This window comes from Castor canadensis, chromosome 16 (genome assembly GCF_047511655.1).
Source record: "Castor canadensis chromosome 16, mCasCan1.hap1v2, whole genome shotgun sequence".
Classification (NCBI taxonomy): Eukaryota; Metazoa; Chordata; class Mammalia; order Rodentia; family Castoridae; genus Castor; species Castor canadensis.
In genome coordinates this window covers 77,274,439-77,796,627 of record NC_133401.1, presented here as the reverse complement: position 1 = coordinate 77,796,627, position 522,189 = coordinate 77,274,439, and the positions used below count along the sequence as shown (strand labels likewise).

The 522,189-nt window shown below is 35.8% G+C and overlaps 2 protein-coding genes and 1 pseudogene across 5 annotated transcripts; 2 read left to right on the top strand and 1 right to left on the bottom strand.

Annotated features, from left to right (window-relative positions):
• Window positions 1–109,152: 109,152 nt before the first annotated feature.
• Window positions 109,153–259,544, bottom strand: Gabra6 (gamma-aminobutyric acid type A receptor subunit alpha6). Of its 4 annotated transcripts, none has more exons than XM_074057708.1 (11): window positions 259,390–259,544; window positions 228,871–228,975; window positions 213,698–213,783; window positions 127,169–127,287; window positions 126,521–126,588; window positions 124,265–124,485; window positions 124,099–124,181; window positions 123,452–123,595; window positions 122,906–123,058; window positions 121,443–121,702; window positions 109,153–111,039 (listed from the first exon to the last, which is right to left on the bottom strand). In XM_074057708.1, the coding sequence occupies exons 2-11, from the start codon at window positions 228,901–228,903 to the stop codon at window positions 110,764–110,766; spliced, it is 1,443 nt and encodes a 480-aa protein (XP_073913809.1). In that variant the 5' UTR covers window positions 228,904–228,975; window positions 259,390–259,544; the 3' UTR covers window positions 109,153–110,763. The 4 variants fall into 4 exon arrangements, with proteins under 4 accessions (XP_073913809.1, XP_073913808.1, XP_073913811.1 ...); XM_074057707.1 differs by lacking the exon at window positions 259,390–259,544 and adding an exon at window positions 251,884–251,973; XM_074057710.1 differs by lacking the exons at window positions 213,698–213,783; window positions 259,390–259,544.
• LOC141418250 (U2 spliceosomal RNA) lies at window positions 195,759–195,918 on the top strand (annotated as a pseudogene).
• A 92-nt stretch (window positions 259,545–259,636) lies between the features above and the next one.
• On the top strand, window positions 259,637–477,757 carry Gabrb2 (gamma-aminobutyric acid type A receptor subunit beta2). The gene is made up of 9 exons (XM_074057711.1): window positions 259,637–259,772; window positions 259,895–259,986; window positions 261,005–261,072; window positions 331,318–331,538; window positions 370,338–370,420; window positions 433,533–433,670; window positions 435,529–435,681; window positions 438,899–439,143; window positions 471,874–477,757. The coding sequence occupies exons 1-9, from the start codon at window positions 259,696–259,698 to the stop codon at window positions 472,219–472,221; spliced, it is 1,425 nt and encodes a 474-aa protein (XP_073913812.1). The 5' UTR covers window positions 259,637–259,695; the 3' UTR covers window positions 472,222–477,757.
• Window positions 477,758–522,189: the final 44,432 nt, after the last annotated feature.

Below are 522,189 nucleotides of genomic sequence, written 5' to 3'. Positions count from 1 at the left end.
TCCAAATCCCTGCGTGTTGCACAGTCACGGAGGGAAGGCGAGAGATGCTAGGGAACAGTTCGGCCCGCAGGAATTGGCCCCTTGGTTTTAAAAGTCCTTTGCACTTTTTTCAAATTGGGAAGCGCTTCCCACCCCTCCTTCCTGGGTAGCTTAGAGGACAGTCAGATACTCTTCGGAAGCGGGTTTTTAATCTTGGGAGGTAACTGTTTGTCCGTGTGCATTACCATGAAGGAAACACAGGCTCCTTTAACTCTGAATTGTGCTGGATTCCCCGGTGAGAAATATTTAAACTTTAAATAAATCATTTCTAGGTTTGAGAGTCATGTCTCCATTTCTGGAATCATTCCTTTGCCTTGAACTCTACCATTCTCATCATTCTCGGATTAGGAAAATGAGAGAGGGAAAAGGAGGGATTTTTAGAAGTCAGAACAAACCTGCTACTTTCTCTCTCTCTCTCTCTCTCTCTCTCTCTCTCTCTCTCTCTCTCTTCCTCTTTCTCTCCTCTCTTCTCTCTCTTCCCTTTTTCTTTCCCTGTCCCCCCTCCTCCTCCACCTTCTGTTACCCTCCCTAGTAGATCTCCACCCACGAATAATTATGCACTCAGGGAAGGGGTGTGTATTTCTACATCAGTCTAACTGAAATTTCAAGGAATCAGACATGACTGCGGTTCCCTCCTTGGATTTTGTGAATGGCTGTTTGTAGCACAGTGCGTTGGTGCAGTCTGCTCTCTGAAGAGACCCGAATTATGGGAGCTGTTCTTTCAGCACTTTGACCCCGGCTCAGTAGGAGGTGCTGAAAAGATGTGGATTTCCAATGGAATACCGCTGGTGGATAAGGCTGGAGCTTTGGGAAACTCATTGGCCGTTTTCCCCAGGTAGACCTCTAGCAGAGGAGACATTTGGGATAGGGGATGAGCTTGGCTAAGAGAAGAAAAAGCCTAAATATCCGATCCATAGCACCTCTGGGGTTTTGATCTGCAAGTATTTGATTCTACAAGTATTCCTTGTTCTTGTACACAATACCATGAGCTAATGTGATTAAAACTTAAGTGATTGAAAGGATAAGGAATACGTAATTGATGAACACATGTAAGGTGAACTTGGTTACATTCTGAGTTTTTAGGTGGAGTGTTACTAGTAAACACTTTTTGAAATAAACTTTTGGAAGGAAGATTTGAAGATCATCTTAGGAAGTCCCTGTTTCTAGTCTGTAAGAAGTTGCCAATGAATGACACAACAAATGTCCATGTATTCTTACAGGTATACATGCCCTGTGTGCAGTGACCCAGCTTTTGCTTACCTATACATAATTTGTTTACTGATTTATTGAGCAGTTTTGAGAACAAAACTGATTTTAATAAGGCTCAGAAACCATGAGTTAAAAATTAGAAAACATCTTACTTCTCCCTATACAATTCCACAGCTTTTTTGTGTTGAAAAAAAATCAATAGTCATAAAGTTGTGATCTTTTATTCTTTTTCTTTCTTGGCTAAATTGTTGAAGCTCCTTTTACCTTTCTCTACAAAATGAGACAAAGTGTATATCCTGTATCTAATGTCACACAACGAAATCACCTGGCTGATTATGATTTTGCAAACACAGACCCAGAAACTTTACCATTTGCACAATAGTGTCTGAGAACAATGCCAATCACATCCTGCTTCAGACTAAAAATGTTATGTGACTATGCTCCAGGATGCAATCGCAGAACATTGTCATGCACTTAAAAACAAATATACTTGAACAATTTGGATGCTATCATGTTTATATGGAAATGAAATGCCCTTTAAAATTCAATACTCACAAGGTAGATCATTCCCCATGGATATTTTTTTGCTTTGGGAATCCATTTTTAGTGAATATGATGCAGGTATTTGAGATATTGATAATCATACTACCTCTGAAATAACAAGCAATATTTTAATATTTTAATGTCTTTATTGTTTCCCATTGGAGATGTCATTAACATATGTACATATGACCAGAGAATAAAGTACAGAAAGTGAACGATAAGAAATTAATGCAGTTTGAATTGTTTTGTTATATGGAATCTTTTGGATAATTGTTGACATTGTTCTTTCTTCCTTATATCCTAGAATAAATCTCTTTCATATGTGTGGGCATTGGTGAAGTTATTGAAGTGATGCCAAGAACGACCTTTAACATTCTCAAAGTGCCTACTCTGTGCATAAAGTCATTGAATTTCATTCTCAAAATAAGTCTATGCAAGAAACAGTCTGAATATATGCCATTTTATAAATAATTTAGTAAGTTATGGATTAGAGAGATCAAAAGACTTGCTTAAGGTGACACAGCTAGGGAGTGTGTGTGCTAGGATGCACATCCAGCTCTTATTTCAAAGTTTATCCTCTTCTCCACATTTCTACATAGTGTTTCTTTACAATGAGTTTGGATGTCCATATTAAAATGTTCTTTTCATTTGTTATATAGTTTAGCAATGTTTGACTATTTCTGTATTAGTCACATAAAACATGCCTCTGGATATTTTTTATTATTTATTCATGGCAAGAGTCTTTCTTTTGACCTAGTGTGTCCAACTGCAGCAGAATCAGACTTACTCAAGTATTGCTTAGGTTTCTGCTTTCCTTCGATGTCATGAAACCAGGGGCCAAGACCTCCTAAAAATTACTAGTTCTTGGCAGAAGGGATTTGAGGTCAATCCTAACACCAGAGAACTGGGGAGGCCTAATAGCTCTACCCACAGTGTTGCAGTTTGGTACATTTTGCATTTCCTGTCAATTTTAAATGGCAGGAAGCCCTGACCTAATTGAAGAAGTGGTGCTAATTCTATTCAATAGAAAAATGTTTCTACTTTCTCTGACTGTGTACCTATTGAAAAAAAAATAGCCAGAGTGTTCACATTTATTCAGCACAACTTTTATCATTCACAAAATAAATTGGTTTGAGGATAAGAAATAAATAAAAAATAACATCATAGCAAATAAGATTCTGCTGAAACCTAAAATAAAGTTATCTTTGAAAACACATTGGAATGGTTCAGCTATATATATATATATATATATGTATATATATATACATATGCCTTAATGTTAGCATATTGTGAGACAGAAAATTGTATCATACATGTAAATTCACTATCACACCTATATTTATGTATATAAGTTAACATTTACATGAATATTTCACTATATTCATTAAGATACTTTCTGTTGTCTAATTCCACTGATATATAATACAGAGTATCTTATTTCATGAGCTATTACTACTATAATCCAGAAAGATATCCCTTCCTTTATATTCGATCACATAATTTTAGCTCAGTTTGAAAATAATAAAAGCAATGCAATTTAAGAAAAAGAATATTTCTATTTCTTATTTTTTACCAGTGTATAAGATAAGATTTATTAGAGAGAAAGGAAATGCTACAGCTAGAGAAGAGTAGCGGAGCCCAGAAGCCGGTAGCTCTGAATATTTCTATTTCTATAGTAAAGGTAGTCATCTTTGCCATCAGGGTTACTCATACAAAATACTGTTTGTGATTAGGAAGCTAGTTTGGCATTTCTGCATACTGAGAGGCATGGTAAATATAAAAAAACAAAATAAAAACAAAATATCTTCATATGTGAGTCATAAATATTGGCACTTTAATGGGAATTAAAGTTTGTTTTTCCCCAACCATTATGGCAGATCATAAAGATTTTATAACCTGTCCCTTGATCTTTGTGGAAGCAAAACACAGATTAGCATGGCACAGGAAGTGATTGTGCATGAGTAACCTGAAGTCACCAGCACTTGACAGCTGTGTAGGCAAAGGTCCTTTCCTGAACTTGGCTGAACATCATATTTTGAAATTTTCAAATGAAACAACGTCACCTCATATTCTACTTATGGCATTCTCTGGGAAAATAAGTGCTGATTTTTAACCCTGTTGTATGATACCTAAAAGGTATCTAATGAATACAAATCACTTTTCTCTCTCTCTTTTTTTTTTACTATAGACATTCTTTTATCAGCATTTAGTGCATTATTTACAGAATTTTCATATAACCCAAAATTCTGATGGTATTACTCTAATTTTACCTAAGATATAACTGAAACAGAAAATTATCAATTATCAGATGAAGTACTGAAACAGGTTAGCTCTTGTACCACCTTAATCCTAGGATTATGTTCTCACTTATAAGATATTCTGAGAAAAAGAATGATTCTTACTACATTTTACTTAGTCACAGAGTGTTTTACATATGACTCAATCCAACAAGGTTTGAAGAGAGTATATGTGAAGAATCTATGTGACCAGATAGAGTCCACCACGCCAAATGCTCCATCCACACAGTCACTGCAGTCAGCCATAGACTCCTTCAAATGGACATTTCCACTGTTTTCTCCATAATGTTTAAGAAAATCCACCAAACCTATATTTATATATATATACATGGGTATATATACATGGGTATATAAATACCTGGTATGTATGTATATATAGATAGATAGATAGATAGATAGATAGATAGACCAGAGTTTATTTAATAGTTGTGCAAGTAGGACACTATCCAATTTTCCTCTGTTGGCAGTTTTCAGTTTATCAGCAACTCACAGATAACCCAGATTCACACATTTCCTTTTAAACAGTTTTCTTTTCACAGAAGTCAAATTCAAGTCAAGCAGGTAAGTACAGATTTATTCAGAATTAGGGGAATGATTATGCACTGATGGCTAGAAATAGTTACATGTTTTTAAAAATAAATAAAATATCAACAATTTTCCAAACTTTGAAAAATGTTTTTTTTTTTCTTTTTTGCTTGGTAGATTCAATTGGTAATTGAAGACTAAGTCATGAGGAAGGTAAGAAAAACAGAAATGTGTTAAAATGCTGTCAATAGTCCAGATATTTTAAATTGCATATCTTATATGACTTGATAAATAAAACATGAATTCTTTATTTTCAGAGCAAAATTAAGGCACTAAGATGTGTATGGAATCCTCTGATAAACTTAAAATGTGTCTGTGCATATATACCTAGTCTGTGTAAACTCATTTTGAAGGTATAAGAATGGATAATTACTTCTGTTTTTCTTTTTCAAGGTAAGTAGAATTCGTGTCCAGCATGCAGCAAAAACATTTTCTGAGTTAGGGAATCAATTTAAAAAGATTACTTGTCAGAAATAAAAAAAGTAATGGTTATGTTGGTTCCAAGAAACTGCACATAGTTTATTCAGGATCTCCTAGCGTGAATAGAATGTCCTAGCTTAAAATAAATGAAACTGAATATGGTTTTGTTAGACATTTGCATTTACATATTTGTTTGAAACCATAAAACACCAAAAATGACAGCCTTAAATCAGCATTTAAAAAATCATTCATCATGACCTGAATGGACACAGGATTTATGGAAAGGATATGAAACGGAAGGATTTACTAGAACAAAGATCAAGAATTAAGACACTAATTCTCCATCTGTTCACTAGCTACCAGGTCTTAACATTTACAATAATTGTGCTTTGTGGAATGGAATGAAAATGTGTTTGTGGATATGAACGTATTTATTTATTATGATTGTGTATAAATACATCCAAATGTAACAAATGCTCTGTGTTAAATATAGAAGATGGTCTTTATTAAACTTTGTTTACTATAATTTGTAACTATATAAAGGTAGCTATGCCAGCATAAATTAAGATTTCTCTCTCTCTCTCTCTCTCTCTCTCTCTCTATATATATATATATATATATATATATATATATATAATATATGGCATATATGCTTATGTATACACTGTGGAGAAAAAAGGAGGAACTGAAAGGAGCAACTGAAGAGTTTCAAAGTTGAGTAGAAATCACTATTTTTTGTAATTACTCATGAAACAATGACAGGCTTATAAAAATCTCATGAAAGTAGACTTCACTATATGAACATTGAATTTGATCCGGAAAACATTGTTCTGGGCAAGTGAAAAAACAATACAACATGAGAACCACATAGTCCAAGGTCAACTTAACAGAAAAGAATTCAAGATGTCAAATGAAGATATTTTTTCATGTCCTGTACCACAGCTCCTTATGAAGATGAGCACATAATTACCTTTGAAAGATGAAAAGTGAGATTTTAAAAGCAATTGAGTGGACTTCCTGCCTGTCACTACTCACATTCAACATTAGACTTCACTATAAAGTACGGGATTCTTAAACTCCTCTTTAAGCGGATGACACAGTGAATTTCAAAATGACATTCCTTTCCCTCATAGATGAGATTAGTACTTATTCAGTAGAGTGATATACCTGACACTGTAATATTTTTCTACATAACATTTAATTCCATTTTTGCAATATTGCTTTTTACAGATAGAGAAATTAAGTTCAGAAAGAATAAGCAACTTTCCCAGAGACATATGCCCTATAAGTCCAAGCCTGGCTCTGAATCCAGGCATAAATTTTGTTGCTTAAATATTCATATTTTTAAAGAAATGAAGGTAAAATCCTTTCATATAGACTGGGAGCAGAGCTGTCATGACAAACTGCTGAAACAATTTTTGATCACAAATATTCGAATACTTACAACAATAAAATAGAGTTATTATGAATCTTAAATAAAATATTTAATTTAAGAAAGTAGTCTTGCATAGTATTTAAGATATGAATTTAGAAGTTGATCTTTGTTCTCTGCAAATTATTTATGATTTGACTACTTCTCTGAACTTCAGTTTATTTGAAATAAAGGATTAATATTTTCATCTCACATGGAATTTTTATGACATAATACTTGTCAAGTAGTTATTTACATTAAAAATTTTCAACAATTGGAAGTTATAGTTGTTGCTACCACAATCTTTGCAGAGATAGACCTATAACTTTTTCTGGGGCAACACATAACTTCCTGGAGAATTTCTTAGCTTTCCAGTATTGAAATTAAGATCTTTGACATGGCAATCGATTAAAGAGGCTTTTCAGTTGAACCAGCACACCCAGCCAGAATCTATCAAATACCAGATTGACCATTTGGATTTTCACCCTATAGTTGTAGCCTGAAGCAAGGAAGCATTGGCCTTTGCAAGGAAAATGAATTTGTTATTTCAAAGAACCTTGCTTCAGCAAGTGGTAGGACACAAGACATAAAACACTTAAGGCTGAAACTACTGTAAAACTCAACCATCACCACACAACAGGAGGTGAAATTTTCTCCTCTCATCCAACTTCTGCTCAACTATTTTACAAATAAGACTATATTGATTTAGTGAAAAATAAGATACTTTATATCAAAATCAATAAAACAGAATGAAAATAAAAGGGATAAAATAATGAATCAATCAGAAGCTAAAGGAAAAAGCATATTCCTGCGATGTCTTATTCTTTTAACTGACATTAAAAGAGATATTGCTGAGGCAGGGAGCAATTCACAAGACCTCAGAACACAGCATCAAAAGACAAGTCATTCAGTTTGAATTTAGCAAATTCTGAAACTGAAAAGCCGCTTTTAGGATGGTATAGTATGGAGATCTATTTTTAAAGCATGTTTTTTGTCTATCTGTTTTTGTATTTGTGTGGAAATATTTTAGGAAGTGAGTTCACTCCATAAGGAACCAAATGAATCATATAGAAATGTTCTGAAATTCAAATTAAATACAAATGTCAAGTGCTATTGCACTGAAAATCAAACAACGCATTTTATTTTGTTTTACATTTGTTTCTATAGATCAATTTGAATTAAAAATGTGCTTATATTTCTTCTAAACTATCACAGTGGAATAAAGCCAGAATATGGAAAGTGTCTAAAAAGCAGTTTAACTAGCTGGATGTTCTGGTCTTTATCCTTCATCATTACCTCTGTGAACCATATTCAAGTACTGTAGTCACTCTTCTGGTGACCTTGAGAGACTATGTACCTCTAGGAAACTAGCTATTTTATAGATTGAACTGTCCTAAGTTAGTCTGACAGCCATATGTCTAAATCATGATTTCAGCGCCTGGAGAAACTTTTGTCAGGCTCCCAAACAAGTCATTGAATTCAGTAGAATTGCCCTGTGGCTTGGAGGAACATGGTTGGGGAAGGTCAGTCAAGGTTCAGGAAGCCTTTGTCAAAAGCTTAAGGAAGGCTCAAACACAAGCCGTGCTTCAGACAGAGTGGATTCTGCTTCCCATACACATGTTCAAGGAAGTCCACAGAAATTACAACAGAGAAATAACAATCCATTAGAAAAATAAGATTTTCTAAAATCAATGTGTAATTTGGCTCAGAGCAGTTGTAAGAACAAAGGAAAAAAAAAAACCAAAACAGAACATAGAGTCATATATTCTTTGCAAGAGGTTGTGAAGCCCCGGAATAATGCACAGGGGCAAAAAAGAATATTTATGAATAGATTTTGCTTTAAAACCTTATAGTAACTCCTCCACAACAGTGTATGAAAGCAGCTGGAGAGTGTGTGTATAAAATTTGCAATTGTGTTCCCAAATTTTTTTGATTTTCTTTCCCTTTGAAATGTTGCTGTAACTAAAGTTTCTCTCCTTCTGAAACATCAAACGCTGTAAAGAGAACTGCAGTTTTCAGAGTGAATTGTGAAAACTCATAGGGAAAAATAAAATTTTACATAAAATGTAAAAAAATGATACCTTGACAATATATGTAGTTATGTTTTCACACCATTTTTGCTTAAGTAACCTCATTGTTTTTATCTAGTTTACAAATCTAAATCCACAGTTGAGAATTCCTCACTTAGTACTACACTGTACACAAAGTCATGCCTGTTCAGGTATGTAGGAACACTTTTTTATGCCCTTTGCAGAATTGATATTTGTGTATGCATTTACTGACTGGGAGTTTTCAGAAATGATTTCATGGAAAGTCTTTAACAACATTCCGAATAATTTACTCCAATTTTTTAGAACTATTTAGGTTGAATCAACCTTATCTATAGGAGTTAATGTGACAAAAGTAGTAATTTTTTTAGGGGAGGAAATGAGGCATATAATTTTTTTTCTACCAGATATATAAATGTCTGTGAAGCCATAGTAAACAGAACTCAGCAGTTATGGTACAGAAAGAAGTGCACAGCTATAAACAATTAAGGAATCCAGAATAGATGTGCTTCTATGAGAGAATTTATATGAACAGATGGTTTTAGGAAGCAGTGTTATTTATTAATCAGTACATGAAATGGATTATAGAACGTGTGTCAAAGTAAACCAAACCAAAACAACAATAATAAAAACCCTTTTATTTAGATTCCTGGTGGAAGAAATTTACAAATATTCTATATATTAATTAATAATAAAAATTCAGAGTCTTAATGATAAATCAGTAAGAAGTTTCTGATTATGGCCAATAAACATGGCAAGGCAATAGACATTCTACTATGTTTCTGATCAGGACAATGCAAAATACAGAAATATGAAGCCATGGTTGCCTAATTAATAAAAACTTTTAAAGAATTGATAGTTTTCATCTGATTTGTTGGTAATAAAATTGGCAGCTAATCAGACAGTGTACATCACGTGACAAATATGTACAAGATTGATATCCATGTTCAACTTCTAGGAATTTATTCTCTAGATACTTAATACAAGTGTGGAAGGGTGAGACCATCTTTAAATGCTCCTAAAATTAAGAGCATCTTAAATGTCTAAAAAAAGAATGGTTCAATAAATTTTAGTAAATTCACATTCTAAAATTATATGAAGTCTTTAAAATGAAACAATTTATTCCCCATTAATGTAAAAATGTGTACATAGTGAATAGCTAATTCAAAAAAGCAAAGATCTGAATAGTATGATTTCTGTTTTACAAAATATATATAAGATACACTATGCATGTATGGAATTATCACAATGAAATCCTTTCATTTTACTAATGCATGATTATTAAATATATATATATATATATATAATGTACACGATAAATTGAGTGTGATAACACAGGCTTATAAACCCAGCACTTGGAGGCAGGAGAATTATAGCTATAGGGCAGCCTGGATTACATACAGAGTTCAAGTGCAACGTGGGCTACATATGAGACACTCTCTCAAAAAAAGCAAACACATTATATATATATACACATATGTATACCCACACATGGAAGATAAACCACATCCCTGAAGTGTTACACACTTCAGATACATAAAACTATCCTCATTTGATCCTTACCATATGGTATGAATTCTTTAAATGAGTGCATATATTTTAGTAATAGTTTTTGTAAAATAATAACAAAATTAAAAAATAAGAGAAGGTATAGATTCCTGGGTACAATAGGAATCATTCAATGGTGCCCAGAGTTCACTTGAAATCCCCAATGTCTGAACTTTTTGTAGATAGGTTTGTTATAATTATCACCCAGGAAGAGTTAATTTCTCAAAATTGCTGACATTTCAGGCACTTCTAGAAGTCTAAGAGGAAGTGGCAGCAGAGTGTTAGAAGCTCATATCATTTTCTTTGTCTTCCTAATTATATAGTCACCCAGGAGTAACACATCCCTTCAGAATCTTAGACACTCCTCCAAATACCATGCTTACAGGCTCACTGTGAATTCAACAAGTGACAAAAACAAAGAAACTGCCAATCAGTGGAAAGGATGTCGTTGAGACAGAAATGTTCCCTATGCATGCTATATAAATACCAAATCATCTTTTTACAGTGTCACCAGTAGAGTGACATATAGCCACTTTTTTTTGTTTGTTTGTTTCAGGAAGAAATCATTTTGTGCCTTTAAATACCCTAAGGAGCATATGTTTAAATATGTTAGCATCATAGTGATGGAAACTAGAATAATACACAAACTTTCCTGTCTGTATACTTGGGGACTCTTTATTCATTACATAAGCTCCAAGTCTAATTGTTAAATGAATTACCTCTTATCATCTATATGGAAGAGTTTATAAGTTTGGTTTTTGTGGTGTTGCACAACAATTAAGCAAGTAAACAATGCCAAAATCCCATCAAGGATGCTATTCTGTCTCATTTGAAAGTATTTTTCCCCACACAGCCACAGTAAGCAGAGTAGGTTTTAAAATAGAGAAGAAATTCAAACAACTTAAGTTCTTTTCTCTTCATTCCTACACAATGTTCTGCATCAGTTCAGTGTTTATGGAGACATAAATGGTAAACTTCATTGTCAAGGAAAAGTTATAATTCTTCTCCCATCATTGTTCAAAGGAAGGCAACAATATACGAATTATATTCATTTATGAATATTCATTTTAAACATCTACTTTCTATGTATTGCAAACATAGCTTTCTGTCTAAAAGGTGGATAGATTGGGTATATCCCAACCTATTTGGGTACAACAAATATTGATCAATTTTTTTTCACAATTTTGTTGCAATACATCTAAGTTTAAAACTTCGATCATTTCGTTTTACTATTGAATGGTAGAAAAACTTAACATTTCTTATTTGTCACTGACCTTAAAAAGATGTGCATTTCACAAGAGTAGATAAGTGGAGATTGGCTTCACAGTTTTGTAGTAGTGTGGTCCAGCAAAGTATAGCAAACCTCAAGGTACAAACTGGTTTTATGAAGATGTACATTATAGACAGGGACTGAATGCTCAGAGTTGAGGTGGCATAAAGATGGCAGAAAAGTTTTGCTCAAGACAAACTCAATACAGTAAATATCCAACTAGAAGTTTACCATAGAAATTTCAAGACCTTATGGACTCATGTTCTAGCTGAGCTGAGACAAACTTCTTAACCTTCCTATATACCTATTTTTTCAGTTAAAATTAGGAATAATCACCACTTCTAATTTTTTCCTATAAATGTAAATAAATTACCTTAAAGTGCTTAGCATAATGTCTACCACATGACAAATATTAAATAAAAAGTCCCAAAATATTACTGAGAGTTATATTTATTCTTATGATTATCACTATTGTCAGAAATCCTCTTTGCAACTCAGTTTCTAAATCTATAGTCTGAGTTAATTAGCTCTTCTTCACAGTGTGGTTAGAAATCAATAATCTAAGGCAAACTTCACTTGAATTACCATTACTGGAGTTGTTTGATATCAAAATATTTTTCTTCAGGGAGTATGAAATATCTGTGTAAATATTGCACTCCAAGGGATACATGTCTCTCTGAATACATTGTAATTCTATTTGGGATTTCAATAACTTCAATAATTAATTATAATTCAATTTAAGATTAAATGGATGAATTCAAGATGATCTAGTAGAAATGATGATAATCTGTATTAGCATGAGCAGTCATTACAAACTATCTTAAAGACCACACTCTAAAGTCATAAAGGCTCAGAAGACCCAAATAATAGAACACCAACGTTAGATCAGTCAGAAGGCATAATTACTTTTGCTCTTGAGCTCCTTGAGTTTCTGTGTAGTTGAAAGTATGCTAAAGTTGCAATTTGAGTATTGTGTTTGACTTTCTTTTCATCTTTATTGAATAATAACTGCTATGTTTATTACACAGAAATTAGCAAAAATTATTTTACTTTACATCAGGTCCATACTGACTATAGATAGTGCAAAAGACCTTGCTATACAGTTTGAAAAATTGCCTAAATTTCTACTGGACTAAAAACTTTCCTCCTCTAGTCCTGGCCAGATAGACAGATGACTGATAGGTAGATAGATCGATATATAGACAGAGGTAGATAGAGATACAGACACATAAACTGTGAGTGCATTCTCAGTTGTAAAAGTCACATTTCCAACTTCAAGACCCATACTCATTAGGGACATTCTCATTTTTGTAAATGCCAACAACAGTTATTCATATATGGAAAATATTTTTAGCATAACCATGCTTTAACGTCTTCTGCTGGACTTAATGTTTCTAAGTCTTACAGAGGATAGCTAGTCCTCCATTCTCATAGGAAAGGACTGCTTGCCTACCGCCCTTCTGCTATACTTAGGGAGATAGCCCTGAGAAACAGTGGCAGTCACTTAAACTGCTTAAAAGGCTGTGTTCATGGGGCTAGGAACAGATAGGGAATACTTGATTTGGAGCTGAAGAATCTGTGTTTCCTTATTCCTTACTACCAGACTGTAAGTTTCATGAAGACCAAGAGCAATCAAATGGATTGAACGGGTCTTATATAAGGTGGAATCCAGAAGAGAAACATAGACATTGGACAAAAGTTTAGGACTTAAAGGTACCAGTTGGAGAAAATTCTCCTCTCTGTGTACATCTGACAATTTTTGGACATCTTATGAGCAAAAACATTAACTGCTTTTATTCCAGATTATCTTGCTATTGGTATTTTTGTAGTAAAAAGCCTTGGAAGATGGAGTTAGTTTCTCCAGGGCAAATGGCCTTGGGGGGAAGGGATAGAGGAAAGACAGGAAGCTTACTTCACCTGGTAAAAATGGAGTTTTCCTCTCCTGTGGTACACCTTTCTCCAGGTGTATATATAATCTAGCCCTCTCCATGTGTCTGTGTGGGACATGGAGTTAGATAAACAGGTGAAAAAAAGAAGGTGTTCACACAATTTACATAATAAAATCCTTGTCTTTGGCCCAGGAGTTTTATGCCTTCTGGTCCATCTGTGAAACTGTAGCAGGGTAAAGTGTTAGCTTTTAAGTAAGTAGGAGATACTTCATAGCTCTCGATGGAACATAGACCATTTAAGTAACACAGAAGACCAAAGAGCTGTAGAACAGAAACAGTCTCAGAGTCCTTCCTTGCTGTTTCATGAATGCTTGCTTAGCATAAATTCATTTATTTATATACTAAGCACCTTCCATATCGCAGGCATTATTCTAATTATCAGGCATACAGTCCTGACGACAGCTGACAATGTCCTTCGTCTTTTGCTACATGCCTACTACTGAATGGAGACACATTCAAGGATGTTAAAGCATTTTAATTCCAGATGGTGATAAATGCTATGGAGCTACAAAGAAAAAGATAGTGGAAGAAGGGAAAGACTCTTTAATTAGTGTGGTCAGGAAAGCCTTCAGAAGTGGTAACATATGGTCTAATTAGGACCTTACCTGAATTAGGGCCTTACATGTAGAATTTGGGGGTGTGATCATTCCAAATGATGACAGAGAGAGAGAGAGAGAGAGAGAGAGAGAGAGAGAGAGAGAGAGAGAGAGAGAAATATTAGAAACCTCGAGGAATGACATGTTTCATTCTTGTCCATAAGGAGAATGAAAACTAGAAAGACTGAACACAGTGAATGTAAGGAAAAGAGACACCCAGGAAGAATTCAACTATTTCTTCAGGAATCAGATTTTACTGAAAATTAAATGGTTGGATAGGAAAAAATACTGTCTCTTTTCCTTCATGGAGTTAAATTGGCTCACTTTCCTTATTATTTTTTTAAAGACACAAAGCTTATTGATGTTGTGAACATTTTGAAAGTAAGGAATACATTTGCAGAATGCAGGTGTGTGGATTTTTAGAACAAAATAAGTAAAAAATATTCCTTTGCTTATAAACACCTGGAGAACAGAAATACATATAATTGCAACTACTGTTACTATATGAAATAATAATTCCAATACTACTAAAGACAACAATATAAAAAAGCAAAGGAGGAGGAGGCAAGGGAGGAAGATTTCAAGATGGAAAACACAGACACAAGTTATAGAGACACACTTACATGGCAAGAAGTATGATCAAAGCTTTATATTCTTCCCCAAACTTCAGAATTACTTTGTAAAACACTCTGATGTTTCTTTCAGAGACAGAAATTCAAGATCTCAAAGATGGTCTTTTGCTTGACATTTCCCAAGCAGATCATGCCTATGCCAGGACTTGAACCTTGAAAGTATCTGGTTCCACAGCCAGCGTATTTGCACACCAAGCAGTCCATAAGAAGTTCCTTCCCAATGTGGCAGGTAGCTTCGTCATCAGTTGACAGAGAATTGTAGTATTCCAAAGATTATTAGGTTCAGTCACAAGACAATGTGATTGGTAGTTTTTATCTACATTGTTTAAAAAGCCTGGCTCTATACAGTGGTTCCAAATATAGCCCATAATATTTTCTCCAGTGGATGTCATGGCAGACAACAGATGTATGATGTCTACATAATAAGACAGGCAGAAGTGCCTAAATTGATCATCAATCTTGAGGATCTAGCTTTTAATATTTTGATGAGCTTCTGTGAAAATCTCTTTAAAGACAAAGAGTTTTATGATTCTAAAAAAAATTGTTTTCCAAATGCAAAAAAGTCAAAAGCAACCAATAAAAAGACAAGTTTTAATTTAATGTAATAGCAAATGTGTGAGCATCTGAAATTCACTTTCACAATTGGTAAACCAATCACATGTTAAACAGGGAAACTTTATCTGGAAGAGATTTTCTAGACATTTGTCTGCAAAAATGTTTCAAAGAACACATGTATATCAAGATGCATTTTGGAAGCAAGATTTCATAGTTTGAAAAATCTCTCTCAGAATTAATTTCTCAAATCTTGTTTTTTACTTAGTAACAGAACCCTAGTTAGCTTTCTTTGGAGAAGTATAAACTAGTCTATAGTGTCCATATAGTTGTATTTCTCAGCTTATATTTCATTGGATAAACCAATGAAAATATAGGTGCATTGAAAAGCATTGTGAGAGAAGTTCTCCAAACAGCTGTGAATGAGCTTGGTGAATGCTCATCTTACTAGTAGTGTTTTGTTTTTCTGAGTGAAAGTTTGTGTGATGGTGGAGCTCCAATAGCCAGCAGTCTTGTGGCATTGTTTCTAGAATAAAATCTAACATGCTAATATAATAAAACTTATGGATGAAAATTCAATTGATATTTTTGGCATTACCATGCAGCCCTGCTGTACCTATATCCAAATATAGTTGTGATAAGTATATAGAGCCTTCTGTGTTTAGGAAATTGTAGCCAACTTTCTGCTACTTACCAGGAATTGTACACAATTCCTGTTACATTTTTATATTCCATTCTCTTTAAAGTTTGTAGGCATATCGGATGATCAAAAATCCTGAAAAAATATTGAAATCGTAGCTACATAAATAAATAATTAAAATAACCATTAAAACGTTACCATGTGATTGCATTTTGCTAGGATATAAGGATATGGGAAGACACTTGACTCTGAATATGTCATGGAAGGGAAGTTTCCAGAAGCAGCTCTGTTAAGCTTTGAGGGATGCATAGGAGTTTTCTAACTAGAGAAAAATGGAAATATAACATAGATTGAAAAGGTAATAAATGAAAAGAGGTAAATATGTGATGTTTCCTATGAATTTCCATCATTTTTCATATAGCTGAAGAATAGTACTGAATTGGCCTCCTGGGAGAATTTGTGATCGTCAGGCAGAGTTACTTATTTGGAGAGGCAGACAACAGCCAAACTTTGCAAAAGTTCTTATTCCAGTCTAAGGAATGCAGGCATTGTGCTGTAGGTAACATGGTACCATTAACTGGTTTTGGGCAAGGAGAAACACAATTAAATTTGCTTTTCTGAAGGACTTCTTTGCAACCAATATGGAGGATGGATGAAGGCGGCTGTCAGTGAGAAGTGGGCAATGTCGTCATAGAAGTTACACAGGAGTCTCATGACAGTGTTCCGAGAAGATAGCAAGAGTGCTCACATCACTGCCCCAGACCATGACAGTGTTCCGAGAAGATAGCAAGAGTGCTCACATCACTGCCCCAGACTGCCTTGACCGACTGACGAGGGGCCATTAGAGTTGATGCACAGGAGCTTAACCAATAGTCATAGGAAAAAAAAGGAACATGGATTTAACACCAAAAGAAAGCCTGTGTTTGAGAATATTGATTCCATGAATTAATTTTTAAAAATTTCCTCATTCTCCAATTCTGTTAAGAATCACATTTTTTTATGGTGCACAAAAATGCAGACACGGTTTTGCTCTAATCTTTTTTCACACTTACTTTCAGCAGCTTTCATACTGAATGCAGTTGTGGTTTCTCTGCCACTTTACAGATCTCTCATTATCCCAGAGTAAGAGCACAATCTCCTTATCTCTTCATACTTTTCCTCAAAAAATCTCCCCGTTTCCCAGGGCCCACCATTTCTGGCATTCAGATGCTAGTGAAAGGAAGTCAATGGTGAAATTTATCACTGTGCCTGCTTGGACCTTGTTACACTAAATGAACAAATATTGAGATTCGATGAAAACCTTCACAATCCTTCTTTCAAAAGAAGTCATTTCTGTTAGTATCTCTAAAAAATTCTTTTTAAAGTTCTTATCTGGCTTCATAGCAATTTTGCACTGCCCTACCTTATCAAATTCTGAGTAGTCTGAGCTTTTGAACAATCTCAACTCTGAACATGGAATATTTACTCCACAATCTAGTAATGACTGCAAAAAATTCCTGAATAAGGTTTCCAGCTGAGTTACATTGTATTAGGGTCTTCCTGTAAGGCTGATTGGAGATGACACTCTTCTTTATTTTGATGGTGGATTTGGCTATCATTTCTCTCCCATCCACAAGTCTTACCATTTCCACTCTGCCAAATGGATTTCTGGGAGAAATCAGTCCTTGCGGGAAGACATGATTCTCAAGTGTACCCATGCTGCTTTGGTCTATCATCTATATTCATTCATAAAGACACTTGTCTTTGACTTTCTTCACTTAGGAACATGTTTCTTCTCAAGTTTATGACATCCATCACTTCAGGATCAAGAATAATCCAAGAACTGCTTCTCAATGATGGCTTTTGGCAGAAATATCACCACCTCCACTGGATTATGGCAAATTGTGGGGGGGAGGACCGTGACATGGTTTTACGTAACTTATGAGCCTAATAAATAAATATTTTAATTAGGATCAATGATTTGGTAATTTACACATTATTCTAAAAGAGCCTGTTTATAAAAAAAGAATAGCTGCACTTATTTTTACTTGGATTCCATCTTGTTTTGAAGATGAATTCATAGTGGCTAGTGTTATGCTCTCTTCCTCTGCTTTAGTATCATTATCCTATTAAAGGTTCTGTACCAGTCTCCTGCAGTAAAAATTCAATAGAAAAGCACACTGCTGAACATGCCACAGCTCTCTTCTCTTTTATTCCTATGCAATTCACCTTACTATTTCCACAAAAGCAATGGATTCAGTGACCAAATGACAGAAATAGATAGTCTGTTTGTTAGATAGGAAAAGGACCATGAAGGTCAAACTTTGTATATCACACATAGACAAGCAAATGCTGGAATAAACCTTATGAAACTGAGACATTAATACATTTATAAAAGAAAGTTTTTCAAAAAATATTGGAATTTTCTTACATCTGGAAAACATCCCAACTATAGCCTTATAAAATTAATAAAACTCATAGTCTCACAACTCTTGAAATTAATTGGTTTTTAGAATGATGGTTCTTAGAGAACATTTAATTTAATGCCTGTAGTTCACAGATAAGGATAAAAATCCCAGAGCAGTTAAATAATTCTTCCAATCACTAGTAGCAGAGGTTAACTGGGGCTCTCTGAGTCCAACTTCAAAATTATTAGTAAATAATATATTCTCAGGCAACTTATTCTAGGGAAAAGCACTGTGCTAGGATTCCAATTTTGTCTCTTTTACAAAGTAGATGTATGACTACATGAACTAGGACACACTTTTTTCTGATTTTTTTTAGTAGAAGTTTCAATTCTGATAAAAATTCTAACAATAACTAGCTAAAGCAACAACATTTGAACCACCATCCAATATCAAAGACTGAAAGGTCATCTGTTTAGAAACTAAATGTAACATAATTCAAATCAGATTTTGAAAACTAGGTAAGGCACTTCATGCAGTTACTTCACTTAAGAAAGAGAGACACGAGAACACATTATTTCAAATAGTAAAAAAAAAAAAGAAAGGTAGGGGGTCTTTATCATCTTCAGTTGAGGCTCCACTGGTTAAAAGATGAAAGCAACTTCCTTCGGTTTCTAGAAATACTTAGTAACCCAGTTTCATAAGATTCCATTATATCACAGCAGGGTATGTGTTTGAGAGCTCTTAGATATAAAAGTTTAGCCTCAGGAAAAAGAAAAGCCAATCTACTGGAGGAAATACTCACATTTTTTTTCAAGTTTCACCTTTAGTAATTAAATTAATCAAATAGATATTTTTCACTTTTCTTCCATAAAACCCAATTTTAGGGACCATTCAAATACAAACTGCTCTCAGAATCATGCTAATTGGCTCTCTGATAATTCAAGAGATAATGTTTTGATGAAGGAGATAATGACAAGCTCATAAGGGAATAGAAGGAAGAGGAGTATTTTTAAGATATAAATAGGAAGCATCACTTTAGAATGGAAGCATGAGAAGGGCTTCTTAAAGGGATAGTAATGCTGCTCTTCCCTTTGAAATCTTCAGTGTAAAAGAGGAGAAAATTGAAGAACAAGAGGAAAATATAAGTGATGTAATAATATAAACTAAGCATGAGTTTAAAGCCTCAGATCCTAGATCTAAACTTTTTCCCACCTTGCTCCATCTTTATGGCTTTCTCAAAGTGCAAAACTTTTGCAACTGTTTATCTTCCATTAGTCTATTTAGAAGTAAATGGTGATTTTTTTAATTGCCATGCTACAAAAGAAATGTTTAAAATTTATAGAGCAGACAGGGATGTTTTTGGTTTCCTTGAGCCTGACATTCTCAGTAGAAGCTTCACCTGCTTACTTCTTTGCTGCACAGCCTCAATTGTTTAGTGATTCACCGCCCCCCCCACCATAGATCAGGAAAGAAAAGAAGGGTGGGGAATTATGATCGGCCCATAATCTTTGGCAGCCAGTGATTAAGCATGAAGAGTGTGACCCAATCTCAGTTAAAGGGACAAGCAAGAGGATCTACCAATGAAACTTCACTAAGAAAACATATGCAAGGGTAGAAACATCCATTTTCAGTAGCTGTTAAGGTTTGGGTGTGGTCTGAGTGTCCTCCACAAGTCCATTGTGGCACTGTTGGGAGGTTTTAGAACCTTTGGGAAATGGGACTTATTGAGAGGTCCTTAAGTCTTTGGAAGCTTTCTATTAGAAGGATTATGGGATGCTAGTCTCTCTCTGACATCAAGTTTGGCAATATAAATTTTCACAAACACATATTCATGCCATGATTGCTTCCATTCACTGCCCTCAATGGACTATGATCTTTTTGGTTTTTTTCTAAGCACCATCCTTGCTAAGAGGAACTAAGGCGCCTTAGAAAAACAACTGTTTATCAGGCAAGAAAGAGAAAATGCACTATAAGCCTCATATAACATGTTATACTTGACATTAAGGTAAGGTTCAGTGATTGTGGGGATTTGTCAAATGTACACAGTTTGAATGGGATGATTTTGGTATCAAAATGAATGATAATAACAATGATTACACCCTTATTTGAACAAAATAGGACCTTATGATTTTGTGTTGCTATAATAAATGAATGAATTCATAAATGAATAGAATCATGACTTCCATTATAGACAGATTATGTTTATTCCATTAAAAATAGATACACAAATAAATATAGAGATAAATCTTTTTCTTACAATACAATGCTAAGGAATTCTGAAAGAATTATGGACATAAGAGAACTGGAATTTGACAACCATCAGAGAAAAGGGTTAACTAAGGCTGGTACTGACAATGGATACTACAGCCACTTGTTGGTTAGTTGATAAGTGGTACTGGTTTATGGCATAATTATTAAATAACTCCCTCCAAAATACTAATCTATTTCAATAAGAAACTAGTGATAATACGGTGGAAGACCTTGGCAGATCATAGTATCACTAGGTGATTAAGGTTGAAGTCAGCAGGACAGATGCACGTCCTGTGTATCCTAAGGGTGACACAGCAAGAAGGATGCATATCATTTCTATGAAACTCCACCTGAAATGCCTAATCTGAGTCAGGAGATTTACTCAGGATGAATTTCATCTTCCAGAAGGTGAGACCTCTTTCATTTGACTTTGCAAAGAGCATGAAAGGTAGGGAAACTGAGGAACTGACTCAGCATGAGGGAATCTGAAAAGGCCAGACAATTAATACAACAGGGTTTCCTATATGGAACCAAAACAAGCAAGGGAAAAAATGCCATTGTTGGAGAAGTTAACAAAATTTGAATGGAAACACTAGTTCAAGTGCAGTACTGTTCCAATTTGGATTTCATGATTTGGAGAGTTACAGTATACTCTGTTTGAGGAACATAAATACTGTTTGAGGCTAGGGGATTTCTTGTCTACATCTCATTCTTGGAAAGGTCAGAGAAAGATGAAAAATAATGGCTATATATTTGCAGAGAGAGCAACAGATTAGCAAATAGAACAAATCTGACAAAATTTCACAATTGAGGGATTTGGGTAGAATGAATATAAATGACTGACTACAATATTTTAAAATTTACATATATATATATATATCTGTGCCTTCATCAGTGTTGAAGATAGCATGTTCACTTAAAAGAATAAATTTAAATTGTACAGTCATTACATCATTTGGTACTGTAGCAAATACTGAAATTTCACTAGATTTTGTCCATTGTTCAAAAGGAGAGACCAAATCAAATAATGACCCTGCCTAGAAGTATCTCGTCTCTAGTGGAACATAACCATGTTGAACTCTTTCATTCCTTTTCTAAAGTAATTAATTCATTAAAACACTATATTCACATTATATTTAGGCTCTCTAGTGGCCTCACGAAGAGGTGCAGAAACCTTAAGGGAATAATAACCTTCAACAGAAGAACAAATACATTCACCGAAGACTTTTTATGGCAAACACTTCCTAATTCCTGGATCTTGAGCCTAAGAGGTATTTCATGTTGCCAGGATTATGAACAGAGATTTAAAAAATATTTTCCAAGTACCCTGCAAGCATGATCTTCTTTGTCAGAACTAAAATAATTCTGACAATGTGCTGTTTTTTCAAATTACAAATGCTCTATTCTCTTCTTTCAGCTCACAGGTCCTTGAATTTCAAAAGTCAACAGCATTCTAAATAAAAGAATAAGGACCAAAAGCCACTTTAAATCATGATGGATGCCCTCCCTTTAAAAGTAGAAACACTTTTAAAGTGCTTAAATCCAAACAATAAAGAAGGTGATGTCCACATTGCATCCAATACATTCCTTCTCAGTTAAAAATAAAAAACAATTTTGGTGACTTTAATTTATCCTTTATGTTTTATATGCCAGAAATATATACTTCCAAAGCTACAAAATATTAAAACCCCTAATAATATATGCAATTCAACTGAAGATTTATGTTTTGTTTTCTTTTGCTGTGTGAAGCTTCAATTACTTTTTGTAACTGGAATTTGTCAAAGGACTAAAAATAGTTATTTTGCTTTCACTCTTTATGCATAATTTGAATTTGTTTTATTTCCAGGAGTATATTAGTTATTTGAAATACCCAGATATACGAAAGGCAGAATTTAGCCAAAAATACATTGGTTACCTGGCTAAACTATCTTGAGCACAAGGCAACTACACACAAGCAACATGAAACAAGTGAAATGTGGTCTTTCCAGGGGAACTCACCTGGTACTACATACATATAATTCAATAAACAGGTGTATTAACAATATATCCCTGAATACAGACTAGAGAAAAAGATGAAGCTGATCAAAGTTTTAAGATCACAAAGAAGTTTGTACAGCTTAATTTTTAAAATGTCTCAAAAGGTCAAAAATCATAGGAATAATCATAGAATATGATGAATATTCATTACTGCTTTAGTAGTTTATGTGAATGTGTGTGGAGAAAGAGAGAGAGGGAGAGAGAGAGGAAGAGGAAGAAAGGGAGAGAAAGGGGATTGCTGATAAAGTTTCTTAAGTGTTTGAATTCTATAAAAGGAGAGAAAACAGAACTGATTAAGAATGTTAGATGAAACACTCAGAGTCACAGAAAAAAACATTAAGGAAAACCATAGTAACTAGAAAGTGTACAAGATAAACTACATCTTACAATAGGAAATATAAGTTGCATTGCACACTGACTATTTTGCATATGAAATCATGTCTAGTTTAGAGTTCCACTGATATTATTGTTATTTGTAGGGTGGACCCCTTTTGTGTGAGGTCATTCATGCTACTTCAGAGGGCAGGGAGCCAGACAGTAATGAAAGGACACATGATATATCAGATGGTAATCTGATATCCAGAGATTTGAGATGCACTCATTTGGCTCCAAACTTCACCATCACCGTGTGCTTAGGCATGAGCACAATTCTCTTTCCTAGTCTACATATCCCTTCAGTCATTGTGTGGGGTGTGCAGTCTTGTTTTTACTCACTCCTAGTTCATTCTCCTCACAATTGCCAGAGTGACCATTCAAAAATTCAAACTCAGATCTTGTTCTTTTAGTTAAAATCCCCAGTGTCTTCCCACTGCACTTGGAACAAGACTTCCCTCACATGACCTGACTTGACTACTTCTCTGATTTCATTTCAAACCCTTTCTTTATCACTCACTAATTTCTGACCATGTCAACCTTTTGTCAGTTTCTAAAATAACCAGTGTTTTTCTCTGATACATGGGCCTTTGAACTTACTGATTCTGCCACAGAAAATATCCTTCTATTATCAAGGTGGCTGTTTTATATTCTTCATATTATAGATTAAATGCCATTCAACTTAGAAAACCATTCATATGGTTCAACCTAATACTACATGATGCTGCTCTCCATGGCCACAGTGACATTAACTGTTGGAAACAAGGTGGAAACAGTTGGCACAATGGGATACCCACAGTGCTTGGACGCAGCTCGGTAGTGCAAACTTTAGTGGTACAACATAGAAGCTGTGAGTGCTTGGATGCATTCCTTAAAATTCCCTTAGCTTCATTCATTCATTATTGCATTTACAAATTAATTCATGCATTCTGGCACCATTATTGATACTGTGGACCAAGAAGTGAGCAAGACAAACAATATCCTTGCATTTATGATGCTGTGGGATACAGGTTATAGATATGTATTACAATTTCAGGGAGGGGTAAGTAATAAGATGTGTATTTACCACATTTGATGAAGAAAGTTCTTTCTTAGGAAAGAATAACTAGAATAACTACAGAGAGAATATTAGCAATAACCAGTCCAGGAAGAGTGCTGGCATTCTCAAGGAATAAAATGGATGTGTATTGAGACCTGTTTTACAGAGTTGCTGTTCTGGTGAATAAGTGGTGTAGGATTTGTAGCACAGTGCTTAAAATTTAGCACTTGACAAATGTTATTTTCTTCCTCACTGTCCTATAGCTTATCCTACTCCCCAAGATTGGGGAGACATAAAATCACATTGATGTTGACTAGCCCTACTACTTACAGTCTCCCATTCTGTCACACCGTGTCTCTGTGCAGATAAATGTGCATGTAGTTATGGCTTTCTGAAAATACAGCAAATGAGGAAAAGTTATTTCTTTCCAAATTCTTTCTATTTCAATTACTGATGTAATTAGCATACATCACTAGCACAAGTGGGTTTCATTGTAATAATTCCATAGATACATACGGTGTGCTTTGGACAAGTTCACCCCCATCATTATATTCCCCTAGCCCTTTACCTTCCTCCCCTTTTATTAAACAGTGTTGCGTGGGTTTCATTATGCTATGTTCATATATACATCACGCACATGTATATTAAAAACATACTTTGCTCATCTTCACCCCACCATACTCTTTCTTTTCACCCTCCTCCTCCCACTGACCCCCAGACAGTCCCCTCTCAGTAATGATGAGAATATATACACATATGCATATACCATACTTTCATTATTCATCCATTCATTGGTTGTTTGGTACTTGGACCATTTCCACAGCTTGACTATAGTGAATAAGACTGCAGTAACCATGGGTATGCATGTATCTCTCTTGTATGCTCATTTAAATTCCTTTGGATCACTTTTTTCAAAAGCAGTATGAAAGGTGTTGCCAAAAATTACAATTTCCCAGTATTTTTAGGTTTACATAAAACAAAGTAAAAGCTAATTGAATTCCAACTAATCTTACTATCAGTCTGTGCTCATCATTCCTTAGCTGTGTGATCTTGGTTTAAAATACTTCAACTTTTTGAGACTTAGTTACCTCCACTGTAACATTAGAATAGAATTTTAATAATAAATTTAGCATTTATAATTTTCTTACAGCATCTAATTACCACATTAAGATGCTGTATGTGCCAGGTAACACATCTATTCTTCACAGTCACACTTTGATACACTAGAACTATTATTATTCCCATTGATTAAATGGAGACTGTGCTATACAAGATTTCTTTTTTATTTGCAGTAATGAGAATTGAACTCAGGACCTCACACATGCTACACAAGAAACACTGTACCTCTTGAACCATGTTGCCTGGTCTTTTTGTTTGCATTTTGTTTCTGAGACAGAGTCTTGCTAATTTCTTTACACAGGTTTGCCTTGAACTAGTGAACTTCCTTTCTCCACCTCCTGAGTAGCTAGGATTATAGGTATATGCCACCATGCTTTGACCTGGAGATTGAAATCACTTGTCCAAGTACTGTTGTTAAGTGTCAAAAATATTTCAAACCAGTCTACATGTAATATAAGTGGAAAATAAGAGCTATTTTGGAGTGTTTATTATCTTAACACAGTTGATATGTTGTTGGAACTTTTAATATATATAACCATGTATTGGGACAGTGAATCATTGCTATAGTGTATTTTATTTAAAACATTTAATGTAACAATTGCTACATGTAGGCAATGTTTTAAGAACCTTACAAATATTAACCTGCTTAGTTCTCATGTCAACTCTATGCAAGAAGTACTGTTAATATTACAACTAAAGAGCTGAGAAAATTGAAGCACAGAGATGATGAACAACTTGCCCCAGGTCACATAGCTATATGCAGCAGATCTAGACTGCTAAACTAGGGCACTTGAGTTTGTGCTCCTGTCTACTGTGTAACGATGGCTTCCACTTACTTAATAACCTCTTCTGTAAATCAGTCAGTTACTGAGTGTTGGAGACATTCTTTAGGAGAAAAGGATGTCAAAGTTACAGTCTCTGCAGGACCATCATGAGCTATGGAGATTCAAAACTCTTGGATCTCTGTAAGTTAATTCTTTCTTTGAGAAAGGGAGTTATAGTATTTCTCTTCTTAAAGAAGAATCTTGAATATGTGTTCTATCACTTTTTTAATTTGTTTATTTTTGAATCTTGGGTATATGCCCTACTTTTTTGTTCAATTTATTGGGTCTTGTGTAGTCAAATCCATTCCATGACTAAAGTTGTGAATGTGGTACTTGGTACTGCTATGTTTTCAGGATATGAATACAGCTCTCAACTCCTGAAATGATTGCATTAACATTTAATAAATTTGAGTGGCATTAAAATGCAGAAGCAAATGTGCTTTTCAAAAACTGTCTTACTTTGAAAGTTCAGAGTTGTTGAAGTGTTTTTAGAATGCAATTTCTTGGCATATTGTATGCATTAGCAGTTTAACTCTGGCACAATATGAATGGGAAAGTTTTAAATTTTATTCTGACCAAACAATGTAAAACCCATCACAATTTCCAAAACCAAAGCAAAGGGTTACGTATTACTGTGCTTTAGCAAAATGAAACACTTAGTTTAGAAATAATCTAAATTCTGATTTTTCTCCCTCGGGGTATTCCTATAGCTTTCTCTACTTAACAAAATTGAGGTAGTGTCACAGTGGATTACCAATGGTGGATTAAGAAGCAGAGCTCTTAGTATTCTATCCCATATATCACTCTCTATACCAAAATGAGAAGGCAAAAAGAGGGACTTGCTTTTCCCCCATGTTTTGCCATCATTTAAAAATAGGTCCTTGTAGAATATCTCAGAAAGAAGACTAAGTATAAATCTGAAAGTGCCAACATCTTGAAAAGAGTTTTGAACCACAGGAAACTATGGCTCCTCCAACGGTAATAATTGCTCATTTTGCAGATACATCAGTGAGGAGTTGTTTCTTATAGTTATAGGCAACATTCATAGATTCAGGATCATTTATAGTTTGAACCATATCATTTCTTTATTGAAGAAGGTCATGGGAGCTTATTTGTCCCATTTCATTACTTCACCTTCAAACACTTGATGGCCATACTGGTACAAGGATAATTAGTTGTTGTAAGAAACTGAGTGCTAATTCTAAATGTAGCTGTGAAACCAAATCCTTTAGAATAGCTTTGAGATAGATCTAAGGACATGAGTACCATCTGTTTTGCTACAACTAATGCTTCCTTTCTTGCTGAGGTTAAAGTGTGGACACTATGCTTTCAACCCAGGAGTAATATCTTGGGCTATTCCAGAACCTCATAAAACTCAAAGACACAATGGGTCATAGCATTCTTTCAGTGTACAATTAAAATACCAAATAATTCATCTCTACCTAAGTAATCACTTAAGTTTTTGGTTTTGCCTGTTTTTAAGTCATGGTTGTTTTGACAAATGATAAATACAACACCTCTTCAACATAAAATTGTGAATATTTTTGTAACATAAAACATGGATAAAAGGTAAGATAATCTCACTGTTGAAGTAAGTATGCCATTTTGCTGTCAATAATAAAATAAAAATGGGAAGAAATAATCTCTTTTCATAAATACCTTATAATTAATGGAAACATTTGGAAATTTCGAATTGGATTAGTAAACAATATGTAAATTCAGCCTAAGGTTAATCCAATATTCCATAAAGTGAATAGATATATATTTGGGATGTGCAGCAATTTGATGAAAGGTTTTATTTAAATAACATTTTCATAATGTTTTTGGATTTGAAGCACACCATGTCAGAACTGCAATCTTTCAAAATTATAGTTACCATTACTCATAACTTTTCTTCAAATATAAATTGATTCAATTAGAAAATTCTACTTAATTTTTACTTCAAATGACATTTTCAATTTTGTTTAATAGATAAATTCTAATTGCTTCCCCCAGAGACACAAATTATAAAATATAAAATATGATCTTTTCTTCTTTCTAAGTCTGTAAGTGGGCAAAGGAAGATGTGTGTGAATGCAGAAGAGAAATAATATGATATGGCTTAAATTAGATGAGAAAACATGTCCCTAAGACACAAACCTGGTCACTCGCTACAGTTCATAATGTGTGTTGCTGAAAACTAATGTGAATTTTCTTGCCTGGAGTTGGTGACATTCCCCAAAAAGGAGCCATTACTCACATGGCTGTAAAGTCCGTGGCTTAGAACTCCACATTGCATTTCTAAGTGGAAAAATGAGAAACAGCACATATAATTTTGCAAATAGGAGATTGATCAGTATTATGGAGCAAGCTGAAGCTGGATTTAGAGACGGGGCGGGGGGTGGGGGTGGGGGGGTGAATAGCAGTAAAGAACCACAGGTATCTATCCTCTGATGGTCAGGTGTAAGGGTACAAACAAGTTTACTAAATGAATCAATGAGTCTGGCTTGTGATTTAGTTGAGAAATAAAAATAAAAACATGGATTACACAGTATTGGTGGATATTATTTGTATTGAGCTGATGGTATTTTACCGTAAAATACCTGTGTCTATAGAATATGAATCTCTGAACCCCTACAAGACCTAGCTAAAACTAAATTCAAGATTCAGTGACTATTTATTTGAAGGTTTCAGAGCTTGGATTTTATTTATTCTATTGTTTTTAGTTGCATGTGTTAATTATACAGATACTAGTCTTCATCATGTTATTTCATATATGTACACGATCTGCGTTGACCATGTTCATTCCTTTACCTCCCTTGTGCCCCTCCCCCTCCCACTGCCCGGCTCCTCTTCCCTTCTACTTTCACGTCTATTTTTTAAATCTAAATTCCACATGTGATAATTTGACTTTTTAAGTGTCTTATTTTTCCTGATGTGATTACTTCCATTTCTATCCATTTTCCTGAAAACAACAAAATTTTGTTCTTTGTGAACCCACTCTGCATATATTTCACATTTTCTTTATCTGTTCACTCATTGACGGGCACATAGGCTGATTCCATAATTTGGCTATATTGTGAATAGTACTGCTGTAATGGGTGTCCAGGTGTCTCTCTGTACACTGATTTGCATTCCTTAGGATTTATAGTCAGGAGTAGTATAAAGGGATCATAGGATATTTCTATATTTAGTTTTTTGAGGATCTTCCATATCACTTAGAACTGGGAATTTTTAATTGAAAAGGTGACTTAAATGTTTTATAGTTGAGTATTTTTACAATTTTAAGTAAATAATATTTAAATGAAAAATTTTTCCAAGAGAGCCACCATGGCGGAAGGAAGCAGGTGGAATAAGATAATGTATTGAACCAATTTGAGGATATACACATTCTAATTTATGCTCTAAATTTTACTGAGGAAAACTTTTCCAGCTCTGATTCTTTTCATCACAGCAGACATAAAGGATCTGAAGAAATTCCAAGTTCTGTTGAAAATAATAGTTTCCACAGCCTCTAAATAACTCAAATTATTAACTTCTGTATTGTTATGACATGCTATTTTGCTGGTTATGTTCTTTTACAAACATAAGAAAAAATGAAAATATAAAACCATGACTTTAAGTTCTTTAGAAAAGGAAAACTATGTGAGGAAAACCATGTGAGGAATTGTTTTTTAAAATATTTTCTATCGCAGATCACCTTAGAATATCCTTATGTTTGATCCAAGACCACTTCAATAATTAACACATTGTACAACAAATGTATTTTCAGAAAAAATGTAAAGTCAAACTCTGAAAAGAAAAATAATACCTAATTTTTCATCGCACCTAGGAAATGAGACTAGAATTCTGGACTGCATTCATCAAACTTTATAATCTTGGATACACAACTTCCTGTCCTCCAGCAACAAAGATATTGAACTAGAAATTATCTTAAACTATTCTCTCACTTTTATGTCCAATTACTCTGTTTTCATAAGCCAAATAACCATCCTGACTTCAGAAGCAAACATACCACACATTTTCACTTCTTGCTACTCCCTTCCTGCCCTGAGCCAGGATTAATTACTCCCACAGCACATTATACCTCTTTAATAGCATCACAGTTTCTGCTCATGACCACAGACAGTGCATGCTTTTTAGCTTCAGGAATTTGCATGGGGAGAACAACACTGTGAATGATGCTGGTAGAGGGAAGGAGGAGCCGCACATAATTACAGCCTGGATTTTCAAGTTGTTCTCTACCATAGATTGTAAGTTGCTTGAGGACAAAAGTCTGATTTATTTGAGGCTAAGCAAAGCCTAGCACAATTTTTATACAGAGTAGGCTTTCACTAAATATGTGTATTTATACATAGAGAAATAATAAATGAATGATGAATGAAGTCATAATCCTTTATTTGGAAATTAATTCTTACTCCCATTTAAAGTGAAGATAAAATTAATACATCAGGTTTGATTGCCGAGGTAGGTGATATCTCTTCGAAAAAAATATTATATATCTGTGTCCTCTGCCAGTCAAGGCAGGTAATAAATACAAGTGAGTTGGAGACTGCAAAAGAAAAAAAATACTGAAAGAATGAAAGAAAAATAAAAAGCAAGGAAGAAATAGGAGAAAGCTTTGAAATCTGAGGCAATAAAAGCTATTGTTTTTCTTAGGATGTAATTCTTTTTTGTTGTTGTTATTTTCACTTCTGTTTCAGATGTTTTTAGTGAAAGACTGAAATAAGCTAAATATTCTACCATAATTTTTTGTACTCTTATAAAGCATAAGGAAAAAAATACTCTTTTGCTACTCAGAAAGTATTTTTGAAAGCAAAAACGTCCTTTAGGCTAAAATATACCTTGCAAAAATGAAATTGTATTGGGCTGGTGGTGTGGCTCAAGTGATAGAGCACCTGCCTAGCAAGTGTGTGGCCCTGAGTTCAAACCCCAGTATCACCAAATGAAGAAAAATGAAATTGTGAAAGACTTTGGGAACTGATTTCTGAGCTCATGATAAATTATTAATTTTAACATTAATGTAATCAGCTGAAATTTAAAATAATTGTATAAATCTTGGATTACAGTGTAACTATTTAGACAAATCTCTTCCTTTGTTGCTTCAATTACAGCCCTTGATCATGAGCAGTGTTTAAAATAAATCTAAGCTATATGCAGTTATAATTACCAATTGATTAAAGTGTCAGATAGTAATGGAATTCTCTCAATAAGCTTGTCCATATTCCTACCATGTGTCAGGGCATTAGATGCTCTTAATGTGAGCAAAAATCTCTCCTCTCATGGGGCATTTATGCTAATCAAAGGCGATTACATAAATGAAATAAAATGATATTTAACATTGTAAAGTGTTAGGTGCTAGAGAGAAAAATAAAGCCAGGACAGTGATAGGAAGAGTGGGTCATGAGATGGTATTTTGAATAAAGAGATTGTAGAAGGTCTCATGAGAAGATATCTGAGCAAGATCTTGGAGTGAGTGAGGGGGAAAGTCTTTGGGCAGTTTGAGAAGTTTTCAGGGAGAAAGAGACTATTCAAAGTTCTGACCACAGTACCCTGTGTTGAAGGAAGCCAGCTGGCTTGTAAGGTTATTTTCAAATAAGGAGGATTCTCACAGTATGCACAAATATAAAATATATAAATAAATAATAAGTAAAATAAATCAGGCATATTGATTCTATTATACCCTTATTGATTTTATTATGGGGATAGATACCTTTATCTTACCAAATTAATACATCAGAATTCCACAAAATCAGAGAGTATTCACTTTCTATTTATACCCATCAAATAAGAAGCAAAGCTGGGGTTAAACCCACAGAATGCAAGTTTGAGACAAATGCTTGTAAATTACTTCAAGATCCAACTATTTTTTTGTTTTGCTCAACTTTCCTGTCCTTCTATCCTACCACATAAAAATAATGTATCTCTATATTGACCTACATAGATATATTTCATCCATATCTTTTCTTGGTACTGCTCCAAAAGTAGCATCCCTGGTTGAAAAATCCAGCAGACCATTTTGATACTATCCGTATAACACAAGCAAGCAAAAAGAAAATTGAGCCTGGTCCTTGCCTTGGCAGTTTCCTCTTCTCACTAGGAAACCAAAGACAGTGAGACCTTGGATCAGTCATTTTGCTTCTTATAACTTATTAACGATGGACCATTTGTTTCTAATCAAGTCAGCAAATACAATAAATCCATAGGGCCTCCAGGTTCTCAGATCATCCTGGTCTGTTGAGACCAAAGTTGGAGCCTCCATGCAATCTCTCAGGAGAAACCTTTTCTTGGTAACTCTGAACTTCCAGTGTCTCTCAGATTTTTCTTAGTTCTTTTGGATTCTGATTTCTCAGGTAGAAAACTAAATCTATTCCCTGAGAAGTTATCTACAATGAAAGAAGGAAGTAGTACTTCAAATAGATTAATATTTTAACAGGTCAAAAGCCCAACTTAGGAAACTAAAGTTCCTTAGTTACTAAGGAACAGTTGGGAAGAAGTTTGCAGGGTAAGGACTATTTATTTTTAGCCAGCTAGGAGGTAGGCCAGCTTCTCTTCTATCTGTAATTTTCTCTTCCTACACCCCTAAGGAAAGTGGGTTCCTAGATAAAAGCAACATGATCCCGTGTTGTTTTTCATGACTTATTTCACTGACCAAGGGAACTGAGGCTGCCAGAATCTTCTAGGAAATACTTAGAGATGAATATATCTAGGTCTGTCATATACTGCAGCATCAGAAAGCATTAGAATTTATGTAAATGAGGGAAAATGACAAAGATAAAAGGAAAAATGAAGAAATCATGACATCAAGTAGAATGTACAAACACAGAGGCAAATATATGCATGTTAACGAATTATAGCAAAATTAAATCCCTTATAGTGGAATTAAGGGTAAAATTGTAATGGTTATTCTTTATATTTTCCAATATATGAAATTCACAAACTTAATTTTACAGTTAAAAAAGTTATCTCTTAAATGGCTTACCCAAATTATTATTTTTCTTTTGCTCTCCATAAAGAACAGAATGTGTGGGTTAAATAGAAGTGTCTCTTCAATGCATAAATTCCTGAAAGGGAGAAAAGCGCCCTGCAAATGGTTTCTTTCCAGCCTTTATAGCACCAGCTAGAGAGACGCACAAGGAGTTGACGGCAAGAAGCATGTGTGTGCTGCCCTGTATAAACTCGTCCCCAAGGGGTAATTCAGAGAGGACACTCAGCCTGGAGAACGTGGAGCACAGATGTCCTGTTTCCTTAGACTGTTTGCAACATTTAAATGCACTTGGCAGTCTAAGCACACAGCTTCTTTCTGAAGGAGATTTTCCGCTGAAGGTTACACTGTGCTATGCACTAAAACATAAATCGACTGGCTGTTTGTCAAGCCTCCTGCACAGTGAAATCAAAGCACTCTTCAATGGGTAAGATACCCTAGAAAATATGAACTGGCTTTCCCACCCCAAGAGAAATGGATTAAGTAATGCAAGAGGTTTTGCACACGCTCTCTACGCACAATATCTCTCTTTGGAAGGGAAATTTTGACTGCAAGTTTTCTTGTTGCATTTGGCAACGTTCCCTCTTCTCCTGAAAGCACAAATTCCCACTCCACATCGAAGAGTGAGTAGTACCTCTAAGTGCCCAGAATACGTTTATAATAAGGATATTTCGTCCTTCGCTGCCAGGGATGCACGGATGGAGTGCTTTACGTTGAAGGCTGGGGACTGTGCTTTTGTCCCTTTGGTATCTTGCCCAGACTAACCATGCTTACAGTGCGGGCCCAAGGCAACTTGAACACAGAAGAGAAGGCATTCCACCAAGCAAGAAAGCACCAGAGGCCTGCATAATGTATCTGAGATATCAAAGTTTTCTTTGGGGAGATGAAAATGTAATACAGCAAATATCTGAGAGGAAAGAAACCTTTTATTTTTTCTAAGGCAATCAGGTCTGTATTTAAAAGGAGCAGCCTGGGATACACTTTAGAATCTAGAGCTTAATGTATTTCTAATAGCTCTTTCTTTAAATTAAGTATTTATATTTAATGTCATAAAGTATTCCTTATCCAAACTAACTCCATTACTATTCTTTTGTGTGTGTGTGTGTGGTACTGGGTTTTGAACTCAGGGCCTATAAACCTTGACCACTCCACCAGCACTTTTTTTGTGATGGGTTTTTTCAAGGTAGGGTCTCTTGAAATATTTGCCAGGTCTGGCTTTGAACCACGATCCTCCTAATCTCTGCATCCTGAGTAGCTAGGATTACAGGTGTGAGCCACCTCATCACTATTCTTGGGTTTGATTATATTCTTAATGAAGTGCTTTCCATATACTTTGAAAAAATAATTATATAAATAGGCCCTCCTTAATTTGAATAATTTCATCATTATTAAGAACATCTGATGAAAGAGGATAAAGGAAAAATGCAAATGTAAAAAATGACTCCTAAATAATAGGAAAAATTGTAGAGAAAAAAACAACATTATTTAAAGGTTAACAGTTTTTATGTTGATGACACTAATTAAAGACATTGGTGTTAAATTTAAGTTTTTGGAGGGAGTGGGGACAGGGGGAGAAATGACCCAAGCCTTGTATGCACATATGAATAATAAAATAAAAAATAAATAAATAAATAAATAAATAAATTTAAGTGTTTATTTTCTTCACCAAGTGACCAAATATTTTTCAGTGCTTGCTATGTTTCATGTCTATGTCAGTCACTGGCAATATAAAAGTAAGCAAAATAGGTGAGGATTCTATTTTCAAGATCCTACCAGTCAAGTGGGAGAAACAGACATTAAACAAATAAACATAGGCAAATATGATTGAAAAGTTCACTAAGTTCTATGAACACCAATTGTTGACATTTCTTGTGGACTTTGTGTCAATCACTGGTATAAATAATGGTATTACCTCATTTAATCCTCACGACCTGTGAGAGTATCTTATTATTATGCCATTTTATAGGTAGGTAGCTGAGGTTAGAAAGATTGAATAATGTGGTCTGAGGACATTGAGAACCAAGTGACAGAATGACATTGACTATAGGAAGTTTTACTTTAGAGACAGTCTAATATTACCATTCTATAATTGCTGTCATTAAATCACACAAAAAATATACCATGACAATATAGTAGCTTTCACTAGAGTCTGGTGAAATAACAAACATACCCAATCTTTTAGTGACTTATAATTATAAAAAAATTACTAACTTATTGTTCATGTTAATATCCCATGTGGGTCCACTGCAGTTCTGCTCCATGTCTTTTTTCCTTCTCTACTGCAAGTACAAAGAGCCTCTCCTATTTTAGCTCTTACAGTCTTTGTGTGTGGAGAGTGGATTATGAGGAACCTATGAGGACATTAGCACAGCTGTGCCCTGTGTTCTGCAGGCTGAGTTCATCACTGCCCCAGCTACAGAATAAGGCAAGAATAAGATGCAGAGCAGCTGTTTTTCCTAAGAAGGCAGTTCTTCTTGTTACAATGTCACGCCCCCTCCCTGAGAACTGCTGCTCCACCTGGTTTATCACTGCGTATAAAAGACTTGCTGAAGGAGGAAGGGGGGCATATGCTTTTTGCTTTTTTATGGGGAAAGCTTTTAGCCTTTTGGCTTTTGAATGTAGGAGGCTTATGGAAGGGAAATTGCTGAAGGGAGAATTGTTGAAGGGAAAAGAATTGCTGAAGGGAAAAAGATTGCTGAAGGAAAATGAGTTGCTGAAGGAAAAATGCTGGAGGGAGATTGTTGAAGGGGAAAAATGAATGGCTGAAGGGAATTTGCTGAAGGGAGGAATGCGGAAGGGAAAAGAATTGCTGAAGGAGAATCGCTAAAGGGGAATTGCTAGCAAGTCTGTGGGCCAAGATTTTAAGAAAGCTAAAAAGAACATGAGACAGTGCAAGCCTGGGAGCAAAGACTTTAAGAGAGATTATACTAAAGAAAAGCTAAGAGAAAACATGGGACAGTGTGAGTCTAAGTAAAGAGACTTTAAAGAACAGGAAAGAAGACTTTAGATGCAAGGTTTTAAAGAATAGAAAGAAGAAAGACTTTAGAAGTAAGGTTTTAAAGAACTGTAAAGGAGTAAGGCCTTAAAGAATAAAGATAGAGAAAAGAAGCAGAGTAAGTGAAGAGTATGAGGCTGCTGTGTGTCTCCATCAGAGCACCCAGCACACGTGGGCCCAACTTTCTGTCTGCCTATCCTATGTCCTTTCTGCCTCTCCTGCCACTACCAGTTAGTCCCAGTTAGGGTCAATAGAAACAAGGGAGTGAGAAAAAGCTCACTCAATTTGTGTGGATATGATATCATGATTTCCACAAGCTTTTAATTGTAGAACATGAGGCTCAAGATCTAGTTATGCATCAGTGGGGTAGAAAACATTGTCCTTCTACAGAACAGATGTGAGAGAGTGAGACTTCCACGATGAGTCTAGAGGACAAAGTATATTTTGGACAAATAATGTAATACAACTTAGAAGAGACACTTGCAAAGGGTTCCAAATCCTGTCTAAGAGTCATGGGAAGTCTGAGGTGGCTGTGTCTCCATAATGCTGTCACAGAGGGAATTTTATGCAAACATTGTGTTCACAGAAAATACATTATGTAGTAGGAAGAACAGGTACAAACTTTCTGAGATGTGTTCAAGTGAGCAAGGTCTTTTTAAACAACTGAAAGTAATTAGATGAAATAAAGACAGAGATGGGGAGTCTGGCCTGAGATGAAGCTGAAGGAGTGAGCTCAGGAGAGATTATGTAGACTTTCGTAGGCCTTTATGGAGAACAGGGCATTTATTGTAATGGGATCTAGTAAAATATTTTAAGCAAAGGGAGTAAGATAACTCGCTAGTAATTCTGACTGCTTCACAAACGAATTACTTTAGGCAAGCTTACTAATTTATCTCCTCATCCCACAGATTCTCTTAATAGTATTGTCTGAATGTTTGAAGAATAAAAATGGAGTTATGTTTCCTATTAAGATACTCATAGCAGAGCTCACTATCAAATCTATCCAACTATAGTGAGCAGAAGCAGTAACTTCCTCCCTCTTGCTCCCAGGGAACAGCTTACATCCCTGTCATCTTTATGGCTCAGGCTTTCTCCCCTGTCCCAGGAATCCTGTGTTCCCCTCACATCTTTCTGAGGAAATGAAGAGAGCCAAGAGTGACATGCAAAGTCTGTGTTGAGGCTTTTTCCCTTTATAGTAAAGAGTAGAGCTCAGAAGGAATTGTAGCTAGAGTGGGAAAATGCAAATTGTCTCTGAATAGCTTTGAAAAGGTGCAGCATGTGCTTCAGATATTTTCAACAGAAATAAGTGCACCACACCTTTGTCATGCTAACCGTCATTACACTCTGATGTGAACTAAAGTCTGCCTTGGGTATTTCACAGAGAACTAAGCCATCCCCAAAAGGGTATGCTGTTTATCCTGGCTTCACTTCCTGCTACTGATAATTCAGATAATTTTGACTCTCAGACTATTGTCATCAACTGGCAGGTTTGGACAATTTAGAGAAAATAAACAAAAGAAATAATACCTAACAATATTTTACTAGCTCAAAATCAAGTGAAACTGTCAGGAAATACATACAACTACTAAAGAATGTCCATTGTATGTGTTAGGGCAATGCTAACTTCTCTAACTGCTAATTATCTATAATCTAAATTCCACTCCACACTAAGTGATCAGAAATATCCCAGTGGAACAGATCACCTTGCAAGTGTTAATTCAGGAAGCTTACATCCTGCTCTTCTGTGAGTGTATTATTCTATAGAGTCAGTTCACTCAACCAGGAGACAAAGACAAAGACAAGATATGGAAGAGTTGATAACTGAAGGGTTTTACTGACCAGGAGTGAAAGGGGTACATATTAGCTTCTGCTCACACTCCACAAGTCATAAGCTATAACCCAACCATATGACCACACCCAAAGTGATAGAATAACTGAGAAGTGGAACATAGATATGTGTACAGGAAACAGAACACACAGATTTGGAGAACAGCTACCCAGTCTCTACTATGGACATTATGTCTTTCATCTTAATATTGAGAGGCAAAATAGTAAGTTTTGTGGTATGCATGTTTTATCAAAATAAAAAATATGTTGGAGTATAGGTTGTTCAGAAAAAGTCAATCTTTGATTCATTAAAATTTATTAACGTATCCTTTGGATAGAAATGACATTAATTAGTTCATTTTCCTGACTTATTTAGCACAGCACAGTTTGTAATTTCTAGCATCTGGATTCAGAGCATGGAGTCTGACCAAAACTTTCAATCATCAAAGAAAGAAATTATCATTATCATTTTCAACTAGGCTTAGTAGGTTACTTCTTTAATCCCAGAACTCAGGAGATAAAGGCAGGAAGATCATGAGTTTGAGACCATTCTGGGTTACAGCATGAGCGCATGTCTCAACAAAAGGAAAAGAATCATTATCTAGTATTAAAAGTGCAAGACAATAAGAAATCTAATTCTGAGCATTTATTATAGATTTTATACTGATACAGTGATAAAACCTGCAATTGTATTACATTAGTAAATAGAAGTGCTAATACTTTGAAAGTTAAAAATGGTTTTTTAATTAACATTGAACATTAAGAGATCATTAACTTTGAAACATTGTAACACTGAGGGCTCAGTTAATTAAAATTTTATTTCCCCTTTCTACTAAAATACTGACCATCAACTTTACATTTGTGGGAGTTTGAAGACTTGGATTTCTGTCATTGTACTCTGAACTCAAATACTTTTTCTTGAAAAATCACTTCAAGTTATATTGAGTGCCAGTGAATGTTATCTTCTTCTCAACTTTCATCATTTCTTTTATTTATTCTTCTAACAAATATTGATTGAATGACTGTTATGTTCAAATGCTATATTAAGACAATGGGAGAAAACAAAAAAACAAGCATATGTCCCTGATGTTGTGATACTTAAATCCTACAGAGGCAGGAACACAAGGAAACACACACACAGAATTAATTAATAGCTATTTGATATTTGTTGTAGGGAGCACAGCTTGCAGTGAACATGTAGATGTAGAAACAGTGGTTGTGTAGTCAACACCAGATAGTTGCCAAGTCGAGGGCGAATGACACAGTTTCTATAAACTGTGGTTGATTATGAGGAGTGGAAGAAAAGAACACCATGATGAAGGAGAAAGGAAAGACCTTGACAAATAATGCAGAGTTGCTTCAATCCAGATCAAGCATGGTTTTAAAATGATTTTGTACTTACTTCTGAGATCACTATAGAGCATGATATGAGGTATAATTTGGAAAGATGACATTGAGTGTTCTTCTAATTCAATAAAAACACATCAGCAAGGAGGCTGCTTCTTTCCTTCAGATAAAAGTTGACCAAAATTAATGCTGAAAGTTCACCAGAACAGAAAGAAGAAGGAAATCTAGGGAGAGAAAAGGGGAAGGTGAGTAGGTTGAAGATCGTAGAAAATTATGTAGGAAGCAGATACAGATGCAAATGAAACAGGTATATGATCACAATATAAATACCTCCATGCTTGCTTCACCTCTTCCCTCTTTAGTACATAATGGTTGTGATTTCTCTAGTACCAATTTGCTTGTAAAAAAAAAAAACTGTGTCAGCTTGACCTTTAAATTTATTTTCCTGTACTCAGCTAAAATACATAGGTAGAGAGCAAAAATATACAGTTTTGCATTTGCTTAATCTCTCCAGTTTGGGGCTTCCCAAATTCACCTCCTAAATGCATCTGAAACTGTGCTAGGTCCTGGAGATAAAGAAATACTGTAGGCAGGCTTTCTGCATTCATTGATATTTTTTCATCTAAAGGGTCTCTAAACTGCATCTACTGCAACAATTTTGCTCAGCTGGTTTATTTATGACTTTCCACATTTTATCCCAAGCTAGCCATGACATTTGCAACCAAGGAAATGACATTAAAAATAGAAACAGACCATGTAGCCGGTGTTTTGAGTCAAAATGCATGCTCTTCTGTCATTTTAGTTTGAAACAATGGTACTCCAGGCTCTCTCATGATGATAGTTTGGACACTTTTTCATCACTAACAATCCAACTTCCCCTCTTTACCTTCAAACTCCTCATTATCAAAGATGTCCCTAATCCCAAATTTCATTTCACTATGAAATTCACCAAAACTACCTAGTACAAGTGTTCACTTCTCCATGGATTCCTGAGTATTCTGTGTTTCCTCCAATTCTCACCTGCCATTTTCTAGTTTGTCTATTACAATCTGGTTTCTAACTCCATGGAAGCCACTGTAAGAGGCCCAGGTCAGTTATGAGCCCTACCCAGAAGTCTACTGGCTAATTTCAGACTCTATTGATCTTGACATCTCTCTAGACTTGACACAGTTAGCCGCTCCCTCTTTTTGGAGCTTCTGAAACTTAGTTCTCTGTTAGTGGCCCTGATTGTTTAGAAATACTGAATGAACCTCAGACTCTTTAAACAGCTCCTTTCTACTACACAATTCTTAAAACATTTATTGTTCCTGTTTATTTTTCACCATACATTCTTCTTATCTTTATTATTTCTCAGTTGATGTTTTTAATGTGACTTATGACTCAGGTTTAGCATTTTAATGCTTAAATCTTATTATCAGTTTCAATTTTTTGAAGAGTTCCAAATTCATGCATTAAAATTCATATTAGGCATGTCTTCCAGTCCCTTAAAACTTAGTAAAGCCAGACTGATCTTAGCTGGCTCTGCATCGTATTCACAGATTCACCATCAACTACTAAACCCATTGAAAAAACTCAGCTTTCAATTCTCCTGCATTCTTTTCTAATATCTAATAGGCCAATAAGCATCCTTGATACTATCTCCCAAATATCACCAAGTGTCTTTGCTGCTTCCCTGGGCTTCAGCACTGTCAGTACCTCTTCATCTTTCTCTGAATAGTTCAACAACTTCTAATTTGCCCCAGCCTTCAGTGTTTTAGTCTTGCTTTTGGGATAAATCCTAAGCTATCTGACATAGCAGAGACCCTTCATTATCTGGCCAAATCTATCTCTTCTTTTTCTTCTTCCAGCATAAGTTTAACCAATTTATGTTTGCTTTGTACTAAGAATTGCAGCATTAATTCTTAAACTAATGTCATTTTCTCCAGCAAGTCTCTTTTGCTTGTCATTTGTGGCAGGGTTACCCTTCTCTTCTTTTTGGTACTGATAACTCTCTGTATACCTTTTCCTTTCTTCCTCTCTCTTTCTCTTCTCTCCTTCCTTTCTTTCTTCCTCTTCTCCTCCCAACCTCCCTCTCTTCTTTCCTTCCCCCTCTTACTTACTTCCTTCCCTCCTTCCCTCCCTCCTTCCTTCTTTCCCTCCCTCCTCTCTTTTTCTTTCTTTATGAGACAGCATCTCTCTATGTAGCCAATAAAAATGTATCATCTCTTTAAATGTACTTTCCAATCCTCTGCCATCAGAGTTGTAGACATAATAATTATGATAAATATCCTTCTACCTAAATATTTTTGTACTATTTTATTGCATCCTTACAGTCAATGTCTAGAAGTAACATTTCTGGATGACTTGAGGTAAACTAGTTTTTGAAACAGTTTCACTATGTATCCTGGCTAGCCTCAGACTCACAATCCTGAAACCTCAGCCTCTTAAGTGCTAGGATTATAGGCAGGCACTACCACAAATGATTTGACATGAACTCTTTTAAAAACTGTCAAAATACGGTGCAAAATTGTATAAAAATTTGTGTTTACTTTTACTCTCAAAATTGTGTAAGAGGTTGTGATTTTATCCTCAACAATTATTCTTGTCCTGGGCTAATGTTCTCACCTAACAGACTATTTCTTTAAAGCTCAAATAAAATATTTCTAAATAGTCAAAGAAGGGTTGTGAATGCTTTGAATGTTAAAATCTAGACTTAATTAAGAATATATTCCTTATTTTGGAGTGTCTTTCATATGTCTAATAATATAAGCAAACTCCAAAATTAAAATATCCCAATATTTTACCATCATAGAATAAAATCAATAAAATCCACACATTTTTAATTAATTGAATTTTTGTTTATTTATAATTTCTTCTTTATAAATACTAGGCATCTACTAAATTATGCTGTGCGGGGTTTAAAAATATGAGCAAAATATTTTCCTACAACTTCAAATCTCACAGTAGGAAACAGTTTTGGAAGCAACTCACCATAATACAGTGAGTGATATATAAGAAAAATACCAGCTGGGCATAGTGGCCATGCCTGTAAACCCAGCATGCAGAGTCTTAGGTAAGAGGAGTTCCAGGCCAGTGTGGAAATGACATCATATAGTCATTTAAATTAAAGTTTTTGGGGAATCAGAATATAAGTAAGCAACCATAAAAGTGAGATGTAAAAAAAGTAGTGTGAACTCACATCTCTTCTTAAAAGTCTATATATAGTTTTAGAAATATAGATAGATAGATTTGGAAAATGTAGTAAATAAAGGTAATGATTTAGAATTATAAAGATATCTATGAGCTAGTTTTAATCCTATGTTGAATTTGTAATCTGAAAATATAGCCAAGAGGAAATGTGTTCTTTAAACTAAATCCATTTTTCTGCCTGCTTGGTTCTCCATGATTTCCTTTTTGATCTGTTTGTTTATACCCTGCTGTGAGGTCATCATGCTCCATAACCCTGAACTACAAATTGCCCTAGAAGTAGCCTACTTAGGGTGGCTATCTCCTTACTGCCTGAAAAGAAAACAGGAACTTGACAAACAAGATAGTTCACTTGGCATTTGAAAAATCAAGTATTGATGATGTGAATCAGTTAGCATTTGGAATAAAGTCCCTGTGCTTTGTTAAAGAAAGGAACAAAGAAACTCAAGGAGGGAGAAAGAATCTACAGCCATGATTTGCTAAGATCGTGAGGGAATGGAGACCATGATTTGGCATTGAGAAAGAACACAACTGTGCAGTGGAGCTGGGCTGCATGGCCATCACCTCCTAACAGAGAGGGAGAGAGCTGGCCTGTTCCTGAAGATTTTCCTCTAAGATTCCCATTTGCATAGTGATCCCTGTGCCTCAATCTTCATGAACTGCATATCTTATTGCAATACATACCCCCCTCTTTGAGATCATTTCAGTATGTCACTCTTGCTTATGATAAGTAACCCTAAGTAAAATAAGGCTTTTCTAGTCCAAATAACTAGGATGTAGGTGTACTATCATTAAAAGAGTTACTGATCCTTCATTTCTATTGATTTCACAGTTGTTAGTTTCACTGTTCACATGGACTTTAGCCATTCCTTAGAGTTGTAGGGATATTTGAAGATGAAATACAATACTGTTTTATTCTGTCATCCCCCAATAAAGAACAAGATATATGCCATTCTTTACTGCTCTTTATATCATTCATTTATTTATTTAATCAATATTTACTCATTGAGTACGTGGGACTGGCACTGTTGTTGGTGCTGAGGATACAACAGTCAGTAAGACACTCATGGTCCACGATATATGGGACTTCAAGACTAGTGAAGGAAGTAAATTAACATTCCATGAAAAAATTGAATGTCAGTCAGTTAAATTCAGAAATTAGATTCTTTAAATGGCTCAAAGCTCATTCCATCATAGTGTACCAACAGGAAGAAGCTGTCTCAATGGATCTTTGTGCCTTTTGAGTAAGCAGTTGTGTTACTTTCATTGCCTTTTTGTAATGGTAAAGAATGTCCACTTTGCTGCTTGTGAGGATAAGAAAAATATGAAGCATATGAAGCTTCACTAAGTTCTATTGGGATGTCACATGAGAAGTTCCCAGGACAGGCACATCTTGCTGGTCCATATAGTCGCTTTGCCTGAATGCTTTGTGAAGAGCATAATCTGGATTTGTGTCACTGGCTTGTTCAGCATCAGTATTGTGATGGGTTTTCTAAAGATTTCTAACTCAGGCTTCCTCCAAATTGAGGAAGCAGTTGACATATAAAAATGTGACTCACATCACTACGTGCCTGATTAAACATTTTTGTATACTTGTGCTATGGTTTACTATGAAGCAATTTTTAAAATGTGATAGAGTTGTATATGATGGTAGAAATGATGTTCAAAATATGGTTTTGTGTTCAGAGAGGGAGAAACAGAAAGAGAGAGAGAGAGACAGAGACAGAGACAGAAAGATACAGACACAGAAAAAGAAATATTGGGGGGGCCATGTGTGTGTAGTGAGATTTGTAAATGTTCTACTTAGAACTTGTAACTTCCTTTTGTTTTAGCAGAATCCAGTTGTTTGAGCAATTCACCTCTCTTTGTGTATCACCTGTTTCCAGGAAGGTGGTCCCACCTAAGACTTCCAATACATCTTCGGCTAGTACAGATTTATGTATAAGTAGCTTCCTCAGGGCCTTCTAGGAAAGTTAATGCTTCTCTTTTGAGGACAGGATCTGGAAGCAGATTTCTGTTTTTCAGAATGTTGCTTTGTGTGGATGTAAGATGCAGAACTTCTGAAGCCATTCTGATTAAAGTCCATGTGCAAATGAGGAATAGCTCAAAAGAAAAGTCCAAGGAAACATAGCCAAAGGCACTGGATAAAATCCTCAAAGCCTACTTCTATTTCGGTTTTTAGGTAAAGTGAGCCAATATATTTTATTATCATTCAAACTAAATTTGTTTGTATCTGCATCCAAAATCATTCTGAGGTTTTGTATGCAGCAATAGAATATGAGCATAAAAATTCACTAAAATCAATTGGAAGACTACATATCCATGAGAAAATGAATGTGGGAAAAGTGGGGTTGTGAGAAAGGAAGGCAATTCTTCACTTTTTTTCTCTATGTTTTTTATGATGGGTAATGGATATGTATTGCTTTGTGTTTAAACAGAATAAAAAAGAAATATTAAAAAAAATTTTCAATGGTATAGTCTTTTGCTTTTCCCTTAGAAAAGTGTATTATCATCTCTTGGTTTCTGATAAAATTAAAGATGAATACACCAGAGAGAGAAGAGTACATTGACTATTATCTCAAGTTTCTGAAGTTCTCAGCTTGTTGTATTAGAAGACAGTCAATAGTCTATGTCAGGAGACTTTGGTTTCAATTTTGTTTTTGCCTCTTATTTAGGAATTTGGCCTCAAGTAAAGCATAGGATCATTTCTGGGCTTCATTTCTATCATGTGTAGATAGACAAGCATGAACTCAAGCATCTGTTCTGCAGAAATTCCAGCCTTCTCTGATTATCTTGGTTGTAATGTAGATCTACAAGTGAAATAGGCTAGTTTGGGTAGTAACTAAAATCAAGGAAAAGGAAAAGACAAATTGGTATGATTTCCAGTGAATGCAGGAGTAAGTATAACTTGTGGCAGCTGCAAATGATGAGAAAAAAGCACATTAAAAATTCTTTATTTAATTAACATATTCTTTCTCAGTTAATGTTTTGCAGTAGTCGTTAAAATGAAGATGGAAATGTTTTACCCATTAATTCATTTTTTGGTTGTTTTGTGGTTTTACAATTTCATCTCTGTAATGACATTTTCTCCCATTGGCTCAAAACTATCTTCACTTTATTTCTAAGAATTAGCCCATTTCATTCTATTTTTTCCTCATTTATTGCAAGTTCTTAAATAAGATCGAAACGAAGCTCTGGAATTGAGACAGTTAACCCTGTCTTAATCAATAAACTTAATCAGTTTTTTTTTCATCATGCTCCTGCTTAAGTTCAATTAAAACATCCTTATGTTGACAAAAGACATCGGCATGCTCCAATTGTGTGTCATCCTAGTCATTTTGCCATATATAAATAAAAGCACTTATATTTGGTTAATTTTCCAGGCCATTTCTGACTATTATGTAATTGACTTCTTTGTTGGCTGTTTATTCTTAAACATAAATAGTTAGTGCTAATGATTACTTATTAGATGATATCTTATAATCCTCAAATGTATGTTTCATATCATTTTTCTTAGGAACTGAGAATTCTTGAAAAATTGTCTCCAGTGCACAGGTGATGAACTGAAATCTTAAGATGCTAATTATTTTTCCTAATTAGTTTCCTAATTATATGGCCAGTCAGTCCCAGATTTTACTATAAACTGAGATTCATTCAATATCTGGCCTTCACTCCCCCCACTTTGGCCTCATATTTTCTGAAGCACTATTCAATTTATTTTCTGACAGAAACAAGGATGAGTTAAAATATGTCCAGACAATTGCAAGTGTTATTACAATGTGTTTGAAGTGAGAAAACATAACTATTTCAGTTTACAATATTCCTATATTCTTAATTAAAACTTGTCTTTCAAAGTTGTGCTGCTCACCAGGCACCATGATGATAGGATATAATATCTGAACCCCACCAAAGCTTTCAGATAATGCACAATTGTCACATGGGCAATGATGAGAATGATTGCTGGAAAGATGTTATTGACAGTGAAATGATCTGATGCCCTTCCACGAGTTTACAATACGTCTCACACAGTAGGGAAGAGCTATACCCCATCTGCAGGGCAAGGGACCCATGTTCTCAAAGTGTCAAATAATGGTGCCTGGTTGCCGGTGATATCACAAGATTAGTGCAAAAGTTCTGTCTTCTTCACAAAGCTTGGAATTGTCACAATCATCTTGACTGACACAGAGTAAATGAAAACTCCACCCTTCTGCATCTTCTTGATTCATTTTAAGACACTTACAGGAATGTTCATCGGGGCAAATAATGGGGAATCGCTGTGATTCATGAATTTCTGTGAGAATCATGAATTTTGAAAGTAGACTGAGAATATCTTCAGTAAGCTGAGACCTTCCCTGTGCAAATTAACCTGACTTATATTTCTTGGTTGTCACTAGTATTCAAAGCAGTACCTGAGACAATGCAGTTAGAATTTCCAAAGCAGTTATGAAATTTAAGGACTGTGTTATGTAGACTACTCTACTTCACTAACTCAGTGAAGCCACCTGTCTTTTTCTTAAGTCAGTAAAGATATTCACCTAACAAAAACCAAAGGAATAATTTTGCTAGTCTCTCTCACATTGAAATTTCATTTAGCCAGATACTCATCCTCAGTCTGTGCAGGCATTTGTGTCTATGACTACCAATCTATGTTCACCTCCTCAAAATACAGATTCTCAATCTCTGTTTGCTTTATTGATTTTTGATGGGTGTCAGTGGGGGTAGATTTTAAACACAATGTTCTGTGTGGAGGAAATACCTAAATAGTAATGCTGTGTGCAATGCTAATTCTTTTGAAAGGTTAAAAAAAGCCTCAATGTGCCTTATATAACATGATCTATTTATACTCTGTCACTAAGGAGAGCCAGAGAGCTGCATTTCTGTTGAGGGTGAACAGAACAATTCATTTGCACCTTCTCATCTTATAGATAATTAGCTGTTTACTCAAACTGATGGACAATGTTGACTTATGTAATGAGAAGTTTTCATGTGCAATAAAATGTTTTAAACTGACACTCAAAACTATGATCAGAAAAGGTGTAGTAGAATAATTTTGGAATCTTCCTCTGGTATCAATTAAAATATTAAATTCCATCAGAGAATATTATACATCACAACAGTTACTAAGGAACTCTTTCAGTCTCAATTTCAAATTGAATTCTTTCAAACCTCCTTTAGTATTTCCCGCACTTAGTAGTGACTAGTAACATCCATGTGAGTTTTTTAACCAATAAGATGATCTTTAATTATAAAGCACTTTTTAAATTATTATTGTTGTACTGGGAGTACATTGTAACACTTCTAAAACTTCTTACAATGTATCATAATTTAATTTACCCTCTCCATCATTCTCCTTTAGACCCTCTCCCCACATTCCTGGAATAGTTTCAACTGGTCTCATATTTCCATTTTCATACATGTGTACAGATATTTCTACCATATTTACCTCCTATACTCTTTCCTTATATCCTCCCCCCTCCCACTGGTACCATCCCCCAGTTAGGACCTGTTTTGCCTTTCTGTTTTCCATTTAAGAATGTTGATGTACTTCCTATACAAGAATGAATATAGAATTTTTAAACCTGCTGAAATCACCATAAGAAGGGGACTAAGTGAGAAAGAAGAAAAATAGAGAGGATGAACCAATTCATAATACATACATATACATGGAAATGTCAGAATGAAACACCCTGCATTGCTATCTATAAAGCACATTCTTTACTTGCAAGTATAATATAACACTAGGGTAGTAAACAGGAGAATCTGGTTTACATAGCTTCTAAAACCAAACTTACTATGATTTCAAAAGACTTAAGTATGTCATCTTCATGTATGTGTGGAGAGCAGCAAATATGTCAAATGTTTCTGCATTTGCAGTACTCTCTTCTCTTGAGCTTCTAATTCTTGAATCTGTTTTTAGCACTTATTTGGCATTGAGCAAACACTTCCTTTTGTTTTAATTTCCTCATAGTAGAAAACTTATTGTATGTTGGAGCACTGTTGGATTTCAGAAATTCTTCACAGTGACTTAACTATTATACTTGCTCACAGATGTGAAACTAAGAGCTAAGAGGCTTGCTAAGGTGGTAGAGTAAATAAGGATGGGGAGAGTACGTCACTCCTGATTGGCTCACTTTAGCTTTTGTATGCTTGTTATCCTTACTCCTTCTCCAATTTTTCTGCCCTCCTCATCCTCTACACCTGATAACAGAACCCAGGGCTTAGAATTAGAGACCAGTAGAAGGAGGAACCAGGGTCTAGATGAAGAAGGTCACTGAAATGGGTAAAAGTAAACAAGTTTAGGATTAGTATTTATTCAACACTTTCCAATTTCTCTCCCCATTATACATGTTCTTCTAAACCTAGGTCCAACACAGGTGGAATCTGGCTTGCTGAAGGGCGCTTAGAGAAGGGTAACCAACTCAGGCAAGCATTTGTTGTACAAAACAACGCTGTTTGTAGATTTGCTATTAAATTCTTTGGTTCTCTTCTTTTCTTGTTTTATTTCTCTCTAATGGGCTTCAGTTTAATTCAATTTTTTATTCTTTACTTTTTTATTACAGTAAAAATGATGCCACTTTTAACCTCACAAATTATAGCCCTTTATATTTGTGCTGTGTTTCAGTCTTTTTATTTTTCTGTAAACCTTACAAAGGAAGGTCTAATGAAAAATGGGCTGCAATTCAAGAAACTAATACAAAAAGAAAAGTGCTTTGAAGAATGGAAACATAAAGAAATGCAGAATAAATTAGCAAAATATACTTCCATAAACATATATTTTAAGATATTAAAGTAGACATAATTTTAAATGCTTTAAATTAATAATTTGCAGATGGTATATGGTTTCAAATTTACTATATTTTTAAACCTAGACTCACACTGAAGCTTGTGTTTTCTTTACTGTTTCTCTAGGTATTATTTTTTCTGTAGAAATGATAATATTGTAATTTTTTTAATAAACACTTCTTTCTCCACCAAACAAAAAAATAAATTCAAAGACATATTAAATACTGCTAAATTATTTAATTCTGATAAAACTTGAGTATAACCTAGTGATTAAATCAGAGAATGCATTTGCTAAAATAAATATGCCCACATTTAAAAAATATATCCAAGTTTGTAAAAGAGGTAAAAAGACAAACATCTAGCTCTTAACTTTCTTATCATTTCATAGCCCATGCAGGCACAAGCCTTTGGCTATAGTATAAACATTATTTCAACTGCAATGAGCCCAATAAAGAAATTATGTGGAAAGGGGTGTGAAGAGTCAGGATATAAAGTATTTGCATAAATTTGCATCACTTACACATCCAGAAAAATTTCTCTCTTGAGCCAAATTTAGTTTAACAGATGAGAACATTTGGATTCAACTTCCAATTTCTGACTGCAACACTTACTTAGGAGACCACCATATTACGCACTCTTATCAATGTTTTGGCCTCTATTTCTACACACGTTTCAGTCTAATGTCTTAATTTTATTGAAAGTATTTGTCTAATGCTATTTTCTTCTATTAAACTAGTAAGTTTCATAAGGGCAATACAAATGGTAAACTCTTCCCTTGTATCCTCCAGATGCAGAGCAACATCAGGTGTTTTTTAATATATATGTATATATACATATATATATGCATATATTACAGGTTTATTAGGGTTTAACCTCAGAACTTTGCACTTGCTAGCCAGACACTTTATCATTTAAGCTATGCCTCCATCCCATGATAAATATTTTTGACCACAGGAATAAATGAAATATCTCATCATTTCTCAGAAGAAAGTGAAGGCATATCATTCAAGTGGCCTAATTTGTCTTTTCATACTAGAGCTGAGGGTGTGCCTCAAATGGTAGAGTGCTTGTCTATCAGGTACAAGGCCCTGAGTTCAAACCCCAGTACCACCAGAAAAAAAATAAATCTTTTTATACCAACACAATGCTTGTCTTTGATGAGTCTGGTTCATGGTCATGACTGAGAATATCATGGTTCAGAGTAATGTGAACTGAGCAAGGGAAATAGAGCTAATGACTCTCTGCAGATGATTTTGTTCAGATTAAATCTTGAAACTGTTTACACCATGTTTAGGTTTTGCAAATTATGAGATAAATGTTTTAATGGGCTGATAAAAATGTTTTGGATTGTGGTGTATGCATGTGTGTATGTATCTATCTACATCTATATCTATTTATATATCTGCATGTATATCTTAGGTTTTATGAAGAATATGTGTTCAAATATGTCATGTTGTAGATTCCTATCTAACTCTTTTTGAATATGGTATTTTGTCAAACTAATGTAGAAGATAAAATTGGGAGAACTCTGTATTTGGAGTTATTTCTGCCTAATATGTTACATAAGATGATGTTTGATTCAAAGATGTAAGTTTCCTTTATACTTTAAAATTATAGGAAAAATTGTGCAATGTGAAATCGTATTTATGTAAAGTTCTTATCTACCTTAAAGGATGCCAAGTAATGGTATCTACATATTCAAGATTATAAATCCATGTCATCTTCCAGGTGGAAACAATATAGCAAAACCTAGATTCCATCTGGTTTTATTTTTCTCCAAGAAGTTTTGTTAACCAAATTAAGCCCTGATTTATAGAATCAGATAAATATCTCTATATGAATTTCTAATGTCTAATTTCATTTGGAACCCTAAGCCAAAACTTGGAGTTGCTTCACTGGACAATTTGTATTCCCCACCTCAATCTTCATCTCCATGTAAATGGAGAGCTTTTCGTCTGTCTCTTCCTTTAAAAGAGAGTAAAGATAATGGATTATGATTGAGTGATGTGTCCAATTATTCAACAAACAGATTTTGGTCTCTGGCATCATTTGTTTTCTTATTTTCCTTCAAAACTAATCTCAAGGTTTGCAGAGTGGTCAGCTTCCTAATGTATTTTTCTTTTCTTAACAGCAAATATCTTTTCTAATTCAAAAATGCAAATGTGTTGGAGTCTTTTCTTGCTTTTAAGTATTCTGCCATTTTTCAAATTGTGCCTAATCTCAGCCATAAATATATGCTTTAGCACAGAAATCTCAGAAACCCCTCCAGCACCTTAGGTTACAACTGCCCCACTGTGACCTCACTGTTTTTGGGATTCACAGCATGATTCCTCATAATTAATCATGCCCGACTGTGACATTTCTGATAATGTGTATTTAGCATTGCATAGTTACATAGTTTGTCAGTATATCCTTTCCCTACCTGCCACTAGTTCATTGAAAGTTCCTTGAGGCAGATTCTACGTCTGTCCTACAGAACGCATTGTAAAAGATGGGGATGTGTGCTGATTGATTATTTAATTGATTGACGATATCATTTAGCTAAGAAAGAAGTCAAACAGCATGAATAATGGAAAGTAAAGCATGTCTTCTATGGATCAGATTTTCTTGAGGGCATTAGTTTCTAAGAAGCAGTGTGAGAGTTCGCAGGAAAGTGTCCATAGATTTTTGTCATTGTCTATAAAATCAGGAACAGGTGTAAGGCACGAAATCAGCATGGGATGAATAAAATTCTTCATGTCTTTGACTTGCTACACTGATAATCTTATCGCAAACATGATGCTCTGATATGAGTTTACTCCAAATGATACAAACCTGAAACCATCACTGAAATATATGTGGACCTAGCATGGGAAAGACTAAAGATTGATCAAAATGTTAAAGCTTATTCAGTTGTTTACTCGAGATGAAAAAGAGTGAGCCAGGGATGGATCGAAAGAGAAAGCACAAAAGGTCTGCCAAGGCTCAGTTCTCATCCTTGTACATCTTTCATGAGGGAAAGCATGTCCTGTCTATTCTTTTTTTTTTGTACAGATTTAACAAAAATATTTATCATGTCTCTTGTTTGTACTATGACAGTATCATTTCTAAAAGGAATCTTCTGCTTCTCGCATTCAGATACTAATCAATTATATCCTTCTTTCTTTGGGTACAAATCAAATAAAAAATTCATTAACAAATTATTTTCATTACATTGGGATAAATTTTAAATAACACTTTCAGAACTGCATGTATGTTTCAGGAGAAACAGTTATAACAGTAGTACTGATCATGGAATTAATATTTATAAAAAATTACTTTTCTACTCAAGATTTTATGGGTAAGGTGTTCATTTACTGGGAAACATAGTTTTCATTTCATATTATGAATTAACTTGTTCTTAATGATGGCTGTAATCTTTTGCAAGAAATTTAGAAATACAGTGTGCCATATCACTTATGTCAAAACATTGGTTTTTACATTGTGCCAATGTTTATTGGAAGAAAATTGCCAAATAGATTGTTTCCAAAAGTGTAAGAATTTATATATACAAAAAGTGAAATAACTAAACAAAATATAGGTAGCTCTGGGTGAATTTTTAATAGCCATTTTTCTTAACAGATATTAGGTTTGTATATTAATGGGATTTACTGTGATGTCTCCATGCAGCATGCATTGACCATATCAATCTACCCTTCTTTCTCCAACACACACACACACTCCTGTACCCTTCACCATCCTTGTAAGATGATTTTTAAAAATCATCTTTGTTGTTTTAGCTTCCATATATGAGAGAGAACATGCAATACCTGTTTTTCATGTCTAGCTTATTTTACTTAACATTATATCTTACAGTTCCATCAATTTCGCTGCAAATAACATCATTTCACTCTTTATGCCTGAACAGTACTTCGTTGTGTGCATATATGTATATATACATAATGCACATGCATACATAAATATGCATAATTATACACCATATTTTCTTTATCTGTTCACCTATTTGATGGGAGCCTAGGCTAATTCCACAATTTAGCTATTGCTAAAAGTATCACAATAAACATGTGTATGCAATTATCAAAACAGTGTGCTGACTTCATTTCCTTTGGAGATACCTAAATGGATCATGTGGTAACTCTATTTTTAGTTCTTTGAGGAACCTCCTTACTGTTTTCCATATATGCTCTACTAATTTACATTCCCTCCTACAGTGTACAAGAGTTGCTATTTCTACACATCCTCACCAGCATTTGTTATTTTTATTACATTTTTGATAAGAGCTACTTGAATTGAAGTGAGATGGCAGTTTGTTATACTTTAATTTGCATTTCCCTTGTAGCTAATGATACTAATCACTTTCATGCATTTATGGGTTATTTTATTTCTTCTTTTGAGAAGTGTCTATTCAGATCATTTGCCCATTTTATTTTTATTTTATTTTATTTTATTGTTTTTACATTTACTTACATGTGTATACATTATTTGGGCCACCTCCCCGCCACCCACCATTTCCATGCACGTGTGTATTGAAACCCACATTGGTTCATCTCTACCAGACCTCTTCACTACTCCCTAGTCCCCTTCCCATAGTGACCGTTGTCAGTTTAAGATTACTTTATTTGTTCCTATACAGTGGGCACATCAACCTCATTCAAGTTTTTGGTTTCCTTCCTTTTCCTTATCCATCCCGTGCATGGTCTCCTCTTAGTGTGACCCATGTCCAATAATATTACTGCATTTGTTTTAGGTCTAAAGTTTGCATATGAGGGAGAACATGAGATTTTTGGCCTTTTGAGTCTGGCTAACTTTGCTTAAGATGATGTTCTCCAGTTCCATCCATTTACCTGTAGATAAGGACTTACTCTTGTAACCTTCTTGATTTTCTCTTGTTTTGAATAGTCTTTGGTGATTTCTTCCTGTCTCATTCATCTTTGTGGTAGTTTACTATGGCAATATTTGATTCTTTTCTATTTCTCTTTGTACCTACTCTTCTAGTGGTTTAATACTTTTCACATGCTATCATCATAGTAGTTGTCTTTCTCCCCTTAATGTATATAGGACCCCAATCCACTTACAGAATCTTTTATAAGACTGATCTAGTAGTCATGAATTTCCTAACTTTTTGTTTATCTTGAAAAATCTTTTTATTTTTTCTGTATTTCCAAAGGATAGCATTCCCAGGTCCAGTATCCATGGTTGACTTTGTCCTTCAGGACTTGAAATATGTCATTCCTTAACCTAAGAAAGTTGCTGTTAGTCAGATGGGGCTGCCCTTAAATGTAACTTGGTGTTTTTTTTTTTTGAAGATTTTTAAATGTTTTCTCTGTTTTGTATTTTAGTAATTTAACTACAATGTCATGGTGAAAATCTCTTTGGGTCACATTTGTTCAGTATTTTATAGTTGTGCTATATGTGCTTGTCCATATCTTTCCAAGGCAAGGGAAGTTTTCTGCTATTATTTTATTTAATAAGTTTTCTGCATTATTTATCATTATTTTCTCATCTTCAGATATGATAATGATGTAGCTGTTTTATTATTTAATGGTGTCACAAAAATGTAGAATGCTTTCTTCACTTTTTCTTAATTATTTTCTTTATTCTATTTCCATGTGACATTTCAAAAGACATGACTTCAAGCTCAGCTGTTCTTTCCTCCACTTGATGTGCTCTCTTCCTGAGGCTTTAAACTGAATTTTCTATTTGACTTGTTAAGCTCTTCATTTCCAAGGTTTCTGTTTAATTCTCTTTCAAAATTTCTTTATCCCTGCTCAAATTTTCATTCATATTATGCATTATCTTCATAATTTCATTTAACTACTTATCTGCAATCTATTGGCTTTCACTGACCTTTTAAAAAAGCCATTCTTTAAGAATATTTGTGGGTGTTTTTGGAATATTTTACTCAAGAGTTACATTATTAAGGAAGTGTCCTGCAACTTTTTTTATTTTAACTGAAACTTTTTTTCAATGTCTCTCTCCTGAATGAACTAATTTTAAGAGGGAGTTAATAAAAATAATCAAATTATATACTATTTTGAAGGGTTTATGTATTGTCCTACAAAATAATTTATTATTTTTAGGGATATGTGGAATATCACATTTAATTTCTTTCAATAATTTATCTTGTATACACAAAATAGCATACACAAATGAACATTAATGCCTTAATTTATTAATAGCTTTGTATTTAAAAATAACACAAGCATAAAAACTCACAGATATGCTTGCACATTAATCAGTATCTCAGCTGTATCAGTCTCTACTGCTGTGATTTCCAGTCCATTCTATGACTTAACATTGGAAGAAAAAACTTGACTTCATGACTGAACTCTCCCCAAACCAATAAACAAAAGTCAGAGCCTTATGAAATTCATAATATTAATTATAGATCTTTTAAAAATACTTCCACTTTGATAAGTTAGAACTGTTTTTAAATAAGAAAAAATTATCATTTTAAGCTCAAAGTTTAAATTAAATGTGAATCTAGTAGATAATATCATGTGTTAATCAAAAAACATTTCACAGCTTTGCAAAGTGGCACTGCCTGTCATCCCAGCTACATGGGAGACAGAGATTGGAAGGACTGTGGTTCCAGACTAGCCCCAGCAAAAAGTGAGACCCTATCTCCAAAAACAGGTGGAAGCATGGCTCAAGTGTTAAACTACATGCCTAAGAAGTACAAAACTCTGAGTTAAGAAAAACCAGCATTGTGAAAAAAAATCACTTTTTCACTTTGCTTCCTGTTCCAATAGATTGTGCATGTTGAAGAAAATACTGTCCCACAGCTGTCTACTCAGTCTCTGTCCCTGTTTTATGGGTGAATGGGGAATATTACAAGGACTTGAAAAATGGAATCACATGATAGAATGCTGACTTGTAGTGCACACCCACATTGGATGAATGCCATAAGTGAAGTATGTCCATGAAATTTTGGGATTTCAGCAGTCAATCCACTTTGACTGAATATGTGAGTAATAATTCCACTTCATACCAATTCAATTAAATAAAGATAGATATAAGGAAAAAGTATAGAATGGTGAATGTGGTGGAAATATTGTGTACATATGTATGTAAGTGGAAAAATGAGACCTTTGAAACTATTCCACTAAAAAGGAGGATAAAAGAGAATGATGGAGGTGGTGAATTCAACTGTGATATATTGTAAGAACTTTGGTAAATGTCACAATGTATCCCCAATAAACAATAATAAAAAAGAAAAGAATCCTTAAAAGTTTATGAATTAAAAAATAAGAATAATCTTTGGGAGTAATATGATCACAAGGTAAAAAGGAGACTATCAGGAAAAAAACCGTGAAAGGCTATGAAATGACCAAAAAATTTCCTAGTGTTTTCAAAGTAAAGCTGTACATTTTATATCACAAAAAAATAAGTAAAACTAGAAAACCTATTTTAATCAATACACTAAGTGTCTGTAAATTGATGATATCTCTTGTCACTCTTCTGTTCTTTCTTTGGAGACAGGGTCTCACCATGTAACCCAGGATTCCCTGAAGCTCTTTACTCTCCTGCCTCGGGTTCTGAGTGCTAGAATTATAGGTGAGCATTGCTACCCCTTGCAACTTGTTTCTGTTTTCTTACTAATCTTCCTATAAAGATTACTTTTTTTTAGTAAAGTAACCATAGGCATTTTAAGTGAATAATAATAGGCTAGGTAATTTTATAGAGCTAAGGCAAAAGTTAATTATGTATTTATTGATACATGTGCATATATAAAAATATGTTATCTCACATTTTCATACTGCTTTTGAAAGTAAATTTACTTATTTTTTAAGTTTTTTGGTAGTTCTGGGGTTTGAACTCAGGGCTTCTTGCTTGCTAGACATGTATTTTGCCATTACCATTATTAAGTAATGAAAATTTATTAAAAATAAGTGCTTTTGAGGCTAGCAACGATGGACTCATCAAAAGTGCCTTATCATTCATTGTGTGTAGTCAAAGATGTGTTCTGTCATTAGAGAATGAGCCCTGTGTGCCTTCTTAATGAGTGCCCCATGTGACCAGAACTGTCCTGTAGAAACCAAAGTTGAGAATTCCATGAGGTAGAAGAAACTGCTGAAAGAAACCATGAATCAACTCTGATGGTCTGTGAGCAGAGAGGAATAATTATTTCTTGTTATAACTCCAGAATTTCTCCTTGAGGTGTATTTTCTATTATTAGCAATTAAGTAGACTCTGGAATGGCACTTGAATTCCCCATCTTGGCACTGCACTTGCATGATTAAGCAGATACAAGAGTTAGTAATGAGGTTGCTTTTAATAACAGCTGTGTTTAAGTCAAATCAGGGTGAAGCGGATGTTTATGAAGGTGGTAGTTACCTTAACAGTCAAATAAAACAGGTTTCAAGGCATGGTCTCTTGACAAGGTGCAGGGCACCATTGCACATTGTGATAAGTTTCTTGGTTCTTTCTTAGTCCTTCCAATTCCTCTTATTCCTTTCAATGGCACATCTTGAATATACTGTAGAAACCCAGTTGTCAAAGTCAAGTGCCTAAAACAGAATAAAAATAATGCATTTATGAGCCAAATTATCAAAGCAGTTACCTGCTAGTGATGCTGCCAATCTTTGCACTTTTTATTAGTGGTTTCTGGCATATTCACTTACGGAAAAAGTTAAAACATTTTCAGAAGAGTATTTGTTGATTTCTTAGAAAACCTGCGCATGTCTGTTCTTCAAACCTTCATGACAAAATAACCATTTTTCTATTGACTAAAGAGATAATTTTCCAACATTGGTGAACTCTAGGAATTTACTAGAAAATTGGTATGCCTCTTAATAGTTACTGAAATGGCACTACATGAAGAGCCAAGCATGAATACTTCAGAATAATTGTGCCACACTTTATTTCATGGGATGCCTAGAATGTACACATGTGAATCATGATTCATTGAAGACCATTTGTGTCTTTGAGTTTATTTTGAACAATGAAATGAATATATGATATGCATTATATGGATATATTATAGTGTATACATAGCAGTGAAGGATATAGATAGGAATGTTATAATGGGTCTCATTTTAAGGGCTCAACAAAAGTGATTTGCAGTTCTCCTGAGCATCTGTCTGTCTGTCTGTCTGTCTCACTCTCTCTCATTTTCTGGAACCTCAGCAAACTGATGGCCTAATAGTTGGAAAGTCAGACTCTTCTCCATCACAGAATTATAACTCCTTTCCTTAAGTTGAGCATCCTAAGTTAAGGATCTTTCAATTTGATAAGTCTTCATTCTCTAACAAAGATTTAGCAAAATCCTACAGCATGTAGGCTCTTGTCAGTTCTGGGAAGATAATTGTAAAGAACAACAGACAGAGTGCCTGCTCTCCTGGAAGGTACATGACAACACAAGAGACAAAGTAGTTTTAAAAATTCACATGCATATATGCAACTGTATCTGTAAAAGGTGCTGTCTGGCTGTGGGTATGGCTTAGTGGCAGACTATATGCTTAGCATCCACAAAGCCTTGGCTTCCATCACCAGCATCACAAAAAAAATGAGTAGACAAATAAGTGTTGTGAAGGTTGACATGTGGACTTGTGAGAAATTGGCCAATTTTGCCTGAATAAGGAAAGTCAGGACATATTTTCCCCAGAAGTGAATGATTTATTTAAAATCTATGTAAAGTAATTAATTAGACAATGTGTAGAGGCAAGGTTTTCGAAGTACAGAGAACACAGTTGTGCTTACATTTAGTTTATTGAGTTGGAAATTGATTTTCTTCACATGTATTGAAAGCTCTCTTTACTGTGCTCAGATTTAGAGTTTTAATAGACCTAAACAAGGAAGATAAAACAAACCTAAACCTCAGTTCTGCTAAAGACTATAGTTATTTTGAAAAGCCAATGTTGTTAGTTTTTTAAAGATGAAACTAAATTTTGGGGGATAGCATTTCCTTAGGCAAGAGGGGGAGGGGTGGAGGTGACCCAAATAATATATACATGTATAAGTAACTGTAAAAATGATAGAACTGAAAAAAGAAAAAAAAGGATGTATTTCAATTTTTTATAAATTTTATTTCCATTTCTTATCTTGATGTCAAATAACAGCATAGTTCACAAAAATCACAAGCAAATAAACATTGCCCAGATTTCCTTGTTGGACCCCAATGTTCATCCATTAACAGTCAACCCCATTCTACAGGGCTCCTGAAGGACATTTGACTTCTGCATTTCATTTGCTCCCAAGGTTGGTTTCAGCAATTTTCATGTCCTTATTACTCTGAGATTAGTAAAGAAGGGAAATGTGCAAATCAACTGTAAGGTCTACGCTTGAGGTGGCTGATTGGATGATTTTGATTAATAAAATAGAATGTATTTTATCCATATAGATCAAGTTGTTTTGTAAATAATGCAAATGATTAGTAAACTCATTGTCAAACTGTTCTTCAAGTTAGATATTTTTCTTTTCTTCTTCAAAATAGCAAACCTTGAATTTCACTCAAATACCTCTAAGGCTTTGCTGTATAGCCACAAAGCTTTTATGTAGTAGAAAGATTCTTTTTGCCAAAATTTTAATTGGTGACTTTTAAGCCAGTGGGCAAGAATTTTTGAGGATTACTGGCAGGATCCTTTATGTCAGTTGTTGCCTGTGGGTTACATTGATAGAAGACTTTCTTGTCCAAGACTAGCAAACAAGAATTGTTGCCAAAATCACAGATGGTCCATACTTTTCTTACATTCAAAACTTTGCTTGACAAAGGAACTTTTCATCATTTCAAAAATCTCAATTGCCTTTGCAATTTCCAAAAAGAGTTTACAAAACCAGGGAATGTTTGATGCTGTGAGCATGCATGTAATAAAGGATAAATCAATAGTTTGTTGCACTAAGATAAACCAGTGCATTTTTTGTTGAAGGGTATAAGGAAATGGTGTCATTACAATTACCCTATGTCTGCTTCAAAGTCTTAGCATGACAGCAGACATGTGATGGATACTAAAAGTTAATGAGGTGTTGCTTCCATTCAGTTCCTCTGGTCTAGGCCACACACAATTAATTCATTCCTCTTAGTCTATGAAGGCCCCACCAGTTAGAGACACCATCATGACAAAGAAGTAAGTGATGCCATGTAATTCAAGTCAAATCTTTTCTACTAGGACAAGTGATAATGCGTGTCCACAACTCTAGACTTTCTTTATGTGTTCAAAAGATTAGCACTATCTAATGAATTTCTCAGGACAGGAAGAGTTGCAGTGTTCCAGGAAGAGTTGCAGTGTTCCTTCATGTTTTATTAGCTCAGGCTCACATTTTCAGAAACTTAATATCTTCTATCTTCCTTTATATACAGAAAACAAAATTTTAAAAAGCACACACAATTTACTGTACATTGTTTTCTCTTAGTTTCTACCTTGTAAGACCCAAAGCAAACAAAACAAGACATAATCATAATAGCAGTGTCTCTTTCTTAATTCCTATCTATGTGTCGTGGTCTGGGGTTCATGTTATATAAATATTAGACAGTGTGCTTTATGTTAGCATGTTTCTATGCTGTCCTGCAAATATTTGACAAGAAATAAGGTTATAATGAAAAAAATTTCATAATCATTATTTTCTCAAAAGAAATTTGAGTAACAAAAAGAGGAAAAAGGGAAGAAATAAATTCTTTGCATGAGTACTGCATAAAACCCATTTGTGTTGACACAGTTGAGGAGAGATCTAACATCCATTCTGTAAAATGTTTTCCAGGTTAGCTTTGCAGAGAAACAAATTTCATCAGCTTGAAATTAGAATGTGTCCCTGAAGATAAGTTAATATAATCAATGATATTTCTGAATGAGGTAGTTGCTTCCCTATGGAATTTATAACTATATCTCCTGTGGACTTTGGTAAATTTTTTTAGCCTTAATTGGCTAAACACATTTGTAGAGTAACTTATCAAATTCATTATTGCTATTGTCAGTAATATGCCAAGCATTGGGCTAATTTCTGTGTCAATCTTTATTTGTATTTGTTTCCTATGTCTAAATATGTATTTGCAGAGGTGGGGAGGAAAGAGAGAGACCAAAAATATAATCTCCAGCTAGAAATAAGAAAACTAAGGCTCCATCATGCAAAAACCATAGGGCCTTTCACACAGAAGTTGATAATCACTTTCTGGAAAAATCTATCCATATGATTTATAAATGAATTTCTATTTTCCCATTCATATAATAATTTCAGACATTATAAATCTTTGATCTTAGTTTTCTATCCTTTATGGCATCTATATTTCAAAGTCAATTTTCTTTTCACATTATACTCCTTTATGTAAATTAATAGATACTTTGTGATGAATATATTTATCAAAAGTTGCCAAATGCTATTAGCTAATAAACCATTTTCTCTGTTAAATAAATTCACCTTTTTTTTTTGGCAGTTTGAACTCAGGACCTTAAACTTGCTAGGTAAGTGCTCTACCACCTGAACCATACCTCCAGCCCTTTTTGCTTCTGTTTTTAGATAGGGTCTCATACATTTTGCCTAAGATCTTCCTTGATTGGTGATCTTCCTACCTGCACCTCTCATGTAGCTGGGATTATAGGAGTATGCCCTCATGACTGGTAAAAACCAACTTTTTATTTACCAGAGCAGGAAAAATCTTTACTATCTAAACTTTCCATCAACCTGGGTATATAATATATTAGTAAATTCAATTTTATGATCACATTAACCACAGCTACCATATATTGGTTACTATATTTTAATTTCAATCATACCATACATATTTATAAAAATATTTCTTTTTTATCTCCTCAAATATGCTGTGGGGTATATACACCAATGAATAGGGATTCGTTTATTTATTTGGGGGGGATACTTGGGTTTGACCTTAGGGTCTCATGCTTCCTAGGTAGATGCTTTACTACTTGAGCTATGCCTGCAGTCCCTTTTGCCTGTTTTTTGTTTGTTTATTATTTGTTTGTTGTTTGTTTGTTTGAGATAAGATCTTATATTTATGCTGAGGCCAGCCTGTACTGTGATCCTTCTTTTCATGCCTCCCACATAGCAGGGTGAAGAGTATGTTCCATGGGGTTTTACTGGTTGCCATATGATCTCATGAACCTTCTGCCCAGGCTAGCCTCAAACCGTGACTCTCTAAATCTCTGCCTGCTGAGTAGCTAGAATTGCAGGGTTGAGCCACTGCACCTAGCAGAGGTAGGTATCTTTATTTCCATTTCACAAATGAATAAATAGAAACTTAAAGATATTGTACAATTTGTCCAATATTACAGATGTGGATATTTCATAGAAGCAAGTGAGTAGGTATTTGTAGTCAGATATGACTGCTTCAATAAACATAATAAAGCAGTTGCTACCTTTGGTTCATGAGAAATCTGTTAATCTAAATTGTATTTCTACCATAAAAGTACAGCCAAATTATTGTGTAATGTAAACTATATCTAAAAATTGATTTGTCAGTGTCTCATTTTCAACATTCTTGATGTTAAAACTTATTGCACAGACTGTATAGGATGTCCAGATCTTTAGGTATTGCCAACATTTTATCTTTTTCCTTTACCTTTTTGATGTTTTTGTTTGCTTTAAATTGTGTCAGGACCATTCGCCCATTCACATAACATGCAATTCTTTAAGATCTACCATTTTCTTTCCTAGATCCAAATACTCAGTGTTGAACAAGGTCCCTGCCATTATGGAGTTTACTATCCTTATATGAAATTACAAATATATTTTAGTAGCATTTCTTGCATGATGTTTTAACTTCCAAAGAAAGTAACATTGATAGAAATCAGCTAGCTTAAAAGTCCTATAAATATACCGATTATCAGAAATTTGTGGACTTGATTTTTAAATTAGAGTTCACATGTTTGCTAAAAATATCCTCCAAAAGTGCATCCCAGATACCCTTTTAGTAGTATATAGTTTGCTTTAAAATCTATATATTTTGGCCTGCCTAAAAGAGGTATTTTGCAAATGAAACTCTCAAAATCAACCTTGGTCATACATTCATAATAAAAGTTCATTAGTAACTAACTTTACTTGAAAGAAATTTTGTATGGATCATGTGCTTGATATTCTATCATTTTAAAATTTAAAAACAAAACAAAGTTTGTTACAATTTTATTGTATTGTTATTACAATAGAAATTGTTAGTACAATTTCTATCCAGAGAGAAAGAAAGCAAGTATCTGCATAGTGGCCTCTAACACCTTCAACTATGTCTGCTATGATCTTTTGAATGCTGTTTGTGCTTTGTGTACCTAGATCTTAGCATGAGTCGTTTACTCAGCAAATGGATTATATTGATGCTGCCATTTAAGGTATATGATACTTGTTAAATTACTGCTTAATCTGGAAGAGTTCATGTGATTTTCAAAGGGACTCAATTTGTCACAGAGATGGCTGTTGGTTATAACATGCAAACTAACAGTTATGAGACAAATTCTGAAAAACTAATATAGAGAATTACGATTAGAATTCATGATAATATATTATACACTTGATGTTTGGCAAATGAGTTGATAGTATTTACTTTCGTCACAAAACAAAGCAACTGTGTGAGAGAATGGAAGGATTAATTAGCTTGATTGTGTCAATTTATTTCACATTTAATACATATATCAAAATGCCATAATGTTCATCTTGAATAGATATCATTTTTTATTTGTAAATTATACCTCAAAGCCAGGGTATGGGAAGTAAATTCAAAGTAATCTTTAAGGTGGCTGGGCCTTGTAGTACAGCCTATAATTCCAGCTGTTTTGGAAGAGGAAGTAGGAGGATCAGGGCCTCTATATGAAAAACAACTAAAAGCAAGAGGATTGGGGAAGTGGTTTAAGTGGGAGAGTGAGAGGCCAGAGTTTAATCCCCAGTAACACGCACACACAAACACATACAACACACGCACACATCCCCCAAAAAAACATTCTTTAAGGCTCATTTCCTATTCCTCTTAAAACAAATATAATTTAGGTGATCACTATCAATATAAAAAGAAGTTTATAGTGGTTATATCAAAATGGGTTTTAATTCAGCATCAGTTTATTGGTTTATAATCAAGCACATTCTCAGATCTCCTGACTTTTTTCATGGTTCATGTTGAATTCAAATTTAGATTTCCAAAATGGTTGACATAGTGCATTTGAATAGCTATGTGGTGTTATGAAAATATTCATGGTATTCTAAATCTGTTTTATTTTTATCATTTTTGGTTTTAGAAGACGAATGTGTTGTTTATAAAAATTGGTGGCTAAATAAGGGAAAAAAAAACCAATCAACCCTAAAGAGCCATTTCACTGTGGAGCACACATTTCTGCTTCACTCATGGTACACACTGTTAGCCTTCTTACCTATCCCAAGCCTGGCCTTAGAATCCACATCAGTGTAAGAGGCCAGTACCAATCCACCTGGGTTGGCGTGAAGGTGACTTTATGAGAAAGATAAAATTTACAGGGGCCTTGCATCAGCTAACTGTTCACCATCAAAACATAGACTCTCAAGAGTTGTGGAATTTGAGATAGTGTTAGCACTCTTCAATTCCCACCTCCAGTTCCTTCTTTGTTTTGTGTGTGGATCTCTCTATCTACAAAGATATGCTATTCTTTTCTACAAAAAAGTTTTCATATTTGTAGATAGAGGTTTTGTCCCCACTAAGCATTCACTTCTCAACTTCTAAGAGAACATTGATCCTAGCGTCCTCACCATCTCAGATGCTCTAATCTGAATATATCTGAATTTGTCCCTACCCTTTTAGCTATGGAGCCCAAAATACTTGTATATCAATTTCTCAGCAACTATTTGTGATTTCTTATATAAGAAAAAATGAAATCATTATCTGCATTATGATTTCTTTCAGAGAATGTTTGTCTCAAGTATATTTCTACATATTTTCCACTTCTCTAAGAGTAAAATCTCACTTTGTTTTTTACTATTTCTGACAAAGCTCCATCCTGTTCATGCCTAAACTCAGCTGGTCCTTGATTACACTGTAGTTTATTATTCATTTCATTCATGTGTCTTCGGCAGCAAAGCCCTCTGAAACAGGCTCTTTTCTCCTCTCGGTCTCTCTCCCCTACTCTGCCCTCTGTCTTCCCATCTCTTATTTCTTTGGTGTCACCCTTTAAACAAGCAGCCTGATCCAGTGACATTTTTTTTTTATTACCATACATGTCTTCTCTTTCCTGCAGGAAATTCCTTGACCTTCCTGACTGAGGAATACATTCAAAACTATGTTTCCTCTCTATTTCCCTAGGAAAAGTGGCACTGTTTCCACAGGTGCAGATTTTTAAATACCCTTGTTAATCACTCTTCAATCGCTCTTTCCTGCAGGATAAGCCTTCTCCTTGGGAATCTTCTTTGTGATCAAATCCAAGCTTTATCTTCAGAGAAACTATTCAAAGTAGCTGATCATTCCTCTAAGGAGCCTAGAGAGGTTTAATATGAAAGCAGTTTACATGTGCAGGAAAGTCAGAATATTTCTGAATGTGTTGCCTCTCTGCTAGCTGCCTTTGTATTTCCAACACAACCATGTTACAATCACCTGATGGTTTATATGGGGGAGATTTTGTTTAATAGTAACATTGTTTCCCAAAGAGTATATTAAGATCCATTAGTGGTTATTATAGCAACTTAGTGGATCAGAAGCAATTTTAAATGGAGTAGAATAGAATTGAAAGGACGGCAACAAACATAATAAAGGTAAGTATGCATTATAGATGTATGAATGAAATTATATATAAAATTCATTTGTCTAGGGTGACAAGGAAAAATGTTTTAAATCCTCTAGGTTAACTAATCACTTTTGGTCACCCTCACTAATTTTATATTTCTGTTTTTGCTTCTAAGATTTCAAAAGAATTTTTTTTTTAGACAAGGTCTCAATATGCAGCTTAGGTAAAGGTAGCCTGGAACTTGCTATGTAGCTCAGGCTGTCCTCAAACTCCTGATATTCTTGCCTCAGTCTCCAAGTACTGGGATTACAGAAATGCACAACTGTGCTCACCTAAAATTTTATACCTCTGCTAAGGGACCTTGAGTTTCTGTACTTTCACCAGGTGAGCAGACCAGTCGAGATCTAAAAAAGCAAGATGCTGTGATGAATGGACATGCACATATAAATGCTTTCTGTCTTGAATATTCTCAAGTGTATATAACTCAGGGAAATAACGATTTCACAATTCCCCCTTCCTGTTTTCTTTTCTGTTAGGGAAGCAGCTTCTAGATATTCATTAAAACTTGGTTTAAAACATCCTCCAAGATAAACACGAGAATCACTTTGCTCACTGCTGTGGCTGTCTGAACAAAATGCTCATCCAAGTCCCCAGCAACCTGCTCAGCCATTATCATTTCTGATCCATCAGAGAGCACACCTCTAAGAAGGAAAGTCTGGAGAACAGAGCAGTTTCTCCCTGAGTACAGGAAATAGTACATTTTGAACAAAGCCCCCTAACTATGGCAAGGGCTCTTTTTCTTTCTTTCTTTTTCTTTTTTCCTCCCTCCCTTCCTTCCTTCCTCCCTCCCTCCCTCCCCCCTCCCTCCTTTCCTTCCTTCCTTCCTCTCTCTCTCTCTCTCTCTCTCTCGCTCTTCTTTGGAATTAACATTTATATAGCATTTGTATATAGATTTATCACAAAGTTCTTTTTAGTGTAGTGCCTTGATGAGAAAAAGTCATTCACCATCTCAAGTATGGGGAGTGTTGCTGAGTGTTGCTCAGTGCCTACCCTACAGGCAAATGTCACCACATTTCAACATGTAGCTGTTTAATACAATATCCGACACTAGAAAAGAAATTCTCCAGAAAACAAGCAAAGGGAAAAGGTTTTTCTCACTAAAACCTCAATATTGGGTTTCTGAAAGAAAGTTCATAATAGAGCTTGTTCATTTGTGTTAGGGTAGGTGATTAATTTTCTTATGCAGTGGACCAGTTCACTGTCTTGTCCTTGGTACTTTGTTAGTTATTTCTCCTGTAAGAATCTGATGTCCTAAAGACAAACATTCCATTTAGAAATTTGGATTCAGCAGTTAAAATCTCTGCTCTTCAGACTATTGCACATGTTATTTTTGGTAAGGAAGACCAATCTGTGTGACTATCTCCTCTATCTTTTTCCCCCTCCTCCCCAATCCCAACCTTGGAATATCTCTCTTTCTGCCACTTAGCAGTGTGATAAGATGCCTCTCACACTTTGAGAGCTGTTAGGAGCTTTGGAAAGGAAAGAAATAGCAGGTGTAGACTAGGAGGGTGCAGTGAATATTCTGTGGAGAAGATTTTGCTCATAGGAAACTCAGAAATAATGAGACTGGTAAGCTCCAGCCCAGGTCTGGCTCTGTCTAGACAAAAGCAGTCAGTATGGGGAAAATTCTAGTGCAGAAGAGGGTGATGAAACCCACTTTCTTCATTACCCAAGTTCCTAAGGGATTAAAGGCTAAACTTAGACTCCCTCTGTGTGTATACTCACAATTTCTGAGAGGCCCAGGGCAGATGCTCACTCATGGGTGGGAGTGGGTGTTTACTATGACCTACTGGTTCTATTCCCAAGCTGTTTCCACTGCATGGTCCCAAACGAGAGCACAGATCTGTATGTAACACTTACTAACCACCCTCTATTCTCCTCAAGTTCAATAAAAGGAACCCTTCTCTCCAAGTTTCTTCCTGTGTTTCCTCACCCTAAGCCTGGGAGGGACTCTTCTTTTCAATCCACCATATTGCATAACAGCCCAGGTTCTTTCTTCTCATGGGAATTTGATGAAAGCTTGAGAAAAATGACATGCTACATTTCACCTTCTCCCCAGGATCTCTGCTTGGACAGTTTCTATATGTTGTCCCAAGCTGTCTCCATATACCCATAGGAATCGCACCCCCTACTCAGACCATGGGAAACCCACTAAGAATCTCTGTGTTGTGAGATATATTTTACTTCTTATCCAAAGAGAGGAGGGCATTTCTGTTACTCTAGTCAGAGGCTCACTTCCTGAGTTTTCATTTTTATACCACTAGACTGATATCCTAAGGTATTTGACATGAAAACTTAACTCCTTTAGGAGAAAAACAATCCTATGCATTGTCATTCACATAATTTTCTGACAGTAGTTCTTTCCACAGGAATTCTAATTTAATCTGGTTTAAAAAAGGTATATGTGGGGATGTCAAGCATGCAACTTAAGTGAACCAAAATGATTTGATGGCATTTCTTTTTCAATGTCACCTTTTCAAACTTGCAAACATTTCAGGTATGTAGACACTGTTGTTCACCCAACTAAAGTCTACCAATATGTAATTTATGGATTTTGTAGAGTATTTAGTCTGGTTTTACTCTGTGTTCAAGCCACAAAATGTATTTTTAGATTTATTCTTCAAATTTAAAATACACATAAAATTAGAATTGTATTGTAGGAGATATGTAATCTAATAAAAATATTTTCTCTGCCCTGTTCTAAGAACTCATATTCCTCTTCTATTAGAGTTTTATCTAGTAGTTTGGGAAAATTTTTATAAGACAGCCAATTGATAATTTTTTATATGAAGAATTGTTCAAGGAAGTTTACTTACAGATTATTACTGAGTAACATGGTAAGTAATCTTTATGATCACAGTGCAGGGAAAATATTTGTCAATAAGATGCTAAAGTCATAGGTTATAAAAGAAAACGTTTGTCAAAAACAAGAAATTGAAAATTCAACTCATGAACAAAGATAAGACCTTAGCAAATCATTAAAGTGAAAAGAATTAGTACCCAGAATTTAGAATAACTATAAATCAAAAAGATAACGCAATAGAAAAAATAGATGATAGGAAAAATATAAGTAACTTCAAGTGGTCAATAAATATAAAATTTTGCTCAACCACATTTGTCATCAGAAAAGTAGTAATTTAATATCGTGATTGACACATAATTATATTCTGAACACAAATCATAAATGTTTGAGGTGAAGACTATGCTAATTACCAATTTGATCATTGCACATTGTGTATGGTGTATTAAAATGTCACATTGTACACCTACAAACATATACAGTTGCTATGTGTCAGTTTGAAATACAAATGTTAATTAAAAAAAATAATGATGTGGTTAATAGAAACTTTAAAAATCATACATGCCATTCATACTTGTACTTATATCATATATTTTTATTAGCAGCACTGAGGTATCAAAGAAGGTACATGATAGATGAGTACATTTCAACAGAAGCTAACTTGTGTAGAAGAGTCAGGTTCTCACCTTCCGCCCCTTTCCTCTCAATTTGTCACCAATCCAAATGTTCATAATTTGGCTGTAAACGCATTAGGTATAGGGAAAGAATGATTTTATTGAATTTTTTTAACCTGGTAAAATGCATACTTGGAAGGGGAAACATTTTAATAGAAAAAAAAATTTCTTTCTTGCACACTTAATTTGTGGTTTAGGGTTTATTTCAATCTTTACTTTGTTGCTTTCTACTCTTAGAGGGTGTTTTGCACAGCAAAGTTTTTTTATTTTGATAAAGTCTACTTTTTAGCTTTTTCCTTTCATGGACTGAGCATTTGGGGTCAAGGTCAATAATTTTTTGCCACCCAAGGTCTTGAAGATTTTCACCTACATTTTTAGAGTTTTAAATTTCACATTTCAGTCTCTAATCTACCTTGAGCTAATTTTTGTAAGTGAGTCTTAGGTCAAATTCCAATTTTTGCCTAGCGATATCTATGTGCTCCAGTTTCATTTATTGGCAAGGCATTTTTTTCTTCATTCAACTATTTATGAACCTTTTTAAAAATCAGCTGGGCATATTTCTAGTTTATTTTTGTTTGATTTTGTTCTACTCTATTAATCTTTATGCCAATTTTATAATAACATTTTCTATGTCTATAAAAATTATTTTTATGAATTTGCCATGGTTTTTGCTAAAGCTGTGTATCAATTTGGAGACAACAGTTTCTTTGCTATGTCAAGTATTTCAATCCATAGACACCATGTGTGCCATGACTTAGAGTATTCATCAGAATAGTGTCCTTTCCAGCATATAATCTTGTGTTTTATCAGATTTAATCCAAAATGCTTACCTTTTGAGCAATTCCAAATGATACTGTATTGAAAAGTCAGTATTCATGTTAAAGGCAATTCAATTTTTATAAGAGCAATTGTTTTTATATGTACATTGAGACTTACCTATTAGTGTTTAGATTTTGGATATTCCTTGGGATTTCTATATAGGCAGTCAAGTCATGTGGAAATAGGAATGATTTTACATGTTCTTTTCTTTTCTGTATGTCTTCTGTTTCCTTTTCTTGTCTTGTTGAACTGGATGGAATTTCCAACACGATGTTAAATAACAGTGATGGATGAATATCACCATGTGTACTGAAATTTAAAGGGGGCATTTAGTCCCAATCCATTATATACATGGTAAGCTGAAAAGAGGCTATGTACTTTCTATCAGTTGAGAAATTTCCAATGTATTCCCATATCCAATGAATGAATGCATAATTTGGTCAAAAGTTCTTTTCTGCCAGTGGCTCATGCCTGTAATCCTAGCTACTCGGGAGGCAGAGATCAGTAGGATCACAGTTCAAAGCCAGCCAGGGCAATTAGTTTGCAAGACCCAACACAAAAAAGGGCTGGTGGAGTGGCTCAAGTGATAGAGCACCTGTCTAGCAAGAGTAAGGCCATGAGTTCAAACCCTGGTTACCACCAAAAGCAAAACACCAAAAAGCAAGCAAAGAATTTCTTTTTCTATGTCACTTTTGTGATTATGTGTTTTTTTTTCATTAGCCTGTTAGCATGGTAGATACATTGATTGATTTTTTTAATGCTGAAACAATTACACTTAGTCATGACAATTTTTTCATATATTGCCAATTTTTTTTTCCTATCTTTTCTTCTTTCTCTTTTCTTTTTATTGTCTTTCTCTGGCTTTGTTAACAGGTTACTACTATAAGCTTGCAAAATGAAACTTAGGTGTCTTCAATTTTAATCTATTTCTAGCAAAGACTATGTAAAAATTAATATTTATTTTTTAACTGTTTAGTAGAATTCTCCAGTGAAATTATTTGCCTTGATATTTTGAGGAATTGTTTTTTTCAGTACTGAGGCTTGAACTCAGGGTTTACAACTTGAGCCACTCCACCAACCCTATTTTTGTGAAGGGTTTTTTGAGATAGGGTCTTGTGAACTATTTGCCCAGTCTGTCTTCAAACCACAGTCTTCTGATCTCTACAGATGTAAGCAACTGGTGCCCATCTCTTGGGGAAATTATTTCATTAAAATTTTAAATTCTTTAGTAGTTCTAGGACTATTCAAATTACCTGTCTCACCTTGTATGAGTTGTAGTAGTTTATGTTTTTTGAGGAAATGGTCCATTTTACATAAGCTGTCGAATTTTTAAGGATAAAGTTGCTTACAGAATCTTCATTTTCCTTCAGATGGTTGAAAGGTCTAGAGTGATGTCCTCTAACTTAATTTCTGGCTTTGGTAATTTGAGTCTTCTTTTCTTTGTCAGTGTTGTTAGATGTTAGTCTATGCTACAGATTTTTTCACAGACACAGTTCTTTGTTTCATTGATTTTCACTGTTGTTTCTGTTTTTAATTTCATTGATCTCTGCTCTTGTTTTTGCGATTGTTTCTTCGGCTTGCTTTGGATTTATTGTTCTTCTTTTACGTTCTGGGCATAGAAGTTTAGTTTACTAATTTGAGAATTTCCTCTTTCAAGTACCTACACTTAGTGCTGGGTGTGGTAAAAGTCCAGCTCCTTACTAGGTCTCTCTGCTATCATCCTCAGTGGGGTGAGAGAAGGGACCCTGTTAGTCCTATCACAGGAAAAGGTGCTTCTTACTGACTGGTTACCCACATGATCTTCTCTGATATGTGCTAGTAGAAGACTACCTCTTTCATTATAGCTTGGTCAGGTAGAAGTCTAGACTCCATCCTGGCATGAATGGGGTGAAACACAGTTTTTCATATAGCAGTCGACTGGAATAGAGCAATAACAGTAAGCTCCCTTATGCTTTACGGGTTTAGTACACCTGGTTTTAACCAAACATGGTCAAAAATAATAAAGAAAAAGAGAAAAAATGTCCCAAACAAAAATTTTACATTAATGCATGCATTCCACAGCTCATTCGATGCTAGACGCGCTCAGTCCTCTTTCACTGCTGTCAGTTGTATGTAAATTATTATGTGACCTGCTGAGTGCTTCCCTGCTCTTTGTTTTGTGGAAATCTGTCTCCCACAAAGCAAATGGAAGCCAAAAAGCAAGATAAAACTGGAAATGCTTAATTGAAGTGAAAAAATGAAAACTTGAGATTTGTTGAAAAGTTTTGTCTTTGGGCTGTCTTTGGGTATACCTTATGGGAAAAATGGATCAAGCATCCTCAGTACAATACTGAGCTGTGCACCCTTAGCATTTGCTGTCTTTCATCATTGGCAGTCTCTTTGGAATATTTTCCCACAGATACCAAGGTCTGCAGTTTTGGCTAAAAGTAGTTTCTGTTTTGGTAGTTTCAGCTCCTTTAATTGGAGATTAAGTAGTCATAAACCTATACCCACTATTTTTACTGCCATATATTTGGAACAGAGCTCAGGTTATCTGTCTTATAGAAAATTCCAGGTCTTTATTTGCTTAGTAATGTTCTTATTTCTCCATCTCCTGCATTTCTTATAAACCAGTGATTAAATCTTATGACTCAAATATGGGTTTAATAATATTAGACAAAATATGGGTTTAATAATATTGTGTGATACTTTAAGGCTTTACATTTTATTTTATTATTTTAGGAGTGACTAGGGTTTGAACCCAGGGCTTGTTTTTGCAAAGCAAACACTTGACTGCTTGAGTCACATCTCCAGTCATATGGCTTTATTATGTCATATTAGAAGACACATAGGATCTGACTGCTTCACTTTTGTGGTGTTAAAGTTGATTGGTGAGTCTGGCTATTGTCACCTTGCATCATTTTTTATACTTTCTCATCAACTGTTGGCTTTAGTACATGGCAGAGCTTTTGAGTTGGATCTTTCTTGTTTCTGATAGCCCTGTACTGGGTCGCTGTCTGCTTCCTTGCTATTTTAGGACTAGAAAACAGCTACTCCTGGCCATCATTGTTACAATCGACACTGTACCACAAGGAGTTTTAGGAGTTTAGGAGTTCAGTTGTGGAATTGCTAGTCCATGAGCACTTTCCCTTTTTGCCTCTGCCTCTGAATCACTATAACCAAGCAAATAATCTAAAAGGAAAAAAAGCTATTGTAAGAGAGTGATGACAGTGACAAAGAGGTAGATTGCCTCCCAGAGAAGAATGGTCATATTGAGCAGGAATTGGTGAAGTCCTGACCTTGGTCCCTTGAGCTACTTATCCCATGGTAGCCACGCACTACTTCAGAATATGGCATAGACTGGCACCTAGGCTTTATTTTCCACTGCATTTTTCTAGCCATGACAGTTGATACCCATGGGGAAAAGAGATTCAGACAAAAATAGTCAGGTAGTTGAAAAGAACAAGTACAACAAAAGAGACAACAAACTAAACATCTGATACTAAGGAAAGGAAAATCAATGGTACAGTCTGATCAGTGAATTAAAATAAGCATAAAAATATTCTCAAAGAAATAAAACAATTTTGTGTACAGAAGCAGAATTTATAAAAGAGAAATGAGCAAGATATGCCCATAGAAATTTAATAATTGAGACATGAACTCAGGGAGTTTCACAGCACATTAGTGTTTCGATATAGGCCTCTTCTCTTCCCTTCCACACTTTTTGCTTCCTTTGAGCCAAAATAAGACTTCAGCCTACAGACCATTGTAAATAAAGCCTTGGGACTTGCTAGACATACAAAAATATGGGTTTCTCCTCCCTATCATGGGTAAGTAGGTACCCAACAAGACTGGGATGCCAGAGCCAGACAGAAAAGTGGATAAGCATAGCATTACTGAGCCATCCACCTCCAAGGACAGATTTCTGTCATCACAGATGAATACACTGAGCCATGCTAACTCCTCCAAAGGCCATGAGCAGCTGAAGAAATTGTCTGAGACTGAATTTGAGCCAAAGGAACAGATAAGTTTAAATTAAACACCAGAGAAATGGCTTTGTACCTTTACACCATGGCAGGCCAGTTCCGAGGATATTTTTCCGTCACAAGTCAGAAGTTCCTGTGATTAAAAACAACCCAACCTTCAAACTTGTGCTCAATGAGTCAACTTAGAAGAACGGTATCTGGAAAGGTAGTGAACAGAATGAACAAAATAAAAAAATCACAGCCAGCCATGACAGCACACACCTGTATTCCAGCACTTGGGGGCTGAGGCAAGAGGATTGTGAGTCTGAGGCCAACCTGGGCTATACGGTAAGACCCTGCCTCAGAAAATAAATCACAGTACATAACCACAAGGAAGTACATGCTGGGAGAGAGATATGAATACCAGAAGTAAGCTGATAATAATAAGAGAAACGCTTCTAAAGATTCAATGTAGAAAAATGAAAGGAGACTTACAGACTTCCTGGAATTAGTAAATATTTCCAAATTTTAATGGCCAGCAAAATTAATTAAAAAATAATGCCTTCTTTTTGGAGGCTTGGATAAGCAAATATATAAATATAAATAATTATCTAAAAGCATAGACCAAAAAATAGTCTAAAAATAAATTACAAAGTAAGATCTCCTGGAAACAACAGATATAAATTGTAAGAGAAATCCTATTTAGATTTAAATTCTCTTAAAAGATAAAAATGAATTAGAATTGGCAGAAAGTGAGAGAGAGATAAAACCAGAACGAATGTCTCATCATGGTGAGGAAAGATAATATATGGAAAGAACAGCATCTCGAGGTCTTATCATTTTAATCTTTTTGCAGAAATATTAAAACTGTACAGTGTGAGAGTTATATTTCTTCAGACTTTTCAGTGGGAAATTCTATTTACTCTATGAATAAAAAGAAAACTATACATGTCTTATTAAGAGAAAGGATATAAGAAAGGTAAATATTGAAAGTGAAAAGTAGAATACAATCTGTAAGTTAAGAAGGGAAAATAAATGACCTCTGAAAATAGCAAAACTAGGAAATTGTGCAAGTGGATAAAAAATGAGGAATAATAACCTATTGTAAGACTAAAGGGATAAGTGTACCTATTGTAGTCATTATATTAAAAGCCAGGTACCAAAATTTTCCATTAAGAGATAGGGGCTGTAAAACTAATTGCAACTATAAACCACTTATAAAGAGGATATGTATAATGTGGAGAAATATACAAAGATTCAAATGAAAGCATACAATAAAGTCACAATCAAAGGTAAATAAACAAAATAACAAAGTAGCAATATTAATATAGACAAGGTAGATTTTAAAGAGAGAAATGAAAGACATTGTATAATTAGTAAAGCCAAATTTATGAAAAGGTAGAATTTGTAGCTATGGACTACAAAAGTGGATATTATACATGTGGGAATAATTTATTATACTACACTCAGAATTTGACCCAATAGAAAACATATCTGTAGATGTTCTAAGCTAAGATAATGAGAAACATATTAAACACCAAAAGAAGAAGTACTCAGCAATAGAAAAATATGATGTATTAATGTGAGAATTGATCATCTCAAAAGATTACGTACTGTACAATTCCATTTATGTAACACTTTTGGGACAGTTGACAAATTCTAGAAATTGTTAACAGATTGTTTCCAAGGCAAGAGACAGGGAGTGGGGAGGCAAGGAGGCAGAAGTGGGCAGAAAGCGTAACACGAGCATCTTCTTGACTTTGCACCTGTTCAGTCAGTATCTTGAATTCATTGTGAAAAAATTTTGTAAAAAAAAATCATGTAGAATTTAACACAAACACACACATGCACAAATGAGAAGTAAAATTGTAGTTATCTGAGTAAGTTTAAGTGGTGCATACCCTGTCAATATGGTGCCTTAAATATCATGCTAAATATTTCAACTGGAGGAAGCTTGGCCCTCGGTATTATTTCTTAAGACTGCACCTAAATCTATAATTAGCCCAAAATAAAAGTTTTTATTAATAATAAAAGGCAATGGATTTCAGATTAGAACTCTTAACATTCCAAGAGTTTGAAAGTTGCCTCGCTCATCATTACAAGATTTAGCTGGGCAAACTGAAAATCAGGACCTAAGAAAGTCACTTAGAGCCACCTGAACACAAATGTTCAGGCCAGATCACCATTCTGAACTCTAGAGAAGCTCACTTTGGGCACACAGTCAAGGTCTGCTTACGTGGAGCAAAAGCTGCAGGGGTCATGAACAGGTAAGAATACTTAAAAACCAGTTTTGAAAAATTGACAGAGATTAAACGTGGACTTGCATGTGAGTCAGAAATTCATAGAACTGCTGTCTGAGGGAAAGTCCTCCTACTTTTGTGAACTTTACTCCAAGGCACATCACAGCACTCTCAGAGTTAAGGTTGGGGAAAGAGACATGATTCTTCCGGAGGGAGAAAGAACAATCAGAATTTTGAAGTCAAGAGACATATCTATAGGAAAGCTCTATATCTCAGACAAGCAAACTTTTAAGGACAAATCTCCCCTTCTAATCCCTTTACTTTTCCTGTCTCATGTAAGTGAGGTAAAAGAAAACAGGTGCCATGTTTTCAAAGAAATAGCTGAGCATTTCTGCAGTAGGGAAGAAAAAAGGGCCTGGAGAGAAAAAAGACTACACCACTGCAGAAATACCTGTGAATGTTCTGCTCACTTGAGCACTACACTACAACAGTGAGACTGAATCAGAATGCTACAGATCACCCCCAACACCAGTCCAATCTCACCATCACAAAAGGACTGCAGTGTGATGCCATGAATTAGAGCTGAAGGAGCTCAAATTCTCTCTGAGAAGTACATAGCAAAGCCCAAGGTCAAGAAGGGATGCAGAAAAGACAATAGAGGAATTTACAATTCCAATACCTGTGGCCCCAGCAAGCATTAAGTATAGCCTAAATATCCATTATTAACACATTGAAAGTTTTAAGGGAAAAAGTAGACAACATGTAAGAGTAGATGTGTAAGGTGAATGTTAAGATCACTTGTCACTTGTCAAACTCTAAGAACATGCAAGAGGAAATGTGACAGAAATGAAGAATGCCCTTGACAAGGTTATTAGTGGACTTGACAAAGCATAGGATACAAAAAATACATCCATGAGCTTAAAGTAGGCAATATAAATTTCCTAAACTAAATGCAAAGAGAAAGTGAATTAAAAAAAAAAAAAACAGGACATTTAAGATGTGCGAGGCAATTTCAAATTGTGTGTCACAGGTGAATTGTGTCACAGAAGGAGATGAATAAACCACCAAATAAAAACTGTAGTGACATGATAGTATCTGCAAATATCCCCAAATGAATAGCAGACCAAACCACAGATTCAACAAGTTCAGTGAATACAAAGAAGATGAAAACACACAAATAGCTATGTATGTCATATTCAAACTTTAGGAAACAAAAGACAAAGAGAAAACTTTGAAAGTAGCAAGAAAAAACAAACACCTTATATATGGAGGAACAATAAAAATTACAGGAGACTATTCTAGACAAAATGTGAGCATGAAGAGAGTTAAATCTTTAAAGTGTTAAAAGAAAAAACGATCTAAAATTCTAAATTCAGTGAAATTAGCCTTAAAGACTGGTGGAAGAATTAAAACTTTTATTAACAAAATGGAGAGACACATATTTTTAAGACATGTCCTAGGAGAACAAAAAGAATTCTTAAGGAAGAGAAAACTGATAGAAGTCAGAAACTGAAATTTTATATAAAAGGGAAATACTGTGTGTGTATGTGTTTCTGTGTATCTGTGTATGTGTGTGTTTGTATGTATGTGGCTGTGTGTGTATCTCTGTGTGTGTGTATGTGAGAGAGAGAGAGAGAGAGAGAGAGAGAGAGAGAGAGAGAGAGAAAGAACAAATAAAGGTAAAATCTATTATTTTCCTTTTTTAATTCAACTAAAAGACAACTTTTAAAAGTAATTATAGTAAAAATAACTGTATAATCGTAGTATATTGGCAAATGATATAAATGACAGCACCGAGGGGATAGGATAGATGAACTAGGATTTTGGATCATAGGGTGCTTGTACTCACTACCCATGGGAGTGGTATATTGATATTTGAAGATGAATTTAGATTAGTTGCAAATGTACAGTATAAGCCTTCCAGCAGCTACATGAATGTAAAAAAGAAACAAATTTAAGTATAAATTATATGCTAACACAGGAGACAAAATCGAATCGTATAAAATGCTTAATTAAAATTAGATAAAACAGAAAATAAAAGGGGAACAAAAAGAACATTGAGCACAAAATAGTTATAAAAATTACTTTAAATAACAAGGGTCTCATTGCATGAATTAACCTAGATGTGCAGATTAATGGAAAACTCCTCAGATCCAGCTAGATTTTACCTAGAAGAAATCTATAGAGTATGATATATTTGATGTATTATAAGCACCTTTGTAAATCCCACAGTGCACCTCTACACAGCACAAAAACAAAAAGTAAATAAAGAACCTTCATTCTGAAAAAAAAAAAAGAAATCTACTTTAGATACAAATATACAGCTGAATTAAAAGCAAAGTGATAGGGATGTTATTGCATACAAGCAATAATAAAAATGGTGTGCTAATTATTGATTTCAGATGAGGCTGACTTCAGAAAAAGGAACTGTATCAGGCATAAAAAGAGGCAGTAAGTAAACGGAAAGGGTTGGGTTTCCAAGTTGGGACAATATTCACATAACAACTAAGCATTGAACAACGTAAGACAAAACTAATAACAAAGTAAAAAAGATAAATTCATTATTACATTTACAGATTTTAATGTAATCACCTTTCATTAATTTGTAGATAAAATGGGTAGGAAATCAGTTATAAAATACTGAATTTTTTAGCATAGAGATCTCACAAAGTGTCTTCTAAGGCCATGCTGCAATTTAACTAGAAAGATAAAATGATAACTAGAAAAATCCAAAATATTAGGATATTAAACTATATACATTTAAGTATCACATGGATGAAAGAAGTCTGAAGAAAAACAACTATTTTTAACTAAAGTAAAAATGAAAATACAACTTGCCAAATTTTGTAAACTGCTACATAAAGTAGCATTGAGAGGTGAATTTATTAGAAAATACAAAAATATTTAAAATCAATGATCTATGCTTCTATTTTAGGGAATAAGAGAAAGGGGGAGATAAACACCTAGAGAAAGCAGAATAAGAGAAATAACAGCAGAAATCCATGAAACTGAAAATAAGAAAAATAGAGAAGATCAATTAAATAAACTTGGCTATTTAAAAAGATAACACAATAAATAAGCAAGTATCCATGATAACCAAGAAAAAAGATAACAAATTATGAATGCTAGCAGTAAAGAAGAAGTCATCAGGATGATCATCTGAGTATGAAATGAATAAGAAAAACATATCCTGAAAAAAATCTATGTCCACAAATTTAAAAACTGACATTAAATGGACAATTATTAAAGAGACACAAACTGCCAATATATATTTAAAGAAAATTATATAACTTGAAAAAACATGTCAACTAAAAATAGTTTCATTTATAATAACTTTCCGGATCTTAAAAGCTATACAGCCATTCCAGAAAAAATATGCGCTGGTGATTTCCAGAAAACAATAAAGGAAGAATTAATGCCAATTATCCATCATCTTTTCCAGAAAATAGCTGCAAAAAGAACCCTGCTTATCTCCTTTGATTAGGCCACAGATAAAGACATTAAAATACCTAAGGCAGAGTAAGATATTACAAGAAAGGAAAACCACAGTTCAATATCTGACACAAACATTGGTGCAAACCCCATAAATAAAATCTATGTACACTAAGGGTACCAAGCATGACCAAGAGGGGTTTATCCCAAGCATGGAAGTCAAGGTTAGCATTGAAAAATCCACCGATGTCGCCCACCACATCAGCAGGCTGAAAATGCAAAACCCTACTTTTATTATAATAAAACCAAATTCAAATGCCTCAAATAAACAAGAGAGTTAATTTTAATGCTACAAGTGTGAGTCAAAGAAAGCAAGTCCACATTAAAATAGCTCCATAGAGAACACAGGACATGATGATACTCTTATTCTGGTCTAATTGACCCTTTCAACTTCCCAGGCCCCATGAGTGAATGTTCCTTATAAACATACCTTATAGGGGAAGGAAAGAACTGCCCAGCTCCCAGGCAAGTATTTAAACCTTCCCGACTGCATATGCCACATTCATTCTTCTTGCTTGTTGTGTTCCTTTGCTCATGTAGTTTGCAATCCAGAATGGCTTGGCCTCTCACCTTTTCTATCTTCTAAGGTAGTCTAGAAGAAATCTCCTTATATTTCCCTAGTGTAGACAAATTATGCTGATCCGCTTACTCTCATAGCATCTATTGTCTTATGTTATTAAATTTTGACTTTAACTACTGTAAGAAAAATTTTTTTTATAATTTGTATCCTACACAAATTCTAGATATTTCAGTGTTGGAATTCTGCCTGCATATGTCTTTATGTTATTCCTCCTGTGCCAGACCTATAGAAGTGCTTAATCAATGTATATATAGCTAATTTATTGATAAATTTGGATGAAATGCATAAAAATACCATGTATCAAATGTGTTTAAACATTTCTGTGATGTCTTTTTGTGAGGTTTATGAAATATTTACATAAGAGTAGTTTAAATGTAACTACAGGATAGTTGTGATATATCATATCACAACCCATAAGATAAGAATGTATTAATTATTTCACTTGTCATGCAGACAGGGATACTGCAGACAAGGATTGTCCTTCTCATCTTCTCCAGGTCTTTATTCAGGTGTTTTTGGCTGGTTTGTTTGTTTGCTTTTTTTTTAATCTCTCACCAGGATTATTTTGTGATTCCAGGAATCCTTTCCTGGTTTTGCTGCTCTTAAATCAGTTCACCACATTGCTATGAGTGGAGTACTTCCAATGTAAAATCTGAGGGGTTGCTTTCCTGGATAAAAATCCTTCTGTGGATTCTCTGTCACCAAAATAAAATCCATAAGTTAGCTGTCACTCAATGTCTACTATGACCAAATTGCCTAGTTCTTTCTGCTAGTGTTTCCTTACTTTTAATTCATCCTAAATAAACCTACTCACCCAACAAGCCATAACTCAGGACATTTCCCCTGAAATCAATGGCTTAAAAGACTGTTATTTTCACTCTTTATTTGCCAGTGATCATTTTGTATTAAACCATGAATCCTTCAGAACAGGGATGGTGTCTCTTAACTCTTTTTAATCTGTCTCTGGCAGAAGGGCCTAGCATTTGGTAGATTTCAATTAGAATGTATTAAATAAATGGAGGGGAAGTAGACTAAAGAAGAGATAGAACTTAAAATGCCCAGTTTATTTACATGGTCAAAGGAGAAATTTCTTCAACTCGTGAAAAAAAGAAATAGCTTTGGGTTTGGATTGGGTTAATATTCCCAGAAGAGAGAAGGCTTAGACTACTTAAAAGCATTTTCATTAGAAACACATGAAAATATCTAAAATCAGAATTTTCTTTTTAATAAGGAAGCCTTTTGAACCTGAATGACCAGACCAGCTGTTATACATTTCATTTCCATCACTCAGAGTGGACTGCGTTTTCTAAGTTTGGTCCCTTGCTCATCTGTTCCATCTAGTAAATGGCATAACATTTTTAGCACGTTCAAATTGCAAGTAAATTAGCATTTATGCAAGTTCCTTGGTGATTTGAGTCATAATCAGACAGTAATTATGATTTGTTTGAAAATGGACCATAATGAGTGATTATTGTATCGTATACATGAAATGCATTTATTGACTTTCTAAGTTTTGAGTACAGTAATTACTCTGATATGAAGCAAAGCCAATTTTACTTGTTTTTATCAACTTCAAAATGTGCACGTTAATGAGATTGGTACACCGACAGTTTTTATTGTTTATTCTGATTGGTTTGGATTTTAGCATCTAATTTTAGCATCATATCTCTTTGATCCAATCAGAAAAATAGGCTAGGTGATGTGTCTAATTTTTTTACATAGGTGATACTTTAAATCCTGAGGACAAGTCAGGATGAAAAGAAGGAAAGAATTTATCTCTCTCAAAGTGTGTTTAATGGGTGCTCAGAAATAATCATATCTAAGCCGCATGACCAATTACTCACCAGCCCCATGTACATCGCACTGCAGACCAAGAACCAATGGTGAAATGAGCCCAGGCTATTTATATTCACTAATAAAAATATTTCTAGCAATATAATATATAAATCATTTATTTATTCACTTTGTCTTTCATTCATTTGGATTTAGTAATCACTATTTAAGAATAGACACAATTATACCACTGAAATTTTGTCAATGGAGATAAAAGATATGCAGCTTTCACAGAACTTGTAGTGTGGTAGGGAGAAAATGCAAGTAAATTGAGAAGGAAAAATGCCCAAATGTGGCATAACTCAAGAAATAAGAATACAAAGAGAGAGCATAGGAAGGACTCAAGAACCAATCTGGGAAATAAAGGAAAATCTCCTGATCAAAATGACATCCCTCTGGAAAGTCAAACACCTCATCACTTACATATAGGCAAGCAGAGTTTGGTATTTAGATTGGCTCTGGATCCTTAGAGGGAGCCATGTGGACCATTTAGACTACAAGGTATCCAGTCAGAATCATTCCTACACATCACCATTTCCCACCTTCGTTGAAATTTCCTGTGTTCATTGTTAAATGAGTCAGTAGTAGGTCCCATCTTAAAAGAAATAACCTCATACTTTTGCTCTCCTCTGAGAAAAGAGTTCTGCCAGCTTTTCTCTGTATAATCATATGCTGTGGCTTAACTCCTTTTAGGACACTGTCTCTAAATGAATCCCTTAGCAAGTCTGGATGTTAAAATCGCACATCCTCACCTGAATATACTTAAGAAGACTTGGTGCAGGGCACGAGTCCTCATTAGAACAGTGACAGAGACTTGATTCTCATTCAGTTTAGAGGAAAACGATGCCTCATGTCTGAGCATGCTGGTTTGTGTTTGTAAAAATAAATGTGAGATCTCAGAGTCAGGTGGACTTAGCAAGCTCAAACTGTGGAATTCTGAATAGGGAAAATGACTCAGGGGATAGAACAATTTGGGGGAACTATTTTTACTCATTCTTTAATTTTGCATTTTTGAGGATGCTCAGATTATTTGCAAAATTACCACAGGAAGCATTTTGTAAATGAGTGAGTCTTTTCAAGACTGAATTAGAAGTGTATATAATCGATCTGTAATTAGAACTTCGTATGGTTGGAACAAGAAATGACTTTCTTTCAGAGGGCTTTAGTTTTGCCATCTGTAAAATGAGGGAGTTGCTTTAGATAACAAATGATAAATACCTCAAAGTCGATAACCATAATTTCCACATTCTGGACTCACTGGCAGACATCACTCAACAATAACTACACCCTTTCCTACTGGAGTCAAGTGCAGTTTCAGAGTCATTCTTAGCACAGTGTGCAAGGCAACTGTGAATCAATTGGAGTTGAAACAAGAAATAAATTTTATTATTCATCAGCTAGACCTCTTAGATCTGTTACACCACTAATAATCCTCAAACAGGATAATTCCAGAATACTAAATTTGTGTTAGTTCTTAATGTTATATTAATGAAAAACAGAGATTTTCTAAAACTTCACAAAAAATTCTCATACAAGAAAAAAGGAATAAAATACAGCCAGATCCCACACCCAGACTTAGCTACTGTTGCTATTTTTTGTTTTGGGTAATACTGGGATTTGAACTCAGAGCCCTGTGCTTGCTAGGCAGGTGGTCCACTGCTTAACCCACACTCTAGCCCTTTTCTGCTTTAGTTTTTGCCTGGGGCTGGTTTTGGATGGAAATCATCCTACTTTATACCTGTGGCATAGCTGGGATTACAGGCAAGTATCACTATGCCCAGCAAATGTTTTGAGAACTATTTTTAGTTCTATTTCCAGAGCTAAACAGCTCATAAGGCATTTTTATGCCATCAAAGATGACTTTGAGTGGGTCATCTTTATTTTCAAATTTTATGCCACACAGATAAGCAAGATTTCTTTACTTTGACCTTCATCAGTTGGCATGATGCATCCTCGTGACATTTTGAGAATATTTTTTTTAAATGCAAGATTCTACTCATACTGATGAAGATACTGTTCTGAAGCTTTTTAATTTAATGCAATCTCTTTTTTTAATTCTTACTCTTACTTCCTGAGTTATTGGAGTTCATTCAGAAAGTCACTATTTATGCCTGTATATTGAAGTGTTTCCCCTTTGTGTTCACCTAGTAGTTTCAAAGGTTTGGGTCTTTAATCCATTTGTACAAGGTGAGAGAGCGGGATCTAGTTTCAGTCATTTACATGTGGTTGTCCAGTTTTCCCAGCACCACTTGTTAAGGGGCTATCTTTTCCCAAAATACATATTTGGCACTTTTGCCAAGAATCAGAGGGCTGTAGCTGTGAGAGCTTATTTCTGGATTGCCTGTTCCATTCCGCTGCTCTCCATGTCTGTTTCTGTGCCAGTACCATGCTGTTTTTGTTACTATAGCTTGATAGCAAAGTTTGAAATAAGGTATTGTCATAACTACAGCATTACTGGTTTTATTCAAGACTCCTTTGTCTATTCTGGACCTTTTATCTTCTATATGAATTTTCGTATTCTTTCTTTTACTTCTGCAAATAATATCATTGGGACTTTGAAGAGAATTGCACTGAGTACATAGATCATTTTTGGTAATTCAGTCATTTTCACCACATTAATTCTGCCATTTCATGAACATGGGAGATCTATCTTTTAATGTTGTCTACAGTTTCTTTTTTCAGTGCTTTATAGTTTTCATTACTGAGGACTTTTAACATCTTTGGTTAAGTTCTTTTGAGGCTACCATGAATGAAACTGTTTTCCTGACTTCCTTTTTCAGAGAGTTTTATCGAAAAAGAACTGATTTTTGTGTGTGATTTGTGTTTTTCTACCATGCTGAAAGCATTTATCAGATCTTAGAGTTTTTAGGTAGAGTCTTTCAGGTCTTTTAAGTATAAGATAATGTCATCTGCAAACAAGGATAATTTTGCAAACAGGGATAATTTTACTTCTTTGTTCATTTTATTTCTTTCTCTTGCCTTATTGTTCTGGCTAAAATTTCAAGTAATACACTGAGTAAGAGTGGTTAAGATTAGACATTTTTGTTTTGTTGCTGGTTTTAGAGGAAATGCTTTCAGGTTTTCCCCACCTTATTGGTTATAGTTTTGTCATATATATCCTTTGTTATGTGAGGATTGATGATTCTATTCTTACTTTCTTCAACTACCCTCCAGTACCCAATTGGTCTCTCTTCTCTTCCCAGAAGTAGTCTCCCAGTTCCCCAAATTAGTAACATTTTAAAATCTTCCTCATAGCAGCAAATGTAATCTAATACTCTTATCATGCAATAGTTCTGTGAGCTACCATCACTCTTACAATAATATTAAAATACTATGACATTGCACAAAACATGGTGATCTCACCCCTGCTCAACACTCTCTCTTCATTCCTCAAAGATCCTATTTTCAACTTGCACTGCAGGCGGAGCTGCTTGGAACTATTTTCAGTTATCACAGGAAGCACGCTCCCTAGAGCTTTTAAGTCTTCCCTACCACATGTCATCCTCTCTTCTCTCAGCAAACTCCAGCTTCCACAGATATGGCGTTGAAATATTGTACATTGACTGCCCTTTCTCTGGAAAGCTTTTATTCTCACTGATTAAATCAGATAATTCTTTCCTGTTCTCCTGGATGATTCTAATAGTAACACTAGCAGAGTGTCATAGATTTTGTGCAGGCATCATGATCACCTCGACAACACAAATCCTCTGTGTAACCATGAGTATTTTCTACCTGAGGACTTTCAGGGGACAGAGCCCAGGTATAATGACACATAATGGGGAATGTGTTTTAACTGCTTATTTTCTACTTACCTTCCTTTGGTGAAGTGTCTGCTTAAGTATTTGACACGTTTTAAATTGGGTAGATTATTTATTAAAGATTTTTAAGAGTTCATCATATTTTTAGCAGGCCTCCATCAGTTATGTTTTTTTCAAATATTATTTTCCAATCTGTAGCTTGTCCTTTCATTCTATTGACAGTATCTTTCACAGAATAAAATACTGTAATTCTAATGAAAATCAAGCTTCTCAATTCTTTCATAGATTGTGCCCTGAAAAGACACCATCAAACACAAGACCTCTTAGATTTGCTCCTACTTTAGCTCCTAGGAGTGGGCTGATAGTATTTAAGATCTTCCTTTGGGGTTGTAGATTTATGCAATAATATTGTCTACATTTGTGCCGGATTTCCCCATTACTTGATTGTGTTGACTGATGCTTCCAAGACCACATTGTGCAATAATATTAACGATGGGTCCTGTAATTTCTTCCTGCCTTCAGTAAGGATGTCCCCAGTGTGTTCGACAGGGATGCTGAGCTAGATAGAATTTTATTATTTCTTTTTATAGATTATCTGAATTTGTGTTGTAAGTCTGTTGTTTTGGCTAATGCTGGTTCAGTATAGTTTCCTGTCAGCACTGAGATAAGTTTTCTATTTTTAAGTTAATTTAAAACTCAAAATTTTTAAAAAATGCAAAGAATATCAAATTGAAAATAATTCTGACTACATTACCCATTAAGTGATGACAGACTTGTATGCAATGTTGACGTTACAGCATCAAATTAGACTTATTCTAAGACCTACCGTGAGTCCTTGAAAATAAAATGAATTTTCTATTCTCATAAGCTGTTTATGACACTCATCTTAATTGACTTATGATTTCTCTTTTCTTATTTTTTGTAAATTTGACATATCATGTATTGGAAAAAATACTACTCTTACTTTCTTGTTTCTATAAGCACCTTCTTGCCCTTTCTAATGACTTTATATTCTGAATTCTGTTTCTATGACTTTTTCTCCATAAAGTTTCATTATACAGGGCTCTTTACCCCTCCTTCCTTTTATCATGTTAAACGTCTTATGCTTTAAATTTAACCTTGTCTGACAAGATCATGACTCTTATTTTATCTTTATCTATATTTTACTGCCATGATCTTTTTGTTTTTTCATTCTTGGATATTTTTTAATAATCAATTTACAGCATTTTCATTTATCAATAGAAATATGTTATTTAAATTATGTTAAATTATTTTAAAAGTTGCCTTATTGGTGTATATAACTTCTGAAATACAAAGTACTACTTTGCCTCATGCTGACATAGTTTCAGAGCCCATTAACTTTGACATTAAGGCTTAATTACTTTATGTTTAGAAATTATATTTAAGACAATGGAAGCTTAAAATGGGATTCACGAAAATAGTTAACTCCTTGAATAGAGTCTAAAAAAATCATTTCATAACAAATTTCAGTCTTTAAGTCACACATACATATTCTTATTGCATTTCCTGAATGATGATATTTTTCTATAACTTTATATATGGGTGCATTTAAATTAATTGGAATTAACTACTGTTGTTAGTAACTTAATTTTTTATACAAAGATATTCTTTGTATAATGATATATCGCAATATTTGTCACAAAGCATGCCTTTTCATTGATTTCTATAATATTAAAAGTAATTTTATGTTGAGATCATCTCGTTCTTTCAAACAAGTTTCCCTTTATGAATATGAATTAAAAATTCTAAGATGATAGTTGTAGGTTAGAAATTTAATCTAGTCCGTGGAACAAAACGGATTAATGCAAACTTGCATTTGCATTGTTTTTATTTAAATAACTTTGCAATTAAAAATAGTTTGTGCTTTGTTCCATAAACATTTGAATTTCTCATTAATACTTTTTATAAAATATTTTAAAGAAATGGAAATCAAATTGTGATAAGCCTTACTTAACAACATTTATCCTTAACACCTTGTTTCCTATGATACTACAAAGTTCTCTCTCCTATCTTATATACTACACAAGATAATGAAAGTCAAACAAGGTCGTAATTCTCCCACTGAGATAAGCAAATAAGGTATTTTATGCACAGCAGCATTGTGAATTTTCATGAAAAGAAGTTTACAACTACACTTACAATAAAGTATGATCTCACAAACTCTAAATTATTTAAATTTATGAGTTGGACATTGCTTGCACATAATTTCCCATATGAAGAAAGATTTAGGAGAAAAATCTAGACTATTGAATGCAGCCAGTGATAGTATGTATCATAAGTTCAGTTGTAGAACTATTGTTTATCTTATTTGACAGTAAAACACATTACATTGCTAGAGTGCATCACACCTCAGGGCTGGCCCTAAGTATCCCTCACACACAGGCACTAGAATGTGAATGGATGAACACACTAAGGGAAATACTGTCCAGTGATTATGCACACTGGTGACTACAGCAACATCACAGTTTCTACATAGTATTTAACTTAAATTATCCAAGAAACTTTGCTTTTAAAACAAAGAAAATAATTTTACATAATAGAGATCCTTATCTATGTTCAAAAGCAGCTAATATTATTGATTACTGTATCAAGCATAGCACTTTGTACATAGTACATCCTTAGTTTGTACTTGTTAATTGATCAATATTGCAGGGTGCTATGTAGCCAAGTTATTAAAAAATCAAACACATACAAAATATATACAAAAAATCAAATTAAGATGAATTAAAGATTGAAAGACATGAAGTTCTAAAACTCCTGGAAGAAAATAAAGCAGAAAAACTCTATTGCATTGGTCAGGGCAGTGACATTTTCAATTTGACATCAAAAGCACAAACAACAAATTCAAAGACAGACAAATAGGAATGCACAAACTAAAAAGCCTCTGCACAGCAAAGGAAGCACATAACACAGTGAAAAGATTACATACAAGCTAGAGATAGTATTGGCAATTCATACATTGGATTGGGGTCAATATCCAAAATATTTAAGGAATTCAAGCAAGTCAAGATCAACGAGAAAGAGAGAGAGAGAGAGATTGAATCTTCCTATTGGAATAGGGTCCTAGTCTTATAACTACATTTAACCTACCTTGGGAGCTTATATGTCAACATATGAATTTCATGGCATTATATACCTTCAGGTGTGAGACCCAAAACTGTACCATTTAAAAGTATGACATCCATAAGCATAAAATGCTCTAGAAATGGGACCTAAGGATTCTGGCAACCCCAAAAGGTTAATAGCAATTTATCCCACCACCAATAATTCACTAAATATAATACCTGTATTATGTGTCTCCAATATTTCTGTGATGAATTCAGTTCATCTAGCAGTTAGAGGAAGTATAACCTCCTGATTTTTCTTCACTCAAGTCACTCTCTTCTGGTGTCCAGTCTCCAGATGTTGTCATACAATGGTAGAAACTTAACAGTGAGCTAGCTCTTACCCCAATGCACTGGTGGACGCTAAAGTCTAAGATTTAGTGCACAATCACAGTCTTCAAACTGCTTGACTATCTTATGTCCTTATTACTGTACTTTTAGGATTTATCATATTTTGCTAACACAAATTCAGACCTATGTTTTCAGCTAATAAAACAAATATTTATGAAAGAGAGCAAGACCAAGAGTGAGTGATGAATTCCACTGTCCGCTTCCCATCATAATGTGTGGGTCTGCAGTACTCTTAAAATGGCAAATGTCACTTTTCTACTTTTCTCCTTTATTCCTTTCATAAGAGTGTATCATGCAACCTGACTTTCTAGGGCTTACAAATATATGATTTTCTCCACTTATCCCTGTTTAGTATATACGCAGTATAACAAGACACAGTGTAGCATTTATAGACATTGTCATCTGTCAAACTAAAATAATGAGCAGAGAGAATTTAACATTGCAATGGGGCTATGTGTGACATCGAAACTATTTTTGATAGCAAACAGTAAATTTTACTAAGCTGATATTCTGGGATGTAAAAGGAGACAAGGGTATTTTTAAAAGTGAAATGAAGGCCAGATGTGGTGGCAATCATAAGCCTGCAATCATAGGTACTCTGGAGGCAGAGATCGAGAATCTGGAAGGTTGTGGTTCTATGCCAGCCCAGACAAACAGTTACTGAGACTCCATCTCAACAAAAAAGCCGGTGTTTTATATCTGTAATCCCAGCTATGCTGGAGGCATAGGTAGGAGTACTGTGATCTGTGATGGGCCCTGAACTAAAAATGTAAGTCCCTATCTGCAAAATAACTGCAGCAAAAACGGGTTAGGGGTGTGGCTTAAGTGGTAGAGTGCCTGCCTAGCAAGCACAAAGCCCTGAGTTCAAAAACCAGTACCACCAAAAAAAAAAAAAAAAAAAGAAAAGTGATATGAGGAGTGTTACACAAATTGTTGTAAAACAATTATCCATGGCTAACAGGATCGGTAACAGGTTGCGTCAACCTGAGGTTGTCAGGCAGTTCAAAGGCAAATGCCTTCACAGAAGTATTTTTTATATAAGGTTATGGTTACCTTTGTGGAAGGCTATCTGTCATTCTGGCAAAGTCTCTTGTGACAATTCTTGTTGTCAGATATATGTGTGTAATATGTGTAATATCTCCTCCTTCCTGACTCCGTGGCATTACTTATTTATTTACTTTTGTCAGGGTTCAGATACAGCAGTTCCATTCTGAGTATGAGGAATTTCCCATAATCATTTAAAAAATTAAATGTTTTAAGTAGCATAGAGCGTTCAGTTTATATACTGGCTTTAAAAGCAAGTCCCAGGTACGTTGTTTCTCTATTAGATGTATCCTAATTTCAGAAAAGTTAAAAGTGTAACATTTTATATTATAGTCATAGAAAATGAAAAAAGTTGAAGAAGTTGCAAAGTGACAAAGTTATTGTGTTAAAAAATTGGTACTTCTTGAGAAAGTAGTAACTATCTGAAGTCCCTTTGAGGGCAAATCACATATTTTATCTACAAAAGCAATAGTTTTCTATAACTTAGTCAGCACACATTATGCTCTCCCAAGATGTCTGTTCAAAAACATTTATCTGTCATTTGGTTGAAAAGAATATTTGGAAAGCATGTCTTATTAAAATTACAGAAAAATGGCAAACAATAGTTGCTATAGTTGCAATAGTGAGATATACAAAAGTAAAAACTTTCTATATATACTATATTATTAAGATAATGACATGAGGTGAGTTTAATATCTCTTTAGCTTCAGTCAGTTAGATAGATACTTCAGAGCAGAGAGCAAACATTTGCAAGTATTGCTGGGAAATATTTGCAGATTCCTGAAGTGTTGGTTACTCATCATCCTAGCCCCATGTTTGCTCATTTTTCTTTCCTAGGTAATTACTCTATGGTGAGAAAAATAGTTTTAATAGTTTTGTCTAGTTGTATTTGTTCAAACAATTAAACACTGTTGTAGCCACAGGAAAAGCAACTTTGTATCCTGAATTATAACTTAACTGAACCTTTAACAAAGAAAATTAAATGCTTATATTACCTCACTTATTTGGAGACATTATGAGATAGGAATGAGTGCTTTAATTTGTGACGAGAACAAATCATCCTGCATTGAGTGCACTTATCCTGAGTACAAATTTTAATAAAATTATTTCATATACTTGTATGTTTTTCTAATCTGTATTACTGTATTACTTGCATAATGAAAATTGCAATAATATCTGGATATAACTAATATGATTGGATAATTCCTGATATCTCTAAATTTACCACTGTTTACTTTGGCAATAATAATCATAATAAAATAATGACTGCTGGAGACATGATGAAGGTGAAATGACTTTGGTTAGATATGAATGAACTACAGCTATTTCCAAACTAACATCTTGGTAATTATAAAACTTTCATTTTGATTAGTTTTCTAAGCTGTCATAAAAGCATATTCATACACCTATCAAATGCCATTGCCTGGATATTAATAAATGAGCTGATACACAATGATAGTAATTCTGAATGTCTTTACGCCACCCTTTTTTTATTATTCATTTATTCACATGTGCATACATTGGTTGGGTCATTTCTCCTCCCTGCTCCTCTCCCCCCCCCCTTCTTTCCCCCCTCAGTTCCAGGCAGGTCCTGTTCTGCCCTTATCACTAATTTTGTTGAAGAAAAGACACAAGCATAATAAGGAAGGCAAAGCATTTTTGGTAGTTGAGTTTAGGATAGCTATACAGAGAGATTCCTAACATTGCCTTCGTGTACCCATGTGCTACGACCCATGTTGATTCATCTCTAACTGATCTTTACACTGGTTCCTGATCCCCTTCTCATGTTAACCTCTGTCACTTTAAGGTTTCTGTATTAGTTCCTCTGGAGTGGGGACATCAAACGCTTTCATGTTTTGTGTTTCCTACCTATTCCTATACCTCCTGTATGTGCTCTCCCCTTGTCCTGTGATCCAAGTCCAACCACATTGCTGTATTTGCCCTAGATCTAAATAAAGTCTGCTTATGTATGAGGGAGAACATACAATTTTTGGTCTTCTGAGCCTGGCTGACCTCACTCGAAGTGATGTTCTCCAGTTCCATCCATTTACCTGCAAATGATAAGATTTCATTCTTCTTCATGGCTGAGTAAAATTCCATTGTGTACAAGTACCACATTTTCTTGATCCATTCAATAGTAGGGCATCTTGGTTGTTTCCCTAACTTGGCTATTCTGAATAGTGCTGCAATAAACATGGGTGTGCAGGTGGAGTAACCTGTGTTGCCTTCCTTTGGGTATATCCCCAGGAGTGGGATTGCTGGATCATATGGCAGGTCTATGTTTAGATTTTTAAGAAGTCTCAAAATTTTTTTCCAGAGTGGTTTCACCAACTTGCATTCCCACCAGCAGTGGACTAGGGTTCCTTTTTCACTACATCCTCGCCAACACCTGGTGTTGTTGGTGTTTTTGATGATGACTATTCTAACAGGGGTAATGTGGAATCTTAGTGAGGTTTTGATTTGCATTTCCTTTATGGCTAGAGATGTTCACCACCCTTTTGCCTTTATTTTGGTTGATAGAAGAAAGTGTTAAGTTACATAGGAAATGTGAAAGAGATTTGCCCTTCAGTTCTTTTAGAATAAATTCTAGACCATTGTAAAAAATCCAATAAATTACCTTGTCTATAAGACTAAAGAGTGTGCTAATTAGTTATTATTTCCAAATAGATGGAGAAATTGTATTAGAGACATTGTCTGTTGAGAACAATTCTCTGAAGCCCTTGTAAATAAGACCCATCCAAGTAATTCAATCCCTTTACCTCCCTGAAAGAGAATAAAAATTTTGACTATGTCTGCAAAATAAATAGAAGAGGAAGATGGGAATATTATATCTCTGAATTACATAATAGATTTTTCTTAAATTTCCTTATTTTCAATTATTTGTTAAAATGTTTCACCATTTCTTTTAGCTCTTACTGCAATTTAAAAGATTATCTCTTATTTCACAGCATATAATGTCAAAATATAAATGAATTAAACAAAATATAAGCCATTTCAGAGAGCTTTTCCCTCCCTGCTATTCCATTGTAGCTCAAGAAACATCAAGAAAAGCCTTCAACAGTTTTAATTTTCCACCACAAGACTATAAATGGAGTTTAATATGAAATTATTTCTTGTCTTCAAGTTTGCCAAAGACAAAACAACTAACTACATTATTAATTTAACTTTGAAGAAATACTCCAAAATAACTTTTAAAATGTAAAGAAACTGGGAAATAATATGTTTCTTTTTTGTTCTTCATAGTGACTTTGAACATCTTGCCAATATGTGAAAGTTAAGAAAAAATACCTGGTAAAGGGAATCTCTGAACTTTCCAGCAAGTTTCATGTTGTTGTTGGTAAAACAGACAGAAGAATAAAGATTGTCTTTCTAGTCAAAACAACAAAAATGATTTTCAGACTAGATCTTCAATTTGATCTAAAAAATCATCTCTATGAAGTTAAGCTAGAATACTTTCAAATTAGTGTGTTATAACTTTAGTTTGCTAAAAGCAATCCCCATTTTACCTGGGAATAAACTAGATAGCAAATAAGTACAATGAGGATTGAAAAAGGAATTTAAATATTTCACTGTAAAAAGATTAAGCTCAAAGAAGGTAGCAACAAAGGAAATAAGGGATTAAAAAAAGCTACAAAACACATAGAAAATGAAATAGCAAGTGATAAAGTCTCTATCAGTAGATAAAGTACAAGTGAAATAAGCTTTTCAAACAAAAGATAGAGATTAGCAGAATAGATTAAAAAAGAGATATGGGATAATCATTTTTTTTATTCAAAGACATATTCAAAGTGAAAAGATAGGAAAAGATATTCTGTACACTGAGTAAAGAAAAGAGAACAAGGGTAGGTATACCAATATCAACAAAATAGACTCTAAATGAAAAATGTTTATTATGATAAGAAAAATATTTTTTAAAGTTCCACTACAGCAAGAAGATCTAACAATTATAAGCATTTACACACCTAATGACAGACTATCACAATAAAAAAACAAAAACCAGACAGATCTAGAGGGAGAAAGGAACAACTCTACATAACATTTGGAAACTCAATGGATAGGGCAACCTGACAGATAAGTAAGGAAATGCCAGACCTCAACAATAAATAAAAGCTACATAGACACAGAACACATCCAAGCATTCACAGTATTTTCAAGTGCATGTGGGACATTTTTAAATGATAAAGAAGGTAAATTTCATGTTGTCTATAGTTTGCCATGATAAAAAATTGAAAAAAATCCAAAACCAATATAAATATAAGGCTAACATTATAGTTTTTCTGAACCACACTATCATATCTTATGTTTTTGTTTTTATATGAAGCTTGTCCAGGTTTTTCAGCAATTACAATGTCATGAGTTAGAATTCAGTAATAATTAGTAAATCCTGAAAATCACAGAATTCAGTTCTAAACAAAGTATGGCAGTTGGCTTGCTATAGAAACTCCAGAAAACCATGTGACCACCTGTACCATCATTTTGTTATCCATAAAATAAGAATAATGGTAACTGTTCATATTGATTTCACTAAGATTCCAAAATAAATTCAAGTGCTTTGAAATATATACAATATGCAGGAAATAATCAAATATTATCAATAAAATGATGAGGACAGGTAAATTTTTATAGAGTAAAAAAACCCATAAATGAGATCCCATAAATGCTGTTATGCTTAAACTCAGTAAATTTATAGTTTCCTCTTACAATTAAACTTATTTGTTACATTCAGGTTATATCAAAAGGGGGCTTTTAAATTTATTTAAGTGAACACACAGAGAAAGACACAGGCAGCACACTAAAGGACACACTGGATCTCTGTACTATGACCAAATCAAGCAATAAACAATCCACTGTTACAAATTATTGATGTTATACATCAAAGCTTCTCCTAAATGGTCTGAGAACTGCACTGACTAAATAAAAAAAAGAATAAAGTAAATTAAAAAGAAATTTTTAATAAACCTCACAGGAAAAGCTGCTTTTTTTTTTTTTTTTTTTTACTCATTCCCCTTCCTATGGAGACAAATTAGTTGAATTAGGTAAACATGAGATAAAGGAAATGCTGCTTGAAATATATGTTCTGCACAGCATAATTTAGATTTGTTTCCTCATTAGTTTAAAATATTACCTTTTGAGGAAATGTTTCTAAATTATTTAAACTTTAGGGACTTAATATTCTGCACAATTTATTGAATAGATTAATACTTGATTGATTTAAAACAAAATTCGGAAGGTATATTTATGGTTTCACAAAAGTCTACAATTTATGCTAATACAAAATAAATAATTTTGACACTTAGCAGATGGAGTGGGAAGAAATGAATGTTTATGTCTCCTCAAAATTCATGCATTGTAGCCTAAATCCCCAATGTGGTGGGATTTATAGGTGGGACCTTCGAGAGGTGATTGGGTCACAAAGGTGATTCCCTAATGATGGTTTTAGCGCCCTTATAAGATAAGATATGGAAAAAGTTATCAATCTCTTGCCCTCGGACATGAGAATATAGAAAGAGAATAAGACCATCTACAAACTAGGGAAACAACCTTCACCACACACCAAGTCTACCTGAACATTGATGTTAGACATCTCAGCCTCTTTAACAGTAAGAAATGCTTTTATTGTGTAAGCCACCCTGGCTGCCATATTCTGTTATAGAGGCAACTGAGACGCAAATGACGGAATGCTTTCATCCATTAATTAAATACTTTGAAAACAGTTTCAACATTAATTTTCTAGGTGAGACACATATGATAAATATTCGAAATGAATAATTGGTTTCACTGCTTGCTTGAGTTCAAATCAGCTGGTTAGCTACATTAGTTATGTCCTAAAAACTTTTACTTTTACCAAACAAGTATATCTGTTTTCCAACCAGGGTCCAGAGTGGTTGTTCCATTTTCTTGAGAGGAGTTATGACTAATACCCTCTGGTGATTCTAATTGCAGACATTTTCTGATCTGGAGTTGAGTGGTGTTTATGCTGTTATGCACTCATCTGTGAGATGCTAGAAATATCAAATGTTGACCTAGTTAGTATTTATTTTCAGATGTCAGAAACAACATAAGTTCTAGGAGGCTAATCTCATATATATTGAAGGTGAAATAAAAATATATCCCGATGTTACTATGAGCACCTAACCCCAAACTGCCCACTGAACGAAGAGAAAAACATTGAAAGACAAAATAGCAAAATGAAAAGACTATAAGTCAGGAAAGCACCTCAAGTGAAATATTGCATGGAACATATTACTTTACCATTCTGGTTTTTTCTTTCCATAAAAGATTGGTATTGGAATAACTTATCTCTCTGATTCCCACCACAATATTATTCTAACACATGTCTAACACTTTTCCTGCATCCTTTATGGTGTACCTATCAAACCTACTTCCTTGTGAAGGTACCACTTGAAGGAAAATTACACAGTGTGAGGAATTTGTTAAAGTTGGCGTCTTTTTTTTCCTTCCCGTAACCTCCTGAAATAGTGTACTTCTAAGTATCCAGTGATTTCCTGTTGTCTTCCAAGGAACAATAAAATTGTTAAATTTAAGACGCAAAAGAGTAAAAATTGAATATCATTGTGATGAAATTGTGACAATAATTTAGGACGCTTGTGTTCTTTTTTCTTTTATAAAGTGTTCATAGCCATCTAACTAATCATTATAACATCCCCTTAGGGGAGTTAAGCTATTAGCAATACTAGAGGAATAAAGAGGCTCACTTTTAATAAAGCTGCACCTTTCCCCAGCTCTACCTTCAATACTAATGACTAGGGTACTATGAAGTATTCCAATAACACAACATAGGTTATTTCCATGTAATCAAGCATAGAGATAATCTTATAGGTTTATTTTATACATTTGATATTTGAATACATGTGATATTGTACCATAGCTTAGTGACTTACAATTCCTCTTAATTTTCCAAGAAAAAAATTAAAAATTTAATTCTATTCACCAGTCTTCATGAACTTACCAGCTCTTCCCTTAATTTACTGTGTCTTCTTGCTCTAGTTCAACTTCATTCCTTCTTCCTGATTTGCAAATGGTTGATATTTTAATTACTGTATCAGTACTTTAATTTCTTAAATGCATGATACGAGTCAAAATAACAGTGTTGCCATTATATCTGATACCAATATTTTCTCCATTAAAATGGAAAATGCCCGAGGAATTTTAGATGAATTTAGATGAATTTTAGAGAATGATTAGATGTTTCAAATCCCAATAATGTATATATACTGATCATGTGTCTCAATAGGTCTCACTTTCTGATCATTTTCTTTTCCATTGAACATGTAAACTTAGAAAATTTCTCTAGAAGTACCAGATACTTTCAGATGTGTAGAAAGTAGAATTGGGAATGACCCTCTAATGACGTTGTTCTCTCATTTTTCAATGTCTCCAACCTATGTAGGAGAAAGATTAAGAGAAAGTATTTGGAGACACATCTAAGTCTGACTACTGACTCTACCATTAAAAAGCTCCATAGGTTTCTTCCAGTTTTATAACTGAGTTATCCATTTATAAGTCATTGAACTGTTAGTGTCAAGTAAACAATGTATTCAAAGTATTTGATATATTAAGGATAAAAGAAAGAGCAGGTGAGGAAAAAAGGGATGGAGTATGTCTGTGTCCTCAGCACCAGAAAGGGGCTTATTTTCCATTGTCATCTTCTTGCTGTTCTGGAGTAGGCCATAGACAAAGAAAAAATAAGCAATGTCATACAGGTAGTTCTGTTTTCTGTCCCATATGTCTTACTTTCCATTGCAGTGTTTCCATTGTGAAACAAAATGAACAAGATTGGGAGTGAGCCAAGCTGGCAAAGAGCACTCTTCTCTCTCTTAATGGCTCTGGTAGAACATGGCACTCATATATCCAGGGTCTTCTTCATTATTGCCACATTGTGTTGTAAATATTTCTATTAGCACGTTCTTCCCTGGATTGTGATTATCTGTTCCTGTTTCTTTTTATTCATTAGACTGAGTTTCTTGAGGGCATAGGCTATGTGTGACTTTCCAATGTTAATTACAGAACGTCTGGCATATGACCAATGTGAGTACCAGTGATATTTCAGATTACTAATGAGAAGTAAGTTCATAACAACAGCAAACACAAAAAGTTACAGATACAATATACATTGAATTAGGAATCAACTTACCTGGAAGAGACAGTTTAATAGATGTAATTTATGGTCACCATACCTGGTAAGTTTGTATACATTTAGCAAATCCCTGAGTATGTGAGCTCTTTTTAAAATTTGATGACCACAATTAAAATAATATAACTATTTTCACAATAGATGAAGAATGCGCAATGCTTTAATTTATTATTCTGTAGATATTTTGGTTTAACAAAAAGTGTGTAGTGCCAATTATTATTCTCAATATGGTATAATTTATTGTCCTCCAAATATGTTTTGTGTACTGTTAAAGTAATCTCTGTATTTAAATTTCAATTCTCAGAGAAAGAGTTTTGGCATTCTTCTTTTACAAATGAGTACATTGAAGCATGGCGATGAAAAGTGATGATACTAAATTAGTAGATAATTGTACACATACATTGGTGTTTCTCTCTTCCTTCAACTGACTTTCAGATGCCCTGCTAATGAATTTCATAATGGCCTGTTCTAAATCTCTTTTTGCTAATATCAGGGAGAAAAGAGCCAGCAGTTGGACAATTACTGGAAAGATGAAAGGGTGTGAATAATGCACACTGGATAATAGGACCTATTTGGATTATCTGTGGGGCAATGGCAAGAGCACTCCACCCTCATCTATTTCCTGCGTAATGCTTCTTGATATCTCAGATATACTCCCAAGCAGGGAAAGGTGCGGATTCACTGAGAAGAATTAGTTGTTAAGAGGCTGCTGCTACAAATGCACTAACATACATTGATGCCTTCTTGGGCATCAATATCAGTATCCTAAGCCCTATTCCTCACTGAGCTTGTGGTATGTAGGCTAGCAGAGAGAAGCAGCAATATATTTTAGCACAGACCTGGATTAAACTCTAGTTCTCAGGGCTGGGGACATAGCTCAGTGGTAGAGCCTTTGCTTAGGATGTGGGAGGCCCTGGGTTCTAAGCCCAGCACAGGAAACAAACGAAGCAGCTCTAGCTCTGCTCTTTTTCTAACTGTAAACTTGTTTTATGATCAATTCTTGCCTTTAAAGTGAAGAGAAAGCATCTTAATAGTACTTTCCTTAAAATGTTTTATAAAAGCCAACTCCTTAATATATTATATGAGCTGTAAGAGCCTTTTCGGGGATGCAAAGCTGATATTTTTGACCCAATAGAGATGAGAAAAAAGCTTTGAAGAAGAAAGTGACATTTATTCAACAAAAATTTACAGAGCATCTATAATATATCAGATACTATACCAGAAGCTATGGAAAAGCAACAAACTTCAGTATGTATTATAAAGGTGTATCTAATTGTCATTGGCTAAGAACCAATAGTTCTGAGATTTTCTGAAAGAGAAAAATAAAAGGGATCTGTATATTGTCTCACTGTGATGTTTTGTGAAATTAAAGTAACTTACATGTGGTAACTGGGTAATTTATAAAGAAAAGGAAATTATTTGATTCGGCGCTGGAGGGTGTGGTCCAAGATCAGGCTGCACCAGTTTCGAATATTCTGTTAGATCCACAGCATCTCCAACAAAAGATCAATACTCATGCTAAATCATTAATGAATTATTAATTAACATTAAAATTAAGCCACATTTATTTGCCTTAATTATTTTGGGGTAGAATGTTTCTTCTGGCTATACTAGAATTTGAACTCAGCATTTGCTAGGCAGGTGCTTTATCTCTTGAGCCAAACCCCAAACCTCAGGCCCTAATCCCTTTTTGCTTTACTTGTTTTTCGAAATAGGGTCTCATGTTCTAGCTTGGACCAGGCCAACTGCATAACTGGGATGACAGGTGTGTGCCATCACACCCAGCTTATGGGTTGAGATGTGATTTCACTAACTTTTTGCCCTGGCTGTTCTCAAACAACAATCCTACTGATCTCTGCCTACCAAGTAGATAGAATTACAGCTGTGAGCTATAGCACCTGGTCTGGGGTAGAAATATTCCAAAAGATGTCACATCCTCTTTAGATGTTCGACATAGGTATCAGTGAAAATTCATTATAAAAGTGTTATAAGACTAAAGAAAAATAGAATGATAAAGGATTTTAGAAATCATCTAACCAAATTCCCCAAATAAAAATGTATAGAGATTGAACCCCAGAGAAGTAACTGCCCCTGATGTCTCCTGACCTAGATGTAATGATCGAGGTACTATAATCAATACACTGATAACAGCAGGTCATCAATCCTCTGTTTCTTTATGTCTATAACAGAAAACTATTTATCCCCCAAAGAACAATGAACCACAATTTTGAAACTGGGTTTTATAGTCACCTATGTCACTTACTGCTTTTAGTATGTTATTTGTATTTCTATTTGATTTCTCTGTATTTTATTGCTCTCATTCACTTTGGGCTAAGAAACAAATTAACTAATCTGAACTAGATTTAAAATACAAATGAGTGGTCTCTGAACGAGGCTACTGAGAGGAAAATGCTTGCCTTTCTGTTGACTTATTTATTTTGACTCTCCAGATGGTGATGAGAGTTGGAGAGATTCTGGAGCACATTACTGGTTTTCTGAAAAATTGAGATACCTAGAAAACTTAACTACAGATAATGTGAGATATTGTTGCATCAACATTTAGAAAAATGTTAAAATTAACTTAAACATTGAGAACCAATTAACAAGTAACCAACATCAACAATAAAAAAAATCCAAGAATATTAGCTAAAATATGGGATTTTCATGTGTTCAATTAAAGCAAAACATGTAGAAGTTATTCAAAGAAAGCAGCCTGTCAATTCATTTTGTAATCAAGCAAACCAATTTTAGAAATGTAGGAGTACTCTGTTTGCATGTTGTCTTTCTGACTGTGTGGGGAATGTAGTCTGGAAGAATTCCCGTTCAATCAGGCGTTATATTACCACTGTGGCACAGAGCAACTCTCCAGCTTCTTCCATGATATTTGCCCATGTGTTCCCTACTACGTGCCATCCAAAAGATGAATGTAGCTCAGATTCTAGAGGATTTAAAACAATAATTATCATAGATTTTCTGGGACCAAAAGTATTGATGTGTCACAATCATGCATTAAGGACATATTAAAAAACAACATACAATCAATAGCAAATCTTTATGGCCAGGTCTTGGAAAATGTAACCTTTTGCTAACTAGCACCATGCATTAGTCAAACATTTTAGCACTAATTTTCATTTGCATTTTGTTTGGTTTTGGGTGTGACAGAACATGTTTTGTTTTTGTTTTGACTAGTATTTGTTATAAACAACTTATTCACAATTACACATGACCTGAAATTGAATGCTTTTAACCTTAATTTTAGCACTAGTGTATCAATGTTTAATTCTGGTGTATAAGAAGCTGAGATGCAATAATTCCATGATGTTAATACACACCACTCTAAACAATCTATGTACGTAAATTCATCTGATGGAAAATATGGAAGTTAAGTTTTACGAGGAAGCATTTTGCAGCAAAAGTCTCTCTTCTGCATGGCTTTGTTAACAGATCATCAAGCCTCCTGAAATTCAACTATTAAGGAGTCATTTTAAAGGGCTTAAACTGGATACCAAAATAATTGAGTTCCCAGTGTATACACAATTGTCCCTCACTTAGAAATCCCGTATTCTATACTTTGTAATACTGGCACTGAACTGGAGTTTTCATTTTTCCTTTTAAGATGCTTCCTGTCAATTCTGAGAATAAGAGGCACTATAGGGAGATAAAAGGACATGAGGAAAGGGAGGAAGGGACTTCCTTATTCCATCCTAAGCTGTTCCTGTCCAAGGTGTGTACACATAACGGCTCTCATCCCCAGCGCTCAAAGCTGACTTGGCCTCTAAGTTCTTATTGTCTTCCCAGGAGTACCTCATCACATCACAGGCTTCCTCCTTCTTAAGGTTCTGGACCTCAGTTCTTTGGGAGCCTTTCTGCAACAAGTTAGCTGTAATTCCTTCTCTTTGTCTCCAGCCTCGAGGATGATGACTATTTATTTGTCGGACAGAACTTGCTATTAGAAGACTCTGGGATTTGTCTGGTCATGTCTATGGTCTTTAATGAAATACTGATTTCCTTGCTAATGGGAAAAGAGACACTAGTAATTCTTGACAGGAAGACATATCACAGTTAATTAAAACAATCACTTTTGGTCAACTGTAAGGAAGTCCCCTGAGAACCAGTTGACTTCTACACTAATTCTTATAGTAGTTATGAATGCAAGAACTGTGAGTTCCATGGCCTGTTTGAACTGGGAATCTATAGACAGAAAATGATGTGTTCAGGACTTTTAATTCTCAGCATAAACTACAGAGAACAAAGAGCATCTGAGGAGTCTCAAAATAATCTCTTAATTTTTGTTGCTGCAGGACTGCTTCTTTTAAAAAGCAGTCACAAATTTTATTTGTGATGATTATAGAATTACAATAAAAATTGAAATTTGACACTTGCTATGTCACTTAGGAGAGAATAGGGACATTGGGAAGGGAAGAGTGGCTAAAATTTGTATGGTGACCTCAGAGTGGACTCATAAGTCTAGGAATATTAGAACTTGAAGTAATTCTGAGACTCTTCTGAGCAGAAGCCAACTTTCTAAATGTGACTCAGGAAGACTGTCCTACTCCTAGACTAAAACCCTTTTAGTAATTCTGCTTTGTAAAGAACCCCAAATCAACCACCTATGTTGCTGCCCAAGAGTAGAGGGTACAAAAAGAAAAAAGTTAAAAATGTCAACTATAGTCACGTAACTAATAACGGAAATAGAGACTGTAATAGCTGTGCATATTTTTTATTCTTTTCTTTTTCTCCTTTTCAGAGATATATTTATATATGTGCATAAGAATCAGACTTTTTTTGGTGGGAGTAGGGTTTGAACTTAGGACCTTATGCTTACAAAGCAGGTGCTCTATTCCTAGAGCTACACCTTTAGCCCCAGACAGATATTTTTATGTATTGGTATCTATTTGTATTTAGAAAAATCTCTTTTATGACCTGTTTTATCCCCCTTATTTTCTCTAAGCATTTTTTTCACAATCAATAGCTATACAATCAAGTTTGTAGAAAATAGAGTATTGAGTTGAGACTATGATTATATTAAGAGAATAAATATCATCATTCAGAAATGGACGCTGTGATTTTTCCATTCAGATATGTATAATAACTGTTAGGATTTTGTATGTCTCCTTTTTGTTGGAAAAAATGATGAGTAGGTTTGTACAGTCATATATTTGAGTTTTGAAAATGTTAATTTTGAAATTCATGTAATTATACATTTTCTTAGCAATTTCATTGCATAATTTAAAGAGCCAATTCTTGGTAAATTGACACAAAGTTGTTTCATTTATATTTATAGAGGCTAAATATTTTAACTTTTTGTTTTTTATTGTGTATCTAGGGTCTTGAAGGAAATGCTGGTATTGCTGGAATATCAGGTCCTAAAGATCCTATTGGACAGAGAGTAAGTGTGAAGTCACCCTGAGTACATGAAAATTGTGTTTCTTTGCTTATTGCAAGACTTAGAAACCTAAATTTAGTGTGCTCCGATTTAGTAACTTAATAAAATTGCTTTTAAGATAAAAACTCATAACAGCACATGCAGGGTTCAACATTTTACAGTCCATAAATTGGCTTGAGCAAAATACCACATAGACCTCCCATACTTCCTGGGACTTGCTTTAAAACAGATCATCAGAATTAATGTGAAGGCTAAACACTGTATGAACTCACACCAGGAGCAAAAATATAAAGCAGTTTTGTGTGATAAGCATTAATACAACCAGGGACCAGAGAACACCCCCGTGTACCACCTGGAAGAGAACTGTTACCAGAACTCTTCAGACCACACTTTGAAAAATATTTCCCGATAGCTGTGTTTTCCTAGCTAAGAAGCAGGTATGCTGCCGAGGCAGTGATGAGAACTGCTTAAAGAGTTCTAAACACTGGGGTCTGAAGAACTCAAATTAGCAGGTTAGTGCCTGTAGTTGCAAAGTATATGAGAATATAAATAACCCAGCAACGATTACTGGTTATTGTTGGCTTTTAATTTGGTTTTTATTAATAACAGTCTCCTAATTGATGAGGTAGCCCATAAAACCGAAATTTAAAAAATTTTAAATTTTAAATTAAGTTTGAAAATTTCAAACAATGGCCGAAGTACAAATAATGACTCTCCTAAGGCAAGTGTGGTCAGAACAGAAGACAGGAAATATTTCCCATGCAGGAGAATGGAGTCTCGAAGAACTTTACAACTGACAATCACTGTCCTGTATAAAATATTAATAGTTCTATACCCACTCCTTCTTACAGTAAATTATTTTCAATAATATAAAGAACAGTATTGTCATGGGAACTATTTACTTAAAGACCCTTCTGAACATTCAGATATAAATTTATTGATTATTTTCATAATTTCTGAGGTACCAAGGAAAGTGGGTGTTTTTTTGTCAAGTCCAATTTTTTTGGTAGTATTGAAGTTTGAACTCAGGGCTTTCTACATGTAAAGCAGGCTCTCTACCACTTGAGCCACACCTCCAAGTCCAATTCCTGATTATCCCCAAGTCGGTTAAATATGAATAGGCTGCTCTAAAATAAATATTGCTTTTAAGTTCTTATTTATATTAAGTTCTTATATTGCTTAAATACATTCCTTCTAGTTTTATTAAAATCTCAATTAAGTCCTCTCTTGATCTTGTCAAAGAGAGGTTGGCAGCCTGCCTAGCACCTGTCCTAAGCAGGGTTTTATAAAGTATTGAGCCTCTGGGCCAGGATCTATCCGAACCTATATTGCTTTGGACGTCTGGAAATTTATCAGCTCATTAGTAGTAAAGTTCGGGTAACTAGCTCACTACTAACATTTATAAAAACAAATAATTGTTTATTAAATCATTACAGGACACCAATAAAGAGTTTTGATTTGTTAATATTTAGCAAAACACTATTATGGATCAGATACTTGTGTTCAGTTTGTGTCTATTATCTCATTGAATTCTCTCGAAAATCCTATGAGAGATGCCATTATCCCCACTTTCCACGAAGGAAACTAAGCCTCTGAAAAATAATTCGTTCAAGGCTATGTTTGGCTAGTATAATAGAGGAGACAGAATTAGAATCCCCATCTGATTGACCAAATCACGTTATAGGGTTGTTTTTTAATTGCAGAATTGGAATATACAATGTATACTTAGTGACCTAACACCTAGTTCCTGCTCAAAAATCAATAAATAGTTGATGATTAAATAAGATTAATTGAACTAAGAAATCTGGACTACTTGTACTCCACTGCAAAGATGCACTTATGTAGATAATGGGACTCACCATTAAAAACATAGTGATGTATCTTTCAAGCACATTTAGATAAATATAGACAGTTGTTTACCCATTTGGTCTACTTTTTGTGGAGTCCTGTCTATTCTTTTCTTTTTTAAATAATTTTTTGTTAGGAAATATTCATTATACATGGGGGATTCATAGTAACAATTCTGATTAGACTTATATTGTATATTACTTACATTGCCCCCATCGTCTCTCCCCCTTAGCCCCCTCCCCATCCCACATAAAGCGTTTGCAAGAGGTTATTTAGTTCTGTTTCATATAGGTATCTAAAGTCTATCAACCATATACCATCATCTTGATCTCCTTCCTTCATGCTCCCCCTTCCCACTAGTATCTCCCCACATACACTGTGCCTATTGTTCAGTCTTGATTTTCATTGTTAATATTTAGGCTGAGGTTCAAAGGGGTTTCTCAGTGTATGTCCACTGTGGGTGTGTTTTACTTTAGTCTGTTCAATCCCTTCCATTCCTCTCCCTTACCTTTTTTACCTCCCACCCCCCCCCCCCGTTTTTTCAACAGTTTTCAATACACATCCTTATATCCTCTACCTTCACATCTTGTGTTATGCAGTATTACTGATGCTCTGTCATTTTCTTTTCCTTCCCCTCTTTCCTCTAGTTCCATAGACTAAGTTTAACTGTTACAAACATGTTCTAGATCAGAGTTTCTAAATTATCATGTTTTTTGGTATATATTTTTATCTTTGGATCTATCTTCTCCATATGAGGGAAACACATGCATCTTTTGTGTTTCTGGTTCTGGCTAACTTCACTTAGCATGATGTTCTCCAATTGCATCCATTTACCTCCAAACCCCATGGCATTATAAATCCCTTGTGGCTGAGTAATACTCCATTTTGTATATATACCACAATTTTATGATCCATTCATCAGTTTTAGGATATCTGGGTTGTTTCCCAAACTTGGTTATTGTGAATGGTGCTGCGATGAACATTGGTGTACAGGTGTCTCTACTGTATCCCATGTTACATTCTTTTGGGTAGATGCCCAGGAGTGGTGTCACTGGATTGTATGTTCTATCTCTAGGTTTTTGAAAATCTCCATACTGCTTTCCATAGTGATTGTAATAATTTGCATTCCCACCAGCAGTACATAGGGTTCCTGTTTCACCACATCCTCACCAGCATTTGTTGTTGTTATTTCCCTTGATTATGGCCATTTTAAATGTCACGTCTTATTATTTTGAAGCAGTTTAAATATGTATGGAAGTAGGTTCATAGTCCTGAAAAACTAAGGAAGCAAATTATGCCAGTCAGTAAGCAATTATCTGTCCACTCTACATCCAGCCTTCTTTACTCCATTTTGTGATGTTCTCACTAAAAGTCTGTAATTTTCATTTCTTCTCTGCTATGAAATTGTCTTTTAGGTTTTGCCAGTAGAAAGCATGAGAGAGACAGGGGAAAGCAGGACAAAAGGGAAGGGATGTGAATTCCTTTCTTGGCTTGCTTTGCTTCTCAATGTTACTTTCACCACTTAGAGACAAAAGTTGGTTTTATTTTCCACTCGTTTGTTTTTTATTTTGGTAGTACTGAAATTTGATCTCTGGGCCTCATGCTTGCTAGGCAGGCACTCTAACACTTGAACCATTTCCCCAGCCCCCATTCTCCAGTCCTTTGCACTCCCAGAACCACCCTAATTTTTTCTTCACATGGTTATCAGTTTCAGCCAAAGAGCATGTCATCAGGAGTCTGATCCTAAATGTGTAAGAATTTTTCTTCAAGCTTCGGACATCCTAGCAGCTGTAGGCAAACCTCAGAGGGCTGAGACTCAGCTCTGAGGAGCCCCTGGTCTAACAATTCAAGCTACCTAGATCAGCCAGGGGCACCCTATCCTGAAGGTCTAATTCCAAGTTCTGGGGCTTCCTTCTACGGAAGGCTGAGCTATTCTCCCCACCTTGGTGGAGTCCTTTCCTCTGATGACCAAATTCTGTTCGATAATGCTTTGTGTCCAACCTTCTATGTCTTGTTTCCTTTATCCTCTCCCTTCTGGTTTCTTCTTCCTGTGGTTAATATTGATATGTGCCTCATTTAACAGTTTCTTCCATCTTAAATTCCCTCTATAGAAATACCTAGTTTTGTTTCCATTTTACAATTATAATTTGTTTCTAATAGCTGTAAGAACACAAGTAGGCCATGTCCCCATCCAGAGGCTCGGTTTTGCAACCAGTTAATTGGGGGTACAGAGGAAATACTATGAATAGTATCTAAAGTGATGTCTCCCAAATTGTTTTCTGGGGAATTTTACTGCTAGGGTTTTCTTTTCAAAATTATGCTTACGGTCATATGGATATAGAAACTGTTATTGTCCTACAGCAAACTATTAGAGACTCAGAGTGCACAAGCATGATACAGGCAAAAGTCTAGCAGAGAAGAAACCTGTTTTACTTTTAACTCACCATCTATTTCCAAATTACTTGACTAGGGAATCTATTTTCTTTTTAGTTAGCGTCTGTTACCATCTCATAGTGTACATTGTGAAATAGCCTTCTCTAGAATCCTGAGAAATTGAAGTTTTACCATCTCAGGAAGGTCTTCATCTTCAATATCTTTTTATTGGGGATGATTCTAAAGTCTGAAATTATTTTAAGAGGTTTTGTTTATCTGATTCTCAGCATTCATGTTTAAATAAGTACTGAGAGAAAGTATGCCCCTTGCTGTGAGGTGTAGGAGGAATGCTGAGAAAGTACATATAGGATGTCAGAATTCCAGGAAAATTATTGAAAGAAATAAAATGCAAGATGATAGAACACTGAGGGTCAGGGGAAATAGAGGGTCACATTGTATGAGATGAAGACAGATATGATTAAGTTTAAGAAGATGAGTTATGGGTTCACACTGCCTAGTTACTATTTTTGGTTATAGCATCTGAGTGTTATTTGAAATTAATTTTTTTTCACCTTCTCTGTGTCTTGGTTTCCTCATCCTGAAATAGAGAAAATAATAATATGGATTTTACAAGATTATAAGTAGATTAAACATGGCATATCCTGTAAGACAATGGACACCTTCCTGACATTTAGTTATTTAATATATTTCATAAAAAAGAAGCAGGCCCTGTTTAATTACACCAACTTTATTTAGATAGAAAGAATAGACAAAAAACAGCACTATTCAAAATGGAAGGGTCTTTGAAGGGATTTAATTGTGCTCCCTTGTTCTATAAATGAAAATAGAGCCGAATCTTGCAGAAACAAGATATTTCATTAAGAAGCTGAATGGCAGAGAAGTTGGATGGAGATCCCAGTCTCTCTGCCCTTAGCAGAGGGTTATATGAATTAAATTTGAGGTAGCTCATCAGTTTGCACTTTTGTGTTTTCCTGGGTAGTGACAAGAATAGTGGTACCGGGTATTTCTTTTGGAATTCTGATTTCACGGTAATCTCTACAAGGTTTAAGACCCATGGGTAGCAGGCTTTCTCCTACTCCCCATCTCTGTTTCCCTATCACAATTCTGTGGGAGAGAACCACAGTTACAGTAAGCATCAAAGACACTTGGAATAGTAGAAAGGAAAAAAAGTTGCATTCAGTGTTTTTCTGTTTTAATTTTTTATTAGCATATGTTAATTTTGCAAAGGGGTTTCATTGCAATATTTAGAGACATGCATACAATATACTTTAATCGAATTCACCCCATCTATACAGCACTTTCCTGCCTTCCCCAATTTGAACAGTTTTTAGTGGGTTTCATTATGCTTTTCTCATACATATATATAATGTACTTTGACCATATTCACCTCCATTACCCTCTCTCTTCCCTCTACCCACTTTTGTTGGTTCCCCCAACACAATCTATTTTTTAAGTCATTTCTCCTCCTCCTCTTTGTCTTCATATTTTTCCTCCTCCTCCTCCTATTATAGTTATTATTTTCTATTTTTAGTTCTAAAGTCTGCTTGTGAGGAAAAACATGTAATATTTTTCTTATTGAGTTTGGCTTATCTCACTCAGCTTGATGATCTCCAGTTCTATCCATTTTCCTGCAAATGACATGATTTCATTTTTCTTCATGGATAAATAATACTCCATAATATACATATACCACATTCTCCTTATTCATTCATCGTTTCTTGAGCACTTAGACTAATTTCATGACTTGTCTGTTGTGAATAGTGCTGCAGGGATCTTTATTGCATGTTGACTTCCAACTTTTAGTGTTATTTGGGAGAAGGAAGAGGAAGCATTGACTATTTCAATAGAACAGAAGTCTTTTTAGAGCCAAGTAACTAACTGAGCTTGGGTTTTTCATACCTTCTGCTTCTCAGACTCACCAGTGGCACTAACAATGGGGAAGAGGCAGTGAGCTCGTCTTTCAGCACCTAAGATTACTCTTCTCCCTAGCTTTGTGAAGTTTATCTAGTGTCATACTGATAGGTGAAATATATGAGAGAGAATCATAGTCACATAATATGCAAATCCTTATTAAACCCACCAAATTTTTCTAGAACTTCATAGAATCATGGCAAGCATGTCATTTTAAAGGAGAATTCAATGGGATAAAGCAATACTGTATTGCTATATAACTAAACCTATGCATCTACATACATAATTTATGATCTATATATAATCTATATGTATACAACGCCACACTTCATTGAGGTAAAAGACCACAGGAGGTTAAGAACAAATGTCTAAATTCAATATAAACTCTATAATGCCACTGAGAGCCATTTTACTAGCATAAAGGCCCCCAACATGCTGGTATTAAACTACTGATAGATATTTAGGCTGCATTTATATTTTGCTTTCCTGGAAAGTAAGCCAAAACAAACAAATTTAAGGCAACCTTAAGAAGTGTCAATATTTCTTATTTTATCTGACTCGTGTTAAATGTTATTCATAGTGACAATTAAAAATATTTAACAATAAAGAACAAAGGCTGGCAAATTGATCTTGAATCTATCTTACCCTCTTATAAGATTTTTCTCTTCTGTACAGAAAAGTCATTTTTTTTAGCAACCTTCCTCTTTCAATTTTGAGGGATAACATTATTGCTTTTTGATAAATACATGCTTACTCAAAGCTACAAGTAACAGATTTTCGATTTTGATTTCATATCTGAGAAGCATCTGCACAAGTCTCAATAATATGTTTTTAAATACAGAAGATGTAAACTTACAGAATATAGGTTGTCCTGGCTGCAAGCTATTGAACACTGCTACTCACTTCCATTGTGTCTTTGGAAAGATAAACGACCCAGTATACAAGATTGAATCCTGCAAATGCTACTGGAAAGAGAATCCGAGAGTACTGGTCTATTTTACTGGGACCTCCAAAGGCTGGTGAGAGTGGCGGGGGTGTGGTGGGTGTTGATTGTAAGATGGGTGCTCTAGTAAGGACTTTACTGGTCTCAGGGGATGGAACTATCGGCAAAGTCAGAGAGGTGATTCTTTTCTTCAGATGGTACTTGGAATCAGAATGCTATGGAAAGAAATGACATAACATTTAGCACAGGAAAAAGAATAGAGATCACTTATTTAGTCATTATTTTCATTACAGAAAATATTTTTTAAGATAGCAAATTTTATTTTATTTTTCATAGTCATTAATTTTTTGAAATTATGCTTTATTGTTTTTACATTTACTTATCTGTGTATACATTATTTGGGCCACCTCTTCCCCTCCCTCTCCCCCTCCCCTATCTCTAGGCAGAACCTGTTCCACCCTCTTGTTCTCCCGTTTTGTTGAAAAAAATATAAAAGATAATAAGAAAAACATGGTGTTTTTGCTAGTTTGAGATAAAGATAGATATACAGGGAGATTCTTTGTGTTTCCATGTGTATATATATTATAACCTAAATTGGTTCATCTCTATCAGACCTCTTCACTATTCCCTAGTCTCCTTTCCATAGTTGCCTCTGCCAGTTAAGGATTACTTTATTCACTCCTCTACAGTGTGGACATCAAACACATTCAAGTTTTTCATTTCCTTCCCTTTCTCTATCCCTCCCATGCGTGGTCTCCTCTTAGTGTGTGACCCATGCCCAATAATATCACTGCATTTGCTTTAGGTCTATAATCTGTACATGAGGGAGAACGTGCAATTTTTGGCCTTCTGAGCCTAACTTTGCTTAAGATGATGTTCTCCAGTTCCATCCATTTACTTATGAATGACAAAATTTTATTCTTTGTGGCTGAATAAAATTCCATTGTGTATAAATATCACATTTTCATAATCCATTCATTGGTAGTGGGGCATCTCAGCTGTTTACATAACTTGGCTATTGTGAATAGTGCTGCAATTAACATGGGTGTGCAGGTGCCTTTGTAGTAACCTGAGTCACATTCCTTTGGGTATATCCCTAGGAGTAGGATTGCTGGATCATATGGCAGATCTATGTTTAGTTTTTAAGAAGTCTTCATATTGACAAATACTTATTGATTAGTTATTATCTGAGATAAAACATCAACCAATTCTTAAGAGCATTTTCTGTTATTAGGTTTCTAAAAAAGAGTTAAAACACTTTAATCCAGAAATACTCTTTTTTTTTTTTGTAGTACTGGGAATTGAAGCCGGGGTCTCATGCATGATAAACATGCACTCTGCCACTGAGCTACACCCAGCCCCAAAAGAGTTCATTCAAGCCAAGTAAGAATGGCTACATTGGGAGTTTTGTTTATTTGTTTGCTTGTTTTTGTTTCTGTTTTTTTGTTTCTTTTTTGGAGGAAGGGAAGCTGGAGATGAAACTCAGGGCCTCCTATGTGCTAGGCAAGCATTCTACCACTGAGCCACACCCCAAGCCTGATGCCAAGTATTTTCCTTGTCAAAGAAGCTAAATCAAGCATTGTACAATAAGGAAAAAGTGAGCCAGGTTGCAAAGTTAAGTGTAAGGCTCTATGGCAGTGAATGTGGCAATGGTTGTGGATGGATAGTGAGATTCCAATTTAAATTATATGCACAATTACTTAATACCAGAAAAATCACAGTTTAGTTCAATGACATTATTCTTCTAGAAAAATTGCCAGCCTAATTCCTCATATTTATGCACTTGTGAATTTGAACCACTTGAAATGTAAGGGGAAAAATGGACCAATGGATATCCAAGGCCAGTGGCCAAGTCACGTCTGTATTTGAAATATATCTGACTCTTAGCTTAGAAGTTCTTTTCAATGATCCTTCCATACTTTCCATTCAGAACTTCTCCACTAGTCTCCCAACCTTTTTCATCATCCATACAGTTTATCTACTAACCTAGAATTATTGCATACTCTATTCTGTAATTAGATTTTCTTGAAATCATAAGACAATCAGCTTTCATCAATATTTCACACATTATTTGACAGGTTGTAAGGCGGAGGTTCAGAAAGAGGAAATGCCTTGCTTATGGTCACATGGCTGACAATAAAACCCTCTATTTGATTTTAATGTTTGTTTCATCCCAATATTTTCCCATCTCTACAGTAAAGTACTGAGCCTAGTTCAGAGACTCTGAGTGTATCTGATTTAGATTCCTTTCTTGCTATTGGGAGTCTAGGGGGGGCTGTCCTCTGATTCTTGCCTGCAGCCTACAACGATCATTCTTGTTGGGGTTGGGTTGTCTTGCTGAGTCTCTATCTTCAAACACTAGCTGTACATTACCCCTGATCTTGTAAAATAACCTTGTGTCCTCCCTGGCAACAAAATTACTACTTTGCTGCCTGGCAGGGCATATTCCTCACATGGACAGACTCCCATGGCTTAAGCCAGCAACCCTGCAGCAACAGGATGAGAAAGTCACCTCCCCTGTGCTGACTGAACCACAGGATCACAAGGACCTGCCGATGTGGTGACATTTGGGCTGTAGGAACAGCAACCCAATGAATCTCTTTTTCCTATTTTCCTTCCTGGATTTTACTGTCTGATTTGCCATACACATTTCTGAGTATCTAAATAATAGTGCTCATTATAAAGAATCGAAGCCCATGTGCTTTTAAATACCACAGCAAACTCTGTTTCTTCACCCAAAACAAAATGAATCTGTGTATTTAAGACTGATTGATATATCATTGTGATTTTCAAGCAAGGACAGTCTCATCTATTGGCCAGATTCTATGGCAGTCACCTCGGAAAGAATTAAATAGAGCATAGGTCTTGGAGGGAAAAAAGAGTTTAAAATAGTAGAGGGCCAAGTATGCTGATCTTGAACAGGAAAAAAGGAAAGTGAGATTATCTATTCAAAATATGAGATATCTGAGAGTGGATGATACTGAAATGAATTGCATCTGTGTAAGAAGAAGGCATAACAAAAAGAACTGAATGTAGTTTAGTAATAAAAAAGGAGGGACTAAGCGGGGGGAAGGTAAGGAAAAGTAATGGAGTTACATTAATGTTCAGTGCATTTACAGGTGAAATACCATGGCAAAACCCCTTTGAATAATGAATATACACTTAAATAATGAAGGACAGAAATGTAAAACAGGTCCTGTTGGGAGGCGGATGCTAGTGGGAAGGAGAGGATGAATGGAGAGGCTAAAAGGAGGGTAATATGGCTGATGTACTTATAGGCTTGTATAGAAATAGAACAATGAAACCTGTGGAAATCAATTTAAGTAAGGGGGGATTTGAGGGAGAATAATGATGAGGGTACATTGCAAGCATATATGGAAATGAAACCCCTGTACAACTAACATTTGCTAACAAAATCACTTTTTAGAAACATGTAAAAGAATAAGATAAAATATGAGATATCTGAGGTCACCAGACTATATCTGGTTGGGACCAGAGTAATATATGTTAGTCTTAATGCATGTTGCCTCTTCTGGAGTAAAAACTTTGTACTGGTTTCCAAACTGTTTCTGTTATGTTTCTGTGACTCTAATTACATTTTTCTTCATTTTAAAGAATATTATTAGAATATTCTCTATATGACAGAGTAAAATGTGTCACTATATCATCCTCCAAAAAAAAAGTTATCCTCCTCCCACACATATTGAACACCGAAATACTTACCCCTAGCAAAATTTCTAAAGATCATGAGGAAGTAGAAAGAGGGCAAACCTTCAGAGGAGTCTTTATTTCCAGGCTCATCTTGATCTTTTATTAAGGGGCACATTACCTATGTGGAACCCATCATTCTATTTTAAGCAGAAGGAGGGAAGACATGACAAGTTCATTGGGTAAAACCCATAAGCACATTAGGCATTATTTTTTTCTTTCCCTCTTCTGTAGCTATTCTGGAATCCCCTGGCATTGTCACATTGTCATAAAAGACTTAATGAGGATTGTCAAATAACTCTGGTCCAGAGATAAGAGGTATTCAGAACCAATCACCATGAAAAATTTAAGTAAAATGGCATTGACCCCTGCAGTAGGATTATACCTGTCCTTGTTTACTGCTATGGTGTTTTGCCTAAGAGCTGAGAGAATGAGGCAGTCAGAAGTCTCCAGATTTATGATTCCATATCTACTACTAAGTTTTGATTCAACATAAACATGCTATAGGTATCAGAGATGGTGATTCCCTTTAGTTTCAAGCTCTGATCTTTAAAGCTAGGGAAAATTACTGTTTTCCTCATTAGCATTTTCCTGTTTCTTCAAGAATTTGGGCAAATGTACTATGTATACCTGCACACATATTTGCTGAGAAAAAAAAAAACCTTAGTTGTAACTACTTTTTCAAGTATCTACTTCTGTTTCTCATTCTTATCACTCACTTTCTTACTGCTTTGCCTAGAATAACATTCCCTGCCACCCATCATTGCCTTCATAGCTATTGATGCCAAACTCATCATTGATGGTGCTAGACATTACACTTTTCTGCCTACTTAGCTAGGATGACTCCTGTAGCTAGTATATTTTCCCTTGTAAGTATAGCTATCTCCTTTCCTAGCATGAAATATCCTTAATGGTATATGAGACCCTTCTCCTGCAGCAGTATTGCACAAGGCATAGAACACAGAATATTCTCCAAAATTACAGCCTTAATCAAAACATGATTGAAAATCTAAGCATTTTTCAAGGATTTGTGGGAGAAGGCAGGAAAAGAGGGGAGAACAAAAAGATTTATGAAAATGTCGCATTTTATTTTAATAGTGCTAGATATTACATTATATGATGTGTATCATTTTTAAGTGCTTCATGTTGACAAGCACTGTGAGGCAACGTGTGTGCATAATTTTATTCTTTGTGAAAACATCTTTAATGTCATATATTCACTTTAGAAGTGAATGAATGGCAGTGGAAGCAGGAAACTCACATAAACAAAAAGTGGGAAGGAAGGACCGGATTCAAATCAGATGCCAAAGATTACACTCTTAGCAGTTCTTACGCTGTTCACTCCACAAGCTTTAGGCAAAGTTTCTCAAACTCAGAAGTACTGACATTTTAGGTTGGGTAACATTTATTTATTTTTTTTATTGTGGTAGGATTCCTGTGCATTATGGGATGTTGAGGAGCATTCCTGACCTCTTCCCACAAGATACCAGTAACTGCAGCCCAAATTATGATACCAAAAATATCTACAGACACATGTCTAGCAGAAGAAAAACACCCTCCTCTAAGAATCACAGGTTTAGGATCACAATTGTTACTCAGTTGATTGAGAATGATGTCTCCTAGGCAGCAAATGTGAAGGTAAAGGAAACCCTAAAGAGTCCTAGCTACTCCACACTCGGATAATAGGGAATTGGGAGTAGAAGGATACTCGACTCCAATTTAGAAGAAATACATTGAATTTCTAAGATGAAAAGAAAGCAATTTTGTCAACTGTACAAGCTACAGGTTTGCATCAGAACTTGCCTGCTCTATTGTAAGCACAAGTAGCTTCAGCTGATGGTAAAATAGGCTTTTGTCAGAGTCCAGATGAGGGCTCAGCTTGGGGCTGTCACTGTTTTGAGTGGAACACCTGTGGTTTTGAATTTTTCCAGGGCTTCCCTGCTGCTGAGTGCCATCCTGCTTTGGATATTTTTAGAGCACCTCTTTGTTTTAAGTAAAGTCATATTGCAAAGGTACTGTGAGTCAAAGTGGACAATATGACAATCAATTGTTTAATAAGGCACTAGAGAAATATGTAGAACAATTTTGAGTCTAATCTGTTAAAATAGTGGGGCAATATATAACCTCTTAACTGAGATATTCTAGCCAGGGCTGCCCAACTGAATGGTAAAGTAATTGTTTATGGAACCAACAATGAGGGGCATCAAAGTAAGAGAGAATAGGTTTTTGGAAACATGTAGTATTTGATCTCTCTCTCTCTTTCTCTCTCTCTCAGCAATACTGGGATTTGAACTCATGGCCTAGTTCATGCTAGGCAGGTGCTATACCACTTGATCTATGTCTCTAGCCCCCTTTGTTTCAGTTGTTTTTGATGTAGGGTCTTACACTTATGCCTAGGCTGGCCTGGAATACATTGATCATCCTATTTACACTTCCCACATACCTGGGATGGCAGGAACATGCAGCCATGACTAGCTTTTTATTGGTTGAGATGGAGTCTAGTGAACTTTTCTGTCCTGGCTAGACTCCAACTGTAATCCTCCAGATATCCACCTCTGATCTGCACCTCCTTAGTAGCTAGGATTATAGCCATGAGTCACCACACCTAGCTTTGATATATCTCAAAGCTATTACATTAATCATTATGGAGAAAACGCAATTCCAAGGGATTTTCTTCCCTTTACGTTACAGCTAACAGAGTTGGGAGCATAGATAACTCCAGAACTTCTACAGAGAAGAGGCATCAATCCAGTGTGTCAGTTGAGCGAGGGGAAAGCAGACCGGCTTTGGAAGTTATGGAATTGGGTACTGGATGGGAATTGGATAGAAAGTATGGAGAAAGAACTAACTGCCTGCACCTCTCATCTAGTTCATCCCATCCTCATTAGTCTTAGAATGGCGTAACAATGGGGAAAGGGTACCATGATCTTCCTTGTGTTTAGAATCGACTAGTCTTAATTCTAGGAAGTAATGAAACTACTCAAAGAACTATTGGCAAAATTTGGAAGAGGGAAAGTAAGCCTTTCAGCACTCCATCCCTCGCATCTCCCTACATACATGAGTATAGCATAGTAAAGGCCCAGCACACATCCCTCACCTTGAAGAGGAGAGCAGGAAGGACTGTGTCTGAGTTCCAGCTGGTTTAGTGCTTCTAACATGAGGCCAGGCTCATCTTTCTCCTCCCAGTTTAGGCTTTGATCCTCTAGAAATGGACCCCTCCTAACTTACCTGGCTCTTCTTTATCCTACCCTGCATGTCTAACCACAGCCTTTATCACATTGTATTTTAAAGATCCATTTATTTGCCTCTTTTCCTGCTAGACAAGAAGTTCCACGAGGGAAGAGGACCTATGATGTCACTCAGCATTCTACAATGGACCTGACACATAAGAGCATTTTACAAATACAGCATGACTAATTCAGTAAATATATAACCATTCCACAAATGGGTGCCAGATGAAAACAAAAAGACAATGAGTAAGCAATGCCATCCTGGATAATGATATTTCGATCAATTTTACATGTAGATGTGGTCAGTTTTTTTTTTCAGTACTGGGATTTGAACACAGGATCTTCACCTTGAGCTGCTCCACCAGTCCTAATTTTGTGATGGGTTTTTTTGAGATACAGTCTCACTAACTATTTGCCCAGGCTGGCTTCGAATTGCGATCCTCCTAATCTCTGTGTCCTGAGTAGCTAGGATTACAGACGTGAGCCACTGGCGCCCTGTGGTCAGTTTTAATGTACATAAGGCACAAAATCCCTTGTGATATGAAATGCCACATCAGGAGGAATAACAATATGTAAGGGAAGGGCTCATGGGGTCGAGTGTATTCACACTTAGGAACATGGGAATGGTGTGTCAACCTCTAAAATAATAAGGAAACTGGCAAACTACACACAGAGTCAAGTACCAAACTTGGTTTCAAGTGCAGTGTGAGTATCCTCCTGTCACATAAGAACGTCTGAAACCGTAAAGAAAGGAATGACTACAGTGCCAAGATAGTAAGCTAGATTTAAAAAAATAAGTAAGAAAATACACATTATAAGCAGAAGAGAAGCTATTGATAGTTTCTTCTCAAAACTTAAAAAGAACCTGAAGTTTCCAATTCCAAATGCCTTAAAAAAGATGATTATCCCATAGATCCCTTCAAAGAATTTACTTTTAAGGTGCCTTTTGGGGTTTGAGTCCTACCTGAATTTCCTTGCTATTGTTACATTAAATTTCAAGCTTAAAAATCAAAATGATAAAAGTGATAAAAATAAGAAAATTTTATGCATGTCTATTAGTTTCTTAAGAAAGACACTGGCATATAAAAATAAAAGACAGAATCACATGAAATAATTTATCTCAGCTTCACCACACTAGTATACTGTTTCAATACCTAACTTATGTACGTAATGTTGTTTTGATTACAACTGAATAGGCACTTTTAAATGTCACAGTATTTGCCAGAAAGAAAATGACCTTGCAATCTTAATATACCATTGTGTGATGTAAATAGGAAATTTATGTTTCCTCCTGTATATTATAAAAGGCAACTCACCAAGTTTTGACATGAAGAAATAAAATGCAAATGTCCTATATAATCACCTATATTTATTTTTATTACTTTCAGGGTTTGCATTTTTGGTTTGGTTATTTTTATTTTTATTTTTAACACTGTACCCTTTTAGAAATAAAATTATCCTATTTGTTGCTTAAAAATATTTTAATTGGAGCTATGTTCAGCAATACACTTTTTCATAGAGAAAAAAGGCAACTTGCAAGAAAAAGTACTTTGGGTGATTTAAAGGCAATTTTTTATCCTTGCTTCCCCAAAGACCTGCTCATTATGTTACTATTTTAGGATTGTAGGAAATAGTTTATATGAAGTCCTGAAATCTTAAATTCCATCTTATTAATAAATTAAACCTTTAAAGTAATAGCCTGAGGGAATGATATGTTTTCACCAAAGATTTAAAATCATACTCTTAGTACCATATATTTCAAAGAAGATGAAGTAAAGAATTTGGTTTTTTTTCTTATTTCAATATCTGACCAATGAATATATTCGAAACCATTCCACTTTTTACCTCATTTCTGATTAATTTCCCTTTTCATTTTTTCTATACTTCTCAAACTTTCAAGTTGAATTCTAATGAATAATTCATTTATAGATACACATTGTAATAATATATAATCTTTGTACAATATATAAGCTGTATACCTCATATGTATATGGATAGCTTATAACAGAATTACTTTTTTTGGTAAACATAAAATAATTTTTAAAAATTTGGAATTCATTTTGCCTGCAAACAATGGTCTTTGAATGTCTTGAACTAACTCTGCAGACTAACATGTTTTTCTTACAAAATTTATAGCTTTGTGATCTTTCCATCCTATACATATAAAGAAAGTATCACTAAGTCAAGGGGAGAGTTTGAGAAATGACCTTGCTGACATTCTCAGAATGTTTTGAACAGTGTGGTATATTTGAGTCCTTGGGGAACTTTTGGAGATGAGGAAGGCCTTGACTTCTGTAATGTAAATATCAGAAGTTGTAGAATCAGTTCCTAGTTTTCTGTCAAATAGTCACTGATATTTTCCTTCTAAGACACTGACACTGTTTTTTGCTCTTTCTTTGATTTGTAAAAGAAGGTAATTAGACTGAATCAATGGATAATAAACATTCTCCTTTCTTCCTTCCCGTCTTATTTTCTTCTTTCTTTCCTTCCTTCCTTCCTTTTCTTGTTTTCCTAATGAGAACTAATTCTAGAAAAAAAAATCTTTATATATTTAGACTTAATGTGGGAATGGTGTCCTCTTACTTCCTGGAGAAAATGTAAATTCTTAAATAGACTACTCAGTTTATCAATCAGAAAATGATCAGTAAAAAACTACCAACATTTTAGCCAATAAGTATCTTAAACTCATAGATTTAAAGCAAAATGCTTTATAGTTTTTTTTATCATAAAGTTAATCCAAGGATTACTAAACTGCATGTGCTTTTGAAAGTTGGAAGTATTTATAGGAAGTGATCAATTATAGAAAATTTCCTGTTCAAATTGTCTGCATTACTCTTTATAGGACAAAATGTCCTTCTTTCTGAGAGCTACCATTTTGGATTTATATTTAAAATAAAAAATTATACTTGTCAATCAACTTTATAATCTATTTTATAAAGTGTGTTCAACTTAATTATTGTGAGAATTTACTCATATATAAAAATGAAATTTGGTTGTAGATTTATGGCTTCTTACATATTAATGCTACAACTTGTTTCCTATTCAAAAACCTTTGGGGACTAAGGCTTGTCCACAGTAAATTTAATGTGAGGTTAAGAGCATTTCTCACTTATTAAAAACCTTTGAATACAAATTCATTAGTGTGCTTGCTTTTAATGTGTAATGTAAATATAGTGTTTTAATGGGAATCATATATTTGGATTGTGACTCAGCTTTCAGAGGATCTATTATGCACTATTTATGTCTTTCCCTCATGAACTAGAGCAGCAAGATTTCTAATAAAAATTATCCATACCAGAAGAGTCCCTGTTTCTTTCTTCCAGACTCTGAAACCTCGTTAGGACTTTCATTTTACTTTATTCTCTCTAGTTGGTATAAGTGAACCTGTTCAAAGGAAACATCTAAAAGCTAAGTTGAATTTTCTGGTTTCCTCTGAGGGCCTGTGATCCGCCAGTAAAAGTGAGGATGATGAAATACCAAAAGTTTAGAGCAAAGATAAATAAGGGATTGTTCCTTGGCATTATTCTGTGAACTTGGAAAGAGAGACTGGCCTTGCCCTTGGAACTAGTTACGTTACTTGTGTTCAACTAATATTATTTGGGACTATATACATGTTCGCAATCACTATTTGGACCAAGTTTTTCTATCTGGTGAGCACCATTAGAAAAGAAAACAATTACCACAACAATCTCAGCTTCCAAGGGTTCGGTGGCTTTTGATTTTGTCACGGGGGACAGGGCTGCTGCCTGAGCCTTCCTTTTGGCTTTCTGTGACTGAAGATTGGTGAAGTAGTTGACAGCTGCAAACTCAATGAGAGCAGAAAAGACAAAAGCAAAGCACACAGCTATGAACCAATCCATGGCTGTTGCATACGACACTTTGGGCAAGGAATGCCGGGCACTGATACTTAATGTGGTCATTGTCAAAACAGTGGTGATCCCTAAAACAAAAAAGAATGAGAAATGCAGTGTTAGCAGTCAGTCTAATAACAGAATCAAATCTGAGCATATTGATAAGAAGGATTAAACTCTTTACAACCACAAAACAATTTTTGGTTTTTTATTGTGTTATAATTGTTCATCATAATTATTATAAGTGTTACCATTTTTGAATCATTCAGAGGCAGTATGGTGACTAATACAAAACAACTGCTCAAAAATAATTAGCTATAGTGAGTGAGCTGAACTATGGTAAAATTTAAATCATGAATAATTCTTGTTGTTTACTGCTTGGGAAAATAACAAATTACTATCACTTGAGTAAAAACATCTTGAATTTCTGATTAATCTCTGATTAGTTGAAAAGTCTATCTGGAAGGAAAAGTAACATAAAATGAGTTTACTCCATTGGTTTTAAGGAAAAATATTTCCTCATGAGGAAATATTTCATCACTCATCTGCCAGCATTTTCACTGCTTGACCTGACATGGGAAATTTATACAAATAGAAGATACGAGCTACTGACAACTGCCATCATTATGAAGATATCCTTTTGTCATTTGCAAAAAGATATCTATTTTAATACAGTACATTTAAACTTCAGCATTCTTTTGAGATTTCAGTTCAACTCTGGCCTTTCCTCTTGCTCACTAAATTTATAATAATGAAAATTCATAAAACACGGATTTTTGTGTCTGATAATATTTTCATTTTCAGCTCTTTTTCATATTATTTCACTTTTGCCCCTTCAAAATGAGTAGTGTTTTATACCACATAAGTGGAACTAAATATTTCAGTTTAACTATAAGAAACTGGTGACATTTAACTAATTTTATGCATACAAAATGATAATTTTAGATGGTTCATCCTAATAAATATGAGATACAATTCATATGAGTGGGTTCAATATATTATTAGTCTTTTGTTTTTCTGGATTTATCTTTCTGCTTTGCCCTGCTAAAAAGAGCAGATGAAAGTCATAGGAAATCAGCCAGAATTCTTGCTGAGACAAAATTTTGTTGATTCACCACACACTTGCAAGATGAGGGTGGATTTACATGACATACATATCTGAATGAGATAGGAGTCTATTTCCTTTGTGGATGGGAAAGATGAGATGCACTAGTGTGAATATTCCATCCAAAATATGCAAACAATAAGACATGGAGAATGAACGAAAATGTAGTAGAAAGTGTGAGACATACCAAAGACAGTTCTTGCTGGGACTGACTCCTTATTAATCCAGAAAGACACCTGGGAAAGAATGACTGTCATAATACATGGAGTATATATCTGTATCATGAAGTAGCCCATCTTCCGTTGCAAGTGGAAATGAACGGTCATTATTACATATTCACCTGTTAGAAGAAATGTACATTAGTATTTTTGCTGTTGACAGTCTGCAAAAAGAATGCAGGTAACTATACATCTTGCAAGATTTTAGATTAGCATGGACTAGCAGAAAACAATCAAAGGCACTTTTCAATGTACCAGAAGACTCCTTGAGCAGCAGCAAAGGGGCATATTGGTTCATTGTTTTCACTGGGGTTCTTTGTGTCATAGATTTAAAAAACAACTCATTCCAAGATTACACAAACTCTCGTATGTACTTGGTTGCAAAATCAATTTTGAAGACAACTACTCATCACTTCAAAACATAAGTTTAGCTGAGAATGGTTATTGCAGAGGAAAAAGAAGTATTTTGAAAATGTTCACTGGAGTCACCTTATAGGAACTGGTCAAGGTCTTACCTGTGTTAGATTTAATTGTCTCACTAGACACTGTTTGTCCAACCAGATCATACTGGAGGAGGCTGGACGATTCTTCTGGAACTTCTACTGAGTAAAGTGGTCCTTTTTTCCATGTATATATGATTTCACTTTTGGGATAAGCATCTGAATTTTTGAAACAAATTAAACATGACAAATTAAACAAATTAAACATGACTGTTTTTCATTAAAAGCAAGTAATGTTCATAGAAAAAAATGCAAAATAAATTTTCATTTCTATTATTATTATTATGTGGGTGGTATTGGGTGAACTCAGGTCCTCACATTTAGTAGGCAAGAGCTCTACTACTGCAGCCACTCCCCAGGCTTTTATTGTTTTAGTTATCTATCAGATCAGGGTAATGTGTTTTTTGGCTGAGGTGGGCAATCCTTCTGATCTCTGCCTCTACCTGGGATTACAGGTGTGTACCACAATGCCCAGAATTGGTTATGTTTTTCTATAATCTTTAATCTTGATGACTAAAACCCTTATTTCTAAGATAAATAGTTTATTTCTGGAATCACACTGAACATGACATCATAATATTTTTCTTTTTTGGACACTGATTGCAATCAAATAATTATGTATTTTGAACATATTATTCTCACAGAAACTTCTTGTAACTTACAACTCCCAAACTTGAGTGGACAAGCATGTCCATCCATAGGAAAGTTAACCAGCCTCATGGGACAGTCAGCATTGATGGTAAGCCTAAGGATGTTGAAACACATGGTGTAGAATTAATATGGTGGAAGAACCATTTGGGCAGAGGAATAGAACTGGAAAAATCTCACCTCATGGTGTACAGAATTGTTCCATTCTGCATTATCCTGAAGAGTTTGTTAGGGGTAGTCATATTGTGAGCAATTGACTTTTTTCCATTTCTGAAAAATGTGTCAGGGGTCCAGATTTTACTGACCATCAAGTTATTTAGACTCAGAATCTCTGTTGGTCCCACAAACTTCAACCTCTCATCAGTCCAAGTCTGGCGGAAAAAAACGTCCATTGTATACTCCTGAAAGTTTAGGAAGTATTCATTCAGGGTGGAGAGATGGTTGGATAAAAATTCTTATTCACTAGCTTATGTGCCCAGTTCTAAAATTTAAACAACAATGCAACTTTTTTATGACAATAACTTGTCAGTAAAGCTAAATAATAACTTCATAGTAAGTAAATGATTATTTATAATGAATGAATACTTGGTGATTATAATAAATTAGTTATTTATATTCAATAAGTAATTCTTTTGGTAAATCAGTATATTTCTCAAACTCAGGAAGTTTGTAATATTATTGTAAAAATCAGTGCTACTTGTAGAATTCCTTCCTCCCATCCCACCTCTTCTCAATGTTCCCTTTCTATATCTATGTAGCCACCTGTCTCTCTATGAACCTTTCCCTGTCTCTTAACCACTCAAGATAAACACATGAACATTTTTTCATAGCATAGACTTTGTGCTGACCTTTCTACCATGACTTCCTCTAACCATTCTGCTTAGCACCTCATTCACCTTGAAAGCAGTCTCAGAAAATTATGGTACCATTTAGTAAAGTTCCAAGAATAGAAAAAGTGTATTGATTAGCACATTCTGGCCATATATCATAACTATTTTACATTGTTATCAGATCAGAGAATATAAAAAGTGAATGTTGACATAATTTTTATAAACAGCATTATTTAAGAATTTATAACAAAATTATGATTTCCTATTTATGTCTTTTTGAGATAACAGTAAACATTTTTAAGAATTACGGTAAAGGCTATTATAGAAGCCAATAACAAATAACTTGTAATTATATCAAAACATTGACAATAATTGTTTTGCTTACTTTACAAATTCCTTTATAATTTTTATTATTATACATAGTGATTAAATTTCAAAGTATAATTTAGCACATTACAAACTCATATAATAATGATTCAAGTTCTGTCATGGCTCTATTATATTTTTATATTTTTAAATATGCTTTAAAAAGAGACACATGTAATACTTCAGTAATACAATAGAAATGGTCATGATTATTTATATGGAATGAGTCAGTACTTGAATGAAAAATATGATACTAAAATAATCAGAGGTCTGAATTATGTTGTGTCTTTTCTCCTTAAGTCTTAAGGTATTTATCTCTGAATAGAGTCCTTCCTTACTTTTCTCCATCACCCTTGCCTTAAGTTTTAATTACTTTCTTCTCTTTCTACTGCCTCTTCCTTCCTCCTTTACACCTTCCTTTTTCCTTTGTTCACATCTTCTGTTTTTTTTCAACTTTTCTCTTTTCAACTTAATGAAGTCTCTAGTAACTGTTTACCCAAAATTACATTTCCCTAAGAAAATCTAATTAAATACTTCATTAAAGATAGTTATGTGCATTTCTACTTTAATATTTATATTTTAGTTTCAGGAGAAAATAACAACTGAAAACTATGGAAGAATGGCATGATACACTTTCTTCTAGAATACCGGTTCAGGCTTTCATTGCCACTTACTATAAATACCTTCTTACGAATTCTACAGCCATCTGTACCTGGAACAGAGTCCCCAGAACACACACTGGGCCATCCGCAATGTAACAGGTGGAAAGTAGGAGCTTTTCCAAGTGATTTCTTAGTCACTTAATAAAGCATACTGATAATAACCCAGTACAAAAGACAGGCGTTTTAAGTTTCAGATATCTTCAGTATATTCTTGTGTGTCATATGTTCAGTTCACCCTCATATGACACAGAATCTGCATTTTTTAATGAATTTTTCATAAGCCAACAAATTTACTAGGACTTCCCAAAGAAGAAGAATATTTTCTCTTTGTGAGGAAGAATCAGTGCACATGTGACTGGAAAGAAAGGATGTAATCTTTTAAAGTCCTTCTTAAAACATTCAAGCAGAGCCCACACTAAAATGAGAAGGACTTTAAGCCAGTATTCAGTTTAATGGTCATGCCCTCTCAGTAGGAACACACATATTGCATCATGAATCTAGAACCAAGCTTGTTGGTAAGGCCTATTATCATTAGTTCTCAAGTTCAAAAGTACCCAACTCACTCAGAGCTCACTCACCATCTCCACATCTGACACAGGCCCAAAGCTGGTCACATAGATGTCTGTTTTGACTTCGGTGACAGCACCTGAAATTAGCCCATAGGAATAGGGCAAATACCATCAGCAATATTGTGGGGACTAAACTTACTAACCCCACAAAAGCCTTCATATACCAGAAACTGCAAACTATCCCAGTGTACTCCAATCTTTTAACTTTGAAAAGGTACATTCGTTGCAATTATTTTAAACTTATTCTGTCAAATTAGGAGCATGTTAAGGAATGAAAGAGAACCAGTTTGGCATCCTAATAAGCACAGCAATAATAAGTAATCAATGTTGAGAGCTTCCCCAGAACAAATCTAAGGAAAGTATCTTAGATGGAGAACTTCACTCTACACCCCGAAAACCGGATCAGGAGAGCATGTTCACACACCCACACCACAGTTGAGGGTAGGGAGAGGTAGAGGATTCAAGTAACTTGCGCAAGGTCACAAAGTGACAAAGGAGAGAAACCGGACAGGAACATACACATAGTCTTTCTCTAGCACCCCTCCATCTTACCACTCAGATAAACTACCTCCTTTTTGACTCTTCTGCATTTTGGAAAGTCTTTAAAGGAGAAAGAAAACTCCGGGGGTCCGGTTTAGCACCAAAGCAGCTTCTTACCTCCAAATCCTGGCCGTAGCCGATTGTCATAGCCTTCAAGCAAGCTGTCCAGGATCCGACTGACATTTTCCGAATAGAAGTGGCCTTCATTTTCAACTTGTGCTAGGGAATTTTCTAGCCTAAAGGTAGAGAGTCAATAATCCTCACTCCTGTCTCATCCACTCTGTTCATCCATCACAGATACATGCTGTACCACCCCTGGCTTCTTCCACAATTTGATACAGAAGTCACCCAGGCAGGTGTATGTTTTCCCTTTCTTCTCAACCAAAAGAAAAAAATGACAAAAATGTCTTACTCACCATATGAAAATGGACAGCCAGGGCAGAAGCAACACCATCCTATGGTTTACCAAAATGCCCAGTTCAGCCTCCTCCCAGCTTCTTCCTACCCCCAGCCAGGTCTTCTTTGACAATCAACTGGAGAAGTCTTCTAAACCCCTCATATCCCACTTCCTTGTCTAGCAAGTAATCCAATAGATGAAGAGGTTGCCATAAAAACTTTGGGGGTCCCCTTGCTGTCTTTTTTCGTGTTTCTACCCTCTCACGTGAAACAAGGTAATTTGTGGTCTTAGACTACGTCCTGTAGACACCTAGCCTCCTCTCACTGGCTCAGTTGGGAAATGAAGAGTCTGACGGGGCAAAGCATGGTCAGAGAGCAGTGACAATAATCAAATAAGGCATTAGGGGAGATTAGAGGGAAGAAATGCACTGCTGGTTTTGGCATGGAATTAATAGGTCCTGTGAGAAAATCTGGAAAGCAGTGGCTTCTTGCTGATTGAGATTATGTTCCAATGGGCTCAGCATTTATTATTTCTATGGTTCACAGAAGGATTCCTACTAAGCTCCTATGGCTTGAAGAGTTGAACAATATTGGTACTCTCCTGGCTTCTCCTTCTGACTTTCATAAGCTTTATTAGCTGTAAACACATCCTTCCTCTGTATTTGAACATTGTCCCTCACTGTTTACTTAACAGCACTTGTAACACATCAGAAAAACTCCTGGTCATCTTGTTGTTGAGTAAGTACTTTTTAAATTCATTGTGGGTCCTTCCTGTTATAGTTATGTTTATTCAAGCTGGGACATAAATTAGTTCTTCTATTACCTTCAAAAACTTGGTCAGTTTTGAAAATGCTGCCCATAGTTGACAATATCTAAGAAATGTCTGGTGAAGGTTTCTCATTCACATATCCTACAAGAATCTATAGACACAAGGATATTGCTGGCAGTATTTTATAAGACTTAACACAGCTCAAAAGGAAAATGTCTGAAGGAATAGCATTCCATCTGAGTTCTAGTAGGAGGAAGTTACAGTCAAAAAACTGTATAGGACTTCAAATTTCAGTATCTATGTGAATATAATGAAAAACTAATAAACAAAAAGGATAAAGAAAACTAAAAGAATAAAAAACTATAATAAATAAAAGCACCATGGAAATCCAGGAACATTAAGGGTCTCAATTTGCCATCCTCTTGCCAATTACATCCATTCACCCAGTTCACAATGTATATTTTCAGAATCTGAATTCTATATAAGCCATAGTAACTGCAGATACATATTTAGTACAAACATAAGAGTCACATCTGAAAACATGACATAAATCATTTGAAAACATTTCAGTAAATTAGCTATCATCAAAGATGCACAAGGTAAACAGAGTACAAGATTTCCTAGGATTTTAAGATTATTGAAGGTCATAGTTACTGGGAATTTTCTGGCTATCCTTCAAAAATCTGAATTCTCTCCAACATCCTTGCAAGTGGCATTTTTCCCTATCACATTATTTTATCTATGTTGTGGGTAAAGCTTACTCTGATTCTAGTCTTCACCTTGAAGCCATATAAAATAATTTCTCAGGGAAAGACCACATGAACAAGAGCATCTGCCATGTTCTTTCTAATTTTTGTTGAAATTCCTAAAACCGTTTTCCTATTCATTGTAGAATCTTGTTTCCACATGTCTTCTCATTCTTTATACTCTCTTTAAACTTACCCACTAGGGACAATAATGTATTTTCCAGTCACATAGATTGTGCTTTTTACTTTAAACCCCAAAGCATCTGGTATACATTATGCTGTTAAATCTCTATTAGTTTTTGCTATAAATTATTTTTCATCAACAATACACAAATATTTTATTTAAGCATATATTGACATTTACCTTGTTAGATTTGTATCATTTCAATCAAAATTTTTACCATCCATGTCTGATTGATGTGACTGGAAAAAGGTTAGTGAGGTTTCTAGAAGTGAAACACTTTTTACATGGTAATAAAATTGATCATTGGTAATACTTCACATTTTATATATTTTCCTATAGAATAAGCAGTATTGTCTCCTTAAAGTCATTTGTTAAGCAAGGAATAAATAACAGTTATTATGTTTATCTGTAAACAAAAGATAAACATGCCTCATCCTATTTTCAATAGGTTTCAATGAGTAACCAACTAATAAAGATAAAGAAAATCCTTCTCTACTCTCAATTGGAAAAAAAATCCGAGAGTTAGAAGAGATAGTAAATTATGTGAAATGTTATTTTGCCTTCTGGCTACATGGAAGTCTGAGATTGGGAGGATCATGGTTTGAGGTCAGCTGCAGCAAATAGTTTGTGAGACCCCATTTCCAAAATAGCCAGAGTGAAATGGACTGGAGGTGTGGTTCGAGTGGCAGTGCACATGCTTTGCGAGTATGAAACTCTAACTGCAAACCCCAGTCCCGCTCCCCACCCCCCCAAAAAAAAGTTAGTCAAGTTCTGTAACTCAGGGGGTTCAAATTATTGCACGTGTTAGTGTGTTTACATCTAGTGAAGGAAGTTCCTTGCTCACATACTCCTGTCAGAATTGGAGCAGACAAGGTCTATTAGTAGCACTGCTAATTAGATTGTAATTGTGATATTTCTGTGGAATTAGCAACAAGAGTTTCTGAACATGGAAATGACTGTACATTTCAGAGGTGTATAACCATTTATGTAGCCCTTTGTCTGTGATTCATCCTACCTTCCCCATTCAGATACTTCCTTCTAGACAATGTGAGATTATTTATCTCACACCTGTCAATATCACAGCTGTTTCTCCAAAAATTTTCTCTTTTTTAAATTGGACAGCTACTTATTTGCTTTGTTCTTCATGTCCAGTAGGAAGTTTAGAACTACCACCCTACCCCAAAATACCAATATTAATATGCTGGACATTGCAGAAGGGTAATGTATAATCTCTCCATTCCCTGTCTTGTATTTTAATTCCTTCCACGACCAACACCATCTCTGCTTCATATGTATGAATTGGCTTATCAAAGATGCAATGATAACTCAAGGAATCATTGCACAAACTTGACACCAAATGCTAAATAGCATTTTCTATGATACAAAAGAACCAATACATACCTGCATGTATACGTGCACACATACAGAAACAATCAAGTAACATATTCAAAATTTGTAGAGAATTGCTTTTTGAATAACACATACTAACATTCTCACACTGCAAATATCCATTTATAGTTTCAAAGAAAGAAAGAGAGGAGAAAGGGATGGAAGGAAGTAAGGAAAGAAGGCAGGAAGGAAGGAAGGAAAGAAGAAAGAGATAAAAGGAAAGATAGAAAGAAAGAAAGCATGAAGGAAGGATAGAAAGAAAGGAGGAAGGAAGGAAGGATAGAAAGAAGGAAGGAAGGAAGTAAAGAAGGAAGGAAGAAAAGAAGAAAGAAAGAAAAAAGGAAGGAAGGAAGAAAAAAGGAAAGCAGGAAGGAAGGATAAAAAGAAAGAAAACAGGAAGGAAGGATAGAAAGAAAGAAGGAAGGAAAAAAGATAAAGAAGGAAGGAAGGAAAGAAAGAAAGAAAGAAAGGAAGAAGGAAAGAAAGAAGGAAGGAAGGAAGGAGGCAATATTGGGACTGTGTTTTCCATAGACATGTTCCTCTCACAAATTGGAAAGGGTATATAATGTCATCCAATGTGTAGAGTTCAGGAACGGTGTTAGGTATCCTAAAATGCATAGGATGGCCACCATAAAAAACAACTATATGACCCAAAAGGTCTCTAGTGCCAAGGCTGAGAAATACTGCTTGAGAACACTATTCATTCAACTTTAGCAAAATGTTCCTGCATGGGTCAGGTGAGCCTCTCAAGTCCAACTACACTGAAGTGTCTTCACCAGTTTGATGTCCTGAATGGCCTTTGTTTTCTTTCTTGTAACATGCTGAGGAGAGCTACTGACCTAAGTATAGGAACGTACCAATATTTCTGAGAAAAAAATGATATAATGAGCACACTTAAAGGTAGCTAAAGTAAGCAACGCATAGGAAAAGTGCATTTGCAAATTTATGAAATGATTACTATATTAAATATACAATAAATTAAAAGCAAGAAAATAACCTTAACTGTTCTGTGGATATACAGTATGCTTATAACTTGCAATAAAAATGGCTCAGACACATGAAACTGTAAGTGGACAGATGAAATGAACACTTTTCAAACAAACACAAATGGACAATAAATACATGAAAAATGTTCAACATCTTTAGTCACCAGGGAAATGTAAATCAAAACTACATTGAGACTCCATTCCCCCCAGTCCTAAGGACTATCATCTAGAACACAAAAAATAGCAAATGTTGGCAAGGATGCAGGAAAAAAGAACTTTTTTTACACTGTTGGTTAGGCATGTAAATTAGTGCAGTCATTGTGGAAATCAGCATGAATATTCCCCCCAATACTAAAAATAGAACTATAATATGGTACAAGTATACCACACTTGAGTATACACCAGAAGAAATCAACGTCAATATGTAATAGGGAAACCTGCACACCCATGTTCATAGCAGCACTATTCACAATAATCAAGTTATGAAATCAGCCTAGGTGCCTTTCAACGGATGAATGGATAGAGAAAATGAGGGCTGGCAAGGGGGGATAAAGGAGAATGATGAAAGGGATGAATTCAACTATGATAAATTGTAAGAACTTTGGCAAATGTCACAATGTACCCCCAGTACAACAATCATTTAAAAAGGGATTAATTTAAAATGGAATTCACAATTCCATTGTGAATACACAATGGAATCAAATGATGGGATTGTAAATCACACTTTCCTAAAAATTGAAAATGTTGAGAGGAACCACTGGGGATCTCCCTTCTTGGAAGTTCACTGAAGATCTGAAATTTACATGGAGAAGAACAAGAAGTTGGGATTTATTTCCTGAAGAAAGGGCATACAGGGAAACATAGAACCTGGGGTACTTTCCACTCCTTGGACAGGAGACTTTCCACAGTAGCAAACATCAGTCGGGCCTGAACACAGAGTGCTAAGTGACTAGATGGAGACCACCCTCTCCATTCCAGATCTAGGAAGAATTGCATGTGTGCAGAGGACTCCAGCAGTTCCCATGGTTCTATGTGTTGTCTGTAACTGTGCTGCTCTTAGAAATCAGCAGGAGGTGCAACTTGCCCAATCTCGCCAAGCTAAGATATGGCAGAGTAGGGATTCAAAAATCATAATGTCCTCTTCCAAAAGCAACTAGGTAGAAGCCAAGGCCAGTGAACAAGTAGGTGTCACTGCTATTAAAGGAATAATTTGAGTCTCATTTTCTAGCCAAAGATGGAATAAGTTTCCATGGAAGAAAATGAGGTTCCTATTAACAGCCATGGACCACCATGGATGGGGATGTATGTTTCAGGAAGAAATTAATTTGATCCTTATGAACATTCTTCAGGATGCTGAGACTAGTATGAGATATTCTAAGATAAAAGGCACAAGCAAATATCCATATTTAAAAGCTCTATTGTGGGGTTTCTATGGATTGATACGAAAAAGCAGGATTAAAGAGGCTCTTGGTGGTACAAGGGAAGAAAGAAGAGAAATCCTGCTATGCTGAAACATTTACTGAGCACCTATTATATTTCAGTCACATATATTGATATTAACTCTAATCTGTGCAACAGCCCTGCAAGGTAGCCATTTTCATTTTAATTTTGTAAGAAGGGGAAAGGAGACTCACAAACAGTATGTTGCTGCCGAAAGAAAGGAGAGCTGGTTGGTGTCTCTAACTCCAAAGTATATACTTGTATACATTGTACTTATGTATGTCAGACCTGACTCCTTTTTTCAAGCTTACGGTTCTTAAACTCTCTGGACCAACAGTAGTTTTAGATGGTTGTTAAGGGATCCCACCACCTCGGTGAACCCTGGAGAAAATCCCCACATGATCTCTATTGTGGATGCTGTGCAATAAGGATAAAATTGCTCTGGGAAGGGTAAGACAATAAAGGGACATTCCAGTGGACTGCAGCTTTAAATTGTTCTGGCTTGGTAGGAATGGATGTTGAACACATTATAGAGCTCTCTGGTGCTCCAAAAAAGAACAGGTAGGTAACAGCCATTTCAAACCTCAAAACACAAATTCTGAAGAACTAAAAACCATTTCTGAAAGAGTACAGGTATATGAACTTATGATTTATACTTGCTCAACCAGTATTAATCAATTTAACTTTTATTCATTCAGTTCATCTCATATGGTGAGAATATAGAAATTTTAAAAAGACACATGCTCACCTTTAGAAAGCTCCCATTCTAAATATTTATAACTAACCTAATAGAATTAATAAAATGTTCAGTGCTTAAAGCCACTGTGTTAATTACTTTTCTTGTCACTGACAAAATGCCTGATAAAACAACTTAGAGGAGCAAAGATTTATTTGGGTCCAAAGTGTCAGAGGTTTCAGTCCCTCGGAGCCGGGAGAATATGGTGGAACAGAAGTGGGTCACATTGTGGTGGCCAGGAGACAGAGAGAAAATACCTGCACCAGCACTGGCTGCCTTTCTCCTCTTTTTTTCCTCTATATTGGGGTTGCACTTAGGCCCTCATGCTCGATTTTTCAGGTACTCTACCACTTGATCTATTCTGCCAACACTTTTTGTGTTGGTTATGTTTAAAATACAGTCTCACTTTATGCCCAGGCTGGCCAGGGATGACAAGCACCTGCCACCATTCCCAGACATTCATTGAAATGGGGTCTTGTGAACATTTTTGCCTGGACTGGCCTTGAACCATGATCCTCCTAAGTAGCTAGGATTATAGGCTTGAATCACCATACTCATCTTCCTGTCTCTGGGCCTTCAGCATTTGGCATGGTATCCACACACACATACACTTGGGGTTTGTCTTCCCTCCTTAATCATCTCTGGAATTGCCCTCACAGACCCACTATTGATGTGCTTTACATATTTCTCAAGCATCATTCATTCCAATCAAGTTGACAATCAAGATTAACCATTATAAGTTCACCCCTTATCAACTTGGCACCCAAACACATCTCCTTAAACGTTCAAGTTCTGTTCCAGGTCCCCAAAAGGCTCATGTTCATCTCATAGTGAAAACTAAATTCAGTCTATCTCCAAGCAGCCACAGAGTCTTAATTGTTCCAACATTGTTCAAAAGTCCAAGCTCAATGTGTCATCTGAGACTCTTTAACCTATAAAATCAAAAACAAGTTATATATATCCAAATTACAATGGCACAGAATAAGCATTTCATTCCAAAGGGAAGAAGAGAAACCCAAACAAAGGTGGTTCCAAAGCAAGACCAAGTTTAGCATCTGGGGGCATGTGCTGTGAGGTCCAAGGACTTGGGCCTATGCAAGCCGTTCTCCCAGAGGTACTCTCTTTTCCAAGGAAAGTCAAACGAGTTTCCTTTTTCATACCATGATCCCTACTTTGAGTGAGGTGTGGTCAATTCCCAAGATGCCCTCAAGCCATCTTTCCTATTGTCCCAATCCAAAGAACTTGGCTTCTCTTTAATGGCCCTAATGTCTTCAACCATGCTTTCTTTGTCACCAACTTTACTGGTGCTTCTTTTTTGGGCAAACTGCAAGTTTTTCAAACTTTCACTGTGCTTTTTGCTCACTTTTCTCACTGTGAACTTTGACGAAAGCACCCAGCCTTAACCGTGCCACAGTGGTGAGATGCAAAATTTCACAATGCAAAATTTCAGTTTCCGATGATACAGTGTGACAGTTGAATGGGCTGTGTGACCCACTGGAGAGCAAACCTAGATAGAGTGGAGTGCTGGACCTGCTTCCTGGGCCTTAGGAAAGAATCAAGCTAATTGGCAGTTACTTAATGAACTTGCAGTTTAATGAATCTCATGCCTCCATGGACTAGAATAAGCACTTTTGTAAACTGCATGAGCTCTTTCAGGCCACTAGGGGACTACTGAACCTCATCTTCTGGCAGTGGTACCCATGCCCCAGAATCTGTTTGCCTATTTATCAGGTGCTTGGAGTATAGGAAAGAGAGGACAGAATTTTGGGCTCTAGCCCAGTGATGCACTCTGGGGAAATGTTTTAGCAGAGTAAGCAGAATGGAAGTCAATTAAACATGGATTCTGTTGGACTTGGATACGATGTAAATTGCAAGCCTACTGCCATGGAAAGGGACATTTTCAGTGACAGTGATAAAAATAAAAATTTGAAAGTGCCATGGAAAGGTCAGAGGCCTTCAGGGGAATAATTGTGTCCTTCACCTCGTTATTTTAAATGACTTAATGTTTCCAGTTAGAATAAAATATAAGAACATTGCCTTTTGTACACAAGTAATTTAATAATAGAGAAGAAAAAATGGTGGAAGAGGGAAGCATTCAGAGAGGAAATTGTCATGTGTTTTATGCACAATTGGGAGCTAATGATTCATCAGTGAGTGGTGATGTTGCCCAAAAAGAAAAATGTGGTGAAGTTTCTCTTCTAACAAATCCTGACCATCAAAAAAAAAAAAAAAAACATTGAGTTATTTTAAAATACATTGTAGTAGACTTTGAAGAGAGCATTCCAGGATAAGAGCAACTGATACTGTCAGAATTAAAAGAACTATGTACCAGTAGGCATGATATGAGCTTATTGTTTATTGTTACTGTGGCACTGTATCTGTAAGGAAGCTTTTAAATGGAAAAACAGAAAATCCAACTTGCAGTGGTGAAACACATTGGCTATATTTCATACTCTAAAATGTATGGAGGTAGACAGCTACTGGCTTTGGTAATTAAGAGACAGCAGCTCTGACAGCTCTGTATTTCCTGTTGTGTTTGCAATATGGCTGCCTTGGTTTCAGTCATCACATTCGCTTCCACCAGATGTAAAGAACCAAGTCACATGATCACCTGTAGCTACAGGGAGGACAGAGAAATTGAAGGATACCCCTTGCTTTCTGAAATAGGATATTAATACATACAGGTAAATGTTCAAATGAACTCTGCAAAAGTAGTTTTTTAACTATCAAAACCTAGGAAATGGAACAGATTTCACTAGCAAGGGATAGTCTTAGTACATCTCACCATTCTTTATAACATAGATAACCCAGGAGCATGACTGTTGAAAATCAATAGCAAATTGGTCAACTAACAGGTTAGGAACAGGAGGAGAACTTCCTCCATGCATATTAATTACAGGAAGATATGCCGTTCTCTGAGATGACAACTTAGAGAGTGGTAGAGAGTGCAGAGGTTGCATTTTAGGGTGGAGATACAATCTGCAAAAATAATGCACTGAAACCTGGTGAGAAGTTTATTAACTTCCACAATTGCCCTTCCTAGGTTATATTTCTAAGTTATAAGCAGAATATTTTAAAGTTTCATATAGGAAAAATCAAATTACAGTTATTCCATCAATTAATATTCATTATAAGAGAAATTTCTTGCATAATTAAGTAACAGGAAAATTTTGACCTCATGAAGAATCAAGATAGTTTCTTGATTCTTGATTTAGGTGGAAGATAGTTTCTTCCACCTAAAGCTGTATAACTGAGCAGCTTTCTCCTTTAGGCCTTGACTTTTGTTGTTATTCTTGAACTTGTAAGAAATTGTATATAAATAAATTGAACTTGTATGAAGTTGGCATATAAATAAATTGTAGAAGTAAATGAAATTATTATTGGCAATTTTCTGGTGAGTTTTGATAAATGTAAATATTCACTCCCAAAATTCACCTTAATACTTCATGCTACTCATTTATAGCCAAACCTTTCCACAACTCCTAATCCTGGGAAACCACAAATGATGTTTTTCTTCTTAGATTTTAGGGTACTTTTTGCCAGTTGTTTGTTTGTTTTTAACAAATGGGGTTTCACTGTTACAGGCTGGCTTTTTTATGTGTGGCTTCTTACTTTGTCTTTTGCAGAATGTCATATACATTGAATATATATGTACATTCATAACTTTATATTTTGATTCTTTCACTTAGCGTAATTCTGTAGCAGTGTGTACTATTGACTGCATCAATAATTTGTTTTTAAGTGATGTTTCATAGTAAGAATCTATTAAAGAATCTATTGTTACTAATTTTAAAAAAATATGTATAATGCTAGTATAAACATTCATTTAAATGACCAATGATCAAAATTCCATGTTCTTATTTGCTATGTGTAAATCTTCTTTGATGAAATATTTGTTCAAACTTTTCACACATTATTTTAAAAATTGTTTTTTTATTATTGAGCTCTGAGAGTTCTTAATACTTTCTAAATGTCTTTTTCAAATATGTAATTTGTCAATATTTTCTCTTAGTTAGTAACTTGGATTTTCATTATTTAATACTGTCATTTGCAGAGAAAGAGTATTTAATTTTAATACAGCCCAGTATGTCAATAGGGTATGATTTTGGGGTTAAATATAAGAACTACCTAACACAAGGCAATGAAGATTTTCTCATACGTTTTCTTAGGTTATTATTTTTTTTTCATTTTTCTTTTATTATTCATATGTGCATACAAGGCTTGGTTCATTTCTACCCCCTGCCCCCACCCCCTCCCTTATCACCCACTCCACCCCCTACCTCTCCCCCCCAATACCCAGCAGAAACTATTTTGCCCTTATTTCTAATTTTGTTGTAGAGAGAGTATAAGCAATAATAGGAAGGGACAAGGGTTTTTGCTGGTTGAGATAAGGATAGCTATACAGGGCATTGACTCACATTGATTTCTTGTGCGTCTGTGTTACCTTCTAGGTTAATTCTTTTTGATCTCACCTTTTCTCTAGTTCCTGGTCCCCTTTTCCTATTGGCCTCAGTTGCTTTTAAGGTATCTGCTTTAGTTTCTCTGCGTTAAGGGCAACAAATGCTAGCTAGTTTTTTAGGTGTCTTACCTATCCTCACCCCTTCCTTGTGTGCTCTCGTTTTTATCATGTATTTTTAATTTGGAGTTTGTTTTACAGAATGCTGACTATGATTCTAATAATTTGTGATGATGAAGTTGATTCTTTTTATTCTTTTATTTTGAAGAGCATTTTAAAGTAGAGAAATACACAGAGAGCGGTTATATAATTCTGGCACATAGCACTAAAATCATAGGTATAAACATGTCTTTTTCTTATTGATCATTCCATATAAAGTTCAAGTCCATTTGTTTCCTTGCAGACTGTAGTGTAATCCCTCAAAAAAGAACCAATGTCTTACTATGTTATATACCTTTATAGCACATGTTCTCATATTTCCTCTATGTGTGCATATGAATTTTATGTTATCAATTTGTAAATATAATGCTGCATCTGTCATTTGCTTTACTTCTGTAGGCTTGCTGCTTTCAAAAGTTTTATTTTTATATTCCCCTTTGGGTATTATTTTGACTGAGTTGGTTCTCATTTTTTTATATCACAAATAAGCTATAATTCATAGACTTTAATCATCTCTCATTTTATATATATATATATATATATATATATATATATATATATATATATAACAAATAGCATCATAGCGTTTTAGAAACATACATAGTGTTTTTGTGTTGTTTGACTTTAGTTTTTGTTTTTGAGGTATTAGGGTTTGAACTCATGGCGCCTTGAGCCATGTCCTCAGCCTCCTCATAAGATTTTATACTAATACATTTTCTACTTTGTTAGATATTGCAAAATTGTTTTCCAAAGTCATATTGGCAATAAATCAATCATCAGCCCAGCCTTATGTGAACATTCTAATCTCCTTTGTACCAAATCTTGATATTCCTGGACATTTTTGTTTCGGTAATCTGAGAGGTTTTATGTAATATGTCATTATTGCTTTAATGTGAAACATTTTCACCTACAGTTTATTTTATTGTTTAATGACTATTTGGATTTCTTTTTAAAAATTTTATCATTTTTGCATTTACTCACATATGTATACATTGTTTGGGCCACATCCCGTCCCCCACCCCCGCCCACTTCCAGGCAGAACCTGTTCCGCCCTCCTGTTCTCTGATTTTGTTGAAGAGAGAAATGTAAGACATAATAAGAAAGACATGGCATCATAGTGTTTTTACTAGTTTGAGATAAAGATAGCTGTCCAGAGAGATTCCTGGCTTTGCTTCCATACACTAGTGTATTGCAACCCACACTGGCTCATCTCTACCAGACCTCTTCACTCTTTCCTAGTCCCCTTCCCATAGTGGCCTCTACCACTTCTACATAGTGAGCATATTAACCACATTCAAGTTTTAAGTTTCCTTCCCTTTCCCTGTTACTCCTGTGCATGTTCTCCCCTTAGTGTGTGACCCATGTCCAATAATATTACTGCATTTGCTTCAGGTCTATAATTATGAATTATGTCTGAATTGCTTTCATTGGACTTTAGAACTTATTTTGTTGCTCAGTTGTTCCTAAGTGTGGGTATGTATGTATTTGTGTATTTGTTTAGTTATCTGGCTGGGTGTCCATGGCTTATGCCCATAATCCTAGCTACTTGGAAGGCTGAGATCAGTTGGAGCACAGTTCAAGGCCAGGCTGAGCAAATAGTTTTTTGAGACCTTATCTCCAAAATAACCAGAGTAAAATGGACAAGAGGCTCATGCCTAAGAGGGCCTGCTTTGCAAGCATGAAACCCTGAGTTCAAACCTCAGTCCCACCGAAATAAAATAAAATAAATTCTTATTTAACTAGAATATAAATATTCCATTTAAATTCTTAATTACCTGTAATATATTTTGTCAATGAGGAATAGTAAGGATCTATTTTATTTTTCCAATTATACTGCGATTGTTTGAACACCAAGTATAGAACTGTCTATTCCCTACTGGTTTATAACATGTACTCCATAATTTAGTAATTTTCCATTTTTGCTAGAGGATATATTTGGGCTACATGTCTATTCCTTTGGCATTTTTGCTTATATGCACACCATTGCGTACAAGTACTCTGTGTAGTGGAGGTTTTAGTGTGCCTCTTCTCCATAATACCCTTTGAAGAGTAAAGGACTTGTTCTCTAGTGCTAGAGGGCTGTAGCCCTCTTCTGAATTTCCTCAGTTGAAGAATCCTATTGCTAAGTGTAAATCTGTATTGAGGAAGACAGCATTTATTGACATAAACACAAACACCTAGGACTGTAGACAGATTTGTAAAATCTTCCTTTGGGTCTGGCAGAGACCATTGATGAGATGGCAACTTCTTTCCACAAGTGGTCATGTCAAAAGTATTCCCTACTGAAGCACCTGCATCTTAACCTCTGTCTCAGATTCTGCTTTTCAAGGAATGAAGCCTGTGACTTAATTCAGATTTCACTGATAACCTGCCAATTTGTGGCCTAAGAACAGAATTTTGTTTGTGTGTGACAGTATTAGATTTTGAACTCAAAGCTTTGTCCTTGTAAGCCATACCTCCAGCCCTCTTTGCTCTGGCTATTCTGGATATATGGTCTTGATTTTTGCCCATGTCAACCTGGACCAATATCATCCTATTATTCAGTTCCTGGAGTTGCTGGTGTGACAGGCACCTGCCACTATGTTTGACTCTATTCTATTGAGATGGGGTCTCACAGCTTTTGGCCTGGGCTGGCCTGAAACTATAATCATCCCAATATGAGTGTCCCAAACTCGGAAGGACAGGTATTACCATGCTCTGTTCTTTATTGGTTGAAACAGGGTCTTGTGAACTTTTGCTGGGAATGACCTCTAATTAGGACCCTATGATCTCAGCATCCCAAGCAGCTAGGATTGCAAATGTGAGTCACCCTCATGCAGCTTCTAAAGAACAGAATTTAAATTTTTTCTGTTTTCTTTAAATTTGTTACTATATTATTGCTGTATTAGTGGCATATTGTGACCAACATTTTACAAAATTGCTTACAATATGTCATAATTAAATTCACCCCTTCCATCATTCTCCTTTATCCCCCTTCCCTATTCCTGGAATAGTTTCAACAGGTCTCATTTCAATAGTCAACAGAGAAGGGTATGGGGGGGAAGGGAAGGGAGGGGAACAGGGGGGAATGGAAGGGAGGAAAGAGGGAAAGAAGGAAAGAAAGACAGAGAAAAAGAAAGAAAGAAAGAAAGAAAAAGAAAGGTTAACATTTTTTTGAGAAATATCAACAATATCTTGATCTATTATGTACTAGACCTTACATGATTGCAGAAATTCAAAGAAAGAAAGCTTGGTACTGTCATAATGAAGTTAACTGTCTACTCTTGTCTACTTTGGGCCTTTCTTTTAACCACTGTGCCAATATTTCAATTTGACATTCATATATTTGAAGTACTGTGATAAAAATACTACTTTTCTGTATTCATTGAGTTGTTTAGAAAATATTCCGGTAAGTAGTTATTATGTGCCAAAAACTGAAGTGTTTTTATTAAAAGGAAAACAACAGGAAGAGTAAGAAGCCACACCCATGTGAAGGAAGGCTATGATGTATCACAATGATACAAATGGACTGTTGTCAGGGATGTAGAGGTGCCAGATACAGTAAGAATGTAGGCTGTGAGATCTCACTTAAACACTCAATTTTACCCCAGTTATTAAGGATTATCTGTTTTCAATCCACCTTAAATTTATTCTACATCATTCTTATTCCATATTTATTTTGAAAAATATTTTGAATGTGAACATATGTTTTACTTTATTCCCCTTCATTTTACTTTTCCTTCCCCCACTCCTTTCAAAGGCACCACATATCCTATCTTTTCTTGCCTCAAGAGAATTTGCGGCAATACAAAAAGCAGAGAATATTACTCATTTCTATATGTCGTTTCCAGAAATAACTAAAGTTGGGATATAAACAAGGTGGCTTGGAAAAGTATGAAAAGAAACATTTCACTCACTGCAGAGAGATTACCCTAGATAGGGGAGCAGAGAAATGTGGAAATATATGTAAATCTGGAAAACAGAAGGGAGGTACACCATGCTTTCCAGCTGTCCCCACTGGGGTACAAGTACCCAAGTGGAATGGTGGCCTGGGAGGTCAGGCAAACAGATGTCAGTCCCCCAGGAATAGCTCCAAAGCCATGGAGAACTGTTAGATCTCACCAGGCCACACAGTCCAGGACGATGATAATTCATGCCAACTTGGTGAACTGATGCTCCAAATAGAACAGATGCCCTGTTCTCCTTCCTCGTCTTTACACTCTGCAAGAGCCTATTCCTGTAGCATCCTGAGGAAAGGAGGGTCATTCTCATCTGCCAGAATTTGTCAACTGAGATTTATTTATGTCTGCAACAAATGTTGATCTCCTGTTTATGATTTGCCTTTTATTCAAATATTGCTTCTTTCACTATTTTAAAATCCTTTTCCAGGACTCAGGGGGCCAAAATGAGGAAACAATTTATGAGTAAACAAAAGATGGAAGGAGAACTAGAAGTAATGAACTAGTATTGTTCTCAAAAAACACTTGTTTTTGTAGCTAAAGCCTTTGTCTTTAGTTACAAAACATCATGCTGCTACATATTCACAGATTTGATGCCTAAGATTTCATCCATCACACAAAGACTTTCCCACTGAGGCACATCCCTGAGAAATCTCTAAATTTATTATCTAAGGAATGGATCTTTTCTGATGGATATCACTTGTTCTTCCTCATTATCTTGCAACCCATACTCCAAATTACAGTTTAAATGTCAATTCCACAGCTAAATCTACCTATTCCCATTTTTCTTCCCAAAATAACTAGATTTGATTCTCAGTTATGCATTCTCACAGCAATAGTGTTTCTATTTGCACTAATAATCATAATTGCATCTCACTTATTTAAGGATATTCCTGCTCCCAAATAGACTATAAACTTATTAAAGAGTTGCTTTCATGGCACTTAGCACAAAGTTTCACATACAATACTTACTCAATAAATATTTCTTGAGCATGTATGTGAGCAAATTAATTTCAGTTTATGGTTTTGATTCTTCCCAACTATATATGTTTCTGTATGTGGGTATATATGTATATATAGATATATGTACAAATATATTCCTTGAAAAGATGACATGTTTAAATACTTTTCATTTTATAGTGGACATAAAAATTTTTAGTTAGTAACAGTTAATGTGATTGATACACTGCAAGTTATTGCATTCCTTTCTCCAGCCTTTGCTTTATGAAATCAAGATGGAATAATATATCTATGAAACGTACTCAGGGGGATCTGTGTGACTGAATGAAGGCCATGGTGTGGTGAGCAATTCAAGTTTGTTACTCTCTTATACTTCTCCCTGGAGTACTCTTCATGTATTTGAACATCTGAGGGAGATTTATGGGGCTCCAGATTAGCTTTTGGGGAAAAATAAGAATTCATTGAGAAGAATTTAATTATGTACCTCTTACACAGATGGTGTGATTGGTAGCAGAATTTGAATCTCAGAAACCATTGTCAAAAAGGAACATGAAAAAGGAAGGTAAAAGAAAAACTGAACTCCCAGTGTCCACCCTAACCCATTGAAAATTACTTATAATTTACCATATTACATCAGCCAGCTACAGTCGAAGGTCCTAAAAATACAAGTGTCTGAAGATTTGTGGAAGATAAAAGATGATTACACATTAGTGTATCATAATTTATTGTTCACAAGCAATGCATTCAGATCAGCTGCTGATAAAAACTAATACAAAAGTATTTACTACCAAGGTGAAATTCAGCAGTAGGCAGTTCATTTCTGTATTATAAGAGCTGGATCAGAGTGCTGTGAACACATACTAAATATGTTGTTCTAGTAAACATAAAATAAATACTGTAACTTTGGCCATTCCTGTTCTAATCCTGTTTCTGATGCTCAAGACTAGGAAGCAACTATTAAAAGAAAAGCAACTTGCCTCATACATTGTAGAGTTTCTTCAAATATCTTATTTATTACTAGATCAGTAAAATAGCATCATTTTCATGTTGATTTAATTATTTGAAATAGCATCATTTTTATGTTGATTTAATTATTTAATTCAAATATATTTAATGGGCTATAAAATGTTTACTTGGTAGAAAATAATTTTGTTCAAACATAGAAGTACAGATGTGTGAATGATTAGAATATTAGTGTACAGGGACATTATTAGAGAAGCTAGGCTTTTAACCACTGCTGTATTTTTATTTTTCTATAGTAGAGAGGATAATATAAATGTATCCCTGTTTCTAGTATTCTTCAGTCATGGTTATTTCTAAGGACATATTCTGAACAGATACTAGATTGCCAGAAATGTGTGCTTATTTCATTTAGGGTAGGTTCTTATTCTGTGGTAAACGTGTAAATGAATCATCCATACTCCAGTGTTTGCCCACTGACAGATACATCAGAAACCCATTAGAAGAAATGACGTGAATACATGAAGGTAGAGAGGCAATAAGAAGCAGTAAGTCAGAAACAGATTCTGTTACCTGTTTGTATTAGTATTTTCCAGAGAAATAGAGCTGACAAAATGGAGAGGAAGGGAGGGAGGAAGGAGGAGGGAGAGAGACAGAGACAGAGAGAGACACAGAGATTTTAATAAAAAAGAATTGATTGTGGAAACTGAGGAGTCTTACAATCTAGTGTTACAATCAGCGTAGTTGATACACTGAAGACTGAAGATCTTTGAACACTGGTGGTATTGTTCAAAGGCCTGAAAACTGGGAGAGTTGGTGGCATATTCTAATCCATATATAAGAGGAGTTGATGTTCAAGGTGAAAGTCAACCAGGCAGAAAGAGGGTGGATATGTTTTACTCCAACATTTTGTTCAATTCACGTCATGAATTGATTGAATAGTGCCAAATATAGTAGAAGATACCTGGGATCATATTTAACCAAATGTCTGGTCAGTCCATGACCCAGTCAATTTGACACATAAAGGGAATATTTCCAACCCTTTTCATTCTTAATATCATTGTCAGTATAACTGACAGTTCACTATTTTAAAACTATAAACACAGTATGTAGAAGATAAAAACAGACTCCTCTTTCCAGAGGAACTGTAAAGTTTAAATGACATAATACACATGAATTGCTTGTTACAGTGCAGACTCAACAAGAAATCACTCAATGAATGTTAGCTGCTATTATCGTTATTAAAATGAGTAGAAACTATGAAGTCTCGATTGCATGTAAAAATCAACAATCTTAGTTTTTAAGGGTGTTGAGATGTGTAATCTTATCATGATCAGAAAGTAGGAAATATGAGACAAAGATCATAAATCACTGCTATAGGAGTCTGAGGTCAGCTACTTTCATTTTGAGTCACTTGTCCTTATTCTAAAAGATGTTGCACAAATTTTGCCACCATGCATCATAATTATGAGATATTTTGCCATCTGTGCTCAGCCGGATTTATTTTGCATTGGCAAAGTTCTCTTAGATTCTACCTTCAAGAACCCATTTCCTGGTTTGCTTCCTAGACCCTCAGGACCTAGAAAAGCCCCATCTCAGAAACCATGTATAACATTATTTACTCTCTATGCATGAAGTTTACCTGTTCAAGGTTCTGTCGTTTCATTCTCCTTGCTTCTACTCTTTGTTCTCATAGAGATTTCAATCTTTTGATTCTTCTGATTCCCTCAGTATAATCACCTTCCCTACCTAGCTGCAAATACAAGCTTGATTGTCTCAACTGCTTTCTCACCCACTAACATCCCATTTCTAGCACATTTACGTCATTAATGTACTAACCAGACAAATAATTCAGCTTTTTTTATTCATCTGCATGTGACTATTCAATTGTTCAGGCACCATTTGTTGAAGAGCTTCCTTTTTCCAATGGATATTTTTGGCACCTTTGTGGAGACTTGGTTGGCTACTGATAGACAGGTTTATGGTTTCCTATTCTTTTCCTTTGGTCTATATGGATGTTTCTATGCCAAGACTGTGTTGTTTTGATTACCATTGTTGCATAGTATGTCTTGAAATAAGATAATGTGATGCCTCTAGCTTTGGCATTTTTGCTCAAGATTTCTTTGGATATTTAGTCTCTTGTGGTCCCACAAACATTTTACGATTGTTTGTTGTAGTTCTTTGGAAATTGTCATTGGTATTTTGATGGTAATTTCCTTGAATCTATAGCTCACTTTGGGTAGTATAGACATTTTAATAGTGTTATCTTTTCTAATGAACATGGAGGCTTTCTACCTTTAAGTACCTTTCTACCTTCTTCAATTTATTTCATCAGTATTTGTTTTTACTTTTCATTGTATGTGTGTTTCACTTCCTTAGTTATGTTTATTCCTAAGTAATTTGTGGCTATTGTGAATGGCATTACCTTCATGATTTCTTTCCTAGCAAATTCATCATTGGTGGACAGCAAATATATTTATGTTGGTAGAATAATTTTATGTCATTCTACTTCACTGCATTTGTTTTATCAGTTCTAATAGCCTTAGGCTTTTGTATGTGTAGAATCATATTGTGTGCAAACAAGGGTAATTTTACTTCTTTCCTAATTGCATGCCTTTAATTTCTTTCTCTTGCCTAATTTTTCTGAGTAGAATTTCAGGAATTATGTTGGATAATATATTTCTGATCTCAGAGAAAACACTTTGAATTTGTTCCTATTCAATTTGACATTTTCTGTGGGGCTGTCATATATAGCCTTAATAAGGTTGAAGTATAATTTTTGTATTTATTATTATTATTATTATTATGTTGAGTATAATTTTTTCTAAACCAAGTTTGTTTAGGGCTTTTATTGTAAAGTGATATTGAATTTCATCAACTGTTTTTCTGCATCTATTAAGGTGATCATAAGATTTTTTATTCTTAATCTTGTTGATGTGATATATTATGTTTAATAATTTTGATATGGTAAACCATCTTTGCATCTTTGGAATGAACCCAACTTAATCATGGCATATGATCTTTTTGATATGCTATTGCATTCTATTTGCTAATACCTCTTGAGGATTTTTGCATTTATGTTTACCAGAAATATTGGTCTATAGTTCTCTTTTTGCTTGCATCCTTGTCAGGTTGTAGTACTGATCTCATAAAATGGGATTGGAAGGGTTCTCCCCTTTTAAATGGTCTAAAATCATTTGAAAGCAATGCTGTTAGTTCTTTAAAGTTTGATAAAATTCAACAGGGAAGTCATTCGGTTCTGGTCTTTTTGTTCGAAGACTTTTTATTTCTGATTCAATTTTAATTACTTGTGTTTGACCTATTCAGGTTATTTAAATGTTCTTTGTTCATCATTGATATGTCATATGTGTCTAGAAATCTATCAGTTTATTTTACATTTTCCAATTTGTGATCATATAGTTTTTGGAAATAATCCTTGGTGATCCTTTGTATTTCTGTGGTATATTAGTTGTAATTTTTATTGTCATTTCTAGTTTTATTTGCATTTTCCCTTGTTCTTATCCTCCTCCTTCTCTTACTTCTCTTCCTCCTCCTCTTTCTCCTTGTCCTCCTTTCCCTTTTCTTCCTCTTCTTATTCTAACTAAATATTTGTTGTTTATCTTTTCAAAAGACCAACTCTGTTCCATTGATTCTTTTTTTTATTCTTTTATTCACATATGCATTCATTGTTTGGGTCACTTCTCCCCCTTGTCCCCCTACCCTACCCTCTTCCCCCTTCCCCCCTCAGTTCCAGGCAGGCCTGTTCTGCCTTTTTCACTAGTTTTATTGAAGAAAAGAGACAAGCCTAATGAGGAAGACAAAGTGTTTTTGCTAGTTGAGTTGAGCATAGCTATACAGAAATATTCCTAGCATTGCTTTCGTGTGCATGTGTTATGACCCATGTTGATTCATCTTTAACTAACTGATCTTTACCCTGGTTACTGATCCCCTTCTCATGATAACCTCTGTTGCTTTAAGGTTTCTGTATTAGTTCCTCTGGAGTGGGGACATCAAATGCTTTCATGTTTTGGGTTTTCTGCCTATTTCTATATCACCCAAATGTGCTCTCCCCTTATCATGTGATCCAAGTCCAACCACATTGCTGCATTTTCCCTAGATCTAAAGTCCGCATATGAGGGAGAACATACGATTTTTGGTCTTCTGAGAGTTTGGCTGACCTCACTCAGAATGATGTTCTCTAGTTCCATCCATTTACTTGCAAATGATAAGATTTCATTCTTCTTCATGGCTGAGTAAAATTCCATTGTGTATAAATACCACATTTGCTTGATCCATCATCAATAGTGGGGCATCTTGGTTGTTTCCATAACTTGGCTATTATGAATAGCACCATAATAAACATGTGTGTGCAGGTGCCTCTGGAGTAATCTGTGTTGTATTTCTTTGGGTATATCTGCAGGAGTGGGATTGCTGGATCATTTCGCAGGTCTATGTTTAGATTTTTAAGGAGTCTTCAAATTTTTTTCCAGAGTGGTTGCACTAGCTTGCATTCCCATCAGCAGTGTAAGAGGTTTCTTTTTCCCCACATCCTCGCCAACACATGTTGGTGGTGGTGTTTTTAATGATGGCTGTTCTAACAGGGGTGAGGTGGAATCTTAGTGTGGTTTTGATTTGCATTTCCTTTATGGTGAGCATCTTTTCATGTGCTTTTTGGCCATTTGAATTTCTTCTTTTGAGAAAATTCTATTAAGTTCAGTTGCCCATTTTTAAATTGGTTCATTGATTTTAGGAGAGTTTAGTTTCTTAAGTTCCCTGTATATGCTGGTTATCAGTCCCTTGTCTGATGTATAGCTGGCAAATATTTTCTCCCACTCTGTGGGTTGTCTCTTCAGTTTAGAGACCATTTCTTTTGTTGTGCAGAAACTTTTTAATTTTATGAAGTCCCATTTGTCCATCCTTTCTCTTAGTTGCTGGGCTGCTGAGGTTGTTTTGAGGAAGTCCTTGCCTATACCTATTAGTTCCAGAGTGTTTCCTACTCCTTCCTTTAATAACTTCAGAGTTTCTGGTCTGATATTTAGGTCCTTAATCCATTTTGAGTTGATACTAGTACAAGGTGATAGACATGGATCTAGTTTCACTTTCTTGCAGATAGATAACCACTTTTCCTAGCAACATTTGTTGAAGAGACTGTCTTTTCTCCATCGTATGTTTTTGGCACCTTTGTCAAAAATGAGGTGGGTATAGTTGTATGGATTCATATCTGGGTCCTCTATTCTGTTCCACTGATCTTCATGTCTGTTTCTATTCCAGTAACATGCTGTTTTTATTGCTATTGCTTTGTAATATAGTTTGAAGTTGGGTATTTTGATACCTCCAGCATTACTTTTTTTGCTGAGTATTGCCTTGGCTATTCGCAGTCTCTTGTGTTTCCAAATGAACTTTAGGGTAGATTTTTCATTCTCTGTGATGAATGTCATTGGGATTTTGATGGGAATTGCATTAAACATGTAGATTGCTTTCGGTAGCATAGCCATTTTTACTATGTTGATTCTACCAATCCATGAGCACGGGAGATCTTTCCATCTTCTGTAATCTTCCTCGATCTCTTTCTTCAGGAGTTTGTAATTCTCCTTGTAGAGTTCATTCACATCTTTTGTCAAATTTACTCCTAGGTATTTGATTTGGGGGGGGGTGCTGTTGTGAATGGAATTGTTTCCATATATTCCTTCTCAGTTTGTTCATTGTTGGTGTACAGAAATTCCATTGATTCTTTATATTGCTTTTTAGACTCCTTTTCATTTATTTCTACTTTGACCTTTATTATTTCTTTCCTTCTACTAATTTTGGGCTTGTTTTGCTCTTACTTCTCTAAGTACTTGAGATGCATTTCAGGTTAGTTGAATTCTTTCTATTTTTTCACATCAATACTCATTGCAATAAACTTTCCTCTTAGTACTTCTTATGCTGTATGCCACAAGTTTTGGTATTTTGGGTCCCCATTTTCATGTGTTTTAAGGAATTTTTTAAACTCCCTTTCTGTCTTTCCCAGTGATCCACAGATCTTTCAATGGTGTGTTGTTCAGGTCAATGCATTTTCATGTTTATAATGTTTTTCTTGTCACTGATTTCCACTTTTGTTCCATTGTGATCAGAAAAGTAAGGTACCAGATATGCTTTAATTTTTCTAAGTGTATTAAGATTTATTTTGTTGCTTATTATGTGATATATTCTAGAGGAAGCTCCATGTGCTAAAGAAAAAGAATGTATACTATGCAGCTATTCGATGGAGTATTCTGTAAACTCCTGTTAAGTCCTTTTGATCTTTAGAATAGTTTAACAACAATATTTATCCATTGATCTCTTGTTCTGAATGATCTATCCATTGCTAGGATGAGGTATTAAAATCCCCCACTATTATTGTATTAGAACCTATGTCTCTTTGAGGTCTAATGGGGTTTGTTTCAGAGAATTATAAGTTCTAACATTAGGCGCATATAGACTTACAATCCTTATATCTTCTTGATGAGTTAATCACTTGAATATTGCATAGTGAAATTTTTCTCTTACAGGTTTTGTCTTAAAGTCTATTTTTTTCATATACAAGTGTACCCACTTCTTCTCACTTTAGGATTCCATTTTATTGGAAGATAATTTTCCAGCCTTTGATGTTCATTCTGGGTGTATCTTTACTGATGAAGTGAGTGCCTTGATAGCACCATATTGTTGGCACTTGAATCCATCCAGCCCATCTTTTTAATTGGAGAATTTAGTCCACTCACATTTAGAGTTGTTATTAAAAGATATGGACTCAGATCTGTCTCTTCAGTGATTTTCTTCTAGATGTTGTGAATAATCTTTGCAGTTTTTTCATCTCTTTATCATCTTCATATTCTGATGGTTTATTGTATTGTTGATGTTTGATTATTGTCTAGTTCTCTGTGTACTTTCCTATTGTGCAATCATGTACTCCTCTAGTGTGATTTATACTTTTGCATGCTGTCATGATGGTTATTATCTTTATTTCACATCTGGGTGTAGAACTCCCTTAAGATCTTTTTCAAGGCTGGTCTGATGGTCCTGAACTTCCTTAGTTTTCATTTAACTTGAAAGGTCTATTTCTCCTTCATTTTTGAGGGAGAGCCTTGCTGCTCTGACTTATTGAGCTCTCTATTTCCCAGACTTCTGTTTGGTTCTTTCTCAGAATCCCTGTCTCTGCCAAATTTCTCATTAATAGCTTGTATTTCTTCTAATTTCATTTACCTGTCTATCTGTATTTTCTTGGATATCATTTGAATATTTTAAAAAATCATTCTTTTGAATTCTTCATCAGTCAATTTCTTCTTTCCAATATCCTTGGTATTTGCTAGATACCTTAAAGCAACTGAGGCCAATAGGAAAAGGAGACCAGGAACTAGAGAAAAGGTTAGATTAAAAAGAATTAACCTAGAAGGTAACACCCACGCACAGGAAATCAATGTGAGTCAATGCCCTGTATAGCTATCCTTATCTCAACCAGCAAAACCCCTTGTTCCTTCCTATTATTGCTTATACTCTCTCTACAACAAAATTAGAGATAAGGGCAAAATAGTTTCTGCTGGGTATTGAGGGGGGGAGCGGGAGGGGGTGGAGTGGGTGGTAAGGGAGGGGGTGGGGTCAGGGGGGAGAAATAAACCAAGCCTTGTATGCACATATGAATAATAATAAAAAAAAAAAAGAATAGCTTAAAAAAAAAAAAAGAAAGTTATGATCTTTAGGAGGTGTCATATTTACTTATTTTTTATATTTTTTGTGTTCCTTTGTTGAGATTTGCACATCTGGTGGAATGGATTGTCTACTACTTTTACGGATAGTTTCTTAGTAGACAGAAAAAATGTATTTGTTTAATAGTACATTTGATGTTGGTACAGAAAGAATATGTCATAGAGGAAATAAGTTGGTAAAAACCACACATGTATAAAGATATTTTTAAATGCATAAATGGATATGAACTAGGCATATGACTATATATCTAGGAAAGTATAATTAAAAATATGAAACACATATAGAGTCCCAGAAGGAGAAGAGAAAGAGAGTGGGATCAGAGAAATATTTGAAGAAGTAGCTGGTATAGTTTTTCCACAACACATGAAGCACATTACACAGACACATGAAAACTTATTAACCTAAAGCAGGTTAAATACAGACACCAAATACAGATTAAAAACAGTGACCGAATCTAAGATTTCTAAAATCCTCAAATAAAAACATTAATTTCTGAATTTCTTCATCAACTATGGAATTTTCTAATTCAGATATGTATTGTTTCTTCATGTCTTTCATCATTTTCCAAATATCTGTTAGCGCATTTTAAAATGTAAGTTACATCTTGATCTGGATTCTGCACATAACCTTCCATTGTGTTTTTCTTGCCTTCAGGAAGGTTATTCTGCCCCTCACTCTATTTTATTTTTTTATTGTAATGCTTTTGTGCTGTATCTTACTTGACACTTTTCTGTTGTTCTTCTTTGAAATTTGTAATACTGTATTAGAACGAATTAGAAATTAGGAGTTATGTTCATCTTCACAGGATTTCATCTTCTGTTGATTTTATGTAAAATTCAAGAACATAAATGCTTGCTTTCTGGATTTTTTTTTTTTATGTTTCCTCATGATTTTAAGTTTGTACACCCTCTTTCTTTCCTCTCCATTTTCCCCATCCTGCTCCCAACCTTAGCTCCACCTTTACCAATTTCTCCTCATGGACTCTATTCTGAAAGGGAAACCTTGCAGGACAGTTTGAGAAATCATAAGAATGAGACTGCTCCAAGGTTGCTCATTTAGTCCTTCCTGAATGCACTATGAGAGTGAATAAGACCCCTGTCCCTTTCATCTGTTGTCTTAAAACCATCCCCCATGTCTTGCAGAGAATCCACTTGGCTATTTGGCAACTATCCTCTTCCCAGGTTCTCAGATGCTTCTTCATTTGCCACTAAGGCTGATGTCAATTCCATTTAGATCTTGGAATGTTATGGGCTTATCTGTATTCACTTGTATTTTAGTGTCTATAGGACTACTTTATCATCTAGTTATGTTGTATTGGTCAAGGGTTTTTGTTTTGCCATATGGTTGCTCTTTCTGTTTTTACTCATGGATTTAGAAAGATTGAAAAACAGCTATTTTTATGAAATAATCAAGATAATTTATGAGATAAGCTTTGACATCATGACCTGAAGTCAAATATTAGAAGTTAGTAGGATGTATTAAAATATTAGGAGTTAGTAATATCACAGCACAAGATTCTCATGAATCTAATAGCAAAATTCCTAAAAAATATATTAGGAAATAAATTTCAGCAATATAAAAAGGGAATACATCATAGCTAGTTGAAATTTATTCCAGCACACAAAGCTTGTCCAACATAAGATAAACAATTAGTCAATCACCACATTAATAAATAGGAAAGTCACAATATTGTTTAACACACACACATAGGGCAATGATCACTACCAATTTATGACTTCTTAACCCTCTCAGCTACCTAAGAACAAAAGAAAATTTCCTTTAGCTTATAAATTTTTCATAAAACATTTTCTTTTATTTCATTGAGACATATTAAAATCTTTCTCCTGAGATCAAAAATAAAGCAATGGTGTGTACTGTTACAATTCCATTTCATGGTGTACTAGAAAGGTAGATAAGCCAAAAAGTTCAACAATTGGAAAATAAAAAATAAAATCATCATTCTTCAAATATGAGATGACTTTATATTGAAAACTCCAAAATTATTCACCAGTGAACACTAACAACAAATAAGTGATTTTAAGAAGGTTATTACATAAGTATTAAATATATAAAATCAGTCATATTTCAATGTTAATACAGCAGCAAAATAACTGGAAAAATTTCAAAGCAATGTATTTATAAAACTATCAAATTAAATATCTAGGTGTAAATCTAAAAATATGTGGAACGTCTCACACAAAAATTAAAACATTTATATGAGAAATGAAATTAACCTTAATCTAGTGGGGAATTATGTCAAACTTATAGATTGTTAAAATCAGTATTGCAAAGTCTAATTCTCTTCAAATTGATTTGTTGATTTATGCATTACTAATTAAAAGCTAAGCTTTTTTTCTTATGGAAGTTACCAAGCTCATTTTAAAATTTACCTGAAAAATCAAAGGAAAGAGCTGAAATAATCTAGAAGAACAAAAGTAAAGGATTTAGATTACCAGATAGCCAATTTTATTTGTCTACTGCAATGTAAAAGAGGTGGATTGGCATAATTATATCAATAACAGAGTAGAGATTCAAATTCAGCCCCACAATACTGACTTATCTATCATTTAACACACTGCAGTTCTGAACTGATGGCCTTTTTGATAAGTGCTGTTAAATCAATAGAAAATTCATAAAAAAGCAATGAACCACAAACAAAATCAATTCCAAATGAATCATGTGTATAAATGTGAAAGATAAACCAACAAAGCTTCCTAAAGATAAAATTGATTCACTGAGCCTGTTTCCTGAGGAGGGCAAGCTAGACTTCAGGCTCAACAAATAAATAGGGTCATTCCAGCCGTAATATCCTCCATCCACTACCTGTAAATAAATTTGCCACACCATGAATAATTCCTAGAAACTATTTATTTCCTTAAAATTAAAATGTATGCTCTGAGAGAAAACATATAGTAAATAGATAAAACAAAAACTAGGAAAAATATTTGCAAAACACATATTAGACAAAGGATTTGTACCCAAAACATATGAATGCCTCTTTAAACTATAAAAATCTAATATTTCAAATCAGTGAAGACTTGTACGTCAACAAATATATACAAATGGCATATAAGTGTATGTGGGAAGAGTACAGAATAATTTTTCTTACACAGCAAAACATACAATTCAATTGATCTGAAAAAGTTATTTCTACACCAAAGCCTGTAGCCAAGTGTTTATAGAAACTGCATAATGTTTTGAAATGGAAGTGACAGCTGGGCACCAGTGGCTCACAGCTGACATTCTACCTATTGAGAGTCTAATATTGAGAGGATCTTAGTTTGCAGCCAGCCTGGGCAAAAAGCTCAGGACATCCCATCTCAACCAAGTCTATTTTCCCATCAATTACAAGAAGTGTGAAATAGGATACAAGTTCAGGCTGGCTTGGATAAGAAAGTAAGACCCTATCTAAAAAATAACCAGAGCAAAAGGACTAGAGGCATGGTTCAAATGGTAGAGCATCTGCCTTGCAAGTGCAAAGTCCTGAGTTCAAACCCCAATAATACCAAAAAATAATTTTAAAAATGAGTTTTACTTGCTAAAACAAACCAATATGAAAGGCTTTATATAACATGATTCCCACTATATGATATTTGAGAAAAGGCAAAAATATGGAGCAAGTAAAAAATTTGGTGGTTGGCACGGTTGAGGCAAGGGGGGGATAGGATGTGTAGGAAGAGCAAAGAGAATTCACAGAAGTGAAAATCTCTATGTGACACTATAATAATGGACACATGACATACGTTTGTCCAAACCCAGAGAATGTACAAGACTAAGAGTTAGTCCTAATGTAAACTACAGACTCTGGATATAATGATGTATCAATGCAAGTTCACTAATTATAATAACTAACTACTTTGGTGGGGAATATTGACAATGAGGTGCATTGTGCACATATAGGGCAGGAAGTGGGTAGTAAATTGTTATGCCTTCCTCTTCATTTTCTCATGAACCTAAAACTACTCTTTTTAAAAAAATCTTTTAAAAAGGCTCTATACCAGACTATTTCATTCACATAATATTTTATAAAAACAAAATAAAGCTATGGAGATGATAAACAAATCACTGATGCTAGGATTGACATAATCTGACAAAAATTGCACTTGAACCGTGTGGTCTTCCTCCCCAAAATCCATAATCTTAGTCTAAGCAGGACAAAAACTACAGATAAATTCCAAAAAAAGGGGCATTTTACAAAAGTACCTGGGTTACTGCCCTTAAAAATTATTAAGGTCATAACAAGAAAGGAATGGCCCCTAAAAGGACACAACTTGGGGTATATGGAAACACTCTGTACTAAAACTGTTCCAACTTTAAAATGTCTCAGGGAAGGGTGTAGGAGCACATGCCTATCATCCCAGCTACTCAGGAGACAGAGATAGGAAGACCATAGCTTGAGGCTGAGACCTGAGCAAACATAAAGACCCCATTTGAAAAATAAAACAGAAAGGACTTGGGATGTGGCTCAATTGATAGAGTGCTTGCCTGACAGAGGCCAAGTTCCAACACCAGTACAGCAAAATGAAAATTCATTGACGATTAAAACTGGCCAGATTGAGTAGGTGAAGCATAGGAGGTTACTTAAGGATGCTAAAACCAGTATCTTAAAATAACAATTCCTTATGTATTCACTGGTAACATTCTAGAATCTTTCCATTGCAGTTGACAAAGCTCAACTCAAACTGAAGCACCAAAGGGAAATTTATTTGTTCAGAGAAATGAAAAGCTCAGATAAATTTTCTAACATCAGAAATGAATAGAACTGGGCATTGAAAAATGTCACGGAATATTTGTATCTATATTTTGACACTGACTTTCTGGTTGGCTTTATTCTCTACAGACTTCCACCCAATGATGTTAGATGGGTAACTCCAGGTTTTTATTCCTGCTGGCTCAGAGCACTTATGAAAAATATAGCTACCTCTAATAGCTCAAACAAACAACAACAATGCAAAGAATTCAAAAACTGGGTGCTAATGTGTCATTTAACTGGGGACATCACTTACCACATTACACTACATTTCTAGGCTCAGACATGGATGATGCAGTCATTCTTCACCTCATCATTGTAGGTAGCAGTGGGATAGCATCTCAACAGACATTAGCACTGGTTGATTGACCAAATTCCAATTGCAAAAAAAATGAGTAGGGATTTCAAGTTCCTTAGCTTGATTTCTGAGTATAAGTAATAACATAAAAGTAAGTAAATCCAAAAATACAAGAGGAGTATGTCTGAGTCAACAGTAATATAGCACGCCTGGTTTTGAACAGTTTGACTTTTTGGGATGCATTAAGACAATCAGTTGGGGTTTTATAAATCAAAAAGCAGGCAGAGATGATGGAAAAGTTTAGAAAACTAGAACTTCTTGAGGGCTGGGTGAGGTGGCTCATACCTGTAATCCCAGCTACTTGAGAGGTGGAGATAGGATGGATCATGGTTTAAGACCAGCCCCAGAAAAAAGTTAGTGAAATCCTATCTCAAAAACAAGCAGGACAGTGGTGGCACAAATCTGTAATACTAGCTATGCTGGAGGCACAAGTAGGAGAGTCATAGTCTGAGGCTAACCCTAGCTGAAAAATAAGTAAAGGGAAATCACTAAAGTGCTCAAGTGATAGACTGCCTGCCTAGCAACCACACAGCCCAGCATAAGCTTCAGTGCCAAAAAAAAAAAAAAACCAAAAAAAAGAAACTTTCATTTATACACTGTATTTTAATCATATAAATTGATTATAATTTTAAATCATTCTAATACCTTTTGAAAACCTTTTGCCAGAATCCCTGTGTAGAGTAGATCAGACACTTGGTTATGTAAGTTATTGCTTTGAATGATAAAAGTGATACAGTGTTCTGTTATTCTTTGAGCTTAAATAAGTAAATAAATAATGGTGTCCTTTACTTAATGACGATTGAAACAATGGCTAAATCATTCTTCATTGTATTAAGGACAGTATATTTTCAATAGCAAAATGAGATCTGATGTGCAAACATGTATAAAATTAATAATCTGATTTTAGGTCATTATAAACTTAATAAAATATTACTGCTATTTCTCCTCTGTTCCCTAAATGACTTTCTCTTCCTTTTGGCCAAGAAAAAGGCTCTCATCATCACCAGAAACATTTTTTAAAAGCTATGAATACAAAATTTCAAAGAAATTGTTTGGCCCTAAATAAAGGTAGCAAAAATCTCTGTGCTCAGACAAGCCTCATAAAGTTCCTTTCAGACCACTGAATAGCTATGTATTTTTATATTCTCTGTAAACAGGATATAAAATGGCATAATAGCTCAATGACTCCCAAACCTAAGTTGTAAAACTGCAGACCTTACAGGTATTTGAGTGCTTTGAGAATAAGCATCAGAGACTGACTTAAACTAAGCAAAATAAAATATGCATATCTAGGGAGGCTACAGGGTCAATCACAAAATCAAAGAAATTACTTGCTATGAACTTAATTATGTCCTCTGTTGAAGTTTTGACCACAGAATGTGACTACATTTGGAGATTGGGTATATAAAGAGGAAACTGAGGTAGAATGAACTCATATGAGTAGACTTAATCCAGTATGACTGGTGACCTTCCATATAAGAAGAGGAAATTTAGACATCTGTCAGGCACACACTGACAGATGATACAAACACATAGGGAGAATGTGGCTACCTATATGACAAAAATCAAAGTCTTAGAAGATTCCGACCATACTGACACTTTAATCTTGAACTTCTAGTCTCCAGAACTGTGAAGCAAGTACCCATTGTGTAAGACTCTCCATCTGTCAGACTTCCTTGTGGCAGCCCTTGCAAGCTAATACTGTATTACTGAATAACCAGGTCTGAGACCAATTCCACATTACTGAATAATCAGTCTCAAAGAGAATGAGGAGAAGGTGGTCTCCAGGAATTGTTGTAAAAATAATGGACAATTGTCTCAAAATTTCAGTACTTGCATTTTATTTTTATTTTTTTTTTAGTGTTCTGTAATCTTTTTTTGATTTATTTATTCATTTATTCATATGTGCATACATTGTTTGGACTATTTCTCCCCCTTGCTCCCAGCCCCTTCCCTCTCCCTCCCACTCCCCCTTGCTTCAAGGCATAACCTGTTCTGTCCTCTTCACTAATTTTGTTGAAGAGAAGACATAAGCAATAATAAGAAAGACATAGTATTTTTGCTACATTGCGATAAAGATAGCTATACAGAGAGATTCCTAGCATTGCTTCCATGCACAAATGTATTACAACCCAAATTGATTCATCTCTACCAGACCTTTTCACTATTCCCAGTCACTTTCCCATAGTGACCTCTATTGTTTTAAGGTTACTATATTAGCTCCTCTACAGTGGACACAAAAAACACTTTCAAGTTTTGGGTTTCCTACCTTTCCCTGTTCCTCCTGTGCATGTTCTCCCCTTAGTGTGTGACCCATGTCCAATAATATTACTGCAATTGTTTTTGGTCTAAAGTCCACATATGATGAAGAACATATGATTTTTGGCCTTCTGAACCTGGCTAACATCGCTTAAGATGATGTTCTCCAATTCCATCCATTTGCTTGTGAATGACAGGATTTCATTCTTCTTCATGGTTGAGTAAAATCAATGAACCAATAAAGCAATGGGCAACTGAACTAAACAGAACTTTTTCAAAAGAAGAAATCCAAATGGCCAAAAAACACATGAAAAAATGCTCACCATCTCTAGCCATAAAGGAAATGCAAATTCAAAACCACATTAAGATTCCCCCAACCCGTGTTAGAATAGCCATCATCAAGAACACCGCCAACAAAAAATGTTGATGAGGATGTGGAAAAAAGGGAACCTCCATACACTGCTGGTGGGAATGCAAGCTAGTACAACCACTCTGGAAAACAATATGCAGGCTTCTTAAAAAAATTAAACATAGATCTGCCATATGATCCAGCAATCCCACTCCTAGGGATATTCCCAAAGGAATGCAACTCAGGTTACTCCAGAGGCACCTGCACACCCATGTTTATTGCAGCAGTATTTACAATAGCCAAGTTATAGAAATAGCCAAGATGCCCCACTACTGACAAAGGGATTAAGAAAATATGGTATTAGTACTTGCATTTTAAAAAGATGAATTCAGTTCATCTTTATAAAAATTCAAGTACAAAATTCCAAAAGAAAGAAGCTTATTGGCCAAGCTTGAGTGACATGTTCACTTCTCACTGAAAAGTAAAAGATGTTATCTTGACTTACAAATACACCTATACTATGTAAAATATGAAAGGGAAAGTATTTGAATCATATCATTTATTATATGACTACATCTATTCACATCTTACAGGTGTCACTCTCAAAAGTAAAAGATCAAATATAGTGTCCTAAAGTTCACAGAACAAGGCAAAGTCCTAAATCTTTTACATCAGATAGAAACTACACGTCTGGTTAGTGATGGATGCATAACAAACAATTTCAGAGAGGAAAAGAAAATAGGTATATGTCTTAGAGATGCTCTCATAGGTGGCAGAAGGAAGTTTAGGTTTAATTCTTAAAGCCATGTGAAGTGATCACTGTTTTGTTAAGGGAATTTATATGAATTTTTTATAGTTTTAAATGATTATTCAATAGGAATGTACAAGGAAGAGTGTGTATCAATAACTGAGACAAGATGAGGCTAGGAGAATTATTATATTAAATAAAAGGGAGATGGTAAGGCCAAGATAGAAGGAGAAGCATTGATGAGATATAGTTAGGTTCAAAATATATTTTGAAGGCAAAGCTAACAGAGATTGCTAATTAATTGACTATCAAGGGGAAGAATGGAGACCCATAATTCTTACTCCTTTGACCTGGATAATTAAGTGAATTATTCATCATTAACTGAGAGGGAGAATGTAGGGAAGCACTGTTGGGAGAAGAGGGTGCATTGTAAGATATTAACAACGTTGACTATGTTAATTTGAAATCTCTATCCTCTCCTAAAGAAGATTCAACTGGATGAAATATTGAGTAAAATAAGATGTATTCAGAATCTAAATTCATTAAGATCGAGCGCCACTATTGTGCTCAGCAAAAGTAGTCTCTGAGTAGTGTTGGGGATACAAAACTGATAGGAGTGGAAGAATGAAATGTGAAGAAGTGCAAAATGAAAATGAAGAGTTTTCTCAAAAGTGGTGTGATGATATGGGAAGAGAGCTAAACTGGGATATGGCAGAAAGGTTGTGCATTTAAATTGGATGATATAATGTTAAATGCTGAAGAAATGATTCAGTAGAGAGAGCAAAACTGATAGGTAGTAGGAGAAGAGGCGATGATTATTAATTATATGAGCAATTAGATAGCTTTGGATCTCAGGGCAAGAGGCTGGAGTGCACATTAGAAATCACCAGGAGATTCCAAGATGGTGGCTAGAGGGAGGAAGCAGAAAGCGAGCCTCCTATAGTGAAATCTTGGAGAGACACCGGAGACACACTTTGCAGGCATAATCACTGAGAAGAAGCATAACTTTGACCCCTCCACACACCTCCAGCCAGCGCAGAGAATCTCCACTTCAAGTTAAACAGAGAAACCAGGAGGGCCCCCAGGCCACCAGTTGCCCGTGCCCAGACGGCTTGGGAAGATGCAGACCAGGTGAACTTTGCAGTACCGCGGTACTCCCACAGACAAGCCTGGGCCAGAGCAGCATAGCCCCCTGGACAGACTGACCTCCACCCAGGGGAAAAAGAGAAACTGAGTAAGAAGCAATAAGAACAAATAAGACACACAGGAAAGATGGTGGGGCGCACTGAGTGCAGAAGATTGGGGGAAGGTAATCCTTCCTGGGACTGTAAATAAACAAGCCGGGTGGGCCGGAGAGCTGCTGGCAGGAGCAGGGGCGTGTGCCCAGCAACCAGGAGTGGGAAAGCTTGTGAGAGTGGCGGAGGGAGGAAAACTCCACAGAAGAAGAGGGAAGGCCCACTTCCCACGTGAGCTGTAAACAAACATGGCTGCTGGCAGGAGCAGCAGCACCACCCAGTAATCAGGAGCAGGAAAGCTTGTGAAAGTGGAGGTGGGAGGAGAACTGCAGAGGAGAGGGGGGAAGACCCACCTCCCACATGAACTGTAAATAAACACATGGGCCTGAGAACATGAGTGCAGTGTCACCTTTCCCAGTGCTTGGAAAGGGGAAAGCTTGTAGCAGAGGCTCACGCACAGGAGAACTATGAAAAAACAAAGCCTGCGGATCCAGGTGAGTGCTAAGCTCACCCCTGAGATCTGCATAAACAATGCCTCCAGCAACAGCAGGCTGACAGCAGCAGGCAGGCAAGCCACAGCTGCAGATACCATTCTCAAAACTGTCTCCAGACTCTTTTTTTTTTTCTTTGTTTCCCTACCTTTGATGAGAGAACAACCGAATTACACCTGCAAGCTGAAAAACTTACTGAAACTGTATTGCATTTGAACTTGGGACACTTGGTGGGGTTTGTGTGTGTGTGTGTGTGTGTGTGTGTGTAGTTTTGTTCTACTTTATGCATCCCTTTTGATGAGACAACTACAGAACAACATCTGAGGCACCATCTCCAGGATTGGAGACTGAGACAGACACCAAAATTATTAAGACTGAAATTTCATTGCATTTGAACTTGGAGGCTTTTTAGTTTTTTGGTTTTCTGGTTTCTTTAAATTTTCTATTTTTTGATTTTATTTTAACACATTTTTATAAATAGATTTTTCTTTCATTTACTTATTTTTTATTTTTATTCTCACCTTTATTTTTTTATTTTTGAATTTCAATCCTCTCTCTGTCTCTCTAATGTCTCTTCAGCTTACTGTCAATTAGTATACTAAAGCTCCCTATTTATAACTTTGAAATCTTCTTGTCTGATACCTTGTTCTGTTTTCTACCTCTTGTCTGTATATTTGTTTTTCCCATTTCTTTAACTTCTGGCTTTCCATCTCAGCTCACCCTTCCATTCTAAATATTACCATTGTTATTATTACAAGCTAGAAAATACTTAATTACACACAGTACAGGGACAGTAACAACACCAAAGACAATGACGGGAGGACAGAAAAAACAGGGAAACCAGTTTCCCCACAGCAAAAAATTAGTACAGGAACCAGAGGAGAATGAAGAAAACAGGTACTCAGATCCAGACTCCAACAAAATGAAGATAAACTATGCCAAAGGACCCAATGAAGCCCACAAGAATAATGTAAAAGAAGACATACTACAAGTACTCAATGAGAATTTTATAGAGATGATATTGGATAGGGTCAACCAAAATGGACAGGAGACACTCAAGAAATTCCAAGACAATAAAAATAGAAAATTTGAAAAATCAAAAGAAGAAATAAAGGGAACCATAAAAGCACTGTATAAACACCAAAGTGCACAGAGAACACAATGAATAAACACATAAATGAACTCAGGACAAAAATAGACAACATTAAAGAGGAAATCACCCAGAATATGGAAAACCTCAGAAAAAAGAACAAAACAGAACTGCAAAACAAAACGGAAGGCCAATCCAGCAGAATAGAACAAACAGAAGACAGAATCTCAGAACTTGAAGATGAAATGGTAATTAAAGGAAAAACCGAAGAACTATTAATTAAACAACTCAAGACCTGTGAAAAGAAAATGCAAGAACTCACTGACTCCATCAAAAGACCGAACTTGAGAATCATGGGCATCGAAGAAGGAGAAGAGGTGCAAGCAAAGGGAATGTGTAATATATTCAACAAAATAATAACAGAAAATTTCCCACATCTAGAGAAATCAATTCCCATACAGATGCAAGAGGCCTCCAGAACACCAAACACACCAGATCAAAATAGAACTACCCCATGACATATCATCATTAAAACAACAAGTTCAGAAACTAAGGAAAGAATATTGAAGGCTGTAAGAGAGAAAAAACAAGTAACATACAAAGGTAAACCCATCAAAATCACAGCAGACTTCTCAACAGAAACATTAAAAGCAAGAAGACCGTGGGGTGAGATCTTCCGGGCACTGAATGAAAATAACTTCAACCCCAGGATACTCTACCCAGCAAAACTATCATTCAAAATAGATGGAGCAATAAAAGTCTTCCATGATAAGCAGAAACTAAAACAAAATGTGACCACAAAGCCACCACTACAAAAGATTCTTCAAGGGATTCTGCATACAGAAAGTGAAACCCAACATAACCATGAAAGGACAGGCAGCACCAAACCACAGGAAAAGAAAAAGCAAGTCAGTAGAGAGTAACCTCAACTTAGGTACACACAATCAAACCTTCAAACAACTAAGACAACTAAATGACAGGAATCACCACATACCTATCAGTACTAACGCTTAATGTTAACGGACTTAATTCACCCGTCAAAAGGCACTGTTTGACGAAATGGATTAAAAAGGAAGATCCAACAATTTGTTGTTTACAGGAGACCAATCTCACCGACAGAAATAAGCATAGGCTAAGAATGAAAGGCTGGAAGAAGATTTACCAAGCCAATGGCCCCCCAAAACAGGCAGGAGTAGCAATACTTATCTCTGACAAAGTAGATTTCAAACCTACATTGATCAAATGAGAAAAAGAAGGACATTCCATACTAATAAAAGGGGAAATAGACCTAAAGGAAAAAATAATTATCAACCCGTATGCACCCAATGTCAACGCACCCAATTTCATCAAACATACCCTGAAAGACCTAAAAGCATATATAAACACCAACACAGTGGTTGTGGGAGACTTTAACACCCCATTATCATCAATAGATAGGTCATCCAAACAAAAAAATCAAGAAAGAAATCCAAGATCTAAAATATACTATAGATCAAGTGGACCTAGTAGATGTCTACAGAACATTTCATCCAACTTCTACACAATATACATTCTTCTCAGCAGCCCATGGAACCTTCTCCAGAATTGATCATATCCTAGGGCACAAAGCAAGCCTCAGCAAATATAAGAAAATAGAAATTATACCGTGCATACTTATCTGATCACAATGCAGTAAAAGTAGAACTCAACAACAAAAGTAAAGACAAAAAATATGCAAACAGCTGGAAACTAAATAACTCATTACTTAGTGAAGAATGGATCATCGATGAAATAAAAGAGTAAATTAAAAAGTTCCTGGAAGTCAATGAAAATGAAAACACAACCTACTGGATCCTATGGGAAACAGCTAAGGCAGTCCTGAGAGGAAAGTTTATAGCCATGAGTGCATATATTAAAAAGACTGAAAGATCCCAAATCAATGACCTAATGATACATCTCAAACTCCTAGAAAAACAAGAACAAGCAAATCCCAAAACAAATAGAAGGAGAGAAATAATAAAAATAAGAGCTGAAATCAACAAAATAGAAACCAAAAAAACCATACAAAGAATTAATGAAACAAAAAGTTGGTTCTTGAAAAAATAAACAAGATTGATAGACCCCTGGCAAACCTGACTAAAATGAGGAGAGAAAAAAACCCAAATTAGTAGAATCAGGAATGCAAAAGGGGAGATAACAACAAACACCATGGAAGTCAAGGAAATCATCAGAGACTACTTTGAGAACCTATATTCAAATAAATTTGAAAATCTAAAAGAAATGGACAGATTTCTAGATACATATGATCATCCAAAACTGAACCAAGAGGAAATTAATCACCTGAATAGACCTATAACACAAAATGAAATTGAAGCAGCAATCAAGAGTCTCCCCAAAAAGAAAAGTCCAGGACCTGATGGATTCTAAGCTGAATTCTATCAGACCTTTAAAGAAGAACTGATACCAACCCTCCATAAACTGTCCCATGAAATAGAAATGGAAGAAAAACTGCCTAACACATTTTATGAAGCCAGTATTACACTTATCTCAAAACCAGGCAAAGACACCTCCAAAAAGGAGAACTATAGGCCAATCTCTTTAATGAACATTGATGCAAAAATCCTCAACAAAATAATGGCAAACCGAATTCAACAACACATCAAAAAGATTATTCACCACGACCAAGTAGGCTTCGTCCCAGGAATGCAGGGGTGGTTCAACATATGAAAATCAATAAATGTAATAAACCACATTAACAGAAGCAAAGACAAAAACCACTTGATCATCTCAATAGATGCAGAAAAAGCCTTTGATAAGATCCAACACTATTTCATAATAAAAGCTCTAAGAAAACTAGGAATAGAAGGAAAGTACCTCAACATTATAAAAGCTATATATGACAAACCTACAGCCAGCATTATACTTAACAGAGAAAAACTGAAACCATTCCCTCTAAAATCAGGAACCAGACAAGGATGCCCACTATCTCCACTCCTATTCAACATAGTACTGGAATTCCTAGCCAGAGCAATTAGGCAAGAAGAAGGAATAAAAGGAATACAAATAGGTAAAGAAACTGTCAAAATATCCCTATTTGCAGACGACATGATCCTATACCTTAAAGATCCCAAAAAACTCTACTCAGAAGCTTCTAGACATCATCAATAGCTATAGCAAGATAGCAGGATATAAAATCAACATAGAAAAATCATTAGCATTTTTATACACTAACAATGAGCAAACTGAAAAAGAATGTATGAAAACAATTCCATTTACAATAGCCTCAAAAAAAATCAAATACCTAGGTGTAAACCTAACAAAAGATGTGAAAGACCTCTACAAGGAAAACTATACACTTCTGAAGAAAGAGATTGAGGAAGACTATAGAAAGTGGAGAGATCTTCCATGCTCATGGATTGTAGAATCAACATAGTAAAAATGTCTATACTCCCAAAAGTAATCTACATGTTTAATGCAATTCCCATCAAAATTCCAATGACATTCATTAAAGAGATTGAAAAATCTACCGTGAAATTTATATGGAAACCCAAGAGGCCACGAATAGCCAAGGCAATACTCAGTCAAAAGAACAATGCTGGAGGTATCACAATACCTGACTTCAAACTACATTATAAAGCAATAATGATAAAAACAGCATGGTACTGGCACAAAAACAGACATGAAGACCAGTGGAACAGAATAGAGGACCCAGATATGAAGCCACAAAACTATAACCAACTTGTCTTTGACAAAGGAGCTAAAAATATACGATGGAGAAATAGCAGCCTCTTCAACAAAAACTGCTGGGAAAACTGGTTAGCAGTCTGCAAAAAACTGAAACTAGATCCATGTATATCACCTTATACCAATATTAACTCAAAATGGATCAAGGATCTTAATATCAGACTACAAACTCTAAAGTTGATACAGGAAAGAGTAGGAAATACTCTGGACTTAGTAGGTATAGGTAAGAACTTTCTCAACGAAAGCCCAGCAGCACAGCAACTAAGAGATGGCATAGATAAATGGGACCTCATAAAACTAAAAAGCTTCTGTTCATCAAAATAAATGGTCTCTAAACTGAAGAGAACAACCACAGACTGGGAGAAAATATTTGCCAGCTATACATCAGACAAAGGACTGATAACCAGAATATATGGGGAACTTAAAAAACTAAATTCTCCCAAAACTAATGAACCAATGAAGAAATGGCCAAGTGAACTAAACAGAACTTTCTCAAAAGAAGAAATTCAAATGGACAAAAAACACATGAAAAAATGCTCACCATCTCTAGCAGTAAAGGAAATGCAAATTAAAACCACGCTAAGATTGTACCTCACCCCTGTTAGACTAGCCATCATTAGCAATACCACCACCAACAGGTGTTGGCGAGGATGTGGGGAAAAGGGAACCTTCTCACACTGTTGGTGGGAATGTAAACTACTACAACCACTCTAGAAAAAAATTTGGAGGCTACTTAAAAAGCTAAACATTGATCTACCATTTGATCCAGCAATACCACTCTTGGGGATATACCCAGAAGACTGTGACACAGAAGACTGTGACTGTGCAGGCACCTGCACACCCATGTTTATTGCGGCACTATTCACAATAGCCAAGTTATGGAAACAGCCAAGATGCCCCAGCACTGACGAATGGATTAAGAAAATGTGGTATCTATACACAATGGAATTTTATGCAGCCATGAAGAAGAACGAAATGTTATCATTCACTGGTAAATGGATGGAATTAGAGAACATCATTCTGAGTGAGGTTAGCCTGGCCCAAAAGACCAAAAATCGTATGTTCTCCCTCATATGTGGTCATTAGATCAAGGGCAAACACAACAATGGGATTGGACTTTGAGCACATGATAAAAACCAGAGCACACAAGGGAGGGGTGAGGATAGGTAAGACACCTAAAAAATTAGCTAGCATTTGTTGCCCTTAATGCAGAGAAACTAAAGCAGATACCTTAAAAGCAACTGAGGCCAATAGGAAAAGGGGACCAGGAACTAGAGAAAAGGTTAGATCAAAAAGAATTAACCTAGAAGGTAACACACATGCACAGGAAATCAATATGAGTCAATGCCCTGTATAGCTATCCTTATCTCAACCAGCAAAAACCCTTGTTCCTTGCTATTATGGCTTATACTTTCTCTACAACAAAATTAGAGATAAGGGCAAAATAGTTTCTGCTGGGTATTGAGGGGGTGGGGGGGGAGAGAGAGGGGACCGAGTGGGTGGTAAGGAGGGGGTGGTGTCAGGGTGAAAATGACCCAAACCTTGTATGCACATATGAATAATAAAAGAAAAAAAGAAACGATTAAAAGAGAGTGAATATGGTTAATGTACTTTCTATGCATATATGAATATGGAACCTGTTATCGTTTTAAGAAGGGGGTGGGGAAAGAAAATAATGGAGGGGACGAACCAAACCAGGTTCATATATATGGAATGTAAAGCAAAACCCCCATCTAACTATCATATACTGATAGAAATGTTTAACAAAACAAGAGCCTGTCTCAAAAAAAAACAAAACAGACACAAATATTATGTGTTTTCTCTCATGTGTGGAATCTAGATCTAAAAACAAACAAAAAGACATGAATGTAAAGGAGAGACTATTACGGGGGCGGGACCAGAGGAAGGCATACAAGAGAAAGAGATGGGGATAAATACAATTAAAACACATTGTATGCATTATGAAAATGTCATAATAAATCCTGTTATCTTGTAAATAAAAATTTATCATCTTAGTAAAAAAAAAAAAAGAAATCACCAGGAATAGATTGGTATTAATCATAAGAGTGGAAGCATATTTTGTTAAAACTCCAGGTGGCTGGTATGCTGCTAGGCAGTGGGAAGGTGAAGTAGAACTTGCCTGATAGTTTCTTTTTTCTTAGGAATATGAAATGTGAGCCAAGGGGCCAGCAACCAGAAAGAAGAAAGGTGTTAATTACAGGGTAGAGATGTGAACTGGTCATTGCACACAGAGGGGAAAGAAATCAGGGAGACTTTTAGGCAGTGCTAAGCCTCCTCTTGTGATTTGTGGTTACAAATTTAAAGTGAAACATGAGCACAGTTGGTAGATTTTCTCCTGTTATGTTCGCTTCTTTAGAAACAGGAGTTCCATATATAGAAGGGTTAAACCAAGATTGAGAGTTTTCTTGGAGAGTTTAGTAGAGAGAAACGACCCATACAGTCATGAGTCAATGTAAAACAGTCCCAACATTGTCAGCAAAAGGTGGATGGGTAAACAAACAAATAAAAACAAGCTGACAAAAGGTCTAGTAGCCAAAGGACTACTGGGCCAAGAGGAATACCTCTATAAAACCCTAACGTTATGGGTTTCTTCTCTCATAAAAGGACATGTGACTCATGTGGGGGCAACAGAACCAGTAATATATTTTTTTCATAGTGACTGAAACAATGTCATGGAGACAATAATTGTCCTGCAGAAGTTACCAACTCCTATGTTCCCTTCTCCTAAGACCATCAACAACATCCCTATGGGAGTTACTCATGGTCCAAGCAAGAAAACATTTCCAACTTCCATACTCTCCTTTTCCAAAGATAAGAGAGCTTGGTTTTGTATCACTCCCTTCAATGACTGTTTTGTAGAAACAGTGCTGCATTCGTCAATGACACTTGAACTCATGGCTCAATGTCGTTAACACATCCTGCTCTGATATCTGGAAGACTGAATATGTTTTTCAGTCTTTTCTTTCTAGTTCTTCCAAATGTTTTCAAACATGGTCACCAAAATCTTAAAAATGTTTGTTTTTTTAGTAAAGGACTATATTTTTAATTTTCATGGCTTATTTCTAATGTTACTTATTTTAAGTATTCTTTTATAGTTAGGATCCATGCTCCAAGCAAAACTGTATGACTATGTAGGCCAAGAAGCTCAGAACCATGGGCTCAAAGAGCAATAAGGAAACACTTGTTTTTAGCAGTTTGATCAACAAATTAGTTATTTTTTCCTTGCCATACAATGTCACTACATCTATAAAAGTATCTTTATTATTGAAAGCACTACCCAAAATTGCTTTTGTGAATTTACTGCTTTATAATCCATAAATGCTTCCCTCCATTGAAATAATTTAACACCAAGTTGGAAAGCATTGTAATTATTCTAACACTATAATACAACAAATAGGAGTTTCATGAAATAAGTGAACAGAAATTACCAAAGCAAATAACCGATCTTTTTCCTTTTTGTATTACCTGCAGTGATTCTTGAGAGCAATCTTCTATCATTTTATTCCTTATTATGTCTTCAAAATAAGAGTTTTTAGTGCCAGCCCTAGTGGATAATATTCCAATTTTGCAACATTAAAATTGTAAAATTTTGCGAAAATTAAAAATAATGTTAATAAAATAAGAATTAGTCTTGTGTCTATAAAATTGGAACTTATTTTAGCAAAGAGAATACATCCATAATTAATTTTTTGCAAGGCAACAAAAAGATATGTGCGTTTATAGTAACAGCTGTAAAGGAGAATGAAATGCCAATAAGTAAACTTATTATAAGATTTGAAAAGAAACAAAAGTGAAAAACAAAAAGTATTGGGTAGTACTGTGGATTGAATCCTGGTCCTCCTGCATGCTGGGCAAGTGCTCCTCCATTTGAGCTATGCCCCCAGCCCTAATGGTTATATTTTTCATCTATTTCTAAATCAAGATTGCTGTTTTTAGCTTTGAGAAAAACTAAAGGTTTTTCTGTGTTGAAATAATTTTAATGGTAAATAATTGAAATAATTAGAAAAGCAAATGAAATATAAAGCTTTGCTGCATATAACATGTACCTTTCAATATAACAAAAATTACTTATAAAATCACTTACAACAGCAAAATTATTGATTGTTCAGTGATTGAGCATTGGTATTTTGGCTACAACTTTGTTTTTCTATAAATTTATAAATTTTTTCTATAAATTTACTTCTTTATTGAACAATATATAATTTTAAAATGGCAAGGAAAATTGTTAGGAAATGTTTTAAAATCTTTATTTTCAGGTTCTCTTTTAATTATCACAAAGTAGATGTGTATGCTCTGGTTTGACTTCTGTTAATCATTTTACAGACGTCGTATCTGGATAGAAGAAGAAAGTAAGCAATTTCCTCAAGCCATGGTTCCTTGGACTGTGCTAAGCCTGCTTAATGTAAGATCCAGTTCTTTCATGTAAATATTTTGCACATTGAATGTTCAAACGTTGTTGTTTATGATGTCCACATTTAGACAGTAAAGTAGGACGGAATCAAGTTATGGGTAGGAATTTGTGCTCCATTAGCAAAAAAGATCACTTAATCTAGGCCAGATGAGAATTATGAGAATTTCTGCTGTATATTTAACATGGAAACAGCTTACCCATTCTACTCATTATAGATCATTGTCCACAGCCAGCTGTACTTGAGTCTTCATCTATTGGAATGTTCAATTTTTTATATTCACTTTTTCTCTCACTGTTCTAGAAATTCCATTACTTCCTTTTTTATCAGAAAAGTCTGCTTCACTCTTCTTGGTTCGCTCCCCTCTTGCTGTCTTCTCTCTCAATTATGTCTCTAATGTTTTATTGTCTTTAATGTCAATGTGATAGTAACAGGGCCAAACATTATCCAGTCAGTAGGATGTAAGGTGTGAAAAGGGAACGTTTTCTCTACTATGTTTTACAGCCTATGGCTCAAGTCTTTGAAAGCCTAAAAAACAACTGTCTTTCTGGAAAATCATTACTTTGGACTCTTGTAGTGCCTACTGACCATGAGATTTTGCTCTATTATATCATACTCCATAATGTAAACAAGTATTAGCTGTCTGATAAAATAATGACAAATGAATCCCTGGGCCAAAAACTTACAAGAAAAATAAATTGGATTGGGTTGTTTTAACTTAGTGATTTCCAGCAATGAAAGTAAAGCTTCAAACTTTCTAGAACTTAATTCAGCCCCATCACAGATATTTGGATTGGGAAGAAAGAGGAGGAAATAGCAGCCTGTAAATAGTTTTTGTACTTGCCTCCGGCAACATGCTCTAGCTTATAGGAAACATAAAGAAAAAACTTTTCAGTACATACTAGAGATATGTACTCCCTTATAATCAGTGTTGAAGTTGGAAGAACTGAATTCCAAATCGATTCTCCCCTGCAGGTAGAATATTTTTTTCCTCTGTTTTATTTAGAAAATATATTATTACATAACATTTTTTCACAGTTTTTTGATAAGCATCACTATGGTACTTGTACATCAGTTTATCAAATGCTTCCAAAACTTCCAAAATTTCAAACTACTCAAGTCATCTTCATTGATCTTAACACCAAATACAATAACTTGTACTTAATAACAGTTTGTAACCTTAACACTGAAAATAGTTTTGAGAATTGATTATAATTATTATAATGAAATAACTCAGGTGAATCAGATTGGAGTATTTCTGGAATAATAGTTCTTCATTCTACTTGGATGGAAAACAAAATTTGAAAGAAAGAAACACAGTCTGGCAGAGAGGCGAGTGATGCTTTTGAAATATCTACAAATCGCATTTTCCTTTCAAGTTCACAGTAGTTGTGGGAGAGATTCTTGCCAATATTTCAAGAAAAGCTGCTTGCTTCAGAAGAGAGACCTATGTAAGAAAGTTGTGTGAAAGAGGGAGTGAAAAGCAGATATTTCTGCAATCATTTTGCTTTTGGATTAGCTAGAAAACGTTCTTCTTTTGACTTCAGAAAAGATGTGGATTTTTAAAATGAGATTTCATATGAGAAAAACAAGATACTTAACTATTTTCACCAACATAATTATATGAAGAGAAGTGTGTTAGTGTCTGGAATCACTCCGATATGTGCCAGTCTCACCAGGCAGTGCTGACACTTAGGATATTTCAGTGCAGTCTGTGTCCTTTGAGCATGGAGTGCAGGAAAAGAGAAAATCACATCTAAGATCCTTAATTCCCTGTTCCAGAAAATGTCATCTTAACAGATCTGTTCAGCCTGAAATGTGTCATCTGACTTCAGTTTGATCCAAAGATGTTTCAAAGACGAGTCTTTGATGCTGGACATACGTTCTAAGGATGTACTGCCAAGGTGTAAATGGAGGCTAGCACTCTTTTTATTTTTAATACCACTGAGTTAACACCTACACAAATTTTTTGGAGTTCTTTTCTTCACAGAGTAGTCCCATTTTTTTATACTCCCCTTCTGACTCAGCCTTGTCCATAACTATTGTTTAACAGCAAAATAACCAGATGTGTTTTTAAAAAAGGAATATTTCTTTTATATTAGTCCTTTGGAAAGCAAGGCAAAGGAAGAATTTATGGTTAAGCAAATTCATAAGCTGTAGCTTTCACAACTCAGTTCTGTACCTTTAGTCTTCATACTAGTAATTTCTACATAACCTCTTGTAAAACACCACATTAATTAACTGGTTTTTTAAATTGATTTTCTGGGTGCTTTTGTGCCTTTGAAGATAGGAGCTGAAATGTTCACCAATCAATGGCTGTATTTCTCTTTTGTCTCTGACGACAATGGTCACTTTTCTCTATTGGCTAATTATCATTACAATAAAAAGAAACTGAATTTCATAAGCACTGAATTTCCTATGTAAAATTGTTACTGAACTCTTAGATGTGTGAAATATTGTTCCTTGTATAGGAATAATGACAACTAAATATGGTTCTGGACATTGCTTATGACTCTTTGGTGGAGACATTAAGCTAACAGAAGCATATATGCAGCTGATGGATTTGTTTGAAACAGATAGATTTTTTTACCAAAATACTTGAGTAATGACTGGAATTTTACAGCATCCAAGATGTGTTAGTATATTTATTGATAAAGACAACAGAAAGTTTAATTAGTTCTTTTAATACACACACATAAAAACTTTAAAACCAAGATTATAAATCGACATTGTTGAATTTATCTAGATAACTAATCAAACATTGTATGAACAACTAATGAAATCAAAAATTTTTTAAAGTAAGTAGATCAACTTAAGGCAAGTATAAAATTGTTATTCAATACTTGGTTTCAGGACTGAAATTATTGTGGTATAGGACCTACAGAAATAAACTATTATGTAAAGCAAATCATAATCTTTTTATTAATCTAACCCACCCCAAAATGTTATTGTCATTTTATAACAATCTATATAACTAAAAAACAAAAATGTAGTAGAAAATGATGACATGTTAACAAAAATACAATTTATTTAGATTCTAATTAACAATTAAATATACAACTAAACTACATGAGTAGACAGTGAAATAACTTGGGGAACAAAATCTACAAATCTGTTTTGAAATATCTTCTGAGTCTTATGTGCATTAACCTATCTAAATCATATAATTTGAGAGCAAGGAAAACAAATGGAAATAAATATAAATGCATGTATATCAAGTATGACAAAAAGCAAGAAGCATCATTTTAGTCCATGTATCCTTGGGAAACACTATCTACATCACAAAACTTTAATTTTTTAACAGATGTCACTCAAGAAGTAATCAAAAATTATTTTTAGATAAGATAGATAGCATAATGAAACTTACAAAACACTGTCTGAAAAGGATGGACAGAGGGTTAACTTGTTCATATTACAATGTATACATCTATGGAATTACCACAAGGAAACTCCTCATTCTAGTAGTACATACTAATAAAGGTATTTAAAACTTTCTCAGAAAGTAATTTTTAAAAAGAAACTATTATACTTTGATTCATCTAAACAAATAAAATTGAAAGAACACAGAACAAAATTAGAATATTAAAAATGTTTCCATCTTTGGGCATTGAATTTGCCTTTGGGGGATCTTAGAGGTTGTGATGGGGTAAGGAATACTGAAGAAATAAATTTACTAAATAAACATTAGTGTGAAAGAAGTCAGCTTTCTCTTTATTGATTTCATTTTCCTCTCTAATAAGATGCTACAATACACAACAAATAACTAATGAAAATGGCCACTAGTATTTTTTCATGTTTGCATTAGATTGGTTTTATCTTTTTTGCCAAAAATCTAATAGTTATGAGTGATAATGCCCTTTGTAGTCTTTAATAGCTTCATGAATGTGAAGACTCTTAAAACAGGATTTTCAATATGAATTGAATTCATCATACTGAATATTTAAGTGTCCATGGTAGAAAAATTTTTCCTCTTACCTTTCAATTATTGACCACCTTCCTTATTAAAAATTGTGTTTAATTTTTACTTTACAAGTGCTATTTATCAATTATTATCATATTAAACTGATAACATTTCTATTGTTATCCCCTGCAGGCAGGGAAACATATTCTGAACTATAAACATATTTTCTAGGCTGAGATAATTGTGCTAGGATGAATGGACCCTGGATTCAAATCCTAGTCTTGCTAATTCCTGAGGCCCACCCACACATCCAGATTACAGGACAGGAGTGAGAAATAGAAAAGGAGGAGACAGCAACACAAACGCATTATCCAGTTGACAACCGTTGATGTGCTGTGATTCTTTATCCTGGGGATGTTCTAAAGAAACATAAAATGTGTCCTCAAAACTGTTCACTTCCAGACACAAAAGAGGGCTAATAATTCGTAACTTAAATCCCTCACTGACCAAGAGGGACACCCCCAAGGCATTTACTCAAGTGCAAGTTCAGGTTTCATATTTTAAAGAATCTAATAAAAACTCTAGAGCTGTAAGTAAGTACTAGGAGGTTCTCTTAGATGAAATAGATCAACCCCTATCTCAATTGACCACTAAGAACAGGGACAAAGAGATTTAGAAAAAGTACACAAGAAATGTTCAGCACATTCTACCTCTAAACTCTCTAGGGAAACCACTTTTGGAACAATTTCTTTCAAAGTTATCTTTATGATATTCAGAAAAGCCAAAAACTATATTAATTTTTATATTAAATATAAATTGGTACAACATCCATAGAAACTACTTACTAAAATATTGCTGGTTTATTTAACTGTGATTCACTTATGCAGTTGAATTTTTATGTTTTTTTTAATTACTTTTAACTTGCTATGATAATTGGAAATCTAATTTTTCCTGAATTGGTTTTTCCATTATCCGATAAAATATTTGAATTATCCATCTTTTCCCCTGTGAAGTTGTAAATCTTCCCTTTTTACTTAGGACTTAACATACCATATTAATTTTGACATCTCAAGCTTTACGTGAAATATGACATGATGTTGCACGATGTCTGAGACAAAGTACATGCTCAGCGAATGGATGTTGTTTTTCCTTTGCCATTCTGTCTCCCTCCATCTCTACAAGCATGTCCTGAGGATGAGTGAGGGGCTATTTAAAAAATTCTTGATTAAACTGGTATTACAACCTGTTCTTGTTTTCCATAGGCTTATAATGTAATCTCTTAATTCTCTATATTTCTTCATTCCTTAAATATAACCACCAGACACTTACCTAAAGCTTTTTGTTTTAGAATACTTGCTCATTGCTTTTCCTTTATATGATAGGAAGGTTTTTAGGAATTTCAATATTTTATTGATTATTGATTTAGAACATATAAGAATGAAGAAATCATGACACACCTAGAAAAAGCAATAGGAAAGAGGAAACAAAAAAAACCAGTTCCTCTAAGTCTCATAGAAGTACACTCAACTGAGTATTGAGGACATTGCTTACATGTGCACAAAAGAACTCCATGTCTAGGATATGAAGACTGTATTTCTAGCTGTATTTTAATATATGTGGAAGATTAAAAAAATAAGCAGCTCAGAACAATTGTGAATGTGATGGTTTGAACAAGAAACAACCAAGAATGTTAGTTACAGAATTGATTCAGTCAGTTTTGTATAAAACAATAAGCACTGTGACCCAAAAAATTAGCTCAACCAGCAGGCACACTATCTAACCAAATGTATCATGGAGCCATATTTTGTATGGTCAATTCATCGAAGGTCTTCATTTTCTCGTATTTAATGTTGTCAAGTACCCCATGTTTTAAATTTTTTCTGTACTTTAGCAATAGCTATGATGACATTTCTTAGATGCAAACAAAGCCATGCATGCATTAATAGGAGGTAGTCAGTTTAATTTCATGACAATATGCATATGTCAAATGTTCCAAAGGATTTTTAACTTATTCATTATTATTTTGCTGTTTCTGTCAGAAATGAGAGAATGCAGCATTCTGTAATGATTGTCATATTTGCATATTTAATACCTGCTTTGTTTCATTTTTTATTGTTTGTGTCATTTGTTCAGCCACCTTTTCTATTTAGGAGTTTGCAAAAGAAGAATGTTTTAAAACAAACTCGTGAGAATTAAAATTGTGGGTAATTAATTGTTGTATGATGTTTCTGTTACATACTGCCGATTGATATACATTAAATTGGAAAAAGGCCTTCTTAAACATGTTATATCTTTCAGCAAAAGCTGATTTTTTTTTCTGAAAAATCAAATTTCCCAAATAAATATTTGAATTTTCAGTTATCCAAAGTTTCTGGCTGTATACAAACTACAAAGAGACATCATTTTGGTGACAAATTACTGTTGTGCAAACTTTTGTATTGAGGTAAAATACAAAAGCACCTCTCCAAAAGAAATTGTAAGATTCTCTTCCTCTGATTATTTTTATGAGAAAATAAAATTAATACTGATATCTATGAATTAGGAATAAAAGAATATGAATGTGATTAGCAGAGAAGTGGAAAAGCAGTGACAAAATCACCATAACTGTGTGTAATATCTTGATTATTTTTTAGAATTAAAGAGATGGTTTAGAGAATAAATAGGAAATGGATAAATTGATTTTAAGGGGAATAGCATTTCAGCATTAGAGAAAGAAGGAAGAATGAAAAGTTGTCCTTGCCTACCTCAAGGCACCATGATAAAATAATTAGTAGGTGTCAACACAAAATATTTAGCCTGAATTTTCAGTGAGATTTTTTAAATCAAGAAATGAATATTTAATGAGCTAACATACATTTGATTTTACACAAAGATTCTCAGCCTATTGAACACTAGTAGTCTCTACTGTGATAGCACAGAAAATCAACTTCTATTGCTTTCATCTATTAAAAGGGATTTTTTTGGCTCATGTTACCGGGAAGTTCAATGGTAGCACTGACCTTACTGCAAGCTTTACTCATAGGATCAAAAGAAATGACTTGAGCTGAGATCTACCTTGATCTCTGGAGTGACTTCTTCTAGGAGCTTCCATCTGTAAAAGCATCCTTTTCCCTCTCTGGTTTCATAATGCCTCCATGTAATTAAACTATAAGCTCTTTTTTCCAATCCAGCAGCAAAGTAAGGTGTTTCTAATAGCTCACTTTAATGGAATGTCTTAGCTTTGTATACATTCCTGAGCTAATATTGATGCCTAGAAAAATGTCAGTTGAATTGGTTTGGAGCTTGTTCAAATGTACCACTCCTACAGATAAGGGCAAGGAGTAGGAAGTAGATGGTAATCCAGAAGAAAATCCAGAAAGAAAATGTGAGTTTTGCATTAGTATCCTAAGACTGTTGTAACAAATTACTTCAATCTTTGTAACTCAAAGCTAAAACAATTATTTTTTTCATAGTTCTTGTGACAAGAAATCCAATATTTGATAGAGGTATTGCTTCCAAAGGGTCTGGAGAAAAACCAGGTCCAGGACTGTCAGATTTTGACACCTCAAATATGTACAAAATTGATAAATGAGACACTTTGTAATAAATTCTGTAAGTAGAATAAGTTATTTTTTATTACCTTACATTAATTGTACAAGGGGTTTCATTGTCATATGTTCATAGATGTATACAATGTACTTTGAACAAGTTCACCCTCCTGTTATACTATTAATCCCATAACTCCCATCCCTCCTTCGCCTTTTTCAAACAGCATTTAAGGGATTTCATTATGCTATCTTTATTTGCATTTCCCTCATGAGGAATGTTGAACATTTCTTCATGTGTTTGTTAGGCAGTTGTACATCTTCTGAGAACTGTTTATTCAATTCATTTGCACATTTATTAATTGGCGTAGTAGTTTTCTGAGTTTAATTTTTTGATCACTGTGTTTATTCTGGACTATCTGGCGAAGATTTTCTCTTATTCTGTGGGTTGTCTCTTTGTTTTGGTATTGTTTCCTGTGCCTTGCAGAAGACTTAATTTGATGCAATCTCATTTGTGAATTCTTCCTCTTCTTTTCTTGGCAATTGGAGGCAGAAAATAACTACCTTTACTTATCTTCAAGTGTTTTTCCTGTGGCGCATTCAAAGTTTGAAGTCTTAACATTAAATCTTTGATCCATCTTGAATTGATTTTCATGTAGAATGAGAGACAGGAGACTACTTTCAGTCTTCTACCTGTGGATATCCAGTTTTCCCAGAACTCTTTGTTGAGGCTGTATGTATGTGTTGGGCTCCAAATGTATGTTTTGGGTTTCTTTGTCAAAAATTAGATGCCTACTTCGATGTGTGAGTTTGTTTCTTGGTCTTCTATGCCATTGCTCTATGTGTCTGTTTTGGTGGGAGTAACATGCTGTTTTTGTTACTGTAGCAATGTAGTATAATTTGAAGTCCAGTATTGTGAAATCTCCAGCACTGTTTTATGTTCAGGATTACTTTTGTTATTCACTGTCTTTTATGTTTTTATATGAATTTTAGGATTGATTTTTTTATGATGGGAAAATGATATTGGAAATTTGATGGGAATTTCATTGAATCTATAGATTGCTTTTGATGGTATAGCCATTTTCACAATATTAACTCTGCCAATCCATCAACATGGGAGCTCTTTCCACACTCTTGGAAATTTTTTTCCATCATTTCACCATAAGCCAATGTTTGTCTTTGTCAGTGAGATGTGTTTCTTGTATATAGCAAGTGGTTGAGTATTGTTTTTGTAATCCAACCCACCATTCTATGCCTTTTGATTAGAGAACTGAGACCATTAACATTCAGTGTTAATATTGGAAGAGATGTCACATTTCCTGTCATTTTGTTGTTGATGATGTTTGCTTCTTTCCTAATGTACTCATTGCTAATCTGCTCTGCTAATCTACTCATTTGCTGGTATTTATTCTTTCTCATACTTTCCTGGTTGTGTTTATCTTCCTCCTTTGTGTATAAGATTCCTTTAGGTATCTTCTGCAGTGCTACTTCACTTGTCATGAATTCCCTTCTTTTTGTTTATCATGGAAGGTTTTTATTTATTCTTTAATTATTGAGGATAGTTTTGCTGGATACAGGAGTCAGGTTGATTTTTTTGGGGGGGGGGGCTTAGAATATATTATTCCATGCTCTCCTTGTTTTAGATTTTCTGCTAAGAAATGTGCTGTTATTCTGATAGTTTTGCCTTTATATGTGACCTGTTGTTTCTCTTTTGCAGCTTTGAATATTCTTTATGTTTTCTGTATATTTAGTGTTTTTATGATATGTAAGGGGTGTTTGGGTGCGTGTTTTCTTATCTTGCCTTTTTTAGTGTTCTGAAAGCCTCCTTTACCAAGGTTACTCTTTCTTTCTCAAGACTAGAGAAAGTTTCTGATACTACTTTAATAAAAATGCCATCTATGCCTTTAGCTTTTACCTCTTCTCCTTCTTCTATACCCATGATTCATAGGGTTGGTCTTTTAGTGGTGTCACAGAGGTCTTGTATGTTTCATTTCTAATTTCTCTGCTTTTTTTGTCTTGTAAGATTGTTCTAATTCTTATACTTCATCTTCAATCTGTGATAATCTATTTCAACGTGTTACATTCTATTAATGAGAATTTCAACTGATTTTTTAATTTGGGTTACTGAGCTTTTCATTTCCAGGATTTAATTTGATTCCAATTCAGAATGTCTGTATCATTACTGAATTAATATCTTGCATTGTCTTCCTTATTTGATTCAGCTATTTATTTGAATCCCTTTTAGTTCATTCTGCTGTTTATTTCTATTGTCTTCAAATTTAGGCATATCCTCCTCAACTTTGTTAATCATTTTATCATTTTTTTCTTTTGAAATTTTATTATTTGTTTCACTATTATTCACGTACCCATTGTGGGACTGTTGACATTTGAAGGAGAAATGTTGTCTTGTGTTGTCATATTACTTTTGTTTCCATGTTTCTTTTATGTTTCTGTGTAGGGATTTATGCATCTGAGGCCAAGTTTTTGGCTGGAGGTTTTGTTAGGTTTTTTTGTCTTGTTTTGTTTCAGCACTGGGATTTGAACTCAGGGCTACACTTTGTTGGCTAGAGGTCTTAATCTCCTGTATTCTTTCAGTTCAAATATTCACATTGTTCAGGAAAGACTGGGTAGTGACTGAGGTGTGATGTATTTTCTTATCACTGGAGTTGTGGACGTGGGTCAAAACATAATAAAACATTGACCACAAAGCTGAAGACTCTGTGTCTGGCACCCTACTCCACTGAGGCAGAGGAATCTTGGGACAAAAGCAATCCCAGATGATAGATATCCACCAGGAAAAGACAGCAATCCCTAACAAAAAGCAGTCACTACCACTACTCAAGTATCTTTGCAGGAATAAAGATGCAAAGATAATACTCTGTGGACTAGGAAAACATTAGATAATGGAAAAAAGATAGGTGGGGTAATGCTAATAAATAGTTGGGGGTGTATGGTGTTATAAGACTGAAGGGGAGGTGGCTAAGGTTAATAAGGGTGTAATGAGAAAGAAAACTGAGATAGGTAGAAATGATGAGCTAAAGGTATATTGAGAAAGAAAGAATGAAGAGAAAAGGAAAAAAAAAACAAATGAAAGTAATGATTTGGCAATCTAACTGCCTGCTAGAAATAAAAAAGGATTGTGAACAGGGGAATAGAGAGGAAAAACAAGAGAGAGAGAGAGAGCTGTTCTAATTATAGAGAGAGAGAAGGTAGAAATGGGGGAGGGCAACAGGAGAGAGAGAGGGAAGATGTACTTAAAAATTGAGCATTGTGATTCATATATAATGACTGCAAAAAACAGAGGGGAGGAAAAGCAGAACTGAAACAAAGGTGAGAAAGAGAGAATCAAAATGCCTAAAACAAAAAAACAAATAAACCAAAAAGTCGAAAATAAAAGTAGGATCTTTTTCATTACCTTCCAGCACACAGGAGCACAGGTACTGATATCTGGTATTTTGGTATTTTGCTTTTTTTTTTTTTCAACTGGTTAGTCCAGTAAAGGCTGCTTCATTTGGAGACTTAGAGAGATTAGCTGCTCAAATCCCTGAGCTGGTTCCCCAGTACAGAAAAGTAGATTTAAAGTTCTGATTACCAGTTTATATGATGGCTTCTCAGATCTGGGCTCTTAATGAATCAGTCTTCAACACTCTCCTCAGACCCCCCCAACTCACAGTCTGTTGCCCTCTAGAACAGCACTGCTCAGTTCCCATGTCAACACCTGCTGGGCTGTACCCTGTTTTTACTGGTTTCTTTTTTTTTAAGTTTTTTAAAAATTTTATAAGCATATAAATAATTGTACAGGGAGATACATTGTGATATTTACATACTTATATTAGATGTCCCCAACTTTTTTAATCATCTGCAAGTCATCTGTAAATCTGTATACTAGCATTTTAATTTTATTTTTTTTCTTCATTTTTTATTCATATGTGCCTACATTGTTTGGGCCATCTCTCCCCCCTGTTTTCCACCCCCATCCACTCCCCCCACCCTCCTCACTTCTAGGCAGAACCTATTCTGCCTTCTTCTCCAATTTTGTTGAAGAGAAGACATAAGCAATAAGAAAGACATAATGTTTTTGCTAGTTTGAGATAAGGATAGCTATACAGAGAGATTCCTAGCACTGATTCCATGCACAAGTGTATTACAATCCAGGTTAATTCATCTCTACCTGACCTCTTCACTACTTCCTGGTCACCTTCTCATAGTGGCCTCTGTCAGTTTAAGATTACTATATTAGCTCCTCTACAGTGGGTACTTTAAACGCTTTCAAGTTTTGTTTTCCTAACTTTCCCTATTTCTACTGTATGTAGTCTCCCCTTAGTATGTAACCCATGTCAAATAATATTACTGTATTTGTTTTAGGTCTAAAGTCCACATATGAGGGAGAACATATGAAATTTGGCCTTCAGAGCCTATCTAACTTCACTTAAGATGATGTTCATTCTTTTTCATGGCTAAGTAAAATTCCATTGCATATAAATACCACATTTTCTTAATCCATTCGTCAGTGGTGGGGCATCTTGGCTGTTTCCATAACTTGGCTATTGTGAATGGCACTGCAATAAACATGGGTGTGCAGGTGCCTCTGGAGTAACCTGTGTCACAGTCTTTTGGATATATCCCCAAGAGTGGGATTGCTGGATCATATGGCAGATCTATATTTAGATTTTTAAGAAGCCTCCATATTGTTTTCCACAGTGGTTGTACTAGCTCACATTCCCACCAGCAGTATATGAGGGTTCCTTTTTCCCCACATTCTCACCAACATTTGTTGTTGTTGGTATTTTTGATGATAGCTATTCTAACAAGGGTGAGGTGGAATCTTAGTGTGATTTTGATTTGCATTTCCTTTATGGCTAGAGATGGTGAGCATTTTTTTCATATTTTTTTGTCCATTTGGATTTCTTCCTTTGAAAAAGTTCTGTTTAGTTCAGTTGTCCACTTTTTTATTGGTTCATTGATTTGGGGGGAGTTTAGTGTTTTAAGCTGCCTGAATATTCTGGCTATCAGTCCTTTGTCTGATGTATAGCTGGCAAAGATTTTCTCCCACTCTGTGGGTGGTCTCTTCAGTTTATAGACCACTTTTTTTGTTGTGCAGAAACTTTTTAAGTTCATGTAGTCCCATTTGTCCATCCTTTCTCTCAGTTGCTGAGCTGCTGGGGTTCTGTTGAGGAAGTCCTTGCCTCTACCTATTGCTTCCAGAGTATTCCCTGCTCTTTCTTGTACTAACTTCAGAGTTTTGGGTTTGATATTAAGGTCCTTGATCCATTTTGAGTTGATACTAATACAGGGTGATAAACATGTATCTAGTTTCAGTTTTCTGCAGGCAGATAACCACTTTTCCCAGCAACATTTGTTGAAGACACTATCTATTCTCCAATGAATGTTTTTGGCAACTTTGTCAAAAATAAAGAGGGCATAGCTGTGTGATTCATATCTGGGTCCTCTATTCTGTTCTGCTGGTCTTCATGTCTGTTCTTGTGCCAGTACCATGCTGTTTTTATTGCTATTGCTTTGTAATATAGTTTGAAGTCGGGTATTGTGATACCTCCAGCATTGCTCTTTTTGCTGAGTATTGCCTTGGCTATTTGTGGTCTCTTGTGTTTTCCACATCAATATCTGTGATTGATGTCATTGGGATTTTGATGGGAGTTGCATTAAACATGTAGATTGCTTTTGGGAGTACAGCCACTTTTACTATGTTGATTCTACCAATCCATGAGCATTGGAGATCTTTCCAAATTCTGTAGTCTTCCTCAGTTTCTTTCTTCAGGGGTTTGTAATTCTCCTTGTACAGATCATTCACATCCTTTGTTAAGTTTGCTCCTAGGTATTTGGTTTTTTTTTTTTAAGGCTTTTGTAAATGGAATTGTTTTCATATATTCTTTTGCAATTAGTTCATTGTTGTTGTATAGAAAAGCTAATGATTTTTGTAAGTTGATTTTGTATCCTGCCACATTGCTGTAGCTGTTTATGGCATCTAGGAGTTTTTTGGTACAGTTTTTTGGGTCTTTGAGGTATAGGATCATATTGTCTGCAAATAGGGATACTCTGACAGTTTCTTTACCTATTTGTAATCCTTTTATTTTTTCTTCTTGCCTTATTGCTAGGGATGACAGCACTATGTTGAATAGGAGGGGGAGAGTGGGCACCCTTGTCTCATTCCTGATTTTAGGGGAAATGGTTTCAGTTTATCTTCAGTAAGAATGATGCTGGCTATAGGTTTGTCACATACAGCCTCTATAATGTTGATGCACATTCCTTTTATTCCTATTTTTTTTAGAGCTTTTATCATGATGTGTTGTTGAATATTTTCAAAGGCTTTTTCTGCATCTGTTGAGATGATCAAGTGGTTTTTCTCTTTGCTTCTATTAATGTGCTGCTTTACATTTAGGAGTTGCATATGTTGAACCACCCTGCATTCTTGGGAGAAAGGTGACTTGGTCATGGTGAATGATCTTTCTGAAGTGTTGTTGGATTCAGTTTGCCATTATTTTATTGAGGATTTCTGCATCAATGTTCATTAAGGAGATTGGCCTATAGTGCTCCTTTTTGGAGGTGTCTTTGTCTGGTTTTGGATAAGTGTAATACTGGCTTCATAGAATGAGTTAGGCAGTGTTCCTTCCCCTTCTGTTTTGTGGAAAAGTTCAAGGAGAGTTGTTATAAGTTCTCTAAAGGTCTGATAGAATTCAGCAGAGAATCCATCAGGTCCTGTACTTTTCTTTTTTGGGAGACTCTTGATTGTTGCTTCAATTTCATTTCGTGTTATGGATTTGTTTAGGTGATTAATAGCCTCTTGGTTCAGTTTTGGATGGTCATAAGTATCTAGAAATTTGTCTATTTCTTTAAGATTTTTAAATTTATTGGAATATAGGTTCTCAAAGTAATCTCTGATGATTTCTTGGATTTCCTTGGTGTTTGTTGTTATCCTTTTGCGTTTTTGATTTTACTGATTTGGGTTTTTTCCCTCCTTATTTCAGTTTGATTTGCCAGGAGTCTGTCAATCTTACTTATTTTTTTAAGGAAACAGCTTTTGTTTCATTGATTCTTTGTATGGCTTTTTTGGTCTCTATTTCATTAATTTTGGCCCTTATTTTTGTCATTTCTCTCTTTCTGCTAGCTTTAGGTTTTGTTTGTTCTTGTTTTTCTAGGAGTTTGAGATGTAGTGTTAAGTTGTTTATTTGAGATCTTTCTGTCCTTTTAATATATGCACTCATGGCTATAAACTTTCCTCTTAGGACTGCCTTTGCTGTGTCCCATAGGTTCTGGTAGGTCATGATTTCATTTTCATGAACTTCCAGGAACCTTTTAATTTCCTCTTTTATTTCACAATGACCCATTGATCATTGAGCAATGTGTTATTCAGCTTCCAATTGTTTGTGTATTTTCTGCTGTTGTTTTTGTTATTGAGCTCTAGTTTTAATGCATTGTGATCAGATAGAATGCAGAGGATTATTTCTATTTTCTTATATTTGCTGAGGCTTGTTTTGTGCCCTAAGATATGACAATTTTGGAGAAAGTTCCATAGACTGCTATGAAGAATGTATATTGCTCAGATGTTGGATGAAATATTCTGTAGACATCAGCCAGGTTCATTTGATCTAGGGTGTGATTAATTTCTAGAACTTCTTTATGGTTTTTTGTTTGGATGACCTATCTATTGGTGATAGGAGGGTATTAAAGTTTCCCACTACCACTGTGTTGGAGTCTGTATGTGCTTTTAAGTCCTTTAAAGTATGTTTGATGAAATTGGGTACACTGACATTGGGTGCATATAGGTTGATAATTGTTATTTTCTTTTGGTGTATTTCTCCTTTTATTAATATGGGATGTCCTTCTTTATCTTGTTTGATCAATGTATGCTTGAAATCTACTTTGTTTGACATAAGTATTGCTAGTCCTGCCTGTTTTCAGGGGCCATTGGCTTGGTAAATCTTCTTCTAGCTTTTCACCCTAAGCCAGAGCTTGTTTCTGTCAATGAGATGGGTCTCTCATAAATAAGAAATTGTTGGATCTTCCTTTTCAATCCAATTTTCCAAATGGTGTCTTTTGATGAAGGAATTAAGTCCTTTGACATTCAGTGTTAATATTGATAGGTATGTGGTGATTCCTGCCATTTAGTTGTTTTCAATGTTTAAGGGTTTGGTTGTTTGCAGCTGAATCAATGTTAATCTCTGATTCCTTGTCTTTTCTTCTCCTGTGGTTTGGTACTGCCTGTCCTGTCATGGTTTTGTTTGCTTTCATTTTCTGCATGCAGAATTCCTTGAAGAATCTTTTGTAGTGGTGACTTGGTGATATATTGTTTTAGTTTGTGCTTATCTTGGGAGATTTTATTGCTCTATCTATTTCGAATGATAGTTTTTCTGGGTAAGGTATCTGAGGGCTGAAGTTATTGTCATTCAGTGTCCAGAATACCTCACTCCATGCCCTTCTTTCTTTTAAGGTTTCTGTTGTGAAATCTACTGTGATTTTGATGGATTTATCTTTATATGTTATTTTTCTCTCTTACAGCCTTCTATAGTCTTTCTCTATTCTCTGTGCTTGTTGTTTTAATGATAATATGTTGTGGGGAAGTTTTATTTTGGTCAAGTCTGCTTAGTGTCCTGGAGACTTCCTGTACTTGAATGGGCCTAACTTTCTTGAGATTTTGAAAATTTTCTGTTATTATTTTATTGAATATATTATGAATCCCTTTTGTTTGGACCTCTTCTACCTCTTCAATGCCAATGATTCTAGGTTTAGTCTTTTGATGGAGTCGGTGAATTCTTGCATATTTCCTTCACAGGTCTTGAGTTGTTTGACTAACAGTACCTCAGTTTTTTCTTTAATTTCTATTTTATCTTTGAGTTCTGAGATTCTGTCTTCCACTTGCTCTAGTCTGCTAGAGTGGCCTTCCACTGTGTTTTGGGTTTCTGTTTGATTCTTTTTTCTGAAGTTTTCCATTTCATGGGTCACTTCCTCTTTAATATTTTCTATTTTCATCTTTAATTCATTTATCTCTCTATTTATAGTGTTCTCTGTTTCACTTTGGTATTTATTTAGGACTTCTATGAATTCATTTATTTGTTACTGTGCCTTATATTCTTTATTTTGGGTGTCTTGAAATTTCTTTGGTGCATCTTGTACATGTTTGTTAACTGAATTGTGTCTTCTCTATGAACTTCTCAGTGATTACTTGCTGTATTTCTTCTTTGAAGGTGTTTTTTGTGGGCATTGCTGGGTTCCTTGGTGTTGGTTATCTTTGTTTTTTTGGAGTCAGGAACTGTGTATCTGTTTTCTTCATTTCCCTCTGAATCTTGTATTAAATTATTATTTTTTTTTTTGAGAAGAGTGGTTTCCATCCATTTTCTTCTTCCCATCACTCCACTTGGTATTGTGCAACTTTGTTCTTGATAGGCTAGTTGGTGGTTTTGGCCACCTGTTTTCTTCCCCTTGATTTAGTTTTCATTTTGTGGTTGTTTTGGTTCTTAGCTAGGTTGGTGTGCTATTTCTGTCCATGATCTGGGTGTAATTTAGTAATAACTAATTCTCAGATACCAGTAGGTTATGTGGTATATAGAAGACCCCTTGCTGGTAATATCTATAAGCAGTGGGAGTTGGGGACTTAACATTTGTTAGGCTAGCTATAGAAATTTGGGGAGTTGGATAGGGTGGGACTAAAAGGGGAGGTGGGAAGTGGGGTAGGTCAGTGGAGGAAGCTTTGTGGGGGCTGCTGGTTTTTGTGGTCCTTGTGTGTGTTTGGGTGTATATCTGTTGTAGTGTAGGGTGCTTGTGTCAGGGATTGAAGGGGGCTGGGGCTGTGTAAAGTTGGTATAGTAGGTTTGGTCAGTGGGTGATGAGTGTGAAGGAGGGAGGGGTAGTCTGGTGACAGGTTGGGGGAGAATGGAAGGGAAGGTGAAGGCAGGGGGAGAGAGTGGGTGAGAAGGGGCAGAATGAGTTGTTGAGAAGGACAGCAATGGATTTTAGCACAGGAGAAGGAGGGAGAGTGAAGGGGGTGAGAGTAGGGATGAGAAGATGATGATGGTAAAGTTGATGGTATGGAAAGAAGACAAAAGAAAAGATACTAGGAATAGAAACAAAAATAGAAAACCCACAATAACAAAACAAAGCAAACAGGAAAAAACAAACAACAAAAAACAAGCAAACAAACAACAATAACAAAAAACCCACCAGGTTCAGAACAATAGACTTTCAGTCTTAGTTTAAGTTCTAGAGTTACTCCTCCAGCATCCAGTCCTGGTATTCGCATATAAGCAGAAGCTCTGATGTGGTCTCACCAGGTGATTGGCTTGTGAGTAGTGTTTTGTTATTCTGACTATCAGTTAAATTGAGATTGTGAGGTGAGGTAGATTTACCAGATCCTGCAGGGTGGTCAGCGCTATTTATTTCCCACCTGATAGCTGTGTTACACTTAAGCTGCAGCTGTTTGGTCAGCTCCTCTCCCAGCAAGGTATGGCAGTTCAGTTTTGAATGTGGCATCTGTTTCAGGAGATCAGCTCTTCCATCCACCACTTGCCCTGCTTTTGAGGTGGATTTTTGCTCTGTTTGTTTCCTGGGATTTCCACACAAGGGGTTTATTTCTTTGCCCTGCCTCCTTTCTCTGGGGAAGATTCAGTGTTCCATTAGCCCCCTCCACTGTCCATGTGTTATGAAGGTTCACTGTTTGCTTTTGAGTTTTGTAGTGCAATTAAGTTTTGGGTGCTGCTCACTGGTTCAGGAGATGATTTCTGTGATCCACTATCTGCCCTGTTTTGGGGAGTGGCTTATCACCTGCCTGCTCTCTGCCTTCTTGCCTTTCCTATGTTTGTTTACTGATAGTTCAGTGCTGAGACCAGCTCCCTGCCACTCCTCCTTTGTCTGGTGCACTTTCAGCCTTCCAGCCCCCTCTGCTGTTGTGCTGGATTACAGTTCACTATTTTTCACTTTTGTTGGAGGGGTCAGGCTTCCCAGGGGCTGTGCTGGTTTATGTTCCCAGAGATGACTGGGGGAGTTCCATGTGATGCTCACCTGTTTGGTCTGTCAAATGACACACAGGCAAGTTTGGAGCTGGTGGCAGCAGCAGCAACAGTGAGAAATGGCTCCAAGTTTTCTCAGTGTAATGTGGCATGGGGAAGCTTTCCCTGGACTACTGGTTCTGGGTGCCAAAGGTTTGATTCTGTTTGGTGCTTTATTTCCACTTGATATAGGAAGGAGCAGAGAAGGAAATACAAAAGAAAAGAGGAAAGAAAAAAATTGCTATAGGGAGGAGGGTTTCTACAGGGCTGGATATGCCTTGCTGGCTGTGCAGCAGGTCACAGCTGTTAGGTACAATTAAAAGCTGATTTGAGGGTCAGTCCTTTTTTCCTGCGCCTAGTGTGATGGCAGTTATTAGTTTGTCAAGAAGCAGTCAGAGTTACCCAGGTGTGCCTCTAACTTCTCAGGGAGGTTTTGGAGTCACAGAGGTTAGACTTTCTGCTCTGTACCCTAGTCACCATCTTGGATCTTTTACTGGCTTCTTGGTAGTCTCAATTCTTAGCTATGTGTCAAGACTTCCTAGATGGAGCTATTACTGGTCAAAGGACAATGCAGGTCTTTAGGACTGACTATTTTTTCTGTCATGGGAATTTCTGTGACAAGGTTATTGTAGTCTTGATGGTTTCCACTAAAGGGCTAGATTGGCTGGATCAGACATCTCCATTACTGTGGCTTCTCTCACCAGACTTTCTCTCTACCAGCTTTGGATTCCATGCTCTGTAAACAGATCCAGGCCACTGGCATCCTTACAGGGTGCTAGTGGAATCAAATCTACAGTGACACCTGCCCTGACTTCTTTAGCAGTTCTGCAGGAAGTTTGGTGTGGGGATTGCAATTCAGTAAGGTGTATGAGTGAGGAAAGATCCATGATGATATTGTTCAACCACTTCTTCCTTGTGGCCTAGTCCATGTATCATTTCTTTTTGTTGGGAACAGTCAAAGTCCTGTCTACTAACTATTTTGAAATGTATGAGCTAGGTATGATGGTACATGCCTATAATTTCAGCATTTGGGAGGCTGAGGAGCAGGATACACATTTTCAAGGACTGCCTGGGTTACAAAGCAAGACCATATGAAGGATGAGGAGGAGGATAAAGAGAAGAGGAAGAAAGAAGAGGAGAAGGAGACTCCATTACCCTACAGCAGAATTAAGTATTCCTTAGGATAACCTGTGTAGTTCATCCTCAATGCTGACAGTACCTACTGTTTGAGAGTTTACAGAAGCAAATTTGCCAATCTCTAGTTTACAGGCTTACTTAGGACTTCCTACCTTGACTTTCTGAAATCACAGAGCCTCATTTTTCACATTCTCCAGCAGCAAGGAAACCAACAGCTAATGATACTTATTTACATAGGTTTAGCACTAAATTATAGAGCTTCATAGAATATTGATAATACATCTTCAATCAAATCATCTGGTACCTGATAATTTAATTGGAGGAGGAAGATAGGGCAAAAGGAAACATTTCTTTCTCATTAAATGACAAATGTCTTTGCAAATGAATAAATAATCAAAACAGGTCTATTTTCTGTTATTTTCTTGCCTAATTTGGATTCATTTAAGAAACAAAAGTTTTAAGATATAATTGTCATTGATTAAAAGTAGACATGTCTTTGCAATATTGTACCTTCTCTAAAGTTTTCTACTGGAACTCAGAACTCTTTTTTAAGGAATATGTAAATATGGTGATAATTCGCATATCAAATTATCAGTAGAGTAAAACTAGTCTCTATTGCTGTTAATGTAAAATTAGGATGGATTCTAGCTCTCTGTGATGGTCTTTGTGGTTTATAGAATTAGAGTGCTGTTTTCTTAAGATTTCCAATCTCAAGAAACTATAAGAGAGGAAGGACAGAAGGGAGGGAGGGAGAGAGAGGGTGAGAAAAGAATGAACATGAAGGGAAGAAAGAAGGAAGGAAGGAGAGAAGGAAGGAAGGGTGGACAGGAGGGAAGGGGAAAGAGAGAGTGAGAGAGAAAGTGGGGAGGGAAGGAGAGAGGAAAGAAGGAAGGAAGGAAAGAAGGAAGAAAGAAAAGAAGAGAGGGAAGAGGGGAGGGAGGAAAGAAAAGGAATAAAAGAGAGAAGGAATGAGAGAAAGAAGGAAAGAAGAAAAGAGGCCCTCATCATATTTATTAAATACTCAATAAATCACTGGCTTTGCCTCTGGGAAAGAATAATCTGATCTCCAGCCATTGTTTTCCGAATCTGGTTGTTGACTGGAATGCTCTTCTATTTACTCCTGTCTGCCAAAAAGTACAGTTTCATTTTTGTGCCTCACTATGATAAGGCCTGAGATATATTCTAGCATATGAATTGGGGTGGTGGTAGGGATAAAATATTGGGTTAATATATTCAATATTTGGAGAGGTGGGCCACTAGGTCATTCATCTTTTTCATAAGCTTTCTAACATTAATAAATAGACTTAATTAGCCCAATAAAGAGAATTCACAATGTTACTAGAAAGCAGAATTGAGGAATGCAGCAGAAAGAAGGATATTTGACTGGATTGTGAAACCTATTGCTGACGTTACACTATGAGTTGACTGAAGTCTCTCTGGAAAGGATGAAATCATCCAGAGCAGAGATATTAGCACTTCCATAGTTATGTTGCTAACTCCAGTATAGAGGTACTCCTCTGGGCCTCAACTGTGCCCTATATTATGTATAAATGAAATATTTTACCTTTCAAAAGCCACTGCAATGTATTGCCTCCTGAAATTCCTTCCCTTCTAAAGATCTGTGATGCTATGAAAAGCGACTAAAACTCACTTGTTGGGAGGAACATATACTTTGATCTAATTAAAAGAAATTATCTCTATTCTATGAAACTATAGAGTAGGAAATGGGATAGTATTGTATCACCATACTTATCATTTTATGAATCTTTTCTATGTAATCTTTATTACAATAATTATTTCTTATGGGAATGAAGTTGTTTAAAATTTTGTTGAGAGCAATGTTCAGGAAATCTATTGAAGAGGAAGTTTGTTAGTGGGAAGAAGGGTATCTCATGATAAAAAAGTCACCCTAGGAACCAGTTAAATAAACAAGCAATAGTCATGGGTGAAATATGACAGGATTATTTTCCTAGGCTAAATTTGCTAATAATTGTGAAAGAATGTGATAAATGCTTTATTATTAAAGGATTTACTTCAGGAAAATTATCCCAATAAAAAGTAATTCTGATTTTTATGGAACTTTATTTTAGTATGGAATAGTAAAATAGATACAGCACATAGTAAGCTCACAAATATATTTATGAACATACTCAAATTACACAATTTTCTCTAATTATTTTTCCCACATGGTATACTAATTTAAGTGAGCAAATATAGCTAAATTATGAAAAGATGTGAAAATGATTTGTGTACTGAGTGTTGAAAGTATACTTTGGACCCAGACTTACAAATGAAATTATTTGTTCCAGGATTTAATTGTAGTATAAATCAATTTCAGTATTTTTAAAATTTCTATTACTACAAATAATTGTATTTACATTATAATAGAAACTATCTTGAATTTAATGGTGCTAAAACTCGTATGTGGCAGTAGAGTACACTAAAAGCAATTTATTCAGAAATGTTCACCAAAATCATAGATGTTATCTGCATTATATGGCATTTTTATTTGAACAACACTTTTGTTTAATTGTGTCATTTACAAGTAACACAACATTCATCCTCTGATCTACCAATTTCAAGACATTTTAACAGAAGCTATTTTGTAATATACATTTTTGGCAGAAGTAAACAATAGAGTCATGCATATAATGACATAGGTTTTGACCCTTACAATGTTATGTTGAGGAACAACATATGTGTGTGCTATAAGGTGTCTAGCAGAATTAGTGGAATGGTAAGCTATTCAGACCTATGATTTTTACCATTAGTGTTATAAGCAATAGTGTGTCCAAGTTAAGGCTTCAAGGTGGAAGTGTGTGTTTGAATTCATTCTATCATGGATTTCATGAGTAAAATTTTGTTGGTCACCAACAACATGCCAGGCATTACACTGTAAAATGAAGATTCAGTGATGAAAAAGATACTGTCAGTCTGTGGTTTCGTTATGGGAAAACTAACAATCAAATAAGGAAAAGTTCTTTAGGCTTTGATACTCTGTTACTGGAAGATATATTACAAGAAAATACCTGCTGAGCAAAGAGCCAGACTATTGTATGAATCTCTTCTTGAGTAAATGGAATCCACCTAAGTTAGTACTACCATATTTCCATAATGTAAGCAATTGGGAAATCAAATAGGGATTGCAATGTGGCTATGATGTAACTCTCTGTTTTTGTAATTCAGAATAGCACGTAAAATGTCAGGGTCATACACAGGAACTATGCACAGATTTCATAAATAATTATGTTTTCCTTTCCTAACACCTGAGATATTATTCTGAAAACTAAATTTCTTAGCAGGTATATACCAGATACTCTACAGCAAAAAAAATTCGTGTTATTTTTATTAGGGATTTTTCATTTTATATTAAAATTCTCACAATCCTAAATGTTTTAGAAAATAAATAAGCCAATTGATATTCTAATTTTTGTGTTGGCATTATTAAACTTTATGACTCTGGTTTATTGTATCACTCATTTTATTTTTCATTGAAATACATTTCATCTATAGTAAAAGTAATGAATCTTAAGTGTGTAGTTCTAGAAAATTTTATATATTATATATATATATATCTCAATGCAAACATTGCAAATATGAATGTGGAATATCCCATCCAACCCAAATTTTTCTTCATGCCTTTTGGCAGTCAGTAACTTCTGAGACAATGACCAATGTGTTTTCTGTCACTACTGATTATATTTGCCTGTTTGAGCTTTATATAAATGGAATCCTATACCATAATATTTTGGGGAATGATCCTTGTTGTGTAATCAATGGTCTGTACCTTTTAATTTTGCTATATTCCATTGTGTGAATATACCAATTTTATTTATTAATTCATTGTGGATGAACATTCAAGCAGTTTCCAGTATTTCACTATTATGAATAAAGCTGCCATAAACATCATTGTACAAATGAAAACATCTTATAATTCCCTCTCTGTAAATACCTGTAGGTGGAATTTCTTGATTACAGGGCAGATATGTCTTAAAATTAATGGAAACTATTCAATACTTTTACAAAATGGTTTTGCCACTCTATTCTCTTACCATCAGTTTCTTTAAATTCTTGTCAACAGTTTGCATCATCAGATAATTTAATTTCAGCCATTCCAATAAGTATGGGATGCTTCTGTTTGCTTTTCCATGGTATCTGAAGATAATGGTATCTAACATGTATCAGTATGATCAGTGGCCATCTTTACACATTCCTACATAAATCATTACTGGAAGTCTTGAGTGTATTTTAATGCTACTTATTTTTTCATTAATGATTTATAGAAATTATAGTTTATGAATAGGATTTTTGATAAATATATGGTTCTTCTTATGTCTTGTTTCTTTAACATATTTAAGATGTCTTTTGCACCTAAAAAATTAGCTAGCATTTGTTGCCCTTAATGCAGAGAAACTAAAGCAGGTACCTTAAAAGCAACTGAGGCCAATAGGAAAAGGGGACCAGGAACTAGAGAAAAGGTTAGATCAAAAAGAATTAACCTAGAAGGTAACACACACGCACAGGAAATCAATGTGAGTCAAAGCCCTGTATAGCTATCCTTATCTCAACCAGCAAAAACCCTTGTTCCTTCCTATTATTGCTTATACTCTCTCTTCAACAAAATTAGAAATAAGGGCAAAATAGTTTCTGCTGGGTGTTGAGGGGGTTGGGGGAGAGGAAGGGGGTGGAGTGGGTGGTAAGGGAGGGGGTGGGGCAGAGGGGAGAAATGACCCAAGCCTTGTATGCACATATGAATAATAATAAAGAAAGATGTCTTTTGATTAGCTGAATATTTTTAATTTGGATAAAGTCCAATTTTCCAATTATGTGTTTAATTGTTAATGCCTTCTGTGTTCAATATGAAAAGTGATTTAATCACTTCTTGGCCTTTTGGTCTTTTAGTTTAATATCTGATCTGTCCTCTATCTGAGGACAATATATTAAATGGGTTTTGGGGGCAGGGAGATTCACTTCACATATCCACTCCACATATCCACCCGGTATTGCAGTACTTCCAGGAGTAGTGCACCCCAGTGGAGGATTTAAGAATGGGTGTAAGCTGGGCACCCATGGCTCATGCCTGTAATTCTAGCTACCCAGGAGGCAGAGATCAGAGGGATTATGGTTTAAAACCATCCAGGGCAGGGCAAATAGAAACCTATCTCAAAAAACCCATCATAAAAAAGGGCTGGTGGGGTGGCTCATGGTGAAGGCTCTGAGTTCAAATCCCAGTACCACAAAAAAGAAAAGAAAAATCATTTACTCCTAAGTATATTATCTTGTGTCTTCTTGAGGAAAATATATAAGTAAAGGATATGGATCTATAGTTTAAGGATTTAGGTAGGATTAAAATTCATGTCTTTATATAAATAATTATTGCAGCATAATTTGTTGAGAAAACAGTATATATTTTGTCAAGAAATATATTAATGTCTTTGCTGAAAATCAATTATATATGTATAGATGAATTTCTGAGTTCTTGATTTTATTCCATTGATCTAGTTATCTGTAGTTATGCAAATACTGGACTATCTTAATTATTGTATTTTCATAGCATGTATTAAAACAAGACACTTATACCATATATTAAAATAAGTATGTACAAGTCCTCCAAATGTATGCATCTGATTCAAAATTGTGTTACATTCTAAATATTTTTCATTCCTGTATAAAGTTTGCATGCAGTGAGCAAATTTCTAAAAAGCTCCTTGGGTACTAATTGGAATTTCAGAGTCTTTAGACAAATTTAGACATCTTTTAACAAAATTTACTTTCCAAAACATGAATGTTATATCATTCCATTTATGTAGCTTTTTAAAATTTATACCAGTATTATAATGCTTTCAGTGCATACTTCTTTCATATATTTTGGTTAATTTACTCTTAGAATTTGATGTTCTATCATGTTTTTAGAGTAGTTCTTTTAAAAAATTTCCCTTGCTGATTGTTTGCTGGAATATTGAAATAAAAATGGTTACTTTATATTGAATATGTATCTAGCTACCTTTAAAATATCTACTTATCCTTTCAGTCATCTGTATATTTTTTTCCATACAAGTTATTAAATGTAATATGCTAAGGTTTTCCACCAATTCCCTTCATTATCTTTGTGAAATCTGTAAGAAGTGTTGTGATGCTCCCTAATTCTCTTTGATCTTGGTAATATATGTTCCCCTCCTCCATTTTCAGTGTTACTATTGAGTATACCAATTTTACTAATTTTTCAAAAAATGCAACTTTTTTCCCTATCTTTGTTTCCTTTAAAAACTTTTCTATTCTTTTTATTTGCTTTACTGCCTTCTGTTTGCATTTAATGGTTCATTTTATTTAAATCTCCTTCAGTTAGTTATTAGCTTACTCACAAGATTTAATCTTTTTTAATATATGAACTTAAGGCTACACATTTCCCCTTCATCATGTTTTTAAATATATAAGCCATTATCATTGAGTCAAAACATTTGCTAATTTTCCTTGTGATTTCTTTTTTGGATCATGAACCATTTAGGAATGTTTTGATTAATTTCAGATATTTGAAATTTTTTCTAGCTTTCCATTGTTATTTATTTCTCATTTCATTCTATGATGATCTAAGAATGCAGGGTGTGTTTTCAATCTTGAACCAGTTTATGCTTGATTTATCAAGGGTGGTCTATTATGATAAATATTTTATATGTACCTGAAGATATATGTATTCTGAAATTTCCCTAGGTATTATTTTGTAAATGTTAACTTAATCACACTGGTTTCTAGTGGTCTCCAGTCTTTCTATATCTGTACTGATTTTTGTTTGTGTCCTATGAATTCTTGATAAGAATAATTTATCTTTACTACGTTTTTGTATTGCATAATATTCATTTTCTTGAATCCTACATTGCTATTAATATGGATTTACTTTTATCAGAATTAGCTTTATCTTTTCTTGTTCTTTCATTTTCACCTTGTCTATGTCTTCATATATAATTTTGGTGTGACTCTTCACTAAAACCACTCTGACAGTCTCTTTCTGGATTCTGCATATACTTTGACTTTGGTAATATGCTGGGTTTAAATCTATCTTTTGTCTATTTGTGTTTAATATGTCTTGTCTGGTGTTTTATTCCATGCTTCCATTTTTGTACTGATTGGCTATTTTGTATTATTTCACATTTTATCACCCTTCTAATCTATAAGCTGCACTTTTTATTTTTCAATGTGTGCTTTGAGTCATTAACATTTCACTAATGAATTAACATCACACTTTAACATGTATAATTTCATTTCCTCAATTTGCTACAATTACAACATATTTTACTTCAGTGAATGTTATTTTTTGCTTTAAACAGTCAGTAGCCATTTAAACAAATTAAGAAAAACAAGCTATTTCATGTATGCTCCTATGTATTTACCACTTTCATGTATTTTCATCTTTTCTTACATCCAAGTTTTCTTTTGGCAGCACCAGGATTTGAACTCAGGAACTCACATTTGCTAGGCAGGCTCTCTATGACTTGAGCCACACCACCAAGCAGCCATTGGTTTTCTTAATAGATTACTTTTCTTAAACAGGAAGAAATTTATTAACTTTCTGATGAAAGTTATTTTATCTTTTATTTCTTTCTCCAAAAATGTTGATTTATCTTCCTTTTGTGAAACATATCGGAAGAGGAGATATAGAATCCTAGACTCATGGTTACTCCCAGTCCCCAAAACTGAGAAGGTTTGGCATTCTCTTCTTTCTCTATTACCACCCCGTAACAAGTACGTCATCGTTTGCTGTCAAGCAGAATGCCATTCATCATCTTCCCATCTAGCGGCCTTTAAGATTTTTATCTTTTATCTTCAGCAGTCTAAATATAATGCTTCTAGGTGTCTCTTTCTTCCATACTTGAAGTTTGGTGAGATGTTTGGTTCTGCAATGTGATGTCTTCCATTAATGTCAGAAATACTTTGAGTACTATCACTTGAGTATTTGCTTCCCTATTTTATCTGTTCTTTCCTCAAGGAATCATAACTACACAACAATTTGATATAAAGTAGAGGTCTTAAATTCCATCTCCTGGATTTTGTTTTTCTATTTTTATTATGTCTTTCAATTTGAATAATTACTTATCTGACTTTGTATCTGTTGACCTTTTTCCTGTTGTGTCCAGCCCATTTACAGATCTTTAATAATCTAGTTGTGTTTTCCTCCCGCCATAATTCCATTCAGTTTTGTTTTAGATTTTCCATTTTTCTACAGTGATTCAGAGGCTTTTACCCCATTTCCCTGAATCCTTTCTTATATATATAACATCTGTTTAAATGTTTATTAAACCTTGTTCAAGGGATTTTATTCTTTAATTTCATAGTACTAGCATCTAGGTCACCTGTGTGTCTACTTCTGTATTTTGATTTTTAATTTTGAGTCCGATTTTCTCTTTCTTCTTAGATATTGTAAATATTACCTGCTGGATATTGTGGATGATATGATATAGAAAAATTTAGATCATGCTATCATTTATGAAAGAATGTTGTAGTTTGTTGCAAGAGTGAATTAGGAAACAAGCAGACTGACTTGACCTGTGCTGTGTCTTAAGTGGTCTCTTAAGAGCTTTGTTCTTGGCCTGAGAACTCGGATGTAGACTTTTTTGCTCACTCACAAGACACACAGCTTCTGGGATTTCAGTGGAAATCCCTGGTGTTTGTGGAGCCCCTCTGAGTTGCTGGTACTTGGACTCCAAATGTCTCTCCAACACCAGGCAGCTGAAATTTCTTCTGTAGTCTTTTACTCCCAGCTGCAGATTTCATCTGGATTCTTTTTGATTGCCATTAGTAGACATCAGCAAAATATTTCAGGAGAATTTACACACAATTTTGGCACTCTCTTTTTTATGAAGATAACCCCTTTAATTTCTAGATGCCCTAGCTTCAAATGCAAACTCTGTCTCTTCACCCCAGTAAAAATAATCATTTATCCATGAAGTTCTTTTCTCTGTTTCCCACTGGACACCAGGGAGTACCCTTGGAGAAAAGCTACTTGGTTTCAAAAGTCTGATAAATTGCTGTCTTTCTTTTAAGGTTTGCTTTTTTCTAGTTTCTCTCTGTTTTTGGTTGCTTTCTGCTTCTTTAATACCATTATTTCATAACAGTTGTTTTAATAATTGTCCAAACATTATAACTGTTATTAACAGGATGACTAGTATGAGTCATGCTACTCTATCTTTATTGAAACCAAAATTTTCAAGTATTAAATTTTCAAAATTGTTAATACTAGTTAAGCACTTTCTCTATTTGCCAGTTAACTACAGTTCAGGTACATTTTTAATTTAATTACCCAAAAAGTCATGTGAGACACTTAGTATTATCATTCCAGATGAGAAAAGCAAATTGTTAGCAAAGAAGTTTCCATCTACAAACACATAACCGAAAGTGCTGCCCCAGGAGGCAGACCTGGAGGCTCTTTTTTGTTATTATTCATTTTTTCACATGTGCATACATGGTTTGGGTCATTTCTCCCCCTCTGCCCCTCTTCCCCACTCTCTACCCCTTCCCTCCCTCGCTTCCAGGCAGAACCTGTTCTGCCCTTATCTCTAATTTTGTTGAAGAGAAGACATAAGCATAGTAAGAAAAATGAAGGATTTTTGCTAGTTGAGAAAATGACAGCTATGCAGAGAGATTCCTAGCATTGCTTCCATGTACAAATGTGTCACAACCGAAGTTGCTTCATCTCCAACTGATCTTTACACTGGTTCCTGATCCTCTTCTTGTGTTGACCTCGGCTGCTTTAAGATTTCTGTATTAGTTCCTCTGGAGTGGGGACATCAAATGCTTTCATGTTTTGGGTTTTCTACCTATTCCTATATCTTCTGTTCTGTGCTCTCCCCTTGTCATGTGATCCAAGTCCAACCACATTGCTGCATTTGCCCTAGATCTAAAGTCTACATATGAGGGAGAACATTCGATTTTTGGTCTTCTGAGCCTGGCTGACCTCACTCAGAATGATGTTCTCCAGTTCTGCCAGACTATCTATCTATGATTATATTTATATAATTTATATTTACCTATTATATATTTCATCTAGGGCTGGGATTGTAGCTCCATGGTAAAGCTCTTACCTAGTATGCACTAGGCCCTGGGTTCTATCCTCCACAAAATAAAAATCCCGTTATAAATTGTATCTTTATACTAGTTTACTCACCTTACTATCAGAAGATAATTAAAAATGAAGGTATATTTTTATTCCCAGAACTGAAATATGTACTTTTCTATAAGATGTTTAATAAACATTTCCTTGAGGTCAGTTGAAATATGACCACACAATTGAATTTTATACTGTTTAAACAGTGGTATCTCATTTTTTCACTTCTTCAAAATGTGAATTATCAGACTATTGTGATGTCTCAAGTATATATGTAAGCCATTTGAATTGTATGCTGAGAGAAAACATATTAATTAATCCAACATGGTGAGTAACTGGCCTTACATATAGATTAGGCTTCTCAATCTTCCACTAAAGACATATTTCCAAGTGGGCCAAGTTGAAAATATGTGTCAAATTGATTTGCCTTCATTTTGTTCATACCTTTGACAGTTCTGTGTTGTTTCACAGGGTAGAGGATTTTTATGCTTGATTGAAGGTTTCTACTGTGTGTAAACATGAGGGCCATAGAAGTAAGACAGAATCATGCAATGTCAAACAGCATTGAGTAGAAGATTTGAAACCTAAGTAAAACAATTCTTACATAAAAAGCATAGCATGCAAGTCAAACAAAGATTATTTATTCTTGATAGGGTCCCAATCATTTGCCCTTGTTTATGCAACCTCTGAAATAGTGTTGATTAACTCATTGGGCAATCACAAAATGGCTTTCTTGCATCAATTTTCCCTTGGTACTCTTGCTTCTTAAAAATCTATAACTGCCTTCCTTTATTATGAAATTTCATATTCTCTCAATGACAAAAGTCAATTACATATTCTCCTTGCTAACTGTTTCAGAGACATACATAGACAAAAACAATAATGTATAACTGAATAGTAATAGACTTCTTAGTGCTATACTGAAGAAAATGAGGGGAAAATTTCTAAAATCTCCAGACACCTCTTGGAGAAAGTCATATATTTTTCAACAAACTATGACAACTGGATATTAGGCATATTCATACATCTGTCTTTGTCTTATGTTCATAACTTAAGTGCAGTATACATTGTATTTCCTCTTGAAATAAGAATAAATCAAGTTTCAAAGTTGGCAATGATAACATTCAGCAGTCCTAAATTTTGCTTCTCACCTTTGAAATACAAACCCATTGTTAATTCACTTTTATGAAATGGAAAGAATTTGGTCAAGAAAGTGTTAGGTTCCTGGCATTCTTGGGGCAGGCGGAAGTTCCCGAGGCTAGCCCTGAAACCAGACTCCCTGATTTATGACCACTTGTTTCTCCTCTGCGTGTTTCCCTGCCTGATTGTTTCTAGGCTTGCAAAACAACTCAGGAACTTCCAGTTACTCAACTAGCCAGGCATGTCGACCTGTTCCATCTGGTGATCGCAGATAATCAGAGACCAGAGACTTTCTCGCTCCCCCATGGGCTTGGCCCCTCCTATAAAGCCCACTACCCATTTTCAGCCAAACCACTTCACTCTGAACCTAGGAGTGACAGCCCTGTGGTCTGGTTCCAATAAACCTTTCTTTTCCATACGTGGTGTGGTCTTTATTCGACAGTTCCTTACATCTGGTGCTGAAACCCGGGAGAAGTTAACAGGACAATCCTGCCCGGGGTTGCTCTCTTGGCCTTTGTGTCCTGCCCTCTCCTGAACCCAGACTGCTGAATTGACCCCATGTGCCTCTGGACTGTGGATTTCAGAACTTACTGCCTTGCTGGCTTTCTCATCCATCATTCGCCTCTCTCTTCCACTGCTCTCCACCTGACCTACTCCTCAGGCTCGGTAAGTGTCAACCTCCTGCCGGGCTACCTGCTCTGCCTGGTCATGAAGTTGTAGCTATGCCAGGTACGCCTCTCCTGCCCACATGGGCACCCACCGCTTAGCATGGGGATGCCTGGCTAACCAGTTGGGACATTTCCTGTTGGACAGCACCCAGGCCGGGGATGCCCGCCCTTGTGAACCCATTTGGGTGATACACACACTCTCTTTCCCTCTCTCTCTCGCTCTTCCTCTCTGTTTTCCTTTCTTCTGCCCAAGGTGAGAGCTTGACAGCCCCTCCAGCTTACTTTGACCAAAAGGCACTGGACAATTCTGTTCTCCTTGCCTGAGTCATGTAAGGGAGACTAGATCTTGACCTAGGTCTATATTGGCCTGAAGTGTACTCTCTCTCTCTCTCTCTCTCTCTCTCTCTCTCTCTCTCTCACTCACTCACTTTCCTTCTACATTATGGGGACCTCCCACTCTACATTAGATGCATCCACTGGGATGCCTTCTCTGCACCCTCCCCCTTGGTCACCAAGACGATATGTAACCTAAGCGACTGATCTATGACTGCAACACCATTTGGCCTCAGTACAAGCTAGACAATCATTCACAATGGCCTGAAAATGGTACTTCTGATTTTCACACACTTCTAGATCTTACAACAATTTCGGCCATTGCAACGGCAAGTGATCCGAAATTCCATTCATCCAAGCTTTCCTTTCTCTCTGCTCTTCACCCTCCCTGCTCCAATCTTGTAATATCATTCAAATCCTCCTTGCCAGCAACAAACACCCCTCAAAGTCTATGTCTCTCCTTCCCCCGATCCCTCTCCTGAAGACTCTTCTCTTGTGACCTCACGGACTCTGTCTGCCCACCTCCCAACTCCTCCCACCAGTCCTCTACTTCAATCTCTTCTCCTGCCCCATCCTCCCATGACTCAGACCCCCCCTTCTTCCACCCCTGCTGGCTCTCCCAAACATTTGTCACCCTATACCCCTTCTACAGTGGTCACAATTGACCCTGAGCCATTGGCTCCTCAGGGACCAACACTGCCAGCCTTGCCTTCAGCCCCTGCTACACCCTCACCCTTCTCCTCCCCACCTGCATCCCATACCTGCTCCCATACCTCCTCCCAAGTATGGCCAGCCCATCTATACTGGGAGGTGGCAGGAGCTGATGGCATTATCAGAGTTCATGTGCCCTTTTCCATGACTGATCTCTCTCAAATTGAAAAGAGACTTGGCTCCTTCTCTAATGACTCAGCCTCCTATATTAAAGAATTTAAATACCTAACCCAAGCATATGATATGACTTGGCATGAGACCCATCTTCCAAGGATGGAATAATTATTCTCTACTCTCATTTTATTTCCCACTCCTTCCCTGATATTAGAAGGAAACTTAAACAGACAGAGGATGGCCCTCAACCTCCCCAAGGAGATCTTGTGAAAATGGCATTTAAGGTATTTAATAACTGAGATGAGGCCCAATACCAGCGAAAGGCCCAGCTCTTGGCAGTTGCCCTGAGGCTACCTCCTCCAACTTCGAGATGGGCCAGACAACAACACATGCCTCTAGGGGGCTGCTTCAAGTGCAACCCAATGGGGACACTGGGCAAAACACTGCCCTTCACCTCGCCCACCACCAGGACCCTGTCCACAATGTGGACAGAGTGGGCACTGGAAGATCGACTCCCCTTCTTTGTCTCTGCAAGGTCGGTCAGTCTCAGTCCCACTCGCAACAGAGTGAAGGCCTCACGAACCTCTTGAGCCTGGTGGCAGAAGACTGATGTGGCCCTGGGACCTTGGTCCCCTTCAAGATCACTTCAGAAGAGCCCAGGGTAGTCATCCAAGTAGCAGGTGGGCCTCAATCACCTACTTGGTGCTACCTGACTTCTTGGTTAACCTTTATCCTTCACAGATCTCCGTGGTGGGTGTGGATGGTTTCCTCCACCAGCCAAAAAAGAAAGACAGTTTTATTTAAAATTAAAATTCTTATAAAAGTTAACTTTAAAATACAAGTTACAAAGTAAACAACTGGAAAGGATATAGATATGTATTGAATGTATTTTTGAGAAGTAGAAGAAAAAAGGAATGGTTTTTTGGATAAGAAAGAATCTTGTAAAGAAGGCTTTGTCCTAAAAATTGTTTCAAATAGGAGGGATAAGGACAAACCATTAAAGAGTTTAGTATGTTGTATGAAGGTCTGAGTAAGTTTTAAAAGTGTATAATAAAAGCTTCAGTGTGTGATAAAGTTAAAGTTGACTATAATGTAAGAGTTGCCTAAAAGATTTTTTAAGGTCATGTCAAACTAAAATCAAATTCTCTATGTCTATAAAATAACAAGGTTATCTGAATATTGTCCTGCTCTGAGTAACATCTACAAAAAAACTGTTATAGGGAAAAAAATTTTTTTTAATGTTTTTTTTTTCATTTTTCTTTTATTATTCATATGTGCATACAAGGCTTGGGTCATTTCTCCCCCCTGCCCCCACCCCCTCCCTTACCACCCACTCCTCCCCTCCCTCTCCCCCCCAATACCCAGCAGAAACTATTTTGCCCTTATTTCTAATTTTGTTGTAGAGAGAGTATAAGCAATAATAGGAAGGAACAAGGGTTTTGCTGGTTGAGATAAGGATAGCTATACAGGGCATTGACTCACATTGATTTCCTGTGCGTGGGTGTTACCTTCTAGGTTAATTCTTTTTGATCTAACCTTTTCTCTAGTACCTGTTCCCTTTTCCTATTGGCCTCAGTTGCTTTAAGGTATCTGCTTTAGTTTCTCTGCGTTAAGGGCAACAAATGCTAGCTAATTTTTTAGGTGTCTTACCTAGCCTCACAACATAGGGAAAAATTTTATCAAAGTAAGTATTTGCATTTTCTGTTGATCTTGTCAAGCTTTAAGTACTACTAAATCAGAGTTCATTTACGTATTTGCTTATGCAAAAATCTCTTAAATGACCACCTTATAACTGTGCTCTGTGTCTATATCTAAATATGATACAAACATTTATGAGTTAAAAGTGTCAGTTTATGTAAAATAATGAACTAAAGCTCTCTTTTATCCAAAAGTACTACATTTAACCTGCATTCTGACTATCAGCCTCTATTTGCCTTTAAAGCTCCCACAAACGCTTCATAACAACTAACCTGGTCAGTTTTGTCACAAGAATTTAAAGATAGCTTCATCTTTGTGGACAGACTCTAACCAGAGACTTATTAGACTGGCACCAGAGGTCACCCTTCTTCAACATGACTTACTTCAGTGCAGAGCCACAGAGCCCCTTACCTGCAGGGTGACTGAGTCCTTTAAAAAAAAAAAACAACTTTCTGGCCTCTGGGAATAAAAAGTCTCTATGGAGAAGGCTCAATTATGTCTCCCTCAGGTCACCTACCTAGGTGTGGTCTTGAAGGGACAGACTCACTCCTTGAGTCATGAATGAATCAACCCAATCCTCCGTTTCCCACTCCCCCATACCATAAGGCAGCTTAAAGCTTTAGCAGATACCTTTTTATGCTCCTCCTAATATTCCTATTTGGGTCTTAAATAATGTATGGCCACCCATTTCTCTTAGGAAACTTGCCTCCAACAGACTCTGCTCCTCTGGCTGACTACCTACCTTATTTTAACCTCTTCCAGGAACTTCTCAGACAGCAGGCAGACCAGATCCTGATTTCTGTTAAACCAGGGGATCTTGTTCTCCTAAAGGATCTTCGATCCTTTCCATGGGACCCCAGTAGGTCAGCCTCCATCTGGTCATCCTCCCAACATCCACCACTGTCAAGCTCAACAGGATTCCCGAGTGGCAGCATCTTTCAAGGATAAAATGTTGCCCACCAACTTCGGGCTCTTCCACTATAGCAAAGGATGAGTACTCTTGCATACCGCTGGGCTCCATGTGGCTATGTTTCTCCCTCTTCCACGCCTGCATAAGCTCTTAGTCCTCATCTGGCTCTCTATCTGCTTTCCCTTTGCAGCCCAGAAATCCTCCTCCTGTGACCCATGCATGTGCATTGTGTGGGCAGGGCACATTGTTACTGAGACTTTACTTTCCACACTCTCTATTCCTGTACAGGCTCTGTTATCAGGTCATGCACTCACAATCACACCATTTATTAAGTGTGATCCCATGATAATCAATTTACCTGCTTCAACCCCACTTATCACCCTGTGGAGCAGTGGTTAGAACTCAGGAGTGGCCACCTTGCTGGGAACATTTTTACTTGCATCCAGGTGCTCGATCCTGAAAAACCAGTGTCATTATTGTTTGATGCACGTGCAGCCATAGACAAGCTATGTGGGGGTACAGGCTGTGGCTGTGGGGGCCTGGGTTGGGAAAGGACCTATACATCAAATGAAAAACATATGTGCTGGGAAGATATCTCCTGGCCGTGTAATAATGAGGGTTATCATTTTTGCCCTTATTGGAGTTGTGATTCATGGGCCACATGGCACAGGGCTACACACTTAGCCCTCCTTCAAAAGGGCACTACCACCCCTAACTGCAGTCAAGGCACCTGTAACCCTGTAAATACAGTGTTGCCTAGAAACTGGTTTGGGTCTTGTGTGCTGGGCTCCATCAGACCATCCTTCTTGCTCCCCCTTGGACAAGGTGAAAAACTGGGAGTCCCTATATATGAACAAAGAAAATCTTGGATCCTAATAACTTGTTTTTAGGATGGTTTTCTGCCATAGGTGAGTTAAAACACTGGTAGAGGCAGTGGGCCTAATTCTGGGAGCATGCACAATACTTCCTTCTTCCTTCCCTTGCTTATACGATCTATTAGGTCCATTATCAGGCTACTATAGAAAGGAAAACAGCTGCACATGTAATGATACTATGGAAATACAAACTCTTAAACCAGGAAAATGCTCTTTAACCCTAGATGCCTCCAGGATTATTCAGGGAACTCAGCAGACAGACTTCCCACCAGATGCTACTACAACCTTCTCCCAACAACTGCCCTTGTCTGCAAATGAAGCCTGGGAAAAACCATCAGCCTCTGCTCACGGGGACCTCACAAATTTCCAAATTCCAACCAAATCACCTTAATGATGCCCCCACTCAGCACGAAGCAGCTAGGTTGATCAGCGCCCATAATACCAACAAAAGGCTGGAATGTTAGATCCCTGGCATTCTTGGGGCAGGCGGAAGGTCCTGAGGCTAGCACCAAAACCAGACTCCCTGATTTATGACCACTTGTTTCTCCCCTGTGTGTTTCCCTGCCTGATTGTTTCTTGGCTTGGAAAACAACTCAAGAACTTCCAGTTACTCAACTAGCCAGGCATGTCGACCTGTTCCATCTGGTGATCGCAGATAATCAGAGACCAGAGACTTTCTCGCTTCCCCATGGCTTGGCACCTCCTATAAAGCCCACTACCCATTTTCAGCCAAGCCACTTCACTCTGAATCTGAGAGTGACAGCCCTGCAGTCTGGTTCCAGTAAATCTTTCTTTTCTACATGTGGCATGCTCTTTATTCGGCAGTTCCTTACAGAAAGGTGAAGTGATATTCTCAAAGTTAATCAGGTTGAGGGAGGATGAAAATTCCAAATTTTACCTTCCAAACAGGGGACAATTCTATAAGACGTTGTTGTCTTCCTCAACATGCATAATGAGGATGTAGATAAGTTTTTAAACTAGATATACTGAGAGGATGATACATCCTACAGGTTAATTTTCTAGAGTATTTTCTATTGGTAACTGATACAACACATCAAGAGATGACATAAATTTATTTTTCCTACTCAAATAAATGTGGGATGTACTGATTACAAATCTTTCAGGTAAACATTCAGAAGTTGAATTGCTGGATTACTTGGTAATTCTATTTTTAGTTTGTTGAGAAACTTCCATTTGTTTGTCCATGCTGTATGAATAGACATTAGCAACACTGTACAGGATTCCTTTCTCTCCAAATCCTTACCAACACTTGTTATTTTTTGTCTTTTTTAAAATAGTCATTCTGACAAGTGTAAGGTGATAACTCATTTGATTTGCCTTGTATAATGATTGATGGTGTTGAATATGTGTCATATACCTGTTCCTCATTTGTATATATTCTTTTAAGAAATACCTATTCAGTTCCTTTGCCCATTTATTAACTGGATTTTTTTTCTACAGGGTTCTGAATATTGATACCTTATCACAGGCATGGCTTGCAAAGTTTGTCCCAGTTTATAAGTTGTCTCTTCACTCTGTTCCTTTTCCTTTTCATAATAGCTAAGTGATGGAATCAACTTAAGGTCTGTCAAAGAATGAATGGACAAAGAAAATGTATAGTATATACACAATGAAATATTATTCAGCCACTTTAAAGGTGAAAACTTTTCATTTGTGAAAACATGCTTGAAACTGGAAGACATTATGTTAATAAACCAAATCTAAAAGGCAAATACTGCACATTCTCATACACATTTTATCACAGAATGTAAAACTATTGAATTGATAGAAGCAGAGAGTAGAATGGTGGGCTTGGGAAGCAAGCATGATAATCACTGGGTACAAAACCTCACTTAGATTTTAAATTTTTATTTTGATTTTTTAAAATTATTGCAGAGCATAGTGAAGATAGCTAATAACTTAATACTGCACATTTCAATATGACTAAGAGACTAAATCTCAACAGTTCTCATCACAAAAATTCAGATATTTGAGGTGACAGGTAAATTTGCTTAATTTAATCATTTCACATTGTATTAAAAATCCTAACATCATTTCATACCACATAAATATACACTACTATAATTTTTCAATGTGTAATGACATTTTTTAGTATGTGAGAAGCTTTGTATGATACAAAGTCAAGCAGGTATATTTTTAGTTGGGATTATATGAGATTTTAATATGCTAATATGCATGCACAATGTTGAAAGGGAGATAGAGACATTTCCTAATGTTATATGACCAGGGATCCTCCCTCCACCCTACAGCTTCTACTACAATAGCAGAATACATTGAGAAAAACTCTTCTGTAGAGACTTAGCTTCTCACACAATCTGAGGATACTGTGATAAGTTAATATGGTTTTATAGAAAGAAGAAAAGGACATTAAAATTGTGCACATATTCATAATAATTTATATGTAAGGTCCATCCATTAGCAAATCCTGCTTCTATAGTATCACCAAGGCCCAACTTGTCAGAAGGCCAGATAGTTTATCTTCATGATGGTGATCTTAGTGGATGAGATATATTCCAAAGACTTCTAACTATCCCTTAGACTGATGAACCACCATCATTCTTAATCCCCTTTAACTGCCATGTCCTTTCAAGTGACTGCCTTTTAAAAAGATTGATAGAACCCATTATTGCATGTGAAATTTTAACTGGGCTTAAACAGTTACAAAGGCACCACTACCAGGGAACATTGCCACGTTGTTAAGTCTCTTCCAGGTAGAGAGTACCCCCCCAAAAAAAAAACCAGCCAATTTTCATTTCTCTGGAAGTACTATTTTTACTTGGCCATGGAATAAAATATTATATTAAAATATTTTAGACAGGAAAAATCAGTAACAATCATTCTTATTTAATTTGTTTATGAGGAAAATTTCATTCAGGTCAATGAATTGATGGCATGATAACTTTTAAGATAAGTTTTATTTATATATATATATATATTCAAGATAGTTTACACTTTAACTGCAATTTCAACACCTCAGAAATGAGAGTCAGACAAGCATACTTTGGATATTGATGAATATACCACAGGTAATCAAACATGAAGTCCCTGTTCTCAAGGGTTTGAAATCTAATCGTGGAGAATGGTAAGTATAAATCATCACGACAACGAAAGACAGAACGTGGTTAATCATTTTTTAAAAGAAAATACTCCCCAGTACCTCCAAAATAAAAATAAAGATCAGAAGTAAAAAAAAATACTATGAAGGGAAAGAAATCACATTCTGTCATATGAAATTCAGGGAAGATACCACTGAGATCGATTGGCTAGGGTTCTCAATTAAGTGTTTAAATTGGCATCCTGAGGGACCTGCTGAGGGTTTTATCGGGAAGGGCTCCTGATATTTACCAAATTCTACTTCTTTCATGAAGCCTTTTTGATTTTCCTTCTATGTGTTTAAGCAGAGCATTGAGTGCATTGATGGAAATAAAAGGAGTTTTATTGAGTCCAGAACATGAATACCTTTGAAAGGTGATTTTATTAAAGAGTGAATTAGTTTTGAAGATTTTCTTTCATTCAAAAATGACACAATTAGTAGCATAACCAGGTTAAATGTGGAAAATATTTGTGGAAGAAGAATGAAAGAAAGATGAACTAAGACTAAGAAAATAAATACAATTCTCGGATAAATGGCCCTCAACTTAGATAAAAGGAGTTAGAACTGAACAGAGAAGTTGTGCAACATGTATTCCAAAGCGGAAATCAGAAGATGGAGCAATTGTTGAGTTGTAGATAGAGAGGAACAAATGAAAAGCATCCTAGTTTTTGAGCATCCATGAAAAGAAATCATTCTCTCACATTCCAAAATATGTGCCAGAGATTAAGAAAGCCAATTTGTGAAGAGGAGATATGTTAAAGTTTAGTGTCTACATTTGACAGGTTGGCAAAAATTGCACCTGCAATTTTTGTTATTTGTTATTCTTTTTTTATGTTGTTGTGCTGGGTAGGAGTACATCGTGGCATTTACAAAAGTTTTACAATATATCAAATATATCATACTAAAATTCACCTCCTCCACCATTGTCCTTTATCCTGAAGATGTGGACAAGAGTCATCCCAGGCCAAGTTAATAGTAATAACTAGTTTAACATAACTAACCAGAATAAGCCATGAACATTGGCCAGTCAGAATATAGTAAGCCTACCTGGCACAGATTTTCAAGTTTTTGACCAAGTGCAGTAAAAAAATAATAAATCAAAAATCAAAAGAAATTTCTGAAGCAAAATTTGAAATTCCTGCATACATTCGACTGCTTGGTAGATGTGGGAAGTTCTCAGTCAGTCAATGACTGACTCAGTTGCGTTTAAATCATTGTGTGATCTGTTGAGTGTTTCCCCTGCTCTTCATTTCATGAAAAATCTGTAGTGTCCAAAGAGCAAAGTGAAAGTTAATGTGTTTAATTGAAGTGAAAATTAGAAAATTTGTTGAAAATTGGCATGTCTGTAGCAGAACTTTGGGTGGCATATGGGAAAAATGAATCAAGTACTGAACTTAATATGTACTGGTGGTTTTACATGCATGGTGGTCTCCTTGGAACCATATACTCATGGATACCAATGGTCTACTGTACTTGCTGGCTGTAACTGGAATATCCACCTCACATTGATGGAAAAGTAATTAAGTCCATTCAAAGAGAAGGGACACAATAAAAACAGGTTGGGAGAAACCCCTGTGGACCATTTATGTAAGTAGCTATTGAAAGTGGGGCCAAAAAAGAGCCCACAGAGAAAATGGTTGGTAGAGGAGGGAATAAAGCTCAATAGACATAATCAGTAATCTTAGGAGATGTTCATATATAGTTGAAAAGACTCTACAAGTAATTGTTTCTAATTCTTTAGTTTAATTTATGCTTTTGACTTGTACCAAAGTACCCTGAATGTAGGTGAAGAAAGATAATCTACATTAAGTCAGAGTATTCCTTGTAATGTTTTAGGTCTCGTGGATATGGAAGATTTAAACTCTGAATTCACAAATAAATTCATAAGTCGTAATATGTGACTTATAAATATATATGTTACTATAAATTGCATAATTTAAGTGTGACAATTATGTGGGGTAGGTTATACCAAAGCAATGGATTTCATTTTGTAGATGAAATATCAAAGAGATTAAATGATTTAGCCAAAGCCTCTGACATCTTGAGTATAGGATTCAAGACATCATCCCTGGTCTTCAGGTTCATTGCTCAGTGTGCTTTTCTAAATATTTTATTGGTTTACATTCTATTCCTGTTCCTTTTAGTATCTCAGTTAATCAGAATTTCCCTAATACTTACCCTGGCGATTATCTTCATAATTCTTCACCAAATATGGCAGCAACCCTTCGCCATCCATGTCAGACTTCAGACAATTTACTCCAAGGAATTAAGCTTCTGCATCCTTCTCTCCAAAATACAGTAAGCTCAAAGAGCCTTCCAGGAAAATAGATGTCTATGTGAGTTGTTCTTTTATTGGATACATTTTTTACCATAATGTTCGGTAGAGGTATTCAACTATTTTGCCACTGGTGGATAATTATAGATTACATATTGTATATAATTCTAATTATAAATATTGTATATAACATTTTATTTAAATATTATATACATATGATATAAATGCACATGTACACATATATATGACATATATACACATATATATCTCATATTACTATTAAAGCCAAATAAACACACGTGTTAGGATACCAGAGTAATTGCTTCCATTGGAGCATCTAAAAGACCATTGATGATAAAAATGGTCCTCAACCAACATTTTAACGAAAAGCTGGAAGATCTTTCTGAATTCCCAGGTCTTCACAATGTTTAATGTGCTTGCTTGGCAAGTCTTTTCAGAAGACTATCAAAAGCATTTGGATTAATTCTTTATTAGAGGAACTATATCCCTTCAGCTTAGGCAGTGTCATCCAAATCATACCTGGAAAAGGACCTCACCTTTGAATCTAGGAAGCTTGAAAGAGAAATCCTTTGATATTGACATTGACCCACTGCATCTTTGCTATAAGATCAAAAGCTTCTGCATCCTAACACCTCTCAAAGTTATTATTATGAGAAAGCATTTATCTGGAATCTTCAGCAAGCTTGAAAGTGAAATCTCTGGAATATTACACTCAAGCTTAAAAAATAAACATTTTAGCACATTTCGCTTTCTTTGTATACCCACGGGCTTATTTATAGGATTGTAAATGTCACATATACATCTTTTTACACCTACATGGGCATGCACATGCTGTACTTGATGTTTAATGCACATACCTCTGTAAAATGCATCCCCATAAAATGGAACTGTAACACATTTGCTGAATCCACATTTTCACGTTCCAATTTAATGCCCGATAATACTATAATAGAAAAAATGTTTTTGGTATAATCACAGATTGGTGAGCAAGAAGGGCTATTGCTGAGGGCTTCCTGTGTTCTCAAAATTATAAATTGTTTTTCTACTCGGAAGGCAATAGAGGTTATTAATGTCATTTTACAAATGAAGGCAGTGAAGTCTTGGAAACAAGGTTGGAGTTCCCATCCAACCTCAAGCTGTGGCAGAACTAGGATTGGGACTTCTTTGCAACTGATACAATGGCTAATGCTCTATCAATGAAAATTAGTTTTTAAATGTAGGGTTATCTAGACCTAAAATAATGATGATGATAATAATAATAATAATGATAGGACATGACTGTATATGGGACACTCTCAGAGGCAGTCAGTAGGAAGGGGGAGGGGGAAAAGAAAGGACACTGAGATGTAAAAAGGATGGAAATACATATGAAGACCAGATAATGAAACCCACCAAACACTCTTTGAAAGAGGGGGAAGAAGAAGAGGAGAAATGAGAATGTAACAGAGAGGGTTCAAGGTACACTGTACGAATGTATGGAATTATCACAGTGAAATCCCCTTGTAATATTAATGTATAATAATTCAAAATTGAATTCAAAAATGAAATTTTAAAAATTGTAAAAGTCAGGTTATGTGATCATATCATCTCTAATTCACAGACTGAAAATCATTTTTCTGGACAGTATGAGTCTATGCTAATCCTTCTCAATAGAAATCTGATTATTACAACATTATGCATCTTATTATTCTAACAGTGACATTTATTAAACATTTATTTTGTGCCAAAGATCACACTAAGAACTTCATACAGATTATCTTCATGAATCATCATAAATCCTAAGGGACTGAACTATGATGATCACTGCCATATTAAGGACAGAATTGAAGCCCAGAGAGTTTAAGTAATTTCACAGGATCACACAGCTGGTGCAGACATACATTTATCTGGTGTAAAGGCCCTACCATTAGCTATTATGTCAAACAAACATCAGTAGTAATGTGCATTGAAGTTTGCAAGACCTCAGTGAATTTGAGAATTTATCCACAAAAAACTGATATTGCCACAAAAAAGTGATATTGCCACAGAAAAGAAGAAATAATAATGGAGCTCAAAACAGCATTGATGTTTATTTAAGCATGAGACAGTTTTCTAGTCTTTATGTTGCTTTGTTTTGTTGGTAGTATGGCTTGAACTCAGGGCCTCATGCTTGCTAGGCAGGCACTCTATCCCTTGAGCCACACCTCCTTCCCCTTTTTGCTTCAGTTGTTTTTTGGAGAGGCTCTTTCACTCTTTGCCTGGAACTGGCGTCAGATGCACATCCTACAACCTATGCCTTACACATATCTGGGACTATAGATATTACAGCTTGTTGGTTGGGATGGGGTTTCACTAGCTTTTTTGTTAAGCCCTGGCTGGCCTTGAACTATGATCTTCCTGATATATGCCTCCTGAGTAGCTGGGATTATATGCATGAGGCACTGAGCACAGCCCCAGAAATTAAATAAGAGATATTAAATGAGAAAAAAATGAGATAATTCTCTGTCACTTGAATGTATTAGGCCTGTCAAACACTATTTTTGACTATTTTCCTATATCATACAATAAACTGTAAACCCTATAATTACATACAAATCCAATTATAATTTGTCACAAAAGACAAACCTGAACCACGAGCTAAGGATTAGCAAACAATTAGAAACTAGGGTGTAAAGTTTGTCACCTCAGGAGCTAAGGGGTGGCATCCTTGCCTCACGCAGGCTATCTTTGTCCAATTTATAACTGATAAAAATACTTTGCTCCCTTGCTGGAATGTTTCTCCCTCTCTCTGTCTCTCCCACTCTTATTTATCTGTCAAGGCCACCTATTCAGACCTTTCATTCTTTGGTGCCTCTGTAAACATTTCCTGCATCTATACTGAGACCTGCTGTGCCTCAGACAGAACAAAAGTAATCATTTTTACCTCCTCTCTCTTCCCAAAAGACCCCCCCCCTCCCCAAACATTGCTGCTTTGGGGAACAAACCCTCAAAACATCTTTGGCTCAGATTCAAACTAAAGCAATTGGGCAAAACGATCGAACACAATAACAATTTTACAATTCAGTATTGGATACCTCATTTAATTAATTGAATGTTGAATACTGTACTGAAAATGGAAAATGGAATGGTTACACTACTTTAAAATCCAAAACATTTAAATCAAATAATTATAAGTTGAAAATCAATTGTATTCTTGTTACAATCTTCAAATTTCTTTGGGTAAACTTCCTCCCTGACTTAATCTATGCTCCATTAGAACTTCTGAAACTTGAGGAGGACTAAGATGACTGAGATCTCCCAGTAATGTTTGCCCACAAACACCCCAACTTGAACAGCTATTTATGCAGTCAACTACTTTCACAAGAGCCCAGGAAATCAGATGAAAGGTTATAGGGTCTCCTTTGAGTATAACAAAATGAAAAGACTTATTGAAGAAGACAGGAAGGGAAGGAATTGCCTATGTCACTCCTCCACTAACTCTAGGCATTGTGACTTGGAATGAATTGCCTCCTGTACTTAGGAGAAAACAAAGCAGTAGGCATTACATTACCTGATTTCAAAATGTACCATAAAGCTATAATAATAAAAACAGAATGTTATTGTGGAAAAAGACAGATGCATAGACCCCAATGGAACAGAATGAAGAACAAAGAACATGGAATTAAATCCACGTATGTATAGTCAACTGATTTGCAACAAAGGTATTAAGAACATGCAATGGATCAATAAGTGATATGAGGAAAAATGTATAACTACATGCAGAAGAATGAATCTAGATTCCTGTTTCTCTGCAGTTACAAAAGTCAACTCAAAAATGGATTTCAGGCTGAAAAATAATACCTAAATTTATGAAAATGCTAGAAGAAAATGAAAACTTCAGGACATTGTAACAGGAAAGGATTTTTTTTAACTCTAAAAGCACAAAGAAACAAAAGCAAGACTTTGTATTATATCAAACTTCTGTACAGTAAAGGAAATAATCAATAGAATGGAGAGGCAACCTTAAAAACAAAGGAAAATATTTGAGGATTATACATATGACAAGTGGTTGATAACAGAATACATAAGGGACTCCAAAAACTCAATATCTAAAAAAGAAAATAAAAACAAAAAACAAATTACCTGATTAATAAATGGGCAGTACACTATTGATGGGAATATAAAACGTCATAGCCATCATGAAAAACAGTGTAGGGATTCCTCAAAAACATAGAACTAACTTAGGATCCAGCAATCCCCCTAATAAAATCCAAGACATGAAATCAGTTCTTCAAAAAGACCTCTGAAGTCCCACATTCATGTCGGCACAATAGTCAAGAAATGGAAATAACTTGTGTCCATCAAAGATAAGAAAATGTGGTATATGTACAAAATGGATTGCTATTGAGCCATTACAAAATGACGTCCTGTCATTTGTGGCAACATGGATGGAAGTGGAGACCATTATATTAAAACAACATTATCTCACTCTTTTAAAAATGTTGATTTCATAGAAGTTGGTCATAGAATGATGACTACCATAAGCTAGGAAGAGTAAGACGGGAGGAGAGCTGGACAAAGGTTGAAGGATGAGTGCTAAGTTACAGTTAGACAGAAGCAAGATACTGTGTTGTGCTATTGAACAGTGGGGTAAAATTTTCATCTTTTATGCATCAGTTAAAAGTAAAAAATTTTAATGTGAAACATTAAACAAAAAAAATAACAATTAAAACATGTACCTGCAACCTAGGCCAAGGCTACTATGAATATTTTGCCTAAATGGGCATTTGACTCAATTTGGTCCAATCAGAGTGAATGCCAGGACTTTCTAAGGAGCTACACAATTCATTTTGGGAAAAAAAATGCAAAAGAGAAGAAAGCTGAATTGATCCAATGACAAGACAAGGGGTTTTTCACTATGGTTCCCAATTACTTTCATACTCTCATTAAAGAGAGAAGAAAGCAGAGCTGAGAACTAGAAAGAAGCAATTCTCCACCTGTGCTGTTTGAATGCCTGGACTAAGTAATTTGTGAGTCCATTACCTTTGCTTTAAAATTTTTCAAGTAAAGCTTCACTTTACCGTAAATTTAAGTAGAAGGTTTTTTTACATCTTGTAAGAGCAAAGAGCAGAAAACAAACCTAAATTCCAAATAACACAATTACTTATTCAGAAAAGCTAGGTTCCCATAGACAAAAAGGGGGAAGAGTAAAAGACATAGAGAGACAATAGAGGCGTGGGAAGGAGGGAAAATGAGGGAAAGAGAAAGAAAGAGAGAGAGAGAGAGAGAGAGAGAGAGGGAGAGAGAGAGATAGGTTGCAGATTATAGAGAAATTTTGAGGCTATCGCTACTATTTGAATTGATTGTAGAAATAAAAACTCAAATCTAAGAAAGGGAGATAAAGAAGTAAAATAGAAGAGCTTCACCTGATTAAAATAGCTTTGAATTCCTTACTACAGGATTTAAGTTACCAACTATCCTAAGTCAGCATTTCCCAGAGTTTCCTCGCTCTCCAACACTTTCACAGTCATGGAGAATCTTTTGCAGCCACCATTTTGAATTTTGAACAAGGTTTGGTGGAGCCATGTAGATAGCACACCACCTGAGGGAGAAACCAAGAAGTCTTAAGGCAGTACCACCTACACAGATATGTCCATGTGGCATTTCCCTTTTGTGAAGTGATTGTCATCCAGACTCAGGACAGACATAGCAGGAATAACTAATTTCTGTGTCTAACTTCTCTCCCACTTCCTGTTACTTTGTAACTGACTCTTAGAATTCTTTTTATATGTACTGCCTAGGGTTGGTGCAGCAAAGTAACACACAATGGTGGCTTAAAATGACAAAAGTTTCCTCACTTTCAGCTATGTAGGTAAGAAGTCCAAAGTCAAGGAGTTTTTGGGGTTGTTTCTGCCTGGTACAGTGAGGAAAAATCTTTTCCTTGTCTCTACTTTCTGACAATCTTTGGCCTTCCTTGGCTGATATCTGCTCTCTCTCTCTCTCTCTCTCTCTCTCTCTCTCTCTCTCTCTCTCTCTCTCTCTCACACACACACACACACACACACATACACACACAGATTGCAGTTGCCTAAATTGCCCATTTTATAAAAGTATGTCATTGATATTGGAATAAGAGTTCACTTGTTTCACTATTTATACACTCTGAGTGAGGTCATGGGGTTTAGGAGTTCAGTATGTATTGATGGAAGGCATAACTCACCCTACGTCACTAATATCAGCAATAGCCTTATCAAGACTTACATTTGTTTAGCATTGTAATTAATGCAATAACACTAAAGAATAAGAGCTTTCTTTAGATTAGTCTAAGAATCTAGGTCTATCACAGTTCATTTTGGGAAAAAATGAGAAAGAAGAAAGCTGAATTGATCCAATGACAAGTGAAGCATTCTGAAGGTTACAGCTGAGTCATCCTGATGACAACAAAACACACAAACACAATTTCAGAAACCTTAAAATTAGAACTTACTGCCTCAGCTCACACTGCCTGAATTTGTTTCACCTGTGGAAATTTTCTAGACCTGATTTGATTTTAATTTCCAATTTGAAAGTGCTAAATCTGATGTATGAAGCCTTATTTCCCCATTTCTAAGTAAAAGGGAAACCAAAGTGACCTTCACTCATGATTTCTGAGACTAGGAATAGAAACAAAGTTAAATGCATAAAATGTAAGGGACTCAGAGAAGTCAGACACAAAATAGAGATTTGGACGTGGAATGCTGTCCAATATTAACAGACTTATGGATGGTAAACATGGGGACAAAATTTATCATTGCTACATTAGGTCCTACCACCCGAGTTATTTTCATTGTCAATGTAGAAACAAAAATATTTGGAGTGAAGATATAGAGCTTTTTGTTTTTTTTACTTTTTTCATTGTTTTTTGGGGAGCCTGATGAAAGCAAGGAAAATCATACCCAAACACTTTTTATTATTTATATTTTTAATTGATATAAAAATTACGCATACTTATGGGTGCAGTGTGATGGGTAGATACATGCATATGATGTACACTGCTTACCTTAGGATAAACTCTATCTTCCAAATATTAATCTTCTTTATGGTCAAAGTATTCATTTTTAATCTTTAAGTTAATTTTTTAACTGATACATAGAAGTATTAAAATTGTACATATTTATGGAGCACCATGTGATATTTTGATATATGTATACGCTGTGTAGTGCTGTAATCAGAGGAAATATATCTATTTCTTTAACATTTATCATTTTCTTATTGTAAAAATATTCAAAATACTTTCTTCTCACTTTCTTAAGTGTAAGATAAAATTATCCATAGTTAACATTACCCTAATGTGTGTAATAGAACACCCAAAGTTATTCTTCTACCTAACTATAATTTAGTATACTCCCCATTACTCTCCCTAGACTCTGGTAAACACTTCCCACTCTTAACTTTTATGAGATCAACTATCTTCGATTCCTTATCTGTGTGAGATCATGTAATGTTTGTCTTTCTGTGCCCACCTTATTTCACTCAACACAATGACTTTCAGTTCTATGTTTCACAAATGATAGGATTTCATTCCATATATAGCTCAATAATATTCCATTGTGTGTGTACACACCGCATTTTCTTTATCCATTCATCAGTAACAGACATCCATGTTTCTATTTATTGGCTATCATGAACCATGCTGCAGTAAACATGGGAGTGCAGATGTCTCTTTGACATATTGGTGGTAACTTTTTGTCACTATGACAAATATCTGATATAATCAACTTGTAAAGCAAAAAGGTTCATTGTACACCACAGTTTTAGAGTCTAGTTCATAACTGATTGCCTCCATCATTTTGGAACCTATGGAGAGAGTGCACATCAATGAGGGAACATGGGAACTAAACTCAAATGGACAGAAATTTAAACAGAGGAAGAACAAGAGACTGGGGTGCATTATCTTGTCCACAATTACCTGGACACCTCAAGTAGCCCTCACCCATTAACTGTTCCACCATCTGCCAATAGCACCAATCTGGTGACCAAGTCTTTAACACATGGGTCATTGGGGGACATTCCAGATGCAAACTATAGCATTACTGATTTGGTGGCTCTCCTGAATCATATAGTAGTTGCATTTTTAAGTTTTTAGGAGGCTCCTTAGTGTTTTCCATAGTGGCTTTATTCATTTGCAGTCCTGTTAACACTGTGTGGGGATTCCCTTCTCTCCACATTCTCACAAGTGCTTGCCAAACACCTTTCTTGATGAGCACCTAGAATGTCTTATCATTTTTCTTGGACAACTTCCCAAGGAAGACGTCATCAGTCAGGGAAATTTTAAACAAGGAGCTGATTCAGCTAATTTTTTTCTTCCTTCTGTAAGCTTCTGTTACAATGATTAGGTTCTCTGATAGATGTTCCTATCTCCAGCTCACTTACTTTTAGAAAGTTACTACAAGAAATAATAGAATCCAATTCCTTCACAAACCAATTTGGATTTATTTAGCCAATAAAAGTGTTGAATAATGGAGGACCAGCCTGAAATGGTTTGTATTAATGCAAGAAATTCTCAGACATTTCACTCAGACCACATGCTTCTTAATCTAAGAATGCAGAGAAAATAACTTACTGACTTCATCTTCCTTAAGATATGCATTTCTAACTGTGTGCCACATGACCTGTATAAACATTGTGAAAACTGAAACTAACTTGTGGTCTTACAATGATGTCAACAAATTTACTGGTAGCGCAAGTTGCAAAATGTTTAATAAAGAAAAATATCAGGAAAAGAAGATTACAGAAACATATCAAGTGAACTAACATTTGCCAAGGAATATATGTAGGACCATTCTGCCTGCAATGATAAGAAACAAAGAATGAAATCAGTCCTTGGACATTAGTTCCTAGAAAGGAAAGAACTATATTTCCTTCTTCCCTTCTGTTACAGTTGTGAAGGCATCACCCTGAAATATGCTCATCTTAAGCGTAACTTTTAATAAATTTCAGTAAATAAATATACTCATATAATCTCAATCCTAACAAAACACATGACATTTTAAACACATCAGCAAAGTTCCTCATGCTTTTTTTCTAGAAAATCCCATGTCTGGTAATTCTACTTTTGTGATTATTTTCAACCATGACTAATTTGACTGCTTTCAAGTTTCCTATAAAGTAAATTGTGTAGTATATACTTTTCTGGTAAGGTTTCTTTTACTCAGCAAATGTTGACATGTATTTGTGTATCAACAGTCCCTTTCTTATATTATACTTGTGACAAATTTCTTTTTGTGTGTGCATGTGTGTGTTTAAATCATTCCCTCTTGACCATAACTAAATTGTTTTCAGCTTTGTGCTACTGCAAATAAGCATGCTGTGACTATTCCTGTACAAGTCTTTTTGTGGAATATAATATGTCTAGAAACAGAATTGATGAATACAGTAGGTATTTATTTAGTTTTTTATGACACTGTCAGACTCTTTTTTTCAAAGTGGTGGTCACATTTTATTCTAAACCCAACATTTATGAGCAGTCTAGTTGTGCCATATTGTCATAATGATTTGGAATATCATTTTTAAAAATTTTGGCCATTTAGTGAGTGTATATCATTGTAGTCTAGTTTACCATAACTGATAACTAAAATGATCAGTAGCTAGCTTTGTGCTAATTGGGAATTCACATATACACTGACTTTACCTACTTCTAATTGAATTTCTTATCTTTTTAGGAGTTCTTATGTTCAGGGTATAGGTGTTTTGTCAGAAGTAAGTTTTTCACCATATTTTCTTCCATTCTATGACTTGCTTTTTCATTTTAATAATAGTATATGGTGTTGAATTTTCAAATATTTGAGGATTTACGAGATATCTTATTGTTTTCTAATTTAATTTCATGGTATTAAGACATTCCAGTCATTGGGATTAAAAAGAATGCATATTCTAACATTCTAGGGTGTTTATTCCTTTTCATTTGTGGACTATTGTGTTCTTCAGATCTCTCTGCCTTTACTAATTATTCCCTCACTATGTTTTTCAATTACTGAGAAGGATTGTGACATCTATATATGTATTTATTTCCCCTTTAATTTTGTCTAAGTTTGCCTTGTATTTTGAAATGCTGTTTCAAGGTGCATACACAATAGGATTTGTACATGTTGCCAATGAATTCATTGATCATTTTAATATGTCACCTTCCTCAGCAGTACTGTACTTTTTGCATAGTCTACTTTATATGACACTAGTATAACTGTAATTACTGTTTGTGTGGAACATCTTTTGCCATTCATTTACTTTCAACTGACCTGTGTCTTCATATTTAATATGTAATTTAAGTTGTAATATGTAATGCAGGAAGCATGAAAGAATGTCTTATTTTGTTATTCAGTCTGACAATTTCTGATTTCAATGACAATATTTAGTTCATTTAAATTTAATATAATTATTAGCAGGGTTGGAGTTAAATCTGCTAATTTTTTTTATTTGTTTCCGCTGGTCTCATCCTTTATTTTTACCTTCTGTTCCTCTTTTCTTGCTTTATTTTAATTTGATATTTTCTAGAATCCTATCTCACTGTCTCTCTTGTGTTTTTTAAATTTAAATTTTTTTGTCATATTATTGTACTGGGGGTACATTGTGATATTTATAAACATTCTTACAATATATCACTTGCCGTTTTAACAATTCCTCTTATCATTATCAGTTCTTAATGTTTCCTTTAGGGATTACAATATACATTATTAACATTTTGCAGTCTAATTGAACTGATTGTACTAGTTTTATACTCACTTATGTGAAACGTAAGTTCCATGCGTGCTATAGTTTTAGTTCCACCACTTTTTAATATATTGTTCTATACATTTTGTCTCCATATACTGCAAACTTCAGACTCCAAGGTCATGTTGTTAATTTAAACAGCTATCTAAATTATAAGAAATGAGGAGAAATATAAAATGTAGTTTTAGACTTATACATTTATCTTTTACAAAGACCTTTTTTTCTTTCCTAAAGATCTAAGTTTTATCTAGAATCATTTCCCTTTACCCATAACTTCCTTTGCATTTCCTCTTATGCATATCTGCAGTTAACAAGCACAGTTTTCCTTTATCTGAAGATATTTATTTCTTCTTTATTCTGGAGTGAAATTTTTCATAGCTATCAATTTCTGTGTGACAGATTTTTCCTTCTTCCAGAACTTTAAGTCTATTGTGTGTCTGTCTTGTTAACACTTCCGTTCTGATGAGACTTCAGCAGTAATTTGCATCATTGTTCTCTTCGTGTCTGCAATGAAGAATTTTTTAAAGATATGATGGTATTGAAGTGACACACGTTCAGTGAATCCATAGTTCAAATTATGAAGTATGAACTGGTCCTTGTCCAGCAACATACAATACAATATTCTCTTTCAGCTCAGGCTAACTGCAGGGAGCCACAGTTACCAGGGAGCATCACAATCACTAGGAAAAACAATACTCCTCCTCCCCTCAGTATACTGTGGACAAGTAAGGATGATGCTAGTGCGTGTACCAAATGCACTTTCAAGTTATGACATTTTCAATCTGTGATGGATTTATCAGGATGTAATCCCATCAAAAGTTAAGGAACTACTACATGGTTTTTTTTAAGCTTCATTTTCTCTATTTCTCAGTAATTTGACTGTTAATGCCAAATGTAGTTTTCTTTGTATCTTTTGAGGGCTCTTTTTTTGAAAATAAAATATTCCAACTTTGGAAAATATTTTTCCAACCCATTCTCTGACCTCTCTTCCTCCAGGGATTCAGCTGCATACAAATTAGACTTTTGAATATTTCTCCACACATCTCCGAGTCCCTTCTCAGCATTCTTCAATCTTTTCCCCCTCTGTTTGTCACTTGAATAATGTCTGTTGGTCTTTCCTCACTGTTTCTTTCTTCCATCCATTCAAATCTGCTCTTAAATACAGGTAGTTAACTTTGTACTTCAGAGATTATATTTTTTTAGTCCTTGAATTTCCAACTGACTCTTTTTAAAAGTTTCCATTTTTATACTAAGATTTTCTATGTTTTTATTCTTTGTGGTCTTATTTTTATTTATATCTATGGTAATAGCTACTATAAATTGTTTGCTAATTCCAAATTCTGGGTCAGTCTCCACTGACTGTCTTTGGTTTTGAGTATGAGGCAGGCTATCTAGTTCAGATATTGTACTTTGGGTTATACCCCAAATATTGTCAATGGTTTTTTGGAGACACTGTCAATTGTATTCATTCTTTTCTAGAGAGTTTAATTTTTAATAAGACTGCTGAACTCAAACTCCAAAATCTGTCTCTTATGTCTGAAACTTCTGTTCAATTCTTTCAGCCTTGCCTATAAGTTTGAATTCTGCTCCACATATACATGTTCATGGATAGCCAGCAAGTTGTTTGGAGTTTATCCTCAAATTTGAGGTCATCCCCTATGGGACTCTTCTTTTTCTCAAACTTCTTGCTCTAGGTTTTAGCTGCTAAAGATACCCCAATACTGATTTAATGATCCTTTATTCAATAATTGAGTTTCTGCCTCAGTTTTCACTGATTTAATGGGTAAGGTCAGATGTATCTGGTGTTGAGTTTCCAGTTGAAATGTCAATTGCATGGTTGTATCTCCTATTACTGACATGTCAGCCCACCATAGAGCCTGGTACATGGTAGAGCCTATAGTAAGGCTCAGTAGACATTGCAAAATTACTGAGTAAATGAGACTAAACCACATGTGAGCCATTGGAGTCAGGCAAGCCTTAGCTCAAACTCCTCCTCTGTATTTTAAAAATTTGATCTTTGGTACATTACCCAACCTTTCTATCATAGGCTTTTTCCTTTTCAAAATAAAGAGAACAATAGCTACTTCTCAGATTTAAGTTTGGCAGTTTGACATGTGTGGGCACTCACTGTTATCATGCCAAAGTTGACTAAGAAAAGTTCCGTGAGAATACACTGTTGATAAGTCCAAAGCAAACAGCATCAATTTTCATTAAGAGGAGAGACTTTGGGGAGGGATATTGTATTTGAGGCAGCCCTTGAGGGGTAGAAGCTATTTAATACAAAATATTTGCTTCCAGTGTTTTACATCACATATCATATTCTTAAACATGTTTTTATGTGTGTGTATGCGTCTATGTCTCTAAATCTATACCAGTAGACCTAGATCAACGTATCTTTACTTACATATGTATGTATACAACTCTGTATATGCCTATGTTTTTATGTACACACATAAATCTATATAGATCCATATACATAAATATAGATAAAGATGAAGTTATAAAGATAAATTAAACATGTCTATAGATATATTAGTACAGATACATATGATTTAAGAAAATTAATAGACTTATAATGTTATTTAAAAATAGGTCAAGAACAGGGTTAAACCTTGAATACTAAAGACTTGAAAATCTAAAGATGCCAAGGAAAATCATGTAACATATGAATTCAAAGCACTACCAGAATGATAATTCTTCCTCTGTTACAGACATGCTAAAATCAGAATTAGCAATGTGTCTGACGCTTGAAATTTGGGCACAAATTTCTTTATTTGAGAAAATTGCAAAATGTGTGCCCCAGAGCTAAGTTTTTGCCATCTCTGGAGGTGATCTCATTGCAGATCAGATGATATTTTTTACATAAAATATTCAGCCTTCTTCCTCTGGTATGTCAGACTGAGCACTGATGACTATTCCATTGGTCTAGTTAGCCACCTTCTATGAAAGTAAGAGATAGCCGACCATGAAGGCACTGACAGGGACACTCATATCTTAGAGTTCTGGCTTATTATGCTGGCTTACCTGCTAATTACCCAGTGAAACAAAATAACTTGTTCATTTCCCTCTGGTAAAAATTAGGGAGAAAAAAATTCTTAAAACAATCTCATTTTCCTTCCAGATTATCATTTACAAAAAAAAAAAAAAAATCTGTGACTATTCTCTGGAAGCCAAAGTACTATCATACTGAAAGTGACCTGTACTCATGTGACATTTAGAGAGATTTTTTATTGTATCTCTTCTGATAACTGAATTTTTTTAAAAAATTGTTCTAGCTATGTAAAATAAAAATATTATGAAGTAATGAAAAGACATTTCACCAAGCATATTCTTAAACAAATTTCCATTGAAATCAACTTTAAAATTATTTTTTTCATTCTAAAATTTTTATTATCATATAATTATTGTCCTAGGGGTACATTGTGACATTTACAAAAGTTCTTACAATATGTCATAGTTGAATTCACCCCTCTATCATTCTCCTTTATCCTCTTCTTCCCCTGCCATTCCTGGAATAGTTTCAACAGCTTTCATTTTTCCATTTTCATACATGAGGACATAATATTTCAACCATATTCACCCTCCCACACCCTTTCCTTATATCCTCCCCTGCTTCCACTGGTATAGTCCCCAGACAGGACCTGTTTTACCTTCTTGTTCTCTGTTTTTGAAAAAAAAGGCATTTTTGTTTGTTTAAAATAGTTATACAGAGAGTTTCCTTGCTACATTTCCATGTAAATATGTATTATAACCCAAATTGGCTCATCCCCTCTATTTTTCTCCTTTCCACCATAGTCCCTTTTTTATGATGATTTCAACAGGATTAAAAATTTTATATTCTTTCTTATATAGGAAGTACACAATCATGTTCATCTTCTTAACTTCCTTCTTTTAACCTCTCTCTCCCATTAGTGACATCCTCTTAGCATAATCTATTTTTCCTTAATATTCCTTGTATTTGAATTGTGTTTATCTCCCACATATGATAGAAAATATGGGGCCTTTTTGTTTCTGAACCTGATTATTTCACTTAACATGATGTCCTCCACTTGCATCCATTTACCTTCAAGCCACATTGTGTTCTTCTCCCTGTGGCTGAATATATTAATGGGGGAACAAATTGCTTTTGTGAAGTGAAAACACATCTTCATTTGTTCACATGGCAGCAATTGTACATGGCTGAATTGCAGGTCCATTTGTTGTCACACATAATTACAGCAAGTTTTTTTTTTTTTTTACAATTTTATGTTGTTCCTTTTGATAGTTCCTTTCTTTTAGAAACTTGAAAATGATACTTAAAAGACGAGTTGAATCAACATGGGTCGTAACACATGGGTACATGAAAGCAATAATAGGAATATTTCTGTATAGCTATCCTTAACTCAACTAGCAAAACCGCTTTGTCTTCCTTATTATGCTTATGTCTTTTCTTCAACAAAATTAGTGATAAGGGCAGAACAGGACCTGCCTGGAACTGAGGGGGGGAGAGGGGAAGGATGGGGGAAGGGCGCAGGGTGGAGAAATGACCCAAACAATGTATGCACACGTGAATAAATGAAAAAAAAAAGACCAAATGTAAGCTTTGTTTTAGAGTATTTTCATTCACGTTGGCATTGCCTAGCTATATAGCTTTGAGTGGAGCCATGGCAAATCGGTATTAATTTCTTTGTATCTGGATTTCCCTGACTCGTACCAAGAGGATCCTATCATGGACTTAGTGTGAAGTTACAATGAATATGGAGTCTAGGACTTTTTTAGGTTACTTTCCTAACTTCCATTATTTTGTGACCAAAGTCTGACTTGTTCTACAATTTTTATGGCAACATTAGTCTGTTCTCGTTTTAGAACTGATTGCAGTGAGGAGTGATTTGAAAATGAAATCAATGATTCTGGTTGCAAAATAAAATTGTGAATTCTTTTCAGAGCTTAGATTAACAACAGACTTCTTTCTGTTGTGCCAGAACTCACTGCTTCCACAAACCTCCTCCAAGCTGTTGTCTTTGGAGAATAATTCTTGAGACTGGGGTTCTTGTCTCAGAATTTGCCATTGCCTAGTTATTTGACCTTGAGCATGTCAACTAACAAATAGTTTTTCTGTTCTTAGATTTTTCTTAACCTTCAACAATGGGATAATACCTGCCCTTCTAAGTCACAGGCTTATTGTGAATATTTAATGAATTAATATTTATGAAAGTGCTTTGTAATGTACCATAGAAGATATTTTTATTATCTTGGTTTAACTTTGAAAGTGCATTCCAAAGAAACAGCTTCAAAACAATTATTTTCTAGAACCACTAAGTCCAAGATCACATAAAAGCAAACTTACCGTAAGCAGTAAAGTCAGTGAAATAGGTTTCATAGTGAAGAGTTGTGCTCTAAAGTTAGAAGGAAGTAGGTTCAAATCACAGTTCAGTCTTCTATTGACTCTGACCTTGAACAAATTAGAAAGTTTACTTGAGCCTTCAACTTCTCATCAGTAAAATGCAGATGATACCTACTTGACAACCTGTCAATTAGGATAACCTGGAACAGGCTACGCCAAAACTTTAGAGAAGTATACAGAAAAGTTTGGTTTGCTTGTTCCCTCTCTCCCTCATTCTGCATGTCTGTCATGCATCAATTATTGGCTCTATGACATTCTTTGGGGCTTTTCTGATACAGTAGTTGCTATGGAAATTTTTTTTAAACATCAGGATATAGGGAAGGTGAAGATAGTTAATTGTGCCCCAAATTGGCTTTAACTACTTAGTATTTCAGAGACTGAAGAAAGTTGTATGGCCTAACTCAACATCAAGAGGATAGAAAGCACAATCTTATCATATCCTTTGGAGGAGACTTGGAAATGTGAAGATCACCCTAATCAGCATCAAAAGCAGATTATAAAATTATATAAATATGAAATACTTACCACAAGTGTGTGGCACATATATTAATATTTTATTACATTATATTATTATCTCATTTAGCATGTGTTTTATGCACAGAAATAACTCTGAGGTCTTCATAATCTACCCATGCAATCCCTCAACCAGCAATGGAACAGAGGCTACACAATCTAACAGAAACTTGATGTCTACCCTCTTCTCTGAGATGAGCTAATAATTTCTCTCCTGCTGAAATACTCGCTTTTCTCCTTTAAAAATAATTTCAAACAGAAATATTGCAACTTCCTGAACACATTAGAGGATATTGCAAATCACCACGAACTTCTAAGAAGTACACATGCATTGCACAGCAAACCTACTTTATTGAAGGATTCCCTGGAGCTACCATTCCTGACGCATCAAAAAAGGACTAAAACTTGCAATTGGCCCTTGAAAGGAATTTGCAGCTCCTTCTCTGGAAGCTCTCTGTCTGTTCTTCATTGTTCAGGAAGACTGTGATTTAGGTTATGTCTCTCGGATTCCCAAAATATTTAAGTGTCTATCTAGATAACAAATACAGATAAGTAAGTCAGAAGCAGGAAAAATGGGGGCGGGGGAGGTTCTCATAGAGTGAGTAGCATACTTCCTCAAACACAATACACTTGGTGTTTCTTCTTAGATAGTTGAGTTCTACCTCTTGCTTAGTCCTGCAGTTGTCCATTTTCTAAGCAAGTTTTCCACAGGAGAGAAGTTATTATTCCATGTGATTTGTGGTGGCATTTTTTTCAGGCTTTCTTCAATCATGTAAGTATGAATATCTGAGCTCTATATTTTAAAATGCCCAATATTAAGGTATCACAACAGAGAGAAAATAAATATTATGTAAAAATAATGAACTTATGCAACCATAAGGGGCATGGAGAGTACATATGAGCCATGTGTATTGATAATGACTGTCTTCACTTTTCATTCCCTTCTCATAGCTCCAGCAGAGACTTATAAATGAATGATGATAGCCGACTGTAGTGGCACATGTCCTAGCAGGTGGATCATGAGTTTCAGGCCAGCCTGGGCTACAGAGTGAGAGCCTATCTCAAAAAATAAACAAATAAAAGAATGGTGATATTTAATGTCAATCCGAGTATCTGGCTGGCTAGACATGTGCACTGATTTTGAGACAGTAACACTTGGCTACTATTTTGGGGGTGTGAGCGTAATTAAATATTCAACTTTAGGCAGTGTTACATCTCTGACAGCCTTTTCTTTTTGTCTCTCCCCCCACCACCTCTTTCAGTAACTGTGTTTTTTTGGAATAGAATTCTAGAATTCTGGCCTCAAGAGCTGCAGCATTTGTCAGTGGGAGAAGGTGTGGGTGGGAACAAATGTAGTTTCCCCAAGTCACTGTCTCACTTAGCACTCAGAGCACGACTCTTACTGTTGGAATGGATACCTTTGAGTAACCCTTCCTCAGAGGCAAGCTGTGGTACTTAATTTATGGATGTCTCAGTCCTATTTCTAGAAAATACCTGGTGATGTATGATAAAGAATCAAGGAAAAAAGATCAAGTTCTCACAGTAGCTGCTTGCTAATTAATCCTGGTGATTAACCACCTGAGAGAATCATCCAAGAATAGCTATATTGGGCAGTATTTCTTTCTGTCTCTATTTTTTCTCTGTCTTTGGCTATTCACAAACAGGAGAAAATAGAGGATATTTGGAATTGAATATTTTGACAGTTTAAAGACAATAATAAAGGCTATAATTATGTTAGTGAATTTTGCTTTAGTGAGCTATGCATGAAAGAAAAGCAGGCAGGTCTTTCTTTTCATGTGCAACCTTGTTTTCCTTTCTAAATTATTCAGCTTGGGATATCTACAGATATATGCATAAGACCTTATCTTTTTATAAAATCCAAAACTTTGGATGCAACACTGTAAATTACAGATAATCCATCTTGTTATAAAATACCTAGCCCAACTGAAACTGAAAAATTCACAGTAAATTCTTTTATTGAATAGACTAATTTTGATCATCCCATTTTTAAGGTATCTAAAGTATGTAATAATTTATTAGGTTAATAGTCTAAAAGTTTCCAACATAGGTATGGTATATATATATATATATATATATATATATATATATATATATATATAATGCCAGGAACGATATTTATATAAAAACTCAGATGTCTGTAGGTAAAAAGTTGTATATAACAATACTTATCTTCAACCTTTTAGTGAACATGCTGTTAAAAGTGTCACGGAGTCAACTCTATTGTAATAATTCTGTGATCTGAAATTCTACTGGTCAGAGACTTCTGATAGCATTTCATTTTAGATAATTTTAGATATTTCTCTCTACATTTTCATATATAGAAAAATTTCAACAAAGGGGTCTACAAACATTTGGGAAATGTATGATTTAAAAACCACAGGAATGAGTAGTTTCCAGTTACATTGTTTTATTATTGCTGCTATGCAGACATTTACTTTTATTTGTCCAGATTCTGTCCTCTAAAGGACCAAGTCTATTTCCTTTTAAAAGGGCTACACTGAGTTTCATTTACCAACAGCCACTCCATTAACTCCTTCTGACCATACTATTGTACAGAAGGAAGTTGGGAGAAGCTTAGAAATTCTCCCAACTATACTTGTGATCCTAAGCTAACATTGTTCACTCTTGGGATCCATTCTTGATGTCATTCAGTGAGAGAATTATGATAAATGGTTCCTGACTTTAGAGAGTTCATATAATCCCTGAGTGGAAGCTCATATTCCCACTGCTCGCCTCACTCCATGGCCCACTAAAATGAGACCCTGTGGGAAAGGCATAAAACAGTCCACCTGTATTCTTTCAGTCAACAAAGTTAACTGCAGATTCTGTACTAGGCACCGAAGATGCAAACAGCAGATAAGATCTTCGTCAAAAAATTTTACAATCTGGATAGTGCAATCCAACTCTAGACTAGACTGAAGATAACTCATCCTGATTTCACCCATTCTAGAGAATCTTATGTGGTATGTCAGACTGTGAGATTCAACAGGTAGGATTAAGAGGTCAGGCCTAACTAGAAATAAAGGTAATACATTTGTCCTGCTTGTTTTCATTCTATCTCTCATTTTCTAATCCATCAAGGTGGGAGATGAGGATACCTTCTAGGACTTAACAAATCCTGAGTCTGGTTATATCTAGCATGGTTCTTTCAGGCTATAAAAGTCAGTCATATTTACCTAGTGAATTGTTAGATGTTATTATTTGTTCAAAATCTAAGTCAGCATTTCCACATGTAACACATAGTAAGTACTTAATACATGGTTGCTAAATAAATGGATTCATCAGGTTCATTTTTTTAAAGTGTGAAACCTACATCCTGGCATATAAAAGTAGGAAAGATCTACTTAGCTCTTAGCTAGTACAGAGGATGATCTCCTAGATAGGCAGACAATGGAGGCAAGTTAAAAAAAAAGAGAAATTCATCAAAAGATACTGTTCCTTTGCCTTCTAAGGTTGATACCTGCTGATCACCTACTGAGATAATCATGACTGTGCCTTTTGTTAAGGGCAGAACAGAGACATTACAGAATCAGACATTTCTGTGCTATTCCCCTATTTATACAACCAGTTTTGTTGAACACCTCCTATGTCTTTGGCATGTTCTGCAATCTGAAAGTGAAGAAGAAAAATATATACTTGTCAATATTCACCAGTCAGAGTTTTGGATGAAGATAATCTAAATACTTCCCCATCTACAATGAGGGTAGAACAAGGATATGAGTCCAAAGATCCCCTAAGAAGTTAAGCATATTCTTCAGATCACCTCACTACTTGAAACACCGACTCCTGAAAACCCATTTCAGAGGAAAAAAGTATTCATAGATTCTAAAAGGACATTTATCTGTAGGGATTATTGCTATGCTGATCCTTTTGGTCTGTTTTTCCAAAACTGGCTCTTGCTATAAAAGTGTTTGTGTGCTTATAAGTATGTATGTAAGTACATATGTATGTATTTATGCATGTAAACACACACCCATATCATCTACTTAGATCTTAGCTAATATATACTGATTACATCTTAGATACGCAGACAGTGGTCACAAACAAGAAAATAGTTGAAGAACATTGTTCTTTTGCCTTCTCAAGCTGATACATGTTACGTGAGCATGTAATTCTGTTTTGGAAAGGGAAATATCAGTAAGGTGAAATTGCTGCAGTATTTTTTTTCTGAACTGAGTGCCATCTATTTCTCTAGCTGTGTGTCAGTTGCCTAGGAAACCTTAGTAGACTCACATCTGATTGGCTGTCATCTTGGACTTATCATGAGCCTTTTGAGCATAGTGTTACAGTGGCAGAGACCTGGTAAGTTGTTCCAAAGATATTCCAGGGCTCTCTGTGCTTACTTGCAAGCAGATGCAGACTACACTGAGTTTGAGGTTTCAGTAAGATCTGTGTGTGGAATTTTGAAGACTCCTCTACTAAACACTATATGACAAATTTTTCTCAAACTGATCTCTTAGCATGCATACAAAATTTGTTTTCTGACATGTATTATCAGATTTCTAATTCAAGGTCTATATTTGAGATTCTTGATTATGATTTCCTTTGCAGAGACATAAAACTGTTTATTAATCTAGCATATTTTATCTGCTTGCAATTAATGATTAAATTACCCATGATATAATTTCCAGTACTGACACACTCCTTACATGATGTATTTGGTAATAATTTTAATATGTACAACACATTACAAGTTATTAACTACTTCCACCAAAAATACCTCATTCGATGCTTTCTGTTATCTGATAGCTAGGTGGGACAGATTTAATTAGTGACCTTGAAAGATGAAATGTTAACAATGCAGAAAGATTGAGCTATTTGTGTGTGATCGCACAATTGAAAAACAGCAAAGCAAAAACTCCTATATGAATCTGCTGATTAAGTTCACAATTTTCTCCTTAGGAATTTCTAATTTCCACATCTAATAAAGAGCATGTCCCTGTTGCCTCTGGTTCCAAAATATATCTACCAGAACATATATTTTCCCCATTACTTCTCCATTCTATCACTTATTTCAAGCATCATTATTTCTCCTTTAAACATCTATGCAGTAGCTTCCTGCATTGTCTCCTGAATGGTATGCTTGCTCTCTAAAGTTTATTCTTCCCACAACAGCAAAGTAATTTTCCAAAAAACTTTAATGTGGGAGTTTTTTGAAGTAAAATGTGTGCATACCATGAGAGTCACAGATTGTAAAAGTATAATTCAATGAGTTTTAAAATATATATACTTCATCTATTACCAAAATTGAGACATAAAACATTGCCTACACTCTAGAAATTTCTCCTGTGCTCTCTTCCAATCCCCAGCCCTCAGAGGAAACCACTATTTTGATTTCTTTCATACAAATTTGCTTTGCCTGTGCTTGAATATTATGTAAGTGAAATCATGCAGTGTGCATTCTTTGGATTCCAGCTTCTTTGCTCAGCATGGTGTTCAGAAAGGCATCCGTGTTGTTGCATACATAAGTTTATTGTTTTTACTGTGATATGGAATTTTATCATATGCACAGACCTTCATTTGCTTATTCCTTGTATGTTTTTATACTTTTAGTTATTACAGTGTTATTTTAGCAAATGTTTTATTTTAAAAGAGTTTCATGTTTACAGAAGAGTTGTGAATTTGGCAGAAAGAGTTCCCAAACGCCCCACCTCCAGTTTCACCTATTATTAAATATCTTACGTTAGTAATTATGTTAAATTACATATATGTATGTAATTATGTTAGTAATTAGTACTAGCATACTATATCTGTCATAACTAATAAACCAATGTTGACACATCATTTTTACTGGGCAGTCACACATTATTAACACTTCTTTACATTGTACCTAATGTCATTTTTCAGTACCTTATCCTGGATACCATATCACATTTCCTTAATGTGCACACCTCAAGCTCTCCTTGTTTTTCATGACACTGTTTTGAGGAGTACTGAAGAGGCATATTGTAGTATAATTCTGATATTGTGTTTTTGCATGTGTATTTTATCTTCTTGTGATAAGACTGCAGTTGTTGGCTTCCAGGAGAAAAGCTATAAGGTTCATTGCCATCATGGTATAGCAAGGATTCCTGCTGCCAGCATGGCATCAGTATAGGTGTAAGTCAGGATCACTTGGCTGATGTTGTGTTTGGCAAGTTTATCCTCTGTCAATTTCTTTCCTTCCACTTTTCCCTTCTGAACTGCATGGAAAGAAATCACCATAAACTGACAACACAGAAGGACTAAGTGTCAAACCCTGTCCTTATGCTTGGAAGATGGGAAATCTACAAACATTCTCTGGAACTCATCTACAGAGTAGATTTATCAACTTTTCCCCATTTATTTATTTATGTAATCACTTATTTATGTAAGCATAAGTTCATTGATATTTACATTTTGTGTAATAATCCAATGCTACATTATTTATTTTACCCACACCTCATTCCAATTTTGCTCCTTAGGAACTCTTTCCATTGGCTTGGTGCCCTTTCCACACTCCATAGTTTTATAAGGTGTTTTATTTCATTTTGTTTTGAACACTTCTTTAACTTCTGGCACTAACATTATACTCAGTCTCATCTTGCCCCTCCCCTAGATCAGGTTTTACTTTAAAAGTTCTGCATCTTTTTATTTGTGAACAATGCTAAAACCTGAGGGTTCTGGAAGGTCTTTCAGTGTTATATAAAATGAGAGCTTTTGATTTTAATAAAATCCAACTCATCTTTTATTTCTTCCATGGATTATGCTTTTGGAGTTGTCTTTAAAAAGTTATCTCCATACTAAAGGTCACACACATTTTTTTCTCTTGGGTTTTCTGGTAGAAGTTTTAGAGTTTAATGTTTTACATTTAAGTTTGGAGTCCATTTTAAATTAATCATGTCTAGTGTACTATCTGTGCTTAGATTAATACTTTTTACTTGAACATCCAATTATGACACCATTTGTTCAAAAGATTAACTTTTCTCCATTGAATTGCCTTTAAAAATATAACTCATTTTAAGCCTCCATTTCTAATGTATTTTGTTGTATTGAGCTATGTGTATTCTTTCACCAACTGTAAGATATTATGGTTACTGAAGCTTTATGGTAAGTCTTAAAGTTGGGTAATGTTCATCCTCTGGTTTTGTTTGCTTCTTTAGCCCTGCATTGTTCATTCCATGTCCTTTGTATTAGCATATAAATTTTAGAATCAGCTTGTCGATATCTGCACACTAGCTTGCTAGATGTTTACTTGGGATAGCATTGAATGGATACATCAAGTTGGGAAGAACTGGAGTCTCAGCAACATTGAAAGTCGTCCTATGTATGAACTGCAAATACATCTCAGTTTACTAAGATCTTTGGTTCTTTCATGCATGGTTTTTAGTTTTCTTATTGATATTTTGCATATCTTGTTAGAGTTACACATAACTACTTTTCGTGCTAACATTAGTACTATTGTGTGTTAAAATTCAAATTCCAATTTTTTATAGATGGTTCACATAGTATATTTTAAAACATATGCACTGTTTAATCCTAGCATTCAAAATGTGGACTTTACTCTAGCCAATAATACCTGTCTATCTCTCAAAATTAATCTCACATGAAGATGATGAGTGACAACAGAAGTCCAAATTCCCTTTCTTCTGTTTTTCTTGACCTATTCAAAGTCTGTTCGTGCCTCAAGGCCTTGGTTCTGGCCTGCCATTTTACCTGGGCTCTCCTTTTCCTAAAAAATTTCTTCTCTGGTATTGACTCTTTTCATTCTTCAGGTATCAATCCAAATATTGAAATTTAGAGTTGCTTTCCCTAATCACTGCATCCAAAACCACTTCTTCACGTGTCTGCTTTCATCCTTGTTTTGTAGTCTTTTTCACTATTTGGCATTATCTTGTTTACTTGTCATTCTTCCTAATTATCATTGCTCTTTAACCAAATAAAATTAAGATTAGATGACAGTAGGGACTCTGCCTTATTCATTTGTTGTTATATTCCCAATACTGATTGTGTAGAACATAGGAGACACTTAAATATCTCTAAACACATGAACATGCCTTATTTTAATAAGAAAGGTACATTAAGTAAAACACTGCAACTTTCAGGAAATCTCCTTTGGGTTCCTGAACTGCAAATGATTATTATCCTCTCTGAATCTCTCTAAAATTTTACTCTTTCTTATGTGATTATTTATAGAGTTCTTTGTTGACACGTATCTTTTGACTTCCACTATACTAGAGAATCTCTGAGCATGTGTCACCATTTATTGATCTGCTGATCAATGTATTCTCCCTACCTCCTATGAGAAAATCTTACATTTCATACATTTATTTATTGAATTAAAAATTAATAGGCAGATAAGCTGGTAACGAAAAAACCTTGAATCTCATTCAAATAAATTTTAACAATTAATTATATAAATGGTCACTCAATATTCTATTTCCCCATTCTCTAAAGTGAGGGGTCTAAAATTGATTGATTGATAATTATTAAACTTTCTAAAGGAACTGTAGCAGATTTTGTGTTTGTTCCACTCATATCCCCTGGATCCCTGCACCATTTCTGTGAGCATGAGGTTCCAGTATATATTTGTTTGTTTCCGATGGCTAGAATGTGCTTCCCTTTACTAGAGGACTTCCCTTAGGCTTTCTGAGACCTCAAGGCTGCACTACCTGCAAACTAAGAGAGAACCAAATGCTCCCCTCCTCCAGATGCTCTGCTCTTCCAGGGAAACACCAAGCTGACACCTGAGGACAAAGAGGCAGAAATGGTCTAGCTTCCCTAATCCTTGAAACCCAAGGCTCTGAGTGAGGTTCCTTCAGGCTCTAGAATTCCCCTTCAGAATATGGTCTGATATTTCACTCTGGTTTGGTCTCCTTTCCTCCCAATCTCAAATCCTAATCAACAACCTGCTTTTCCTTAGAAATACTTCTTAAATAATCACTTTTTCATGAAATCTCATCTCTGAAACATTCTGCAGAACCCAATTTGAGGGGTGAAACAATGCATCAGAGACTACTTTGAGAATCTACCCTAGTTCTCAAACCATAGTTCACTTCAGAAAAACCAAACCAAAACAAAAACTTACATGAAGATATTTACATAACCTAACCTATGGATTTCAATTTAAGAATTCCTTGACTAAAAATCTCTAAGGTGAATTCTTCTTCTTAAATTCGTTCACTCCTTCAAAAACAAGTTTAGTGAGTATCTACTGTGCACCTGGCCTCATTCTAATTCCCAATGATTTTGGAGTGACAAAAATCCACCAGACCCTCAATACTGTGAAGGAATACTTATGAAGGAAATGATATGATAATAAAATGCATAAAAGAGCAGGTAATGTTGGGTATCAGACAGATAAATGAAAAGCTAGTGAGCCATGCCTGTATATGATGATGCAGGGAGAGATCTTGAAGGATGAAGAATTTAAAGTACAATTGGAATGACAAGGAGGAGCCAGCCATCTGAGGTCCCAGGTACTTGGCAATGCAGGCAGAAGAAATAGTGCAAAGTCCCCGGTTGGGAACAGGCTTGAAAAGTTTGAAAAATCAAAGTCTGAGTGTCTAGGCATGGCATGCAACCTTAGAGAACAGTATTAGTTGATGTTGAAAACTGTTCAGGCAAAGTCAGGATACAACTTTGAGTTTATCCTAAGAGGAGATGAATGATAATCAGTATGCATTTTCTACTGTAACATTCCACTGCTAAGTGTCATGACATAGGGTTCTCCAATTCTAATTCTACTTTAATCAGTTCCGTTAACACCAACACTTCACTTTCCTCTCCTCACATACTTTTGTCAACACCTGTCTATTGGTTCATTACTTCTGGTTCATTTGCCTGAAATTTTTCCCACATATCGAAGAAAAAGGGAAATGGCATGACAAGTAATTTTATGATAAAAGAATCATCTTGAAATCATCCTAGCTCCATGATGAAATTTTCCATGAATATTTATACTCGTAAAATGAAGCATCATGACCTTTGGCTAGGTCTAGAGCTAAGTTCCTGTCCAGAGGATGTCACGTGGAGTGGTAAAGTATTAGCACATGCAGGTTATAGGTTACTGCCATCTTCAGCTTTCTTTATGTTGAGTTGGTTGAGATTTACATTGATAGTCATTGTTAGTATTGATTCCTTAAATATTTCTTTTTTTAAAAAAAGCTAGAGTCTTATTTTGCAGGCTTTTAAAAATTCAGTAAAAGATTGTCTTTTTAGACATACAGTTGATATTATCAGAATACTAAATTTAAGTAAAAAAAAAATACAACATGGCTTCTGATTTTTTTTTCAACTCTTTCACTTGTGCCATTATGGTTATTCTACTACTCGTGCCCCTCACAGGAAAGGAGTCTTTCTGACAAAGCATGCTTGATAAGACAGCTGGGGATTTTTTGGAGAATGTTGACCAGAGTAATTACTGTATTTCTGACAGCAGCTGTAAAGTTTCTGTTGCTAGGATGGAATTTAACTCCTAGCTAACTGAATTTAAGAAATTGCTTGTTTGTCATATTTTTTTAATACACATCAGGAGTATTATTTGGAATAAAATGTGAGCTATTTAGTTGGATAAAGAAAATAATGATTTCTCCCTGATAACACAAGATCAAAAGCTTGGCAGAAGTATTTACATAACAGATGAAGAAAAAGTGATTCTCTTTCATGGTCTGTGGGTCCCCACTCTGGTTTCCATAGTTGCTTGTACCTTAACATTCAGCCTACTTGGTAAGCAACAAAACATAAGCTGCTTTTTAATATGATTGAGCTTTAAGCTCACTTTCTGCAGACTGGGTATTGTAGTTCTCCAAGCAACATGGAAGTAATGAAATATTTCCTCTAATCTCAGACTGCCAAAATTATATTGGAAAATTTTCTCTCCTACTCTCCTCCTCAATTGTCAAAAGCAATACTTTTGCAACAACAGTTGCTAAAATCTACTCTTTATGAGATGTTAGGTTTGTCACTGCGTTACCTGAAGTTCAAATCATAATCTCTGCCTTTAGAGTACATGTGAGAGATACATCACTAGGACACATGAAAAAATAACTATGAATGTTAGAAAATAAATGAGCAAGCATCTTCATGATCAAGTTTATTACTTCCTACCTGGTTTCTGCACAGGACTCAGAATAATATTCAAGTTAATGATATAAGCAGCACTATTTTAGGAATTTTGAAAGTATCAAACTGAAGTTCTAAGCTTGTATTACTGCAATGAGGAGGAAGCAATTTCTTTCTTTTGGTGCCCAAGATTCTCTAGTTTATGTGTCAAGCTTGGAACACTTGCTTCTCTAGCAGGGTTGACACAGTGACCTTACTGGTGTGACCTTCTCAAACCTCCATGCCATTTCCAGGCAGAAATTCTCCTTGCTGCTGGCTGCTTCTCAAAGAACCAGATGATTTCTTCCTCCCCAGGAAATCCAGTACAACTTTTATCATTGGCTTAGGCCATAGGACAATAAAAGTTGACTAAGTTGGGTTTGCAAGGCACCTAATTGCCCAGAAGTGCAAATCTCTTCTGAGACAAAGGGGTACAAAAAAGCAATGCTATTTTTGTGGAATAGGTAGGGAAAGGAGAAATGCCATAAAGGAGAAAGAAAATAAATATCCCAGAGGATCTCTCTGTCATATAAACATTGAAATGAAGTAGTTAGCGAGAAGATTGGGGTATTCTAGCTCTCCTGAGACCTTATTAGCTCATGTATGACCTTGTCACCCAAATGGGATTCTAGCACCAAGTCCAACTGCAACACCTGGGAGTCTGTTCAAATGAAGAAACTCATTTCATTCACACTTCTAACCAGTGAGCACTATTATGTATCTTCATAAGATTCCTAGGTGACTGCCAGGCATATGAAAGTCTTGAGAACCACTAGTATAGATGACAGACAACAAAAAAATCATCCATAGTATAGTTAATAGATCACTTGTCCAAAGCACAGAGATTTTGCAAGAGAAAAATGTTGTTGTGTCTATAAGTGGTGAGCTGGTCCTGACACTGAAGAGATTTGAAATCCATTTCAAGTGATTAGAAGTTTTCCTGTCATTACAGAGAGCCATGGGAAGGTTTTGCACTGGGAATGACGTAACCAAAGGGATGGCTTAAGAAGGCTTATCTAGCAGGAGCACAAATTTTCAGTGCAAGATACTCCTTCAAATGCATCAGACATTTTTGGAAGTGCATAAACTTTTTCAGGCCAATAGGCAGCCTAATCCACTCACATTTTATGATGTGAAGATATTTCTGGTAATGACTTGAAAGACTGAATTTTAGCTCTTGATGTTACTGTGTTCTGCAAAGAGACAGTGGGAACCAGGGGTCCAGGAATTATAGGTTGAATGTCTACAGCCAGTTAGAGACTTTCAACAAACAGAAAATTTAGGGCAAATGAAGCCCTGGGAATGTATGATTATGAATCTTGCAGATTCTTTAACACCACAGTGCACACCTTCTTTTATCTACCCTTTGGCAATTTTGCCACTTACTTTAATTCTTACCTGAGATATGTCAGATGCAGAGTGGGCAGGACATGGTCACCCTTCTCAAACTGTCTCTAGGCAGTGGCTTGCATCATCATTCCATACTCTGACAATGGTAGCCAACCAAGTGATTATTTCTGGTAGTTTTCCAACTATTACACAGGCACCCAGGCATGACATAAACCAAGTAAAGACCCCCAACTGACCATTACAATAAAAAGGAAACTATTCTTCTATTTCTTCATGTGCAACAAAGTATAATGCTTACTATTTATTAAGTCTGTATCATGTGCCAAAGAGTGAGATATGTGCTTCAAGTGTACTATCAAGACCATCCAACTCCTCCCACCCCTGCAGATAAACTGTGTCAGTTAAGATTTTTGCCAATATCCCCAGATAACAAAATCAAAAAAGAAAAAAAAAATGCACTTGTTCATATAACTCTGGATAAAGTTATAAAGCATTTTAGCTAGGATTCAATCTAAGTGAGACTTAGTACCTGACCCTCCATCTAAATCATGAATACATAGAATAATTTATAGATTTATTCATCTTCCCTGCCATGACCCACTGCTCCTGAATACAAAGTACTTTCATAATATTTTGAATATAGTGGGTTCTGAGATTTGCTTTGTAAATGCTTTAATTGGTCCCCACATGATTGGTCATTTCTAAATATCATCAGCATATAGGGAGGTGGCTTACATAGAGCAGGCATTTAATGGCTGCTTTTTAAATGAAATGGGTGTTTTCATGAAGACTCTGTAAAAGAATACGGAAGTATCTGATTAAATCAAGCCTATCACTAAAACCACATATCACACTCCATTTTCAACAATTCTAAATAGCTCTGCCTTATTTGGTTTGCCTACCAAACATCACCTGGTCTCTTTAGTGAAGATGTCACGTGTTCATTTTTCTCCATTCAATTAATTCCCAGTCTTACTAAGTAATATAACTTATATATAGTTGTTGTTTTTCTTGACTTCAGTGATCTCAATGGATGCTTAAAAATAAACAGCCAACCCATCCTGTAATGTTTCTATTGTTAAGAAAGTCATTTACCTGCAGGAAGTCACTGACAATCAGTGTAAAATTCCCCTTCAACAGAAAGTAGCCTCAGAATAAGAGCTTATTTTGAGATGAGATTTTTGTAACATGACCTGTTAATCTATCGGGAAAACATTTGACTTCAAGCAACTTTCTGGAATTTCCCTGAGTAAATTCTGTACAGCTTTGTTAATTTTAGTATGTACCTGAACTCTTCTCTTTTCGTACTCCTGTCTAAGGGACAGACAGTGATGGCTCTTACTCGAAATGTATTGAAAGAGTAGACTCCATTTAATGTGGAACCAGTATGTACTCTCAAGAATATTCTAAGGGATTTTCTTTATTTGTACCATCTGCCTACCGATTTAATCAAAGCACCTCAACAAGCAACAAAAATATGTCTACACTATGTCCTGTTTTGGGAATGAAAGAAAAAAAACTAACAAAGCAGTAGAAAAACTTCTAACCACATGATGTAAGGGGTAGAAAAACAAACAAGATGACTTGATAAAGTAGGAGCTACTGAGCACAATCAAGGGCCTCAGTAATATTCAGACAGTAAGAAGTCACATGACTTAATAACAAAGTGATAAGCTTTGAGGTCACCTGACCTTTGTTTGAATTCAGGTTCTGCATTTATTAGCTTTGTCAGTTTCCATGAGTATATGAGGAGTAAGTACCTGGCTGAGTGATCGTTACGATTCAAATATATATGTAAAGTGTCTCACAAAATAACTCTCAGAAATGTGCAACTCTTACAGCTGATTAAAGAAAGAAAAAATAATATTGAGTCAATAAAAAAGAAGGATTCAAGGAGAAATTGGAAATCTGGCTGCTCACTGCATCTCAATTTTATTTTAGACTTACTATGTTTCCGATGTTTTGGATACTGAGAGTATAGATGTGATTTCTTAAAATTTACATTGTAATGGAGAAGACAGGTAGTAAATAAGTACAATAAGTTCAGATGAGCAGACATTGAAAGGCTGTAATGCAACCATGAGAAGCTTCCTATGGTTGGCCGTTCTGGGCAGGTGATATGTAAAATGAAATGTGAATTCACAGCTACATATGGGAAGAACTAGGGGAAGAGTTTCTAGACAAAAAAAAAGTTCAGAGGCATTTGATGTGTAGTATAGATGTATTTTGATGGCCAGTGTAGATGAAGTGGAATGAGGGAGAGAAAGAGCTAATCAGAGATGGTTCCAGAAGTTACTGCTGGCCATAGAGTACATGGAAGACCAGGGAGCAAAATTATGTGATTTAGATGGGCCTGTGGCACCCCCTGAAGTTGTTGAGAAACACAGCCAAGTAAAAGTACCACAGTAGAAGAAAGAAACAAGACAAGGAAAAATGACCCTGGCTCAAAACATAAAGACATCGCTTGTAGAAAGTTATCTGAATAGTGCTGTAGATTTAGGCAAAGGAAATTGGGTGCCATGGTTACTGATTTTTCTTCCAAGATGCAAAAGACTCTCAAAGGAAGTTCACAACAAATCCTAAAGATGTGTAGGGTTTGTTTCTTCATTTCAGGAATAGTTTTCTAATTGATCAAAGATCTCAAAGATCTTGGTGAGAAAATTTTCACAAATCAAGTCCTTATGTTATAAATGTATAATATTCTTTGTGAGGAACCCTTCTAAAAATAAAGTATCAGGGAGACATTATTTCTATTTTCTTTCATGTATTCACTGAAAGATATAAAAGGTTTACTCCTTCCTTGTTTTTCTTATGTTTTTCCAGTCTCAGGCACTCAATGGTTAATTTATCTAGAGTTAACAATATATGCAGCATTAAAATGTAAGTGAAGAATAATATACACTTTGTTCAATGTGAGTAATGTTATTTAAGTAATAAATGCAAGATTTTCCAAAATCATAACTGTTTCCCTGCTCCCTTTACACAAACTTTCAAATTCCTAAGTTATCAGAACTATTTTTTATAAGTTTATAGTCTCATTACCCTATACTGTACATATATTTTTTTTCACTAGTAAGCTTCCCAATGCTGCCCCTGTCCTTATTCTGCCTTGCTACCATGCATTTATAGGCAAGAAGATTGGCCTCTCTGGTCTATGTTTCTGGTGTGTTTATGCAATGTTGAATATTCAGTATGCACAAGGTTCAACAGAGTAGTTATTCAGCAAGTGCCAAAGTCCTTCCACAAATGCAGAACATTTCTACTTCAGAATCAGGTTCCCTTCCATCTACTTGTTAAGTAAAGATGCTGAAGATAAATGATCCTTCTACCCCCTGGTTTGTGTTTTGAACATCAGACATCTATTCCAAAATCCCCAATTTCTGTCAAGCTTCTGTCCAGATTAGACAATTATTTCCCTAACTTCCAGAATACCTGCCTATCAACAGTCTGTTTTTCACCATCACTGAAGTAGAATCATGACTACTGGCTGGTCTTCACTTGTCACCCAGTTATTTCTTGAGGATTTATGGTGTACCAGTGTTCAATGTCACCAACTGAAGTCCAGCCAACCTGAGCTGGAAACTTGAATGCATCATTATTATATTAATATAATAATGTAATATTATTGTTTTGTTATGTAAAGCCCTTAAGCTTTTTATAACCTCAGTTTTCTCACCTGAACATTGTAGGAGACAGTCCCAAACTCAAAGATTAATGCGAAGATTAAGTGAAATAAAGTGTATTAACTATTTAATACAGTGCACAGCACAATTAAAAACACAGGCAACCAGGCAGTAATGGCAATATAAAACAGAGGAAAAAAATGTGAAAAAGAGAGGGGGGAGAGAGAGAGAGAAAGAAAGGTGGGGGGAAAGTGAGAGAGAGATTGAAAGACAGAAATTGGTTTAATCTTATTACAGACCCAAACACTGCTAAAAATGGCAATGTTAGGAAGTCTTAACCTGAGCAAAGTAAGAAATGTATCAGCCATTTTACAAGCCTTAGGAAACATTAGGAAATGAGTTAAATTACAGCTATAATGGCCAAAACCAAGTTGCTTGAGCTGAGTTCCTATAGTGTGTGACTGCTAATATATTGCAACAAAATATTTACCCCAAAACAAAGAAAAATAAGAGAGAAAAAAGGAATTTATATTAGCTGCCTCTACTCCTCCACAATCAGAACTGTAGCTATCATTTATGGAAGATAAATTTAAAACAGACTCTCTGTCTTCTCCCTTTAGGATGTTTTCTTCTTTAACTTTTGTGAGTATATAAACTTGTTCCATGCAAGTAAGTCCTCACCTCTGTAAAAAAGGATGCGCAAATATATTTTGAAGTGATTTGTGTCAGTGGGATCTAAGAAGCAGAACAGTGTGCTGATGCACTGCAATGCTGTGGATTGTCAAAAGCAACATTCTACCTTAGCACATTGTCATTCATCACGTTGTCTAAGCAGAACTGCAATCTCAAAGGTAATGGGAGGGGGTGAGGGGGAGAAGTGACATAAAGTGATTAGTTCTGCTAAACAGAGGATGCAGGTCCTGACGACCAAGTCAAGCATCTTCACTGTGAATGTGTCTGTGATTTGCACCATCAGCAAAAATGAAAAGAACACAAAACCACCTTAGGACTGCATGTGATGGAGAAAAAAATAGGCAGGCTATATTTTTTTCTGAGTGTTATTTTCTAACTTTGTTGAACTCGCAGACTCACCCTTTCTCTCACTCATTCATCTTTCCACATCATTTCTGTTGATGCTAACTCTAATACTAAAATCAAGTGAACACAGTGTATTTACTAAGAGTCAGAAGGTTTTAACATCCACCTCCATGGTGGCCTTCCCTTATCAAGAGAGTCTAGCACTGTAGTTAAAAACACCACTCTGGAAGCAGATTGACTGAACAAGCGTCTCACCTCCACCATTACCACCCTGTAACTTGGGCAACTTATTTATCCTGCTTTGCCTCAATTTCCTCATTTGTTTTTTTTTAAAAATCTTGAGGATGATTGTCATACATATTTCATAGGGTTGCAGCGTACCATGTTATTCCATTCTGCAGTGGGAGTATGAATGCAGGCATAGATAATACCTAAACTAATGCGCAGCCACATTTCATAAAACTTTATTTGTAAAACAGGAAGTGAGGTTGGATTAGGCCAGTCTATACTTTGCCAATTCTTGGTTTCTATTATAGAAATTTTGATCTGAAAGGAACTTTAGAGATCACCTAATTTGACACACTCATTTTATATTTGAGAAAACTAAGAGTCAGGAAGAGGACATAGCTTGTCTGCCCACAGTCCCTGCTAAAACACACACACACAATTTTTATTTATGAACAATAAAAACAGCTGGATGTGGTGTTTCACACCCAGAGATCCAGAAGATCACAATTTGTGGCCAGTCCCTGCAAAACTAAAAAAAGTTAGTGAGACCACCCCCCCCCCGCCCCCTGCACCAACCGCCTCCCATCTCCACAAACATTCTGGGTGTGATCCCAGCAACATGGAAGGCAAAGGTAGGAAGATCTTAGTACTAGACCAGGCAAAAATGCAAGAACCTATCTGAAAAATAACTAAAGCAAAAAAGGGATAGAAATGTGGCTCAAGTTGAAGAGTGCCTGCCTAGCAAGCAAGAGGCCCTGAGATCAAATCCCTGTATGTTGGGGGAGGGGAATAACAAGATATGACAGTGCTCTCATCTGCAGAGTTCAGTAACAATGTCTTATTTTCCAGAAACAGACATTTCCCCTAGCTTCCATCTCAAACTTCCCATTGGTGATACATTCAATTCCCTGAAGCAGGCCATGAAAGAAAGTGGGGAAATAAGATAGAGAAAGAGTGCACACTAAGCAAGGTTGAGATTGCAAGCAAAATCCATGCAGTTGGAAGCGAGGGGTCCTATTTGTCCACACGTAATTGGTTAATGAGCATTCAGGGAGACTGTACTAACAATGTCTTATGCAGGCCCTAAATATCAGGGAAATGCAAAAACTAAGCTGTTTGCAGGTATAGACCAGAGAGACATGCGGCAAACTGGATTTCTATTTGAAGTTTCTTGTTTGAGCTATAAAAATATCTTAATTACCTTAATATATCAGTGATTGTTTAAGAATTGTTCACAATCCATGAGTTTGATTTGCTATCTTCAAAACTTGCTTGACTAGCATCTGATTTGTGAGGTTTTTATCCTTTTGTGGTACTGGGTATTGAACCTGGAGCTAGCACATGCTAGGCAAGCATTCTACCATTAAACCATGCCTCAGCACAATACCTGATTTTCAAAGCAGTTACAGTTTAGAATTTTTTGCATTATTCTTACAGCAACTAGTAGGACTTCAGTTTTGGTTGAAATAGCATCTTAATAGTTTTCTTTTCTGCTGTCCCATTTACATTCCCCTCTCCATATGGAACAACGGAAGGTGTCAGCCAACTTTTCATATACTATGTACCCTAGCTCTTTACAGAAAATAAATCAAATAATTAGAGAAGCATCTGTTTTATCATTCAGATTCCTTAAATGCTTTTCGAGTCTAATTTTATTTTATTTTTTTTTGTCAGTGCTGGGGATTGAACGCAGGGACTCACATATTCGTACCACTGAACTACATTTCCTGCTTCCCAGTCTATTTTAAAAGAACTCGTAATCTAGGTTTTCTTCCTCCAGTCAGTGAAAGCTGACATTCAGCTTGAAATGGTCTGTGACTCTGCACATGGCTTCCAACAGCTCACATACTCCTCTGCATAAGAGAGTGACAAGGAAGACCTGCCTCCTATCTCTACTCCTTTTGTATAACATAAGAAATATTTTGCTTGTTTGCTGATTATTTTTCTCCCTGGTAAAATTTTTACTGTGTTTTCATAACAGTTTTTTTTTTCTCTATTGCTTCTTAAATTGTGACTCACTTTTTTTGCTTTGGTTTGTCTGCAGTTACTTTCATGCTATTACTGCAGATTTGACTATCCTGCAAAGTCTGAAGTACTTACTATCATAAAAAGTCTACTGATTCCTGGTCAAAATGATGTAGCTACTAAAGCATGGCTGATAGATGATGGAAGGAGGACTGGGTTCCAGGCTACACCACATCTATCTATACAACTTGAAGTCCTCATTCTGATATCAGTGATCTCTACTTTTTGACTGACTTAGCAGCTGTTTATCTCTTTACTTTAGACAGACACACTACACTTGCAGAAACTTATCTCCACTTTCTCTTCACTCACAGATAACTGCAGTTAATTTACTCTTTTTCAGGGTCCATTTTGAATGGCATATTTTCAGTAAAGGTTTTCCCATATACTCCCAACCAGCTCTAATTAATTTCTTTTTCTTGCAATCTCCATGGACGATGCTCTTTGTACCGTATGCTTTTCTTATGGCTTTAACATCCCATTGCTGATAGCAATTATGTTGACTGTCTTCCTTCTCCTATAGTTATACCCCTTGAAGAGAGCAGCACTGTCTAATTCCTCTTTTTGTTTCCTACAGTACATTTTCACGTACATGGAGGCTCTGTGTATTCAGTGAATTGCTGAATTAGATTTTGACACTCCAACTCAATAAGGATGACCCTGCTGTCTGAGAATGTTCAGTGTCACCCTCCATGTCATGTCCATTGATCACCCACACTACTGACTTCTGGAAATCATGGATATTTAAGAGTAAGAAGACCTTCAGTCTAAGCTATAGGAATTTATCTTACAGAACTTGGGTAAATAATTCCTGCTTGAATCGTTTCAGTTGAAGACACCCAAAATGTGCATACCATCTACACTATTTTTGTCAAGCCCAAGTACTACCTGCTCCATTTCTTTATCTGTTTCTTTCAATTTACCTATCTTTTAACATAAGTTTATTTAAATGAAAGGTGCTATTGCTACAATTGGAAAATGCTGTTATCATTGACTGTAAGATGAATATAACCAACATGATAATAAAGAATGTTTTGTTTAAAAAGAATGTTTTACAATGGAAGACTTATAATCCTCAGTTAAGATGGACAGATGAGTTTTGGGAAAAGATCAGACATCTTATCACCAAACTGAGAACTTCCTGGTGACTTAATCAAAACTGAAAGAAGGTTGAGACAATTTTCTTAATTCGTAACACTGTGCAGTTTACATACTTCTCCATGAAACATCCAAAATCATTTTTTACACCTTCAGTGCCCCACATTCTGAATAAAGTTGTTGTTGAAACATATCAAACCCCCTAAGTACTCATTGCTTCCTGTGAATGCATCATTACCTCCAATAGCTAAATATTGAAGTCCCATTAGAGAAATTATATTTAAAGATACATATACTTGTAGACATTGGTTGTTGGACTTTCTTGGCAGTTAGTAACTTTTTTAAAAAAAAATCTTATAAAGCAATGATTTTTTCCCTATGACCACATACAGCACACTCAGTAGAACACTTCCACTCATTGCTTTCAATTATTTATTTGAACCTAAAACCAAATTTTATCTTCTCGGAAACAAGGAAAAAACATATCTTCACTCAGCTTCTATTATGAAAGAACTATGGTAAAACAAATGGAAGAAAATAGTGATTATTATCACCTACTCTTTAGGCTTCTAATTAAAGAAAATTTTCATTCTGACAGACTTTAATTATGTATTCTCCTTCAATTGCTCTTCATCTGAAGAGTTTTTCTTAATCACAAAACCTTTGGCACCTTTAGATTATTGTGAAATGGAGATAATATTAGAACTTACATCATAGTATTTTGTGAGAATTAAATGAAGCGTTGTGATTCTAGAAAATAATTTATCAGCAAAGGTCAATGGTATTAAGAGTGACTTCTGTGTTATAGGTAAATGATAAATATGAAGGAGTATTTTATTATTAAGGAAATGTCATATTTTTAATAAACTAAGAAATTATCCTGTAGGTATTAATATGATATGCATTTTATATAAACGCCTGCACAATGAAAAAGTTTTTTACCCAACTCATTCATTCAAAAGTTCATTTATTCAATAAATATCAATTGATAATGTCTTGCTATGTAATGAATGAAGTGTAGCTAAAGCAATTATTTAACATCAACATTACTATATTTTCCTCTGATAATTCTTAGTTTCTCAGATAGTCAGTTATTGTAACTTTCTATATTTAGCCATAATCACTCATATATTTTTGAGACAGTTTTTCTATGCAGCATAGGTTGGGCTCAAACTTGAAAACCTCCTGCCTCACCTTCCCAAATGCTAGAATTACAGGTGTGAACCAACATGCCTGACCTTTTAAATTCTTTTCTATCAATTCCTCATGTATTTACTGTGTAATCTATTCTGTCATGACTATTTTTAAACAGTCTTCAGGGTGATTTTTCTACCCGTGATTATGTGACTTGAGAAAATGTAGTAGGAATCATTGATAATCCTCATTAATGAGATCTCAAATGTCCTAGATTGGTATATTCTTCCATTCATCTATCCATTCACTCATCCACCTTTAGTGGCCAGTTGCAAGATCATTCCTATAGCACGGATATGGTAAGCTTGAGAGCTTCTTCTACCCATATTTAAGTCCCTATATCCCAATAGGCTTATCTAAAAGATATGGCCAATAATGATACTTATGCTGTCATATAGTAAATACCTGTGGCCTTTGCCTATCAGCATCCACTCATCTTCTTTCTGACACCAGAATGTTGATGATTTTTATTGACTCAAGCACTCATAGCCCACGTAGTTTGGATATGGTTTACCCTAAACTCAGGACCAAAGTTGAATATAAGTCCAACAATCACATCGAGTGATGGGTTGAAGATAAAACTATGCTCCAAGTCTCATGGAGTGTCTTCATTTGTAATTATGAAGGCAACAAAGTTGTTAATTCTATCAGGGTCACCAGTGTGGGGCAACTGGAGATCATCTTTGAATAAGACCTTGCCTAAGAGTGAAGCCAACTTTCATAAAAGAGAATTTAGAAATTCAATAGTTTGAGCTCCTGAATTCACCTGTACACAAAGCTGGATACTCTTAACTTTTCCACTTACCTGACCACATATTCCCTTTTTGTAGGTAGTTTGAGTTTGGTTTCTGTCACTTGCCACCCCAAGACACTGAAAACTACACTTCATTAAAGCCTAGAATTAAAAGATCAATAAATTGTTGGTGTTCATCACAGTAAAGCAAGCTAGTAAATAAATACTCAGTAAATAGTAACTGTGAATAATAATTACAATTATAATTATTACTGAAAGCCTAATACAAGTTAGGCAAATGCACCAAGCTTAGGAAGTAAAAAAAAAAAAAAAACAAGAAGAAAACACACATGCAGTGTTCCTTGTAGAATTAGCAATGGCAATGCTTCCAAAGGAGATTTTGAGTGAGGAGAGAGAAAAAATACTGCAATTTTTCTTAGATACACAGGACTAGAAAGACATTAACTCTGCCTGAGGTTGGAGACACCTAAGATTTCTTAAAGGCCATGGTATGCCCAAATCCTCTAATTTTTGGAGGCCTTTTGACATATATCTATAACATATTAAATATATCTTTCCCATATTAAATTTAATTCTGCATACATATGGACAATATCATATTTTGTTAGGTATTTAATTCCACATTAATTAATTCCAACATTGCAGTTGCATTTAAAAAATTTAGAGCCAATATGTACATTTTTCAGAATTCCAACATTTTTGGTAGATCCTCAATAGGCTTATAAATCCTAGCATTACTAGCTATCACAGCTAAGCAGATTCAATAGTCCTGGTAAAGGATGATAAGAAAGGCCACAGGAAAGTATGACCCACATTCTAGAAAAATTTGCCTTTCATGCTGTAGTACCTACCTTTGGGCATATCTCAGTGGCCATCCTAAGAAACAAACCTCAGAAAGAACTTGAAAAATTATTGCATGGGCCCTTTATGTTATGGTGCATATATCAGTTTTTCATGTTTACCTACATTGATAAGTCACCCCTCTTCTCCCACTTCAGGTTTTGAGGTGCAATAGGCAAAAAGGACAGCCTTCCTATTTCATCTTTTTCTAACACAGGGAATGTGGTGTTTTATTACTGCTGAGACTGTATGTGAATATAATTAGCATCCCTATGGTGTCAGGTGCTAGGTAATTTCCTCATAGAACAATTTTACCTCCATTTGAAGCATCAGCAATTTCATTTTGTACTCTGAGGCACACTTCTTTCTATACACTTGAAAATCGATTAATCTGAGGTGGTGCTAAAAGGTATACCCCTTCAAAAGATGTCCAGTAACTCAAGTTTCAGAATTTCCTGTTGGTCATTTGATGGTGAAAGTGCAGAGATCTATCTGGACTGAGATTTTATTTCTATTATATGAGTTCAGTAAGAAAAGTTAAGAACTATAGAATAGACAAATCTAAAGGAGTTTAATTTACAAAGTCACATAGTTGTCAGGGAAAGGATTCAGTCTTTTTAATGTTTTCATACAAACTGTGTGATCTTAGAGCTACTTAATTTCTCCTTTTTCCTCACATATAAAATGAGAATAAAATAACATTTTACAGACACATTTGGAGATTAAACAAAATTACTTTATATAAGGCATTTGGAACAGTGTTTGCCATATTGATCTATTTCTTATTTCTACTAATACTTCTAGCAGAACAATTTCAAGTGGTTTCTATCTTATAAGGCTTACTGTAGCCAAGAATTTTATAGAACTTCAGATTTAGTGTTGATATTACTTGCTGAAGGAGACATAGGAATCAGTGAGCACAGAATTCACATTTATTACTTTGCAGAGAAAAAAAAATCAGCTTAAGTCATAAGCCCATAATATGGAATTTATGATAATTTAGGAGAATTTTCATTTCCAGTGTCTTTGAAGGCCAGGTTTGCCATAAAAATAAATGCAGATTCTTTTGACTTGCATGAGGGTAAAAACATTTGATAAAGTTTAAACTACTCTAGGCATATTCTTTAGTGCATTAAAATATAAAGATGCATGCACATAGAAAAGTTATTTAAAATAGTTATTTTTATAGCATAATAGGACTAGGAAGCTAATACATCATAAGCAGCAAATTTGTGCTATTACATGACCTCAAAGTAATAAGCATATGCATGTAGTGCATTTTCTTTGTACATTTCATTTCAGATTTCCTCCTAGTCTTCAATATTGATGAAATTTATACACATTAAAAAGATCCCAATCAATAAAGTTAAGAGAGCCATTATTCATTTAAAAAATAATCATAAGTTCAAATGTTAAATGGCTCAGCAAAACAGGTAACCCATATTCCATAGAACCTCCTCCCAAATCACCATCCTGATGCTTCACTAGCAGCAAGTCAGGTGGGACTACCTAGAACCTGTGGACAAACCTCATATGGTTGAACAATAGGTGGAAGGCTGTGAGTTAGGATACCTCATTATCACCTACAAACTATAAGTTTCTAGGGAGAGAATCATGGTAGCAGAGAAACTTAGTGACTTACCTTATGAATTTAATGCATAAGTAAATAATATCTACATAAAATCTAAGGACTTTTTATAAAGGATGTAATACAGTTATCTAGTCCTTTCTTATCAGAATATTCTCTTTCTTTGGCTTTGATGACATGGTACTAGTTTTCCTCCTACCTTTGGAGTCAATCCTGATTTGACCTTTCTGATGACTGTATCACAAGTTTCTCTTTTCAATGAACCATTCTGCTCATTCTGCTCTTCCTCTGTGGATTAGTCTCTCATACTCCAATGATCCTTTAGAATCAATAAGTGTACCCTCATTCATTAAAACACATGTCTGTAGTGCCTTATAATGGATATTGGATTCTGGAATATAACACGACCATCAAAGAAAAATCACATTTAAAAAAACTTTAGTTCTATGCAGGAAATAAAATAGGTAAAATATGGCTATGATTACATTCTAAAGAGGAAACTATTAAAGAAGGAAAGGGAAATACAGTGGCAAGATGGAACATGGAAATTTTACACTGGTCTCAGCCAAGCCCTCAGTTCTGAGCATCAGATCCGTGTACCTTGGGATGCTAGCAGGTATTCAACACAAATAAACTGAATGTATCATCACCATCAACTTCCCTGTGTCATCATCACAGAGATACGCTAACCAGCAGTGTGTGTCACCCCTGAATCCTTTTCCAAACTTCATTTTCTATATCTCATCTATCACAAAGGCTAGTTTTCCCATGTGACCGTAGTCACTTCGTTTCATCTTCATTGTCATTTTCTTAATTCAGAGCAATATCATTTCTCACCTGGATTCTTGCAACTGCTTACTGACAGATCCCTTACAGCCTTTACTGTCATTGTCCAATGTGACTAAAACTTTATCAGGTCACACTTCTGCTTCAACTCATCCATGGTCCCCAATTGCCCCTACCCAGCTCCTCAGCATCATCAACCATTACTCTTACCCTCGTCCTCTAGTCTTATTATTCTTTCTTCATTCTTCATTCATGACTCCTCTCTTGGCCCAGAAAATTTGCACATACTGTTTTTTCTTCCTGAAACATTCTTCCTTCAACTCTGTATCAGAATGGCCTATCTTTCAAATGTCAACTAAAGCATCATTTCATCAGAGAAGTTTTAGCTACATCCTGTAACAGAGTTATCTGACCAACTATGTATTCCATAATCCTTTATCTTTCTGCTTATATATGTTATAGCCACAGTTTTTTCTGTGATAACTCTTTCTCACACTAAAGTGTAAACTTCAAGAAGATAAGGTTCATGTCAGCCTTTTCAACCTATCTTTCCCAGTGCTTATTAAATAGCATTTGAAGGAGGAGGTGCCTACTACATATGCAGAATAATGAATGAATATTACGCAAAAGACTAATGACAGATGATTGGTGACTGTTTTCACTTTGCATTTATACAGTATACATTGAGAAATAACTCTGAAGCTTAATCTCTTAAGATTGCTTTCCATATTGCCTACTGATCGTATGTTTTGGGTGTCGGATGATGTTTTCTGGTAACTGACACATCTCCAGATTCCACATGACATTTGCAATTTGACATCTTCAAGTTGCAGCCATATCTGCAATGTTTTCCAGAGACATTCAGAGTCAATTCTGTGATATAATAAAGACTCAATTTAGGCAGAAGTCCATCTTAGGTCTTACAACTAGAAAGAATTTTTTTTTTTCTGGTGGTAGGACCTCCTGCTTGCTAGGCAGGTCTGTAATACTTGAACCACATCCCAAGTCATTTTTGCTTTAGTTATTTTGGTGATGGGGTCTTGTTATTTTTTTCTCCAGGTCGGGTATGGACCAAGATCCTCCTGTTAATGCTTCTTTCATAGCTGTAGTAACAGGTATGCACCATCAGGCCCACTTGAACGTTCTGCCCAGGCCGTCCTCAAAATGCAATCGTCCCAATTTCTGTCTCTGAAGTAGCTAGAATTACAGGCATGGGCCACTGTCCCCAGCCCATAGGAATGTATTGTTCTAGTTACAGTTATTGGTAAGAGCTATCTCTGAGCTGTTACCACATAGATAAAAACCAAAATTCTTTCATCATTTCTCATTCAATTGCTGCTTGGGTCTTTCTTCTTTAACCTTACCTGGTTTTCTTGAAATAGTTGTTCCTTTTATCTCAGGCAAGTCTATAATAAGTGTAGCTAATTTGTATCCATTCCGTATATACAAATGAATGCAACTAATCCTTGTTTACTTTCCCATCCATCAACTTCATTCATTACAAGATTGCTAATATGTAATGGTCACATCCCAAATGCTACCTATACAATTACATCATTCAAGGATAACCCAGTGGGAAAGGTGCTATTTTTACTGCTATTATTCCAGAAAAGGAAATGAAGGCTTAGACAGGTTAATGACTGACCATGTTACAAGGCTATTAAGTGTTTGAGCTGGGCTGTCCAGGATATGTCTTCAGTAAATACTTGTTTAATACCTCGGTGGGCCTTTATTGTATTATTCTAGACGGGTGAGGATATTTGTGGCTTATTTCGTTTAGTGAACATTGTATCTCTCAAAGTAAACTGACATGGATCTACTAGACAGTATTAGATACCCTAATAGTGCTGAAATTCCAAAGAGAGTAACTAACAGAAGGAACAATCCCCTTGGAGCTAAGCATTTTTTTCTCATCATTGCAAGTTAGCTGTGTAAAAGAGTCCCACTGTACAAGAGTAAAGAGAAAAAGAAGGAAATCAGCAATTTTCTTTGGCTAAAGATTTAGGTTCTGTTGCCTGAATAAAGATAGGAGACTTACAAAAGATCCTCATCCTGCCTCCCTCCCTTTCTTGTCCCCCACCTCCGTGTGTGCGTCCCTCCATCTTTGGATGGGCTCCTATTAGCCTCCCAGCCTGGTAGAGCGCCACGCTGTATATGCACTGTGCTCATGAAGCCGCGTTTTACCTGTCTGTAACCTAGAAACTTCCTTAATCTTGAAGGCACACACAGCTCTAGCTTACTGCTAGTCCTCTGTCCCAGGGAAGCTGTCTGATTCCTCCCTGGGCCCTCCTGCCCCCACACTTCCCTGGCTGTCATCTCCCTAAGCTCCCCCAGAATGACCTTGTGACCAAGGCAGGGGACCAGGAGTTATGTGGGTCAAGAGTGTATCCCAACCAGGACCAGGACCTCGAGGCGCCCGGGGCTGCAGAGATCGCTAGCTTGCAGCGCAGAGCCCGCAGCCTTGCCGCCCGCGGTCCCGCTCTCTTCTCCCCAGGGACCCGTGGGGACCGCGAGCCAGCTAGTCTCCCCAAGAGTCCCGGCTGCCGTGAGGAGCTAGAGGCGGGCAAGGTGGAGTACTTGGGAGTCGAGGTTGTGTCCGGCAGTGGTTACTATACTGTCAAGTGCAATCCTCTCCACCTGAGTGACCTTGGGGCAAGTTCCTTAGCTTCAGCGCGCCAGTTTCTAAATTCAGAAAATGGGGACACCGGAGCGCTAACCCAAAGCGAGGACTGCTGTAAGAGTGAAAGAATACGTCCTTCCCAGCCCGTAGTGGGAGCTCTGGGCTCCCGCTAACTATGATTTGTAATAGTGGACGGAGACTAGGTAGGCGTTGAGGTCCCCAAATCAGGATCCACCCCGGTTTTCCTGATTCTTGCCCCGGAGTGGCGGGAGAGGTGAAGGAGCACCTGCCCTTCCCTTCCCGGTTCCAGGGGAAACTCGGGAGAGGCGTCCCGGCCCAGGGCTCCTCTGCTTGGCCTCCACCCCAGCCTCCTCCACGCTCCCGGTGTCCCCGGCGCAGCGCCATCCCTGAAGCGGGCAAAAGATTTCTGCTGGAAACAAGTCTTCCCTTCCCTCCCCCCACCCGGAGCTCGCTGCCTTGCCCGGGTCCGGGAGCCGCTGCAGAGAGCCGGGCCGAGCTTCGGGCGGGTGGGAAGAAGCAGCTTTGGGGTGCGCGAGTCCCGCAGGGCTAAGGAAGGGAAGGAAGGAGGAGGACGCGCGGAGACAGCGAGAGAACTCGGTCCTTTTTCATTTTGCCGGCCTTCGAGAGACCGCTCCGTGTTGGATGCGGACGCGCAGCCCCTGAATTGCGGGTGACCAGATCCCTGGCCTGGACTGAGCGGCCAGAGTGGGCGGCGGACACCGGCCACTAGGTAAGGAAGGAGAGGCAGGCGGGACGCGGAGGGCGCCTGCACGTGTGCGTGTGTGCACGGGGCGCGCGTGTGTGCATGGGGCGCGCGTGTGTGCACGGGGCGCGCGCGTCTCGAGGGGGCGTGGGGGGCCCGGGCAGGGCTCGTTCCACTCGGCCACCTGCCCTCCGGCGTGGCGTGGCCGCGAATGCCCTCTCATACCCCGCACCTGGGCTAGGGCGCAAGCCTCCCGCACGCCTCACGCCCTTACCTCTCATCCATCTCCTGCTCAAACCCCACCCTGCCTGCTAATAATTTCCCAATGCAGAATCAGACCGAAACCTAGAGACAGCTCCCCCTGTCCCCTCCCCCTCCTGCTATAAATAACCGGGACTAGCGGGTCAGGAACGTCACAGCACTAGAACCCAGGACCCCGAGGTTTTCTTCTCTGGGCATAGGGGACAAAGGGGGAGGAGGAGGAGAAAGAAATCGCTTGTGAGTAGTGGAGAAAAGCTTGCTCCTTGACTTCTAGAAAAGACTAGACATTTCCTCCCCTTTCCCTTTCTTCTTTTTTCCTTGTATCTTTCTTATTCTCCACCCCCCTTCCCACCCCTGCTCCAAATCCAACTGGCTGCTCAGCACTCCTCCCAATGGTTTCTTTCCTCCCTCCCTCTTTGATTCGGTTCCCACCATCTCCTCCCCTCCCCCCATTCCACAACCCCTACCCCGCCTCCATTCCACCCCCACTCACCTCCGTCTCGCCCCAGGCAGGGGATGCTTTATTCACCAAGGAAATAAAGTTCAAACTTCTCACCCCTTTCTGCCTGCTGAGGTCAGAAGTGGATTTTCAGACACTCATCTTTGCCCCCCACACCTGCTCTCGCTTAAATTGTCAGGCTGGTTTTGCATATTTAAGAGGGGGCCACACACACGCACACACCCCAAACCCACAACCCGCTAGATGCAAAACTGCCTCCTGCAAGTACCCAAACTTACCTGTAGTTGTTTTTGTCTTAACCAAAGGACAACAACAAAGATTTTACTCTGGATGCTCCCGTGAGGTGACTTTTTATATTACTCAAATACGTATGCATCATACATATATATACTTTTCCTTTTTCCCCTTTAATTTTTTTTTTTTTTAAACAAGGAAATCTGCTCGGTCTCCGGCAGCCGCCGCTGCCCCTTTGATGTTTTGGTACGCTGTGCGCATGCGCCTCACATTAGCATTACTGCACTGGGCAGACTAAGTTGGATCTCCTCTGTTCAGCGAAACCCTCAATCCCACCAAAAACTAAAGGGATGTGGAGAGTCCGGAAAAGGGGCTACTTTGGGATTTGGTCGTTCCCCTTAATCATCGCCGCTGTCTGTGCGCAGAGGTAAGTGTCTTTTTCCTTTCTCACTTTGAAGGGCTCTGCCTACATACCTCTGGAGTAGGGATGCTGAAGACGCCTTGCTTGCTTCCTTATTGATGCCTGTTTATTGTTATTTCTTTCCTTAGTGTCAATGACCCTAGTAATATGTCGCTGGTTAAAGAGACGGTGGATAGACTACTGAAAGGCTATGACATTCGCCTAAGACCAGATTTCGGAGGTAATGGGGTTGCCTTGCAAATAAGAAACAGCCTAGCTCCAGCGAAGCTGTCTTTTCAGCTTTTGTGCCCTCTGTTCCCTCTCTCTAGTTGTGGGTGCATGTGCTGTACTGAATGTCCCTGTTTTACCATCTTGAGAAACAGATCCAAACTTGAGCCAGTTTGTTGCTACCCAGCACTTGAGAGGTCTTTCAAAGAGACCCTTTTAGCATCTGCTTAGCTTGACTGTTTTCCCTCGGCTTCACTATCATAAGTCTCTTGCTTTAATGTCTTTGCTTCCTTGGGATACAAGCCTCTTAAGTTTAGTTAATGCTGTGCCCAGAGAACCTGTCTTGCAAAAGGCCATTCTGAATGTCTTCGAGGACAGGATGTGCAAGCAATTGGTCGAGAGGTGGCATTAACCCCCTGTACCCTCCTACTTTGGAGGAGTTCTGGCCATCGTTTAAAGTGGCTCTTGTGTGGTTACTATGCAGTTCTCTAAGTCTCACAGCATGGGGGGAGAACGGGGAAGGAATGGAGGGTGAAAAGGGGGGGAGGGTGAGAGAAAGAAGGGTAGAGGGAAAAGGAAATCTCTCTCTTCAGCTTTAGATATGCTGATAGGGCCATTTAATATTGTTTCAGAGTCTTATGGAACCCAAAGAGTTAAAATCTGCACACAGAAGGGGATGGAAAGAATGAGGAGGCGGGGGGGGGGGGGGGGGGGTTCAGCACAATATATAAAAATCCCTCTGGCTAGGACATTCTTGAGCTACTGTGAGATGTGTGTATTCACACACTGAGCTGGAATTCCTCACCCGTCAACACACACGTGTGTGTGCATATTCAATAGAGCAATTCCTAGAAGGGTGTTCACCAATTTTTTTTTTTTTTTTTTTTTTTTTGTAAAGAGGCAAGACAGTGAAGAATTTGAGGATTCACAATGGAGAAGGGTTTGGGGCAGGCTGTCCTGCCCAGGGAGACAGCTCTTTTTCAGAATGAATAACTTCTGAGAAATCACTGACTGCCCATCTTGGTTTGCAGGTCCTCCCGTGGCTGTGGGGATGAACATTGATATTGCAAGCATTGATATGGTTTCTGAAGTCAATATGGTGAGTTTTGAGGTTTATGACTGTGTCCCTAAACCTTCATTTGAGGGCAGAGAGGAGGAGGGAGCCTGCCCTTCAGGGTGGGGAATGTGTGAGTGTATGGATGAGGTGGGCAGAAGGGCAGGGAATTTTGCCTTGGAATTCACTTTGTTCCAGGGTACAGAGTCAGCTTTTCCTAGTCTTTAAAGACTTTTCCAACCTGCTTCCAATACTTGATCTTGACATAGAGTGAGTAAAATGTATCAGACATTCAGTTGTAAAACATAACCATGTGTTGGAGACCCCCTGCAGAAGCCTACTTTTTTAAGGTTCTATGACAATTCATTTCATCGAATGACATTTCTGAGTTTGTAGTTAAGTCAGTGGAAAAGAAGAGATTTTTTTTTAATTTGATAGAATATTTAACAGAGAATATAACCTACAAACTAAACTCTAACAAAGAGGCTGAATAAATGACCCTGGAATACTGATGCCCACTTGTTGCCTTTGGAAATGTCTTCTTTATAGTTACTGGCAATCCCCACACCCCATCCCTATTTCTCTCTATCTCCTTTAACCCCTTCTCTTCTCCCAAATACATAAAATAAAAACTGGCAGACTTAGTCCCATGTGTGTTATCTCTTGTCACTTCTGCAATATTGTTCACTGTGTATCCAAAGCTTGTACAATGCATTGATAGCTGCAATCACTAGTGGCTACCTCCTTGGACTTGGGGCAAGTGCTAAAAGAAAAACCCTCTGTGTTCCCCAACAGGAAAGCACTTGTGGGGGGTTTGCTTCAAGCAGGAGCGCCCCCTGCTGCCCGTGTTGGAGCACTGCAGACATGCATGACAAGGGCAAGTGTCCCAGTTTCCCCCACTTACTTGGAGGTCTTCTCCAGTGAATTTTCTTCTCTATGTTTTTATGTTTTTCCCCTTTTCAAAGTCCCTCCAGGTAGGCTGCCATTTAATGTAACGTTCCAGTTTTAATTTAAATCTCGATAGCATACAAGACATTTCAGAAGATTGTGTTAAGGCATCATTTTGCATACTAAGTGAATAATTTAAGAAGGGGATGTAGCATGCAAACTTTTATGCAAACACTTCTAAGCCAGCCATTAGGACTTGAAAGTTAGGACACATTAATTAACTCAAGAGAGCTGAATCACTAGGATTTTGACATGCTCTTAACATTACACAAGTTTCTGTGTTGACAGAATTCAAACCAAGAGGAAACTCAAATAAACAGCATAATCCTATAAATTGTCCAAAAATCAGTGATAAGCTATAGACAGCACAAGATTATGGAACATCTTATAAGGACTCAAAGAGATATCCAACTATTTCAACAATGTTTTTTAGACATGTCTGTTCTTATATTCTAATTTTAGAAAAATAATATCTTTATATAAGATAAAAACACAGACTAAAGATAATATTTGATGATTCAGAGCCACACATCGTGAGATACCCCTGTGTGGACAGAGAATGTTTCTTAAGAAACTAATTTCTCAAATATATGGATACTCTCTTTTGTGATCTTTGAGATGTCATTCACCAGTTTCTTTTTTGAATGTAACATAAAAATAGAAAATTTTCCAATGTGGGTGGCTTCCAAGTTTCAGGTTGTATTGCTAAAAATCAAAGTTACATAGAAATCAGGTGTTCTGTGTGTTCTACATTGTGGTTGAAACCAGACTCCTTTTTCTTCCATTTATTTGTGCTCTTTTCCTCCTCTCAAATTTTACCACCTTCTTCTTAGAGCAACATAAAAATGGTACATTGTAGGGAAAATAAAGAGAAATCTAGAATCCAAAAAGACAATCCTGAGATGACTAAAGGTTACTACAGTAGTTAAGAATTTAGCAGTACTATGTTGAAAATTGTTTAGAGTGGTAGATATGTATTTCTCTTCTTTCTTAATTTTTTGCTCGTTTTTCCCTTGCATGAGAGAAATCTCATTTTGGAGAGAGATCTGAGGTGGACACAATGCCAAGACCTGCTAGTCAAAATACAAATCCACTAAAATGAGGTGTCATTACTTAAAGCTCTTTAGTGTTGCTGGAAAATCATAGGGTGTTAAAAGTACAAAAATAAATGTCAAGTTGTAAATGGGACAGCATTATAGCACTAATGATTAGAACAACGTGTTAAAAATTCCAAGCCAGATTCCTTTCTGAGCCTGATGCTAACACTCAAGGATTTGTCCAGCCACATTTTGACTTGTTAAAAAATTAGCATTTATTTTAGCTAGCAACCTTAATGATCTAATATTAAGTCTCCAAAGAAAAATTTTGGAGTCTATATTGCAATTGCTTTGTTTTTACATATGGTTATTTTCTTTGAAGCAAAAGATGAATAATTTTGCTTTGTATACATTTATGGTATATTTTCCTTTGTATATATGTTTAAAAGGGTTAGGCTTTTTGTATTAGAGTCACTTGATGAGGAATAGGTGATTGATTACTTAAGGGAAATCTCAAAGTTGATGAACATACACATTTCTCCCTCAGCATACTTTGTGGACTACAATAGCTGGTAATCATAGCTTTTATTGTAGGGAATCTTTCTTTGAAGAATTGTAGGTACTAGATTATTTAAATTGTCACTGACTCACTTGTACTGAAGGAATGAATGTTCATGTCAGTGTTATGCTCCTTAAAATGACAACTTAGTGACTACCAGGATTAATAAGAAAACATATGTCAATGTATTTTTGGTGTTTTCTGAGCATAACCTAATTCTAATGAAGACTGAATACCAAGCTAGCAGTCCAGAGACCCAGGCTCTACTCTTGTGCAGCCTTAAGTATGCTTGGGTTGGTCATGTTTAAAATGAAAAGGGACATGTTAAGTTGACTTCCATCCCAAAGTCCAATGTGAATACACTTACTTTGTAAGGTTAATTCTGTTGAGCATAAAGAAATTCCAGGAACAATTAGAAACTTAGAAAAACATGAGGAAAATGCAGAATTCTAATTGGCGTATAGTTGTGAGCTCTTGGGAATGTGGTGATGGCATTAAAACCATGTGACTCAGGTAACTGTCACCCAGTGGAAGATCTACGGAGAACGTGATCTCAGTGAGAATGCTCTTGAGCAGAAAGCTTGGCTTTGGAATGAAATATTTTTAGATGTCTTGGCTAAATTGGCAGGAATCTTTTTGTTAAGATTCTTTGATGAAAAGTGCATTTCAAGATTCAAATTTGGCTCTGAGGATTATGGACTGAAATAGCTTTCTCTTCATCTAAAGCAGATTCTTCTCCATCTTGAAACAACACATTTGCCAACCCAGTGAAGCAATATTTCACTTTTGAGGAAAGAGTTCTAGTAAACACATACACAAATTACCTTTTTATGGAATGGCAAATGGAGAAAAGTACTGCTTAAAAAAAAAAACAGATGTTTCTTGCGTTACCAGCTGCACAGTTTAAAATTCCATTCAGCAAGTACTTATTTAGCAGCCACGATGAGCCAGGCACGTATAAGTCCTGATGGACAGAGCAGTGAATAACCTGCCCCCTGACCTCGTGAAAGTTCACATCTAGGTGTCCACTATTCTTAAATACTGTCTCAAATTCTTACTGTACTATTTTCTGTAGTCAAAGCTTTACCTTTTCTCTCAAACATTTTCTGAGCAGCCAAGTGAGTGCTTAGTGGTCTCTGTCTCCAGTCAGATCTTTGTCACTTATTAATTTCACCATTCATTTGGCATTTGGTACATATGTGGTATATCAAGTTGTCTTATGGGTTACGTAGCTATTCTTCCTTCCTCTATCATGTTTGTAAATTACACTCGGATAAGTCATAGTGTCTCCTCCAGTGTGTGCTACACAAATATTAAATGAAGAGTCCATTCCCATAGCATACTTTATTACTGTTCACTGCACACTGAATTATATTCGTGGGGGAATAGACTATAGAATCATAGTGCTCAACTTCAAGACAGCCACTATTTAAGAAAAGAATGTAGAAAAAGAAACCCAATGTGTTCTGAAAGAGGAAATTCCTAGGACATAGTAGGAAAATATAATATTGACAAATCACATAAAAGTTAGCTTAGCAAAAAAAGAAGGTGAGAGGTCTGTGGATAAATGTTTAAGCAGGAAGAAAAGTGACACACAGAGGTGGCATGGGAAAATTAAATTGTATTAGGAATTTGCCAGTATTTCTTGAAAGCTGGAGTGAGGGGTAGAGTGGGTATTGAAGCCACAGGCAATGATAAAATTATAAAGAACATGTTTTTGTCTTACTCAGTAGTTAAACTTTCTTCCAAAGGTAGTTGGGACTCATGAAAGGATGTCAATAAGAGAGAGAATCAATGGACAGATTCATTACCCTAGAAGATGGTTCTGATGTGTGACAGGTGAACTGCAATGGAACAAGAGCTAAGGTTTGGAGATGAGGAAAAAAAAAAAACAGAAAAAATAAAGGAAGTACTGGTGAGCTAAGACAGAGATGGAAAGGAGCAGATATAAAAGCAGGATATTTACAAAGAAATGACCAGGATTGGGTGAATCAGGTGGTGCCATTTATTAATACAGGGAAGACAAGAAAGGCAGTGGAGGCTGAGAGCATGAACCATGTGAACACACAGTGAGTTCACATGGTTAACCAAGCTGCTTTTCTGTACATATGGAGCCTCCAAATGGAAATAACCAGTAGATTAATGAAAAGTATAGGTCTGCAGCAGAGGAAGAAGTCATAACTAGACAGATGGATTTGAACATGGGCAGTATATAAGTGTTGTATATAACTATATTAAAAGGTAAAATGAGAAAACAACTAAACCTGGAGATGTGGTGAGCACTGTAATTTAAACTGAAAAGGTGCCCAGAAAAGAGATTAATAAGTAGCCAAGTAGTAGGCAGAGAATTAGTAAGACAGAGTACGTTCAAATAATAATCTTAGAAGCCGATGTACATGAGAGTTTAAAAGAGACACAAATAATCAAGAATCAATTGAAATATGTGTTGTGAGACTTGTCTCCCACTTACAGTAATAGGAACTCCTGGGAAGAAGACAGTTAATGGCTGCAGACTACACTTTGGAAAGTTTGAGTCTGAGGGAAGCAAAGAGAGGGTAATTGCTAGAAGGAGTAGCATATAGTCTGGAGAAGAAATGACATTTAGAAGAGAGTAGATTGAAAATTCAAAGGGCTGGAGTAGCAGGGCAGAAGCTAAAGCCTTTTTTGCCTGAAGACCTGCATTTCTCTATGACATCAGAGACAGGTTCTCCTGAGATGCAGGAGGTTAAATTTGGCTGTTGTGGTGACTCCCTAAGTGACATCACTTGGAAATCCTGAAGCACGTTGAAGGGTGTGTGAACACACAGTGGTCAAAGGCAAGTTTCATTCTAAACAAATTATGCTTAGAGGCTCCTCTACTCAAATTTGGCAAGATGTTTTCTACTTCTTTTTCTCCCTCCTTTTGTCTCCTCCTCCTCTTCCTTCATCCCTGCCTCCCCCTCCTCCGCCTCTTGTACAATGCTCAACAATCTCCATCATCACCATCACAGGAATATAATAAAATAATTATTACCATTGTTTATTGAGTCCGTCACTTATGCAGTCATTATGTTAATGTTCATTATCTGAATCAAACCTCATATTAAAACTGAGATTGCCTCAATTAAATTATTTATAAAAGAAGAACCTGAAGCTCTTAGAGGTTAAGTGCCTGGTTCCAGGTCATACAAATAGCAAAATCATGACATCAGGTTATGCTGCATTTTTAAGTGTAGGAAAGTCTCATTTTTTGATTATTTCTACTCCATGAGGACCGTGTTTCGTTGGAGTTGTTTGTTTCTGTTTTTGTTTTTTTCAGAAACAGTTAGTGTATCAAATAAACTGATCCTTCATGAGATGCTACTGTTTCTCCCTCTATCTCCAAAACATCTTGATTTTATTAAAATGATTCTTTGGGGCAGGTATTTTACTTAATGGGTATTAAATACAAGATATGGTCTCCATCCTTGCAAAACTTATATATTACATCTCTTGAGCACAATTTACACCAAGCAACAAAGGAAGGTGTACATACAGTCTTAAGGATATGGGAATGTTACTTGTGTCATAATTTCTTTCATTGTGAATGGTGTCATTTGTTAACCTAATTTTTCTAGTGTGCTTCAGCAAACTCTGTCAGTCGCCATCAATGTCAATATTTTATGGTAAATAATTGCCACAATTGTTGTGTAATTTATTCTCAAGAGCTTAAAACTGTTTGCCTGGTTTTAAGCTATGAGTGACCACTAGTGAAAATACCACATCCTTTTTTTTTCTTAAAATTTTCTTTTAAAGACCTCATTTTCAACTGAATTTGATTTTCCCATGGAGAATGAGTATTTGTCATTTTGGGTAAGTTGTTTCTACAACGAATTCTCCAAAAGGTGTTCATTGCCTGCTCTTCCCTGCTCCTTCCCATATCCATCCACATGCTATAAATGCCATTCCTCGTAAGGACTGAAACTTTAGACAACTTCCTCCATCTGTTTTAAACAGCTATGCCACTCGATAGGGCCACATTCTAAATCAGTTTCTCTTGGCTAGCTCTTAGAGCAAATATTTTGCTGTTGTCATTATTGGATAATGATAAAAACATTTTTGCTTGACTGGGAATGAAGGAATGATTTCATTGCAAAAGCAAAGCAGACAAGAGAAGTATATTCTTTCTGTTTTAGAAATGCATCACATATATTTTGTCTCTTCCTTCAAAATGACTAAATAATCACAAAATTCCTATAAGAATACATGTCATAGAAACTATTTTTGTGGGGAGTACAAGGCTTATTTGAAGAGGGAAGCTGGCTTATTTTGTATTTATTCTATGGCAAAGTTACTTAACCTTGGACAGTGTGTTTTGTACCAAATAATACTGTTTTGGAGAGCTGTCTTATACATTATAGGCATTTAGCAGCATCTCTGACATCTACTTTAAAAAGTCAGTGTTCCCCCAACCCGAAACTGTGAAAACCAAAAATGTCTCTGGAAGCCAGTGTGTCCTGAGGAGCAAAATTGTTCCCTTTTAGAATAAAGGATGTAAAGATAGTATTGCTTTCATCTCCAAGTAAAAGAGGTTCCTATTGAGTAATGGGTTTGCTCTGAATCCCCATTTTCATTGTTTATTGGTACATTGTGAGGAAAAAAGCAATTTAAAAACATGAATAAACATCACATCCTGTCAATTCATTTGAACTGTTAATTTGCCTTTATTACATTCTATTGCATGTGTATTTGCTTATTGACAGTCAAGGAGTTATTTTTACAATTCTACCCATAAAAATACATACCACTACCTTCCACAATGTAACTTGGTATGATATTTCTGTACTCTCCCTATGATCTTTCACACATATGCATACATATGAGCATAATGACAATTTCTTTTTATTCATTGCCTATTATTTTCAAAAAGGAATCTATTAAAGTCTTTTTATAGATTATTAACCATAATTTTGGCTATTGGTTAATCAAAAAAATAAAGGAAATCATTATTCACTTTAAGTTACGCATCATTTATAATATGCAAATGAGATAACTGAATTTAATAACATAACTAGAAATCTACTTTTAAATATTATCAGCTAACTTGACTCATATCTACACAGCTAACCTTCATACTATTTCTATCCTGACATTATTTAGCTTTTCCAAAATCACTACAGTTTTGGATGACATGAAAATACTTTGAAACAGACTATTAAAGAGAAGAAATTAGATGGTTATGTTTTAAAAGGTACAAACATAGGATTTATTTGTTGCTTCCAGTCATGTATTTTATTTGCAAAATATAAGCTTTATTAAAAAGGGTTTATATGATCCTGTCACAACTTACATTGGACAATGTGGGGCTGTGATAAGCCCATTGGCCTTTGCTGGTGTACTTTCTGCTAACATTCCATCGGCATTTCTATTGCCAGGTCTCATTTCCTTGCTCTGTAATTTGGCACACACTGCCCATTTTCCTGCCAAGAGGTCTTAACTTAGAAGTAATTCTTGGGCAATTGAAAGACGAAATAAATTCTCTCCTAACACAATAGCATCAATTAAATTAATGATGTTGTAAAGGTAAGTCCACATATATCTTAGGAAAGGGATAGATGAGTAAGCCATAGAGGAAGATTAAAGATTTTAAGTACAGTCTTTGCATGTATCCCTGCCTCTGAGGACATGCCTAACAATTAGATGTTCAGTAAATATGGACTAAATGTGTTGGAATAGTTAAAGGACTGTCATATGCCAGGCTACCAGGAAGAACTTATTGAATACTGAGTGCACTGGCACCATACCAATTAGGCTGCATTATAGACGGCTTTCAGACAGTTCTTATACAGGAATTAAGGTCTATTTCTAGAATCTTGAAGAATTAATCTTAATTGCCTAACGGGTGAATTGAGGGGAAGATGGAGACAAGAATGTTTCAGATAATGGGAGAGCAAGGCAGGATAACTTGAAATAAAATATTGAGAATTACCTTTTATAAGGATTTACAAACTTCTCTGTGCAAGAGAATAATTTGATAATTATGTTAATATTCTTATGTTAATATTCATATTTTAAAAATCATCCCCTGAACCTGGTTCAGTATGTCTGGAAGTGGCTTAACAATATGTATCTTTAAAAATCTCTCTAGGTGATTCAGACACAGATATTGTCCGAGGCAACTGTTTTTAGGAATGCTAGTTTATAGTTGAAGTTACATGAACAAAGGGATTGAGTAACAACCAATCTGCATTTGTAGTAAGGAGTTTTGCAATAACAAAGATCCAAATGTACTGAGTCAGTGGGATTTGTAGAGAAAGATTTCATGGCACGGTCAGAGCTTGAGCAGAAGAATGAACAATACAGTTTAAATAGGTGTAAAGTAAGGAGAATAGTCTTGTAGGAGAACACAAAGGGGGTGGGCAAAACAAAACCAGCCATTGCATGTTAGCAAGGGTAATGTTGTGAAGACAAAATTTGAGGCTATTTTTAATTAGTGTTCACAAAAACCTAGGTAACACCATTCCCTTTTTACAAAATCTGGAAATGAAGGGCTAGAGAGCTTACATGTCTTCTAAGATTGCATAGCTAGTAAGTGGATAGGAATCATAGGGTACAGTTTAACCACACAGCACCTTGAGCACTGGGCAGAGAAGACATTGAGTGTTCTTGGATGCATGCTGTGACATGGTGAGGACAATATAATTTGGCCATTTCTTCATGGTTGTAAAGGCTGTTCGTTTAGTAGAAGTGTACATTTTTATGTAGTAAAAGACTCACTGAAATAGCTTCCTATAAATTACTATGGCTACCTATCATAGTGCAAGAAATGTGTGCTTAAATGTAAGGCCAGACTGATTGATCATCTCCAGGTTGCTGCCTTAAAAGTCAGTAATTCAGTGTCTAGTTGGTGCAAGGTTATTAAATAAAATTTAAACCAAAAAATGTTTTACGTGACTCTTGTGTTAGAAAGCTTTGAATTATTATGACAAAATACTTGAGGTAATCAACTTAAGAGGAGGAAAGTTTTATTTTGGCTCATGATTTCGGGAGTTTCAGTCCATGGTTGCTTGGCCCTGCTGGGGAGCAGGACAGATGAGATCTATTCACAACATGGTGGCCAGGGAACAAAATGAGAGAAAGAAAAGGAAACCCTGGTTCCAGTTTCCCCTTCTGGGGCACACCCCCAGTTACCAAGCTTTCTCCTGCTAGGCTCACCTCTTAAAAGTTCCTTCACTTGCTAGTAGCCCCACCAGCTGAGACCAAACCCTTAAGACATGGGCATTTATGAGGCATTTCAAATCTAAACTATACATAAGTAGTCACTAAAAGTCAACTTTCACTCTGCTACATCTTAATTTAGATGAAGGTGATGTTATTTTAATCTAAATCCTGTTATTTTGACCTTTGTTTTGATTAAAGCACTTCAGACAGATAAAACTACTTAATAACTATCATAGTTACAAATACATATTAATACTTACATATCAATTTCATGTCTATTGTAATTTGTATGCGTTTTTATGTAATTCGGGCATGTGCTAATAGCTGTCAATATTATACAATTTTCTATGCACTACTATGGAACATTAATTTGTTAATAAATAATTATATAATTATAAATTTGTTTAATGTATTTTGTTAATTTGAATCAGTCACTTCATATAGCTAGAAAGATTTGACTACAGATAACTATTGGAGCTTTGGGTATTTTCTAATGAATTAAAAAATTTTAAAAATCCATTTCCCAATATAAGTTTCATGGACATGCACTTTCTCTAGATATTACCTCTAGAGTTTACCTTTTAGTAAAATGTAATGGTTTCATAAATAGGGCACCTTGTTTTATAAGTAACTCATTTATATGTATGTGTGTTTATGTATATGTGTGCATATATATTTATATATGTGTGTATAAACACATCTACACACAAGCATATATTCTCATACATAGGAAAGGTTATGTACATAAGGTATATGCATACACTTTTGTGATTTTTTTAACTAAAATTTTAAAAATACTTCACAAATTTGACTACACCAATACCTATCCCTGTGTATCCCTATTAACACCTACTCATTGTTGAACTTTTTCTGTGTGTTCAGTATCCTACGTCAAGATATATTTTATATTTTCGCTAAATTGAAATTCACAATAACTTCATAAGTGAAAGACTCAAATGAACAAATAAATTTTGAGTAATTGACTTGTCCCAAGTTGAATTCTGATATCAGAAGACTTGCTTGGTAAGTGTACACTTGTTCACGTATGTACTAGTTTGGTACACTTACTTGTTTATTTATGTACTAGTATGGAAAGTGTTACCAAACATATCCAAAATTAGAAATTTAAGAAAGATGTGATAAAAATAAACAAGTTATGATTTTTTATCTCATACTCACTTCAACACTGGTTTAATTTTAATTTCCTATGAAAGTAAGAATTTAGTGAAAAACAATAGAAAACTCGAGGTGGCTTTGTTCTGTATATTGTTCTGCGAATGGGAAACATTGGATGGTAGGGTTTTAATAGACATAATTCAGAAGTGATTGTTGTTTTCTATGGATATAGTCACATTTTTTCCTTCCTTGCAACCTCTAAATTATCACCTTAGAAGAGGTGATATTTTAAACGACGCCAATCTTCTTTCCTAGTAGGCAATGTTTCTCTGAAAATAAGAACCTTTCTGCCTCTTAGGACTATGTTAACTACAATGACAAAGACTAATTAATTGAAGAGCTGGTCATTAAACAAATTGCCCAAATCATCTTTAAAAATTGTCACTTTTGTAAGTGTGTGGATTTTTCATCAGTTGTAGATATATCAAGAAGTACTTTTTAACATTAATCTTGAATGAAATGAATTGGCCATTTTCAAGAGAAATCATCCTTCAAAAAATAGATGATAAAGAGTTTTAAATGCAAGTGATTAGATAGTCCAATTTTTAAATTGTTAATTCTATTCTATTTTTTGTTGAAGTTACCATGACCACCAACATGAAACTTTAGTGGCTGATTTCTTTGTTTTCCATGATATACAAACAAAGAAACTTCAAGATTTATTTTGCAATACACATTTCTGTTCCTTTGGACAAATGAATATTTGAAGATCTCTGGAAGTGTTCCCTGGCCACTTGTGTATTTCATTCCTCTTTCAAGCACCATTAAGCAGTCACACTCTGGACACTGATGGCGCTGATGTGCCGGGATGAGTACATTTGCATCTAGCTCATTTGTTGGAAGAAAGCTCCTGAATGCTTACTTGAATCCCATTTCTATGCCTGGGTGACAAATATGTGTTTAAAACACACAATCCACTGGAGAATAACACCTTGATTTTAAAAGTCATAATATTTTAAGTTCTTGCCAAATTTATAGATAAGAGATTTACAGAAGCATAGCACACACACACACATACACACACAAAAAAAAAACAGAGGAATTTTAAAATTATATCTTTCAGTTTTGTTTGAATGCATTGACTTCAGGTTTTAGAAGTCAAATTCTGTTCTACAAGAAATCTGAATAAAACCATTTTGACAATTGCTTTTGACCACTACCAAGAAATATTTTCCGGCAAATACATTGGTGTCAGCTTATTTAAAAAGATCAACTGTCATTTTAATATCTTCACTGCACATTTCTTTTTATTGAATGAGCCTCTTTTAAGAACCATGTTTTAAAATGGCTTTATCTTGTTATTTTTTGTCTGGCTCAGATCATCTTCACCAGATAGTCCAGTTAAATAGAAATTTGTGTTTAATTTAATTTTCTTCTTTTAATTAAGTTACTTTGCTCAAATTGGCAAATGTTATAAATGAATCCTGCTTTTTAAATTCCCAGATTTGGATAGAATACCTCTTAATTGTTCATACTCATTTTAAAAGGAAACTCCAATCCTCAAGTTCTGGATTTCACATTTCCTTGCTGCCATTTAGTGCGTGTCGACCCCTATGTGGCCTGTTGTATTTTAAAGAGAGATAGAAATGAGACCCAGAGACAGGCGAGGGAGGAGTGATGGGGGAACTAAGAGTATCTGTGACTCCTATTCTTGAGGGGTATCTAATGTGTCTTCAATGTTTGAGAATAGGAAGTCTTTATTTTTTGCACTGTAGCTGAATTTCTTTTAGTATGCAGAAAATGTTAGAGGGATACGAGAAGGGTTTGCCATGTAAGAATATGTACATAATGAGGGCTGTCACTTTTTTATTGACTCATTCATTCATTCGTTGTTCATTTGTTTGTTGTTCATTTGTTCATTCATTTATTTGGAATTATGGGTTGAAACCAGAGCCTTTCTCATGCTCAGGAGACATTCTGTGACTGAACTGCACTTCTGGTCCTTGTCCTTTTGAATTTAAAAGATGTGGAATCAAAAATACAAAATTACATGTGGCTTCTCTCTGCTCTTTGATGCATTGATAATGCATACACAGATATTTTAATTTGAAAGACTCAATGAAAAATAGGATTTGAAAAATTGTATAATTGTGACATATAACTGAGATGTGTTTGAATGCAACTACTACAGCTCATTTGTTGAGAAACTTCTATGAAATGAAAAGCAATTTTAAAATAATTTCTTATTTCATTCTCCAAAACTCTGTGAAATAAGCAGTATTTCACATTGTATAGAGAGGTAGACAGTGTTTAAAGAGTTCTGCTATTCTAGAATTCACCAGAACCAAGACAAGACAGAGCTCTTTATGCTACATCTAGAAAGAGCTGGAATCAGGATTGGAGCCCAGTTTTTCCCGTGTCATTTATCTTGTGTTGTTATAAAGTTAAAGGAAGGAAAATTTGAAAAAAATTGGGTTCACTTGTCATAATTACCCAGAGTGATGGGTAATAGTCCACATCCTAGTTCCCCAGATGATTTTTGGAAAATCATCACAAAAAAAAAAGAAAGAAAGAAAAAGGCTATAACATTGCAAAAGCAGACATGCTAAATCATCTAGATAGCAATTTAGTAATTATCAGAGTTTCAGCACCATTAGGATTTGTGGATGAATTGAAGATTATGATTTATATTGTTCTTGGTTGTTATAAATCATCTTTCATTCCTGGGGAGTGAATTCAGTGCTTACTCGAAACAACAGATCAGTTCTCTGCCGGAGACTTGGCTCAAGTAGTAAAGCATCTGCCTAACAAGAGGGACGCTCTGAGTTCAAACTCCAGGACCACCAAAAAAAAAAAAAATGGAAAGAAGTATATGCTAACCCTGAGAATTAAAAACAAAATTAGATTCTAATTAAAGTTTGTGAGAAAATTTTAGAGCTAACAAAACGGATCCAAAGGGTCCATAGCCACTATTCTAGTGAGATGGTTGCCTATTTCAATGCTCAGTAGTCAGCTCATAGTCACCCTTCCTGTGAAAGAACAACAGAGAGATGTTTTCAACATAAATTCAAAACTTTCAGCTTGAATACCCTTGCGTTCAAGTTTGAGAAAACAAGCCACGTGTTGTTGAATCTCCTTTCTACTTTATCAAATATTCCTGTGGGTTAGTAACACACTGAGGATGAAATTAGGCTAAATTTATCGTATATATAAAATACAGTGTGTGTATATATATATGCATAATATTTCAAATACTTATAAGGTTCTATATTTCTTTAGAAAGCAAATAGCCTTTGATTAAAATATGATATTGCATTTTTAGATTACTTCCATACTTACTATGAAAGGTCAGTATTTATATCAAGAGCAGAACGCCTTGGAAGTTCTGGCTCTGTCCTGTATAAGCTACCAGTGAAATTTAAAGCAGGGGGCAAATTTCATAAGTTCTGGACAGCAGTTTCGATATTTGGTAATTTAAGAAATGAAATCATTTGTAAAACAGGTAATTTGTGTGTATAGTGTAATTTTCTTTATAGTCCACATTTTTTCATCTGAATTGATTTATTATTTATTTCTGCCCATTTCAGAAAAATCAGTAAATATAAGCTATAGTGAAAAGCAAATGTCTCCTGAGATCAACACTCAAACATGACCGCTATGAGTAAAATGAATGTAAAATCTCCAGACTCCATAGGAATTCATATGTATTCATACTAAATAAAATATGAGTGCCATAGATTTTGAAATCTAATTATTACACTTACTATTTTAATGTTTCTAGTGGCGGCATAGAAGTCCATGGTAGGCCTGAACTGAATTTATTGAATCAGTTCTCTGTTGATGGACATTATGATTCTTTGGGGGATTTTTGCTATTATGAACAAAGCCATATCGAACACTTCTGCATGCTCATATTAGTCACACTTGTAAAATTATTTCCCCTGGTAAATTCTTAGAAGTTGGACTGATGGACTCTGAGTATGTACACTGCAGATATTGATACTTATGACAGAGCTGTGCTTCCTTTAAAATATGCTAATTAATATTCACATCACTTAGTGTAGGAGAGTTCCCCTAGTCCTGGCATCTTTCTCAGTGTGTACATTCTTTCTGCCTTTGCTAATCTGATAGGTAAAACTGGTTAATTTTTAATTTGTTAAAGCTTACTCTCAAATAAATCAAATGATTTTTCAATATTTATAGGCTATTTTTTAACCAGTTTGCCTTACTGATTTTTCTGAAGATTCATTTTATTTTAATGACTTATTAGAACATATATGAAGGCTACTGGCCCCTTTGTCATTTATCACAGACTCTATGAGTGATATATTTGATTGTCCGGAAAGTTTACACTTGTACATACTAAAATATGCTAAGCTTCTTTGTTTTGTGTTTTATCTTGGTTCTTAGACTTTGAAAAGACTTGTCTACACCAAGATTCTTTTAAAAAACAAAATATTCAAATATTCTTTTTGTATTTTATAGAATTTTTAAACAAAACTGAACTCACTTAAATGCATTTTTGGATAAGTACTGAAGCAAACACATATATGATAGGTAGGTAGGTAGTTGCCAAAATGAAATTAAAGTCAATCCTCTCACTGATGATTTCAAAAGTTGCTTGTTATATAGGAAATCCTGTATGTCCTTGGGTCTGTGTTTTAACTCTGTAATTGTTTCATTAATATTTCCCTATATTTTTGCCACTATTCTGTGGTTTTATTTTAATATTAAATGTAAGACAGACCTCCTTCATTATGTTTACACTTACTTGATGTCTATTATGAAATAGCTACACATTCATAAATCTTCCAATGTTAGTAAATTTTTTAAACCCCACCATTTTAATTTAGTAAAAATACTAAATTATTTTAAAATTTATTGAAGAATATAGAAGGAAATTTACTTCTCAACATTCTTATTGAAGAGCATATTTCTTCTCACGTATACATATTATTTTATGTTGCTCAGTAAAATTTTATTGTTTTCTTCATGTAGGTCTTGCACATTTCTTGTTAAATTTATTCCCAGAAGCCCTATGTAATTCTTGTTCATCTATTCTCTGTACTTTACAGTTTTATGATTATTGGGCATGGGATTTTTATATTCAGTGACTATTTCTGATTCTCAGGCAAATGAACAAGTGTCACACAACCATCTGAGAACATTTGCCTTTTCACCTTGCAGATGTGCCTGCATCCGAGGTGACTTTGGTGTACTAGCATATCTGAAAGACATGTGTAGAGACACTGTGCACTTCTTTAATGTTTTTTAGGTTCTTAGTTTTAAACATGTAAAAAGTGATTTTTCAAAACTTTGATTTCAGTCTTCTCCTTTATGTTATTCACTTGACCCAAACAGTCAACATGCATCATTAGCACTGGGAACACAGTCTTGTAGCTCCCTTCAATTCCTGTAACACTAAAATTTAGAATGACGTGGGGACTATCATCCCCATTGTCCCCACTTCGGTTATCCCATTTTTATCCTGTACATTGTAAACCTTATGAAAATAATAAAACCCTTTTGAACATAATAAGGAAAACACCATGTCTTACATTAAATTGTATCATCCATTACTTAAAGTGTGGACAATTTAATTACGAATAGTGAAGAGGAAATAACTCCTATTGAGAACAGTTTACAATTACAGAATAAAGTAGTGTGAGTGACACATTGTGTGTCATTATTACCCCATGTAACCATTTAGAATGACGTGACTTGGTCAGATTCAATACTACTTCAGAACATGACATACATCCAGAAATGTGATACCTCCAGAAAACTCTCTCATCGTGGTTGTATGCATTGGTAGTTGGTTTAACCATTTTCAATACGTTGACTTGACAATCTCCTTTACTGAACAGTTTTATCATCTTGTTGACCCATTCAGTTAAGAATGGTTTAGTTGTATGTGAAGTTTGAGGTTTCTAGAAAAATATCAAAATTATGTTACTGAAGTCTAGAGAACCTGTATCATAAATTTTAGCAGATTTAGATTCTCAGTTGAATTGGACTTTTGGTTAAGTAAAATGTGCCTTCATGAAACAGGCAAACGGTCAGAAATTTTAGGAGAAAAGCATAAAGGTCCCCAACTTTGTCAACAGCAGGCAGGGTTTGGTGTTCTCCCTCCCTCCCTCCTTCTCTCTCTCTCTCACACACACAATTGAATATAGAGTGGTGGTTTTCATTTTAAGAGATCTCTTCCAGGTTGAATGAACTTAAGTTAGATGCATTGGTAGGACGGGAATGATGTGACTAAGAATGCCACCTGGTCAGCATGAGAAGATTGCACTTGTTTGGACAGTGAAATGTACTTCATATAATCTAATATACACAAAATTAGAGCTGGGCTGATGCTCTAGGTCATTAGGCATGAGTTTACTGGATGTACATTTTCACTGGCAAAATGAAATCTCTGTACTAGATGGATTTTTTTTAATGAAAGTATTGGTTTGCTACATTAATAGTTTCAGACTTCTGATTTCATGTGACAAGAAAGGCTTGGTCTTTTGGCAATAATGTCTTAGTTCTGTATATTTTCATAAAAATACTCATATAGTACTATCAAAAATAGAATAATTACTAAATAAAAATTAAAGACCACTTGATTTTCATGGTCCTTACATTTATTAACCTTCCTAAAAGATAATTACATAATTTTATCTTCAAAGATATACATTAGAATATTCAATTTTTAAAGTAGATTTTAGGGGTGACCATGTCCACTCTATTTGGTGACCATTAGCTAAAATTCTACTGATATGCTAGAGCAGGAGTCAGCCAAATATGGCAGAATGTCTAGTTTGATAAAGTTTTATTGGCACACACTTGTGCCCAGTTGGTTAGTTACATATTGTCTATATCTGATTTTGTACAACCAAGACAGAGAGAAGTAGTTACAGGAGACAACAAATGACCTGGAATGACCTGGAAATCCAAAATATGTACTGGCAGGTCATTACACAAAAAAGTTTTCTAATCCTTGTTTTATAACAATTAAATGGGATGTAAAATATGAAGTATTCTATACAAAGCAGAGATGGTAGATGTAATATATTCAAGTACACATTGTTATTTTGTTTTCTTGCTTACACATCTACCAGAACTTTAATGATATGGTTCAAATGAGAGAATTGAATTAAAGTTGTGATTTCAGAGTAAAATACATTTTATTAGTGCTCACTAAAATACTAATAAATGAGTATTATAGAAAATATAAAAATTTAATTTTTAGTATTAAATTGGAAGAATTATAGAAAATTATATGAGGGTATTTGCCTCATATTAATTAGTCTGAGAATTGTAATAAAACATATTTTATTGCATTGTTATATAAATACATTTTTACCAATTAGAAGATAATTAGTATTAATAAAGATGCTTAAGGATTTCAGTTCTATTACCTGTGTTTATCTGCTAGGCTGAATTAGTTCTTTGCTAACTTCCCTGCTTTTATTACATCATAGATATTCTTTGTAGTCACTGTTAAGTCACAACAATCAAATTTCCTTTATGTATATTCTGCCTCTCCTGCATAGCTCTGTTCTTTGGTTTAGTTTGTGATCCTACCCATAATTTTAGTGCACGAATTTTGGACATAAATGCGTCAAGGTGGCAGACAAATGAAAATCATTTTCTGCACATTCTACTGTCATTTTCTCTAAGATACAACCTAGAGAGTGAATATATATGACGCTCAGATTTGCTTTGTAGTGAATTTTGAAGTTGTATGACCTAATAAAATAAAATTTCATGAATATTAATATTTTGATTGCAATAAGAAATCAGTAAAATCTTTTCTACTCTTGGTCCTTTAAGGTTTTATCCTGCTGAACAAATAATACCACTGCCCACTAGACCACGCTTCTGTAAATCAGGACTACTTCCCTTCTCTTGACTATGCCATTCACCTGCAGGTCTAGCTCAAAAAAGGATATGAGTCAATAGTTACATAAGACATGAATAAAATTAATGTTAGAATAACATATTATCCTTTTTATTAGTGTTGCTTGTTCTTAAGAATTTATGGCACAACCAAATTATTGTTTTGTTCAGATGTTATCCCCATTTGCATGCAACCAGCAAGGATGTTTCAGTTGGTTTTTGGGATTTATTTTGGAAGATTTTGCACTGTGTTATCTCAGTAGTCCTGCAGTTATGTAAGAATCTACATATTAATAGAAGTGACAGTAGTATGCCCAGAACTCTTCAAGAATGCTTCTTATTTGTTGGATAGTGAATCCAATTTGACATCTTTAGGCAGACAATATTCATTTCTGAAGTTTGTACATGGAAATCATGGCTAGATTAAAATTAAATCAAAGAATAGAGCTAGGCAGGAGTTCCAGATTGTACATAAAATGTTTAATTGTTGTGACTTAACATTGAGCAAGTATACCATAATATTTCAGATGTAAGAAAAACAGGAAAGTCAGCAATGAACTAAGTTAGCCTATCACATTAAGTCAAATTTTAACTGCAATCCTTGAAAGTCTTTTAAGGTTTACTGTCTTTGAAACTGGTTGATTTGTATTTAAAAACAAAGTGCAAACCAATCTGGTTTTCCTTGTAAGATCAGAACTAAATGCATTTGGTGGTTACTTGCCCAATTAATGGAAGTTCATTTTCCTTCTTAAAACTGATAGACAGGTTTTCTTGTGAAAATTTGTAAGGTGCATGCATTTGCCTTGGTGCTTTTATAAACAGTGGGGTACCATTTCATAGCAGTTGAAGATCTGGAGCATGGAATCATGGCTCTGCCACTTAGGAGCTAAGAAATGTGGATCAAATTAGTTGATTCATCAAGTCATCAGTTTTCTCATCAATGGTATAAGAATAAGAATGCTATAAACATTAAAAGATTATTCACTAAATGAAATGATTTAATATATGTAGGAGGCTTATCAAAGTTGATACAGAATAAATCTCTATAACTACTATCCATTAATTCTATGGCATGGATAGAATTAATCATGTTTTGCATGATTCCACAAAACATCCAGCACAAACCTAACCTCAGTTTATATAGAATGGGCACCAAAATGAAGGTAATGATATCTTGAAGAACACATGGAAATTTAATGGTCAAAGAAGTTATTTAGTAAAGAGCTACTAGAGTGAGGATTCAGAAGACTATATTCTAAATTTGCAACCTCTACTCATAGTGTGTGACCTTGAATAACTTCCCACCTTCCCTATCCCCGCCTTGGGCCCTAGATCTATGTCTCTGATTGAAAAACAAAGGATTGGGTTAATATATCCTTCTGATGATAAGTACTGAATATCTTTGAATAATAAAAAAGCATTTGATTTATTTTTTAATTTCTGAATTTGCAACAAAAGTTGAAAAAAAAAACTAGGAAGAAAACACCTTTGCTCCTTATGCTAGAGAAAAAGCCTGACAAATAATAGTTGTGCTGTTTATCAGAAAGGTGTGTCTTTCCAACTGAGCATTTTCCAATTGTTTTGCAGAATAAGTATTTTGCCAATTCAGTGAAGCTTCAGTGGAATAATCATCCCAAGGTGTTCTCCCTGTAGGAACCTGCAGTAGAGTTCTTAAATGCAAATATTTCTATATGCCAATAACAGTTCATATGTCTGAGAAGAATTTTATTGGAAAGCTAGCATGCAAAACAGAAACCAACTGCACCCTCAACTCGTTTCTATATAGTTTTGTTTCAGAATCATATGTGTCTAATTTTAAATATGTGATAACACCCAGGGGCTTATTACATATACAACAGGCTAACAAGAGCTTTATCTTCAAAGACAAAGAGCCAAGGTTCATAGACAGAAAATGACACCTTTATAATGGAAATAGCGCAGGATTTCACCTAGGGAAATGCAGATGCCCAAATAAATACTTGGCTATATAGCTTGTATCTGACTTCTATGTTAGAGGAAAATAAAAGAACTGAATGTGCAGCTTGGTGATGCTGGAAAGGCAACACACTGTTCTCTGATTCACATAGAAACAGTTTCCAAGGTCATTCTCAGAGTGTGAGAAATAGTAAAATAAAATCCGAAAGTTCATAAGACAAGTTTCCTTCTTCCCTTCAGCGTTTGATTTATCTGCTTTGCTGAGGCAGAGATTTAGGACTTTGACATACCAAGTTCCTCAGATTGCAATATCCATAGTTTTGTTTAGGTGGCGTTTTTTGGCATGAAGCTTTATTATGTTTTATCAATGTTATTTCCTGGTTATTTCCAACAATAATTTCAGCATTAACATTTTCACTGTAGTTGATGATTTCGAAAGTCCCTCAATATCTATTTGATTTGAATTTCCTACCATTTCGGGGAGGTGAACATAACAAGTGTTTGCTTCTTTCTCTGTCTCTTCATTTCTATTTTTCAAAAGTAAATTCCACAAATTTTAAGTGTCTCGTTAATACTTAAAGTTCTGTGATTACCAATTAGTCAAATTTCTCTGAGAATTTTTGTTTTACAGACTCAAATCCAGTGCTCTACTTACTAGTTCAAGAAACAGATTGTTGGGAATAGATTTAACTGAAAATTTTCCAACTATGAGGAATGATGAAAGTTTTTTGTGATCATTAATAAGATACTTGGAGCAAATACCAAATACATTCCTTGAAAGAGCTGGTGAACTCAATAGTTAATCATTGTGGGGCAGCTAGGACTTGCTAAGCCTCATTTCATTTTAATGCCTTGGATGACTTGGAGAAACCAGTAAAGCCAATGGTCCTCCAACATGGTTATCCTCAGGAGATTTGTCTAGGCTTGAAGAACTGACACATTTAATCAAGCATCATTAATCTGGAATGATCTTAATCACAGCCAACAAAGTAGACCTCCTGTAGACAAGCCTAAAAATCAGTAAACATGATTTGTTGAAACATATTGCAGTAGCTATTGATTGCTTGACAAGGTTTATTGATCATTGAGTTCTAATGTGGCACGCTGTGATGAGGAACTTAGCAGTGCTTCTTTTCCATTGATTTCATAAGGGCAGTTGGACTTTATCCATACTTCTGGACCACACACAATAAATAAACAAGAAAACAAAGCTTCTAGTCTGTGGTTAACCAGAGTACTAACTGTTGCAGCATATATGAAATCTTATAAACCAATTTTAGGTTTATGCTCTGAACCCATAGCATTCAAAATCTAAGAACTTGTAAATTTAGGCAAGTTATATAATCTCTGAACAAGTTTCCTCAGCTGTGTAAGGAGATAAATCTTGCTCTGGAATTGATTGAAGATTAGCTATGATGTTATCTTTATTTGTAGGATATTTTCTGTATACAGAAAGCATTTGCTAAAAATCAGCTTTAAAGTTGGACTCGGTAGTACATGCCTCTAACCCCTGTCTACGAGTGAGGCTCAGGCAGTAAGACCATCGTGAGTTTGAGGCCAGTCCAGGCAAAGTTAGAGAGAACCTATTTCACCAAATACAAAATAGAAGAGCTAGGGTCTTAGCTCAAGTGGAAGAGTGCTTGTCTAGCAAGCAGGAGGCACTGCATTCAATCCCCAGTACTGTGGGAAGCAATCATTTCGATGTGTATTAATGTTGATATTATACTGCATCAATGTGATATTATTCCAAAAGAAATTATGGACAAAGGAAATGAAATTGTGAGCAACCAATAAATGAATGTTAAGAATTTGAGTAGACTAAAATAAGTAATAGAATCCTTTTGTGATTACATAATTTCATGAATATTTGTTCTTTATTAAATTAAGGTATATAAATAAAAATTAGAAAAGCAAAAGCACCTTCCAGTTGACTGAGTTTACATTCCAAGTTCAAGTTTATTTTATAATGGAAAAAACTGAGTATCACTTATGTTAAATATTGAGTTTATAGGTGGCACAAAACAAGAACTTTGACATCCAGCTCTTATAAGCCACTCTCACCCTACTTCTAGAGGCAGCTGCAGACATACTTCCTAATTGTACAAGTCACACAGCCTCATGCCAGTGAGAAGATGTGGCTATTTCTTTTTTAAGGTTGTTATAAACTTTTTTTCACTTACCCTTTATATACTTGCATTTCATTTGGCATTAAATTATCCTAAAAGCTCCATTTTAATCCAAAATCTAATATCAACATTGGCTAAAGAGGGAAAGATGACACAATAGAGAGAAAACATAATCACAGTGTTAGATACCATTTAAAAATTAAACGTATTTTCTCCTCCACTTTGACCTTGCTTTGCTCTCAGGAATGATATCTTAGACTTAACTTAAATTATAAGATTTGTGGATTAAGTAGCCCACTGCAGAATGACTTGCCAAATTTTATCTTGTCTCATCTTTGCTCATTTTAAATCTTTTTTGCCTTTTTAAATAGGGATCTTAGGGGTTATTTTAGATTCCTATAAAAATATTTCTGTGATTGTTCTGCATTTCTTTTGGTAACTATGAGCTATTTGTTGATAGTATTTATTTTATTTAATGAATATCTCAATCTTTGGTGAGACTTATATGCAACAGAATTCTTTAAAAATAGAGAAATTCTGCAATTTGAAGATATTTTTCTTTTAAGAGCCTTTGTTGAATCCTAAAGGATTTGGTGTCAGGTGTAATTGGTTTCCCCTCGTCAACAGACTGTATGGTCAGCTTTAGTAGTAGGAGAACGATGCTCAGACTGGTGGGTCTTCTACATAGATGCCTTTCTGGAAAATATCAAACGAGTTTATGCTAAATATCATCACTGTTCTAAGTAAAGCAATTTGAAATTGTAAGATAATTGTAATGGACCTAACAAACAGATGCTCAGTGCCCTCTATGAGTCTCGCGCGCGTGTGTGTGTGTGTGTGTGTGTGTGTGTATCAATTTCTGTTCTCTTTCTGAAGTATGCTCAGTTCCACTGTGTCTCATGGTGTCCAGAAGTAAAACTCTGACCTAACTATCCACCTCTGTGCTAGTATGCACTCGAGGACATAGCAGTTTTCAAAGTAGTGACATCTGAGCTTAACCTCTCTCCACAACCTCCCTCTGAAATGGCCATCAGACATGTTCATTACAGCTTTGTAAACTGCCCTGAGGCTACTTACTGTTCTTTGTTAACCTTATAAAACTCAGAGGTAGTTCATTAGGTTGATGCCCAAGAAACTGCCACTTCTGCTTTCCACAGAGATATATTTAAAGTTAATAAATTCTAGTTTGAACTCAAATCATATTGGCATTGTCAATAGCTTGTGTTACAGGTGTGATATAGAGCTCCAAGATGGTTCATAAATCATAGTTTGTAATTTGTTTTTTCTACATTTGAAAATGATAAGCATGCTTTATGATGTCTTCTCAATATACCCAATGACTTTATCAGTGTATCTTTTAGAATACAGTGTTTATGAGTGTTTGTGCTCTCAACAATAAAGAATAATTGAATAGCCAAGTACCATCACCTGTATTAGACTGCTTTATGATGGGGTCAGAGCTGGTAATATGTACTCCCCATTTTCACAATCAAATTTGTTTGCTATTGTAGACCATTGCAAAGATCAAGAAAGCTTGTGGGATTTAAATTTACCATTTAAAGATTAGAACTCAACCCCAAATGCCTATTTTTTCAGCTAAATTATGGCAAGAAGCATAATAATGCACACAGATTCAGAGGTTTATAGGAGGGCTTGTGGTACAGTTTTTCAATCATTGAATTTTTTTCTAAAAAAGCAGTAATTCTAAAAAAATTACTGTATTTGCCTATCCTCTCTTTCTGTTCGTCCTTTTAATTTTGTATAACATATTAAGAGAACAATAAGCTTTTCCAGTGTAGTGGAGAAAAGTTTGGCTGAAGCTCTCTTCCTCAAATGTACCCCAGTGTTCTCAAAAGGCCAAATCAGATTGGGTTGGTGAAGTGGCTAAAGCAGTAGAGCACCTGCCCAGCAAGCATTGAGGCACCGAGTTCAAACCTCAGTGCTGATAAAAAAAAAAAAAAAAAGAAAAGAAAGGAACCAAGGCCAAATCAGAAATTTTCAGTTTTATTTTGTCATCTGTGAGTTATTGTAATCGAATTTCCTTTTCTTTTCTCATCAGAATTTAGGAAGAATATGTTGCTAGACTTGGCCCTTTAACCTGGATTTTGTCGCCTTTGGAAGCACAGTTCTGTGGATTACTATGCCCTAAGACTCTGCCTCAAAATCCAAAAACAAAACAGTTTAGTATGCTAGAAGAGTTTTTTGCATTGAAAACTCTAAAAGACAATGAACAAGTCTTTACTTTCTTTGCAAACCCTATAGCACTTTTATTTCAGAGAATGTGGCTTTCAGCGACAGAATTATTCTTGAAGCCATAAAATTCCAACTGCTCAAGTTTTCAGTTCATTATTAATTATTTATCTTTGGGGAAGTTTCATTGCCTTTCTCATGTTCACATCCTTCTATAACATAGGCATAGAAGCGATTGCATGAAGTTACTGTGAGGAAATCTTGTGTCCTTTTCAAAACGATAGTATACATAGGATTTATGGAGAGATTTGAATTCAGGTATTCAGGCACCAAGCCTAAAGAGCTAGGCTAGTTCATAAGGTTTCTCATCTGAAGAGCAGGAGGGATAATTATACCAAGTTTATGGGCTTGTTGTGAGTGTTAAAAAGAAAGAATCCATACAAAGCTATTCGTGCAGTTCCAGGTGTATATTAAGCACTCAATAAATTATTATTAGCCAAAGTATCAAAGGCCAATATATATATGATCAAAACAGCTAAAATTCATCAGCAATATAAAAATCTTTCTTTTTATCTAAGTCCTACTATATGCAAAGTTGCTAGTAGATATTATTTTGCAGTCGAAGAATATGAGACAGAGAGTAGAAGTGAAATAAATACCGGAGGCTACTGCACTAGTAAATGACCTGTCAGAGTCAAGACCCAAAGCTCACAAGCAGCACTTCAAAGTCCACCATCATTTCTATAGCAGCTGCCTTTTGACAAACCTTCAGGAAGCAGAAAACAGGAAAGCTGTGTGGAATCTGGATGACCTTAGCATACCAGGTTAATTGTGTGTCTTTCTCACACACCTTTGTTCCACTGGATGCTGCTTGTCCTTTTCCTCTACCTGTATTCTCTGTGTCTGTTTTGATATGTGCTGCTCAATCTATAGTTCAAAAACTGAACGTGTTTTCTTACCTGTCAAGTGAATATGTTACTGGGTGTCTTGTGAAGCTATTTGAGAATTGTGTTGGAAACCATCTTAAAGGGTTCCAGCCTTAGAGTAGGAATTATTTACTGTCATTTACATAAAAGGGAGAAATTCTCTTATCAGCTTTTCTACATGTGCTCCTAACCTTTAACTTTAAGAAGCTTAGTTAATATATTTGCATAGTAATTAAAAATCAGTGATGTCTAAAGAAACTTAAATCCACTGTGTAATTAATGGGATATGTGAAGCATATAAGAACTTCAACATCTTGTGTTTCTTTTCAGGTAATTAAGGTGCTTAGGAAAAATAAAAACAGAAAAATCCCTAGTAAAATTGAGTTTCTCACAGCTATCCTTGTATGCAATAATATACTCATTCATTTTCCAAATTAAAGGGATCTGTTTTGCAAATTATCCCCTGGACAGAAGAGGACATGTTTTCCAATCATAGGACTATATTGCTGAAAGCAAAACAGCTTCTTTTACTTTTGTATTTTAAAAATGAATTTTAGTTTTCTTCGTACTCTTATTTAGTCAGTGTGTTAAATATAATTTCAGAGATATCTGTTGAACATTTCAATACGGAAATGATCAGAATGAGATTTTAGTGAAAAAAAAATAGCAGTCAAAGAAAAGCTTGACTTTACCAATCAAGTTTATTTTGTATAACATGGTTCTTTTCTCCATCTAAGCCATATATCAAGGAAACTTAGTAGCTAAGGATGAGTAGAGTCATCTTTGTGCACTATATTGACAAATATCAATAAGTACTGTTACCAGTAATGAGCACTTGCTCTGATAAGGCCTTGGGTTTACATATATTTTCTAATTTAAAAGCCATTAACAATTCTGAGAGTAATGCATATTTAATATGAGGAAAGTAGAGAATTTTAAAGAGTAAGCAGTCTCCTAAGCTCACACATATCATAAATAAAGAGAACTGGGTGGAAGGCTGGTGCAATGGCTCAAATAATAGTACTCCTGCCTACCATGTGCTAGGCCCTGAGTTCCAATCCCAGTACCGCCAAAAAAAAAAAAAAGACTACGTGGTCTCAAAATTCATGCCAATGTTTGTGATGCCTAGAATTCAGAGTGCTCTGTAGACATTAGCCTTGGCTGAGAAATCTGGGAAACTTCAGAGCATTCTAGCATTGTCTAAGCATTTCATTTTATATGAATAATGAAGAACATTTTGAGGCAGTCCACCTTACAAAAATAACTTTATTTTATGTATATAAATATGGTGTATGAATATACACACACATATTCATACACCATATATATATGTGTGCGTGTGTGCATGTGTGTGTGTGTGTATTCTTTTAGGAATACAAAGAAGGCAAGTCTCATTTGTATTTTCATTTGTTCAATAGATAGTCATTAAGCATTTGTGATAGAGCGGACACTCTATCTAGGAGATAAAAAGATGAACCAGTCAGACCAGATGTTTTCTCTTATGAGTCTACTGCAGGAGATAGACAATAATCAAGTCAATATGCAAATAAGAAAATTACACAGTATTCTGTGCAGAACTAAACAGGTAGATGCATGAGAGAGTGACTTAAGGGTAAAGGGACTATTTTAATAGAAAGTGTTGGCATTTTGAAAAGATTGCATTTAAGCTGGGTTTTAAAGTGTTGGATGGGGCTACCCCTTGGGAAAGAGGTGAGAGAAGAGTGTGTGCTCTCTGGTCAGAGCACCAGCAAGCACATTTGTAACCCTTGAAGCAATATGTCAGGTGTTGAGCACATTACTGTGCTCCCTGGAGCTGTGGTCATAAAGTTCTGAAATGAAATAACACTTGGCTGATATTTTTGGCATGGGGATTGTACAACTCTACAGAAAACATCTAATTTCTTGCTTCAAATGAAATCTAGCCAAATGTGCCTGCCTTTAAAATGAATTTGTGTTTGAAAAAGCAATAAAATGATGCAGAAGTCAAATTTTGGCAATAGTATGCCTTATTCCCAACTTCATTTGTATTTAATATTTTTAATGTGTATGATTTCTGTTGTGATTTCTATCCATGCCTAAGTCTTATGGATACTTGCTTACAGGAGATCACAGAAGCAGTACTTTATTTAAACCAAACTATGTTGTCACAAAATGCTTTTCGAAATGGAATTAGCTTGTCTTGGTGTTGAAATGTGTCCCTCAAAATTCATAAATTGTAGTCCTGATTCTCCTTGCACTTCACAATGTGACCTTATTTACAAATAGGGTCTTTATAAAGATAATCAAGTTAAAATGAAATTAAGGAGGTAGGACATGATACAATGTGTTTACAGCCCTTACAAGAAGGAGAAATTCAGACACAGAGACCTTCCTTAGAGGGAAGATGATAAGAGACATACACGGCAGCCAGCCATATATGAACCAAATAGAGAAGCCCTCAGAAGGAACCAGTCTGCCAACACATTGATTTTGAATTTCTTACCCCCAGTCATATAGAAAAATAAGTCTGTTTCTTAAGTGTCTGAGTTTGTAGCACTTTGTTATAATAGTCCTAGCAAGCACATTCAAACCTCAAATTATCAAATTATCAAGATAATTGGATACATTTCTTAACCTAGAAGATTGTTTGGCATCTTTAATTTGAGTAATGCCCAGGTGTTTCTTTATCTGTCTTAATTAGTAGCTTAATAAGGACAGCTATATAGAGAGAGACAGCAGGAAGATAGGAATGCTGTTCAACTTTCTAGATGTCTCCACATTTTTTAATTTTTCAAAAAACTGTATATTTTACAGTCTGAAAATAACTATCTGAAGGCAAACATTTGAATATAAAAATAAAATAGATGTATACAAGTAGAGAGCAAGATTCATTAAGTATTTTAGTGTGTCTTCTCATCTCTATTTTAATGTGTTACAGTAGTCACCTTTGCTGTCAAAGTAAATCCATTCATGGGAAATATGACCATAATGATATACTTTGTATATCTATGATGTTGTTACTCTTTTTTTTGCTATGAAATCATAGAGTGATCAGTTGTCGATATGAGTACAAAAAGTCAAAATGGTGTCAGTGACATGATTGTTACTATAACCTACTCATTACCTCAACTATTGTGCAGAAAGAACATAGTTTTGAGTGTAAACTGTGGATGAAATGTTAATGGATGAATGGAGAGAATTAGAGGTTACACAAGCTTGAGGATATTCCAATCATTTCAGGTCTAAATGCCAGATATAATGTTAGATTATTTGAGTTGACTCATAGATATGAAAAGAAAGACTCATCCTTGTACTAAAGGATGTAGTGGAAATCCAGGCTTTGGTATTACAGTTTACAAGTTCTATGTAGTAAAATAAAAGTGTCAAAGTTTGAGAACGTTGTTCTTTAGAAGGTGAAACTTAATCCTGATCTTAGAGTGGTAGTCATAAATTAACTTTGTAGCACAAACACGGGGGTCACAATAGGAAGAGGGAATTGAAGGGAGTGACTCTAGAGTTAGAGAGGCTGTTAGGAAGTAATCAGAGAGGTAAAGTAGAGATTGGACAGTGATCTTCCCTGAGATAGTAGCAGAAGGGCATGAAGATAGGTTCATGCTCATCCAGTAAAGTTTTTTTGGTTGTAAAAGGCCAGTGTTTATTCTGATCAGTCAGTTTGTATATTATTCTGGATTTTAAATATCTTGAATATGATTCCTTGGAAGAGATGATATGAAGAGAGGTTTGAGAAATATTAAGGTGGTAGAGTCAGAAAAAATATGCAGTGTAAATAAATAAATGATGCAATACAGAGGGATGAATGCAGCAATCAAATATGCTTTTAGAGCAATATTGCTGGAAAGATAGTTGCTATTGCATGATATTGGGGAAGATGGAAATCACTGAATTTCACCCAATCATATTTATTTATTTTAAATATCTATAATTTTTATTATTATTATTATTATTATTGGTGACACAGATAGAACTTAGGACCTTTACTACAGTTGAGTTGTAGCCTCAGTGCTCATAGTTAACATATACTTTACATGTGATTTTATGTCGGTTGCTTGAATATTTTAATCAGAGAGTAAATTTTGCATGCTGTACTTTATATCTATTAGTTTGGGTCTAATTCAGAGTGAATGAAATAAAAAAGATCTATTACTCCATTTATGTAGTATTGCCTCATTTCTCTATACAGCTATTTATAATGGAATTAAGTATTGCTAGTTTAAAAAGGAGCAGCAAAGCCTTTCCAAAGAGAGAATAGCTTAGAGAAAATTAGGTTGTTCTGGAAAATTAATTCTATCCTACTCACACAATATTGGTTTACAGATTTTCATGCCTTATTTTTCTAATATTAACAGAACGCTTTGTGATTCTGAAGTCATGAACAAAGATGAGCATCTATATGACATTTAAATTTAATTAAGGAGAGAGAGAGAGAGTCATTTAGCCTATACTATTATGAATTGGTGTCAGGGCAAAGTAGAATGGACCCATCCTTTTGTCTTGAATGAGGCTAGCTGCCTCATTCAAGTCTCTGATTAATTGTCTCTTCATAGAAAAAATAGACCCAGTCTTATTTTTTCTCTTTAGGAACCTCAGAACTTCTCTTTACCTAATTACAAATTTGATTAGAAATTATGTAGTTCATCTATTTGATGAAAAAATGTTCATCTATTTGTTAAAGTGACACCTTCAGAGGAGGTGCATTGTATTGAGGGACAAGAACTGTGTCATTCTTTGGGCATGATGGCATAGTCTAGTGGTCAAGGATTCTGGGTGTTGGGTCAGATAAATTGGATTTAAAGCCCATTCTCCACCTCTCAAGCCTCATCTATAAACTGGAGACAGTGCTGTAACATCTGTTAATGTTTACTTATTACTCATTTACTTATTACCTGTCTCCCCATCTAGAATGTAAGTTTAAGACAACAGGGAATATGATCTCTACTTTCTTATGTCACTATTGACTAAAATATTGCTTGGTATACCCAAAGTTCTTAATAAATATTTCTGATATAATGAATTATACACAGCATATATAGATAATTAAGGCTTTAAAATGGGTAAATAGGTTTATATCTAGAAGACCCTTAGCTAGTGCCTGTGGCAATGTAGGTAGTTAGCGATACAAAAAAGTTCCATTTTTACATAATAACACAGTTAAAGTGGTATTTATGTTTGAGCTGGAGGTGTGATCCAAGTGATCGAGTACCTGCCTAGAAAGTGCAAAGCCTCAGTAGTGCCAAAATCAAACAAACCCACCCAAACACACAAACAAAACCAATAAAATGATATTTATTTTACAGCATTACTTGAACATTTCAAGTGTCTTTGTTTATGTTCCCATTTCTCTGTGATAAATACTTAGATGTGAGATTATTGCATCTTGGTAGAAACCTATGTTTTACTGCCCAGGTATTCTTCAAAGTGGTCATTTCATTTTACAATTCCACAAGCACATGTGGAAATTTGGATCACACTACACTTTTGCTAACAGTCCCTATTGCTCTTTATAAATTTAGCCATTCTGTGTCTGGGTGGGGGAGTGGAGTGGCATCTCATTGTGGTGTTTTAATTAGCATTTCCTCTGATGACTCATGCTGTTCAGCAAGTTTTCATGTGCTTGTTGGCCAGTTTGCATAACTTCTTTTGGGAAGTGTCTGTTACAGGGTTTTGATCATTTAAATTTTGTTATGTGTCCATTTATTATTTAATTGTAGCAGTTACACATTCTCAGTGTAGTCCCATACGATACACACACACACACACACACACACACACACACGAAAATAAATTTTCTTTTGGTCTATGACTTGCCTACTCATTTTCATAACACCCTTTTATTTCTCCCTTCAATGCTTTTATTTTAGAATAATTTTAGATTTTCAGAAGGACTGCAAAGATAGTACAGAGACTTCCCAAATACCATTAACCTAGTTTCTACTAGTAGTGCCATCTTGTGCTACTATGATACTTTTATCAAAATTAAGAAATTGACATTGATGCAATACTATTAAACAGCTTACAAAGTTTTTTCTGGTTTTCCCAATTTTTCTACTTAGGTCTTTTTTCTGTACTAGAATCCAGTTCAAGATGCCATACTGCATTTGGCTTTCCTAGTCTCCTCCTTTCTGACAGTTTCTCAGGTTTTCCTTGTCTTTCATGACCTTGACAATTTTGAAGAGTTCTGGTCTGGTACTTTATAGGATACCCATTGATTTGGGTTTAGCAGCCTTTTCATGAGCAGAAATTTTTCTTTAAAAAAAATGTTATGAGGTTCACTTTGTCATTGCTTTCTTACACATGTAATGCTTTCTGTGTCCTTTTCAAAAGAGTTTTTAGTATCCAAAACTTATCAAGATATTCTCCTGTGTTTATTTCCAGAAGTTTTATAGTTATCTTTATTTGGGGATTTATTCCCCATATGGAATCCATTGATCACTGTGGATTAAGATGAGGAATCAGGTTCATTTTTTTCTATATGGGCAACTAGTTTTCCAAGATTATTTGTTAAAATACTGACCCTTTCCTGTATTACTGCTTTGATGCCTTTGCTAAACAATTTAACCCATAAGTGTAGGTCTGCTTCTGGATTCCATTCTGTTACATTGCTCTATTTGTCTCATATGCCAGTACTGCAATCCAGGTTATGGTGCTTTCGAACAAAAGTTGGTGAACTTTTCCATAAAGGAGCAAATATTTTAAGAATTCTGGCCATAAAATCTTTCTTAAAATTGCACAGCTCTGCTGGAAGAAGCCACAGGTATGTGGGTGAAAGGCTGTAGTTAGGTTTGTTTCACTAAATTTTATTTACACAAATAAAGAACAATCTGCACATAATAATTGGCTGTTACATTCTTTAGATTGATACTTGAGGTCAGGCTATCGAAAACCTTCAGCTTGGTTCTTCTTGTTCATAATCATTTTAGTTTTTCTAGCTCTCATAAAAGTTGACATAAATTATAGAAAAAATCATTATTAGTTTCTATGAAAATCCCTACTGGGATTTTTTTTAGTTTTATTCAATATATATATCAATTTGGAGAAAATTGACATCTAAGGAATACTTTGTCTTCCAATAATTGAGCAGAACATATTCTTTAGTTGTTCAGGCCTTCTTTATCTCGTGAATACGTTGAGGTATTGCACATAATTTGCTGAGGCTTTCCTAAGTATTTTGTATTTTGATGTTTGTATAAATGGCATAACTTCATTTATTTTTAGTCATACAAATATTAATCTCACATTTTGAATGTTATTGTTAATCCTAGTACTTTTGTTTGAAGATTCTTTGGGATTTTCTACATATACTATCAGATCATCTGTAAATAAAGGCATTTCTGTGTCTTCACATTTAATACATAGGATTTAATTCTTTATTGTATTAATTTTGTTAATACAATGTTAAATAGGAGTGATAAAAGTAGCCAGTGTAGCTTAATTCCTAATCTTAGAAAGACATGTTTGTTTCTGAATATTAAATATGATAGTATCTGTAATTTTTTATATGTTCTTTGTTGGTATTAGGAAGTTCCCTACAGGTTTCTAATTGCTGTGGATTTTATTTAAATTGTGAATTAGCATGGAGTTCTGTGACATGCTCTCTCTGAAATTATTGATATGATTTTATTTTTCTTTTCTAATCTATTGATCAGTAAGGGAAGGGAATATATTAATTAACTTCAAAATGTTAAAGTCTTGACAGTCCTGGGATAAACTCTATTTGATGGTACTGTGTTACCCTTTGAATACCTATCTAAATTCTATTTGTTGATATTCTATTAAGGATTTTTATGTCTGTGTTCATGGGAAAAACTGATGTGTAAGTTATTTCTGCCAATATCCCCTTCTGGTTTTGGTGTAAGTGTTATGCTTCAAAATAAAGTCTAGGAATGTCCATTAATTTCTTGAAGACTTTTTCTAGAATTATTATTATTTTTTCTTAGCTCTGATAGCACTCAATGGTGAGGCCATCAGGAGGTGTAGAACTGTTTGCAAATTTTTATTGGGGATCATAATTATTTCAGTTATTACCTGATCCATATTATTTCCTGTTGTGAGTTATCTATCTGAATGAATCTACCTTCCCTTCATGTAATTTGTAAAATGTGTAAACACAAACTTGTTTATAAACTTTCCTTATGCTCCTTTAGTCTCTGCAGTGATAGTCTTTCCTTCTTTTCATTACAGACATGGTTAGTTTGTGTTGTGCTTGCCTGCCTGCCTCTCTTGCTCCCTCTCATCAGTGTGACAAAAAGTTTTAACAATTTTATTAATATTTTCAAGGAATCTTCTTTTGGCCTTACTTATTTTCTTAATTATTTTCCATTTTGTTGACTTTTACTTTCATCTTCACTATTTCCTTATTTCTAATTTTTGCTGAATTTGCACTTGTTTTATAAGCTCTCAATTTAGAATCTAGACCATTACCTTCAAACCTTTCTTCTTTCAAATATAGATATACATTAGCCTCTAAGCACTGTTTTGACTATTTCACAAACTTCAAATGTTGTTTTTTTATCACGTAGTTACACATTTTAACTACCCTTTTTGATTTCTTATGTAATCCATAAATTATTTAAGAATATTTGTTTAATTTCTAAACATAGTAGGGCTATCCAAGGTTTTAATTTTGTTATTGAAATTAATGTGTTTGCATAGTTATCAAAGAACAATGTATGACATCAGTCTTCATAAATTATTGAGACTCCATGAATGTCTCGGTATATGGCTTATTAATTTACCTTGTTGAATTTTCTACAGGCACTAGAAAATTATGTGTATCCTTCTGTTTCTATGTATCATGCTCTATAAATATTATCTAGGTTATTCAATTTTGAGAGTTATTCACATGTTCACTGCCCTTATTTTTTTTTTTATCTACTTTGACTGTCAATCACTGAAAGAGTTGTTACAATTTATGAGTAAAGTTGTAGATTTTGTCTGCTTTCCCCATTAGATACAAGTTTGTTTTGCTTCACGTGTTTCAAAACTCTGTGTTTAGAAATTTCATTGGTCTTTGATGTGGTGAGGCGTTTAACATTTGTGACATTGCATCTTTAAATTAGTCATTTTCCTTTTTCTTGACATCTAGTTTGTCTGTTTATAATGTGACCACTCTTATTTCTCTATGATTAGTATTATTATTTTTCTTTTAGTTAGGATATAATAGTTGCATAGGGAGATACATTGTGATATTACATATGTAGTTACAATGTATCTTAGTTAGATTCACCCCTCCATCATTCTCCCTCTTCCCTCCCTCCTCAGTATAATTTCAACAGGTTTCATTCTTCTATTTTCATATATGAATACAAAGTACATTCACCATATTCACCCTCATTTGCCCTATCTTTATGCCCACCCCTTCCCACTAGTTACCATCCCCCAAAAAAAGACCTGTTTTATCCTCCTGTCCATTTTTTAAAGTGTATATTGACAGTCCAAGGGGGTTTCACCTTGGCACTTCAGGCCTCTACATATTGTGCTTTAATCAAATTACCTCCCCCATTACTTATTCTTTCTCTGTCACAATGCTCCCCCAATATTCAATAGCTTATGGTACATTAAATTATATTATATTCATATGTAGATGGGTTGTTGAATATTATTCATTGTCTAACCTTATTTTTCCTCTCACGCCTCACGTAGTCCCCTCAGACAGACCCACTAAGACAATCACTTTCTCTATCCCTGTGTGTGTGAATGTGTGTACGCAGGCATGGGCATATGTGTGGAGAGCAGATTATGAAAAGCCTGTGAGAACTGGATGTAAGCAAGGCGAGATGCAGCTTAATTGCTTTTACCTGTAGGCCAAGATAGGCTCAGCCCTGGCTAAGATACAGAAAAAGCAGAACAGCTGCTAAGCTTGCATTGAGAGAAGCAGGAACACAGGTTTCTCCTGTTACAATGTCACGCCCTCCTGAGAGCTTCTGCTCCACCCTGTTTGCCACTGTTTATAAAAGGCCTGCTGAAGGAGGGTGGGAGGCTTTTTTGGTTTTTGTCTTTGGCTTTTACTTTGGACTTTGGCTTGGGTTTTTCACTTTGCTTTGAGCTTTTTGGTGTGGGAAGCTTTTGGAAAGGAAAAGAATTCCTGAAGGGAAAAGAATTGCTAAAGGCAAATTACTAAAGGCAAAAGAATGACTAAAGAGGATTTGATAGAAAGTCTGCACTGAGAACTTTAACATAGGTCTTAGAAAAGCTAAAAAAGAAGCCAATGAGAACATGGGACAGTGCAAGATAGAGGACTGAGACTTTGTAAGTCTAAGCACTGAGGCTTTAAGAAAGCTAAAGAGATATTATGCTTATGTCTTCTCTTCAACAAAATTATAGATAAGGGCAGAACAGGTTCTGCCTGGAAGTGAGGAGGGAAGGGGGGGAGAGAGAGTGGGGGAGGGGAGCAAGGGGGAGAAATGACCCAAACAATGTATGCACATGTGAATAAAAGAATAATAAAAAAAATATAAAAAAAAATAAGAAAGAAAGCTAAAGGAGACTGCTAAAGAAAAGCTGCAAGCCTGGGGGCAAAAGACTTTAAGTGCGATTAAGCTAAGAGAAAACATGGGACAGTGCCAGTCTAAGGAAAGAGGTTTTAAGCAAGGTTTTAAAGAAGACTTTAGAAGCGAGGTTTTAAAGAACTGCAAGGAGTTAAGGCCTTAAAGAATAAAGTTAGAGAAAAGAAGCAATGAGGGTTGGGCGTCTCCACCTGAGCGCCCAGCACACCTGACCCCACTTTCTGTCTGTCTGTCTATCCTGTGTCTTTTCTGAATCTCCAGTCACCCCCAGTTAAGCCCAGTTAGCTTTGGTAATAACCAGGGAGCGAGAGAAAAAGCTCACTCTCACAAGGGAGAGAGTGAAAAAAACAGCACCCCATCCACATAGGTGTGTGTATGATCAAACATGTGATCATATGTGCATTTAACTTATAGGTCTAGCTTCTACATATGAGGGAAAACATGCAACCTGTGACTTTTTAGGTCTTTCTTATGGTATTTTTACTTTTAATGATACCTTCCTGTATCATTAAATTCAAACGAACTCTCTTGAGGACCACATGCAATTGAGTCTTCCTTTACTCACTAGTGTGCCCATGTCTGTCTGCTACATGGAATGTCTAGTCTATTAATATTTTGCATTGAAGGTAATTATTTATATTGGGTGTTACATCACCCATATGACCACCTCTCTTTAACATATCCTGTCAGTTTTTGTTCACTTTTCGTTTTTTCCTTCCAGTTTTATTGAACATTTTTACTTTTTTTTCTTTTCTTTGTCACTTCTAGCATTTCCGTTTGATTCTTCTACAGTAGTTTACTTCTGATGAAATTGCCACCTACTTCATTTTTATACACTTCTTTTCTTTTGAATCCATGGAAATATTCATAAAAGCTGCTTTTAAATCCTTATCTAAGAATTACAAAATTTCTGGAAACAAACAAAAAATAAAAGCAAAAACTTCCCTTGGTCTCTTTTCATTGGCTATTTTCTTTCCTAGTCATCATCACATTTTCTGACTCTTTCTAGTCTCAGAGTGCTTCCAACATGTTTGTGCTATGGATTCTTGGAAGTTCATTTCTTTGGACAGAACTCCCAGGCAGAAGGCCAAGATTCTTGTGTACCTTACTTCTTTTGTTTAACTTATTTTATTTCTCTATATATTTTATTTTGTGCCATACTTAATTTTTCATATCAATGCATAGATAAAACAGATATTTTTACCACTTTGACTTGGAAATGATAGTAAAGCTCATTTTAAATACAGGACATAATCAATGCATAATCTATGAAAAGTTCATGCAATCTTTCAAAATAATAATGTCTTATAAGTTGGATTGTGTTGTATGCAGTTTTACTCTTTTTTTCCTTATTGTGTTGGGTGGGGGTATACTGTGGCATTTGCAATGGTTCTTACAAAGTATCAAACATACCATACTTGATTTCACCCCCCTACACACACACACACACACACACACTGCTGTCTTCCATCTTCCCTCCCCCAGTTCCTGGAACAGTTTCTTTTATACATTGATCACAGGTTGCTATCTGATGTCCAGTAATGGAACATAGTTTAGTATATATTTTATACAGTCTGATCAGGGCTTATCATTAGTCCTAGAAGCCATACCAGAGTAAGAGACATGTTTTCATCTCATGTTGCTTTTCTAAGATGTCTTATTTGTAGATTAATCTATCCATTCATTTCCACACACATTCATGCTCCTTACTTGTAATGATAAACTAATAACTTACTTTATAGCAACATTAGATGAGTAAAGTACTGATATTTTAAACCATTATAGATTTTTATCTACTTATTAGCATTTATATTGGAGTATATCCAAATCTATAGTTTAGTGAAGCCCATTGTACCAAAATAACTTCATATTTTCACATTGTCATGTATTCTGATTTAGATCAGGTTTTCTCCATCAATATAATTGAAATTTTTTATCAGATTTTTGTAAAACAATGAAAATAATTTTTATAAGTAATATACTATTTTATGTAAGGTAATAAATTAAATATATAAACATTTATACAAATAGATAATATAAAGTTATATAGTATAATTGTTTAGAATATATAAATAATTTTATAGTATTTATTTTATACATTGTAATATTCATCTAAAATGTATATATGAAATAATTTTAATAATTCAACATTTATTATAAAACTATTTTGTGTTTTTAGTTATTTAACATATCACTGTAGGTTTCTCTTTTTTGTACAAAGGATGAAATAGATAAATGCCTTGGTTTAAATATAGATACAGATGTAGGAACACAGGCAGAAAATCACATTCACTGTGAAATATATTTCACTAGATTAATCTTGGAAAATAGGTTAGGGAATTTTTTTAAGTTAGGAAAATTTGAGTAAGATTCCTAAAATGTAGCAGTTACTTAAGACCAGATACTTCAGCTGCTAGGTTACTAAAACTTTGCCATTAGCATTGAAAAATAGAAGCATAATTAGGCACTATCTTTTAAACTGTCAAAAGGGAAAATAGCATAGTTAACAGTTTCATTAATAAAGCACTCAAAAGGCTACTGCAATTTACAATATATAATAGAAAACCACAGCCGTCTGTTGAAAGACCTGTGATTGAAAGGTAATTTATTCCACCTTGCTAAAGGCATATAATTTTCTCATCCTTGGAATACTGCTCACAGCACCTTTTTTTCAACAAAGACATGGTACAAAATAGATTTTTTAAAACAGAAGTTCAGACTTCTTTTTGAAAGCAAATCTCATACATGGTCATTTCTCTTTGCTTATTTCTTGGCTTCAAGATAGTTTTAAAATTTGTGAAATGAATTTGTGATATATGTATTTTTTGGACCACGGTTTATTATCTTTTCAGGTATTTCACTAAGCACTGTGGTAAGAAAATTTATTATTGAAATATTGTATTAACTGGTACATGCCCATGTCACCCACATGATCCCAGCTAAGGGGGTGGCGTAAGTAGGTGGATAAGACTGCAAAGGGGGAAACAAAACAAAAACAGTAAAACAGCAAAAAACAAGCAAATAACTATTAAGTAAAACCATATTGTAAATAACCTAAATCAATAGGCACTTTATGTGCATTTTACCAATTAGCCTACATCACCATCACATGGGGCTGTGGTTTGGATCTTAAATGTCCCCAGTGGCCCATGTGCTAAAGGCTTTAATGGCAGCCTTTGGCACCACTGGAAGGTACCAGAACCTTTTCGAGGTGGGGCCTGATAAAAGGAAGTCACATTCCAGGGGCATTTCCTTGAAGGAGATAGTAAGACCCTCATCCCTACCAATCTCTTTCTTTGCTTTCTGTGCTCAATAGAATGAGCAGATTTTTCTGCTACATGCTTCCACCATGATGTACCACCTGCCAAAATCCCAAAGGCACAGGGCCCAGTGACCATGGACTGAAACCAAAATAAATCTTTCCTCCTTCAAGTTAATTTTGGCACATATTTTGTCATAGTGACAGAGAGCAGACTAATGCCCAGGATCCTCGCTTTACAAACGGACCTCCATTTGTCTGATCCTAAGGCCTGTTTTCTTTCCATGATGACTTCAAGGTCACCCACTCCAGCCCCTTTGTTTTTTATGCCCATGGAAATACAAAAATGAAAAACACAAAAAGAAAAGAAAAAAACATGTAAATGCACAAAAATTTAAACCATGTCCCAGAAAGATGGAGGTGCTCAATTTGCTTAATTAAGAATACACAGTGAGTAGGAGCCTCAATGGTAAGTCCTGAACATCCTCAATGATTTTTTTTTTTTGTTAGCAAACTCAGAGACATTGTTCTTAACATGGATGAGCAATATTAGGAGATGAACTCAGAGAGAACCCAAAGCCGCAATGTTGCATGTACAGGACCTATAGACTTTACATCCTGGGGACTTTGAATCACCTGCCTTGTTTTATTGCTTTTGAATGACTTATGTTATTTATTTTTTCATTACTCTCCTAGCCAGTGGGCTTGATTTTTGAACTATGAAATCAATTTTCCTCATCATAGAATGAGAAGGGTTACAAGATACAGTGCTTTCTCTGAAAAAAAGTATTAATAGAGACAAGCCAGGTGACTCATGGTCACCTCCCTTCCCCTGTGCCCTCTCAGAATGAAGACAAAGCAAAACACTTGGCCTTCTCATACTTCTTTTTATCTGGACTTTCCACTGGGCACAGTGATAAAGGGTTTGAAAGTGTTGTTCTGGATGGTTCTTATACTAGTATGGCTAATTTTTGTTTTATTTTAATTTTCATTTGGTTGACTTTTCAAAGTGCCACATGGTACTGGTAATGTATTAAGAGGGGATTTTGGTTCCATTACTTAGAGATAGTTACATTCTATAAATTTTACTGATCTCAGCTATTGATATCTTAGATTCTTGCATGTCTAGGAGGAAGTCTGTGAACATTCAGAGCTGATGAGGGTCTGTGGAAGATTATTTAAACGAGTTTACTCCCCTTATATTACAGAGGAAGAAATGAGCCCCAAGGACCAGAATGATTTCCAAGGTCATTGTGATTCCCAGTTGCTTGTCTCCATATTTGCAGCTGTTACTACTCATAATTTTGGCATCAGGAAATCATGCCCATGTTCTTCACAAAGAGAACTGACTCTTAATGTCAGTGGTCAATAAAATAGTATTTGAGAAAAAGTTGAATACACAGCCTTTTGATCCAGGGTGCCTGCAAGGAGAAGGTAATGGTTTATAGTGCTTGATTTGTGGACTGTAGCCTTATAGATAGTTTTAGTTTTAAACTAAAATAAGAAGTCCTCATAGCTCCAAGGTATCAGAGGTAATAGTGATACATTGATATGATATTTTGGTTCATAATTAACTTTGAAATACAGTGAGATTGATGACAATTAAGTGTTGCTAGGAAAAATAAAATAATCTGTATCTATTTTGACTCCTTCTTAAAGGGAAAACACTGTAATCCTTTAAATTATTCTGGCAGAAAACCTTTTAAAACAGCTGTACATCAATTTTTTTCTCATGTTCTTCAAAGATTTTCAGGGGAGTTAATAAATGACATTTATATACTCTTTGCTATCTGAATACTTACAAGGATTAATTATGATGTGATTTAAGGTATTGTTTCAGTTTCCTTTCTGTATCTGTATTGTTTCAGTCTGACACATAGCGAAACATGCTTAAAGACTCATTTAAAGCCTTATATATTCCGTTAGATAAAGTATTATTTTCATAACCATACACCTTTGTGGTAGCTTTTCAATGAAAATTGTAGATGAAACAATGCTTACCTTCTTTTGTTCCTCAAGTGAATTATTTTCAAACGTTTCCCTAAGAAACATCCTGATGTCTCCTAAAGCATCCCGTGAGCTCTCTGTCCATCCAAGTGTCTTGAAAGGTTATAACAAAACTCTGTGTGTGTAGGACTTTGAACTGTTAATGGATAGAAAAGTTTGTGAATAGAGAACGGTGTACTCATTGTCCTGATTATACTGTCTTATATTCCTGGTTTCACAGCATCACTGTCTCAATTCAGTTCTTCCTTCCTAGTAAATTCTAGTCATTGCTTTAAAAAAAGGTCAGTGAATTTAAGTTTGAATCCCCATAAGATCTTGATTATGCCCTGCTGCATTCAGATTAGATGCTGCCTACTGAGAAGAACACTTCAGCAATCCCAATGCCTCCAGGTGCAGTGGTACTTTCTTTCTGAGCAGTGCTAATGACCATTACCACACCTACAGCTGTGTCCTCTAGGGTACAGTCCTGTAGCAAGAACAGAGGTCAGGAGTTAGGAGAGGTTCCACAGATGTTAACGGAACTGTTTCTAAGAGATCCTGCTGTCTTGTGTATTTAAGGAAGAAATTCAATCATTTTGAAATCACATGTAAGTTAGAAGGAATGTGTATTTTTCCCTCTCTTTTTTATGAGTTTATATTAATTATACAAAGGATTTCATTGTGATATTTCCATACATGAATATCATATATTGGTTTTGCTCTAAAGCACATTGCATGGGCCCAATGAGTTGGACTCATTTTGGGAGGCTCAATAACTTTCAGTTTCTAAGCATTTCATTTGTAAGATACGACACTTGTAATACGAAGGGTGTCTCTACTTATATGTTGAGTATTTTTAGTTATGCATTTTTTAATGGAAAAAGGCCAAAAGGAAGCCAAGGATTGATGGGGAAATACAACCCTTGTTATGGTAATAATTTAATCAAATTTAGGTGAGATAGAACTATTCACTAAGAAACACTAAGCCAAGTGCATAAAGATGTAAATAGAAAGAAGAAAAAAGATACATTTTCTAATGAGAGAATTGATAGTATCTGAAATTGAGGAGAAATCCTCTAAAGATAACTGGTGATGTAGGAAATATCTAAGATTTAAGTTTAAGACAAAAAAAAGTAACAAAACAGCATGTGTAATATGGTCAAAATATTTCTGGAAAGTTCAAAGACAGCCTTTGACAGTGGCTATTTGTAGGTGGTAGGTTATGACTGGTACCCTTTATGGCTCCTGTTTTCTATAATTACTATGGACACTTTGTATAAACAAAACAATCTCTTTCAATTTTGAGAAAGATGATATTAATTGGAAACAAGATAAATTGAAAAATGAGTAAGTAATGAGCAGTTACGATGTACCTTTTTCATTTTTTGGACCGACTACATGATTTATTTGTTTGATCTTTCCAGTGGTCCTCTGAGGAAGTATTATGGTAACTGTTTCACAGATAGGACAAAAGATTCAGAGACGTGATATCACTTGTCCAAAGTCCAGTCATTTAACTAATAAACACAAAATCAGTGATCAGATCCCAAGTGATCTAGTTCCTAGATTTCATTGCTGTGGCCACATTGTCTCCCTGAAGATACATTGGTGTCTAGGCCCAATAGCCTAGCATTCTCCTCTTTCTTGTGTGGCTTAACAAAGTTCATGTTCTCCTATATCCAGTGAGAGATGGAAATGTGAAGTACTGCTTGATTATAGAAATTGTAATGTGAAGGTTGCAATGATGTATCAAAGGACACACTTTTGGCCAGCTTATCTGTTTCAATTATTCTGTTTCCTTCTAACTCATTGCACAAGACTTTCAGAAGTGGAATTGTGAAATTCCTTCCTTTCCTGTGTGCTGCTAATTCATAAGGAGGTCTCACACATCTTCTTTTAGACTAGTGTGTTTCCTTTTGGAGTAAATTCTGACTTTAGATTAGCTAATAGTATGGTTGAAACATCACAGAATATCTCAGAGAGCTCTTCCATTTATGACCATATTTTGTTTTTGGTGGTACTGGAGTTTGAACTCGGGGTGTCACACTTGAGAGACTGGTACCCTACCACTTTAGTCATGCCTCCAGCCCTTTTTGGCCCTGTTTATTTTGGAGATAAGGTCTTGCTTTTTGCCTACACCAGCCTGGACTACCATCCTCTTATTTTTAAGCTTCCTACCATTTTGGGGATGATGATAGAGCACCACCACACCCAGCATTGTTCCATGAAGAAGAGACCTCCCTCTGGCTGGCCTCGAACTGCATTCCTACCAAGTAGCTAGGATTACTTTACCCTTTACTCAACACCTGGCTTATGACCACAATTTTAATCACTGAGTTTTGAATACTGCTCAGCCTCTGGAGTGCAGAATCATTATTTTGAGATGTTGACATTTAATTTCTCAAGAGTCCCTTGCTAAAGAGGAAATTCATCATCCTACAGGGCAATCATCTTCCAATTTTTCTAAAGCAGAATGACCCATTTAAAAATCCTTTAAAGTGAATGAAACAGAAACTTGTTTCTAAATGGCATTACACCATTCACTAATTTTCAAATAATTTTATGATATCAATGTTTATCCTTTCTCCTGCAGTATTTTTGTTAGGGAATAATTGTTGATGTTTCTTTCTACATTATATTTATTTTTAAACAACTCTTAAGATTCAAAGAACTGTGACTATCACAAAAAAATAGTTCTCATAAACATAAGAAATAGGACTTATTCAAGAAAGGTTTCCCTACAATAATACTCAAGTAATCTAAAAATCGTATAGAGGTAGAGTAATACTCATGAGTTAAATTTTCAAGTATTTAAAAATAGATTAAAACTTTGGAAATAGTGCATGTTACTTTTGTTTTGGTTTTGGCGATACTGGTGTTTGAACTTAGGGCCTCTTGCTTATGAGGCAGGTGCTCTACCATTTGAGTCACAACTCCAGCCCAGTAATGCATGTTAATATGTGACTTAGTATTATCTGAATTTTGACTTTAAAGATAGTATCAACCACCACTTCAAACATGGAAAATTTTATAAAGTCAATTAAGATTTCAAATGTTAGACTGCTGGTAAAGATAAATTTGCAAAGCTAGAACCAACAAAAAGAAATTTGTATAGATTTTGCTACTCATAGGCATATAGTTTCTAAGTGATGGAATATATTCTCTTGGAGGACTCACTATAACAAATGCCAGTGACGTATTTCCTTACTAATTTGACTGATTTGCACTTTCTTTTTATATTTTTCTAATGTATCTTTTTTTTTAGGAAGCACTGGGGTTTGAACTCAGGGCCTTATACCTACTAGGAAGGTGTTTTACCACTTAAGTCACCCCAGCCCTGGTTTGTGTTAGGTATTTTCAAGATAGGGTCTCATGGACTGTTTGCCTGGGCTGGCTTTGAACCATGATCCTCCTGACCTCTGCCTCCTGAGAAGCTAGGATTACAGGTGTGAGCCACCAGAACCTGGCTGTTGAACTTACTTTAACTAGAATTTTTTTTAAGGAACTGAAGGGCTGGAGACATGGCTCAGTGGAGTATAACACCCACCTAGAACATGCAAGGTTCTGAGTTCAAACTCCAGTACAGCCAAAAATAGGGGAAAAAAGAAATGATGACACAAATTGAAATTTCAATCTGAAAATGTACCATATTTCATTATTGCTGAACATTATATGCTACCTGGAGAGAAATTAAGTAGGTTATATAGAGTAAAATTCGACTTCATTTAGCATACCATTGACATTTAAAGGTTTTCTACATAGAAAAAGTCACTCTGTACACCTCAGAAGATGATTTGGCTGGAATTCTTATTGCTTTTACAGGGAATGGATTTTTAAAGTGTTTTTTGCTGATATTCTGGAAGAGCTGTTTCCATTATCACTTTTTATTCATCAGCGGAAACTGACATACTTCCCAAAATTAACTGTCACTTTTCAGAGCGGAGTGTGATTTTGGATACTGGAAATATTTTCTTTCTTCTTATACACACACATACACATGCTCACATATGTCAGTAAATCTATTCCCATTACCTTTTTTATTTGGGTTTTTTTGTTGGTGGTGGTGTTTTTTTTTTTTTTTTTTTTTTTTTTTTTTTGCTGAGGTACTTGGGTTTGAACTCAGGGCCTCAAGAGCAAGGGCTCTACAACTAGAGCCAATGCTCTCCAGGTCTTTTTGCTTTAGTTATTTTTCACATAGTTTCTCATGCTTTTCATCCAGGACCAGTCTTGGACCACAATCCTATCTCTGCTTTCCAAATATGTGGGATTATAGGCATTTATCAGTATGAACAGCCTGTTTTTTGAGATAAGGCATCCTAAGTCTTTGCCCAGTTTGACTTGAACCATTATCCTCACACATCCACCTCCCAAGTATCTGAGATTAAATGTGTGAGGTACTGTGCCTACCCTCCCAGTGCCTTTTGATATATAAAGAAAACACTGAGGATATGAATTCCTTACTGCCACTGGGGTGGTAGAGGGGAAACGAAATCAGCTCTCATAGTCTCTCCTCATCTACAACATAACCTAGTAGCATTCCCAGTATTTATTTTTTTGTGTTATCAAATATAGTCCTAGAAGAGCATGGAACAGTCTTCATTCTTACAATGTTTTTGTTATGTTTTGTTTCTGTTATCACTAGAGTACCTGAAATTCTTAGCTCCTGTAGGCATTTGAAATCTTATTAGAGATCAATTCTTATTGGAACTATAGATGTATGATTAACAGTGTTTCTGGAAAAGGGCATGCGTATGAGTTAGGATTAATAAACCAAGAATGCTTCAACAGTAGCAAATATATTAGTTTGATTTACTATATTTATAGATTAAATATAAAAACCACATTATCATCTCTACCGATGCTAAGGCATACTGTATTAAATTGGATAGACACCATGTAAGTATACAAAGATTGGAAGGTTTCATTTGTACAAGCAGTAATCTATTCAAATGTAGTGGAAATATAACCAGATATGTGAGTAGGTATTCATGGAAGGATGAACAAATCTGAACCCAGATAATTTTATAAACACATTATTTCCTTGTTTTCCTAAAGCCAATGTCCTAAAGACCTCACTTCTTCCAAACTGATCTTGAAGTGCAATGCAGTATGCACCAAACATTTTAAAAGAACAAACTGAGAGTCTTTTTTGCTTTCAGAGTAAATTTGCAAATTGAGTATATCAGTGTAACTGAGCACACAAATAAGTGGTATTGAGATCAACCAGGAAAGGGTTAAAACCTAAGGTGATTAATGGTTGTATGCTAAAATTTGGAATTACTAAGTTCCAAGACTCCTTTCCTTTTCCAGAATTGGGGGTGGGTCACTTAGAACAAACTGTTATCACTTGTAATATGTTAGCATCTCATTTGTATCTATTTTTAAAGGAAAAATAAAAGTGAGAAGAGACATCTAATGGCAACTTAAGTTTTGCATTGAGAATATAAACTTTAAATAGGACACTAAATAGTGACAGGTCATGAGTCACTGAATCAAATCTCATAAGACAGAACTTTGGTCTTTCAATTCTTTCAGTTTTATTTTTGTTATGGATATAGCATTGATTTTTTTTTTATTCACATGTGCATACATTATTTGGGTCATTTCTCCCCCTCTCTCTCCCCTCTTCCTCCCCCCCCCCCAGTTCCAGGCAGGTCCTGTTCTGCCTTTATCACTAGTTTTGTTGAAGAAAAGAGACAAGTCTAATAAGGAAGACAAAGTGTTCTTGCTAGTTGAGTTGAGGATAGCTATACAGAAATATTCCTAGCATTGCTTTCGTGTACACGTGTTATGACCCATGTTGATTCATCTCTAATTGATCTTTACCCTGGTTCCTGATCCCCTTTTCATGATAACTTTTGTTGCTTTAAGGTTTCTGTATTAGTTCCTCTGGAGTGGGGACATCAAACACTTTCAGGTTTTGGGTTTTCTACCTATTTCTAGATCACCGAAATGTGCTCTCCCCTTATCATGTGATCCAAGTCCAACCACATTGCTGCATTTGCCCTAGATCTAAAGTCCCTATATGAAGGAGAACATAAGATTTTTGGTCTTCTGAGCTTGGCTGACCTTGCTCAGGATGATGTTCTTTATTTCCATCCATTTACCTGCAAATGGTAAGATTTCGTTGTTCTTCATGGCTGAGTAAAATTCCATTGTGTACAAGTACCACATTTTCTTCATCGAATCACCAGTAGTAGGGCATCTTGGTTGTTTCCATAACTTGGCTATTGTGAATAGTGCCACAATAAAAATGGGTGTGCAGGTGCCTCTGGAGTAACCTGTGTCACATTCCTTTGGCTGTATCCCCAGGAGTGGGACTGCTGGATCATATGGCAGGTTTATGTTTAGATTTTTAAGGAGTCTCCAAATTTTTTTCCAGAGTGGTTGCACTAGCTTGCATTCCCACCAGCAGTGGATTAGGGTTCCTTTTTCCCCACATCCTCGCCAATACATGTTGTTCGTGGTATTTTTGATGATGGCTATTCTAACAGGGGTGAGGTGGAATCTTAGTGTGGTTTTGATTTGCATTTCCTTTATGGCTAGAGATGGTGAGCATTTTTTCATGTGTTTTTTTTCCCATTTTAATTTCTTCTTTTGAGAAAGTTCTATTAAGTTCAGTTGCCCATTTTTTAATTGGTTCATTAATTTTAGGAGAGTTTAGTTTCTTGAGTTCCCTGTATAACATCAATTTTGTATGTCTAAATCATTTGCTGGAATACTCTCATCAGTAAAATGAGAGACTTGTTATCTCTTACTGCTGCAAATCTTATTATTTAAAACTCAGTTTTGCTCTTATGGGTAAATTTGGCAAGAATTATTTTCATTTTTTACTGTTGTCATTATCTAGCCCCCTAAAAAGGCATCCTTCTTTTATGGAGAAATATTTACAAATGAGGGAGAGACTGATGACTTGTGATACCTTTTAGAAGCATCTCAGAATACAATTGAGTTCTAGAATGAAGAAGAAAATTTCTAACTAGGCGGGTAAAAATCGCAGTGCCATTTGGAGAAAGTCCCAGGAAAAACAGGACTTTTTAAAGAAATAACTGAAGAAGCATGTGAGGAAGGCTATCTTGTGCTAGTGATTTGATTTGAGACAAGTTTGAGGAAAACATTCATCTGGGGCCAGATATGGGCTGTATTAACTCTTAGATTCTATTTACTCTGTATCAAAATTTATTATGAATTTGCTATACGTGCATGTACTGTATAAAGCTCAGGACCATGACCAAGTTACTCACTAATTTTTCATACATTTCCTCTTCTGTAAAATCAAGAACATGTTATCAGTACAAAGTTGAGTATTGGGCAGACAGGAATAATTGTGGGTGCTTAACACTATCATATAATCAATGAAAAGTGTTTGGGAAGCACCCAAGTGACTTACCCAAGTTCACACTGCAGATAAACTATAAGCCACTTTTGTGACCTGCCTTTGTTTGGCTCTAAACAAACATAATCAATGATGATTTGTTGGAATTTTTTTGGGGGGATTTGTGTTTATTATGTTTCCCAAAATGATGAATGTATAGTTTATATTTTTTAAAATTGCTTATTGATATGGCATATGGGATTCAAGACAGAATGAGATCAATTATGAAACTGATAAAAGACTCCTAGGCACAGACAGTATCAGTAAACTACTTAACTGGTTGTATAACTGAGCACTCTTGTAGATGAGACAGCATTTCTCCCTAAAATCCAATGAAAGCATTGATTTATGAGGCAGATTTTGTTTTCTCTGAAGCCTAGTGATCACCTTTCATGCATACATCACAAACATTGGATTTTCTGGCTTATCTCAAAAACCATTTCCTCTGTTCTCTGTCCCATGAACCATAATTTAAGAGTCATCAACATGCTTTAGGGAAATATTTGATTGAACTTTGAATTTAAGGCTATAAAAACATGCTATCTCATAAAGAGAAGGAGCTTATAATTTTTCCTTTTAAATTTTATTTTTGAATTAGCATACATTAATAACACGAGGGGATTTCATTGTGATAATTCCACACATGAATACAGTGTACCTTTAATAAGGTCACCCCTTCCATTATATTTCCATCCCCCTTTTTCAAACAGTGTTTGTTGGTTGCAATGCTATGCTCATGTGTGTATATGTAGCATACTTCAATCCTCTTCTTCATCAAGTGCTCACTAAAAGTAAAACTAAGGATATTAAGCTGGGTATAAGAAATGACTTTGAATAAGCCTAATGCTAAACATTTTGGGCTGCATTTTCTTCTAAAAGATATCTCTTTGACTATATAAAACCTTCCATGCAGCTTGGTTAATTTGATATAGGGAAATAAATACTTCCCAGGCATATGACCTGATACACTATCTCAGTGTGGTCAAGAATTTAACTAAGATGCTCTACCACTGAGCACTTCAGCTCCTTACTTATATCGGCAGGGTTTGAGTTCACATTCTCTTGTGTTCTACCTGAGCAGCCTAGAGAAACTTATTTACTCTGATCTTTGATTCTTTTGTATTAAGAAAGGAAGGTGATGGGAATATATACCTTATAGGGCTATTAATGGAAATTAAATCTACGTTAATTGTCTGGCACAGGATACATGTTTAATAAATGTTACCTAGTATTATTTACCTTGCTTATGATGTTTGACCTTTCCAAGGTTACTTTTAAAAGGGTTTTATACATAATTTTAAGTATTGTATGCTTTCTTGTACTCATATTACTACCTGATGAATAATTTAAGCCAAAACTGGGCAGATCATCTCTGCAGAGAAGAATCTGTGATTAGAAAGTCTGTTACTTATAGTTTTGTTACTCAGCAGCCATCCATCTTTCCCCTAATCATCTGTTTATTTGAAGAAAAGTGATTGTTTCATTAGAGTCCTTGGCTCCAAATATCAAATAATGATCAGCTTGAATTTCAGTGTGCCCTGTATTTATTTAGAAGGTATGTCTGGTCTCTAATAATATGTTTACCTCTCGACACAAAATCGAAGTATAGGCACTTAACATAATGAAACAAAATAATGATCTTTGTAACACAGTCATAAACAGATTTCTGATTCACGGGCTTACTAAGTACTTTTTCCTATCTTGAATGATACTTCTTGCTTCCTATATAGCCATGATATAACCTGTAGCTTTTGTAAACATTTTGTTCTGAAATGGAAAAACAAAATTATTAACAAAGAAACAAGTTTTGCTTTAGGCTGGAAAAGAGCTTTTTTGGTGCTATGAATACTGAATGAATTAGACAAGAATTTAGAAGAGAAATTAATTTTAGTACTTGGGAATAATAAAAAGATAATGGTGATGTGCAAAAATTGGCCATTTTTACAACCGAGAGATTTCCTTAAAACATTCTGTAATCAAAAGCCAATAATCATAAAATTGTAAGAGGCAGTAACTTTTCCCCTACTCTAAAAGTTTCATACATATCTTTCAGCCATAAAAGCATACTTGTACAGTCATTTCTTGACAAAACTACATGATTAAAATAAGATGACGAGCCACAGGGAAAGAAGAATAATGACCACAGGGAAAGAAAGTGAAACAAAGTTCATTGTGCCTAAAACCAACTCCTGGGTCATAACCTAAATGTCCACATCACATGTGACTGAAAGGGTTGCTTGAAGCTATTAAGAGTCTTAAAGTCTAAAGGTCCATAGAATAAAGTGAAAAAATAAAACTTAAAGAAAAATTAAAATCACTCGTGTCAAGCCAGATTTTCTGTTCCACTCTCTCTAGGGCTCCTCACTTTTCATCTAAACCACTTTGACCCTTGAAGCAGTGGTTCTATGTATAGAAAGAGCCACAGAGAAGGGATGGTGATGATTTTGTTTGTCTTATTCAATCAAAGAGCTAGTCTCATAACTGTGAGTGTGGAAAATGGTCAAATGCATTTTAACTGAGGTGGGCATGTTCTGCTTCTTTCCATTTCTTGAGAAATTTTTAGCCTGGGCCAATGGACCAGCCTGGTAGTCAGTAGTTTTGAAGTCTTTGTGATAAACTCTTCTTTCAAATATTGCATAATAAAAATGTGTGAACATAGGAATGTTGGAGGAGACCAGTGGGAGAATTCTCTTTAACCATTTATCATTTCCACAACTCTGCCCATCATTTATTCAGTGTTTGCTGTATATGAGGCCCTAAGAGAAGTGCCTTTTATGTATTGTTTTACTAAATTTCACAGCTACTCTGTGAATTCAGCATTAATGTTGCGACTTTGCAGGTGAGGAAAATGGCAGAGAGTAAATGATTACCCCAGATTCATATATAAAAAAGAACAGAACCAGGTCCGAGGTCTAAACCCAACAGCATGCTTTATCTCTTGCTACAAAGCTTCCAATATGGCTTATATTGACAGGAAGCACTTCCTCACGTTTAAGACCTTTTCCAAAACCTTACTATGTGATTCAATATGCCAAAAACATATTTGAATTTTTCCCTTTGAATCATTCAAGTTCAATAATTTCCAACCCAAATAGTAATACTTATGATTTAACATACATAGTCCTTTCCACTAGGAGCAATTAAGAATGCAGGTAATTGGAAAAACAGCAACTGTGTCCCATGTCTTTCTTAGTACCTGTATTATTTTACCACTTTGGGAAAAATATTGGAGGTCTTTGTGATATGTCTAGGAAAAAAAAGTGTGTGCATGTGTACAAGTGTGTGCACACACACACAGAATGAGTTAAAATGAGCTTGAAACACCAAATCTTGAATTCATTTTTTAAAATTAGCTTGTCACCCAATGGAATAACAAAGGACAAAGGATGAGTAGGTTTTACCAGGAAAGTTGGAGGAGTAATATTTTCAGAATCTGTGGGGTGACTAAGACCAGCAGACCTAGAAAGAATGTCAGTTTCTTGCCTTTTGGACAGCATCAAACAGGCCACAGAACAAATCACATGTAATCTACTTGAGTTTCATTTAAGGGATCCTTAGTCTTGTTGCTGAATTGAAGATGTAATTTCTGCTTTTTTCCTGAGAGATTTGGAAGAGATTCATCCTCCACCAGGATTTGGAAGCATACAGAAAAGCTAGTGGCACAAAAGCTGTGCAAGCAGTGCTCAATGATATCCAAAATTACTTATATGAGGTAATTCATCACAGTGACCTTTCTGGTATTTTGAAAGACAATTGAGTGCCAGAGTTGAGCTGATGGGTCTCTGAAATGGATGTTTATTATCTCAAGCTATGGAAGCAGAGCTTTAGAAAGACAGGACTGAACTGAAGGAAAAACATATCTGCTATGTTAATGGTTGCATGATGGAAGCCACCAAGTTGATATATGAGTTTATGCATTACACAACTGACTGAACAAGCCACAAACTGACAAACTTCCAATCAGCGTGTTATCCTTCCAGACTAACCTGCTGTGTGCTCAAGCAAAGGTACTGTGTTGCAGTTGCTTAAACACAGACAGGATCGTGTTCTTTCAGTAATGTGTGTAGGACATTAAAACATAATCCATCTTAGTTGACAAAGTGACTTCAGGTGTGCATTTTCCAGGACTTTAAATGTCAATGGGCTATATGTCTAGTTCTGGATACTGTTCAGTTGAGGTAGATAAAAGTAACAGACCAAACTCTAGGAACTCTGAAGGCAGGAAGGATCTCTTTATAATTTTATGATGCCTGTTTCCAAGTGGGGATTCTTGTTTCTTTTCCTTTCTATCTGACTCTGCAAATTCCATCTATCCTCTTCTTGGTTTTCTTTCTTTCTAGGCAGCTGCTTTCCAAATGGTTACCCTTCCCAAATAAAAATTGCCAGGGCACAAAGGAAAAGTAGGTATTTATTCCAAATACCCATATCGGAAAATGTGGGTTTGAGTATCATTGGCAGACCTTGAGGCTCATAGAGATCTTTGAAACAGGAAGATGAAATAATTAGCAAGGTCTGTCTCAGGTAAGCATTTCAGGAATTGAACTCAGGGCCATGCCTCCAGAGCTTTTTGCTTTAGTTAATTTTCTGCATAGGGACTCATACTTTTTGTCAGGAACCAGCCTCAGACCATAATCCTCCTACCTCTCTGCCTCCTCTGTAGCTGGAATAGCAGTCATGTACCAATAGAACTAGTTTGCTGAGATGTAGTCTCACTAACCATTTGTCCAAGCCAGTTTCAAACTACAACCTTCCCAATCTCTGCTTCTGGAATATTTTGGATTACAGATGTGTGCCACCATGTCTGGCTTCTTTTTCTTTTATAGCAGATCTGTCCATTTTGTTAACTATAAATTTCAGAAAATTATATCTTCTGTTCAGTTAAATATGATTCCTCAAACAACTGCCATTAGCCATCATTCTAGAACCAGATTCATGTATAAATGTTTCCTTTTGATTAGTTTGTTTCTCATGATATATGGTCAGTGACTATGCATATTTCAATTCCTTTTCCTTGAGACATTTTTGACTAATCTCCACTAACTATTCCTCATGGTTTTGATTATGTAATCCTTTATTTTTGTATTCAGAATTGCTTTGTCTATCTATCCAAATGCCCACCAATCCCTGTGTAAGTCCATCCATCCATATTTTTAAATACTAACTCTGCGCCAGTCATTGATGGTGCCAAGATATGGGATTGGCCACAATAACCAAGACATTGAAAATTTGCTTCCTATTATAGAAATGAAAGCCTAGAAGTGGAAAGATACATTAATCAGTCACATAAGCGCACACTTGGAAAGGTATTATAATGTGAATTTAGAAAGGATTATCATATTATACAACTGGAAGTCCTGTTTAATCAGTAGAGATCACAACAGATCCTTTGAAGTAATATATGAGCTTTACTCTGAAGAAGAAACCCCATGCATGCTTTAAAAATGGTGACACTCAACCAAAAAACAAAAAAGGCTAGATGGTAGCCTCTTCCTTTTACATTGAAGCATTCCCAATCGATGTTTTAACTCCTTTCTATGTGACATTGCTAGGCAATAGAAATATGGACTGACTATGACAAATATAATGCTTAATACAATTTATAGTCTATTGGAGCAAAGAACAAGTAAGAAATTCCATTGCAGTTTCATTAACACTGGTCTAGAAGAAACACACAATGTTGTAACAGCATGTTGGAAGGCATCTAAACCAGATTTGTTTGCAGGAGTAGAAATGCAGTGAAAGTTAGCAGTCCATCATCATGTAGGGCGTGCTATAATTATTAGAACCTACAAAGAGGGTAGGAGTTGCTTGAATGAGGAAGGGGAGGAGGAGTGATAGAGACAGAAGAAATAGCTTATGGAAAGCTCTAGCTGTTGAGGAGTCTTGCATATTAAGGGAATTAAGGATGTTTAGTGCTCAGAAGGTTGAGATTGGGCAGGTCCTAATAAATCTCACCAGGAACTTTGAATTTTATTCTGAAGACACTAAACCAACACTGGAAGACTTGTAAAAAGGATAATGGAATGAGCAGAACTGCATTTTGGGTGGCAGACTTTGGTAAAAGAATGGAAAATGCTTGAGTGGTAACAAGACGGGAAAGTAAGACCAGTTGTAATAATCTGGGTGAGACTTATGGTGGACTAAATACACTGAGAACTGTGGGATAGAGAAAAGTGAATTCATAAACTCTTTGCTATGATATTTGGATGGCATATAAGATATTCATTATCTTAAGATATTCAGTATATATAACCTAGTGCTTTTATAGAGGTAACTATATAAACATCAAACCTTGTTTTTAGTATCCTTTAGGAGGAAATGTTGCAGAAGGGGGAATTCATAAATCAACACTGATTTCTTTGGGATCCCTTCTCCCCAGCCAGTCTTTAGGATTTTCTGATGTTTGTTCCTTTGTTGAGCTTGAAACATGGGTCATTTCTCAGTGGAGAACTGTCCAGGTACAGTCACCTCATGACAAGGTATCAGAGAAAGGAGATTAGTAAGAAAGAGCTCCTGAAATAGGGGAAGTGAACATAAGTTGATGATGTCAATACTTGTGACTATCTCCAGAAGGAAATATATCTTTTAGGCTTGGAGGCATGGCTAAGTAATAGAGCACCTGCCCAGCCAGGCTCTGAATTCAAACCTCAGTACCACCAAAACTATATATCTTTTAAGATAATTGTGTGATGATTTTTTTTAAATCTGGGAATGGTTATAAAGTATCTGTAATAGTCACCTCTGAAAAAAATGGAGGATTGAACCAGTTAATAGGGTCATGTACATAACCAGGTAAACATAGAACATGTTCAAATGAAATATAATGTGACTTTTTTATGTGTTTCCTTCTTTCTGTGCCTTAATTTATGGTCATTCTCTCATTACATATAATTTATATTTTTTAAAAGAGGACTATTATTCAGCATACCTATGGCTGAAAATCACAGGAAGTATATTTCTTACAATTCTACAACCACCCAATGCCAGCTTTGCCAGGTAGAGATTGTGTTACTGGAAGTATCCAAGCAGAATTTGGGTTACCATCTGTCAGGGATTTGGGAGAAAGAATTCTTTCATTAACAAGTCAGGTTGGGAAATGAAAATAAATTCATAATAATTCCAGCAGTTTTAACATTTTTCTCCAGATTTTTTCTAGTCAAAACCATAAATATATGTATTTCATACTGTTTCAAATGAGCAATGCTTTTTATCTCTCTATTACAGTGTGTTTATTCATATACCAAACTAAAATTTTCCCAAACTTTCCCTGAATAGTGGGCTTTTTCCCAGCCCAAATTCTGAATTAAGTATTATAGCATGCACCTGAGAGTTATTCACGTTAAGTCTATTTTAATTTAATTCAATCCCCCTTTTTATAACACTGATTCAGTAAGGAGATAAAGCCAATAATTCTACAGGACATTTTGCCTGGTTTTTTTTACATTTGTTTCCCCTACTCAGTTGTAATTTTTAATAATTGAGTCTTTTCATTTACTCATTCAGAATTAATTACTTGAGAGACAGCCATAGATAAGATCCTCTACTCAGCCCTGGGATTATAACAATAAGAAAACTGCAGAGGAACCTTGTCGTGGTATAGTTTATAGATTAAGACAGAAATAACCGATAGGTCTGTACTACATAAAACAGAAGCCTCATATATAAATGGCAAGAAGGTATTATGAGAAGCACAGAGAGGCCAACCAAAGTCCAGGCATAGAGTGCTGTCGTATCTCAAAAATAACCAATGCAAGGGCTTTCAGAGTGACTCAAGTGCCTAGTAAGTATGGGACACTGAGTCTAACCCCCAAAGCTGCCAAAAAAGAACATTTCTTTACTATAGGACTTTGTGTAGCCATTAAACTAATGTGCACGCTGAGGCTCTAAGAAAATAAATAAAATACATGTCGGGTTTTCCTAGTTCATTGCTCATTGTACACTTTCACTGAGAAATATCTTAGTATAACTGTTATGTCCAGGCTGATATATCAAAAATCATAGAGCAGGTAAGTGAAGTTAAGTAGAACATTTGCTGCCTAGTTTTCAAAATCCTTTTTAAGCAGCAGTTATACATGAAACAAAATATTAAACTAAAAATAAAAGTATCCTGAAACTTTATTAAGTAACACAGACTTAATCAATGGCTTCTGTGTGAGAGGTGGGCATCCCTGGATATTTTTGACATAAAGATTCATAAAGTATGTTTTTAAGAAGTAATTGTATGACTAGGCCAGTGCCTCTGGAGTACTGCCTTTCTAAGGCTAGGATTTGTGAATTTAATACTTTACTGGGTAAAGTTACTCTAGGTAGATCTGATAATGGCCCAAAGATCAACTTAACTTTATAGAGAAAAGAGCTTTAGTGTTAACAGACAGACACTAGAGTTGCTTCTTCCTACCTTGAGATAGTCTTGAGAAAGATGAATTAAAGAGAGATGGAATGATGTTGGATTCTTGACAAATGTCACAGGAACCACCTTGCTACATAGTCATCTGAATTCTTTCGATCAAGAACCAGCTATACTACATGAAAACAAAAAAAGACAGGAAGGTAGCTGGATACACTTAGCAGTTTTGGCAGGCTTCCTTCTGTGAAAAGCATGTGGTTTCAAATTCTAAATTTCTGAAACCAAGGCACAAATGCACACATCGTGAGGGAAGTGTTTTTTCATCACTTTTCCACCCACATCCTTGGAAAGATTTTTAATGCTGAATGGAAAAATTTTGAAAGCAGCTAGACTTACTGTGCATGAAGAACTGAGAATGAGAAAGCTTGATCCTGTGATCTAACACACTAGGGTTTGTTTCCACCCAGCCTTTACCTGCCCAGGTTTTGGAGTTTCAGTTTCCTATTGTGTGAACTTAGAGGATTGGATTCAGGACTTTCCCACCCTAAAAACTAGAATCCCTGTGGAGATGAAGAGATTCAAGACAGTAAGATGCTTTTGGGATCAGTTATTCTGGAGCCTGGGAAAGATGAATGTTTGTTTTGGCTGAATCATTATCGTTACAGACTGTGAATTTTTGGTTCATTGTTAAGTACTGAGCACATGTTGACACTTCTGCCCTGACAGTCCATCAGATCAGGGTATGCATGAACTTTTGATAAGAGTCTTACCATATTTTTATTAATTTTTCTTGAATGAATTAAAGCTGATCATGGTTAATACCAGATTTGGAGGGAATAAACTGTACATTATTAGCATGTTTCTGCTTTTGTTGAGGCTAAATATTATTCTTTGCAGAAAAAAATGGTTCTGCAAACAGAGCTACTCTAAGAGATATTGTGTCATTAAAAATTTATTTATAAATTGGAATTTATAGTTTCACTTGAGGATGTCAGAAATTTATTTCAGAGTAAAGAACAATTCCATTTACCATAGGGTTCTGGGTGCATTGGTGGCAATTTGTTTGCAGAAGTAATAAAGTTTTTAGGAAGAGATTTATCAAAGAAAAGACACTGAGAATAAAATAGTGATCATACATTGAATTCTTATTCTATCTCAGCTTCATATTAGTTCTAGTACTGAGCTTGTACCAATAGGCTTCTTCACTAGTATGACCCCATTTGGAATGGTGTGAATTCCATTCTCCTAGCTGCCTTTAGTCTGTTCTTTTAAGGAAGAATAGATTTAGAATACAAATCATTGCACTTGAAAATGAGACCTAGGCATTGCAGTTGGCATCACAGTTAGTTAAATGCATTGTTGTGTAAGGAGATGTATATTTATGTTATTGAACATTTACATGTTTCATATTCGTTTTTGTCTGTCACATTCAGCTGTTAGGCAAGAAAGAAATATAAATTTACTGTTGATTTAAAAACCCAAACTCATGACCCTGTAGTTTAGTTGACAACTCATGGAATGTTTTCCATGATTTCCTTTTAAATATGCTAAAATGAGAAGCATTGTCACTTTCACCATGAAACCATAAACTTTACTGCACTTCATAATGCATAAATATAGAACTGTTTAAATTTTATAAAGAACACTAATGGCCCTGACTTAGCTAGGGTTAGCCACTTTGACATGGGCTCCTGGCAAACATTTTGTAAGCAACTGACCCACTGAGAAGTAGATCTGTTAGAAAACAAAAAGTAGTTAAAAATGTGTCTTTGGTTTAACACAAAAAAACAACAATTACCTCACTAAAAATGCTTGCTTATTTTATTTGCTTACTAAATAATAGCCACTGATTTGGAGCACTTCTTACTTTGAGATAAGGGTACTGGGGAGTTTTGAACTATTTGAATTTTCTTCATAATAACTGAATGTGAAGAGGCATGCCTATACTCCCAGCTAATCTGAAAGTGGAGGCTGGAAGATTGTGAGTTTGAAGCCAGAGTGGGCAATGGTAGCATTGAGACCCTGTCTCAAAAACAAAAACAAAATGGCTAGAGACATAGCTCAAGTGGTAGAGCACTTGTCCAGCAAGAGCAAGGCCCTAGGTTCAAACCCCAGTACTGCAAAAGAAAAAATTTCTTCATCACGTATTTCATAATATTCTAATTTTCTGTAATGATTTCATGATAGTAGAATCTTGAAAGGCTGCTGGCAGTCTTTTGTATAGATGACACAGGGGCTATACTAGAGAGAGGTGATTAGTGAATGCAGTGTAAAAAGGATTATGCAAATGCTGACCCAGAACTGGCAGAAAGTAAGGTATATGATGAGGTGGTCATACCCACAAAGGAACTGGATGACACTGCAGCCCTAGAAATCTGGGCCTATTAGTAACTTCAGTGGGTATGAGAATATCTGATGAAGACAGGCAGAATGCTAACATTCTGTGCCCACTGCAACTGTGGTCATGATTTTAATATAAAACTGATTTTGCCTTCAAAAGCAGTCAGATACATTTATGGTTCATCTTGCCCCATCAGGTATTCTCTTGGAAGCATTGACTGAGCATATTCTCTTTGCTCCAGCCAAGGTCTGAAAATTGGCCTTCTTCTCAGCTGCTACAAGATTGTCAAAAGAATGAAAACACTGATACGTACTTATTTTAAAGTGTCCTTTCTTTTCAGTACTGTAGATCTCTTCAGAGCTGCAGTTTCAGAGTGAATGAGATGAGCCCATGCTGAGAAGAATGAAAAGAAGCATCTGAAATATGGAAAAGGGTCAACATAGCACTTCTTTTCTCTCTGTCAATTTTCTCACTTTTTTCACTTTTCCTATAAAATCATTGCTTAGAGTTGAAGGAAAAAATAAGACAATCAATTAAGATTGAATGAGCTGTGCTCCATCACAAGACAATGTAAATAAAGTAAGACATTTATTTGAAATACAGACGCATAATACAATCAGCATCCATTGCAGTCAGCCACAACAAATGCTAGTGAAAACCTGTGTGGGTTCATTTGTCTCTGAATATATCTTGCAAAGTTATCATTTTGTAACCAGCAGATAAGTGAGCCATAAAGTGGAAAACTTTATGGAGGGTCAAAAAAAAAAAAAAAACCCACAAGAAGTATGCTTAAATAATGTTTGATATGCTAAATAATGGTAATAATAGAATGATGATAATAATAATGAGCACCTCTGGCCAGTGTACTATGGGCAAAAATAGATTCTGGAAATTCAGTGGCATAGATTTCCAAGATCACTTTTGAGACCATTTTCAGATGTATCACATCTGGTTAGTATAGAAATTTACATCACTTAGTGAATTTATTTGGTTTGAAAATAGAATGGTGGTTATGAATACAAATTTGGTTATTTGAGATGAAGTTTTAAAAATAACTTAATGGTGTAACAGAGCCAAAGATGCAATTTTCCTTGTGTTCCTTCTCCTCCTGGAGGATATATAAACTCTCAGTGAAAATTTGCCTGATCATCTTGACTGGAGGGTACACATTGTGGGAACATAGACGTTAGTGATATTATGTTTTTCTGGGGATAGGGAGTAATTGTTTTTCAGTGTATTTGTAGAAAAGAATAGCTTCAAGTTTTAAAATAGTTTTCTTATGTTTCCTGTAAAAATTTTTTAGAAGTTTACTAAATAACCACATTGAAATTTAAACTTATAAAGATTGTGAAGTTTGGTTTGCAAAGTAATTATTTGTGTGCCACACAATAACTTAAACAAGTGTACCTAATATACTTTCTTAAAAAAATGTGAGCAGTGCTGTTTTATTACATTCACATTGTGGTACCACCAGTCCACAACTCATGATCTTGAAAAAACTACAGCTCTGTGCTTATTAAATAACTCTTCATTCCTTGACTTTTTTTTGTCATTGATTTATTTCACTTAGCATCATGTAATTAAGGTTCTTCCATATTGTAACATGTATCAGGATTACCTTCCTTTTTAATGCCTGGCAACATCCCTATGTATATATATATATATGCATGTCTGTCTCTTTTAGGTCTTTCTCAAACTCAGAGAAGATGAATCTGGTGCTCCATAATGCATTAAGGTGGCCTCTTTCATAGAGCAGGTCTGTTCTCCAAGCCATTTCTGCTCTAGGGCCTTGGCACTGGCTCTTTTCCTATGTCTGGGACTATCTTCATATCTTTACATAGCTGGAATTTTTCTATATATTCAGCTCTCTGTTCAAATGTCACCTGCTGAAAGAATCCTTCCTTATCTATTCTTTCCATTGTGACTACTCTTCCTATACCTTTATCTTTTTTCTTAGTATTTTTCATATACTCACATGCCTTAGGAAATGGTATTTGTTGACTTGATTATAGTTTTTCTTTCCTACCAAACTGATGCTTAGTGAAAGCATAGACTGGTTATTTCACACCACAATCTGCTCAGCATTTGGCTGAGTTCCCAGCCTATAATGGATACACAGTAAATTTAACTTGACTCTAAGTTCTAAAATGTCAACAAATAACTGAGGTGTCACCTGGCAATTCCAACATGGTCACAGTGCCCTTTTAGGGCCTAAAAGCGGTGATGATAGTCCAATTTCATTTGTCTAAAGATGATGCAAATGTATTGACACAGTATTGAAAAGGTCACACATACTAATATTTTTTTTTCTAAACAGCCACCAGATTAAGCATCTAAATTAAATTTCATCATTAAGTGAAGTTAGACTCACTCAGATATGTTTTTTATTTTAATCAAAGTCACTGCCAACTAGCTGTCTTACACACGAAACAATGAAATCATTAGCTATTATTCCTGAGCCTCGGCAGGAAAAAAGTTTAGTTTTGTATTTATAGTCTTTAAATTTATATCCCCTTATCTGTACTTATTCTATATCTCAAATCAGGCATAGTGCTTTGAGTTCTGGCATTTTGTAGTTATGCACGTGGCTATCATTATGTTAACACATGAGTCCCTTAATGACGGGTGTACATCCTAAAGACTGTATCAGTAGGTGATGTCTTCCTTGCATGAACACCACAGATTAAGGCAGGGTGGCTGCATGTAGAATAATCTGCTCAGCTTCTTTTTAGGGTGGTTAGATTAAAAGGAACACAGTCTATACAGCTCAAAATTGTTGCTTAATCATGACCAATATTTAACACACAATTTCATACATTCCCTAAGTTTTAAGGCATAATATGAGGGGTTTTGTAAACGTGGAGTACAAAATATAAAGCCATTTTAAAAAACTAGACTAAATTATAGAATAATAAACTTTTTGGCTGGGCAGAGTGGCTCACATCTGTTATCTCAGGAGGCAGGGGTAGGAAGGATTGTGGTTCAAGGCCATCCTGGGCAAAAAGTAAGCAAGACCCTATCACAATCAATAAGCTGAGCGTGGTGACCCACACATATGGTCCCGGCTATGGGGAGACCCTAGGTAGGAATCATACTGTAAGGCTAGGCATGAGCAAAAAGCAAGCCCCTACCTGAAAGATAAGTAAAGCAAAAAGGGTGGGAGGAGTGGCTCAAGTGGTAGAGACCTGCCTAGCAAGTACAAGTGCAAATCCTAATAATATAATAAGTTATAATTTTATCCTTAAGAATTGTGATGTGATGTGTTCATTTTTAGAGCCTACAGTTATTAATTGTGGTCAAATACACTTAATAACTTTACCCCTATACTAGCTACCAAATATAGGTTGGATCCTGTGTAATTGCTAAAATTCAAATGTTTTTCATTGAAAACAATGTCAGTGTCTTATGACTTAACCCAAGAGTTAAGTAAACATTGTCATCATTCTTCTAAAACCACCTGTCCAAGTGGTATAAACCCAAGCTGAGCATTTTATTTTGTCAGAAACATTTTTAATTGAATTCCTTATGAATAATCACATTATTACAAGTAGCATCTCACTTGACTCGAGTTACTGTAGCCTTTCAATGGTGAGGTATACACTATGTACAAACTGGGGATGTTTTCATGATTCTGCAGAAAGTGAGTTGGTGCAATCTGTCTGTGTTCAGGAACGCTTGCATGTTTGTACAGCTTCAGATTTAAATTATAGAGAATGCTCAGAAAGCAACCTTCATAATAATTTATTTTATGTGTGCCCAAAGAGTTTTTCTTGCATTTTGGAGGGAGATGGAGGAGAACTAGAGCTATGTTGGAAAAGAAGTGGGTCAAAACCAAAACTGGCTGGGAGGTGGGCGCCCCAGAGGCAGCTGGCAAAGCACCAAGAACATGAGAGAAATTGCCAGTGAAGGCTATAGCCAAACCATGCCTTGGAAAAGTCACTTTTCTGTCTCAAATGTTATCACTTGAAAATGGAAATCATAAGAGTAATACTAATGATAATAATAGAAAATGTTGTAGCACAGTAAGTCTGACCCAGGTATTCCATTAATCATTTTCTTGAGTGAATGTATTTACTAACAGGAACTGCACTTTGCCTTGTTATAGAGAGCACGATGACTCAGGAAGATTGGGTATCATGCCATGCTCTCAGGTCTCTAATAAGTGGTAAATCTAGTATATCACTTCAATGTTATTATGATGATTACTAAAATATTGCATGTAAAAAGGATGAATCAAAGGACAATGTTAGATATCCAAACTGGGCACAGACTAACTACAAAACAAAACACTCCAAAGCAATTTGAGATGAATTTATAAGTTAAGCACAAATCCATAGGGAATAAATCATTTGTACAAGGTATATTTGTAGTATAGATTATCTCAAGGTGAGCCCAATCCACTGCTGGGCATATTACATATTTTAAGATAAAGGACATAGGTGCCCAATTATACTGTCTGTATTATTTTAGCCAGCCTTTGAACTAGTCCCATTATTACTGAGAAAGTAGCTCTGTAATAAAATGCAAAGTGAAAGAAGCAAGATGGTGGAAAAATTCATTGCCCAGATCATGTGCATCTTAGCTTCACAAACAAGATTGTAATTAGTCACTTCTGAACTTAGATTTCCCTTATGGGTGATCTCAGTTGCAGGTCCCATGTCCCAAATGTGTGTCTAACAATTAGTTAGGGCTGCTACTGTGCGCTTCTTCCAAAATGCTGCAATTGAACATCTGGTGTGATGGCTTCCGTTAAGGGGGAGCTGAGTTTTACTCCATTACATTCTACTTTAGGAGCATGAGGACGTGGAAATATTACCATGACCTATAATTGGATCAGCGATTTGTGGGCTCGGATGTGGAAGACAGAGTGTTTTAAGATCTAGGAATGTGGAAACATCTTTGTAAGACTACACACATGCTCTCAGTGTTCCCTTTGCTTTAAATAGGTGTTATGTCTGTCCTTCAGAAATCCTTATCCCTGCCCTAGGACTTTTGCTCTTGCAATTAGAGAAACCGAAAAATTGAGAGAACTCTACTAGCTCTTATGGTGTTTGAAAAATTGGGAGAGTGTAAAATGCCAATGAGGAGGAACAACAAATTCCCTGGGGATTTAGGAATAATGATTAATAAAGGGATTTAAGGAATCAGAACTTGAGAACTGCAGGAAACATGAGGAACGAGAATGGGCTTCCATGTGCCCTTGAACAAAAATCCACAAAGGGTCAACTGACTAAGCTAAGATGCTGGATTATTTTATAAAAAGATGATGACATTGCTTCTGACAAAAAATGCAGATCAACCAAAAATAATTGAAAATTAGTTGATGACTCTGTACACAGAAGCCACTGCTAATAGTAAGATGTTTTATCCTATAGAGTTTTTCTCCATGTAATGCACATATTTCCAAAATGAGGTCACACCGTGCATATTGTTTTTGTGCCCCTTTTTAAAAATCTTATATGAGGGCAGGACATGGTGATTCATGCATGTAATCCTAGTTACTTGGGAGATGAAGGTAGGAGGATCATGGTCCAAGGCTAGCCTGGGCAAAAATCTAAGACCCTATCTGGAAAAAAAAGAAGCAAAACAGAGCAGGCGGCATGGTTCAAGTGATAGAGTGCTTGCCTAGCAAGCATGAGGCCTTGAGTTCAAGCCCCAGTACTGCCAAAAGATACAATAATAATAATATATGATAATTTTTATTAGGCAAGATTGGATGCATTCGGGACAGTATAGCTGTATAGACAATAATTTGCATTAATCATATATTAAGAATATCTGTGTCTACAGCCATACCACCCTGAATGAGCCCTATCTCATCTGATCTCGAAGGCTAGTCAGGTTCGGGCCTGGTTAGTACTTAAATGGGAGAACATCTATTCATGTTAGTAAACACTTTTTTCAATGTTATTTTTAATCCTGCATATGTTTAATTATGTAACTTATAACACGCTTTGTTTACTCAATTTCATACTGATGAAGATTTAGGACTTTAGTAAATTTCTGTCTCACTGAGAATAAGTATTTCTATTAATATTTAATTATTAAGTATTTTCTGATAAAGATAATTGTGCATTATCTTTCATTTATCCTTTCAAATCTTTTAATAGGTAGGTTTTAAATTTTTGTATTGCCACTCACTGACTTGGGGACCGAGTAGTGAGAAAATCTGAGCAAATTCCTTATGTTCAGAGGTTACTTTCCAATTGGGGCAATGAAGAATACACAAATAAACCCATAAATGGATATGGTCAGCTGAAGAAAATGGTAGCTGTTGTGAACATAATAAAAATTAGAGATAGGAAGGGGATTCTTAGGGCTAGGAGTAAAGGATGGTTTTTGTTGGGTTGTTTGCCATTTTCGAGAATTCTTCACATATTCGATGTATTCTGGAGAGAAGTTCTTGGTAATATACATGATTTGTAAATATTTTCTCCCAGTCTATGATTTGTATTCTACTCCCTTAATAGTGATTTCCATGGAGCATATACTTACAGGTTTGGTGATATCCAATTTATCTGTTTTTTTTAATTGATTGTCCTTTTGAGTTTGTATCTAAAATATTTTAGCCTTATACAAGGTCACAGAGGATATCTTCTGCTTTCTTCTCAAGGTTTTATAACTTTACACTCTTAACTTAAGTCCATGGCCTATTTGTAGTTACTTTTTTGTTATATCTGAAGTAGGGGTTCTTTTCTTTTTTCGTTTTCTTTCTTTTTTTTTTTTTTTGGTAGTACTGGGATTTGAACTCAGGATCATGTCGTTGTTAGGCAGGTGCTCTATCACTTGGGCCATAACTCTAGTCCATTTTTACTCTAGGCTATTTTTCAGATAGAGTCTTGCTTTTTGCTCAGCTTGGCCTGGGACTGCAATCTTCCCCCCACATACGTGCAGCACTAAACCCACCATGTTTGCTGAGTCTCTTGCTAACTTTTTGCCCAGACTGGCCTTGAACCACAATTCTCCTGATCTCCACCTCCCAAATAGCTGGATTATAGGAAGTAGACATCATTCCTGGCCCGAGTCAAGTTTGTTTGTTTGTTTCTTTATCTATCTATCTATCATCTATCTGCCTATCATCTGTCTATCTATCATCTATCTGCCTATCATCCATCTATCACCCATCTATGTGCATTTGGATGTATCCGTTGACAGACCATTTGTTGAAAGCATTATGCATTTTCCAATCCCCTGCTTTTGTACTTCTGTTGGAAATCAGGTGAACACAATGTTATGGGGGGGTTATGTTTGGATTCTTCTGTTTTTTTAACCGTGTTTCCATCAACACTACCACACTGTCTTACTCAATGCTCACAGGAAATCTTGAAATCAGACTGTCTGAATGCTCAGTATTGTTCTTTCCTTTTACAGTTATTTTGACTATTCTCCTTTCTTTGTTTTCCAAATGCACTTTGGAAACACCTTGTTAATATGTACAAAAAAACTCCTAGATAGGATTTTTATTGGAATTTATTTTTATCAGTAGGCCAAATTAGGGAGAATTGACATCTTAGCAATATTTACCCTTTGAATCTAAGAATATGGAATATATCTCCATTTATTTATGTATATATTCCTTTGTGTGTGTGTGTGTGTGTGTATGTCTGTGTACATGAATTACATGACTTTAAGGAGTTAAAAAAAGGGCAAACAAATAGAAAAGAAATAAAAATCTCACCTTGTGGTCTTTCTTCATATTTTGATTCCATCTCTAATCCATCTGCTGTCTTTTACTTGGCATTGTCCTCAGGTGATTGCTTTTATGTTCTGGTTAGGATTTTCAGTTACAATTAGTGGGAGAAATAACCTATGGTGAGCTCACTCCAACTTGTTCAATATTGAAAATCAATTAGCTTTCATTTTGATTATGAAAATCCTCCTTTCATGGTGTTGACATGGATTAGGAAATATCCAGAAGTGATTTATTTGAGGGTTTGCTGCTTAAATAATCAACATGAGACACTTTCCCAGTGTTAAATTGTGAAAGATACACTTCCAATATGAAAGTTCAAAGGATTAATCTCAGGTGGCTAGAGGGATAGAGGAGAGGGTAGGAAATAAGGCCACTCTTTCTTTTTACATCTAATAACACTCAGATCCAAGAGCCTCTTCCTTTTTTGACTGTATCCTGATGTGTTATTTAAAAATAAACAAAATGGAAATTGATATGACAGTTTCCAGAAGCACCAGGGTCAATCTGGGAATATTTCTTAGCAGGCAGTGCCTTACTGACAACAGGAGTTAGCATGTAACACAGGACCTCACAGTATTACCTTTTTTAGGCCAAAAGAGAATATAATTTCATGTGTCCAAACACATCTCAGATGATTGATAAACTCCAACTGTTTCCACACAGTATTATCTATCCTAAATCTCAATTGGAGTTTATTATGAAGAAAGTGTAAATAGCTTCAACTTCTAATAGAGATGAATAATAAATTTTTTCATTTTAGCTCCAAGAAATATGAATCATTAAATTTATTACCTTAATCATATTATTAACTGCATAGCATATTTCTTATGTTATATCTTTTGGTTATTTGTAACATAAAGCAAGGCAAAAAATATGTGTCCAGTTCTTATTCTGTTTTGTAGTTATGTATTTTGTTTTTATTGTAAGTCAAAATACTCTTCTACAGACCCTCAGACTAATTCTTTACTAGAGCAGAATGTTGCAGTATAATCCAGAGCACTGTCAAAAGTAACCCATTGAAGTGGATTCCACCCAGTTATTTGATATGCCTTTAGAATATTAATTTATCTTTTATTAGACTTCAAGTGTGATTGTAAATTTTAAAGACCCTACACTAACTTCTGAATGAGGTCAATATATGTAGGTTTGCAAAATAAGGGATATATTTAAGCATTTTTATGAGTGGTTATACTTTTCTTGTAAAAACTAGTCTATGTTTATAACACATAATATCTTACAAGTCATGTTTTTAAATGACATAACTAAATTAGGATGTACAATTCTCAACCAATGTTGAGAAAACTCAGGACTTCATGGAGATTAAAATGTGTATCTTCTATACAAAGCTACCCGATTCTGAGTAGAAATCTCACAGGCACAGATTGTGGAAACTTCATTCATTCACTGTGCCATTGTCATTGTGCTAGCTTCTCATGTCACACAGAAATTAACAGAAATGAGAAATTATTCTCATTTCTTTTATTTTTTTGAGTCCTCACTTAGGGCATTATGAATTGATTATAAAATAGAATTGTAATTATCTTTTTTCAAATGAATATTTGGTCCTTCACTTAGTCACTCAAATGAAAATAGGACAGCAATTAGATTGTAGCCATAGGCTTCTAATGAATGAAGTATGTCTTGATATATATGTAAATGCTTTATTTATGAGACATAGGTTTTTGTAGTTTATAAGTTGCCCCATATTTACTTAATCAAACTGAAGCAAAAATAAGTGCCATAAATGTTCAGCCTAGAAACAGGGTTAGTAAATAATGGAGTTGAGACTGCAAGGCCAGTGAGCCTTCCCCTATAGCGACTCCCTGTTTGTAAAGAGCTAAGAGCCCAGCCTGCTGGTTCATGATCCTGGAATTAAAATTCTTACGATACATTATTGAGTTTTTTATCAGATTAATTGGGAAGTCACCTAAGTCTTGGTGGAAATGTCCCCTCTGCTGGGAAACCCACTTTGATTACACTCTTCCAATAAATTAACCACTTTTATAGCCCATTATTTTAAATTTTCATCTCTATCAAAGTGTAAATGTCACAAGGCTACTGCTCTTGACTGCTCCCTTACTACTCTCCACGCTCCCTTACTACTCTCCACGCTCCCTCGAAGAGCATGTCTTTGTTCTTTGGACATGCCAAGCCCACGGTCACCCTCCTCAGGGCATTTGTGACCATCTTGTGCTTGGGATGTTCTCTACAGAGCCACCTTTTGGGCTCCTTATCTGCTCTCAGCACATTGTTGACTCCTTAGAGAGCCATTTCCCCACCATTCCAGATAAATATTGTTTGGCCTGATTTCTTGACTTCATGGAATGTAGCATTGTTTGACATAATTCTGCTTATTTATCTGTGCATTGTTTAGAAATTCCCTGAGTGTACACATTTGATGTGTTTTGTTTATCACTTTTATCCCAGTTCCTCAACAGTGCCTGTCATATACTGAGTACAAATTAAGCATTTGTTGAATGAATGAATGTATGAGATCTTAGATTGGATGTACTGGTTCTTTTACAGAAAGAAACAAGTATGTAGCTATTTTTATTGTACCATGTTTTACCTAAATAATCCTGTGTGTTCTACATTGGGAAACAAGAATTGGTTATTAGTTGTTTATTCCTTGACATTTTTCTTCCTGGGAAATATATACTTCATGTGGACATATTCTGTTCTTATCCATGTTTGTTCTACCTACCATGGTGCATGAACTGACATGTACTCAGAAAGAATGAATGTAATAAATTAATATGCCCCTACATGGAAATAGTGTATGTTCATAGTATATGGCCTTATACATAGGTGCAAAGCTGAGGTGCCTGTCTATCCCACAAGTCCATGATGTTACAAATAACCATTTTTCTTCTCACATCTACAGGATTATACTTTGACAATGTACTTTCAGCAAGCCTGGAGAGATAAGAGGCTGTCCTATAACGTAATACCTTTAAACCTGACTTTGGACAACAGAGTGGCAGACCAGCTCTGGGTGCCAGATACCTACTTCCTGAACGATAAGAAGTCATTTGTGCATGGAGTGACTGTCAAAAACCGCATGATCCGTCTGCATCCAGATGGCACAGTCCTTTATGGCCTCAGGTCAGTAGTGTCGCTTTTAAAATTTAACTTTTCCCAAACAAAATTGCTTTTTATTAGAGGTGAATATTGTGCTGTTTTCCTTACTCCCATAATTCTAGTGAAAAAGAGTTAAACCGCCTACCCAGTAGCTATCTGAGAGCTTAGAGCAGCGGGTTTACAAAGGGACTGAGCTCCAGCTAAGACTGAGGTTTTTCTGAATTATCTTCCAATATCAGCTGGTGATCCTAAAGCTGCTTTCTTTAAGAATAGAGATAAACAATATAAAAAAAAAAACTGAGATGCAGTGTCTCTTTAAAATGGAAAGAAAGTATGAATGCCAAATGATTGTTTGAACATGGCAGATGCTCTGTTTTATAAATTGCTCCTGAGCTGCCTGAACTGGGTCATGGTTCTGTGGCAACAGGAAGGCTTATGGTGCCCTTTCACCCTCCAAGGAGCAATCTGACTTGCAAATAAATAAAGTAGTTACCTCATGTTTATTAATGGTGAATTTACACTCTTAAATTTATCTTCCTTGCAAAAAATAATTGTGATGCTGTGCTATTCGGGTGAGGATAATTTATATAAAATTTATCTTTAATTTATCTTTTTCTTTAAAGTTTAATTTATATTGAAAGCAAAGGTTTTCTGGAAGAAAAGATATATAACTTACTGTGAAAATATTACAATGTCAAGGATTTCTCTACATTATAGAGGAAGAAATTCTTAATTTGAACATTTGTACGTAAGTTACTTATGATAATAGTGATGATAACAATAGTGTTATTAGTTGATTGAACACTTGTTAGGGGTCACATTTTGAACTAAGTACTTTCCATGAATTATTATATGGTACCCCCAACTCTTTGCCATCTGCAGTTTTATTATCTTTGGTTTTAGTTACTTAGGCCAGTTATGGTCTGAAAATGCTAAATGGAATGTTTCAGAAATAAAATATAATTTTAAAATTGTGTACCATTCTGAGTAGCATGATGAAATCTTACTTGCTATCTTGCTCCGTGTCACCCGGAACATAAATCATCTCTTTGTCCAGTGTGTCCATGCTGTATATGCTATGCAACCATTACTCACTTTGTAGCCGTCTTGGTTATCAGATCAACTGTCATGATATTGCAGTGTTTATATTCCAGTAACCTTTATTCATCTTAATAATGGGCCATGAAATGCAAGAGTACTCATGCTGGGAAGTCAGGCGTGTCAGAGAGAAGCTATCAAGTTTTTACTTTAAGTGAAAAGGTAAATTTTCTTGACAACAAAGATTAAAAACAGTCACATACTGAGGTTGCTAACATCTGTTGTAAGAAAGAATCTTTTGCCCATGAAATTGTGCAAAAAAAAAAAGAAATTCTTGCTAGTTTGGCTGTCACACCTCAAACTGGAAATGTTCCAGCCACAGTATGTGATAAATACTTAGTTAAAATAGAAAAGGCACTGACATTGTGGATGGAGGACATGAGCAGAAAACGTGTTCCAACTGAGAGCAGTGTACTGTGCTATAAAGCATTGAGTCTACAAGACAACTCTGGCAAAGGATCCCCCAAAATGAGAGGCACCAAACCAAGCACTGCAAGTAAGAGATCCAGGAATTGATGTGAACTGAAAAAATATAAAAATGACAGGAGAGACCATGTCTGCTGGTGAAGAAGTTACTGTCCTATTTCTGGCAAAGTTGAAGTTGACTAAGGAGAAATGATACCTTCTAAAGCAAGTCCTCAATTGCAGTGAAGTCAATCTCTTCTGGAAGAAGATGCCCAGATGAACCTTCATTCAATACAAAGGAGACACCAGAATGTAAAATATGGAAGGACAGAATAAATATGGTACCACTGGCAACATTTCAGGGCATTTGATAAAGTCAGGTATAGTATACAGAGTGAATAATCCACATGTTCTCAAATATCTGCCATGTTCTAGCTACAAAATCAGAAAGATTTGGTGGCAGACATCTTGGTTATGGAATGGTTTTACTAATGCTTCATCTCAGAATTGAAAAAATACTAAAAAGAGGAAGGATTGGAATTTAAAGTCCTGTTAATAATGTATAATGCACCTGGATATCATGAATACATTTGCTATATAAGTGAAAATGTCCAGGTTGTATTTTTGCTTCCAAATACAACCTTGTTGCCTCGACTTCTTGGCCAGAGAATTAGCAATGTCACATATAATTGTCTGGTATTTTACTGCACTTAATCAACAGTAGATGCAAACCTTAATTTGGACATAATCCAGTAATGGAAACAACTTATGGCTGAGAAATAACTTTTATGAAAGCTACCACTGATGAATTAAAACCAGAAACTGTAAATGCTTTCTGGAATAACTTATGGAATAAAGCCATAAATTGTTACAATGTCTTCCCTGGGACTGATGATGGAGAAGTTAGGAAAATCATTTACAGGGTAAGGAAAGTGCATGTACCAAAATAAGGATATATTCAACATATTGAAGGCCACCATCAATAAATGTTAACAAATGAGAAGTTAGATGAGTATGTTGGTAAACTGCAGAGGTAGAGGGAGATGAAGAAGAAAAAAAAAAAACTGAAGCAAAACCAGCAGTGTAGACATTACCAAAAATTTCCTTCAGGGTTTCTGATTACACACATATTAAAGGCCACAATTATGGAACATGACCACCAGGCAGAATATAGCATTAAACTTACCTGATGACCATTGAAAAATTACAACTTCTGCAACAGCATTTTGATGAGTTGCAAAGAAAAAGACAATGACTTCTCATTACAATGTTCTTCTAAAAATTTTCAGCAAAAAGTGTCTATTATCAAGGACCACCAACCACTGCTATTGCTCCCTCCTGATATACAGCCATCCACCTTGCCATGGCTCAGTGATTCAGGATAATCTGCGGCAGATCGTTCTCTTTCTGCTGTGTCATCAGAAGACCAGTAGTACCCTAACCCTATGTCACAATGCCTATGTCATGATATCATGGCATGTCATCATGTAGGCTTTGTACCATCTTATAGCATCATCATCAAAAGAAAGATGATTATTGTGTAATAAGATATTTTGAGGAGAGAGACCATGTTCACATGACCTTAATTACAGTACATTTTTAATAATTGTTCTATTTTTAGTTATTGCTGTTAATCTCTTACTGTACCTTAGTTATAATTAAAACTTAATCATAGGTATGTATAGGAAAAACTGTGTGTGTGTATGTGTGTGTGTGTGTGTGTGTGTGTGTGTGTGTGCATGCACGCATACATATTATCTATGCTTTCCAGCATCTACCAGAGATCTTGGAACATATCCCTCAGTGGGTAATAGGGAATTCTATTATAGTTAATTCTTACCACAGCCTTCTACATTAGGAGTTCTTTTTATCTTTATTTTCAAATGAATAAAGAGAGATTGGTACAAATCACCACTGAAAACAAAGAAAGCAATCTTTGGAGATGGGATTTAAAACCTGTTCTGTTTCAGCGCCTGAGCCCCAGGCTGCTGCACAGAGATGATTCTATTCCCCAATTTTTCATATGTTTTATCTCATTTTCATTGTCTGCTATATTCAGTACTTTTGACTGGTACATTATCTTAGACTTTTAGATACATCTTTCTCTCTTTACTATCGCTATAGAGAAATAGGCATTTGGCTTTCAAGATAGGGAAGGAAAAGAGAGGATTCTGTTTGTATATAGGTCTTTGAGACAAGGTTAAGCATCATTACTGCTCACATGTAGGAATCAGAGTAAAGAGAGAGTAAGCTGAACAATGACTGAAAAGATTCCACTCAAGTGATTGACTTTGCACATGCTAATGGAAAGACCCAATCATAGTATTAATAAATGCTTTGTGCTACATTCATTACTTGGAACCAGCTATAAAACATGTAGAATCACAAGTATCTTGATAAGAGAGTGACCATGAGAGAGTGGGCAGTGGAGAAAAGGTGGGGTGAATAAAGAAGGAATATGGAGAGAGAAATAATATTCAGCAGTGAATGGCAAGGGAGCAGACCGGCAAATGATAAGCACTAGTTAAACAGTGTACCCAGTGCCGAGTGCACTTTGCATAGCAAATCATTACATCCACAGAGTAATCATGCAGAAATCACCCTGAGCCATTCCTGCCTCCCTAGAATGATACTCACCTTTAAGGCAGAAGACATGTCATATTCTTTTCATGTATCCAGCACTGACAAAAACTCATCAGAGACAGCAACTCCATAAAGGCTGAGAATGAACTCATGAATACATATACACAAGTTTAGTGGACAGGAAAATCAACAATTAGAATGTCTTTAGGAGTAAGAGAGGAAGGGAAGAACTAATATTGGTGGTATTACATTATTGTTGTTAATCATACAAAGAAAAATGACCACTCATTTTTATCATTTAATAATACAAATGATACTCATTTGTATCATTAAGGCTAATAGAACACCATTTCTGTGCCTTGAACGCTTGATGGTAGAAAATCTCCATTTGCTCATCCCTACTTCCAACAAAGGCTGCTGAGAAAATAATCAAGTTCGTTTCTTTTTGACATTTCTTTAATTTTTTTTACATTTTTATTATATTATTGTTATACTGGGGGTACACTGGGACATTTACAAAAGTTCTTACAATATTTCATAGTTGACTTCACTCCCTCCATCATTCTCCTTTACCCCCCTCCCTCTTTCCTGGAATAGTTTCAGCAGGTCTCATTTTTCTATTTTTATACATAAACCCATAATATTTCCACTATATTCACCCTCCTACACCCTTTCCTTATGTCCTCCCCCACTCCTAACCTCTAGATAGGACCTGATTTACCTCTTCCTACTCTCCATTTTTGAAAAGGAGACATTTGTGTTTGTTTAAGATAGCTATACAGCAAGTTTCATTATGACAATTCCATGTATCTATGTATTATAACTTGAATTGTTTCATCCCCTCTATTTTTCTCCTTTCTACCTTAGTCCCCTTCTTATGATGATTTTAACAGGTTTAAACATTCTATGTTCATTCCTTCTTACAAAGCACATCAACCATATTCACCTTCTTACCTTTCTTTTACCCTCCCTCTCCTGATAAACAGGTTCTTGAACATAACTGACATGTATAAAATTAACCCTTTTACTCAGAGCAGGCTCAAAGTTGCAATTGTTCTCTCACTTGTATTGTTACTTGAGTTGGTGAAATTGACAGGAAGGTTTAAGTATCTCATGACAATTTTTATAGATAAGTAGTAGAACAATTTGTTTCTTAGCTAGAAATTCAATGCAGACTTTCTCAACTCTAGGACACTTATTTGTGATAAATAAGTAAAGGAGTGAAATTGATATAACCCTTGACAGAATTGATTCTGAAATTCTTGTCTCCTCCTACTATTTATACACTCCCAGTCCTGGTATTTCCTATTGTTGACAAAGTAGTAGGAAATTTACCTTGTGTTAATACCCAGTAGTGGCTGTATTGAAGCATCACTTAAAATAGTAATAATATTAGTTAATATCAATAGCTAGTATCCATTGAAAGATTTTTCTTTAGATACACAGATACACACTTTATTCTTTTTTTTTTTCCTTTTTTTGTTGTGCTGGTTGAGGGTACACTGTGGCATTTACAAAGGTTCTTACAATGTATCAAATACATCATACTTGAATTCACCCCTTCCACCATTCTCCTTTATCCCTCCTGGCCCAATTCCTGGAACAGTTTCATTTTTGCATTAACATGCATGTGTACACAGTAATTGCACTGTATTCACCCTCCTACCCCCTTTCCCCAATACCTCCACCTGCCAGAGGTGCCAGCCCCCTCCTTCCCCTGCTTGGGCAGGACCTGTTTCGCCTTCCTGTTCTCCAATTTTGTAGAAGAAAGAATATAAAAACTAAAAGGAAAAACATGACATTTTTGCTTATTTGAGATAAAGATAGCTACACAGGGATATTCCTTGTGATATTTCCATTCATATATGTATTACAACACCAATTGGTTTATCTCCTCTAATCCTCTTCACTCCATCCTAGTCCCATTCCAATGATGGACCCAGTCAATTTAAGATTTCTGTATTCATTTCTATACAGACACATAGACCACATTCAAGTTCTTAGTTTCCTTCCCTTGCCTCATCCCTCCCATGCATGGCCTCCCCTAATATTGCTGCATTTGTTTTAGGTCTGTATTCCACCTATGAGAGAGAACATGCAGCTTTTGAGTTTCTGAGCCTGGCTAGCATAACTTAAGATGATGTTCCCCAGTTCCATCCACTTACCTGTGAATGACAAAATTTCATTCTTCTTTGTGGCTGAATAAAATTCCATTGTGTATATATACACCACATTGGCTGTTTCCATAGCTTAGCTATTGTGAGTAGCGCTGTAGTAAACATGGGTGTGCTGGTGCCTTTCTTGTAAATTGACTCTCATTCCTTCAGGTATATCCCTAAGAGTGGTATTGTTGGATCTTGTGGCAGGTCAGACTTTATTCTTGAGAGCTTGTTTGGAGATCCTAGCAGAGAAGTGCAGCTACTCATATACCCTTGACCTAATAATGGTCTTCCTCTATCAGGGATGATCATCTTCATGGACTGAGCATGCAGCTTCGGGAGGGACACACATGGAACAGTGAGGGAAAAAGGAGACACCTGCCTAGCCAGACAGCCAGATCAGCCAGATCAACCCTGGCGATTGACAGATGTCACAGCCAGATCACCCTCATATACCAGACTTTATTCTTGATTTATAAAAAAAAAAAAAAAAACCCTAAAGAACAACAGGTGAGAGTCTTCTGTGGAAGGTGCCTCTTCAGGTCCTGGGGTTCACAACACTTCTGGTTTACTACAGATAACTTTTACTGTGCAGATTCCTAGGGCATGGGCAACACCACTGTAAAGAATGTGGGAGGGGCAAAGTTTATCAGTCTGAATGAGGCACATTGAAAGATCTGGATGTAGGAACCTGAGAGGGAAATTTTAAGTATCAAGATAATAATCAAGTAATTGGGTAGAAGGTGGCCTTTGAGCTGAGTGTCATGCAAGTTCAAGGCAAAATCTAAGGGCATATAATCCTCTCCCTTTGAGACCTGTGAAAGCTGGCAGGGAAGGAGGAGAGAAACAGTCATTCACAAGATTTGAGTCAGTTTTTCCGTACCTATGAAAATCTTCAATGAAATGTTCAGGCATTCAAATATAATAAAGATAGAGAAAGAAGAATGGCAAAATATTAATGCTTATTGAATTTAATGGTGGATATATAGGTATTCACTGTGTCATTATTTAAATTTATCTATATTTGAAAATGTTTATCATAAAATTTAGAAAGAAAAACGGTGCTATTATCTAGCAAATGTGAATCAAGACTTAAGAAGTTTGTAGCCATGGAATATTTCTGATCTCTCAGAGGCAGAGAATCATCTTTATATACATCTTCTTTGAGTAGTTGTACCTGAAGATGGGATCCTCTCATCTCAAAGATGTATGACTCAGTGGGTAGCATCACTTATCACCAGAAAGCTAGACTAAGCCATGATCCAGAGAGGTGTGGTCAAAGCTCTTCAGGAAATACCTTGATAACTTCCTTGTGAAATTTTCCATGTTCAAGAGCCTGGGGCTCATACCTGTAATGCTAGCTACTCAGGAGGCAGAGATTGGGAGAATTGAGGTTTGAAGCCTGCCCCAGGCAAATAATTCTCAAGATTCTATCTCACAAATACCCAACACAAAGGTGGGCTGGCACTCAAGTGGTAGAATGCCTGCATAGCAAGTGTGAGGCCCTGAGCTCAAACCCCAATACCACCACCAAAAAAGAAAAGAGGAAACCCATTGTTTCCAATTGTACACTGCCACAACTCCGAGTCTATCCATGGTGATAGATTGGTTGGCAAGAGTGTTGAGCGTAGCATATGAGATGCTTAGCAGCAAGCTTGTATTAAGTTTCCATGTCCTTGGGGAGTTTAGAAGATGGAGACCAAGATTTAGAAATATTAAAAATATTTTAGATCCTACTGTTATAGCTTTCAGCTAACAGTTGCATCTGGATTGGACCTGTTTCTCCATTTCCAAAAACACGGGGCTACATGTACGTAGTTCATTGTTCTTCAGTTTGGTAATCATTTCAGAACCTCAAGGAACAGAGTTCCAGTGCCATGCAGACCTAACTAGGGAATGCAACCAATTTCTCTAGAAAGGTTAATGACAGTGAAACAGGTTTTAATTTGAAATTTTGTCAGTTCTTGTTGAAACCTCATCATACTCTCGAGGAGCAAATTAAGTTGCATAAATTTTGTTGTAATTCAATCATCTCTGAAAGAATGATTGATAATGTTTAAAAAAATGTATAATAGGGGGCTGGAGGTGTGGCTCAAGTGGTAGAACTCCTGCCTAGCAAGCACAAGGCCCTGAGTTCAAACCCCAGTACACAAACACACACACGCACACACAAATGTATAATCAAAAATTAGACTACAAAATGAAATTGTATATTTGGAATAGCATAGCAAGAAGTAGGTAGTAAGTGTCCAATAACAATAATGTTGATATTAATAAATAAGTGGATACATAGCTAGTTAGGATATTATAGAATTTTACCTATTATGCTTCCATTGTTCTGTGAAGTAAGACATTAAGTCAGAGTGGGAGTGAGCAAGTGGATTGAAGAGAATGGGAAAAATTTAGGCCATGCATGTCTAGAATGAGGACAGAAATCACTAAAGAAAACTCAAAGGGCCAGCACATAGTGCTGGGGACACAGACATAGGCAGGGTGAAGCCAGTTATCCCCAGCCATGGGCGTTGGTAGCTTAAGATCAGCAGTAAAGAATAATGTTTAGCCTGAGTCCCAGGTGGCCATGGCAGTCTCTAAAAGCTGCCTCATAGCCCCAAGTTCAGTGCTGTATTTATAGCAGTCAGTCAGTAATTTTCATTTAAGAATGCAAGTGTTGCCTGCTTCCTCTTACAAAGCCATTCCTTTGCTTTTCATCATGTCTTATCACTCCTTTCCTTTCAACTTTGCTTAAAAAGCTACAGAATAAGTTATGAATAATGCTTTTTACTGTCTTAAAATTGCAGCAAGTGGCTGAAAAATAATGAAATCCTCAAATCACTTTCTGTCTCCATTCTGGTCGCTATAACAAAAATACTACCATCTAGGTGGATTATAAACTATGGAAATTCATTTCTCATAGTTCTGGAGACTGGAATATCCATGATGAGGCCACCAGTAAACTCTGCGTCTGTTTAGGACCTGTTCCTAGTTCATAGAACACTTGTGTTCTTGCCTGGTGAAAGTAGAAAGCAGCTCTCTAGAGACTCTTTGTAAAGGGCATTAATACCATTTATTGGGACTCTGACCTCATGAGCCAATCACCCCCTAAAAGGTCTCACCCTCTCACATTATCACATTGGTGTAGTCATGAATTTGAAGGAAACAAACACTGAGACATACCACTCACCTTCACTTTTGGCTATCGTTGTTACTTTAATTATTCCATCTTGATAATAAGTTCAAATCCTGTTGGTATTTCACTATGCCATTTAGAGATTTCTATCAAGAGATGTGGCCAGATGTGAGGGAAGAATATTTTTTTGGGAAGAAACCTAGCTGTACATGTGGCAGTAAAAGGTTTTACATTGGACTGAGCAAAAGAATTTCTCACAATTTATAAAGCAAATGTTTCAAACAGGTAGAACAGTATTCTATTGTCAAATAACATTGACTCAATCGGATCATTTCAGAACAAGGAAAATGACATGGAAAATGTAGAATTTCTATCCACGAACCCAGCAGAACCATGAGAAGATAGAAATCAAACTTAATCTGGTATTGACAAGCCCAGCATAAAGAATCTTACATAGATGTAATTCAAATGATTATTTACTTTAAATATCGAACATATTAGATTTCAAAAACTAACACATCTAGTTTGAAAATTAGTGATTCTTCTAATATTCATTTAAATGTTTTCTATGTGTTTATTCTTGCTCCCCAAAGTCCATAAACATGAGGTTTTGCTAATGTGTGGCATGTATCCTGTTAGAATTTCTGTGTCATTATGCATGCAGTATTATTTACCAGTGCTCTAGCATCAAATCGATTTCCTCAAAAAAATCCTCTGATTCATTAAGAAAATAGGAATAATGGCTTTATGTTTTGTTATACCAAAGAGCAATCAACCTGAATTATTAATTGATAATATCTTTTTGTGAAGTAACAGTGGAAATTTTTGGAACTTAGAATCTAAATCAAAATTAGGCAGGCTATTGTTTGTGTCAATTCAATAACATTACATTATAAGCACATTAAAAACTGTTCAACAAACAGCTGAATGTGTCAAACTGTGAAATGCTATAGGTTCTTAGTGAAGATTTAGGAAACATAGCTAAGAAAATTATATTATCCCTAATCCTGCCACCTGTAGATAACCATTACCTGTGCCTTGCTCTATACTCATACACTTATTTTTCTTTTAAAAATGTATATATGTATTTTAAAAAGATTAACATTATACTACTTTGTGATCTGATTTTTTAACAAAGAATGTGTGATAACCATAGTTGCTATGTCAGTAAAATCTTTCTCACATTCATTTTCTAACCTTTCTAAGACTTGTTTAGGAGGTACTTCTAATCCAACATAGGATATGTTTTACTATTTTTGATGAAAGGTGAAAATGGGATTGTTGCTATAAAATGAAGGAGTATTACTTAAAATTAACTTAAATTTTTATGAGAGACAGGCAGATTATTTGTAGCATAATTTATAATTTTATGGTTGTGGTATTGTAATTTGTAGTCTCCTTGGTTAAAGAAATGGATCAGGAGATGTACTGCTGCTGATTTCATTAGGACAGTTTCTTACTTTCAATAGCAGCTGACCCATCTAAATATAGCTGTTTGTCTTTGTGTATGTTGTGTGGGGGGGTCCTTGACTTTACATGTCTATACACTTCCCATAAGATCAGAAACTTGTTACTTCTAATTAAAGGTTCACATTCTTAAAGAAAAATTCAGCAGGAAGCAGAAGGCAATTCAGCCACCTCCTGCTATGTATGTTCTGTCATTGGGAAAATGGCAAAGGATAATGTTAGCCTGTGATGAATCTAGATAGGCAGTGTTTTATTAATTCTGTCCTCTTTCTCTTCTCAGCAAGTTTCACTGCAGGACAACCGAGTAGCCATCTCACACAGAAATGTAGTCTATTAAACATGGATTTCCTAATTGGTTTAATTCATTTCCATACAGATATCAACTGCATGTATTTTGTCAGGCAGAACAAAAGAGATTTTATTAACAGTATCAGTCCTGGTCAATGTTTGAATCTATTCTCTAGACTTTCCCAGTATTCAAATCAGAAAAGAAAAATTACTTTTCCCCTCTCCTGCCTATGTGTGAAAAGTGCATACAATGAAATTTTTTGCAATGGATCCTTTTCAGAGCTGCAATTAATTTTTGAAATAAATTTCTTTCCCATTATTTTTTCTTTAAGATAAAATTATTTAGATAAAAATTAAGTATGCTTAGAAGTAATTTCTGACATCTTCAAATTCACCTCCTTTTTAAAGAAGGAATTAAAAGAAATTTTTGTGCATAACCAACCTAGAAATGATTAGTGACACAGCACATCATAGAATCTCAAACTCCTACATTCCAGTCCAGGACTGTTCTTTATTCTGTTATTGCTGCTGCATATGGTGCTATTTTGTCTTGTAGAGTCATCACTGTTTGACTCCATAAGCAAATAATTCAAATCCCAAATCACAGTATTAGGATCAGAATCACACCATCCCTCAGACCTTAGAAATGGAGATGGTATATATTTAGTGACTCTAGGAAATCACCAGATTTCTTTGTGTTGCAGGCTTTTGCTGAATCTTTAAAATAAAAACATTTAAACAGGACAAATAAGTCAACCTTCTTATTCCAAAATATTCTTGACTCATCATATTACAGTTGCCAATGGATCTCCTTAACTGTCACCAAGATGAGCTTCCAGTTGCCCACATGTTCACTAATCTCAGCGTAAAGAAAGTTGACCATGGCTGTGTTCTCAGTGTCAAAGACTGGCACTGAAACCAAAGGTATGAAAGGGACTGCAGGAAAACAGGAATGACCAGAGAAGGGAAAATTTCAGGCAGAAAAGAAGTCAGCTGTGCTCCCCCAAAAAAGGGATCTGGGACTGTAGACCTGAAGAGTGAGATGGTTGCATCCTGGACGTGGCAAAGAGGAGAAGCATTGGAATCCATTGAGCCTATGCTATTCAGAAAGTTGTGAAAATATCTACACACAGCATGTTCAGTGGTAGAGCTTGTTTGGATATTCCTGATTTCCTAGATGTGAACCCTCTGGGTCACCAGAACATGCAGATGCATCTGTGTAACTCTCCAATTGTAGGTACTTGTGTATCTTTGTAAATGTATGCATGCACATATATGTATGTATATATGTACATATATAGTCATGCCTACAAAGATACATATGTATGTGCATCTGTACCTTTAATTGGAGAGCTACATATATATGTATGCTTATATTTATATGCATATATGATTACATATAATTCATAATCGATACTGTTTATTCTGTCTTGCATCAAAAGTGAAGAACCACATAGGGACTTCCACAAATCAAACCTTCACACAGTGCAGCCAACTCTCAGCCTTAGTTTATAGATTACATTGTTTCTAATCACATTTGGAAAAACTCTTGCATATCTCTGATTTCACAAAAGTAGTACATTTTATTGGCAGCTTTTGGTAGCAACTTGCTAGCAAAATAGGCAAAATTCAGAGTTAGATTTAATAGTGTTTGTAACGAGTTCACTTATAAGAGTTTTAATTAAAGACATTCAAGTACAAATGGACACTTGTTTAAGTGAGACAGTAGTTGTACTTGTACTACTAACATTAAAGACTTTCTATATGGCAAATTCTGTATTATCTCACTATATTAAGCAATCCTGTAAATCAAGGTAACATTATCTCTAGTTTATAGTTGAGGAAATTGATAGTTTTTTGGAGTAAGTAACTTCTTAATAAGTTTTGGGGCTCAGAATTTAACTTCAAGTGCAGGATCTTAGTCACCTCCCCAAAGATTAAAATAATGCATCTTTGTCCAGGTAGATGAATGGAAAATGTTCTTGTGAAAAAAAAAAAAAAACAGGTACTGAAACTGTTGATGGGAGGAAAAGAAAAGAGAGCCTAAACTTCCAAGGCTCCATTAAGAAACTGAATATTCACTCGCCTTCTGTTTAGAGAGAAGCACAGTCATTCAGAAATGGATGAGTACAGCTCTCTCAGTTTTAAACAAGTCTCCATCATAGGGACCTAAAAACTGTTTTTTGATAATCTGTAGCATAGCTACTCCAATAAATAAGCATATGCAGTACATTTAACAGGTGTAACTTAATATGATCATTTCCTTAATCTGTTTTTCTTGAAGGAATTTCTGTTAAGCTACTACTTAAACATAAAAGATCATTTTTGCTTCACTTTTGTTTGTAATTTCAAGTATAGGAAATATTGGAATTCCATTCCATTTCAGAATTATACAGCCATACTGTAGTGTTTCATAAGAGCAACAGAGTCAGGAAAAGTAACCACAATAAGATTAGATTAAATCTCAATTGAATTAGACATGGGTTCAAACTTTACTTGAAAGTGAGGAGGCCACCTGGAGTGGGCTAAGTGTAAATTTCAGAATGTCTTCTAAGGTTCCCAGAAACCTTAAGGCCACAACAGATTCACTGTACCCACAAAATTTTCTGCTGGGTTGAGGGATTTCAATTCTTACTGTGTAAACCAGCAAGAATTTACTTAAATAACTGTAAACTTAGTTCAAGGATTCCCTATCCTAACTCTAGCATCAATAAAGATTCTGGAGGGGAATGCAGGAAATGCCAAGCCTCTAACATTCAGACAACCAGAAAGGTATCTTTGATACCAGACTGTTGGGCGAAATCTCAAAGCACACTGAAAAATATCTGTATTTATTTTATGAAACAAGTAATGGCATTTGTTTCAACTTTATTCTTCATGGGGAGAGGAAAATAAATTAAAAATTACTCAGCCTATGCAAATTACCTTCAAAAATTTTGTAAAAAGACTTTTGGTGAAAGTTTTAGTTATTTGCTTTGCTGAACTGATGGTAAGGGAAGAGTTCTAGACTGTCCCTACCTCTATATTTTAGAGTACACAAACAAAGCAAGCCTTCTCTTTGGAAACCAAACCAGTGTAGTAGGTTAATGACTCAAATTGTATCTACCATATTACGAAATGTTCAAACTATTTTACTTCTCAGAAGTAGCTCCTTATCTGTACTCTTATGGATGGAATAAAAGACAACAAAATGCTAAATGGCTGTAAACCCTTGGAGGAAAATATTAATTCCATGTTGGCTTGTTCCCACTAGCCATTATGGAGAAAATAATTAGGACTTTATACTTGAGCAGCTACAATAAGCTGAGAACTAAGGTAAACGATTGAAAATACCAGGATAAAGTATAAAAATTCTTCTGGCATCAGAATACCAGGAGGCTTCTGCACATTGTACATCATTGCATAATGAGGCCAAAAAACAAAACGCACCAGAGTAACATTGTTGCAGAGTGTTAGGTGTATGGGTTTATGAACCCACTGCCTTGTTTCAAGGACTTTCTCTCTCACAAACTGTGTTCCATCTTGTGAACTTCAGCTGCTTATCAGTAAAACATGGCTTAATAGTTCTTACATTGAAGGATTATTGGGGGGAATTAAGTGAACAAATGAGTAGGACAGTCCCTGGCACATTTTAATTTGGTTGTGAAGATTAGTTGCTAATATTAGTACTGTATGTGCCTAACCTTGACCCGTTGTGTTTTTTCCCATTCTGATAAGTGGGGGTGATTTTTGGCAAGAAAAAATGGTATCAGTAAATCCTTGTTATGGACCCATACCATCTCAGCATTGGGGATATACAAAGACAAGTGAGATGTCTTGTTCTAGTAACTAAAATTTTGGAAGTTAATAGGGGAAGAAGATATATAACAGAGAGATGAATTGAACTAGGGTAGGATAAGTAAGAGCCAAACTCAAGAGTAAAAAGCACAGTGTTGATTTATATTGCCTTTACACCTTTTTGAAAAAAAGATTTTCATTAAAAATAAAAAATACCTATTAAAGTAATATGCACAATAAATCAGAAGTAAATAATAAATCATTTCATTTTTGAAGAAAAAGATACTGAGGTTCTGACCTCAGTACCTTGTTCAAAGTAGCACAAATGTATACATCAAAGCTAGGTGAGTATTGGAAGTCTGTTTGACTCAAAGCCTAATTTCCACATGTTTTGATGGTTTGAATGCAGTTCCCAAATCAGAGTAAAGAAGTCAGAGCCAGACATAGTACCTACTTCCAGAAGCTTATACTCATTGAGGGATATGTATCAACAACCAGCAGAAAGGATCATGAATGATAAACGTAAGATTTACCCGTGAACTCAACAAAAAAAAATCGAACATAATGATCTGATGAAGAGTGACTGGACAAGAGACATGGAATCCGACCTTAGGAAGTGACATTTCATTGGAGATGTTATTGCTAGAACTAGACAGAAGAGATCTGAGAATGAGTGCTCCAGTTACCAAAAATGGATACACAGTGGTTCTAAGTATAGAATAGAACAAACTGATGTACTCATAGGAAAAAATGTAATGCTACTTTACCCGGAACTTTCTAACCTCTCTCTTCCACAGCACTACAGATTATGTTCTTCATAACTAAATGCATTTTTTTACTGTTGTTATTGGACTCTCCCTACTAAAATATAAGCTCTGTGAGAGAAGGGACCTCTGTTTTGTTCCCCACTATTTGTATCCCTACATCTTGAAAAGTGCCTGTTCCACAAGAACCAATTTAAAAAAATAGTTGTTGCACTTCTACACTATTTGTGGGAATGTAAATTAGAGCAACCACTATGGAAAGCAATATGGAGATTGTTCAAAAAAACAAAAGTAGAACCATCATGTGATCCACAGTACCACTCCTGGGCATCTACCTGAGGAATGTGCTCCAGGGTACAATGGAGCCACCTGCACACCAATTTTTTTTATTATTCATTTATTCACATGTGCATACATTGTTTGGGTCATTTCTCCCCTCTGCCCCCTGCCCCTTCCCTCTCCCCCTACCCCTGCCTTGCTTCCAGGCAGAACCTTTTCTGTCCTTATCTCTAATTTTGTTGAAGAGAAGACATAAGCATAATAAGAAAGACAAAGTGTTTTTGCTAGTTGAATTAAGGATAGCTATACAGAGAGATTCCTAGCTTTGCTTCCATGTACAAATGTGTTACATCCCAAGTTGATTCATCTCTAACTGATCTTTACACTGGTTCCTGATCCCCTTCTCGTGTTGACCTCTGTCGCTTTAAGGTTTCTGTATTAGTTCCTCTGCAGTGGGGACATCAAAGGCTTTCATGTTTTGGGTTTTCTACCTATTCCTATATCTCCCGTATGTGCTCTCCCCTTGTCATGTGACCCAAGTCCAACAAGATTACTGCATTTGCCCTAGATCTCAAGTCTGCATATGAGGGAGAACATATGATTTTTGGTCTTCTGAGCCTGGCTAACCTCACTCAGAATGAAACACACCCATGTTTATTGCAACACTATTCACGATTGCCAAGCTTTGGAAGCAGCCTAGATGCCCTACAACTGATGAGTGGATTAAGGAAAATGTGGCATATATATAAAGAAGAATGAAATTATGGTGTTTGCAGGTAAATGGATGGAACTGGAGAACATCATGTTAAGTGAAGTAAGCCAGTCTCAAAAAAGTCAAAGTTCACATGTTTTCCCTCATATGTAAAAGCTAGACCTATAAGTTAAATGTACACATAAATACATAGATGATTATATATATTTATATACATACACACACATGTGTATATATAGTGAAAGAGAGAACAACATTGTATTAGTGGCTCTGTCTGAGGGGACTATGGGAGGTACGAGTGCATAAGAGAATGTTAGAGAATGAAAAATATTGAAACAACCCATCTATATATGAATGTAGTATCATGCAATGCACTGTAAACTCTTGAATAATAGAGGAGCAGGATGATAGAAAAACAGCAAGTAATGTGGGGTTAATCTTATTAACTACTATCTACAGATGTCTGAAGTGACAAGGCAACACCCCCTCCTTGGACTATCAATATACACTTTAAAAAAATATGAAGGACAGGAGGGTAAAACAGGTCTTTTCCAGGGGTGTGTAACAGTGGGAGTGGGAAGGACATAAGGAAAGGGTTAATGAGAGTGAATATGGTGGATGCATTTTGTATTCGTATATGGAAAGAGAAGAATGAAACTTGTTGAAATTGTTCTAAGAAGTGGGAGACTGGGAGAGAAGGGAGAACAATGGAGGGGGTGAATCTAAGATACATTGTAAGCACAAATAAGTATCACAATGTATCTCCCTACATGGCTATTATATTATAACAAAACTTTAAAAAATGATTATGGAATGAATGTATGTGTGAAGGAATATGTCATCTCCATTTTGCCTCAGCACTTGTGGTCTGTCGATCTAAGTACCTAACTCTGCTTGTCACTTGAATGGGGCTGTGGTCTCTGCAGGGTTGATCCCAAATTGCTTTGTCATTCTAGATCTCTCAATGCAGGCAATTCATGAAAAATGGTGACAAATAATAGGTGTGCAAATTGAAGTAAATTAAAATCAGTAAAAAGAGCAACATAAAATCAAATTGATTTCATTTAGAACCCTATTATCGAAGACTATTATGTTTAAATGGGGTAAAAGTAATCTTATTGTCCTATCTAGTGTGGCATTTTTCTTAATTGGTGAAGAACACCACATTAGTGGTAAGATTGTGCTTCAGGCAATATCAATTTCAATAGGTGATATGAAGGCATTTTGAAAACAAACAGGATCATCTATTGTCATGAATTCAGCTTCTAAAATTGTGACTTAAACGCAAATATGAGTCAGTCAACTCTGTAGAAATTTGCATTAGCATGGTACTCTCTTATGTTGCCTAGCTTTGGCGATCAGTGTGACATTTTAAAAGATACACAGAAATGTCCAGATAGAGAATTCTTTCAAGGTAGAATTAAGGTGGCCCAAATTAGTCTCTTAACATAAAATAAATCAATGAGCAAATACTCTTTAATGAGAGCTGAGGATTTTCAAAAACATGTCTCAAAAAATTCACTATGACTAATTTTAAGGGAATATTCTCTTTTATTTAACATAATCTAATATCGTATGATTAAAATGTGTATAGCTTCTCAATGATTGCAGAACAGAGATATCATATTCTTTGCTTGGCATAGGGTCTGTATATCATTTGGACTATCCTCTATAAATGCGCGTGTGTGCGTGCACGCACGTGTGTGTGTCCATTAGCACACACATGTTCTCTCTTTTTGTCTGTTTAGTAACAGTCAATTTAGGTAGAGAGGGAGTGAAGAAGCGCTATCATCACATTTTCACAGAACAGTATTTTTCATAAATCTTAAGTATTTGAACCCAATTGTCTGGGCTCATGGTTTTATTTTCCCTTTAGGAAATTAGATATTATACCAATGTAAAAGTGACTTCTAATGGTAATGAGAATTGCTACATCCCACATCTCATCCTTAGCTAATTTAGTGTGTGAAGGAATTGTATTTTTCACTGTTATTCCAATATGATTCACTAAAGTTTAATTCAAAGAATCTTGTTAAATTTCTGAACATCTAAGCATGAATTATCACCTTAGATGATGATGGGATAACTCTATGCTTGGTCCTATTTGATGTTAAGTAGAGTTACCTTGATGGAGGATGACTGCGACTGCGTGGGTGGCCAGGCCTAGGTGGAGGTTTACATGAAAGAACAGAGGGCGGTGTCAACACAAACGTAAAAATGAACTTGTACAGCACTGTAGCCAGAAGCAAAATGGGTTTCACTGTGAGAGGCCATATTCCAAATAATATGGCTTAACAGACATTCTGATTTAGGGAACTTCAAGTTCTGGAATCACTAAGGAAGCGATTAAGTCTGGGTCCCTGAAGAGGTTTTCGTTTTAATATTTATTTTATAAAGAAAAATCTCAGACATCTTAGACAAGATAAAAGCAATAGTTCTGGATGAGTTCTCATTTCTTAGGATTTTTTTTGTTGTTTAGTTTGATACTCAGGCTTCTTTTTTTCCATCATAAACAAGATCCTTATCTCACCTCCATCTTTTGTAGTATTTTGAAATTCTGAAAAACAATTTATCATCCAGTGACAACATTCTTTAATTACAAAAATGTCATTTGATCCTCGTAAAATTTCAGTTTCTATAGACATGGATAGGACAGAGTATAATACATACATAGCCAAGTTTAAAAACATATCATTATGTAGTTGCTAAATGCACAGATTTGGTAGAGTAAGGGTGAGTCTGTATTACAGGTGATGTCAGTTTGATATCCAGGAAAATGCAGGGTGAGGGCTTGCCTATGCACACAGCATTTACTTCAGACCAGGTACTGATCATGAATGTATTCCTTTTATGAGCCATGACATTTTCTCATTGCCCGGTGGTAGAAAAGATCTGACCCAGGTAGTGGGCACTGAGGAGCTGCTATTCATGGAATCTCTGGGTCTCCCTGACAAGATGCCATGAGTGTGATGCAGGCAGATTGATCAGCAAGAGGAATGGGCACCTACTTATATTTCTCTGTGCTGACAAGAGGAGATCCCTGATGCTGTTTGTTCCAACTCCCCATGGAGTTGAAACAAACTCCATGCATGGTTCAATTCCCATTAAGCTTTCAACATGGTCACTGGCTAAAAGAAGGGATGTCTCAGTGCCCTAGTATAGAAGATTCAACACAATAGTGGGTGCACCATTGTAAATGTGTCTTGAGAATCAAACTGACACAAAGCATAAACTTTTGCTCATGATCTTTTATTTATTTACTAATTTTTTCCAATCATTCATTTGCTCGTTTGGTCATTCATTATAGTTCACATTTTTGAGTAGTAATTTTGTGCCAGGCACTGTAATAAATTTTTTTTTTTTTTTTTTTTTTTTTTTTTTTTTTTTTTTTAATATGAATACACTTCTTTATTAACAAAACCTTAGGCAAAGCTAATTGTTCCAGAAAAAGGTCAGGAAAAATAAGACAAAAGTGAAAATATGATTTTGTTTTACAAACTTGTCCAGTGTTTGGATTCACAATGACCCCACTTGTCCATATTTATTTAATTATTTTGGAGAGGGCTTCAAAGATTGGCAATTGTTTATAAGAGAGAGTAGAATGACCAACAGAATAATCTTTGGGTAATTCAAATGCAGACTGTGGGCACGGAGAAAAAGTGTGGGATCATGCAGCTATAATGGGTAACATCATGGACTTTAGTCCTCAAGTGTTAAGTATGTGTTTGCTTTTGAACCAACCTGTCAGAATTCATACTTTCTACATTGGTGACGCTTCTTTACTATCTGTAAATCTATTTAGCATTTCCCTATGTTCAATATTATTAACTATAGTTTGCATCACAGTGTGGCATAATGTACAAGTCTATGCTTCTATAATTTATGTTTCACTTATGTCATAATTTTCATATCTAGTCATGATCCTATTACTTGGCCAATGGAAACAGTAATAGGGACAATTATTTTTTGAAGCTCACACAGCAAAAACCCTTGCCAGTCACTCAAAACACATGGCCATTTACTTCTCAATTAACACAAACACAGACAATTTTTGTTCAGACTGTAATAAATTTTTAAGCTATCTTTTTTTGCTACAGGAGGTGGATGTTTTTTAACAAGAGGAAAATGAATTTCCAAAGGTTAAGTAATATACCTAAAGTCATACAACTGGTAATGGTAGAACTGAATATTAGATCCATGTCTATTTGAGTTTGGAATTATAACAGTTACTCTGCATAGCCCTTTACCTCAATCTTCCAATGAAAACATGAGTTATTATAATTGACCATATATTACTCTTTGTATTTGAAGATACAGGATGTATAAAGATTTCCTTAGCTATAATCCTATGTTACAGAAAAATCCATAAGTTTACATTCAAGGCACCTGTTTTCTAGGAAAGAAAATTTGTCCATATATTTATTCAATTTAAGATATAACTATTTCATATCTACCATATTTAGAGGCCATATGGACTAAAAATGTTTACAGCCTAAGTGTCAGCATTATTGTAAAACTACATGTTTGTAAGGATATAAGGCACGGAATATATGAAACACTATTTGATTCTCAACCTGAAATCTTCTGAAAATGTATTCGAGAAATTTATCTACCTCCTTCACTCCCTTTTTCCCCCTCCCCACCTTTATTCCCTTCCTTTTAATGACAGTAATATCTTGTTTCCTGGCTACCTAAATAATGCATGGGCATCTGAGGAAAATCTGAAAAGTAATGAATTTAAAAATAAGAAATGCTAGAAGAAAAAAGCTTAATAATCATGACTTCAGAAATGTTCATTGAAAGGTTAGGGAGAGAATGTTTATATTTTTCACCTACAATTATGACTTTTTAAAAAATCTATTTTGTGATTTTTCATTGTGTACTTAATACTCTGACAAATAATCCTTCATTTATCTATAGTATTTTGTAAGGTTACATAATCTGTTATTTTTATGTAATACTGAATTTTCCTAATCTTTTACTTTGGAATATTTGCATAGGTTTCAACTTCTTACTATTTTAGTGCTGTGGTCATTATCTTTTCCCCTGATTTTCCATTTTTAGTTATAATGTTCTGCCTTTAGTAGACTTTTTCCAAAATGTGTATAATATTCCTAAGGCAAATAGTGCTATTTCCCTTATTTATTCATTTTGTTCTAGAAATCAAACTCAGGACCTCACACAGGCTGGGAAAGGAATCTACTATGGAACTGTATCCTTAGCACTACTCTTTTTTAAGAAGACAGAAAAATTCTATGATAACCAGACCAAGTATTGCTGTGCTGAGATATTTGAATAATTAATTCAAGGTTCCTAGGGAAGGGATTGTAGCTCAAGTTGACCACTTGCCTAGTATGCACAAGACCCCAACACAAAAATTTTTTTAAAACAGTATTTAAGGTGGTTGGTCTATAACCATCTCTATAACACTGCACTGTCACGATGATAAGAAACTGACTTCTGACCCAACTAAACAGTGTCCATCCTTGCTGATCAAACCAGAGAAGGGATGCAGGGAGAATGCTGCACTGCTCTGAGTTACTGCAGTGATAGTTTGATTTCTAGCTCCTTCCTACAAAGTCATTTGGATTTTTTGGAACCCCTTTGCCTAGTTTGTAAAATATTTACAATATCTTATCTGTCTCCGGGATGCAGAGCTACCTGGGAGACATAGAACTTGCCAGATGAAGAAATGCAAAAATATGTAGCCCACATTGTGTGTGTGTGGGAAGGGGGATGCATTTCCTTAAGGGAAGATGTAAAGCTATCTAGAGGAAACAAAGAGTTGGGAAGACATATAATACTTGTTTGACCTTTTATATGTGAATTCTCATATTTTTCCGTTTCTTCTATGCATTGTCTCTGCAAATTCAGCTCATTTCCTTTATGAAAATTGACCGAATCACAACTCTTCTGTCCTTTAGTACATTATGAAAGCAATTTCTCTTAAGAACAATACCATAATAGCACTTTAATATGCTCTAAGTTTTTCTCCTACCTATATTATGTGAACTGGAGAGGAGTCTATTAGAAATTTAATTGGCTATTATCATTTTGGGTTTTGCATTACACTTCCAAGGGTACTGGACCACACATGCTTGTATCAGAATATCCATTCCTCATCCTTCAGTGGATTCTTCCTTTCCTGAGTTTCTTAAATCAGTGTTTTTAAACCAGGTTTATGACCTTGTCATTCAAATGGTAGTGACAGCCTGTCATCAAGCATGTTATCGTCGTGGGGACTCTGTATGAATAGCTATCATTATATTCTACTTTAAAGACAATGGCATCCAAAAGTTACACAGCTAGGGAACTGCAAACACTGGTGTTTTGACCAAGTATAAGTGACTCAATGAGCTCCAGGTTGTGTTCTTTTCTCTATTCTGAGGAATGAGGACTAATACACTTGTTTTTTTTTTTTTTAAATGTCCTTTCATCTGCCACCCTGCTTACTTCAATGCTATCATAAAACAAAATTCTAAAATTTGAGAACAAAAATGAAGGTTGCCCTGGAAACTCATAGATGTCCTGTCTCTGGGATCAGGTTGTCCCATCGTGACTAGATAAACCCTTCACCTCCAGGGAGTTTTAGTTTGGTCTTGAATAGCTTTACCCTTGGTCACCTCTTTGTCAATTAAGGTGAATTACTTAGTTTCTCAGCGTTTTGTTTTACTCATTATGAAATTACAGATTATGTCAAGAACTATTTAGCATCAGCACTCAGAACAGATACAATTCATAGAAGTATTTTATTTTCTAACATAGTACTTTTAAATTTTATTACTTCTTAGTTATCTCTAAAAACATCAGATACTTGGCTTTACTTCCCACATGACAACAATAAGCTAATCCTGAGATTTTAATATGCTGTATCTGTCTGTTTTCTTTTGCCAATACCACAGACTGGATAAGTTATGAAGAAAATAGATTTAATTTTGGCCCGTGGTTCTGATCCAAGGTCAAAGGGTCACATCTCATGGTGGTTTAATGGTTGTCTCCTTTTTTTTTTTTTTCATTTTTCTTTTATTATTCATATGTGCATACAAGGCTTGGTTCATTTCTCCCCCCTGCCCCCACCCCCTCCCTTACCACCCACTCCGCCCCCTCCCTCTCCCCACCCCTCAATACCCAGCAGAAACTATTTTGCCCTTATTTCTAATTTTGTTGTAGAGAGAGTATAAGCAATAACAGGAAGGAACAAGGGTTTTTGCTGGTTGAGATAAGGATAGCTATACAGGGCATTGACTCACATTGATTTCCTGTGAGTGTGTGTTACCTTCTAGGTTAATTCTTTTTGATCTAACCTTTTCTCTAGTACCTGTTCCCCTTTTCCTATTGGCCTCAGTTGCTTTAAGGTATCTGCTTTAGTTTCTCTGCGTTAAGGGCAACAAATGCTAGCTAGTTTTTTAGGTGTCTTACCTATCCTCACCCCTTCCTTGTGTGCTCTCGCTTTTATCATGTGCTCATAGTCCAATCCCCTTGTTGTGTTTGCCCTTGATCTAATGTCCACATATGAGGGAGAACATACGATTTTTGGTCTTTTGGGCCAGGCTAGGTTGTCTCCTTTTTGACAGTTCTGAGGAGATGCAAGGGGGCAAGAGACAGGAAACGTGTGTGTGTGTGTGTTTCTCTGGTTTCTTTCTCTTCTTATAAAGCCACAGGGGTTCAGTCATAGGGGCACTACTCTTTTGACCTTATATAATCCTAATCATCTCATAAAAGGCTCCACTTCTACCGGCACAGTTGGATTATGTTCTCACTCTCTGAACACCTCACAGTGTGGATTGAATTTCAACGCATGAGCCATTAGCAGGCCCAGTCACATAGCACATTTGCAGGTAGAGTATTATGTTTTCTCTGTTCACCTCTCTTCACTATTCCCTACTGTCATACGCTGTGCCTATTCCTGCTAGTAGAGGCCATGAACTTGATCCTCTAGGCATCTGAATTTGTGACTCCTGGATTAGACTTCAGGATCTTATCATTTTGGCACTCTCTCTATGATGTCAGACAGTGTTCTGTGACTGTCAATGGATAAAGTATGAACTAGGTACCCTGGCAGCTTGCCATGTTCCACTGTGTGCCGGGTTTAAATCCTGACAACTCTGCTTACTACTCAACTTGTTCAACCCACTTTACCAATCTGTCCTGGTCATGTGCTCACACTGCTGCATGCTGATGGATGACCCTCCTGGTTACTCACTTTATGTAGCAAAATCTTGTACTTGTTCATCAATTCCTTCACAATTCACTTTCCCTGCACTGACTGCTTCAACTTCCAGTCACCTTCCTCCCTATAGATCCTAGACACAGATTATTGGTACGTCACATGTTGTGCTGTTGTAGTAATAAACGTAAATAAAATTCACTGAATTAGTTTATATTTATGCTCACTTCTACACATTGCTTTAGCCCTTATGTCTGTAGTCAGTGGTAAATACTGTCATGGTATTATTCTTAAGGCTCAAAGAGATTAAATTAATATATCCAGTGTTACAAAGTTATTATCTCCTAAATCAGCTTTTCTTATATGTTGACTTTGATTTTAAGGTTCTTAATATCGAAGATCACACTTTAATGATTTTGTAAGATATTTTCTATAGCACTTAACAAGCAACCTGCAGAACAAATGCAGTTAATAGATTAATATTGGTTAACTTATTTATTGTCATTCAACTGTATTACAATTCTGGAACTCAATACTTTTCTAAAATTCATTGCCCAAATTATAATAAAGTTGCAAATCTAAGGTTTTAAGTGTATTCGTTACCCAAGTCAGTGCTTATACCTGCTTTTAGCTCCCTAATGATACAGAAGAAAACAGCATTTACAAGGGATCGAGTGGGTGAAAATGGAGAGATATAGATCAAAGGATACAAAGTAGCACATATGTAAGATGACCAAGTCAAAAGATTTAGTGTAAAATATGATGGCTATAGTTAATAAAATTGTACTATTTATTTTGCCAAATAGATTTTAGCTGATTTTCTAACATGTACACACACAAAAACAAAATAAAGGTAACTGTGAAGTGATAGATAAATTAACTTGCTTCACTAGAGGAAACATTTTAACTAATGTATCCTATAACATCATGTTATAAATCTCATAGGTGTGTGTATATATACTTATATATATAAAATAAAAAGTTTCAAAAATAATAAAAGTAATTATCATTTGTTCTCTTGTTGCCTTGTATTTCTTCCAGGGATGGTAAGCATTCGATAATTATCAGTCTATCATTTTCCTAAAGACATATTTGGGTAGAGGCTAGAGAAAGACAAGGAGGCCATTAGAAAACACAGTGTCACAGTGGTACAATGCATCTTAATCACTTAAGATCATTCCTTTAGAAATGATTACCCATTAGCAGCATTGTAGCATTACCACCATGAAATGCCTTAACTAATGTGACACTTGAGCATGAAAACTATAACCAATATGAAATGTTGCATCCAGTGCCTTGAGAATGATTTCCAACTATTTAATTAATAATTATCGATAGAAATATATCTTTACCTACCCATTGTCATCTTTAAACCTGTGTTGAAATATTTTAATGCTTATAGGCTGTATTACAACTCTTTAGAAATGTAATTACATTTAGCACCCTCTGAAGTTATTGTCTGCTTTAGTGAGCTAAAATCCATTGGAAGTCAAATTACCAAAGGTATCCTGAAACTGAAAAGAATTTAAAAACTGGCTTGAGTTGCTGCAAATTAAAGGAAGAATCTGTTTTAGTGAGCCATAAAGTAGAGGACCTCTCCAAGCCATCCTTTTGCCATGAGTAGCCCCGCCCTCACCTTGACAGATAATCCTATTCTTCCCAAATCATCTCCAGAAAGGGAACTCTGCCATCTGCCCTGGAGAACTATTTCATTATTTTACAGCTCTTACTATCAGCCAAGTCATCTTTCTATTTAACCTAAATCCTCTGTGTCCTTCATGTTAGAATTTATGACCAAAGCTTCCTGTTTGATCTACAGCTGAAAATGTGAGCAGCTGACTATTGCTGCCCTGAGTCCTGCACTTAAGTGAAGGCTGTGATTATACCTACCATCTTCTCCTGTTTCTCCAGTTAGAACAGCAGCACATTGCACCATGTGTGAACCCAATAGCATTTTTATAAATTGTGAAGGCATTTTTGCCATCTTTTATATTCTTCTCCTTTAATAGAAAAAGAAACAGACAGACAGAAATACAGAAAAGGCTTAAGTCAGGATGGAGAATGGAGAGAACTATTCACAAGTCACCTGTTCTTTGATGTGGACTACAAGTCTCTCATTCTTTCAAACCAGTTTTCATTCTCCAAGCCTGAAATGAAATTGTCCCTACAAAAACAGTGTCACTTGCCTTTTCTCTTCTGATATCCTTTATTATCTATTTTCTTTATTCCTGGGAATAAAGTCTGAGTTTTTCCATCCTTGTCCTTTTGACGATGTTTTTAAAATAATATTTTAGTGATTTATTGTAAATTGTGTGTCACTTCCAACATATTTTTGCTTTTTTTGGTGAACCTTTTCTGTTTCTTTGAACTCAGCACCTCATGCTTGCTAGGCAGGCACTCTACCACTTGAGCCACGCCTTAACCTCCTTTTCTGTTTCTTTGAAATCTTTTACAATGAGATCCAGCTTTTTTTTTTTTTAGTAAAAATCATTTTATTCTGTTTTAATTCATTATTCAGTCAGCTAAACTTCTTGCAAGCAAGCTGCCCATCATTTGAGTGGAAGACTCTATCTTTTCATCTTGTAGTTTTGAACAACTTGGTATCATACGCATGTTTTTGGAGGCACTTTTCAGTCATATGGATTTCTTGTTCTAGCTTGACTTCTAATCTTTTATTGTTACTCTTTTTGTGGGTCTGCAACTGAAAAGGGCTTTCCTTAGTTCAGTTGCTCAGACCCACCTGCTCCTCACACATCAGCACCCTTCCTCCTTTGTAATTAGCTGACAGCTTCTCATGGTCATGCTTGCACAGAATTGTGAATAAATAATTATCTAGGACTCCAGGAATATTTTCATTTTAGCTGCTCCTCTTCGTATGTTGGCACAAGGTCTCACTGCATGAGGCAGAAACAAGACCTGAGACCAGCGCTGCTCAACCCCAGTGTTTATTCTTGTCCTTCTGTACCCATGGGCATGAGCTGTTCACTCTGGCTCACCACACACTGTGCTCAGCCTCCTCCCTTGTGCAAGTTATGAGGTGGCAAGCATCCTTGTGCATGCTTCTGTGTCCTCTTCTCTCACCATTTCTCTTTAAATGAAATTCCCATAAAATTATTAAAAGAAAAACTGGTCAGTCATGTGCAGGGTTCTTGATATCCAACTTATCCTTCATAAAAGTTGAGACAATTTATATTCTTATCAGAAATTGTGAAAAATCCTGGTTTATACCCATCTTCACTGTTTGTTGCATTGGAAAAAAATAAAGTTGCCAAGAAAAAGATACTACCCCATTATTTTCATGGAAAATGTAGGTTGTCTCCTTAGCACGAACCATATGTCAATGTCAATTCCTGATGGACTAAAGAAGTAAATATAAAGTGGGAAGCCATAAAGCAAAATACAGTGAAATCTTTCTTATCTCAGGACAGAGAAGGATATTCCAGAAATAAAAACAGTATAAAAAACAATCGTGTAAATGGCTGGTAGCTTTAATGAAAACAAAATATCAAAACTCTAATGAATGAGAAAAAGAGAAACACTCTCCAGACCAAAACTGCAAAGTACATGGATAAACAACTTACAATTAAAGAAATTGAAGCATTTGTTAAATATAGAAGAAATTTTTTCTAGTAATCATAGGTTTCTAAAGATGGAATAAATCCCTTTCAGAGACAGTGAGTTCCATGTCCTTGGAGAGATTCACGGGAAAGATTCATTAGAATAATAATTACGGAGATCTTATGAAAGTAATTCAGATATTTGTATAGCTATCATTGAATCATCTTTTCTACTTAAGAACCCATAATCATTGATGATATTTCTACCAACATTTTAATGGCACATGAACTGGGGAGGTTGTTCCATGGTAGACCACTTGCCTGACATAGGCAAAGCTCTGGGCTCGATCACCAGCAGTACAAAATAAATAAGTGACTGCACAGTCATTTTAATGACGCATGTTGTCTGCTGAAGTCCCTACATTGCAGGGCAACATTTCCAACCCCTGGAATGCTGTGATTATCCCATATATTATAAGTCAAATGTTCTCGTACTGAGAACAAATGTGACTGTAAAATGGTGTTAGCAGCAGTGAACAGTCTGGTAGAACTCACTGAATAGTCTATTGTACCAACTTTACAGATCCCCCACCCTTCCTACCCCTCTGCAATCCCTGACAATAGCACCATCCCCCGCTATGACTGAACTTCACCTTTACACACATTAAAGCTTTATTTAGCCTGAAGCCCTACACTTCATACCTCTTCTCCCCCTGACCTCACCTAGCACCCCCTCTTCTAGCACCATCTTTCTAATTGCCTTTCTATCTCTATGCAAACAACTTCTAGCTCCCCAATACTTGCTGTTTATAGATAATATTACCAAAGGGTTTTTTATATATATATTATATAAATAACTGATTTGCCATTGAATCTGTGAATCTGTTATTGCGAAGTTAGCCTGTAAGTCAGGGAACAGAAATATTACAACAATGTAACTAACAACTCAGCTAGTCAGAGCATGGAAATTAAGTCAAAGGAAAGATAGCAGGTGACTAAAACCCCCAACTAACTAATCAACAAGACCTGAGCAAAGCACTAAGTAGAAATATGGGGAGGTAAAAGAAGGCAGGGGAATAATGCTGGTAGAAACTAAAGCAGACAGGAAAAATTATACTTACCACAGCGAAAAACAAAACACACTCATTATAGGAATAGGGAAATAATATAATATAGAAGAAAATAAAAATTCACTGCTTCTTATATCTTTAGTCATTTAACTATACCTTTTTGATTGGATGTGATCTCATACAGCACAAATTGCTTTCTAATTTGCTTTTATTTCTTATCAAGAAAACTTCCCCTGTGTCTGTATTCTTCTTAGAATGTTTTTATTGCATCATTTGACTGGACCAAAAGTCATTGAAGCACCCTTATATATTAGGCATTTGGTCCTGAGAGATTTACACTGGCTATCACACACTGTGCTCACTCCTCCTCCCTTCATTGGCACAACTTGTATAGATACATATATATGAATGTTTCTATTTTGCCCAATTATGAATAAGATTGTGTTTAACATCCTTCTGTGTAGTTTTACATTTTCTCCTCACACTAAGTTCCTAAAATGGAATTTGAGGTGAAAAATTTGTATATTCAGTGGGTTTACTTACTACTGTCAAATTACCTTGAAAATGTTTGAAATTATAGTCCTATCAACAGTATGTGCAAAAGGATCTATTTTCCTCTATAATCTGTAGTACTGTATTGTATAATTTATTTTTGTGCTGACTAGAAAAGCAATAATTGTCATGGTTTAATTTGTATTTCTAATACAGATGTGTGATTTCTAGTGTTGTTAAGCATTTTTTCACATATTTAACACCTATTTTAGGTAAAATAGTTTATTCTTAAATAGTAAATATGCCATTTGGATGGAAATTTTTTTGTCATTGGAGACAAAAGTGGCAGACAGCCCTGAGATTGTGGTGTTTGTGAATTTTATGAGAAACAGAAATGCACCCAAAGTTGCCAGCATGTGACAGGAGACAGCTCTGAGTAAATTTTTTTTATGTTAAGTAACAACAGCAATAACAACAAAACCTATTTTCCTTTGGTAGCTAACTTTATCATAGTTGCAAGCATATACTACAAGGAAAATAAGTGGGAGGGCACATAAGAGTTTGGATCAGCCACTTGGGCAAGTTTTCTACAGAGAGGGAAAAGGAGGGGGATTAATCTGTCATTTGATGCCGCCTGCCTGGGAAGGTCTATGAGTATGAGGTCCTGGTTTAAAGCCATTTCAGTCCTAGGACAGTCACTATAATAGCCTTACCCCTGCCAGAGCTTCCATGCTGGAATGGCTTTCATCCTGCACAGTATGCAGTTCAAAGTCTTTCTTTGTCCAGTCCCTCATTTCCCTTCTCACGGGTGATGATCCTTCATAGCGTCCTTGAGGGTCTGCTGCTGGAGAACATAGCCCTAGATGATCCCTGAGTCTACTAGGGGGGCAGAAAATGACAGACATTCTGGAGAAAATGAAACTAGGTTTGAGACAGTGACCAGTGGAGGGGAAGGAGGGCTACTTTAACTAGGGCATCGGGAGAACGCTTCTTATATGGGGTTTGGTGAATTGACACCAGACTGATGGGAAGGAGATGGTTCATTTAAGGTGGAGAGAATCTTCATTTTCTTCTTCCTAAACTCCCAAGACTGTGGACCCCCAGGTGGAACAGTTCTAATTTTTTATTTCTTCCTGATTGGAAGAACCTCAGATTTTAAATATATTTCCATGATGTATTCTATTAGTTAGGAACCCAACAGGAAACAGATGACACACTGAAAATGGGATGATTTGAGAAGAGTGCAAGACAGGGACCATTTGCAGAGATAAACAGCACCCTTTTCTCCAGCCCCCTCTCTCAGTCTGATCTTAGCATGTTGCCATCGGTTCCTAGGCTTCCAGTCTTGAAAGAGGAGAGGAGGGAAGAGGCAGAGAACCTGGACACAGGCTGAGCAGGAAGGGAGTCAGGGACCACTTTCCCCTTTCCTCCTTTCCCTAAACTTGTGCTCTGCTCCACATTGCCTGAATTTACCCTGGAGCCAGAGGACTAGGGAGCCAGGTAGGGAAGTCCAAAGCAGCTCAGTCTTTAAAGGTCCAGACCATGATTGAGAAAGAAATCAAAGGAGCAAAAGAAGGCATCCAAAAATATACTTTAAAATAATTTTTAAGGGAATTAGAAGAAAGGCAAAGAAACCCGGCTGAGGTTGTAATTTAGTGTAGCACTGGGTAACTGTAAATTGACATCTGTGAACCACGTTTTTAGTAATCTGTTTTAAAAATGAAAGAGTAGGATAAAACTGAGCTTGTTCTACAAAGCTGTGTCTCTGATAGACATGTTTTAATGAATGTAATTTTCAGGTATCTGGCACCTTGAAACACTGTTTTAAAATGTGAAAAACAAATAACTGTGAACAAAATCAGAGCCTCAACTACTATTGTATGTCTTTGTAGCCTGTAAAAATATTCTGGTTTCATTAACTCTCTTACGGTGATAGGAAGTCAGATTTTAGTTGTTAAATTATGGGTCAAAAAATAAAGTGATTACTTCTTCTCTGAATCTGAGACTTCCCTTAATGTATAATTTAGAAGATAGGCTATACTTATTCCCGAGGGAAGCATAGAATTTTGGATGAGACCACCAGCAATGCAATGCAGAAATGATGGGTATAATAGAGACTGACAATAGAAGAAGAATAAAGACACAGATTAATACATCTATATCTATTAATATTTTTATTAAGTCGAATTTATATGTTCATCAAATGAGTTTTTATTAGAGACTGCTCATTGGATTCCACAGGCAGGCTAGTTAGGGAAGTATCTTTCCAAATAATGTCTGCATTTGTACCAAAACCTATGCAGTCCTCTGATGGTCACAGTATCTCTGCAGAACGTAAGATTCCAGAAAATCAGAGTCGCAGAAAGCCAAACAGCTGTAGAAGAATACAAATAGCTCTAATCTGAAATGCATGATTTATCAAGTGGGAACATGATTGCTACCAATCTTACTTTTTTTGGTGATTACAAAGTTGGGCATAGTAGCGCATGTGACTCTATATGAGGACTCCTAAAGAGCTTTAAAAAAATTATGCAAGAGTCGTAGCAATTTTAATTTAAGCAGGAGTCCTCTGTGGAGGTAAATCAAGAGAACAGAATGGCAAAAAAGGAAAAATGCTGAGTGGAACCTTCAATCAGGGGAGAATATTAAGTGGGACTCCTTGGGGAGAGGCTTGTATTTGCTTGTCTAGGGTGGGCCAATCTACATAATTGACTGAAACAGCTGTGAAATACAGCATTTGAATGTGTGGGTTAAACAAATTACAGCATATGCAGGGTCACAGAACATTTAATGTATTTTTCATAGGATTACAGAATTTCTATGCTTATTCAAAATACAAGAAATCAATATTCCAGAAAAACTAAATTACTTTGTCAAGGTTATCTAGCTGGTTAGTTATACTATACTAGTTAAATATGTGAACTGTGGAGTCAGCATCTTAGAATCAATGCTCACCTCTACCACCCACAGTGTGACTCTTGGGGAGACTCATTCTACCTTTCTGTACCTTAATTTTCTTATCTATAAAATGAGAATAATAATTGGATTTAAATGATATAATGCATTTAATTAACTCTAGGTGGTATCTGGAACTTACTAGTTAGTGATCAATTCATATCGTGTGTTTGTTATTAGTGTCAAAGCAGACATCAATATTTTGCCTACTCTACAAAAGAGCAAGAGCTATGAATGAAAAAATTAATTTCTCAACACAAATGGTAGTAAGGTAGGGAATAACATCAGGTCTTGTAGTACAATAGGAAACCAAAAGTTTTTAAAGCTCATATAAGCTCTTCAGAACTTTAAAATTTTTCAGTTCATACTCTAACTTATAAATTCAGTACTTGGATCTTATTCCCTCTACCTGAAACTCTGACCTTTGTTTTAAAGGTAAACATGGTTGATGTATTTTCTATATAACAATGAATACAGGATATTTAAACTCATTGAAAACACCATAAGAAGGGGACTAAGATAGAAAGAAAACTGGAGATGATGAACCAGTTTAGGATATAACATATATGTGTGTGCGCACGTGTGTGTGTGTGTATACACACATAGAAATGTGACAGTGAAGCTCCCTATACAGCTATCTTACACAAACAAAAATGGTTTTTTTCAAAATTGAAGGACAGGAAGGTAAAATAGGTCCTGTCTGGGGAGGGTAGGTTCTTTTGGAAGGGGGAAGATATAAGTAAAGGGTGGAAGATGAATATGGTGAAAATATTATGTACTCATGTATGAAAGTGGAAAAATGAGACCTGAGGAAACTATTCTAAGAAGTGGGGATGGGGGATAAAGGACAATGATGGAGGGGGTGAGTCTAACTAAGATACGTTGTTATTAACTAAGATATATTGACTTTTGTAAATGTCACAGTGTATGCCCAGTACAACAATAATATGGTAATAAAAATAAAATAAAATTAACAAATATCTATTGATATGCTGTTTTGTAATTGACTATTTTTGACATCTTGACTTTTTTCTCAAGGAAACCTACTAAGTGCTAGAAGATTCTTTTATCCTTCATAATTAGAATAAGTTTGGTTTTTTGTTTTGATTTCTTTTTTGACACTTGGGGGTTGAACTCTGGGCTTCACTCTTGCTATTCAAGCACTCTACCACTTGGGCCATGCTGCCAACCTTTTTGTGTTGGTCATTTTTGAGATAGGGACTTGATTTTTGCTTAGGTTGGACTGGACCATGACCCTCCAATTTGTGCTTTTGCTCATAGCTGGGTATGCCACCTCACAGCCATTGGTTGAGGTGGAATCTCATGAATTTTGCTTTGGCTGGCCTTGAACTGTGATACTTCTGATCTCTCCTCCTAGAGTAGCTAGAATTACAGTCACGAGCCAACACTCCTAGCTGTTGTCCTTTTAAGTATATGTATATTTAGAGCAAAGTAAAAGCATATTGTGCATTAGAATAATGTTTTGAACATAGTTGGGAATAACACAAATAATTTTTTGACATACAAAGATGTTGAAAACATTTGTTTATCTTGTGGAATAATTGGATGGTCATCTAGTAGATGTTCAAAGTCAGTGTGCTCACTGGCTTCCCAGTAAATAAGCCAGTTTGAAATCACAGCAAGGTTCTCATATCCTTAATTACATGCTTGCTCCTGTTTCTGAATCCCCTCTTAAAGATCTAAGATATGTTACACTGATTATGACTCTGAGTTCTTTCATACTGGCATATAGATGAAGGTACCTGTTATTACTTGATAATTATCTTTGATCATATCCAAACTTGTATCCAAATGTTAACCAAAACTTTAAATGATACGCTAGCATCATGAAACTATAAAATATCTTTTATGGCCTTGGTACACAATGCTAGCTTAACTATTGTATTTCTTGATTTTATAGATACCTTTAAGTGAGTCTTCAGACTGTGTTGTGTATTTAGTTTTCTTGCTGTATGTTGGTATTTTATGACACAACCTATTCCTGGATGACAGTGGCCAATGGCTCAGCAATGAAAAACTTGTCTAAAGATATCTTAGTCCAAGCAGACTACGGACATTTCCCAAGGATAGCCTTTTTTGAACTATAGAAGATTTGCCACAGGTAAAAAATGGTAGATTCTGGAGGCATTTCTGACTATTCTTTTTGAAGACAAAGCTGTCTCCATATATTTCACAATAGTTCCATAGAATGAGTTATTATTCTCACTTCAAAAACTCCTAGTAGTAATGTCAAGTTATTTAAGGTCCACTAAGGAAGTTTATTGGGATTCAAAAGGAATGTTCATGAAAAGCCCATTAGCCGTGTTTATTGTATTGACTTATTTCTGTAGCATGTCAGGCCCTGTTATAAATCAAAAAGCCCCAAAGAACAGACTTAGATACTTATCCCTGGGCTTTTCTGAATAAGCTTAATTTCAGGGTAGCTTTTTCTACAAAATGTTTTTGACTATCAAATTTATTTGATACTTTGGGTACTTAATAATGGAAATTGCCTCAAAATCCTTAGTGTGAGAATGCTTACAATTATAGCTCTTTCTCCTTTGTTTGACTGCTTATTGTTAGTATTTTAATATTGAGATGGAGACATGGGTTTGAAATAAAAGAATGACATAAACAGATATGGTTCCTGATCGCACAAAGCACTTGGAAAAGTTCCAGATTTTATCACACATTTATACTTTGTCTTTCACAGTTCTGTATACACATGTGGAATAACTATTCAGTTTGCATATCTATGTGGTGGAAAGCTATTTACATTCATATTTAGATCTTTTCTTTGCTTGTAATATAATTTTGTGTTGTTTTACATTACTTCATTTATACAAGCAGATACTTTTATATTACCAAAAACATGATAAAATGAGTTGTCCTACTCATTAGCAGGTAGTGATAATGAAAGTTGCAGAAGTTTCATGAGTTACACATCCCTTTCTATTTTTGTCATCCCACAACAAAATTAAGGTGGAAAGTTTTTCCAAGTGTCAGAGAATATAAGCGATTTGTCTGCGGTCAGTCATCTTTGTCTGTGTGACCAGAATTCAAAATGGATGATCTGAGCCCCAAAGTTTCTTCTTTAATCCAATAGATGACATTTGTAAATGCTTTGTGAATATTGACTAGAAGACATTTTTAAAACCTGTGAGCTTTATAAACTGTATCATACCACGTAAAATGCACTAAAACACTGGCATAAATATGCATCATGTGACAAAAACACTTTCTTCTACTCTAGGTTTAAACATGTATAGAACTCAGAGCTACTCTGATAGCATTAGTAAATTCATTTTTCTTGGTGTACACAGAACTAGCTCACAGATGTTAATTGCCATGAGTATGTATTGGCAGAAAAGTCTGCACCAAAACCTGTTGTAGCAATTGCATATTTTACCTCATTTACACGACTGGACTTTCTGTACTTATTTCTCTCCTTTTTTATTGAATGTATGACCTTGTAACATCCATATCTTTTGTACTCATTTTATCAGAAGAAGTTAATTTTCTGTAGTTTCTGGATACAGGGATTAATTGTGCCACTTTACATAAATAGTGTTGGTGTTTGGTATTCCCATTTTATACATAATTTCATGTCCTTTGAAATTTCTGCATAGTGCAGGTCTATGTATGTTAGTGGAACTTCAATTCAAATTATATTTACATGTAAATGAACACATACAAACAAACAAAAAACATCAGTGAACCAGTGAGAAATTCATCTGGGTAACAAATAGCCAGAATAAATTGTAATTTAAATGTGAGTGTTAATTTTAATAGCATTTGTAGAATATATGACTCTGTATTCTATTTGGTACATCTCATTGAAAGCAGAAACAATCAGTATAAGATAAGCTCCAGTACTATTTGTGTAATTTTAAATGGATTAAATTTTATCTATTTTAAGAGTATACAAAGAAGTTCTAAATCTAAGACACATTACAATCTTAATATAAAAAAGAAGTAATGCAATAAAATAATTCTCCAAATACAATGACTTGTAATGAGCAGAACTGTTTGCCTCATTATAAATTCATGTATTTATTCATACTGCAGATATTTAATGAGTGCCTTTGCAGTAAAGAGAATGGTCTGTACCTTTAAACAACTAACTTTATAGGAAGAAATAGACAGTTTTGGAAAAAATAATAAGCAAGATAATCCAGATTATAGTAATTTCTTGAAGGAAATGAACAAAAGTTAAAATGGAGCAATAGCTAGGGCAACCATTTTGGATGGGCTGCTTGAGTAAGACTTCTCAGAGGAGGTGGTTTTCAGAAGAGTTGACTCTGTGAAGACAAGGGAGATACTTGTTCTGGGCAGAAACAACAAATGCAAAAGCAGAAAGATATCGAGTGAGACATAGAAGGACATTCCAAGAAGAAAGAAGGGGAAGAGTATTCAAGGTGTACTAAGCCATCATCACGACTTTGGATTTTGTTGGAAGAACCACTACGTATTTTAGACAGAGGAGTGATAAAGTACAGTTTGGATAATGGATGTGAGGGGGAGGAATGGAGACCTGAGAGACCAAGCTCCTGTAGTGGCTTGACTGTGGAGCAGTGAGGACAAACTCAGAGGTCGGCAGAGGAAATGGCAAAGAATTAAGCAAAGCCAGCAGGATGCACTGAAAAAAGGAAGGAATTAGGATGAACATAAGTTCTAGGTACTTATTTATTATAAACAAAGGAAAACAGAAGTTCACAAAGCATAAACTTTAATATAAAATCAACCTAAAGATGTGAGGGAGATTTACATTAATTACATGTTTACAAAGGTGAGAGCTGAAATTATCACATCCAACTGAAGAATTTCATAGACTCAGTCCACTTGGATTGCTGATTTCACTCTGTACAAGGCATTTTCAATTAATAAAGATCTAACTCTAGGCTGTTGCTTCCAAGCTGGAGCTGAAGCTTATTTCTCTGTTCTCAGCACAGTGTATAACACTCCTCAGAACACTTACAACAAAGTCAGCCTAGTTGGTAAAATTCAACATTAATTTCTACTCTTAGTTTCCTGCAACAGATGCAAATTTTTGAAGAGACTACTCTTAGCTTTTTTATGGAGTTAAAGTACATACCTACATCTACTGTTTTCTATTATTCAAAGCTTTATTTCCTTTCATGACTTTATGTTGCCTCAGTGTTCAGTAAAGACATATTGGCAAATCATTTAGAATTGCATATTTTTGGCTCCTAATAGGTCTTCAATAGAGAAAGTAATGGAAAATGATGACAAAGAAATATATACAAAAAATAAAAGGTTATAGTCATTTCTCTCTGATAAAATAATAAAGTAGTAATTGTTCTAAAGAAATAGCTCTTCCAGCTCTTAGAAATGGACTCTCTAAGGATTCATGAGAATATTGGATTACTCAGGAGAGAATAAATCAGGTGACAGATAAAAGGCTGGATATGTGTTGCATTAAAGCATATCAAATAATATTTGTAGAAGGGTGAAAACATGAGAGATTAAGGCCAAAATCAATAGTATCTTGAGAAAGACAACAAACGTTAGAGAAAGAAGACTTTTATTCGTTGTCTCTGTTATAATTACCTGTAATACTTATACAGTCCTGAGGTCACTTCATCTCACCCCCAAGACATTTTGCAAGCATGGGAACTGCTTTCCTTACAAAAACTCTTGGGTGATTTGGGCATAAGTAGTTAATGGACTAGACATTGGGAAGTACTGTCCAGTGTCTATTTCACAAGTCAGCATGAGGTATATGAGGGATCTCATATGTCTCAGATATGATATGATATGAAGTTGCATCACTTCTTTGCACTATTGCTTAGGCTAAATCTCAGCCTCTCAGAGGGCCAGTTTTGTCCTCTTCAGTACTTGAATTTAAATCCAACTCCAAGCATGGACCTGCTAACAATACAAATTGTCATTTCTCTTCTAGAATCACAACCACAGCTGCCTGCATGATGGACCTAAGGCGGTACCCACTGGATGAACAAAACTGCACTTTGGAAATTGAAAGCTGTAAGTCTTTCTGAAAATCCAGCCAGACTGGACTCTGTTTTGATGATATCCTGAAGCAGATGCTTCCAATGCTGATTGTCCACACCAAAGGTTCTATAATGGTTCTTTTAGGACATAAAATTTGGTAGAGGGAGGCACTTGACAGTATCTTTTCCCAGTAATGCTGCTACCTTCTTAGTCCCATCACTAAATCCTTGGGAGACATACTTAAAGAAGAAATAATTTGGCAATAATAGGAAGGTGCTAAGAGCCTGGAAGGAGTCCAAAGGCTATTCCACACATTTAAAGTATGAAATTGGGACAAGCAGTGACAATAGGCTTGAGAACATAGGTGGAGATGCAGGATGTCATAAAACGTCCTTGTTGTCTTTTTCTATCATAAACTTTATCTCTTTGTAATTGTTAAATAAGGTTGCCCTTGAGGATTATTTAAAATATTCATACAGTGTGGATTAGGGGAATTTTATTTGTTGGCTTTGCTTTGAGATACTATTTTCAGTATCGAAAGTTTATATTTCTGCTGAAGGGCATGTAATGAGCAACATGGTGTGTGTGTGTGTGTGTGTGTGTGTGTGTGTGTGTGTGTGTGTGTGTGTGTGTGTGTTCTCCTTATGGTGCTGACCTGTTTTGCAGTGTGGTTGCTTTGCTTGGCTATGACTTCAGTTACATGCTGATGAATCAGTCAGCTTCCTTGTTGGGTGGGCTCAAAATGTTGATTTCATAACCCGTCTCCATTTTGGAGGGCACATGGGAGCTGGTGTGAGGTGGAATAGCATTTTGAGGCTTTTTCTCTGTCAATCTTTTGGAATGTTTTCATACCTTTTCCCAGAAAATAGTTGGAAGCTGACAATTTTACATCAGTCTTGTAGATAATGAGCAGTTGGGCGGCTGTGAGGAACTCTTAGCCTTTGTGAGGAATTTTAACTCTGGCAAGCAATGTGACTCGAAATCACTGCTCTGAGTAGAAATACAGCATTTATGACACATCGTGAGTATTTTTGCCATTTCAAAAGATAGCTTCCAGGGATAATTAAATTTACATGTACTTTTGAAGAAATTGACTGCATACTCATGCCAAATCACCATTTTTAAAGTAGATCTTTCTCTTAGAACTAGTTAATGAAATTGATCTATTTGATTTCAGTGATTAATTTTATATAATAATGTCATTTAGGATAACATTGCATGTAGCATCTTCTTAACTTATGGTAAACGTATGATTCAGTATTCCTCAAAGTCCAAATTCTTTGGCAGTTTCAAATAGAGGACATAAGGATATTTTGAATAGAGAACATTGCTGGGTACCACTGAGTTTTTGTGATAAGCACATTTTTGGAGATTGAATTTTACTGCAATTTTACATAATCACAGTTGTACATGGATGAAGTATCTTTTTCATTGATCTTACTTCATTTGAGCCATCCACAGTCCTCTCAGGTAAATGAAACTGTCCTTTTATTTTAAACAACTGATGCCTAAGAATACAAACAATACCCAAGTATGTTATAGAACCATTAAATTACAATTTTGACATGAATATCTAAAAATTAACATTGTAATTCTCTATGCTTTACATGTCTCACTTCAGTTTACAGTGAAATGCAGAAGATATTCATATTTCTGTCTTCATATCTATAGAAACAGAATCAAAAAGCTAAAGTGATTTGTCTAAGATTTTTCGGCATGTTAGTGGCAGAGTGGCTCTGTGCTAATGTGCTCATCGACAGCAGCTGCCCTTCTTGAGGAACGACACTGATCTTGGAGGAACTGGAGTAACAGATCCTTGTTCTAAACCCCATTCTATAAATACAGAAAATAGTCTGTCCTTAAGGAAACTGGAAGTTACTTATATTTAGCCAGATTGCAAATCATTATTATAAAGAATGAAATATGGTGTTGCATTAAAATATTCATGATATTCAGTTTAACAGCTAAGCATATTAAAATAAGCTTAACTTCTGACCTTTAAACAACTAGTCCCCAGTTGATAACTATCATTCCACCTTCTTTATCTACTCCTTTCCTTTAAGCAAGCCCTGGGCTGTATGCCTGTCTCTCTCACTCCCCCATCCCTCTATCACTCCCTATCTCTCTCTCTCTCTCTCTCTCTCTCCCTTCCCTCCTTTTTCTTTCTCTCCCTCCCCCCTTCCCTCTCTTAAATGAAAATGACCCCTAATGAATGTAAAATCATGAACACTTGTCAACAGATCAACAGTAGTTATATGGTTCTGTTTACAGCAAAACCTGATGCTGGGCAGCTTGGAGTGGAGGACCATTAAGAATGAATTGACTGTTCATCCATTCAAGAATTTATTCATTCTATAAGTATTTAGTGAGCATCAGGCATTGTAACAAGCTTTGCATATAGAATATAACGGGAAGAAGAATAGACAAAATCCTTCCCTCTTCATTATAATGAAATCATCATATACATGGTGATATATAGTGAATTTATATAATATATGTATTATTTAACATATATAATTTAAGTAAATATAGAGATTTAAATCACATTAGTGAAATGTGATTTATATATACATATATAATTTATATATGTAATTTAACTATATATAAATATATATAATTTATATAATTTAACTAAGTGAATATAGAGACTTAAATCACATTAGTGAAAAGAACTGTCAAGATAAGGTATTTAGATCTGTAATACCCTAAAGAAAGACTAGAGAAAACTTTGAACTCCACCTTGAGGCTTCTACATTGTCAGTATGCACTGTTTTACTTCATTATTTTTCTCAATTATAGATGATTATGGAGGTTTTATATAATTAATGACACTTGCAAAAATTACATAGGCCCTGATAATATTTATCACTGTTCAGGTCATGAAAATTAACCAACAAAATACAAAATAGAACCCATTCTTGGGTGTTTCCAATCCTGGCACTTTTTTTTTTTTTTGGTGAGACTGTGGTTAGAATTCAGGCCTTCAGGCTTTCATAGTACTCTACTTCTTGAGCCATACCTCCCATTCATTTTTTCTCTAGTTACTTTTTAGAGATGTATTCTTGCACAGTGTTTGTGCAGGTTGACCTCAAACCACTATCCTCCCAATCTCATCCTCCCAAATAGCAAGGATTATAGGCATGAGCCACCAGTATACACACATACACACACACACACACACACACACACACACACATGCATGGATTCATGGACATATATGTGTGTATATATACCTATATTTGTAGACTGTACTATATATATTGTTTTTCTGTATTTTCTCTGAACCTTTCAGTACAGGTTGGAATGGGAACACTAGAATACTTGCTGATTTTTCTAGAGCAGTATAACCCTAAATGTCCCAAATAAAAACTAGTCTATATAAACAAAGTTCTTTGAATATTATTGTAATTTAGGAATTAATTCTAGAGCAGAAATAATGAACTTTGCAGATGTTGCCAATGGTTTGGAAACCCAGTGCTGCAAAGTACAATGTAAAGCTATTAATTCAAGTCAAATATTTCTCTCTTTTTAAAAATATATAAAATTACAATTTCATTGTCAAGGGGACACAGAATACATATGTGAGGTCACTTAGCATGCTCCATTCAAAAAGGAAAATCATGAAAATGGGGTGGGAAGAGAATTATGTTTTGAAATGGGAATAGTCAAAGGATCACACTATAATATTCCGTGCCAGCTCAACTTTCCAATACAAATGTTAGGCGTATGGCCTCATGGCACGCAGAAGAGTAAGCCAGCCTTACACAGTATTCAATCCCGGTTCCAGGTTCTCCACTTGGGAATTGTGAACTGCTTACCTGGAAAGGAACATGGAATTCTCTCAACCAGATCCATTGATAGACAACTCAAGTTACTAAAAACCCAAAGGTTTCTTTGACCTCATTTGTCTATGGACATTTATCTCATGCCATCTCTGGGTGAGGTAGATTGGCTAGCCTCAATGTCTTAAAGAGTAAGGTTAGTTATCTTGTTCCCAACATTGTCAGTTTTTCAGTCAACCTCAGTCTTTGTGGGATGTAACAAAGAATCAGGTTTCAAATTTTCTCAGCAGCTCCTTTATAAGCTACTTCACAAGGATGTACCAAGTGTTTACTGAGACAGACAGGCATTTTCTTTTAAGATCTTTAAAAAGAAATCCTACACACTGGGTTTATGACAGTATCAGATACTAGATCTTGCTGGTCTCTCAAAATCATTGAGACTTCAGGACTCTGGTAACTCTGGGAAAGTCATCCTGCTTAACTAAGTAAGCCTCAATTTCTTCATGCCTCAAATGAAAATAATATCCTACCACATAAGGTTGTCATGAGGATTAAATGAGATAATATAAAGAACAGTGCATATTGCTTAGTACATAGTAGACAGCTAATAAATAGCAACTTCAGTAATTAATAGATGTTACTACTTCAATTTTTATTTTTAGACTTAAAAAAGTTCCATTCCGCCTCAGGTATGCACTAAATATGAGGTACGCACACTACAAAGCATTACTTTTCTCAACATTTGTAGTTTATTCTGGTCCTGGAGGTCACATTCCAGGAAAGTCTCATTGTGTGTATTGCCATCTACCTTTCAATGGAATAATTCCATCAACCATGCCTATTATGTAAAATGCAGATTAATATCTTCTACTTCTGCCTCAGGACACAGAATTAATAACTATCTTCAAAATCCAAAGTACTTTAACATCTGTACTTCGATGAAGTGGAAAGACACTCCATTTGTAAATATAAATGGTTCCTGGTTTTGTTAACTTAACCTGATCAAAGAAAGCAATATCTGAGCCATCGAAGGCTTTCATGGGTGGTTTAGCAAAAAGTCCCTGTGAATGTGCATTGAGTGTGTTGGTATAAACATCTCTCTTCTTGGAGATACTTACTGTACTTTAAGAAAACCAAAAATAGAAATGTGCCTAATATTGTCTTTTTTGAATTCCAATTTGAATATCATAATATAACTTGCTATTTGGTTACTAATGAAATAAAGACTCATTGTCGTTATTCAACAATTTCATTCTAAATCAAGCTATTAAAGAAGTCAGTATAGATTGATTCATTTAAGCATTTGAGGTGTTGAGTACAAATTTGATATAGCAAAAGGTTAACATATCTTAGAGTCAGGTTATGCTGTCAGCTAATAATATTTTAGTAAACATGACTACAAGGTTTCCAAGAACTTAGGAGAAATAAAAGTACATTTCATTCTTCTACCTCAAGGTAAGAGTCAGTGGCACCTTGACATGTATCATGGAATCAGGTCAGGTGCCTTGTATTGGTATTGGACAGCTCAGCTGGCATGGAAGAAGTGAGCAGGTGGAGCTCAGTGCTAAAGTAGGATAGTGATTAGGGCTTTTTGAGATATAGATATACCTAGTAAGTATGGCTTCCTCAAGTTAAACAAGTAACAAAGCTTCTTCCAGCATGGTTTCTCATTTGTACAATATTGTATCTTTATTGGTAATAAGATAAACAAGAGAAGGAGTTTTGTGTAATCCTTGCTACTGATATTTCTGTGAGTAGCAGCTTATAATTATACCATTATCATCATCATCATTATCAAATTACACCTGGAATACTGTGCTCGATTATACTGACAGCATTTTAAGAGGCATATTCAGCAATGAACACAACCAAGCCAAGGGGTAAATGATACAGAAACCATGGAGTTTGAAAAACCAGCAGAAGAAAGTGGAGTTGGAGGCAGAGAGGTACATTTATCTTAAGGAAGAGAAATTTAGGCTGGTAGGGGATGTGTGCTTAACAGAATAGGTATTTTCAAATAATTACAGAATTTCCTCTTAAGAGGGCAAAATATGTCTGCCCTAAAGGGTAAAAGTAGACTAATTGTAAAAGATGTAAAAATCAATTTGAGGCTGAAAAGTTAAAAAAGAAAAGAAAGAAAATAATTGCTAGTACACTGCTGGTGGAAATGCAAGCTGGTGCAACCATTCTGGAAAAAAATTTGGAGGCTTCTTAAAAATCTAAACATAGACCTGCCATATGATCCAGCAATCCCACTCCTGCGGGTATACCCAAAGGAATGCAACACAGGTTACTCAAAAGGCACCTGCACACCCATGTTTATTGCGGCACTATTCACAATAGCCAAGTTATGGAAACAGCCAAGATGTCCCACCACTGACGAATGGACTAAGAAAATGTGGTATCTATACACAATGGAATTTTATGCAGCCATGAAGAAGAATGAAATCTTATCATTTGCAAGTAAATGGGTGGAACTGAAGAACATCATTCTGAACGAGGTTAGCCAGGCTCAGAAAACCAAAAATTGTATGTTCTCCCTCATATGCGGAGTTTAGATCTAGGGCAAATACAGCAATGTGGTTGGACTTGGATCACATGACAAGTGAAGAATGCATACAGGAGGTATGGGGATAGGTAGAAAACCCAAAACAGGAAAGCGTTTGATATCCCCACTCCAGAGGAACTAATACAGAAACCTTAAAGCAACAGCAGTCAACATGAGAAGGGGATCAGGAACCAGTGTAAAGATCAGTTAGAGATGAATCAACTTGGGTTGTAATACATTTGTACATGAAAACAATGCTAGGAATCTCTCTGTATAGCTAGCTATCCTTAACTCAACTAGAAGAACACTTATTATGTCTTCCTTATTATGCTTATGTCTTCTCTTCAACAAAATTAGAGATAACGGCAGAACAGGTTCTGTGTGGAAGCGAGGGGGGAGGGGGGAGAAGGTGGGGGAGGAGAGCAGGGGTGGGGAGAAATGACCCAAACAATGTACACACATGTGAATAAATGAATAATTTAAAAATTGCCCAGCAGTTACAGCTGGTAAGAAACCAGATGGTCCGCTGTATTCTGTAAGACCATTTCCTGAGGATGAAGGCATTCTTTCATTAAGTAAATGATGAGGTCAGGTAATTTTTAAGTAACTGCTGGTTGAGGGTTATGTGGCACCTACAAAAATTGAAGGACTTTAATTAAAGGATAATTAGACAAGCACTGGTTTTATGTGAGGTTGCTAATCCAATAGGCACATACCTATGAGAGTAGTGCTATTTAAGAAAACATAAAAATTACTTCACAAGTAAGATTTCAAGCCAAATGGTGTGAGTTTACTCATTGCTGATACTTTACTTTACTGACGGTCTATTGTTATTTAGCTAGCAACTTCTTGTCTCAAATTTTCCTCATAGGAATAAATATATCTTATACTTGTATTTGTGTAGAATAAGGCAAACATCCTAAAATGTTTCTGTCTTTTCACATAACACCTCTGTTGTCACTGAATCTTTTTGAGGCACAACAGAAGAGAAGAAAGGCATGAGTTCAGGTATCTGTTCAAATGGTTGTGTGGAAGGGGAGTAAAAGAGTCAAGGTATTATGTAATGAAGCTACCAAGAAGTTTAGGCAATCTTTGAATTATTTTCAATTAGAAAAATATTCCTGTGAGACTCCAGAGAGTTTTAGTCATAATTGTTTATCCAGGGAAAAACAAATAGCATTGCACATGCTCTGTAGAGTCACTGCATAAAATTTTATTCACTTTGCTGTTTGAGTTTGATGGCTTCTAGACTCATACCTAGTATTATGGACGTGAGGGATTTATCTTTCTGTCCTTGCTCTGTGGAGATACTTTGTTGGCACGTGATCTTAGATCTTAGCTGAACAGTTATTAGATCAGAGTGACCATAGACACGTGTTGGTTCCTTACCAGATTCTGTTTGTGACCTTGACATAAGACTGGATTGACGATGTCTGTCCTTTCAATTGTTCTGTCACTTGAAAGTACTGACTTGGATATAAACCATAAACCATGTGCTTTAATATTCAGCATGAACCCTTTCAATCTAAAGTGTTTTTTTTTCTCCCCCAGTAAGGTAAAATCTAATTTTTCTTCATATTTTTCATTGTTACTTTTTATATTCTCTACTTTCTTCAGAGATTCCCACTGGATAGATATTTAGTCTCATATATCTATCTTGAATTTGAGCTAAAATAGACTTTTGTTTTCTGAATTACTAATATTAGTTTTGTTTAAAAGAATTTCATAGTAGTAGATATTTTGTTCTGGCACCCGTGTTTTCAATTTCTAAGAATTTTTTGCTTTTACATTTTCTTTGCTTCTTGTTCTTTGCTGTTGTTTGTCACTTGTTCTGCTATTGAATCTCCTTTGGATTTTAAGGATGTCTAAGTTTTTTAACAAGTGTTCAAGCTCTCCTTTTGGTCTCTTCTTTTCTTTCTAAAAATTTTTTTGCAGTACTGGAATTTGCACATAGAATCTTTTGCTTCTTAGGCAGGCACCTACCACACGAGCCACACTCCCAGCCCTTTTGTCTATACTTATTTTTCAAACAGGTCTCATGTTTATGCCTCACATTTATGGACTGAAATTTTATTTTACACTTCCTGCATAGTTGGGGTGACAGGCACATGTCACCAGACCAAGCTTTTACTGGTTGAGATACAGTCTGGCAAACATTTTGCTGGGGCTGGCTTCAAATGGCAATCCACCCAATCTCCACCTTCTGAGCTAAAATTACAGGTGTGAGCCACCACACCAGGGTTAAGCAGTGTTATTGTAGCATCATCCCATGTGCAGTCACCTCAGCCAGTTACATGACAGGACAAGGAAGTGTCTGACAGTTGCAAGGACCAGCTCCCACCCTGAAATTGCTGACCTGAATTTGTAAATTCTCTAGCATAACTTCAAAACCTTGCTGTAAGATCTCTGTGGGTATTTATAAAAATCAAAATGAGCAAGTCACATCACAGACCTCCTGAATCAGTAATTGTAGAAGCTCTACAGGTGATACAGCAGTAGCTGAATATGGGACTGCCTGCTCCAGGGCATGGTTCTCACACTGGGTAAGTAGGGGAATCTCCTGGTCGACTCCTTAAAACACAGGATTGGCACTATGCTCCCTTGTCTAGCTGCCCATCATTTTTCCCAATGACATCCTAACAAATACTTGCTTTTCCTACAAAAAACAAATAAACAAGAATAACAACAAAGGTTGCTGGGCTCCCACTCTGAGGGTTTCTAACTGAGGGGTTCTGATGAGGATCCCAGAATTTTCATCTGTACCAAGGGTGATGCTATTGCTGCTGGTGCAAGGGCCACATTGATGAAGACATTGCCTTAGAGAAATGGAGGGTCCACTCTCCCTTTGCACTCTCCCATCCAGACCCTGTTTTAAGGTAAAGTTTCTCTGAGTTTTTTAAAATAGAAATAACCTCGTTTGCATGCTAACATTTATATGTTTTTCAAAATTTCTGACCCAATGATGTCACTTATTCTCCTGTAGAATGTTTTCTTGATTTTTTAAGGAGATCTAAGTTCTTTAACAAGTGTACAAGTTCTCTTTTTGTCTCTGCTTCTTTTGACAGCTTTTTAAAATGTATTTATTTCTTAACACATTATAGTTGTATGGGGGGGGTACATTGTGACATTTACAAAAGCACTTACAATATATCTTAGATTCACCTCTCCTCCTTTCTCCTTTATACCTCCTTCTCCCCTTCTTAGAACAGTCTCAGTAGGTCTCACTGTTCCATTTTCATAATGAATACACAGTATTTCTACCACATTTGCCCTCCTTCACCTTTCCTTTATGCCCTCCTCCATCCCACTGGTACCAACACTGGACAGGACTTAGTTTACCTTCCTGTCTTTCATTTTTTTAAAATGACTTTTTGTTTGTTTATGATGGTTATAAAGAGTGTTGTTGTGACATTTCTATACATATATATGTATATATGTGTGTATAAGTGTACATATATGTGTCTATATATATGTCTGTATATGTATTCAAGATATAATACATATGTATGTATGTTTTGGTTCATCCCCTCCATTATTCTCCTCCATTATACTCCTTTCTTCTTGTAGTACTGGGGTTTGAACTTAGAACATTTTCCTGTTTTGTAGTGCTAGTTTAGATTCATTACTGTTCCTTTTATAGTTACTTCGTTGAGAGTGAAGAAGGGCTGGGAAGATATGCCATCTTAAACTAAAACTCTCCTTTCTTCAACTCATATTAATATCTAGTTGCATATTAAATTCTTAACCTCATTTCAAAAATTTAAGAGCATATCATGAACATTTTATTTTCTCAAATATCCTTTCACAATATGATTTATAATTCCTTCCTAGTGTTCTGCACTTGGGTAACTATAATTTACTTAATTACTTATCTATTGTAGAACATATGTTACTTCTATTGTTTTGGCATTTTACTTTAAAGAACATGTAATTTGTATGTGATTGAGGCTATACCATTAATATGACAATTTTATATATATGGTACTCATATGCCTATACATAAAATATGCATAACTATGATATCTAATGTGTTTATGAAGTTAAATTTAAATTATTAAAATTATATAAAAATTAAAATTCAATTCCTTGGTTATATTATGCATATTTCCATATACTCTATACCTGTATGTACTTAGTAGTTTCCATACGTATATATACATACTATTTATACTATATATACTATTTACTATATATGTAGTGAATCCATACAAGTTGAATTGCCAAATTATATAAAATATAAACCTTAAAGCTTTGCTATAAGAAAGTGCTTACTTACATCCCAGGATGAGTTTTTCTTGTGTTGTGGCTTATTGGTTGGTTGGTTGATTATATTCATTTTTTTGTTTTGGTTTGTTTTTTGCAGTACTAGGGATGTAACCCAGGGTCTTGACATGCTTGGCAAGTTCTCTACCACTTGAGCCATTCCTCTACTCTTTTGTCATTTTGTTTGTATTTTGTTTTTGAGATAGTGTCTCTGTAGTTGCCTCTTGATCTTTCTGTCTCCACCTCCTAAGTAACTGGGATTACAGGTGTGCCCCACCAATGCCCAGAAAGGTGAAAATCTTACAATAGCACTTTTCACTTCTTTTACATTCATGATTACATTCAGTGAGATTACATGGACAATGTTTTTTTTTCCTTTATTTTTGTGCTGAGTGAGGGTACATTGTGGGATTTATAAAGGTTCTTACAACTCTAAGACTTGAATTCAATTATATCATACTTTAATTCACCCCTTCCACTGCTCCACTTCATCCCCCCACACCAATTCATGGAACAGTTTCAACAGGTATCATTTTTGCATTTACATGCATGTGTACACAAGTTTTGCACCATATTCACTCTTCTACCTCCTTTCTCTGACCCCTTCCCTCCCAATGGTGCCAACTCTCTTCCCTGGGCAGGACCTGCTCCACCCTCCTGTTCTCTGATTTTGCAAAAGAGAAAAGAAAGAAGATAAAAAGAATATGACACTTTTTCATGGTTGAGGTAAAGTTAGCTACACAGGGAGTTTCCTCGTGATAGTTCCACAAATATATGTATTATAACCCCAACTGGTTTATCTCCTCTGATTTTCTTCATTTTACCTTAGTCCCTTTCTTACGGTGGTTTCAGCCAGTTTAAGATTTCTGTATTCATTCTTGTATAGAGAGTATATCAACCATATTCAAGTTCTTAGGTTCCTTCTTTTTATCCCACCCATCTCATTCATGTACATGACCTCCCCTTAGTGTGACCAGTGTTTCTTAATATTGCTGTATTTGTATTAGTTCTATATTCCACATATGAGAGAGAACATGCAACTTTTGGCCTTCTGAGTCTGGCTAACTTCGCTTGAGATGATGTTCTCCACTTACAACCATTTACCTGCAAATGACAAGATTTCATTCTTCTTTGTGGCTGAGTAAAATTCCATTATGTATAAATACATTTTCTTAGTTCATTCATCAGTAGTGGGGCATCTTGGCTGTTTACATACCTTAGCTATTATGAATAGTGTTGTAGTAAACGTGGGTGTGCAGGTGCCTTTGTTGTAACCTGATTCATGTTCCTTTGGGTACATCCCTAGAAGTGGGATTGCTGGGTAATATGGCAGAACTATGTTTAGTTTTTTGAGGAGCCTCCATATGGTTTTCCATAATGGTTGTACTAGCTTACCTTCCCACCAGCAGTGTATGAGAGTTCCTTTTTCCCCACATCCTCACCAACATTTGTTGGTAGTGTTTTTCATGGAAGCTATTCTAAGAGGAGGGAAGTGGAAAATTAGTATGGTTTTGATTTGCATTTCCTTTATGGCCAGGATGGTGAGCATTTTTTCATGTGTTTTTTAGCCATTTGGGCTTCTTTTTTTGAAAAAGTTCAGTTCAGTTGTCCACTTCTTTATTGGGTCATTGATTTGGAGGGAGTTTAGTTTTTTGAGCTCCCTATATATTCTGGTTATCCGTCCTTTGTCTGATATATAGTTGTCAAAGATTTTCTCCATTCTGTGGTGGCCTCTTCAGTTTAGAAATCATTTCTTTTGTTGTGCAGAAGCTTTTTAATTTCATGTAATACCTTTTGTCCATCCTATCTCTTAGTTGCTGGGCTGTTGAGTTCTGCCGAGGAAGTCTTTGCCTATACCTATTGCTTCCACTGTATACCCTGCTCTTTCCTGTACTAGCTTCAAGGTTTCAGGTCTGATATTAAGGTCCTTAATCCACTTTTAGTTGATACTAGTACAGGGTAACAAACATGGACCTAGATTTAGTTTTCCCAACAACATTTGTTGAAGAGGCTGTCTTTTCTCCATCGTATGTTTTTGATACCTTTGTCAAAAATAAGTTGGGCATAGTTGCGTGGATTCATACCCAGGTTCTCTGTTCTGTTCCACTGGTCTTCATGTCTGTTTTTGTGCCAGTACCATGCTGTTTTTATTGCCATGGATCTATAATATAGTTTGAAGCCAAGTATCATGAGACCTCCAGCATTGCTCTTTTTGCTCAGTATTTTTTTGTGGCTACTGTAAATGTAATTGCTTTCTTGTATTCTTTCTCAATCTTACATGGAATATTTTTCAAATATAAAATAAATGCATTCAGGGAAGAATTTAGTTCTAAAGGAACACTAGAATTATTATATACATTATTGAGCAGAGATGACAACAATGCAGGATATCTATTTTATAAGGTTTCAGAAGCTGGCAAATAATTATTTTCTATTCTTAAAAGGCCAGCACTTATAATATTCACCATTAAATCAACATGAGTAATAAAATCCTCCTTGACCATATTCACTTATTTATATAGTTATTTTCTATTTCAAAATCACTAAAATGGAAAGGGAACCTGAAGTACATTAGAAGTAAAATATAGTTATTTTTGTAATTGCAAAGGGAATTATTTTTTATTATTCCCAAGTGAGAAACCCAAAAGAACCGTAATTCATAGTGTTTTCAAATTAGTATTTCCACTCTTAAGTGAAAATCCACTTGTGTGGCTCATTTCCCTCACACATCATTAGGCTATTTCTGAGATGGTGTACAAACTGAAAAGTTTATGAAGTGCATATGTGTATCAGAGTAACTGTTATTCCCAAGAACAGAGCGTGGGTTACCATAATATTTTGACAATAAATGCCTTTTGTCTTCTATAATTTTAGAGATTGGGGAGAAATCTTTGAGTAAGAGACACAACACCCTATTAAATTCTTACCTGTCACGTTGGAAGAACGTCCATATAAACACTATGTATAACCTACTGGCTTCCACCCCTCACCTGTATGAAGTCCACTTGGTGGCCAAAGAAGCCCACTGACCACGTGGTAAGCACAACTATGAAGCTTAGTAATATGTTGGCACAGTGCTCTGCTATCAACTTAAGTAACAGCAAGGAGTAGTTATAAGGACACAGATTCCCACTACAGTTTCTTGAAAGAGAAGGATTTTCTTAAGGACTGAATGTGTTCCTAAATCTCTCAGGACACTGAATGTTAGATTATACTGCTCAAAACCCTATATTCTTTATATTTGCCTTTCTGAAGGTGGTGGCTATCTTCTTTTAAGTTTATATTGCTAATTTGTCTCCTGCTTTGAAATTGCCCACTTGATCTAAAAATGCACCATCCTCACTGCATGTTAGAAATTTCTCCATGGCAAATTTCATAGTGGGGGCATGGTGAAAGTACAAACTTGTTCAGTCTTCCTTTAGCCTCAGGAAAGGTGCCAGTAATGCTGTCATCCTGCAAAAAACTCTCTTCCTAACCAGACTGCATTTTGCACTTGCTCCTAATTAGGTGAAAATAACACATTTGTGGATTCCTTAGCATTTTTACTGAAGCCTGTTGTGAACATCAGAACATCATATTCAGAGTCCAGAATATACCCACAGACCTTCCCTGGAGCACTGCCAGATGTCGCCAGCTGTTTTCCTTTGATAGTTGCAAATCCCAGATCCTGAATTTGGCTCTTACTTGAAGATTTCTCCCTTTCCATGCGAAAAGGTGGAAAAATAATGAAAAGTAATGCAGGTTAGAGTTTTCAAATCAAATTATGTCTTCTCTCGTGAGAGCCCCCAAAGTCTATTATCTACCGCCACACTGACCTGCATCATAGCCAGCTGCATAATTATTGTATTATTAGTCTCATGATCATCTCCACAAGTAGGAATTACCATTTATTAATATTACTTTGTGTCCAACCTTGTGCTGTCTGTATACAGACTTTCATCTCACTCAATCCTCTTGTGTGGTAGCTACTGACATTATTTCCTCTTCACAGATAAGGATGTGAGTTCTCAGAGAATTTGTACAACTTACTAAGACCAAACAGGTCAGCAAGTGAACGTATTGATTAAGGTTTAGTTGAAGAAAATGCAATCCAGTGTAGCTAGATTAAACAGAAGAGAATTTATTTGGCTTACAGAATTCTTGGGAGCAATGAAGACAGACTTTAGATTGAGCTTTTAGACATGACCCGCAGAATCACAGCCATCCTTCTCTTGCCAAGCAGCTACACCTGCTGATTACAATGGCTACCACTCTGGCTGCTACTCTACATGGCTTTTGGGAAGTTTGCAGGGATACCCTAAATGTTGTGGGCTGCACCTGTCTCTCTCTCCAGTCAGTCAGACCTGAATTCAGTCAGTCAGATCTTCAGCAAGTGCATCTGATTGGCATATCCGGGACCACATTTCCTCCTGTGTATCAAAGTGACCTTGAGGAATGTAATTTTCACTGAGTCAATAGCCAGTATCAAGCAGTATTTAGGCTAGAATTAGGATTCAGGTTGGTCCTATTTTAGAGCCCGTGTCTCTAAGCATTGTACTTATTGCTTCCTCGTTTATCTCCCTAACACGTGATTAGCACAAATAATTGACGTACAATAATTCTGCTCTTACAGAAGCCTATTTGCTAATCTGTGTTATTTGTTATTTCCTTCTCCTGACGTGTATTAGAATACTGTATTTGAAAACTGTGTTTTGCAAAACAAAGTCCAACAGCCATAACAGAAGTTTGAAAAGATAGATACTGCCTTTCTGATGGCTTTGTAGCTAGAAGTGGGGCACAAAATCAAGGCACCACAATCATATAATTTTCATTTGGAAGTTTGTGACATAAGATCTTGTGATTGGGCAACATCCAGCTTAAGGGGAGCAGTCGTGACAGTGCATGGGTGGCAATCCTAAGAGGTTTATCTTGATGGCCTCTACAGTAATCTGCAATATTTGACCCAGTGGAGGCGACACTGATTACTTACCAACCATTTGTGCTCTGAATTTGGTCATCGTTGTTGACTTCATAGCTTCCACCACTGGTCTCTTGCCTTCTATTAGCGGTTCACTATTGATTTAATGAATGTCTTTGCTACTTAATTTTGCTCACACCATTTTCTATTGTTTGCAGCAAAAAACTTCAGCAGATAGGCTTCTTACCAGAAAGGTTTTGTCCTGTATTATTTTTTGTCTCCTATAGTGCTTTGTGTGTGACAAGTAGTCAGCAAATTCATCAATTTAATTTATTTATTTCAATAAAATTCACTCCTGACACATGTCCTCTCAAAACTACAAAATAGTAGAATTGTAATCCCCTACTGCTTATACACCTTGACTGGGCTTCATTATCCTTCCTGCTTACAAACTATTTAGTAAGAGATTTTGGGCTACTTAAATGAAAATATTAGATATTTTATGCCTATTGTTTGTTCTATGGCCACATTTGTATATCTATATATTCCATCTATTTATTGTTTTGTGAACACTTACTATGTGCTAAATACCTTACAGTCATTGTCTCATTTTAATATATCAACTCCATAAAAATAAGATGAGGTAAATAGATTAAGTAAAGATTACATAGCTAATGGAGTGCAGATTCAGGATTCAGTCCCAGAAAATCCATCAGTCAGGATCTCACTTAGAATACCACCAAGCTATATTTGCATTAAAACTATACCAGGGAAAGTGATAGGGTGTCACAAATACTAATGGTGACACTGAGCACCATGTTGTTAAACTATTTTAACATCGAAAGTGACTTTGGTCCCTTTCAGTCCCTGTTACTAAGGAAAGTACTTTCACATTGTCAGTAAGCACATCTCAGTTGTAGTATACCATGAAGGGTGAAGAATCTCTTAAATCGATACTGGTCAGTTTTGTTTCTCTATTTTTTTCTGATAAACAGTAAATAAAAGAAGACTTATTTCTCACCAAAATAAAGCCACTCTCTTTGTTAGATTAATTAATTTCAAATGCCCCTTTTGGCCACCTATGGAGATATTTACTATGGCTATAAATTCTGAGGCATTTTGTTTATAGTTAAAACTCTGACACAAAGTACTACTTGAGTATTCATTGAATCAAATTTACTGCCAAGTGGTAAGGATTGGTGGACATAAATGAGAAAAATACATTAAGGACGAACTGGCTGTGAGTTGAATAATGATGGCTATTTTGAATTATGATTATACCAGAATCACTTAGCATATATGTATTATAAATTGCTTTTATATGAAGAAACGTTGGTTTTTGGCTATCTTTTCAATTCTGCTTTGCTTCTTAGTATTTTCAAGGAAGGTCATGCTAACTGGTTGTGAATTTTTAATTGTGAAGACAGGTAAGCAAAGCATTACTTAAAGTTTGACAAAAAGATGTTTTTAAGTTTTGAAGATACATTCAGTGTTGTAACTAGCACTAGGTTACAATACCTAGGTGCTGTGTATTTCACTTCCATCATTTCATTGAATTCTCACAGTAGCCTCTTGGGTGGTATAATGTAAAATTATACATATATCTACATATGTATATATACATATATTTATGTTATATAAATTATGAAATATAAAATGTAAAAAAATATAAACCATTTTTACATAAAACATAAAGATATGATTATTAAATATAAATTATGTTATATTTATATATATTATAAAGGTGGGTGTAATTCCCTTCTTTACAGATGGGGAAGCTGAGGGTTAATATTGTAAAATAAGACATTAGAAAGTGTTGAGATTAGAATTAATTCAATCCTGACAGTCTAGTTATAATATAGTAATTTTTTAAACTATTCTCTCAGTTTTGTTCAGATGTAATTGGCAAATATCTATACCTCGTGCAATGTGATGTTTTGGCATATGGATACATTGTAAAATGGATACCACAAAGTCAGAGACTGGTAACTTAATGATGCTGATGATTTTTATTCATTTAATTAATAAAATAATACAGGCATAAAACTGTACCTGATATTTAGTTTACCACATACTCACTGATATATCTTACTAGGTTGAGAAATCATGAAAGAAAATATATTTTAAAAATGAAAGACTGTCAAGAGCCAAGGAAGGGATTTAATATAAGCAAAGGGGCATTTGCGATGTTTATTTTCAATCACTTGGCTTTTTTGGGAAGTCTGAGACAATGAGACTGCTGTCTCTGTTTTTCCTGAAAGATGCAGTCTGATATCTGCCCAATGCTCCATTGCCAAGTAAGAGATGAATGAAAGTCCTGAAGCAATGAGCAGTCACCAGTTTCTCTAATTACTGTTCCCTGACATCTTAAAGTCTCAGTGGTCCTGGATCCAACTCCTACCCAGGGAGAATGCTTCAAATTTAGCTGGACTTCTATTCTGTTACAGGGCTAATCTAATTGCTACTTTTCAGTATCAGAAATTGCTACAATTTCTGATATTCTAAGCTTTTTGGTGAACTATTATTATGTATATCTATAACTCAAAAATAGAACTAAAAATATCTGAGGACATTTTCTGATGTGCAGTATGCAACATGGAAAGTGGCTATTCAAAATTTCTCTTTTTCTTTTTGTTTTGGCTGTGGAATATAGAAAGAGATGATCAAAAAAATACATTACTCCTTGCCATTTTTTTCCTGGACTTTGTATTTATATTCTTAATCACAAATGTTCCAAGAAGATGTGTTAATAATTATTTCATTCTTTCTGAGCACAGTGGGTCATGCCAATAATCCTAGCTATTCAGGGACAGAAATCAGGAGAATTGCAGCTAAAAGCTAGCCTAGGCAAAAGTTCACGAGACCCCATCTCAGCAAATAAAAGTTGGGCATGGTGGTAAGTGTATGTCATTCCAGCAATCTGGAATCATAAATCGGAGAATCACAGTTCAAGGCCAGCCCTGGGCAAAAATGCAAGAGACTATAACTAAAGTCAAGAGCTGAGGTTATAGCTCAAGTGATAGAGCACTTGCCTAGCAAAAGCGAGGCCCTGAGTTCAAACCCCAGTGCTACCAAACAATAATTATTATTATATTTTTGCAATCCACATTGAGTTGGAAAGAATTGTCTCTCGATGACTGCAAGTGGGGATGTGGTGTGGAATGGGCTGTTATAGCCTAAACGTTCTTCAGCTAAGATCCAGAGAGGGAAGCCATTATTCTACAGAAAGAAACATTTTTCCTGAATAGCCTCAATGACTTTTTAAAGTCAGCATTCTTTCTTCGCATAGCCTTCTATAATTCCTCCCTCAAAGTAACCATACCACTCCTTCATAGATGTTTCTACAATTGTTGTATTTATTTATTCTATTTTATAATCAATGTCTACTTTTCTTTCCGGACTATATGCACCATGAGTACCATGCTTCCTTTCTTCCTCATTATGGACACAGAGATAAAGTGATGAGTACAAAGAACTGTAAAACTCAGAATTCAAAACATATGGGTTGAATAATGAATGGATGGATGGACAGATGGATGGGTGGGTGAATGGTTGCATGAATAATGAGCAGTAGTTCTAACCATGTTTGCTTTTTATTGGCTACATTCAAGGAGCTCTGTTCTGTTTTACCCTCACACTTGGACCATCTGTTCTTCAAACTTCTCAAAAAGAAATAGAGGAAGGACAAATGCAACTAATACATTTCCCAAAGCTAGTAAGATTCCAAATATGAAACACATCCCTTCGATAGGAAATTTGCTACCAGCTATTCCTTCTTTCTTACTAAAGATGGAGAGTAAGTTGCCCCTTCAGTGGGTAATCTATATGTCTTTTTTCATTTTGTTAATGGGGTGAATTATATCATTTGAGTTTGAGTAAGCATGTTGCTTTTTCTTGAATGTATGGTAAAATTCACAAGTAAGGTCATCTGGGGTTTTCTTTTAAGGAAGTTTTTGATAAATTCAGTATATGGGGCTTTAGTAAAGACTTTTCTGTTTCTTTTTTGTGTTATTTTTTATGTCATTTATCTCTAGAACTTGTTCTGTTTCTTCTAAGATGTTGAAATTTGTGTAAAGCTGCTCATAGTATTCACTCATTACCTTTTTCATGCCTGTAGCATCTGTGGTGACAGTCCCTTTTCATTTTTAATATCTGTGTTCTCTTGTCTGTTGATCAATTTTGCTAAGTGTTTGCCAATTTGTTAGTATTTTCAAAGAATCATATTTTGATGCTGATAGTTTTGTTTTTATTTCATTTACTTCTGTTCTTTAGATTTTCCCCTATCCATCTTTTGTACTTACTCAGCTTTTCGAGGCTTTTTAAGTGGAATCTTGGGCCACTGATTTGAAATATGTCTTCTACTATCAGGGCTTAAAAATGCAAGTTTCTCTCTAAGCCCTAACCTATTAGCTTTCAAAAATTTTTATATATTTTCATAGTCATTCTTTTCAAAATATTTTAAAATTTGTCTTGTGGTTTCATTTTTGTCTACTGAATTAATTGGAAATATATTGTTTTACTTTCAAGAAATTAGAATTTTAATGTATATAATATTATTAATTTATAATTGAATTATATTTTTATCAGATAATATATTTTCTATCCCTTTACAATTTATGGAAACTTTTCTATTCTATCTTGGCTATGTATATATATATATATATATGTGTGTGTGTATACATATATATATATATAAAGCACACATAAAATGTGTGTTCTGTAACTGAAGGATGTACTCTTACTGAACAAGACAATTAGACCAAAATAGCTAATGTTCATATCTTGTTTTTATTAAATTCTTCGTAGTTCTATCAAATTCTAGAAGAGACATGTAAAAAATTGCTACTACTTTTGTGTATATTTTATTTCTCTTTAATTCTTTATTTCATGTATCTTATTATTTGTGACATATACATTGATAACTATTATTATGTCTTCCTGATCCATTTTCCTTCTTATCATTATAAAATATCCCTTTTTATTTCTAGTAATATTTTTTCCCTCAAAGTGTTTTATTTAACATTGAAAGAGCCATTTTGGCATTATACTTTCAACATGATAAGTCTTTTTTCAATTAATTTATTTCTGATATATGTGTCTATATGTAAAGTAGCTTCTTGTTGGCCTCACATAATAGAATCTTATTTTTTATAAACCTCAACAATCTTTACTTTTTAATTGGATAAGGATGTTTAGACCAGAAGTTGGCAAACTATGGGCCAAATGCAGCCATGTCTTTTTTGTACAGCTTACATGCTAAAAATAGGCTTGACATTCCTTAAAAGGAGTTATTTTAAAAAAAAAAGCAGTATTTTGAGAAATCATAGATCTGAGCCCAGCTGAGACTTTTAGCCCTGCTATAAAATGACACTAAAATGTGACTTTTCACCTTTTCTTCTGAAATACTCCATGAAAGTACCTTAACGTTGAACTCACTTTCTGAGATATTACAGTATATTGTGATTTTATAGGGGCTTTATGTCAACTTTTCAGTCGAATATCTTTCAAATAGAAAAATTGGATGAAATTTCTTGTTTTTTACTTCAGTCCTTTTGTCAGTCATTTCTGCATGTAATTCTAAGACAAAAACATCACAAAATACTTCATGGATTATACCATTAGCAAATTTTATAATAATATCACATATAGTTAATCTGAATTCTTAATAAATAGTTTGAATAATATATAAAATAACTTTGCTTCCAAAGCCTGAGCCATTAATAATCTGTCTTGCACCAAGATGTTGCTAAAAGAGCATTGGATTTGGAGTCAGGAGACCTAAGTCAGAGCCACTAACAAGGGTCAGCCATCAATTAATTTCTTCATAGAATGGAGGAATTAGACTAGATAGTAGCCAGGTGTTCTTGTAGTTCAGTATATAATAATTATTCTTATATACTTAGATATCTGTTATTTTATATGAAAAAACTATGAGTATCATAAATACTATCACATGGACCTTTTGTCAATATTCTATCATATAATTTTTGCATCTGAATTAGTGAAAAAAATGAGCTGTGAGCGCAACTTTGTCTACCCCAAAGTTAAACCCCAGCAGTGTTGGCCTCATGGTCAAGGAACCATGTGGTTCCATGATTACATAGGCTTCATACTAGTCCCACTAGTGTAATGTGCTGTGATTAGTGTTCTGAAATTCCTTCCTTCCTTCCTTTCTTCCTCCCTCTTTCCCTCCTTCCCTTCCTCCCTTTCTCCCTCCCTCCCTCCCTTTGTCCCTCTCTTCCTCCCTCCTTCCCTCCCTTCCTTCCATAGTGCTGGAGTTTGCACCCAGGGCCTTGTTCATGCTAGACCAGCTCTTCTATCACTGAACTACTGCCCTATTCTGAAATTCTTAATAATTTGTGAACAAGGCACCTCATATTTTAATTTTGCAACCTACAGATTATGACACCAATCCTGTTCCCAAATCCTTAAGGGTGTCTGAAGATACTGCACACATGTCAGGAAGCTCATTCTAGGCATTAGGGGAAGAAGCTTCTAATGTGGAAACCCAATCTGATTGAGTTCACTTTATAGACAACTAATGAACCATCAGCAAATGCTGTGTCTTAATTTGGTGAATTTTTCTCTCTTGTCTCTTGCCTTTTACATTCTAGAAGAGAAGGTTCCATTGATATTATTGATATCTGTAGCCAAGTTCTATAGACCAGTGCACTTAATTTTCCAATTAGAGAAATAATGAAACATGTTTACTTAGATCTTGCATGTGGAACAAGAGAAGATCATTTCTTAATGTATCATCCTCATTTATTCTCTAGTCATGATTCCGAATGCTAAAATTGTGTATTCTTTGTTAGCTATGATGTGTTTCTAACCCTTAAGAGAATTCAGAATTTGCATTTCAAATAGAACAATCCCTGGCTCCAACTTATGAAACTGCTTGCATATTCACCTTACTCTTACTCAAACCCCTGTACCCCAGGAGAACATTTCAGTGATTAAAGAAACTAAGTTGCTTTGCAAAGAATATAACCTAACACTTAAAAAGAAATGTCTTGTTAAATTGACCCACTATTCTCACAAAAAGGGGGGCATGGTTTGCCATTTTAAAACATCTGCTCCTGCTTGACAAAGTTAGTTGTAGCAAACCTGTTAAATGCCAAAGTACAGAGCATTAAACTTTCAACAAAAATGTCAGGAGAAATGGGAAAACTAGTGACTTTAAGAAAATCTGTCATGAAGATTGCATTGCGTGTTTTTTTCTGCCTGAGTTCGGGTGGCATATGGAGGCTTAAATATATAACCTAATGATGTGGCTTCATGGTAAGAAGTTTATATAACCTAATTGCCATAAAACTGTCATTGCTGGTTAATTTGTAAGGGTAATAAAAGATGTTGTGTCTTTAGAATTTGGCTGGGGTGAGTTGTGTCGAACAACTGTGACAGTACTTGAATCATAATTTTTCTATTTTTGCCACTTATTTGAAACTTAAGAAGATGCACATAGATAAGTGTACATACATTACTTTAAACCATTTTCCTTGACATACTGTGTGGATGTGAGAACCTCTGTGGGTCTGAGGGGCTGAAAGCCTTTGATTATGGCAGGAACCTGGTCACAGACTGAGAGGAAGGAAATGGAGATGAGTAATAAAAACCTGACCACTTGTAAGAAGGTATCAGCTCTAATATCCTACCCACTTTGTAAAAACTTTTCTAATTTGATATAACCTTAGGTTCACAAAACATTGCAAAGAGAGTATAGAATTCCCTCATACTCTTCACCCTACTTCCCTACTGCCAGCATGTCCCATAATTGTGGTGTATGCATCAAAACTAAGACGTTAACATTGATAAGATCCTATTCACCAAGGTAGTCTTTATTCACACTTCACCAGCTTCTCCACAAATGGCCTCTCCTGCTTAAGAACCCAGCCAGCATGTCCCATCCAGGTAAACTTCCTTGTTAGTCTCCTCCAGCATGTGAGTTTCTCATTTTTTGCTTCATGACCTTGATGATTTAGAATATGGTTAAGTGTTTTTTAGAATATGACTTATTCTTAATTTTATCTGATAATCTTTTGATAGTGGTTGATATACTTCTTTAAGAAAGTACATGAAATGCAACACAACTCACTCAAGGACAACAAAGTACCAGGTCTACACTGGATATTTACATTTGACCATGGAAGACTAATACAATCCTGCTCTTCTGATTATCTATTAGTTTAAACCCGGGCTCTAAGTTTCTTATGCAAATTTATTTCACATTTTCTTAAAAGGAAAATAATACCAAATACCAAAATAATATGCCATTAAAATACTCCCAAATAGTGTGCCAGATACAATGGCTTAGATATATTGCCAAATTTTATTTTCAAAAACCCTATGAAGTAGGTATTATTATTATCATTGTCATTATCTTGGTGTTGAGGAAATTTAAGCTCAGAAAAAGTTTGGTGACATTCCCACTTGCTCAGCTCATAATGGCTGCGGAATCTATCCTTTAACTTAAATATTTCTGACTCCACAACCCATACTAAATATTCATTAAGCAATAAAACTAGTTCCAGACAGGTGTGGTGGCACATGCACTTAATCCCAGCATTCACAAGGCAGAGGCAAGATGATCAAGAGTTAAAGGTTTTACACAAGAAAACCCTCTTGAAAAACCAAGCAATGAAAATATAGTACAGTAGTGGTAGGACATTTGCTTAGCACATGCTGAGGCCCTAGCTCCAGTCCCCAGAATTGAAAAATACCATTCTTTCTTCCCTTAGAAGAACCCATGGAAAAAAATATTATCCAGATGAATTCTAGAGGCTTTTGAAATATCAATGTTATATTTGGTGAAAACTTCTCTGAGAAAAGATTCCTTTAATTGATATTGGTAAAATCATGAGATTTCTTAATCTGTGTTCTCTCCTTATCTGAATCTCAGCATCTCAAGTCTTATGTCTCTACTGATACACACACATTCTATCTCTCTCTTCATCTATCTTTCCATCTATCCATCTATCTTTCTATCTATATATCTATCATCTATCTATCTGTCTGTCTGCAAATGTAATGCTGAATGTCAAATCTGTATGGAATCATGCTTATGAAACAAATTGAAATTTCTTCTGTTTCAACTCTAAGATGATATTAGTCAAAGTCTAGATTGCTTTTTACACTTTTAATGACAAACAGAAGAAAGAATTTGGGGAGTATATTTTAGAAGTTTAATTATCTATAGTTTTGAACTAGTGAACAACCTAAGATCAAATCCGGTGGGGCACTTACTAAACTGAGCCATCTGGATAATTACAAACCATTCAAACTCTAATTTCTAATAGTTGAAACCTCAACTTGGATGATTCAAATCCTGGAGTTGCTGTTGTCCGTCATTATAAGAAAGTGCACTGCATTGAGAATTGCATATTCTCTAGTTCAACAGTCCAATTTTACAGATAAGTATCAATGTTTTCCAGGTCATTGATCTGGTTAATGACAGAATCAGGGCTAGAACATCTGTGTTATAAGTCATTTTCTCCTTGATATCCTGCGATTCTAAAATAAAAAGAGTGAGGTATTAGTTAAAATGATGTTTTCAATTATATATATTTTCCACATAAAAATTATTTGAGTCTTATATGTGGACTTATTTGCATTTTTTCACCAAAGATAAAGCAAAATTGTTATATTTTGGAATATGGTAATTAATCAACAGATTGTTGTTGAAGACAAATTAGATTACAGTTTTGACATGACTCAGGATTTAGTGGTATAGCAAAATGTGCTACTTTATTGACAACAAGTGTGTTTAAGCCTAAAATGTTATACGATTTTAGCAATAACATTTATAGATAATTCTCATGTCACATGACACAAGAGTCACTAAATGCACAATAGCCAATACATGTTGTCCATCTCCTAGAATTAAAATTAATCAAGATTGTTATGTATCTCAGTAAGACGGTGTCTTGTGTGCCCTCAGGATGTGATGTTTGTAAGAAAAAGTCAGGATCCTTAAGCAAATTTTACCTCTCAGTTTGAAAAATGTGGATTGACTATAAACACTAAATTTATGGAATAGTAAACCTTTAAATTATTATTTTAACCCATCAAGAGACTAATTCAGAGCCTTTTGTTTACAGTTTTGATTGGTGTTGTTTTGATGTCTTTTCTGCTGAATCAGAAATTTTTTCTGAAGTTGGAATTAAGGGGAAAGCAGCTTATTTATGTAATATTTATACTTTATGTAATTATGTGTTTATAAAGTCTCCATGGATATTTATGCATTTATTAAAATTACCAAGAGCAACTCTGAGTTAAAAGTTACCAGTGCTTAGTTTGTGATTCCATGTCTTAAGCTGATTGTGTTCTGAATGACATATGATTTAGACTTTGTCTTTCAAAACCTATTGACTTAATGTGCCAATTTATAAGGTTTGTTTGAAATTAAATTTTAAAGTTATTAGGGCTTGTATGTCAATATGTAGCAGATTCAATCATACTTTATTCATTTATTTATATTTTAAAATATTTCAAGGTATGTCTGTGACTAGTAGCTTATCTGCTTAAACTGACAGTGTATATGTTCAGTATTAAATTTTAGCTATGTGCTTCTTTCTTAAATGAAATAGATTTGCAGGATGGGTTTGCTTAGATATATTATGTGCTATGTATTACCTATTGCAACATGAAAACAGTAAAAAACATGAGTTGTCATTATTAGTAAATGGATTTATATAGTATAGATATTTTATACTCTCTATATTTGCACCAATGAACTTCATATGCACGTTCTATTAAATCCAGAGAACTGGCTTCAACAAAAAATTAAAATTTGACACATACCTTTTGAAAAGTTTCATATTACCATGATAATTTCAAAGAATACAATTTCAGTAGACTAAGTAGATCGTTTGAATAATTTGTCCTTGTGGGTCAAGTTCCTCAAATGATTCTTCACTTGAACAACTTGTTCCTTCTCAATTGTAAACAACCCTATGCATCAAATTCAAAATTTATCTGTTTTCGTGGTTTTATTTTTGACAAAATTTCTATGTCACTTCTCCCAAAAGATAGGATAGACCACAGCCTAATATTACCATTGCAGAACAAGTGAAGAGTTTGTCTCATGGACAAATTGAGTACATCTGAGAGATGAATTCTTCAATTGATCTACACAAACTAGGAGATGGGAGGTTGGGGAATGTGTCAAGTGCCATTTCTCTGTTCCCCAAGGGAGATTTGGTGGTGTTAGTACTTGGCTGAGAGCCTGCCTGGACACCTGAAGTCCCATGTGGGAATGAACAAACCCCTACAGCAACAATTACAATATACTTCACTTTCATTTTTGGAATGAAAACTCTGTAGATTTGTACAGTTCGTGACTCATAGGCCTAGAGAGGAGGGGAGCACAACAGACCTGTCAGCACTTGCCACCTGACTAGAAAATGGATAATTCATTTATTTTGTTGACAGAATGTTAGATCGATATTTGAACATGACATATAAATACAAAAAGAGAAATATTGAATTCCTTCATCACCCCCTCTCCCATTTCCCAGGGATAACCGATGCTAATGCAGACGTATCCTTTAGAACTGTATTCTGAGATGCTGTTCTGAACCTCTCCTGTATACATCATGTGCATCCGTTAAGTCATTAATGGATGAGTGGTTAATAGTGATTGAAGTCATCACTCACCATTCAGCACTTACATCATATTGTGTCACGTGGTTGTATAACTACCCTGCTGATTGACTTTTGGGTTTCTCCAAGTTTTCACTCTTATATGGGGGAAAGAAGAACAAGTACATCTGTCTTCAGACTCATATTTTATAGCATATTAGATTTTAAAAACTAGAATTACTGATTGAATTGGAAATTTCTATCTAAAGCTTATAGATATTACCAAATTGCTCTATAAAAATTCCATAAATTAGAGTCTTACAGTGTACTTTATTGATATTTTAAATGTTTGTCAGACTGATTATTAAAGACTGTTTTCTTTAATTAACCTTAATTTTTCCCTAATCACCAGTGACTTTGGGTGGGTCTTCAAATTCTTATTAGATATTGATATTTTTCTTTTAACAATTTTGGCGGCATGATTGTGCTCACCTCTCTTATTTTTAAACTTTTTCATTCTTTGGATTTGACTAATCCTTTGTCTTTTGTTTATAAAATTTTCAGTTCATCACAATTGACCTTTCACTTGATTTAAAGTGAATTTCATCATTGAAAAGTTGTATCCTTTCAGCTTTTTTAGATTTTTTTTCTTATAATGCTTCACTATCCCATGAGTAACAAATAAACCCTTTTCTTATATAATCTTGTATATTCTTTCAATACCCTTGCATAGCGAGGGGCTGGTGGAGTGGCTCAAGTGGTAGAGTGCCTGCCTAGCAAGCGTGAGGCCCTGAGTTCAAACCCTAATACCACCAGGAAGAGAAAAAACAAAGCCTCTCTGGGATCCCAGACTGTGATTCCAATATCTTGGCATATCTTAATAGTTCCACAACTAAGGGAGCTCCCTAACTTCTTTGGCAGGTTCTACTTGCTAGCCAGCTTCCTAGGATGTATAAGGAATAAAGCCTGGATAATCTTAATCAAAGCATTATAAGCAGTCGGCAGCCTAACTGGAGCAAAAGTGTATAGCATGTCAGCATTCCAAGCTAATTTCATATCTCAGCTTCTGGACTTTTCACTGTGAAAGCAATTGAAAAATATTAAAAAGTATTTAAGTGATTCCTGTGGCATTAAATCACAATAAGGGTCCTTTAGGTTGGGAGTTTTATGGAAGAAATCATGTCACTATGTAAATTGTGGGCAGAGATCACAGGATGAGGACCACTTAGGTGAAGTGCAGACCTCAAATGGGTGAAAATGATGATTGGGTTGACTGCATCAAACCACAGATTTGTGGAGCTCATCTAGTGATCACTTTAGCAGAATAATTTGGGCATGAAGACAGAATAGCAGAAAAGAAACAGTTTGAATTGGAAGTGCTTAAGAAGCATCTTGTAATATCCGGGGGTCCATTTGCCTTCTGAATATGTATATCCATACATAATATTCCACAGCACACACAAACACACACACACACATACACACACACACACACACAAAGTGTTTAACAGGCAACAGCTATTAAAAGCTAGTATGTGATAGGCATGTGTTCTAAATGTTTTATTCATCTCACTTCCTTGTCATAGAAAGTGTATGAACTAGAGACTGTTTGTTATTTTGGTTAGTTTTTTGGAGTGAGGAAACGACAAAGTAAATAACTTACCTAAGCTGGTGCAGGTAGAAGTGAGGAAGGCAATTTAGACACTAGCTCTTTGATTCCATGGTTCAAGTGCATAGCTATGGCACAGATTGCCAAGGACTTCCTAAAAACCCCACTTCAAAAAAATAATCCTTAGGGTATGTGTAGCATTTTCAAGATAATTTTTCACTCTTCATCAGGTTTAATTATCCTAGTCATCTCCTGAATTCTCCAGGGCTAAATTTTGTATTCTGGTTTTATAAATAGGAGAACTGAGGCCCAGAACTTTTTAAGTAAGTTGCCAGGGTCCACACAAAAACTTAGTTCCAGGGCTCAATAAAGAATGTGGATATTTCTGTCTTGCCAAGGTGATAATGCCAATGGCAATGGCAGTATCTTCTTTCAGTGGCAACAGCAAAGACAACATTGCAATACCAGGTGTAAAACTTAGCAACACTTTTCAAAAAATCCCAATTTAAAAAATATCCCAACTTTAGTATCATGCAGAAGTAGACATAGCTTAAACTGGGCTTTCCAGTTTCTACCTTTCCTTTTTATTAGAAAATATCACTTGTTTGTTTATTGCCCTTGTCCCCATAAGTGTTAAAATAGCACCCTACTGGGAACCTTATTTGTGTCATTCAGTATTCTGAATCTAGCGGTTAGCACAAGGGATGGCACAGAGCAAAATGATCAATTAATGTTTGTTGACTTCCATTAGAGAATTTTGCTTTTCCATTTTGTGAATCTAGGGATTTTTTAACCAGTGAATGCTGGAAAGCTAAGACCAATTTCTCTTTTCAACCATTTTACCACCCAGAAAATTTTGTCCCCATATTAAAAGAAAACCAACCTTGAAATACTAAAGAAAATGTAAGTAACAATTTCAAGTATCAATAACCAAGCCAAGACTCTTTCTGATTATCCAGTAAAGAACTTTCTAAGTGAGAAAGCCTCTGAACATTATCAGCAGAGAAAGAAACAAAGAGAAAATGATTTGCTGGAAAAAGTGTTTACAGGAAAATGTTCATGAAAGATTTTGAATAAAATGCTTGGAGTGATTAATGTGTTAGAATTCAGTTAGGAGTATGAGCAGAGTGGGTAGAGATGCAAATGCCTTTACAGATATCTACATCTGGATTGGAGAGGAATACTCATCCCCTCTGTTGTGATGGGGACTCTTAGCTTAAGAAAGAGTAGAGAAGATCAGAACCTTTGTACTTTTAGGTCAAGGATGCTCACCAGGGAGATTCAGTCTGCAGCTGAGGATTGCTTATTCTGCATTAGATTTCATGGATGTCTAGGCTGGAAAGAAAATGTAAAGAGGTAATAGATAAATTTTCACTTTGAGTGGCTGGCCTAGGATGAGAGAAGAGTCACAGCAGATGTTCAACTATGATCTGTCTCATTCTTACAACACAGTATCAGACATCAAGAGACAGTTCTTTCCTAAATCTCAGAATGAGGATGTTGGGCTAGGAAGAATGGAAGCATGCAATCTGTGTGAGGGTAAAACCACATCTGTCTGGTTCGCCTACTTCAGGGCCTGCCTTGTAATAAGTACTGGATAAATACTTGTTATGGAAGTAAGAAAATTTTCTTCTCTCATCTTGTCCCTGGGCTTTGGCAAAATTATTTCCAGCATCCCCAACTATTCCAAGAGTCATATTTGTATTCCAGATGAATGTTCATTAAGAGATGAAATCTCAAATCTGTATCAAAACCAAGAGTTCATCATAGTCCTAGTACATGGCAGTACAATTAACACGTATGTGTTGGATGAATGACTGCATAAGTGGAGGAACTTGAACTTGCAGTGACCTCTGAAGAAGCCTGGGTACCTCTACTTTTCTAAAGAAGTCTCATCCTAATCATAGCAAAGAGAAACTCAGAAGCTTCTCCCATCCCACTCTGCACCCGCCATAATTACACACCATCATAGAACAGATGAAGAATGCAGACACTCATCTATGTTCTAGCAAACTAAAGAAAATAAGATGTGTACAGTTTTATCTTTAAAAATAAATTCCTTATTCCATATTTAGAACATTAGTTTTAAGATATGCTGAACAATTAATGTGCTTTATCTCTTCAGTTAACTGGTTGACCACTTATCTTTCTAAGGGAATGCTTCTTGAATTTGGAGAAATTGACCTTTATCCTAATTTATCAGAATTTGGGAACCATGATAATTCATCTCCACAGGAAAACAGAGATATATTTTCTGCATGTATAGCGAATTTTAGAAATTTCTGCATATAACCTCAGAACTTTTCCTGAACCCTTAATGGCTCCCCATGTAGACCATGTTAAGGAACCTGATATGTAGCACTTTTAATACCAGCTATATACTTGGCATTATTAAAGTTACCATTAACATATTGGTGCCCTGTTTAGATGACTCAATATATTGACTAAGATTTGCTTCAAAAGAATCTGTGCTGTGGGGAAAGGGTAAGCTATAGATTAACACTGTCTAAGGCAGTGTCTGTAATGATGGATATGTTTACCAGATTTATACAGCTGGTACAAATATGGTAGCCCCTCACTGCATGTGGCCCCTGAGATCTTGAAATGTAGCTTGAGAATATGAGGGACTAAATCTTTTATGTTAGTTTGAATTGAATGTACTCAGTTTAATTTTAAACAAGTGGCAAGAGGCAGTTGTACTGGACAGCAGAAAAACAGATAAACACAACTGGCCATGAAGTGAATATGAATACACTTAGACTTATATCAGCAGTTTTCTCACAGGTTTGCTTGTGACACAAATGGAAGCTTGGTTTGTCAATGTGAAGAACAGGCCTTTATGGCCACATTATAGGGTATGTAGGCAACAGTGATTTAGGGTTGAGCCATGAGGCTACCCCTCCAGTTATGTGACAGAAACATACATTATATAAGCTAGAAGACTCTAAACCAGTGAGCAGAATTCAGATCCTTGGGAGGCAAGTCATCCATGACTATGTCAGAGAAGGAACAAGACATTAAGTAAAAGGTGACACAGAGATTAAGAGTAATATCCAAATGTTCATTCATCAGTGAGGAAAGAGATGGCTTAGAATTCTAAAGCAGAATCTTCATAACAGAAATATTATTAATATGGCATCATTCACTTATAATGGTTAAAGACTATGACACAAATAGAGGAGAACAAAAGTTCAAACATTGATGAGGAGAAGCAATGAAGACAAATGGATTTGTGCTGCACTAGGAAACATGGAGCTTCTACCATGCACTTCTCAGAATGAAGAGTATCTAAACAACTTTGGAAAAGTATCTGATGAAAGATCTTTTTCTTCTGCAGCAATATACTCTAAAAACTTTTCAGGCTGAGTGTAAAGCTTAGAGCCCTTCCTGGAACTAGAATGAGCTGAACCACACAACCTGGCATCTGTCCTTCTCTACTACATGAGGGTTCTTCTCTCTGTTTTTTCCCCACACACACTTCCTTCCTTTTTCCCCTTTCTTTTCCTTTCAAAGCTTTGAACAATGATGAGCAAAAGATGGATTTTCTTCATTTGCACCACAAAGCTGAGATTAGATGATTTCAAGAACACTTCACTAAAGGTATGACATCAAAGTGTAATTAAGAGGAAGCCTAACATGCAGCTAGATCATATGACTTATTAATAAAGCTAATGAATTACTATGCATTCAATGTGCTGAATATCTAATTCTGTAGTTTATAAAAATATTATTTCATTATCTACCCAGCACCAGACTTATGAAATAGGTATTGTAATCATTTAACAGATAGTAAAACTGAGCTCAAATTGGTTATTCATTTGGTCCTAATGACATAGTTAAAAAATAAGAGATCAAATTTCAACATGAGTTTTCCCACTCCAAAGCTCTTGATCTCTTAACCACTTCAGTGTGTGTGTGTGTGTGTGTGTGTGTGTGTGTGTTTTAAATTTCATCTTCAGTTTAGAGACCCATAAAGGATATCACCCTATACATCTCCTAGCACAAAACATTTTTTCCTTTTGTAAAGAGCAACCTGAACAGCCACTTACCTACTTCAGAATAAAGTTCATCCCCCACCCATAAGAATATGGCTTCATTCTAAGACTTCAACCAGTCACCCATGTCAGAGTATATCTGACATGAAGAAGTATCCACATAAGTCACCTATAGACTTGCATTTCACTCCTCTAATCTCTGCCATGGTTACCTCTCTTGCTTTATCTGAAAAGGAGGGCACAGGTTTGCTTTATGTCCTTTTCTGCATCCTAAATCCTTATGATGATAATACTATACTGGTGGCTGGACTGCGAGGGGTGATGGATTCCAATTATTTAATACTCAACATATCCAAGGAATGGTACATAGTGTTTTACAGTTGTCCCAACAGTAGCTATTATGGCCTCCATTTTACAAAGCTAGAAACTGAGTCTCAGAAAGCTTGTGACTTTCCCAAGGTCATTCAAACTGTAGATGCTGGGATTTGACCTCTGTACTAAATGGTTCCAAAGCTCACATATCAATAAAAGTTCTCCCCTTTATGGTGAAGCTTATTCCTATTAAGCGTAGACTGTGTTCAGTTTTTTTTTTTTGGGGGGGGGGTCTGTTAATGAATTTGTGAATTCTATCTTTGGTATATCTTTTATTAAACTGCACTGTTTTGTTTAGTCAAGGTAAATAAGTAAGTATGTATTGGAATAACTTGGCGTATCCTGAGTGTTGTGCTATGAGAAGCATCATGGTCTTTCTACACTAATGAAGTGCAAATAAAATTTTGTATTTATGAATGACAAAAAAAAAAGCTCACATATCCTCTAATGCAAATATTAAAAAAGAAAACATGTATATATACAGGAAAGGTCAAATGTCTCTTTTAATCTGCCTTCTGGGTATCAGTATCTCTTTCCACATCATTTCCTGCTCTGAAGCTATGTGATTGAGCCTGTGAAGTCAGGTATAGATCTTTGAGAGCTCATCACATTTATGTATCTTACCTTTCACTCCTTCTTTGCACCTCCACAGTCAATAAATCCTACTTCTTCATCCCTTTGTAAAACCCTGAGAACAACTGGTCTGTTTTCACATTGTGTCATACCAATACACAGCCATTTCATTTCCATTTCACTGCATAGACCTTCATTCTGATTCCAGGTGACGTTTGTATTCACCATCATGTTTACAGCATTCATTTGTCAAAAGACTGCATTACTCAACACTTGATTGAACTCAACTCTAGAAACTTTCTTCTTTTGTCCTAGAAATTGAACCCAGGCCCTCACATGTGCTGGGCAAACACTATATCACTAAGCTACATGCCAACTCTTCACTTTGAAAATTTTAAAAAGCAGGTTCTTTTTTCGCAAGAGTATTGCATGCCCCAAACAGAAGGTCAAGTGACTCAGCATTGCTCCTGAAGTTGCACAGGAAGCTAATTGCACTTGACAGGCACAGTGCAGCTCAATTCTCAACTCCTGGAGTCGGTAGGAATCAGGTACAAAGTTGGTGAAATTGGCTTCTCAATAGAGATTTGAAAATGTCAACACAAATAAGAAAAAACAAAAGATTTTTAAAGTATGGGCTTTTGGTAAGCTATAATGAGGTGACCTGGTTTTCTTGAAATAGCAAAGTTTCTTTCTAGTGCCCAGGTGAGAGTTCAGACCTTCAATGGTAACTTAAGTTCCTGAAGAGGTAAAATTTTAGAAGAAAGTTTTGTCATTATCTAACTCTGTAATAAGGCTGATTTGATTTTCATAGTATTTCAGAAGACATGTTTATTAATGTGCAGTCCTTGGGCCACTTGTATCAAATATCCTGGGATATTTGCTTTATTTATGAACTTGTAGGCCATATTTCAAGCTTAATGAATCAGACTATATAGAAGTAGGACCCTGAGCAATAAATTTAAGGACAGGTTCATAGGTGATTTATAAGGGAATTATAAGAATTAAATTCCATAAAGTTGGCAAGTTCTGAGCACTCTATGTATTGGGGTAGTTAATTGTGTTCCTTGTCTCTCTTGACATCATGCACCCTTCCTCCTTCAGGATTTTCCCTGTATTTTATCATATTTACTCTCTACAAAGAATGCAGGCATCTCTTTCACACTGTCCCACAAGAAACTGACAGTGGTTCTAAGTGTTACCTCTTCTAGAAGTTGCATTAACAATTCGTGTTCATCTCCTCTATTACTCTCCTTTCTACCTCAGTCCCCTTCTTATGGTGATTTCAACAGGTTTAAAAATTCTATGTTCATTCTTATATACGAAGTACATCAACCATTCACTTTCTTAACTTCCTTCTTTTACCCTCCCTCTCTCATATGTACTAAGGTAGAAAGGAGAAAAATAGAGGAGATGAAACAATTTGGGTTATAATATATATATATGCATGAAGATATCACAAGGAAACCAATATACTAGCTATCTTAAACAAACAAAAATGTCAACTTTTTTTTAGAAAAACTGATACCAGGAGGACAGAACAGGTCCTGAATGGGTGGTTGGTACCAGTGGGAGAGGGAGGATATGGGAAGAGGTGTAGGAGGGGGAATATGGTACAAATATTGTGTACACATATATGTAAATGAAAAATGAGACCTGTTGAAAATGTTCCATGAATAGGGGAAAAGGCGATAAAGGAGAATGATGGAGAGGGTGAATTCAACGGTGATATATTGTAAGAACTTTTGTAACTGTCACGATGTATCCCCAGAACAACAACAATGTTTTTAAAAAGTGGAAAGGAAAATTAAGGTGTGTTCAAACCTAAGCTTCATTTCAACCAAAAGAGTGAACTTCTAACAGTGTAACTTGAGTTGAGTCAAAGAGAGGAGATAGTTCATTACCACAGCTGTGAAATTTTGCTTAAATGGATGCTGGAATTAATGTATGAAAGTCTGCTCTGTCACCAAATGTGCTGGTTCACCATCCCAAATACTTGACCATGGTAGACATGGACTTAGGAATATAATGAAATTTGAGAATGTATTATTTGAAATATCTCATTAGAGGTCATCTTGTAGGCCTATCCTTTGATTGCTGTGTGATTTAATTTTTTTGCCTAAATATTGAGCAAATATAAGCACATATATCAGCAAAGTAAACCCTTAACACTCAAGAAAGCCACACGCTGCAGCAGTGATTTTTTGTGGAGTACAAAGGAGGTGTGTTTACAGTTCATCTGAGCTCCATTGCATGAAGTGGGTACAAAGATTTGTATTGTCCACCATTTTGATTTTACTGTGGTTTTTATTGTTGGTTAGTAACTCTGTCTTGTATTGCTTATATAACTATAATGAATTTGAATAGCCCTCTGTTCCCCTGAACACCAACTCCTAGAGACCTTGTTTCTCTGTGTTACTCACTCTCTCTATCCCCAGTACTTCCTAGCGTGAGTACAGAGACAGCCAGAGGCATGCTTCATGAAAGACTAAGTTGTGCTTCATTTAAAGGGATAACCAATGTGATTTCTAAGGTACTTTAAACAAAATAAGGGAGGGTGGTTTATTGAAGAGCAGTGAGAATGAGAACATCAAATTTCTTGTCTAGCTGAATTACTTTAGAAAGCCACTTTTCTGAGTTGCCTTAATGAGTCACTTTGACCAATTCTCCCCTGACCCAGGTAGACAGGCTGCTTTTCAGCATGTATTCAAAATTCCATGAAGCCATCAAGCTTGACCTCAACTCTAAGTGATTTCATTTTAATATCTCTCAGTTTTACCTCAAAAGTTTGGGATATGCTTTTCAAGTATGCTATTTATTGTGTTATTTTGAGACATTTTGTGACATTTTCCTACTACTAGATAAAACTTTCAAGCCAGAATAATTATAATCTACCTATATCAAGCAGTATTTTTGGCCATATCGAACTAGTTTAGGGAAATGACTTTGATTAAGTCTCATAAATTCTTACAATTCTTTATTTGTGGAACCTAATAAGTACATCACCATGATTGCTATTGCTTTGAAGCCAGAAATGACCAACTAGAGAAAATGTATACTCACCCCTAGAACTCGTTTTCAAGAAATCAGCTAATTTCAATCCAACTTTCAAAACTTAAACTCATTTTATGAACTAGAGTAGGCTCATTGGGTGTATTGTAGGAAACTAAGATTGGTAAAGAAATGATAGCTTCTCCCCTCAGGTAGTTCACATTACTAGCACAATTAGTACTAACAACATCTATTGAACGTTTACCAAGTGCTACCCAGTTACTTAATTAAGCTTCCTAAGCCACACAATTTCTCATTGGCTCTGATTAGCTTTCCAAATTGTGGATGAGGAAACACCATTTCTAAGAGGTTTAAATAGATTTTGGAAAAGTATAAAGCTAGTAAGTCTGTTGGTTTAAATATGTAGTTTCACAGTTCCCATAGTTTTTAACTCCCCCAAAATAAGGATTAGGAATAATTAAAACTGAATACCAAGAGAGAAATTTTGACTGGTTTCCCAAACTAAATGGCATTATATATGCTGGTTAAAAATACAGTGATAATTTTAATGGTATATTCAGACATATTATGAATTAGAAAGAATTATGTGAATTGACCAATACACATAATCTATATTCTATTTAGGAAAACAGCTTTCACATACCAAATAACTGGTCCACAAATTTAACAAAGGGTTTTTTTTTTTAAGGAGAAAAATATGTGCAGCATTCTTTAGACTCCTACTCTATCTACAATGTAGCCAAAACAATAAAATATTGAGCACTTATCTGGAAAATTTTTAAATTGCTTTCCAGCTTAAAGTGACTCCAGCCATTTAAGAACTTTGTCTAGGAATATTCTTGTTCATTTGTCTTCAGGGGATATTAACAACTCTGTTTTGTTTTCTTTTTATAAAGACTTCAAGTAGCTAAGTAGCAGGAAATATCTTTTCAGGTGTAATGATTTCAGTTGCACTTATGACCAAACATCCTCTTTGCTCAGTGATATGGTTTAATCACTCAGCACTGGCAGCAAGCGCTATATTTCTCTCTCAATAAACAGTCTAGATATGAAAAGCTCACATTAGGGTCTTAGGACTGATTCCTGAAGGTGAACAGTGGTTGTTACCTTTAGGGAGGCAGATTTGGAATGCAGAGCCATTGGGATTTTATGAGATGCTTTTGGGTGAGAAAAGCTTATTCTAAATTCATGTTTACCCACAAGCACTTTGACCCTTTGCTCACTCAAATTCATTAAGTGATGTTTATTCTGGTTTATATATTTTTTAATTCATTTACCAGAATGTTAACACTTACCAACTGTGACACGATAGTTTAAATGCTGTGCTTTAGATGTAGAGCAAAGTAACTAAAATGAAATTTCTCTTAATTTAGATAAATATTTGAATGTTATTACATGGACAGTTGTATTTAAATAATCTGTCTTAACTGTTCTAGGCTCCATGCCATTTTACTCCTTTCTGTACTTTTTCTTTCCCTCTCTTCTCATTTAATGTCTTCTTACTATGCATATTAAGGCTACCTTTTTAAACATTTTGAAATACAAAGTATATATTTATTTCCCCAGCCCCCTACATACTTCTGTTGCATGACCCATTTGCCTTGCACCTGCAGTTGCATTAACCATCATTATAGCAGTAACTAAAATGTATTACAGAAAAAAAGGGTGTGTATCTCTTTTTATTGTTTTTTAATGAACATTGAGGATATTGATAGTATTGTTGATACTGGTTTTTTTAGCATGATGAGCATTATGTCTTACATTTAGTCATAAATTTACATTTAGTTATCAATTTATCTTAACTCATTGGTTTATTCTCTATAAAACCCAGCAGGATCATAAATATGTTTACATATTTATGAGACCAAATCATAAATCAGCAGATGAGACCAAAACTTTAAGGATTTTTGCAACCTCTGTGCTAGTATATACCCTCTGTTTACTGGTTTTAATTTTGCTGGTTCAACTTGGGGAAAGGGTATTCTTTCGCATCTTTTCTTATATGATCTTTATTCCCTACATTTACCTTTGTTGCACTTTATTAGCTATGCATTAAGTCAGGTCAAATTTAAACAAAATTTAAATTCATCTACATCCTAGAAGTCTCTTGACACCATGGCTGATTCTACTTCAACCATATTTATAGATGGAAAGATGGCTGCATTAACATCCTCTATCACCCATGTTTTCACATAGGAGAAAACTGAAGTTTGGGAAATTCAATTCAGAGTTGTTTTAAGCCCACAGGTGGAAGTGATGGGCAGATATTAGAAACCAAATTTGTTTGGCTTGAAAAACCCTCACTTTTGCTATAATATTTTCCTCCCAGGAGCCATTCTTATGGAATGATGGAGGTTGTTATTTGTACAAAGGCAGATTCACAATGGCAAAATCATTTCAGGGTCAGGTGGGCAGTATTCATAAGAGAATCAAGAAATGCAGAGATAATGCCATTTACTGTTTCTAAAGCAGAGAGCCCTTCTCAACTTCACCTGATGGCCTCCAGAAGTGGACACCAAGCTACTATTTCGAGATGTACTGATTTTTTAAGAAAAATAGATATCTACACTTTTATTTATTTGTTTATAGTTTTATTTTGATTTATCATACATTAACAATAAAAAGGGGTTTCATTGTATACAGTGTACCTTGAACAATTTTACCCCCTCCATTATATTCCCATTATCTCTCTTCCTTTTCTTCCCTCTTTCAGGCATATATGCAGTGTATTTCATATGCATATATGTAGTGTATTTCCAGCCTCAAAATTATTTTTAAGCAATATTCATCTAAGATTTAGACCCTTGGTCACAAATTTGTAACCTCTATCATCAAGATTTAAACTTGATATCTTCCTGCTTGGTGTATAGAAGTCACTCCTTTGATAAATAATTATTGAATACTTAACATGGGCTATGATTTATGCTAACGTCTGAGAACTAGAAAATGACTAGGACTCAGCACATGCGCTCAAGTAGCTTCCTGATGTTTTAAATCACCTTTCGAATCTTACAAGTAAGTAGACATTATAAGAAATAGTAGCACATTTACAAATATGTCTTGTTTCCTACCAGAAGTATTTATTTATTCAAGAAACCTTTACTGAGTTCCTACTGCATGCTAGTCACTATCCTCAATGCTAGAGAAGAACAATTTAACAACTTCTTGACCTTGTGGAAATTATATTGTACTTAAGAACTTACAATAAGCAATAAATACGTAATGTGGGAGGCAGTAATATGTACTATGAAGATCAGTAAGGCAAGGTACGAAAATAGAGAGTAATGAGAAAAAGTTTGCTCATTTATATGTGGCAGTTATGGGAAGCCATGCCAACAAGGTGAGATTCGAAGAGACTTGACAGAAGTTAGGGATTGGACCATGTGTTTATAGAGAGACTATTTCTAGAAAAAAGTAAAGTACAACTATACCTGAGAAACCAGTTTTAAGGATTTTTACTAATAATGTGCAGAAGATATTTGATAGCTTGGATAGTAAAGTTTGTGAGAAATATAATTATTGGATCTTAGCTTATGGGTATCTTGAATGAAATGAAAACTCAAGGATGAGCAACTGAAAGAATGGAAATTTCTTTTACTGAGGTGGAGACCTCTGTGTGAGGAATCAATTTGTCATAGAAATCAGGATTTCTACTTCAAGCCTGCTAAGTTTGAGGTGGTGCCTCTAGGCATTCAAGTCTAGAAGAAATGTCAAGAAGACCCTTAATGAACTGATAGAGCTCAGAAGAGAGGATTTAACTAGAGATAAAACATGAGAGAGGGGACAGAAGAAGGAACTCAAGTGAGTAACATAGACTTGAAGTGCCATGCCTTGGATAACGAATGCATTGTTGTGCTCTGAAAAGTGCTTAGTGAAGACATAGACCATCCATTGAGAAAGAGCCACTAGAATAAATGTAGTTTGAGTCAGCAAAGCCCTGGAATACATGGAAGACTGAAGGGGAAGTAATACCTAAGAAAGAATCAACTTGAGGCTGGCACCTGTCTTGCCAGGACAGGCAGGAATCCTTCTGACACATATGAATCTATTCTAAAACATGAGGTATGGGGGGGACGGAAGGGTACTTAGTACATGATGGCAGATAAAAGTGTTTCATCAATAGAATGTCGATGGGTGGATTTTTTTCCAAAGGAAGTTTACCTTGGATATGATTCCCAAAAAAGCTCTATTCCAGAAATGATATAAGTGCCATAAAACCATTGCTGAATTCTATTAGTGTACTGAAGTTGATTCCCTGGAAATGAGTTATCTATTTGAAATGCTTCTGTAAGTCACAGAAGCATTGTGGAAATCAGTGGGAATCTGTAGGGACGTCTAACCCAGAAAGGCAGAATTTGTGTGTCTGTGATGATTTTTTTCTCTTGTGTATGAGACAAGAAGAGATGATCACTTGAGTAATTTCAATGACTATTACCCATAGTTACTGTACTTGAATGCCCAAGGCATGTTATTTTGTAATATGGATAGGAATTTTACATATGGATAGGAATTTCCCAGAAGGGAAGAAAATTATACATCAATGTAAATAGCTGCAAATGTGTTGCTTTAAAATCTTCATATCCTCAGTGCTTCCCTATGACCAAGTATTCTGTTATAGTACATTCTTTTTTGTTTGTTTGTTTTATTATTCATATGTGCATACAAGGCTTGGGTCATTTCTCCCCCCTGCCCCCACCCCCTCCCTTACCACCCACTCCGCCCCCTCCCTCTCCCCCCCACCTCCTCAATACCCAGCAGAAACTATTTTGCCCTTATCTCTAATTTTGTTGAAGAGAGAGTATAGGCAATAATAGGAAGGAACAAGGGTTTTTGCTAGTTGAGATAAGGATAGCTATACAGGGAGTTGACTCTCATTGATTTCCTATGCATATGTGTTACCTTCTAGGTTAATTCTTTTTGATCTAACCTTTTCTCTAGTTCCTGGTCCCCTTCTCCTATTGGCCTCAGTCTCTTTAAAGTATCTGCTTTAGTTTCTCTGCATTAAGGGCAACAAATGCTAGCTAATTTTTTAGGTGTCTTACCTATCCTCACCCCTCCCTTGTGTGCTAAAGCTTTTATCATGTGCTCAAAGTCCAATCCCCTTGTTGTGTTTGCCCTTGATCTAATGTCCACATATGAGGGAGAACATATGATTTTTGGTCTTTTGGGCCAGGCTAACCTCACTCAGAATGATGTTCTCCAATTCCATCCATTTACCACCGAATGATAACATTTCATTCTTCTTCATGGCTACATAAACTTCCATTGTGTATAGATACCACATTTTCTTAATCCATTCGTCAGTATGGTACATTCTTGTAAGTACACCAGGAGTTACTCACTCCCTGCTTGGTGTGTTCAGCTTGTCTGTGTGCAGTGGACGCTCTGGAACTACACAACTTGACTCTGCCTATACCCAGTCTTTTATTTGCCTCATGTGTAAAAAAGGGGGTTTGGAATACACAAAATTGTTTTGGGCTTTAATTGAATTAATGAATCATACAACATGCTTAGAACAGTATCTGGAATACAGTAAGCATTTAATACATATTGTCTGCTTTTATTGTTATTATCTATATGATATTGATACAGTGAAGACAGGTGCATGACTGCTCTTCTTACAATACAGAAGGGTATAGAAAAGGGCAATCCTTGAAGATTAGTATACTTTACTGGATGCTAAGTTATTCTGTGTTTTAGGGAAGATAGATATAAAAGGGTATGTATCTCAGACCTAAGGACATATTTTAGAAATGGTTCAAATATGGCTACTATTTCAAATACCTGTACACATTGTGGAGGTAAAGAAAAATGTAAATTTTGTGTGATCACACACAACCAAAAGGAGAAACAAGGAGTCTAGGGAAGTAGAGGAGCTCATTCCTTCCCTAAAGATGGTAGGCAGCATCAGTTGAAGATGGTGCTGGCCATGCAGGAGCATCTTAATCACAGTGCAACCACATTTCTAATTTTTCAAAGAGAACTTGGGAATCCAGTTATATAAAATTCAGACACAAAACAATTGGCAAGCAAATAAAAAGATTGAAACACTGAGGATGGTCCAAAACAACACATCTGCAGGTCTGAAGTAACTTCTTTGCCAGCTCTGAGTAAAAGTGGCAATAAATCGGAACAGATAGGAAAGAATTTAATTAACTAGCTAATTATTGAACTCATCTCATTATAGATCATTTTATGGACCATAGATTTGAGTCTCCATTGGATCCAGCAACAGTACTTTCGAGACTTCCCATCCTTGAACTCATGGCATTGATATATAAAGGTCCTCTTCTTTGATACCTCATTGAAAAGTGGTCTCCTGACCCGCCCCTTGTCTCTGGCAATCAGCTCTGAAATGAAGCTCTGTTGGATAGGCTGATTGTGGTTCTGGATCATCTATCAATGCTTTCTCTTCATAGAAATTAAAATCAATAAGTTTTTTCTATGTCTGGCCCAGAAGCTGCATTAAAGGTTAAAAAGAGATGGCCTTATGTCTTATCATCAATTTAGATCAACATTTTAGAAGTGCCCCAAAATGATGGAGATAGTTAGATAGTTGGATGGATGGATGGATGGATGATAGACAGATAGGTGCACAGGTAGGTAGGTAGGTAGGTAGATAGATAGAGAGAGAGAGAGACAGAGATAGAATACATACATATATAGATAGGTATTATTTAAAAAGAGTTCATCTATTATTTAAATATGTTTTTAAATTAATTATCATTATTTTTACCTTGGCTTTTAACTTCAAATTCCTTCTAAAAGTGTTCTTCCAAGAGAATTTCTTCACAGATCATGGCTGAATAACAAAGAATTATCATGTAATAACAATATCTACTCTTTTATATTCTGGAGTTTGATTCTTGTCAGACAGTGGATTGGAGGCAAGAATATACCTTAACACACCTTGGGCACCCAATCTGACCAGATGTCATTGCTAAGAGGAAGAGGTGAGAAAAAGTCTAAGAAAAATAACCTCAGTGCTCTTAAATACCAACATACTGCTACACAGTTTTTCTAGAAACTGAGCATTATTTCCTGCTCTCCAGATAATCTATAACAAAGTAAGTGCTGATTTTCCCAACAGCTGAAGACTATGTTTCTTATGCAAATTGATGGCTCTTCCACCATGCTTGGTCACAAAGAGCAAATTTGTAGTGACCCTTGGCTATTCTTCCAGCTGTATTTCCAATGAATAACAAAGGTGGCAGTTCCCTATTGACTTCTCTTTCATTAGCAGTCCCATGGCAAGAGCTATTGGAAGTTTATAGATCACTAAATTTCTTTACTTACACATAGAAGAAGATTTAACTCTCTGGCTAGAAGATTCTGGGTACCTGGTCTTGCCAAACACCTAACTGAATGCTGGAAGAGAAGAAAGACAGGAGATATTTTTTTGGATGATCCATAGTCAATGGGAAGTTATAGAGCAGAGTTTCCTCAAGGGGGAGGGACAGATTTACAAAGCTTGTCTTAAAGGCTGTGGCACATCCTAACAAATGGAGGTGTTAGATGTGTTCACATTCTCCTTTCTACATAAGCCATTCCAATTTATGAAGTTCTCCTAAAATTATTTTCACTCTGCTACACAAGCCAGGTCCCTCAAAATGGGCTAAATTTATCAGCACTTGGATTGACAAATTGAGCTTGTAAGTCTACTTACTGCTTAGAGTAAAGCAACAGAGAGCAAATGACACTTGCTCTCACTATAGTTCTTCTTTGTAGAAGCCAGTCCCTTGCTTTATTGTGTGCAATCCTGATATTTTTCCTTCTCATTTTTGAAGAATAAAAAGAAATGTATCTTTCAAAAGGATATATTTCAATGTCACACAAAACCAAAGTAAGTCTTACCTTAACTTTTGCTTCTTAGTAACTGCCTAGAATTTTTAGCCCTCACAAAATCTTCATTATACTGAACTTTAGCCATCACCTGAGATAACAGATAAATTTACAGGAAGATTCTTGTCATAAACTGGTTTTTCAGCAGGCTGAAAGGAGGAGCAGGGCAAGCAGAAAGAGCTTACTTTATTACAAAAGGAAAGATCCAAAGAGACTAGTCAGAGAAAATTCTTGACATCACTAATTACCTTCTCAGGTTAGGTGTGCAGTAAGAATGTCACCATTGAACATAATGCTTTGAAGAAAGACAATTAAAAATATAATATAGAAGAATATTGTATTAAAGTTTTTAGGTCAATACTAACTTAGTGAAATTGTAGTTATTGCCAAATGTAGCAAGCCTGTAATGAAAATTGTATATGTAGCTTGGCTAATTCATTTCCAAGAGGAAAACAAAACACCCCCAAGTTTAGCATATCAGCTCTTTCCTAGTGGTATCATATGAATTTAATTGTCCCATGTCAGTCATTCTCTCTCTCTCTCTCTCTCTCTCTCTCTCTCTCTCTCCTTTTCTCCCTCCCTCCCTCCTCCCTCTTTCTCCATCTCTCCTTCTCTCCCCACATCTCTTCCCCCCTCTAGCATTTAAATAATGTGAATAAACCTACTTTTGATGAGTAAAATCAGAGCCTCTGTCCTTTCAAATTTAAAGGAAAAATTTGAATCTGTCTCAAACAATTTTCTCTTTCTAAATGAATAGATGGTATTCACTCATATCTAGGAGAAATTTGCATGATGTATGCATACTTAATGCATATTCTTATCTACAGAGTCAAAAATAGAATTGCCATTTAAAATAACACTTTAAGGGGAAAAAGTTCCCCTTAAAGCTCCTTAATTGAGAACAATTCTATGGTGTTGCAGCAGGAGCTGCCAATTTCCCTGTAGGAAATCTCTTTCACAGCATAGATTTGGGCATGCTAATCTGTTCACACCACAGGAGAGAAGTCAGGGACTTTATCAGAATTTTTAAATCAAGTTGCTCTAATAATAAGACCCCAAGAAATCTAAAGACAGGAAGTCTCTCTAACCTTGGGACTTCCTGTACATCTGTAGATCCAGTGGGAGCCATATGCTTCAGTTAGTTGTCCACACTATACTTGAATACTTTCTCTCTCTCTCTCTCTCTCTCTCTCTCTCTCTCTCTCTCTCTGATCAAAATCCTCCTTGGACTCCTGTCTAGGTGAGATTGCAGGTGTGCACCACCTATTTCTGGATCTCTAGCTTCCCTTTTAATAAAACAAAATCTGATCATACCAAGTTTGTCATAAAAAGTTTCTATGCAGGGACCCAACATTATATGTCAATTACTTTTTCAAATGTAAAAACTTGACCTCAAATACAGATTGAATAACCCAGTCTGTTGATCCAAACACTTTGAAGAAAAATAACTAAAATTATATGTCACCCTAAACTCTTAATGGGTTCTACAAATCCTCCTCCAGAATATCTTATAGCCTCTTCTATGGTCCCACATCATAAACTCTTCTCTAGTCTAAGCTATTATCAGCTCTTGTGTGGGCCACTGTTGCTTTTTAGACTGGTGGGTGCTAAAAAATGACATGCCCTAAGTATTAGTCAGGTTGTGTAAATAAGTAGGTTGTATAAATAAAATCAGGTTGTATAATTAAACCAGATGTGGAGAGCACGGTAACATCTATAGCAGGCAGGCTCTTCTCAACTTCAGATTACTGTCATGAGATCTAAAGATTTTTTTCATGATAAATTGAAAATCTTCCAGTTATTTAGGTGGTAGCAATAAGTAGTGCCTATACACCGAATTGAACCTGTCCACCCATACCTGGCAACTTTGCATCTCCATACTTTCAGGTTTTCCTCTCTTCGTTGTTATTTTTAAACCTTTGCTAGATAAACCTTTCAAACATCTTGTTTTCTGTTATGCTTTCCCACTGAAAAATGTATAATAATTTCCATGGTCTATACATAACACCAAACTAGAATTTATGTCCCAGTGGTTAAGACTGTGATTTGTCTGAAGCCAATATTACTCAGTGTTTGAATTTGAACTATCGCACTTATTTCTCAATGCCTAGTGTAGAAGAACTTTTCCTTGGCTAATTCTATGAAGACAGACATTGTGACCATAACAGACATTTTCTGTGTTTGTCATTCTATCCCTTAACCTGTAATACTTGAAACACTGACACAGAGATATCTCATCAAACAAGCCCATTTGCAGTTCATCAACACATTCATTAAGTAAGCTTTTTAGCAATTAATTCTAGAAAAGTGTCAGTGCCTTGTGGGTCATTTTTGTCTTTGAGAGGCTTCTAATTTTTCTACCTTTTCTGCTACATTTTATCTATCCTTTTTAACAAACATTTTGAGACAGGAAAGTATGTGTGTATGTGTGTGTGAGAGAGAGAGAGACAGAGACAGAAAGAGAAGAAACTAACTTACAAATTAAACAGAATATTGAGTGAGATGAAGTGACAAAGGACATCACAGTTTTGGACAGAGCTTAGCTTTACCAGTGCAAGTTTGATAGTCAGTTTGGGATTTCTACATTAGGTGTACTGTTTTCAGTGAACTAAATCTCTGCTGAGTTGCCTAACTACAGATAAATTTTGGAAGTTTCATTCCTGATGAGTCTTTAAAATCTTCCATTAAAAAGTATCCTTGTTTTAGAAAGACATATTTAATGCTATGAAATGCCATTGTCTGTTTCCTGGTGCTACTGTTTTAAAGCTAAAATTGGTTTTTGTATGTGTATGTGATTCTCATTGAACTTTAAACGTAACATTTTTTGACACCCAAGGTAACATTTCTTAAGGTGTTTTGATGATCAGGAAAAATTAGATTCTAAATAATGCAGTTGATGTAGAGACAATCTATAACAAATATGTATATGAATTTCAATTGTACTGTTAGTAGGAAATTTTAATTAAATATGACAAACAAACCAGAATTTCTAAAGTTCAAATTGGAGGTGCTGGAAGGTAATGATTCTTACTGTATTTAGGGAGAAAAATAATGAAAATTTATACTATTTAAGCAAACTTAAAAACGTGATTGGTTATATTATAAAATTTTACTTGAATTTTCAACAATAATAATTTGTAGCACTGTAATAATTTCCAACATTGATTTAGTTAATATGCCCATGGACTCCTGGTAAGCACTTTTCAATGGATTATCAATTATATTCACAACAACCCCTGTGTTTGAAATAAATTGTAGCATTTTAATGTGGTTTTTAATTATACACAGAAAATTTTCTTCATATTCATGATTGAAATAGTTTTATAAAAGTACAAAATTGTGATTTAAAGAAATACAAAGAATGAAATTTTGTAAATAATAGGGACTATAGATACCAAGAGATTTCTAATCAGGACCTTGAAAGATTAGTAAATGAGAAAATTTTTACTGTCTCTCACAAAATTGTTTTTTTCCTTATTAGTGAAATATATCTTCCATAAATATCTCAATTTCAAAAGCTATAGGTTTTTTTCTTTAAACAATATTTTGGTATTGTTTTAATCAACAAATTGGATAATGATTGGTTCATCCCAGTAATCATGCCTTGACTTCTCTGTTAAAAATGAGACACCCTCATGCATTCTTGCAGGTGAGAGTTAACTGAGCATCTATCAAGTGCTGAGCAGAACAACAGTGACTATTATTCCTCTCTCAAGGTACCTTGACCTTGAGCTCTGGCATAAAAACTGGTGTTAAATTAGATCTCTTTTGACTTTCTTCAGCTAATGTCAAATGATTGGTTCTAAATTCCTAGTTCTTTGTCCACATCTACTTGAATGAGATTCAAGTATCCAAATGTAGAGAATAATCACTTGCCTACTTCATAATGAAGAGCACTGGAAACACAGCGACTCACAGATGTCGCAGAGATAATAGGCGTCCTTTGACCATTGCTTCATCAGCAGCAATCTTCCTGGAGCTCACTGTGCCAATCGTACTTTTCATCTTAGATGCAGTTTGAAAGAGATTCCTTTTCTACGACTGTCATTTCCTTTCAAAATGGTTTATTGTATTCTTTGGAATATAGGTTACTTTTTATAACATTCAATCTCTCAGGAGAATTGGGCAGAACAAAATGCTCCCTATGATAAAAGTGCCAGCTCGGATAACTTTATAGAACTCTTACTTACTAGAAGAGTTGAGAGCTTTTAATGCAAACACGTTGGATACCTGTATATAGTGTACAAGTGCACCTGTCAGGTGTAGGTGAAAAACCCACCTAAGCCTTACTCTAGTCCTAAAAATATCCCACGTTGTGGGATATAGTCAGATTTCTGAATCAAAAAGTAAAGTTGTTCTCAAAACGCATTTTATAATAAAAGTAAAATTAATATAACATCAATAATTACCAACATTTTTATTACTCCATATAAGAGGGTCTCATATACCTTACTTGAACAAAACAGTTCACAAGGGAAGCTGAAAAGCACAGTGAATACAGAGCTCTGTGTAGATAAACAGCAGTGAAGAGAATCATGGCTCTGCTGTTGACTATTTGATTTGAGCAGGTATAGTGACCTTTTCTTTCTTCTCCTCCAAATCTCTGATAAGAGTATTTTGATCATGTTTAATAACACGACAGAGTGTTTTATCATGTTTAATAACAGTTTTGTTGTTAAACATGGTGGTGGTGCAGGTGGTAATAGAAGCAAAGTATAGCTCATGAGGTCATATTGTTATTATGGATGACTTAGACATCAACACTAGATGCATTTCAGGAAATAAAGTAGACGTGAAAAACTATGAAACAAATAGAGGTATTTTATAAATAGGCCAAATTTTGTTTTAAAGTTGTTTGGGAAAGGAGGAACTAAATATGTGATACAGATATCAAGTCTTCCTCTAAGAAGCCATATTTAATCTGAGCTGCAAAAGTTTAATGTTTGAGAATAGATATTTTTTGACCTTGGTATATTTTCTGTACAAATAGACTTTATCTTAGAGCCAGATGGAGCTGGAGGCTGGTCCTGTACTTCCAACTAACTCTTCTTAGTAGTTTTCCTTTAACTATGGCTTCAGCCCCTTAGTACCAGTAATTGTAACATGTCCCAACACTTCATCTGAAAAGCATATATTTGGGATGTTGACTAAAGACCAGAGGAATTCCTTGGGAGTAGTATTTGGTTAGGTAAGTATCTTCTAAAAAGAAGCAGAAAAGCTTTCTTGATAAAGACATGTTTATAAGTACTCACTGACTAGTTCTTCTGTGCAAGTCGCTTTATCATGTAATTCAAGAGTCCTTTTAAAGGATATGAAAATTATTCAATAATTAATTTGAAACATATCTGCAAGAAATTTAGTTTATATATGTAATAATTGTAATGATTGAAATGATACTTCTTGAAGAAGTACTGTGTATCATCAAAGTTGGAAATAACAGTGTAGAAAAGGACACATAAAGTAGACTTTTTTTTCTTTAGGATAAGAAGATAAGTGTCTTATTAATTGGTTCATTGGCAGGATATAATATAAATACTCAAGGCAAAGCTATAACATAAATAGTTTTTTCTGTTTTTTACCTAATATATGAAAAGAGAATTACAACAAAATATAAAGCAGATAGGAGTAGAAATATTTTCAGATCCCTTAAGATCATATATTTTATTTTTATTTTATTTCTTTTATTCATATGTGATCATATATTTTATATTTAAATGAGTGTTATACAAGTGAATATTTTGTGGAATTCATCCTTTTGAAATTTAGAATAGTAAATTGCATATCCTTTTTTTTCTGTTTTTAATCAAAGACCTACTATGTGCAAAACACTGTTTCAGGGAATGAATATAATACAGTAAGGAGAACAGAGAGAAAAAAAACCCAAATCTGTGTCATAAAGTCTTCCTATTTAGTTATCACAATGACCAGATGAGTTTAACACACAATCTTTGAGGAGAACTTCACAGAGTACAAAAAGTAAAATGATTGTCAAATAATATAACTATTTTTATAGAAATAGACATAGATGATGCTATATTATTTATCCTACCCCAAAATATATATGACCTTTTCCCCCTCAACTTGTTAAAATTATCACCAAAACACTAAAAAATTAATATCCACTTCCTTTAGAATTTCTGATTAAAATTACATTATAACTGCAACATTACTAGCTCTTTCTTTATTCAGAAAACAGCAGCTGACTCTTTTTACAATCCCAGTTTTTCTGAATATTCCTTCTAGCCTTATATGTAAATATAGTTGACTCTCCAGATAAAGAATGAAGGATTGCTTTATACCTCAAATGCTTAAATGTCGCAGAAAGAGGAAGATGCCATCAAAACCAGGAAAAGAACACGTTATAAAACAAGCCACAGACCTGGGATGATATCCCAAAACTGTTCTTTACTCATATTATGTCTAAGGGAAGAAATCTCAAATTCATCTTTTCCTCCCTTTTATAATGGAAAACTTCAATCATCTACAAAAATAGAAGCTATAGTATAAGGAACTTTCATGAAACTGCTACCCAGCATCCACAGTCCACTCTTATCATACTCCCATCATGGGTCAAATCTAAGATATCATGTCATTGTTCCCATAAATACTTCAGTTGTAGCATCAAAAGAGAAGAACTTTTTCAAGTGTGTGGATGAAGGCAATTATTACATCTAAAAAATTGAAATAATTCCTTAACATTAAATTTTCATTGTTCATGTATATTAAATTATCCCATTCTAAAAAACAATTTGGTTGCTCAAATTAAGATCCTGATTAAGTTTACACAATTGTAATTGTCTTTGAACTCATTTTTAATGTAAAATTTCTTGCCTCCTTTTCTTTTTTCTTATTATTTTTTACGTAGAAAAACCAAGTGATTTTTTTTCTCAGTCTAGAAGAATGCCGATTACATATTGCAGTGTGGTATCTTTTAAAGTATTTTTATCTCTTATTTTTATTTCTGCTAGTGTTTTTTTGGGAGGCTTGTTCTCCCCTCAGACTTGACCGTTGATTGAAGGCTTCTCCCCACTGTGTGAGTCTTGCCATAGGGTAGCTTACAACACGAAGAAGCAAGGAATCTGGAAGAGAAAGTGTGCAAACATATCCAAGCAGAAGCTTCATTCTTTTTATAACTTATTTGAAGTGAAATCCCATCACTTTGCAGTATTCTTTGTTAGAATCACACAATTAAGTCCAGTCTAAGCTCCAGGGCAGAAAAATAAGCTCTACAAATTGTGGGCAGGAATATTGACAAATTTGTATTCATATCTTGATAAAAATCTATAAAATAGATCGTCTCTATCTCCATAGATTCTATACAATCACCACTGCTGGTAATTCTCTGTTCAACTTGACTAAAAGAATTATGAAAACCTAAGGATGCTGCACTTAGCTTGGCTTGTTTGGGGCGTTATCTTCATAATTATTTAACTTTTGCTCTTTTCATCCCTATATTTCATCTTCGTTATTAAAGAACCTTTGAAATCTATTTTTAGAATTTTTTAAAGTCAGGAATATAATCAATAGCTTAGAAAAAATAATTACATGAACACTGGTGAAGGTTTTATCGACTACATTTCCTATGTCACTTTTATAAAAACTGAAAGTGTTTTATTTTATGTTAGAAGTGCTAACTGTTAACTTCTTATGAAGCCACTTTCAGGGTCCTATTTATGTGAATTAATTTGCACAAGTATTTAAGGGCAACAACAAGAAAATTGGTAGTTTACTTTATTCAGGTATGTATACCTTCCACTAGGTTGAGAGCCAGGTATGAATGACCAATACTGTCAGTTGTACACAAATGCATTTTTTTGTTTGGGACTGGTTTGAACTAAGGGCTTTGTGCATGCAAAGCAGGTGCTCTACTGCTTAAGTCACACTTCCAGGTTATTTGGAGATGGAGACTCAGGAACTGTTTGCTGGGCTGGTCTCAAATCTCAGTCCTCCTGATCTCAGCCTCCCAAGTAGCTAGGATTACAAACATGAACCACTGGTGCTTGGCTTATTTTCTTTTTAAAATGTACATATTCTGCTTCACTAAAGAAGAACCAAGTGATCTACATTTAGTTTTAAGATTTCTAAATACACTATGTTTAACTAAGTTGAGAAATAAAAATGACCTTAAAATCTCCTGTTTTTCAAGAGTAAATTATTTTTATTTGTAACATATAAGAAAACAAGATTGTTAGTTATGGATAATTTTTAATAATTTAAAATCTAATGAATTATTTATAGTTTTACTTAAATCACAGAATTTCAGATGACAGGTACCCTGGCACAGTGATTCTCAAAGAACGATCTTGAGAACCCTGGGGGTCCCTGAGAACTTTCCTCCATTTTCTCAAGGTCAAATCTCCATTCACAGAAATACCGAGACGTTATTTAACTTTATTTACTCTCATTCTTTAACAAAGTGCAAATAAATTTTCCAGAAGCTACATGAAATGAGCTATTGCAACAACTGAATGAAGATGCAGATAGGTGATCCAGCTGTCTTCTGCTAAATCTTATAATTAAAGAGATGTACAGAAATCTAAAACAATACATTCTCCCCAATATGTTTATTTTTTTGTCAAATGTAGTTATCGTAGAAATGTTATTTACAGTAGCATGCAATAGGATCACTATTGTTAATTTTAACTATTAATGGTATTTTAAATGTATGTTTCTATTTACAACATGGCAGATATCAATAGCTATAACCCAGAGAAACAACAGGTTTTTGCAGTCTTCAATTATTTTTCAGTATAATTGGGTTCTGAAACCAAAATGTCAAAATCTGAGCATTGCTGTTTTAGAACTTACACACTGTTCTTCAGATGCATATAGAAAATGAGCTCTGAGAATATGATTTGCTCACTTTCCCATAGCTCAAACATAACAGGACAGGAACAGGTTTCTAGGTAGGTCTTCTGATTTGTGTTATGCCATATGGCTTAGCCTCTAATATTCATCAAAACAGTTGGAGATTCCCTGAAGCAATGCTCAGATGTGATTCTGAGTGTTATCCTGGATGTGAAGGTATATCTACTATACTATTCCACAGGGAGGAAAACCTTTTCTGTCTAAAATACACCCTAGTGTTCTCCTTTAGCTTTAGCTACTTAACAATTGAACCCAGAATCTAGTAGATTAAAACAGGGAACCTTTATTGTTGCTCAGAGTACTGTATTAGCTGGGAGGTTCTGCAAATCTAAGTCAGATCAGTTGATGGTAACTGGGTCTATGCATACATCTTTTGTCCTTACACAAGAAGGCCGAGGACTCGTCTGACTGCCATGATAAAGGTAACTGTGTCACCTGCCCTTCATCATCCAGCAGGCTATCCAAGGTAGCATCAGCATTCCAAGAGTACAGGCAGCTGCAAAGCATCTTGCAGTCTATGCTCAGAACTGGCTCAACATTACTGTTTTCATTAAAGCAAGTGCCAAGGGCAACCCAGACTCAAGACATGGGGAAGTGTTTTCCCGTCTCATGGTAGGCACTGCAGAGTCACATTGCAAAGTGTAACAAACAAATACCATGAGGGGAGCATTCACAGAAGTATTCCTGTGTCACAGAATAATTCACACGTATGGCTTTGAATCATAATGGGAGATGGTATAGTGACTGAGGAGTTGGAGTCTAGTGTTAGAGAGAATTGAGTTCAATTCCCGCTTCTGACATTAGAGCAAGCAGTGTGACTTCTTTAAGCTGTAGTTTCTTCATCTGTAAGTGAGAGAAATAGCTTCTATGTCAGACAGTTTTGTTGAGGATTAGTTGAGGTAAAGCTTATGAAGCACTTAGTTTCACACAGGACTTGCTTTAATATAAACCAATCGCCATTGTAAAAAGCCCTTTCTCTAGTGCAATTTGATGTGCTTCTAAGTTTTCCTGACTCCCCCAGATAAAATGGCAATGCCAAATTTAACTGTTCACATCTATGTCCAGAGTGGGATGATAAAAACCATCAGCCTCCATGGCCTCCCTCCTGCTGCTAATATAAACCCTCTCACCCAGCACAATTTCAGACTATCTCAGTAAATACATACGAATATCTGATATCTGCCATTGTTCCACTCTAAGCCATGCTTATAAATTTAAAGAATTCATGTTCTGTTTAAATAAGAAATCACAGTTAAATAAAGAAAATAGATTCCTTACCAGATAATTTAAAATTAAGTACTGAATGCCCTTAGCAGACATTATGCAAACACAAATAGGGGCTCATATCTCCGGTGTAGTGACAGTATGAACTTTTTTCTCATTAGTTAAGACACAGACTAACAGTTCATACCATAGTCCATATCACAGAGTCTTTTAGACCAAATACGCCTCTGCAAAAGCATCCTTCTTACCATTCCTTGTAAGCAAGTCTTCAGCTGAACCTATATCCCAGTGAACTTACTCACAAGAATGAGTTAAGATAGAGAAGTCCAGATCAGTTCTTACATCAATCAGCTACACTTTACTTCCTTTGTCACCCCCTATTAGAGAACAGATGGGTTGGTGTCACAGTTGATGGCATTTTATTGCACAGCTGTGCGTATCTCCTTGGCCATTCAATTGGCCTTGTTAATTTAAACATCTTCCATTATCACTCTTGAGTTAACACACTCTTCTGTGTAGCTGTATCCACTTTTCATCAGGGAGCATTATTGCATTTGTGATGTAGGTTGTGGATCTCTCTGGAGAGTATTGTGGCAGATTGGTTTCCAAATCTATCAGTCCAGAGAAAGTCATTACCAGAAGACTGTGGCCACTCAAAGGATACTTTTGTTCACCTGAGGAATGACAATCGTAATAAGTCAGCAACATCAAGAAGTTTGCTTTAACACAGGAGCCAGCCCATTTCTATGGGCTATTATCAGCAGCACTGCCTTTCTTTTAATGACATTGAATCTGGTGCATGGGACTTTTATATCCCAAGCCACAGAAGATGCTCAGGCCTGCAATTCTGCCACCTTGCAGTTCAGTGAACAATGTCTGCTCATCACTACATTCTCAGAAGGGGATCTGATGAGCCACGGGGAAATGAGTAAGCATGTTGACATTTCAGTTCAATAAACCTAGTGTCCCCCTGAGTTAATACCTGCATAAAGGAGAAGAGCTTTGGACAAGGGCAAGACCTATAGATCAGCACATCCACAAATCCTGTAAAACAAAACTGGCAGTAAAAAGAAATTCAACAAGAGTGTTATGGAAAAGAAACACTCAGGAAAAGAAAGAGAAGGATTTCACCTACAGGAAAAGGGTTTAACTTGAGAGGGGCCTTAAAGAATATAGAACTTTGATATAAAAGGGAAAAACATTTGAAAAACCTGAAATAACTTGAATCAGAATCTACAGGTCAAAGGTTTACTGAGAATTGCTGAAGAGTATGAGCAGAAGATGACAAATTTGAAAAAGGAACAAGAGAAATAGAAGATGAGACTGCGGGTAGAAACCACGGGATGGAAGTTTTTAATATACAACCGAAGAGTTTTCATTTAATTTTGGACCAGCTTGGAAGAGCATCTGAGAATTTTCTGTATTGTCACTTTTGTTTGTTTGTTTTTTTAAAGCACAGGGACAGGAATAACGCTGTCAATCTGTCTTTAAATGAAACAATTGGAGGAGGGGGGAACATCTGAGAGGTTGCTGACTTAGATTTTTGAGAAATTTAAATAAAAGATGCAGAAGTCATCTTAGCTCTAATGAGGCCAAACATTTAAACAAAATTGGTACAAACATAAATAGGCAGGAAAATCTTGACCTAGTCCCCTCTCATGTTCTCTGCTATCATTATTATTGGTGATTAGAGGTTATAGACTATTAAATGAAACCAAGCCCCCACAAAGAGCCTCAGAAACTCCTCTTGTCTCTAATAAAAAAGACAGAACTAAGAAAAGACATTTTGATTTTCAAATTAATAAAAATTTTATTCAGGAGAAACCTCGTTCTTCCCTGAGTCAGGCCAAGTCTAAGCTATTCCCTTGCCTGACTCCTGGCAGGCTAAATGACTTTCACTCTATAAAATCTTTTAATCCCTTGCTGTGTTGAGGACATTCATGAAGAAATAGCATCTGCTCACTAGGGAGTTTGTTAGAACTGCAGCATCTCGGGTTTCATCTACTACATCCCAATCTGCTGGTGAACAAGGTTTCTAGGTGACTTCTACACACATTCAATTTGAGAAGCACTGGCCTATTTTTAGAGCCAAACCTTTCTGGGTCTTCTGTATTATTTTAGGACTTTGAGTCCCTGCATTTGAACAAATCAGAGTTGGGCACAGGGCAAGAAACCTGAACAACCATAACCAGTTCTTTGTAGAGTTGGGACCAAATGAAGAGTTTAAAAGGTATAGGTTTCCACAATTGATATGCTATTATTTTTTGTGGCTATTTTTATTGATTTTTAGTTCTTTTTAACCTGAACCATTAATTGCATTAACTACTTTTTCCTCTATAAACACAATAAAAATTTTAAGAAACACATTGTGGAGCTAAACTTGCAAAAGCAGTTAGCAGATCACCCTGTTCCCATACAGAGACAATAGAAACAGTTGCACTGAAATCTGAATAGAGAAGTGATCTTTAAAGCCCACCATTTGACATTTTACTTGTCATTGGTTTTACATTCTCTTACATCGTAAGATTTAAATATTAAAAATGGTATTTGCATTCACAAAAAAGGTTGTCTTTGATGCACAGTGAATGCTGGACTACAACTACCTTGCTAAGGTAGCAATAGGTAATGAAGCCTGACCTATCCTACGCCAATTATTTGGAACTGCTTGAGGTCTAGAAATGATTTGACAGCAGAACATGGGTGTCTATTGGTCCATCTAAAGGAAGGGTGAAGAATAAGATGCAATTAAGGAGTGAGAGCAATCACTCAAAGTGTCTTTGAGACACTTCCACTTCCTGTGATGAATTTAATGATTTGTGACTGACAGGTGTGTGTCTCTCCCGGCTTCTTGCATTCATGGTACACTGTCCTATAAGGTTGCACAACACAAGGGCCTGTGTGTGGAATGAAGTCCTCCTTAATTGTGGATGGACAGACGTCTAATTGTGGTCACTCAAGTCAGACATGACAAGAGTGCTTGCCTTCTCACTGAAGATTGAACTGTGCTAATTTTCCTGAAATGTTTGTCTGTCTTGCTCTGTTAACAAGCAATTCCATCTCGATGTCACTGAAAATGTTTCCTTCTTTCCTGAAAGCTCTCTTTGAGAAAAAGGAATGTTTAATGTACTACAGAAACAAAATTCAGTTTTGAAGGACTGTGTATTTACCTGAATTTTTTTTTTGGAAGGGGAAAAGAATACGTTTAAAAGAACTGTGCGTGGCTTCCTTAAATTGAGTGAATTATTCCAGTCCAGTGTTTTATGGAATGATTACACCTACGTGGGTATTTTTACATGCTAAAAATTTTTCTGGTCAAATAGATTTGGCTTATGCTAGAGCTAAGTAAAATTAAATGGACTTTTTATTGCAGAATTTCCTTTTCTTTACTGTGTTTAATGTTTTGTGACTCAGTAAGAAGGGGGCCCAGATGTGCTGTTACTCTCAAATATATGGTTGTGTAACCCTTTTGCATGAGGCACATTGCAGAATTAATGTGTCTTAGAACAGAAATGAAGATTTACTAATAGTTCCTTTGAGAGTAATAATAAGAGCCACATAAAATTCAAATATTAGTAGTAGGTTGCATGCTAATTTTTAAATAATTAGGTACTTCATTCAGGAGGTTTTTAAAGTACTACAATATACATGTAAATGGCAGAAAATTTTTTAAAATGTGAAACCATCCATGCCTTTTATGAACAATAGCCATGACCAGTGATTCTTGATCATTGCCAACTGGTTATGGAAAAATATCTCCAATAAGTTAAAGCAAGGCTAAGTGCCCATTGTCATGGTGGACACCATGGAAGGTACAAAGCAGATAATTACCCTAGAACATTTACCAATCCAGTTGAAGAAGAAAGTTTAAATAATTAATGGGAGAACAATAAGTCACTTTTAATTTCCCACTAGAAAAATAAATGGGAGGCATCAGCAATTCGTCAATTCTCACTGTTCTTATCAGTACCCATGGTTTAATGTCTCAGTTCAGGTTCATGTATTTTGCACAGCAAAATTATTGTACAATGGAATATTTACTAGATAATAAGATTGCTATGTAGACTGATGGTAAAGAAAGAAAAACTTTAAAACACATTATATAATAAAATAATATCAATTATAAGAATGTGCTCAACTGTTAGGTGAATGTGTTTAAATAGCATTTCTACTACTTAGATCTCATGTGGTACGTATTTATTTTTAGCAATCACTGAAAGAGAATATATCTTATCACTCATAATCTCTATAGATTTATAAATGTACAGATTTGTCTTTCCTGATCAGAGACTTGTTATATATATCACTTTAATTCCTCCAGGTGATGTCAATAAATTTGTATTTTGATATATTCAGGTCCTATCTGAATTTGTTATGTGGGTTATGTTTTTGGTGATGGCAATACAAAACAATTTAATGACTTAGTTTCTGGAATCCCATGAATAAAATATAAAAGATAAGTTTGATTTGCAATGCATTAATGAGTAACTTCAGTGCATCTCCTCCTTCTGATATCATTTGAAAGGAAACTAATTATATTTCATTCATTATTATTATTAAAGCTATAAAAGTTAGGTCATATATTTGCATATGTTTTCTTTTAGTTTTTAATCACCTTGAGAAACTGCTAAATATTCCTTCAGAGAAGATTAAAAGTGAGAAGAAAGCTAGGTCTGCTTTTAGTTAATCCTACCTGGTATATTGAACTGGCTTCTGAACTTGACCACCATGACTCAGTCATGACTATTGGTCATTCAGTTTTAGAAACTGATGCTGCAGAAGGCTATATCTGCTTTCTCTGGGAGCATTCTACACGAAGTTAACCAAAATGATAGTAAGCTTGAAGAGGAAGATAGCCTTGAAACAGGGTTGTAAAACATGGTAAACTGTCAATTAAAAGCTGTAACCTCGGACAGAGCTGTGAGGAATTGCCCATTAGAGCCATGCAAAAGTTTGGGACCAAGATGAAAGGCACCATGCAGAGATAAGCACCCATTCCTGCCTTCCTTTGTCTCCACTTATAAATAAACTTTCCAAAGCAGACCTCCCCCGCTGCTCCTATCGAAACCTTAGGTCTCTAACCCACTACTAGCCCTACTTTATGGGAGAGCACATTCCTTGTAACCTGATACCCTGCACTGCCTTTTAAATATCCTGTGAATCCTTTGTTCGGGGCTCAGACACTGGTATACGTCTGGGCCCGCTAGCGTAAAAATTAAAATCTGAGTTCTCCACTCCTCCGAGTGTCGCTTGGTTTCTCCTCTGACAATATTGCCGCAACAAGCTGACTTGTTTCTTTAAGATCAGTAGCCAAGAAGTACATGCAATATACCCTTGTGTTGGAGTCCAAAACCTCAGGCAGTAAAATAACCTTTAAATGTTTTAGCATCAATTTCTAAGCACTTTGGAGAGTTCTAAACGTGAGCAAATAGCTAAGTTTCTCATTTGCAATGCCTTGTTGATATTCATGAAATAGCAACAAATGCTTACACAACGAAATGTTTTCTTTTTTGGGGGGGGAGTGATCCTAGGTATTGAACTCAGGGTTTTTTGTTTATTATGTAAGTGCTGTAACAATTGAACCACTCCCCAGTCATTGTTTTTCCTTTTGAATAATTCTTATTTTTTTTAAAGCGTATCACATATTTTTGTTTGTTTCTTCCTTAAATTTTTGACCATTATCTGCCCAGTGCTGTTCTAAGCATTATATAATGTTTCTGTTTTTTCTTGTAATGCAACTCTGGAAAGTAGCTATTATTATTATTATTATTGTCCAGATTTATTGTTGAGAGAGCAAAGTACAAAGAAAGAGAAGGTAATTTAAGAAGCACTACCACATAGGGAGAAATACATAATGAAGATCCTCTGGGTTATTCTTAAAGGTTCTTATTAGATATTTATAAAATTAATTTTGAAAATACTTCTATAATGGCAACTGTATGTCAGACACTATGGTAGGAGCAAGAGACAGGTATCGAGGTATTGATGGCTCCTGCCTAAAATCCTAACTACTTGGGAAGCTAAGATCAGGAGGATCATGGTTCCAGGACAGCCTGGGCAAATAAGTTCATGAGACCTTAACTCATTGGAAAAAGTAGGGTGTGGTGGTACATGCCTGTCCTCCCAGCTACTGTGGGAAGCATAAATAGGAGGATTGCAGTCTGGGTCAGCCTAGTTAAAAAGCTAGACTCTTCTCAAACATAACAAGAGCAAAAGGGTTGGAGGCTTGGTTCAAGCAATCAAGTGTGAAGGTCTAAGTTCAAACCCCACTACTGTAAAAAAAAAAAAAATACAATTATCTGAGATGCTTATTTAAAGAAATCAGATCCCCAAGCCTGTCTCTGAGTAGCTGAATAAGAATCTCAGGTGGATTTTTAGGTGCACGAAATGATGAAAGCCAAGCTTTGACCTTCTATAAAAGGATTGGTGTCTGCATAACAAAGCCTGACCATTAAAGCAGTAAGTAGCCATTGTTGTTTCATCGGAAACTGCATAAGAGCACAGTGGGAGGAGTCAAGGACAATCCTGGTTAGGACTGCTTTCATGAGACATGATTACCTTTTTATTTCACAAATACCCTTTTTCATGTTTTGTGTTACAAATTCAATATTATGATGCATTTCTAACTGCCTTGCTTGATTGTAGAAGCCATTGCCCGTTTTGTTATATTAAACTGTTTTATCAAAGGTAGGATTGTCATTGACTCTAAACTGTCTCATAACTAAGAAATCCATATAATGAACTAATGAGAAATTGGATTGCATTTGAGACATCAGCCTGGACCAAGGGTTTTCATGACCAATAATAACAGGAAAATTGAAGCCTTAGAAAAGTGCAGTCATCCTTTGGGATTGGCACCTCACTTTTTAGGATTGGATAAATAATTCTAATAGGATGTGAGGAGCTCTTTTTTATGAATTCTCTTACTGCATCATTAACTTAGAATGTACAAAAAAAATCTTGAGACTGAAATTTACTTTAAAATCAAAGTTTTATATGAAAACAAATATGTATAACAAAACTAAGTGTTCTAGAATAGATTGTGTTAATAAAATGTTGGTTGTAAATACTCAATTAAAACTCCATAATTCTGCTATCAGTATAGTTTTATAAGTAAACAAGCATTTAAAAAATCATTAGCTTTTATCCAAAACTCCTACAGTTGTGGTTCCAAAAGCACAAATGTACCATAATTCTTCAACAAAAACTGTACTTCTGCCCAAAATAAAAGTGACTGCCCTTAGTAATAAACAGAACTACAGATTTCTAAAAAAGTTGTCATCCTGAGCTATGCCATTCAAATAGAGGGTATCCTTGTTCTGTGAAAAATAATTTCTTATACTTATTTGTCTTTGGAGATTTAACTCCCTCTCTTTGGAGGAAAGAGAGGTAGTTTATTGAACATCCTCTGCAGCTAAGAGTCAAAAGGTTGACATTCTAGTTATCCCTGTCACACTAATTAGTCACGTAGCAGCAAAAGGCAAAGAATTTCAACAGTCTTTAATTTCTTTCACTATTTTTGTAATTGGGGTGGAGGGCAGCATCCATCCTGTCTACTTATCAGACAAGTAACATTCAACTATCCACATGCAAAAGTTATTTGAAGAATGACTATGGTGTCTTCACATGTAAGTGTATACAAATACAATCATTGCTCTTACTTGAGGAATATTTTGGAGAGTGAATAAGTTTGTAAAATACTATTAAAGTGTACTGTATAGCACTAGTCTGACATATGCTATTCATTGCAGTTAGACATTGGTTCATTACTTAGGATGATGTCTGTGCTCATTTGTTGAAATTACACTCAGACTCAAGGATTGAAAGTAGTATGATACCAGAGAACCTGTCCTTATTATTCAGAATTCTTTTACCGGAGACTGTGCACTGATGAGCATCACAGGTGTTTAGTAAAGTAGTATTGCGTGAGTGGGAACATACCTTCAAAATGCACTGTACCCATACTATGTACACAATACATTTATACCTACTCCTCCAAATTATTGAAATCAAATTATTTGAGGGTTTTTTGATTTTTCAAACTTGATTAGATATGGAATCAGACTTGAAGACCATGAATTTGAATATTGAAAAACTGATTGCTGATTTCATGATCACATCTCTTCTGACATGAAATCCAAATGCATCATAATTCAAATATTTTATATTAGAAGGAATAACTTGATAGCTTTTAGCACAAAACTGATAACTTAAATAATTTTTCCCTTCTGTTGTCTCTTCTTAGAGCACAGTCCAGTGTTATGTGATAATGTGATCATTTTTCATAGAGTGAGATTCATGGCGAGAAAAATCCAGGTTCAAGCTGTAACTGAATCACTTCCCAGTTATAACAGGACGTTTGCTGTTAATTTCTCTATGCCTATGGCACCTTATGTTGGTCTAGTTACACTTCACTCATGAGATGTGTGAGGTTTAAATGTAGTAATAGACTTCAGATGCCACTTAACACATCACAGCCTTCAGCTGTGTCTTCTGTCTTTAAAGGTCATCTTCTAAGCCAGTGTTCTTTCTGTTGTGTGTGTTTGTTTCTGTCTTATGTATCTGTGTGTGTGTTTCTTTTTACAGATGGATATACAACCGATGACATTGAGTTTTACTGGCGGGGTGATGATAATGCAGTCACAGGAGTAACGAAGATTGAGCTTCCTCAGTTCTCGATTGTAGATTACAAACTTATCACCAAGAAGGTTGTTTTTTCCACAGGTTTGTATCAAGAAAAAGGGTTAAAGGTCACATTTTCTCAGAACGGTTCACTTCTCTCAGGGTTGTGTCCCAGGAAAGAACTGTTGCTCTAGAAGACGTAGCTCTGCGGGCCTGTTGCTACATCTGGAACCCATACAAATCTTTTCTACAAGGGCAAGAGCTGTATGATGTGCTAAAAATACAAAGTTACTTCTAACTTAAAAAAAAAATCTTTCCTAAGTGTGAGATCTTCTAAATCCTCTAAAACTGTATGGAAATAAGTTTCTGTTTAAAATATTCTTTCCTTTGCTGCACATGGTGGCATACGCCTGCAACCCAAGCACTCAAGAGGCAGAGGCAGGAAGATTCCAAGTTCTAGACCAGCCTGAACTAGAACTTACATACTAGACCCTATCACAAAAATTAAAATGTTGTTATTTTCACATTAAGACACTTGGCATAGCCCACAAAGACTAAACAAAGATTTCTTTTAAATAATGAGAATATTTTTGCCCCTGCTATTTACCAATGGGAAGTTTTTTTGTTTAGTTTATTAGCATATAACATTTTACAGAGGATACACTAAAATATTTACATGTATGCTTACAACATATCTTAGATTTACCCCTGCCATCATTCTCCCTCTTCTCTCCTCCCCCCGTTCTTAGAACAATTTCAACAGATTTTATTCTTCTATTTTCATATATGAATACAAAATACATCCACCATATTCACCCTCATTTGCCCCTTCCTTGTGCCCCCTCCCTCACCCACTGATACCCATCCCTGGAAAAGACCTATTTTACCCCCCTGCCCTTTATTTTTAAGTTTACATTGATAGTGAAAAGGGTTTTGCCTTGGTACTTCAGGCCTCTATATATCATGCTTTAATCAAATTACCGTCCCCCATTTACTTGCTCATTCTCCATCACCATGTTCCTCTAATATTCAAGAGCTCACTGTACAGTGCATTATGTAATACAGAGCATTATATTCATATGTAGATGGGTTGTTTCAATTTTTTTCATTCTCTAACATTTTCTTTCCCTCTCCTGCCTCTTGCAGTCCCCTCAGACAAACTCACCAGTACAACTTTGTTCTGTCTCTTTATAATTGGGGACTATGCTCACTCATGTCTTGTCTAAAGGGTAACTCCCCAGACTACCACAACCAAAGAACCCAGCTTTCAGAAACTTTCTCTTTCTCTCTCTCTCTTTCATGGTGGTGGCTGAACAAGTGTTCTATCCTGATCTACACCCTCAGCAAGAATCTGTAATTTTTTAGTTGTATGTCCTCAAAAATAGTGATTTTCCATATTTTAGTGGGCCAAGGATTCCTTTAGCACTCTGACAGAAGCAATGAAATTATTAGGGAAAAAAAGATGCGTACAAGTGAAAACCTACATCAGTCTGCATTCCCTGAAGCCTCACCACTAATCACAGAGTTAAATGCGTTCTGTGGCTTGGGAAGAGATTTTTTTTCTTGCTGTGATCAGAGCATTCAACCTTATTATATAAGAGAAAATTTATAGGATAAACTTACTGAAAAACAATTGAGAGAATGAGCAAAGTGGCTATCCAAGGTTTTCTTGTCATCACAGCTACAGGGAATGAATATCTTTGATGTGGTATGTGAGCCTGAGCAGAGAAGAGCAGGGATTGTTTTAATTGCTGGTGAGGACAGAATATATTCCACACTGAGTAACTCCTGCTAATTAAAACCCCAGTGTTCTCAGACTCCTTCTCCAGAGAAAAAAATGTCCTTCACTAGGACCTAAATTGAATTTAGGAAAGATGTGCAAATTGATTTTGGATCTCTCATGAAAAGTATCCTATAAATACTGATTAATAGTGGTGATGTTCTGAAATTGTCTTTCTAGGTTCCTATCCCAGATTGTCTCTCAGCTTTAAGCTTAAGAGAAATATTGGCTACTTCATCCTACAAACATACATGCCTTCCATCCTGATCACCATCCTCTCCTGGGTCTCCTTCTGGATTAATTATGATGCTTCAGCTGCTCGAGTGGCTTTAGGTAGGACATTTTCTGATTGCTTGTAGAGTTTGACTCTGGGTGTGTGTGGACACTTATACACACACACACACTTTCCTTACCTAGGCATTTGTGATGCATGACTACACTGTACCTTGCACATTACAGGTGTTTAATCATCAGACTTTGAGTGATCTAATGCAGCATTAAATCAATTAAACACAAATTAAAGCTGTTCCATGTCAAAATTAGCTGACCATATAGTCATTAGTAATGCAATTAGTTTCGTCAGTTTGCTATTTTTATTGAAACATATTTCATGTAATATTGCTTGTGTAATTGTTCAGTTTATATCTTTGCTTCTGTAGCAAGGATGGGTTCCCTTCCACCTTCTTTTCCCCCCTTGAGAAAGAGAGAAGGAGGTATAAGGTATGTAGCAAATGGATAAACAGAAAGGATTCTAAAATGTTATTGATGTTTTGGAGCAGCATGCAGAGGACAGGAAACAACAGGATCAGAATGTTAAGAAACCATTCATGCATTGCCTACCATATGCCTGATGTTGTCCCTCTGTTCAAATACAGAAGAGGAGAATAAATTATATTTCTTGAACATTTTTGTTAGTAAGTACAGATAAAGTAAATTTGTAACTTTTTACATGCTCTTCATTATTTTGAATTCTGACTCTTACTTTTCAAATATTGAAATGTTGAATTTTCATCAGGAGTCCAAATTCAGTCATTACTTCCTTAGAAAAGTCACTCACTTATTCTTTCAAAAGATATCTGTTGAACATTTAATATGTGCTAAAAAGAGTAGGCATTTCAAATACAGACATCCTCTTCTGGAAATTTGATTCTAGCAGTAAAATTGAATAACCATGCAAATTATATCTGTATCTATCATAGGGTAAGTCTGTAGAAGAAATAATCCAGGTAGAGAGCTTGGGTATGTGAGTGAGTGTTATAGAATAATCAAGGTGACCTCACTCAGACATACTCACTGGAGCAAAGACTTCAAGAAGATAAATATCTTTTTGAAGTAGATATCTGAACAATAATATTCCAGGAATATTATTCTTGATACTCAAGGAATTTGAGGTAAGAACAAGCTAAGATTAGCAGGAAGCGAGTGAGGCTAACATGGAGTAAAATCGGGGAAGTGGCAAAGATTATATCAGGAGAGGTGACTAAAAGCTCATGAAGGATTTGCAAACCATGATAAAGAGAGACCCATCAAGCAAAGACATAAACATGATTTGATTTCAGGTTTAAAAGAATCACTTGACTGCTGTTAAGATTAGATTGTGATGCCTCAAAAAGGGAGGAGAAGGAATGACCTCAAGGACTGAATCAGACTCACCTGTGTAGATTAACCACAATTACAAGTCACATTTGCTTAGCTCTGTGATGGTTCCCCACCACACATGGCACCGGGAGATGCACTGGAGAAAGGCCCATGTCTGGTTTTATATTTGAATAACCTGCCCAGGATGGTATCCAATAAATACTTGCTCAATGGAAGAATGAATACAATTTGTGAATATCCTCTTTAAAGTTAAAATCTGATGTTAATTTTATATCTCTTATAGGAGCAATAAATGACTGATTCATTGATCTTTTAAAAGAAAGTTTTTGAAATATCTTTTTATGTGAGCAATTTGTTGTTAGGTTCAGAAATATCTTAAAATGAGATTTAGATCAATAATAAAATCAACATTATCAGTTTTAGTGTATATTTGGTGCAGGATAATCTGTAGTTGAATTGATAAAGAGGAAAATGAAACTGGAAGTGTTTCAAAATGACTAATACAAAGAATGTATTCAAACAATAAGACACTTTATCAAGCATAAAAGCAAGGCTCAAATTTATATTTTCTATAGCCTTTCATGAGGCTGTGTAAAAACTAAATAAAAGTCATGGTATTATTATTAGAAAGATAAAATCAAATCAGAACCACATCCCTAAGGAGTCATAAAGATGACTTTAAGTTTTGAGATGTGGTATTGGATAATGTCTAAGGGAGTAGCTTTTGGAGTTAGAAAGATCCCAGTTCGAAGCTTCCCATCTGTGTGCTCTTGACTGCTAAGCTTTGAGTATTTTCACATCACTGTTTTGCTACAAAGCTGAAGTGTGTTATACCCAGGACTCTGGACTCCCAATGCTTTTACCTTCCAATTACAGCTTTGAGAGTAACTACTCCCTTACTGTCAGAGATACCTACTCAAGTGGACCAGCAATTACAGCCCGACCTAGGGTGAACTCACAAGGAATCTTGTGATACTTGTATGTTATCCCTCCGGGTGTTGTGTGCTTAGTTACCCAATCCAAAGGCATGAGAACTATGACTCCTGCCTCCTGTTATCTGCCACTTCCAGTCCCGATATTAACAAAAAGTTCATGTATGTCATCTATATCATACATGCATTAATCTCAGAACTGTCATTATTTTAATTTGCTTCACCTCCATCATTTATTTACATGGATTATTCTGAACACCTCTTAACTTGCATTATTTATTCTTGTCTTGCATGTTTCTCTCCATCCATACTACTACCAGAGTGGTTGCCCTAACTCTGTTTGTTCATATGCCTCTCTGCTTAAAACTGGCCAGGGCTTCACACTGCTTTTAATTTTTAGTTTAAACTCCCTCATATGTACCCATTATGTGCCCTTTCATAATCTCCACTTTTCTCACAATTCTTTCCATCCTACCCTATTATGTACCCATCATGTTTTTCTTGAAATCACTTTTATGGACCATGAACTCTCCCCGCTAAAAAAACCCTTTATATAAAGTTCTCCCTATCACCTGCATCCTAAGGTCTACCTTAACTCTTTACCTCCAATGCTTTGCTGCCTGGATAATGCTTACTTATTCTTGAGGAATCAGCTTAGAAATCTCTTCATTTCCTGATTATTGTCCCCACCAAAAGAGAGAGCTAAACTACAGTCTTCTCCGTTTTAATTCCGATATTAAACACATGTCTATCATAGCACTTAATTTACATTTCTAGTCCTCAACGGCATATTTAATTATAAATAGAAAAATACAATTAAAGGAATTCTCTAGCATGATTTATATACACTATACATTAATTTATACATATCTCCAAGGGCAATCACTGGACTGTTATTTGAAAAGTGATCAATAAATATGTTGTGGTATATATAGATGAGTAAAATTAACTTTTCCAGCTATTGTGGAGGCTGAAAGGAAATAAGAAGTTATTACTCTTAACTTTCTCTCTTTTTTCAGGAATTACAACTGTGCTAACAATGACCACAATCAACACCCACCTCCGGGAAACTCTCCCTAAAATCCCCTATGTGAAGGCCATTGACATGTACCTAATGGGGTGCTTTGTCTTTGTTTTCATGGCCCTTCTGGAATATGCATTGGTCAACTACATTTTCTTTGGGAGAGGACCCCAACGCCAAAAGAAAGCAGCTGAGAAGGCTGCTAGTGCCAACAATGAGAAGATGCGCCTGGATGTCAACAAGGTAAATACAGAGGGAAAGCCCTCCTTGCTTCTTAAACTCAAAGATAAATGCTTGTAATATGGTCAATGGCCTTGTTTAACTTAAGAGAAAACCAAGGCCCATGGAAAAGAATGGGTAACTTCCCTCAAATCACACAGATAATTAGTGAGGGAGACATAGAGCCCAAACTCATTACCCAAACTTGAATGCCCTTTTCATTATCGATAGGGTTGCCCAAACTTTCATCACCTAAGACTCACCTACCTAATTTTTTCCATGTATGAGTATAATACATTTTATTCTTACTTTATATTTCTTTAAATTTATTCAAGATTATTTTGATTTACAAACCAAGTTTAAGAATCATCACTTTCAGGTTTTGACAACAGTCCCCATGGAGCAAGCCCTCTTTAATTCCCAAATGTAACTTCATCTGGCTTCCTTTTATAGAACTCTCTGCATTAAACAGAATAAGTGTGTATGTATTTCCTCATACTCTAAATTTAGAAACTTTGAAATAGATAAGCAAAATGAGGCCTTGAGTTATATCTGTCTTAAACAGTGTTTATAAAGTAGTGTGTAATGTTGGGTTCAAAATAGTTCATAGGAAAACAGCAATACTTTTAAACAATCTGGAGTTATTAATCATAACAATACTTGATTATTTCATTGATATTTTAATGCTTCTAACTTCAGTTTAATTCCAGAAATAACACACAAATAATCTCTTCCCCTGATATTTATTTGGAGCAGACTGTATGGAAGATACTGATCCACTTGTATTCAATATAGATATTTGGTTTTGGACTAGTCTTTAATCAGAGGTACTTCTTTCTCAGATGAAATTAATGACACAAATCTTATGTGAAAGCCAATAAAACATGAGGTATAGGAGATCTTTAATTTCTTTCCAAAGCCCAACACTTCACATCTTTGGATTCTGTAGGTTGGTGGATCGCAAAAGCCAACCTAGTCTTAGGGCTCTCTTCAGCTGTCAAATGATAGAGTACTTTGTAAAGTCATTTAATGATTTGCTGGATATTGTAACCTTAATAAAGAAAAAGGAATGAATAAATAAAGCTATCTTACAGGATGGCAGTTTGAAATGAGTTTAACAATTGTCTAATGCAAGGCTGACTTAATAAGATAACATCTGATCTTTTTTCACTTTCATCTACTCTATTTTTCATACTAATTTGCATTTAAATGTAAGTTTAAGATCCAGGTGGTGGGGATTTTGCATAATGGAAACCTGCAAAGTTCTAAATTCAGTTGTACTGAGATGGAGGTAGGAAAAGGCTGGGCAGGAACCTTACAATAGTGAAAAGCACATCCTCCTGACTGAAGGGAGTCCCATAATTCAGGTGATAGAATACAAGAGACCAAAAAAATATACCTTGAAATCTTCCACTACAGTGGTTTTGTAAAAGGGATGGTTTTACATCCCAGAGAATTCTTAGAGTTGTGAGGAGACATTTTTAGTTGTCAGATTGGGAGAGGGCTGTTGCTAAGGACGCTAGTGTGTTGACAGGGTACTGCCAAACATCCCACAGTCTAGAAGACAGTTTCCCATAGCAGAGGCTTGTCCAGCCCAAGGCATCTCTCACCCTGATTTCAAATATGAGAAGACAAAACCCAGAAGAAAATTCTTTGTGTTATTCTTTAGCAAAAGTAGCTTCTTGGCACAATGGTTCTATAAAATATTTGGGAGTCAATCAAGTTCATTATTGCCCTCTTACTTACTAGCTGTGTAACAATAGACAAAACCAGCCTATCTGGCCCTTCAGTTTCCTCATCTGTGAAAAGGGGGCTAATTCCTCTGCCGTAATGTTATTATCATAAAATTAGATATAATGATGATGTATAAAGACAGTAACATAATTCTCAGTACCTGGTAAGCACTCAGTAAGTGCTGAATACTATAAAATCATAAAATATCATATGTGTTAAGCATTATTGCTTTTAAAATAAAATTAACCATCTCCTGGATTATTTGCAATGCTTGCTTGTGTTTTATTCAGTCATATTCCCAAAGTAGAATGATACATAGAAAACAATAACACATCTGAAACTGTTAAGTCAAAGCAAGGAATTTATTTTTCAGTGAGTGCTAGCTATAAAATTAGTAGCAAACTTTAGTGTTGTTTCTTAGGATGAAATACTTACAGCCATGGTGATTATTAAAACTAAAGATGCCCATGGAATATTCCAGATTCTCATGGTTTCCTTTTCAGCCAAGCATGAAAGATTAGAGGAAATCCACATTGGATTCTGATTGTACAATGCTTTTTTGTGTGTCAGCATCATGAATAATACCACTATTTTTTAAATCAAGAATGCCCCTTCTTTTCAACTGTAATTCTAAAGTTATTTTTTTCCAAGATTGGGCACATATAATCAACTGAGTATTGTTGTCTACTATGGAGAAAATCAGTTGCTAGGAGAAGGGTTGAATTTTTCCCCATTGCTAGTTCACCAGAGATGGAAGGAGTATGCCTGATCATCTAAAGTAATTCTTAAACTGTGTTCTGTCCTGAAGTCGGGGAGGAATGGAATGAAAAGCTGGCACTGCCTACCAGTGCCTGTCTTTTCTTATATTAGTTTCTCTTAATTTGTGTGTTTGTATATGGGTGTGTATGTTTGTGTGTGTGCATGTGCACCCTGGGATCAAACCCAGAGCATCCTGCATTCTACACAAGAGCTGTGCCACTTAAGTGAGGTTCCCACCCCCCATGTTTCTTTCTTTTGGGATAACATTGCTAACTTTGTGCAGGCTGACCTCAAACTCACGATCCTCCTGTCTCTACCTCCTGAGTAGCAGAAGTTATAGTCATGCACTACTACCATACTCGATTTTAACTTTTTTTTTCTTTTGAAGAAAGGAATTTGCAGCTTTACAAACAATTCCTATCCTCTCATTTAAGTGACATGAAAAATAAAGTCATGAGGGAAAATGCAACAAGCAAGGATGAATGGCAAGGTTTACCAAAGTTATGAGAGGTGCTCCACACTTAGTGTATACCCGTTGTTTGAACAATGAAAGATTTAAATGCAATCAAAATGCTCAGTCTGCATTAGTTACATATATATTTTCAACTTGGTTGACTTCTCTAAGAACATTTGACCTGGCTCCACGTGACAGTCTGTAAGCAAGTGACACCTTCACACTTGTCTTCATGAGACGATTAAGATGTAGAATAGTAAGATTTTAGTATTCTACATGAGGACTACTAAATATATTTCCAAGTGTCCTCTGCAGCAGTACAAAATTTATTATCCTGTCTCCCCCCAAAAAATGAAAATAAAAATAAAGAAGAAAAAGAAAAATATATATCTATCCATGTGTTAATAGTCTTTGCTGTTGTCCCTTGCATTTGAGTGTGTGTAGGTGTGTGTGTGTCTGAGTGTGTGTGTGTGTCTCCTTTCTATTAGAATTTGCTTTTGATTGATTTCCTTCCCTGGTTAACTTAATGATGCTTCCTGGCTTATTTTTCTGCCAATTACTAAGTCTGAGAGTATTTGAGAATCTAGCTATTCTTCCCTTTCATAACCTTGTTATTGCACATTTGAAATGCCTCCAGTATTCTTCCTGTGTTGAGAAATCCACAACCACCAGTTTTCTGAATAAAGCTATACCAGAAAGATCCCCATTCGAGGGTGTTCTTATTCTGCATTCAGGGTTTGTGACTCTGCATTGTCTTTATCCATTGTGCTTAATAAACTTTTGTACTGCAAAGCCATAAAATTCTTTCCAATGTATTTCTACTACTTGTAATTAAAATTTTAAAACATACATTTTAAAAAATCCACCTGATTAGTAATTCTCCCATTGGTCTTTCTTTATGCTTTCTAAGGACCAGTAGCATTTATCTAAATCCTGTTACTTTAGCCACCAGTCCTAATCCAATGGCATCAGTCAACTTAATTAGCACATTCTCTACTTTGTCTTCCAGATTTTTTATAAAGATATTAAACAAAATGGGACCCAATATCGATCCTTGTGGGACCCTACTGGAAACCTCTCCCCAACTAGATGGACTACCAATTACGATTTCTCTCTATATACGGTTAGATAGCCAGTTTTTAATCCATTTATTTATATTTCTGTTGACACCAATTTGTGCAGCTGTTCCCTTTAAAATAATGTTTGGGATTTTTGCAGATATTTATAGACATCTAGTCACAGAGATTTGGGGATAAGTTAAATGTGTTCGTGAGATGTTAGTGGGGTTCTCCCAGGTTTGTTTTTTCAATATAGCTGTGGTGGACCTAAGGCTCACTGTTTCATTGAGGAATTATTGTTGTTCTAGACAAGGAAAGCAAATGGATCACAATTGGCATTCCTTCTCAGTTGTACAGAGAAACCCATGTCATGATATACTCTGGTATTTCCTGGTTTTGTTGGTGGTGGGTTTTTGTTTTGTATTTTTATTTTGTTTTGCTAGTTGAGTGAGTAGAAAATCAAATATTTTTTGCTTTTGGTTAGCTCAGAATCCAGAATCTTATACTCTTTGTCCTGGATTATTAACTTGTGTCTAAGAATGCTATGCTTGCATCAAGTCCTTGTTGCTTATTTTACAAATAAGTGTTATCTTAGCAGTCTATAACTATTCTAATCATAGATAAAAAATAATAATTGAAATTATTCCTTATCTGAACTTAGGACTTAAATGGATTTTAAAGATAGTTTATTTTTGTTAATACTTAGAGTTTAGTTGATAAATCCTCATGTGTTTGTGATCTTAATTGGGAAATTTTTACTCCTATTGCCTTCCAAATTAGAGGAAGAGAATGACGATTATAATTGTCATTCCTTATCATCCACTACTTGTCCAAGTACAATTTTTAAAACTTCTCTTGCTAGTGAAGCAGTAAATAATATTGAATGCTTGTGAATGTTTCCTATGAGGACTTGATGCCAGATTGTGTCTTCTAAGTATTCTGTTCTTCCTTAATTTTATTGCTTTGACTTTAGAATCCTTGATACCTGATTGTCTTACCTTTGCACTAGGGGACAGGTCTGGATAATCTATTAAACTGCTAACTTTGGTGTCTTGTTACTTTTTGACTTCATGACTTGTTATGAAATTATTTAACAAATGATAATAGATTCTGGGAGAAAAGCTGTTAGAAAGTTTACAAATAGCTATTTTAGACTTAATCCCCTCAAAATTCCAGCACTATGGCTGAGTTTTCAGGCTACATCATTTATGCTGTTGATGCTGTTCTTATTTGTTAACTTTACTCTTGTTGAGATTAAAGTGGATTGGTTTGATTGAGCACTATACTGTGTAGAATTTAATGATGTAGACGATAACATGAATGAAAGATGGAATTTGTGTTTATGATGAGAAGGTGTTTGAAGAACATATTTTTCAAAACAAAAATGAAAGCACAATATGTGACTGATTCAATGATTGGGCAAAGCCACATGAAAATTCAGAATATCTTCATACTATGAGGACATTGTGAGAAAAGTTTGCTTCTTTGGTGAATTAAATTATTTAGTTGATGGTTTGAAAACGTTAATACTCCATCATTCAAAGATCAGGACCTTGTTTTTTTCCAAAATTCTTCCACCATTTTCCTGAAATGTGTTGTTAAAAAGATGTTCAGTGATTTACATTGAAGTATAAATTTGAACGTCTTCTGTTTTTATAATTTTCTCTTCAGATGTGTTGTTGTTCTGTCCTTTGAATCCTCTTTTAAGTTCATATCCAGAGCATGAAATAAGGATTGATGTTCTGCAGTTTTAATGATGAGGCTTTTAATTAAATCTGTGACCTGTAAAAGCATTGAGATGTATATGACAATCCTAAGAGGCGCTAAGAAACTTGGTGGATTTTACAGTCAGACTGCAGTGGGTTCACAGTGTGGCATTGTCTTCTATGAACTGTGTGACATTGGACATTTTAACCTTTCAAGTTCCTCAACTGAAAGTGAAAAACACTAATTTCTGCCTTATGGAGCTGTTGGCTAGATTAAGTGAGATAATTGTCTGTGGGACTTTGTAGAGTACCAGTCAAGAGCGCTAAATGAAGAATTGCTCTTGTTCTCAAGATGGCAATGGGGAGTGTAGAATATTCTTACTTTTTTTAGCTTTGTTACTAATCTTCTGATTATAAAAGTGATCCATAATTATTCTTAGAAACATGTCAAAAGGCAGTGGAAACCTCCATTAGTGACATGCATAATCATCACTAACATCACTGTGAACTCAGACTACTGACATCGTTTTATGTAAATAAACATATTCTCCAATTGTATAAACTTAACTTACCTTTGCTTATCTTTAAGTATATACATCATTTCCAATGGCTCCATTTTACTTACTGTGGGCACCGATTTATTTAACGTTTATGTAGTACACACTTAGCGTTAGTATGCAGATTGCTTCCAAAGGGTTTTCCATTACAAACAACTCTAAAATAAATGTCATTGCTAACAGATTTGCATACCATCAACTCCTGATGTGTTTCTTAAAATGGAATTGCTGTGTCCACAGTTATGTGTCTGTAAAATGAAATGTTGGTATATATTCCCAATTCATTCCCTAAAATGTTCTGCTGTAATTTACATACCCACTGGCATCACAGAGCAGTGTGGCAGTACCTATACATACACACATACAGGCAATCACCTCACATCTAAAAATGAGGAAAAAACCAGAAAACTAATGTTTACTTCAGTCCAATTGTTAAAGACATTAGAATGGAGAAATGGAAGAATCAAAAAATCATGCAGTTTTTCTCCTTTCGGTCCAAAAGTTGCAGAAAATAAAACAGTAATAGAACAACAAAAGCAACCAACACCCAACTCAAATGAGGCTCTACAGAGAAGCAGAGATGCATGAGTTAAAGCCACTATTAATATAAGCAGAATCCAAAGAAATCTACCCCAGCTATGGATGAGCAAAGAGAAAACCCAATAGCAGCATCTCTATCAAAATGGAGAACCTAAGCAAAGAAACAGCATGACCACCCTGGAAAAAAACTATCAAATGAGATGGAGGAAGGGACTTGGCATTTAAAAGACAGATAATAACTCTTATTGAAACACAACAGTTATATCTCAGAGTAAATTAAAAATTTTCATGACAATTTTTTCTTACTAAAAATTGAAAGAGAATGGAAACAAGAATCAGAAATGAGATAGTAAACAAATGGAAATTAAAAGGGAGAAACTAAAGGAAAAGTTATTTTTATAGAAACCAATAAATGAAAGTGTCTAAGAATGTTATATTTGCACCTAAAATTAACAAGATTGAGAGAAAAAGTTGACTCGCACTGCAAGAGACCATCTAGCCCAGAAGGTTCCAACAATAATTCATACCAAATATTAAAAATCAAGCCTTCAAAGATTCTGAAGTTCTTACAGGTCAAAGCAGGAAAAATAAAGCTTCCAACACCATGTTTTTAAAAAGAAGTTTGTTTGCCAGTGAGTCCTGCCTGGTTCCCTCTGCTGCCTACCTTTGAGCTGGTGGCTCAGGTGCTCCTCAACCTTAAGGTCTGAAAATGTCTGGATGGGAAGTGGAAGGGAAAGCCAGGATCCCGTAAAATGTCCTTAGCCATACTCCACATACGGCTGACAAACTTGCTGTTTGTTTTGTTTTTCTCTCTGATGTTCCAACTAAGACAAAGTTAGAAGCTTTGCTTTAAAAAGTTCACCGTTCTACTTGGTGAATGTAGACCTCCCACCTTAGCTCAAAACCAAAGTAATAATAAAGTTATGAATAGAGCTAGCATCTACAAAGTTGACAACTTTTTTTTTATTATTAGCATATTATTGTTGTACTGGGGTACATTGTGACATTTATAAATGTTCTTACAATATATCACAGTTAAATTCACCCCCTCCATCATTCTCCTTTATCCTTCCTCCCCCATTCCTGGAATAGTTTCAACAAGTCTCATTTTTCCATTTTCATACATGAGGACATAATATTTCACCATTTTCATCCTTCTACACCCTTTCTTTATGTCCTCCCCCTTCCCGCTGGAACCAAACACCCAGGCAGGACCTGTTTTATCTTCCTGTTCTCTGTTCTTAAAAAAAAGCAGTTTTGTGTGTTTAAGATAGTTACACACTGTGTTTCATTGACATTTCCATGTACACATGTATATTAGGAAAGTTAACTGACATGGGTGGGACTAGAAATAGGTACTCAGCATCACTACTATCATCTAGGCTTTTTGAAAAATTATCATCTAAGGGAATTGAATGAGAAAAATAAGGAATAGGGAAAGGAAAGAGAAATGAATTCAGTAAGAAATTCACTCAAACCAAAAACATATATATATTATTTTATTTAAGCAAAATTCAAGGGAATTGACTAGAAAAAACCTTTTAAACTAGCATGACTTTCCTGTATAGATTACATCAGCAATAACAAAAGAAGACGAAAGGAATGAAAAGAGAACTTTTACCAAAAGTTTTAATGAAAGAAAACTTTATTTAAAAAACATTTTTATAGTCAACATTTTAAAGGGATTAATTCTAACCATTTAATAAAATTTCATTTGACACCATGGGCTTTAATTTTAGTTTCATTTCTTTGGTGGTTTGTGTTGGAAATTGAACACAGTAAATCTAATGTTTATAAATATATATAGACATAGATACATAGATAGAAATAAAGATATCTTTTATATATGTACTTATACATCTATGGAAAAAGGAAAGTGAAAACTAGTGAGAGATGACCATCCCTGATCTAAGTTTAAATGAAATACAAAAACACCACAAAAATCCACTATAATGCTGGCCCATTGTCTCTATATAAAAAGAAAAGAAACTGCCTTAGAAACGTACAACAAGATTTTAATAAGATTTAATAGGATTTGTATTTTGAGAATGTGTGAGTTATTAATAAACTCTGGTGAGTAACTGTTTGAGAATATTAAAATGTAGTGCCATATATCTAACTTACTGCTGCTTCCAAATTATATATGAGATAAGTCAGAAATCAATCTAATTGTTAAAGAGGAAAAATACATAAAAAGCAAAAAGTTATGTATGAGTGTTTTAATAACATAGGTTAAGTAAGCATGAGAGAAAGTCCAGAATCCAACAAGGAAAGAAAATATGTATTTGAGATTGTAGCAATATTCGTACCCATACTTTTTCTCTCTCTCTCTTTTACCATTCCTATCAGGTAGACCTGTTCTTTCTGCAGTGAATACAATATCTTTGTCCTCTTTCTAACTACAATTTAAAGCACATATTTATTTTCATTACATAATTGCAAAAATTTGAGAAATGAAAACCATCTGAATCTCACTTTTTCCACTGGGAAAAACACCAGCACATCCTGTAGTAAGATTTTTGTGTGTCTATTATTTCTACTTATGCCTCCGTGTGAACAGATTCTCTCACTCTTCAGTAGTATTGATTATTGACTGCTCTTTGGAGCTTACAACGAGTACAGTCTTGCCATTTTAATTTTCACATCCTACATTTCTTAAACAATTGACTATTGTTTCACACATGTATGTGTACTGTTTGAGTTGACTTCTCTGAGAATCGCTTATTCATATTTTTATCCATTTTTCATAAGCTCTCTTTGTTTCTAGTTTAACACATCTAAGCATACTAAAGATACTAGTCCTTTACTGGTGGATGGTTTTCAGGTGTTTTTTCCCAAGTTCTTACTCATGCCTTAAGTTTTACATTTTTGTATTAACAGTCATTTGTATATTTGCAATCATGTCTCTTCTGAAATGGCTAACATCTTTGAAACTCTAGTCTAAGCATGTAGTTCCCTAACTTTTGAGAGATTTTTAAGATGTCATTCAATGTTTTACATTTTGATTTTAATCTATCTTGAATAATGTATTATGGTGGGTATAAGAAATGGTCAACTTTATATTTTTCAAAGGTTAAAGCGGTAGCACAGATTTGATTTCTTTTTTTAAAGTTTGTTCTCCAGTGGTTAATTTTGCAGAGTGAGGTGGGATGGTAGGAGCAGTTCCAGTTGTCATTTTCTGTCTTTCTTTATGCTTAAACTGTTACAATTTTAGTATGTTTCACTTTTGAAATTTAAGAAAGTGTGTATGTTCTGTGCATTTATATTTTTTCACCTGTCTTGCCAGTACAACCTTTTCATTGCATTTTCTCTTTCTCACACACACACACACACACACCACTCACCATACCTAGTACACATGTATGAACAATTTGCAAACACAGTTCCTACTTCTTCCATTTCTTCTTATATCATTTAAGAGTAATAAGGAAATATTTTAGTGTTCCATATAAATATGACATTTTAGGGCAAGGCATAGTGGCACAAGTCTGTAATCCCAGCTACTCTGGAGACAGATTTAGAGGAATTGTGAGTTGAGGCAAGCCCAGATGAAAAAGTCAGTGCCATTCTATCTCAAAACAAACTGGGTATCATGGTGCACAACTGTAATCTGAGCTATTCAGGAAGTCAGGGAGAAGGAGCTCAGCCCCAGGCTGGCCTGGGCCAAAGTGCAAGACCCTATATGAAAAATAAACTAAAGCAAATGTACTGGGGGTGTGGCTCAAGGGATAGAGTGCTGAGTTCAAACCTCAGCACCACTAATAAACAAATAATGACACATCTTATATTTCTAATGATTATTGCTAGAAAGAGGGAAGGAGGAAGAGAGAGAGAGAGAAACATAAAGGGAGAGAGGGAGGGAGGAATAAAGAAAGAAAAAGAACTGTCCATGGTCTGGCCAAGACAGTGACTACTACCCTGAGCCTCACCATATCCATGCTGAGGACCCACCGTTCCTGCTATCAATATTGTCACTAAAGTTTCAAGATTCCAGTGACCAAGAGGTCTCTGATATTTCTCTTCCAAGCTCTTGTTAAAAATAGGGAAGTGATTTCAGCAGTCTCATTTGCCTTAAAAATCATACAATTCTAGAATGTTCATTGAGTCTTCTTCCCTGAGTTCTGCTACCTCCTTTTAGTTAAATCCATCATCATTTCTTTCTACTACAAGCTGTTGGCAATTAATTGATAATGTATATATACTTTATACAGGATCTATATCTTACTGTTTCTTATAGAACATTGCTTTCAACAAGTTTCCCTTGGAAAAATGTGGAAACCAGTCTATAGAGAAATGTAAAATAATTTCCTGGGTTGCCAATAACTAAAAATATTTTGGATCTAATTCCTGTCCTAAAAATGACTCATCTAAAAAGATATGCTTCTTATACTAAATAAATTAGAAAATAATTTAAATACTTGTAAGTTATAGAGTAGTAAATAATTGAACAGGCAGGTACATTAGATTATAATAATATGTCCTGGGATAGTATTTACACATTTTCAGTGTGATTTCTGAGTTAGTTCATTTAATTATCTCCATAACCACCAGATGCACAGGGACTTGGCATAATCCCCATTTTATGAGAAAATGAAAAGAGGCACCCAGGAAGGCACTGATGGCAGAGGTTCCCAGAGCCAAAGCTCGTGGAATCCTGCAACCATGCCTTTCCCCCTGCATGAGTCAGGTACTCACTGAGTCACTGCCCTGCAAGCTGGCATACAACTAAGACCCAGGTCCTTTCAATTTGGTTCTATTTTTATTTCCCAATACTAGAACTTACAACCAATGAGTTAAATTTTATAAATATGTTTATTCTTTTAGAAAACCTAGGTCACTACTAAATAAAACTTAATAAACCACAGGAAATGTCTATATCTAATACCATGTGTCCTTTTTCAAGACACATGCTCAATTTCCATTCTAGAATTTGGACTACAACACCTCTCACATTCCCTGTCACCTAACGGGATCTCCAAAAGAGGACAGACTCTGCTGCAGTGGATTGTGACATAGTCTATAAGAAAAAACGTGCAATAATTTTCAGTTTTAAAACAAAAAAAAATCACCTTTTTAAAGCTCTCAAAGTTAGTATGAAATGTGTATACCATGAATATTTACTCTTCATTTGTGTTTTGTGTCCCTTTTACAGTACTTATTTTACACTAGGTAAAACTCTGATTCTAGAGAAAATTGTAACAAGTCTACTATCTTGAAAGCAATTCTTCCTGAAAAAACTCAAAGAAATATTTGAACATGGGGGAGAAAGGAAGGGAAGGAAGGAATAAAGGGGGGGGGGTAGAGGAGGGAGGGATGGTAAGAAGGGAAGAAGAAAAGAGAGGGAGGGAGCAAGGGGAAAGAAAGAAAGAAAAGGAAACTGTTTTAGGGATGTCTGTGGGATCAAGGGCTGGCATCAAATTTTTATTAGCCATGCTTCTATTAATATTGAATTATTTTTTATAAAGCACTACCTTCAGCAAGTATCTTTTTATGTTCCCGGAGAAATTAGGAATTTTTTATGGCTTCTGCTGCAAAGAGATTTGCCAGGTTGCTTGATGCTTGTTTAATTTTGGCAAAGAGTACCGAGGGAGACATAACAAAAATGGACTCTGACATAATTTTGAAATGTCCCTCAGCAATCAACAGCTGTCTCTTTGCCTCTCAACATTTCTGCTGGCTTCACCATTTCTAATTCTGGAGACTAGACCAGCTTACAGGGCACCACAACCAGTTTCCTCCTCTGAGTCAGAAGATACCTGCGTTGGTCCCTGAAAGTATAGTTAGAGCTAAGACTCTATGAGTCAAGGGAGAGGAAGACAGCTCACCATAGTTGCTGCCCTGAGAGTATCCTGTAACAATGAGTCCTCATATGGGAATACTTCTATAGCAAGTACTTAAGTTTCCCTAGTCTAGAACCAGGGATTATCGGTAGTATTACTTTAATTTCACAAATTTTTGGGTTAAAGGTGTGTTGATGCAATATACATATACAGTATGCATTGATCAAACAAAGGAATTTATGTTTCATTACCTTATAATTATTTCATGTTGGAACCTTTAACTTCCTCTCCTCTAGTTCTTCATAAGATACACAATAGTTTATTTTGAACTGCTCACCCTCTGTGCTATAGCTCACTAGACCTTATTCTGTCTTGGTACCCCATTACCCAACCTCCTTCCATCACCCCTACTTCACACACCTCCACAATCTCTTGTAAGTACAATTCTCATTTCCGATGGACATTTTTAGCTCAAGGATTGTTTAATGTAACAGCCGAGTATGCTAACCCCCCTGAAGCCTGAAACACGAGCTGTGTTTCAATGAGCTGCTTTCAGATACACTTTGTTCCCCAAATAACCACCACTTGCAGGATAGCATTAAACTTTCCTCATTAGGGATACAGATTCAGAAGAAAATCCTGAATGTGTTGCTCACTCAGCATGTAGTTATCCAGTTGTTGTTCTATCTGATAGTTGAACACTCTGATAGTTAAAAGGTGCAGTCAGACCTAGCTTGAACAAACAAACTTGATCTTAGACTGCAGACAGCGCACAGCTCAAGCTCCATGTGTGTCACTCAGTTTTCTCATTTGTACAATGAGGCTTATAGTTCCACCATGGAAAGTTGGCTTTAAGAATTACATGAGGAAGCACATAAAAAATAGTTGGGACAGCATCTGTTATTTGATTAGCCATAACTGTGAATTTGTCTAACGTGAAAGAATCACACAGAACGCACACTTTTTCTGTTGCTTAAGACTCATTTCTGTAGTATCACTCAATAGTGTCATCTCACTGAGTCAGATCAAATTGTCCACTGCCCGTGTAACATTCTTATCCTAGTACGTGGTACTGAGAATGGACTGTGTATGCTACTGATTTTCACAGGAGGAAGATGTTGCCTTTAGACACTTTCAGGAAAAGTTTTACAGAGTAAAAGCACATTTAAATGAAACTAGGGGGGTGGCTATTACTTCTCAGTTCAGCAAGGATATATGCATCTACCTTATAACAGCATTTCACCCTGAAAGGGGTTAAGTGATCTCATTTTATAAGGGAAGAAACTAATTCCTAGATATGGGGAGCATCTAGCAGTTAAATAACAAAGACCAGACTCTACCCCACTTCTCTGGCATAACCAGACTATGGTACAGCACTGCCTTCCATTCCTTGACTTGACAATACATAATAATTTGACCTGCATTGGACCTCAATCTTTTTGTTCCAGCAAAGCATCTCTGATCAGTGTGAATCCACAGGAAGACTTTCTGGTACAGTGGAAAAGGCTCTGTCCCTGCCTGTCCCCACTGTGTAGCACTAAGCAAGATACTTCCCATCTCTGAACTATGGATAACATCTCTTTTATTTTTATTTTATCATTTTTACACTTACTCACGTGGGTATACAAAGGTAACATTCATTTACCAAGAGATTACCTGAACCAGGAACTCTGGTACCTAAACCAGGAACTTGAATTATATTCCACCACTCCCTGCCCCAAACCAGCATTACACAGTGGCTAATCCTGAAATTGCCAGTACTCTAATAAATAGTCCTTAGCTCAATTCCTGTGTCACTTAATCAGTTTTCTGATTTCCCAAGTATATAAATAAAGTTTAGCAAATTCCTTAAACAGCTCTAATATTCACAGAACTTAAAAGCTTGTAGATTAACTACATATGCCTAAGAGTCCCCAAAATTTCCCTGATGTCCCAAGCTCTGAGAAAAGTAACACATTCTAAGTCACTCAACTAGTAAGTAGAAAACCTGGGTTTTGAGTACAGTTTTGCTTGCTTTTGTTTGTTTTGAGAGTTTTAAATGTTTGACCCTGTGCTCAGTTGGAATTTTATTGTTTAGCACATTAGATTATCAGTTGGATATTATATTCTTTCCTATCTTCTAAGTCCATAAATTTTTTCTTCATTTCCCAGCCCTGGCTGTAGCCTATGTGTTAAAGACTTTAGTAAGTTTCACTGTCATCTTCAGATCTTGGAGTCAGGGTTACCCCTGGTGCTAGAGTGGAGTGGAGGGATGGTTAGATTAACAACCATTCTCCTGACAAGAGAATTGGGAACTGAGGGATTGATGGTGCATTTGAGAAGTACTCACAGGGGTAATTTGCTGTGAACTAATCGAATGCACAGGAGCCCCCAGACTGCACTGTGCAAGGGATCCCTGGCTGAGCTGGATTTCATTGGCTCCTCTGCAGCTCACTCTTCTCTGAGGGTTTAGTCAGATCCTTGATTATGATTAATTCAGAATCCTGAAAGGTGAGTATGTGCCAGCACACACACACGTATACATCAGCAATTAATTTTTCCACTCTTTACTATAAGGAGGATAAAGACTCCATTTAGCATATTTGAATAGCTACTCAAGGCTTTTGGATAATTCCTTTTAGGTATTTTTTTGGAAGGGTGGGAATCCCATAGCCATTGACTTTTAGAATTTCAAGAGATCTAAAGTATCATTTATCCCACTGCCTCTCAATCCTCAACATGCATTGAAATCACTTAGGCATATTGTAGAAGTGCAGATTCTTCCAGTAGATCTAGGACAAGGTTTGAGAGTTTACACTTCTTACACACTCCCCAGTGGTGCCAAAGTCAACCAGGGACCATATAAAATAGTAAGGAAATAGCCCAGGGAATGCAAATGAGTTTCACTTTGAGTACCAACTCTGCATCACTCATGGTTGCTACCTTGAGAGTTACACCAAAGATGCTCCGCTTTAGTCTGGGACCTTCTGGTCAATTAGCAGAGCCTGCCATAGACTTAAAAAGAGGTAATATCACCCACCAGAATTCTCTCACCTTAACATGCAGAATCTGAAACCCAGAAATTTCAGTGACTTACTCAGGATCCCACACGCCAGTAAGTGGTTTTAGACTAGGACTAAATAAAGATAGAATATAAACCTAGATTTTTTCCCCTCTTAGTTACACATTTTAATCATAGATTTCATATAAAGCCATTTTAAAATATCTTTCTTCAGTTCTATAATTGGCAGAAGCAGTCACAGAATCCAATTTGGACTCAAGAAGCTAGGAGACTCAGCGTAGGTTAGCCTCTGAAAAGCTCCACAACTTTTGGAAAAGAATTTTTCTGGGCTTAAGTTTTCATGTCTGTGAGATGAGCAGGTTCATACTTGGTTTATTCTGGTGTCATAGACAGCAACAAGCTAAAAGGTCTGAAAAAAAATCTTTGGCAAAACATAAGTGACTTAAATAAATGGAGGAGATTTTTTGTTAAGAATGCTGTAAGGTAACACTAAAATTTCCTCAAAAGATTATTACACACACACACAACCTTACATAGTCCTAGGTTGAATTTTATTGGAAATGACAGCAGATTACTGTTTTGGACTTTAATTGAGACTCTTGTAATTTTTTTCTGACCATGTTTAAGGTATATGGCCTGTAAAAAAGCAAAATGGGAATGGGGAGAGAGAAAGAGAGAGAGAGAGAGAGAACATACAAGTCAACCAGAATAATAGTATCTTGTTCTGAGATGAGACGACTTTCATTAAAAACAAGGCTTCATGTTTCTTCATTCATGTTCAGAAAGAGATGAGGATTTAAAAAAATAATCATAATCCTCTATCAAACCTCCCCTTTCTCCTCATTGTTCCTGCTGACATAGTCCTCCCCATCCTGAGTCAGTCTCTTCTAAGGAGAGGAAGCACTGAGACTGGCTTAAAGCAATCAGGCTCATGCCTGAAATAGGAAGTCAGTGTCTACTAGTGTTGTGATGGAGGGATAGATTCAAAGAAAACGTCCACCACGAGAGACTAGAAAGAAAACATAATTAGTTTCGCCTGACTATGTAAGTCAGTGGCTGTCCATCTTCTCTCCCAGGTGTAGAAAGTTGAAGTTGGAAGTATCATAACGAAGTTTATTTTTTGTTTTGCACCTTATGGAATGCCAGACATCATAGTAGATTCCACATATTAGTTAAGATTCTTATTACTGTAACAAATGCCAGAGATAAATCAACTTATTAGAAGAAAGGGTTTATTTTGGCTAACGGTTATGGAGGTTCCTGTCCACATCCATTTGGCCCTATTGTTTTGGGCCTGTGGCATCATGGCAGAACAAAGCCAGGAGCAAAAAAAAAAATAAAGGAGGAAGAGGAGAGGCTGGGGGGTCTCTGTCTCTTTCAAGGGCATGAGCTCCCATGAGGCCTAACCTCCTGAAGTTTCTACTACTTCCAATAGGACCACAGTTTGAAGACCAAATCTTTAATACATAGACCTTTGGGGGAAATTTAGGTTCAAACTATACCACTCCTTAAGTACCTTATCTCAATCTTAAAACAATCCTCCAAATAATGTACCTTCATTGTGAAGATGAGGTGTTGTAACTTCATTTTAAAGATGAAGGAGCTGAGTCTCAACTAAGCTACAGTATTTACCCAAGATCAGACAGCAAGTAAGTGCAGGAGGTAGAATTCCAAGCTCTGTCTTCAAGATTTAGCTAACTCTACAAATGTTCTTACCTGTATTGGAATTTAAAATGCTGCTATATAAAGACTGTCTATAGAATGTAATTTCATATTATCTTCATCATAATGAAACTCTATATTTAATTTGGAGGAAGAGAGATTTACTTATTTCCCATAGAGAAGTAAAGACAGAAATAGTCTGAAAACTTAGTTTTGTTAATGGGTTCAAGCCGCCCATCTCAAACTTTGATCCTGTTGGCAGATAACAAAATGAAATATTTTTAGTTACCTCTTGCCTCTGCCCACTACAGGAATAAAGAACCAAAGTTCCCAAATTAAGTATCAGGAAAAAACATTATTCACAGACTCTTCTTCCTGTGAATAATGAGGTCTCAGCTTTAGACACTTTCCTGGCAGACTGAAATTAGAAGATTCACACAGCCCAAAACCTAGAGGATATTCCCTGCCAAGGGCTGTAGCTGAGAAGCACACCCAGATTAATGTGTGTATTTGTTTTGTAGAGCAGTTGACCTGACTGCTCTGTGTTGCCCTCTCACTTCTACAGCTGTTTGAGTTGATAACTCGTTGCCTGACCAATTCTTGATCAAGACTTAGCATAAGTTCAGTTCCTCTGCCCCCTTACTTGCAAAGTCATTAAAGTTGCTATTCCTTGAGTTTATTGTATCCAGCACTGCTCTAAGAGCTTTCTATGAATGAACTCATTTAATCCTTACAACAATCCATTAAGACAGATATTATTATACTATTTTATAGCTGAGGACTCTGACGCTCAAAGAGGTTAAATATCTTACTCAAGGTAACAGTTTTATGACCTTGGCTTTAACCCAGTCTGCTTTTCATCTGAGCAACCTGGCTTTAGTATCTGCAATCTTAAATGTGATACTCCTGCTCAGCCCAAAAGATCAGGAAGATTTACAGGGCTACACTGAGAGTTTCCATAGTCCGTCAGCAAAGGCCATTTATTATCATGGGACTCTCTCTCTTTCACAAAGCCCTTTTGTTTGTTGTTACTGTGAGACTGGGTTTTGAACTCAGGGCTTTGCACTTGCAAAGCAGGCACTCTACTGCTTGAACCACACTTCTAGTTCATTTTGCTCCGGTTATTTTGGAGATGCGGTTTCACAAACTATTTGCCCAGACTGCAATCCTCCCCACCTTATCACTATCTATCTCCCAAGTAGCTAGAATTATAGGCAAGAGCCACTGGCACCCAACTGCAATGTGGCTCTTTCTGAAGTACAGTCAGAAAAAAGTTTGCAGGAAAGGTCCATATGGAAAAGGTAAGGTACCTGAGTTACCTAATTTGGCACTTAGGGAGTGGAATGAATGTTGCGAAGATGCAGACATGAAAGGCTCCCTCTGCTATCTCCCTTTCTTTCCCTGAGTATCCATCTTATTTTCTCAGGCCTGATAGGTCTGAATTGCCTCTGATCCTATCTTATGAAGGCCCAAGGAAATCTATGTCTCTCTGCTCTGTGCACAGGCCACCACCTTTGTTTTGTCCCTGCCTGCTGCACGACAGTGTTACACATCACTATGAATGTTCACAATGCCTCTGTCCTCCCCACAAAACAATAGGCAATTTCACTCTTTTACAAGAACACATGAAAGGTCCTATGTGGCAGTATAGCACAGATCTTAATTGTGAGGACTGGAACCAGAGTGACTGGATGCAACTCTTAGATACCTATGATTCATGGTGCTCCCTTCAATCTCAGCTTATTCATCTATGATATGAGTTAATCACCATCCCTGCAAAGGATTGTGGTGAGGAAAAGTTGTGATAATCCACATGGACTACTTGTAACAGTGACTAGAACAGACTTACTGTTCCATTCCCATTAGACACTGACTAGAGTTCTTATCTGCTATTTTAGCAAGAGGTTTTGTCCTTGCCCAATATGCATTGTCTTCCCAGAGACCATATCCTAAAGAAAAGACATAACTTGAACAAATTCCCATAGAAAGACATGAAATTATAAATGGAAATAAGGCAGAGAAGGAAGTATCTACATTGCTGGGACAATATTTAAAGAATGCCTTATAAAATAAAGTAGAACCATGGGAGACTCTCTAATGGAAGGAACATTTGAACTTATATCTGAAAGATGAAGTATGTATAACAGCAAGGAAGGATGAATCAGTATCCTCCTACCTCAATTATGTGAAGAATCAAATGTTATAAATGCCTGGATCCCATTCACACAGCTGCATCCTCTTCAGTATTAATAATGTTCCATTAAAAATGCCTGGACCTCCTAATTCATTGGTTATAATTACTTATTAGCCACTCATATTTGTTAGGATGGCCTTGGCTCTGTAATCACACTGGCCTTGAGTAAATTTTCCCTTTATTGGTACACAGTACTGACCAGCATACATTGTAAACCATTTCGACAATAACATGGTTTTTGTAATTACTGCTGAGTCCATTTTCTCTCAGTAATTTTTAAAGCTAGTTGAGAAAGCCTAAATTTCCACTCCCAGGACTTAAAAATCAATGTGAGTCCACGTACCCTTCCCCAACCCATTTCTGTTCAAGACATCTCTCAAGGCACCACCTTCACATCACTGCTAATCATGAAAAGACACTCAGCACCCAGAAAAGCAAACCTCATTGGTGATATCCCTGCACACTTGTGGCAGTGAACACTGCTGCTTCTTCAAGCCACCCTTTTACTTCACGTTCACAGGAGCCCTGTCCATATGCTTTGCATAAGGTCAGCTATCTGACAGCTTTTTTTTTTCTTTTTTTGATTTCAAGTCAAAACATTCTTCCATTTTTATTTATATATATTAGTTGTATAATACCAGTTGTACATATACTTCCATATATGTATATAATGTGCCCCGATCAAATTCATCCCCTCTCTCACTCCACATCATCCACTCTCCCCCCTTCTTAAAACAATTTCAATAGGTTTCATTGTTCTATTTTCATATATTTGTTCACTCTTCAGTCCCCATACACACCCTCTCCCTTTTACCTTCCCACCTCTAGCTGGTACCCACCCCCAAACATACCTCTCACTCACTTTTAAGGATTAGATTCCACATGTTAAAAAACATCCTGTCTTTCTCAGTCTGGCTTACTTCTCCTAACATGATGATGTTCAGTTCCATCCATTTTCCTGAATATGGCATGATTTCCTTCTTATATCTGAATAATACTCCATTGTGTAGATATACCACATTTTCTATATCCATTCATTGGTTGAGGAGCACGTAAGCTGGAGCACTACTAGCCATTGTGAATTCTTGGCCACATTAAGTGAAAAATAATAGGCAGTAGAGACTAAGGGTATATGGAGAGGTGAATGTCTCTGGAGCTGATTAGCAATACGAGGTATGTTTTTTCCAGAGTGAAGAAGTTGTCAAAATTTTAGATGGACTAAAACATTAGTGTCTTGACTGAAAGAGACAAAAATCACACCTTGGCTTCTTTGTCTCTAGCTGAAAGCTAGAAGTGAGTTATAATTTCCCTCTGACCCAGAACACAGGCAGTGGGTGGTTTTGCATGTCAAAACCCACCCTCATTAGCTTACAGAACAAGATTGGAGTCAGGTTCAAAACCTATAAACAAGAGAAAATCACTGGCCCCCAATGGCCTGGGAAGATTTGGATGTCAATTTTAAATCAATCATGACCTTCCAGTAAATCTTCAAATTTGACCTGATCGACAAACTTCCATATTTATTACTCACCACTGTAGATTTTGGAATACTATGAAAGGGAGGGGAGCGTGCTGCAGTCATTGCCCTTCCCTTGGCGATGTGCACTGTCACCATCCTTGTGCAAGTCCTGGGAAAAGAATGTATCTCCTCTTCTAGTAATGGTTGTCTGTTCTTCCCCTCCCTTACGTCTGTACATTAGAAACAGTTGACTGGGATGTTTGCAGCCTTGTGGAAAGAAACCAAAGCAAGTGTCTTCTGTAGTATTCTTGAAAATGGATTAGGAAATTTTGAATTACTGGTTACACAGTATGTATAAAAATCTGTAGCAAGTCATCGCCCATGATGCTTTGAAGTGGATGAACCAGCTAATGAAAAGATTAGATCAATCCTGTCTCTCCAACTTGGGACTTGTGTCAGTAAGCCAAGTGAAAATTGAACTGGCACTAAGGCTTTGCTTCTGAGGATGTAAACCCCAGGTGTTAAAACTTCTGTGAGTTATCAGGATCAGGTACACAAATCCTCGTATCTACCTCTCTGAAACTTGTTCAAAAATAGGGTTTTAAGGCAGGTGCAGTGGAGCACGCCCGCAATTCCAGCTACTTGGGAGACTGCAGCAGGAGGATCTCTTGAGTTCAGGAATCTGGAGCCAAGATGGTGAACAACACAGACCCCATCTATTTTAAATACATACATACATACATAAAGTAAAATTCTACAAACAGGTTTTGAGCTTAGGAAAGCTCACTATAAAATATGACTCCATTCCATATTTTCTGACCATCTATAATATTTTGAAGCCTCCTTTGAATAAATGAAATGTTCACTAAAATTGGTAAATTATAAATACAGTTTTCTTTTCCCTTTTTCAAAGGCTTTCACCTGATCCTAATCTCTCTTATTTTCCAAGTACAATGAAGATGATTCCCTACTTTCAACTTTAATGAAAGCCAGTAGCTTGTACTTTATTAAGAAAAGGCATCCAGAAGTAATTCTAACAACCTTCTAAAAGGAATTTTTCATTTCATCATGAATTTTATTCATTGTGCTTTAATAATTTCAAATATAGCAGTTTGAAAGCATTCTCCTCTCCCCCAAATTTCATATTCATCCTTTTATTTCAATCCAAATGTTCTTTAAAAAAAAAAAAAACATGATCTGTAGTTATTATTGCCATTCTCAGCAGATCCCATACAAATTAATACACATAGAAAAGGAACTGTGTTTCAGAAGAAGTCAATTTGCTTCTGTGAAAGTGAGAGGAATGAGAGACATTAAGCCATCAAAAATTAGGAAAGCTACTCGAGAATTTCTGATGCAGAGGGGAGGGCTCTTGCAGAATTTCACAGCAAGGCTCTACATAAAGTGAGAAAGAAATCCTAACACTGGATCAAATCTGTTATTTGCAAGGAAGCTTTCTCCAAGCAAATGTTCTTTGTCTCTAAATCTTAACATTATCCCCTTCATTATATAAAAAGGGTAGTTGGCAATTACGATCAGATGGAACTGGAATACAAATTTTTATAAACTAAATCTAAAATGAACTTCATTCAACAGACTGTGGGCTGAATGCTTAGCTGTGATTTTGACCAACTAAGTGATATTTAGAATTTTGGATTTGAAAGCCCTTCAGGATGACCTGCATTTGTCAGTCTAGTTCACTACAAGGCCAACTTCGTATTCTCCATCATACCTGCTCCACTTTTTCATATGACTTCAGTACCCGATTAGAATGGGTAATTCCAGACTTAGTGTAACACTATCAGAGATTCAATTTTGCAAGTTTTATTTTTAATATTTACTTTGTACTGCTATAATGGTCAGCCTTAGGAATTCATAGGAAGTAAGACACAGTCCCTGCCCACATGCTTCCCATTTTAAGGGGCACACAGATTCATTGAGCTTATAGCAAGAGGATTGAACCTGGTAGAGAGAGTTTACAAAGCCTTTCCAACATTTTCTTGTTCAAAAACACTGAAGAGCTGGGTTTAGTGGTGCATGCCTTTAATCCCAACACTCAGGCTATAAAAAGGGCAGGAACACATATAAGAAGGCTCAAAAAGGTAAGAGTCTCAATTCAAAAGTCTGAATTTCATAGCCATGCTTGTTATAGGATTTCTCACTACAGATTCTGTTCTAAATGCAACTTTGATAAAAACCTTATCTCCCAGGGTCCTTTGTAGAGAAGAATCTTACTCTTCTCTTTTTCCTCCTAAGCACTGCCTCTTACTTCCTCTAAAAAGTCATTCTCATTCAGAACTATAACCAAGCTCCTACAATTTATCTTCTTGGCTGAATGGACTTTTTGTGTCAGAAACAAAATCTCTTCACCTTATGATGACTTCAGAGTAACACCACACAGGTCACTGATATGTGAAGAATAAATTCATTTTTTTTAACCAAGGAAAGCTTGAGATGTGCATCCCTGATAATTTAAAAATTGAAAATGAAAACTGTAATAACTAGGTAGTAACGGGTTTCAGAGCTACCGATAACTATTTCATAAGTATTTCTTCTTTGTGGGGTGGAAGTAATTGGTAAAGCAAAAGATTTGAATCTGTAAAGGTAAATTTTAAAGATTTTAACCATTTGAATGAACTTCTGGGTTTTGCTGGGAAGGGTTATTAACAGAAAGCTGTGGTATTAACTCCATCCTCCTGGTCTGGTTGTGAGATTTCAAACACTGTACAGTACCCTAATTGATAGAACTTCAAAGGCAGAGCAAAAAGAATTTCAGCTTTTTTTAAAAGGGACTGTTTTTTAGAGTCCACAAATAAGTGAGATCATACAGCAATTGTCTTTCTGTATCTAGCTGATTTCACACCACATAACCTCCCCCAGATCCATCCATGTTACTATTATTACCTGTGAAGTAAATTTTGTTTTTAAAAGTAAGATAAAGCCTTTATAACAATAACAGTAAAACAACAGTAATGATAGAATGAGTACTGTTTTGCGACTACCTGGGTATTTATCAGTGTTCTCCTATGTGTAGTTTTAATACATTCCCCAAATTTATTTTAACATTTAACTGATTACTGTATAAAAATAAGGCACAGTCTTCAGTATTTAAAATGATATCTTTAAAGCAAAACAGAACTCTATTATCCAAGCATATTTCTTTTCTTGTTGTGAAAAATGGTGGGATGGAGATTAAAAAGCAAATATGCTTCCAATTGTGGTGGCTGTCTCTCCACTCACTTTGGTTCAGGGATCTGAAGAGTCAAAGATGGCGGCCTTCTCTTGCTCTTCTAGAATTTCCATTTCATATTCTGGTTGGTTGAACTTTGCTTCACCTCATAGAATACTAAGTGCACGCTAGGTATTTTCAGTCTTTTGCCTTTGCAAAGAGTGTTTTGGATGTTCCCAGGTGGGTAACAGTTCATTGCCTTTGCATCTCAAGTCTCACAGGTCACAACATCATTTCATGGAAGATAAAACAAGTTCTCCCACCCACATACTAGTCACAGTAATTGGAAATTGCACAGTTAGAATTTCTTGGATTTTTTTTTTTGCAATTTCTCACTTTTCTTTGTATAATATTAGTGGTAAAACAGAATTTAAAATAACCCCCACTGTTCCTTCCCAAAGTAAGTTTTGTGAGGCTGTACAGATTTTTCTGTATCTGACCATGTACTCTGTAGATAATATATCAATCATGGTAAAGGTACAGGAAAGGAAGTAGCAAGCCTGAAACCAAACCTGGAATTAACTGATTGTTGTATGAAAATAAGACCCACTCTTCAATGTTTAATATAATATCTTTTGAGCAAAAGGGACCTCTGTTAGACAAGCACATGGTTTTCCTTATTGTGAAAAGGTTGGAATGGGACAATAAGAAAGTAAGAAAATGCCATAATTCCAAATGCTTAATGTTAGTCTGCCTTTGTTAAATGTAGTGAGGGATATAACTCCTCAGAAGTATCTCCTTCTACCCAGTGTACTGGCTAAAATCTATTATTGTGTAAGCTTCCCTTCTTCATGGAGGATCCTTGTAGGAGACTCTATAATGCCAGTTCAAATAAAGCAATATGTTTTCTAATATTTAGCACTTGATTTTTGATTGATAAACACAGTAACTCCAGGTAAAACATAATTTTCAGAGCACGTTGTTGAATAGCAACCACGAGTCTTTCATTATTGACATTGGTATGTTCAATAGAGCCTTCAGAAAAGAAAATAATCTTGTTAGGAATAGACATGTGAGTAAAAACTTAAGCCTAGAAAGCAAGTAGTATGGACTAATACAATGCTGGCTGCACAGCTCCTTGCAAAGGCAATTTATCTACAATAAGGACAGTTTATTCACTAGAATCGCTCTTTCTTCCATTTCCCTTTATTTGCCTTTGCTTCCCTCTCCCTCCCTCCCTTTCCCTCCCTCTCTGTCCCTCCTTCCTTCCCTCTTCCCTCTCCCTCCCTCCCGCTCCCTCCCTCCTCCCCTCCCTTTCCCAATCTCTCTCCCCCTCCCTTCCCCTCCCTCCTTCTCTCTTCTTCCCTCCATCTCCCTATATTTCTCTCCCTCCCTCCCTTTCCAGATCTCTCTCTCTCCCTCCCTCCCTCTCCCTAATTATGCATTCTAATGCATAACTCATAATTGAGGAAAGTCCTCAAGATATGTAATTGTATAGTTTGGTAATTAGGAGCAGGAACCTTGGAACAATCAGATTAAGTTCTAGCTCCACTACTTACTAAGTATAGAACTAAGGGCAAATCACTGTCCCTAATGCTCAATCTCCTCAGTTTTAAAATGAGAATATTAGGAATGCCCCCTTTATAAAATACTAAGAGTAAATGCCAATTATATAAAACCTTTAATAGAATGTCTGACTGGCAAATACTCCATAAATGGCAGCTGCATATGCTCTCTATGAAAGTTGCTTTTTAGATTGCTAGTGTAGGCTGCAACCATAACCTTCATCCTTTTCATCATTTCTCTGACCTCTGATGCTTCTTTATTTGAAGTCATGCCCTTCTGCTACTATTCAGTTGACTATTAGTTTTCCCAGTGTGGCCCAGTGTCACCTGAGAACTTGTTAGAAATGCAGATTCTTGAGATTCATTCCATTCTTACTGACACAGTAAGGATGGGAATAGGGAACAAAGATCTGCTTTATTAGGACCTCCAGGGGATTATGATGCCCACTCAAGTTTGGGAACCACTGAAATTGACTCACACCCACCAAACTACTACCTGAGTCAGGCTGCCCTGGTAGATTTTAAGACAGGCTGGAGGCAGCAAGGCTGAATTATGGCTATCACCAAAAGCCCAGTATTATTACACTCTTCTATTACTTATTAGCGGTAAGAATTTAAGTAACTCACTTCATTATTTTCTGAACTTCTGTTTCCTGCCATATCAAAGGGGAATGCAACCTGTTCTACTATGGTGTAGTAGGCATGTCTCCAAAATAACTTCATATCAAAAAAGTCACCTTATAAAAACAGATATCTCAAAGTGAAACAAAAGATGGATAGTTGTTATTGAACTTAAAATTCAGATATAAAAAACATTTATCTTTTATGTAAACAATAAAGGAGATAAAAAATAAAATAACATAACTTAAAGATAGTTTTATCACAAAGCTTTCCATGTCTGTGCTTTGTCACCTATAAAAGAGCCTGTCAATTTCCTGTGTTACCTTTGCCCTTGAGCCTAGAAGTTTACTCCAATGTGTTTACACCCTTTGAAGAGAAAAGAACAATAAAGAATCAAGGAAAAGCAAAAAAAAGCATAGCCAGTTTAATACTCAGCCACTCAAATCTAGCAGGTGCTACATTCTTTAAGTCTACGCCAAAAATATTGAAAGCCAGCACTGTTGTGCATGCTACTGTAATGAATTTCCTTATTTCTAATCTGAGTTATGAAGAATTCCTATTTTCCATAAGCAGTGAAATATCTCTGATTCCTTTCCTGTTCTGCCTATATTACAGAGTTTTTGAGACTTTTATTTTTTTATTTTCATATTATTGCTATACTGGGAGTACATTGTGACCTTTACAAAAGTTCTTACAATATATCATAGTTGAATTCACCCCCTCCATTATTCTTTTATATCCCCCTTCCCCCTATTCTTGGAATAGTTTTAACATGTCTCATTTTTCCATTTTCATACATGAGTACATGATATTTTCACAACTTTCATCCTCCTACTCCCTTTTCTCCCACTAGTACCAACCTCCAGACAGGACCTGTTTTACCTTCCTGTTATTCATTTCTGGAAAAAGAAAGGCATTTTTTGTTTAAAATAGCTATACAGGGAGTTCTTTAAACAAGATAAATTATATCTCAATTAGGATTCTTTGGGTCTCAACATGAAACACAGTTCATGCTGACTTAAGAAAAAAAGAGCAGGAAGGGACAGGGGCAGAAGAGGAGAGAAAAAGAGAGAAGAGTAAGAGGGAAAACAAGGAGGTAGAGGTAGAAAAGGGGAAGGAAAAGGAGGAAGGAGAGGAAGAGAAGAAGGAAAAGGAGGAAGGAAAGGGATAGTCTTGCTTGGTGTTAGCCAGTCAGGCATGTCCAGATATAAAGACATGGTGGCATCAGGTCATGGACTCTCTTTTTGTGTTCATATCTTCCCAAGTTAAGGACTCCTCTGATTGTTAAAATCCTTCAACAGATTCTGTAGATTCAAGGACACAAACTTTTAGGTGCAAATCCAGGGGAAATGTTTGAAAGTCTTCACTATGGTGTAGCCATCTGAAGGCTTATGACATGTCATTGGCTCAGAAAAGGTCATGAGTTCATCAATGAGTCAATCACAATGTGAGGAGTGTCCCGATTGGCTTGCATCAACATTAGAGAGGCACAGAAACTGAAATAGGGAAGTGGTGGATTCTGAGACAGAATTAGAATGAGTGGGACTGATAAGCAAAGCACAGACGCCCTTTCTCCTTACTTGAAAACACTTTGATTAACAGCACTTTATACTAGCTCTCACTTTTAATGACAGGTCTAACTTCAGACATTCTTATCCACCTCTCATTAAGGAAAATTTTGCAGACCTCCAGATGGTTGTCCCTGAGAGGATCTTCTTTCATAAGCTGTTAACTGCTACAGGCTTGTCTGGCTGCTGCCTCAGTGTGGCAAAATAAAAGAAACCTAAATCTAATTCCTGCTTTGCCATCTACTCACTTCTATGTGAACTTGCATAAATTTCTTAGCCTCCCTGTGCCTTATTCTTCAAGCATGAGTAACTGCCCCACCAGGTTAGTGGGACAACTGAAAGGAGTCAGCACACAAAAGTCTTAGCTCTAGTTTCTGGTCGCTGTTCACTAAGTGTCCTTCTCTGGGATAAGAATGAGATGTCCGTTATGGAAGTGGTCCAGGGCACCATGGGAATAGTTTTCACATATCAGGCACTGAGCAGACTGCTCTAGAAAGAGAACTGTGTAAAAAGAGGCGGAAGCCATAGCACAGGGAAGGAACTCAAGAGGAGGTCACGTAAGATCCAGTCCTCAGACTGATGTTACAAAATAAGGTCATCTTACTGATGACTTACCAAGAGATGAATTAAGTTACCAAGAGTTACAAAATTAATTTCATCCAGCCACTGTTCATTTATTGAGCATCTACCATGCGTCAGGAACCATGACAAATGCTTGGAGATACAACAATGAATGAAACAGACCTTGTGTGTGCCCTCATCAAGAAGAATTGCCTGAAAGGATGACAGGTGTAAAGTAAATAATCATAACTTCCTGTGTCAGGCATTGTAGTCAAACACCAAAGTGTCATGGAGTAAAAACAAGTCGAATTTTCCTGCATATCACACTAGCACTGCAGATGTTTCTCATCAACCCTGGCCTATTTTCCTTTGTGTCCCAGAGGATGCTATGGGTTCTGTGAATCTGAGACACCTCGTAATATCGATCAACATGTACTCCTTCTCCACCTAAGAAGTGAAGTCCAGTTTCTGTTTGTCTCACCTCAACTTTGGAAATAACTCAATCTAGAATTATTATGTTTTATAAATTCATTTGTGTTTGATAACAAAATCCTGCAGCATTTGCTACATACGAAGCATTGTTTCCAGCCCTTTGTCAAAATCACTAACAAACCAATATAAAACGTGGTGACTCAAAGTCCTAGTTTGTTTACTTACATTTTTGAATGACAGCAAAAGGTAAAATTTATTCATTCAGTGGCTTGCTATTCTATTTTTATAATAAGAGAAAGTACAATTTGCTGAGTGCTTGGTATGAGCAAAGTGAGGCTAAATGCTTTGCATCAGAGGTAACTAACCTTTGAAATAACCACAGGAGACTGGAACTGGTATTTTCTCTATTTTACATATAAGAAAACTAAGCTCAGAGCTGTTGGAGGATTTTCTCAAGGTCTCAAAGGTAGTGATTGTGTCAGCCAAGAATCAAAACTTGGACTGTTGGAGTGCAGAATCAGACATTGGGAACGCATCTAGTAGAAAACAGATGCTGTTCCAAGTGTTAATTAAGCCACTATACCAGACCTCCACAGCAAGTTCAGTCTTGGTGATCCCAAGAGTGGAGCAAGTGGACATTTTGATGTGGTTTCAGGGGAAAAAGTCAGCTTTATTTTTTAGGAGGAATGTAAAGAAAATTGTGATACCTGAAATGCTTTATAGAAAATGGGAAAAAAATATGGAGAAAACTGGTCCTGCAGAGGACAAGAGGGGATAATTGGAGCAGTATCTTAGGGGTAAACCTGCATGCTCAGATTAATGAGCCACAGCTTGCTTGAGTCTCCTTCCTGTTACAAATAAAGATATTTATACCTTTTCCACTTTGTAATGCCATGGATATGGGTAAGAATTTTCTGGAAAAATGTTATTTTTCTTATTCAGGTTGATTGATTTCTAGACGATTAATGGCCTTGAGTCCACAAAAGCAATCATACTTTAAAGTTGAAGGGTCCTAAAGATATTCCTGACACCAAAGAGTAACAGCACTTCAGTAACTGATACAGGTGTTCCATACACCTCACCCACCATCACCACCTCCCTCTTTAACTTGGGAAGATCTCCAACAGGGTTGTTTGATCATCACCCATTTCTCTCTCAGCAGATCAAATTTATTCACTCAAGGAAAAGCTATTGCGTCTTTACCAGTTATGATATTTGGAGTGTTTACTATGTGCAAAGTCAAACAACACTATGAAGGAACACACTTGTATTTCTTTTATACATAATTATTTTTGTTTTTTGCCACATCCCCGGAACAAATATATATACGACTTCATTTATAGTATTTCCTAACAATCAGCTTTGCATACATAGTGCTTTATGTTCCCAAGTTTTTACACGTTTAATTTCAGGTAATCTCCCCAAATCCTGTTCTTAGACCCCAACACACGTGAAGAAACATAGACCCATAGATTAAGTAATATTTATAAGGCCAAAGATAACAAATGGATAGGTCAATCTACAGTATTTTGACTCCATATATATAGTCTTCTGAAAACTATTCTTCCGTAGGGATCCAACAGCAATGCTGTCTTCCTCAACACTGTATCCATAATACTTGGCACAGTAGCAGCCACACAGTGGATGTTCAATCAATGTCTTTTTAACTTATGAATATAATAATAAATAAATTATAAGGCTTCAGGAGTTATCTAATTTAGCCCTCAAATTCCATAGATGAGACAGAAACCAATTGGATTAAATGAATTATCCAAGAATATTTAGACTTAGAACGAAATTTCCTTGATAGGGAATAGCTACCAATAATTTTTATTATGGTTATTACTATTATTTTAGACTTTTAACTTAAAGCCAGGTCTGGTGCCAACTCATAACAGTTCTTACTATTATAATTGCTTAATAGAAAAGCAAACCTCCTGACATTTGTCAGGGATGAGTCCTAAATGTCACCATGCATAGTGACCAAAGAAATTTTGCTAAAAAAGCTATTTCCTAAGTGGTTAAAGGAAGAATTAACAACTCAGAGAAGAACAGAAATAAGTGCACTCTTGAAAAAACAAGGAACATTAGGTTTTTCATAGTTTGCTTTCCTAGAGTGTTGGAAAGTCACACACACACCCTCACTTCCAACATTTAAATCTTTTGATCAAGGTTTGAATTCCATTTTTATTTGGTAACTATGTGACTTTGGGAAATTAGATAAATGCCCCTACCAATAAACAGAGAAAAGAATTCCCTTTAAAAGGATGGGTTCTGAGAAATGGTTGCTGGAGGGAACTGGAACATAGCAGAGACCATCAAAGGTTTCCTTCCTTCCCTGGGAAACAGAAACCCACCAATAAAACTGCTACCTGCTCCCTTCTTGACAGATCTCTCTCAACATTTAGTCTACTTTCCAAATCTTATCAACTTTAAAGATTAAATTCAATAGTATATTTGTTAAGTCTTTGCACTAAGAAAAATGCTACCAGTAAACAAGCATACAGAGTGTACCTAGTCAGGGAACAAAGATTAATTGGTCAGCTAATCCCACTATGCTTTGTATTTTTATAGCTTCTGTTTCTCAAGAGATTTTAGACTTGCATTCATAACTCAGGATTACTAAAGCACACTTTGAAAGCTAATTGTCAATATGTAATCTTAGCAAATTTACTTGCCTTCTGCAAACAAGACGCTTAAATCTTGTTATATTTCCTGTTGTTTCCATATATTAATCAGTATCTATCATTGGCCACTTTTCCTTATTTTTTTATTTAATAGCAATTGGTACCATTATTAAGAACAGCTTGTTGTGATTAGGTCTTATTATCTATAGCAAGTGAGCCACAATATCAATGCGCACAAATCTTAACACAAAGCATTGTATAATACTTCAATATCTGGGAATCAATCAGGATGTCAGCATTCATTCATTACTAAGATTTCTTCTTTGCAAGAAGAAATCAAGCGAAATGGTTATATTATCTGCACAGCCAACTCAATTCTATTGCCAAGGCCCACAGTTAATTGAGCTCAATCTACTCTGGGCATATTCTCCTCTTCTAGAGTCCTCCCCCCTCTCTTCTCTCTCAAGTTGCCGCTCACCCCACATACACCTCTACCACCAAGAGTCTCGCCAGCTGGTACACTCCTTATTTTCAAATTCTGTCATTATGAATTCTAATTTGACATTTTGACAAGTCACACATGGCCTGCTTTGTAATGCACAAAACTAATCCTTTACCTTATTTACATTGACATTACACATTTAAGGTGACAGCTCATAACTGTGGATGTGAATCAGTATCAATTAAATGAAATTATGCAAAGAAGTGCCTGCCATATATAGCAAGTGCTTAATGTTTACCTACTATTTTTAGTTCTAGTTTTGTTTTTAGGCTATTGCTTTGAGCATGATTCAATTCCCACTACTGGGGATTGAACCCAGGGCTTTGCACATGCTAGGCAAGCACTCTACTATTTGAGCCACACCCCAGCCCTTTTGTTTGGTATTTGGTTTTTGAGATAGGGTCTCCCTAACTTTGCCCAAACTGGCCGGGAGTTCTTAGTCTGCTTCTACCTCCTGAGGATTTCAGGTGTGCACCACCACACCTTGCCAAAGCTATGAATTCTTTAAATGAATGTCATGTCTTCTATTTCTGCATGCTCTAAATTGAAATAATGAACGTGATGGAAATAGTCTGTCATCTAGCATTGTGTTATTATATCATTGACTAGATTTCAGGAAAACAGAGACTCAAATACTTTATAGCTGTAGAGTTGGAATTCTAATTCAAGCAATGGAAGAGCAAAGCCAGTATTCTTCGCCATGATGATAGACACTACTTTTCGTGTCTGTCCTAGCTCCTTGCATGGTAAACACCGATAAACCCTTACTGTTTCCGTTGTCTTTTCTGATTCTTCTCCCTTGCAGATGGACCCCCATGAGAACATCTTACTGAGCACTCTTGAGATAAAAAATGAAATGGCCACTTCTGAAGCTGTGATGGGACTTGGAGACCCCAGGAGCACAATGCTGGCGTATGATGCCTCCAGCATCCAGTATCGGAAAGCCGGGTTACCCAGGCATAGTTTTGGCCGAAATGCTCTGGAACGACACGTGGCACAAAAGAAAAGTCGCCTGCGGAGACGCGCCTCCCAACTGAAAATCACAATCCCCGACTTGACTGACGTGAATGCCATAGATCGGTGGTCCCGCATCTTCTTCCCGGTGGTTTTTTCCTTCTTCAACATCGTCTATTGGCTTTATTATGTGAACTAAAACATGGCCTCCTGTGGAAAGCAAGGATGAGATTCCTCCTCAAAACAGTTGTACAGACTGATGTAGGACTTGGAAAACACATCAATCCAGGACAAAAGTGATGCTAAAATACCTTAGTTGCTGGCCTATCCTGTGGTCCATTTCATACCATTTGGGTTGCTTCTGCTAAGTAAGGGATACACTAAGGTCCTTGTGGTTTTCCAGTTAAAATGCAAATGATTTGCACACATGCTGACAAGATTGAGTTTGAATGTTCCACTTTAATCTGTGTAGTATGCAGCCTACTCAGAGAGGGATTGTTTAGAAGACAGTATTAGAAGGCTCAATAGCATTGTCAGACATTTCCCTGAGACATATCCAGACACTCTTCATCTTCCTCCCTAAGGCTGACGTGCTGTTGAGATGGCACTGCGCTTAAGAATCATTGTTAGCAATGCCATGAGAATGTGTTACTTCAGAATGGTCTGTGCCTATCATGTTAATGTGAAAACGGTGTCATGGAAGATACGTCCCACTGGACTAGTAGATTCTCATGTAGTTGGCGCACAATCCAGATGTGGAGGCAGAGTGAGGGGTCAAGGCAAAGACTTGGTCATCCAATTTAGTCAGTCTCTTTGTTTGCTTAAGCACAAGGAATCAACTGTGGTGTCATTCATTTTGGCAGTTAGAGATAGGAAGACTTCTGAGCATTATCTTGTATGGCAGCCAAAGTAATTTTTAGTATAAAGCTATTTCTTAGGCGATTAAAATAAGAGTTAACAAGAGCGAACAAGTCAGAAATCCAGACATTTTAGCAAAATTCAAGCAAGCAAGCAAGCATGACCCTTATCAACTTCACACAGCATCTAGTCAGTCTATACATACTGTGTCCAGTGGCAAAGGGTAGAGTGAGAGGGATTTATTTTCCAACCTCACAAGTGTTGACAGCCTTACTGAAGAGGTTTTTATAGTTTATCTAATCAAAAGATAGCTATGAAATAGAAAAGTGGAGGGAATTAGAAGCATCTTAGATGTTCAAGATAGAGTGGGAATTATTTCAAGTATACAAATATATGGCACAAAGATAACGAACAGATTGTTGTTCTCACACAGCATCAGCTGTTTCTGCAACATTTCCCAAAGTTTACTTCTGAATTTTTTTAGGGTGTTTCAAAAGGAGGATTTGTTCCTTGCACTAAAGGATTAATGGTCCTCTTTAATTTTCTTACTTGCAAAATGCTGATTATATTCTTAGGAGACAGACATGGGCTTTGGAGAGGTTGAACTATGTTTGCTTATGTGCAATGAAGTTCACCTTTGTATTTTTCAAAGCAAGCAATACTTCAAAGACTACATGCACAAAAGGAGTTAGCTTGCGGGTTTATTGGATTTGGGGTTTTTAAGCGTGCTTATGTTGCATATATTGCAATCTGTCTAATCAAGGAAAATATGAAAAATGTTGGAGAATAACAACAAAACCACATGAGTGTGGTAAGTGCTATAAGCCTCAGTTGATATTGCAGAAAAATACATAAATGTTAACCAGGCTGGCAAGATGTGTTGTTTTATTTGATTTTCAAATGATGGCCATTGTGCTCCTTTCTATGCTAATTGGACATATGCATTCATATGCTAGACAGGAAAGAGAATAAGCCAATATATTTTGTTTCTATCAATGTGAGGCTCATATTTTGCTCTTCTTATTGAAAACACTGAATGGCTGTTTTCCATAAAGTTTGATCTGACTGAAATTTTTCTCAGAAGATGACTTTGCTATTTCTATTTTTAAAATTTTTTTTCTCTTTTCAGAATAAGTTCCCTAATTGTACATAGGATCTAAGGCTACTATCTTCCTGTGGGTAAAATTTATGTTTTCTTCCCTTCGTGGTTCAGAAACTTGGAATATAATGGAACTATTTGTCCTTTCCATGCCAAATATCAGAGAGCAACAACATTTTAAAAAACATTAATTACTCAGCTTTCTGAATTTTCCCCACAGTGGGATGGTATTTTTTTCACTTGTGTAGAGAAGTCTGCCTCCTCTTTTTAGATTACATATTTAGACACCTCTGAGAATAATCTTTGGGTAGAGTCTGACCAAGGTTCTTCCCATGTGCTCAGAGTAGAGATGCCTCAATTTCTCCAGGGACATACTTTCTCCTAGGCAATTTTGGGGCATCACACTAATAAAAGTGCCTGCCTCTTGTACCCAGGGGATAAAGTTTGAGTAGAAAGAATCAGAAAGGAGCATATCAGTAACTCAGGGGCACACTTAAAATGCCATTCTGAAAAGATTTTTCTAGAGACAACTCAGAGCCTAAGTCCAGTATGGGCTCTTATTTGCAATTTCTGTAAAAGCCATAAAAAAATTCTTGGTATTGTCATTTATGGTTACAACAAAATTTGGGACGTCCAGAGAAGTCAACAGAATGAGTTGAGTGGAGAAAAGCCTCAAATATATGAGACAAGTAACACATTTCTGTCATCACTGATGCAAAGAATCTCAGCAAAATCTCATATTGGCACTCAGTAATCACACAAGTAGAAAAAAGTTGACTCATCCTGTCCGGAAATAATAGTAGATGAAGAATTTGTTCTTAAGCTATATGTTTAGTTGAGTTTTGAAATGTAGTTATCAAATGCAAGGAAGGGTGCTAGGCCTGACCAATATGGAAGACCAGTCAGCTTCATGTCCAGCAGTTAAATTAAAGGACCACGAAGGTGTGTTCCAGAAATTCTCACATGGTATTACTATCCGTTTATACATATGTATAGTTTTTCTTTTGATTACAAAACAGCCAGATAGCCAGCAATTAAGGTGTTTTTTCATCTTTGTGAAATTCATAGGAAAATTCAGACTCTAAAATGCACAGTCTAAATGAAATCTTTGATCTCAATCTGTATATATACTGTACATGACTGCTAGTAGGTATGAAATGCACTTCAGAATTGAAAACTCATGCAACATAGTCATGTGTTTGCATAGGAATGTTACAGTTCTTTCTACTGCAATTTAATAACAGGGGAAAAGTCTCAAGCTGTGCCATCTAGACCTTTTCTCATTTCTTAAAAAGCAGTGCTAAGTAAAATAATAATAATAATGATAATAATAATTTATAAACCAAAAGACTACATTCTAGCATTAGGAACACACACACAAAAAAAAAAATCTGTCAGCTTACAAAAGCACAACACATAAAGAAAGTGCTGTGGAGTGAGCCATGGAGAAATGAATAATTTATTTTAAGCAAGACCTGTGTTAAATTGGCAACAAAGACAATGTCCATTTTCTGCAGGTAACTGTGCTCCAGTTTTATGATTAATTTCATCTTCAAAAACAGAAACTGCAAAACATCAACAAAAGCAGGTCTTATCACATAGCTACATGTGTATATGTGTATATTATAGAACCATATAAACACACATACATATATATGCATTCATTTGTCAGAGAAAGGAATAAGCTAATATGTTTTGTTTCCTTCATGAAACCAGTGCATAAGAATTTTTAATTTAGCAATCAACAATCGACATATTGAAATAAGAGATACAGGGTCAGCAAATCAATGCCTACGAACCATTGCACGGTTTGACACCACTATAGTACTGTACCTCAAAACATCAGAAGTTAAATAGTTCTCACCTCGCTCGTCTAACTGCTTTCTTTTTCAAGGACACAAGTAACATTGTCTATTGGTGATTTAAAAACAAACATGTCTTAAGAAAATGTAAAATGAAAAAAAAAAATTCCTCCTGGGAGGAGCCAAAAAAAACAACAAAAAGAAACTAAATCCTACCATGTTGGTTAGGGAAAACTACAACGGTAGCAATCATACCATTTTGCTAGGTGTACAGATGTTATGTGAGCAACCATAATTTTCACTGAACGTGTGTAAATATTAAAACAGATTTCTTAAATATTTTTAACTTCTAATTTGTATTTTATGGTAAGGCAACATGATTCAGTTTATGGCTTAAGTTGATGTGTTATATAATGTAAATAATTAAACATGCTGTAAATGAGTAGTCAAGAGATACAAATAATTGTTTAGGGTTTTTTTCTTAATTTTTTTTTTTTTTACTAAGTATTGTTTTACTGGAGTGCCCCAGCAGACTAATTTAAACACCCTTTTGCATAATGGCTTGGGAATCCCAGAAAGAAGAGTTTCAGCTGCTATCTCAAGCACAAATACAACGTGCATACACACACACACACACAAAAAAAACCACACACACACACCCATAATCCTTCACTCCCCTGCCTCCTCCATGGGAAACCTGGTAGTGTTATTTTGTAGTCGGTTTACCAACCAAGAGATAAGCTTAGATCTGGGACATGGGAAAAGGAGAAATGATCGTTCAAATGGAGTTTTTCTTTTTATATGTCAAAGTACAAAAAACCAAAGTTGTGCAGCTTAAATCTCAATTTTCAAAAAGAAGAAGTTTGCATAGATGGCACTACAGAAAATAAAACATTTATTCATACCAGCTCCAGAAATTTCTTACACACATGCATGCTAAAAGAGTTTTTTTTAATAGTAGCACTTTTTGTGTTTAGATAGTACTGTTCCTTTCAACCAAAGACTCCAGAATTATTTTTACAAAGGAAAGAAAAATGGGGGGAAAAAAAAAAAAAAGACACTGCTTCACACCAAAGGTTTAAAAAATTTCCAAATGCACTAGGAAGATGTAAAAAATAATAGTAAGGAGTCAACAGAGTGAATATTAAGATACTGCCCTAAAGAAATAATTTTTTAAGGAAAAAATAAGCAACATTCTTAAATAGCTATTATGTTTTTTTGGAAATCAAATTTGAACATTTCTGTAGATATGTGCAAAGTTCTGACACCGAATTTTAACTTGCTTTGAGAAGTGCTTTTGTGATAATTATCCAAAATGATAAAAAACAAAACTTTATGTCCTCTGAATTCCAAAGCCACATCACTCCCTTGTCACCTATCCTCTAATCTGATGCTACATCTGTGTTCTTGCACCATTTGAACCAATTCGAAGTTCCATCAGCTTAAATCTTGTTCATTTTTAATATTTTGTTTCAATGATTAGCGTTCAACCCTAGTCATTTTTAACATAATTTAAACAAAATTGCCTATAATTTAAATTCCATAATGTTTTAAATTTTTCTTTGCATGGGTGTTTAAATAGTTCTGTTACAAATATTGTCCCTGCATAGTTCTGAACTGTCCTTTTATAAAAAGTGATGTCCTAGTTTCTTCACTGTAGTGAGTAATCAGCCTTACTAATTAATTACCTTGTAGCCTTTCTGAACATAAACATATGCACATTTTTCAATGGCTGGAAAATGCAAAACACAAGTGGATATCATTGCATCTATTTTCATGTCTTTCTAAAAACAGGACTACTAAAATCTCTGGGATACACAAGGTAGTAAAAACTGAGGATTATAAATGAATAGCACATAAGAATTATTTTCTTGAATTTAAACTTATTGCAGCCAGTTTCAGCATGTAAATATATATTAATGTTGGCTAGTGTGTAATTCTTGACCTAAGAAATATAAATAAAACTTAAAAGGTTGTGTGTGTGGTTTCATTGTGTCCAGAATACTTATTTTTTTAGCTACTAGTGCAAGTTATATTTTCATAGATTTTTGAAAAGCAATGAAAACCTTGGATCTTGGGACCTGCTGTCAGGCAGACTTGAATTTGAGCTTTGATTTGCCACTTAACAGTCATATGACTGTGCAGCTAATTAACCCACTGTCAGTTTTCTTGTCCATAAAGACATAATTTTACCTCACTTATATCAAGTTCTAAAAATGAAATGAAAAAACTCATGAGGAATCCTTAGCACAGAACAAGGCACAGTGGTCTGTAAATTGCACACACTGTTGTTTATTGTGATAATTCTAGAATATATTTCACCATATACCTCACAAGTGCTATTAATGTATCAAACTTCACAGAAACTACTAAATGTTTTCTGAGTTTAGACATTGTATGTTAAAGATAACTAATCAAGAACTTGGCTTTCATCATGGAAACACAATAAGCATAGGTCTTCATTATTTAGTGTATATCAGGTGAAGAAATGCTAATTACTTCAAAAATTTCACCTTTGAATCCTTACCATAATCCTGAAAGTAGAATAAACTCAAGTTTAGCAAGAATGAGTTCCTTGCCTGTGTGTATAGCTAAACCTGGATTTCTACTCCCGGCTGACCACTCCTGAATTCTTTCAAGTGATTTCTACCTCAGCATTAAAAGTAGACAGCTAGACTTGTTCATTTCTCCTTATTCTGGTCTTTCACCTGTCATCTTATAGATCTTACTTATATGGATATGAAGAAAGCAGAAGTGACTCACAGGGTTGGCACCCCATCTCAAACACACGTGAAACTTCTAAGTTGCCTGGTTCATTTGGTGACAAGCATAGTGTCCTTCACCTTAGTGATTTTAGAATGTCAAAAGCACCTCAGTAGACTCTGCTAATGTGAGAATAGTGGTCTATCAGGACACAGTGGTCCAATAAACTACAGATTAAAAAAAGTCATAGTCACAAAGAAATAAACACTACCATAAAGACCCATTTGAAGGCTATAGAAGAGCCAGTTCTTCCCAGCTTACATGATAAATTGTAAAATTTGGGAATGTGAAATATATTTGCACTTGAAATCCCTCATACTAGTCTTTAGCATTTCTGTCCGGCAGATGGCACATATATGCTCAAATAAATGCATAAGTTCATGTGACTGGAGGTGGTGCTGGTGTTTTGGGTGTACATGTGTGTGCACCAACAGGTCCACAAAGGTAGGACAAAGGTGATAAGGTCAACAAGAAATGCTACCAGAAGTAGGATTCAGGTCTACTTACCTCAGGGAAGGAAAATCCTCAGACATTTAACACAAAAGAATTGGTCATTTGGTGTTAGAAGAGTTCCCTCACTCATATTCCATCTGTGATAATTTCTTAAAATGAAATCTTGAAATACCCTTGCTGTTTTCTGAAAGTTGCTCTGATTCTGAAGTATCTATGGGATCTTTTTGGTTTTTATCTTTTTGGTTGTACTAAAGTTTGTACTCAAGGCTTCATACTTACTATGAAGGCACTCTACCACTTGAACCACTCCACCATCTCTTTTTCGTATTGGGTATTTTTGAGATAGGGTCTTGCAAACTATTTGCCGAGGCTGGCCTCCACCCATGATCCTCCTGATCTCTGCTGCCTAATTAGTTAGGATTATAGGTATGAGCCATTAGCATCAGGCACTTATGGGATCTTTGATGAGGCATATTTCTCCAAACCATCAAATCAATCTCTAAGAATAATACCGATTCAGTGCAGAAATTTCTCAAGCATCCAGTAGGCAAAGTCAGTTCATAAACCTTGATTACCCAAAGCAGAGAGCAGTGAAATAATGTAAACACATTTACATCCTCTGAAATCTCTGGGAGACAGCATATTCTCTAACCTGCGCAACTCTGTACCTCAGGGTCATCCCACCATACACAGACGAGAATAAAAAACAGTCTTGAGATGGAGAGTCTCAGAACAATCAGCTCTTTTATCGATGCATTAATTCATGCATGTCCTGATCTTTTCTCCCCTTTTCTTTCAAATAGCTAGCTGGCCAGGAATATTTATTTGTATAATAGTTTTGTACTTCAGAGGTTTTATTTAGAAAGAAAGGAGAAACCACTAAGGCTTACCCAGAAATCCTGCTTACTGTAACCACAAGCACTAAGGGAAATGAGAGTAGAGAAAGAGAGGGGATGATTTCTCAGAGATGGGGAAGAAAGGCACTTCAGTGGTAGTGACCTGGGGAAATGACAGACCCCAGAGCAGAGTGACACTTAGGAAGGTGAGCCCAGGGCACTGCCACAGGCATGCTGCTTAAACAGCAGTCCTGAGACCACAGCGGAAGAATCCAACAGTGTGAAGCTTCTCAGTTATTCTGATGTGTCATATGCAATACAGCTTCAATTACAAATCAGATTCATCACTACACTCCCCCCAGCTGGAACATAGTGTGTCCATAGTGTGTTCATACCGGAAGTAATATGAAAAACAAGAGGATGAATTTAATATGAGTTTAATATTTTATTCCTAGACATAGACATCCAAAAGGTAGGTGTAGTTGGCTCTAAGTCTGAAAATTAGAAGGCTAACAAGACACAAAATTTGAGTTGAGGATTAATAGATCCCATTACCCTCTGTCTTACAAATTCAAATGTTTTCGGAAGGCTTAGTAGGAATTTGACACAAATAATATATTACTGGTAGAATCAAACAATATGGTGTGGTGGGAACTACAGAAAGCTAGGATGACTCAGTTTATCTAAAGAAGCATTTACTACTGAGCCCTATGCAATTGTGCTGAGGAATTAAATTGCAAGCCCAAGTTTGCCAGATAAATGTTAAGATCCCAGAAACCCCCAAGCACTAACTTTTCCCCCTTCCAGGCAGGTGTAGGATGATCAGAGAGACACTGACAACTTCATTTTTCCTATTCCCATGATCTACACAGAGGTTCTACCACTGTCCTCCCAAGCTGAGGTGGGGAGAAGCATATTAGTTACTTTGTGAGAGGCTTCTGCTTCTTCCCTTTGCTGGAGGATACCACCTCACAAATGCAAGAAAGTAAAATAAAGCATGAATTCATTCAAGCCAAGAAAAAGATTTTTTTTTTTAGTGTACACAAATACAGAAAAATACAAGCAGAAATTCTCACATTGTGAAGTCTGATGGGCTTTTAGATCACTCACTTTTCTGTTCTGTTCCCTGAATGAGAAGTCCTTAACCTTCTGCAATAATTCCTGGGCTCATCTAGCAGTGAAGCAGGTCTAACCGAGAAACAGAAAATGTCCCCAGAGGAAGGACTGGGTGAGGAGCAAAGGAGTTACAAAGGATCAAGGAATTTTTGAGGATCCAAGAAGAGATGAAAGATGGAGAATGGGGGAACAAAGGGGCAGAACTCAAGAGGACACCAAGTCCATTTAGGAAGAGATGGAATATGAGGACAGAAGTCAACTGGGCAAGAAAAACTACTCACAAAATCCCACTGCACCAAAGACAGTATAGACTGGACCCGAAGTGAGTAACTAAATCAAAAATCACTCGGAAGATGTGAGGGTAAGAAGGACTATAAATGAGAAGAAGAAAATTCTTTCTCATTACAATAATAAATGTACATAATTGGTAAAGCAGTTTGAAAATCACCACTTGATAGTGGTAAGCCAGGGAGCCTGGTCTGACCTTTCATGACCTTGGAGAAGACCAAAGAGAGAAGAAGGAATAAAGTGAAAAAAGACAGGAAGAAATAGGAGGAAGGCAAGATGAACTTTAGACATGATCTCAGGACCTGACACCCCCAGTGTGTGCTTCACATTTTAATTCACACAATACAGAGAGGCAAAAATTTAGTATCACTATATACCTGTTGCAGAAAACAGAAGGACCACAAATTGAATTGAATCCCCAACTGGCCAACGCCCTTTGCTTAACTGCCAGCCAATGTTAGATTCCTGTGGGGGATTCAACATCTTTGAGAGCAAAATCAGAAACAAGGCCACATTTTTTAAGGAAAGTAGAAGGAAGAAATTTTAATTCTTAAACTTCCATTTTATCTTTACAGTTTTAGATTTTTGAAATGTTATTCTGAAAAGCTGAGAATTGGCAAATTCTAGATATTTTGATTTTTCCCTTAATTTGAGATAAGAGGGTCTTTAAGATAAATGAAATGAGAAACTTAGACTATCATCTACAGAATATTTAAACATCCTTGCTTGCTTTTTCTTTAATGACAGTTATCTTTTCTCTATCTTCATTTTAAAATTTTTCAGTTATAAAAGGAAGACATCTCAATGTAAAAGATTATATTGTCTTTACATCCCCAAACTAAAGGTTGACGTTTTCACTCCAGCTAGGACAACACAGAGCAAAAGAATGCCTCTTTGATCATCTGGCCAACTGGACATGAGGCAAATGAAATCTCAGTGTTTCTGAACTTTCAGACTAACAAATAACTCCAAAGCTTGAGCAAGAGTCCAGGCAGGGAAATATTAGTCTCTGAGTATGTCACTGTAAGAGTGGTCCACAGAAGAGTTCACATTTCCCATTCTCTGAGAGTACTGAGTTTGACAAAAAAAAAAAAAAAAGAAAAGAAAGAAAAGAAAGGATCTTTCTTCACTTAGTTTATTTTACAGGTTTAAGAATACCCCTGAAGGATCAAAACTCCATGTAAGGCTGGCAACCCTTCCAATGTACTTTGCCAAATCTTTATTTATTCATTTTAATTTCTCATTCCACTTGCCAGGAATTCATTTGAACATTTAGAGACTCTTTCATAATATATTAAATGAAACCACTGACGCATACAAAGTACAAAATGATTAATAGATAAAAACTTTTAAATGTTTAAGATGCCTTAGTTAAAATTAAATTACACGTAGGGGGAGATGTTGCCAGTGTGAAGTGAGCTTTTCCTATTCCAGCTTTGGCAAAAGAAGCTGGCACCTGGCTGTCTTTCCTATTCCAGGAGAGGCTGAGCACTTAGGACAGTCCCTTTGGGATCCTTGGTTTGGAGTGGAAAAGGAAAAGCAAACAATGTCACTTTCCCAATCCAGCAGGCACATATAGAGCCTGATGGTCCCTCTGATATTCTGCATTCCTTTCTCACATGTATTAAGCTTCTCCAGAAAAACAAAACCAGCAGATTTATTATAACCCACTTACTCACAGGATTATGCAAGTTCCCTGTGTGAGGGTGAACAAAGGGAAGCCATGTTAGAATTGGACCCCCTCTTGCTTGAAGGTGACTTACTGGAAACTCCCCACTCACCCTAAAGATAAATAAACATCTACCTTTAGCTATTTACTAGAAACTCCCCACCTGGCCTAGAAGAAATGACCTGCCCTTAAGCAGGTCAGAAGGTCAGAGGGCCATTGAAAATTTTCCCTCCCAATGGCCTTCCTGGAACTTCTCCACCCCCAGTAAATAAGCAGTTGTGGGCTCCAACTCTCTTGCTGAGCCCCCTTTGCAGGACTACTCCTCCACAATAAATCCTGTGCTGGTGTTGAGCTGTCTTCCCACCTATCGATTCTACACCTCTTTCATTCTAACACACTATGCGGGGGACAAGAGGGCAGAAGATCAAAGGAAGAGCCCATGTGTGGTTCAAGTTCAAAGGCCTTGGATTAGCAGAATTCCTCCTTGCTCAGGGGAGGTCAGTCTTCTATTCTGTTGAGCTTTAACTGATCAGACGTCACTACCTACATTGAGGAGGGCAATCTGTTTTACTCAAAACTGCACTAATTTAAATACCAATCTCATCCAAAAATTCCTTCACAGAAATTCCTAGAATAATTTTGACCATTTATCAGGGCACAGTGGTTCAATCAAGCTGGCACATAAAATTACCCATCACAATAACCTTTATCCTCTAAAAGCCCAGGCAACGTTTTCAGAATGTAAATATAACTATGTCTCTTCCCTGCATAAAACCCTTCAAAGTTTCTCCTTTGTCCTTAGGAAAAGCTGAAATTTATCATGGCAACTCAAAGTCTTTTGTGATCTGTTTGGTCTTCATTTCTTGGTCTTGCGTCTTTCATCGTGACCTTGAACTCAATGCTCTCTTATGGCTAGTCCTTTGTACATACTGTTTAGTCTTCCTGAAATGTTTTTCCTCATCACAAAATTCTCTCCTCATTAATTCCTATTTTTTTTCCTGTAAAAAAAGACAGAGATCACTTCATTTGGGGAAGTTTTCCCAACTCAAAATTGTCTTTATTCCCAGCACTCAGCATTCTCTTCAGCACGTAGCATGTGCCTAGCAACTCTTTTTAAATAACTGAATGAAATCTGCATGTTCTGCAGAACCAAGAGTAACCCTGAGATGTATATGTGTACTGTTCGTGACAGCAAGCACTATTTAATTGTGACAATTGGCTAATAATGGTCTTGTTACAGGAAAAAATGATCCTGAAAATTACCTTGGTTCTTGCGTCTGGCAGGAGAAGAATTCAAGCAAGATGCAAAGATTTAGTTAAAGCAACAGTAAAGTTTATTAGGAGAGGAACAGTGGGGAGAAAAAAAAGAGAGAAACATTTCCTGTTCCCCACGCAGGAAATGGGAGCAAAGACTCAAAATGGTGGTCTCCAACTCGTAGTTTTATACTGGAAAGCTGGTAGAAATACACATGGTCAAAGATAATGGATCTGAGCAGCTGAGATGACTGACAAAACAGGGAGGGTCATCTTCCCAAATCATACCCGATCACACCCACAATCCCCCCCACCAAGTCACAGAGACAATAGGTGTGCTTTAGAACTTCCCTTTCCTAGACAGGATTATTTCTCTGCCATCCAAGGATCCTTGCAGCTCCTTAACATCTCAAAGAGGAAAGCAGAAGCAGGTAACTCCTCTATGTCTTCCTGTTCCTGTAACTTTAGCATCTAAAGCATGGGAGAGGGCTAGCTCTTTTGGCTCTCCTTGTTCAAATGTCAGTGTCTGGCCCTTTAAATATGCATTAAAATAATATAATTTCCCTGTGTCCTCTTATGGCCACTGCTTATGTCTAACTGCTACCTATCAGTATCAACCTTCTTAGCGCTCTGTGGTTTTGCTCTTACTTTACTAACTGTCTTTTCCAGAGTCCTTTGCTGGTTTCTTGTCTGCTCCCCAACCTCTTCATGTTGGAGTGCCTCAAATTTATATCTTCACTCCGTACTTCTAAAGTCTGAGCAGCTTTTGGCATTATATTTAGATTCCTAATAGACATTCCAAACATAAAATATTCAAAACTGATTTTTCTCCCAAAGATGATGGCAACTTTAGTTACTGAGGTCAGGAACTTTATGGTCATGTCTTATTCTTCTTTTCCTCTCATCTAACATCTAATCAATCAGAAAATTATAGTGTCGATCCCTTCAAAATATATCTAGACTATGACTTTTCATCCCCTTCTGGTTACCACGTTCGTCTGAGTCAGCACCATGTTCTACCTGGATTATTTGAACAGTCTCTTAGCTACTGCTCTTGCCTCCTAGCACACTGTTTTAAATTTAGCACCAAAGTGAGTCCTTTAAAAGACAAGTCCGATTATGGAATTGACTTGCTTCAAATACTGCTTCCCATTTCAAACAGAGTAAAGAGAAATTTTTTAAAGTACTCTGGAAGTCAATATTCAGCCTGACCCCTATCACTAGGTCTAGCCACAGTGGCCAGAGGTTTGGAGTACAACATCCATGAACAAGATATACTTGTCCCCTGAGTTTTTGCTCTGCTCCATTTGTCTGGAACCATCTCTCCAGAAGCTGTTTAATTCCCTTAAATCCTTTTAGTCCTTCAATGAGCCCTATCCTTACCTCCATGAGTCCTACTGACTAACTTCATCTCCCCATACTCTGGACTGTATTCCCTGCTCTACTTTTTGTATTCTTCACCAATGTCATTATATAATAAACATATTTATTAAGCTCATTGCAATCAGTCTCCCCTGGTAAGATATTTATCCTTAAAGAGATGGGTCCTGTCTGCTTTTTTCACTGATACTACCTAATTATTTTTTCAATAATGAAGTACTTTATAAATATTTATTGAATGAATGAAGTAATGACTTTAACAACCAAATACTTTTCCAAGGAAATGAAGCCAAGTGCAGGATAATTTAGTAAGTTTGGGGGTCACCCCAGTGACCTGTATTTTTTATTAGCAACCAAGGTAATTCCATCAAAGTTTGAAAAGATTGCTGAAAATTGCATAGGATCCTAACTTGGTCTGGCAATGGAAGCATCTCAAAAGTTTCTGAGGTACCACAGCAGAACTTTGGCTAGAAATTTTTTTTTTCCTTTTTCTTTTATTATTCATATGTGCATACAAGGCTTGGTTCATTTCTCCCCCCTGCCCCCACCCCCTCCCTTACCACCCACTCCGCCCCCTCCCTCTCTCCCCCCCTCAATACCCAGCAGAAACTATTTTGCCCTTATTTCTAATTTTGTTATAGAGAGAGTATAAGCAATAATAGGAAGGAACAAGGGTTTTTGCTGGTTGAGATAAGGATAGCTATACAGGGCATTGACTCACATTGATTTCCTGTGTGTGGGTGTTACCTTCTAGGTTAATTCTTCTTGAACTAACCTTTTCTCTAGTACCTGTTCCCCTTTTCCTATTGGCCTCAGTTGCTTTTAAGGTATCTGCTTTAGTTTCTCTGTGTTGAGGGCAACAAATGCTAGCTAATTATTTAGGTGTCTTACCTATCCTCACCCCTCCCTTGTGTGCTCTTGCTTTTATCATGTGCTCAAAGTCCAATCCCCTTGTTGTGTTTGCCCTTGATCTAATGTCCACATATGAGGGAGAACATACAAGTTTTGGTCTTTTGGGCCAGGCTAACCTCACTCAGAATGATGTTCTCCAATTCCATCCATTTACCAGCGAATGATAACATTTCATTCTTCTTCATGGCTGCATAGAATTCCATTGGTATAGATACCACATTTTCTTAATCCATTCGTCAGTGGTGGGGCATCTTGGCTGTTTCCATAACTTGGCTATTGTGAATAGTGCCGCAATAAACATGGGTGTGCAGGTGTTTGGCTAGAAATTTTGTTCTAACTCTTCATCAGCTAAGCCAAAGAGTGTCCTGAATAAAAGGAAAGAAGCTATTGGCCCATTCTCCTCTTAGATTATAATAATAAAATGTATGTGTAGAGATGTGCCAAGCTTAATGGGAAAAATAAGCATGCCATTATTAGAATAAAGATGCTCTAGTATCTCTCTGAAATGGACTCTTCCATTATGGGGACTTTTATCCTGACACATATTGACCCCACACCTCACCTTTTCATGTATTATCTTTTATTTTTTAACTCATGATTTTCTCTTCTCTTCTCCCTGAATCCTGTTAGAAGAAAAGGGCTGATAAGGGAAATGAGACTAGAATGTTCAATTTAGGTTATAAATAGAAGAACTCAAAACTTAGAAAACCTAACTACAGGCTTTGACTTGGTCTATAACACTGGGAACTTCATTCCCACTCCCTGACACTTTGCTTCTTCACCCAGAAAATAGAAGGGCTAATCTTTTGGTATATATGAAAGCATTTGGTAAAGTATAAAGGACTTTATGTGATGAGGTACTATTGATATTTTTAGTCATCTTCAATTTCTGAATCTACATTTATAATGGACATCACTTATATTTTCCTGTCTCAATTTTCTTGAGGACAGTGATTTATCAAATATGGAGAGAGTTAGCCATGACAGCAGTTCTGTCTAGTGTGGATAATAAGAGGAAGCATTGTTGGAAAAAAATTTTAAAACAAAAACAAAACTAATGGAATGTTGTTCTGTGTTCATTTTTGTTTTTGTTATCACATAAACCTGCAGTGCTAACTGATGTCAATGGTAAAATACTATCTGCTTCTAGGTCAGGATCCTTTATTATTTCACCCCTACCTTGGCGAACCACCCTATTTTATTCATAATCTTATGATCTCTGGAACTCCCACTTCTATGGACTTTAGAATGAATACCTGACTCAGGTCCAACCAATTAATATATTCTATTCTACCTGACCACAGTGATTTGTTGGAAGTTAAAATAAGTAGCCAAGTCAGTGCCAGAAATGGCAAGCTTTGCTGGAACTTCCATGTGTGATGGGTGGGATATATCTTTATTTTATCTAGGTTTGAAGATACAGCAGGACAAAAGTATTAAACGGCTGACAGCTTTCATGCCAACTCTTGGAGACAGTGCCTGGGAATTGAGCCAATGCAAATGAAAGCAGAGACAAAAAGTCAGAAGAGTGAGAACATATCTAGATGGTGTCATTGGATCATGTGGACACACAAGCCTAGCTTTTCTAGAATATGAATGTCTACAACTGGATTGACTTTTGTTTTGGCCACTTGCATTCTGAAGATCACTAATACAAAAGTCATTATGAAAAGATGTGTTTGGTTTACACTGAAAGTCATGCTCACAGAAAGTTAGCCAATGTAGCTCAGTAGAAGAACAAAGCCCAGGTTTGCATAGCAATTCACTCCATGCCTATTCTACCACCTACAAAGTAAGAGAGGAAAGGTCGAATAGATGATTGACAAATCACTGAAACTTTTCTTCTATCTCAAAAAGTTTCCAAGCATAGCTCAGGCACACCTCGGTACATGATGGAAGTTTTGGAAACTGGTTCAGGTTTGAAGGTAGAAGGACCTTCAATCACCTGCCAAAATATACGAATTAAACATATAAAGCACGATGTCTGGAAGACATTGTGACACTGGATTGACTATATGAAAATCCTAAGTTAATTAGCATGACTTTGGCTCCATAGCAGCATAGTGAGTTTTATCCTTTTACAACTACATTTTGATGTCAAACACATGAGATGTCTGTATTTATACTTGTCTGCTAATGCATTATAATTACAGATGCAATCAAAAAAGAAGTTTGATTTTTTTTACCTAAATGACACCTTTAATGACTTCTGAATAAGGCATGACTCCAATTAGAGATATCTTCAAAAAATGATACCTAATACCATCATTTATTAGAATACTAAGTAGGAGCTCTTCATTTAAATGTCACCTCCATTTAATCTACTTTCCAAGGGAAGGAAAAGAGCATTTCCTGCACAATATGGCAGAGGGCAAAATTCTTATGACTGGAATTTAGCATAGCTGATCTCGTACCAGAGATAGCACTGAACAAATTTTTCTTGGCTAAAATAAATTCAACAAACCACTTTTGACTACTCACAAAATGCCAAGTACTATAGAAAATGAAGAAGGGAACAAGTCTCTGAAACCTGTCCACAACACATTTAGAGCGTAACAGAGGATGCAAATGTGTGACTTAGCCCTTGAGGAGTCAGTAGCATATGACAGGCAGAGAAGAAGATGTACACTTTGTGCAAGAGAATCAGCCTGAGTGATTATGAGGTCTGGGAAATGGAAAGAGAGATATTATGTTTGCAAATGTAATCAAGGTTAGATGAGATCCTACGGGTGAGAGTAGACCCTATTCCACTGTCTAGTGTCCTTGTAAAAAAGAGGAAATTTGGACATAGAGACACAAGAAAAGAAACCACATTAAGATGGAACCAATTTAGAGTTATGGTGCTATGAATCAAGGAATGCCAAGGGTTGCTGGCAATTGTGAAAAGCTGGGAAGAAGCAAGGGAAGATTTTCCCCTAAATCCTTCAAAGATAACTTGTCCTGGCCCTGTCATCCATTCTCATGAAAAGTGGATGTCCCTGAAGCCACTGAGTCCCACAAACAAAGGCAAAGGATGGAGGTCTGTATATAGAGCCCTGTTTCCAGCCCACTGACCAGTGAAATCAGGAGCCAACAACTAATGCTTACACTTTTAAGTCACGATGATTGGAAGTTGCTTGTCATTTTTGATCATGGCATTAATAAAAGCTAGTATAGTGACCTAAGTATTTTCCCTTGGCTTTATTTTCTTTTCACACCTCCATAATTTGTTTTCAGTTTTCTCTGACCTTCCCAGATGCAGCTTTATCTTATAGCCAACTTTTTCCTTACCTTGTGATTCAACATCCTATTATAGATACTTAAATTGGCCATGATCCCTTCCTTCCAAACACTAGGATGGAAAGAATTGTTCCTAAATTCCTAAAGCTGTATGACAACATGCTTTTTGAGATAGTTTCCTATAAGCTTCATTATTTTCGTTCATGGAAATGCAATTCCTCTGAAGAGTCAGAACCATAGTAACCATAGTAACAATGAATCCTTTGTGCCTAGCATTCCACCTTGCATAAGACAGAAACTTGACCAATATTCAATAGATGAGGATGAGTAAACGAGCATTTTGTTTTTATTTTAATGCATAAAGTACATTAAAATATTCAAAGTACTGATTTTAAAAAATGCAATTTGAAAACCTGAAAAGGCTTAAAAAGAGGTTGGCTATCCAAACGGAATTGTGTGAACACTACAGAATTGCCACAACTTCAATGGAAAAAGCAGGCAGGAGATATACAATATTTTCAACAGAACAAATTGTCATGGCTAAGGACAGGTCTTTAGCATTGAAGTACCTAGAACTGAACCTCTAGCCCTTATGCTAGGAATCCCTGGACAAATTACCTAAATACTCTATGCTTCTCCTCATCAATAAAGGAGACGAAAAATATCATTACTAACTTCATGAATTTGTGAGGATTATGTGATACAATTTAATGTAGACTAGTCAGTTCACAAAGTGAGCATTAAATAAATTCTCTTATTGTTCTTATTTTTTCATTCATCATGGTTAAGATTGTGATAGGGACTAAATGCTGTATCATCCTGAAGATCGTATGTTGAACACCTCCCTATGTGATGACATTTGAATATAGAGTCTTTGGAAGGTAGTTAGTTCTCATCTAGGTCAAACATAAGACCCTCATAATTGGTTTGGTGATTTTATAAGAAGAGGGACATTCCAACCTCCAGAACTGTGAGAAAACAAATTTCTGCTCATCAAGCCACCTAGCTTTTGATAGTTAGCATGGCAGCCCAAGCAGATTATAACTGAATTTTTCTTTTCTTGTTCTTGTACTTAACCAACCTTTTATGATAATTAATATTTTCAAGTTATTCATCTTAGAGCTTGTTTCCTTAGTCATTTATCTTAGAACACCTTATAATCTGTATATTATTTAGGGATTTTCAAAGTGCAAGTAAGAGAAACCTAATTCAAAGTAGTTTAAGCCAGAAAGGAAAATTCACTTGCTTAAACAGTATATCCAACCTACTAAACATCATAACTTAGCAACATAGAACAATGTAGAGTATCAGCTGTTTACCCTCATGATCACATAGCTGAATGGGAGCTTTGACTTCAAACCTGCTCTCCAGCATCACAAGACAATATTAAATCATGTATGGCTAACCCAGGAATAAGTCAAAATTCAAAGTATGGTTCTACTGAATGCATGTTGCTTTTGCATCATTGTAAAGTTTAAAAAAGTAACGTAAGTTGAACCATTTTACATTTGGGACCACTTGTATAGTTAATGGGAAGTAATTTTTTAGCCTCTCTGCTCTATTATGCTTTTAACTCATCTTCCATTTGTTCTAGAAAGAGGGGCTACACGAACAGCTCAAACTGTTAGGTAGTAAGGAGCATGTTTACTGCTGTGCAAAGTGATTGCGCAGCAACCCTGTCTACATGGCCACTCCATGTACGGTAGATAATCTGTATTTCTTGTGAAAGCAGTACGTTGCATTTGCATGTTAGGATGGAAATGGAAACAGTGAAAAATGATTTTTAAAGAGAGCAATAAACTTTTTTGGGGGGCCAACTTCATAATTGACTTTGTGTAGGATGTATTTCCTTGCTAAGAGGATGTTAATCAATTGCTTGAGAGATCAAAATGGCAATGTATTTAAGTAAAAGTAGGAAAGAGTTCAGTTAGTTTAGAGTAGTGAGTATACCTTCTCCCTTTAAAATAAACAGGGGTGATTTATGACAATTGTGAACATATCATCATTTCCAACAACCCACTAGGAACCACAAATTGATAGGTGAATCACTTCAGTCCTCTCTCACCCTGGGGAGCTTATGGTCTAGAATGAGATCATTACTAGTTATATTCCTGTCAAAAAATACTTCTATAAAATCTAATAAAAGAATTTCATATGCTGCAGTGGTGTGAAATAGCAGTAAACGTGACAACATTCACCAATCGGCTTGGTGATTGGGGGAGCTACATCTTCTTTCTGTCATGATAGAGGTCTGAAGTCCAGCCTTACAGTTAATCAGGACTGGTGAGCACTGCACTGCATACTGTCAATGGAGCTTTTCCATAAAGCATCCATCGTGACAAACTCCTTACTCAGGTTGCATGTTACCCTTTGAAAATCAATGACAGACAAGTTAATATTTCCTCTCATTTGCAATACTTCTATAAAGAAAATTGCTAACACAAATTATATGAACGTTTTAAAGAAAGTTATAGACACCTCCATGTTGTGTTTCTTATCATACCTACTTCATCATTTCTCTCCAACACTGTTATAATTTTGCTCATCTTAAAGATTTTCCTGTTTGTTATTTATGAAAAGACAATTTTATTTTGCATTTATTTGATGATTGGATCAAATATTTTCATATTTTTGCCCATTTTTATTTTTTCTGTTGTGAGCTTCCTAGAAATGGCAAAATTGAAAGTAGACATATTTCTGGGATACCAGATTAAACAGAGTTGAGCTTGATGAAATGACAAGCATTTTACAATTGAAACAATACACCCAAGCAATCTTTCCCAAAGGACATAAGAAGCTTGAATGATTTTTTAATTACCTTTGGCTAAGTCCTTTGCTTTTCTTTTGCTGGTAATGAATGATCAAGAATAGCAACATTTCTATCTCTGTTAGTCAATATACCTTATCGTTATTTTCTCAGTGATTATTATGCACATATAACAGTATCAGATTTCTGAATAATAGAAGAATTTGGAGAAATAGGTTACTGTTAAAATATTTTCAGAAGAAAAAATATCTGAGAAATCTTACTATCAGTCTTTCCCAATACAATGGAGCCTTTATAGATGATAATTGTCAGTCCTCAATCTAATCAAGGAGTGAGTACCAACTGGATTCTGCAGTTCCTCGGCCAGAGTTTTTCCAAATGTTGACTGTTGGGGGATTGCTTGCACATGAATCTTGTGGTTGCTCCTCTTATCTTTCTAACATGTTATGATCTCTGGAATTGGAATATTAAAAGGCTTCATAAAAATGCAGCAAGGGGATTATCCTGTAGCAAACTGTTCTCTGAGATATTTTATTATCGCCCCACTTTCTTTTGTAAGAAGAAAACATTAAAGTGACTTAAATTTGGTTTCAAGCTTTCATAGATCTTGCTGTGGTATTAGTGCACTGATCATGTTAATTCACTTACTATTCTAACTAGAGTGAAAAAATGGGAAATGATGGGAGAGATTCAGGTCATAGGTCTAGAAATTTTGGATGAATACTCTTCCCAAAAAACCAGAGCATTTCTTATTTAAGAGAACCTTCACTTAATCATTTTAATGTGACCTGATCAACTGAAAGACTTCTTTGTACAAATTGTAAAGAGCACAATGTCTCATGAATAAATGATGTGCCATCCTAAGTGTTGGTGTGGATGAACTTAGAGCCAGAAGTTTTAATATGAATCCTAGCCCCTTTCATCATTTGCTTTAAGGCCTTGCTCAAACAACTTAAACTTTCTAATCTTGAGTTTTGCTATCCACAAAATGTAGTCAACACTTACTCTTCTTTGTAAACTTTTAAATATTTCTTAAAATTTCCAGCATTCCATAGATGCTTAGTAAAGGTCAAGATAAAGAATCATTCATCAAAAATACAAGTAAGGCAGGGCTGGGTGATTCATGCCTATAATCCAAGCTACATGGAAGATAGAGGTTGGATCAAATAATAATTATACTGACATAAGCAATGTCCTATATCGAACAAAATGGAATAACACCAAGTTCCAGAGTCTTGTAAATTGATATCTTTTACTTATTAATATAAGACTATCCAATAAATGTTATGGTTTTATTGAACTGAAAGATGAGAAACAGACCAAGTTTTTTCTCTACCTTAGATAATACAAACAGAAGCAAACTCTTAGCCTTAAAATTATTTATTTTTTGTGTTACTAAAAATTTCTTTCACTGGAAAAGACAAACCAATTGAACCAATAAAAATAAAACTGCTATTCCTAAATGAGTGGGTAGGACAAAGAAGCCAATAAGAAATAAGCTCTATATGTGATATAACAACCCAAAGGAGAATGACCAGGGAACAAATCCCACTCTTGATAGCAAAAATGGAGGAAAAGATTAAGAAAGGATTGATTCTGGATGAAAATCCCATAGTGCACATCCCATCCACATGGAGCTATGATACCTAGATTAACTGCTCATCAACTCCCAATGGGAAGAAGCAACTAGATGAGGCCCAGCAAGCACCTTCAGGTAAGTTTAGGTGGGTCTGTCAATCGGGGTCCCACATATTCATGACCTTAAGGGTGCTATGTGAAGCAATCAACAAATTTCTCCAAACTAAATGATTTCTACTATGGTAGACATGTCAGCCATAGGACATATAGAATTTTGTGTGGGAAGACATAGTGAATTTGGGAAAGAGAACTTTTCTCTATCAAGCAGAGGACACAGGTTCCTGATAGCATTGTTTAATGCCTCTAACTATTATGAAAGACCAGGACTTTTCAGTTACATGAGTCAATAAATTCCTCTTTTGTGCTTGAACCAACTTGACTTGATCAATTAAAAAACTAATTTCATTGGTCTGAGTGACTGGGTTAGAAAAAACTGGAACCAACAGTATCCTTCACATCCTTTGATTCTATCAGCAAACTCAGTGGTCTTCAATAGTGTTGACTGCTTCTAAGCATTTTTAAGAAAATGGTCCAAGGCATTGCTGCATCTGCTTTTATTGTCATTGTATGAATGTGAAAATATGGATGTCATAACTGTGTTTTTTTCCCACTAATTTTGACCTGACCCTGGAAGATTCACACCTACAGGCATTTGTGTTCTCCTGAATCTGAAGTCTGGGTGAGCTTTAGAGTAAGCAATCAGCTGGAAAGGCCATAAACATGTGTGAAAAAGAGCCTGCCAGGAATGCTGCTACAAACATATTACATGAGCAGCTGGCCTTAGCAATAGTGACAATCTACCAGAAAAGCAGATGGATAAATAAGTTTACAAACAACAGTTTGAGATCAAGAGGATTCAGAAGGAGAACATTTGCATATATCCCCACTCCCCTTTGGATCCAATCCAAATGAGAGGCACCCCAACCCATCTCTTCATGGGAATGGAGTTATAGATTTGCTGTAAAGTCATATACAATTTGAATGTAATTCATCTTATTCCAGACTCAAATGATGATTAATTCTGCATTTGGAACATGTTGTGCCACCTCCTTGGCTGCCAGGCTGAGTGGAGAGCATCCAGGTTGCTTCTTTTCTCCTGCCCTCATCTGTTCTATTCTTGAGCCTTCTCCAGTCACAAGTGGTATCTTAGGTCATGGCACCTGGCAAGGAGTCCTTGGTTAGGGGGTGGGTAGGATTGGAATTATAAGGCAGGATGGCAAAAGAGAAAGAAAATAAGTTTTGAAATAAAACAGACCTGAGTTTGGACCTCAATTTTCCTTTTTCCCTTCCTTCCTTCTTTCCTTTACCATATATAGAACAACTAATATATGCCAGATATTACATAGGGTATTAGGAGTAAATAAATGAACTTTAAAAATTAGCCTTTGCCTTATAGAAAGACATAGGAATATTCAATAATTGGAGAACTTTATACCTCCTTGTTTGACTCAAATTATTTCTTCCGTGTAGCCTCAGTTTCCTCATCTGGAAAAATGGATAATAAAATGCCTTCCTTGTATAATTGAAGACTTCAAGGAGGTAAGATCTTGGAGCCTAAAAACTGGACGATGTAAGTGAAAATAGACAAATTTCTTAAGAGTTTATTAAAGTTAGTGACTACTACCCAGAAACTTCTATGTATATAGCTTTGTGATAAGTAGAAGAAAAAATCTGAATCCATGAGTCCATTAACCCCTATGTTCTAAGACTCCCAAAGCCTCCTCTTTAAAATAACAATAGTTTACTTCCTTTTAGAGTTGCCAAACAATTTTGAGTTAATAATTTTAAAAAACCTCAACCATTTTAAGAACCCTTTGTAAACTGAAACCAGTGATTTTCAACTAGAAGAGATGCTTACATACACAAACACACACACACACATGCAAAAGACATGTAGCCTTATTGGAAGATGTTTTCAGTTGTTAATATGTGGTTGGAAAATGTTCTACTGGCATCCATTTAGTGGGTACAACACTTGGATGCTGGTGAATACACTATAATGCACATGCAGTCCACCCTCCTCCCTCTACACAGATAAAAGAATTGTAGGGACCAAAATGTCAAAAGTGTCAAGATTGATAACCCATGCTATAAAGCCCTACAGAAATTAAAATTAATATTATTCCAATCATGTCTGGAGGTTTACAGCTAAGCATAGTGGAGAAAGGGTACTGAAAATCTAAGAAGCAATGCTTCCCTTAAAGACTACTGAGGAAAGAAGACTTGCATAGGAAGATAATTTGTAGAGCAGAATAGACATCTCACACCCTGGTATAAAACACTTGGATCGAAGTTAGGTGATAATTCTTCCAGATATGCTATTTGCTTGTCATATGACCGTGGACAAGCTATTTATCCACTCTGAGCTGCAAAATTTGCCATTGAAATGGACAAGATGGATCTGAAGGCAGAGTCCAACAGGATTAGCATTCCATTTTCGAATATTATCCCTAGTTTGTAAGCGATACAGTAAAATGAGCATAGACTCTGAAATTCAATATCAAACTCTAATTCTTTGGCTTTACTATGTAGGAAAACTTGTATAGATCATTGAAGCTCTTTGATCCTCAATTTTATTTTCTACAGCTAGGGGAAATAATAAATACTTTTCAGTAAAGATCTTGGCACTTAGTAGCTATTATTTCCAGTTATATGATTATAGGCTCTGGAGAATATTTGAATATTTTGCACAAACTTGCATGCTTCCACAGTACTGATCAGGAAAAAAAGAGTTAGGTTCTTTATACAATCAATGCATGTGTGTGTGTAAGCCTAGTAGTGTGGACCCAGGGCTATTCTGGCTTGGCATCATGGGAAAGTTATCACCATTCTGAAAGCTTGGCTGCCCCAAGTAGAATAATTACTGTCCTAAAAGAACAATAAGAAGTTATATGTTCCTCTGCTTCACAGTGTTCCTGTCCATATGCAGGACATTCTCAATTTTTCCATCTCCAGGTAGAAGAGTAAACCTTGCCTTTATTATCAGATATAGGAACCAGGAAATAAGTGAAAATTAATTAAACAAAAAAATCTAGTATAAAAAATATGCTGATTTGGGGACTAAAAGCCAATGCACGGACCCTGCATAGACTGAGATGGGGATGGCCATTTGGGGAAGACTTGTGTGGGAGAAGACCATTTGGGGACAGCTGTGATGTATGTAACATACTGAATACAAAAACGGGATGGAGAACAAGGAGCTTTAAGGAGTATTACTCTTTGAGTATCTGAAATTGTATGCTGAAGAAATATCTACCTACCCAGGTTCATGGTAGCACTATTCACAGTAGCCAACATCTGGAATCAACACAACTATTTATCAGTAGATAGATGGATAAAGAAAATATGTTATATATACACAATGAATGCTATCAGTCATAAAAAAGAAGGCAACCCTGTCATTTGCACTAATGTCAACGCATTTGAAGAGGAATATGCAAACACAAAAGCATAGAAAGATAAATATCACATAAGCTCACTTATAAGTAAGATCTAAAAAAAAAAAGTTGAACATACAATAGTAGAGAATAGAATGTTGATTACCTGGGGCTAAGATGGGTAGGGACCAGGGAGATAATGACAAATGACATAGAATCCAGTTGCTTGAGTAAGTTCAGATCTGTTAACTACATGGGCTCATAGTTGATAACAATATATCATATACTTGAAAATTTTTTTATTTATTCATTTATTCATATGTGCATACATTGTTTGGGCCATTTCTACCCTCTGCTCCCCACCTCCTCTCTCTTCCCTCACCCCCCTTGCTTCCAGGCAGAACCTGTTCTGCCCTCTTCTCCAATTTTGTTGAAGAGAAGACATAAGCAATAATAAGAAAGACAAAGCGTTTTGGCTAGTTTGAGATAAGGATAGCTACACAGAGAGATTCCTAGCATTGCTTCTACACATATGTGTACTACAATGGGAATAGGTTCATCTCTAGTAGACCTCTTCACTACTTCCCGGTCACCTTCCCTTAGTATCCTCTGTCATTTTAAGGTTGCTATAGTAACTCCTCTGCAATGGGCACATTAAACACTTTCAAGTTTTGGGTTTCCTGCCTTTCCCTATTCCTCCTGTATGTGTGCTCCCCTTAGTGTGTGACCCATGTCCAATAAAATGACTGCATTTGTTTTAGGTCCAAAGTCTGAGGGAGAACATAGGATTTTTGGCCTTCTGAGCCTGGCTAACTTCGCTTCAGATGATGTTCTCCAGTTCTATCCATTTACTTGTGAATAACTGCGATAAGATTTCAATCTTCTTCATGGCTGAGTAAAATTCCATTGTGTATAAATACCACATTTTCTTAATCCATTCATCACTAGTAGGGCATCTTGGCTTTTTCTATACTTGGCTTTTGTGAATAGTGCTGAAATAGACATGGGTGTGCAGGTGACTGTGGAGTAACCTGTGTCGCATTCCTTTGCGTGTATCCCTAGGAGTGGGATTGCTGGATCATATGGCAGATCTATGTTTAGTTTCCTAAGAAGCCTCCATATTGTTTTCCAGAGTGGTTGTACTAGCTTACATTCCCAAAGCAGTGTATGAAGGTTTCTTTTTCCCCACATCCTCACCAACATTTGTTGTTGGTGGTGTTTTTGATGATAGCTGTTCTAACAGGGGTGAGGTGGAATCTTAATGTGGTTTTGATTTGCGTTTCCTTTATGGCCATATAATGTCATTCCAATTATTTGATTATCTTCATTTTCTTTCAATATTTTCGTAGTTGTCAGTCTATAAATCTTGTACCTCTTTTGCTATATTTTTAAGCATTCCATCTTTTTCTGGTGCTATTAAAATGACATTCTTCATAATTCCATATTGAAAGTGTATAGAAATTTAAATGATATGTATATTGACTTTCTTTATTATATAGTGTATATTTTGTTTCTTGAAATCTCACTGAACTTATTTACTAGCCCTAATTTTTGTCTATGTTGTCACTTTTTTTTTTGTCTTTTTTTTTTTTTATTCATATGTGCATACAATGCTTGGGTCACTTCTCCCCCCTGCCCCCACCCCCTCCTTTACCACCCACTCCGCCCCCTCTCTCTCCCCTACCCCCTTGATATGATGAAGCCACACAACTATAACCAACTTGTCTTTGACAAAGGTGCTAAAAATATACAATGGAGAAAAAGCAGCCTCTTCAACAAAATCTTCTGGGAAAACTAGTTAGCAGTCTGCAAAAAACTGAAACTAGATCCATGTATATCACCCTATACCAAGATTAACTCAAAATGGATCAAGGATCTTAATATCAGACCACAAACTCTAAAGTTGATACAAGAAAGAGTAGGATATACTCTGGAATTAATAGGTATAGGTAAGAACTTTCTCAATGGAACCCCAGCAGCACAGCAACTAAGAGATAGCATAGATAAATAGGACTTCATAAAACTAAAAAGCTTCTGCTTATCAAAAGAAATGATCTCTAAACTGAAGAGAACACCCACAGAGTGGGAGAAAATATTTGCCCGCTACACATCAGACAACGGACTGATAACCAGAATATATAGGGAACTTAAAAAACTAAATTCTCCCAAAACTAATGAACCAATAAAGAAATGGGCAAGTGAAGTAAACAGAACTTTCTCAAAAGAAGAAATTCAAATGGCCAAAAAACGCATGAAAAAATGCTCACCATCTCTAGCAATAAAGGAAATGCAAATTAAAACCACACTAAGATTCCACCTCACCCCTGTTAGTCTATGTTGTCTCTTTAACCAGCCCTTTTATTTCCGCATTCTTTCTTGATCCCCATTTGTTTATAAGCTTGTTCTCAACTGTCTCAAAGATCTTTTGGTTGCAAACGACAGAAATCCATTCCTTCTAACTCACATATGAATAGTTTAGGATTTCCTATTGTTGTTGAGATTTCCTGGTTGTCTCCCAGAAATTCAAAGCAGGAAATGCTATGCAATAAATTGAACAGAGAAAGCCCTCAGAAAGCGGAGGTCATCTTCACTTCTTTACTTCTTGTTCTGTACTTCTGTCTCATTCTCTCTCCCTTCCTCACATTTCCTGCTGCCCTGTGAAGATAATTAAACAGGATACCCCCACAAGTTTAAATGCCTTCCAACTTAAAACAACAAAAAACTAATAGTATTGCAAAGTTGTTTTAACTTTCTCAAGAAATAATGTATTGGTTTCAGATTATTGAGGCGTTCTCTCCTGTCCCAGATATATTTGATCAGGGAACCACTCCCATCAACTAATAGAGAGAATGGGTTGGGTTGTTGTCCAATGTCCATTATGGTACACCATGACTGCTTCTTACCCTTACTTTTCTTTTTCAGAATAGTACTCATACTATTTTTTCTCTAAACATTATAAAGAATCAATTCCATCAGTTTCAATCCTTTTAAGTACAAAAGGAATCAGTGTTTCTGCCAAGGAATGCACTGAAATGAGAATGGGAATGTGGCAGTGTTTGGGCAGTCCAAGAGTCTGCAGGTTGTGATGGGGTTCACACACAGGGTAATGAAATGAAGTCAGCTATCCCATGGAGTTACTGATGGACAGGAATCCAGTTCTGTTCATTTCTGAGCCTGGCAGTTCACACATTAAAGTCACTGCTATTAGTCTCTCTCAGAGCAATGTCCAAATAATGTAATAACATTTCACAGCTATTAGCCTTTTCAGAGTTATTGCACATTGTTCAGTCCTGGCAAGAAGCCTGTGTCCTGGAGCAAAACTCAACTTTTAAACACTGTAGTGCTTGTCTTATTTTAAATAATGGACTTGGCCAATGGAGACAAAGGGATTTTATGATCCTTAAAGAATCATTCACTTATCTATTTTAAATGTTAGGGGTTTAATGTCCTTGGGTGATTAAATCAAAGCTGGGGCAGTGATTTCTCTATAGGTGTCAGAAGCATCAGTAAAACCACCTTTCTGCCTTTGAGCTCACTCTCTGTGGGGTTTCAGCAAAAAGAACATTTTCAGCATCACAGAAGGTTATAGCTGTGGAAGTTACCTGAAGAGATATATTTGTGAGACATGTAGGGGCATGTTCTTTTCACTACAAGGATAATGCCTGTTATCGTATAAATATTCTTATCATGGGCTCTGATGAAATTAGTTCTCTTCTTATTGACATAATTATATCTGGATTGTATTGGGAAAAGTCACTTACCATTCTTATTCTTTATTTCTTGATTGTCAACGGAGTATCTGAATGTAGAGAAGTACTACATGTAAAGTACTTTGAGTTTCTCTCAAGAAATGTACTATGTCTACCTAAAGACATCACCTCTCTTTTACATATGTAAAATATCACATAACAGCCTAGAAAAGATGAACTTTGAGACAGAATATCTTTCTACAGTAAATTAAACACAGAGGTATACATACAAACTAACCTGAACCCTTTACACATGCTGTCTTGGGACTTTATTTTTAGCTCGTTTGTTTAAAGTTTAATAGATGAGATGTCCTTTTGTTATCAGGATATATTAGTTGTACAAATATCATTGTGACATTTATATATGTGCTTACAATGTATGTTAATTAGATTCACCCACTCCACCATAGCCCCTTGTTTCGTTGAACACGTTTCATGGTTCTATTTTCATTCACATATACAAAGTCCTTTGGCCATATTTGCCCTCCTTCACCCTCTGTTTACCGTCCCCCTCCCACTGGTACCCAGTCCCAGACAGGATCTGTTTTGCCTTCCTGTCCTTCATTTTTTTAAGTGTATATTGATTGCTCAGGGGGTTTCATCTTGGTATTTCACATATGTATATATCGTACTTTAATCAGACTAAACTAACCCCTCTATAACTCACTGTTTCTCTATTGCCCTCCTCCTCTATTATTCGACAGCTTTCAATGCATTTCACTAAGCTATCTTCATACAAAGAAGCAATGTATGTCAATATTATTCACTCTCTATCATTCTCTTTTCATCCAATACCTCCCCATAACCCCTCAGACACACCAGTGTAATCATATTACACAATCATATTCTCTTTAGACAGATAGATACATGATAGATTGATGATAGATGATAGATAGATAATCTTATAGCTCTAGCATTCACATATAGGGGAAACATGAGACCTTTGTCCTTCTGAGTCTAGCTTACTTCCCTTAGCATCGTAATCTCCAGTTCTATCCATTTATCTACAAATAATACATTTCATTCTACTTTATGACTGAATAATACTCTATTGTGCAAATATACCACATTTCCTTAATCCGTCCATCATTTGTGGAGCATCTAAACTATGGGACTGCACATGACTCTGTTGCTATGATTTCATTGAATAGGTTTCTTATGCCTTTAATTTGTATTTCAGCTCCTTCTTCTACTCTATGAATTCTTAGGTTTGGTCTTTTTATTGTGTCCCAAAGTTCTTGTATGTTGTAATCACAGGAATTCATTTGTTTTTTCTATGTGATTGTCTGCATACATTTTTTTCATAATTTGCATTTCTTTGCAATTTCCCATCCATGTTACTGACTTACTTGTCTAGGTCTTGTATTAATTTCCTAACTTTAATTATCTAATTATTTGAATGCCCTTTGAGGTTATTTTTAACAGTAGGTTTCTGAATTTTCTCTCAGATACTTCAGTTGATTTATTATCTTTGAATTCAGTTGTTGAGATGTCGTGGGGGTTTTGGAGGGGAAACACTGCCTTAATTTTTCATATTTAAATTTCTATGGTGTGATTTATGCATTTGTTGGATTTAGTTTCACTTTTATTTGCTTGAGTAAAAAGAAACCCTACTAGTAGGGTCAACAATTCAACAATAAATCAAATACTTGAATTGGTAAGAAACAATTGGAACCCTTATCCATCCCCACTAAGGTTGTATGGTAACAAAATTCTGGTTCCTAGGGGTATGCTTTCAGAGCTTGACATTCATTGAAAGGTATAAGGGTTAGAAATAAAGTAATACAGGGTATGGACATAGGAAAAGGAGGGAGTAAAAAGATAGTAAGAAGGGGAGGTAGGTAAAGGAGATAATATTATGAGGGAGAACTTGGGATGGTGTGGCTTTGGCTTCTCCTCCCGACAAGGGGAACAGTGCCCGGAGCAGGAAACTTTCTTAATTTACTCTGTCACCTTTTTGTTTTACTATATATTTTTTAGCTGTCCTAGGCCTCTTTTGTGATTCTCAGTGCTCTTCTTCTCTATTGCTCTTCTGTATGTAGACTTTTCTTTGTTATCTAGATTCTTATTCATGGTATCTAATGGAGAAAGCTTCTGCTCCTCCACCATCTTATCCCATCTCCAATCTTGAGAATTTAGAATTAAAACATAGAACAGCCAAAATGGAGGATTCTGTAGACTTCAGAGGTTTCATCACTGTGAATATAGCAAAATGGAGACAGAAGTCAGTTTCTAAAAGAAAAAAAAGTGAGTGTCTAGAAGTTATAAATATTCATGGAACAAAAGAAAGGAAGAACAAATGTTTGGGTCCTAAGTGGCTGTCCTCATGAAGTATGGAATTATACTTACTATATTTTATAAGACTTTGAAAATATTTGCAATACACCTTGCTTTGGTGACTTAACAAGTCATTTTCTATTTCTTAAGAATTTCTTATTTTTGCTTCTTGAATAAGACACATTATATTGACTGAAGTTTCATTAGAACAAAAGAGAAGCAAGGATACACATTTGGTCAAATAAGGTATCATTCTTCAAAATAGCAGCACACAGAACTGGTAGTCTTTGTCAAAGGCTTTCACTGACACTGAAAAAATGAACTTTCATACCATCCTGCATAAGCGAATTCATTTTAAAGAAAAGGGAAAAAAGACATACAAAGGTTAAAGAGCTTCTTTATAACTGCATAAGTCATTATGTGACATAAACTGAATGCAAGTGAAGTCTACTGCTATCCATACTCCTGTGATTTCCACAGCATATTCTGTAAAGTGAAGATTAACCCGTGAGTAATCCACAGTTGCATATAAAGAATTCCTGGTAAGAGGATGGGTAGAAATGAACCAATGTGGATTGCAATACACAAGTGCATTGAAGCAACGCTAGGAATCTCTCTGTATAGCTATCTTTATCTCAAACTAGAAAAAACGCTATGTCATTCTTATTATCTCTTATGTTTTCTCTTTAACAAAATCAGAAAAGAGGGTGGAACAGGTTCTGCCTAGAAGTAGGGGGTGAGGGGAGTGTGGGGGGGAATGAGGGGAGTGGAGGTGGGGGAAGGTGGCACAAACAATGTACACACATGTAAGTAAATGTAAAAATGATAAAATAAAAGGAGAAAGAGGAAAACAGTTTCCTGGTATATCATAAGCAAGTCCTTCAACAACATCCTAGTTATTCCCTGTTCCAGGTATCACTAGCATGTCAGTTCTTGAGCCTGAGTCCTCATTTGTAAGATGCATGCCAGGCAATGATAGAGATTAGAGATAAAGAATGCAAAGAACTCAGCACGGTAGCCGGCATCCAGCAGAGTTGAACAACTCACTACACTTTTATTACAGTGTAGGAAAGTACAGGCATGGGAAGTGAGGGAGTGATAGGTCCTGAAGCATCTTCCCCCTTTCCTGCTCCCCACAGTGGCTTTCAGGTATTAGGCCAAACAGCAGAAAAGCATAGTGCTTTAGGCCTTAGAAAAGGCTGCCTCTCTTCCTAGAGGGTGAGTTTTGTGGGTTCCATACCTCAGGCAGTTCTGGAATGAATTGCCTTATCTCAGGGACTTTATCTTTTATAAAGCTCTGCTTTTCTTGAATTTTGGTTTGGCAAACAACAGCAATTTCTGTTTGTGCAGATGTTTGCTAGGCATGGCCTGACTTTGGTGTGATTCTCTATCTCAAGTGAACTTTCATGTTTCATGTTGTTTTCACTGACTATTTTCACTAACTCTACCCTTTTAGTTTTGGCATTTTAATTAGCATAAATTAATTGTGCAATAGGGTTTCATTATAGTTCCATAAATGCATATAATGTACTTTGAATTTGCCCCATTACTCATTCTTAGCTCCCTTCCCCTATTTGATAAACAGTGTTCAATGGGTCCATTATGCTACTTTCATGCATATATATCATTACTTAGACCCTATTCATCCTCTCATCACCTTCTCCTTTCCTGTTCCTCCTCCTGTTGATTGCTCCTACCAGTCACCCATTTACAACTATATCATGTTATTTTTTTTAAGTCTAGATTCTGCATATGAGTGAAAACATGAGATACTTGTTTTTCTGAACTTGGCTTAATGGAGTCACTTTCAGAAACACATTTTTATTCCTACTAAACTATTACCTTCCTCATAATATCTTATACTATTCATTTATTTCGTGATGCCAGAGTCTGATCATCATCAAGTTCATCTAAACCACATGGCTGTTCCAGAGATTTTTTTTTCTTGCATATTTGGGCAATTTCCTCTTTATCTCCTCTGAAAATTATATTAACAAAGAACACCATTTCAAACTTGCCCATTATTTAAGATTCTTGGTCTTTCTCCCTCTCTACAAATTGCTTTACCACCTTTGTTCTGCTTCCTCTGCAGCAACTGCTCCCAATTTGTCAAACACCCTCATCTTATTTCTTATCTTTCTCAGTGTAAAACATTTGGGACACTGTGTAAGAGATACCAGATAAAATTAGGTGAATGGTATCTGCATAAATGGTGCAGTGACATTTAACTCATGAGTGTGTATGTGGGAGAGTTAAAGTGCCACCTCCTCAGGGCCTTCTGTGTCCTCCTCAAATCTTTATAAAGGAACTAGTGAATGTTAGGAAAGAGTCACTGAAGTTCTTACTCAGCACAGTCTCACAATTTATTATTAGGACTACATTATTCTCTCTCAAGATAAAAATAAAGGCAGCAGTTTAGTATTACACTATGGGGAGGTGGGAATAAACCTGAGATTCTCAGGGTCTGAGATAGGGTTAGAAAGGTCTAGTCAATCCTGGTGTGAATTTTACCCTTCATGGCTGCCAAAGACTGGGAGTGGCTGAGTCTACAGTGGGAAGGAATAGCTACAGTATTGACCTCAAACCCTGCCTGAGAAATGGATCTTGGACTGTAGACTTAAAAAAGAAATGTGTTTAATTTCTTCATAGAAAGACTTAACTTTACAGAAGTCCTTCGGTGATTCCATACAATCTTAAACTTGATATTATTCATCATATTTTTCTAGTTTGGAGGGGAAGGTAACATGCCATTGAAAACAACTTGGTTTTAAAAGTCAAGCTGAATGCCGATCCTGCAGTGAGAGGGTAATAATACGAACAGTTGAAGGCTTTGCCTTTAGCAGTGCCAAATGTAACTCCATGGGGATTTTGTAGATGAAGCTTCCTTCATCTACAGTGAAGTATGGGCAGTGTCACGGGTAGAAAGGGACAGTATATGTACATGTGTGCAAAACTGTGACAAAACAGTGGGGAGGGATCCCCTAAGAATAGCTGAAGTATCCAATTAGAAAGGTTGAAGCACTGCATTTCTACTTTAATTTCTATATGTCCTGCTTGTGTCTTCAGTAAATCTTTATTAAACACCATAACCTGGCATCAGCTATGCTTGAAGGGAGGGTGTATGTTTAGTTTATGAACAAGCAAAGCAGCTGGAAAGGGAACCACAGAAAGAGGAGATCACCACAGGGAACAGATACAGAGCAAGAACAAATGAGGTACAACCTGAAGGGACCTTAAAAATACACTGGTGCTCCTGGAGGGTTCATACACCAGCCTACAAGGGTATAGAAGAGAAACAGAATTTCTGCAGCTGTGTAGGATAGGGCCTTAGACCGTGTTGGCTGACTTTTGAAAAATGATCCTTAATTCTAGAGAAGAGAGGACATTGAGACTGCTCATACACTCCTCTGTGTTTCTTTAGCTCATCTTTACTCTTAGAGTTCAACATTTGGAGATATATAATTCGTCCTTCTTTACTCTTCTGATAATCCTATATATCTGCTTTTCGCTCTAACAGGATATTCTCTAAGCAGAATTTTTATGTTTCTGTCTGTTTTTGTAATACATATTTGGATTCAAAATCAAGTTGCTCAAATGCCTTAGGGAGAAATTCAAATGGGAGAAGGAGTAGAGAAGAGGAAAGGAATATTTAAAAAGCCAAAGAAGAAGTGAGATGGGGGGGGTGGGGAAGTGGGCAGGGAATGTAGCAAGTTGAAGTACTGCTCAGGCTGAACTATGAAGTACTGGTTCTCTTAGTACCATGTAGAGTTAAGAAACAATGTCACTATCCTCTAATTTAAGCTACTGTCACCAACTGCCATATGACAGTGATGAGATCCTGATAGATATTCTTTGTAGTAAGCAGCATCATTATCCAGAAACCTCAGGGAAGTGACTCAAATATTACCCTAAAATAAAATACCTCACTGTCAAGTAAAGTAGGGCAGGCACACATGGGCACAGGGATGAGTGCCTTGCTTTATGTGTCTAAGCCAAGGCGTTAGTTCACGCACAGCAGCATGCATTTCCTCCCTACCATCTGATAACTTCCAAATGTTTACTAAATGCCCAGCCGTAGGATAAGTGTTTTACCTGTGTCATCCCATCTCCCACCTACAAGCACTAAGGGAGGCCAGTGCTATTATATCCACATTTAAATGATCAGTCTGAAGTTCAGAGAGGTTCATAAACTTGTTTGTGGTCACAGAGAATACTGTGAGGAATAGCGACTGGCACACATCCTGCCCTGCACCCTCTACTTTCTCCTGTCTTCTCTTACCTTCCTGCCCCTCTTACTTTCCTTCCCGAGCCTCACTTATCCAAGAGTCTCTCATTTCAATAATCCTACCTTGTGATTGAGGGAAGGGGCAATACTCATGGCTATCCTCCCCTGAACTTACTCTCTCTGCCAACACTTTCCCTCTAAAGGTTTGAGGGGGACACTCAGCCAGTGTCTGCTCATCTTTCACCTCTTATTTGTAATGATGTGATCAGAATCTGAAAAACTGCATAAATAGATCTTAAATTTGAAAAGCTGACTATATTGTCCGAGCTCCTCAAGCAATCCTTCTCCAGGTGGGGTGACTTATTTAACTACATTTGACATCCATTTCCTCCCCTACAAATGGAGCCTAGTGCATGAAGCCATTGTGGGAACAACTGAGAAGAAGCAAGAAAAACTCACAGTCTCACGCTTGATGTAATAGATGTTCTCGTAAGTTTTTATGATGCTATTGCTGCTACTAATAATAATTAGTGAACATTTCCAATTCTCATTTAGCAGAGAAAGAAACTGAGATCTAGAAGTGAGGTTTCTTGCCTCGAACTTTGCAACTAGTCTTTGTCAGGAGCAAAAACAAATATGTTAACAAGTTCTAGCTGAACATCTACTTTGTACTAGGCTCTGTGGCTCTTGCTAAGACACTCAGATTAACATCCACAAAGCCCTCTTTCCTATTTGGCATATTACTCCAAATATTCATTAACCTTCACAAAGGGAGAAAAAAAAAAGGTAAGGATTCTAGAGAAATGAAATGTCAATTCAAGGTCAACTGGTAGAGGCTGTAAACTGTGTGTGTAAAATAAAAACTCTGTCATGAGCACCTAGGCTGCTACATAGCCCATTCAGCCAAATGTAATTAGAAAAGAATACCTTCAGAAAACTAATCCCCACTAGGCGATGTATTCCAACATAATAATAAATTATTCTCTCCACCAGTGCAGGAAATTGGGTGTTGACTGTATTTAAGTTACAAAAAGAAAAGTTGATTTAAATTCTACACGAGACTATCATTTAGGGAGCAAGGTCTCTGTAAATAGGAGCTATAAGTTAAGAATTTAGAACGTGGTTCTAGTTCAGCCTGTTCCTATAATTCTTCTTCCTGTGTAAACAACCAAGGTTTTGTGTCTGATGCTAAGGGAAGGTATGTGTAGTTGGGGTGGGGGGAGGAGGGTTTGAGCAGCTGAATGGGGACCAGTGATCAGAATGTTCATATGTGACCTTTCCTGCAGGTACAGTGTTCATATTTATTTCATTTTGTTTATTTTACTCTTAGTCTCTTGAAGAATCACTACTTAATAGTGAAATATAAAATTTTTTAGACAAAAAGAATGGAAGAAGTCATATCAGGCTTCTTGGTATGAATGCCAGAGCCCCGGTTCCAGAAGGAGCCTTTCTCAGCTGGCTGTGGTGGTCATGCCTGCAATCCAGCTACTCACTGGGTGGAGACAGGAAAATTGCAGCTCAAAGCTAGACCTGGGCAAAAATGTTAGACCCTATCTGAAAAATAACCAAAGCAAAAAAGGGCTGGCTCAAGTGATAGAGTGTTTGCCTTAAATTCAAACCCCAGTACTATCTCTCCCAAAAGGAATCTTTCTTACTCCTGTTCCTGTCTCTAGTTTCAGCCCTGCAGGCCTTATTATCCTGGTCAGAGTTGGAAGGAGGCAACAAGCAGAAGCAAAGGGGGAAAAGATGACTTCAGACAAGATGAGACAGAGAGAGAAGGGAGAAAAGAAATGGAAATGTGACAGAGCTGGGTGTCTTAGAGCTGAGCACCATGATTAAAATAATATTGGCTCCTGTTTGGAATCTCTACTGTGTGGCAAGCATTGCTCATAAATTATTTATGATATGTAAAGCTAGCTTAGTATTTCACCTGCATTGTAAGCAATGAGAAAGTGGTGTTTCATAGATTAAATAAGGTACCCAGGGATAAACAGTAATTGTAAGAGTGTAAGAGTGTTAAACTCTTATCTATCTACCTCTAAAATCTATCCACTTTCTACACACTGTGCTGGGGTATGGCTATGAAAAAAAAGTAGAAAACCACAAATATTTACATCAGCTACTCAAGACATCCCATTTCTTCCTCTGTAGAACAAAGAGATTGAGGTCCCATACAGAAGCATGATTTTAGACAAATGGAAGTTTAACACCCTCTGAAATCTACCTTGGCAAAGCACACAGTATAATAAATAACTCAAAAGTAACCTCATCCACCAGGTGCCTGTGACTCGTCTTTATAATTCTAGGTGGCAGAGATTAGGAGGATCATGGTTTAAAGCCAGTCAGGGCAAACAGTTCACAAGACCCTATCTCAAAAAATATCCAACACAAAAAGGGCTGGTGGAGGGTGGAGTGGCTTAAGTGGTAGACACTAAGTTCAAACCCCAGTAGTGTTAAAAAAAAGAAAAAAGAAAAAACAGAACAGTAACCATATCCAATGCTCAGTAAATAAAATCCACCCTGCTTAAACAGGATGAATCAGATGAGCACAATAGTGATTTACGGTTCTGGAGATGGAGATCAATAACTGTAAGTGTGAAAAAAAAATCTTCAGTTTCTTGGGAACTAAAATAGAGATAAGTCTTTCAGTGTAATAGCCTGACAATAAATAGTGGAGCAGAATGGTTGGGAGGGAAATGGTAAGGTCATTTTTTTCTTTTTCATTCATTTCAACTTCATGCCTGCAAGTAATCTTCTAGGCTTTGCTTAAACATGCTCATAAATGTGGAACTTACCATTTTTGGAAAATTCTTACATTGAGCTCAACTCTCTGTCATGGTAAATCCTAAAGAATATAACACCTAAATAATTCATTTTTGTTGAGATAAGTTGTTCATTTGGCACCATCTCTGGCCTCCTGACAAATAAGGTGAAATAAAAGGGAGAAAAGGCTGGAACATTTTGGTGAAGTATTTTCAAGATAACGTGTAATCAGAATAATTGATGCGAGTGAAAATGAGATATTAGTTTCTGGAAACGTTTATCTTATGAAATGAATCATAATTACCAAGGTGAGGTTTGGCATGAAAAGATAAAAAGTCTGTTTACAAGTCTTTCCTTTATTTTTAATAAGATCTTGCTAAATTACTTGGTGTTAGGTACTTCCTGAGATTTATCATCAAGGTTTTCTTTCTAGGTTCCAACTTTTTTCTAAGATCACATCATCTTGGATGATTTGGTTTGGTGGAAAGAGAGCATGAATATCAGCTGGCTGACTTCAGGAACACACAAGGAATGAATATCTCAGATGTCACTGCTGGTGACACCCATCTTCTCATACCATTTCCATGGACTCTGATCTCCTTGATTTATCCCCATCTCACATCTCCCCACTCTCCATCAATATTCAAAACTTGGAATCATACTGCATATTTCAATGCCCTAAGTCCATGCTTTTGCCTTCCCTGTTCCCAACCACAGTCTGCAGTCCATGGTAGCCAGAGGGGCACTTCTTTTTATAACCCTTAGTGAAACCCTATTGAACTTAGGTTCAAGCCCCAAAGATTTTAGTCTGATCCATGGGGCCCTGTACAATCTGGTTGCTACTCACACCCCCACCCCATCTTGTACCATGTTCCCAGTGACCCTCTCCACTCACACTGATCTCTTCAGTGTCTCTCCTCTCTCTTCCCTTTAGGTCTGACCCTCCTTTGGCTGAATAAGCAGAAGTAAGTTATTCCTGCTCTCTGATGAGGTCATTTTCTCTTATGTTTTCCTTCTTGGCACTCATCACCACTAATAAGTATATCTCATATTTTGACTTCTCATGGGCTCTCCCATTAGACTTAAAAATGCAGAGACCAGGTGAAATATTGACCACTGCATAATCAGTGTGTAGCACAAAGTATGTCACATAAGCATTTGTTTAATAAATATATTCCTCAGTGAACTGCTTTTACCTCCATTACTTTTTCCTCACTACCTCAACTTCTTAAGCATTCTGCCTGTCATCCTAAAACTGCTTCTCAATCACCTGTTTCCTTAACCTTCCATTTCACCAAACTAAGCTCACTCTATGCCTGTGGGACATCATTTTTATGCTCCTGTATCATCAGGCAGAGCCCAGTGCCTGGCAGTAGCCAAGTCTCAAAATTTACTAATCAATAATTGAGCAATAGAGAACAGTGCTGTCCATTTTTTATTAAGAAGCATGCCAGCTGCCTTTTAAAAATAATCCAAGTTCTACTTCTTAAAGAATGCATCTGTGCATGGAAATTCAGGATGTGTTTTGGAGGTATGTGTGTGTGTAAAGAAAGCTGATATTGACTGGGATGTGCCCTTAATATTTTCTGTAGTATTAAATACCTGTCTAAAAAAGCAAAGGCTATGGGTGGTCTGCTCAGCATACCTATAAGAAGATGGTCTGGGAGGTTTAGTTTTAACCAAATTGGTTCATTATGTGGGTATCACCTGACTGTACAGTGTGCCTCCCAGAGACTACTTTGGTGCTTTCCTTTGCTTTTGAAATGGACTTGGCAAGAGGTAGCTTCTTCACATTCTCCGTGAGGTAATAAAAGTGGAAAAATCTTTTAGGAAAAATATGGATATGAAATGAACTTTTCAAAATGAAGAAGAGAATTGTAGACACCAAAAGAAAATGTTGACATGGTACAAAGACGGTGTTCTCTACTCTGCGAGTAGGAATGAGGGAGGAATGGGGTGTGGACTCTGTACTTGTGTTATATAAATTACCTCACCCAGACTGAAGTTATTGGACCAAATAGATGTTTGAACCACGTAGGTAATTCCAGCTCTTCTCCCAGAGTTTGAAATTGGAATTTCAGAATCCTACTATCTTTTCTTTTTGCTTGAGTTGAGAAAATATAAACTGGAAGACTAGAACACAGGGGAAGAAAAGAAAGCCAGTCTGCCAAGAGGAATGAAAGGAAAAGAAAAAAAAAGAACAGCAGGGAGTACAGGTGATATATCTCTACACAGTCAGAGACAGGTACACAGATACAGATGGGCATGAACGGCCGTGAGAAGCCTGGCATCTGACTACATGCATCCTTCTGAAGACTGCACTGCACACGGTCTTGTGACACATGCCTGCTTCCTTCTAAGTTGCTTTCTTGACTTAATATATTTTGAATAGGTCTCCCTTTCTTAAAACCAAAAGCATGTGACAAAGGCAAGGATTTTATACTAATACTACTAAATATTTATGCTAATTTTAAGTCATGCTATATCAAGCCTCAAGACATTGAAAAGTGACATTTTTGTTTGTTTTTGACAGCACTGGTGTTTGAACTCACTGTGTAGAGCTTGCTAGGCAGGCACTCTACCACTTGAGCCATGTTCCCAGCCCATTTTGCTTTAGTTATTTTTCAAGTACGGTCTCATGATTTTTGACTATGGCCAGCCTTGGACCACAATCTTCCTACCTATGTTACCCAGCTTGTCTGTTGAGATGGGGTCTGGCTAACTTTTTGCCCAGACTGGCTTCAAATCATGGTCTTCCCAATCTTTGCCTCTTAAGTAGCTAGAATTATAGGTGTGAGCCATTATACCTCTAGAAAAGGTGAATTTTAAAAAATGTGAAAACATAGAAAGTAGAGTTGAGCCTATATGGAATTGAGGGAGCGAGAAGTTAGTATGAAAAGAGGGGATCCTTCATCTGGGTACCTGCCAATGGGGACATTCTGTCCTTCAACAGAAGGAGAACCAAAGTCACAAAATCTGTGACTTTCTCTAAATTGTCATAATGAAGTCAGCAGATGACCTGAAAGCAATGTTTCAAGTTGGGTAGAAAATCAGATTGCTTACTAATTATTTATTGGTTCAAGTTACTGAGAAAGTGCTTGTCTCTCAGGCTCAAACACTTTGTTTTCTTGGCTAATCCTCATTATTTTAAGATTCTCAGACGATTTATTTTTATAGGCTCTAATGTCATTTGGGGACACAATGGTTTGCAGTAAATGAGGTGTAACACTACATGGACCCACAGAGATAAACCCTGATGTCATACAAAAAGCAAAACTGGGAAGTGATAAGTAAGGTTGGCTGTTTCATTTGGTTTATGAGCTCCTTGCGTAGCCATTGTCCATGCAGTTTCCTAATGTTTTCAGCCAACAGTAGCATTACTGGTCTAAGTGTAACTAACTATTTTGAATAGTTACCTTTGCAATGTGTCCATGACATAAGTGTGATGAGGATACAAAATAGCTGCAGTAGTTTGGAATGTGCACTTTTCTCTGTGATGTTCTGTTAGTCTGACTTGTTACGAGTCAAGGCTGGTAATGAACTTAGTAGCAAGTGCCTTTTCAGGACAAGTCGCCACCATTTCCTAGACATTGTACAAAGGGTGTTATGGGCAGTTCATTAGAGCCTTTCAACAAAGGCTGAGCAAAATTTAATTTTAAAATTTTAAGTTTTGAGCATAAAAATTTAAAGCATGTATAAAGCAGAGGGAGAACTTTATTTAAATGATCCACATATTCATGTAGATTTATTTCTAACAAGTTACATAAATTCATGGAAGATCAAGAACCATGTGGAAATTGTTCTAAGAAGGGAGCAAGGAGAAATGATTGGAGGGGTAAATCTTTTAAGATATATTGTAAGAATAGGTGTAAATGTCGCTATATATCCTCCCCAAGCCCCAACCTGTACAACTATGATATGCTAATTTTAAAAAGGAGTTAAGATAGAACCCAGCCCATTTAAACAAGTTTTGGTTAACACTCCAATGGCAAATCTTTGAGTAATTATCAGAAAAAGGAAAGAAAAACAAAACACTACAAATCCTACAGCTTCACTTTAGATATTTAAAACTCATGAATTTTCAACTACATAGTTAGTTTCCGTTTTGGAAATGTCTTCTATGAGTAGGAGATCTTGGAAGCTGATTTTATTTTTTTAATTAAAAAAGTAAGGTGAATTCTGCTAATGAAAAAGTATCTCAAAATTAAAATTCTAAGTTTATCTACTTTGGTAATAAATAAAACATCATTTCCATATAAAATGCTTAAAATGTTTGTCTCTCTGAATGCTTACCCACATCTGTGGGCGGTGTGTGTGTGTTTTCTAGATGGGAAGAGATACACAGTGAAGACTTAAGGGATCTCAGTTATAGACCTGTCTTCAGTTTTGATTTACTGTGTTACCATCATTTAACTTCCACTTCCCCATTTTTCTACATCTGTAACATTGAAATTGGAATGTGGTTTTGTTTTAAGAGTAAAAATGCAAAGTACTGTATCATATTCTCCACCTTGGTATTTTTACCTCACATGGAGAGGGAAACTTTCCATGGGAAACTTTCTATTCAGAAGGTTCTCCTAAGGGTCATTTTTTTCTTTGTTCTTTTGTCCCCCGCCTTTGCCATTAACCTTTAGGAAACATAATTTGATAGGGAAGCTGCACTTTATTTGGAGGGCTAATGGGATTTTTGTAGCATAAAATCATACAAATGTGATTGAAACAAATGGAGCATTTAAATCAATAACAACAAATCATTAGAACAGCTGGTAATTAACCTTTCATCTTTATAAAGGATTATTTAGACAGCAAAGCAAGGCAGCATTTTGTATACGAGTGTGCTGTTAGTGGAAAACCTGATGGTTCAAACACTGCTTTAATCATGAGTTAGAAATATGAGATGGAGCATAATTTAATTTTAAAGCTGATGTTTCTCAGATATAAAATTTCCAAACTAAAAGATAACTGTTCAGGGTTTTCCATTTACATTGCACTGCTCTTCTTTCAAGTGTATTTTTATAAACATTATTTAGATGCTGCAGGACTGGGATAAGGAACAGATTTTGAGAAATGAGAAATGTGTCATATAAAGTAGCAAGGGGTGGGGAGAGACTTACCCTTTCTTCAAGTCAAATAATCATGAGACCATTTGATAATCTGTAGTGTTTAGACTAATTTGTCTGTCACCTTTTGAGAGATCTCAAAAGAGTTCAAGGTTGATCTGAAAGGAGATAGAAAAGCAATAGTTCTGAGGCATAGCACAGTCTGACGAAGATAAAGAAACTGAGATGCCCTTCTTAGGCAAAAGTAGAACAGATCACATCTTTTTGTTACTTATTTGTTCAACAACATAACAGAAGGTCTGGTACGTGCATAGCCCTTTACAAGATAATGGAAGAACACAAAGACAAGCTAACCTATTCTCTAGAATCAATGAACCTAAAAAATAATAAGATAAACAGACATCTTACAATTGTTACAATAAAGGTAATCACTGGGCAAAGTAGGAGTCCATGAAAAGAACATATAATTCACTCTTATAAGTATTGGGAAAGGCCACATGCAAAAAAAAAAAAAAAAAAAAAAAAACCCAAAAAAACAGACAAAAAAAAAAAAACAGGAGTTGGCCAAGGGAAAAAGGAAGGAGTGAGTTTGTGCTTAGAGAAACATCAAATGGCCAAGCACCAGTAACTCATGCCTCTAATTCCAGCTACTCCAGAAACAGAGATCAGGAAGATCTCAGCTTGAGACCAACCCAAGCAAATAGCTAGTGAGACCCTAACTGGAAGAATGAAATCTTATTATTCTCAAGTAAATGGATGGAACTGGAGAACATCATTCTGAGCAAGGTTAGCCAGGCTCAGAAGACCAAAAATTGTATGTTCTCCCTCATATGTGGACTTTAGATCTAGGGCAAATGCAGTAATGTTGTTGGACTTGGGTCACATGCTAAGGGGAGAGCACATATGGGAGGTATGGGGACAGGTAGAAAACCCAAAACTTGAAAGTGTTTGACACAACAAGGGGATTGGACTATGAGCACATGATAAAAGCGAGAACACACAAGGGAGGGGTGAGGATAGGTAAGGCACCTAAAAAACTAGCTAGCATTTGTTGCCCTTAACGCAGAGAAACTAAAGCAGATACCTTAAAGCAACTGAGGCCAATAGGAGAAGGGGACCAGGAACTAGAGAAAAGGTTAGATCAAAAAGAATTAACCTAGAAGGTAACACCCACACACAGGAAATCAATGTGAGTCAATGCCCTGTATAGCTATCCTTATCTCAACCAGCAAAAACCCTTGTTCCTTCCTATTATTGCTTATACTCTCTCTACAACAAAATTAGAAATAAGGGCAAAATAGTTTCTGCTGGGTATTGAGGGGGGGGAGAGGGAGGGGGCAGAGTGGGTGGTAAGGGAGGGGGTGGGGGCAGGGGGGAGAAATGAACCAAGTATGCACATATGAATAATAAAAGAAAAATGAAAAAAAAAATTAAAAAACAAAAAACAAAAAACAAAAAAAAAGAAAGTGTTTGATGTCCCACTGCAGAAGAGCTAATATAGAAAACTTAAAGTGAAAGAGTTCAATATGGGAAGGGGATCAGGAACTAGTGAAAAGGTCAGGTGGAGATGAATCAACACACTTGTGCATGGAAGCAATGCTAGGAATCTCTCTGTGTAGCTATCCTTATCTCAACTAGCAAAAAACGCTTTGTCTCTCTTATTATTGCTCATGTCTTCTCTTCAACAAAATTGGAGAAAAGGGCAGACTAGGTTCCGCCTGAAAGCAAAGTGGGTGGAGGGAGTGGGGGAGGGGCAAGGGGGAGAAATGGCCCAAACAATGTATGCACATGTGAATAAATGAATAAAAAATTTAAAAAAAAAAGAAAATACCCAACATAGAAAAGGGCTAACAGAGTGGTTCAAATGGTAGAGCACCTGCCTAGCAAGCTTGAAGTCCTGAGTTCAAACCCCAGTACCACCAAAAAACAAGTAAATCAAAAATATCAAATGCAGCAAACTTGACAGAAAACTGTGGAAGTTCCAGGTAGAAGATGATTACAGTTCAATGGAGTAAGAGAAGAGATTAGCATGAAAAGCAGCAGCCATATAATCCAGCTTCTCTGACAGCCTATGAAAACATTGGTTTACATTCAAAGAATGACATTGTAGGGTCATATTGACTAATTTAAATTATTCTAAAATTTTGCATAGGTAAAGCTAAGCTGCAAAACACAATTAAACTACGTTTGACCTAATTGTCATTTTAAAAGAATATCTAGCATTTTTAGTTTTATTTTTTTATTGGCATATTATAGTTGTTCAGGAGGATACATTGTGACATTTACATATGTGCTTATTATATATCTTAATTAAGCTCACCCCCTCCATTCTTTCTCCCTCATCTCCCCACTCCCCTTTCTTAGAAAAATTTCAACAGGTTTCATTGTTCTATATTCATATATGAATACAAAATATATCCACCATATTCACCCTTCTTCACTTTTTCTTTTGCTCTCCCCCTCCCAGTGGTATCCTCCATGGATAGGAGCTGTTTTACCTTCCTGTCCTTCATTTTTCTAAAAACATTTTCATTGATATATGATAGTTATACAAGGGGTTCCATTGTGACCTTTCCACATATATATGTTTTATACACCAAATTGATTCATCCCTCCATTATTCTCTCTCCTACCCCATTCTCCTTCTTAAGGTGACCTCAGTAGATTTCAGGGTTCCATGTTCAAACTTGTACAGAAAATATATTAACCATATTCACCTTCCTTTACTCTTTTACCTACGCCTTCCACTAATGCCCTAGTTTTCTTGAGATCAGTGGCTAGGAAGGCCAAATTTATGTATCTGATCCAAAGGATGGACATAGGAAGCAAAGTTAGCAGTGGAGAGGATGGAGGTAGACCTCAGAGGTAGAGCACTTGCCTAGTATTTATAAGGCCCTAGGTTTGATCCCCAACACTTGAGGGGAAAAAAAACCTGTTGAAGACTCTGGCGGGAGATGTGGAACAAGATGGCAGTTGCAATATCTTCCCACAGACACACCAAGCTCAGCAGCTTTTCACTTACCACCTAAGTTCACGGGAGCTAAGGAAGCCAGTTGAGAGATCCTGGGGCCTGCTTTTACAATAACAAAATGTAAAGATTCTGGAGAAGGGAAGAAGGGAAGAGTTGCCTGTGTCCTCCTCCTCCCATGTCCCAGAAGCACAACAGGGGTAGCCAAGCTGCCTACGCTTGGGGGAGGGAGAGAAAATTAAGTCTAGGCCTCAGACTAAAAATCCAGTTCCAAACAAAGCCACTAGACCCCTTTGGCCAGGCCAGTACTATGACTGGGCCACAAGAACTACCTTAGGACAGGCTACCCACTACAATCCCACCTTCCCCCAACCACAGGTGGTAGAAAAGAAGCTGAACTCCATCTTCTGGAGAGCAGGGAACAAAAGTTAGCACAGGGCTTTCTCTGAGCCAATGCCTGGCAAGACATGGTGAGATCCAACTCCCTTCAGAAACTGATGCCCCATTTGTAGGTTAGAGCTGACAGATGGAAACTCTAGACTGCCCTGGCATTGGGCAGGAGCCTGTGTGCATAAGGAACAGACTAGAGTTTTGACATCATCTCTAGCTTCACAGTAGGCCTGGGGAACACCCACCCTTCTCCTGAGTCTGTGGAGATCTCTGAGGCTGTGAGACTCTGTGACTCAGCTTAGCATCAGCCTTGGTGACCAAGGGATAGACTGTCTCCATCAGCTGTCCCCTATCCTTGCAGGTCAGTGCTAACAGATGCCCAAACAGAGAGTAGCACCTCAGTGGGACAAACTGGTGCTTTAGCCTACATCACTCTCCCCTGTGGCATGGGCATTGGTGCACCCTGAGACTATACAGGTCCTTGTGCCTGTGGACTCAGGCACAACCCAGTTTAGCGTCAACTTACATGGACAAAAAAGTACCTTCATCACACTTCCCCAAATTTGAGATAGCATAGTGCAGTGCAAGACTACATTTCCTGGGGCAGGGCAGAATAGTAACAAAAGATGTTGCCCAGAAACTTAGTTCTGGACTGGTGAAACCTACTACTGGACAGATCCCAATGACCTTCATTCCCAGGATGACTGCAGATGACAGCTCAAGGTACAGGAAGTTCAAAGGTCACCCCCACAGACTTAACCTTGTCTACTGCAATATATATTATGGTCAAGCTCTCAAACATGAAAATTAAGGGATGATTCTTGAGCTTATAAGAGTAACATAAGGTTATCACAGTTTGACTGAGAGCAGACTTCTCACAGAAGCCTTACAGCCCAGGAGAGAATGGTGTGAGATTTTTACAGCACTGAAAGAAAAAATTCAATTGAGAGAACTGTACCTGGTAAACTTATTCTTTAGGAATAGAAAGATATTAGCAGACAAACAGAAGCAGAGAGAATATATCTGCACCAGGTCTGTTACATAAGAAATGTTGAAGGATGCCCTTCAAACTGAAAGAAAGAGTTTGAGTAATAATGAGTAAGAAGAAGACATAGGAAGGCTTAAAACTCACTGGTATGTAAGAGTAATCACACATTAAAAAATTAAAAATACTTTAATGTTCAAAATATGGTGCTTGAACCATTTACAAAAATAACCAGTTGCAAAAAGAATCTTGAAATCAATTAAAGATTTAAATGTAATACCTGAACTTCTAGAAGAAAACATAGGGGAATTGTTTCAGGACATGGGCAAGGACTTTTGGGGATGAGATGTCAAAAGTACAGGAAACAAAAGCAAAATGGACAAATGAAACTACATCAAACTAAAAAGCTTCTGCACAGCAAAAGAATCATTCAATGGGAGCCAAAGACCACCTACAAAATGAGATACATATATGCAAACTGTACATCTGACAAGGAGTTGGTATCCAGAATATTAAAGGAACTCTAAAAATCTTAATAGATGATTATAATTAACAATAATCTATTTTTAAAAGGGGACAGTAGAGCTAAATAGACACTGCTCAAAAGAATACAAATGGCCAACAGGATGTGAATTAAAGTTTAACATCACTACTTAACAGGAAAATGCAAACAAAAGCACAATGAGATATCACCTCCTGGATGAATGCATAAAGAAAGTGCAGTAATATATGCAGTGGAATACCATGCCATTATTTAAAAAAAGAATGAAATCCTGTCATTTGGGGCAACATGAAAGGAACTAGAGATCACTGTTCACTGTGTTAAATGACTCAAACCAGGCACAGCACAGAAAGACAAATAACATAATCTTACTCATATGTGGAAGCTTAAAAAATCTGATCTCAGACAAGTTGAAGAAAAATACTGGAGATGAACCAATTCAGGTGATAATACATATATACACAGAAATGTCACAAGGAGACTCTGTGTTGCTGTCTTTAAAAAAAGCATATTTTTTTCTTTTAGAAAATCAGAGAACAGGAGGGCTAAACAGGTCTTCTTCAGGGGGGTTAGAACTAGTGGGAGGGTGTGGGAGAGTGAATATATTGCAAATACTGTGTGCTATGTAAATGGAAAAATGAGACCTGTTGAAACTATTTCAGGAATGGGGGGTGAAGGATAAAGGAGCATGAAGGAGGGGGTAAATTCAACTATGATATATTTGCTATATTGTAAGAACTTTTATAAATGCCACCCAGCACAACAATAAAACAAAGATAAAAAAGAAAAAAAAGTAGTCACCAGAGGTTGGGGAAAGAAATGCTGGAGGTGGGGAGGGTGGTTGGGCAAAGGACACTAAGTTAGTTACACATAGGAGTAACGAGTACAGGTAGGCTGTTGCACAGTGGGGAGACTATAGATAAGGATACTGTATGTTTCCAAAAGCTAAGAGAAATGATTTTTAATGCATTCACTAAAAAGAAATGATAAATATTGCAGGAGGTGGTTATGTTTAATCTGATTTATGTTATGCAATGGAAAATGTATCAAAACATTACATACTACCCCATCAACATACAATTTTTATACTTTTATGAATCAGTTAAAATAAATTTTTAAAAAAGAAGTGGAAGAAGCAATTCTGAGAAAAGCATTATAATTTTCTCTAAATAGCATCTTCACAGTGCCTCTTCTAAATAGGTGATAGAAAATTCCAACAAATTTATTCATCTTTCCTCATTCTTAGAATCATTTAGAGGGCATGGTGCTTCAGTCAGTTTTTGAACCTCTTCTCCTTTCCTCTGCATTTGATTTGAGCACACATACATTCTAGATCCTTTGTCACTCTACCATTTTTAGATTTCTTGCTTTGCTTGAATCCATCTATGGTAGGGGTAGAGAAGTCATTCATTCTAAGAATACATTTTAAATTGTTGAATAGTCAAAAAGGAGATTAATAAAAACCTTTCTCACCATGGAGGAAATGTTCAATGGATGGTATTATTAGGTACAGTACACACTGCTGATATTTGCAGGACTATGTAATACACACCTCACAACAATCTAGTGGGCACACACATTTTAGACTTCATTTTTATATGAGGAAAATCTGCAGAGAGAGGTCAAGTATCTCATAGGTCACACAGAGTGCTGGAGCCTGCCTACTTCATAACCCAGCTCATTTTGTCTTCTTTCTGAAAACACACTCAGAAATTAGTGTCTCCAGCTTCTCTTTCCTGCTGGCTGGGGCCTTGTTACTGAGTTTTAGCCAAAGCACTCTGAGAGCAATGAGGAGTTCCACTTCTGGGCACGCCTCA

Bases quoted from the DNA above. Each gene is read 5' to 3' on its own strand.
- Gabrb2 (XM_074057711.1), top strand. From the start codon at position 259,696: ATGTGGAGAGTCCGGAAAAGGGGCTACTTTGGGATTTGGTCGTTCCCC. The intron at 259,987-261,004 runs GTAATGGGGTTG...CTTGGTTTGCAG, and splicing joins CCTAAGACCAGATTTCGGAG to GTCCTCCCGTGGCTGTGGGG. The intron at 435,682-438,898 runs GTAGGACATTTT...CTCTTTTTTCAG, and splicing joins AGCTGCTCGAGTGGCTTTAG to GAATTACAACTGTGCTAACA.
- Gabra6 (XM_074057707.1), bottom strand. From the start codon at position 251,967: ATGAAGTGTAGTTTTCAGTGTCTTGGGGTGGCAAGTGACAGAAACCAA. The intron at 124,486-126,520 runs GTGAGTGAGCTC...CTAAACTTTCAG, and splicing joins CTGTGTCAGATGTGGAGATG to GAGTATACAATGGACGTTTT. The intron at 121,703-122,905 runs GTATGTCTCACA...TTTTTGTTTTAG, and splicing joins CCCAGCAAGAACTGTCTTTG to GGATCACCACTGTTTTGACA.